This window comes from Schistocerca piceifrons, chromosome 6 (assembly GCF_021461385.2).
Source record: "Schistocerca piceifrons isolate TAMUIC-IGC-003096 chromosome 6, iqSchPice1.1, whole genome shotgun sequence".
Lineage (NCBI taxonomy): Eukaryota > Metazoa > Arthropoda > Insecta > Orthoptera > Acrididae > Schistocerca > Schistocerca piceifrons.
The window spans coordinates 330,974,347-331,469,177 of NC_060143.1; the positions used below are offsets into that span (position 1 = coordinate 330,974,347).

Here is a 494,831-nt window from a genome sequence, read left to right on the forward strand (position 1 = left end):
CTGTGCAAGCGGAAAACCTCAGGACGACTGCAGTTCTCACCCTGCTGGCTAAGTGTACTTATCTTTGTTGAGTTTTCATCTGCGAGGCCCCCTGACCTACCTTGTCACGGGAAGTTTTATTTACGTTTCCTTCTGAGTATAATATTTTCACCATGTCGATTATTGACATTATGTAATGCATTTATTGCATAGTAGGATTCCTAAATAGGCACTTCAGGCTCAGGGGTCCGTCAGCGATTACATGTTACGTTTCTCACAACACTTTTGTTTGTGCATGGAGACGTCAATATATTTTTCTTTTGCCTCTTAAGGTATGGAGGGAGCACGATTTATATTACCGCCTGAGGACGACGACAGTGTACGACTAATTCACGCAATGCTCCTCGATGATCGTCTTGAGCTGCGCTTATGCAACACCCCTAACTTCCAGGGTGAGAATAAATTTCAAGATGAGGATTCGGAAGGTGTGGCGAGCGACGACTATTTAGAATCGAGGGAGGAAACATCTGACACGGAACAACATACACTATTGGCCATTAAAATTGCTACACCAAGAAGAAATGCAGATGATAAACTGGTATACACTGGACAAATATATTATACTAGAACTGACATGTGATTACATTTTTACGTAATTTGGGTGCATAGATCCTTAGAAATCAGTATCCCGAATAACCACCTCTGGCCGTAATAACGGCCTTGATACGCCTGGGCATTGAGTCAAACAGAGCTTGGATGGCGTGTACAGGTACAGCTGCCCATGCAGCTTCAACACGATACCACAGTTCATCAAGAGTAGTGACTGGCGTATTGTGACGAGCCAGTTGCTCGGCCACCATTCACCAGACGTTTTCAATTGGTGAGAGATCTGGAGAATGTGCTGGCCAGGGCAGCAGTCGAACATTTTCTGTATCCAGAAAGGCCCGTACAGGACCTCCAACATGAGGTCGTGCATTATCCTGCTGAAATGTACGGTTTCGCAGGGATCGAATGAAGGGTAAAGCCACGGGTCGTAACACATCTGAAATGTAACGTCCACTGTTCAAAGTACCGTCAGTGCGAACAAGAGATGACAGAGACGTGTAACGAATGGCACCCCATACCATCACGCTGGGTTATACGCCAGTATGGCGATGACGAATACACGCTTCCAATGTGCGTTCACCGCGATGTCGGCAAACATGGATCCGACCATCATGATGCTGGATTCATCCGAAAAAATGACGTTTTGCCATTCGTGCACCCCGGTTCGTCGTTGAATACACCATCGCAGGCACTCCTGTCTGTGATGCAGCGTCAAGGGTAACCGCAGCCATGGTCTCCGTGCTGATAGTCCATGCTGCTGCAAACGTCGTCGAATTGTTTGTACAGTTGGTTGTTGTCTTCCAAACGTCCCTATCTGTTGACTCAGGGATCGAGACGTGTCTGCACGATCCGTTACAGCCATGCGGATAAGATGCCTGTCATCTCGACTGCTAGTGATACGAGGCCGCTGGGATCCAGCACAGCGTTCCGTATTACCCTCCTGAACCCACCGATTCCATATTCTGCTAACAGTCATTGGATCTCGACCAACGCGAGCAGCAATGTCGCGATACGATAAACCGCAATCGCGATAGGCTACAATCCGACCTTTATCAAAGTCGGAAACATGATGGTACACATTTCTCCTCCTGACATGAGGCATCACAACAACGTTTCACAAGGCAACGCCGGTCAACTGCTGTTTGTGTATGAGAAATCGGTTGGAAACTATCCTCATGTCAGCACGTAAGTGTCGCCACCGGCGCCAATCATGTGTGAATGCTCTGAAAAGCTAATCATTTGCATATCATAGCATCTTCTTCCTGTCGGTTAAATTTCGCGTCTGTATCACGTCATCTCCGTGGTGTAAAAATTTTAATAGCCAGTAGTGTAATTCCTCGGACAAGGATGACATTGGCGACATTCTTCTTGGTGGTGATGATGAAAGTATATGGACCAAGAAAATTCCGCCTGGAAATTGGAGAATCCTGGAAAGGAACATTATTACACATTTACCTGGTGTGGAAAGACAAGCACAACATGCTACGACCCCTTTAGCCTGTTGGGAACTTTTGTTTGAGGCCGACATTATAAATACTACAGTTCAGTGCACAAACTTCCAAATTAGCACAAAAAAGATAATTTTTCTCGAGAAAGGGATGCGAAGGATACAGACACTGTAGAATTGAGGACATTTGTGGCTGTAACATACATGCTTTGTTTGAAAAAACTGAATCGTACAGACCTCTAGGAAATCTGGGCGAACGATACAAGCGCTGAAGAATTTTCCAGAGCAGTGATGAGCATGCAGAGGTTTAGATTTTTATTACAAAGTTTACCATTCGATGATAAACGAACTCGTAAAGAGAGGGAAAAAGGTGATAAACTAGCTCCAATTAGAGAACTTTTTGAACAAATAGCTGGTAATTTCCAAAAGTGCTATACTACTGGGGAATATGCTACAATTGACGAAAAGCTTGAGGCTATCAGAGGAAGATGCCCTTTCAAGCAATACATACCTTCGAAACCTGCCAGGTACGATGTAAAGATGTTTACTCTTAACCGATGCACGGACTTTTTATGTCCTCAATTTGGAAGCAGCCGCCTGGACCCTTTCGACTAGAATGTCTCCATACGAAGTGGTGATGCGTCTTACGAAGCCTATACACAATACCGGCAGAAATATTACTGTGGACAACTGGTTCAGTAGCTTTTCACTGGTAGAAGAATTTTTGAATAAAAGGTTGACAATGGTTGGGATGGCAAGAAAAAATAAAAAAGAATCAACACCTGGAATTGCAAATAAACAAAATTTGTATTGCACCCAATTCTTGTTTGATGACACAAAAACTCTTACTGCATATCAGGCCAAAAAAATAGTTATCCTCTTATCTAGTATGCATCATGCAGCTGTGATTGAAAGTGAAACAGTCGCCAAAAGGCCGGAAATAATTTCTTTTTACAATGCCACCAAATTTGGGGTTGGCATAGTGGATAGGATATGCGGTTCTGTGAATGTGGCCAGAAATACTCGACGTTGGCTAATGACCGTTTTCTGTTCATTGCTGAATGTTAGTGGAATTAATGCAATGGTAGTGTACAGTTCGCAAGAAGATAATATTCCGAAAAAAGGCGTACCTTTTCGAAAGAACTTGTTTTTGGATTTGTCGCTGAGCAGGTGAAACGGAGGAAATACATGGAAAATCTTCCCATGCAACTGAGATCATCGACTGACAACTTATTTGCAATTTTGTATCCACAACCATCGAGAGGAACCAGTCCTAAGACATCGAACCAAGGAAGGAAGAGATGTTACGATTGTTGGAGGTATATTGATAGGAAAACGAACTACCACTGTATGAAATGCCAAAAGTACATTTGCATAAAGGACCATTCCATCTTCGTTTGTAAATATTGTTATAATTACTATTTCAACGTAAATAATAAATAAATATTGTTCAAACGTAAAGCATACTATTAAAATTTCTTTCTCATTTATAAACGTTGGTTATTAGTATATATTTCCTATAACATTTCTTTATAAATATAATTTGTAAATACATGTATTATAAATATTATTATATTGAGTTTCCTTTTATTGCATTCTATAACGATGGTAAATATATGACATGACTTTGGAGAACTAAATATACAACAGCTGAATGACTCTCGGGTCTGTGAGGCTCGGTGCGACCGCTCCCTTTACCGCGAGGAGCGCGACCTCCGCCGGGTTAAATGACAAAATACATGTATGTCATATATGAAAAATAATCAGTCTTTGCAGCAGCGTATGCATGTACAAGTTCAACTCACGTCAATAGCTAGCTGGAGGATGATGGACAGCTACAGCTCTTCGACCTGTTGTAGCAGGAACGGTTCGAGAGTGTCCAGGTAAACTTATCCAGTTATGATTTCCTCTCTGAAGAAAAATTACGCTTGTCTTTGTCGACGATGTACTCCACTACTGCCGTCGTTAATGCAGCAGCTCCGTTGTCACAGATTTAGATTCTGCAAACCGCACATCGCGCCTTCTCCTGACCTGTCACCATTCGGTATATTCCAAGTCAAGTCCTCAACAAAGGACAAAGGAAAAAATCTCTGAGAGTTTCTAAGTGTTCTAGAACAAACTACGATTCTCTGCCTCTAATAGTTTCTTCATTGTGATTTTATAAATGATAGCGGGACTTCACGGATACACTGAATAAGTCCGGATTGGGAGAGGATGAGATAGATTGAAACTTCTTTATTTAAATGGGTGTGTCTGTACTTAAATTGCAGAATGACTGAGAAGATGAAACTTCTACGTTATTTGATTCTGAACAGCTGAGTAATACTGAACGTACTGAGCCTACTTTCTCTTTACTTTTTCGTATCATGTCAGCAAAGATTTTGTTGCAAACCAAATAATGTATTTTTTACCTTAATAATGTGACATCCAGTTCAAACACGAATATAAATCGTCATTGAAATCTAGTACAAAGGTATATAATCATGAATAATATTCATTCTCTAAGTCGAAGATGTACAGATCGTTAGCCTACAGTAACACTTCAGACCTCTACCCTCCATCACTGCTAACTTCTCACATCTAACATCCATCACTGCTGGCTGTTCACCTCCAACTGCCCAACAGTACTTCCATCACTGCTGGCGACTAACTTCCAACTGCCCAACAGAACTGACGATTAACTTCCAACAACGAGTCCAGCCAGCCACAGAGTCTCTTACGAAGAAAGGGCAGTCAGAGATGCAATGCAAAGCGCTGCTCAGCGCTGCCAACACAGAAGCAGCCCACTTACTAGATAACGAGCTCTGGCTTTTTCAAATGAATCATCCAGAAAATCGCCTTGAACATTTTAAAGAAAGCACAGAAACGGAAGTCTGGTGGCTGAACAGGGATTAGGAGACTGCGATTTTAGTGGTTTCGCCACTGCATCACCTACGCGACGGATGCACGAGGAGAAATGAAAGCGTTTCGGTGTTTCTATGTTCCGCAAGAATTTACTCAAAAGGTGATACCTGATATTGAGACTTCCTGGGTAATACTCAATTGTGGAGAATAGCAGAGCAACCGCGGTGGTGAGAGGGGGGAGGGGGAGGAGTGGCAAAAATGGTTTCAAATGGCTCTGAGCACTATGGGACTCAACATCTGAGGTCATCAGTTCCCTAGAACTTAGAACTACTTAAACCTAACTAACCTAAGGACATCACACACATCCATACCCGAGGCAGGATTCGAACCTGCGACCGTAGCGGTCGCGCGGTTCCAGACTGAAGCGCCTATAGCCGCTCGGCCACTTCGGCCGGCGAGGAGTGGCAACTGCAACACCCAGGTCTCACGTAGAAAAAAATATCAGTACACATCGAATTCGCATCTTGCCCCACCACACACAAAGACACCTATCAACTCAGCATCAGTTTCAAAAAAGGCGAAACATATAATGGCTATTGAGCAATAACAAGTGCACCCAGAATCAACTGACGTGAAATCTCAGAATTGTTTGTTCATTTATTACGAAGCTAATATGAGCTATCGCCCCCCACCTTCCCTACCGCCCACAACAGCCCCGCTATCCGTCTTCCTCAGACTCCTTATGTCGGATCCCGGTATGCCCCTGCAGCAGAGTGTAAGCAGTTTTGGAACTTCCTAAGAGACTCTTTAGTTGTTAAACAACATGCTGTCTGATGCGTGTCTTCTTACGAAAATTTAGCAGAGCTACATCTATATGGATTCATCGATCGTCGGCCGTCGTCCTCTAGCACGCACGAAGCGCATTTGTGTCCAGGCTGCTGCCATGACAACTGTCAACAAACCGGTGCTGTGGCCATACACGCTTAGGATGCGGCACAGTCGTTACAAAGGCCACGTGCATGGCAGGTGAGTACAGTTTTGTTTACCTCAGTGCAGTAGCTCTCATACCTAGTCACTGCAGCGGAAAGATCGCATTTCGGAAAGAAGTAGCGTGGATATTCAGAATTCAGGATGTCATCGTACGGCATCATTGTCATGTCTTTTTCTTTCTTTTCTTTTTCACATTTCCGCCATTTGACTGTTAATTGCTCTTTTATTTTACACGATCATAATTTTGGCTTTATAGCCATTCTCAGATGCATGTTGAAATGTTAAAATACGTCTGCCCTGCCAATGACATTTCATCGTCGAAAAAACATATTTCTGGTCTTACACGTTTTTTCGGCGATGACGTGACGTAGATAGATCAGACGTATTGTAACATTTCAACATGCACTTGAGAATAGCTATAAGGCCGAAACATGATTGTGTAAAATAAATGAACAGTTAACAGTCAAAACGTAGAAATTTCTTTCAAAAACTTATATATGACTGTGGTTCCCCACGAGGGAAAGAAAATTAACTGTCACCGCATGAAAACACGCGTTCCTTCTGCTGCTAGACAACCTCGTAACAACACAAACATAACATGTTACTAAATCAAATAAACCTAGTTTACTTTCTACAGTTGAAACACGATCACATTGCCACAGAGGCAGCACCACACACCAATTAACCACATGCGCCACAGGAATGAACGAATTACAATGATGGTTCAAAACATGGCGAACCCTGTGGCTCTTGTAAATTTCTTTCAAAAACTTATATATGACTGTGGTTCCCCACGAGGGAAAGAAAATTAACTGTCACCGCATGAAAACACGCGTTCCTTCTGCTGCTAGACAACCTCGTAACAACACAAACATAACATGTTACTAAAGCAAATAAACCTAGTTTACTTTCTACAGTTGAAACACGATCACATTGCCACAGAGGCAGCACCACACACCAGTTAACCACATGCGCCACAGGAATGAACGAATTACAATGATGGTTCAAAACATGGCGAACCCTGTGGCTCTTGTAAATGAATAACTTTGAGTAAGACGACCTCTGGGTATCACGAACAATGACGCCACAGCAATTACCGATTATCGATGAACTGAGGAATGAACAGGGAAATGCTAGAAATGGTCCGCAAGTTGAGTGACTTCCTCCAGTCTAATACATACAGTCATGACACTACAGTTCACTTTTGTTTATACTGTGACAGCAGCGCTACAAGCGAACAGTAAGCTACACTTCTGAATACGGTATCAGACGAGTACGAACAGTATCGCTTATATTGATATAGAACATACTTTTTACAATAGTGCCACAAAAAGCGGCACTAAACAAAACTTGCACCACGTCTTTCCTTTGTTTCTTAAGATCCCTGAGAGGTATGAAATGTTGCTTCACAGGACAATTTATAAATCATTATCTTGTAACCTGGAATTCTTAATGAAGAATGTCGTTTGGTTATAAGAACAAAAAATCGCCAATAAACAACAGAAAACCTGACTTGCAGAAAAACGTCATATGTCTATTCAACAACGTGAATTTTTGTTCACTAGACTTCCAATCAGCGTAGGAAACTTGTATGGAATACAATACCAACGTTGTTTAACGTGCCAAATAACTCGGCAGAACTGTAGCGGAAGGGAAATGCATACATAAGTGATAATAAAACATCAAAATTAATAAAACTATTTCCTAACAGAGAAGAAACCATTTGCTCAATTGTTGCTACATCTGAGCCATAAACGGCAAGAATCTTCAACATAGTCAGTTTTGAAGCGATAGAAGACATTTTACAAATAGTATTCCTGCATTAGAAATCGAATAAAGAGTAATAATTTGCGAATCCTTAGACTCCATACAAAATAGTTATGCGGCGAGGAAATTGCCCATCACAATAATAATAGACAACAACAGATTATATGCTCTTAAACCTGAAATACGTGTTTATATTCTTTTGCCTTTAGCGGACTAAACTGTAGTTACACGCATGTTCGAAAGTATTTCTTCATAAATAAGTTGCAGCTTATGTAACTCAATCAGTAAAATATGGATGCTTTCACATTCACTTCACGATCATTCACGTCTCTTGATAATTTACTAATGCTTGTAAAGCAATATGTATCAACTATTTCGTTAATTAAGTAGAAAAGTAATTGAAAACAAACAATCTTAGGCTGGATTTCTCGCAGCTGGGGGCGCTAGAGTCGTTCCAACTGTCAAGTGATAATAATTTTCACAGCAGTGTGTGTCGCGATTGTATATTGAAACTGAACTTCCTCGTGACCTAATGCAGTAAACGTATTAAGTAATATACTCGTCTAAGAGTTCTCGTTGAAACTGTAGTGTTAATTCTCAGTAAAAATCCAAGGTATCAATAATGTTTATGATTTTGTTTGTCAGGAAAGTAGCTGATCATCAAAGAAGTCGGAACCACACAGATGTAGATGATGTAGCAGTGCCAGCGAACTCTATCTAATCTGATGTCAAACTGCATCCAGCTCAGCGTACTGTTCTAAATTCCTTGTACAACATGGAGGCTACGAAGTGTAAGTAGAACGCAAAAAGTAAATACTTCTTGAATTCAGCGCTTGCGTAAATCTATTCAATCGGATGTTGTAGATTTCTAGACAAAAACGAAATGAACTTTTACAAAGCTAGTGCAATAAACGGCGACAGTTCTGCTGTGATTTTCAATACTCAAGTGTGATCTGGACATTGACAGACCGATTAGATAACTGATTCAGCATCGTTGCCATGAGATTCAGCAGACATCGCTAGCCGGCCGGGGTGGCCGAGCAGTTCTAGGAGCTACAGTCTGGAACCGCGCGATCGCTGCGGTCGCTGGTTCGAATCCTGCCTCGGGCATAGATGTGTGTGATGTCCTTAGTTAGGATTAAGTAGCTCTAACTTCTAGGGGACTAATGACCTCCGAAGTTAAGTCCCATAGTGCTCAGAGCCATTTGAACCATTTGAAGACATCGCTATACTGGGTATTATTAGGCAAATGTATAAGTGCGACTCATTCATAAACGCCGACACCACTTGAACAAAGTTGAGATCCTCTACCCAGGCATGCCATTGCTAATGATAAAAGCTTCGAATGAGCTACGCAAGTACTACTTCAGCAGAAACTGATATTAACACGTTCAGGAACACTTATTTCCCAGTCTAGAGCCAAATACATCTGCTGTAGCGTCCGATATAATGAAATGTATAAATAAAATATATGATTAATTATTAATATTATTGTTTAGCTTAAGTTTAATTAAACAGGATTGTGCTACAGATCCGAACTTTAATATAATTCCACTGACATGCGAGGACAATAATGTAAAATACCTCTGAGCATAGGATACAATTAGTATGGGATGCCATATAAAATTTGGTTATTATTTTAGAAACTTGAAAAGAAAAAAAGTTTAACAATAATGGATGATCTACAGTGCACTAAAAATAAGTAACGACGAATTATGAATTACCTTAGACTTAGTCAGTATCTTTCATAGCCTTTCAACATATGAAAGACTTGATCTTTGAGTTGGAAGACCAACAGAATAATTTTCTATATTAATGCGAGTGATCATAGGAGCGGTCAAAATTTGCGTACTGCTCGACAACACATCCAGAAAAGAACATGACCACAGAAAGGGAAATAAAATTGAATCGTATAAAACAAGCGCTGGGTGACAGATTCGCACTGTGATGCGTTTCTCCTTCTCTCTCCAAATACTGAGAAGTATGATTAAAGATATTTCTCAGGAAGTCGCGATATAAAAAGGACGGGTGCAAAAAATTTCTGCATAACGTACAATCGCAACGAGAAAGAGAACTCTGCAATGACGATGAACATAAAAATTTATGTTTTTAAATAGTATTCTGGAATTTCAGGATAATTTTAAGCCAGCAGCGTTTGTATGAAGGTCCATTGTCGTCCTTAAATGGTGGGGCCACGACACCACGCCAGTGGAGGTGACTGACAACGTCATTGTTCGGTGTTAGGTTACCGAGCACTTTAACAAAACTCTTACGTACAAATGTACGCAAAATACTGGAAATGATCGGTAAATAAATCTTAGGGCGGTCTTGATTTGTAATAATGAGTAGGTAACGAAAGAACATGTATCGTTTTCAGTGCTGTATCACCGAACAATCCGCTCTCAATCTTTTCCGAACAGCCACTGGAACAATAAAAATACATAGGAAATGGCATTTACATGACAGGAATCGTGAAAGGTAACTTGCTTCGAAATAAGTACAATAAACATTAAGATTAAAATATGATCAATTTCAGTAGTCACCAAACTATTTTGCTCAACAGCCAATACTGATATTGTGGGGTGGCATCTAAACGTTCAAATGTGTGTGAATTCCTAAGGGACCAGACTGCTGAGGTTATCGGTCCCTAGACTTACACAATACTTAAACTAACTTACTCTAACTTATGCTAAGAACAACACAGACACCAATGCCCGAGGCAGAACTCGAACCTCCGGCGGGAGAGGCCGTACAATCCGTGACATGGCACCTCAAACCACGTGGCCACTCCGCGTGGCGGTGGCATCTACGGTTACATAACAGTGAATCACTTTAATATTCTGACACTATGATGTGAAGGGCTTATTTCAGTAGTGGTACAAGTCCATTTTTGTTCATTCTGAGATACAGGGTCCTAAAGTTAAATGAACACTGAAAAATCTGCAGTTGAGATACCAGAAATATTCAAGCATATGGTTTCTTGCTAGAGATGAACCTTTCTTTCTGTTTGTTTGGACCATTTATTTCAGAAGCATTATATACAGAAAAGTGGAGGTAATGGACTTGTACCACTGTTGAAATAAGCCCTTCTTATGTTAACCTTGTAGCATCATAGCTTTATTCGTAACAAAACAAACAAAACATATAACCAAATTTTATACTTCGTGATTTGTCTTATAGATAATAGCATATACTTCATTAAAATAATTTACATAAGTTCTTTTACAATACTATTTAAATATAACTCGGTCTTATCTTCACGTTACTTTAATATTCGGACACTTTGCAGAAATAATCATTTCAAGACAAGATTCTGTGGAACATTAAATGTTTCAATATCTTGTCGGGTAGCCATTCTGTTTTATCACTTCTTTCAAACGCTGCGGCATACTGCAAATGATCTTTTTTAAATAGTCCACATGTAGACTGTCCCATTCTTCTTTTAAGAGTTTCCTTGGACGATACTGGTGTTTTTCTAATACTTCGCTCCAGTTCTCCCCACATATTCTCAATGGGGTTGAGATATGGTGATTGAGGTGGTGGTTGTAAGACTTTGGGGCAATTGTACAACAAGTATTCCTGCACAATGCGAGTCTTATGTTTCGGGTCATAGTCCTAGTAAAACTTGAACGTGTTTGATATCCCCATGGTTTCAACACTTTTCCGTAAATTGTTCATCAATATGTTTAGATAGACATATTTGTCCATAATACTGTCGATGAACACCAATTCGCCCGGTTCAAATATCGATATGCAGCCCCAGACAAGAACGCTCCAACTCCATGCTTTACAGTAGACAAAAATGACGTCGTTCCACCATATTTCATCCTTCGTAACCAACTCCCTGGTAAAGTACAATCTCTTCTTTCGATTCTGTTCATTCACACGCGATTTCTTCATGGCCACTCTCCCATTGTAGCCACTTTCATTCAATGCTCTGAGAATCGTTTGAGGATGTACCTTCTTGCCAGTCTCGTTTAGCAGCTCACGTGCTAATCTGGGTGCTCTGAGTGTAAGATCCTTCTTTATTTTCCGTATTAGCTGCCTCTTGTCACGTGCATCCAGCTTCGTTGACAGGCCCTTTTGCGGTGTAGAGTCGATAAGGCCCTCATTTTTGAATCGTCTGACGATATCTACCACAGTACTCTAACTTGCGTTGAGCGTGGCAGCAATTTGTCTATATGATTTACCTTTGGCGTTGTGAAAAATCACATCTTGTCGTATCTCAAAACTAGTATTAGCTTTGCGTGCGCTTGTAAACACACACTTGCCTTCTGACCCGAAATATTTACCACGGTATGAACGGTGAAAACAAGTGCGGCACTGCCATCTGACCGGATATTAAAGTAACGTGACCATCGAAGAGTGCTTTATTTCAATCGTATTATACGTTGTGTCAGCATCATTCATACTATTATTTACTTGACATCTGTTGTTGTTATTGTGGTCTTCAGTCCTGAGACTGGTTTGATGCAGCTCTCCATGCTACTGTATCATATGCAAGCTTCTTCATCTCCCAGTACTTACTGCACCCTACATCCTTCTGAATCTGCTTAGTGTATTCATCTCTTGGTCTCCCTCTAGGATTTTTACCCTCCACGCTGCCCTCCATTGCTAAATTTGTGATCTCTCGATGCCTCAGAACATGTCCTACCAACCGGTCCCTTCTTCTATGCAGGGCCACCTCCATCGGACTTGGTTCAAATGGCTCTGAGCACTATGGGACTTAACTTCTGAGATCATCAGTCCCCTAGAACTTAGAACTACTTAAACCTAAATAGCCGGCCGAAGTGGCCGTGCGGTTAAAGGCGCTGCAGTCTGGAACCGCAAGACCGCTACGGTCGCAGGTTCGAATCCTGCGTCGGGCATGGATGTTTGTGATGTCCTTAGGTTAGTTAGGTTTAACTAGTTCTAAGTTCTAGGGGACTAATGACCTCAGCAGTTGAGTCCCATAGTGCTCAGAGCCATTTGAACCATTTAAACCTAAATAACCTAAGGACATCACACACATCCATGCCCGAGGCAGGATTCGAACCTACGAACGCAGCGGTCGCGCGGTTCCAGATTGTAGCGCCTAGAACCGCTCGGCTACTCCGGCCGGCTCCATCGGACTGTTCGTGCCCTCCATCCTCAACAAAGGAACTAGCGCAGCTGGCCACAGCAGTGTGGGTCCACATTCCTTTTCATACCTTCCAGTACCTCACTGACACTCTTCCTGCACGTCTCGTTGCAGTCCACAGTACAAAAGGTGTCCGCTCCCCGTAGCTGAGTGGTCAGCGCGACAGAATGTCAATCCTAAACGCCCGGGTTCGATTCCTGGCTGGGTCAGAGATTTTCTCCACTGAGGGACTGGGTGTTGTGTTGTCCTAATTATCATCATTTCATCCCCATCGACGAGCAAGTCACCGAAGTTGCGTCAAATCGAAAGACTTGCAGCCGGCGAACGGTCTGCCCGACGGGAGGCCCTAGTCACACGACGTTTACAGTGCAAAAGGTGGCTGCTGAGGCTTTTGTCAGGTGGTCAAATTAATATGATTGGAGAGCGTAAAAACGACTATCAGCAGCAGACATGGCAGTTCCCAAAGCGAAAATATACACTTACGAGCGTCAAGTTTATATTTAATATTTGCTGAACAAAGTAATGGTCATCGTTGACTCTACTGCCACTTTCCTAGACGTTGTATGTGCTCACTTTTGTATTTACAAACAACTGATAGAATCCAAAGTTGTCGATTTCTCATTTCCTCGAGCCTGACCTCGGTTCTCAGTTCTCGCCTTTGAGTTCTCGCTTCTTAGTTCTCGCCTCTTGATTCTCAGGTCTTAGTTCTCTCTTTTCAGTCTTAGTTATGTATTCTTTTCCATTCACTAAAACTTGGCCAAAGTTTTCGATTCTCAGATTTGTATTTGTTTTCACTTTGTGTCTGTTGCCTTATAGTACAGACATTTGGGGATGTCATTGATTTCTTCATTTGTTAAACAAATTAGAACGTTTAATTGAAATCTGTGGAAAGAAACGTTCCAATAACTTTCAAAAATGAGTGTGAAAATAGAAGTGGGTAAAACATTTTGCAAACAACTCGTGATAAAAATGATGTAGTTGTTTGACGGCTGATCATATAAGAATCTCTGTCAGCATCCTACAGATATGGGTAAAAGCCAGCAGGAAACGTCAAGGAGGACATATAAAAGTGTAGATGAGGTTGCCTCACTGTCTGTCCAGGCTTCTCAAATCGACCAATGGGCAGACATTTCTAATCTAGAGATACCATTAGCAACTAGTGTAGCGGAGGTCGTCACAAGTTCGAGTCCCTCAAGGGTATGGATTCTAATTGAGATATTAAAGAGTACATCCTTTGTATGGGTCAGATGACTGTATCAACCGTCAGATTTCAGTCAGATGTGTTAGTACGTGAAAACTAAAGTCTGACTTGCACTGGAGCGGCCGCAAGCGAACAAGCGTGAGCGAAAGGGAATTTTCCCTGGTGTAAACGATAGCCGACTACGAGCGGAAACCAGACATGTTCCGCTGGTTCTCGGTCTTTCATTGAATCATCACAGCAAGATCACATCTTCTGCATTTTGGCGCAGACAGCACAGAAAGCATCCATCTGCTGTTTTGCGAGTGACCTTTTGTTGTTGAATGAGAATGTAATGTTTCTTGTAGCAGCATATAAATTTCACAGATATTTATTAGACCCAAGAGATCCACAGCATAAATGCGAAACAAAAGAAATGTGACTCGTAGAAAATTTCTGAAGGACTAGCATAGGATTTAGGTGGAGTGGGGTTTGGGCTGGAGGTTGCACAGGCGTGAGTTTGTCCTACAAAAATATTTATTAACGACATAAATATTTTTCCACAAACAAAATGGCATAGACAGAATCTTAAACAATATTGAGAAATGGTATGTTGCCAAGAAGTAATCCTTGTATAAATTTGGCATCAGGCCATAAAAGAATAAATAAAAGAAAAATCTTAAGTATAAGACGCTTTTGATTCAGCCCCTGCAACGTGTAAGGGGGCAACAAGCAAAAACAAGTACAGGATAGAATACTGGGAGTCTTTGCCCTCAGAACGTTAAAATCAGGTGAAAAACTAAATGCAGTACAATAAATGAATAAAATCAGAATGTAATCTACCTCCACTACCAAGGACCTCCACTAGCTACTTACTATTACTACAGCCAACAGGTCCGAGGACCAGAACCAAGCTAATCATGCTGTGAACAACTGTAACAACAAAAATTTTAGTAACTTATAGCTATGTACAATACTGGATATGCTTTCAGCATGATTAAAAAGCAGTGTACAGAACTGTCTTTTGAACAACTGTAACACACACCCACAGCAGTACAAGGAACACTACTCTGGCTTTGTGGACTTACTGTGCAATATTGCGACTGTAACAAACACGTCGTACTCAAAACACAAATATTAACCGTTCATTGTACACGATTTCCACAGTACACTACCCTGAGTCTAATCACGTGTCAACTGCCTGAGAGTGATTGCAAGCCACTAAATCACGTTTCCAGTTCTCCGTATTTACAGTAATAATAAAACCATTTTTCTCGGTATCTGTCTGCTGTTGTATTCTTCTCTGGCCACTCGAAAAAGGCACCAACCGTGCTCGAGGCAGGCGATGTTGAGAACAGGCCAGCCACATCATGCATCATCTGTTGACTCTACAGATTTTCCAACTCCACAGTACACCAGGTCCCAGCTGACTGTGTCTTGGCTGCTGGCCAACGACCAGCTGTCTGCTTCTCTTCCTGCCTGCAGCTCCAACTGCAGCTGACTGAGAACTTGGGCCTGCTACAAGCATTGAAACGTATCGAACCAGCGCCCCATGACTCTTCCATTGTTAGCCAACGCAGCTTCTGGCTGAGGCTGAAGTAGAGTATGCGCAGAATACCCTGGTCAGTAGATGCGCAGTTGGCAGGGCACACATGGGTAGAGTGGTAGTGGTGGGGGTTACGGGCAAACAGTGTAGGGGAAAAGGCGAGTCCTGCAGGGGAAGTGTCACCCTAAACTGAAGCCGATCCTCAACATTCTTTGTAAATATTAAATGGAGCCTCTCCATGCTCACACTCGCATGGTGACCATTCAGAGGGATATGTCACCTCTGCTTTAGTTAATACCTAAAAAGAATTCTGCTGAACACACAGCGATTTATTTTCGCTTGGCTTGGTAACCATTTGTAATTTTCAGGGAAGTGTCATGAGAGGTGAATTTTGAGTAAGACCTACACATTTATATATATGAAGATGGTATCTGTTCTTTCGGACATGTCCAATAGAACAGATACCATCTTCATATATAAGGCTCACTGGCCATTTGACCATCTTCTTCAGTGTGGATGCACAAACAGTGCCCGAACTCTCACGGGAATCGACAAAAATGAATATAATGGGCAGGGTCACCATGCATATAGTGTGGGACAATAAGTTGGGAATGTGGGTCTCACAGGAGGCGTGCCAGAGATAATTCCCCGCAGTCGCACTATCCTCTGTGTCCTCGGTGGGTCAGATGGATGCCGGCACGGTAGCTCAGCGTGTTCAGTCAGAGAGCTGTTTGGCCTCTGTAATAAAAAACTGAGTGGAAGGATCAACAAATGAACTTTAACGGATGTCATGTGACGTCCGCAACGACCAAACACAACGATCAACAACGAACAGGACAGAAAAAATGGATGGATTGAGCGTCTGCCATGTAAGCAGGAGATCCTGGGTTCGAGTCCCGGTCGGACCACACATTTTCAACTGTCACTGTTGACTTATATCAATGCCTGTATGAAGCTAGGGGTATCCATTTCATTGTCACCTACACATTTCTCTTGTTACCATGTTAAAATTTGATTCTTTTACTAAAACGCAGAGGAGTTTACACAATGTCATCTCACTAACATCTTTTGCAGAATAATCTGAAACAGTAGTCTACGAAGTGAGAAACTGAGAAAAAGTAAGGTGAGAAGCTTATGTAAAAGCGCATCCGTGGCACAAAATAAACGTGTGATGCCTTCTCTTATGTTGTTCCAAAATCCATAGCATTTCTCATTTTACCAGCTACCAATGGATCTCAAAATTAAGTTCTTTCATCGAAGAAGTCTGTAGTTAATGGAATAACACGGTAGCTAATAAAGTTCTGGTTATAACAATACGGCATATACTGTCATTTTTTCATGCAATCATTTTCCAGAGTCTCATTTCGATATGTCAAACTGTTAATGAAATATAAGGAATGTGTGGATATTTTACTCAGGCTTTATCGCTGGCACAATCGCAGATGAGTGTGTTAAATCAAATCAATTTTCTCGAGATTGGTGACAGATAAAGAACTCCACCCATGTCTAAAGAAAAATATGCACCATATGCAAAATCATAGCGACTTCTATTTTTCATTTCAAACTTTTTCGAATTTCGCGCAGTGTGTTACTTCAACGTAAATATCACAATAACTACGACCGTTAACGAAATGATGGGCATATCATCATGAAACTAACAAATAAAACTCTAAGTACCATAATTTTTTACCGAATAGTTTCTGTAAAATCGTTCGCCTAGATTGTATCGTCGCCGACCGGCCGAAATGTGGCAAAACACTGCCGGCCTTCCCTTCCAAACAAACGAATGAGCTCGCCCAGCGCTAAGGACGACAACAGGTCACTGCGCTTCGGTCACCATAACCTGCGCCGTCTCTACTCGTCACCCTGTCTCCCAGTCCACCCAACAACCTCGGCCGTTGCCCCAAGGCTTCCTGGGCACTCCACCTCGACCCCAGCGCTGGCCTCTGGGAGATGCTGATAGCCCTTAGCAGAACATCTGACTGATTTTCTCTGTGTCGCGCGAACCCAGCTCGCATCAGGGCAGCACTGTTGCAGCTCACATGACCAACAGTGAAGCTCTAGAGGAGCGCTGTCACAACTGGCTGGGCAGGCAGTAACAACAACGTGCCATGAATTTCAAATTCGTGACACACACTCGAAGGCCTGGGGACTTGAGAAAGACAAAAATTTCTTCAGATGTTTCCATCAGGCAGGAATGGAGTGAATAATCACAAGCTTTGTATCTACTTACATCAAAAAGTAGCAGCAGAAGTGATTTTCTTGAAAGTACACAAGTACTAACATGTATCTATAATTTTAACTGATTCAGTTATTTTGACTAAATCGAAAATACATGCAAGACTTGGCAACTCTCATTTCTTACCTTTATTGTAGCTATAATTACACAGCTGATCTGTAAGGGCCAGTAAAATGAAAACGAGACAGATGGGGAAAAAAGTAAGTGAACTGTTTATTATTTCAAAAGTAATCGCCATAACTGTTAATGTATTTACCCCACTGTGAGATGAGACAGCTAGTGCCTCCACGGAAAAAAATTTACGGTTTCTTACAGTAACATGATTGTTCCCACGCATGCACCTCTTCATCCAAAGTACATTGATGGCAACGAATGCCTTTTTTCAGGGTACCAAAATTATGGAAAATGCGTTGGGAGAGATCAGGACCATATGGAGAATGTAGAGGGTAGAACAGAGGAAACGCATGTTTTTCACTATTGAATGACTGGGACACAGTTTGATAAAAATAATAAAAACGAGCTCTAAGTGATAGATTTTTTAATGTAGTTTTGAAGTATACATACTTTAATTAGGTTCATCTTGGAGATGATGTCGTTCTTGCTGGATAAATATTTGGATCCTCTCCCGAAAGTTACGCATGGCTCTCTCCAACATTTCATTTGGCGCGGCTTCAATTCCCTGATGTATGGAATTCTTCAGGTCATCGATTGTGCGAGGCTTGTTCACGTAGACTTTTGATTTTAAATATCCCCACAAAAAGAAGTAGCATATCGACAGATCGGGTGAGCGAGGGGGCCAGTAAACATCACCATATCTCGAAATAACGTGTCCTGGGAACATTTTGTCGAACCTCTTCCATGGATGCTCTTGCCGTGTGTGCTGTGGCACCATCCTGCTGAAACCATATTTCTCTCGTGTTCACTTGACGCTTTTCAAGTTTTGGATGAAGAAAGTTGTTTAACATTTTAACGCAGTGTGCTGGTGTCACAGTAACTGTAGTTCCTTCATCTTCAAAAAAATAGTGTCCAACAATCCCTATCTTTGAAATGCAGCACCACACTATTACTTCTAAACCGTGGAGAGGTCTCTGGTGTAATTCATGTGGGTTCTCCGGCGCCCAATACCGACAATTTTGAACATTGACGTGACCATCTAGATGAAAATGTGCTTCATCACTCATGAAGACTGTAGCATCTGCATCTTCCGTAAAAATTTCGTCCATTACACAACTCTCTGCACTACACAAAATCCCCTTCACTAAGCTGCTGGAGGATTATTATCTTGTATGGGTGAAACTTAAGATCATCATGTAAGATGCAGTGAAGCGAACGGTGTTACATACCCATCGCTACAGCCTGTCGCCTAGCCGATCGTTTTGGACTGCTTTTCTCACTCAGTCTACATTTTCCATAGTACGAACTGAACGGGGAAGACCAGGTGGTTTCTTTTTCATCACAGATCCAGTTCTTCTAAATGCTGAAACTCATCGGAGTACAGTATTTCGATCAGTTACCGCACTTCGACGTCCTACTCTAAAATTTTGACGGAAAAGACGTTGCACTGTGAATACGGAATCATTGTTTCTTAAGTGCTGCTCGACAACAAACACAAGATGCTTTATGCTCCAACGCTCCATAGCGACTGAAACTGCATTGTGTGGGCAACCTGCCAACATTCATTCAAGGTCAATACCGCCTCTCGTCGCCGTCTACTAGCGGTTCAAAGAACATGCGTTTCGTTTGCTCCATCCTGTATAAGGGCTTCCCAGGAAACTTCTTCAGCTTACTTGAAACAGCCTTTCCAATATGTGGGCTTGCCCTGATATTATTTCAGTGGAAGTAAACATACTGCCTGTTGCAGGATAATGCTTGCCCACATGTTGCCAATGTTGCTTCTACTGCGCTGCAGAAGTCGCTCTGGGATGATCACTGTTGTTTTCGAATTTGTTATGTAACGATTAAGTAAACAAAAATTATTTTCCCATGACCACGCTCTCAGACCTCTAACAAACGTTACAGCTGATTTTATCATTTAGCTTATGTGGCAGGTTGTATGTTTGTTCACATTTCCTTAATCATAGTTTATTGATATCTACCTTATATGTTCTTTAATAAAATCCCAGAAGTGCTTCACATATATCACTGCAGCCACCAAGAACTGTCTCAGATGTGGTAGGTACTCGAATGTGAAACATAAATGTCTCCAGGAGCTAATAGCCAGAGTGTTTCATGTTATGTTGCTCGTCGGTTATTAGTATTCTGTTTTTAAATAACTCCCCCAGTTGTAATGAGAAACCAGCAGAATGCATCAAATAAAAGATTTGAAAAGTTCTGGGCTGGAATAATGCTAAATAAGGCTGGAGCAGTATTTCAGTGTTAAGCGCTCTCCCTCAAGCGCTTTACATTTCAGACCTCTTAGCCTACATTCTTCCTTTACTACACCATGTTGCTTCCTTCGTGAAAATGACACACTCGCCACGAAATGTAATCACATCTGTACACTGCAGTTTTGTATAGTGGCTATAACTGACAAGGGAACCATCAGACCTATCAATCATGGATTGTAATGAGTCTTAAGTTTGTTCTGAGTACCTGAGTACCTGTCTAGCCGCTTTTCATATGGTGGCCCCCAGTTTCCGAGAAATCGATGCTGAAGTTTTATGCGTACCTTCTATATCCGTAACGTTACTCATGTTTCGACCAAGTGAGCGTAAGCCGGCCGGGGTGGCCGAGTGACAACAAGAGCGCACTGTCTCTGCTAACGATACTATGGAGTTAATACATCTTACTTAACGTAATATGCAGGTCGTGGGTTGGGTAAAAGTTCAGTTTGTAACTTCCCATTGCATTAAAATACTTTACAGTCATAATTGATGCAATATTTATTGATGGTTGTCTCTCTAATGTTATGGTATTTATTCAGATTGTGTGTGAACACGAGAACACACACACACACACACACACACACACACACACACTCAGTCATTGATTCCAGTGAGGGTGACAACTACTGTGTGTTGAACAACACATGCACCAGTCAACTCCTCAGTTGGCGTCGAGTGGATGAGATTTTTCAGTTACCTTGCATTGCAAGAATTGTAAGGAGGAGACTGAAAGTAAATGGACTTGTATGCTAAAGAGCTGCGACAAAGCAAAGCTTGACCGATTATCAGATAATTGTCCAGATGGGTTTTGTGGACGAGTATACTTTTAGTAACCAACCCACCCACGATTATTACGTAAGATTTCTCGAAGGCGTTGTTTTCATTGTGTCGTCGACAGTGTAGCGTGATGGTTTACTTCCCACCATAAGTTTTCTACACTCCTGGAAATTGAAATAAGAACACCGTGAATTCATTGTCCCAGGAAGGGGAAACTTTATTGACACATTCCTGGGGTCAGATACATCACATGATCACACTGACAGAACCACAGGCACATAGACACAGGCAACAGAGCATGCACAATGTCGGCACTAGTACAGTGTATATCCACCTTTCGCAGCAATGCAGGCTGCTATTCTCCCATGGAGACGATCGTAGAGATGCTGGATGTAGTCCTGTGGAACGGCTTGCCATGCCATTTCCACCTGGCGCCTCAGTTGGACCAGCGTTCGTGCTGGACGTGCAGACCGCGTGAGACGACGCTTCATCCAGTCCCAAACATGCTCAATGGGGGACAGATCCGGAGATCTTGCTGGCCAGGGTAGTTGACTTACACCTTCTAGAGCACGTTGGGTGGCACGGGATACATGCGGACGTGCATTGTCCTGTTGGAACAGCAAGTTCCCTTGCCGGTCTAGGAATGGTAGAACGATGGGTTCGATGACGGTTTGGATGTACCGTGCACTATTCAGTGTCCCCTCGACGATCACCAGTGGTGTACGGCCAGTGTAGGAGATCGCTCCCCGCACCATGATGCCGGGTGTTGGCCCTGTGTGCCTCAGTCGTATGCAGTCCTGATTGTGGCGCTCACCTGCACGGCGCCAAACACGCATACGACCATCATTGGCACCAAGGCAGAAGCGACTCTCATCGCTGAAGACGACACGTCTCCATTCGTCCCTCCATTCACGCCTGTCGCGACACCACTGGAGGCGGGCTGCACGATGTTGGGGCGTGAGCGGAAGACGGCCTAACGGTGTGCGGGACCGTAGCCCAGCTTCATGGAGACGGTTGCGAATGGTCCTCGCCGATACCCCAGGAGCAACAGTGTCCCTAATTTGCTGGGAAGTGGCGGTGCGGTCCCCTACGGCACTGCGTGGGATCCTACGGTCTTGGCGTGCATCCGTGCGTCGCTGCGGTCCGGTCCCAGGTCGACGGGCACGTGCACCTTCCGCCGACCACTGGCGACAACATCGATGTACTGTGGAGACCTCACGCCCCACGTGTTGAGCAATTCGGCGGTACGTCCACCCGGCCTCCCGCATGCCCACTATACGCCCTCGCTCAAAGTCCGTCAACTGCACATACGGTTCACGTCCACGCTGTCGCGGCATGCTACCAGTGTTAAAGACTGCGATGCAGCTCCGTATGCCACGGCAAACTGGCTGACACTGACGGCGGCGGTGCACAAATGCTGCGCAGCTAGCGCCATTCGACGGCCAACACCGCGGTTCCTGGTGTGTCCGCTGTGCCGTGCGTGTGATCAATGCTTGTACAGCCCTCTCGCAGTGTCCGGAGCAAGTATGGTGGGTCTGACACACCGGGGTCAATGTGTTCTTTTTTCCATTTCCAGGAGTGTATATTCGTCTAAAGGTTGCTTGCATTTGTAGGTCCATATGGCAACGACCTTGTTACCTCTGCGCACATATTCTCGCCGGCACGGTAGCTCAGCGTGTTCGGTCAGGGGGTTAGCTGCCCTCTGAAATAAAAAAAAACTGAGTTACTAGATGAACAACGAACTTAAGAGGGTGTCTTAGGACGTCTGCCCCGATCAGATGCAATGAACGAAAACGAACAAAATGAATCTAAACAAAAAAAAAAAAAAAGCGGTTCTAGGCGCTACAGTCTGGAACCGCGCGACCGCTACGGTCCCAGGTTCGAATCCTGCCTCGGGCATGGATGTGTGCCACGTCCTTAGGTTAGTTAGGTTTAAGTAGTTCTAAGTTCTAAGGGACTGATGACCTCAGAAGTTAAGTCCCATAGTGCTCAGAATCATTTTTTTGAACCAAGTGAGCGTAGAGCAGCTGCTAAGGTTCGTAACTAAAGCCTAGTTTACACGACGACACTAGGTTATTGCAGGCAACTGCGTTACCGGCCACTGCGTATGCGCGCCGCGCGTTTGCGCAACTCGTTAGTGAAACTAAACACTTTCGGCGTGTTCTAACCTTGTCAACACTACTTGCGTGAGTTTTGAGGTTATGTGTGTTCGTAAAGTGTAGACAAACTGAAATGTGATGTGGGAAGAGAGAATAATGTTCGGTTTTTGAATATCTATGCTATGCATAGGTGTTTCTGGGATTTCAGTGATGCTGATTACAAAAATAAGCAACATATTGCTGCCATTGAGACCGTCATGTGCGATCATGACATAGATGGTTTGACAATATCTGAGCTGCAGGGCAAAATTTATTGAGTTAGGAGCACATATATAACAGAATTAAGAAAAATACAAGCAAGTGTAATTCTAGCTGTGGCAATGCTCTCGTCTACAAGACTAAACATCCCATCGTTCGAGTTGGCCAACTCTTTGTTAAGGAATATTGTTGACAGGAGTGAAGGCTATACAAATTCAAGAAGCTGCATTCTTTTTTCAATATTCATCTGTTTAAAACGTCGCTGTAGTGCTCCACATTCACATATGTTAGAATTTTGAAATATTGCCACTGTACAGATCTATCTTCAAGAGAGTAGTTTGCAAAGCACTCTCTTCTTAATGCAGTCTGCTTCGAACAATTATTGTTGCTAATTTTCAGTAATTATTAACATTAACAGTAATAATTATTGTGTTAATGAAATAGCGTCATCACCAACTAAACCTGTATCTTATAGCATGCCAAGTGTTCTCGATTGTAAAACACGCAATATGATATGTAATTTCAGTTCTGGCGACAGTGCTTCATCCATCACAATACTTTTATTCCTTATCGCATAATTAACTCTATTTAGAAGAAAGTAAACAGTTCTGGTGACATTCTAAGATAATTAAAACAACTTCTCGAATCTTCAGTAATACATTATTTCAGCAAGGATGCTGAGCAACCGAGCTGACGTCTTTTCTTCATCCAGTCACGAATCGGAACACGTTTCTTTTTTTTTTTTTTTTTCGTGTGCAGCGATTCCATACAACAAGCTTTAACTCCCTCATAACTCGTGCAACGTGCAGCTGCCAAAGCTTTCATTTCAGACCCGACTCAGGGACCCACAAAACGACGAAACTGAAGTGTATGCTGGTGTCGCCGTGTGTACAGTCATACATGAAACCACTTGCGTGCAACTCATTCCACACTACGAGTGGCGCAACCCAATGTCATCGTATAAACTAGGCTTAACACGTTGCTAGCACTGGTTCAAACGCTGCCCGCATACTTCCATTTTGTTCTATTTCATCGTATACAATATCATTAAATTAGACATTGCTCAACAATAGTTTGGATTACTATCATAAAATGATACTACAGGTCTCACTGACCTAGGCGCTTCATACACTATACAGTTAGAGCGCATATAATGGGCGGTGTTTACTAGTGGCATGCTTTGTGGCCGTTACCCAGTCATGTAAACATACCGCTGCCGCACCGGCACACCGCGAGCAGTCCAGTATCAACAACAGCTTCATTCAGTTAGTGTTCAGCACTGCAATATCATGCCACGTAGAGGCATACAATACTTTGATAGAGTCCGGATAGTGGCTTTACTTTCAGCAGGTCACACACAGGAAGATGTTGCCGATCGGTTCTTGTCGCTCAAAGTGGTGTGCCTAAGGTGCGAAGAAAATATAGAGAGACGGGAAACGTGAACAATAGACCTCGCTGGTCGTCCTCGTACGACAACACCAACACAGGATCGTTTCTCTCAACTGTCGGCTCGCAGGCGCCCAACATCAGCTGCTAAAAATATTGGAAATGACTTCCCCGGTCAACAGGGCTACGTATCTCAGACCAAACAGTGCGTAGAAGATTTCATCAGGATGGTCTTTATTCCAGAAGACCAATGAGAAGTTTTGCACTGAACCAATCGAACCGACGCAATTGCAGGACCTGGTCTCTTGCACATCAACGCACATCAGAACTATTGCAGAATGGAATAATGTCATGTTTGTTGACGAAAAAAATGGTTCAAATGGCTCTGAGCACTATGGGACATAACATCTGAGGTCACCAGTCCCCTAGAGACCTACTTAAACCTAAGGACATCACACACATCCATGCCCGAGGCAGGATTCGAACCAGCGACTGTAGCAGTTACGCGGTTCCGGACTGAAGCGCCTAGAACCACTCGGCCATCGAGGCCGGCTTTGTTGATGAGACCAGGACTGGTTTGCGATCGGACACTAGACGTGTTAGAGATTGGAGAAGCGCTAGACGACACCGGCAACACCGATACGTTCAGGAAGTTCATACGTTTGCAGTTGAAAGCGTAATGTTCTGGCCAGACGGTGTGATCGAGCGGTTCTAGGCGCTTCAGTCTGGAACCGCGCGACCGCTACGCTCGCAGGTTCGAATCCTGCCTCGGGCATGGATGTGTATGATGTCCTTAGGTTAGTTAGGTTTAAGTAGCTCTAAGTTCTAGGGGACTGATGACCTCAGCTGTTAAGTCCCACAGTGCTGAGAGCCATTTGAACCATTTTTGTAATGTTCTGGGCGCCACTAATGATAGGACGGTAGACCCCTCTGATTCCCATCGACAGCAATTTGATTGGTTCCCGATACATCCAACAGGAACCACGAACGACGTGAAGTCGTTGACAACTTCATCCTAATCGATGGTGTGCAAGGTACGCTAGCACTGTCTCAACATCTTCGAAGATGCATCGTCAACCGCATTCATTGACAAGTACACTTCCCAGACATGAATATAATAGGGCAATGGTAGGACCTGTTGAAGGTGGTCATTGCACAGGACCTCACTGAAACTGCCATTGACGAGTGGAACCTCATACCCGAAGATAAACTTGATCATCTCATCCAGACCATGCCTCGCAGAGTGGAAGAACTCATCAGTATGCTGGAAGCACATACTCACTGCTAAAGACTGATAATCATCGTCTGAAGAGAAAGATGTTCAATGTTTTTGTTTACAAGATGTACACTTAGGAGAGAGCCTGCTTTGTTTTGTAATGATTTCTTGTATCTAACCAAACTCGTTCTTGTTTTAAGAAGGAATTATGTTTATTATGTTAATAAGGTATCGTACAAATCTCAACGAGTGTACTATAAGAAGTCATTGTAATAAACTGTATAATATTTCAAACTTTTGTTGAGGTTTGTATATGACATGCAAAATTATTCAAAACTAGCCATTTTCGCCGTAGGAATTTCATTCATACACCAGTCACTACAGCCTACTTCCTTCAAATGTGTATTCCGTTTGTGGTGCGTACTTTTAATGCCAAATATTCGGGCAGTTCCAAAGAGGTCGCAACGATGGACGAAGTAATAACAACTGCGAAAGGATTCCAGACACAGACGAAGGTACTCATCCCTAATTTTGACCTCCATTATACAATGAATACTGATCATACCGCCTGCTAATACCAATCGACGTGCAACAGATACCTTGCGGAGCAAGGAGAGAAAACCGCGCCTGCGCAGAAAAAAGATTTGAGCAAGATAAGCCATTCCTACGCAGCACAGTGTACTATAACAGCTTCAGAAAAGATATTCCCTTAGGTTTTCTTATGTATGCACAAAGTACCAGGAGAATTTTATTGGATTGTTCAAAAACAGAGTTGACGGGTTGACTCGTAAATTAAAATATAAAGTGCTGCGTGAAGAGATTTAAAATCTGTCACTCCTTCCGCATGTGGCACATGATAAATTTCTTTGCATTACTGACTTATTAAGAGGGCAGACTGGTCAGACACTTTACGATCAAATCGTAAAGAAAACCACGAAACTGCATTGTAAAAATTATTCCCCCCCCCCCCTCCCCCCCCCCCCCCCCATATGTTCTTCAGTTGCCCAACACTGTGATGTTTACTTTTACGGACAGGTTAAAATTTTCACGACAAACATTTCAAATGCTCCCGACTTGCTAGAAAGTAAGAGAGAAATCGCTTCGAGAGGAAAGTCCATAAACATACGTTCGTTAATTCTGCGTTAATTTACTTCACCTGCTTTGCAGGAATGATCAGATACCTGTGTTTAGTACTGTAGTTGATCGAAGAGGGATCAATCTCTCTGAATTCAAACTGTGTTTTCCGATATCGTTTCTGAAAAATCCTTGTGCCCGCAAGCCAGTAGTTTCCATTACATGTGCTTGGTGCTCTACGAAATGGTATTTTGGTTGCTTCTACGAGAAATATCATCTGGATATGTTTTATAGCACAGCAAGCGACAAATGGTTCAAATAGCTCTAAGCACTATGAGACTTAACATCTGAGGTCATCAACCCTCTAGACTTAGAACTACTTAAACTTAACTAACCTAAGGATATCACACACATCCATGCCCGAGGCAGAATTCGAACCTGCGACCGTAGCAGCCGCGAGCGGTTCTGGACTGAAGCGCGTAGAACCGCTCGGCCACAGCGGCCGGCAGCAAGCGACAGCGAGTAAGAAGATTCTGTAATTTCTTCTCTAACAAACGGAGCAAACATTTGAAGAAATTTTACTGAATGATTGGTTTATTAAGAAAATTACTACGAGCAAACACTGATGTCTCTTCAGGGGCGACCGAATTCCATTTCTCCTCAACACGTGAAATAATCTAGTCTCTGCTGGGTTTTTTGAAGACTGCATCCTGTAGCCTGGCCCAAAGTCATTCTATAGGATTTAGATCTGAACTGTTTCCAGACCAGACTTCCCAAACAACAGAGAATGACCTCTTCAGAAGCGCTGTTGTTTATTTGGTTGCGTGACCTGCTGTCCTATCTTGCATAAGAACAGCATTTTCTGGATTTGGGAAAAGACCATTGTGGACTGTTTCCCGATAATTATCACTATTGGCCGTCGTTTCTGCATCAACACCTTGCTGTACAGTTTTTCCATAGCCACAGATACCGCCAGCGACCTGTACCTTCAATCCTAGCTTTTGTCTGTGGATAAGACAGGTTCTTTTCTGCGGATTCGTGAATTTTGTTTCTGCTCTACTGGAGCCTAATCTGCAAACAAAATGTTCATCCTTTTTCCGTCATGGTTAGCGTTGCAGAAATCATTACTCTTTTACAGGATACCTGATGATCAACAATGGTTTCTCTGACGGCAAGAGTTTTTTTGGTTGGATATAAGCATGCCTTCCCCAGGATTGTCTACGAATAAAAATTTTATAGTTGTCCTACTGATTGTCTTCTGTCTTTGCTGGTAGTCATCTGACAAATTCAGATGTTTGGCGATTGCCTGAGTACAGATGCCAGTTTTAATCTGTACCATTTGTGTGTTTGGTGTTGAGTTTGTTCGTCGTCCTACTCTGTTGCTGTCGCCAACATTACCATCAGCTCTGGTAACCCAAAGTCTAGCGGTTTTTGGATCAACACCCAATGTTTGAGCACTTTTGGTGCTACGACATTCCACTTGCCTGAAGGCCTTGAATTTGAGAACTACCATTTTCATGTTTTAGTCTCATTTTTAATAACACCCTTAGAAAAGGCGAAAAACAGTAATAACCACAGAGGACTGTACAGACAGAATTAAAAAGCAGGGTGGAAATACATTGAACTGAAGAGTATTATATTTTTACAAGATCGTCTTTCTTATCCTCCTGATTAGAGTTTAGAGATAAGCTATATTATTTTTTGTTTTTTCATTAACTTGCCAAGGAAGGTGCGTTAAATTTATCAAAATATTCTGCCTTGAAGAAGTGCACCAGTACAACATTTGCCAGGATCAGAAAAACAACTGTGGGAATATGTTGACTGTGATTCATTAATACAGATTATGAAGTTCATACAGCCAGCACCATCTGTTCGTATAAAGTGGTACTACCTCCACAGAGCATCAAACCTCCGTGGCTTTGTTAGTAAAAAAGAAAGAAACTTGCCGTCCACATTGTATTTAATGATATTCTGAACGACAAAATAGAAAAAAAAATTAGGGGGAGGGAGAGTACATGTGTAGCATTTAAACAATCTTTCTCTCTTTCTCCTTATCTCTCTCTCTTTCTTTCTTTTTTTCTTTCTAACCTTAGCTGCTGCGATACGCACGCCTGTTCGAAACATGAGTAACGCTACGGATATACACCTACGTACACATAAAACTTCAACATTGATTTTCTCGGAAGCTAGAGGCCGTTGCATGAAAAGCCGCTAGCCAGGTACTGCGAGCAGGTCCTTCTGCAACATACTTATGTGTCATCGAAACAGGTCAGATGGTCCTTTTGTGAGTGAAACCTGGATGGTGGTCACTAGTGCCAAAAATAATAATACAGCATTCATATGGTTGGCAACATATGCTCGTTCTCTCGCGTTCTCTTCCGTTCCCTCCAGTGCAACCGCTTGTTCACAGATACAAGCGAATGGTAGTCAACAGTGAACACTGTCTGCGAATACTCATTTGCTTCTCTTCATTCCGGTGTAAAGAAGGCTTAATACAAGTAACACATAGCATATGATGCGTAATTTCACAATGATGAGGAGATTAAAATGAATGTGTGGGTTTTCGAGGAGTGCTCAAAAATTAAAGGGATTTTTTTTTCTTAATGAATCTTTATTCATCGTCAACTTTGTCCCCTTCAAAATAATCTCCCTCAGATATAATCCACTTGCGCCAGCGCTTTTTTCCATCTGGAACTTGCTCTCCGTCATGGTGTTCAGCTCCTTCAGTGATTCTGCTTTTAAAAAAGTAGTGAGAAGAATCTTGACATGTGATCGTACTTGCCGAATCTTTTTCGCTCTTGGCTCTTTAGGCAGTTTCCATTCGGACGAGTGTGTCTTGGTTTCGACATCATAGCCGTCACCTGTTCTCGTGACATGGATTGTTGTCGACTTGATTTAGCAATTCCTGAGCGATGTCTACACGACGTCGATTTTGATCGAAATTCAACCACTGCGCAACAATTGCTGCTACACTTTTCATGCCCAATACATCCGAAAAAATTGCTCAGCATGAGCCAAAGGATGTGCCTATATCATCAGTATCTCTCTAATAGTGATTAGACGATTTTCCAGAAACATTTTCTTTGCTTCTTCCACAGTAACTGATATGACAGGGTGTCCACAGCGGTCGTCGTCTTCAACGTCTTCTCGACCTTCTTTGAAACGTTTATGACATTTGTAAATTCCTGGTTGCAATAATATGCGGTATGGCACACTGTTAGAGAGAAGGATTATTGTTTCAAGAAACACATGGTACAATGAAATTACTCATCTTCAGCAGTTTGTAGGACTGCAGCTGCGGCTATGAACCGACAATCTCGTAACATGGAATACCATGAACTAATATAACATATTCTCAGGGACTAAGCCTGATGGGCCCTCCTCAGAGAACCAACGCAAACATTACTGAACTGGCTGAGGGCCGATTATGAAAGTGAGCCTGCCTAGGTTGAAATCTAGCTAAGAAGTGAACGAGGCACACTCCAGTTCCGTCGAGCTGCACAGCCCGCTAGAGTGCGCTGTCCTCGGCAGACGACGGGCTACCAACCTTGTGTTGACGCGGCGTTGTAGTAGTATCTGTGCCAATGATACTACATCCTCAACGATCGTTCGGCAAAGGGTTTGGCGTAAGGGTTTCAGCAGGAGGAGCCTGGTTCATGCACCGATGCGGACTGCAGTTCATCAGTGACGAAGGTTGGAGTTTGCACGCCAATACCCCAACTGGACGTTCACTGAGTGGTGAAAGATGGCCTTTTCGGATGAATCGCGTTTTAGAATCCATCGGCGTGAAAAGTCTGAAAGCGAGCAGACTGCAAGAATCGTCGGAAGGGTTCAGACCGGAGGAGGGAGCGCTATGGTCTAGCGAATGTTTTCGTGATTCCCGAGGCGATTTCGTCATTCTGGAAGGCACACTAGATCATCACAGTATGCATCTCTCCTTGTTTTTTCTCAGCACGATGGCAGCTACCAGCAGAACAATGCAACGTGTCACACCGCTTGCAGTATATGATCGTGGTTCGGAGACCACCAGGATAAATTGACGGTACTCCCTTGGCCACCAGACTTCCTGGATTTAAACCCAATCGAGAATCTGTGAGACCACCGCGATAGGGTTCAACATGGTTCAAATGGCTCTGAGCACTATGGGACTTAACTGCTGTGGTCATCAGTCGCCTAGAACTTAGAACTACTTAAACCTAACTAACCTAAGGACATCACACACATCCATGCTCGAGGCAGGATTCGAACCTGCGACCGCAGCGGTCGCGCGGTTCCAGACTGTAGCGCCTAGAACCGCTTGGCCACTCCGGCCGGCCCGCGATAGGATTATTCGCATCATGAATCTTCGACCGAGGGAACTAGTGCAGGGTACTGGAGTTCGCATGGTTCCACATGTTTGTTGAGACCTTCCAGAAACCCAATGACTCTCCTGCTACACGTCCGTGCGGCAAAACGTGCTTATTAAAGTTTTTGACAGACAGTCACATTTAAGTTACTGGACTGTGTATTTCTTTATGCATGTCCTGTGGCTTTCTACCAAATTTCAGCCTCATGTCTATACTTAATGCAGCATGTCACCTGCCACAGAGGAAAAATCTGTAACGGAAATCAATGGCCTAGATTATAAACACTAAAAATAGTGGCTGGCCGGTGTGGCCGAGCGGTTCTAGGCGCCTCAATCTGGAACCGCGCGACAGCTACGGTCGCAGGTTCGAATCCTGCCTCGGGCATGGAAGTGTATGATGTCCTTAGGTTAGTTGGGTTTAAATAGCTCTAAGTTCTAGGGGACTGATGACCTCAGATGTTAAGTCCCATAGTGCTCAGAGCCATTTCAACCATTAAAAATAGTGTGTTCAAGTAAGGAAGGTAGCGTTTGTCAATTTTGATGCTTAAGGTTACTGTAGTGGAGCTTTTTAGGTGTATGGTAGATAGGGATTAGCTGTCTGCGAATTATTATTACCTGCTTAATGGCGTTTTCAAGACAGCAGAGCGGTGACTATGTTATATGAGATAGTTTGCAGAAGTGGTTTATGTGTTTAAACTTTTCAGTGCTTTAGGTGTTCACTATACCTGATTCTAAAATTCATTTTTGTCTTTCACACATATGCTGAATGACAGTCATTGAAGGTTAATGTCCGTTTTCCTGAATTTATTTTAAGTGGTGTAGAGTGTTTGTAACCTTGCTTTTCAGTGTCACCACGAATCATCTCTAGTACGTAATTACAAGTTTCTCTCTTCATCGCTAATGTTCGTGAAACTTGTCTGGTTGTTCCAGTAACAGAGAAAAGAGCACACAGTACACACAACGTTCTTTTCCAAACAAATATAGTCATTCACATGTATTCGGTGTCGTTTTAACCGCAAAAATCTACAATGCAGCACTCGTCTCCAAGCTGTCGGCCGATATAATCGCGCGTCGTCTGCCGACCATTGTCGGTGCCACACTGATCGAAACGAAATCTATCGAGATCGAAAGATATTAGTTTCAAATCCTCAGTTTCCAGGTTTCTATGCCGAGTGATAAGATGCCTCGGTTCTGTCGAATAGAACATCCTCGGATATCATCTTCAGTTTGTGAGGAAAAATCTCAGGTAATACGAGTATATTCAGTTCGCCGAGTGAGAGTATTTGCAGATAATTAGATAGAATTTGCTGCATACGACTATCAATGCACTACACAAATTTGTTGCTGCAATTGCAGTGAGCAGTGCAAACGTTGCATCTCGAAGTTCCACATCTTTCATTTAACTGCAAAAGAGGTCGCTAGTATAAGGCTGTGTGGCTTTTTCAAAAAAGCTAGATGTTATACTTGCCGAAGCTCTTGGTTCGGTATTTGATTCATTTCGGTTCTCGAGAACAGACTTCTCGATTCTCCTTAGTTCTTGTTTCTGCCTGTCTCTAGACAGCTACGTTGTCACATGTTGCATATGATTCATCAGACGGAGAAGCTCGTGTCACCTACAGTTTATCTGCAAAGTGAAGATTCCACGGGAGTTCAGAGCTATCAACGATCGATCGCTGCGATTTTCCCGCCTATATCCGATCTGCAGATACACCACTGGCCATTAAAATTGCTACACCACGAAGATGAGTTGCTACAGACGCGAAATTTAACCGATAGGAAGAAGATGCTGTGATATGCAAATGATTAGCTTTTCAGAGCATTCGCGAAAGGTTGGCGCCGGTGGCGACATCTGCAACGTGCTGACATGAGGAAAGTTTCCAAACGATTTCTCATACACAAACAGCAGTTGACCGGCGTTGCCTGGTGAAACGTTGTTGTGATGCCTCGTGTAAGGAGGAGAAATGCGTACCATCACGTTTCCGACTTTGATAAAGGTCGGATTGTAGCCTATCGCGATTGCGGTTTATCGTATCGCGACATTGCTGCTCGCGTTGGTCGAGGTCCAATTACTGTTAGCATAATATGGAATAGGTGGGATCAGAAGGGTAATACGGAACGCCGTGCTGGATCCCAACGGCCTCGTATCGCTAGCAGTCGAGATGACAGGAATCTTATCTGCATGGCTGTAACGGATCGTGCAGCCACGTCTCGATCCCTGAGTCAACAGATGGAGACGTTTGCAAGACAACAACTATCTGCACAAACAGTTCGACGACGTTTGCAGCAGCAAGGACTATCAGCTCGGAGGCCATGGCTGCGGTTACCCTTGATGCTGCATCATAGACAGGAACGCCTGCGATGGTGTACTCAACGATGAACTGGGGTGAACGAATGGCAAAACGTCATTTTTGCGGATGAACCCAGGTTCTGTTTACATCATCATGATGGTCACATTCGAGTTTGGCGACATTGCGGTGAAGGCACATTGGAAGCGTGTATTCGTCATCGCCATACTGGCGTATCACCCGGCGTGATGGTATGGTGTGCAATTGGTTACACGTCTCGGTCACTTCTTGTTCGCATTGACGGCACTTTGAACAGTGGACGTTACATTTCAGATGTCTTACGACCCGTGGCTCTACCCTTCATTTGATCTCTGCGAAATCCTACATTTCAGCAGGATAATGCACGACCGCATGTTGCAGGTCCTGTACGGGCCTTTCTGGATACAGGAAATGTTCGACTGGTGCCTGGCCAGCACATTCGCCAGATCTCTCACCAATTGAAAACGTCTGGTCAATGGTGGCCGAGCAACTGGCTCGTCGCAATAAGCCAGTCACCACTCCTGATGAACTGTGGTATCGTATAAAGCTGCATGGGCAGCTGTACCTGTACACGCCATCCAAGCTCTGTCTGACTCTATGCCCAGGCGTATCAAGGCCGTTATTACAGCCAGAGGTGGTTGTTCTGGGTACTGATTTCTCAGGATCAGTGCACCCAAATTGCGTGAAAATGTAATCACATGTCAGTTCTAGCATAATATATTTGTCCAATGAATACCCGTTTATCATCTGCATTTCTTGGCGATGGGCAGTTGCGGTTCGTTGCACGTGTAGTGGGAATGAAATACATTTTTGTTACAAAATGGTTATCAATCCAGGTGATCATAAAGCGTCCTACTCTTGTAAATATCCCGATGTTTGACGACATATGGAGATATTCGGTTGGTGTACAAGTTCATAGCGTTTTTCCGTAAGTTTAATAAACAGAACAGATTCACATAACAGAGGCTTTAGTCGTCAATAAGACACTCTCCTTCACTACTTACTATAATTAACCAGCGCTGGGGTAACTTTTCTATTGCGCAACTGTAGGAATCACGTGGTTTTGAGGTGATGAGCTCGTCGAGCCATGTTCGGGGTGCATCTTCATCCCGAAAGGAAGTTCCTTCGAGGTTGTTCGAAAGAGTGCAAAGAAGGCGAAAATCTGAGGGCGCAAAATCAGGTGAAGAAGGTGAGTGCGGAATGACTTCCCAACCCAAGTCTTGTATAGTGTTTTTTGTCAACCTATCAGAATGCGAGCGGGCATTATCGTGGAGAAGCATCACTTTACGCAGTCTTCCTGGCCGTTGTTCTTGGACTGCGTCTGCAACACGTCTCAGTAGTTGACAATACATGTCAGCAGTGATGATCACATCGCGGAAGCAATTCGCAGGACACCACACTGTCGCTGTTCCGCCAGATACATAACATTATCTTCTGTGGACGTGTGCAGTTCTTTGTACGAGGAGTTGCTAATTTGTTTGGGCTCAGGCATTCCTTTCTTTTCCGTATGTTAGCTTAAAGACACCATTTCTCGTCACTCGTAACGATACTGGATAGAAATGGTCGGCGTTGTTCACGAACCAACTAATGACCATCAAGCCGAGATGCACATATATCCACCCGCACATTTTTGTGATTTTTACTTTAGAGCATGTGGTACCCACACACTCGATTTTTGGACTCCCTCATTCCATGAAAATGTCGCACAGTTGTGGAATGATCACAGTTCATCACATTTGCCAGATCTCTATTACACTGACGTGGATCAATGTGGATTAATGCGTTTAAATGGTCTTAATCAAACCCTGATCGTCTTCCTGAATGTGCACAGTCACTAGTGTCCAAACGATCCTCCTTAAAACGAAAAAACCATTTTCTTGCCGTGCTCAGTCAAGTGACATTATCCATGTATATGGTGCAAATATTTCTAACTGCCTCCACTGCTGTCACTCCCCCTAATGAACTCAAACAATGTCGGAAATGTTCACATTTCTTCACTTGCCACTCCATTTTCTAGCGTCCATAGCTATACTCACTATCTCCAAATGACAATATGTAAACTCAAATAGCAACAGTGAACTATAAAAAAAATGACTATCGATAAATGAACCCATAGCAACCAGAATACCAACATGAAAGATAAACACTCTATGAAGTTATAAACCAACCTAATAAAATTAGATTTACAGTATTGTGAACAAAGTGCAGGTAATCTACAGGACATCATGGAAAAAAAGGGTTTACAATTAAATACGCACACCATACCGTACCTACTAAGAGTATGATACCATAACGTGTTGCTCAGGAAGTACATACCGAACGCTTCATTTTTCCGGTACCTCTCTTGTTCTACTCTTCTGATCATTTATTCGGCCCGCTGTCATTTGAATGTACAACAACAAAAATACTGAAAAACACTGTGGTGCTGGAAAATACATTCTCACAACCGGCCAACTGCATTCGACGCTCCCAATACCCTCGGTTGAAAAATCATCAACTAGAGTCAATTGACGTAGAGTAAATACGAAAAATAAATGAATGAGAACGAAAGACAATCGCCATAGTCTAAAACTATAGAACATTTTCGCGTACTGATTGTTGCAACGTCATTCATGGCACCATTTTCCGAAATAGCAGTCTTAAAACTACTAACACAGCTCACTGAACTGAGTGAAATGTTATACTTTGCAATGATTGACGGAGTTTAGACGGTTTTAGCATTACTGGAAAGTGCCTGATGATTTAGGCTTCTATTTCCTTTGGAATACCGTACCGGTAGTGGTTCATTCAATATGGCTAGGGATTATTTCTTCCATTATTGTTGTATAACAGAGTCAATATCCATGTGAAAAGCATTACGTTATTGTGACTGTACCTATTCCCACGCTCCCACATTTACACCATTACAAGCACCACAGTGTATACAGAAATTCGATAAGAACGAACATTTATACTGAAGTTTCGTGCATACAAGACAGACACTCTTTTAACTGTATTGCTGTATGTCAATAGTGAAAAATTTTTTTATCGTTATATAACTGATAGAAGTGATCGTAATAAATAGTTATGACAACATTGTAACATGATGCACCTTTCTCATTGAATTAATGAATTTTATAGGTGCAGTTCTACTGGCCATCTTTATTCTCATCACTAATGCCGAAGCTAACGTACCGAAGTGCCCCATGGTGAGTATGTAGTTTGTAATTACTGAATAAATTATTCAGTTATTTAGGTTTATACTTACTATAGTTAAAGTAACGAAAATTAAGTTTGCGAGAGGAATCAAAAGTTATAGCAAACGGGATTACAACCACGATGAAGAATAAGAGAACTGAAAATTATACCTATTCCAGCAAAATAATACAGGCAAAGATAGAACAACCACCCCCTTTGAACTGAACCTGAGGCTTCATGAAAACAATCTGTTGATTATTATCCAACAGTCCAAAGATGTTTGGGAGGCCCAAGAATTGGATAGTAGAGCAGAACAGTGTCACAGCCCAGCTCATGAAGTACCGGATGGTAACATTGTTGACGAATTGCCAGAATTGGTAGTCCCAAGAATGCTATTATGAATATAAATGCCTGTGTTTATTAATTGCTGTGCCTGATAACTCACTTCCCTCTGTATGACAGCTTGGAAGAATTCTCGTATTTAGAGACTCTTAGCATTTGACAACTGATTTACTAGAAAATATGTTAATGTGTGCTAGAACAAATTGTTTTCTTTTTACAATAATTGAACAAAATCTAAGTACTTTTCACTTAACTTTCTCATAGAAGACACACTAGCATGGCAGGAGCTGAGAGCTGAAGAATAAGTAGAATCTCTTACCTTCACTGCTGGGGTTAGTACCAATGTCAAAGACAACAGTGTCTCACGCAACAGTAATCTTATCACCAGACTAATAAATTGAAATCAGGGGAAGTTACCACCTACAATGTCATCTGCAATCATTCTGTGAAACAACAAAGAAAACGTGTTCAGAAACTGAACAGTAAGGTCTACATCTATATCCATACTCTGCAGACCACCAGAAGGTGCATGTCAGAGGTTATATCCCATTGTATCGGTTATTAGGGGTTCTTCTCATGTCATTCATGTATGGAGTCTGGTGAGAATCATTGTTTGAATGCCTCTGTGTGTGCTGTACTTATTCTAATCTTGGCCACACAGTGACTATGTGGGCGATATGTAGGGGGCTATAGTATGTTCCTGGACTCATCATTTAAAACTGGTTCTTGAAACTTTGTTAGTAGACTTTCTTCGAATAGTTTACATCTATCTTCAAGAGTCCGCCAGTTCAATTTCTTCAACACCATTGTAACACTCTCCCACAGGTCAAACAAACCGATGACAATTTGTGCTGCCCTTCTCTACATATATTCGATATCCCTGGTTACTTCTATTTGGTAAGGTGATACCTTAATTTAGAGAAAATGAGAAAAAGATTCAGTTATGACTTCATTAGTCCTGAAATGTGGTTGCTGTGTATTCAAGAAACTATGGGAGGTTAAAGGAGAACAGTTACAGATAATTTTGAGGACAAGTCCTGATTTCAGTGCCAGTTCATTGTTACTGCATCATAGCCCTTAATTATTAATTTGCTAGACTGATGTGTATTACCAAGTCATTACCATCTTTTCTATCCCATTTGTGAAATATAAATGATAAAGTTTGTTGTTGCCATGGGGATGCAAAGAAACTAACTACAGTAGATACACTGCCAGTGCAGTTTAGTGATGGATTTATACTTTTTTCTGTTCTCTGACAATACTGTATGGTGTGAAGAGAAGAAAGAAAAATTAAATTTAAAATTGGGTATTTTATTTTGGTACAGGTTCTAATTTCAGCCTGATGTGCTTATTTTTAAGGCCCAAAATGAGCAACTGCCATGTGATGGAACATCATCTTCTGGAGCAGTCATTAACTTGTAAGTGAAATTTGTATTCATCTGTGTTCTTGTTACAAATAAAGCAAAGTATCATATTTAGGTAAGAACACAATAGAGGGGATAATCTTGTATATTTGCCTGTCAATGACTAATTGCCTCTACTATTTGATGAATTGTTACCTCTACTCCTAAATTATTTACATTTGACCAGAACTTTTGGCAGAAAATTGTTGTGGGGATTTCTTTCTCTTCTATTTTTTCTGAATGGTTTCTCTTTTAGTAAATGCAGAAAAACCTTCATGAAAGTATAGTTCTGTTTTTGGTTCCAGTACTTACTCAAAATTTCAACATGTGTATTGCCACCTACTTGCGTTTAAAAATCTGTGTATAATCACACTCCTTGAAAGTGCTGGTACAGATTATGTAGAGAAGAGAGAAAGATAAGCTGAACTGCAAGAGGGTTGGCAGAACAGTGATATTAAGAGAGATTAAAGCAGTAAGAACTTCATGTCTGTTACAAGAATACTTATGGATAGGTACTGAAAACTTGGGACAACTTCACAATTATTCTTAGATGTAGTTTAAAACTGTTGGTATTGTCTCACATAAGATCTGTAAGTTGCTTTGGAATATACTAATGACAATTTTTTGCTACAGCTCTGTAGCAATATCCAGATCAAAAAAGGGTGTGTTTTATCACCAATTCTGTTGATCATAGTTATGAATCTAATCATGAGATTTAAAATGAAACTGAATGTAAGGCTTATTCCCTTGTATTTGAAAACCTGTGCTGTTATAAGAGTAACATGTGGAGAATCAGAAGAGTCAGTACAGGAAATTCTTGCTATACTGAACAAAATAATGATGATAATAATAATACAACTGTAAATCAGCAAATTTAAACTTTAGGAAATACCATCCACAGTGAAGGAAATGATTCGGACTGCTTTCTGGAAGAGGCCAGACTGAAATAATTCCCAAAACTCAAATATTTTGGGAATACTATATTAAAAGATAACATTTTAAGACAGGAAATCCTCAATAGAAACTAAAAAGTGTCAAACATTACCAATCAAGTGATAAAATCTTCGTGGAACATGAAATTAAGATGCAAAAATGGCAGTAATGATGAATATCTAAATTCTACTAATCCTTACGTAGTTGTGAACCAAAAACATATAGCTTCTTAGCGAGAAAAATAAAACCAAGCAGAAGATATGATGTTCAGCAGGACAATGTGTCCTGTGACTTGCAAGGATAAAAGGAGACATAAAGCAAATTGTTGTGGAAAAGTTAGCATGAAAGAGCATGTTTTAAATGCAATAACCAGATGTAAACCCCAGTCAAAGGGCTACATATTTTCCTACTGTAGACTGTTTTAAGGTTAAGGAGAATGTTTCTTTTCTTAAGAAATTTGACAAGTCATCTGTTAGTAAATGCTGTGCAGTTTCCTTGCAGCAGTTTTTTCAGAAATAGTAGGACATTTCATGAATCAAAAAGTCTATGAACATTTCACTTATAACACAACTGTGACTAACTGTTAGTACAGTTTTAAAACAAACTCAGCAGTGTGGAACGCTATAGAAAATGTCGTGTCACCTCATTTATTTCCAGAATAATTTTTTCCTGGTGCTCTAGTTAGACATGCCTGTTTCTAGGAAATTAATAGTTATACAGACATAACTTATATTTTAAGGACAACCGTTCACTGGCTTGTTAGCTGTAGCTTAGAAGATCTGCACTGCACGGGGTAACCGCGCCGTCTGCGGCATCTTGCCACGGATTGCATGGCTCCCCTCATCGGAGGTTCGAGTCCTCCCTCAGGCATGGGTGTGTGTGTTCTCCTTAGTGTAAGTTGCTTTAAATTAGATTAAATAGTGTGTAAGCCTAGGGACCAGTGAGCTCAGCAGTTTGGTCCCATAAGTACTTACCACAAATTTACAAACTTAGAAGATCTGTGAGACTAATGTTAGTGAGAAAGTTGCAGCTCTCAAACTGGACCTCCCCTACAACACCTCCCCACCCAACCCCCCCCCCCCTCACCTCCCCCCCCCCCCCCCACCATGCTATTCATGCAGATAGGGGCAAAGTTACTTTATTTCTTAATGTTTCAGGAGGTGTTTCTTACAACTGGCCTAGTTCTAGCAATTCTTTGTGCTGATGATACCACTTCCATAGTAACTTTAAATACACTGAAGAGTCAAAAGAAACTGGTACACCTGCATAATATCGTGTAGGTCCCCTCAAACATGCAGAAGTGCCACAACACAATGAGGCATGGACTCCACAAACGTCTGAAGTAGTGCTGGAGGGAATTGACACCGCGAATCCTGCAGGGCTGCCATAAATCCTTAAGAATATGAGGGGCTGGCGATCTCTTCTGAACAGCACATTGCAAGGCATCCCAGATATGATTAATAATGTTCATATCTGGGGTGTTTGGTGACCAGCAGAAGTGTTTAAACTTGGAAGAGTGTTCCTGGAGCCACTATTTTGCAATTCTGGATGTGTGGGGTATCACATTGTCTAAATCTACACCTACATCCATACTCCGCAAGCCACCTGATGGTGTGTGGCGGAGGGTACCCTGAGTACCTCTATCGGTTCTCCCTTCTATTCCAGTCTCGTATTGTTCGTGGAAAAAAGGATTGTCGGTATGCTTCTGTGTGGGTTCTAATCTCTCTGATTTTATCCTCATGGTCTCTTTGCGAGATATATGTAGGAGCAACCAATATACTGCTTGACTCTTCGGTGAAGGTACGTTCTCAAAACTTTAACAAAAGCCTGTACTGAGCTACTGAGCGTCTCTCCTGCAGAGTCTTCCACTGGAGTTTATCTATCTTCTCTGTAACGCTTTCACGATTACTAAATGATCCTGTAACGAAGCGCGCTGCTCTCCGTTGGATCTTCTCTATCTCTTCTATCAACCCTATCTGGTATGGATCCCACACTGCTGAGCAGTATTCAAGCAGTGGGTGAACAAGCGTACTGTAACCTACTTCCTTTGTTTCCGGATTGGATTTCCTTAGGATTCTTCCAATGAATCTCAGTCTGGCGTCTGCTTTACCGACGATCAACTTTATATGATCATTCCATTTTAAATCACTCCTAATGCGTACTCCCAGATAATTTATGGAATTAACTGCTTCCAGTTGCTGACCTGCTATTTTGTAGCTAAATGATAAGGGATCTATCTTTCTATGTATTCGCAGCACATTACACTTGTCTACATTGAGATTCAATTGCCATTACCTGCACCATGCGTCAATTCGCTGCAGATCCTCCTGCATTTCAGTACAATTTTCCATTGTTACAACCTCTTGATACACCACAGCATCATCTGCAAAAAGCCTCAGTGAACTTCTGATTTCATCCTCCCGGTCATTTATGTATATTGTGAATAGCTACGGTCCTATGACACTCCCCTGCGGCACACCTGAAATCACTCTTACTTCGGAAGACTCCTCTCCAATAAGAATGACATGCTGCGTTCTGTTATCTAGGAACTCCTCAATCCAATCACACAATTGGTCTGATCGTCCATATGCTCTTACTTTGTTCATTAAACGACTGTGGGGAACTGTATCGAATGCCTTGCGGAAGCCAAGAAACACGGCATCTACCTGTGAACACGTGTCTATGGCCCTCTGAGTCTCGTGGACGAATAGCGCGAGCTGGGTTTCACACGACCGTCTTTTTCGAAACCCATGCTGATTCCTACAGAGTAGATTTCTAGTCTCCAGAAAAGTCTTTATACTCGAACATAATACGTGTTCCAAAATTCTACAACTGATCGACGTTAGAGATATAGGTCTACAGTTCTGCACATCTGTTCGATGTTCCTTCTTGAAAACGGGGATGACCTGTGCCCTTTTCCAATCCTTTGGAACACTACGCTCTTCTAGAGACCTACGGTACACCGCTGCAAGAAGGGGGGCAAGTTCCTTCGTATACTCTGTGTAAAATCGAACTGGTATCCCATCAGGTCCAGCGGCCTTTCCTCTTTTGAGCAATTTTAGTTGTTTCTCTATCCCTCTGTCGTCTGTTTCGATATCTACCATTTTGTCATCTGTGTGACAATCTAGAGAAGGAACTACAGTGTAGTCTTCCTCTGTGAAACAGGTTTGGAAAAAGACATTTAGTATTTCGGCCTTTAGTCTGTCTTCCTCTGTTTCAGTACCATTTTGGTCACAGCGTGTCTGGACATTTTGTTTTGATCCACCTACCGCTTTGACATAAGACCAAAATTTCTTAGGATATTCTGCCAAGTCAGTACATAGAACTTTACTTTCGAATTCATTGAACGCCTCTCGCATAGCCATCCTCACACTACATTTCGCTTCGCGTAATTTTTGTTTGTCTGCAAGGCTTTGGCTATGTTTATGTTTGCTGTGAAACTCCCTTTGCTTCTGCAGCAGTTTTCTAACTCAGTTGTTGTGCCATGGTGGCTCTTTTCCATCTCTTACGATCTTGCTTGGCACATACTCATCTAACGCATATTGTACGATGGTTTTGAAGTTTGTCCATTGATCCTCAGCACTATCTGTACTTGAGACAAAACTTTTGTGTTGAGCCGTCAGGTACTCTGTAATCTGTTTCCTGCTGGAATTGCTCATGGAATGTACAATGTAGAATGTAGTTTATTCATCTCATAACGTACAGTTACAAATCAAAGATTTTTGTACTAGAGACATGTCAAATTACTTTTAAAAAATAAAGTTGTAATAATTAACATATTTAATCAGATGTTTCTGAATTTTTAGACGTGAACAATTTAACAAGAATATATATAACACTTATGGGCATTTTGCAGCTTGAAATACAGTTTTTAAAATATATTAAGAATTTGTTATACGATACGTAACCTTTATTTTTTCTTTTCTTTTCAAACTGCCAAACTATCCTGCGTGAATTCTTCAATTAAATAATAACATTTTCCTACTAGTGTCTTAAATAACATATTTGTATTATTTAATTTATTGTAAATTTTTAATCCTGTGTACAATGGTGTTTGAGCATAAAATTTTAAATTATGGAAGGGAAGTTTGAAATTTTATCTGTGACAAGAACTGTAATTGTGGTTGAAATGAAAATTGTCATGTGGGTTTTGATTTTTATATCTGAAAATAAAAATTTCATAGATGTACAGAGAAGGAATGGTTAGTATTTTTAATTTTTTACATAATTTGTAACATGATGTTCTTTTTTGGACTAAACACATGTTTCTTACAATTCTCCTTTAAAGTATTAGTAATCTTGAGCTGTTCATAGAGTTTCCCCAGAAAACTATTCCGTATCGAATTATAGTTTCAAAGTAGCTGTAGTAGACTGTCTTCCTGGTGTCCATAAGGGTGGAACCAGATAAGACATTGATGGCATAAGCTAGGCTGTTTGGTTTGTTCACTAACAAGTCTACGTGTGCCTTCCAATTTAAATTTTTGTCAAGCTTCAGACATAACTTGCTTCAGTCATTTCCTGATCACTGTGCACTATTTTTATGGGAGATGGTGATGATGTTTTAGCACTGAACTCCACTAACTGTGTTTTTGTGAAATTGAGTTTTAATCAACTTTGCTGAAACCATATTTTCCACATATCATGAATTTGTTCTAAATTGTCATTTTCAATTAAACTGAGGTGTCTTCTGTGAATAAAATTGAGCCATGCAGGACCCCTGTACAAATCTTTTTCCAGTCCAAGAATGATTTTTTTCCATTTGAATTTAGTATAACTTTCTGTTTTCTTTCAGGCAAATAAGGTTTTAAACACTGTAATGCCCTGTCCACTATCCCACATCTCTCTAACTTGCGTAGAAGTAGTGAGTGATTGATCAAGTCAAAAGCTTTGGTCAAATCACAAAAAATACCTGTGACCTTTTTACCCTTGTCTAAAGTAGAGATTATCTTTTCAGTAAATTCCCTGACAACGTTTTTCCCCTTTTGAAACCCAAATTGATTTTTGACTATGATATCATTTTCTATGAGAAAGTTTTCAAGATGTTTTGCAATAATCATTTCTATGACCTTAGCAAAAACTGGCAGCAGGGAAATAGGGTGGTAATTTCCCATGTCAGTGAACATGAATGGATGCAGGTGATAAGACAGGATGCTTACATATGTGTCTCCTGTCAGAGACATATCTAGACATATCAGGGGTCCCCCCAACTGCACACACCCCACACCATTACAGAGCCTCCATCAGCTTGAACAGTCCCCTGCTGACATCCAGGGTCCAGGGATTCATGAGGTTGTCACTGTACCCACACAGGTCCATCTGCTTGATATAATTTGAAACGAGACTCATCCAACTAGGCAACATGTTTCCAGCCATCAACAGTCCAATTTTGGTTTTGACGGGCCCGGGCAAAATGTAAATCTTTTGTTGTGCAGTCATCAAGGGTACATGAGTGGGCCTTCGACTCTAAAAGCCCATACTGATGATGTTTCATTGAATGTTTTGCATGCTGAAACTTGTTGACAGCCCAGCAATGAAATCTGCAGCAATTTGCAGAAGGGTTGTACTTCCATCGCATTGAATGATTCTCTTTAGTTGTCTTTGGCCCTGTTCTTGGAGGATCCTTTTCCAGCCACTGCGATGTAGGAGATTTGATTTTTTACCAGACTTCTGATGTTCATGGTACACACGTGAAATGGTCGTATGGGAAAATCACCACTTCATCATACCTCGGATACGTTGTGTCCCATCGCTTGTGAACTGACTGTAACACCACGCTCAAACTCACTTAAATCATGATAACCTGCCATTGTAGTAGCAGTAACAGATCTAACAGCTGTGCCAGACACTTGTTGTCTTATATAGGGGTTGCCAACTGCAGCACCATATTCTGCCTGTGTACATATCTCTGTATTTGAATATGCATTCCAATACCACTTTCTTTGGTGCTTTAGTGTAACTTAGTCGAGTGGAACACAGAGAAAATAACCTTAGAATAGTCAGTCATTGACTTAAAGGTAACCAGTTAGCCATAAATGATAATAAAAACTGAGAATGTAACTTTAAGTTTAAGTAATTATCCTGTCACAAACTTCATCCATCATTAAATTGATGGGCTTAAACTTGGATTCTAAAATCATGGGGTATCATTCACAGAGTCTAGATGTATTAAACTATCAAGAGTAGTATACCTGTTAAACAAAGTTGGAATAAGTATGGGTGAAAAATTTTGCTTGGCTTGTATTATGCATTTTTTCATAGTTATATAGCATAATGCATACTGGTATGGGGTAGCTTGTGGCAGAAGAAGCCAATCAGATGCATTCCAGGTATCTTAAAAACAATGTATCCAATAGGCAAACTTAATTATGTGTAGATGCTTTCTTATGCTAATCACATGGGGCTTATGAGCTGCTGCATGACATGGAGTATGGACCTCCTCAACACATTGATTCCATATACACTTGACAGTCATAGGATGTCAACCAACTTAAGCAGCAATACATCACAATCATAAACCTCCATCTTGCTTGGACACATTCATGCCACCATAGAATTCACACTTGTGGTGGTGACATTACTCCTTTTTACATGAAGCAAAACATGATCTCCTCACAAACAAACAACACTCAACGCAATTTCTGAATGAGAAATTTGCTGTGTAATGCTTCCCTACATAAGGAGTGTAGATGCAGTCACATCCACCTATTTGGTGTCATTGTGCTGAAGTGAAAATCATTTGCATATCCAAGCTACAACACTTCATGCCATGTTAACATCTTTTGCATGCCTTCTACATAGCAGTTGAAATTGGAATTGCAAGCAAGGTAGCTACAAAACTCTAAGAATTAAATTTTTCAGTACACAGCCATTTCAGTCACATACTTTCCCAGTCCCCCCCCCTATGAACTATAGACCTTGCCATTGGTGGGGAGGCTTGCACCTCTCAGCGATACAGATAGCCATACCGTAGGTGCAACCAGAACAGAGGGGTATCTGTTGAGAGGCCAGACAAATGTGTGGTTCCTGAAAAGGGGCAGCAGCCCTTTCAGTAGTTGCAGGGGCCACAGTCTGGATGATTGACCGATCTGGCCTAACCAAAACGGCCTTCATGTGCTGGTACTGCAAACGGCTGAAAGCAAGGGGAAACTACAGCCGTAATTTTTCCCGAGGGCATGCAGCCTTACTGTATGGTTAAATGATGATGGCGTCCTCTTGGTTAAAATATTCCAGAGGTAAAATAGTCCCCCATTTGGATCTACGGGCAGGGACTACTCAAGAGGACGTCGTTATCAGGAGAAAGAAAACTGGCGTTCTACGGATCGGAGTGTGGAATGTCAGATCCCTTAATCGGGCAGGTAGGTTAGAAAAATTAAAAAGGGAAATGGATAGGTTACAGTTAGATATAGTGGGAATTAGTGAAGTTCGGTGTCAGGAGGAACAAGACTTTTGGTCAGGTGAATACAGGGTTATAAATACAAAATCAAATAGGGGTAATGCAGGAGTCGGTTTAATAATGAATAAAAAAATAGGAGTGCGGGTAAGCTACTACCAACAGCATAGTGAACGCATTATTGTGGCCAAGATATACATGAAGCCCATGCCTACTACAGTAGTACAAGTTTATATGCCAACTAGCTCTGCAGATGATGAAGAAATTGATGAAATGTATGATGAGATAATAGAAATTATTCAGGTAGTGAAGGGAGACCAAAATTTAATAGTCATGGGTGACTGGAATTCGAGAATAGGAAAAGAGAGACAAGGAAACATAGTGGGTGAATATGGATAGGGGGAGAGAAATGAAAGAGGAAGCCGTCTGGTAGAATTTTGCACAGAGCATAACTTAATCATAGCTAACACCTGGTTCAAGAACCATAAAAGAAGGTTGTATACATGGAAGAATCCTGGAGACACTAGAAGGTATCAGATAGATTATATAATGGTAAGACAGAGATTTAGGAACCAGATTTTCAATTGTAAGACATTTCCAGGGGCAGATGTGGACTCTGACCACAATCTATTGGTTATGAACTGTAGATTAAAACTGAAGAAACTGCAAAAAGGTGGGAATTTAAGGAGATGGGACCTGGATAAACTGACTAAACCAGAGGTTCTACAGAGTTTCAGGGAGAGCATAAGGGAACAATTGACAAGAATGGAGGAAAGAAATACAGTAGAAGAAGAATGGGTTGCTTTGAGGGATGAAGTAGTGATGGCAGCAAAAGATCAAGTAGGTAAAAAGACGAGGGCTAGTAGAAATCCTTGGGTGACAGAAGAAATATTGAATTTAATTGATGAAAGGAGAAAACATAAAAATGCAATAAATGAAGCAGGCAAAAAGGAATACAAACGTCTCAAAAATGAGATCAACAGGAAGTGCAAAATGGCTAAGCAGGCATGGATAGAGGACAAATGTAGGGATGTAGAGGCTTATCTCACTAGGGGTAAAATAGATACTGCCTACAGGAAAATTAAAGAGACCTTTGGAGAAAAGAGAACCACTTGTATGAATATCAAGAGCTCAGATGGAAACCCAGTTCTAAGCAAAGAAGGGAAAGCAGAAAGGTGGAAGGAGTATGTAGAGGGTCTATAGAAGGGCGGGGTTCTTGAGGGCAATATTTTGGAAATGGAAGAGGATGTAGATGATGATAAAACGGGAGATATGCTACTGTGTGAAGAGTTTGACAGAGCACTGAAAGGCCTAAACCGAAACAAGGCCCCGGAAGTAGACAACATTCCATTAGAACTACTGACAGCCCTGGGAGAGCCAGTCCTGACAAAACTCTACCATCTGGTGAGCAAGATGTATGAGACAGGCGAAATATCCCCAGACTTCAAGAAGAATATAATAATTCCAATCCCAAAGAAAGCAGGTGTTGACAGATGTGAAAATTATGGAACTATCAGTTTAATAAGTCATGGCTGCAAAATACTAACGCAAATTCTTTACACATGAATGGAAAACCTGGTGGAAGCCGACCTTGGGGAAGATCGTTTTGAATTCTGTAGAAATATTGAACACGTGACACAACACTGACCCTACGACTTATCTTATAAGCTAGATTAAGAAAAGGCAAACTTATGTTTCTGGAATTTGTAGACTTAGAAAAAGCTTTTGACAGTGTTGACTGGAATACTCTCTTTCAAATTCTGGATATGGCAGGGGTAAAATACAGGGAGTGAAAGGCTATTTACAATTTGTACAGAAACCAGATGGCAGTTATAAGAGTCGAGGGGCATGAAAGGGAAGCAGCGGTTGGGAAGGGAGTGAGACAGGGTTGTAGCCTCTCCCCGATGTTATTCAATCTGTATATCGAGCAAGCAATCAAGGAAACAAAAGAAAAATTCATAGTAGGTATTAAAATCCATGGAGAAGAAATAAAAACTTTAAGGTTCGCCGATGACGTTGTAATTCTATCAGAGACAGCAAAGGACTTGGAAGAGCAGTAGAATGGGATGGACAGTGTCTTGAGAGGAGGATTTAAGATGAACATCAACAAAAGCAAAACGAGGATAATGGAATGTAGTCGAGTTAACTCAGGTGATGCTGAGAGAATTAGATTAGTGAATGAGACACTTAAAGTAGTAAAAGAGTGTTGCTATTTGGGGAGCAAAATAACTGATGATGGTCGAAGTAGAGAGGATATAAAATGTAGACTGGCAATGGCAAGGAAAGTGTTTCTGAAGAAGAGAAATTTGTTAACATCGAGTATAGATTTAAGTGTCAGGAAGTCGTTTCTAAGAGTATTTGTACGGAGTGTAGCCGTGTATGGAAGTGAAACATGGACGATAAATAGTTCGGACAAGAAGAGAATAGAAGCTTTCCAAATGTGGTGCTACAGAAGAATGCTGAAGATTAGATGGGTAGATCACATAACTAATGAGGAGGTATTGAATAGAATTGGGGAGAAGAGGAGTTTGTGGCACAACTTGACTAGAAGAAGGTATCGGTTGGTAGGACATATTCTGAAGCGTCAAGGGATCATCAATGTAGTATTGGAGGGCAGTGTGCAGGGTAAAAATCGTAGAAGGAGACCAAGAGATGAATACACTAAGCGGATTCAGAAGGATGTAGATTGCAGTATCTACTGGGAGATGAAGCAGCTTGCACAGGATAGAGTAGCAATGAGAGCTGCATCAAACCAGTCTCAGGACTGAAGACCACAACAACAAGAACTTTCCCAGTAAGGAATTTTAGTAATTTCATACAGAATTGATGAAAAAAAAGGTATTTCATACAGTAAGGAATTCATTAACTTTGCAAAGAAGTACCTTACATTTTCACTCTTAAAGTTTATAAATTTTGTATATTGATATGTATTGTCTGTTCTGTTTGACGTATCCTACAGCACTAGGTACTCTCAGTGTGGCTGTACCTTATCTTCCAAACCCCTGCAGGACTTAGCGAATACTACAAGCAGTGGGGCTGATGGTAGGGGGTGCTATTTGCATGTGACAAGCTGAGAATTTGGATTGGGCAGGAAGCAAGTCTATATGACACAGATGGTTAAAGCAACCATTCTAGTGAAGTGAGGCATCTGGATTTGAGTCCTGGTGCTCTACAAATTTTCAACCTTCACCACCGATTTATTCCAATGCCTGCAGTCAGCTGAAGTCTTGCTTTCTTGTAAATTGCTGCTGTACCACCAGTGGTGTCTGTTCTGTTGAACATGTCTGACAACATACACCATGGATACACCATATCTTCTGAACCTGTGTGGGACTTAGTGAATAATATGAGCAGTGGGCTTAATGGAAGGAGGTGCTATTTGCACGTGACAAATATTACTATGTTTTATAGTCATCTAGCTTACAATGTGATTTGTTCTTATTATTTTGTTTCCTGTGTTCCATTACTCTTTACTTTTTACAAATTGTAATGTCACTGATAGCGTGTAATATCTTCAAAGATGGGTGCATAATTAAATCGAAATGAATAAATGAAATGCATGAGGTGAGCATAAATATACTTTTAGAAAAATGTGAAAGTTGAAGACCAATAGGAAGGCCAAGCAAATCCTGGAAAGGATGAGTGATTACTGGAGCGGAAAGGAGATGCCTAAGATGGAAAGAAGCCTAGAGACAACAAATGTGTAGAGGTAGTAAGATATAGGGAGCACTTGTACATTACATCCAGGGAAGAAATTTAAAATGGATTATGAGTGAGATAAATTTGCAGTATCAGTGAGACACAATTGCCACTACATTAAAGCCCATGTAATACTGTATTCAGTTGCTGGTTCATCACAGCAGAATATTGCAAGCATAATGCATGGAACAAGAAGATAATTATCTACAGTGTTTCTGCTGATTACTGATTTTTGTTTTTCAACTTTGGTAATTTTGATGACAATCATTTTATATCAGGGAGATTTTCCCGAATCCATTTCTTTTTTGTGCCAAAATGAAAATTCTGTGCTTTTTGGAACAGTTACTATTGTAGAATATATAAAGCAGTCTTCGACTGCATTTTTTTTTTTTTTATGGATTTTAACTTATATGATCATTGTCATAAAAGAAAAGAAAATTGTTATCACACACTGTTTTGTATTCTACAAGTTTTATACATGGGTCACCATTATGTCACATTTCAATATTTATTTTTGTTGACTGACCAACATTTTAGTTTGGTCTGTATAGTGGATAGTAGAAATAAAATGTGTGCAAAACACCAATTGTTGTGAGAAGACTTAATTTACTTTGTTTAATTGTAGGGTTTAATAAAGTGAGTATAATTGTTTTAAAACCAGTATTTCATATAAAGTATGTAATAGCACATAATGAGATTGCTAAACTTTAAAGCTCAGAAAATTGTCTTAGTTACTGAACAAAACAGTTATAGTTTAAATGAGATAGATAAAACAACAAAATTTTGGAGTTTTGTAATGTGCCATAGTCTCTGAGAACATGTGTCCTCCATTCATCTGCCATCTCTTGGCTAAACCCAGCTTTCTATCTTATACACCAATTAGCAGTCAGTTTTCCTCTTAATTGTACTGTTTTTATATCTGTTAGTCAATTCTAATTATTTTTATTTATCTATTATCAGAGCAGCTGCCTAAGTGGTTCGTGAGAATTAATGTAAGTTTAAACAAATTTCTTTAGAAAAATTGATCCTGGAGAATAATTTACTTTTTATTTTACTCTCACAGGTGTGGCATCTGTGTCTCAGGTTCTACTGGGAGACCTCCAGACACAGATATTGATACATGTGGCGTCTGTAAGGGTGGTAATCGCTGCGTGGGTTGTGATGGACATCCAGGCTCCAAGCTAAAACTGGATGGTTGTGGACATTGCCTACCCACTGATGATATAAATTTTAACAGTATGTTTAATATATGTACTTAAATTTCCTTAATTTGCATTTATTAAATGATGTTTATTATTATAGCATATAATTCCCAGCTGCATCAATGGGCTCTTCCTTTAGCCATTGAGACTGTCAGAGCTGATTCCCAACATCCAGACATAGGTTGCCTTTTTCAGCCTCAAGATGATGGGTTGGGCTTCCAGTAATTCTAAATGGTTTATGGTTGGGTGCCTACTAGACTAGCTAAGGGCAGTGATTTTCCATGATGTATTTTGCACCAGCTCCTGGAAAGAAACTTTTGAAAATCCCTGATAAGAAACAGTATCTTACAGAGAACTTCTATGAATTGGATCAAATCAGGAATTGACCTTTGAAAGTGCGTACATTTTTCTCCTGAGGCTGGATGGGGTGGTTTTGGAGCTCATGAAATAGGTAATCAGTGGTGGGCAGCCATTGTGGGTGAGGGGGGAGGGGGGGGGGGGAGATGACTAGTAGGTCCTGTAGGGTAGAGATAATGTTTCAAGATTAGTGAGTGGATCATATTGGAAGTGAATGGTCCTCAGTGATCAATAAAGCTGTTTGGAAAGCTTTGAAAGAGCTCAGCTTGGTCATTTTCCAGTTGTCTTGGCAGGCATTGGAGTTTAGTAGGTCACATACTCATTAGAAAGAGCCTGCATTGCAGAGTGTGCAGCACGTAGGTGTTGTTTAATGAATGAGGCAGATTTGGCAAGATTTAACAGGAGATGATAAATTCCATTTGTTCCTGTGGAAAAGGTGTGCTGTGTTTTATGTGTGTCCTGTTCCTTTTTGGCCTTAAACTGTTATCCTGTTTCTTTTATGGAGTAGGTCATTGGTGAGAGTTGTTGGAGATGAGGTGTAGATAGTGTAGTCACTGTTTTTGGTATTCATTTTCCAATCTAGTTGTCAGACCTGTGAGTATTTTGAAAATAGTTGGATTGTTATGGGGCATTTATTAGTGATGTAAGAGTTGTGACAGATCCAGATTCTAACCCAATGTCATGGACAAATTGAATCTCATGATCCTTTTTATTAGACTGATTTAATAGTGTACCAGTGTAGGAGATTAATTCAGGTCAACTGAGTAAACCTGCAGAACAGCATGCTGAATTTTTTACTGTATCTATATTGCACAGAGCGTATGGGTTCTGGCCACGGATATGAGTGGAACTTCCCACAATGTCACGGAAGCTCCGAGGAAGAAGCAAACGGAATGTTTCACTTGCAAACACCTATCAGGATTGGAACTGCCACACAGAGATTCATCTTCACTGCCTGAAAGAATCAACTGTTGGCAACAGGATATAGAAAATCTACTAAGATGAATCATACAGTTCAGTTCTGAGGTCTCATTGGGCAGCACTGCATATTGGCTGTTTTTACTTTAGTACTGTAGATTGCTGGAATTTGTGCCAAGTGTCTACCACTTAAAGGAGCGAGGTGGGAGTAGGATAAGGAACAGAAAGGGGCCATGGAGGTTCAGGAAAGAATAATAAATAGAGAGACAAGGAAACAGATGCACAGGAAGGAAGTAAACTGACAAGATATTATGCAGATGCAGTGTCTAATTAAATTAATTTGAATTAAGAGTATTGTGTACATGATTTTGGTGGCTTACTAATGACTGTGTACATACTGATGAGCATTCTTTATTTTTTATACTGCATTGTTTACATCAGCAATCTTATTTGGAAGATTACATGGGATTTTAATTTTTGTGCACGATAATATATCAGAATTGTATGCTCTAGTTATTTATGCTTTCTTTTATATTGTTTGTTACTTTTAGAAGCAGTTTATCTTGCAGTGAAAGTGAAGTAGATAGTTCTTGTGAGTTTATAAAGGTAGAGGTTATACTTGACAACCAGAATAAATTAATAATTGATTTTTTTACCAACCTCCTTACTCAGATGATTGAATTGCTGAAAGAGTCAAATAAAACTTGTGTCTCACACAGTTATAGCTGGTGATTACTTCAATCTAACCTCAATATGTTGCCAAAAATATGCATTTAAAGTCAGTGGTAAGAATAACACATGGTCTGAAATTATACTAAATGGTTTCTCCGAAAATTATTTTGAACATTTAGTTCTGGAGCCCATTTGAAGTGTAAAAGGTTGCAAAAACATATTTCACCTATATGCAACAAATAATCCTGAGAAAATAGGGAGCATCATGACAGATACGGGAATTAATGACCATATGGTTGTTGTAGCCAGACTGAATACTATAATATCCAAAACCACCAAAAATAAACACAAAATCTGTGTATTTAAAAAAGTAGATAAAAATTTGCTTGACACGTTTCTACGAGACAGTCTCCACTCCTTCCAAACTAAGTATAGCAGTGTAAACCAATTGTGGCTTACATTCAAAGAAACAGAATCAGTGGCAACTGATATATTTATACCAAATCTGTACTAATAATAAAACAATTAACAGTAATGCCTCTTTGTTTGAGCACACTAATCTCTAAAACTACTAGATAAATTTGCACAGGTAATTTAAGCATAGCTTGGGGCAACATATAGGCTTCATTTCATCAGAATCAGATCACGGAGAAAGCAGTACACCAAAAAACCAGTAGATAGCACAGGTAGCTTTTTTTTCTCCTCAGTAACAGAAGCATTTTCATAAGTTTATGTCAGCAACAGAGCTAAGTGCAGCAACCTTATCTTTACGAATATAAAGTAACATTGAATTTACGCGGCTAGGATGAACAGATCTACTTGTTTTGCTTTGTGTTAAAAACTTAATTAAATTACTTTGCTTCTTTAAACATGTTGCATTTATATTTGACTTCTTGGTAGGAAAAACAAATTTATTGACATGACAATCCTATAATAGTTCCTTTTTTACTGACAGATGTATGAAACCCTAAAAGTGATGGCATGCAAAGGCTTTTCTTTAACTTTGTAAAGCACAGGCATATAGTTCATAAATTAATAAGAGGCGCAACTGTTCGCCCAAGTACACAAAAAAAGGTCAGAACATATTTGCAGAGTCAAGAAAAAAAGCAAGGAAGTGCAAAAGAACACAATATCTCCAAGATTGGCAATGTTTTAGAGAAGCTCAAAATTTACTGGGACTTAAATTGAGATGCTTTTAACAGTTTCTATGTTGAAACTCTGTCTCAAAATCTGACAGAAAATCCAAAACAAATGTTATCATATGTAAAGTACATTAGCAACAAGATACAATGAACATCTTCACTGCATAAGTGCTATGGTGATATTACTCATGACAGTGCCATTAAAGCAGCTACTAAACACAATTTCTGAAATTCCTTCACAAAAGAAGACAATGTAAATATTCCAGAATACAAAGCAAGGACAGCTGCCAACATTAATAACTTAGACGTAGATGCCCTTGGTGTAGCGAAGCAATTTAAATCACTGAATAAATTCAACTCTTCCTGTCTTGTTTTCCACACAAATTACTGTTTGTCCACAATAAGTTGATGATTGGCATAGTGGCTATTGGTAATGGCCGTGATCCCGCATTATGGCTGTGGCGAGGTGAGGAGCAGTGAGGGGAAGGCAGCATTGGCTACGTGCATCAGTACTGGCACCACTATCTGTGTTTTGTGCTTAACACAAAATTGCACTGCCGGAAGTATTGTCCACTTAAGTGACACTTTTGTTGGATCAGAAAGTACCTAATTTGTTGATATACTCATGTTCGAGAGTTTTACCTCTAACTTATGTATTTTTTATATATAAAAAAAACAATTAAAAATGAATGTACGACTTGCAACATTATGAACTGAAAGTTTTAAACTGATTTTTGGAATCTGTTTGCACATCACATTTATTAAATGCAGGCAGCAGTAATGTTTAGAAAGAGTAATTAATTGTGCCTTAAAGAACTGTCATGTGGTGTTCACCAAATATCACTGTAATTTTTTTTTCCAATATTGTCATCATCATCATCGCATGGGGGCATAGTATTGATGATAACTTCATTGATGCCCATTCCCATTATTCCATCTCTTGCCCAGCACTCTTGCTCCAGCTGCTGCTCATTCCTGCAGTAACCTTGCCAGTCCTGTGCAGTAACTGAAAGGAAAGCAGCATTAAGAAGACTCTGCCATCTTTCCTTCAACATGTCACCAGTGACAGTTTTCTCCCAGAAATTGTGTTTTATTTTGGTCTATGCCAATTCTATTGAATTTAGAATGCAGTTGTAGGGCAAAAAATGCACTACATTGTGGCCCCTGCTCCAGCGATTTTATACACAACATACACTTTCATGGCTGGTTTGTTTTCCTTTATTGCAGATAACAGTTCAGCCTTCCTCATTCAGTCATTGCAGTTTATTTGCCCATCTTACAACTAATCTGACCTCACAATCCTGAAATCGTATTTATTAGGCATTCTGTCTAACTTCCTGCTGTGGTATGGCATATTGTCCAAACAATCATTGAATTAGGGGAAATATTGCAAACAATCATATCTGCAATCCCCCCCTCTCCCCCCCCCCCCCCCCCCCCCACACACACACACACTCACCCCCTTCCATCTACATCAACTAGTTTAATCAAATTCAAGAAATTTGGAAGTTTCTGGAAACAATTCCTTTCATGAAACTTCCTGACAAATTAAAATTAAGTTCCAGATCAGGTTCCCAGGTTAGAGACTCAGCCCAACAAACTCTACTGTGGGGTGAAAATTTGTCTGAGTTTCTTGCATCTTGCTGCAAGTACTTGCCGAATTTGTTCTTTCATGGAAGTTGTTCTAAAACTTACAGGGGTTGTTTTTGTTAAGTGCCAGTTCGAAACTATCATTGTCAAAAAGGAGAATGGCACAAATACAGATGGGCAGAAATGAACGTACCATTTGAACCCTTAAACACACATAATTGGCACCATCAGTCAAGGAACTGTGAAATGAGTTTATGTATCAATTTGTTTCAGAGGCAAAGCAGAGTGGCAGTGCAGATATCTTTAAATTTTATCAATTTTTTAATGTTACCATATCACGTATCACATAAATATAAATGGATTACATTTGTGATAAAAGTAGTAAATACTGCTTGCAAAAACTGAAGAGTAATTAAAGGGAAATATCTTGAAGAGATGCCATGCCACATTTTTCTTTCCTGTTATTGAATACTCCACTATGCAATAGACAAGGGAGGTTCAAAATTTGCATATGACAAACACAAAATTTTTAATCCAAGTGAAGTCCTCTGATTTTAGTTAACTGATTAGCAACATCAATATGTACTCCCCTGATAATTTTTTAAATTTTTTTCTTGTTATGATTTTTATTCATGAATAATAATCAACAACAGTGGTGACTGCTCTGGTTTTTAAGAATAACTGCACTTCTGTAGCAAGTGCTTCCTGCAAGTTCCTGAAATAAACTTGCCCCAGTGACTTGGGTAAATGGCTCTGAGCACTATGGGACTTAACTGCTGAGGTCGTCAGTCACCTAGAACTTAGAACTACTTAAACCTAACTAACCTAAGGACATCACACACATTCATGCCTGAGGCAGGATTTGAACCTGTGACCATAGCGGTAGCGCGGTTCCCAACTGTAGCGCCTAGAACCACTCGGCCACTCCGGCCGGCGACTTGGGTAAACTTAAGTAAATTTTTGTTCTAATACAAACACCTCACCAAGTATTTATGGAAGCTATTTGCTAGTGGACTCAAACCTTTTGTAATACTTTGCATCTAGGGGCATCTTGATGTTGGCAGCACTCGGAGACAAATGAACAGCTTTCAAGCAGTGCTGATTTTCTTCAGTTTTGGAGCACTAGTGAAATCGTCAAGTTATCATGGCCAAATAATAGGTGCATTTCAGAGTGTGCTGATATAATAACTCCATACTTAGCAATTATGTACAGCTGCTTGCTTGACAAAAGATCTGTGCCTGAGGACTGGAAAGCTGCACATGTCACACAAATACACAAGGAAGGAAGTAAAAGTAATCCTTTGAATTATAGTTCCATAATACAGACATCAATTTGCTGTAACATTTTGGAACATATACTGTGTTTGAACATTATGAATTACCTCAAAGAACAGAGAACTCAGTCTGCACAGATTCAGGAAATCCTCAAAGAACAGAGAACACAGTCTGCACAGATTCATGAAATACTGTTTTTGTGATACACAACTATGTCTTTATTCACATGAAATAATGATTATTATTGACAGGGGATTTCAAATTGATTCCCTATTTTTAGATTTCCAGAATACTTTCAATGCCATTCCTCACAAACAGCTTCAAATCAAACTTCTTGGCAAATTAAAAGTGTATGCCAGACCAAGACTCAAACTCAGGACCTTTGCCTTTTGTGAACAAGTGACAAGTGCCCTACCCACTGAGCTACTCAAGCACAACTTGCAACCCATCCTCACAGCTTAACTTTCGCCAGTACCTCATCTCCTATCTTCCAAACTTCACAAAAGCTGTCTTGTGAAACTTGCAAGACTAGCACTCATGCAAGAAAGGATATTGCAGAGACTGGTAATGTTTCCAGAATGAAATTTTCACTCTGTGGCAGAATGTGTGCTGATATGAAACTTCCTGGCAGGTTAAAACTATTTGCTAGACTGAGACTCAAACTTGAGACCTTTGCTCAGTCGGTAGAGTATTTGCCTGTGAAAGGCAAAGGAGACTCAAAACTCAGGAGTTTGAGTCTCCATCCGGCACACAGTTTTAATCTGCCAGGAATTTTCATGTCAGCACACAGTTCACTGCAGAGTGAAAATTTCACTTTGGCCTCAGATCAGATTGTGTGTCTATGGAGTATCGTTTTAGTTGTGCAACAGGAACCCTGATTTTCTGTCAGTAAGGCCACAGTTCATAGTAATTGATGGAAAGCTACCGAGTAAACTACAAGTAATACCTGACATTCCCACAGGAAGTGTTATAGGTGCTAGACTTTTTCCTAAGCTGTATGGGTTTTTTTCAGGAGGAATGGTAAATATTCAGGTATATGATAGTAATAACAATTTGAAGCAAAAATGTTAAGTGAACATGGACCCTAAAATGCATACCTTAAGAGATAGGAGCACTTGTTTTCCTTCAATACTGTGGAAGAAATCTTTTCTTCTGCAAGCTGTTTGCTCACCACATTCTGGGAGGAGGTAGTAAGGACCACGACAAGAAAAAATTGTCTAGTAAACATGGGCTCTGAAATGCATACTTTAAGGGCTATGAACATTTGTTCAGTAGAAGAGATGTGTTTCACTGTAGTAAAGATAACAAGTGCTCATAGTTGTTAAGCTGTGCACTTTAGAGCACATGTTTACTGGACATTTTTTGTACTTTGGTCCATACTACCACCTTTGAAAATATGGAAGCAAAGAGGTTGCAGTAAAAGAGAGATGTTTCACTGTATCAGAGATTAAGAATTGCTCATAGCTCTTAAGGTATGCAGTTTAGAGCCCACATTTACTAGACTTATTTCATATGCTGAATACTGACCATTACTCCTGAGGCCCATGTATAAAAAGTTTAGGAGACAATCTGAGCAGCCCTCTTAGGTTGTGTGCAGATGAAACCATCATTTACCATCTGGTAAAGTCATCTGAGTATCAAAGCCAATTGCAAAATTATTTGCAAAGAATTTCACTATGGTGTGAAAAGTGGCAATGACTCTAAATAATGAAAAATGTGGGGTCATCCACATGAGTCTAAAAGGAATACATTAAATGTCAGCTGGATGATAAACCACACAAATCTAAAGGCTGCCAATGCAACTAAATACTTAGCGTTTACGATTATGAACAACTTAAAATGGAAGAGTTACATAGATAATGTTGTGGGGAAGGTGAACCAGAGGCTGTTTTAATGACAAAACACATAGAAGATGCAGCAAATCTTCTAAAAACACTACCTATATTGTGCTTATTCATTGTCATGTGGAGTATTGCTGCAGATGCTTGTATGTCCATGACTCTTCACAGAATGTGAGATTTGGAGATTTGTCTACTCTGTTAAGTAGGAAAGATGTTGATCTGTGGCATCTCTGCCAAAAGAACACAATGCCGTTGCATGCACAAGTATTTTGGAGCACACTGTTCATCATACATTGTTGAGCATGGAGCTCTGCAGCAGACCACTGCTTCATGTTCACATGTTGACTCAACGACATCACCAGTTATCATTGCAATGAGCACAGGACCATTGGGATTCGACCTTTGATCAAGTTTTCTGAACTCTACCCCTTTCCCTAACCCTCTCCAGTCTTTTTCCTTCACCCCTCTTCCTTCCCCTTCAACTCTTCTGCCAGAAGAAGGAGCCACTTGCTCCAAAAGCTTGTAAAATAAATCCTTTTATGTGTGTGTTCCCCTCCTGCCACTCGGTGAGTAGATTTTGTATGTATCCATTTATTTTATAATGTGAAGAATATAATAGGTTATTGAAATATGATAGGTCAGCATAAGAGAGTTTGCATGCATGACAAATTTTTCCCTTCACGGTTGCTTACCTCACTCCTTTCAGCACACCGGCAGTCAATACCAGGCCCGGCATTTTGCTTTGAATATTGAGGTGATTTTGCTTTGGAGATGTTTGTTTCTCTTCTTTTATGCCCATCCAGTCATTCACTCACAGGAATTTTATATTCACCATCAACTTCCTTATTGAGTATTTAATACAAGTCTAGCCATATACACTTAACTTCCATGCAGTGGCTGTAACTAGCAACCAACTCACATAACGGATAATGTCAATAAATGTAGCTTAATATTGCCCACACAAAGTAAACAGACACCTGGCATGGTGGCTAATGGTAACTCTCATCAGCCAGCAGACTGATGACTTCATTGGCATGACAATGATATGCCCTGCCATCTAATACCATGCAAACCAGTTATTTCAGGAGTGCCATAACACAATCAGAAAAGTATGTGTTCTACATGACTATTTTCCAAAAAAATGCATAAAGCAAGCTTTGCGAAAATAGTCTGAATTATGTAAATGACCAGTTCAAACCCATGTTTCCCTGCAGAAAATATATCTTGTTTGTAAGCATGCTGATACCTTCCACATTATACTGAGTTGTAATGTATACAATCCACTAAATACTCAAAAAACTAAACTATACTATAGAAGCCATCATTGGAGGGTCACCTCTCTTCTGGTCAAGAAACAGGTTTTTGATCAATGGACCAGTATTTTACATCATGTCAGTCCTCATTACTCTCACAAGGGCAAGTGGACTTCCATAAATATTACGTTCCCCAAATGCCTGTATTTATAGTGTTATGTAATTCCTTTAATCAGTAGTCATTTCTTTATTCATGTATAAAATACATTATGTAGGAAATGTGAAACAGATTAATACTTTGATAAAGGAACCTATTTCATAGATGATAATATTCATCACTGTTTTGAAAAACAACATAATCCAGGCACAGTTTTGGCAGTTTCCGGTGACTATAGGGAGCAGTGTGGTGCTGGTGTGCCAGCCACTTTATTTATTCAGGATAGCAAGCTGCAATTGTCTGCCCAGCTTCTACTCCAAAGATAAGATGCTGTTTTGGAGGAATTTTTTATACTCTTAAAATAACTCCGTACACTCAGGATACTTTTAAACCAATCTCACTATATTTTCACTTCCACAGACAAGACACCATATAAATGATTCATTTTTTGTAAGCCCAACAATTACTGGTCCGACAGATACTGTTACATATGTTATAACAAATACAATCTAGAAAGCTCTAGCAAGTCCACCATCCAGACCTCACGAGAGTAAGTGAATAAGAAAGTGTCTTTTCTTTTCTTTAACAACATTCAACTGTTCTCAGTAATGACTGATGTAACACCGTCACAGAGTACGTCATGTTAGCTCCTTGTGCTGGGAGTGTAACTTCTGAGGCGAGCGTTGTGACTACCTGCCCACGCTGATCAACCGTCCGATACACACCAGTCCTGCACACACATAATTGTGGTGCAGTAGACACAGTTCCACTTTCACACACTCATCTTTAAAATACCAACACAATATTTTATACATGTTAGTTATGTACATCACTATTGTTTTCATATAACATTGATTTATAGTTTGATCAGTTTGCATGACATTCCTTTTAATAATCACATACTTAATCTATAGCTCTCCTTTTTTTTCATTTTACTACCATTATAAAACCAGAGCCGTTTTATCAATATTGAAGTCAGTTCTTTCAAAATCTAAAATTCGTGAGGACAAGAATTTTCCTGTTTTCTGTTCCCTTTTCCAATCGTAAATTCCAAGTGTGCCTGACCCATGTGTATTCTGTTGTTTGCTCATACTTTGCTTACTACTTTTTCCAAGTATGTATTTATTCCTTACTTATTACAATCTGGAGGAACTCTGGTTAAATAAAGGTGCTCTTTTCGACCCTTGGAACTTCACACAACACATAACAATGCGAGTGGAAAAGAGAATTCAAACTTACCAGAATAATATTTACAAAATGTGTGACTTTCGTCACGATACTGCCCTTTTCCTTTTAGGCACAGTACCTATACCTTACATACAAGTTGATACTATGAATGCACTTCCTCCTTCCATTTTGGTAGGTACCCCCCTTTAAACAAATTCCTAATATACTATGGTACAGGTCAATCCCCTTCTTGGTGCCCCTGCCTGCACAGTATAGGTCAGCCCTTCTTGGGTCTTTCTACCTGCCCTGTTCCATCCAATCAATGCTGTGTTTACCCTCTTCTCCTTCCTGAGTAGGCTTCATATTCCATTGACCTAGTATACATCTTTATGTACACTATAATTCAAAATTACCTCCTAGAAAATCTAAAGCTCTACTTTACCCCTCCCACTCTCTTCTCAATAATTCTTTCAACCCCTTAGAGTCCTCCCTTACTCTTCCAGTCCTAAGTTTCCAGCAGACACCTCACAATTACTTACACTCTACTTGTCCCACTATCCTGCAATTTGTCAGAATAGTTGTTAGACTGACATCAAATCTGTACACTTAGGTATACAATGTAGCATAATGAACCACAATGTGTACCGTCATAACAACCATGAATACTCTTAGTTCTTACGTATATAAATATATCCCTGTACATGCCTGTATATGATGTGAAACTGTCACCTCGCATAACCATGTGTGCATATGCATCATTATGTGCACAATTTTCCCCCCCAAACATATGACAGTTCTCACATTGTTTTTTCTGTTTGTGTCTTTGTGTGTATATGATGTGTAGCCTAATTCTTTGGCCTGCTTATGTAAAATAAGTTGAAGGTTATAGAAAACTGCATAAATTGTGAAGGACTTCATCAATAGAAGTGTATGCATATGGAAAGAGGGAAAGATAGACTCACATGAGAAGTAAGAAAGGAAAAGATAGAAATGGTTGCTAAGATCGAAGAAGTGAAAGAAGATAGCCCCAAAGGCAGGAAACCCTTCCCACCCCCCTTCCCCAGGATCCCTACTTCTCCTGTACTAGAGTGAGAAGCCGGAGGAGGTATGATGTTAAACGTCTCCTGCAGAATGGACATTCTCACCCTCACCTTTGAAGTCCCCAAAGAAAGATATTAGCAACTCCTATGGAATGGCAAATGGTGAAGAATCAGTCACACTTGTCTGTGAGTGTTGTCTGAAAGGTAGGGTGTGTGTGTAGAGTTAGTCATGTTTGTGCCTAGACTCCCCCCCCCCCCTTTTCAAAATTTATATAAACCTTCCCCATTCACATCACATCTCACAAAAGGTATAAAATATTCAGTAGTAAGTAGAAAACTATCTATCATGTCATCAAAAATATATAATTATTCATATTATATCGTATCGTATCATTCACATCATTTCTCACAAAGAGTATAAAATGTTAGGTAGTAAGTATCATAGTATACACGTTGGTTGGCTAGGCAAAAATATGACATAACTATATGCAGATGGCAGGAGAGACTGGCTGGTTAGGCAAAAATATGACCTAACAATCCCTGGAGGCTGTGTTAGCTGCTGTCAACACTACAATTGAGACCCCAGGACAAGTCACGAACCCCAGCAATGGCGCCTCTGGTGTAACTGAGGAGGATGTCATAAAATGCTCCAGTGAGTATAATATATTTTTTTTTTTTTTTTTTTTTTTTTTTTTTTTTTTTTTTTTTTTTTTTTTTCATTGCCAACCACGAATACCTCTGCACACAGGTTTATATGGAAAACTGATGAACATCAGATTTGAGATCCTTGATGACTACAGCAGAGTATTCGTTTGACTTACATATTACGAGGCGTTACCAAATACTTCAGTTTTGACTCGACATAACAGCAAATCCATGAAGGTGATCATATAACTGGGGATCCTAGCGCCTATAAAACAAGTAAGACAAGTAAGACTGGGTATAATGACAAGATCACTTACTGCTACCTCCACAAGAAGCAGTATGACCTTGATATCAGTGATTTGCTGCAACTCTAGCTTGTCCACCATGTCAAGACGAGTTTGCTGAAGTACTAAACTATATGACAGCATAAGAGGATGAGAACACAATACAGGACACTATAAGACTTGAAGAGAATTTGGTGTGGGAAAACAAATATGGAAGTAACACCAAACCCAACTCGGGATCCGACAGTCGTCACTCCACCCGTTAACACAGAATGTTAACATCCCTGGCGAACAGATGTGACTCTGCCAGATCCCATGGATTTGATATTAACCGCATTTGAACAAGTACATACCAGTACTTCTCGTTAAATTTTGTGTGAAAGTCTCCCACAGCAAAACAATTACCCTTTTACTAGGAAGCATGACATTAAGTAAAGTTATTCTATGTTCTAATCTGTCTTGCACAAGTTTGAATTCTTTCCATGAATTTTGTTGGACATTGCTGTTATCATTAATATGGGAAAAAGCAACAGTCAAAACATTTCCGGAGATTATCCTCTTGGAAATTTCTCAACCTATAATTAGTTCAAAAGGTTCTGCCAGACTACTTACATTTATAATGTCAGATGACTATTTTTTCTGGAAAAATTTTGTTCTACATCATTTACTCTTGTGTTGACTCCTGCAATTTGTGACTGGACAATAGGGATCAGTTTATCATGTCTTTCCATACTATCTTGTAAGGTGTGTAGTCTTTGTTTCACTGTATCGAACATAACATTACCTACATTTGGAAATGATCCTAATTTTTCATTAAATTCAGACTCTATATTGCTAGCCTTGCCTTCAATATCAGATTCTAATTTCTGGGTCAACTGCTGAAATTGATCATCCTGCTTTTGGTTAAAGTCCGTAAACATTTGATTTATTTGTCCAGTTAAAGAACTACTTAATTCATTCTTTAAATCTACTCACAAATTATCCACTTTATCATTTAACACCCCAAATTTAGAATTTAAAGCTTCGCCCTGTGCTCCTAATTTTTCACTTAAAGTTGTACTTATTTCATTTCTGAAGGAGTCAATTTCAGCAGTTGCAGCTACACTTTGTCCATCTATTTTTTCCGTTAGTGAAACATTTTGAGCATTTAGTTCTTGTCTTAAAGAAGCTGAATCTGCAACTAATTTTTCACTTAAAGAGGAAATTTGAGCAGTTGTTAAATTTGCTAATTTAGTCCAATCTGGGATCTCTCTACTAATTCTTATGGCCATGCCGGATTTGAAAGTTTCTGTAGGTTGTTGTTCCTGCTCCATATTTTAATTCTTTTTTGACTTTGTAATCATTAAAAAAAATCACCTCCGTGAATATTGACCACACTACTTTACATTCAAATACACTCCTGGAAATTGAAATAAGAACACCGTGAATTCATTGTCCCAGGAAGGGGAAACTTTATTGACACATTCCTGGGGTCAGATACATCACATGATCACACTGACAGAACCACAGGCACATAGACACAGGCAACAGAGCATGCACAATGTCGGCACTAGTACAGTGTATATCCACCTGTCGCAGCAATGCAGGCTGCTATTCTCCCATGGAGACGATCGCAGAGATGCTGGATGTAGTCCTGTGGAACGGCTTGCCATGCCATTTCCACCTGGCGCCTCAGTTGGACCAGCGTTCGTGCTGGACGTGCAGACCGCGTGAGACGACGCTTCATCCAGTCCCAAACATGCTCAATGGGGGACAGATCCGGAGATCTTGCTGGCCAGGGTAGTTGACTTACACCTTCTAGAGCACGTTGGGTGGCACGGGATACATGCGGACGTGCATTGTCCTGTTGGAACAGCAAGTTCCCTTGCCGGTCTAGGAATGGTAGAATGATGGGTTCGATGACGGTTTGGATGTACCGTGCACTATTCAGTGTCCCCTCGACGATCACCAGTGGTGTACGGCCAGTGTAGGAGATCGCTCCCCGCACCATGATGCCGGGTGTTGGCCCTGTGTGCCTCGGTCGTATGCAGTCCTGATTGTGGCGCTCACCTGCACGGCGCCAAACACGTATACGACCATCATTGGCACCAAGGCAGAAGCGACTCTCATCGCTGAACACTACACGTCTCCATTCGTCCCTCCATTCACGCCTGTCGCGACACCACTGGAGGCGGGCTGCACGATGTTGGGGCGTGAGCGGAAGACGGCCTAACGGTGTGCGGGACCGTAGCCCAGCTTCATGGAGACGGTTGCGAATGGTCCTCGCCGATACCCCAGGAGCAACAGTGTCCCTAATTTGCTGGGAAGTGGCGGTGCGGTCCCCTACGGCACTGCGTAGGATCCTACGGTCTTGGCGTGCATCCGTGCGTCGCTGCGGTCCGGTCCCAGGTCGACGGGCACGTGCACCTTCCGCCGACCACTGGCGACAACATCGATGTACTGTGGAGACCTCACGCCCCACGTGTTGAGCAATTCGGCGGTACGTCCACCCGGCCTCCCGCATGCCCACTATACGCCCTCGCTCAAAGTCCGTCAACTGCACATACGCTTCACGTCCACGCTGTCGCGGCATGCTACCAGTGTTAAAGACTGCGATGCAGCTCCGTATGCCACGGCAAACTGGCTGACACTGACGGCGGCGGTGCACAAATGCTGCGCAGCTAGCGCCATTCGACGGCCAACACCGCGGTTCCTGGTGTGTCCGCTGTGCCGTGCGTGTGATCATTGCTTGTACAGCCCTCTCGCAGTGTCCGGAGCAAGTATGGTGGGTCTGACACACCGGTGTCAATGTGTTCTTTTTTCCATTTCCAGGAGTGTAGTTACTGTCTTTAGCTCACCCGGCATAGAGTTCTAACCTGCATCAGTGAGGTGTAGATTCGGCACCAGAGAATAACATGGGCACCGGCAGTGTTGAACATTGGTTTTGGTGTCAGCGTCGGTGTTGGTGGGTGCAAAGTCAGAAACTCAAACAGCAACCAGCAACGGTAGCGGGTTACTGCGTCGGCGGTGGCTGGTTACTGCATGTGTGAGGATTGCTTCGTTCCCACACCCAAATCTTAATTGAATCCTACAAACCAGTTTCTCCGTCTTGTTATTAAGGGTTGCTATGGCAACTCTCAAGTTCTTCTTGTCTCAGTTTACTCCAAAAAAATTTCTCCTTTCCGAGTCCTGTCATGGTCACCACATTCTGGCAGTTTTCGGCAACTAGAGGTAGCAGTGTGGTGCTCGTGTGCCATACTCACACTCCCACTTTATTATTGAGCTTACATGGAGTTGTTTTGCTGATCTTCTTTTCAGGATAGCGAGCTGCAATTGTCTGCCCAGCTTCTTCTCCAAAGATAAGATGCTGTTTTGGAGGAATTCTTGAAATAACTCCTTACACTTAGGATACTTTTAAACCAATCTCACTATATTTTCACTTCCACAAACAAGACACCATATAAATGATTCATTTTTTGTAAGCCCAACAATTACCAGTCTGACAGATACTCTTACATACTTTATAACAAATACAATCTATAAAGCTCTAGCAAGTCCACCATCCAGACCTCACGAAAGTAAGTGAATAAGTAAGTGTCTTTTCTTATCTTAAACAACATTCAACTGTTCTCAGTAATGACTGATGTAGCACCATCACAGAGTATGTCAAGTTTGCTCCTTGTGCTGTGCGTGTAACTTCTGAGGTGAGCGCTGCAACCACCTGCCCGCGCTGATCAACCATCCGATACACGCCAGTCCTGCACACACATAATTGTGGTCCAGTAGACACAGTGCCACTTTCACACAATCATCTGTAAAATAATGCATGTTCGAGATGGTGGAAATACGAGTGTCTCTAGAATTTACCCCGAAATTCTCAAAGCTCTACACAGTGAACACTCGACTTTATTATTCAAAACAAACTTGTGCTCCAAATATTCTGTTCTTATTTTTTAAATACTGAATTAATAGAAATAATTACAGTATTGTAGCGTAGGGTTGCATGGTGGAGGTCATGGGAGAGGTACAGGTCAATGGCAGCTCAGGCAGACATCATGTTACTACACTTGTAGCTTCATTGAGTGGCAGCCAAGGCCTCTCAGCATGTGGTGCAGTTGGTGCAAGGCTGCTTATTGTCCAGAAGACTGTGATGTCTACACCTAGGAAAGCTGACACCAAAAGCTCACTCAGAGGCACATGCCATAGTAAGGTGCAGGACGGCTGCTCGTCGATGATTCTAGCAGCACAGAAGACCACCAGAATATTTGTAGGGGATGCCAGCCTCCAATGGCAGATTTTGGATCTCGTACAACCTCAGTCTCTGTCTGCTGCCCTTTAGGGCAGGAGTCTGGCTGCTGATGGAGTGAGCATGGAGGTAGCCCACCAGTAGAGAGGCGCGAAATCCTGGAAAGAGTACTTGGTGGTAAAAGATGGGACAATGGTGGAGGCCTGAACTTATGGCAGTCGCTTGCCATCCAATGTTGCTGATCTGCCTGGTATAGGTCTCTCATTGTAACAGGCACTGTCAATCTGCCAAAACCTTTGTCGAAACTGACAGTTATTTATACAGGTTAGGAACTCACTTGTTGTGACAATGCTCTTCTTCCAGCAATGTTTGTAACAATAAATTAGTGGTCTGACAATGTAAATTTTGTTTGGCCTGTCCTGCAAGAGCCCCATCTTACCACTGCTTTGAAGGATTGTGGTGCTTGGCCTGGCCTGCCTCACAATGCATAAACAGCCCAGTTTCTGCAAGCAGCATGCCAACACCTTAGTGTCCATATACTGCTTATGGCTACTTCAACTGCTATGGCTGAGCTGCTAGTTTCCGCAGTAATGCCCAAAAAATTGTGGCAGTGCCAAAATACATCTCTCCTTCAGAAAACCTGGTCCTGAGGCCTCTACCCTGAACTGACCTTCAACAAAACTCAGCATTCATGGATAACATTAAACAATGTTTATAATTTTTCTTCTTCAGTACTAGGTGGCATGAGCAACAAGAGTCAGAGATGGAAATTTGCTCTACAGTTTTTAGCACTCTGGCTCCATGTTCATTTATGCTTCACAATTCTCCCAAGTCTGTCTTACTACTATTAGGTTACATCTGCCACTTTCACATTCAACAGTCAAAAAGTTTCTCATAAAATCTTACACCACTACCGACAACTGTTACCGTCACCTCTCTCTAGACTTGCCCCCCCCCCCCCCCCCACCCAGTATCTCACCATGTGTCACTGAACACCTCACAACTTCTGCCAATGGTCTCATACCATGCTTAATAGTTTTATAATATCTTTAACAGCAGGAAACATACACTGATCAGCCAGAACATTATGACCACCAACTTACTATCAATATAAACCCATCCAGTTGATAGCAGCACCGCGTGGCGAAAAATGATTGCTAGTCATACACATGCATGGTGCATGTAGTATTAGTGAGCATGCTTAATGAGGAAGGCACACAGTCTATCTGAGTTTGGCTGAGGGCAGATTTTGATGGCTTGGAGGCACGAACATTTCAGAAACTGCATGACTAGTCTCGTGATCAAGGAGTGCTGTGACGAATGTCGTCAACATGTGGCGAAACCAACATGAAACCATCTCCAGACATTTTGGGGTTGGGCAGCCACACCTCATTACAATTGTCAGATGTCGGGGGCTGGGCAGGCGGGTAAAATAGGAGAGGGGGCAACCTGTGTTGGAACTAACATAAGACTTTAAAGCTGGGCAGAATACAAGTGTGTCTGAACACACAGTGCACCAAACACTCCTAATGATTGGCCTCCATAGCCGCAAAACCATGCATGTCCCAATGTTAACACCATAGCATGGGCAGCTAAGAGAGAAATGGGCATATGGCCATCCGCACTGGATATTTTCATAGTGGCAGAGCATTGCATGGTCTGTTGAATCCTGATACCTTCTTCATCATGCCAATGGGTTCCATCATCTTCCAGGGGAGCTGCTCCATGACACCTGTACTGCATGATAGAGACAAGCTGGCAGCAGCTACATTATGCTTTGGGGAACATTCATGTGTGCATTCATGGGTCCAGTGAAGCTCATACATGGCCCCATGATGGCCAAGGAGTATCGTACTCTGATTGCAGACCAGTTACACCCCTTCATGACAATCACGATTCGTAACAGCAGTGGCATTTTTCAGCAAGATAATGTGTCACAATAATGTACCAGGAGTATGATGGAGTGATTCAAGGAACACAGTGGTGAGTCCCAATTGATGTTCTTGTCCCCCATCTTGCCAGATCTGAACCCAATCGAACACATCTGGGGTGTGATTGAATGTGGTGTCAGAGTTCATCGCACCCCGTCCCCAGAATTTACGGGAATTAGGTGACTTGTGTGTACAGATATGGTGGCAAATCCCTCCAGAAACCTACCAAGGCCTCATTGCTTCGATGAAATGATGCATCACTGCTGTTATTTGTGCCAAAGGTGGATGTACCGGCTATTAGATAGTTGGTCATAATGTTCTGGCTGATCAGTTTATTTATTACTAGTACTCACACTGTGATGTTCACACAAACAATGGCTATCTTTTATTTTCCACTTCCAAACTAAGAGTGGTACTAGAAAACTCTGTCTCTCTTAAAAAATTATCCTTGACAAATCTTCATTAACAGACATGATCTGGTTCCATTAAACTCTTATGCTCAGCATCTCTTTTGCTTATTGAGTGGTTTTTCAATCCATTGTTTTGGAACACAGTTTGGAACTTTGTTCCTGGGACAACAGACCTCTTATGCTTTCCCAGAAAATGTATGCCCAAACATATCCTCACATATGAATGACATACAGCACTACCACCCACAATATGTTGACTTGTAATTTCACTTATCCCTCTCACTGCTAATAATAGATCGATTTCTTCTCATGTTGTAGGTCTTCTGGTACTCCTTCTCATTTGAGCAAACTTCCTGCTGCCTACTGCCACTGTATCACATTAATTAAGCCTTCGTGGTTTTGTTTACAGAGTAATCAATTTGCCCCTTAAAATAGATTAACCTTATGAGAGTACTCCACTGATGATGGTTTCCCCTAGCTGTAATTTTGTTCTTTCAGATTCAGGTCAGTTTTGGCATGATGTTTGGGGAGAAACGTTACTCTCAAGATTGCCTCAGACCCTTCACTTACAGTACACCCGTTGCTCACATCAGACTGTGGTTGTGTTGTAAACAGCTTGCAGCACATGTTAGCAGCTTGCTCTACAGGGATGTGACCTAGTGCCCAACTGTTGTAACATTCTTAACCTGAGGCATACACTCCTCAGAATATTCATTCTTGTCGGCTTGATCATTTTATGAACATGCCCTCTATTCCTTTTCCTTTATTTGCTGCCATCCAAGGAAGTTTTCCTGAATTGTTTTAATATGATATGGTCATCCGGCTTGTTCCCTGACTTGTGGAGGGAGGCGATTTTGATTCCCCTCCTCAAACCGGGGAAGGACCGAGTACATCCCAGTAGTTATCGGAGTATCGCTTTGACGAGCTGTGTCGGGAAGACATTGGAACGCATGGTCAACCGTCACCTGGTTTGGCTGCTCGAGACCGGGCAGCTCCTTAGCCACTCTCAGTGTGGCTTTCGGAGATGTCGTTCAACTATAGACAACTTGACCCTGCTTGAGGCGGCCACCCAGCAGGTCTTCCTATGTAACCAGCATTGTTTAGGTGTATTCTTTGACATTAATAAGGCGTATGACACTACTTGGCGCCGCCTTATCCTCAATCAACTCCATCAGTGGGGCTTTCGTGGCCATCTCCCCATCTTCATTCGGTCCTTTCTTTCCCGCCGCCTCTTTCGATATCGGGTTGGTAATGTGCTATCTGATTTGTATGTGCAGGAGAATGGTGTTCCTCAGGGAAGCGTTTTAAGTGTCACCCTCTTTGCCATCGCCATTAACAGTATCACGTCCACTATCCAGAGTCCTGCCCAGTGCTCCTTGTTTGTGGACGATTTTGCTGTTTTCTGTTCTTCTTCCAGTCTTGTCACTGCTAGTCGGCAGCTGCAGCTTCCGATAAAGCGATTAGAGGCATGGACTGCAAAGACGGGTTTTACCTTTTCTGCAGACAAATGTGTGTGTGTTCATTTTAATCGTTCTCGACGTGCTTTTACCTCCCCTGAATTGCATCTGATGGACACCATTCTTCCTTTTAGAGACACTGTGAGGTTCCTGGGCCTCACTTTTGATTCCAAGTTGTCATGGTTGCCGCACCTTAAAGACCTCAAGGTGCGGGCCCTGAAGGCGCTGAATATTTTGAAGTGTCTGAGCCATCGGTCCTGGGGAGCAGATCGGGCGCGTCTGCTGCAGTTTTATAGGGCTTTCGTCCGGTCGTGTCTTGACTATGGATGCCCCGTGTATGGGTCAGCTACGCCTTCGTATCTGAAGATTCTTGACACAGTACACCATGAGGGTATCAGGCTTGCCACTGGTGCCTTCCGTACCAGTCCCATCCCTAGCCTGTGTGCTGAGGCAAGGGAGCCGCCGCTCGCCATCCGGCGGAAACTCCTCATGGTGCGACGGGTGTGTCAATTCCTTGCCTGTCCTACCTCCCCTGCGTACCCTACTGTTGCCCGACCGCCTATGGAACGTCTCTTTTCCAGTCGTCCAAGGGCAACGAGACCATTTGGGATTCGTGCCGAGCATTTGCTTGAGTCCCTTGGTGTGGAGCGTGTGGTATCTCAACTCCAGGGTTTTACCCGCCTGTCTCCCTGGTTGCTCCAGAGGCCCAGCGTCCTTTTAGACTTGTCAGAGTACCGGAGGAGCTGCACTCCTGCGTTTGTTTTTACCTCCTTATTTTACAATATTTTAAACCAGGATCCCGACCATGTACCAGTATATACAGATGGCTCTAAACAGGGGGACTCTGTTGGTTGTGCTGTTGTTTTCCCTGATTGAGTCGTCAAGTTGTGGCTTCCTGCGGCGTTTACCATCTTTGATGCTGAATTGTTTGCGATCTTGCGGGCATTGGAGCAGATGAGATGTGTTCCCAGTCTTAAGTTTCTCATCTGTTCTGACTCCCTGAGTGCCCTTCAGACCATGCAACACTTGTACCCAGCGGATACGGTCGTCCAGAACATCCATGATATCCTACTCCACCTGCAACGGCAGGGGAAGGAGGTTTCCTTCGGCTGGTTGCCGGGGCACGTGGATATTAGGGGAAACGAGCTGGGGGATGTGGCTGCCAAAGATGCATGTTCCCTCCCTCAAGTTGTTGAATGTGCTGTCCCCCTCCATGCTGTTACCTCCCTTTTGCGTTTTCGTGTTATGCGCCAATGGGAAGAGTAGTGGCTGGCAGTCAGTGAAAATAAGCTGCGTTTGGTCAAGGCCACCACGCGGCCATGGCATACGTCCTACCAGATTACTGTCCGCCACATTTTACTTGACTGTCCTTTATTCTCTGACCAGAGGGCGGTGGTTTCATTGCCACCAGATTTGCCCTCTATTTTGCAAGACGACGCAACGACTGTGGTTAAGGTCTTACGGTTTTGTGTCCTGTCCAATTTGTTGCCTCGGATTTTAGGGAGAGGATTTTAATGTGCTGCTGGGTGACTGGCTCACCCAGGTTTTAGGTAAGAGGTCCGCCAGTCACGATAACCTACTTGTTTCACATCGATTTCTGTTCTCCTTTCCTTGTGTTTCCTTTCCTTTGTTGCTGCGTTTCTTTTCCTCTTGTTTTGCCTCTGCATAAGAGGATTTGGAACTGCATCAGGCCTGTGTCTTTTAGCCCATTCTCCTTGTTCGCTGTCTGTCTTCATCCCTTCACCGCATGTGTTCCTGTTTCTATGCATTTGGGCGCTGATGACCATGCTGTTTAGCGCCCAAAAACCTCAAACCACACACACACATTTTTCCTTTATTCAACCTGCTTCTAAGGAAACATCAGCATCTGTACCATTTCTTCCACAACATCTACAACACAACCATCTACCTCTACAGCTCCCTGTGCATTCCCCATAGTATCTAAAATAACATCATCATTTGCAGTTCCATTCTGCATGACACAAAAATCAGTGGCATATGTACTTCCCTGTATCTGGCCTGATCTCCACAGCCTCTAAACAACATTCATAACTACTCAATGAGTTGGATACTACCACACTTGGATTGCCTGTGTTGCTTTCCACACAGTTATTCATTCCCTTACAGTCCTTAGATGATTTCAGTTACCTACAGCAAAAAATGGGCCACATATTGCACTACATGTTCTGGAATGCAATTTGGAAAATTTTACTTAACTTCTTATACAGTTTAAATGAATTTCGCAATACAACAATTTAAATTACATTTTAGTTAATTATGAACAAATCACTTCAAATCAAATATTGTTAAGAGTAGTTTGAATAGCTCTCAAATAGAGCTATCATATTAAATAATCATAATCAATAAACATCATAGCTTTTCAGAAATTGTGGAGAAGTAAATTTTCAAGAACATGTAGTGCAACACGCACAGTTCATATAATGAAAATTCAAAGTTGGATTATTAACAAACGGCTAACTGCCCTTAGTTTGACAATATAAATTGGGTAACGTATTAATGTGAAATTTAATCTGAGATATTAAATTCATGTATACTAATTTTTTAAAAGGCAGTTTATTACTGGAGCTGGGTATAGACATAACAGTATAAAGTCCAGAAAGTTAAAAATTTGAGCTAAAATGACCTCTTCACCGAATGTTGACATGAGGAAGGAATTTCAGATATGGATGGAAAGGTAGTCCCATGTCAGTACCCCCCAAACCAACCAAAGATTAGTGAAATACTCTTCTACACTCCTGATGGTGGAATGTAGACAATTTGGAAAAAGAGTAACAATCCAGTACCCAGAGGTAAATGATCAAATGTAGGTGTAAGCACCAAAAATAGTGAAATAGAGCTGGTGTGAAGCATCAAAACATCAAATCATTAAATTATATAACAGAAATTGTAGGTAATATGTGTAACACCCAAAACGTAAAAAATTATAAAGGTATAGCATAATAGTTTGTAACACATTAGAAACAAACAATTTGAAATATAAAACTTTACTGTGGTATGAGGTATCAATTACAACAAAAAACCCTAAAAGTACATATGAGGTATTCCCAATGTGTGAATCAAAACATGTAACATAGGGTTCCGATCTAATTAATACAAGATATATTTTTGCATTCATCTTGAAATTCCATTTTCCTATGTAAGTTATTTCTCCTGGTGAGATCTCCAACCTTTCCGACCAATGTGGCACTTCAGTACATGATACCACTTACTGTGTAAGTTTTCATCCTAATTGATGACATTACATACAATAAACAAAAACTTCTATCATTTATCTGCATTTATGACATCAATTTAGTATTTAACTCATTCTTCACTTCAGAAAGTAGTTCTTGAAATAGGTCATATCACCACAATAAAATTATATACAGGGTGGTCCAAAAGTCCGGAAACACCCTGATAAAATTCAAATGGAGTAGCAAACAAGGAAAAAGAGTCCGTACACATGAGGAACGGGAAGGGGAAAACTTTATAGGTTATGTCACCAACATGGCGGCCATCTTGAAAGCCGCCATCTTGGATTCAACTCCAAAATTTCAAATGGGAATGTGGTCATGTGACATATCAAACAGATAGAGAATTTCACCAGAAAAACAGTACCTTTGTTATTTTAAACATAGCTTTATTCATTCTCGGGTTATAGCTAGTTACATGTGGCAGCGGTGGGACACTCAGCAGTGTCGATGTTACACAGTCCCGAGAGCCCACCAACAGTCATAGGAATGGCTCGATATGTTGTCCATTACGTTGGATTGTTAATGCTATCGTCCAAACCCAGTCCTGATGAACTTTGACCAACACATCTGGCTGAATTTGACCACACCCATCAACAATGTGCTGCTTTAGATGATGCAAATCCCGTATTTTCACAGAATAAACCAGTGCTTTGATATGATCCCAAAGATAAAAATCCAAAGGAGTCAAATCTGGTGAACGTGGTGGCCACTCCACAGCACCCCTACGACCAATCCACTTTTGAGGGAACTGCACATCCAGATATGCTCGCACATTGTGCCCATAATGTGGTGAGGAACCATCATGCTGGAAGAATTCCATAAATGTTCCGTCCTCCGATAACAACAAGGGAAACACTTCTTCATCCAATAACCTCAGATAACCATTGGCTGTTAACGTACCATCGATAAAAAAAGGTCCAACGACTTGGCTTCATCACTGAACAGCACCTGATGGGGAAACGTGGGTTTATCTACAGCTGATGTGTCACCCATTCTGCGAACTGTATCCGACGGTCTGGGTCATCCTCGTTCAGGTGTTGGAGCAGCTGAATTTTGTACGGGTGCCATTTGTGCTGCGGTAAAATTCGCAGTATGGAGGTATGGCTAACCCCACATTCTTGTGACAGGCGACGAGTACTCGTACTCATGCTAAATAATGCCAACACGCCCACTGTTGTTGCTTCATCGGTGGCGGATTTTGGTCTTCCAGACTTAGGTTTATCTGCGACAGAACCTGTTGCTCAGAATTTGGCCAAAAGCTTGGCAAATGCCCTGCGAGTGATGGGCTGTCTGGTTGGGTGACGACTGTGCTTCTTTCTCCTGATATCAAGATGATTTCAATGCGCTCCTCATGCATTAAAGATATTTTGTAACCTGTAAATAAGGAAACAATGGTTAAAACGTTAGCATGAGTAAATGATACCTAACAATTAAACACATGTAACATATCAGGCATGGGATAGTCACTTTGACCTGTTTCAGACTCCATTTTATGACTTCTCAGTGCCTAATACTCACGCTGCCGAGCGTCCCACTGCTGCCGCAAACAATTGGCTATAACCCGAGAATGAATAAAGCTATGTTTAAATTAACAACGACATTGTTTTTCTGGTGAAATTCTCTATCTGTTTGATATGTCACATGACCACATTCCCATTTGAAATTTTGGAGTTGAATCCAAGATGGCGGCTTTCAAGATGGCCGCCATGTTGATGTCATAGCATAGCCTATAAAGTTTCCCCCTTCCCGTTCCTCGAGTGTAGGGACTCTGTTTCCGTGTTTGCTACTCTATTTGGAATTTATCAGGGTGTTTCCGGACTTTTGGACCACCCTGTATATAGAGGGAAACATTGCATGTGGGAAAAATATATCTAAAAACAAAGATGATGTAACTTACCAAATGAAAGTGTTGATATGTTGATAGAGACACTAACAAACACAAACACACACACAAATTTCAAGCTTTCGCAACCCACGGTTACTTCATCAGGAAAGAGGGAAGGAGAGGGAAAGACGAAAGAATGTGGGTTTTAAGGGAGAGGGTAAGGAGTCATTCCAATCCCGGGAGTGGAAAGACTTACCTTAGGGGGAAAAAGGGACAGATATACACTCGCACACGCACACATACCCATCCCCACATATACAGACACAAGCAGACATATGTAAAGGCAAAGAGTTTGGACAGAGATCTGTTGTCATGCTAGGGCAATGCAGAAAGCAGTTATATAAACTTTCCTGTTCTCACACTAGGACAAAGCAGAATGCTGCAAAGCATAATGGCTAAATCAGAAAACATACTACCAAACACTCTACGAAGTGATGGAGTCAATCATAGAAGCAAAACCGTTAATTTCATATCATCATCATAAGACTTCAACAGAATGATAGAATCTCATTAAATACTTCATAGAGTCAGACCACAAAGCACAACTGCATCAAAATCTACAGAATAATAATTATCTCCTTCTCAAGGCATCATCAAATAAGTGTAAAGTGTAAGAATCCTGTATGAAAATGTATCAGGTGTGTAATGACTGTCAATATAATCATCATAATAGTCATTAAAGGCTTTGAATTCATATGTGTGAAAAGCATAAAGGCATATTAATGAAAAAGCATAATAAGCATGTGTCAATCATCAGCATCACCAAAGCATAAGTACCACAAGTATTTCTCAGGAGTACTATATTCATGTATATGGGTATACTCCCAACAATTAAGTTAAAAATATAAGGTAAACTTAATTATTCAAACCTCCATAGTTCTGCTGACAATCCATAGTATCCAGCATCATAAGGAAAGATTTGTGTAATCTCGTGAAAAGGAATATGGTACTGACGTGTAAAACTGTAGAAGCAAATATCACACTAGCTAGGGACCTTGTGTTTGCCACATGAGTGGTGCACAAAGAGTGTGCAAGTTAATAATGAAATCTCACAGTCACTGTATAACTAAATAAGCAATCAATTCAATTATCACTTCACTGTTCTCCAATTAACAAATTTCAGTCTTTAAATGCATGTATCACTCAGATGAGTAAGGTGAATATGTAGATTTTGTTATAACCTTTAATCACTAATAAAGTGCGTGGAGATACAAAAGTAGAAACACTCGCGGGTTACATGTTACTAACTCCGTATCTGTCACTTGACTGCCGGGCCGTGACATGCGGCCGGCGCCGTTCATAACCAGGTGGCGCTCCCGTGCTCGGCCGAGCTGCGGAGCGCCTCTATCGCCGTGTTCGCGTACTAACGTAGCGGCACTTTTGAATGTCGTGGCACTGTCACAACACTTTTCCCCCCTTGAAAAAAAAAACGCTCACTTTCGTGGAGACACGGACAGTGCGGAGACATCCATGGCCTCTTGGGAGGTCCCGAGAAGATCCCGCGGAGAAACACGAGAGTATGGTCGAAAATGTCCAGGACGGAAGCTGGCGCGTGGAACGTACCTCCTGGACGAGATGATGGGTGAAAACTCCGGAGCAGCATCCATAGGTGTCGTGGACCTGGGGGTGTGCTCCAGCGAGATGGGTCCCGGAGAAGGCGGCGTCGCGACTGGGGCCGGTTCCGGCGTACTCGGAAGCGGTAGCGACGGCGGCGGCAACAACACGCCCGGAAGATCGGCAGCAGCGACAGGACTGGCTTCTCGGACTGGTGGAGACGAAAGAAGGGGCGGTGGTACCGGCGTGGCCACCACTCGTGGGCGCATCTGGTCGTAATGGCGAACAACCATGCCGCCGTCCGTACGTATTTCACAAAGCCGGCGGCCGCGAAGAGCCTGGACCACCCCTGGAATCCATTTAGGGCGAGATCCATACCCCAGTGCCCACACGTCGGCGCCCACCGGGTATTTTCCCGCACTAGGGGACACAGTACAAGGCCTGACTGGGTGAAGCAGATGCAGTAGGGTGCGCGGTTGGCGGCCATGCAAGAGTTCAGCAGGGCTGCGATCACCCAGAGGCGTGAAGCGATAAGAACTCAGAAATTGCAACAGAGCGTCATCTGTGGAAAAATCACTAAGGAATTTTTTCATTTGGCTTTTGAAAGTGCGGACAAGGCGCTCGACCTCCCCATTCGATTGCGGATGGAAGGGCGGTGCTGTAACATGATGAATCCCTTGTCCAGTACAAAAATCACGGAAGGCCTGCGAAGAGAACTGAGGGCCATTGTCCGTGACAATCGTGGATGGAAGACCTTCTAGCGCAAAGATTTTTGACAAAGCCAGCGTCGTCGCCGCAGTGGTGGGCGACGGGCAGCGAACAACAAACGGAAACTTCGAGAAGGCGTCAATCAACAGTAGCCAATAAGTGCCGAGGAAGGGGCCGGCAAAATCAGCGTGCACCCGTTCCCACGGCTGCGCCGGATCAGGCCACGGAGAGGGCAGAGTACGAGGCGCAGCCAGTTGTTGAACACACTGAGCACACGCAGCGACCATGTGGGCGATGTCCGAATCGAGACCGGGCCAATAAACGTGCCTGCGGGCCAGGGACTTAGTCCGAGAAATCCCCCAATGGCCCTCATGCAATAGTTTGAGAACAGCTTTGTGAAGAGAGGCGGGCACCACAACCCGTGGAGATGCGCCATCCGTGGCCAGAAGAACAACACCCTCACGAACAGACAGACGAAGGCGCAAGGCATGGTAGTTGCGAAGGGGATCCGACGCCCGGCCCTTGGTCCTGTCCGGCCAACCCCGCTGAACAAAACCAATCACCTGACGCAGGACCGGATCCCGCGCAGTAGCCGACGCGACCTGCGAACCTGTAAGTGGAAAACCCTCGACCGCACGACGTTCTTCCTCATCAGTGTGGAAACAGAGGAGTTCATCGCGATCGAAAACCGGGTCGGGGCCCATCGGCAAACGCGACAACGCGTCAGCGTTGGCGTGCTGGGCCGTGGGGCGATAGTGAATCTCATAGTGAAAACGAGACAAGTATAAGGCCCAACGTTGCAGGCGGTGAGCTGCCTTATCCGGAAGCGACGCCGAGGGGCTGAACAGAGAGACCAGCGGCTTGTGGTCGGTGATGAGGTGAAACTTAGAACCATACAAAAAAACGCTGAACTTTTTCAGAGCATAAACGATAGCGAGCGCCTCCTTTTCTATTTGAGAGTAACGCCGTTGGGCATCGTTGAGGGTCTTGGAAGCGTAGGCGATGGGTCGTTCCGACCCATCCTCATACCGATGGGCGAGAACAGCCCCTAGGCCATACTGTGACGCGTCAGTCGCCAGAACCAAGTGCTGACCCGGACGGAATGTAGCAAGACAAGGCGCCGACTGCAAATGAGCCTTCAGGCGGACAAAAGCCTGCTCACACTCGGCGGACCAACAGAAAGGAACGTTTTTGCGTAACAGCTGATGCAGAGGATGAGCCACCGCCGCCGCGGAGGGAATGAATTTGTGATAATAAGCAACCTTGCCTAGAAACGCCTGAAGTTCTTTGACCGTAGACGGCCGGGGTAGAGCGGTAATGGCCGCAACGTGCTGTCGTAGAGGACGTATACCCTCACGGGACAAGTGGAAACCAAGATACACAATGGAGGGTTGGAAGAACTGAGACTTGTCCAGATTGCACTTCAACCCTGCTGAATGCAGAACCCGAAACAGTGAACGCAAATTGCCAAGGTGCTCCTCAGTGGAGGCCCCCGTGACAACAATGTCATCCAGGTAGTTGATGCAGCCGGGAACGGAAGCCGTGAGCTGTTCCAAAAACCGCTGAAAAATGGCCGGCGCGCTAGCGACGCCAAATGGTAACCGCTGGTACTGATACAACCCACAAGGAGTGTTGATGACGAGAAATTCCTTGGAAGATGCATCCAGCGGCAACTGATGGTACGCCTCCGATAAGTCAAGTTTGGAAAAGAACTGGCCCCCAGCGAGCTTGGTAAATAACTCCTCAGGACGGGGAAGAGGATAAGTGTCAATTAGGCTTTGAGCATTGACAGTGGCTTTAAAATCACCACACAATCGCAGACTCCCGTTTGGTTTAGAAACCACCACGACGGGCGATGCCCATTCGCTGGAGGTAACAGGAAGGAGAATCCCCGAAGCTGTTAACCTGTCTATCTCAGCTTTGACAGGCGCACGCAACGCCATCGGAATAGGGCGTGCCCGGAAAAACTTAGGGCGAGCCGTAGGTTTAAGAGTAATGTGGGCTTCAAAATCCTTGGCCCGACCCAGACCCGCAGAGAACACGGACGAGAATTCAGAACACAAGCCATCCAGCTGTTGATACGGAATGTCCTCAGATATGAGGTGCACATCATCATCAATGGAAAACCCGAACAACTGGAAAGCATCATAACCGAACAGGTTTTCAGTGCCGCATGATCCACCACATAAAACGTGACGGGCCGAACAACAGACTTGTAGGCAGTGGAAGCATCAAACTGGCCAACGATAGGAATTTTCTGCTTATTATAAGTTCGTAGATTTCGCGTAACTGGAGACAAGGAAGGGGAGCCTAACTCCAAATACGTGCGAGAATTAATGAGAGTTACTGCAGAGCCAGTGTCCACTTGCATGCGAATGTCTTTATCCAGAACATGAACAGTAACAAACAACTTATTCGTTTGAGAAAGCACACAGTTAACATCCATGTCCGATGCCTCGTCCTCGTCGACAGGAACTTTAGGGGACTGACACACAGAAGCAATGTGGCCTTTTTTCCTACATGAATTACACGTGGCCCAACGTTTTGGACACGTGGCTCTGTCATGCTGTACGAAACAACGTGGACAAGAAGGAAGGGCGGAACGAGCCTGCTTCTGTGGTTGCTGTTTTCGCTGCGAGCGTGGCGGCCCAACGCGACGTTGTTTACGCGAGTGCACCGCCGCCACATCGTCGTTTTCCTGTGAAACAGGCACATTGTCTGCGTCGAAAGTGGTGTGTACAGCGCCTACATCACACCACGCGTCTATTTGCGCACCAGCAGCGTGAGACACTTCAAACGATTGAGCGATGCTGAGAACTTCCGACAACGACGGGTTTGGCAATTGTAAGGCACGTTGCCGAACTTCTTTATCAGGAGCAAGCCGTAAAATAGCGTCCCGAACCATTGAATCAGCGTAAGACTCATGATGAGTGTCCGTGACAAACTGACATTTCCGACTCAGACCGTGTAGTTCCGCCGCCCAAGCCCGGTAAGATTGATGGGGCTGTTTACGACACCGGTAGAAAGCCACGCGGGCGGCAACGACATGGGTGTTTTTTCGGTAATAGTTAGACAATAAGTCACACATTTCTTGGAAGGACAGAGAGGCAGGTTCCCGCAGAGGGGCTAACTGAGATAACAGCTGATAGATCCGTGGGGAAATCCAAGATAGAAATAACGACTTACACATAGGAGCGTCGACAACACCGAAAGCCAAGAAGTGTTGCCGCAAACGCTTCTCATAATCCTCCCAGTCTTCAGCGGCCTCGTCATAAGGAGGAAACGGAGGCGGAGAAGAGGAAGACAGACGATGAGTAAGCGACGTCGACAACGCCTGAATAGCAGCCGTCAGCTGTGTTTGTTGCGCCTGAATAGCAGCCGTCAGCTGTGTTTGTTGTTCAATAAGCGCTTGCATAAGCTGTTCCATGTCTGCCCCGACACGAACACACAAGTCCACAACGCAGGGGAAAAAAAAATATCCGACCTCGTCGCCAAAAAGTGTTATAACCTTTAATCACTAATAAAGTGCGTGGAGATACAAAAGTAGAAACACTCGTGGGTTACATGTTACTAACTCCGTATCTGTCACTCGACTGCCGGGCCGTGACATGCGGCTGGCGCCGTTCATAACCAGGTGGCGCTCCCGCGCTCGGCCGAGCTGCGGAGCGCCTCTATCGCCGTGTTCGCGTACTAACGTAGCGGCACTTTTGAATGTCGTGGCACTGTCACAACAGATTTGTGTGAGAAGAATGTGGTACTGAAGTGTAAAACTGTAGAAACAAATACCACACTAGCTAGGGACCTTGCATTTGCCATGCACAAAGAGTGTATGTCCTCCTGAGGGTGCAAGTTATTTCATTATAACAAACAAAGGGTTTTTGTATTGGCTAGTACTCCTTTCAATAATCTCCACTTTTGCATCTTCTGCAACTCTCTTTGCACAATCTGTCTTTTACAAATAGGAACTGAATATGGTTTTATAAAGAAAGGCTGGTGTTCTTAAAGCATTAACTCACATATGTAGTTCTTAACTGTACCTGGTTTCTCACTAAATATATCTTTATAGGATCTCAACACTTCTTCCAGTTCTGGCTTCTCATCTCCAGTAAGCTTGTCTGCTTCTTTTACCTTGTCAGTAACAAGTTGATCAAAATCCCTACCATTACTTGACAAAACATCATCATCTATATAGACTCTTTCTACCTCAATGCCAAGACCATATATTTTATTAGCAGATGTGTAACCAGTTCTTAAGTGTAACCTAGTATAACCAGAAAAATGTGTATTGACGTTAGAAAAATTTACTCTGAACTTTACCCAGTCAAAGGTTACATTGTTTTCAACATTCAGTCTATGGCTAGCAATATCTTCTCATTCAGATCACTGACCACCAAGCATCTATGCTCAAAAACTGCATTGTCAACATGAAATGTGATTAAAGCTTGTTTGTTTACAACTTCACTAAGCTTACCTGTAGCACATTTAATCCTAATTCCTGTTATAGGAAATTCAGTGTACTCAGAACTCTGCATAACTCTATCCCAGAACTTTTCAGAAATGATAGGAATTGCACTACCTGTGTCAATCAAACAATAATCATGCCAATCACCAACTGTGATTTTGATCTATGGATTACCATATAATCGTGCTGTTTGTTAATATTAGTTTCTGGGCAAAGTGGTACCTGTGTTCTTGTGTCATGAATAACTTCTAATGCTTGATTGGACTTACAAATTGGACTTCAATAGGTGTACTCATTAGTGCTGCAAGTAAAATTTGGCTGAGAATGATCAATAAACTGGCTATCTGAACTGAAATCTGACTCATCCTAACCAATGTCCCTGAAATGTTCAATAATCCTCTTATTTATCTCACAATGCTATGTTCTAATGCCCTGGCATTCACACAAAATATCACTAACATTGACTGGAACAAGCTGACTCTCCTCTTCTAAGTTAAGTGTATCAGCTTCAGCTTCAACCACAAAATCATTAGTGCTGACACCACTCACCTGGATGTCACAAATATCTACCACTGCTGACTCAGGATAAGCCTCTCCCTCTTCGTCACAATTAGCCCAAAAGTTACTTGCTCAGGGCACATTAAAATAGCAGTATCAAAGTATTCACTATCAACATCTATGTCTTCCACAGAACATCCAGAGTTAAACAATATTTCTAAAACACTTTCTTCAAGTACATAGAGCCACAGTACATTTTTTACCACTACACATCTATATGATTATAACTTCCCAACATTTACTTTCAAAATTAGTTGCTTTGACAGGATAGTCACACACTGTCATCATCACACTCCTCTCGATCTGAATTTGTTATTGCCTGGTCATGAAAGTTATTTACCTCCTCCACCTGACAGACACCAAGTGAAGGTATTAAAAGCTATTCTGTTTCTACCTACTTCTGGGTATCACCTTCATTGATGTTGGGGTGGTATTCAGGGAAATATATGAGCAATCTGTTTCCTACATTTACAACAAGCCACAAGTATCTTCATATTTCTGTTCTGACTCTTACCATTACCATTCCTATTATTATTATTATTATTACTATTATTATACACATTATATTTCCTTCTGAGACCATTGTGTCTATTTTCTGGTTGTGTTGGCATGATTCCCCATTATAATTGTTGTTTCTGTTGTAATGTGAGTTATTAACCCTGTCCTTTTTCTCAAAACCTTTGTCAGTTTTATCAACACGGTTTAAAATATTCTGTAATGAGTCATTGGGACCACAAACAAGGCCCCAATGAGCTCTCATTGGTAGATGTCTTTTCAATGCATCAATAAGAATAAGATCATCAAAAGGTTTGTGCAGGTGAGCAAGCTTACATAACTGTTTCTCACAAAATTCTTGCATCAACCTGGTCTGTACCTACTACTGTTCAAAAATGCTATTTTGATGCCTGCCTGTTTACTTTCAGACCAGAATTTATTCAAGAACATCTGTTTGAATTCACTAAATGTTATTTTTGGCTTTAATCAAACACTGGAAAATCCAGGATGGAATGCAAAAATATTATGAAAAGGAAAGTTGTTACTCACCATACAGAGGAGACCCTGGGTCGCAGATAGGCACAACAAAAAGGCTGTCACAAATAAAGCTTTCACCCATTAAAGTCTTCGTCAACAATAGACAACACACACACCCACACACTCTCACACAAATGCACCTCACACACATGATTGCAGTCTCAGGTAACTGAAACCACATTGCAAGCAACAACACCAGTGCATGATGGGAATTGCTACTGGGTGGGGTAAGGAGAGGGAGATAGAGAGGAGGAGGGATAGTATGATGGGGTTGGCAGACAGTGAAGTGTTGCAGTTTAGACAGAGGGCAGGAGAGAAATTGAAGGAGGGGGGGGGGGGGGGGGAGTAGTGGAAAAGGAGAGAAGTAAAAAGACTGGGTGTGATGGTGGAATGATGGCTGTATAGTGGTGGGGTGGGAATGGGGAATGGTCTGGATGGGTGAGGATAGTGATTAACAAAGATTGAGGCCAGTAGGGTTATGGGAACATAGGATGTATTGCAAGGAATGTTCCCACCTGCACAATTCAGAAAAGCTGGTGTTGGTGTGAAGGATCCATATGGCACAGGGTGTGAAGCAATCATTGAAATGAAGGTGTCATGTTTGGTAGCGTGTTCAGCAACTTGTTTCTCTGCCACAGTTTGTCGGTGGCCATTCATGCAGACAAACAGCTTGTTGGTTGTCATGCCCACATAGAATGCAGACCAGTGGTTGCAGCTCAGCTTGTAGATCCCATGACTGGTTTCACAGTAGCCCTGCCTTTGATGGGATGGGTGATGTTAGTGACCGGACAGGAGTAAGTGGTGGTGGGAGGATGTATGGGACACGTCTTGTACCTAGGTCTATTACAGGGGGATAAGCAATGAGCTAAGGGTTTGGGAGCAGGGGTTGTGTAAGGATGGACGAGTATATTGTTTAGGTTCAGTGGACAGTGGAATACCACTGTGGTAGGGTTGGGAAGGATAGTGGGCAGGACATTTCTCAATTCAGGGCACAATGAGAAGTAGTTGAAACCCTGGCGGAGAATGTAACTCAGTTGCTCCAATCCTGCGTCGTATTGAGTTATGAGGGAAATGCTCCTCTGTGGATGGACAGTGGGACTTTGGGAGGTAGTGGGAGACTGGAAAGATGTGGCTCTCGAGATTTGTTTTTGTACGAGGTTGAGAGGATAATTATGGTCTGTGAAGGCTTCAGTGAGACCTTCAGTATATTTTGAGAGGGACAACTCATCACCGCAGATGCGACAACCACAGGTGGCTAGGCTGTACAGTAGGGACTTCTTGGAGTGGAATGGGAGGCAGCTGTCGAGGTATTGCTGGTGGTTAGTAGGTTTGATATGGATGGAGATACCAATGTAGACACCTTTGAGGTGGAGGTCAACATCTAGGAAGGTGGCTTCTTGGGCTGAGTGGGACTAGGAGAAGCAAATGGGGTGAAGTTGTTGAGGTTCTGGAGGTATGTGGATAGGGTGTCCTCACCCCCGATCCAGATAGCAAAACATCAGCAATGAATCTGAACCCGGTGAGGGATTTAGGATTCTGGATTTTTAGGAAGGATTCCTCTAGATGGCCCCTGAATAGATTGGCATAGGATGGTGCCATGTGGGTGCCTATAGGCATACCCTGGATTTGTAGGTAATGCCTTCAAAGGAGAAGTAATTGTGGGTGAGAACATAGTTGTCATGGTGACTAGGAAGGAGGTTGTTGGTTTGGAATCTGTCGGGCATTGGGAAAGGTAGTGTTCAATAGCAGTAGGGCCATGGGCATTAAGAATGTTAGTGTAAAAGGAGGTGACATCAATACTGACAAGTAGGGCACCATGTGGTAAAGTGACAGGAAATGTGGCGAGTCGGTGGAGGAAATGGTTGGTATCTTTTATATAGGAGGGTAGGTTCCAGGTAATAGGTTGAAGCTGTTGGTCTACAAGAGCAGAGATTCTCTCATTGGGGAACAGTAACTGGCCACAATGGGGCATCGTGGGTGGTTAAGTTGGACTTTAGGAAGCACATGGAAGGTAGGAGTGCAGTCAGTGGTATGGGTGAGTAGAGAGATGGACTCTGGAGAGAGGTTCTAGGATAACCTAAGGATTTGATAGCGACTGGAGACCCTGCTGGCTATCTGGATGGGGTCACTATGGCAAGATTTGTACGTGGGTGAATGTGACATGTCCAAAAGAACAGACACCACATGGAATCTGTAGCTGAGCAGGCTGCAGTGGGGCTAATTCATGTCATCAGCACTCAGGCAGGTGAAGAAGCACAGCATCAGAACTCAGTTCGGGAGGCAGGCAACTATGCTGACCTCTGCAGTAGTCGACCATGTCGGCTGGCACAGACATGCTGCTCGATTCAGGAAACACACAAGCACACAGTGATGAACCAAGAACCCTAGCATAGGCAGCAGCAACAGTGGCCTGCAGTGGTAAAGTGTGCCTGCACAAGGCAAGCCAGCAGAAGCAAAGTGTGCCTACACAAGACATGTAGAAGCTTGGCAGCTAGTCAGGTCCAAGTAGGAACTGTGGTCCCCCAAAAAGGCATATTGCAGTCAAAAGAAGTCAGTCAGCATGTGGCCACCAGGTGGAAGGTACTAGTTGAGCTCCTGGGAACATCTGGACTCATGAGCTCTTAGCTCTATATCTAGTGGAAGCGGCATCTGGTATAGCAGACTGGTGACCACTCCAGGTTGATGGCTGGCATGGAATACCTCTTGTAGCTGACTGCAGGCAGACATGTACTGCATAAATGTAACACATGGAGTGGACATCATTCTGCATCACGTAGGCCACAGTAGAACAGCAGTGCAAGGCTTGGTCGTGTGGTCATCAGGTCATCAGTACTCCAGTCTGGCTTCCATATTTTTGCTGTGTCGATGGTGTTGCAGCTATGGCTGCAATGTCATTGGTTGACTGTGTCATAACTTATGCTAATGTTTGACCCAGCAGTGATGCTTGTTGCGTCAGGACACCCTGCATGCAGTTTCATTTGAAAGAATACCATTCCAGCTCTTGTCTGCCTCACTTCTCTAATGCTTCTTGTGTCACCAGTAGTAATGTTTTCTGTCAACTCTGCCATGGGTTTCAGACACCAAGAAAAGAGGCCTAGTTGCCAGTAGGTCACAGGCAACAATAACAAAATGGTGGTATCTTCTTGCTGCTGGTAGCTGCTGGTTAAATGTGGTGCCCTGACTGGTGTAATGATGATCCACTGCCAACAAATTCTATGAAGCCATCTTGCACCAGTAACTTCTCACTCAACATGAAACATAAAAACTAAACATTATTTCTCAAATTTTAATGAGTAAAACTCATTTAGTATGTTATATAAAGAAATGTTTACCTTCAGTTGCTCAGAAAGCAAAAACTCTGTCTCACTAGAACATAACATCTATTTTTCAATAAAATCACCATGGTAACTGCAACATTTGTGTTAAGCGATTTATCAGCATTCCTATCCCTCCTGAAAAATATTTTTGCTGCTTATCTATCAAGCAATCGTGGTGTTGTGCTATGTGTAAGGTCTTTGAGGAGGAATAGCAAATATTTTAGGCAGTAGTAGTATAGATCAATTCAAATAAAACATTCTACATAAGGTGCCCAGCTTTTGTTTGTTACAAAGATACAGTTGGTTACAGAGATAAGTTTGAATTTCTCTTTTTGGCACTCTAGTTGGTATGGGCATATTTATCAGTTGTTATTTTTGTTTTGAAGGTCAAGTTGTGAAGTTGTTTGAGTTTACATAACTTTGTACAACCTACCCAGCAACACCCTTAAAACTGTTCAGACTGTTTTTGACCACCTTGTGTATTATACTTTATCTTAACATCATCAATCTGACAAACAGTTTTGTTTATTGAAGATATGGTTAGGAGGCTTGAATAGTGTCCTCCATTATTGTTCTAACTGTTCTCCACTTAAACTCAGCTCTATTTTGTGGGATATTAAGGATGTTAAGAGTAAACCTTTGCTTATCATGATGTAATAGACATTTTCAATTCTTTCAGTAGTGATATGACATACATGCAGAGTTTCATGCCTAAGTAAGTGTTGCACCAGTTGTTAAACTTGTTACTTAATGCAATTACTATTATAAAAAGGTAGAAGTAATACTAGCCAGTAACAATTAAAAAAAGCTAGTGACTGATGTGACTGAGAGCCAGTATTGTTTACAGCTTCTTCTTTGCTTACTTATTAACTAAAACTAACGGTTTTAACTGTGACCTACATACAAAACATGGTTATCCTTGCAGTAAAACTGTATAGGAGATTTTTACTGATTGTTGATGAATCTAATGGTGAAACAACACTTTCACAACAGACCTATGGTGCAAGCTCAAAATCTGTGTGTGTGTGTGTGTGTGTGTGTGTGTGTGTGTGTGGTGTTTCTTCTACAGAAATTCATATACAGTTTTTTTCTGTTTTACAGATTGCACATATATCCTGACTGTGTGGCCACCTGTTGTTGACCTACTTTTGGACAGGGATGTGAAATTGCAATTGATTGGTGCTGGACTATCACACTCAGTACTGCCAGATATTAGCTGCAGTGTTTCAAGCAATGTAAATGACCAGGTAATCTCATTGTTATAAGACCTTGACCTTTTTGGGAAGTAGCATCAAATGATATTTTGCTTTATATGGTTGATTATGTAATTTTTATGTATTGTGAGCTGAAAAATAATGCGAAATTGCTGTAGAACATGGAAATGAAGATTCTTCCACCATTCCTGTATAAAAAAATTCTAGGTCTACTCACTGAAGCAGTTTTATTGGTAATGAGATGAAACATACTTCTGTACCATAGATGTTTGCAGAATTTGTCGCAGAAGACTGTTGTAAATCTATTTCAGTACAAGTTTAGGAGATATTGATTGATTTTAAACAATTATAAAATAGACAAATTACATACATGTGTTTAATTCCATAGTATGTTCCATAGTTACCATTACACACTTATACAGATTGTGAAGGAGACTTAGAACATAAAGTGTTTCACACCAGCTTAGTTTCAGAAATTGTCGTTTTCCACATTACAAGGAAAACTAAATTGACTCACATTTCTAATCTTGCCACTAATACTGATGTTTCTTAGGGAATTGAATACAAAAATGTACTCAGTATAATGATCACTACCTTTGCTCGACAAATCATACTCTGCAGTATGTTCTGATCCACCCAATCAAAAATATCCAGTAGCAGTGAATCATTTTTTGCTGCATTCATAATCTGTGTAGTTAGGTCTTCTTCTGACTGTATTGGGCTCTAGCAACCAAGACAATTCACATATCTGCATAAGCCTGAGGAAGCATATCCATGTACTTTGGGGGAAGGTAATTACATGCCAGTCCATGTTGCTGCTCCTGTTTGAGACCATATGGTTGCATTGTTGGAAAGTCAGGAGGGGGGATTTGAAGTTTGAGGTGCACCATGTGCTCGGCCACGGAGATTGACATATTTCATTTCTTTATACTTCTACTTGTGGGGATACAGAAGAAGTGTAGTTTATATGTCCCCCTTATAGACAGAAGGACCACATTCATCAGTGAGACACCAGTGTGGCTGACTCCCATGCATCAGACCTGGGTTTGATTCCTGGTACTGTCACCAAACTGGAACAGGGTACACCAGCCTCATGATGCCAGCTAAGGAGCTAATTGCAGAGTGATCACACCACCAGGTTTGCTAAATAGATATCAGACAGGAGTGTGGTGTAGTGATACCCACCCCTCCCTACTGCATCCAAAGGATGTCAGTGGCAGAGAATGATGTCGCAGTCAGTAGGTCCAAATTGGCCTATCTGTGACCAGAACACCAGCTGGCCCATCTGTGACCATAGCTGTTGAGCTTATAGTTATGGATATGCTTATACAGTCAGAGGAAGATATCTTTGCAGGAGTTATGGATGTGGGAACAATTAGAAAGTAAATTTAACGTCAAGTAGCATATATATTTATTTGCACAGAATGTACACTGATTAGTCAGAATATTAGGACCACTGTCCTACTGTTGATATAAACACATCTGGATGGAAGAAGTGTCACCTTCTGAGGAATGACTGGTAGCCATACATACGCATGGTGCATTAGTGTCAGTGAGCATGCTGTTCATGTGTAGAATGGGGAAGGCATGCAATGTATCTGAGTTTGATTGAGAACAGATTTTAATGGCCCAGAGGCTTGGTATGAGCATTTTGAAAACTGCGCGACTTGTCAGGTTTTCGAGGAGTGCTGTGGTGAGTGTCTTCAACATGCAGCAAAACCAAGGTGAAACCACATCCAGACACCATGGGATTGAGTGGCCACTGCACATTAGAGACGTCAGACATCATAGGCTTGACAGAGTGGTAAAACAGGACAGGTAGCAAGCTGTGGGAGAGGTAACATCATATTATAATTCTGGCCAGCATACAAGTATGCTCCAAACATACCTAACAATGGGCCTCCACAACCAATGACCCATGCATATTCCAGTGTCAACATCACAACATTGGCAACTACAACTGAAGTGGACATGTGACCATTGGCAGTGAGTATTGATGCAGTGGCATATTGTTGCATGGTTTGCTGAATCTCAATACCTTCTTCATCATGCAGATTGGAGGCCACAAATACATTGTCTTCCAGGGTAAGAGCTCCATGACACCTGTAGTGCGGGATAGAGACAAGCTGGCAGCGGCTCCATTATGCTATGGGGAACATTCGTGTGGGCATCCATGGGTCTAATGGAGCTCATGCAAGGCACCATGACAGTCAATGAGTGTCATACACTGGTTGCAGGCCATGTACACCCCTTCATAATGATCAAGTTTCGTGACAGCATTGGCATTTTTCTCAAAGATAATGTTCCATGTCATAGGGCCAGGAATGTGATGGAGTGGTTTGACCCCAACTCACCATATCTGAACACAAGTGAACACATCTTGGATGAGATTGAAAGTGGCGTTAGAGTTCATCACCCCTTCCCTGGAACTTACGGGAATTGGGTGAAGTGTGTGCAGATGTGGTGCCTACTCCCTCCAGTGACATAGCAATGCATCATTACTTCTGTGCCATGATGTGTCACTGCTGTTACTTGTGCCAAAGGTATACATACTGGCTGTTAGGCAGGTGGTCATAATGTTCTGGCTGATCGGTGTATATATAGCATGGAAATTACATAACAACTTTACTTACAAAGCAGAGATACAATAAAACTCTGAGACATCATTAAGGGATTACTCAGACCCTCTTCACCCTGGCCCACATATAGAGGTAGGACCAGCTGAACAGGCATGTTGAAGTATCCTCCTTCGGCAGTTACAAGGCTGGCTGTGTATGAGACTCCATCTCTACCTTCTTTCATCTCTTGCACTCTTGCTGCCTTCCACATGTAGTATGTGAAAACTTTTTCCAAAAGGATGATGTCACTGACTCAGAGTCTCCTCCATTTAGGCATTTGACTTTGTGAAAGTTACACAAGTGCATGAGATTCTCCTTCCTCCATCTGTTGCAGAAATCTTCTGTTGTTTTCTGACAGAATTTGAACTCTGTTATAATCAATGGATCAGCTACTGTTGGCAGTGTTGTAGGTCCCCTCCTGAGGAAGTGTGCTGGAGTGTGCATTTCATCTTTAATTTGAGAGATTGGCTCAAGTTCAAGGTGACTTCAGTATCTGTAGTCCTTCATTGTCCATACTGGAGCATCCAAGTACTTTTGGAAACATCTTCCGATTGAGCTGGCCATTGTCTTCCAGAAATCTCCGCACCAAGCCACACCTGGAGCTATAAACTTCCAAGTCATACCTTTTTGAGTGAGGTATTGGTGGGTCTTACCAGCAGAGATAGTTGTTCACAGGTCTATTATCTCTTTGTTGGCTGCATGAAATATTAGATCACTGTCACTATAGATGGTGTGTAGAATGTTGTGCCTGCTTTGTAGTGCCAACATTGTGGTCCAGATGTAGCTGAACAGCTCTAGTCACAGGACAGATAAACAGTACAACGTAGCATTTAATTGTGGCAGTTCCTTTTTTTTTCATAAAAATGCTCTGTAAAACTAAAAACAGTGACTTGGAAGGGTCTCTGCAGTTTTACCAAGTTGGGTAGTAGTGGAGCTTCTATTTCTTGACCAGTGGCACTGCTCGCTATTTTATGTGGAAAGCAGTGATTAATAACCTTCTTTATGGCATGATAGACATGTTGTGTGCCATGCATGTAACTTTTCTGTCAAGGTGCCAGTGATTGTTCGATTGAGTGCTGTTTTCTGATTTTGACCTGTGGATTTGCCGTGACTGATATAGAAGCTTGCACAGTGTGAGCAGGGTCGAATTATGTTTACACTTGGAGACAGTGCAGTTGGCCATTGTATTGTGTTGGACAGGGTGAGCACTGCTGATATTGGCTGAGCAAAGTTGTAAGGAGGTGCAGATACTGGAATAGGTGGTTGTGATGCTGTGGCCATTTCAAATTGCTCAGACTGTGGCTGAACATTAATTTGCCAAACATGTTACAGACTGTACATAGGTCATTAATCAGGTTTTGATATTTCTCTCGCAGAGGCACTTGCGTTGTGTTGTGTTGGTTTGGCTGTGAGTTAGACTGAGTGCATTTAGACTGTTAGCCATCCCTGTTAAATTACCATAAGCCTACTGAACTTTATAAAATACAGTTTGAATTAATGTTCTGGCAGGTCACATGAGCTGTAGTCCTATCCAATGAGCATCTGGATTTGTATTTTGTAATTATTGTGATACATAAATTTCCCGTTAACTGGAGAGAGTAGTTAACACTTCAAATTGTCTTCTGGTGATGATACTTAAAAACAATGTGGGCTAAGTTCTGTCAGTGGCAGTTCACACATAACTCTCTTCTACATGTGCATTTGGATTTGCATATTGTACTATTGATATTTAATGTTCTGTCTCTTTCTGAAGTAGGCAGATTGTATGCCAGTTGTAGTTTCTATATTATAGTGTGTAATGGCACGTGGGTCATGCTATTGAATGTGGCCACCTGTATTATGACCATCAGTCAAAGGTCTTGGTACAGATCATGGTCAAACAAGGTAGCAGGTTAAAGAGTTGTTAAGTTCCTGTATTTGAAACAAAACCTTAGGTGTTAGACAATTTGGTGTTAAATTGTTCCTTTTGATTTTACAAATGTGTACCATTGTACTTTGGATAGTTTGGTAATTGATGTCAAAATCAAAAGTGATCGAGGAATTCCATTGTAAACACAGAGGAGAGAACAATTAAATGGAAAGAATATATTGAAGGACTTTACTAATACAGAAAGCAGTGGGTTTTGGTTTGGAAGATATATTAGATTTAGAGTTTTCAAGTATGCCAGTAAGCAAAGACAACATTCCTTAGTAATTTCTAAAATCATTGGGGGAAGTGGTAACCAAATGATTATTGAAGTTAGTTTTTAGAGACTCTGAGACTGGAGACAAACCACTGTATTTTTGGTAGAATATCAACTACACAATTTCAAAGATAGCTAAGATAGATTAATACACTCAGATAGTGGATCATACATCCTAGTATCTGACAGAAACAATATACAAAAGAATGGAAAATGCAATTTAGGACCTCTGGTTGAAGCTGCTGGTGGTAGCGATCATGTGTGCATGAGATGTGTCTGCTTGTGTGAATGTATGTGTGTGAAGACTTTGGCTGAAAGCTAACTGTGTAATAGTCTTTTTGTTGTGCCTTCCTGCAACTCAACATTTCATCTTTACAGTGATTAGCAATCTATTTTTTTCATAGTATTGTTAATATCTCTACCTAGATGCTCCATTGTTTGAAAAATAACTAATGGAATATGTAAATGTTTGTCAGTTACAATATAATTTCTTGTATTTTATAATTGTTCATGCAAGTTCATTCCAAAATTAGTAATAATATTTTATAGGTATTACATATTCATATTTCTGTGTGTATTGTTGTTCAGTTAATTTATTTATGGTTCTTAAAAGTTTGATCAAAAGTTTATGAAACAATGTGTATATTTTATTTACATGCAACTATTGTCTACATCTACATCTATACTCTGTGAAACAACATGATGTGAATGGTAGATAGTATATCCCATTGTACACATTATTAGGGTTTCTTCCTGTTCTATTCACATATGGAATGCAGGAAGAATGATTGCTTGAATACCTCTGTGCGTGTAGTAATTATTCTAATCTTATCATCATGATACCCATTTGACCGATACCTAGGGAGTTGTAGTACATTCCTTAAGTAATCATTTAATGCCAGTTCTTGAAACTTTGTTAATAGACTTTCTCAGTGTAGTTTATGCCTATCTTCAAGAGTCTTCCTGTTCCTTCAGTATCTCCGTGACACTCTCCCATGGATTAATCAAACCTCTGACCATTCATGCTGCCCTTCTCTGTATATCTTCCTATCTGGCACAGGTCCCACACACTTGAGCACTATTCTGGAATCGGTCACATGAGTGATTTGCAAACAATCTCCTTTGTAGATTGATTGCACTTCCCCATTACTCTACCAATAAACCAAAGTCTACCACCTCCTTTACCCACGACTGAACCTATATGATCATTCCATTTCATATCCCTACAAAATGTTACACTCAGGTATTTATATGAGTTGACAGTGCTCATTGATAGTATTATAATCGTAGGATACTACATTCTTTCTTTTGTGAAGTGCAAAAGTTTACATTTCTGAACATTTAGAGCATATCCCTACAAAATGTTACACCCAGGTATTTATATGAGTTGACAGTGCTCATTGATAGTATTATAATCGTAGGATACTACATTCTTTCTTTTGTGAAGTGCAAAAGTTTACATTTCTGAACCTTTAGAGCATATCCCTACAAAATGTTACACCCAGGTATTTATATGAGTTGACAGTGCTCATTGATAGTATTATAATCGTAGGATACTACATTCTTTCTTTTGTGATGTGCAAAAGTTTACATTTCTGAACATTTAGAGCAAGTTGCAAATCTCTCCTCCATGTTGAAATCTTATCAAAATCTGACTGAATATTTATGCAGCATCTTTCAGGTAGCACATCATTATAGGTAACTGCATCATCTTCGAAAATGCTGATTTTACTATTAATATTGTCTGCAATGTCATTAATATATAACATACACAACAAGGGTCCTGGGGCAGACCTGAAGCTATTTTTACATCTGACGATGACTCTCCATCCAAGATAACATGTTGTGTCCTCCCTACCAAAAAGTCCTCAGGCAAGACACAAGTTTCACTTGATACCCCATGTGATGGTATTTTTGACAGTAATCGTAGGTGTGGTACTGATTCAAATGATTTTCAGAAATCCAGAAATATAGCATCTACCTGATTGCCTTCCTACAAAGCTTTCAGTATGTCATGTGAGATAAGTGCGAGTTCAGTTTCACATGATCGATGTTTTCAAAATCCATGCTAGTTGGCATTGAGGAGGTCATTCTGTTCAAAATACTTCATTATGTTTGACCTCAGAATATGTTCAAAGATTCTACAACAAATTTACGTCAAGGCTATTGGACAGTAGTGCAACACCTAAGAAGTGGGGTCCCTCTCCCTATCCCTCACAAACACCAACCACAACAGAACCTTCAACAAACCCCCCTCATAGCCAACAAACCTAGCCTAGCCACCCTACTCAGTCTCCCAATCCCAGCACATACCCCAGACAAACCAAATCTCAACTATAACCACAGTCAAATGCCACATAACACCAGTCCCAATTCAGTTCTAAACATCTCATCCAGATCCCTCTCTCCTCCAGACATCTGTTCTATCAAAAGGCTTAACCTTTAGCCCCATGCCTAAATTCAACCACACTGCCCTGGTTAAAGATCTCCTCTCATTCACCCGGAACCTTAACTGGAAATATCACTTCACTACCCAAACACAGCCCCCAAATACTGGACCCAGTGTTGAACCCTGTGTAGAACAGTTCCGACTGCCTTCTCAAAGAGATCCTCCTCCCCTCCCCCAAAACTATCCCTTGCAGACATTTCAGGAATTCCTCACATCCAGTGTTGCCTCCCAGTCCTTCTTGAAGAACATCCCAACAACCCCCAACATCACCCCAGCTGAATCCCATGCCATTAAGGAGCTGAAAACAGACCGCTCTATTGTCATCCTCCCAGCGGATAAAGGCTCCACAACTGTGGTACTTGACTGAGTGGAGTACGTGGCAGAAGGACTGTGTCAACTCTCCGATACCTCAACCTACAAAGCTGTTACCCAGGATCCCATTCCCTCCATCCAGACTGAGCTGCAGAAAATCCAAAAAATCCAAGGTCCCTCACAAGGCCTCACAACGGCTTCCATAGACCTACTCACCCCACCTGAGCCACGTACCCCTACCTTCTACCTATTACCCAAAATCCACAAAGAGAACCATCCTGGCTGTCCCATTGTGGCAGGCTTCAAAGCCCCAACAGAACATATCTAAGCTCTGGAAGACCAACACCTCCAACGTATCACCCGCAGACTCCCATCCTACATCAAAGACACAAACCACTTCCTAGAACGCCTCAAATCCATTCCCACTCCTCTCCCACCTGAAAGCTTTCTTGTCACCATAGATGCTACATCCCTTTACACAAACATCCCACATACCCATGGTCTCTCTGTTCTTGAACACTACCTCTCCCAATGCCCACCCGAATATCTTCCATAACCTCATTCCTTATCACACTTACCAACTTCATCCTCACCCATAATTATTTCACTTTTGAAGGCCAGACCTATTAACAAATCAGGGGAATGGCCATGGGAACCAGGGTGGCTCTGTCCTATGCCAATCTCTTCATGGGCCGCATAGAGGAAGCTTTCCTGAAGACCCAACAACTGCTTCCCCTGGCCTGGTATAGGTTTATAGATGACATCTTTGTGGTCTGGACGCATCGTGAAGAAACACTCCTTAATTTCCTCCATAACCTCAACTCCTTTTCGAATCTGAATTTCACCTGGTCCTTCTACAAAACCCAAGCCACCTTCCTGGATGTTGACCTTCATCTTGTTGAAGCTCACATCCACACCTCTGTCCATATCAAACCCACAAACAAACAACAGTACCTTGACTTTGAAAGCTGCCACCCATTCCACATCAAACGCTCCCTTCCCTGCAGCTTAGGTATTCGTGGCAAACGTATCTGCTCCAGTGACGAATCCCTCAACAATTACACCAATAACCTGACCAGTGCTTTCCTCTCCCGCAACTATCCAGCAGTCCTTGTCCACAAACAGATCTCCCGAGCAATACATTCCTCCCCGTTCAACAACAATGTTCCTACCCCCAGACCACACAGAAGCATCCTCCTTGTCACCCAATATTATCCTGGCCTCGAATACATCAACAAATTACTCCGCCAGGGATATGAGTTTCTAAAGTCAAGCCCTGAAATGAGATCATCCCTTGACAAAATTCTCCCCACACCACCCAGAGTTGCCTTTCGTCACCCCCCTAACCTCTGTAACATCTTTGTCAAACCCTACAATATTCCCACACTACCTTCTCTACCTAGCAGTTCCTACCCCTGTAACTGACCCTGCTGCAAAACCTGCCCCATGCATCCCCCCACAACCACCTACTCCAGCCCCACTACTGGTAAAACATACACAATTCAAGGCAGGGCCACATGTGAAACAACACATGTCATTTATCAGCTGACATGCCTGCACTGCACAGCCTTTTACATCGGTATGACAACAACTAAACTGGCTGAGCGCATGAACAGACACAGACGAACTGTCCGCCTAGGAGATGTCCAATACTCAGTAGCAGAGCATGCACTCCAGCATAAGTCTAGGGACCTAGGAACCTGCTACACTGTACGTGCCATTTGGCTTCTCCCGCCCAACACCAGTCCCTTGGAACTGCGGAGATGGGAACTTCCACTCCAACACATCTTTTCATCCCGCCATACCCCTGGACTGAACCTACGTTAACTAACCTCCCTCCCATTTACTCTTCAGTCTTCTCCTCTTTCCCTTTCCTCTTTAGCCATTCACGCATTTTTCATCCTACAGAGTTGTGTTTATCTTTATACTGTATACCTCTTTACTTCTATATGCATCCTCTTTGGTTTGAAGCTGGCACAATACTTACAGTAGAATATCTTTGGCTTCCCTCTGACAACTATGCCTCCATCCTTGCTACCCTCCCTGTTTACCTTTCCCTGTTGCTTCATAACCTGGGTTGTGAGTAACTGAATCCACTTTCCCTTCTTCCCTTTCTTTCCCCCCTCTCCTCCCTGATGAAGGAACAAAGTTCCAAATGCTAGGAACATAAATTTTCTGTTCTGTTTTGTGTATCTATCAGCTGTACTGAGCTGGGGTAAGTACTGGCCAGCCCCTCTATCTCTTTGTTAGTATTTGTTTCACATCTTTATATGAGATTTTCCATTAATCATTTAAACAAAATATATGTACAGTATATGATCAAAAGTATCTGGACACCCCCCGCCTCCCAAAACATATATTTTTCATATTAGGCGCATTTTGGTGCCACCTGCTTACAGGTACTCCAGATCAGCGACCTCAGTCATCATCAGACATAGTGAGAGAGCAGAATTGGGCACTCTGTGGCACTCACGGACTTAGAAATGTGGTCAGGTTATTGGGTGTCACATGTGTCATACGTCTGTATGTGAGATTTCCAAACTCCTAAACATCACTAGATCCACTGTTTCCAATGTGATAGTGAAGTGGAAATGTGAAGGGACATGTACAGCAAAAAAGAGTACCGGCCGACCTCGTCTGTTGACTGACAGAGACCGCCAACAGTTGAAGAGAATTGTAATGTGTAATAGGCAGATATCTATCCAGATCATCACACAGGAATTCCAAACTGCATCAGGGTGCACTGCAAGTACTATGACAGTTAGGCAGGAGGGGAGAAAACTTGGATTTCATGGTGGAGTCGCTGCTCATAAGCCACACATCACATCGGTAAATGCCAAACAATGCCTCACTTGGTGCAAAGAGCATAAACATCAGATGATTGAACAGTGGAAAAATGTTGTGTGGAGTGATAAATCATGGTGCACAATGTGGCGATACGATGCCAGGGTGTGGGTATGACAAATGCCCGGTGAACGTCATCTGCCATCGTGTGTAGTGCCAACAGTAAAATTCAGAGGTGGTGGTGTTATGGTGTGGTCATGTTTTTTCATAGAGGGGGCTTGCACCCATTGTTGTTTTGCATAGCACTATCACAGCACAGACCTACAATGATGTTTTAAGCACCTTCTTGCATCCCACTGTTGAAGAGCAATTCGGGGATGGCGACTGCATCTTTCAACATGATCCACAGCCTTGGCAGAGTGGTTACACAATAATAACAGCCCTGTAATGGACTGGCCTGCAGAGAGTCCTGACCTGAATTCTATAGAACACCTTTGGGATGTTTTTGAATGCTGACTTCATGCCAGGCCTCACCGACCGTGATCGATACGGGCTGCCATTCCCCAAGAAATTTTCCAACACCTGATTGTGAGAGTGGAAGCATATATATATTTCAGAGAAGGCATTTAGTAAAGTTTCACAGGATGTCTTTATCATGCCCACCATTAACAAAAATTTAATTTTATTAGTGGGATGTAAAATGTTATAAAAACTGCTATTGGCTCAAAACATGTACAAAATATACAGATAACACTTAATTGTAGCTGAAGATGGTGAAATGAAACATGTTTTGTTAATAATTTAATGTAAATACGAAAAAATACACTCAGTATCATGTTGTTTAACTAATCTGGGATCATGTTCTCCAACATTATGTAACTTTAGAGCTGTTATATGTTTAGATCATGATATGTACACCTTAAATGGATGCTGTTATAAGCATTGTATGTTTCACGGCATTATTATTAACAACTTTTTGTTGAGAAATAGACTAGTAAGTCCTACAACTTCAACTTGTTTACACAGTGCGTGAGTGTTTGCTATGCAGTTAATTGTAATTTAGCGACTTTGGTTGCTTTCCTTCATGTTTCATGTTGTAATTATGTATTATAAACATACTGAAGTCTTCAGACAGAGTGTGGATAATGAATTTGGACATAAGTGAAAGAGCTATTTGTGTCAAATTAGTATGTTTTGTTGAATTTAACAACCAAATAACATTTTTTTTGCAGTTTTAATGGAATAAGCCTATGAGTACAAATACGTATTCCCTTCTAATTCTTCAAGGCTATTAATGTATATTGTACTGGGCTGTTATACACCTTAACATTAACTGCATTATTACAGGTAAAATTACCAGTAGTGTTACAAGAAGTGGAGGAGGATGTGATTGAGCTGGAGGTGGATGCTTGTGTTGCTGCTCCAGGTCTATACAGTATTAAGTGTGAATCTAATGGAATTCCTGGAAATTTAGTCAATGGTTCTGCTGAACTTCTTGTTGCTGATAGTAGCAGCCTGGGCATTGAGAAAGTTGAACCCACAACTGTTAAGATTGGAGAGAGCTTTAAGGCAAGCATAAAAATAAATTAAATATGAAAGCCTCTATGTTATATAAAACTAATCTATTTGTGCCATTAGTTTTAGCAGTCCCTCAGTCATGGCAGGGTATTTGCTGTCAGCATGTATCATTTTTTGTATTTAATTGATTGATTGCAGATGGTAATGACACTGTCATCATCGCCACTAAGTTCTGTGTTTTGCTTTGCGTCAGAGCCTGGTCGTCCACAACCACACATTTTCTTTGCTGATATTGATGGACTGATTGTAACTTGTGGTTCCTTTGTTGCTTGGAGAGCAACTATTCTTACAGTTGGACTGGCATACACTGTTGATGCTGCAGAAGAAATACCAGGGTAGCCACATACTGTTAATTTATGTTGTTTATGCACTTCATTATGTGTGCATGACTTTCCTCTGAGTTCTGTGATTCTTTTTGTCTTTATAGATAGTCGTATTCAGGAAGCTCTGCCGTTGTTGTTGTTTTCTATTTTCTCTTTCACCTTTTGTTAATAATGCTGATAGCTTTCAGTACTTCTTTCTATGCTTTATTTATGTGTGTATTGGTTGTTTAGAGAAAGCATGTGAGTAGCAGCTAATTAATGCTGTTATAACAAAGAATACTTCTTCTTCATTCCCCTTATCCTCTTCCCACCTCCTTCCCCCTTCCCCCTTCCCACTCCCCCCCCCCCCCTCTCACTCTCTCTCTCTCTCTCTCTCTCTCTCTCCCTCTCTCTGTGTGTGTGTGTGTGTGTGTGTGTGTGTGTGTGTGTGTGTGTGTGTGTGTGTGTGTTGTGTGTGTTTGTTGTGTGTGTGTGTGTGTGTGAGAGAGAGAGAGAGGGGTATTTTTTTGATGTTAGTGTTATGAAGTCAGTTGAGGCAGTATTTTTTTTATTTCCTTTGCATACAACTCCAGTAATTAAAGAGACACCCAGGATACATGTGTGCAAAACTTAAGAATGGAAATACTCTTCACATGATATGTCACCGCCAAGTAACATAGCTCAGTGAAACTTGGGCCATACACAGAAAGAACAGCTATAGTGTAGTAGACAACAGAAAGACATACACAATGAGATGAACTCAAATGGCACTTTTATTCAAAGACAATAATTACAGTGCAGTTATCATGATTTATAATGGTCTCCTGGACATTACAAAAGGCAGGATATGGTTCTTAATAAGGTGGATGATCAGCATGGATAGCAATGCATGCTCTGCAATGTGCTGCCACACTGGTCATATGTTTGGTAAGAAGTTCTTGTGGTACGCTATTCCATCCTTCCAGAAGTGCAGTGGACAACTGCTAAATGGTCATTGATGCATGTGGACATACATCTCCCCCCAAAACGCATCCCACATGTGCTCAATGGGATTTAAGTTGTCAAAATTGGCAGGCCAATCCATTCACTGAATATTTTGTAATTCTAAGAGGTACTCAACCTGTGCAGTTCAATGCAGTCATGTATTGCTGCCAATAAAAATGAAGTCAAGACTGCACAAACTACTGAAAAGACACACATGGGGAAGGAATACAGTGTGTTAATGAGTTACTGCATTCAAGGATTTGTAGGTTGGTACACCCATGCAATATTATGCCCCCATGCCCCCCTCCCACTTCATAGCACCTGTGCCACCAAAACAATCATGTTCGACAATGTTTCTGGCTGCACTGCATACCCTCATATCACCAGAGTTTGGAACATGTAATGCAACTAGGAAGATTCACATGGCGAAGGAGTACTGCATCACAGTAATGTTTATCAGTGACTGTACTGTGTTCAACACTTTGGAGATTTGCACTCCCCTGCATCATTATGTCGCTCTACACCTTAATCCTGGACCACCAGTATGATTACGTTCGACAGTACCCTGGGGTGCATTACATACCCTCTTATGTTGAGACATGGGGACCTGTAATGCACTCAGGAACGTTGCAAAATTGTTTTGGTGGTCCAGATATTATTTTGTGGAAAGGCAAAATGTTGCCTGAATACTGCCCTCCAAATATATGAACACAATACCCTCATTGGTCAACATTATTGTGACACTGCATTCCTTCCCCATGTGCTTCTTTTCAGCGTATTTGGCTTGGTCTTCGTTTTTATGGATGACAATTCACAACCACATCAAAATGCACATGTGGAGGAGCTCCTGGAACAAAAGGGTATTTGGTGAGTGGATAGTCCTGCCCTTTACCCTGACACAGACCCACTGATCATGTGCAGGATGCTTTGGGGAAATGTACTGCAGCATGTCCACATGCACCAATGATCATCCAGCATCTAATGATTCATTTTGGCAAGTAAACAGTCTGGATTTTGATCAAAGGACCTTTTCAAGTTTAGGACAACCAGTGCTGTGAAAGACATCTCAAATTCCAGAACGTGCTATTAGTGCCTGTTAACACAATAGTCCACACTTGTGTCAAACCTGCAAACTCAATGTAATTCAGTATCCACTAACCACATACAGCCAGAAACTACTCTTCCTCACAAGACAGTACTGTACAGGCCTATTAGAACAATAAACTGGAACCAAATCAGAACTTACAAAAAGTGATGTGTTAACATACAGTCATTAGCTAATAATCCCTTAAGCATTAAACCAATTGTTTCAGCTCCTTAATTAATCTCATGCTGATCAAGACCTTGAATTCACTGCACCTTTCCTCTTGGCAGTACTAATGTGTGGGCAAGGTACAACACAAACTTTACAGTGGGACTTATTTACCTAAACATATTGTGCATAAAACAAATTAAAAGAAAAATAATTATAACTGGTAGCAGGAAATATTTTAATATGTAAGAAAATGAAAATACTACTTTTTCCAGAATGCATGTTGGATGCACCAGTTGTATTGTATTGTATTGTATTTTTTATTGGTCCTGTTGTCTACATAGCAGCTTATGCATAAGACATTGGACAAGTCAAGTTATAAATATACAGGCTGAAAGTCATTTCAAGGCATGCATATTTAAGGTTACAATAATACACTTTACACGTAAGTATTTATATAACACATTTCATAAATTTAAATATTTTTCAATGGAGTAAAGGCAGTGATGCTGTAAATCTACATCTACGTGTACATCTACAATGCGTGTTTTATTATTCACTATGACACTAACGTATCACATTACTTCATAGATGTTATATGGTGAATAGCACTGCAGATTGCAACAAGTATTGGATAAAAAATATGAAAGGTAATGTGCAATGCTATTTACGCAGTACACCACCACTATGTGCAACTGGTTTCTGAATTTCTGAGTTTAGCACTCGCTTATTTCAGAAATCCAAGGTGCTAAACCAGTTACTACAATGTAATACATACATGACAAAAGTGGTATCCATATGCATAAAAATGAGTATTCTAAATGTATACCTGGCATGGGCTTTATGTTTATCTTGGCTACAATAATGTGTACACTAAGCTGTTCATAGTAGCTTACACATGCTCCTATTTTTTTTATTCATTATTAAACCTACTCCTGCATTATCCCTGTTTAATTTTGTATTTATAACCCTGTATTCACCTGACCAGAAGTCTTATTTCTCCTGCCAGCGAACTTCAGTAATTCCCACTATATCTAAATTTAACCTATCCATTTCCCTTTTAAAACAATGGAAAACCCAGGATGGAATGTAACAATATTGTGAGAAGGAAAGTTGCTACTCAACATATAGCAGAGATGCTGAGTCGCAGATAGGCACAAGCTATCTGCTACTCAGTATCTCCGCTATACTGTAAGTAGCAACTTCCCTTCTCATAATATTCTTACATTTCCCTTTTTAAATTTTCTAACCTACTACCTGATTAAGGGATCCGACATTCCACATTCCAATCTGTAGAATGCCGGTTTTGTTTCTCCTGATAATTTTGAAATCACACATGTGTTTATTTAAATATTTGCTTGCCCATTTGTTTGAATTCATATATGGTACACAAGATACTTAATTGAGAATCAGTTTACATGGTGGTATTACAACTTGCAAATATAAATCATTTAGTTTTTTGTTACAAATAGGATCAATATAATGAATAGTTACAAGTATGAGTATATATCGTACACTTACAACTTACATTTACAATTAAAAATGTGGATGAGTTAATGAGAGATTGAAAAAAGCAGATTTGCAAAAGGTAGGATGTCACAAATTTTTAACTGTATGTAGTTCAGAAAGAGATTTTATATCTCTGGGTAAGCAGATGTATAGTTTGCTCTTGCATGATGTACACCTTTTTGACACAATGTGGTAGTGCAATGACTAATGTATTTGTCACTGTTTCCTCTGCTATTGTCATCATGGAAAATTTAGTTTTGAGTTAAAAAGTTACCAGTACACTAGTGAACATCTCTTTTTTTACTTTTGCTGTTTCTACTGCTTTGAGAAAAACACCATTTGATAATGATCGGTGACAGATATATAACAAAGGAAGAAATATGTGCATTGCTGATATTTTTATCATATAATCTGGGATATGATTGAAACCAGCCAAATATCTACTCTTTAGCGAATTAACTGGATTTAGAACTTCACGTGAGTCTGCTGGACTGAGAACATGTGTAGAATGTTTATTTAAGTACTTGAATGTTTTTTGAATGTTGTATTGGGTGGATTCCCAAAATTTTCTTTCATTAATTTAACATCAACAATTGTATAATAAGGATTGAAATTGATTGCAACTGCTCTAAGATCAGTCATTTTTTTCCATCCTGTGATAACAAAATATTTTTATGAATTATCTTCTTCTCTGAAAGATCTTCCAAACCTTTCTCCATGGACATAGTTTTATTGGATGATTCAATTCCTTTATTTTTTGTCCCTTTTATGACTTGTCTCAAAGCTAATTTGTGTTTTTTGATATAACTTTGAAACTCTGTGTCCTTCTACAAGAGATCCTAATAACAGAAGTAATCCAGTTTTTGAGTCTGTCTACACTTCTGGAAATCCTTGGGGAAAAAACCTATCTACATCTACACTCTGCAAACCACTAGGGGGGGGGGGGGGGGGGGGTAGTGCATGGCAGAGGGTACATCCCACAATACGAGTTATTAGGGTTTTGTCCTGTTCTTTTCCATTAACATATGGGGTGCGGGAAGAATTACTGTTTGAATGCCTCTGTGCATCCAGTAATTATTCTAACCTTATCCTCATGATCCCTATGTGAGTGATACGTAGTAGATTGCCACATATCCCTAGATTAATCATTTAAAGCCAGTTCCTGAAACTTTGTTAATGGACTTCCTTGGGATAGTTTGTGGCAGTCTTCCAGTTCAGTTCCTTCAGCATCTCTGTGAGACTCTCCCATGGATTAAACAAACCTGTTACCATTCATGCTGCCTTTCTGTGTATACATTCAATATCCCCTGTCAGTTCTATGTAGTATGGGTCCCACACACACTTGAGCACTATTCTAGAACCAATCACCAAAGTCTACCACTTGCTTTATCCACAACTGAAGCTATGTGATCATTCCTTTTCATATTTCTACAAAGTGTTAAACCCTGGTATTTGTATGAGTTGGCCAATTCCAGCAGTGACTCATTATAGTCATAGAATACTATGTTTTTTTGTTTTGTAGGTGCCAAAATTTTACAGTTCTGAACAATTAGAGCAAGTTGCCAATCTCTGCACCACACTGAAATCATATCAAGATCTAACTGAATATTTATGCAGCTTCTCTCAGATAGTACTTCATTACAGATAGCTACAACATCTTCAAAAAGGGTAATTTTACTATTAATATTGTCTACAAAGTCATTAATGTTCAACATGAACAGCAAGGGTCCCAACACACTTCCCTGGGGCCCAACCAAGGTTATTTCTACATCCATCAAAGATAACATGTTGTGTCCTCTCTACCAAAAAGTCCTCAGTGGAGTCACAAATTTCACTTGGCACCCCACATGATTGTATCTTGACAATAAGCATAGTGCAGTACAGAGTCAAATGATATTCATAAATCAATAAATACTGCATCTGTCTGTTTGCATTGATCCAAAGCTTTGAGTATGTCATGTGAGAAAAGTGTGAGTTGTGTTTCACATGATCGATGTTTCCGAAATCCTTGCTGGTTGGCATTGAGGAGGTCATTCTGTTCAAAGTACCTCATTATGTTTGACCTCAGAATATGTTCTAAGATTCTATAACAAGTAGATGTCAAAGATATTGGACAGTAGTTTTGTGGATCACTTCTGCTATCCTTCTTGTAGACAGGTATGACCTGTGCCTTTTTCCAAGAACTGAGCACAGATTTTTGTTCGAGGGATCTATGACAGATAATAGTTAAAAGAGCTGCAAATTCAGTATAGAATCTGCCAGGGATTCCATCAGGACCTGGAGCTTTGTTCAACTTTAATGATTTCAGATGTTTCTCAACACCATTGACACTAATACTTATTTCATTCACCTATTCTGTGGTCATCATCATCATCATCATCATTTAAGACTGATTATGCCTTTCAGCGTTCAGTCTGGAGCATAGCCCCCTTATAAAATTCCTCCACGATCCCCTATTCAGTGCTAACATTGGTGCCTCTTCTGATGTTAAACCTATTACTTCAAAATCATTCTTAACCGAATCCAGGTACCTTCTCCTTGGTCTGCCCCGACTCCTCCTACCATCTATTCTGTGGTACGAGGATTAAATTGGTGTAGTTCTCCTGGGTTTTCTTTTGTGAAGTAACATTTTGAAACAGAGTTAAGCATTTCAGCTTTTGCTTTGATACCCTTAATTTCAGTTCCTGTCTCATTCACTAGGGACTGAACACTAACTTTGGTGCCATTAACAACCTTTACATATGACCAGAATTTCTTTGGGTTCTGTGAAAGATCACATGATAATATTCTGCTATGGTAGTCACTAAAGGTATCATGCATTGCTCTTTTGACTTTCACGTGCATTTCATTCAGAATCTCTCACTCTATAGCCCTATGCTTTGTTTTACACCTACTATGCAGTAATCTCTGTTTCTTTACAAGTTCCGTTACAGTAACTCTATACCATGCAGGTTCCCTCTCATTATGAACTGTTCTATTAGGTACATATCTATGCAGTGCATGGTCAACCATTCTTTTAAACTTGAGCCATAGTCCATCTAAATGTTCCTGCCCTATACTGAAAGTTTGAATTTCCTCATTGAGATATGACTCTACTGCACTATGGGACTTAACATCTGAGGTCATTAGTCCCCTAGACTTAGAACTTCTTAAACCTAACCAAACTAAGGACAGCACACACATCGATGCCCGAGGTAGGATTCAAACCTGTGACCAAAGCAGCCGCGTGGTTTCGGGCTGAAGCACCTAGAACTGCTGTGCCACAGTGGCCAGCCAAACTTTTACCTTCTTTACTGAACATATATATCTTTCTGCTTGTTTTAGTTGTACTTTGGTAATCATTGTTGCCACAACCACATCATGGTCACTTATACCAGTTTCAATGTTGACATCCTCAAAGAAGTCAGGTCTATTTGTTGCCATTAGATTCAGTATATTTCCATCATTAGTGGGGTTCCCAACTATTTGTTTCAGGTACTTGCCAGAGAACTCATTTAGTTAAGTTTCACAGGATGTTTTATCACACCAACCACTAACAAAACCGTAATTTTCCCAATTATTTGTTCGATGATGAAGGTCTGATTGGAGAACTTATGTACATGTGAACTGAGGTTTTCTCTAAAGTTTTCAGTTACATCAGGAGATGAGTCTGATAGGTAATGGAAGTACCCAGTTATCATTTTATGCCCACCCCTAATACTGAGTCTTCCCCAAATGATCTCACATGCAGCATCAATTTCTAACTCAGTGGATTTGAGTTTCCTGTCTACTGTGACAAATACTCCACTTCCATTTTTCATTTGTCTATCCTTTTGACGTACACTTAAATTTCTCCCAAACATCTCACTGCTATCAATTACAGGTTCATCCAGCTATATGTTTAGTTACAGTATAAAAAGTCATGCCAGAAAAAGCACAAAAATTTTGCATTTTTCCATTGGCAATAGGAATATCATAGATACTTTTGCGCACAATTTTTTGCTAATTAGATACTGGAGATGTTCAATTTTTTAAATAAATGTAACCTCTTTTATTGTTGAAATTTTACACACTGGCTGAAATGTAAGTTACAGGTATGGTGTAATCTAAGTCAAGGGAGCTCTGTGGACATGACATTCAAGTAATATGATCACACTGTATCATGTCATTTACTAGCTGAGCTGTATAGGTATGAACATTGTCATTGATAAGAAGAGTTATAATTGCACTTGAATATGGGAGAACAGTAGGTTAAATGATCTCATTTCTCTACTTACGGATAATCAAAGTATCATTAAAAATTATATGTGATCATCCATATACACTCATTCCTGATTTCTCATCCCATTGCCAGTTTGGCACTATTATGTTGGAATATTCCATGTGCAAATCTCTCTCAGAATAAACATATTTGTTGTCAGACTCAACACTAGACCATATCTCATCAGAGAGCAGTACGTTGCATCATTTGCTGCAATAGCATTCATGTTTTTAACTGGATTTGTATGATGGAATTACTGTTTGCTCAGTTTTGGGATCCTTAAGATATAATCAGCAGAAGTAAGAAGTCTTTTTGCAAATCCTGTAAATATTCCAGGCCATGCAGACTTTCCTAAAGGAACACATTTATGTTAGATGCTGAAGGAAGTAGTATCCACTGGCAAATTTGTTTTTTTTTTCTTTTGTTAGTGTTGACTGAATGAACACTTAATATTTTTTCAGAATGAGTCAATGCTGACAGCAAAAAATCCCATATTTGAATATGTGTAGAGGGATAACAAAGTTAGAATTCCAAGCTACTTGAATAATGGCCTACACAAAGTTCAAGAACTGACACAGCAAATCTGCCCTGATCTGCTTTTCTGGAGTAAGAATATTCTTGGAAAATGCACAGAGTTGTCCAAAAATATGATACTATAGGAGATATTAGAGTGAGAAGTAAGCAAAGTAAACAAGTCATCATGTTTCATTGTCACAGACAGTAGAGGTTTTTAGACTGTGGAGATTATTCTCATAGTGAACATAGCACCATTTAGTTTCTGTTTCTATCCGCAGCTCGTGGTATAGTGGCAAGCGTTGCTGTCTCTGGATCACAGGGTCCCGGCTTCGATTCCTGGGTGGATTTGAGATTTTCTCTGCCCGGGAACTAGGTGTTTGTCTTGTCCCCAACATTTCATCATCATCATTCATGACACTGGCTACATTGGATTGGATAAAAAAATTGGTCTGTGTAAAAATTGGGACTTTGTGCGGGCACTGATGAATGTGCAGTTGAGCACTCCACAAACCAATTGTCATCATCAGTTTCTGTTTCTGCACACGATCTAGAAAGTGATACTAGCAAGAAATCTTTTCGCTTGCCCTTAGTCCTAAGAATTTAAAATAGTCAATTTCACTGACTCTTTGACCACCTTGGGACAATAAAAATTCTGTTTTTCAGGAGTTCCATGCCAGAAACAGTACGCATTATAATTTTGTTGCAGTTAAGTGTTATTCCATTGTGTTAAAGCCACATGCTGATGTTACTGATTATTCTGTCAGCTTGATCACTTGGATTACGTTCTACATCTTTTGCGATAATGCTTGTGTTGGCTGCAAAGAGAAAATCCACTGTGTTCTTTCTTATGCAGTCTTCACTGCATACTTTCTAGTAACTTGTCACTGCTGTTTGCTTTGTCTCCTTTTCGGCATTATAATAATTACATCTTTTACTGTCCTTGTACCCTCTCTCTGGTTTTTCTTTCCTCTCTTTTTCTACTTTCCTCCAAGTTTTAAATGCATTTTTCTTTCCAGTTTTCATTTCTCTAGCTTCTTATTCCATCTTTACTTCTTATCCTGTTCATATCATCATCTCTGAGCTGATGCTGGCTCAGCGCATATTTTTGATCTACCCTCTGTGATGCTTTTCTCTTTGTGTATGTCCCTTTTGTGTCCTCACATCAGTTGGATGACTCTCTACTTGGATACTGAGAGACCTACCAGTGCTTTCACGCCTTCCCCAATGAGTATCTCTGACCTCACTCGGGAAGGATCGTGAATGTTCTGAAAATCAGAAATAGTTTTTTAACTGCTTCTGTCAAGAGCGCTTGGGATTCCCCCCCACCCGAATGTAAGTACTCACTATCCAGTTTGGCACCTAGTTATTGCACAGTTTTCTCAATTACAATTTTCTTTCAATACAACATTTACGTTATATTGCATTAACTTTACTTCATAACAGTATATCAAAAACATAAAATGTTGCTGTTGCATAATGTGTTAGTAAAGGAAACTATACAAGACTTATTCTCTTATCAGTTTCTTAAATCCCTAAACAGGAAAACAGCTGTGATAACAGTGGAATCTCCTGCACCTCAGCTTGTGGAAGCTTCTTTGTCATCAGATATTCGACAGCTGAGGGTGACCTTTGACCAGAACATTGAAGGACCAGAAAGCTGCTCAGATATTTTGACTCCACAGAATCTAAATGAAATTGGGAATGGTAAGCAGATAGTACTAAAGATTTATTCACAAACTACAACAACAGCATGTGGAAAGATCATATTCACTAAGTGGAAGGATTTATCAAACACTGAAGTTCCCTTAAATGAAACTGTAATGAAATAAAAATATTAAAGACCTCCACTTACTACCTTTGATAGATCCAAACAAATAAATTCTGTCAAAATGTTAGCTTTTAGGTACCAGGGGTTCCTTAAAATGAAAAAGAAGTAAATGTATCAGAGTGAAATGACTCTTATTCATGAAGTAAACACCATTCAGAACTAGGTTCAAAGGATCAGCATAGTAGGATTAGAGAGAGAGCATAAAAATTTGGTTGACTCTTAGGAAAGAACCTTCAACATCGCAGCGCGTCAGCAATCGTTGGTTAATATATTAAACAACTAGAAACCCGCCTCGATTGCGAAAAAAGCACCTAGTGTTAACCTAGGTTTCGGTGTAGATAACTACACATTCTTCAGAACAATAAAACCCACAAGTGCCTAAGAAGACCTTTGTCAATGATTAAAAGAACACCATAGCATAGTTTTCGGACGAAGCACATTTTCATTTAGACAGTGTGCTTAACAAACAAAATGTATGCTTTTGGGCCACTGAAAACCCACAAGCGCTTCATGAATGACAACATTATGCTCTGAGGATTACAACATGGGCAGCAATTTCAAGTCACGGACTTACTGGACCATTTTTCTTAGAAGAAACTGTGAACAGCGAATGTTATTTGAACATGCTTTGCAATAGATTCATTCAACAGCTTCTTGCTACTGCCTTGCCCTTCAACACACAATGGTTCATGCAAGATGGAGCAAGGCCACATATTGCAAACACTGTGATGGAGTTTTTACATGAGCATTTCGACATGCAGATCATTTCACTCTGGTTCCCAGGTCGCTTCAATGATGGACAAAATTGGCCCTCCCAGTAGTCCAGACCTCAATCCATGTGACTTTTTTCTTTGGGGGTACCTAAAGGAAAAAATTTTTCTGGAACGTCCACATGATTTAATGGAGCTCAGAAGACTTATTCTTCAAGCTTGCTCTGAAATTACGGAAGACATGTGCCATAGGGGAATCACTAAATTCAGTGTTCGTTTGAAGGAAGTTAGGAAACAAAATGGTGGACATATTGAGCATGTGCTGAGTTAGAACAAATCTCCATGGACAGCTCTTTATTGTAGTATATGTTCCTTTCAGACTGTATTGACAATAAAGTTTATATTCAAAAACAAAATGGTAACACATTTCGTGTGCCACCCTGTAGGATTCCATAAACACTCTTTCTAAAGATTTCACCAGTCCAGGTAAGATGTGAAACTAAACAATTGAAACTACAGGTTGGAATATCACCAACATTAGGAAAAGGATAGACTGCAACTCACCGTAAAGATGACCCATTGAGTATCAGACAGACAAAACTAACAGACAGACACAATGAAGAGACTGCTGCATATTATAGCTTTCAGCCAAAGCCTTCTTCAGCAGAAAAAATACACATGGGTTCATGCAAGCAAGTACGCCTCATGCATACATGACTGCTACCATCAGCAGCTCCGATCAGAATGTGTTACGGGAATATCAATGTGGAATAGGGCAGGAAAGGGGGAGGGATAGCAGGGTACAGGTGGGGCCAGAGAAGAACGCTGTCTTGCAGCATGTGCATATGGACCAGATGGTGGCCTGATGATATTTTTGCCAGGCGTAGTGTCATGAGGTGGATGGTGGTGGTGGTTGTGATAGTGGGGAGGGAGGGGGGGTAAGAGGGGGGGGGGGGAGAAGTGGGGAAATGGAAAGAATAGGTGAGTGCACTGAGGGTGGCTCACAGGGGGTGATAGGAAGTGAAAAGGGAGGAGGTGATAGGACAGAGGGGGCAGAAACTATTGAGTAGAGAGTGTGGGGTTGGTAGGTTACCATAGGTTGAGGCCAGGATAATATCAGGAACAGAAAATGTGTTGTAAGGATAACTCACATCTGCACAGTTCAGAAAAGCTGGTGGTGGAGGGAACGACTCAGAGCCCCTCTATTTCAGAACGACTTTGCCAAAAACTTAATATTTTAGCAGTCTTTTTTTTCATTGTGCCTGTCTATGACTCAGTGCCTTTTCTGTGTGGTGAGTAGCAACCTATTCTTTCCATATTCTTGTCACTCAGGCTGGGGGATGAGAGGGTCCCACCTGTAGTGGAATTTGAGCGACATCCTATTTCTTTTTAACCTTTCCCATCCTATCCCTCTCTCCTCCTGGAGGAAGGAACTGTTTGTTCAAAAAGTTAGGTAGTATGTCACTTTTACTTGATATGTTTCCATACATTTTGCTTTCTAGAGGAAAGTATTGTCCATCAATTCTGTTGCATAATTTAAAAGGTTATTGTTTTCCAACTTCTGTCAGCCAGTGTGCATATTGTTGTGATTTGTTTGTCCGTGATTTGTAAATGATGCTTCATTCATAGACAAAGTCTTGCACAGAAACAGCACTTTAATTTGCAATTTTCTTGGAAACTATTCAGAGAACTGTAACAGATTTTGAATGTCATTGCCATGAAACTGTTGATAGAAAGAAATGTGAAGAGGTTGAAATGCACTGGAATGCAGTAATTGCAGAACATCTCTTTGGCTACTCCCTCTTGCACATTCAAGTTGCCTTGTAGTGACGTGTATATTGTGTATTACTGCTTGAAATGGAGCATGTTTAGCCCAAACAATTAAAGTGCTACTGACAGCTGTCATGATCATAAACGTTGAATCATGATTGCACCATGATTGAACATGAATTTATCAACTTTCTCATTTGCTAAAAGATTCCATATTCTTCTTATTGCTGGTGTATTGTATCCAACCAGGAAAATTATGGTGTTATTGTTTTCAGTTAAAGTTAATTAATTCAGAAGATATCTCGATTTGAAGATATAATTTTATCACTATGCAAAAATACATGCACCAAATTTTAACACTAAGAACCAATAAACAAGTTACCTTTGTAGACCAACCATTCCCGGTTCTGAGAAAGTTATTAGTTTAGCTCAGTTACAAAGTTATTAACTAATTAAGATATGATTTCAAGACATCTACCATTTTTATACATTGTAATCTTTCACTTCAAAGTTCTGTTCTGATAATTTTCTAGTACCAAATTTTCTGAACGTAGATTTCTCATATTTTGGTTTTTGAAGGGAACATTTAAAGTTTAAAATTTTGTTAAATTAATTATAAATGGTGAGTCTCTACAAAGTCAGGGTATTTTTACTGAACATAACAGTACTACATCACTAAAATACCAAAAAGTTCTGATTTGTGTTTCTGTAAAACACAAGGATGCAAAATGCTGGGTACACAAAGTAAATGGTTCTAAAAATCCGTGCTGGCTAACTTCTTAATTTCTCTCTTTTGTGTCATGAATTATTTTAGGAGGCTCTTGTAAATTATAACAAACCATGAAATGGTACAATCATGATAAAAGACATGAATATAATGAGTTCAACATGAGGTAGGAGAAGGCAATTGAAGATCAGTTCCATTCGAGTACAGTTATGGTCAGTCAAGAGCATGGACTATGTTCAAAATCTATGTGAGGTACCATACTGGTATAGTGTCCAAATGACTGAGACAATTATGCTAACATAATGATAAAGGCAGGTGAGCAAAATTATATAATGAATTCCAACTGGGAACTTATACGTAAACAAGCTGTGATCAGTTACTCTGGTGTATGTATTTTGAGACTGCGCTACTGGTTAACATCTTACATCAACAAACACTTTATGAGTTGTGGGAATAAACTGCTTATAGACAGTAATGCTGTATGTCTGTGTTTTTAATTAACATGCATAGAACTTCAAATCCATTGCACTTCCACTATTGAGATTTTAGATTTGCAGTTCATGGAGACCAGTGAGCAGAGGTGCTTGAGACTGTAAGGCAAGCACATCATAAACAAAAATGTTTCATGCTGCTGAAGGTGCATTTTCCTCCTTTATTTGCTGTCCATCATTGACATATCCTTCATGGTTCAACATTATTGAAATTTTTTTTTTTTTTTTGAAAAGACGAGCTATATCCACTTCCACTGTCATATGTCGTTGTTGTTGTGGTCTTCAGTCCTGAGACTGGTTTGATGCAGCTCTCCATGCTACTCTACCCCATGCAAGTTTCTTCATCTCCCAGTACCTACTGCAACCTACATCCTTCTAAATCTGCTTAGTGTATTCATCTCTTGGTCTCCCTCTACGATTTTTACCCTCCACGCTACCCTCCAATGCTAAATTTGTGATCCTTTGATGCCTCAGAACATGTCCTACCAACCGGTCCCTTCTTCTCGTCAAGTTGTGCCACAAACTCCTCTTCTCCCCAATTCTATTCCATACCTCCTCATTAGTTATGTGATCTACCCATCTAATCTTCAGCATTCTTCTGTAGCACCACATTTCGAAAGCTTCTATTCTCTTCCTGTCTAAACTATTTATCATCCACGTTTCACTTCCATACATGGCTACACTCCATACGAATACTTTCAGAATCGACTTCCTGACACGTAAATCTATACTCGATGTTAACAAATTTCTCTTCTTCAGAAACACTCTCCTTGCCATTGACAGTCTACATTTTATATCTTCTCTACTTCGACCATCATCAGTTATTTTGCTCCCCAAATAGAAAAACTCCTTTACTACTTTAAGTGTCTCATTTCCTTATCCAATTCCCTCAGCATCACCCGACTTAATTAAACTACATTATATTATCCTTCTTTTACTTTTGTTTATGTTCATCTTATATCCTCCTTTCAAGACACTGTTCATTCCATTCAACTGCTCTTCCAAGTCCTTTGCTGTCTCTGATAGAATTACAATGTCATCGGTGAACCTCAAAGTTTTTATTTCTTCTCCATAGATTTTAATACCTACTCCAAATTTTTCTTTTGTTTCCTTTACTGCTTGCTCAATATACAGATTGAATATCATTCGGGAGAGGCTACAACCCTGTCTCACTCCCTTCCCAACCGCTGCTTCCCTTTCATGCCCCTCGACTCTTATAACTGCCATCTGGTTTCTGTACAAATTATAAACCCCTGCCACCTTTAGAATTTGGAAGAGAGTATTCCAGTTAACATTGTCAAAAGCTTTCTCTAAGTCTACAAATGCTATAAACGTAGGTTTGCCTTTCCTTAATCTTTCTTCTAAGATAAGTCGTAGGGTCAGTAATGCCTCACTTGGTCCAATATTTCTATGGAATCCAAACTGATCTTCCCCAATGTCAGCTTCTACCAGTTTTTCCATTCGTCTGTAAAGAATCTGTGTTAGTATTTTGCAGCTGTGACTTATTAAACTGATAATTCGGTAATTTTCACATCTATCAACACCTGCTTTCTTTGGGATTGGAATTATTATATTCTTCTTTAAGTCTGAGGGTATTTCGCCTGTCTCATACATCTTGCTCACCAGATGGTAGAGTTTTGTCAGGACTGGCTCTCCCAAGGCCGTCAGTAGTTCTAATGGAATGTTGTCTACTCCCGGGACCTTGTTTCGGCTCAGGTCTTTCAGTGCCCTGTCGAACTCTTCACGCAGTATCGTATCTCCCATTTCATCTTCATCTACATTCTCTTCCATGTCTGTAATATTGTCCTCAAGTACATCGCCATTGTATAGACCCTCTATATACTCCTTCCATCTTTCTGCTTTCCCTTCTTTGGTTAGAACTGGGTTTCCATCTGAGCTCTTGATATTCATACAAATACAGGGTGTTTATAGATGAATGTTGGGGTTTTAATGCTTTATAATATTTCTTATATTAACTTACAATTGTAAATGATATGTCAAATGAAAGAGCAACTCAAATACTTTTACGAAGAACCTTATAAATGTTTAATGTGAGCACCATTTATCACATGGCACACATCAAGTCTATAGCTGATTTTTTCCCAAATGTTGATAAGTGTGTCTTTAGTGACTGTAGCAACAGATGTATCAATCCGGTTTCTTAATTCAGGGAGGTGTGCTCATAGCAGAGGCATGTACACATGATCCTTGATGAAGCCCCAAAGGAAAATATTGCATGGCGTTAGGTCGGGTGAGTGTGGAGACCATGCAAAGCAAGTCCTGTCATTGGGCCCCTTGCAGACTATCCAGCGCTTGGGTACAGTGAAGTTCAACCAATCACATACTTTGCTATGCCAGTGACGTGGCATACCATCTTGCTGAAAAATGAAGTTCTCTGGCTCATCTTCTTTCAACTGAGGGAAGAGCCATTGCTCTAGTGTATCAAGGTAAGAAGTGCCAGTTACAGTAGGTTAGCCAAAAATGAAAGGCCCATAAACTTTCTGCCAGGGATAAGGCACAAAAAGCAGTCACTTTAGGGGAATCTCATTGCATTTGTACCACCTTGTGAGGATTTTCTAAGGCCCAGATGTGCACATTGTGAGTGTTAACATGTCCACTAAGGTGAAAGGTCGATTCATCACTGAAGACAACATTATCCAGAAAGTCTTCATCATCATGAAACAACATTTTGTTTGTAAAGTTGGCACATCATCCACGCTCTGCTGTCTTAAGAGCCTGTAATAACTGTAAATGGTAAGGACATAGTTGTACGTGTTTTCTTAGAACTTTCCAAACAGTCGGCACGGGAACTTGTAATTCACGACTAGCCTTCCAGACTGATTTCTTTGGGCTACGAGTGAACGACTCTCTCACTCGCTCAACAATCTCTTCACTAACTCTTGGTCATCTTGTGCTCTTCCTTTTACAAAGGTAGCTGGTATCATCAAATTGATGATACCATCTACGAATGTTATTATCACTTGGAGGATCACAACCGAACTTCAGCTGGAATGCACGGTGCACATTAACTACAGAGTCGGTCTTTGTAAACTGCAAAACACAAAATGCTTTCTGTTCACTAGTCACCATCTTTGTTACTACTGCTGTCTAGTGGATTGTGGTTAAAACATTGCAGGCTGCACATGTGCACTTGTGCCAAACACAACTGTTTGAGTTGCACTTTCATTTGACGTATCATTTATAACTGTAAGTTTAATGTACGAGGGCGGTTCAGAAAGTAACCTCCGATTGGTCACAGTGCGGGTTGTGGGGGGAGTAGCGACGCCATCTGTGCGTTCACGCACTCAACCGGTCAGTCGGCATCAAGCCGTGGTCGAGTGAACGTCGTACCTGGGCTAGTTTAGTTTTTGTGGCAGTTTGAAATGTGTGCTGCAATAGAAAACCCCGCCAAATGTGAAGTGCGTGCTGTCATAAGGTTTTTTACAGCCAAAGGATATTCTGCAGCAGCTATTCATCGTGAGCTTTGTGCCGTGTATGGACCAAGAGTTATGAGTGAAGGAGTTGTCCATGAATGGGTACGTTTATTTAAAAGTGGACGAGAAAACGTTCATGATAAAGAGAGGAGTGGTAGACCATCATTGGTGACTGACGAACTCGTTCAGACAGTTGATGCAAAAGTTCGTGAAAATCGACGTTTCTCAATGTCGGAGTTGTCTACTGGTTTTCCACAGATTTCTAAGACTCTCTTGTACGAGATAGTGACAGCAAGATTGGGTTACCGTAAGTTCTGTGCACGATGGGTGCCCAAAATTCTTACCGACCACCACAAAACTCAAAGAATGGCCTCTGCATTAGACTTTCTGTCACGTTATGAGGACGAAGGAGAACCATTGTTAAACAGAATCGTGACCGGTGACGAAAACTGTATTAAGTACGTGAACCCTGAGACAAAAGAACAACCAAAGATGTGGGCACATTCAAATTCGCCTACCAAACCAAGAAAAGCCTCGCAAGATTTTTCTGCCAGAAAACTGATGGCAACGGTGTTTTTGGATGCCAAAGGGGTGTTGTTGGTTGAATACATGGAACGTGATACGACCATTAATCAAGACGTGTACTGTGAAACAATAAAAAAGTTACGACAGGCTATACAGAACAAACGCCGTGGTATGCTGACTTCCGGTATCGTTTTTTTGCACGATAACGCCCGTCCTCACTCTGCTCGCAGAACAACGGCCCTTCTTGAGTCCTTCAAGTGGGACGTTATCAACCATCCACCTTACAGCCCAGACCTGGCGCCAAGTGATTATCACCTCTTCATGCATTTGAAGAAATGGCTCGGGTCACAGCGGTTTGATGACGACGAAGAGCTCAAAGATGCGGTCACAGGCTGGTTCGGGCACAAGCGGGTGATTTTTATGCAGAAGGAATTTCAAAGCTTGTGAAGAGATACGATAAGTGCCTCAATCGCTATGGAGACTATGTAGAAAAATAGTGCAAAGATGTAGTTGTAAGATGTATATATTAAAATATTTTTATTTAACTTGGTGTATTTTTTTAAATCAACCGGAGGTTACTTTCTGAACCGCCCTCGTAATAAATATTATAAAGTGTTAAAACCCCGTTATTCATTTATAAACACCCTGTACATTGTGAACATCTGAATAACTTTAGATGCAAGTGCTTCAATCCTATAACAACAAAGCACAGACTGATGCACTTCAGGTGCACAAGGAAATACATAAACATACCTGAGTTATGTGTTTTCTTACATCTTGTACAGTAGGGCAGAAATTTGTAGGACCTCTTCTCCTGGAGGCAGGACAGTGTTTTGCAGCATTCTTATCTTATTTTTATTTGATAAAGTTCTGCATGCAGTACATAACTGTGTTTACTTTGAAGGCTTTTACAGTACTACAGAAAAAGATATGATTATGAATACCACAAAAAGAATGGTGGAAAAATAACTAGATGAACACAAGCACTAGTCTAGAAGGGATGAAGCAAGTGTTGTGGTTATGGAACACACCTTGCAGCCAAGATACCATCAGATTCAGTTTGATAAGACTTCAGTTCTGGCAACCACAAGCAGATACTGTGGTAGGCTATACAAAGAGGCTACGAAGATTACTAAACTCATAAGTTGGGAGAATGTGAAACTGAACTGTATTTGGATTCCAGTACTGAAGACCATGGGCTAATAGCAATAATGGAAGACAGCAGCCACCAGTTGTGCTCAAGTTCGGAAAACAAGACATCATGCCTCTGCATAGATGCATGGAAATGAAATTTTATTTTGAGCAGTAGTGAGCCAGGTTATGAATTGAGCCTTCATAAAAGGTACAATGCCCTTCAATTTGTCATCTTCAGATTATGACAAAGAACTGGGGTTACACAGAAACAAAATACTGATTACTCCATACCTACAGATTTTTCATACTCCTTTGAATTGGGATGAGCAAGACACAAGATCACATATCCAGTGTTATATAAACAGGAACAAGAACTCTGAATGTTTCCTGGACTAGATTAACAAAAATATGAAAAAACTTTCTGCAAACAGAAAAATCCTTTAGTAACAAATTACCAAGGGAAATGATGCAGCTGAAAATCAAAATAAGTAGAAAGTTAATGTAATCTTGGCTGATAGCTTTCAACACCATTGATCAATAGATAAACAATTAAGTAAGTAACCTTTTAATTGAATTACAAACAAATAAATTCTGTACAGATAATTCTTAATAATGTATTCATATGAACTATGGATAGTATAACTGTAAATTGAGCCTATGTATGACACAACTGGAAAAATATCTCACCCTGTGTTAGTATGTAGTTATACTTGAGTGGAAAAACTGTGTTTAAACAAGTATAAAATATTATATCTAGAGAAGTGTGGATATTGCCTTATGCGCCTTGAAAACTAACTATTTTTGTAATCCTAAGTCTGAAAATTGGTTTCATGTAGCTCTCCACACTGCTCTATCATGTGAAAGTCTCTTCATCTCCAAATAACTACTGAAACCTATATCTTTCTAAATCTCTTTTCTATATTCAAGTCCTGGTCTCCCTCTACAGTGTTTATCCCCACACGCTTCTCTCTAGCACTGAATTTATGATCCCTTGATGTATCAGAATATGTCCGATCAGTTGATGCCTTCTTTCAGTCAAGTTATTTCACAAATTTCTTTTCTCTCATATTCTATTCAGTGGTTATGTGATCTACTCATCTAATCTTCAGCACTCTTCTGTAACTCCACAGCTCAGAAGCTTCAATTCTCTTCTAGTCTGAACAGCTTATTGTCCACATTTCACATTCATACAAGGATACACTCAGACAAATACTTTCAGAGGAGACTTGCTAATACTTAAACTTCTTCTTCAGGAAGACTTTTCTTGCCATTGCCAGCTTACATTTTATATACTCTCTACTTTGGCCACATCAGGTATTTTAATACTCAAATAGCAAAAACTTACCTACTTCTTTTTGTGTCTTGTTATCTAATCTAATTCCCACCCCATCTCCCCATTTTGATTCAACAACATTCCATTACCCTTATTTGCTTTTGGTTGATGTTCATGTTCTATCCTCCTTTCGAAACAACTGTCTGTTCTCCTCAGCTGCTCTTCCACGTCCTGTTTGTCCTGACTGAATTACAAATCAATCAGAAAATCTCAAAGTTTTTGTTTCTTCTCCCTGAACTTTTAATTCTCTCTCCAATTTTATCTTTGATTTCCTTTACTGCTTGCTCATTGTATAGATTATATAACATTGAGAAAGGGCTACAACCCTGTCTCACTTCCTTCTCAACTGTTGATTGACTTTATGCCCTTCGACCCTTGTAACTGTACAAGTTGCATATAACATTTTGCTCTCTACATTTTACACCTGTAGGCTTCATAATTTCAAAGAGTGTACCCCAGTCAACATTGTCAAAAGCTTTCTCTGAATCTACAAATGCTTTAAATATAGTTTTCCATTATTTCAATCTATCTTCTAAGGTAAATTGTAGGGTCAGTATTGCCTTCTGTGTACCTACATTTCTCCAGAACACAAACTGATCTTCCCTGAGGTTAGTTTCTAACAGTTTTTCCATCCTCCTGTAAATACTTCATTTTGTAACCACAACTTATTAAACTGATATTTGAGTAAATTCACATCTGTCAGCACCTGCTTTCTTTAGAATTGGAATTATCACATTCTTCTTGAAGTCATATTCATCTTGCACACCAGGTGGAATAATTTTGTCATGGCTGGCTCTTCCAAGAATATCTGTAGTTCTTAGGGAATGTTGTCTACTACAGGGGACTTGGTAGGACTTAGAACTTTCAGGGCTCTGTCAAATTCTTCTTGCACTATTTATCTTCCATCTCATCTTCATCTACTTCCTCATCCTTTTTCTATAATATTGGTTCATTTCTCTTATATATCTCCTCTATATTTTCTTTCACCTTTCAGCTTTCACTTGTTACTCATCATTTTTCATCTGAGCTCTTGATATTCATACAGCTGCAGCTGGTATCTATCTTTCCCCTAGTTATACATGATTTCACTCTGTTATCTCTCAATGCTACCCATTTGTTTTCTACTGTATTCCTTTCACTTGTTTCAGTCAATCATTGCCTGGTGCTCCCTTTGTAATGCTCAACAACCTCTGGTTCTTTCAGCTTATCCAGGTTCCCTCTTCTTAATTTCCTAACCTTTTGCAATTTCTTCAGTTTTAATCTTCAGTTCATACCCAATAAATTATGAGGGTGGTTTGAAAAGTTCTCGGAATGGAAAAGAAAAAAAGTACTTATGTCACTGACACTTTTTTATTTTTCAATGTAGTCTTCTTGTAGATTAATGGACTTGATCCAACGATATGCCTTGATCCCATCTCGAAAATGAGTTTCCTTCAGGCCTGTGAAATAGTTGTCACTCCAGCTATCAATTATGTGTTTGAAGTGAATTTTCATCCACCAAGAAAAATTTAGGAAGAGATGGAAGTCTGATGGAGCCATATCAGGTGAATAAGGTGGGTGTGGCAACACTTCGTAATTTTGCCACGGCGATGGCACGTGTTTTTGATCCAGCATCAAGAATCGTAGCACCCATCTTGCAGATAATTTTTTTCATTTCTAATTCTTCAGTTAAAATGTGATGTACCCTTTCAGATGACATCTGGCAAGCATGAGCAATTTCACGCACTTTCAATCAGTGATCCACCATGACCATTTTGTGCACTTTCGCAATGATTTCTGGAGTAGTACACATCTTGGCCGACAGCTATGTGGATCATAATATAAGCTCAGCCAACCAAATTTAAATTCATTTGTCCACTTGGCAACAGTTGAATATGAAGGAGCAGAGCCCCCAAGTGTATTCTGAAAAATGGCATGAATGTCCTTTGCTTTGATACCTTTCTTTACGAAGCACTTAATCACTGGTCAAATCTCGATTTTTCCCATCTTCGCAAATCACTACGGGGGAACAACAACAGAGCCTTGTCACTGTCACAGCTGTCTTCCAAGAGCACTGGTGTGGCATGTGTTTACAGGCAACAGTCCAATGAATATCACGTGAACAACTCATTGCGCTAGCACTGACCTCTCATGGTGATTCCGAGAACTTTTCTAACCACACCCGTGTGGTCAGAGACCACACCTGTCCCTGGAAATCTCTTACAATTTAAAGCTGGTTCCAAAATCTCTGGCTTATTATTATCTAATGAATCTGAAGACTTCTAGTGGCTCTAGGTCCTTCAACATGAACAACGTTCTTTCATGATTCGTTAACCAAATGTTAGTTAAGATTAAATTATGCTCAGTGCAAAATTCTACTGGGCAGGTTATCTTTCATTCATTTCCCTCAGTCCACATTCTCCTACTAGTTTTCCTTCTCTTCCTTTTCTTACAATCGAATTCCAAAACCCCATCACAATTAAACTTTCCTCTCCTTTGATTATCTGAATTATGTCTTTTATGTCATTGTACCTTCTTTCAATCTCTTCATCATTTGTGGAGCTAATTTGTATATAGACTTGTACTGCTGTGGTGGGTGTTGGCTTTGTGTCTATCTTGGCTATGATAATGCATTCACTCTTCTGTTCATAGTAGCTTACATGCATTCTCATTGTCTTATTCATTATTAGATCTATTTCTACATTACTTCAATTTGATTCTGTGTTTGTAACCGTGTATTCACCTTACCAGAAGTTCTATTCATCCCGCCACCAAACTTTACTATGTAATTCCCACTATATTGAACTACAGCCTGTCCATATCCCTTTTTAAATTTTCTAACCTACCAACACAATTAAGGCATCTAGTATCCCACACTCTGACCCAAGGAAGGTCATTTTTGCTTTTCCTGATGGCAACATTCTCCTGAATAGTCTATGTTGGGATTTGAATGTGGGACTATTGTACCTTCAGAATGTTTTACTTAAGAGGATGCCACCATCATTTAACAATGCAGTAGAGCTCCATGCCCTTGGGAAAAGTAACAGCTGTAGTTTGCTCTTGCTTTCAGCTGTTCACAGTACAAGCACAACAAGGCCATGTGGTCTGATGTTGCATTGCAATATCAGTCAGTCAACTAGACTGTCGCTCTTGTAACTACTGAATCGGATGCTTCACCTCTTCAGGAACCACATATTTTTCTGGTCTCTCCACAAATACCCCTCCATTGTGGTTGCACCTAAGGTACACCTATCTGTATCATCGAGGCACTCAAGCCACCCCACTTCACTATGGTCTGGATCATGAAAAGGGGGTGGGGGCCAGGGACCAAGCTATCTACAGGCTTGTATATGAAAAAATAAATATTGTCATCAACCATTTAACATCCACTGCTAGGTAAAGACCTCAACTAGTTACTTCATCTTAAGACTGTCAGCTGTGCCCTTGTATTGCTGCTGCAAATTTTCTTGTGTCCACCAACCTAGTATAAGGTCATCTCCTCAATCTTTTCTTCTCTTTTGGGAGCTAGAGAGGAAGTTCCTTGTTTCATCTACTATCCATTTACCTGGCCACATGTCCTGCCCATGTCAGTTTTCATTACATTTATAATAATGTATCATACTAGTGTTTGTTCCCTAATCCATTTCTTCCAGGAATTTTCGAGATGCACTTCAATGGTTTAACTCTTCATTATTGATGGTTTTTCATCAAAAGTCCATGTGTCACTACATCAGTTAAAAAAATGGTAATATGTACTGATGATGAAACTTTCCTTTTCACATATATTAGGAGCTTGGTTTTGAAAACCTGTTTAGTTTACCAAAAGCTCACTAGATCATTTTTACTTTTCTGTTTATTTTTTTATTTCATTTTTGTTTATTTTTTTGTGAATTTCATCAGCTGGAACCATTTGGGCTGATGTACAAAATCAAAAGGTCATATTAATATATTATTAATTTGTAGCTTCCACTAGAAGCAAACAGTACCAGTGCAGTCTATTTACCATACTCTTCTTTCAATTCCAAATTTCCTTCATTGTGAGCAGTACTGATATATGAATTCATGAGAACACTAAGATAGTGTGAATCAGTTGCTCATTTCTCAACGGCTGTTAATACAGATTTTGTTGAAACAGTGAAAAGCTTTCACAAAAATTATGAATGCCAGGCAATGAGTTAATTATTATCCACTGTTGGTTCACAACTCCTTATTTGTTTTCTTTTTAGGTAGTGTTTCTGCAATTATTTGTACACTGTTACTTTTCATTTTTTATCTTTATGTTTACAGATTTCTCTCAGTCTACTTTTCAATTTCCTCTTAGTTCATAATCGCCCTATTCATTTCACTTCTCATTTTCTTCTTCTAATTCCATTTTTCTCTCATTCTGTCCTTCTTTCACCTCTGTCTTTGATCTCCTACTGTTTCTGAGAAGTCACTCTTCATTTTTGTCTCCTATACGAAAGGTGGGTTCCTATTAGTATGTTGCCCTGTGTGATCTGGCCGTCTTTCCTAATCTCCCCAAACCTACTCCCTGTTGAATGAACATTCTGAAAGCTAGGATATTTGTTTCTACTTTTATACACGTATATCAGCAGTGTTAAGAATTTCATCTTCTGCAGTTTCTACTTGTAATTCTAGAGATTATTTATAAAATATAGTGAACTAACACACGGTCATTTATGTAACATAGATGCAAGGTGCAACTTCATAGCAAATAATTTGATAATAAGTTTGGGTGAAGAAGCAAAACTGGAAGAAATACTGGAACTGCAGTTAATGGAAGATGCAGTTCGCTCTGCAAAGGCAGACCCACCCCATCTTGCACAGACTGCTAAGGGAAAAATCACAGTCCAGCCAGAAAAGGTAATAATTAAATTTTCTTGGTAGTTCACTATCGCATACAAGATTTCATCTTTCGCCCAACAGTTTTTTTTCTTTTCTAAGGCATCTCTCATGTTAACTATGACTGACTTGCATGCCTGATGGAACAGTACACTCCTCTTTCCTATTGTAATTTTGATGTACTATGCTAAAACTTAACAGGAGCCATAAATTGTGTCACTAACTTTGTTTCAGTAATGTTACCAAAATTGTGTTACTTTTCGCTAGTAGTATTACATTTAGCTTTTTATTCTCAATGTGAAAGCACGGTTTTTAAATTACCTTGCAGATCATAGCATTTAGTATTGTCAGATGCAAGAGGCTTTCTGCCTGTTAGGTAATGGCTGAAAACTTGTGAAGGACAGTCACACTCACTGATATTAAGAAAGTAGTGGCAAAGTTCTCAGACTCCAAGAGCATAGACTTCTCTTGGTTGTCCATTTATGTAATCAGAAAAACAGTGCATATAATTAGTCAATCATTGGCTTTTCTCTTGAATGGGTGTCAAGAAGTTGGAGTATTTCCTACAGTACTAAAAATATTGAAAATTATTCCAGTGTACAATTAGGGGACAAACATGATCTCAAAAATTACCAGTTTCAGTAGTTCTTATTTTCTCCAAAATATTTGAGTCTCTTTTTTATAACCCACTAAACAACTATTTTGCATTGCATAATCTACTTTCTAATAGTCAATTTGTCTTCCAAGAAGACTGTTCTATCAGTTGTGAATGAAGTAATAACAGCCTTTGAGAATAAAATTATAGCTTCAATTCTTTCGTGTAACTTAAGTAAGGATTTAACTGTACGCTGATCATCCAGAACATTACAACCACCTAACTAATACCCTGTATGTCCATCTTTGGCATGGATAACAGGAGTGATGCATCATGGCATGGAAGCAGTGAGGCCTTGGTACGTCACTGGACGGAGTTGGAAGCACATCTGCATACATGACTCAAGTAATTCCCAGAAATTTCTGTTAGAGGATGATGAGCTCTGAAACCTCATTCAATCACATCCCAGATGTGCTCAATCAGTTTCAAATCTGGTGAGGTGGGGGTCAGAACTTCAATTGGAACTTTGCACTGTGTTCCTCAAACTACTCCATCACACTCCTGTCCTTGTGATATGGCACATTATCTTGTTATGAAATGCCACTGCCATCAGGAAACATGATCATCATGAAGGGATGTACTTAGCTATCATGGTGTTTTGCACAAGCTTCACTGAATCCTCAGATGCCCACGTGAATGTTTTCCTGAGCATAATGGAGCCACTGCCGGCTTGTCTTCACTGTGCAGTACAGATGTCAAGGAGCTGTTCCCCTGGAACACAACGGATTCGCACCCTCCCATCAGCATGATGAAGAAGGTTTCAGGATTCAGCGGACCATGCAATGGCCTGCGACTGCACCAATGGTCACGTGCCCATTTCAGTCATAGTTGCCAATGTTGTCATGTCAACACTGGCCCATGCATGCATGGGTCATCGGCTGTAGAGGCCCACTGTTAGGAGAGTTTGGTGTACTGTGTGATCAGACACACATGTACTCTGCCCAGCATTAAAGTCTGATGTTAGTTCCACCGCTGTTCACTGCCTGTCCTATTTTACCAGTCTGCCCGACCTAGAATGTTGGACATCTGTAATGAGGGGCAGCTGCCCAGGCCCACAACTTCTGGATGGGGTTTCACGTTGGTTTCAACATGTGCTGAAGACACTCACTACAGCACTCCTTGAACACTTGACATGTCATGCAGTTTCCAAAATGCTCATGCCAAGCCTCCGGGGCATCACAATCTGCCCTCAGTCAGACTCAGATAGATCATGCATCTTCCCCATTCAACAGGCAGACAGCAAGCTCACTAATATTATACACACTGTGTGTGTGTCTGACTAGTAGTCATTCTTCACCAGGTGATGCTGCTATCACCTGGATTGATTTAGTAGTCATAATTTTCTGGCTGATCAGTGTACTTCTCATGACATGTTACTTGTCAAACTCAAATTCTATGATGTACAAGAGTCTGCATTGCAGCAATTGTATCACACCTAAGCCATAGGAAATAGTTTGTACCTACTAGAAACAGACACTCACGGCTGCAAGATGTTAAAACAGTGGTTCCGCAAGGTCCTGTCCTTGGGCTCTTCTTTTTTATAATTGCAGTCAATGATTTATCCCATTGTGTTCCCACATCTATCATTTGTTATGCCGATGACACAATTTTGCTAGCTCAGCATGAAAACACATTATTTCTGCAAGGTATAATGCAAGATGTCGTGGAGTCAGCATTAAATTGGTTCTCATCCGAAACATTGCTTTGCAACCCTGATTATACTGGGATTGTCAAAAGTGGGAGGTATGAAAGCAGTCAAAATTCTAGGAATTCATGTATACTCTAAGTTAAATTGGGAAACACCCATCAACCATACCTGTACAAAATTATCTCTAGTTCCTTATTTAATGTAGAGACGTAGTAATGGAAGAATATTTAAGAGTTATTTATTTTGCACTCTCTCAGTCACATATAGTGTGGAATTGTAAAACTTCAAAAGAAGGTGGTATGAGCAATGAGCAATGCTGGGAAATTAGAGGACTGCCAGCCACTGTTCTTATGGCTCAAAATGTTAACAGTCATTAATTTCCGTATACATAGCTCAATATAGCAGATTTCAAAATGTGGGAAAACATACACTACCATAACACGAGATGCAAAATAAAATTAGATCTGCCTAGGCACAGGCCGCCAAGGACAGGGAATTCCCATCTAATCAATAGCTTAAGAATATTTAATAAACTTCAATTTTTTGCTTGATCAGCTCACATAACTAGCTTCAGAAACATGCTATTAAATTGGTTATTATTAATCCTTTTTATGCTATAACTGAATATATTGATAAAAAATCAGTTGATATTAATTTTTAAGGTTTTCACTATGTGATGTCATTGACTGTATTTATTTATTATGTAACAATACCAGAGAAGGAAAGTTGCTACTCGCCGTATAGCGGAAATGCTGAGTTGCTATAGGCACAATAAAAAGATTCACACAATTATAGCTTTCGGTCATTAAGGCCTTTGTCAGCAGTAGACACACATACACACATGCACACACATACTCACGCAAACACAACTTGCACACACGTCTGCAGTCTCAGAGAACTGAAACCACACTGTGAGCAGCAGCACCAGTGCTTGAAGGGAGTGGCGACTGGGTGAGGGTAAGGAGGAGGCTGGGGCGGGGAGGGGGCGGGATAGTATGGTGGGAGTGGCGGACAGTGAAGTGTTGCGGTTTAGATGGAGGGCAGGGGAGAAGGTACGGAGGGGGGAGGGGGTAAGTAGTAGAAAGGAAAGAAATAAAAAGAAATTAAAAGACTGGGTGTGGTGGTGAAATGACAGCTGTGTAGTGCTGGAATGGGAACAGGGAGGGGGCTGGATGGGTGAGGACAGTGACTAACGAAGGTTGAGGCCAGGAGGGTTGAGGGAACATAGGATGTATTGCAGGGCAAGTTCCCACCTGCGCAATTCAGAAAAGCTGGTGTTGGTGGGAAGGATCTGTATGGCACAGGCTGTGAAGCAGTCATTGAGATGAGGGGTATCATGTTTGGTAGCGTGTTCAGCAACAGGGTGGTCCACTTGTTTTTTGGCCACAGTTTGTCGGTGGTCATTCATGCAGACTGACAGCTTGTTGGTTGTCATGCCTACATAGACTGCAGCACAGTGGTTGCAGCTTAGCTTGTAAATCACATGACTGGTTTCCCAGGTAGCCCTGCCTTTGATGGGATAGGTGATGTTAGTGACCGGACTGGAGTAGGTGGTGGTGGGAGGATGTATGGAACAGGTCTTGCATCTAGGTCTATTACAGGGGTATGAGCCATGAGGTAAAAGACTGGGAGCAGGGCTTGTGTAAGGGTGGACGAATATATTGTGTAGGTTCGGTGGACAGAGGAATACCACGGCAGGAGGGGTTGGGAGGATAGCAGGCAGGACATTTCTCATTTCAGGGCACGACGAGAGGTAATCAAAATCCTGGCAGAGAATGTAATTCAGTTGCTGTAGGATTTACAGTACTGTGTCATAAACCTTTTGTTCAACTTAAACATACTCTATCGTATTGCCTGTTTTAGAGTGAAACAAATAAGTATTATGGTGCATGCGGTTACACCATTAGACATAATTGTAATCAAAGAATCGAATTTAAAAAACTGCATAATTAGATGATGTGGACAGATTTGCTATAACCAGCTGCATGCTAATAGTTTAAACTCTTAAGGAAAGATTTCTTGGAATAAATGGTACATTTAAAAAGGTTTTGAACATACAAAATTGGAGCTATATATTTTGAAGAAAATAGTAAAATGTATTGAAAACTGTAAGTGCTACAGAAAAGATAAGTTACACATTTTCCAGGGTCATTGCTGAGGGCAAACAAAACAGAAATCACACAGATTAATTTATTACACCATAAAAAGGCTGTCATCATAAAAGAGATCTTTGTCTTTGGATGTTAGAATGTTTGCAGTGTCAAGAGATGTTTTATATATGTGCTAGCTTTTTCAGAATAGCTTATTACGTCACCTTTATTACTATGTGACTATCCCCAAACCCAGAACCAGTTGCAGACTGCATATCTATTGGCTTAGAGGCCCATGTCCGACATTGCTGCACCGATCAAGACTGGGGTGAGTGCTACACTGCAATCACAGGACACATATTAGCTTGTCTAGACCATTACTGATGCTGTCACTGCAGAAAATACAGAAAACTCTGGAGGCAAATCTGAGCAAGTTTGGGATTCCAGAGAACAACAGAGACAATACAGACAAGTAAGTGATTAATCTTGCACGAGAGAGGCTAGGCCTGCAGGTGACATTGATAGAAGTCATAGAGTGGGATGCAAGACACTAGGATCTACAAAATGTCGACCCATAATAATGAAGTTTGTATCACAGAAGAAAAGATCTTCAGTGTGAAAAAGAAAAACATGAAGTCAGGATCTCACCCCTGGAAGAATAAAAGATTTTGAGCATCATGATCTCAAGGTCTGGGCTACAAAACATGGACAAATGACAGTAGGATAGTGGTGAATACTGAAGATGGGAAAATATCAGTCTGCAATGCAAATGAACTCCAAAACTTGCTCTTTGGGAGCTAAGAACGTGTCAACTTCTGTTGTTTCTATTTTGTGCATTTATATTTGTGTCTTTGTTTTGTAAAGAAACATTTTATTTTGTAGTACTTTCTTTGGAACCATTTTATGTTAACATTTGCTTGTTTAGGTTTACTTTTAGCACTAGTTATGAATTTTACATTCAGTTTTCATACTTCCAATACAAATATAGTTGTTATTTCAGTATTACTTCACTATTCCAACAGGGTTTTCATACAGATATTAATTTACTGTCAGGTTATTATTTTATTAATTAGTAGCATAATTTTAGATATACTGTTTCTCTGCTGCTCTTGCTGTTTCCTTTTACACCATTATTTTATTCCTGTTTCAGTATAGTCTGTTGTTCTTGCTGTTTTCCCTTACATTTTTATATTCAGTATAATCACCATTTTATTACCACTTTCTCATATTTTTATATCCTACTCTCCTTGGCACCATGTTTTATTGATCTCTGGAAAACTCAAGCCCCTTCAACTTTATTGCACTGGTGGTCAAGCACACTGGTGGACAAGCACACCTGACTTTGTACCTTCCCCTGGCTTCTGTTTTCTGGCTGCTGCCTGCCTGCTTTCAAGTTCATGCGCCCCCTTGCCTGCTTTCAAGTTCATGTGCCCCTTCTCCCTCCACACTGCACTCCGCGTGGTACTGTGCCACCTGTCACTGGTACAGCACATCCTCCAGTCTGCTGACTAATAATGGAAAGGACTCATGATAGCTCTACACTACAGCTTGTCCATAAAAATGTGCAGTATTTGCCAACATACCTGACTGAGTTTTGGCACACATTTCAGGGCCTCAATTTTCATGTCATACTCCTGTCAGAGACATGGCTGAAGCTGGGTATCCCTTTCATTTCAATCAATCTTGATGGCTACATTTTTCTGAGACATGATAGACGAGGGAAGCATATATATACATGCAAATTTGTACCTCAAATTCATGCTCACATCTAAAAACAAAGACAAATGGCCTGAATTCATGTTCACAGAAATTAAACCTCTCAACAGAAAGTGTCTCATTTGTGTAATATACAATCCACCAAATGTTGTACAGCTCTCTAGCTTTAAATTTGTACTCTCAAGTCTTAAACCTTTGTATCAACAATAATTTTGCTAATGATATACTGATTCCACTGGGGCCTACTCATCATATGGCAGACACTCGTACACAACCAAATCTCCAAATACAGTAATTCACACAGGTTAGATCTCTGCACCAGACTTGCCTGCTCATTATGTAATTTTCATGAACTGCTCATTGCAATGCCCAAAGAACAAACTGCAAGTGGTGACTTTTAGAGATTTTAAGTGCATGAATATGACTGAGTTTACAGCTGACACCTGTGGTATTTATTAGCAGACAACAGGAAATATTTTTGACATAAATAATGAACTATCTAATTTCACCAAGAGACTCAATAACTTATGAGATAAACATGGTCCTCTAAAAATAGTAAAAGTGAGAGTAAACTTGTGCCATGACTTACAGGCCACCTCAAACACCTTCTGAGCATCAGAGATGCAGCACACAAGACATATAGTGGCACTGGACCTTTGATAATCATTTCATTAACAAGCAACTACACAACTGAGTTATTCAATCTGTGAGAAATGCAAAACTCAGGTATGCCCACTTGCTAACTGAGGACTTTCACAGACTCACCATCCTGTGACGTTTAGGTACGGACAAATCTAAATCTGCAGCTGAAACTCTACTTGCCATTGAGAACTATGTATTTTAAAACATTGAACGAATTTTTTGCCATGCTGACATCTTCAGTTCACCAACTCACAGGGATGCAAACCATAGATTCCCTTAAAGTATTAGTGGTTGCTACAAACAAAACATATTTTCTGGATCCAGTAAGCCCTAACACAGCCAGCAAGTCATTTCTTCAACAGCTGCATACACAATAATGTTGTTGTTGTTGTGGTCTTCAGTCCTGAGACTGGTTTGATGCAGCTCTCCACGCTACTCTATCCTGTGCAAGCCTCTTCATCTCCCAGTACCTACTGCAACCTACATCCTTCTGAATCTGCTTAGTGTATTCATCTCTTGGTCTCCCTCTACGATTTTTACCCTCCACACTGCCCTCCACTGCTAAATTTGTGATCCCTTGATGCCTCAAAACATGTCCTACCAACCGATCCCTTCTTCTAGTCAAGTTGTGCCACAAACTTCTCTTCTCCCCAATCCTATTCAATACCTCCTCATTAGTTACGTGATCTACCCACCTTATCTTCAGCATTCTTCTGTAGCACCACATTTCGAAAGCTTCTATTCTCTTCTTGTCCAAACTAGTTATCGTCCATGTTTCACTTCCATACATGGCTACACACCATACAAATACTTTCAGAAACAACTTCCTGACACTTAAATCTATACTTGATGTTAACAAATTTCTCTTCTTCAGAAACGCTTTCCTTGCCATTGCCAGTCTACATTTTATATCCTCTCTACTTTGACCATCATCAGTTATTTTACTCCCTAAATAGCAAAACTCCTTTACTACTTTAAGTGTCTCATTTCCTAATCTAATTCCCTCAGCATCACCCGATTTAATTTGACTACATTCCATTATCCTTGTTTTGCTTTTGTTGATGTTCATCTTATATCCTCCTTTCAAGACACTGTTCATTCCGTTCAACTGCTCTTCCAAGTCCTTTGCTGCCTCTGACAGAATTACAATGTCACCGGCGAACCTCAAAGTTTTTACTTCTTCTCCATGAATTTTAATACCTAATCCGAATTTTTCTTTTGTTTCCTTTACTGCTTGCTCAATATACAGATTGAATAACATCGGGGACAGGCTACAACCCTGTCTCACTCCCTTCCCAACCGCTGCTTCCCTTTCATGCCTCTCGACTCTTATAACTGCCATCTGGCTTCTGTACAAATTGTAAATAGCCTTTCGCTCCCTGTATTTTACCCCTGCCACCTTCAGAATTTGAAAGAGAGTATTCCAGTTAACATTGTCAAAAGCTTTCTCTAAGTTTACAAATGCTAGAAACATAGGTTTGCCTTTTCTTAATCTTTCTTCTAAGATAAGTCGTAATGATGTTAGTATTGCCTCACGTGTTCCAACATTTCTACGGAATCCAAACTGATCTTCCCCGAGGTCCGCTTCTACCAGTTTTTCCATTCGTCTGTAAAGAATTCGCATTAGTATTTTGCAGCTGTGACTTATTAAACTGATAGTTCGGTAATTTTCACATCTGTCAACACCTGCTTTCTTTGGGATTGGAATTATTATATTCTTCTTGAAGTCTGAGAGTATTTCGCCTGTCTCATACATCTTGCTCACCAGATGGTAGAGTTTTGTCATGACTGGCTCTCCCAAGGCCATCAGTAGTTCTAATGGTATGTTGTCTATTCCCGGGGCCTTGTTTCGACTCAGGTCTTTCAGTGCTCTGTCAAACTCTTCACGCAGTATCTTATCTCCCATTTCGTCTTCATCTACATCCTCTTCCATTTCCATAATATTGTCCTCAAGTACATCGCCCTTGTATAAACCCTCTATATACTCCTTCCACCTTTCTGCGTTCCCTTCTTTGCTTAGAACTGGGTTGCCATCTGAGCTCTTGATATTCATACAAGTGGTTCTCTTCTCTCCAAAGGTATAATATAACAGTGGAAATGATCATTTTTTCATCAGTCCACTACCACACAAAATAACAGATATTTTAAACCATTCTCTGACCTCCAGCATCTTCCCTACAGTCTGGAAACAGGAAGTTATAAGACCCTTACAAAAGTAGGACTCTGCCAAACAACACTCCATCTACAGGTCCCTTTGCATTGTACCAGCCTTAGAATACATAGGACACGAACAGCTTACTAATTATTTAACATCAAATAAGCTTTTACTTGAATATCCAACTGGTTTCTGGCAAAGTTGCAGCATGGTGACTGCTCTTATAAGAAGCTGATGAACTGAAACAAGCTATCAACAAGCAACAGGTGACTATTATGTGCTTTTTGGATTTCGGAAAAGCTTTCGACACTGTCGACTTCGACATTATGCTTGCTAAAGCCACAAGGCAAAATTTTTATTCATGTGCTGTACAATGGTTCCACATCCTGCCAACAGTGTATAACGATTGGAACTAAAAGATTACAGTGGAGGGATGTAGTATCAGGGGTTCCACAAGGATCAGTATTGGGCCCAGTACTTTTCATTATTTGTTAATGATGTGTCAACTATGATGTGTCACCTATATGCTAATGACCTTCAGTTACATGTAATTACAAGTCCCACACACCTGTGCAAAGGGGCATCCAGCATGTAAATACTGATTCACTTGCCGTATCAGAAGAACTTAGGTTTGTAACTTTTCCCATCTAAAACACAAACAGCCTTAGTCACTCACAAAAGACTTATTATCATGCAGTTCAGAGACTGTCTTTCACTCTTAATCCTAAACAGCACAGAAATAACCTTTTCTTCTTCTGCATAAAACTTGGGGATAAATCTGGGCCATCACTTAGACTTGACTGAACAAACAACTGTTGTCTGTAAGAATGTCTCAGTGTCACTTCATTCAGTACTGATATATAAAAAAATGTATTTCCCTTTGAGCATAGAAAGAAGCTCATAGAGTCACTAACACTCCTCACACTTGAATTTGGTGATGCTATTTTCCAAAGACTAACATGCAGGCTAGACTGTCGATGAATTCTTGTGTACAATACATTTGTAATGTACACTATTTCAATCACATCATGTCTGCCAAAAAAAATTATCTCATGGCTATGTGCAGATAAGTACAGAGACTATATGCTCTATGTTTGCCCTATCTTCTTCTCAATCCTTGCACTCCTTCTTATTTATCTTCAACTCTTGCACTACTATCTGAACAGCACAGCAGAAAAATTCGTTCTCAACAAACTAGGATCCTCTCTGTAACACCACATAACACTGCAATGTTCTCTAAATCATTTTATGCATCAGAAACCTGACTTTGTAACAATCTTCCTCAAGTTATCAAAGAAATTAAATTCCTTCCAAACTTCAAAATACAGGTAATGACCCCCTTCTTTCACAATAGCCATCTCTCCTATATGCTAGCCTGCATTTTACTTTCATCAGTCCTCCCTCCCTCATAACTTTTCCCTCCCCCATGCTGGTGAAGTTCTTTCATGACGGCCACTGCCACTGTCATTTCAATCTTCTCTTTCTCTATCCCTTTTGATTCAGATAATACTAAAATGGATTCAGATTAGATTGGATTAGATTAGTACTTGTTTCATAGATCATCAATACGACACTTTGTAATGATGTGGAATGTGTCAGGTTAAAAAAGGTGTCTATACAAGATATTACATTGCACAACATATTAAATGACACTTTTTTGTCAGGGTTGGGGAACTTACCCACTTACTATATCAAAAAATTCATCTAATGAGTAAAAGGAGTTGCCATTAAGAAATTCTTTTAGTTTCCTTTTAAATGCTATATGGCTATTTGTCAGACTTTTGATGCTATTAGGTAAGTGACCAAAGACTTTTGTGGCAGCATAATTTAATCCCTTCTGAGCCAAAGTTAGATTTAACCGTGAGTAGGGAAGATCATCCTTTTTCCTAGTGTTGTAGCCATGTACACTGCTATTACTTCTGAATTCTTTCGGATTCTTAATAACAAATTTCATAAGTGAATATATATATTGTGAGGCTACAGTGAAGATCTCTAGCTTTTTAAATAAGTGTCTGCAGGATGATCTTGGCTGAGCTCCAGCAATTATTCTGATTACACACTTTTGTGCAATGAACAAATGTACTAAACTAACCTAATGCTCTTTACCATTATTATTATTATTATTATAATTATTATTATTATTATTACTCATCCACAATACTATTGCACTTTGCTGGTATCAGAAACATGTGCTGATGTCACGGTAAACAAATACAATGGTGAATAAGGAAAACACATTGTACCACCAGTGCTTTCAGGTCAGGTGTGCATGTGCTATCAAACGCAATTACATGCTGACTCACAGTGAGCTGACTGAAGCACCCTCACTCCCTGATTCAATAATTTTCTACTTGAGTAATATTAATTTCACTTATTATTATTGTAAATGTTTTTGTAATATCTTTGGCATGTTGATCCTGGTCAGACATAAGAGTGTCTGAAGACCCTAATCTGATCAGTCTAAATAAGCAATAGATAAATAAATGTTTTGCTTACTTATTGGGCGAATTTAAAAATTTTAGATGTTGTCATAATTCACTTATATGTTAAAAGTTTTAACACAGTAAGTCACAAGTCACATATCACAGGTAGAAACTCTTGTTTGTAATGGGAGTTGTTCCAGTGATAACTAACTGTTTACACAAATAACTTGGTATACCAACAAAATTAATCAGTTTTATGATATAATCAGATAAATAAAAAAAGTATACTCACCAATTGGTGGCAGAAGAAAACACATAAAAGTCAAGTAAATGTGGAAGCTTTCAGAGCGAATGATTCCTTCTTTTGACAGAATGGTTTAAGGGAAAGGAGGAATGGAAAAGTCAACCAGAACCCGGGATCAGGTGATACTTACAAGTGTCCCCTGACATGGAGTTCTGGGCAACTTTTCCATAATTCTCCCCATTCCCTAAGCCTTGCCAGTCTTTTTCTTTCCTTTATCTTCCTTCCCCTACGACCCTAAATAACTTAGTATGCTATTTGATTCAGAAGAATACTCTTCAGTTAACATTGTTGATATTTTATCATAACCAGTAGAATTTTTTGATTTTAAATATTTTGTAGTGAACATCACTTGAAGTGTTGTGAGGGTTATTTTCATATTGCTGAAGTTAAAATTATTTGTAATGGCTGGTCTGAGATGTTCTACAGCAGCAGCTATAAAAACTGACAACCCCATCTTTACAGTTGTGAAACATCTGTTAAAAATTTTGCAACACTGCTCCATCTGTTCATACCATTTACTGTTGACCACCCCAGGTAGCTGTGTGCTCAGCGCAACGAAATGTCATGCCTAACGGCCCGGGTTTGATTCCCGGCTGGGTCAGAGGTTTTCTCTGCTCAGGGACTGGGTGTTGTGTTGTCCTTATCATCATCATTTCATCCCCATTGACATGCAAGTCACCGAAGTGGCATCAACTTGAAAGACTTGCACCAGGTGAACGGTCTACGCGACGGGAGGCCCTAGCCACATGGCATTTCCATTTACTGTTAAAACAATCTGCTCCCCCTTATCTGTGGTTGGACCAGTCTCCTCCTTCACTATGTCCCATACTGTCTTTATTTTGTTACTTGATCTTTGTCTCATAATGCATTTGCTTTGATGTTTGTATTACTGCCTTCATATTTTGAATTATGCCTCATGCTATAGCACTGTCAGTTAAGTTTCTCACTGACAGGTAAAGTTTCCTTTTGTCTTACAAGATATCCATAGCTTTTTGGCAGAGTCTGATACTATAGGGGGAAAACAGTTTTCAGATAAAGCAATTTAATAAATGTTTTGTATTTTTAATTCATGTTATGGACTCTGTATAAATCACTTCACTTCATGTCTTGTAGGAGTTTCCTAAAATAATCAATTTTTTACACACTGACTTCCCTCCTGAACAGCATTTGACATAATAAAAACTGCGTTTCATGGTCTGAGAGGTCATTGACTTTTTTTTTTAATACAACTTTTTCATTGACCTTTCTATAAAGATATTATCAGTGGCGCTTTTTGGGAAATTAGCTGTCTTAGTTGGGAAATTTACAGTCATGATTATGTTGAATGCTAATATTACCAGTTTCAATAAATTCTTACTGGAAGAATTTTTAATAAAATCTTTATTAAAATCACCAGAACCCTATTTCCATTGTTGAATATTTTTCCCTTGTTGGATATTGAATATGCCAATAGAGTTTCAGTGTGCTTTATGGACAGATTAAAATTCGCTACAGGTGCTGGACATTACCCATAAAGTTACTATGATGAAGGATGTGTAATGAAATTCTACTTCTGTTGTATATGCCTCGATATGCTGTTCCAAGCAGAATTTATTATCTGTGTTGTCAAAGATGTGATAATTCCTGACGCATGTGGCAAGTCCCCTTTCTCAGTTCCTGCTCTAAAGAAGTGAGGCACAAGTTTTACTCCATTCAGCCTGAAGAGCAGCATTTTTCCCCTCTTGTTTTACTATATCCTGAAAAATTACCAACAATTCTCATCTATTTTCCCAATTCCCATTTCACTACAGTCGCCCCAACAGATGAGAAAAAAAGGAAAAAACCCACAGCATCCATCACACCATACCCTGGATTAACTCTAGAAAGCTGTTTTCTTTATATATATCTTACAATATTCATTTCTTTGTTATTTCAGGCACTGGTCCCAAAATACAGGATGTCTGCCCCACCAGTGGTCCATGCAAACTCATCAGCTGAGATACGGTAACTGTTCCACTAGCGTGGGCTTTAATATCTCTTTCTTTTAAATAAAAATATTTATTTTGAAGCCCAGCAGGTATTGATTCAAAATAGTTATTTTCATCTCATATTCTTATTTTGTTCACACAGTGCTAGTGCAAGGTGTATGTGGAAGCAGTGAGTGGTGTGTCACAGTGATTTTCTGTTGTTTCCAAAGTGCACATTAGATGAACTGTAGGATGGTTATGCAACATTGATGCCTGGAGTAATGTTTCAGTTAGACAATCCCTGCAAACCACAGACATCATACCAAAGTCTGTATTTCATCTGTATAAAGCATACTTGGAATGAAATTGGGCATACCTACTGAACACATCACTGCCACACAATATTTAGGTGTACTCAAAGGTTGTGGTGCCATAGTGTGGTTGTCTTTTTCTGCAATGCCAAGTAGTCTGTACTATCAATTTCATACATCTTGACAACAAACTGCTTCTTGATGGAGGTTCTTTCTGAGTTTCCTAGTCATTTTCATGTAGACAGAAGTGAGGTTCATCACTGAATTCAACACTTCGGCAGTTGCGTCGACCTGTGACTGCCTTATATGGCACCATAGCAACCTGTACTAAAGCTGATGGGCTGTTGAATATAGTTACCATAAAGTCAGCATGAATAAAATTACCTGCATATGCTGTTGCAGCTGTATATTACATAATAATTGCAGATTTGAGTGCTCTCTCGATGTTCAAAGGTCAGATCCATGGCTGGTAACGAAATCTATTCAAAAATATCATGTCTTCTAATCAAATGGTATGAGACTTCCTATATAAAGTGCTTATTGGTTTTACTTAGGCCTATGTTAGCTTCATTGTATCCAAAAACTACTCTGAGACATAGGATCAAGGTGTTTAATGTGATGATTCAAGTGGCCCCACAATGCTTACCAGAGCTTCTTTTGAAAGAATCAGGAGCCAAAATATGTACAAGAAAGGGGCAATCAAGTCACAAACAACCATTGAGGTGTGAGCAGGGGCATTATCATGATGTAATGTCCACGAGAGATTTTGCCACAATTCTGGTCGTTTTCTTCAGATTTCTTCAAGCAGATGGTGTCTAACTGCCAGGTAGTATTCTTTATTGACCATATAATCATAAGTCAGGAATTCAAGGTGCACTGTCCCATTTTAATTGAAGAAAACAGAGAGAAGAACCTTCGCATTTGATCAAACTTGTCAAATTTTTTTCGGTCTTTGTTCTTCAGGCATTTCCCATTGGGACGATTGGGCATTGGTTTCGATGTCATACCTGTACACCCATGTTTAGTCACCTGTTATAACCTTCTTTAGAAGTTGTGGATTATTGTAGACCTATTCAGCAATTCCTGAGCAATGTCTGTATGATGTTGTTTTTGTTGAAATTCAACAATTTTGGAACAAACTTTGCTGCTACATGTTTCATTCCCAAACCATCCAAAAAAAATTGCTTGACCTGGGTCAAAAGATATGCTGAGATCAACAGCAACCTCTCTGATGGTGATTCAGTGATTTTACGGAACCATTTTATTTAATAGTCCTGCATTGTCATCAGTAACTGATGTGCCAGGACATCTTCAACATCTTCTTCTTGACCATCTTTGAAATGTTTGTGCCACTCACAAACCCTTGTCTTGTTGTAGTAGACTCACTAAAAGCCACAGTCACCATTTCAAATGTGGTGTTTCATTTTATTCCATTTTAATGCAGATTCTTTGATCCATCTTTTTCTAAAGTAAAAATTCATGTGGCCCTCAAAAACATATATAGCCTTTTTGACTGTCAACAATAAACTAAATATCTGAAAAAGCTGAAAATGCAAACATGTAACAGAAACACGTGTACCAACAAGATAAAAAAAATCCAAATCAGATGTATAAAGTAAGCAAAATTAAAAAATTCCCATTACTTTTGATCACAAGTCTTATATATCGCAAAATGAGAAAATCAGAGAAATTAGAGCTAATACTGCAGTTTACCAGTAATCATTTTTCACATGTGCCATTCATGAATGGAACAAGAATGGGGGTATAGATAGTGGAACCAGAAGTGCCTGCTCCATTGTGACCTGTTGATCATCTCTCTTGAATGATTTCATCACAGCAGCACATAAATGCTCAGAAATAATTCTGTTTCAAAAACATTATCACACTGTCCAATAACTGTCCTTTTCTGCAGATTTGTTAGATGTCTTTTCAGTGTAACTTGCTCCAAAGATCTTCTAATGAAGGAGAACTTTCATGAATGTGGGTGAAGTGGAGGTATAAATATGAAACTAATTTTGTTAATGTAAAATAGAAAATTAACCAGGAAGTCACTACTTTTAAAACAGCTGATGCTGCCTTGATTATATTAGGCAGCTTCTGTTAAACCTTTACATGTGTTTAAAAGCTATCTAGCTATTTCACATTTCATGTGCATATATTTGCCTATTAGTTTTCTCTTTCATTTTCTTTTGATGAAGATAGTTTATTTGTAGCCTTTATTTCTTTTATTGTTTTCTTTTTATAGGCTGTCATCAGCAGCTGGTCAGAGGCTTTCTTATCAATGGTCAGTTGACTTTGACAAGGAAGCTGCAAGCAGAAGGTTTAAAACTCAGAGTCAGAGGCTACAGCTTTGGGAGAGTGTACGTGCTGTTCAACGCACATTAAACAAGGCATCCCGTAGAAGAACGAGCAGGAGTGCTAGTAGTGCAAGTTTATCAGTCCCCTTAAATGTTTCAGCTGTAAGTATATTTTTTGATGCAGTAATAATACTCATGTACTGAAAAATCATTATTTTCGTATGTATGCATATTGTACGAATGAGGGTAAGATTGGTCCTGCAGAACTTCAAGCTTATGCAGCCAATATAACTTTGCTTTAAGAGTATGGATCTTGTAATGATTCATGTTGAATGATACTTAAGTTTCTTCTGCCTGGTCCATTGATGAATGAATGTGAAATTTTCATGTAAAATTTACAAAACGTAAAGCAATTGATGTTACAACCAAATAAGGTATAAAATACAGTATTTGAATAACAATATTTTCTAGTAATATCTTTAGTTTTCCATAAGAAAATCATTTTGAACGTTAATTACAATAATGTCTCTCATATTATTTTAGTTACGTAATAAATTACAGTTTGGATTTGGTTCCTAACATGTAATGGTAACACAGAGCTTGTGCTTTATCCAGTTAAATGCATAGAACATAAAAATAAGGCCTCAATTTCTGCAAACGGAAAACTGTGAGAGGTAGATAATTGGAGAGTTAATTAGAAATGTAATTACAAAGAATATCAATTACAGAACAGGACATAAGAATTGATAACAAATGAAAATACATCGCTTGCTAATAACTTTCAAGCCGTTTCTCAAGATAATGAGGTTTTTTGTGTTAACTCATTATTTGATTGGAATTATAGTAATTAGGGGCGCTGGCCACCTATGCCAACACTTCCACAACATTTTAATATTTTCTGCCAAATATTTATCCCTTCAATTTCTTTATCATACATTCAATCCAGCATTTGTATGTAATTTTGTTAATGACAACAATCTCTTGATAATGATGACAACATACTTTCCTCTAGAACATTCCATATGCCTTCGCAATGAATATGAAGTTTTTTTATCAAATAGGACAGCATGATATATATAAAGACACACATACAAGGCCTTAGGAAGCACTGAATTGTCGGGTAACTATCATGATGAAAATATATATATATACATATGGGAAGGCTGTATTGTTATAATCTGATGATTAAATGTGATGACTTCCTTTAATTGCAATCATTTCATTAGTTGAATTCAACATACACATTAGAAAAAAAATAGGAAATCAATAGCACCCACTTTATTCAAAAGATTCAGAAAGATATTGCTGCAGATATGAAATATTTATTAATTAATTAGGTGATACACTTAATGGAATATTTACTCATTTAACAGACCAGATCAAGAACCTGTTAGGTGAAAATCAGTGCATAGTGGTAAAGGAAGATGCATCATCAGAAAAGCCATCCAAGTGTAAGAGAAGAGTGCAACAGCCTCTCCTGTTCTTTGTATGAACAAGAAACATTGGGCATATTCCTATCACTTATTTTTGGCCAGTAATAGCAAGAGTAAAAAAGTGATGATATAGATGTGCTTTCTATTAATATAATGTTTGCACACCTTCTGTGCTACTTTATGTTACAAACAAAAATATAATTATTTAATTGGACAGATAAAAAATCTACTCACCAAGTGGTGGCAGAACACACACATAAAAGATTGTTGTGATTGGCAAGCTTTCGGAGCCAGTGGCTCCTTCTTCAGCCAGAAGAGTTAAAAGAGGAAGGAAGAAGGGTGAAGGAAAAGGACTGGACAGGTCTAGGAAAAGGGGTAGATTTTCGGAAAGTCACCCGGAACCACAGGTCAGGGGAGACTTGCCATACAAGATGAGAAGGAAAGACTGATTGATGGAGTCTGCATCAGAGCTGGTAAATGACATTTATTGCCCCAGAGCTGGTAAATGACATGGCTGCTTTAAAAGTTTGCCTGGTCTCTGATGGGGCATGTTGAACCTCTGACAGGACTGGAAACGGAAGAGCTAGGTGGGTGGATTAGGCAGATTTTGCACCTGGGTCTTCCACAGGGGTATGATCCATGTGGCAAGAGTTTGGGATTGGGAGTGGCATAGGGATGGACTAGGATGTTGTGGAGATTGGGTGGCTGATGAAACACCACTTTAGGAGGGGTGGCAAGTATCTTAGGTAGGGTGTCCTTCATGTCAGGGTATGATGGTAGGTAATCGAGGCCTTGATGAGACCCTCAACATACTGAGAGAGGGAATTTTTGTCACTGCGGATACACCATCCCTGGGTGGCTAGTCTGTATGGGAGGAATTTTTTGGTGTGGTGTGGATGACAGATGTCAAAATGCAGGTACTGTTGGTGGTTGGTGGGTTTAGCGTGGACAGAGGTTCCTTCACAAAGGAAAACTCAGGAGAATTGCCCCAATTTAATTCTCATACGACTGAAAAGATTAATCAAATAATTATTAGCGTCAGTGGTGTTGAGAAACAGCTGAAATCATAAATTGAACAAAGCTCCAGGGACTCCCTGTCAAATTCTATACTGAATTTGCAGTTGAGTTAGTGCCTCTTCTTACTATAATCTGTCATAGATCCCCCAAAGAATAAACCATACCCAGTTCTTGGAAAAAGGTACTAGTCATACCTGTCTACAAGAAGGGTAGTAGAAGTGATCCATAAATCTGCTGCCCAATAACTTTGAAAACTCAAATGTAATGAAGTATCTTGAACAGTATGATATCAATTAGTGCCAACCAGCATGGATTTCAAAAACATCGATCATGTGAAACCCAACTCGCACTTTTCTCACATGGCAAATGAAAGCTTTGTATCATGGTAACCAGGTAAATGCAGTACTTCTTGACTTCCAAAGAGCATTTCACTCAGTACCACATTATGCTCACTGTTAAAAGTATGATCATACTGGGCATAAAGTGAAATGGCTCCGAGCACTGTGGGACTTAACTTCTGAGGTCATCAGTCCCCTAGAACTTAGAACTACTTAAACCTAACTAACCTAAGGACATCACACACATCCATGCCCTAGGCAGGATCAAACCTGCGACCATAGCAGTCACGCGGTTCCAGACTGTAGCACCTAGAACCGCTCAGCCACACTTGCTGGCACATCAAGTGAAATTTGTGACTGGACTGAGGACTTTTTGGTAGGGAGGACACAGCATGTAATCTGGGATGGAGAGTTGTCATCAGATGTAGAAGTAACTCCAGTTGAGCCCCAGGGAAGTGTGTTGGGACCCTTGCTGTTCATATTGTATATTAATGACCTTGCTGACAATATTAATAGTAAAATCAGCCTTTTTGCAGATGATGCAGTTATGTGTAATGAATTAATACCTGAAAGAAGCTACATAAATATTCAGTCAGATCTTGATAAGATTTTAACATGTTGCAGAGATTGGCAGTTTGCTCTAAATATTCAGAAATATTGGGCATTACAGGTTCGCCGATGACATTGTAATTCTGTCAGAGACAGCAAAGGACTTGAAAGAGCAGTTGAACGGAATGGACAGTGTCTTGAAAGAAGGGTATAAGATGAACATCAACAAAAGCAAAACGAGGATAATGGAATGTAGTCAAATTAAGTCAGGTGATGCTGAGGGAATTAGATTAGGAAATGAGACACTTAAAGTAGTAAAGGAGTTTTGCTATTTGGGGAGCAGAATAACTGATGATGTTCGAAGTAGAGAGGATATATAATGTAGACTGGCAATGCAAGGAAAGCGTTTCTGAAGAAGAGAAATTTGTTAACATCGAGTATTGATTTAAGTGTCAGGAAATATTTGTATGGAGTGTAGCCATGTATGGAAGTGAAACATGGACGATAAATAGTTTAGAGAAGAAGAGAATAGAAGATTTCAAAATGTGGTGCTACAGAAGAATGCTAAAGATTAGATTGGTAGATCACGTAACTAATGAGGAGGTATTGAATAGAATTGGGGAGAAGAGGAGTTTGTCGCACAACTTGACTAGAAAAAGGGACCGTTTGGTAGGACATGTTCTGAGGCATCAAGAGATCACCAATTTGATACTGGAGGGCAGCATGGAGGGTAAAAATCGTAGAGGGAGACCAAGAGATGAATACACTAAGCAGATTCAGAAGGATGTAGGCTGCAGTAGGTACTGGGAGATGAAGAAGCTTGCACAGGATAGAGTAGCACGGAGAGCTGCATCAAACCAGTCTCAGGACTGAAGACCACAACAACAACAACATTCAGAAATGTAAAATTTTGTACTTCACAAAACGAAAACATGTAGAATCCTATGACTATAATATCAATGAATCACTGTTGGAGTCAGCTAACTCATACAAATACTTGGGTGTAATAATTTGTAGGGATAGAAATGGAATGATCACATAGGTTCAGTCATGGGTAAAGCAGGCGGTAGACTTTGGTTTTATGGTAGAATAATGGAGAAGTGCAATCAATCTACAAAGGAGATTGTTTGCAAATCACTCATGCGCCTGGTTCGAGAATAGTGCTCAAGCGTATGGAACCCATACCAGATAGGATATTGAACATATACAGAGAAGAGGTTTGATTAATCCATGGGAGAGTGTCACAGAGATACTGATGGAACTGAACTGGAAGACTCTTGAAGGCAGATGTAAACTATCCTGAAAAAGTTTCAAGAACCAGCTTTAAATTATGTCTCTAGGAATACTCTGCAACACCCTACATATTGTTCGCATAGGGATCATGAAGATAATATTAGAATAATTACTGCATGCATAGAGGCGTTCAAACAATCATTCTTCTTGCACTCCATATGTGAATGGAACAAGGAGAAACCCAAATAACTGGTACAATGGGACCTACCCTCTACCATGCACTTCACAGTGATTTGCAGAGTATAGATGTAGATGAAGATACAGATGTAGATGTAGGTGCAGATGGAGCCATAAGTGATGATGAGGTCAACATCTAGGAAGGGGGCATGTTAGGTTGAAGACGACCATGTGAAGTGGATGGGAGAGGTGTTGGGGTTTGAAGGAAGGTTATCTTGACCCTGAGTCCTGACCATGAAGATATCATCAATGAACCTGAACCAGACTAGGAGTTTGGTGTTTCGGGAGGCTAGGAAGGTCTCTTCTAGATGGCCCATAAAAAGACTGGCTGTGGTGGGTACCATGTGGTTGTCCATGGCTTTGCTGCAGATTTGTTAATAAACCTTCCCTTCAAAGGAGAAGTAGTTGTGGGTTAGGCCAACGTTAGTAAGGTGTATAAGGAATTAAATAGTGGGTTTGGAATTTGAAGGACATTGGGAACGGTAGTGTTCAATAGTGGTAAGACCCTGGGCATGAAGGATGTTGGTGTATAGGCAGGTGGCATCAACAGAGATGAGTATGGCCCCAGGAGGTAAAGGGGTGGGGATAGTGGAGAGTCAGTGAAGGAAGTGGTTGGTGTCTTTGACATGGGAGGCTAGATCACAGGCAATTGGTTGAAGGTGTTGGTTAATGAGGGCTGAAATTCTTGCAGTGGAGGCACAATAACCAGCCCTAATGGGGCATGCAGAGTTGTTGAGCTTGTGGATTTGCTTAGAACAGAATGCATGGTGGATGTTTCTATCAGAATTGTTCTGTTGGAACACCATTATTAGGTGTTGTAGCTCACCAGGCAGACTGTCAGTATCTGCAATCACATATGCTCTATATGCCAAAGAGCATAAGACACTACTGCATTGTGGAGGATGATGTCAGCTGATGGGCTGCAAATATAACAATGTGTAACTGAGTTGGTTTGCAGTATACACTATGTCGCAGTGTAGAAACAGCTTTTCTTCTAAACATAACATCCAGAAATAATAAGATTCCATCTTTCTTCACTGTATTTTCAGATGAACCAAGTTCAGATGCTGGAGAATTGTCAGTAATGTCTCTATTCCATGAGGCCATACCACAAATGAATCATCTACATATCACCAGAAGCAGGAAGGTTGGAGACTTGCCAACTGTAGTTCTTTTCTCTCAGTCTTCCATGAATAGTTGCTCACCATGGGAGACAGTGTACTTCCCATGATGACACCATCCACTTGTTCAAAATGTTGGTTACTAAATAAGAAATTAATTGAGGTAAGTACATGTTTAAACAATACCACAATGTCTTTCTCAAACTTGCTGCTGATAAGCTCTAAAAAGTCTTGTAGAAGTCTTTCTCAAGAAAAGTTTTATACTTACTAAACTCACTAACATCTGCACCAACAGGCTGCAGTTCCCCCAAGATTGTAAGACCTACCAGAGATATGCAGTTATGGGTCTCCTCTCTGCCCAATAGTGAACAACATTGGAGCTCCTACTTATTTCTTTGCTAAATATCTTACTTCACTGTTGGTACCTCTCTTAGGCAGAAGTGACCATCACGTCCAGAATTCAGAAAACTTCACAGGACACTTGAAGACACTTAAGCTACAATCATCAGATATTTTGGTTAGCTTTCACATTTATTTATGAAAGTATCTCTGGATGACTCATTATAGGTAATCAGGAGCAAGTTCTAGAAAGACATTGTAGCATTTTTTAAACATGTCCTTACATCAACTTATTTCTCATTCAATAACCAATATTTTGAACAAGTGGACAGTATTTCCATGGAAGTACTCTGTCTCCCATGGTGGCCCACTATTTTGTGGAAGATTCTGAGAGAAAAGCACTGCAGTCAGTACATCTCCAACCTTCCTGCTTCTGGTGGTGTGTAAACAATATATTTGTCGTATGGCCCCATGGAATGGAAGCATTACCAATGTTTCTCCAGAATCTAAACTTGCTTCATCTGAATATACAGAATATCTCCCCATACAGAATATCTTACCATTCCTAGGTCTCATGGTTAGAAGAAAAGCTGACAGTACACTGGGTCATAGTATCTACCACAAACCAAATCACCAAGTTATATTTGCAGGCCACAAGCTGTCATCATCCTGCATAATGTGGTAGTGTATAATGCTCTTTAGTGCATAGAGCATAGGCAGTTTTAGACACCAACAGTTGGCCTGGTGAACTACAACACCTAAGAACAGTGCTCCAGCAGAATAGCTATTCTGATAGACAGATATGCCATTCCATTCTAAACAAGTTCATGGGAGGGATGTAAAATGAGAAGCAGAGGAACCCATTGCAGTGGCATTCATGCTGTGTTTTAGTGTCATGTGTTCAATAATAGCAAGAATCCTCAAAAGACAAGACAACAAGTATGTTTTTTGGCCACCAGCAAAACTGAAGAATTTGTTATGTTCGATCAAAGACGATCTACACCTTATGAATGTGGCGTATATAAGGTCCAAGCCACAGTGGGAAATCTTATATTGGGGCGACATGCTAAAATGTGCAAGAAAGTTGTGGTGAACACCACTGTCATACATACTTGGGGAAACATGATAAATCAGCGGTAGCGAAGCATTGCCTTGACATAGGACATTGCATGTTTTATGGGGCTACTGAAATTTTATCCTCAGCAGCAGCTCTCTGGGAATGAGTTTTAAGGAGGCCATACATATCCATACAGCAGACAGTCTTATCAATAGGGATTCAGGTTTGCAACTAAGTGTGTCCAGGAATCCAGCACTGGCTGCTATTAAATGCAAACAGAAGAAACAAAAACTTCTGAGTCATGACTCAAAGCAGTGTAGTGCTGAGATTTAATTCAGCTTTTAATCACAGGAACATCTGGCAGCACAGTCTTTTCCCACAACACATGTGCAGGAGGCACTATGAGCATAGCTTTCCTCCAATTGCAACTCACTGCCTGCTGCTGACCTGATAAATTTCAACACCCCATAAAATTATCATCAGCCACACCTTGTGGCAGTGACAACAGCATCTACCTCCACCTGAGTATGTAGAACAGTTGTATCAAGGAAATATTGTGTGATTTGCACAGTATGATTCTGTGACAAATCTGAGAAGTGTATTTGAAACAGATCATTCAGGAAAGCCTGAAAAATCACATCTGTTCAATAGTAACTTTATGACGTTAGTTTAATGTCAAGGTGCATACTTAGATTGTAAAATTACATCAGTAATGGCAACAAAAATGGAATCACTAAATATTGTGGTCATAAACACTTCCTTAAAAGTCCATTTGTGCCATCAAGTACTTGAAATGTCCAATGTATACATTTTTTCATTCATTCATTCACTCATGCAGTTGTTGGTGGAAGGATCCTGCAGAGATTGAAGAGATCCCTTCAATGCTGCAACAGTGGGCTGTCTTAGATCCTCTTGGGCAGTGCTAACTTATAAACAGACTCCATCTGAGGGAAAAAAAATACATTGGTGTCACATCAGGCAAACATGCAGGCCACAGAGAATGCTTCACCCACTATCCAATGACAAGCAAGGATCTGAGTAAGTGCTTTCCTAGCCACAATTGACTAATAAGTCTGATACTCATTGCATACATCGACATATTTCAAGTTACACATCCCCTTGATGGGGCAACAAGACTTTGGTAAGATATTGTGTGTAACTCTTACCCGTTACAGTTCTGTCAGTGAAGTAAGGACCAATCACATAGTCCTGAGTAACCTGGCACCAAACATTCACTCACCATTGTCTCTGGTATTCAACTTTCCTCAGCCAGTGTGAATTCTCAGCATCCCGCTAATGCTTATTTCTTACATTCAGCTTTTTGTGATTTGTAAAGGTAGCATCATTAGCAAAGAGAAGTCTTTGATGAAAGAAACTGTTGTCCTGATGCTACACTCCAACTGAGTGACAGAGTCCCCATGGTCTTCTGCAGTCCCTTTGGTAATCTGTCAGCAAAGTGGAACATGATAAGAGTATAAACTGTTTTGCACAGAACTGAACAACATTTGGCTGACTGATACCAGAGGCACTCACAATTTCTCTGGAACATAACATGTGGATTATGAACAATGCCTGCCAGAACATTTATTTGGCTCCTTCCCTTATTGAAGCCTTACAAACCATGTAGGATTTTCGTGCCTTTCAAATAACAATTTTTTGCACATTTACTGAATTGTCATTCTCGTTGGACACTCTCTGTTGGGGTACCTTTGAGTGTACAACTCAACTGTCTCTTTGTCTTCCTTCTGTGTTCTTCATAAAGAAGTAGCATATGTAGTTCCCTTGGTTTGTGAACTACTTTTATGTTTTCAAACTGAACATCGCTCAACAAATGTGAATTACACAGATAGAATTTTTCGTATGTTGGTACGAAATGATACACTTCTGTGCAAGACACCAATTGGTTTCATGTTGAAATCAGATGAACCCTAAATTATAGTCATTGTAATTACCCCAGAACTGGTAATGGGATTTTGCAGAGTGAAACACCATTGTCTTTGTATCTTCTACTATAACACCAGCACGGAAATAATTACAGTTCTATTTGAAAAAATGTAGGTGATATCAATAGCTCAATAATCAATATAGCTATTAAAAAAGACCAAAGTCACTTAGTGAGGACTTCCTTGCAGTTCATCTAGGTAATAGTATTACAGTGTCTTAAATGGTTCTGGAAACAATTTAGATGAACAGCTTAACTGAATTTCCCTATGTATGTGAAGTTTGGTATAATATATAGACCAAGATTTATGTATGTCCACACTCAATAAACATTTAAAGTCGAAGAGTCTGCAGTAGCATCTGTGCATGGAAGCAGATAGTTCAGTATACCAGTGATGTGAGTAGGGTCAACTACAAGAATTAGCACTTCACATTGAAAGAATATTTATTTAGCACACATGAAACTGAACTTCCTGCTTCTACAGTGAGTGTGCCTGTTTACACATTGTAATGCAACAGACTAATGTAGTACACAATCCATAGGTTTATGTAGTATACTATACAAAGTCATGAGTATTACAGTGTCTAACAATGGTTCATATTTTGTCATTCATCATGAAATTTTATTTGAGCTTAAAAATGTTGTAAAAAGTTGAAAGTACATTATTTGAATTTTCCACTATAATTATTTTATGTAAAATAGCTACAATTATTTTATGTAAAATAGCTGTTTTCAAAGTTTCAGAAAGACAACAGGATACCTTTAAATTAGCTTAGAAGTATACACAATAAAATGATGCAAAAACTAATATATTACTTTGTTTAGCCTTTGTACAACTTAATGTAAAAATGTTTGAACTAATTAAAATGATTATGTAATTAAAATTTAATTCAAATTCATTCAGAATTAACTGTTTGCGGAACATATTATGTTAATCTTTGGGTAGAAAACTCATTTTTATGAAATTGTGTTTAAGTGAGACATATTTGTGTATTTTGTAAAACATAATGTTGTAACTGAACATTTGGGAACTTGTAATGTTCCATTATCAGTTAATTACTGTTAATATCTAAATAATGGAAGTGTAAAACTGCATTGTTATGTCTGTACTTAAATGACAGTGGCTGTGTCCGCCATGTTAATTCTACCTCAGCTGTAGAAAGCTGTAGATCAACTTTGTATTTGCCAGCATACTGTATTTGTTAATTTGTGACGAGTTTACATCACCACAGCCAAGGTATAGAGTTATAAAATCACATGGAGAGAGACAGTTCTGTCAGTACTTATCTTTAGGAGGCAATATTCCAAAGACTGTTGACCAACACATTTATAGTAGCAAACAGAATGTGAAAATATAATACTAAATGCACTAAATAAAATTTTTCCATTATTTAGAGTATATATGAAGATATTCACAAAATCAGGTATGTGAAAGTTCTGTGCTAATGTGTCATTTGAAAACTGGTGTGAGATATTTGCCAGAATATTTTTAAGTAGAATTTCCTACATATTTTCCTCTATACTCAAACTGAATTTTATAGAGCATATATCACTTGCAAGAATCTTACCACATTGAAAACATGAAGTATAATGTTCTCATAGCATGACTGATTCATGATGTGTTTTCAGGATTCTAGCTAAGTTAACAATTCTATTCTGTGCACAGTATTTCACTGTCTGATCTAGTAGCATTTGTCGGGTATCTGAACAGGGGTGTTTTATGTACTCACTTTCTGGAGTCTTAATCATGAAACATTGTTGTTAATTGTGCCCTTACTGAGAGCCATGTTTCACTTTCTACACCCAGTAAACCATTACATCAATCTCACATGAAGACACAGTTTTTATGTGAGTGGGTTAAAGTATTCATCTAATGTGACACATCTCTGAATAATCATACTGGTTTGGTACTCATCTAGACTAATAAATAAGAAATGTGTTCAACTGCCTAGGTCAAAAAGAACTTCTTAATTTACAGTAACTGTAAATCTTTCCTTTGTGATATGTAACATTGATGATTTAATGTAGATTACTGAGTGGAGTGGAGTGTCATGTTTGTGTTGTTTTATGATGATGACAGAGAAGAGATAGGATGGAACCACACACTGACAAATAGCCTACTCCTCTTGATTAGTGCTAAGAGCCAACATCTCTATCCAGTGGATAGATCACCATCAACAGTATCAAATTCCTCATTTTTGTTTGCATTGTTGATGGTGATGAATGAGGAAGATGAGTGTGAAACTCATTAACACATAGCTTACTCTTATAAAATAGAAATAAGGGAGCCATTAGTAGTATCAAACGTTTTCACACTGTGCTATGCTGCAGAATTTTTAGGAATTTAATCCAGGATAATGGCACAAAATCTGCTGATAAGCATCTTTATTCTCACACATATCTTCCACTTGTTGGCCGAATGCCGGGGGTGCATTATTCAGACCACAATGATATAGGATTTGTCATCACAATACAACGAAAATAACAGATCATATACATGTACACAAATTATATAAGTGAACTTTAAGAAGATAGGACAGATGGCTGGTCATGGCCTTGATGATAAAGGAACCAGCCTGGCATTTGTCTGAAGTGACTTAGGAAAACCATGGGAAACCTAAATCAGAATGGCTGGACAGAGCAAATTCCATCCTCTTGAATGTGTGATCAGCAACTTAACAACTACAGTACCTTGTTTTGTTGGTCTGTTTTATCCAATGTTCTTTGAAATAAAGATATCAAACATGGAAACCCCAGGTCAGAGCTGCTGGTGGTTGTGGACATTTGTGCATGAGGTGTGCTTGCTTGTGGGAACACGTGTGTGTCTTTTCTTTGCTGATGAGGGCTTTGGCTGAAAGATACTTGTATAATGGGTAGAAATCTTTTCGTTGTGCAGAACTGCAACTTAACAGTTCATCTTTACAGTGAGTAGCAATCTATCCTTCTCCTAATATTCATATGAACATATTTGACTCTTCATCGATGATCACATCAAGGGCCCTCTGGTGACTTCAGAACCATGAACTTGCTGATATACCCATTTCACTGACTCCAGTCTGTTCAGAAAACTGACCATAGTGCTCAGAGCCATTTTGTTCAGAAAACTGACCCCATCTACTCAGGAAACTGACTCTTTATGTTCTTTCCTCTGTCAGCATCCACCCTGATGAGCCAGATGTTGAACTCAGGAGTATGACAATGAATTATACTTCCTGGTACATGATTTTGTTGCAGAAGAATTATAGTATTGTGAAGGGCCAAGGTGATGCAGTTATATCTTTCATTAGTAACCACAACTCTGAATTCTCTAAGTAATCTTTGACTGTGCAGTATGCATTACTTATAGAAACATTTTAGCTGCCTTTTTAAACATATGTATTTTAGGAGTCTTCCTTTAGATGTTTATTATACAACTTTATTCACCAATAAAAAATGCTGCAGTGAGTTTTTTGTTGCTTGGTAAATGTAAGTCCAAACTGGCTTTTGTTGCATGATTGTGTATGGAACTATTAATAAAATACTTAATAATGTTTTTCCTAATGTGCACAACATATTGGTAAATGTACTCATTTGGTGCAGTAAAGAGACCCAGTTTTTTAAACAGTTCTCTAAACGATCCTAACTACTAACTGCAGTCTAAAATTTGTATCCATATTTACCCAGAAAAGAATCTCATAGCTGAAAACTGAGTGTATGTAAGAATAGTATATTACCGTACCACAAGATGTTGACTGTTACAAACATGTTAGGACCTTATGAAGAAAACATGCAGATTACTTTTTTTTTTGCCAACATGTTAGTGTGCTCATTCCTCATTAACCAACAATCAGTATTTGTCCCTGAAGACATTGCACTTATTATGCCATCTATAAATTCATCACCTATCCTTAATGTGATAAATTTTGTTCCCTCTTTATGTTGAAGTGCGCACTGTTTATTTTCTTTCTTTTCAATGTTAATTTATTACATATTGCCCAATTGTAAACATCCTTGAGTGTTTCATTTGCTTTTTCTAATAGGAGTTCAGGTGTTAATTAATTAAATAGTACATAGAAATATAGAAATAGAAATATAGAAGTAGATATCCTCAGTGTCGTGAAGCAGCTTAAATCACTTAATAAAGGCAAGGGTTCCTGTCCAGATTATAAACCAGTCAGGTTCCTCTCAGAGTTACAGAGTTACAGAGCTGTACTCAGAGTCCATATTTAGCAGTTATATACAACTGACTTGCTCAGAGAAAGATCTGTACCTAAAGACTGAAAAATTGTTCAAGTCACACCAATACCCAGAAAGGGAAGTAGGAGTCAATTGAATTACAGGCCCATATCACTAACGTTGATTTGCAGTAGGATTTTGGAACATATACTGTATTCGAACATTATGAAATACCTCAAAGGAAACGATTTATTGACACACAGTCAGCACTGATTCAGGAAATATTGTTCTTGTGAAATACAACTAGCCCTTTATACTCATGAAATAATGAGTGCTATTGACAGAGGATGTCAAATTGATTCCATATGTTTAGATTTCCAGAAAGCTGTCAACACCGTTCCTCACAGGTGTCTTCTAACCAAACTATATGCCTATAGAATATCACCTCAGTTGTGTGACTGGATTCATGATTTCCTGTCAGAAAGGTCACAGTTCATAGAAATAGATGGAAAGTCATTGAGTAAAACAGAAGTAATATCCAGTGTTCCCCAAGGAAGCGTTACAGGCCCTCTATTGTTCCTGATCTAAATTAATGATATAAGAGACAATCTTAATAGCTTTTCTAGATTGTTTGCAGATGATGCTGTCATTTACTGTCTTGTAAAGTCATCAGATGACCAAAACAAATTGCAAAATGATTTAGATAAGATATTTGTATGGTGCGAAAAGTGGCAATTGACCCTGAATAAAGAAAAGTGTGAAGTTATTCACATGAGTACTAAAAGAAATCCACTAAATTTCGATTATGCAATGTCACACAAATCTGAAGGCTATAAATTCAACTAAATGCATAGGGATTACAATTACAAATAACCTAAATTGGAGTGATCACATAGGTAGTTTGTGGGTAGAGCAAACCAAAGACTGTGATTCAAGGGCAGAACACTAAGAAGGTGCAACAGGTCTACTAAAGAGACTGCTTACATCACACTTGTCCACCCTATTCTGGAGTATTGCTGTGTGGTGTGGGATCCGCATCAGGTGGGACTGACGGATGACACCAAAAAAGTACAAAGAAGGGCAGCTTGTTTTGTATTATCACAAAATAGGGGAGATAGTGCCACATACATGATATGTGAATTGGAGGGGCAATCATTAAAACAAAGGCGTTTTTCACTGCAACGGGATCTTCTCATGAAATTTCAATCACCAGTTTTCTCCTTCAACTGCAAAAATATTCTGTTGGCACCCACCTACATAGGGAGAAATGATCATCATGCTAAAATAAAATAAAATCAGTGCTCATGAAGAAAAATTTAAGTGCTTGTTTTTCCCGTGCACCGTTCGAGAGTGGAACGGTAGAGAGACAGCTTGAAAGTCGTTCATTGAACACTCTGCCAGGCACTTTGTTGTGAATAGCAGAGTAATCATGTAGATGTATACATGGAAAATACAAAGTGTGTGTGTGTGTGTGTGTGTGTGTGTGTGTGTGTGTGTGTGTGTTTGTGTGTGTGTGTGTGTGTGTGTGTGTGTGTGTGTGTGTTGGGAGAGGGAGTGTCCATATGTTGCTACTACTTCCTATGTGTAATCTTCTTTAATTCTCTCTAGATGGTCCAGGATGTGGACTATATTGTGAAAGTAACTGGTAAAAATGCAGCTGGTGTGGAGGGTCCTGAAATAATTCACACATTACGAATGACCAGTGGCTCTGCAAGTAAGTTGAGCCAAGAAGTTACACCATCACTGTATCTCTCAGCACCTTTGATGTCTTATGCTGATACAGAACTTCTAGTTGAAGCTGAAGTGGCTCCAGATGCTGAATCTGTTCAACAGGTAATATAAAACACTCATCACTATTTGCTGAATGTTTATTCATAAATGGTCACAAAGAAGTGATAAGTGATTTTATGTATCTATTGAAATTACAAATTATTGTAACTTGTCACAATTTATTTTATTTCCACTATGTGTTTTGGAGGTTTAAATCACCATCACTAGATTGATTCATGTCAATTAAGAAGATACTTTTATCAAGAGCTCCCATATGCAGACAGCAATGGGGTGGAGGCGATTTGGGGGGGGGGGGGGCAAGGACTCCCTTCCATACCTCACCTCTGCTCTTTGGGAAAAGAGGTAAAAATAAGTGAGGCAGGTTTTTCTTTCAAAAAAATGATTTAAAAGTCAGTATTACATAGGATTTTAACAGTGTCAGTACTGGAACTTTATTATGGCTATTTACAAGTCACCATTTGTCTTCCAAAATATTAAAAATTCTCCAAACTCTCAGGTTTTGGCTTTCCCTATAGACTTTCATAAGGGCTCCCTTGACACACGTGTTGTATGTATGACAGTTGGATACCTTTGTCATTGGCCCCATCAGTTACAGGCTTTTTTTCCTGACATGTTTATATCACATACCCTTGTATCAGTTAGTTTACTCATTATAAGATGTTCTTTTGCATAAAATAATTATAGGTTATGATAATTTACAGTTCTGGCAAGCAATATTGTTGCCACCCAATTCTACAGTGTTACTTATTATGAGAGGCAGTCAAATGAAAACTAAACACCTGCTACAGTGGGGCCATGGAATTGTTCCATTCAAAAGTAATCACCACACATGTTAAGACATTTACCCCACTGGGAGATGAGATGATCTGTTCCTGTTTCCTAGAACTTGGTCAGTGGCTAATGGATCTACAATCTCACCCACTCCTACATTTCGTCACCTTACTGAAACTGACATCCACATGAGATTCTTGGGGCTACTAAGGATGTGACAATTATGTGGTGAAAGATCTGAGCTGTATAGAGGATGTTACATTGTTTCCCAACCAAATTGCTGAAGCGTAGCTTTCATCCAATGGGCAGCATGAGAGCAGGCATTATTGTGCAACATGATGACTCTGTCCGACCGCATTCTGACATCCCAAGGGCGAAAGGCAGACCCAACATCTCACATCTCCCACAAAATGAAATCTAAAGCTGTTAACACAAGTTCTGGTAAGGTTATCATGACCTTCTACAAGTGCAGGGACCCTCTGCTTGTCATGTTTTTTGAGTGCGGATACACAATAAATACGCAGCGCTATGAAAACACTTTGCAGAAACCAGAAACTGTGACTTTCTCAGGAATGCTGTAGAATGGTTAAATGATAACATTCACCACCAAATTGCCAATTGAATGAACACTGCGCTTCAGCGATCTGGTTGGGAAACACTGCAGTACCCTCCAAACAGCCTGATCTTTCGCCCTGTGATTCTCAGATCACTGGCAACCTGAAGAAAGACATTCATGGTCATCGATTTCCATCATACAAGGAAGTGCAAGAGTAGGTTTAGTTGTGGATCCGTCAGCAGCTGACTGCATTCTATGAAACATGAACTGATCATGATGTCTTCCTGTGGGATAAATGCCTTAATGCATGTGATGATTGCTATTGGATGGAACCACTCTATGGTTCCGTTGTGGTGGGTGTTCCATTTTCATTTCTAAGTGGCATGAGCCCATTATATTAAGCACATTTGGTACGTAATGTTGAGTTCTAGAATTACATTGACACAACAGTGGGCTTTGTTAAGTCAATAGGCACATAAACAAGTGTGTGTGTGCACATACTTTAACAGGGCTACATTGTCAATGCTGGGGCCAGAATTGGGTTGGGATTGACTTGAATGGTGCAAGAGGAGCAAATTTTTTACGTGAGCAATGGATCTATGAGCTGTGTAAAGGGAGGGCAAAGGCTAGGGGAGGGGAAGGGAAAACAAGGGGAGAAGATAAATGGCTCTGAGCGCTGTGTGAGTTAACTTCTGAGGTCATCAGTCGCCTAGAACTTAGAACTAATTAAACCTAACTAACCTACGGACATCACACACATCCATGCCCGACGCAGGATTTGAACCTGCGACCGTAGCGTTCGCTCAGTTTCAGACTGTAACGCCTAGAACCGCATGGCCACTCCGGCCAGAGGGGAGAAGATAGGTTTGCAGCACCAGAGGAAGTTCGTCCAGATACTGACAGGAGTAGCTGCATGGAGTAGAGGGTAGAATAAAGTGGATAAATGAGACCACTGAGAAGATGAGAATGTAATGGGGTGAAAGGAGCAGGAAAATGATTGAATACAGGTGCTGAGGCCAAAACAGGACAAGGACTGTTGGAAACGACAGGATGATATAAGTGAGTTTTGAAAAAATAGATCCCCCTCCATTCAGTGAAGCTGATGTTACAGGAGTTGCAGCAAGACAAATATAATCTAAGCGGCATGAGCTACAAAGTGTCACTGAAGTAGACCTCACCACATTAGGCACTTAGCAGTGGTCAATGTAAAGGGCAGATATCTGATTATTGATATGGTGCTATAAAAAGTCATATTTTAGTTTCAGTGGAGATGAAATGCTGTGTGACTGCTTTCACAGATGGGTGTGCTTTTGAAGAGATATATTGTAGTACTGGAATAGTACGTGTTGGATGGCTGCATAAGGGTAGGTCTTGCACCTGCATGTTTTGCATAGATACGATCCATGTTACAAGTGCTTGGGAGCAGGAGTGGCACAAGGAATGATCAGGATATTTCATGTGTTTCGTGGATGGCTGATTATTGCTTAGAAGAAGGTGAGAAGGAGTTTTGTAGAGATTATTCCTCATTTCGGTGCAAGATGAAAATAGTTGAAGCCTTAGGGAAGAATAGAGTCCAAATGTTCCAGTCCTGGATGGAATGGTATAGTGATAAGGATGCACCTTTGTAGTCGATTAATGAGTATGTCATGAATGTTAATAGCCCTTATAAAAGTCTATAGGGAAAGCCAAAACCTGAGAGTTTGGATAATTTTTAATATTTTGGAAGACAATGAATGTTAATAGCATAGGAGGGTGTGGTACAGGAGAAGAAGAGGTATGGGACATGGCCCATATCTGAAAGATTGTACAAGCTGTAGATTAGATTAGGTTTGGTGTTTCTTCTGTAGACCCTTAGAGAGGAGATCTTGGATCCTCAGTAGGCTATTCACTAATACAGATAGGATTTGTTAATACTTGATCTTGTGTTATACAGCTGAGAAATGTCAACACATACAACAACCAGAAGTTTCACAGGAATGAAGATCTATTGTTCTGTCACAGTTCTCATTGCAGTGCACTGTGGACATTTTTATTCAAAGAAAATTTGCCAGCTAGTGACTTATGCTAAATTACTGTAGGATATATAATATCATGCAAAGTATTTGCACCCACCAGGGTGGGGAAGTGCATATTGTTAGACAGTTATGGTAATGGAAAGCCTCTTGAGAGTTATAGATAGCAAGTGAGGGGGAATGCCTAAGACATGACTTCCCACAGTGTGGCCCCTAGCTTTCTCTCAACAAACCAAATTCAGTGAGATGTCTTGTTTACATCTGTGATTATAATGGTGTCTTACAGTAAGAAGAACACTTGATATACTGCCAGCAGTTTAAGAGTCAAGAGACAGAATGAACATCATGACTACAAATGTCTGTTACAAAATATGTCACAATGACAAGTGTCCTTTGGCTTCCAGTATTTAAGGATGAAACAAAATATACCTTCAAGGAACCATTGCTCAAAAGTGAGTTCTCAGTGAGAGCATAGAAAAAGATAATCATATTCCCATTTATTTAGTATCTACATACCAAAATGTATAACAACTTCATGTGATCAATCAAAACAATATTGTAGTATTCACATTAAATGAAGCAGCTAAACAGATCATGATGTGTCCAAATGCTGTCTCATAAAAAAGCTGTAATGTCTGCTGGATAGTGCTTCTTTAAAACTACAGTAATAATGTGCTGTTTACAAAGAATGCACAAGTTTTTTTTGTTGTATGAGAAATATGTACCTAACAATAACATTTCAATTGACACTTTTATTAAAAACAAATAATAGACAATAGTAGTTTTTGTCTGTGTTTTGAATTAATTAATTTACATAGGGGTAAAGTCATTATAAATGCTGGGTAAATTGATTGCCATCTGTAAATTGGCTAACAGTTTTAATAACTTAATATGAGAGCATGGTGCATGGAATGTGAAAATAACTGTCTATAACAATGAAAACAATCAATTAGTGATAAAATTACTTAATTGGATACATAAAAAATCTACTCACCAAGCAGCGGCAGAACACACACATAAAAGACTGTTGTGATTGGCAAGCTTTAGGAGCCAGTGGCTCCTTCTTCAGGTAGGAGGGTTGAGGGCGAAGGAAGAAGTGTGAAGGTAAAGGACTGGAGAGGTCTAGAAGAAGGGGTAGATTTTGGGAAAGTCACCCAGAACCATGAGTCAGGGAGAATTACAGTATGGTATGAGAAGGAAAGACTGATTGTTAGGGACTGCATCAGACGAGGTTTGAAAACCTGATATCTTAAAGGTGGAAGACAGGGTAATATGCAAGACAGAGATTACTACTAAAACATCATGTAAGAGTTAATAACAGTGAGTAGCTAAGTGCATTGTATGTAACAGAGGTGGTAGGGGGCGTTGAAAAAGAGACGGGAAAGACAATGAAAGATGTAGAAAACTAAAACAGAGTGAAGCAAAGAGTAGCTACAGTGAAGAAAAGCTGAGATGGAAGAAATTAATGTAAATTAAGGCCAGGTGGGTAGTGAGAGCCAAGGACATGATGTAGTGCTAGTTCACACCTGAGAGTTCTAAAAAAACTGGTGTCTGGGGGAAGAATCCAGATGGAAAATATGGTGAAACAGGTGCCGAGGTCACGAATGTCATGTTGTAGAGCATGCTCTGCAACAGGATATTGCAAGTTGCCAATATATACCCTCTGCCTATGCCCATTCATCCTAACTGATAATTTGGTGGTAGTCATGCTGATGTAGAAGGCTGAGCTGCGTTTACATATCAGCTGGTATATGACAAGTGTCGTTTTGCTAACTAACTATATAGATACAGTCTGTTTCTGCATGATTAGACAACAGGGAGGGCTTAATCAGAATCTTTGTCCCTCCTGACAGTGAATGAGTTGAGTTCCTCACACAATTTCACAAGGTAAAGGAGGACCAAAGTGATATATAGATGCCCATTGATGAAGATTTTTGCAATAGATATAACTAGGACAACATTTATGAACTCATTCAGCAAATTAGTACATTGACTGCCAACTACCAGTTTTCTTATACCTTATGAGCTGACTATGGGCACCAATTACAGGTTACTTTGTACAAAATCAGTTTCTACATAAAGCCAAGTACGGAAACATTCGCAGCAAATATATGTGAAGTAGTGAGCACCAGATACAGCTACAGTGAATTGCATGGGTATGGTGTAACATAATTTTCATTTTCTCACTGTAAATAAAGTAACTTAATAGTGCTTACAAAATTTCATACAAATAATATAGTTTTGCCATAAAACATAGACATTGTATTCCAGGCAGTAATAAAAAATTATGTTCATTTTATTGATGATACATCTCGAAACATTCTCTTTTCATCTACTTCTTTCTGTGTGACTGGTATCTTATTCACTATCAATGAATGAATAATTTTTTCTATACAATATAGAGATCAGAGACGTCTTCCAGTTACTTGAAAATAAAACAGATGTAAATATACATCTGTTATAACAGAGAAATCTTATTCAGCCATCTAATATTTTTTTACAAAACTGAATAATAAGAAACCATTTCATTGGATTGATTGACACTTGAAATGCAATTCTTGTATTACAGAAAATGCATGAGCAACCTCCAGTTGTGGAATTGAAAATTTATACTGTACCAGGACTCGATCCTGGATTAGCTGCTTTTCATTAACAGTTGCCTCAACAATTTTGGATATCCATGCACACTTCACAGCCAGTCCTAAACTCCTATATGTCACTGTCCATGTGTCATTAACCTGCACTTGTACACTTACTGTAATGCCTGTACAGGGGAGACATTTAATCAAAAGTCACTAGCCTGGTATCAGCAGATGAATAAGATATTGCAGTGTCTCCATTTGTAAGAAGTATGATGAAATGTTTCTTTAGATGTGCATGCATGCATGCAGTTGTAGCACAGAAGTGCCACCTCTGGATGCAGCGTTGGGGCAGAACAAGGTACCATTAGCGAGATCATCACCGAGATGTATTGGTGAAACCACGGACACTGGCGCACAGTTGCCTGCCATTCTGGCCTCAGTTCACTGAGCACATCTGCTGCCACCTCCTGTGGATGCTGTATCTGCACCTACAGAACTTGGATAGTCAGTAAATTATTTGTCGCCATTGGCTACCTTCAACTTCTGCAGCTACTCTCACCTTCATCGGCTTACCACTCACCCACATCCAGTCCACACCCTTTACATGTGACTGAAACTGATTTTGATGAATAAAGTAGACAATACAGCAAATTTTGGTAAAATACATTATGATTTTCTGCTAACCTTTCTGTTGTCACATACTTTCCCGCACACTTAAGTTCACAGAGTTACAAAATTTGTCCTTATATAGCTCATATCCTTCATTCTACTATGCGTCCATCATATCAAAAAGAACTCCAGAAGCATGAATCATCTCTGCCATTTCCTCTAAACTTACCATGACAGATTCCTATCTTGAATACTATGCCACTACATTCTCAGAGTTCCTCAAATTTCACAGCATTCTTTTGGTTCTTCTTTTGATACTGCCTGAAAAACGGACGACCGTATCTCAGAATCATTAATTCCTCAATGCAAAGTATCTTGTCTGAAGCATAATTATTGCTCATGATACCATAAAAATGAACTGATCTAATTTTGCAGTTTTGATCATTGAGTTGTTTGAGATATTAAATTATGCCAGTAACAGCTGAAATACACACATCAAAAAATATTTTGCATCACCTCGGTTCCGAGGGTTCCAAATCCTGTACAGAAAATTACAGTATAAATCAACATAAACATCATTTCCGCCCTTTTTATTGCTCATGAAAACCACATATTGCATGTTTTACCACCATACAGCGATACCTTCAGAGGTGGTGGTTCAGATTGATGTACACACCGGTACCTCTAGTACCCAGTAGCATGATCTCTTGCATTGATTCATGCCTGTATTTGTCATGGCATACTATCCACAAGTTCATCAAGGCACTGTTGGTCCAGATTATCCCACTCCTCAATGGCGATTCACCATAGATCCCTCAGAGTGTTTGGTGGGTCACGTTGTCCATAAACAGCCCTTTTCAATCTATCCCAGGCATGTTCGATGAGGTTCATGTCTGGAGAACATGCTGGCCACTCTAGTCGAGCAGTGGAGTTATCCTGAAAGAAGTCATTCTCAAGATGTGCATGATGTGGGCACAAATTGTTGTCCATGAAGGCGAATGCCTCACCAATATGCTGCCGATATGGTTGCACTATCAGTTGTAGGATGGCATTCATGTATCGTACAGCCATTATGGTGCCTCCCATGACCACCAGAGGTGTCCGTTGGCCCCACATAATGCCACCCCAAAACAGCATGGAACCTTCACCTTGCTGCACTTGCTGAACATTGTGTCTAAGGCTTTCAGCCTGATCGTGTTGCCTCCAAACACATCTTCAATGATTGTCTGGTTGAAGCATATGCCACACTCATCAGTGAAGAGAACATGATGCCAATCGTGAGCGGTCCATTCAGCATGTTGTTGGGCACATGTGTATTATGCTGAATGGTGTCGTGGTTGCAAAGATGTACCTCACCATGGACATTGGGAGTGAAGTTGCACATCATGCGGCCTATTGCACACAGTTCGAGTCATAACATGACATCCTGTGGCTGCACAAAAAGCATTATTCAACATGGTGGCGTTGATGTCAGGGTTTCTCTGAGCCATAATCCATAAGCAGTGGTCATCCACTGCAGTACTAGCCCTTGGGCGGCCTGAGCAGGCATGTCATTGACAGTTCCTCACTCAGTGTATCTCCTCCTTGTCCGAATAACATCACTTTGGTTTACTCTGAGACACCTGGAAAATTCCCTTGTTGAGAGCACTTCCTGGCACAAAGTAACAATCTGGACGTGATTGAACCACGGTATTGACCATCAAGGCATGGTTGAACTACAGACAACATGAGCCATTTACATCCTTCTGGTGGAATGACGCGAAGTGATCGGCTGTCAGAATCCCTCTGTCTAATAGGCACTGCTCATGTGTGGTTGTTTACATCTTTGGGCATGTTTAGTGATACCTCTGAGCAGTCAAAGGGACTGTGTCTGTGATACAATACCCACAGACAATGTCTATCTTCAGGAGTTCTATGAACTAGGGAGATGCAAAACGTTTTTTGATGTGTGTATATTCCTGCTTATTACAGATTGTCAGAATATGATAGTGTAAAAGGACTTGTGCTCCAGTAATGTTGTATTAACAGAATACAACATCATCCTATGGACCACAGTCCCAGATGATGATGATGATGATGTTTTCTTCTATTGGATAGGTCAATCTCTGCAAGTTCAGTAGTATCCAATCCTCCCAACTTTTTGTCATCCTTTTTGTAGCTGTATATGACACATTTATCTTGATGTTGTCAGTTAACTGTATCTTCTTCTACCTCAGGTCGTCCTGACAGTCACCAGTTCTTCTAGTGAATCCATGATTATACAATCTCTTCTCATTCAGTGTCCAAGCCAATTTCTTTCCATCTTCTTAATTCTTTCTGGTGTTTGTCTTTTTTCATTCAGCCTCAAAACAATCAAACAGTGGAAAGTTCAGGTAGGAATATCAATAATGTAGGAAAAGACAGATTGCTACTTACTCTCCTTTTTATGGGCCATCTAGAGGAGACCTTCCTAGCCTCCCAAAACATCAAACCCCTAGTCTGGTTCGGGATCATTGATGATATCTTCATAATCTGGACTCAGGGCCAAGGCACCCATCTTCATTCCTTCACAACCTCGACACCTTCTCTCTCATCTGCTTCACGTGGTCCTCCTCAACACAGCATGCCACCTTGCTAGATGCTGACCTCCTCCTCTCTGATGGCTCCATCCACACCTCTGTCCACATTAAACCCGCCAATCAGCAACAGTATCTGCACTTCGGCAGCTGTCATCCCTTACACACCAAAAAATCCCTCCCATACAGCCTGGCCAACCAGGTACAGCATATCTTCATTGACAAAATCTCCCTTTCTCAGTACGCTGAGGGTCTCACTAAGCCCTTCACAGACAGGCACTATCCCCCAGACCAACTCCACAAACAGATCTTCTGTGCAGTTTTCCCTCACACCCCAATCCTCCCACCACCTGTGAGAACCAGCCACAAAGAATTGGACTGGTACAACTGAAATACATCCTTTGCCAGGGCTTTGATCACCTATCATTGTGGTCTCAAATGAAGTGCCATCATACCTGAGATACTTCCCACCCCTCCAAAAGTGGTGATTTGTCACCTGCCTAATCTCCACAACATCCTAGTCCATTGCTATACCACTCCCAATCCTAGCTCCTTGCACAAGTATCATATTCATGTGGAAGACCCAGGTGCAGAACCTGCTCAATCCACCCACCCAGCACTTCCTATTCCACTACTGCCACAGGTTTGTCTTACCCCATCAGGGGTCGGGCCACCTTTGAAAGCACCCATGTCATTTACCAGTTCTGTTGCAATCATTGCACAGCTTTTTATGTTGGTATGACTACCAACCTGCTGTCCATGAGGATGGATGGCCACCACCAAACTTTGGCCAAGAGCTGTGTGAAATACCCTGTGGCATAACATGCAGCTGAACATAACACACTTGATTCCACTGGCTGCTTCACATCTCAGTACATATGTATTCCCCCCTCACCACCAGCTTTTGTGAACTGTGCAGATGGGAGTTATCCTTACAACACATTCTCCACTCCTGTAATTATCCTGGACTCATTCTCATCATCTCCAACCCAGTTTATTTGCAGTCTTCTGCTAATGCATCTGCTGATCATTCCTCGCTCCTCTCCTTTTTTGCCTTTTTTTCCCCCCATCTCCCTGTCCCACAAGCTCATGACACTGTTCCTGTTGACAGTCTAGTCCCTGCACACTCCACCAGACAGCTTTGTCTCTCTCCCCACCAGTACACCACTGTCCCTTCCCTTCTCCTTCCCCACCCTCTCCAGTTAGCTGCTTGCATCCCACATGATGCTGGCCCGAGATGCTCTGTCCATCTTGCACCTTCCACTTTTCTCTAGATCCACATCTCAAAAGCCTCTAAGCATTTCTCCTCTCTCCACCACAGTGTTTATGCTTTGGCACCATACAGGCCAACATTCCATACAAAACACTTCACTAACCTCTTCCTCAGCTGTTTATTTGTTAACCAACAGAAAAACTTCCATTTCAGTTATATCTGTAACTGTATACTTCAAGTGGCTCCTCAATCTCCTCATCTACTTCTTTCGTATTCTGGCTTTTGGATATATTAATTTGTTCAATTAATAATGTAACAAATTCTTCAGAAGCATGAGGGATGGGGGGAGCACCAAGTGCGTTGATGACAAAATATTTCAACTGATAATTCAATTCAAGTCACAATTTCCACAGCACTTTCTCACAGAACAAAACGACTGATCAGTCTTAAGCAATTTTACTCTATGTATCACTGTTATGTGTAGTGTCCTGGTATTGGACCAGTCTGATCACCTACTTCATTTTATTCTCTGTAATCACTGTCTGATTCCTCAGTAGAATGCTCATTTGAAGGTGGTGCATAGACACTTACACCACCTGAAAATTAGCCCACAAACTTGCCCCATTCTCATTTGTTAATGTTGCCTAGCTATTCAAATTCTACATCACTCAGCTTCTACTTAATACTAATCATTTTATGAGGAAAATTAACCACAGTTTACTATCATCATCAGTGAACTATCTAAAAATAAGAATAGAATGGCTATTAATGCAATACAAGAAACATATTGGCTACATTATAAATATACTTACAAATATGCAAGCTGATAGCAGATTGTTGACAATGAGTTATCTCATTACTGCCATCTGAGCAGAATATGCTGCTCTGTACTACAAGATTACTTGCAGATGTTGCATGTGCAGTTTGCCCTTTTTGGCCATGACAGTCAGCATGTTAAACAAAGTTATAGGGAGAATGAAGTATATACCATGAAAACAGTATGATCAAATAATATTTGCTGCTACTCCCCAATACATTTTCTATTGAGGTTTGTTCTAGAGAACTCTACACTCTTTTGAAGCAATGTAAATGTCGGCATGCCCATCTCCATATGAACGATTTAAATCTATTATGAATTACAATATTTCATGTTGCAAGGAGGTTTTAAATACACTGATGCTAAAAGTTTCAAAATGTGATCATAAAGAGAATGATGATTATGCCATGAAAAATGGTTGATCCAGGAATACTTGCTGTTGTTCCTCAAAATGTTTTCTCTTGTATGGTTTGTTCTCAAGAACCTTCTGTATGTCAACATGCACGAGTCTATACCAAGATTTACATCCACTATGAATTAAAAAGTCTTTCATTGATGCAAGGATTGTTTAAATATGCTGGTGCTAAAATTTTCTATTTGCTTCCCACAGAGCTTAAGAGCTAAAGAAACAGAGAGACTGTTAAACTGCTTTTTTTCTCCCCCTGCCTGAGGGCAGTCTTCCTTCTCTGTTAATAAGTTGGCAAATGCAAACTTATAATATACATCATTATTAGAAAAAGACTCATCCAACCCCCAACCTAAAAAGTGTAAATATAAGTATTATTGTGATATGGGAATTATAATGTAGTAATTATGTATGTAATTTTTAAATCCATTGTTATATTGATTGATGAGTTTTTGAATCCAACTGTACTAATACCTTGTTTGTAATATACAAGTATATTTAATGATTAAATCAAGCAGTGAAAAACCCAGGATGGAATGTAACAATATGAAAAGGATAGTTGCTGCTCACTGTATAGGGGCGATGGAGAGTTGCAAACAGGCACAACAAACAGACTCTCTGAAAGTGAACTTTCAGACAACAAGGCCTTTGTCAAAAACTGATAAAGCACACACACACACACACACAAACACATATGCAAACAGAACTCACATGACCACAGTCTGGGGGAGGAACGGGGAAGGGGGATAGCTGGATAGGGATGGGGGATGGTAAAGTGCTGGTTGGGGATCACACAGGGACGAGGTGGAGAGAGAGTAGGGCACCTAGGTGCAGTTTGGTGGTTAGATAGAGGGCAGGGGGGAACAGAAAAGGGGAGAAGTAAAAAGACTGAGGGTGTTTTGGTGGAATAGAGAGCTGTGTAATGCTGGAATGGGAACAGGGAAGGGGCTATATGGCTAAGGACAATGACTAATGAAAGTTGAGGCCAGGAAGTTACAGGAACATAAGATATATTGCATACAGAGTTCCGGCCTGTGCAGTTGAGAAAAGCTGCTGTTGGTGGGAAGGATCCAGATGACATAGGCTGTGAAGCAGTCATTGAAATGAAGAACATTGTGTTGGGTGGCATGCTCAGCAGCTGAGTGATCCAGCTGTTCCTTGCTCACATTTTGGTGGTGGCCATTCATGCAGAGAGACAGCTTGTTGGTTGTCATGTCCAGGTAGAATGCAGCACAGTGGTTGCAGTTTAGCTTGTAGATCACATGTCTGGTTTCACAGGTAGGGACAGATGATGTTTGTGACCGAACTGGAAGAGGTGGTGGTGGGAGGATGTATGGGACATGTTTTGCATGTAGGTCCATCACAGGGATATGACTCATGAGTCAAGGGGTTTGGAGCAGGGGTTGTTTAGGGATGGACAAGGATATTGTGTATGTTCGGTGGGAGGCAGTATACCACTGTGGGAGAAGCGGGAAGGATAGTAGGTAGGGCATTTCTCATTTCAGGGCACAACATGAGGCAGTTGAGACCCTGGTGGAGAATGTAATTCATTTGTTCCAGTCTTGTGTGCTACTGAGTCATGAGGGGAATGCTCCTCTTTAGCCAGATAGTGGGACACTGAGTGGTGGGGGGTGACTGGAAAGCTAAGGCATGGGAGATCTGTTTCTGTACAAGATTGGGTGGGTAATTATGGTCTGTGGGGGCCTCAGAAGGACCCTCAGTATATTTCGAGAAGGAGTGCTTGCCACTGCAGATGTGATGGCCATGGGTGGGTAGGCTGTATGGAAGGGACTTGGTATGGAATGGATGGCAGCTATTGAAGTGGATGTATTGATGGTGGTTGGTAGGTTTCATATGGACATAGGTACTGAGGTGGATGTCAGCATCGAGGAAGTTGTGAACGGGAGATGTTGTTGAGGTTCTGGAGGAATGTGGATAGGGTGTCCTCACCTTCAATCCAGATCATGAAGATGGCATCAGTGAATCTGAACCAGCTGAGGGGTTTGAGATTCTGGGTGTTTAGGAAGGATTGCTGTAGATGGCCCATGAATAGGTTGGCATAGGATGGTTCCATACAGGCGTCCATAGCCATATCCCATATTTGTTTGTAGGTAATGCCTTCAGAGAAGTAGTAATTGTGGGTGAGGACATAGTTGGTCATGGCGACTAGGAAGGAGGTTGTTGGTTTGGAATTGCTCAGGTGTTGGGAAAGGTAGTGTTCAATAGTGATAAGGCCATGGGCTTTAGGGATGTTAATGTCAAGGGAGATGGTATAAACAGTGACGAGCAGGGCACCATGTGGTAATGAAACAGGAACTGAGGAGAGTCAGTGGAGGAAATTGTTGGTATATTTTATATAGGAGGGTAGGTTACAAGCAATAGGCTGAAGGTGTTGGTCTACGAGAGCAGAGATTCTCTCAGTGGGGGCACAGTAACCAGTCACAATGGGGTGTCCTGGGTGGTTTGGTTTGTAGACTTTAGAAAGCATGTAGAAGGTAGGAGTGCAGGGAGTAGTAGGGCTGAGGAGAGGTTCTGGGATGAGCCTAAAGATTTAAGGAGAGACTGGAGATCCTGCTGGATTTCTGGAATGTGGTTACTGTGGCAGGGTTTGTAGGGATATGAATGTGACAGCTGGTGGAGTCCTTCTGCCAGGTATTCCTTGTGGTTCAAAACAACAATGGTGGAGCATTTGTCAGCAGGTAGGATTATTAGGTCAGGATCAGTTTTTAGGTGGCAGATTGCAGCTCATTCTGTGGATGTAAGGTTAGTTTGCATGTTGAGGGATTTGAGGAATGATGGTGAACCAAGGTTTGAGGTTAAGAAATTCTGGGAAGCTAACAGGGAGTGATTTGAGGACAATGGGAGTGGATCACCTATCCCGTCAAAAGCAGGGCTACTTGTGGAACCAGTGATATGATCTACAAGCTGATCTGCAACCATTGTGATGCATTCTATGTGAGCATGACAAGAACAGACACGAATGTCCACTGACTAAGAGTGGCCAGGAAACAGCTTGATGACTCTGTTGCTGAGCATGCCACCCAACATGACATTCTTCATTTCAGTGATTACTTCACAGCCTATATCGTCTGGATCCTTAGCACCAACATGAGCTTTTCTGAAATGCACAGGTAGGAACTCTGTCTGGAATATATCCTATGTTCCCCTAACCCTCCTGGCCTCAAACTTCATTAGTCATTGCCCTTACCCATCTAGTCCCTTCCCTGTTCCCATTCCGGCACTGCACAGCCCTCTATTCAACCTATGCATCCTCAGTCTTTTTACTTCTCTCCTTTTCCACTGCCACCCAACTGCATCTCACTGCCCTACTTTCTCTCCACCTCATCACTGTATGCTCCTCTAGCAGCACTTTACCATCCTCCACCCCTACCCAGCTAATCCTCCCTCTCCCCACCCCAGCTTCCTCCATACTCCCACCACCCAGTTGCCTCTCCAGTCATGCACTGCTGCTCACAGTCTGGATTCAACTGCCAGAGACTGTTGTCATGTGCGTGTGAGTTGTGTTTGTGTGAATGTAGTGTGTACGTTGTCTATTTTTGAGAAAGGCCTTGTTCAGTGAAAGCTCACTTTCTGATAGTCTTTTTATTGTGCCTATCTGTACTCAGCATCTCCACTATTTGGTGAGTAGCAACTATCCTTTTCATATTGTTATATTTAAGGATTGTTTAATCAAGTACTATATTTGAGTGTTGCGTCACACCAGTAAATGTTGGTGACACCAATGCTACTATGTTTAAAATCCAAGGCAAAATCATTGATCCATGAATCAACAGAACTTGTATACAGTAATAAAATTAAGAATAAACTAAACAAGTCACAGCCTGCAACCCCTTGTTCAAATAGTATGTTTCATTTTGCATGGAACACGACCATACTCTGTGTGTGAAATATTGCTACCGGTATTAACTGACAACATTTTTTTTTTTTTTTACTGTTATGCCACACCTTTTTATCTTTTATTTTCCTTTAAAACAGAACTTTATTATGTAGTTGAATTATTTTCACCGAATGTCATTCATCTGAAGGTCATTTATGAAATGCCTGAACTTGTGAATTATGTATCTCATAAGTATAACATAATACAATCTATGGTTTGTCATAAATAGAAACTTTTTATTAACTTTCTTGACCTCATTTCATTATTACTATAATAATACAATTTTAAAACTTATGCAGGTAATTGACATTAATTTTTATTTTTTATTTTTAGTGATATGGTGCATAACTGAAATAGATAATATTTATATCTAGACATTGAAGTTTTGCTTTTGATTTTCATTCTTCCAGTATCATTGGCTGGTGCAAGACATGAATGGTAACTCTGTGGATTTATCTCCTGCTGATGGTCCCATACTAAGAGTTCCACCAGCCACTCTCCGTGGTGGCTACACTTACAATGTCACCTGCACTACTGTCATCAACATGGAAACATTAAAAGTTAAGATCTGCGTTTTTTAACATGGTTTGTGTGGTGTAAATCAGTTTCAGTCATAGAAGCATCATCTCATTGTTACACATATAGTCCAGATTATGTTCATCATGTATTGAAAAATGTATTCATGCATAATACAATCCAGTAACCTTATGTAAATGTCCATTCCAAATACAAAATATTAAAGTAGTTTAGCCACAGAATGGAAATCACTATGTGCCCAGTTGTAAAACTAAGAAAGATACATTAAAGAATGATTATATTAGATTAGTCATGAATAAGAACCCATCCAATCAGTTACTGTGTGTGTTGTGATCAAAGTACCTGGTGTATGAAATGTGACACTCCTGTATGGCAACAATTAAACTTTTTCAGTTACATAGCGGAAAGAAGAGCTTGTCAGTGGAGAATACAACAGCGAGAAATTCCACCTTACAGTAGCATTGTCCCTAAAAAACTTAAGCCTGTAACTTATGTAAATGTCTATTCCAAATACAAAATATTAAAGTAGTTTAGCCACAGAATGGAAATCACTATGTGCCCAGTTGTAAAACTAAGAAAGATACATTAAAGAATGACTATATTAGATTAGTCATGAATAAGAACCCATCCAATCAGTTACTGTGTGTGTTGTGATCAAAGTACCTGGTGTATGAGATGTGACACTCCTGTGTGGCAACAATCAAACTTTTTCAGTTACATAGCGGAAAGAAGAGCTTGTCAGTGGAGAATACAACAGCGAGAAATTCCACCTTACAGTAGCATTGTCCCTAAAAGCACTAACTAAACTTAAGCCTATAACTAAGTAACTGTTTATCAGAAGGAATGTTCAACATTCAGCCAAAGAATAAGCACAACATAATTGTAAAACACAGCACCTCTGATGGCTGGCATGAAAATATATGTCAGCTTGATATAAATACGCATTCGCGATGCCACACAATACTGTACTACACCAAGAAGTGGTGATATTGGCTGCTACATCAGCTTCTTCAGGGGAAGTAGAGCATTATCCCAGAAGCATGCTGGAAAGTGGACATATCAACCTGATCTTGTTGTACATACTGGAGGTCTGTCTGCGCTAGCCGGGAAAGGTGCCAGTGCTGTTGTTGCTGCTGGTGCTGGTGTAGACCAGCATCATGATACGATAGTAGTTGGCTCTTCTCAAAACGCATATGCTGGCTTCACTCAATCAGGGAAGATGGTAGTGGGATTGTTGTTAACAAGCATGTTGATAGTGTGTGCTTCCTGTCATATGACCTTGTTTGGGCTCATATATAGTGGTTGTAGTACTGCTCAAACACATTCAGTACACAGCATGAAGTGCATACACTTGTCTAGGACCTGATGTACATAGCTGGAAGCCATGCCATGTCTTGATGCATGCTGGGGATGAATGTGAGAAATAGTCACAACTGTCTTGTTTGAGTGGTTGTAGGGAATATGCATCCACAAATGCTCCTGATAGGCGTAATGTTTCACTGTAAACCAACTTGACTGCTAAAGAGTCTAAATCTGGTTTGTGGGCACTCCTCAGGCTGAGTAAAACCATTGGCAGGGTGGTGGTCCACTTTGTCCTGTGGCACATCATGGCTGCCTTCAGAGAATGATGCCAGCATTCTATCATCCTGTTAGTGGTTGGGTGGTAGCTTGTAGTCTTATGGTGTACTGTGCCACATAATTTTGTAAGATGGGTCAACTGTTCAGACTAATATTGGTGTATGCTGTCCCTCATGTCACGTAGAAGACAGCCAAAATGTGGTATCCAAATAGAAATGAAGGTGGAATCTAAAGCCTCTGCCCAGATGTTATCTATTGGCGCTGCTTCTTTCCAGCAGGTGAATCGATACAATCATTCCCTGTAAGTACTGTTGCCTATTTGATGGATGTAACGAGCCTACAACTTAAATATGAACATGCATTAAGTGACCAGACATATCCAGAAAATCTCTCACTGGTGGAAGCAAATTTTGGTTGACCTTGTGCTACTGACATTTGATGCACCTAAATGTCTGGCCAAACAAATGTGTGAGATTAGGTGAGTTATTGGTCTAACTCCAGGCTGACACAGATTATGTAGGCTGTTCAGTGCTCCTCTTTGGAATGTGGCAGGCAGGAAAGGTCAAGGTTTACCATTTGCCTTCTCCCAATATAACTTTATTTTGGCTCCATGCACATTGACTAATTGGAGGTTCATGTTTATGATATATCTTTGAGTAGGGTTCTTGACTCTTGATCAGTCTGTTACGCTTTGGCAAGTTGAGCTAGATCAGTCGAACATGAGATGCTGCTGAACTGAGAAAGACAATTGGTGACTATATTGTCGATCCCAGAAATATGTGTCACATCCATGCTGAACTGGAATATGTATGTGGTGTATGAGTAAAGTAATGAGATTGACAACACTGTGTTGTTCTACTTGTGTAGACCAGCATGTTCATCCCTCCCAGATGCATAATCTGCATTTCAGCTCTATACTGCCATTATGTGATTTGTGAGAGTGCCGTCAGTGAAGCTGTGTTTTTGTTGTGTGCTATGAAAATGGAACATCAGGTTTTAGAGCAATGTTATGTGTGTTAAGATTGGGAGACCCATGAGTATGACACTTGAAAAGTTGAAACAGTTCTACGGGGAACATTCTTTACCAAGGGCACAAGTTTTTCACTGGCAGAAGTCATTTTTGGAAGGCCAAGAACACACTCAGGGAGACCTTCAACTTCAAAAACCAATGAAAACATCAAATGTGTGCACGCTCTTGTGAGATCAGACTGACTGTTAACAATAACAGCGATAGGTGACCTGTTAAATTCGAACCCTTTCATTGTGTATCAAATTTTGACTGAAGATTTGCACATGCAAAAGATTTGTGCCAAAATGGTGCCGAAAAACCTTGCAACTGAGCAGAAGGACAATTGAAGAGATGTGTATGTTGATCTTCAAGAGAGGATTGCCAATGACCACAAATAGTTCAGTCAGATGATCATAGGTGATTATTCCTGGGTTTTTGAGTATGATCCTAAGACAAAGTGGCAAAAAGAGGAGTGGCACACTGAGACATTTCATCAAATGAAAAAAGCTCAAATGAGCATATCAAAGACCAAAACAATGCTGATTTGCTTTTTTGACAGTAGGGGTATCGTGCACAAAGAACTTGTTCCTCCAGGACAAACTGACAACCAAATATTTTACAAAGATGTCCTTGAAAGGCTCAGGAAAATGATGACTTGACTGAGAGCAGATACTGCACACAAATTGATGCTGCATAATGACAATGTCCCATGTTAAATGGTCACTTCCATCACATAATTTTTGGCCTCAAAAGACATTTCCGTTGTTTAACAACCCCCCCCCCCCCCCCCCCCCCCCATTCATCTGCTCTCAGTACTTGTGGCTTTTTTCTTTTGCCCATATTGAAAAAGTCTTAAAAAGTCATCACTTTGGGACTCTGGAGAATGTTCAAAAGAATATGACTGACACATTATAAGCCCAACAAGTTGAAGTACTGTTCCAAGACTGGAAACAATGACTGCACAAGTGTATAACTGCCAAAGGGAACTACTTTGAAGGGAGAAATGTTTTTTTAAGCAAATGAAAGCTTTGGTAGATAAAAAATCAGTCTCATTACCTTTCTCACACACTTCATATACCAGTTGATTGCACTGCTGAGGTGAGTAATTGATACTGTTTTGGCAAAAAGCAAATGTAAAAGGCAGAGGTCAGTATAAATAATAAATTCCCTGGCTTCCCTTTGTGGTCAGAAGTATTTGAAGGCCTCACCAATACCAGAAGCTTTCTGTCACAAGTGCTCCATTTCTAGTGTGTGTGTGACAGCTTGCAGGAGAAGAAAACTGGAAGCTACCAAGGCCTATCATACAGTTGTTTTAGTGCACCACCAATAGCTGTCTGGCTCACATTGACCACTATCGCTAAGGGAGCATTTGGCTTGGTGAATGCAAGCAATGTAGCTTCCACTATACTCTGCTTGGTTGCCTCAAAAGCAAAGATCGTATCATCCACCCACAAAACTGGTGAGTTACCTTTGCTCTTTGAAACAGTGAGCACTGCTATTAATGGTTCGTCAACTTGGCGACACATGGCAGGTGCCGGCAATAGAAATTAAGCACACCAAGAAAATGACACAGTTCCTTATAAGTTCTTGGTTGTGGGATTTGCAAGATGGCTTCAATTTTCTCAGGTAAATATAGGGAACCTGACAATGATATCTTATCCAGGAAGTTAACGTGTGTCTAACTGAAAATGCAATTTGCAGTATTTAAAATTACAGTGTACTGTTCTAAACATTTAAACACCTCAGTTAGATGCTGCTGGTATTGTTCTGGTAAGGCTGAGAAAACCAGAATCTCATTCAGGTATGAAATGCAGAAGGAGAAACCTTGTAATGCCAAATTCATTATCCTTTGTTGGATTTGGACAGTGTTTCAGAGGCCATATGTCAGGAAACAACTCTTGAATAAACCAAATGGAGTAATTATGGCTATCTTCGGTACATCTGTCTCTGCCACTGGAGTCTGAGGGTAGCCTTGGCACAGTCTAGGACACGGAATATGATCATACTACTTAACACTAATTACTAGTCTCATAGTAAGTGTATAGGATACCAATCCAGCACAATTCTGGCATTGAGAGCTCAATAATCCCCACCTGGATTCCATGCTGCTTCTAGGCGTTAAGTCAAGTGGGGATGACAAAGGACTACTTGTTGGGTGGATAATGCCTTCCCGAATTATGCTGTCGAACTAAGCTTTTGCTGTGGCCAGACAGTCTTGGGCCAAATGTCAGGGTCAGCAGGATATCGGTGGGCCATTGGTAGTTTTAAAACAATGCATAGTGTTGTGATGCTCCCCTCACAGTGCTCCAGCTGTTCATTTCAGGGCTGAGAATTTCAGTAGTCTGTGTACTCGCCTCTTGTAGCTTTTACGAACGTGACCTTGTCTGCATGTGTTACTGCATTTCATCGGAAACCTGAGGTGGTTAATCTGGTGATCCATCAACTGGCCAAGTGTTCACCAAGTCTGGCAACATTTGGAACAGACTGGAAAATATGCCCCTCTTATGGGTTCTGATATGCCCACAATTGTCAAATCCCACACCACATCAAGCCCTAATCCAAGATCTAGCTTGATCTACAGTTACCAAACAATGGTATAGTAGGATTATTAGTTGCAGTGAGGCAGAGGGTGGTTGGTGATCACTTTCTACATAACTTTGTGCATTGAAATATGCAATAGTTTGGCCCAGTGCCCACCAGATATTTCCATCTCTACTTGCAGTTGCTTATGAACAGACACTGATCCCAGCAATCACATGCCACACCTATGTCCGGTGGCAGATGATGGGTGCAGGACATAGTAGATTTGCGTACCAAATCTTTTGTGGTACTGACAGACACAGGTTTGATTTGTCCCAGGCATCAAGGAGGTAGTTGACGAGCTACTTCTCAATCTCTCTTGTTTATGGCCAATGTCCTTGCCATGATCCTGACAAGTCAACAGTTCACCAATCTGTTTTGTCAAAAAATCAACCCTGGCTACCAGAACATCATAATAGATACCATGGGCATCAACAAACTGTTGCATGATACCATCACTGCACTTATCTGTGTGGGTGTTATTGCATCGACTAATTTATCAGCCAATTCAACAACTGTGTGCAAAGCCATATCTGTTTGAGATTCTATAATAGCCTTCACTTGAGGTGGCACACCACTTCTCCACAATGTGTGCTGAAGACTATCAGCCATGGTACTGGTGACAACCTAACTCCTTAAGTGTTTCAAGTCTTAGACTCTATTTTCTTTCTAGAATTTACTACTGTTGCTATATGCCTCTGTTTTAATAAGAGTGTTATATGTCCTTCTGTTATTTCACAGGGCATATTGCAGGTTGAGATTACTCATCGAGGTCTCAAAGCAGTTATTACAGAAACAGAAATTGTGATTGGAACAGGGCATGAACTACAATTGGATGCATCTTTATCATATGATCCAGATAACAACCCTGGCAAAATTGAGGTAAAACTAATTAAATCATGTATCTTCTGTCATACAGAATTAGCAGAATGGACACAATTTATTGCTGTCTGACAACTTCATCTCTTATATATGCACACAGAAAATAAGGAGTTACAACCAATTACCTACAGGCAATTGAAGGTCATCAAATGGGTACATGTAAATAAAAAGAAGTGCCCTTGCTTTCACAGTAACTATACATGGCATGGATATATAAATATATGTGTGTGTTTTTTTTAAATTATGAGACAGAATTGCTCATCAGTAATTACCATCAGGATGCAAAATTTCAGTACTTCACCTGTATGTGTGTTCAACTCTTATATTGAAAACACCTCCCCTTCCCCCTCTTTGTGTCCATCTCTTCCTCCCTCTGTCTGTCCACCTCTTCCTCTTACCTTCCCACTCTATTTGTCTCTTCACTTCTCCTCTTCCTATCTTTGTCCATTTTCTCCACACTTTTAATCTGACCATATCTTTCTCCCTCTTCCCTCTGACAAAATCCTCTTTCCTGTCATTTTCCATCATCACCTTCCCAATTCCTGTTCCCCCTGCCCACTGTGACACATGTCAGTTTTCAATCCATTATCTCTATTTACGCCTGGCATTCCTTATAACTCCCTACATAGCTCTATACACAGTGCTTACTATTTATTTCTGTTAAAACACTTTTTACCATAAGTTTTCACCTTCTTATTTTCAATCATTTTTAACAAATTTTCAATGAAGTGTTTTCTCTCCTTATCATACAGCCATTTAATCCATGCTTGTTTTACCTCTGCCAATTCTGGAAACTCTACTTTGCCCTAGCAAATCTCAAAACACACATCCTCTTTCTGAAATATTGTATGGTGCATGGTATCGCACCTAACTGGCTTACCATTGAAATTGGTACCTTGAGTTGTCATCCATCCTGCCGCAAGAACTTTCATGTCTTTCATTTCCGACAATCACTCACCCTCACCAACCTGGTCCTTCATAATTATAGAATCCAAGCTCAAACCATACTTGACAATTGCTTCTCCTTTCACAAAATCCTCTTACTCTGTGACCACAACATCCCTTGTCCTACTACTGCAATAGAGACTCTCAGCAGTTGGGACATTCCCAGCACCATCTGAGGAAGCTGTCCCATCTACCTTCTGTCCTATGCCCACATGGTGCCTCTCAATTTGATCCAACCCCCCCCCCCCATCAACTCACACAGGTCCCTGACCATGCCTTGCTCCTCCCTCCATATCCCCAAAAAGTGCTTCCACTCTCCATGTAACAGACTTCCCCTAAGCACCTATCCCATATCACTGTTGTCAACCTTTCTGCCAAAACTCAGATCCATGCAAAACCTAAATTCAGTCATGCTGTTCATCTAAAGGACATTCTTTCCTTTACCCACTCTCTACAGTGGAAACATTTCTTTGCTGCATATCCCACTGACAACAGCTAACCAACCCCACACCGACCCTTGCTTCAAACAGTTCCAACCTCCCTCCAGCTGATCCTATCCTTATCCCCTTCATCTAGTCATCCTCTGGTTATCTTTCAGGAATTCCTCACTTATAACCTGACCTTACCTTCCTAAATTCAACCCTAGTGAATCCAACATCACTCATATGGAACCCACAGCTATCTGTAACTGGAAAAGCAGTCCAGATTTTATCATTCTTCCTGCAGAAATAGGATTCACCACAGTGGCTATGAATTGTAGTGTCTTTGTGGCTAAGGGTCTCTGCCAACTTTCTGACACCTCTGCATACAAACCTTATAACTGCAGTCCCATCCCAGATGTCTAGCATGACTTCGTGCAGCTCCTCAAAGGCATTAGGTCCGTATACTCCTACCTTTTACTTACTCCACAAACTCAGTCGCACATGTCTTCTCAATAGTTGTCCCAGTGTGGCTGGATACAAACCTCTGCCTCTTTTTTGACCAACATCTCCAAACCATTGCCCGTAACCTCCCATCTACATTCAAGGCAATGCTCATTTCCATTGCTGCCTCTCCACAGTTCCTGTCCCATTACCACTAGACTCCTTGTTGGTCACTGTGGATGTGATAGCCTTGTACACCAACATTCTACATGCCCATGACCTTTCAGCTATGGAACACTGCATTTCCCAATGTCCTCCTGCAACCAAATCCATCACTTTTCTAATCCTCCCAGCCAACCATATCCTGACTCATAATTATTTCCTATCCAGTGGCCAAATCTATGAATAAGTCCATGGTACTGCCATGAGTACCTGCATGGGACTTCCCTGTATCATCTTACTTATGAGCCATGTGGGGGAATCATTCCTTTCCAGTCTATACTCGAAATCCCTTGTCTGTTTCAGATTCATTGATAACATTTTCCTACTGTAGACTCATGGTAGGGACAACCTCTGCTTCTTCCTCCTTAACCTTAACGCCTATTTCCAAATCCATTTAGTTATTTACTTTTCTTTTCTTGGAGCCAGCACAACAATGGCTTTTGCAAATGTTAGACATAATAATATGACAAAAAATACATTTACAAAATGTGTTACATATTACAGTTGTTGCATTTTACATCTAATTTTACATTTATTACTTTGTGGCTGGTATGCTATGGTTCATATCACAAACAGTGTCTTAGGATTCATTGAATGAATATTGACATTTTTCTCTCAGGGAAGATTTTCATGTGCTGCTAAAATCAATATCCTTGCATGTTCTTGAATAGTCTGGTAATTTATTAAACCAAATTAATGCACTGATGTATGTGCTTCTGTTTGTCATATTCAATTTTTTTCTTTCTCAGAAATAGTTATATATTTTGTTCTGGTGCTGTGCTCATGTACATCAAGCACTTGATAGCTTCAGCTGGTTGACACACAAAAAATATGAGTAATTTTTAATACATATAAATAATATATTGTTAACTGTTTGCGCTGTATAAACACTTCAGAGCATGATTCTCTATGGCATAACCTGTGTACAGGTCATAGTGTTCATTTCTAGAACAGCAATATTCCTTTTTAAGTCAACGTCTGCTGAACACCTCCATAATTCAAACCCATAGTTAAGAAATGAGTAAAACATTCCATAGTAGACTGTTTTTAGTGTTTGACTAGGGACTATTTTTGTGAGCTGCCACAGCAGTTATTCACCAACATATACACCTCGAAGTTTACTGTTGCCAGTTTATGTTGCTGAGATGTTGCATACTTTATTTCTGTTGGTATGATGAGAACTGCCTGTTTTAAATGACAGTAACTGAGATCTGGTGACATTCACCTTGAGACCCTGATGATTGAAGTACTTTGTTACACTAGTAATACACCAGTAAAAGTTTCTAGAGTTTCTAGTTCCTTATGTTTTCTAGCATAGAATAATATTGAATTGCCATATGCATGGCTTATAATATGGGGGTTAATAGATTGTGCAGGGTTGTTAATATAGATGAGGAAGAGATAAGGGACCAAGGATTGAGCCCTGTGGTACATCCTGCATTACAGTTCACTGGGGGGGGAGGGGGGCGCAAGTTTATAATTTTTCCCTCTAGTTTGTTGTATTTCAGTTTAATGCATTGCTTATGATTAAAAAGATGTGGTGCATGGATGGATCCCCATACAATATGGCTTCAGTTGTTAAGTAAGGTATGGTTTATTGTGTTGTATGCTTTTGTCAGGTCTGAAAATGTACCTGAAGTTTGCATCCTCTGGTCCACTGGACAGTACATTTCATGGAAGAAGCTGCAGTTTGTGTATGGTGAATGGGACACTAAACTTGGACAGAATAATAATTTAGAATATTTTACTGAAATTAAGAATTGGTTATAAAGACATCTACCTTATTTACATTTTTATACACTGGTTTCACAATACCCATTTTTAAAACAGCTGGATACATGTTTTCTCTAATTCTGCAATTAATCATGTAGGTGAGAGGTTTTGAGATTTCTTTCAAGCACACTGTAGTAACTGCACTGGGTATGCCATCCCATCCAGATGAATTCTTTTCTTCGGAATGTGTATTACCTTGTCTACTTCCTGCTCATTCACTTCTGTAAATTCACCCTCATTACACTCAGTGAGGTGGCATGGGGACTCAATTTGTGCATCTGTAATATGGGTTGGCCCGCTGGAATGGCCGAGTGGTTCTAGGCGCTTCAGTCTGGAACCGTGTGACTGCTACGGTCGCAGGTTCGAATCCTGCCTTGGGCATGGATGTGTGTGATGTCCTTAGGTTAGTTAGGTTTAAGTAATTCTAAGTTCTAGGGGACTGATGACCTCAGATGTTAAGTCCCATAGTGCTCAGTGCCATTTGAACCATTTTGTAATATGGGTTGGTTGGTCAGTAGGAGCAGTGAAATAGTTTTTAAGAAAAAGTTCTTAAAAAATACTTCATACATTATTTGCGTTCTTCACAACGCTACAATCATGTCTTATGCTGTTTTATTATCATGGAACCTTCAACAGTACTTGTCAGTTAACTCTCAGGATGTTTACTTTTATTATCAGGGTGCTCTGTTGCTTTGCAGTTAATTTGCATTCTAAAGTCAATGATTTAAATTTTAAAAGTTTTCATTATTTGATTGCATTTTTACTTAGAAATCTGTAGTATAGTAGCTTTATAGAACAGATTTAGATCATGGATACAATAACCGAACCTAATCAGACTTGGTGGGGTTTCAGTCTAGGATTAATTGCATTCTGGCAATGTTTAATGTATGTTTTGGGTGTCTCTGGCAGGCCAGCAGTAGTTATAATGTCCAACAGTGTTGAACAGAACTCATTCCATTTGTCATCAGACCATTTCACCTGGTATATAGAATCCCATTTCTTCTCTGCTAATTTGTTTTTAAATATTTGATCCATGCAGAGTTTTTTTGCATAACAAACTTCATTATTTTTGGCATAGTTGAATTTATACACTCAGGTGGTCATAATCTTACTGTACTATTAGAATTTGCATCCATGTTTAAGTCATCAAATGTAATGAGGACATTAGGATCAGTCTGGCCAACTACACTACTATGTCTACCTGTTGTTGTTGTTGTGGTCTTCAGTCCTGAGACTGGTCTGATGCAGCTCTCCATGCTTCTCTATCCTGTGCAAGCTTCTTCATCTCCCATTACTTACTGCAACCTACATCCTTCTGAATCTGCTTAGTGTATTCATCTCTTGGTCTCCCTCTATGATTTTTACCCTCCACACTGCCCTCCAATGTTAAATTTGTGATTCCCTGATGCCTCAGAACATGTCCTACCAACCGGTCCCTTCTTCTTGTCAAATTGTGCCACAAACTCCTCTTCTCCCCAATTGTATTCAATACCTCCCCATTAGTTATGTGATCTACCCATGTAATCTTCAGCATTATTCTGTAGCACCACATTTTGAAAGCTTCTACTCTCTTCTTGTCCAAACTATTTATCATCCATGTTTCACTTCCATACATGGCTACACTCCATACAAATACTTTCAGAAACAACTTCCTGACACTTGAATCTATACTCGATATTAACAAATTTCTCTTCTTCAGAAACGATTTCCTTGCCGTTACCAGTCTACATTTTATATCCTCTCTACTTCGATCATTATCAGTTATTTTGCTCCCCAAATAGCAAATCTTCTTTACTACTTTAAGTGTCTCATTTCCTAATCTAATTCCGTCAGCACCACCAGACTTTATTTGACTACATTCCATTATCCTCATTTTGCTGTTGTTGATGTTCATCTTATACCTTCCTTTCAAGACACTGTCTATTCCGTTCAACTGCTCTTCCAAGTCCTTTGCTGTCTCTGACAGAATTACAATGTCATCGGTGAACCTCAAAGTTTTTATTTCTTCTCCATGGATTTTAATACCTACTCCAAATTTTTCTTTTGTTTCCTTTACTGCTTGCTCAATATACAGATTGAATAACATCAGGGAGAGGCTACAACCCTGTCTCGCTCCCTTCCCAACCACTACTTCCCTTTCATGCCCCTCGACTCTTATAACTGCCATCTGCTTTCTGTACAAGTTGTAAATAGCCTTTCACTCCGTGTATTTTACCCCTGCCACCTTTAGAATTTGAAAGAGAGTATTCCAGTCAACACTGTCAAAAGCTTTCTCTAAGTCTACAAATGCTAGAAATGTAGGTTTGCCTTTCCTTAATCTTTCTTCTAAGATAAGTCGTAAGGTCAGTATTGCCTCACGTGTTCCAACATTTCTACAGAATCCAAACTGATCTTCCCCGAGGTCGGCTTCTACCAGTTTTTCCATTCATCTGTAAAGAATTCGCATTAGTATTTTGCAGCTGTGACTTATTAAACTGATAGTTTGGTAATTTTCGCACCTGTCAACACCTGCTTTCTTTGGTCTGAATAAAGCACATGACAGCCACATTTGGGAATTATGCTTAGCTAACTTAAAAGGCCGATTAAGTGAAACACACCAGTCATTTCAACTGATCTTTCTGTGGTGTGGTGTTCAAGATAAGATTTTTTTTGAATGCTGTATGTTTACTAACGTAAATTGTCATAGCACTGTCTATAAGGCATTGCCAGCAGTAACTGTTTGCTATTAAGTTATCCTATAATCTATAATGTATTATACCACTGGATTTCAATCGGTGTTTAGTTATTACCAATGTAAGTGGTGAGTGTTCTTCTATGAGTATTTGTATCTGACATAATGAAATTTTAAAAGCATCACCTTTAAGAGTGATTTTTGTTGTTTTAACATTTTGCACAAATCACATTCATGTAGGTTGCAATTTTTGCAAGAACATGTTGTATTAGCTGTGTCCCTACTACTGCACTGTAGTGACTGGTCATTTATTTTGTAATATTGCCTTTCTTCAAATGAACAAGACTCAGGCACATTTGAACTGCATCCCTGGACACCAGTGTTATGGTCCTTCATTTTGAAAAAGTCTTGTGGTTGTAGTCTAGGGCAACTGGATCCTCCTCTTCAACAGCTGTGTCGCACAGTTCTGAGAAAGTAACTTGACGTTTCACTTTCTGTTTACATGCAGTCCGTTGCTGCATTGTTCATCATGCTTCATTTTATTAATTCTGGTAATTGAACATAATTAAACTTATTGCACAGTTTTTTAGCCCAGAATTGAAGAACAGTTCTTTACTAATATATGACCATTGTGTTAGATCTTGTTCCACTAGCACAGTTATGATGACTGACATTTGTATTAAATAGTTTTGGCATTATGTTTTGAAAACATCACAGGACAGTCTTGCTTTCATTTTCATACCCATCATTGCTACCACCTACAATCACAACATGATCGTCTTCCTTTGGTTGAATTGTCTCAGTGATAATATTCTCCTCCATAGGCAGTTAACTAGACATCAGGTTATAATTCACAAAAACAGAATGTTTTGAATGTATACATTCACAAATGTATGTGGAAAAGGGTTTCCCATGACTGTCAGCATGCAGTAAGAATTCTTTGTTGTATTGTTGCATCAAAAACTTCATTTTTTAATTTTATTGGGAGTTTTGTCATCACATTCTGTTTGCCTATATTGGTTAGTACCAAAACTTATACGATTATAGTTGACCTGTGGGATGAAGTCCATCACCATACTCTGGATAAGATTGCTCCCCAACATGCCATAGCCATTTTCTGTTACCTTACAGAGGTACCAGCTGCTTGTTTAGCTCCCATCAGCTAAAGAAGGCTGTGTTCTATCATAAGAAATTAATTGTGCTCTGAGTCGTAAGTGGAAAAGGCATCAAGATGACAGGAACTTCTATTGCAAGAATAACTATCAATGATGAAACACAGTCCTTCAACTTAGTCATTTTAACAGAATGTAGTCATAATACTAGTCTCAGAGGGGACTTCCTGCAGGCTCATGAGTGATCATAGGCCATGGAAAATCTGAGCACTAGACTGACAAAACTATTCCAACATGCACGCAAAACAGAGATTGCTCTGGACAGTTGTTTGCCATTGAATCATTATTATCCCACCATCGTTGACGAGGTGAGTGCCATTCATCAATTGAGATGTTAAGTTAAACTGTGTAGCTTTTGCTGAATTTGCAAAGCTTTTCAGGCTCTCAGAAGAAATCAGTATGCCACTGATGATTGTAAGCACTATAGGTGGTCAATGACAACTTTGGATCACTGATTGTCGTGAGCAGTCATAACTCATCCCTAAAGTTAAGTGCTTAGGCACAGCTGAATCAGTCTAGGAAGGGCAAATTGTGTTTCACTACCACTACAGAAAATGCAGGGAGGAAGGCACTATCAAATTGCAAGTGTGATCTGGCCTGACTGAGGAACAATGTGTCAGTTTTCAGATGCATTCAAATCCAGAGTGGAGGGAAGACAGACCAAGTGACCCATGGTAAAATACCATATCAACAGTGGAGATCATCCACCAGTAACCCGACGCTCATATAGAGTATCACCAGCAGAATGACAAATAATCCAGGAGGAAGTTGAGAAGATGCTGCAAGATAATATCATTGAACCTTTAGAGAGTCCTTGGTCCTTCCTTGTGGTCCTTGTCAAGAAGATGGATGGACATGGGACTTCTGAATTGAAGAGTGACAAGTCAACAAAATCATGATTAGGGATGTCTATTCAGAGTTGCACATTGATAACAACCTAGACTGCTTGAGTGGACCAAAGTATTTCTCAGCTGTGGGCATGCACGCAGGTTACTGACAAATCAAGGATGATGAGGCTGACCAGGAAAAGACTGCTTTCACAACTTATGGGTAGTCTCTATGAGTTCAAAATTAAGCCATTTGGAATATGTAATGCCCCAGCCACCTTAGGACATAAATGGACAACCTGCATTGACATCTTAAATGGATGACGTGTCTTTGCTGTCTGTATGACATTGTCAAGTACTTGAATATATGTGAAGAATATTTGAGATGCCTGACAACCACGCTGATCAACACTGTAGGTTGTGACGTTACAGATTTAATTACAATGATCTCAAATGAGACCAATATATGCAAAATGACAGATAGAATAACATCAAATGTTCTTTTGCTATTTCTGAGTAGTGTACTTGGTAATCCTTGTTGATCGACCAGATCCATAATTCCATACTAAATATATCCCCAAAACAAATATACCCCCACAGGAAGATACCACCCACTGTTTGCTTAGTGGGACCTCACTCTCACTGTTTCACATGAGTCTTATCTCTAAAACAACATTACATAACAACATTCAAAAAATAAAGCAAACTGTACTAAATCCTGAATCTACTACATACACCAGTGTAATTTCCTGATTTGTTATAACCTATTACCTCTTTTACTGCATCATCTCCATTCTTCACTTCTATAAACAAGCTGTCCACTAAGTTGTTCCCAGTCAAAGAACTCTTAAACTTAATTTTTTCCATGCAACCTCCAGCATTTATATCCAGAATCATTTCTTTACAGTATATAGCTGCCTCATATTTAATCAGGAAGTATGAGCCCGACACCACATTTATGCTCAAACATGGTACCACTTGAAATGCATGATCAGATATTTCTCCACTAATGTATGTATCTAAAACTACTTCCCTCCTTACTGGCCTACCGTAATTCCCAGCAGTATTTTTTATTCATATTCCTGTTACTGAAAATTCAACAGTTTACTCATCGGTAATGTTCTCATAAAAATTCTCTGTTTGATTCTTACTTGTATAGGGAGCATATGTATATTGTGCCATTTATCTACTGTCAATGTGTGGTGCATGTATTGCCAATTATAGACAGTTGTCATTAAGATTAGGTGCTTTCAGTGCATCCTTAGTAAGTTTGGCTTCAGAATCAACCAGTCGGTTTGAAAGTAGTTGCCAAAATATACTGTATGCACTGCAACTGTCACAGATTTGTAATAAACTCTTCATTCATTCTTTAGAAACATATTTTTATTCATAATTCCTTTCACTCATTTCCCTGATTTGCCTAGAACAATCATGCTTACTAGACCCCCAATATTAATTTCTTCTACTAGCTTTCTAGTTTCTCCACAAAAAATTTTCATACAAGCATTTCTCCTATCATACTGCTTAAACCAACCTCCGAATAAATTATTATTTCCTGTAACTAACTCCATCCCACCATCATCTCTTCCCTTACTTCTTTGCTTTTATTGTTATTATAAAAACCTCTGCTGTTGTGCATTTTCCTATTTCTTGGTTCTATGTCTTACATTATTTCTTGGCCCAAAGTTGACCCTAGTTTGGAAAAAAATTCATTTTTCTGAATTCTGTCCCTGTTGCCTTTTGGTCCATAGTCATAGCCCTGTTTTCATGCATTGGCCTTAGTTCATTCCTGTAATTACTTTCCAATTGATCCCTCTGGTTCCTATTCTCATAATTGAATCTTCCTCTAGTTGTTTTCTCTCCAATTCTCATCCTGATACTTATTTCTGGTCTGATCTTATGGGTTGTTCCCCAATTTCCATTATTCCTATTAGCTTGGAAATTCCTTAGTATGTTTCCCTGATTATAACCCCCAATGCTTGGCTTATGGCACAGTGCCTGATCCGTCCTCCAAGAAACTTTCAATAGAATTTGCAGAGCAGTGTATTAACTCTTAATGTAAAATCTCAGGTAATCTTCACCTTAATGTGGAAATGTCAGTGACTACCCTCAATAGCCTATCAAGATGTACCAATTTTCTTGTTTCCTCCTGGCAGAACTTGTACATAGCTTATATGCCCCCATTGTACACAGGTCCATTTAGAAATGTGTTATGTAATTGATATTGCTTAGCTTGACTCCAATATCTATTCAAATATAATTACTCAGATACATCATATTGAAGTGAACTGATCTGGACACAGATTTGTCCATGTCTGAGCATAATCTCCTAACAAATTTAATTCCAGTTTGATTAGTCATCCAAGTTGTCTACTGTGGATGCTATAGACTTTGTAGTCAAATACTTACATCAAGTGTTTGAGGATAAGGGCTATGCTCAACTCACATTTTGTGATCTAAGCAAAGCTTTTGACTGTGTAAAGCATAAGCCACTCCTAGAAAAACTGGAATTCTATGGCATTAGACATAACAGCCTTAAATTAATAAAATCATATCTTCAGAATCGTAAGCAAGTTGTTTGTGTAGGGAGAGAAATGTCGAGTATAGAGCAAGTCAAGGTAGGTGTTCCGCAGGGATCTGTGCTGGGCCCCTTTTTGTTCCTGATAATGATAAATGATCTGCCGTCATTTATCAAGTCCACCACTGTGTTGTATGCAGATGATACAACATTTCTTCATGCTAGTGAGGATTTCAATAGCCTTAAAACTTGTGCAGCAAAGACAATTGACCAAGCATCCTATTGGTTCAAGGCAAATGGATTCCTGCTGAATGAAAACAAAACACAGCAGATGGTCTGTAGTCTTAGAGACAAGCTTCTGTCAGACGATCCAAGTTATGTCAAATTTTTGGGGGTATACATTGATGATAAATTATCTTGGGGTCAACATGTACAATATATTAGTGGTAAATTGTCTAGAGTTATTTAGCTGTTAAGGCGACTTATGGATTGTGTTCCTGAAAAATATGTTAGAACATCCTATTTTTCATTCTTTCAGAGTATAATAACATATGGAATTATTTTGTGGGGGAACTCGAGCTGTGTACATGACATATTAATACTGCAAAAAAAACTATTAGGATAATTACTGGTTCTGCATATAAGGCACACTGTAAACCATTGTTCTGTGAACAGAAAATCATGACTGTTATAAACTTGTACATATACTATGTTCTAATTTATACGAAGAAGAAATTACCAGAAACAAAAACCAAAGAAAATGTACACAGCCACAATACAAGAAGGAATAGGTGTCTCTATATTCCTTACCACAGGTTGTCAAAGTCACTCAACAGCTACGAAATCATGGGGTACAAATTATTTAATAAACTTCCTCAATCTGTTCAAGAATTACCTGAACAATTATTCAAACAAACAATTCATGACTGGCTAGTCGTCCACCCATTCTATGACATAAGCGAATTTATCAACTGTAATATAATACTATAATGTTAACAAGAAACCTGTTGTTTCTTTCAAACTATTAATTGTATTTTAGTATGTATATGACGTTGTCTATTGCTGTAATGGCCGAATGACAATAAAATTATTATTATTATTATTATTATTATTATTCAATGAAACAGTCTTTGCATGCTGCAAGAAAATCCACAGCATGGTATTTACTGAAAAGGTTTTTCCCCATTTCCAAAACTACTGCATAATCCTAAATTGCTTACTCTACTGATCACTTTGCTAATTTCACCATTATTCACAGCTACCACACTTTGTGCCTGACAATTCACCCATTATTAAAGTTTTTGTTTCATCATTGCCAGCCACAATCAGAGCTCGCCTAGTCTCTTTATCCCTAGTGTTGCATATCTATTTGCTTGAAAGAATCTCAGCTCTCAGTTCAGCCTCAACCATATTAATTCTGGTAAACATATTCCTTTCCACCTCCCCAAACGTAACTATTAAATCCTCCAATTGATTGTTTAATCTCTTGGTTTTACCACCCAAATCATTTTTCTACATTCCCCATAGAATTTTTAAATTCATTCTTAATTTATTTTTAAACCCTCCCTCCCCCCCCCCTCCACCCAATAGAAGAATCAATTTTTACTCCTCATAGAACTATCTTAATTCCCCATGGACTAATTTATTTTTGTGTTGATTTGAATCATCAGGGAGTATATCTTTCAAAGTCATTTCCTCTCTCTCTGCAGGCTCTGAGACTCACTTCCACTAGCTACAGACTCACAATCATGACTTTTTAATTTTGTGATGCATTGCTGTTTGTAGCAAAAGAACTGACAATCATGCAGATAATGCACCTGCTGTTACACTTAACTTATTTGTCATGACTGTGACTCTGCTGCTGATACTGCTGCTGTTGTTGGATGCTCTGTTGTGGTGACTTGTGCTACCAAAGTATGGCATGGTCATTGCAGTGTGGTGTGAGATACAGCTGGACAGTGGCAGGGGTAGCAGCTACGCAAAGGTAACAGCTACATCTCACAGTTGTCTGGTCACTGCTCAGATGTTTGTCACATTGGCACATTTGCAACATATTTGTTGCAGATTGCTGAACTGGCTTGACACATAGTTCTGCACTGCCTTACCAAGTCTGTTCACAGTGAACTATCCCAGACTGAGCCCACATATGTGACATTACGGACTGAATTATGATGATCCCGGATGTGAGTAACATATGCCAGGTGAAGGACAGAACAGTATTGAATGTTCTTTTGCTATCTCTTGGACAAGACCAATCTATATGACTGTATGGACAGACATGTATTTCCTAATTCTTGTTGATGCACCAAATAAATGTTCAGTGGCTTGTGAGCCCACACATGCATCAGCACGAATGAAATGGAGTATGCGTTGATCCAGAGAAAATAAGAGCTGTCACAGATTTTCTGACTGCTCTGCATATTCAGGATGTGGGTAGTTTTTCAGAATGTACTCATACTACCAGTGATTTGTAAAGGATTTCTGTACCAAGGCACAACCCTTGCAAGCACTAGTGCAGGGATATGCCAAATTTTCCTGGAAATTGGCACAAGAAAGATCTTTTCATGCCCTTAAGGAGGTGTTAACATCTCCATTTCTAGCACTGTATGATGAGAATGCTGAGACAGAACTTCCACAATCCTAGCAGGTTTGAGACAGTGGCAGTTGTTGTATAAATTCCAGAAGGTGCTGCAAAGGGGATAGCTTTTGCTTCCAGAGTGCTCCCCAAGTCCAAGATGACCTACTCTGCTACTAAGAAAAGAGTGCCTTGCAGTTGTTTAGGACATCAACAACTTCCAGCCATATTTACTTGCTAGAGAAAGTGAGACTACCAGAAGAGTTAACGAAATGTTAATTTGTTCTGTGTTGTATCTTTATCACTTGTCCGACATCACATACAATGTCAGGTATTATGATCCTTCACTAAGAAAAGAAAAGTACAGAGACATCATGCATGCTCTCTGTATGAAAATCTGCTACAATGCAGAGGCACAGTTCAATGAAGGGAGGTTCAAGAAAACTGAAGACCCACTCAATGATTGCAAAGCTTCATTGAGAGGGAATGCCACCAATTCTCCATCATAGTCAAGGGGATGTAACACCTTGGCCAGAACATGAATATCTGCCAGCATTGTTAGACAGAGAACCATTGATGAGATCTATATCCAAGGTATTGCAGTTGGCTTCAATGAGAACTTCTGACAGGGGAGGGAACAATGCCACAAACTGTGCTGCATGCAGGGTAGTGTTTAGCATCAATGCCAGTTCACCAAAAACTATTTGTTACTTAGTATTTATTGTTTCTGGAAAGTTCTTGAAATAGTTTATGTTTGTATAATCTTCAGTGTTCAGTGTTTATGTAAATACCAGCATTCTAGAGTATTCAATATTTGTATAAATAGCTGCACTCACCATCCAGGAGGTCAGTTCTGTTCCAGGTCTACATTGGTGTTGGTAATAAATGTGCTTTCACTACTAAGTTTGAACTTTGATGACCCTGCCTTCAGATTTGTACTTCATTTAAGTTTATACACAACATACTTTTGTTGGTAAGATAAAAGAAAACTGATGTTTATCGATGAAAGAAATTGCCTAAAAGATACATGTCTGGCCCATACAGCAACACTCCTCAGGTTTCGGTGTCAGGTCAGGTTAATAGTGTTTGCCATGAGGAGTACTTTGAGTGGTCAGAACTTTGTCTACCTGCTGGAAGTGTGTAGGAAATGTGGAAAAATGTAAATAGGTAGAAACTCAAAGAAAGCTGCCTACTATCTCATGAAAATATATTTAGCAAATCACCTTGTGACTAGAACTTACGAAAAGTGTGTTTGCGCAAAAAGTTTCATCATTTATGTTTTCCTGAATGTGTATGTGATAATGTACAAATTATCTTTTTTTCTCAAAATGTTTTTACAGGTTATTTGGTGTTGTTTGTCTTTGAGAGATGGCAGTTCTTGCCTTTTGGCTGGCCATCATGATCGTTTTATAGAGAAGGAGTATGCAGCAGCTATGTCTCAGCCTATTCTTCAGCTGCCAAAAGGAACTCTGGCTGTTGGAGAGTGAGTATTGGTATATTACTGTGACAGTAACACACTATCAACAGTTACAGGATCGTCATGTCTTTTATTCTTGTGCTACAAAAATTAATCTTTTTGCATTATCAACAATGTAGGAAAAGACAGATTGCTACTTACCGTAAAGAAGACACATTTAGCTGCAGACAGGCACAGTTAAAAGACACTTACATAAAACTCTTGGCCACAGCCTCCATCAGCAGAAGAGGGGCATACACCATTCATACCCACGAGCAAGCACATCTCATACACACATGACCGCCAACTGCAGCATCTTGGGGCAGAATGCAACTATCACATGGGATAAAAGCAGCAACAGAGGGGGCGGAGAAGGGGAAGGGATAGTAGTGTATAAGTGGGGAGAGAGACAAACGCTATCTGGTGGAGTGTGCAGGGACTAGAATGCCCACAGGCACAGTGTTAGAAGGTTGTGGGGCAGGGAGGTGGGGAGAAAATTGAGGAGGAGGAAAGGAGAGGAACAGGGAGAGACAGGCAGACGCATTGACAGAGATTGGCAAATAAACATGGTGGGAGACAAGAATGGGGAGGAGATGACAAAACAGAGGGGGTGGAAACTGTTGGGAGGAAGGTGTTGGGACAGTACGTTACCATAGGTTGAGGCCTTGCTTTTTGCATTATGCTATCTTTGTAATTGGTCAATGGAAACTTGTGTTCTCTGACATTGAACTTGCTGGCATAAAACTCTGTGGGCCAAAGTGGGTCTTGAAGGCACACAGTTCCCAGAAATTCAGAAATAATCTAGTAAAATGCTATAAAGAGCATTATACAAGAAGTTTGAGACTGTGTGGCAAAACCTGCATTCTGATGCTGATGAAGTGTAAGAGAATAAGAGACTATTACATGATATAATGTTGTTCAGTATAATATCTCCTAACTAATATTGTATTATATGTTACAAGAAATACGTCAGGGTGACATGAAGTGGTCACTTACAGTCACTTACCATATCTTATATGACACAATAGATCACAGACGCAATGTATGTTACTAAAATAATAGATCCTGTTTTTTTTGTGACAGTTCTGCTCTAAAATCAGATTTTCACACTGCATCAGAGTGTGCATTGATACGAAACTTCCTGGCAGATTAAAACTGTGTACCAGACCAAAACTTAAACTCATAACCTTTACCTTTTTCAGACAAGTGCTCCGATGACTGAACTACCCAAGCATGACCCACCACCCATCCACAGAGCTTTACTTCTATCAGTACCTCATCTCCTACCTTACAAACTTCATAGAAGCTCTCCTGCAAAACTTTCAAGACTAGCACCCCTGGAAGAAAGGATATTGTGGAGACTTGGCCTAGCCATAGCCTGGGGGATGTTTCCAGTCGAGTATACACTGATACAAAACTTCCTGGTAGATTAAAACTGTGTGCTAGGCTGAGGCTCAAACTCAGAACCTTTGGGTTTCATGGGCAACTACTCTACTGACCGATCTACCCTAGCACAAGTCACAACCTGCCCTCACAGCTTTACCTCTACCAGTACCTCGTCTCCAACCTTCACAGAAGCTCTCCTGTGAAACTTGCAAGAGTAGGACTCCTGGAAGAAAGGATATTGTGGAGACATGGCTTAGCCACAGTCTGAGGCTTGTTACACGAATGAAAGTTTCAATCTGCAGCAGAGTGTGTACTGGTATGAAACTTCCTAGCAAATTGAAGCTGTGTAGTGGGCAGAAACTCAGTCTTGGGAACTTTGTCTTTCACAGGCAAGTGCTCTATCAACTGAGTGACCCAAGCATCTTCACAGCTTTACTCCTGCCAGTACCTCATCTCCTACCTTCCAAACTTCACAGAAGCTCTCCTATGAAACTTTAAGGCCAGCAGTCCTGGAAGAAAGGATTTAGCAGAGACATTGCTTGTAATGAAAGCATTTAAAAACATTGCTGTACAGTAATTTCTGAGTGGAGCACTTTATAGTAATGGAAATGCCAGGATGAATGCAATAAATAAACATTGGGGAAAGCAACCACTCTCCTGCAGCTGAATAATGCATACTGCTAGAAACACATATTCACACTTATGACTTCAGCAATTTTGCACCCTAAAACTGTTAAAATAATAATAAACAGAAACATCTAACAGCACAAAGACACTACTAGCTTTTGAGCTACTGCTCTTTTCTTGTTTATCTTACATACTCTTTTGCACACAATCAGACACACAAATACATTTACTTGCAATGACAGTCACCTTGCTTCCTAATTTTACTTGTTAAATTGGGTCTAGTAGCCATATATCCAGCAGTGCAAGTTGACATTAAAGGAACAACTCTGTGAACTGTGGTGATCATCAAAATATATGATATTATTGGTCATAAGGTTTACAGTACTGAACTAATAGTCACAGTATTGATCCCCTATCTTGGATCAGAATTTTGTTGAAAACTATACTTCTCCAAAATGAAATTGCAAAATACATCTACCATATGCTAGTTTGTGAAATACACTTAATTTGTTTGTTCTTAATGTAAACTGATGTTGTATTTTTTGTTATGATATGTTTGTTCACTATAATATATTTTCACTAAATACAGGTACAAAATAACAGCAAATGTATACAAAGTGGGTCAAGAAGGCTTTGACAGTGCGGAAGTCACTGTGTTGGTTGTGCCTGGCCACCCTGCAGAAGTTAGGATACTGTCACAGAGTACACATCATGCAGTAAATCCTCTTGATGTGGTTACCATCTCAGGCATTGTAAAGGGAGCAGAGCAAGGATGTCTTCTGTGGTGGGAAGCTATATCATCACCTGGTTTCCAGCCATTTGATTTATCAGCAGAGCTTAAGTTGGGGGACATCCTTACTCTGGAACCAGAAGATACCACCAGTACAGAAAGGTGAGTTGTGTTGTAATCATTATAATACAGACAAAGTAATTCAGAATTGACAGGTATTGATGCCTTCAATCCAGTAATGGTCTAGCAATAACAGACAGGCTGATAAACAGAAAAAATATAAGACTAACAAAACATCAACTTCTGAACTAAATTTGTGTGAGAATCCAGAAAACTTGATGCCTGGTGATCAGCCTGATTGTGCTGTGTGATACTGGGTTACTGTTTTCCTTGCTGCTTCCATAGATGGCACCATTCCTCCCAAAGGGACATGATTTTAGCCTTTTCAAGCTAATGTGTCATGTGGAACTCAGAATTAGTATCATGGGAATATGGCGTTGCACACTTCAAAAAATGCCAAAGTTTATGATTTTTCAGGCAGAAGTTACATGTCGTATCCTTGTTTGGTACAATGAATTATTTTTATGGCTTAATTACAGTGTATTGAGTATATTTATTTAAAGTTCTGAGTCAAAATCAGTTATACATTTCAATAAATATTTTACTAAGTCATTGTAAGGCCCTACTGCTGTTGGTAAACTCACTTTTAGAGCAATGAAAAGAAATTGCTAAGCTTGCAGAATCCAAACTTCTGTGTTTTTTCCTGTCTTATGTCCCCAATGAGGTGACACCTGAAAGTGTAAAGACTTCCTCCTACAATTTCACCCTGCCACACAGCTTTAATATTCTGTGGAGCTTCATTGTCAAAGAAAATATTTTCTTCATTTATAGTAATTAATTAGTATTTCTCACTTCAAATTCATCTGGGTTTCCAGAAAGATTCTAGAGCTTGACTTATCCATAAACACTCTTTCATTTTATGGTACTTTCTAATCATTTTTGATCATTTTTTGTGAATTTATTGTGCCTTACTTTATTTCTGCCCATGTTTTTATTAACCTTGATGACTGATTTCATTTCATTACCTCCTTGTTTGATAGTTCAGTCATTTGCTAACTTTTTTGCTTCTACTGTAACCTTCCTTGATATCTTCTTGTAGTTTCTTAAATACAGTTTTAAAGCTGCATTTTGTTCTGCTGCTGTATTAAGTTTTCTAAGAGTTTCTGGTGATTCATTTATGTCCAGTGTTTTCCATGTATTTGGTTTTACATTAAATTTTATTTTCTTTACTGTCATTGCAACATCAAAGCAACATTTATAATTAGGCATACAGAAAAATGTGTCAGATGCTTTGTTGACACAGTCCTGGGAAATCTTTTGCCATCTTAATTTACATAGCATGTAGCTGAAAGTTCTGTTGTTTTCATTCCTGACTCTTCTCATGACATAGTTTTCATTTATCCCACAGTTATTATTAAGCACATCGTAAGAATATACTCAATTGTATTGTGGTCTAAAAAACCAGTGTCTATCAGAGTGTCATAGTCAAACATTTGTCAACAAATGGATAATCCATTGTCATTTCACTCCATTGGTCATGTCTCTTGGTCTCTTGTTTTGTTGGTAGCAGTTCATATGAGATCAAGAAGGTTGTCAATTGATTTCTTTTAGTGCCTGCAGTTCTGATGTTTAAATCAAAGTTACTAAGCACAGTTGTGTGTTTTGACTGAATTTTAGTTTCATTTAGAAAGCTCTCCAGGTTTCATAAAAACAAAGTGAATTGATCTGTTGATGACCTGTGTATAAAAACAATAACAGTTCCTTTTTCCATTAGTTCACATGAGCAGCACTCAGATTCTTTTTGAATGCAGTTCAGTTTAATGTCTTTTTAATTACAGCCCTTCCTAACAAATACACATTCTTCACAATAGTTATAAGTTTACCTATGGAAGTAACTTATCATTTTAAAATCTGTAATTGTAACAGTGAATGTTTGTGGTTCCCTTGGCCATTGCTCATAGGTGCAAACCAGTGAGAGTCCTTAAGATCATCATTTAGGAGCTCTTCTAATTCACTCATTTTACTACTTAAAGCTGGAATATTCTTGTACAACAATGTTAAAGAATATATACATTCTAATTGTTGCTCATTGTTTAGCTTAGTAATTTACTGGTGCTCTTTGACACTAGAACATCCTCCAGATACGGTGGTACTATTGCCCTTCTTTCATATCCTGATTGCTTATTTGCTGCTGCTTTGATTTACAAAATGGTTCAAATAGACCTGAGCACTATGGGACTTAACATCTGAGGTCATCAGTCTCCTAGAACTTAGAACTACTTAAATCTAACTGACCTAAGGACATCACACACATCCATGCCTGAAGCAGGATTCGAATCTGCAACTCTAGCAGTCACGTGGTTCAGGACTGAAGCGCCTAGAGCCACTCAGCCACCACGGCCGGCATTCGTTTACAGTTGTCTTCTTAATGTTTGTGACCAAGAGTGAGGAGCACACTACAATTGAAGTGCCCAGGTAGCAAAGAATGAACAGAGTACAATAGCATGAGATGTGAGGGTTGTACTAGGCGGTTCAGGCTGATCAGATCTGTGAGATATGGTCAGTGGTGTGCTGTCAGATGCTCGAGGCCTTGGTCGGCAAAGAGCAGCGGGTGCTCAATGATGAACAAAGTCCATGACGTCGTAGGCAGTGAACTCCAAATGATTAGCTGGTAGGTGCAGCCAGCGTGAAGTCAGTGTGTGAAGACTGCTCGTTGAAGGAGCTTCAGTTGAGGAACTGCTAGGTACAATCGGCATTAAGTCCTAAGTGGAGAGTGGATGCAGAGTGTTCAGTTCGCAGCCTTAATACTCGTCTAGCAGAAGAATACTACCCGAGGCACATGACTCACGGATGTGAGGTAGTGCCATGATGGCAGCACTGTTTGCTCCACAGGGTGACCTGTAGCTGCTGGAAGTTCAATTGTAAACAATATGACATGTGTCTTTTGATGCAGATTGTTTGTGTTTCATCTCCAGACGAAGCATCCTTAAGCAGGCTGGAGCTGTGACAATATTCGATACATGACTGTATGGTCAGTGTATTTGTTATACAGTGGTATCCTGTAAATACAGCCTCAGTCCCCCCTTAAGGAAGGGATGACCTAGCCTTCTTGCAGAAGATGGGGCTGCAAAAGGGAGGAGGTGCTCCAGTGTTGGGGAGGTGGTCCATCTGTTGGGTGCTTAAGGCCAAGGAGGCTGGACCCAGTGGGCATTGGTAGAAGGCTGATGGTTTGGATGCGGCTGCAACAGATGGTCCTGGCTCGGACGAGAACTTATAAGAGGGAACCTGGAAAAAGATATAGATGCAGGATCATCATCTGGGAAGGTCAAAACTTCCAGGAGTGCCTAATCAGAGGTCAAGGGAAGTCCAGTTGATGGTCAGAGGGAGGTATGCAGATGAGAATTGGTTATAGCCCTGTATGATGCAAGAGGTCCCTGTGGTAGCAGGTAATGCTACTGACATGAGTTTACCCAGAGACATCCGACCAGGAACAGCACCGGGTATGGCTTGTTCAAAGGCCCATATGTGAAAAAAGTGCAGGAGCAGTATAGCATGTGGCCTTCCTGGGTGAAAGTGTACTGTGATGACAAGGGAAACATGTGAGGTCCTGCAGTATGGAGCATAAAGTATCTGACAGGGATGGCTTGTGTGTTAACAAAGAGGGGATGGCCTGTGTGAGCCAGACATCAAGATATCGATTCTGTGGGATGCAAAGGAGCAAAGCATGTCGCAGTAGCAGGGCTGGAGGTGTTGGCAGGGCCAGAGGCACTGGAGCTGGTGGCAACATGGCCAAACTGCTGAGGCCAGTGGCGGAAGGGCTGGTGGCAGATAGATAATGAGTTAGAATCCGCAGGAAGCCAAGTAATGGCACGAATGAAGACACAGATATATAGCATTTGAAGGAGCATGGAAAATAAGAAAAGAAAGTAGGATGAGAAATGAAACCCATGGCATCCAGGAACCTGCCTCAGAACAGTCAGTGTGCACAAGAGTATGACAATTTGGCATCAAGTAAGGTGCCTTGGAAAGATGGTTGTGTTCAGTGGCACAAAAATTTGTCATCAAGGAAGTTCCTCAGATTTATGAGGGTGTACAAGAGCATGGAAAGTGTCATAACAGATAGTATGTTGGTCCCACAAGTGGACGTAGGTCAGGGTAGAGAAGTTTGTACCAGGGTCGAGGAGCATCAGAACAGATAGGAAGAAAGACTCTTTGTTGGGCATGATCTTGAATTGTGGATGCCCTGAAGTATTTTCGAACTGTGTGAGAGAGGTGGGCTAATGCTCCAACTCTTCATTGAATTTTTGAGGTAGCAGTGATTGCGTCATTAGTGCCACATGGGTTAACTTTTGTAGGAGAAGCTCATAGTCGTGTTGTAAGCACCATAAGCAAAGCAGGAGATCCACTGATACATCTGAGTGCTGCGTCACTGTACCAAAATGACACCAAGGTAGTGAGAGCACATGTATGTGATGAAAATCAGCACATTCCAAAACAGTGCCTGGGTACAGAAGGCTACACGGGTTGAGCATGTAAATCATGGAGGATTTGCTGCTTTGGATGACAGTCACTTTTGTCATGTAAGGCAAAACCAATTATTCTCATCGACCTAGAATGTGTGACCCAAAGTGAGAAACACACTACAAAGTAAGTGCCCAGGTAGCAAAGAAGAGTTGTATGTTTATTAAATCCAGTGAATGGAGCACAATAGCAGGAGTTCAAGGGATATGAGGTTGCAGTACTTGGTTCAGGCTGACAGTCAATCACTGATGATTGTAATGGAATGTTCTTACACTGATGAGGCAAGTGGCCTGTGATTGACAGTGAGCATTCAAGTGCTTGAGGCCTCAGTTGGCGATGAATGGTCATGTGCTCAAGGATGGACGAAGTCTGTGAGGTCATATGCTATCGACAATGCAGTGAGTGAACCCGAATTATGAGATGCCAGGCACAGCTGAGGTGAGGCTGGGAGTGAGAAGACTGCTTGTCAAAGGATGTCCAACTGGAAAACTGCTAGGTGCTTTTGGTGTTAATCCTGATGTGAAGAGTGGCTGCAGAGTGGCTGGACAGCAAACTAAATACTCGCTCGATGGGAGAATACCAGTGGAGGCACATGACTCATGGATGCGAGGTAGTACTGTGATGGTGCCACTGCTTGCACCACAGGGTACTGTGGAATCTGGAAGTATTACACTTAGTTCTCAGTATATTTACCCCTTAATGCTTTTTGTTACTGATAATAAAAATCAGGTTAACTGAACTTTAATACAACAGACATAAAAATAATTTTCGTGTAAGCTTTGCCTCCTTGTCGAATGTTTAGAATCAAGTTATGTACTCTAGTGGTAAGATATTCAATAAACTTCCATCTAACATGAAACAGATAACTAAAACCATACATCATTAACCACTCTTCCTACAAGATACCTCAGTATACATATTCAGGGACAGAAGGTTCTGCTAGCTATATTGCAAGCAGCAGTGTTTGTTGTAACGCTGTATGAGAGTAATAATGTATTATAAATAGGACTCAGTATTTAGAGATATACAAACTATTTTCTTTGAAAAATTAACAGGGAAAGTTACAGGGTAAATGTTGCACTCTTTAATAATAAGTTAGCTCATATCAATTCTAACATTCAGAAAACTGTCAGAAGTACAATAGATTACCAAAATATAAGAAGCCCTATAAATAAAGAAGAAGTTCTACTTCTTTCTCTTCAAGAAACAGCTGACACTGATGAAACTATTGCTGTTGTGCTCTGTCAAACTGAATGTCACCTGAAATTACAGAAATCAATCAAATACATTTAAATAGTTGTGGAATTGTTTCTTACTACTGCAGAACAAACTCAACCCAAGGTAGGGTGGCAATTTATATGCACAACACTCTTAGATCACAAACATAGATGTAGCTTGGTGCTATACTGAACAACATTTTGAATGCTGTGCTGTCAAATTAAAATTGTAAGCTCAGTTCCTCCAATAACTGCAGTTTATCGGGCACCTGTGGGAAACATTAAAAAGTTCCTTGCAGCTATTATTAGTTCCTACAAAACTGTATAGGAATAACAAACAATGGGACATCCAGGATGGAATGTAACATTATTATGAAAGGAAAGTTGCTACTCACCATACAGCAGAGATGCTGAGTTTCAGATAGGCACAACAAAAAGACTGTCACAAATAAATAAAGCTTTCAGCCATTAAGGCATTTGTCAACAATAGACATAGACACACACAACACAAACACAGGCACGCACACAAACGCAACTCACACATGCGACCACAATCTCAGGCAACTGAAACCACACCTTTTCTTTTTTGTGTGTGTTCATGTGTGTGTGTGTGTGTGTGTGTGTGTGTGTGTGTGTGTGTGTGTGTGTTTTGTGTGTGTGTCTATGTCTATTGTGGACGAAGGCCTTAATGTCCAAAAGCTTTATTTATTTACAATAGTCTTTTCGTTGTGCCTATCTGCGACTCAGCCTTTCCGCTATGTGGCAAATAGTAGCTTTCCTTTCAAAATATTGTTATAGGAATAACAGTCAGATTATAGTATGTGGTGTTTTTAACATTAATTTTTCTTTCAAATAGTAACAGTAATAAACAACTTGAATCATCATTGTCAACTTTCAGCCTACTCCTGATAGTCTCACTCCCAACAAGAATAGAAGAGCACAGCAATATGTTGATTAATAATTTGTTTATGGATCCCATAAATTACAATGATGTAAACACACAAGCTATAATACATGGTCTGTCTGATCATGATGGTCAATTGCAACCTTAAAACTTGCTGGTTGAAAAACAGTAAATGGTCACACCCAGGGTAAACATGTTAGAATAATAAATATGGAAACAGTTCACACTATGATCAATGGGATGGAGTGTACCATTCAGGTACAATGATTGAGAAATTCAATTCATTTCTGGCCTTATTGCTCAAACATTTTGAAGCCTGCTTCCCCCAAAGACAGATTAAAATGAAACCAATGTCATGTGAAGGAAAGAGTGGATAACTACTGACATCAGAATATCATGTGCTAAAAACAGAGACTTGTGTATGGAACAAGGAGCTAGTGCAAACTTAGCAGTGAAACTACATTACAAAAAACACTGTGAAATTTCTAACTTATGTTATCAGGAAGGCCAGACAAATGCATCGTGCAGAAAAAATTAGCTAGTCAAACAAGCAAGTAAAAACCATATCGAACATCATAAAAAGTGAGACAAATAGGAATATAAAATCTGAACAAGCAGGGACTCCACAGTCCTCTGGTAAAAGTTGAGACAAGAATAATCAAAAAATTGCAGCCTCTTATTTTAATAACTTTTTTTTCACTGCAGCTGAAATAACAGGGAACTGTAATAAACCCTCTCTCACAGAAGCCATAGAGCCACTAGATCACGCTAAATATAGCACTTCATTTCAAAAGCACAACTCCTAAAGAAATTTTAAAAATCATAAAATTACTTAAAAGCTGTGGATCTTCTGGATGTGATGGAATATCAGATAGAATTTTAAAGTAATGTGCAGACTTAATCAGTCACTTATTATGCTATTGGTGTAACTGGTCAATGAAAACTGGGATATTTCCAGATAGAATGAAACATGCAATGGTGTTGCCCATCCACAAAAGTAGGGCAAGAGATGTATAAGTACTGTCCAATTATTGGCTCATTTCTTTGCTCCACATAGAGAGTTAGATTTAGCCTAACTGATGAAACTCTAGGTGAATTAAATCTCAGAAGGTATCCAATGGGGATCTTTTGTGACCCTGCTAAAGCTTACCACTGTGTAGATCATAACACTTTACTAAAAAAGCTTCCATACTATGGCATTAAAGACAAACCTTTGTGACATCACTAGAATCTTATCTACACAACAGGAAGCAAAGAGTTATCTTAATGGAGGTAGGTGTAACAGTAAATTCTGACTGAGGAAATGTAAAATACAGAGTACCCCAGGACTCGATCCTTGGACCACTGATTTTCTTGATCTACATCTATGATCTACCAGTTACAATTAATGAGAGAGCAAAAATGGTCGTGTCTGCAGATGACACAAGTATTGTAGTCTAGGGTCCCAGCTCCGTAGTGCAGGATACAAGCCCTGACAGTCACTAACCAAGTACACAGATGGTTCACAGCAAATTGGCTAACCCTATTTTTTTTTTAAACTAATATTATACAATTTCAGCCAGTAAATAAAAATCTCCAAGTTCTTAAAATGGAGTTATCAACCAACAAATGTATGAAATCACACATACAAAATTCTTAGGCATCCAGATAGACAGTCAGCTAAGATGGAAAGAGCAAATTGATCAACTGGTTAAAAACTTAGCACAGCATGTTTTGCCTTGAGAGCTGCTTCTCACCTTGTTGGTAGATAAAGATTGGTTTCATCATATTTTGCATATTTCCATTCTGTAGTGTCCTAAGAGTATTATCTTCTGGGGAAATGCTACAGGTGTTGAAAAAGTCTCCAAACTACAAAAACGAGTAGTGAGGATTATATGCGAGGTTTCTAACAGAACATTCTGCAGAGGTCTCTTTAAGACTCTCAGGATATTTACTGTTAGAAATCGATATGTATTCTCACTGATGATGTTTGTATCCAGTAACAAGGAATTATTCCAAAAAAAACTGTGACATTCACAAACATAACATAAGACAGGGGGAAAATTTCTCATCAGTGTAAAAAATAGGAAATTAATAAGATACAGGTATTCAAAAGGAAACTAAAAGCATCCCTCAGGGAACAAACATTTTATGAAATGAATGAATTTGTAGAGTAATAAGGCATCCTTTTGAGTAAAAATAGATGAAACTAGTTAGGTAAAAAATAAAACTCTTAAAAGAAAAGCTTTACCTATGTTATGAAGATAAAATTGTGTATTCCTAACATAAGTTATAATAATAAAAATAATGAAAATTCATTTACATCATAGATTAAAATGTGTACTACCATTTATTCCACACTATTACGTATTCACTTGAAGTTACTTATGTGATGAAGATGTAAATTTTGTATTTTAATTTAAACCATTATGACACTGTGTAAATTTATTTATTTATTTGTGCCACTTGGATAAAATTCATGACTTCATTCATTCTGCTACTTTAAGCATTCACTTGAACTTATACCAGTAAAATGCAGGTTGTAATATTGTCTGCAATCAGCCATTCATAGAAAATAAGTATTTGTACGATATACAAAATGCTCACATAATTTTGTATTATTTCACTTGATTTGTCCTACATTACTAGTGCACCCTTTGTAGGATATGTAATCAACAGGATCAAATAAAAAACAAATTAAATCATATCAACCATCGTAATCAAGTAAATATTATGCATCTCATCAGAGATAAACAGCGGCTTCATAGTAAAAGTAAGGAAGCAGCAGCTTTCTTTGGAATAACAGCTTTCTTACTAATTTACTTGATTAAATTTAGAAGTTATAAGCATATTAAATTTAGAAGTTATAAGCATTAACAGCATTATGCAGAATAATGATATTTTTTGTTAATAAAGTATGTAGAAGAAGTTCTTATGCTGTCCTTGTTTCTTGTTACTGTATACGTTGACTTGCCCCCCTCTGTAAAGTCTCTCCTTTTTGATGGGATTGCCGGGTGGAGTGGCCACGTGGTTTGAAATGCCATGTCACGAAATGTGCGGCCCCTCCTCCCAGAGACTCAAGCACTATTTCAGACACGGGCGTGTATGTTGTTCTTAGCATAAGTTAGTGTACGTAGTTTGTAAGACTAGAGACCGATGACTTCAGCAGTTTGGTCCCTTACAAATTCACACACATTTGAACTCTTTTTTGGGGATCTGCAGAATGCGATCAATGAACAAATGATTTTCAATAATGTACTCTACATGGTGCTTGTTTTTAAAGTGAGTTCAAAAAAATTGTCAAAATAAAGTAACGAAAAAAGTAACATTTGATGGTGTGCATTTAGGAAATTTGTGTAAAAAAAGATGAAAAAAGAGTTAGATTGTCTGACGTGCAGTTTTCTGTTAGTTGATATCAATAACAACAACAGAAGTAATTAATTGCTACTAGAGTTTAAAAGTGTTTTCAACAGAAGTAATTAATTGTTACTAGAGTTTAAAAGTGTTTTCAATTACGATTCTGGTTAATTTACGCTATTTGTTGTAAAATTTAGACCTATAACCTCACCTTTCATAGTTGCAGTATTAATTATGAGCTATTACTTTAGTACATGAAGTGTGTGCATATATATGATATAAAACGTGTTCTGTTTCTCTGCGGAGTACCTAATTGCCTTGATGGATGGTAGCCATGATGTTGTGCTAGCATGTATTTATTACCTTTTTCACAATCTTGTTAATTTTGTATTGCTATATTACCTACTAAAAGCAAATTTACAGGGAGATACAGCTTGGTATTCCTGGGCCTGTGGGAACATGGCCAGGCCTGAAAGGAGACGCCAAATACTGTCTCCGACTGTCTGCTTCATGTGGGAATTCCTCAAGCCATGCAGACACTGTCATCGTCACAAATTCTCCACCAAATATCCAACCATTACAGGTATTGCTGTTTGTTTAATCACGGAGAATGAAAATTAGCAACTACATCAGATGTTTTTTGTTAAAAGATAAATGCACTCACAAGAAAAGTATGTTTATGTGAAGCTATGAGAAAATTTCTTCACCTGGTAGTGAAAGACTATTTTTTATGTAAAAAGGTACTCACTTTTTAAACATGGGCCTCTTCTTTGTCAGTGCACCTCATCCAACACTTTTTCAGTGAATATCCACATCTACATAGATACTTTGCAAGCAAGCATAAAGTGTGTGGTGGAGGTTACCCTGTACCACTACTTGTCATTTCTCCTCCTGTTCCACTCACAAATAGAGTGATGGTAAAACAACTGTCTGTATGCCTCTGTATGATCCCTTATTCCTTATATCTTATATCTTCATTGAGCACATAATAAAATGTTTACATCATAACATATCAGTAATTTGAATCTTCTGTGACTTATCAAAGCCATTTGATTGCGTCAATCCTATTATTCTATTAGTAAAACTAACTTCAGCATGTACCAAATTTAGTTCCTGTTTAACAAACATGATGCAGGAAGTTCCATTAGGATGTTTGAGTAATACAAGCAGGGATTTTATATTATCATCTTCATATGGCGAAATCTCAGTGGGCATTCTCCAGGGTTAAATAATGGGCCTGTTACAGTTCTTCTTCTACATTCATAATCAAACATTTTATTCTAATCAGGGGTAAAAGTAGTCCTTTTTATTGATAATAAAAGCATTATTACATATATCATTTTACATGCATATTAGTAACATGTGCATAATATGTAATAATTCTTTAAGACTAATTTTGCTTCCTGATTCAAATATTACTGTCAAGCCAATCAGAGAAGCATCCATGGAGAATATTTGAGAAGTATTTAGTAAGCAATGCAACACATTTTCTCTCTGTCAGTTTTGGTTGAAAAAAGGTAGAATTTTTTATGAGATGTTGTGGAATATTCCTGCTTCAGCCCCTATAGTTACATAAAGCTCCAGTAGTTGGTGGTGCTATACATAGCCTTCAAAGTGACATCTGTGACGGAGGTGCATTCCAACCTGCTATTGAGTTTATTTTGGTGGGAAATCAGAGAACTGCATATATTCAAAGACACATACAGAATGTATACAGAGACCTGCCAGTGAACAAAAACATTGTCATTGGGCGACGCGTCTGTCATCATCGCAACAATGTTGCACAAACCTGTCAGATCTCTGTGTACCAGCCTGCCACACACAGCTGTGACTCCTTCAAGTTTGGAACATATATATCCACTCATATGAATTGATCGACAGATTACAAGCAAACACCTTACTGTTCAAGGGGACACCTCTGTCATTAGTGTTGATACATCCATCCACCAGTTGGGGTATTCAAAAGCCTGTGCTCACTGGGTTCCTTGCCACTTAATACTAGACCATAAAGAGCAATGAATGCCCACCTGTGCAAAATTGCTTGCATATTATAAGGCCTATCATGATAATTTTTTGTCAAACGTCATCATAGGTGATGAAACATGGATTCATCACTTCGAGCTGATAACAAAATGGCAATCCATGAAGTGGCACCACATCACTTCTCCTCCAAAGAAAAATTTCAAAGCTGCACCTTCCACCAGTAAAATCATGGTGACAGGTTTCTGGGACTCTGATGTCCTCCATGATGATACAATGATCAACTCTGGATTGTATTGTGCTACCCTCAGAAAATTGAAGAAACGACTTCAGCATGTCTGTTACCACAAAAATGCAAATGACTTCTCCTGCTCCATGACAATGCACAGCCTCACGTAAGTCTGCTTACCTGAGGGGAGCTCACAAAACTTTGTTGAACTACTCTTCCTATTTCGCACTACAGCCCAGATCTTGCACCTTCCAACTTCCATCTGTTCAGCCCAATTAAGAAAGCACTCTGTGGAAAGCAGTATATGGATGATTGGGAGGTTATTGATGCAGCAAGACATTGGCTGCAACATCAACCAGTAGAGTTATGGGCATACTAGTCCTCCAAGTAAGGTGGCATAAGGTCATCGCATTGAACAGAGATTGTGTTGAAAAATATGGCTTTGTAGCCAAAAGAATGAGGATTAGTACACTGTATTGGAATCTTGATTAAAATCAACCAGCTTTCAGAGTAAAGTGTGTTGCTTTATTTATTGAATTCTCCTTGCAGTAAGTGAAGTGTTTGCTAACTCATTTTGCACAGATAAACTAACTTTAAACTTTGAAAAAACATAGCTCGTCTGGTTTTGTTCTTTCAAAAATACCACATCTGCTATGAACATAGTTTACCTACAACAAATAAAAAACATAATGTGTGTGTATGGGATTATTGGGATTACTAGAGTGATGATCTCATTGATAAAGACAGATTAGATTAGATTGGATTTGCTTTCATTCCAATTGATCCATAGTGAGGATGTCATCCAGGATGTATAACATGTCAGAAAAATAATAATGCATGACAAATATTTACAACTAAAACAAATAAGCTAATGTACCTTCCACAGGTCCCAAGTGGAATGATCAACCTTTTTTATTTTATTATTATTTTTTTATGAACTATATGAAAGGATCATTTTACAACACTCAGTTACTAAGATTACATAAATGCACTGAATTTAAAACGGAATTTTTTTTTTTTTACTTCTAAGGTAATAAACATATAATAGAACTGCTACAATACTTATTTACAATGGACACATTGCTGCACTGAAATGGTGCAGAAGTTCAATTGTGGCTTTCCTTAAACTGAATTTCATTGGTTGTTAACCTTTTCATGGCTTCTGGCAAGTTATTGAAAATGTGTATTACTGAATAATGCACACCTTTTTGTACAAGAGTAAGTGGCTTTAAATCCTTCTGAAGATTATTCTTATTTCTAATACTGATTCTATGAACTGAGCTGTTGATTTGAAAAAGTGATATATTTTTAATGACAAATTTCATTAAGGAGTAGTTAGTATCCCTAGTTCCCTAAACAGGCCTCTGCAGGATGTTCTTGAGTTCACACATATAGTTCTTATTGCACGTTTTTGTGCCCAGAAAACTTTAGCTTGGCTTCATGAGTTACCCCAAAAAATAATCACATATGCCATTATGGAGTGAAAGTAAGCATAGAATGCCAGCTTTTACATTTTTAAATCCCCTATGTCTGACAGAATTCGCATTGCAAATAGAGGTTTGTTTAGACACTTCAGCAGTTCTGTAGTGTGCTCCTCCAAGCTGAATTTATTATCAAGCCCAAGAATTTAACACTGTCCACTTCTTCTATATGCTTGTCATCATATGTTAGCCATGTACATGTGTTTTTCCAGAGTTTAGTGACAAAGAATTGGCTAGGAATCTGTGATTAATGTCCACAAATATTTTACTAGCCGATCTTTCTAAGTCTACACTTGATTTGCTATTTATTGCAATTTTTGTACCATTGGCAAACAAAACAAACTTGGGATCTGGTAATGTTACTGATGAGAGGTCATTGATATATATAATAAAAAGTAAGGGCTCTAAGATGGAACCTTGTCAGACCCCAAACGCAATTAGTTCCCAGCTGGTTGATGCCTGATAGCTTAATACCTGTCTCTTTCCTAATAACACCCTTTGTTTCCTGAAAGATTTTTATTACAGTGAAGTAGAAACTGAATGATGATTCTGACTGGCAGCAAACAGTTAAAGAACAAATGGATAAAGATAAATACTGCATAACAAGTAAGAGGCAAGAAAGTTGAATACACAAATCTTATTTTGGCTTCTGTAGTTACATGCTACTGTATGGGGATGTGGAGATTTCATTGTCTATCTAGACTGTCAGCATGTAACTACAAACAGATAAAAAATTAATTATATGACTATTTTTATGTTAAAATTAAAACTTTGTGATTACCCCTCATACATAACAACAAAGAATGGACAAGATTCAAATGCTCCAGTAAAAGGGCAGGAGAGAGAGGGGAATGGGGGTGGTGGGTTAACGTACAGGAGATATTCAAATGCAGTGTTTGATTATTAGGCAGAGCATCTTACTTGGCCTTAAAATGAAATTCTAGTTGGCAGGAAAAACAGAAAATTAATCTATTAATGTGTTTGCTTGCTAAATAATCAGAGATTTATAAACCTATTAGAAATACAGGGTTATTACAAATGATTGAAGCGATTTCACAGCTCTACAATAACTTTATTATTTGAGATATTTTCACAATGCTTTGCACACACATACAAAAACTCAAAAAGTTTTTTTAGGCATTCACAAATGTTCGATATGTGCCCCTTTAGTGATTCGGCAGACATCAAGCCGATAATCAAGTTCCTCCCACACTCAGCGCAGCATGTCCCCATCAATGAGTTCGAAAGCATCGATGATGCGAGCTCGCAGTTCTGGCACGTTTCTTGGTAGAGGAGGCTTAAACACTGAATCTTTCACATAACCCCACAGAAAGAAATCGCATGGGGTTAAGTCGGGAGAGCGTGGAGGCCATGACATGAATTGCTGATCATGATCTCCACCATGACCGATCCATCAGTTTTCCAATCTCCTGTTTAAGAAATGCCGAACATCATGATGGAAGTGCGGTGGAGCACCATCCTGTTGAAAGATGAAGTCGGCGCTGTCGGTCTCCAGTTGTGGCATGAGCCAATTTTCCAGCATGTCCAGATACACGTAACCTGTAATGTTTTTTTTCGCAGAAGAAAAGGGGGCCGTAATCTTTAAACCGTGAGATTGCACAAAACACATTAACTTTTGATGAATTGCAAGTTTGCTGCACGAATGCGTGAGGATTCTCTACCGCCCAGATTTGCACATTGTGTCTGTTCACTTCACCATTAAGAAAAAATGTTGCTTCATCACTGAAAACAAGTTTCACACTGAACGCATCCTCTTCCATGAGCTGTTGCAACCGTGCCGAAAATTCAAAGCATTTCACTTTGTCATCGGGTGTCAGGGCTTGTAGCAATTGTAAACAGTACGGCTTCTGCTTTAGCCTTTTCCGTAACATTTTCCAAACCATCGGCTGTGGTATGTTTAGCTCCCTGCTTGCTTTATTCGTTGACTTCTGCGGGCTACACATGAAACTTGCCTGCACGCGTTCAACCATTTCTTCGCTCACTGCAGGCCGACCCATTGATTTCCCCTTACAGAGGCATCCAGAAGCTTTAAACTGCGCATACCATCGCCAAATGGAGTTAGCAGTTGGTGGATCTTTGTTGAACTTCGTCCTGAAGTGTCGTTGCACTGTTATGACTGACTGATGTGAGAGCATTTCAAGCAAGACATAAGCTTTCTCGGCTCATGTCGCCATTTTGTCTCACTGCGCTCTCGAGTGCTCTGGCGGCAGAAACCTGAAGTGCGGTTTCAGCTGAACAAAACTTTATGAGTTTTTCTACGTATCTGTAGTGTGTCATGACCATATGTCAATGAATGGGACTACAGTGAATTTATGAAATTGCTTCAATCATTTGTAATAGCCCTGTAGATATGTACAATTGCGAAGTTCTTGTGTCACGAGTGTGGTGGTGTAGGCATAAACAGAAAGTGAATAGACTTATAGGAACCATTGTTCATGCAACTGATTAAAGAATGGGCTACTTTGTATGATGGAGGTGTTGGGGAGATATCTGGGAGTTGTTCAAGGAAACAGTGAGTTAGAAAGGCCAAAGAAAGATAAAGGAGCATGAAGAACAGGAGCACAAGATATAGAATAAAATGAAACAAAAGATTTGGAAAAAATAAATGGAGAATGAGACTTGGAGATGTTGAATACAGTAAATTTGCGGCAGGTACAAAGAAGATAAGGATAATAGAACTGAAGTCGGGATTGCAAGAGATAAAAATAATTTGGGGAAGAGACACAGTAGTGGCAAGGAGGGAAGAAGAAAATCGTCACTAATGGAGACTTGTTAAAGAGATGTAGCAGGACTGTAGGACATACAAAGGAGAATTATGCCTTCCTGTAATAAAAACTGGAATTTCAAAAGACTGTAGGTGTGAAATAATTCTGAAGCCTAGGAAATAAGATTCCTTGAGTTGAAGGGAGTGAGGGAGAGTGGCAAAATTCATGATGTAGGTTTGGAAACTGTGCATCTCGAGTATAGCCTTGTGTGAAGATGAAACAATGACTGTGAAAGAAATGGAGGAAAAGAAATTAATAAAATCAGAATTGTTGTGCTACTGAAAGCTATTAAAATTGGGCTGACAACCAAATAATAAAGATAACAGATACAGTTATGGAATACATTCAAGAAAAGGAGCCTTTCTAGTACCTTTACAATTAAGAAAGGCAATTAGTATAACATACACTGGGGCATTTTGGAGCTATTAACTTGACACAGATGAAGGTGGACCACATTGAGGATAATTAATAATGAGTGTAATAAATTTCTATCAGTCAACATTGTATGGATGTAATCAATTCATAGCAAGGGCTAGTTACAATAAAACTTCTTGTATTCAAGTTATTTGCAAACTTACATACAAATGCAATCATCTACTTTGCTATGTGTAAATAATTTTGCATTTTCATAGTCTTCAAGTTATAAAAGCTGTGTGTTACTAAAAATTGTTTTAGTTTCATTTCAAATTTATGGAATTCTTCAATTTTCTTTATAGTAGCAGACAATGCAGGAAAAGTATTTTGGTTTGATAATTTTAGAGTTTTTGGTAAACAGCTCTTTTGTAGGTGTGTCTGTAAGAATCATCTCTGTTTCTTGTTTTGTTGTTATGAACCTGATTGTTTAGAGTTGAAAATTTCTGGTGATTTTTCAGAAAGCACATGCATTCATAAATACACTGAAGCAACAAAAAACTGATATATGCATGCATACTCAAATACAGAGATATGTAAACAAGCAGAATACGGCACTACAGTGGGCAACACCTATAATAAAACAACAAGTGTCTGGCGCAGTTGTTAGATTGGTTTCTGCTGCTACAATGGCAGGTTATCAAGATTTATGTCAGTTTGAACATGGTGCTACAGTCAGCGCACGAGCAATGGGACACTGCATCTCCAAGGTAGCGATGAAGTGGCAATTTTTCCGTACGTCCATTTCACGAGTGTACTGTGAATATCAGGAATCCGGTAACACATCAAATCTCCGACATTGCTATGACCGGAAAAAGTTCCTCCAAGAACGGGACCAATGATAACTGGAGAGAATCATTCAGTGTGGCAGAAGTGCAACCCTTCTGCAAATTGCTGCAGATTTTGATGCTGGACCATCAACAAGTGTCAGCATGAAAAACCATTCAATTAAACATCATCAATACAGGCTTTTGGAGCCAAAGGCCCACTTGTGTACCCTGTTGACAACGTGACACAAAGCTTGACACCTCGCCTGGGCCCATCAATACCATCGTCGGGCTGTGGTGAGTGGAAACATGTTGCCTGGTCACACGAGTCTCAATTCAAATTGTATTGAGCAGATGGACGTGTATGGGTATGGAGAAAATCTCATGAATCCATGGACCCTGCATGTCAGCAGTGGACTGTTTAAACTAGTGGAGGCTGTATAATAGTGTGGGGTGTGTGCAGTTGGAATGATAAGGAACCCCTGATACGTCTAGATACAACTCTGATAGGTGACACACACGTAAGCATCGTGTCTGATTACCTGCATCCATTCGTGTCCATTGTCCATTCCAATGGACTTGGAAAATTCCACCAAGACAATGCGACACCATACACATCCAGAATTGCTATACAGTGGCTCCAGGAACACTCTTATGAGTTTAAACACCTCTGCAGGCCACCAAACTTCCCAGACACGAACATTATTGAGCATATCTGGGATGCCTTGCAACATGTTGTTCAGAAGAGATTTCCACCCCCTTGCACTTTTATGGATTTATGGGCAGCCCTGCAGGATTCATGGTGTCAATTCCCTCCAGAACTACTTCATGCATTAATCAAATACATGCCACATTGCGTTGAGGCATTTCTGCGCGCTCGCGGGGACACTACATGATTATTGGCTGGTGTGCCAGTTTCTTTGGCTCTTCAGTGTATATAAGCCGGAAAGTGTAATTATTTTAAATTATTTATATATTTCCCTGCATGGCTCTCTACAGGGAAACTGATTACATTGCTCTTTTTTGATAAGTTGCTAAACGCTCCAACACAGATATCTGTGTGGGTTCTTAAAAATGACTGGCTTTGTATGAGTGCGCTAAAATATGCGCCTATTTAAAGGAACATAAAGGCTTCCACATTAGTTATTTTGTTTTATTTGTATGTGAACCTATCTAGTCTTAGAAACACTCAACAGAATACAGTATTATGTAGCTTTTGATGCTGTGGAAGTGAACATTTTGGTCCATATGAATTGAATATGTGTACTTTTGCTAAAGAAAAAGCAAGAGCTCAAAAGCTACTGTAAATACTGAATCCTATTGAGCATTACTTTGCATCACACATTAGTCTGTTATAGGTGAGTGGTTCTTTCCTTTCTTTCACATAATGTGCCATCCATGAATTTCCATTGCTTGCCTCAGAAGTTGGTAAATAAATTATCTTTTGTGTTCAATAGAAAAATCGGAGTAATTGTGTAGTAATACAGTTTATCATGTAGAGGAAATTTCATCTGATCCAAATGAATGGTGAATTTGCAGTCATATTAGGAAACAATTATTTCAAACTGTATTATCTTTCACCTGTGTAACAATATTATGAAAAGGATAGTTCCTGCTCACCATATAGTGGACATGCTGAGTCGCAGATAGGCACAACAGAAAGACTGTCACAAAATGGGCTTTCAACCAACAAACAATATAGACAACATACACAGACACACTCATGTAAATGCAGCTCAACCACACACATGACCACAGCCAGAGACTGTGGTCATATGTGTGTGAGTTGTGTTTGCATGAGTCTGTGTGTGTATGTTGTCTATTTCCAATGAAGGCCTTGTTGGCTCAAAGCTCACTTTCTGACAATCTTTTTGTTGTGCCCATCTGCAACTCAGTTATCCTTTTCATAATATTGTTACATTCCATCCTGAATTTTTCGTTGTTTAACTTTCACCTTTCATTCATTTGTGTTTGTTACATTTTTGTGATATTGATAAGGAACTTGTCAATTTAATTAATTATAAATATACAAACAATAATAGTAATTTGTGTCTATGTGACATTTTCTTAGGTAAAACCCATGCAAGGGGAAGCATTCCGTACAAAATTTTTGTTTCAAACATCTGAGGCAGAGGATGTAGACCAGCCATTGAGTTACAGTTTTGGATACATTTCCAAAGGATCCCCCTCTTTGCCTACGACCTCAAATGAGAAGTTTGAAGCCTATCTTCTTTTACCTCCTGGTGAGCTGTCAATGTCCCATTGTTTTATGGATATATTTGTACATAGTTAGTAAAATATTACATGAAAAAACTGCCATACAGTGTAGAAAGGCAGCTGTATAATTTTCCTTAATGGATTTTGCCCCATCTTCCAGAGTAAAAGAAAGTGTGTGAAGAAAAACTATTGAACACTACCTCAATTAGGGATTTAATTTTAAAAAACCTGAGAAAGCAAATGACTAACTTGGAGATGAAACATCCATACATGTCTACATGTTTCTGTGGTGCCTGAAAGCAAATCATCAAATGCTGAATGCAGGTTTCTGAGACTTTTTCCAGGTGGATGTATGTGTTTATCTATTAGTGAAGGGAAAAAATAAATGCTGGATGGTGCCTATATGTAATAGGAAGCCCATAAATATAAAATTTCTATAACAGGTGAATACTGTAAACATGTAAGTTAAGTTAATGAAGCTCTTTCAGGTTCACCTGTTGACTCAAGATGCATCATGGTTTTGTTTGGTTACTAAAGAGCCAGGTATGGACACAAGATATATCATGGTTTCGTTTAGCTACTAAAGAGCAATATGTGTGTACTTTTGTTGTTGTAGAGTGTTGTCTTCAGACTAACCCTCACTGTCTTTAGGTTTATAGAAGAAATGTGTATCCAAACTTATAATTACTCCTAAACATAAAGATGGAAGAATTACTTAAATAAGCAGCCATACATACAGTGTGATACATCTGAATGTTTTGGGCATTAGATATATGGGGCTTTTGGTGCACAAGGTAACCAAGTCACATCAAGAAAGTTTTGAGAAAGATAGACTGCTTAACCATAGTGCAAGACCACCTCTGCCAACCCACTTTCCTGGAAACTGTCAGTTCATCAATGCATAGGATGACTGAAACGTGCCAGTGCCGCATCATATAAGAATATAGTTCTGCCAATACTGGCCCTGACCTTCTTCTTCTGTGCAGATGCACACATATTCCTCAAACTCTTACAGGACTTGGTAAGAATGTCTTCCACAAGTAATGAGTGTGTTGGGGTGGGATGGACATACAGGGTGAGAATGTGGTGTCTCGCGGGAGGCACGCGTGAAATAGTCCCTGCAGTCGCATGATCCTCTGTGCCTCAGTGGCTCAGATGGATAGAGTGTCTGCCATGTTAGCAGGAGATCCCAGGATTGAGTCCCGGTTGGGGCACACATTTTCACCTGTCGCCATTGATATACTGGGTGATCAAAAAGTCAGTATAAATTTGAAAACTAAATAAATCACAGAATAATGTAGATAGAGAGGTACAAATTGACACAAATGCTTGGAATGACATGGGGTTTTATTAGAACCAAAAAAATACAAAAGCTCAAAAAATGTTCGACAGATGGCGCTTCATCTGATCAGAATAGCAACAATTAGCATAACAAAGGAAGACAAAGCAAAGATGATGTTCTTTACAGGAAATGCTCAATATGTCCACCATCATTCCTCAACAATAGCTGTAGTCGAGGAATAATGTTGTGAACAGCACTGTAAAGCATGTCCGGAGTTATGGTGAGGCATTGGAATCGGTTGTTGTCTTTCAGCATCCCTAGAGATGTCGGTCGATCATGATACTCTTTTAACTTCAGGTAACCCCAAAGCCAATAATCGCACGGACTGAGGTCTGGGGACCTGGGAGGCCAAGCATGACGAAAGTGGTGGCTGAGCACACCATCATCACCAAACGACACGCGCAAGAGATCTTTCACGCGTCTAGCAATATGGAGTGGAGCGCCATCCTGCATAAACATCGTAGATTCCAGCAGGTGTTTATCAGCCACGCTGGGAATGACATGATTCTGCAAGATATCGGCGTACCTCTCACCCATCACAGTAACAGTTACAAAACCACAATCATGCATTTCCTCGAAGAAAAAAGGCCCGATAATGGTAGATGTGGTAAATCCAACCCATACCGTGACTTTCTCATTGTGCAATGGAGTTCCCACGACAGTTCTAGGATTTTTGGTAGCCCAAATTCTGCAGTTATGGGCGCTGACAGACCCTCGGAGCGTGAAATAAGCTTTGTCGGTCCACAACATGTTACTCAACCAATCGTCAACTTCCACCATCTTTTGAAATGTCCACACAGCAAATGCCCTCCCCTTCACTAAATCGCCAGGTAACAGTTCATGATGCCGATGGATTTTGTACGGATAGCATCAGAGGGTATGCCTCAGTGCCAACCAAACAGTAGTGTATGGAATGCCGGTGCGACGTGTGACTGCACGAACGCTGACTTCCCCATGCATAGACGAACCCGCTACAGTCTCCATTTCTTCCTGAACTGTCTCAGCAGCATTACGCCTTGTGCTCGGTCGGCCACTACGGGGTCTATCGTCTAAACAACCCATGGCTTTGAACTTCGAAATCATTCTCGGCACAGCTGCATTTGTCAACACACCTTTACCCGTTCGAATCCCCTTCCTATGGCAATAGAATCGTAACACTGAACTAGCACATTCCCCATTCTGATAATACAGCTTCACTAAAAGCGCCTTTTCAGGTAACGTCAACATGCTGCGACTGCTGGCGCATCTGATTCTCTCTCTTATTACAGCTCCTTTTATACCACGATTGTCATGCACAGTCACTGATGTTTTGCTGTCCAGCGCCATCTGTCGGACATTTTGTGAAGGTTCCCCCCCCCCCCAGTTCTAATAAACCCCCATGTCATTCCAAGCATGTGTATCAATTTTTCCCTCTCTATCTACGTTATTCTGTGGTTTATTAAGTTTTCAATTCAAATTTATAATGACTTTTTGATCACCTGGTATATCAGCAGCTGAAGGTATTAATATATAATTTTAATTTAATTATTCATTTTGTCATTATTTTGTCAGAACTTGTCTTCTTGTACATCTTGACACCTACCATCAGTTACTCTTTTGCCTGCTGTAGCATGGACGCTTCCTGGTCTACCAAGGCTTCTTTCATGAGCCGCACATAATGTTTATGTTCACATATGGAGGTTATATAATGTTATTTTCTAATGTGGAACAGACACCTCACTGTAGGATCTGTAACAGTCACTGCTTATGGCGTTACTTTAGAATAACGTAATGTAGCAAGCATGAACTCAATGTCCACATATGAAAACTGTATGATACCGTCAGTTACATTACAAAGGGTGACTTTTTATTCTTGGTAAGAATTGTAGTCTCAATGTATGTCTTCTTGTTACGCATTCTTGCACTAATATATTATTACCACAACTTAAATATGTTTTTAGGATAATTTTCATCTCTGTTTCATTGGATTGTGTAACAAGTGATCCTGCTCACACAAATTAAGATGTTGTGTCCCACTGTTTGGCATTTGTTTTTGTTGAAGTGTATATTGCATGATGGAACTTTTATGTTAAATGTTTACATTTCTGTGCTCTTAGATATTATTTTCTAATACTAGAGATCTGAAGATGGCTGGTAGATAAGCCAAAACTAGTAATCTATGAAATTACATTTGCAACCTTGACTATAAACCCTTCAGTGGGCATGCCTATGTATAAAGTGCAACAACCACAAATTGTTTTGCATTGCTCAGTTGTTGTTGCACCTGTGCTGTTTAATGCTAAAGAGTGGGTCCTTACCGAGGGTAATACCTGACCATGGCAACAAAGTGATGCAATAAAAGTTTATTCCATTATTGTTTAATTATAAAGTGCTTTTCTTCATATTATGTAATTTAATGTCATTGTTGTTTGATTAAACTAAGAATAAACTGTGCTTTTGCTCATATGTGTTTACCTTGGTAACATAAAGACAGCTATACCTTCCAAGTGTACAAAATACACCATGTGCCTGCTCGTGTTATGAAAAACAGCATGTCTGCTTGAGGGATAAGGGTTTTTATGAATCCAAAGCTTCAAAAATATTAATTAGGGAATCAACAAGGATCATATAATTTTATGGTTTCAGTGTATTGTCATTGTTAGAATGTGTGGTGTCTGTTCTTTTGGACATGTCTGAAAAAATAGACACCACACATTCATGTAACTTATTTGCTTTGACGGGCAATGAATCTTGTGCTTACACATTTACAGTCAACCTACAGTGGGAATCTAAAACTGGTGGGCACGGATGAGATAGACAGGGATGGCAGACAGGTGGCACTAGGTGGGAGTGTGGAGTCAGCTGGGGTGTGTGCCGAGGTAGACCATGCATTTGCAATAAACACTGTATTTGGTTGTGCAGTGGTTAATGCAACCGCCTATCAAGCAGGAGCCACCAGGTTAAAGTCCCAGTGCAACACACATTTTCACTCGTGGCTGCTGATTTTGCATGAAGTCCCGATGCAGTTGATATCATTGGTTCCTTCCATTTCATCTCCTTTCTTCCTTCTCCACCTTCAATTTACATAATATTGTCATTGTATAATTTCATTCTCGGCCTTTTAGTGTATTGTCTGCTTTATAGGAAATGCCATTTTTATATGTTTTTCACAGGTTCAGATATTCAGCCCCTAGTAAGAGTATGTGACTCCTATCAACTATGTGCAGAGAGAATAGGAGATGCTGTGCATTCTGAACCACCTGATTCTCTGTCTTCGACAGAAGTCCTGTGAGTATAATTTTGTTTGCATTTCAACATATGTCATAAAGCTATCTAGGTGTCAAGTGCTTATCTTGTGAATAGATTATTTTGTTGGAGCTGAGACTCTCCATTATGGTCCTTTGTTTGTATTTAATTCCAGATAACAAAACATTTCACATTCAAATTCATTTGTGTCCAGAAATATTACACCTCTTTACTGAGAGTTTCTAATTAAATAATATTCATTGGCATTGTGACATTAAAACTCATGTTAATTATTTTTATTTTTTAAGTTCTTTTACTATTGGAAATAGTCACACTGCAGTGGTAGAAAAAAATAAAAATAATATGAGTGTAAAGGATTGTCTCACGAGAAAATCATATAACATGCTTTGGACAAAAGTACATCAAAGAGGAACCCAGTTCATCCCCTCTTCAGAAGATGGATATTTTGTGGGCAAGCATTTAATATATTATAAGGCCATGAGTGAAGATATAGTCTACAATGCTGATATCAGTAAAAAACCTTCATTATCTCAGGATTATTATGCAATTTTTTGTCTACCTCCATCCATCTCTGACTATCTGATTTTGAATTTCTTTGGTTAAGTGAAAATAAAAACATTACTTTGGTTAGAACAATACATCACTGTCTGATTGAAAGAATTAATTAGAATTTATAGATCAGTTTCCCTTCAATATTTTTTCTCGTGTATTTTACCATGGCAAGGTATAATATTTATAAAAAATTGCAGAGCTATGGTCATTCTGTTACATTGCCATGATTATCAAATAAATTGAAACATCATGATCTACAAGCATGATCACAAGAGAGTACTCTTAGTGGTGTGAAATGACCCAAAATGACAATCTGATGAACAGCTTGCATAGTCTACATTAAAAACTACTATTAGTTAGTGCCGGACTACTTTCAATCTTTTTGTATAATTGTTCATCCAGTACTGCATTTTTTAGTAAACACAATTTAAAATTTGAAAATATTATGAAAACTAAGTCAACTTGTGTAGCTGCTCCACAGTTAATTGATACTATAACAACTGATATAGGGTATAGGAAATATGTTACTGTTGTGTTCTTTGATTTAGAAAAAAATATTTATGTCTTTGACCTAGAAAAAATATTTAATTGTGTCAGCATCACAGTATTGCTTGAAAAATGATGGAAGTTTCAGTTTAAAGGAAACATGAGTTCATACATTGTGATATGCCTCTGACTTAATACACTTATCAAGAGCCAATTACCTTAGTTTGCTTTCTTAAAAGGGGACCTTGAGAACTGGCCTTTTTTTCAGTTTTCATCATCCTTACAGGATTTGAAAACCACTATTCAGGTATCAATTCCCAAAAGTAGTGGCTTTGAAAATTAGAATATTTTGATTGTTGTTAAGTACAAAAACATTTCCACATTATTAACGATGTCATCAGTTACTACGTGTGTAGTGTAACAGTTTATAATAATCGAGTCACTCATTTGAATCCTGTTAGCAGCATATTTTTTCTTTTCTTTCAATTCCATATTCATTAACATTGGAAATGTCAACTAACAAATATTGAAACATAATTTTTAATAAAAGTAACATCTTTCAATTTTTACTTACTGATCACCCCTGAAAATTAGAATATTTAATCAAATTCAAAATTAGTATAATTGGATAATTAGGATAATTGAAATGGCCTGGGAGTCGGGACAGGTTCCATCAGACTGAACAAAAGCAGTAATCATACCAATCTTTAAACATGGAAACAGAAAAGATTGTAACAACTACAGAGGTATCTCTTTAATCAGCGTTGTGGATAAAATCTTCGCAGGTATTGTTGAAAGGAAAGTGCGAGCATTAGTTGAGGACCAATTGGATGAAAATCAGTGTGGGTTTAGGCCTCTTAGAGGTTGTCAGGACCAGGTCTTTAGCTTACGGCAAATAATGGAGAAGTGTTATGAGTGGAACAGGGAACTGTATCTATGCTTTATAGATCTAGAAAAGGCATATGACCGGGTTCCTAGGAGGAAGTTATTGTCCGTTCTACAAGATTATGGAATAGGAGGCAAACTTTTGCAAGCAATTAAAGGTCTGTACATGGATAGTCAGGCAGCAGTTAGAGTTGACGGTAAATTGAGTTCATGGTTCAGAATAGTTTCATGGGTAAGACAAGGCTGCAACCTGTCTCCACTGTTGTTCATATTATTTATGGATCCTATGTTGAAAACAATGGACTGGCTGGGTGAGATCAAGATATGTGAACACAAAATAAGCAGTCTTGCATATGCGGATGACTTAGTTGTGATGGCAGATTCGATTGAAAGTTTGCAAATAATATTTCAGAGCTAGATCCGAAATGTAAGGACTATGGCACAAAGATTAGCATCTCCAAAACGAAAGTAATGTCAGTGGGAAAGAAATATAAACGGATTGAGTGCCAAATAGGAGGAACGAAGTTAGAACAGGTGGACGGTTTCAAGTACTTAGGATGCATATTCTCACAGGATGGCAACATAGTGAAAGAACTGGAAGTGAGGTGTAGCAAAGCTAATGCAGTGAGCGCTCAGCTACGATCTACTCTCTTCTGCAAGAAGGAAGTCAGTACCAAGACTAAGTTATCTGTGCGCCGTTCAATCTGTCGACCAATTTTGTTGTATGGGAGCAAAAGCTGGTTGGATTCAGGTTACCTTATCAACAAGGTTGAGGTTACGGATATGAAAGTAGCTAGGATGATTGCTGGTACTAGTAGATGGGAACAATGGCAGGAGGGTGTCTACAATGAGGAAATCAAAGAAAAACTGGGAATGAACTCTATAGATGTAGCAGTCAGGATGAACAGGCTCAGATGGTGGGGTCGAGTTACACACATGGGAGAAGCAAGGTTACCCAAGAGACTCATGGGTTCAACAGTAGAGGGTAGGAGGAGTTGGGGCAGACCAAGGAGAAGGTACCTGGATTTGGTTAAGAATGATTTTGAAGTAATAGGTTTAACATCAGAAGAGGCACCAATGTTAGCACTGAATAGGGGATCTTGGAGGAATTTTATAAGGGGGCTATGTTCCAGACTGAATGCTGAAAGGCATAATCAGTCTTAAATGATGATGATGATGATCATCATCATCATCATCATCATCAAGTTGGCGCTAAATAAAAGAAAAAATGACAGTGCTAGCAAGATTTGAATCAGTGACTTTATGATTACAAAAATTTTACACTACGCACACAGTCTGACGATGAGGTTATTAGACACACAGCACAAAACCAGATTGTGAAAGGTACGGAAGGAAGTCAGCCGTATGCTTTCTACAGGAAGCTTCCCTTCATTAACCACGAGACATTTAAGAAAATTTCAGAAATCTAAACCTTGATGGCTAGACAAAAATTTGAATCCCAATCCTCCCGAACACAAGTCCAGTGTTTTAACCACCACACCACCTCCTTCAGTGATTTGATGGTTCTATTCTTTTAATTATAATGTCATTGGTAGCTTTGGTTATGACTATAGTGAGTTATTAAGTGAATTATTCTCCGTAAAATTAATGCAATTATACAAAGTTTGTGACAGATTGGTGGTTTAGCGCAACAGAGCTGTGAATGAAATTGTTCAGTATTTTGTTGAGAATCATCCACACATAAGCACTACAGAGATTCCAGTAACAGAATTTAACACCAAGAAATAAATATTGTGTGATATAAAATTATGGACAGGATATGACATTGTTAAAAAAAAGAAAAAACTGTATGAAATTCTTGGGAATCAATCTGGAGCAGCTTGAGATGGGACATACATATCAATCTTGTGTCTTTTCTTCTGGAAAACGCAAATGTTGTAGGGATTACCAGTATGGAAAAATGCATTCCATCCATTGTTCTCATAGAAATAAGGGGTGCAACTACACAAAAACTTTAAATTCATAGCTGTCATTGCAGAAAAATGCTCCCAGCATAATTTGTAGGGTTGACTCCTCTGTAGTCATACCATAACTTGTTTCTTAAACTTAGTGGCCTTACCATAATATATGTACATATTTTAATAATAACAATGAAATCAAACTCAAAGTGTAATGTACACCATGAGAATTATTGTATTGTGTTGTATTGTATTTATTGGTCCAGTAAATCTTACATGTACAGTACAGCACATCAGATATTGGACAGGTCAAAGTATATCTTACAATTAAAACACTTTAGAAACTAGAAAATTATGTTCACAAAATTTTACAGAACTTCATATACTGGGCAAGTCAATGTGTAAGTTATAATTAAACCACATTAGAAACTTGAAGTTTACAACTGAATACATGTATAAGCCAATATTAACGATTAAAGTATTTGCATGATCCTCCCTTAAGCTCTAAGGATTTTTAAGGAACTCTTCTACACTATGAACTGACATGTACACTAGAGAATTACATTCACAGAATTTTACTTCATATACTGGGCAAGTCGCTATACAACTTATACTTGAACCCCATTATAAACTTGAGAATTACATCTGAATGTATTTATAGGCCAATATTAATGGTTACAGTATTTGCATAATCATCACTTAGACTCTCGAGGATTTTGGAGGAACTCTTCCACACTATAAAAGCAATGTGTCAACAGATATTCTTTTAATGCTGCTTTAAAATTTTTTACATCTGTCATTACTTTAATTTCTCTTGGCAATTTATTGTAGATAATTTTTCCATGGTGTAATGTTCCTTTTTGGCACAAACTGGTTTTTGTATGGAGTACATGAAAGTCAGTTTTCTGTCTTGTATTATGATGATGAACACTTTCATTTTTGGGGAGGATACTAGGATTTGTTATTGTATATTTCTTTATAAACATTGCACTTTCAAATAGGAAAATACATGGAAGGGGAAGAATCCCCATCCTTTTAAATAATGGTCTACATGGTTTGTTCCTTTTTATTCCAGCCATGATTCTCACTGTTCTTTTTTGCATCCTGAATAGTTTTAGGCAGGATGGCGAGTTACCCCAAAAAGTGATCCCATATTTTAGGACAGAATGTATATTAGAATAGTAAACTGTCATTAGACAGTCCTTATGACAGCAGTTTTCTAGCACTCTCATTAAATAACACATGGTACTTAGCTTCTTTAATATGTTGTCAATGTGAGTTTCCCATCTAAGATTATCCTGTAGCCAGATCCCCAGAAATTTTGTATTAGGCACACTTGCAATATCCGTGTCTGACATCTGAATTCTTATATCCTCTTCAATGTTTCTCTTGATATTATGAAAATTTAATGCTACTGTTTTGCTTTTATTTATTATTAGTTTGTTTTGGTTGAACCAGTTTACAACATTTGTTAATGCCTCAGACAGTCTTGTCTGTAGTATCTCTGCAGTCTTCCCGCTGACTAATATGCTTGTGTCATCTGCAAACTGGATAGTGCTATGGTACTGGTTGTCTGATGTTAGGTCATTTATATACACTCCTGGAAATGGAAAAAAGAACACATTGACACCGGTGTGTCAGACCCACCATACTTGCTCCGGACACTGCGAGAGGGCTGTACAAGCAATGATCACATGCACGGCACAGCGGACACACCAGGAACCGCGGTGTTGGCCGTCGAATGGCGCTAGCTGCGCAGCATTTGTGCACTGCCGCCGTCAGTGTCAGCCAGTTTGCCGTGGCATACGGAGCTCCATCGCAGTCTTTAACACTGGTAGCATGCCGCGACAGCGTGGACGTGAACCGTATGTGCAGTTGACGGACTTTGAGCGAGGGCGTATAGTGGGCATGCGGGAGGCCGGGTGGACGTACCGCCGAATTGCTCAACACGTGGGGCGTGAGGTCTCCACAGTACATCGATGTTGTCGCCAGTGGTCGGCGGAAGGTGCACGTGCCCGTCGACCTGGGACCGGACCGCAGCGACGCACGGATGCATGCCAAGACCGTAGGATCCTACGAAGTGCCGTAGGGGACCGCACCGCCACTTCCCAGCAAATTAGGGACACTGTTGCTCCTGGGGTATCGGCGAGGACCATTCGCAACCGTCTCCATGAAGCTGGGCTACGGTCCCGCACACAGTTAGGCTGTCTTCCGCTCACGCCCCAACATCGTGCATCCCGCCTCCAGTGGTGTCGCGACAGGCGTGAATGGAGGGACGAATGGAGACGTGTCGTCTTCAGCGATGAGAGTCGCTTCTGCCTTGGTGGCAATGATGGTCGTATGCGTGTTTGGCGCCGTGCAGGTGAGCGCCACAATCAGGACTGCATACGACCGAGGCACACGGGGCCAACACCCGGCATCATGGTGTGGGGAGCGATCTCCTACACTGGCCATACACCACTGGTGATCGTCGAGGGGACACTGAATAGTGCACGGTACATCCAAACCGTCATCGAACCCATCGTTCTACCATTCCTAGACCGGCAAGGGAACTTGCTGTTCCAACAGGACAATGCACGTCCGCATGTATCCCGTGCCACCCAACGTGCTCTAGAAGGTGTAAGTCAACTACCCTGGCCAGCAAGATCTCCGGATCTGTCCCCCATTGAGCATGTTTGGGACTGGATGAAGCGTCGTCTCACGCGGTCTGCACGTCCAGCACGAACGCTGGTCCAACCGAGGCGCCAGGTGGAAATGGCATGGCAAGCCATTCCACAGGACTACATCCAGCATCTCTACGATCGTCTCCATGGGAGAATAGCAGCCTGCATTGCTGCGAAAGGTGGATATACACTGTACTAGTGCCGACATTGTGCATGCTCTGTTGCCTGTGTCTATGTGCCTGTGGTTCTGTCAGTGTGATCATGTGATGTATCTGACCCCAGGAATGTGTCAATAAAGTTTCCCCTTCCTGGGACAATGAATTCACGGTGTTCTTATTTCAATTTCCAGGAGTGTATATCAAAAATAGGATGGGGCCAAGTACCGAGCCCTGCGGTACTCCATATTTTATTGCTTTATAATCAGAATAATGTCTTGTTGATTTATTTTCTTTGTGAAAATGTATTTCTACTACTTGCTTGCGGTCAGTAAGATATGATCTAAGCCAGCTGTTAGGCATACCTCTGATACCAATTCTTTCAAGCTTCTGCAGCAATAGAGTGTAGTCTATGATGTCAAAAGCCTTAGACAGATCAAGGCATATGCCAGTTACTTTTTGTCCACTATCAATTTTTTCGAGTACTTCACCCAGAAATTCATATATTGCTGTTTCTGTTGATCAGCCTTTCCGGAAGCCATGTTGGGTTGTGGATAATATTTTGCACTTTTCTAGAAAATCTAGCAACCTCTTATGAAAAATTTTTTCTAGTATTTTAGAAAATGTAGATAGCAAGGCACTAGGTCTATAATTGGCTATGTCTTCTTTCTTACCCTTTTTGAACAGTGGTTTTAGTTTCACTGTCTTTAAGCAGGAAGGAAAGACTCCATTTGTTAATGAACTGTTGAAAATGTGGGCTAATGGTATTGCAATGAGGTCCCCCACATTTTTAATGACATAATCTGGAATCTCATCCACACCCGTTGAAAATTTTGTTTTTAACTCTCTTATTGATAGTATAATTTCCTTAGGGTTGGTTGGAGTAAGAAATTAAATGTAAATACAATCTAAATAGCCATAAAACAGCATTACATGAGGAAAAGAGGGAAAACCTCCTATGGTGGCATGGAAACATACTTCAAGCAGCTCAAAAAACTGTCATAAACTGTGAGTTACCATTGAAAGTCAACAGTAAATGAGATATTGGGAGACTGGCAATGTTGGCTAGATACCTTCCACATATACCTCAAGATAATGGGTCTCCACCATGACCAGTCACAAAATGGCACTGAGTGGACTCAGAGAGTCAAAAGTGTACACCCTGTTACACTGTGAGACAAATGCTCTGGAAGAAGAAGAAAAAAAAATATGGCATCACATGTTTCATGTGGAAAAGAAATACAGTAGAAGAAGTATGGGTAGCTTTGAGAGATGAAATAATGAAAGCAGCAGAGGATCAAGTAGGTAAAAAGACAAGGGCTAGTAGAAATCCTTGGGTAACAGAAGAGATATTGAATTTAATTGATGAAAGGAGAAAATACAAAAATGCAGTAAATGAAGCAGGCAAAAAGGAACACAAATGTCTCAAAAATGGGATCGACGGAAGTGCAAAATGGCTAAGCAGGGATGGCTAGAGGACAAATGTAAGGATGTAGAGGTGTATATCACTAGCGGTAAGATAGATACTGCCTACAGGAAAATTAAAGAGACCTTTGGAGAAAAGAGAACCACTTGCATGAATATCAAGAGCTCAGATGGAAACCCAGTTCTAAGCACAGAAGGGAAAGCAGAAAGGTGGAAGGAGTACATAGAGGGTCTATACAAGGGCAATGTTCTTGAGGACAATATTATGGAAATGAAAGAGGAGGTAGGTGAAGATGAAATGGGAGATATGATACTGCGTGAAGAGTCTGACAGAGCAATGAAAGACCTAAATTGAAAAAAAGCCCCAGGAGTAGACATCATTCTTGGGAGAGCCAGCCCTGACAAATCTCTACCATCTGGTGAACAAGATGTATGAGACATGTGAAATACCCTCAAACTTCAAGAAGAATATAATAATTCCAATCCCAAGGAAACCAGGTGTTGACAGATGCGAAAATTATTGAACTATCAGTTTAATAAGTCACAGCTGCAAAATACTAATGCGAATTCTTTACAGACGAATAGAAAAACTGGTAGAAGCTGACATCGGGGAAGATCAGCTTGGATTCTGTAGAAATGTTGGAACACATGAGGCAATACTGACCTTACGACTTATCTTAGAAGAAAGATTAAGGAAAGGCAAACCTACATGTCTAGCATTTGTGGACTTAGAGAAAGTTTTTGACAGTATTGACTTGAATACTCTCTTTCAAATTCTAAAGGTGGTAGGGGTAAAATACAGGGAGTGAAAGGCTATTTACAATTTGTACAGAAACCAGATGGCAGTTATACGAGTCGAGGGGCATGAAAGGGAAGCAGTGGTTGGGGAGGGAGTGAGACAGGGTTGTAGCCTCTCCTCGATGTTATTCAATCTGTATATTGAGCAAGAAGTAAAGGAAACAAAAGAAAAATTCGGAGTAGGTATTAAAATCCATGGAGAAGAAATAAAAACTTTGAGGTTCACCGATGACATTGTAATTCTGTCAGAGACAGCAAAGGACTTGGAAGAGCAGTTGAATGGAATGGACAGTGTCTTGAAAGGAGGATATAAGATGAACATCAACAAAAGCAAAATGAGGATAATGGAATGTAGTCGAATTGCGTCTGGTGATGCTGAGGGAATTAGGTTAGGAAATTAGACACTTAAAGTAGTAAAGGAGTTTTGCTATTTGGGTAGCAAAATAACTGATGATGGTTGAAGTAGAGAGGATATAAAATGTAGACTGGCAATGGCAAGGAAATCGTTTCTGAAGAAGAGAAATTTGTTAACATCGAGTATAGGTTTAAGTGTCAGGAAGTCGTTTCTGAAAGTATTTGCATGGAGTGTAGCCATGTATGGAAGCGAAACGTGGACAATAAATAGTTTAGACAAGAAGAGAATAGAAGCTTTCGAAATGTGGTGCTACAGAGGAATGCTGAAGATTAGATGGGTACATCACATAACTAATAAGGAGGTATTGAATAGAATTGGGGAGAAGAGAAATTTGTGGCACAACTTGACTAGAAGAAGGGATCGCTTGGTAGGACATATTCTGAGGCATCAAGGGATCACCAATTTAGTATTGGAGGGCAGTGTGGAGGGTAGAAATAGTAGAGGGAGACCAAGAGATGAATGCACTAAACAGATTCAGAAGGACATAGGTTGCAGTAGGTACTGGGAGATGAAGAAGCTTGCACAGGATAGAGTAGCATGGAGAGCTGCATCAAACCAGTCTCTGGACTGAAGATCACAATAACAACAACAACAACATGTTACAACAGTGAGCTCTGCAGAACTTTCACAACCCTACTTACTACCAAATTAAAAGACATCCTTGAGTATATTTTTATCTAAAACCCATTTTGTACACGAGAACAGTTCAATCTGAAATGTACGTGGACTGCACAAAACCCTCCAGCAAGTGAACTTTTCCACAATTGGTAAATGGTCCATTTTAACATGGGTAATGTATCATAAAGCAAATACCATCCTCACTGGTGGAATGTTACATGATACCACATACTTATATGTTTGTGACTATTACAGCACCATCTATCACAAAGCGAAAAAAGTGGTGCAACTAAAACACTCATGTTTCTTCACATACTACACGAATATGTAATAAAAAATGGGGGTTCCTATTTTAAAAAATGCAATTGATATCTATTTGACCTATGGCAGCGCTATCTAGTGGGCCAACCAAAGCGCCATCTGGTTTTCCCCTTCAAGCTACACAAGTTTTGTTCTTTGTAGTTTTTTGTTTGACTCTCATTTTGTGAGATATTTGGCCCGGTCATGATCAATGGACCATCCTGTATGTAAACTAGTCTTAATAGTGAAACCATATCTTCAGGGCAGTGGCATCTGAAAAGACGATAGCCAACATGCCCAGTAATAGTATTCACGGGCAATAATCTTCATTCATCCCTTCTACCCCATCTCTCTGACTATTTCTTTCTCCACCCACTTTCTAGCTATATCCCTCTCCCACTCACCCTCTCTTTCCCTCTTTGTCTCCCCCTCTTCAACTTGCATTTCCTCCTCCTCCACTCTCTTTGTCCATTGGCTACTCTTCCTCACTCTGCCCATCCCCTCCTCTATAAGTCTCAACCAGTCCCCAGCTACACCCATCAGCACATGTATCCCCTACAGTACAGTTCAGTACACACCTCTCATGGAGAGAAGCCTACATGTTGGGGCCTGGAAAACTATTTCTTGCCCCTGACATGTAGGCTGTTCTGCAAGGCTTCTTGATTTGGCACCCAATGTGTAGGCTGTCCAGCACAACAAACATGTTGGGTTAGAGTAGTATCAGCCTGCTATATTGGACTGCTTTGCATGGCAACATTCATGTCATGGGAAAAAGGGGGATTCTAAGCCCTTGAAATAAAGCCTGTGCTGCGCAAGAGGCTTGTGGGACAGTACCCGCATGCTTTAGTGACATCTTTTTCAGGGGCTGCATGTGCAGATGGGCATGCCTGGGGGAAGGTTGTGATGGATAGAGGCCGGTCGGAGTGGCCGAGCGTTTCTAGGCGTTGTAGTCTGGAACCGCACGACCGCTACAGTCGCAGGTTTGAATCCTGCCTCGGGCATAGATGTGTGTGATGTCCTTAGGTTAGTTAGGTTTAAGTAGTTCTAAGTTCTAGGGGACTGATGACCTTAGAAGTTAAGTCCCATAGTGCTCAGAGCCATTTTTGTGATGGATAGAGAAATAGATGGAGAGAGCAGGAGGGGTTGAGTAGAGTGTGAGGGGGTAGGTACCGGAAGAGGGGGCAAGAGGGGATATAAAGACAAAGAGGGAGAGAGAGGAGGAGATGAACATAAAGAGAGGGGATGGAGGAGGTGGACAGAGAGAGGGGAGGTCTGGATGGACAGAGGGAAGGCGGAAGAGTAGATATAAGAAAAGAGGAGAGAGAAGAGGAGCTGGTTTGAGAGGTGGGAGGAGGAGATGGACAGATATAAAGGCAAGGTGATGGGCAAGGAGGGGATGGACCACGAGATGTGCGCATTGTATGTGACATTTGTGTTCACAGGCGAAGCAATGGGGAAAGACTAAATATGACAAAATGTGTATGTGTGTGTGTTCCACATCTCCTTCTAAGCCACTGGAGTGATTCCAATGAAACTTGTTACACATATCCTTTACTGTCAGGCAACAATCACTATGGGATAAGAACCACATACCTAATGTATTCAGGATACATTCGTGAAAAACTGCTGCATCATGCTTGAAATTTAAATGTATTACTTTTGTGCTACTAATTGTATTCACATAAATTGTGTAGACAGTATCCACAAATGTCACAAAATGCACCTACAAAAGTATATCATGGTATGAAACATAGACTGGGAGATGTGATGTCATAAACACTGAGTTGCATGAAAAACTGCTGCATCATGCTTGTGTTTAAATTTATTATTTCCTTGCTACTAATGCTGTTCTCCATGTATTTCGTAGACAGTATCCACATATGCAGCTGAATCCACCTGCACAAATACGTCATTGTACGATACACAGATCAAGAGATATGATATCATAAACACTGAGATGCATGAAAAATTGCCACAATATGCATTAAGTTTTAATACATTTACTCTTTACTGCTAAGACACTTGTACAGTTGGGTGAAGTTAAGGAAATTCCTGACACATGGCAGGACTTTTGACACCTTTCAACCACAAAGTGCAAATGATTCTAGGCAAAAATAGAATCTGTCTATTTACCTATTAAGAAGCATTGGCATAGAAACTTTTATGAAATTGCAATGCAGATACATGCAGCAGCGGGGCTCAACATACAGAAATTGTCTGGGATCATGTTTCTTAATCTGGGTAGTGTATTTGGCAAAATGAATTCCTGAGCAATGTCAGATTTGTGTATGTGTAATAATTCTTCCCAGGTCCATACACCAAAGTGGTCCAGATTTAACACACAAATTCCTTGCCTTGTGAGGACCAACATGAGAGGGGGGGGGGGGGGGGGGGCTTATAATATTTACTTAAATATAGATATGCATGTTTTGGAAGCCCCTGACATGTTGGACTTTTTGGTAGGGAGGACACAGCATGTTATCGTGGATGGAGAGTCATTGTCAGATGCAGATGTAACTTTGGATGTGACCCACAGAAGTGTGTTGAGACCCTTGCTGTTGAAGTTGTATATTAATGACCTTGCAGACAATATTAATAATAGTTAACTCAAGCTTTCTGTAGATGATACAGTTATCTACAATGAACTGCTATCTGAAAGAAGCTACATAAATATTCAGTCAGATCTTGATAAGATTTCAAAGTGGTCCAGGATTTAACACCTTGCTTCAAATTCTAAGAAATGTAAAATTTTTCACTTCATAAAATGAAAAACCATAGTATCCTATGACTATAATATCAGTGAATCACTGTTGGAATCAGCCAACTCATATAAATACCTGCGTGTAACATTTTGTAGGAATAGGCAATGGAATGATCACATTGGTTGTCATGGGTAAAGCAGGTGGTAAACTTTGGTTTATTGGTAGGATATTGGGTAAGTGCAATCAATCTAGAAAGGAGATTGCTTACAAATTTCTTGTGAAATCAGTTATAGAGTATTGCTCAAGTGTGGGGGACTCATAGCCAATAGTGCTAACAGGGGATATTGAACATATACAGAGAAGGGCAGCACGAATAGTCACAAGTTTGTTCAATCCTTGGGAGAGTGTCACAGAGATGCTGAAAGAACTGAACTGGAAGACTCTTGAAGATAAATGAAGTTTCAAGAACCGGCTTTAAATGAGTACTCTAGGAATATACTACAACCCCCTACATATCATCACATAGGGATCGTGGGGCTATTTAAGATTAGAATAATTACTGCATGCACTGAGGCATTCAAACAATCATTCTTCCCATGCTCCGTAAGTGAATGGAACAGGAAGAAACCCTTATAACTGGTACAATTGGACATACCCTCTGCCATGCACCTCACGGTGGTTCTCAACAATACTTTAGTCATGATACTTATAAGAAACTGTTGCATTATAAAATTAAATACATGTTGCTGTAAGTCTTTTCACTAATTCGTATTTATTTTTTGAATATATTAGTATTCTTAATATAACTGAAATTACAACATAGAAATGACACATAAAAAAGTAGATAGGGAATTAATTCCACATAGGTGCACTTAAAGATCCAAAATTTGATTGAACTTTTGATCTTTTTCTCTTTATCTTTCTCCAAACAGACGCCCCTCCCCCTTTCTCTCTCTCTCCCCCCCCCCCTTTTAAAACACACACACACACACACACACACACACACACACTCAGACAGACATTTCTATCAAGTCACTATAAGTTTTTATTAGTGCACATATAACATTCTCATAGGTACTGAAATTAGTGCTTTTCAAAATTTAATGTAATGTTTATAGAGAACTTACTTGAAAAAGAACCTTAAACACTTAATGAATATTGCTATTGTATAGAGTGACTGTCCTTAAACCACCACCATTAATTAAAGAGAGTAGCATTCGTTACTGCAGACCAGAAAAGGAAAACTGTTTAGTTAGTTAGCTGCAGGAGCATCAGTGGAAAGGTTCCAGAGCTAGTCTTGTTTATAAAGGCTAATGGTGCCCACATACTGGTATGGATGCAAAATGGCTGAAACCAGTTGTCAGTAGCAAAGAACTACCAAATTCACCTCAGAATGAACATTGCAATTGTAGGTTGAACTATGGTGCTGGAGGAGAGTTTATAGCCATAAAAAGTATGATAATATCTATTGAGGTAAGTACAGATTCCAAATACAAAAGAATTTGGGTGAAGACAAGTGTTAGAGGTGCTTCAGACATGATCATTTGACACTTTTATATGGCCCTTGCCTAAGGAGAGTAATGGTGGAACATTTGATGGAAGACTTGGAGAACATTTTGCATAAATTTCCTGGTTATGGTATAGTATTAGGTGGAAATTTCAAATTTTCAGTAGTAGACTGTAAGACAAGCATTTAGGCAGGCAGGAGGCACAGAGAATCATGTAAATCATTCAAAATGCCTTATGCAAAAATTATCTGGATCAGCTAATCAGAGAACCAACGCATGAAGATGACATTAGATGGCCTGGTCACCAACACGCCTGAACATTTCAGCTCAGTTAGTGTAGAACAAGGAAGCAGTGATAATAAGGCCGATACAGCTTCACTGACTTTGGCTGTAAGTAGGAATGTAAAGTAAGGTAAGAAAATATTTCTGTTTAGAAGATTTCAGATTACCTGAGGGATTAACATTATGATTACATCTATATCACTGACAATATGGAGCATCAATGGAACACATTCAAGAGTATTGTACATATCACTTAAAGCAGGTATGTGCCGAGCAAAGTTGTGATAGATGAGAAAGAACCACTGTGGCTCGACACTGCAAAGACTGCTTCACTGCAAATTCAAATGTAGTGAAAGTCTCAGAGAAAAACAAAAACAAAATGAAGCCAAAATTACTGTAATGAGAGCCATGTGTGAAGTATTCAATAAATTCGGAAGTGAAATTCTCTCTATCGAACTGACATGAACTCCTAAGAAGTTTTGGTCTTATGTTAAATTAATTAGTAGATCAAAGGCATCTGTCCAGAGAAGAATTATGTCATGGAGAAGACCAAAGTACTAACCACCTTTTTCCAAAACTGTTTCCCTGACAAAGAGTATGCTGTAGTTCCTCCTCTAAATGGTTGTGTGAATATTAGAATGACAGATACTAAAATAAATAACCATGGGGCGGAAAAACAACTGAAGTCACTCAACAGAGGAAAGGCCACTGTACCTGAGGTGATACCAATTCATTTCTGCATAGAGTATGCAAAATAACTTGCCCCTCTTTGAGCTGCAGCATACTGTAGATCACTGCAGGAGTGAAGCATCCCTAATAATTAGAAAAACTGTAAGCCATCAGGTTTTCAAGAAGGGTCATCGAACAGACACAAAAATATAGGCCTATATCTCTGATGTTGATCTATCATAAAATTTTGGAATATGTTTTATGCTTATACATTATGATATATCTAGGGACTGAAAGTCAACTCTGTAGGAATCAACATAGTTTCCAAAAACAATGATCATGTGAAACCTAGTTCATTCTGTTCACCAATGAGACCTAGAAAGCAGTAGATTGATGCTGATGCTGTGTTGATGCTGTGTTCCATGACATCTGGAAGGCACTCAGTACAATTCCACACTGCTGCCTAAGGGGGAAAAAATAGACTACAGTATATTACGCTATGATTGACACTACAGAAAGTTTTTATGCACATGTGTCATGAGATAGATAGATACAGCATATCTGCAAGCCAGGATGACAATAAACATCCTACCACATTTGTGATTCCTGTTGGTTGAGAAATTTGTTCCATGCTGTTGGTTCCTGCCTTTTTGGATGTTGTCCTTATCAGGGTTTTGTGATGTTTCAAATAATGTAACAACTTTGTAACACACAGTCATTGTAAAGAACAGTGCAATGCACAAGACATAGTTAAGGAGGAGCCTCATATTTATTTTGAGAGATGGATATTGAACTTGTACCTTTAACTTCCAGCAGTAGCTACAGAACTTTGAGAAAAGAACTCTGATCAGAAGAGGTTGGTGAGTGTGCTGAAGCAGTAAGTTGAGCAGGCTTGAACAGTAGGAAGTCTTGACTGCCAATCAGAGTTTACTTTGCTGCTAGATAGCATGGTAAAGAACCAGCAGAACCTCATATGTGGCAGTTGTGACAGGACTCAGAACAAATGTGACTAGGGGTAAATAGCATTTATGAAGAGCATACAGTAACAGAAATTTGTAATTTTGGAGAGAATTTACGGATTATGAGTACACAAATTAGAGGGAGTTGATATCTGTTGCCAATTGTAACAAAGACCAACAGCTAAAATTATGCTTCATTGTATAAATCAAGTCCTAGCATTGCAAGTCAAGAAATTTGATGAGGTTTGGGTAGTTGATGAACAGTTATCACAAATCCTTTGACTACAATTATGAAAGATAAGAATTTAACTAGTTCACACAGCGGAAGATTTCAACTGTGGTTACAGAGGGCTTCAGTTGTAATAATCCCACAACCAATCTAAAACAGCAGTCATGGATTGCCATTGCAGCACATCAACCTACAGTGGTGGCAATGCTTACGGTGCAGTCACTTTTGACAATGCAGCATGAACTACAATACGATCGTGCTGCATTTCTTCCTTGTCTTTTTTACTTTCTTCCCTTTCTTAATGACTACAAAAATCCCACCTTGGTTCAGAGCATTTAGTGAAGAAAAAGCTAATGATATAAAAATGAAATAAAATTACTAAAAAAGAATTTACAAATTTAATAAGACAATAAACATGACACTGAAACTTCCTGGCAGATTACAACTGTGTGCTGGAGCGAGACAAACTAGGGACCTTTGCCTTTCTCGGGCAAGTGCTCTATAGAACACTAAACGTGAACTACAGACTATTAAAATTGAATTTAAAAATATAAATAAAAATGACAAAGGATTTGGAGTTGCCAAGGAGGTCAGGAAGACATTGTCATCACAAGGACCTGTACCGCCAAGGCTTTATGGACTCCCCAAGGTCCACAAAGATGGGTTGCTGTTATGCCCCACTGATAGCAACATCAGAGCTCCTACATATCTGCTGGCAAAACACCTGACAGAGATACTAAGTCATTATGTAGTTAAATACCCACATCACATCACAGTTCTGTAGATTTTGTGAAATGCCTCAAGAACTACAGGCTAAAGGACTCAGATATCTTGATGAACTCATCGGTCAAAAATTTGATAAGTAGACCACTGACCTTTTCAGGCATGTCCTACCCTCCATGTATTTTCTTTTTAATTAAGAATAGTATCAGCAAACAGAGGGGGTCACAGTGGGCAGCCACTCTCATCAATGGTTGAGGGTTTATATATGGAGCATTTCAAAAGCAGGCCTTGACATCATCCAAATGGAAACCTACTTGCTTTCTTGTTATGTAGATGATACATTCACCATCTGTCCCAATGGAAGGGACAAACTCCTTGACTTCCTTGTACATCTGAACTTGGTACATCCCAACAGCAAATTCACTATGGAAACTGAAGAAGAAGGAAGTCAACCATTCCTGGATGTCGTGGTCAAGAGAAGAGCTGATGGCATCATGGGCCACAGTGTGTATCAGAAGAAAATGCACACAGACCTGTATTTGTATGCAGATAGCTGCCACCACCCTGTACAGATGAATGTGGTACTAAAAGCACTAATACAAAGAGTGCACACCATCTCAGACACACAGAGTCTGCCAAGAAACTGGAATACTTCAGAACTGTCATCCAAAAAAATGTCAGATTTAAACACACTCTTCACCTCACCACTACAGCACAAACTGTGACGATGGAAGAAATCATGGAGGATGATATAGCCACAGCCTTCATACCATACACTGGTGGTATGTCAAGAAAATTTGGATGCATACTGAAAGAGCAACATGCAAGAACAGTCTTTTGCCCATCCAATAAACCATGGCATTATTGGAGAGTTTCAAAGATAAGCTCAGTTAGCAGAAGGCTAGAATATATCAGGTTCTGTGTCAGTGTGAAAAGACATATATTCAACAAACAGTGCACACCATTGAAGATTGATCCTGAGAACATGAGTGGCACTCTTGACTAATGTACCACATCAAGTCATCAGTCACAGAGCATCAGAGAATCATGCCATGGAATACAAAGGTACCAGGATTTTAGTGTAGACTTCCAAATACTGAGAGAGTATCATTAGAAAAGCCATTAAAATTTACACCAAGGATAATCTTATCAATCGAGACTGCAGCTATCTCAGCAAGGCTTGAGAACTAGCACTGGGTCTAATTAAGAAGACATTTAACAAACACAACAATCTGGTGATCAAGTCAGACAGAGCAACTACATTGATGCAACCGCAGATGCCAACACAAGTGTCTCTATGACTGCCATTATGTCCCAGCGTGTGTGGACTGCGGAGTAAACAGCTTGCGGTGGGAGAGGATATAAATTGATCACGCACCCTTAGAAGCTCAGTTTGTCAATGCAACTGATGATGGTGACATGTGTGCTCTCCAAAATATCATGCCTGTTGAAAACTATGGACTGGCAGTATGCTTGTGAACTGTTTGATCAACAAATACACTAGGAGAAACTGAAGAATTTCATGGATGAAATACATTACAATTGTGACTGTACCTTAAAGCAACAATTGATAGTAATGATTATAGTGAGGCAGTAAAAACAGTTTTGAATTTTGAACACTGAATATGTTTTGCAGTAGGGACAACACCATTTGCCTAAGGGGCGGAATCTGTAGTATAACGTATCACTCTTGTTAAGTGATGTGCTGCACAAACATTTTTGGAATCGAAGAATGATGATTATCACTACAAAAAGTTTATTTTTGTCATGAATTAGATAACCTTCTGTTTGGATGAATGTTTTATCTATGCTCATGTACTGTGGTATGGATGGACACAGCATATCTGCAAGCCAGGATGATGATAAACGTCACACAACATTTGCGGTACCTGATAGTCGAGAAGTTTATTCTGCACTGTCAGTTCCTGCCTGGGAGATATGGTGAACTCTGTAGAGGAAGAGTGAACATGACAGTGTCTGTGATGTCATGAGGACAAAAGAAAATTTGTTATTTGGATACTCACAATTGGAATATGTTAATTAAGACCGAGCATTTTTGGACTTCGCCCTTATCAGTATTTTTGTGGTGTTCCAAATAATGTAATAACTTTGTAACACACAGTTATTGTAAAAAAGGAGTACAGTATAAGAGACATTATTAATGAGAAGCCTCACATTTATTTTGAGAGTTGGATGTTGGAGTTATACTCTTAACATCCAGCAGTAACTGCAGCACTTTGAGAAAAGAAGATCAGTCAGAAGAGGCTGGCAAGTGTGCTGAAACAGTACTCTACTGAGGTGACCCAGCTTGAATAATAGGAAGTCTTAGCTCCTGATCAGACTTTACTTCACCACTTAATAGCACAGTAAAGAACCAGTGAAGCATTCAAGATGCTCAGCATACTCCAACGGCAAACACTGCAACTGAGGTGTTCTACATCATGGTGTGGTTTACTGCTCAAGTTCTGAGATTATATGTTCCTAGAAGAGTCAACCAATATATTGCTTCCTCATATATGTATCTTGCAGAAAGGCAGTGAAGGTAAAATTACAGAGATCTGAGCTCACAGGCATGCTTATCAGGAGTCATTTTTCCCAAAAACCATTCGTGACTGGAATAGGAAAATGGGGAAGTGATAGTGGTGTCAGTTGAGTCTATCAGTAGTTCAGGTTTCACTAGGCATGGCCTGTATCTCAATTGTTAAGGGAAGGGGAGGCTGGCAAATTTTATAGGTGACACTGTAGTGGGTTGTGGTAGGATCACTTATGGGAAAATTCCTGTATAGGTGGTGTTAGAGCTGCATCTTTTTTAGATTGAAGTCAGCTCACAGGTATATCTGCTTAAAGGAAGTCCCTCTAACAAAGGAATCACCTCCAGAGGTCATCATGTTTCCAAGTAGAGAAGGAATTAGCATATTTCATCAAAATATAGGAGGTATTAGAGATAAAATTAGTGAACTGCTTATAAATGTTGACTCTGAAATTATTGGTATATCAGAGCACCACTTAAATAATTTGACAATTCAGAGGCTTTCTTCACCAGGATACAGATTAGCTGGCTGTTTTTCAAGTAGTTCCTTGTGGAGTGGGGAAGTGGCCATGTACGTGAAAAACAGTATTCCATTTGAGTCCGTAGACATATCACGGCACTGAACTGAACAGTTATTTGAATGTTGTACAGAGGCAGTTGAATGTAGTGAAACTAAACTTCTAGTTGTTGTTGTTTGTAGGTCCACTAACTCTGACATCGATGCATTTCTGCCCAAGCTAGAGAGGGTTCTTGATTCACTTTATAGGAAGTACCAGAAATCATTTATACATGGTGACTTCAATATTAATTTTGTGTATGATTGTGCAAGGAAAAGGATGTTGGTAGATCTCCTAAACTCATAAGATCTGATGCAGATTGTGTGTTTTCCAACCAGGGTCTAGGGGAACAGAAGCACAAACACAGACAATATTTTTATTCATTCTTCATTACTAGATGGGCATTCTGTCAGTAAAATGGTGAATGGCCTTTCAGACCATAATTCTCAAATTTTAACATTAAAAGGCTTTTGTACTCAAACGAGTGTCACATATAATTACAATAGGAAAGCTAATCTAATGGCAATAGAGAGTTTTTAAACCTTGTCAACGAACAAGAGTGGCAGGATGTTTATAGTGCCAATAACGTATATGACAAATATAATGCTTTTCTTAACACATTTCCCATGCTGTTTGAGAGTTGCTTTCCATTGGAACGTTCTGAATGGGGTAATAGCAGTAAAAGTCAGCCTTGGTGGTTGACTAGTGTGATAAGGATATCATGTAGAACAAAGTGGGAATTATATCAAAACGTTAGAAGTAGTCACCATCAAGCTACTGTAGCCCATTACAAACAATATTGTAAGGTGCTTAAAAATGTTATTGGGAAGGTGAAGAGTTTGTGGTATGCAAATAGAATAGCTAATTCACAGCATAAAATTAAAACCATGTAGTCAGTTGTGAAGAAGTGCCTGGTCAGCAGCACAAGGTCGACAATATAAAGTCAGTTTATAGTAAAAATATTTCTGTTGCTGATAAATCAGATATATGTATAGTATTTAACAATCATTTTCTATGCATTGCTGGTGAATGAAATAAAAATTTAGTTTCTACAGGGAATCATATAACTCCCTTGGCAAATGCCTTTCTAAGATTGATGTCTGAACTACTCCTCTGTTATACTGAAGTGGGAGATTGAGTCAATAATTAAATTACTGAAGACTAAGGACTCTCATGGATATGATGGAGTGCTTAGCAGAATATTAAAGTACTGTGCTGCACATGTTAGCCCTGTATTTAGCCATATGTGTAATTTTTTCTTTAGAAATGGTCAGTTTCCTGAACAATGAAAGTACTCAGTAGTAAAGCCACTTTATAAAAAGGAAGCTAGGGATAATGTAGACAATTTTAGACCTATTTCTGTGCCATCAGTGTTTTCTAAAGTTACTGAAAAGGCTGTGTATTTAAGGATAATTGATCATTTTATACCACATAATTTGCTATCAAATGTACTGTTCGGCTTTAGAAATTGTTTAACAACTGAAAATGCTATATTCTCTTTTCTCTGTGAGGTACTGGATGGGTTAAACAAAAGGTTTTGAATGCCAGACATATTTTTTTATTTAACTAAGATGTTTGATTATGTTGACTTCAAAATATTGGACCGTTAAGCAATATGGGGAGTAGCTCACAATTGGTTCACCTCTTACTTTAACAGCAGACATTCAAAGGTCATTATTCACAGTATTTAGAATGGCTGTGAGGAGGGGTCTGAGTGGGGTACAGTCAAATGGAGGGGGGGGGGGGGGGGGGCAGGGATCAGTGTTGGGGCCACTCCTGTTCCTTATTTATATACACAATATACCCTCTAGTATTACAGTTAATTCTAAAATTTCTGTTTGCTGTTGACACTAGCTTGGTAGTACAGAATGTTGTGTGCAACATCGACTCAGTCTCAAATAGTGCAGTTCATGACATAAGTTCATGGTTTGTAGAAAATAAACTAACACTAAATCACAGTAAGGCTCAGTTTTTACTGTTTCTAACACACAGTTCAACAAGACATAACTTTTGAATGTCACAGAATGAGCATATGATTAGTGAACAGTTCAAATTTCTAGGTGTTCATGGAAAGCCCACATTCAGGATCTTGTTCAAAGACTTGTTGCTGCCATCTTTACTGTTCGAATGATATCTGAAGTAAGTGATTGTTCAACATGAAAACTAGTCTACTTTGCTTATTTTTATTCACTTATGTCATTTGGTATTATATTTTTGGGTAACTCTTCCCATTCTAAAAGGATATTTTTAGCTTAAAAACTGAAGAATTCAAAAATATTAGCAGTAATCCACGTGCTTTTGTATTGAAACTGAAGAGTTTTCTCATGGGCCACTCCTTCTATTCTGTTGAGGAGTTCCTTGAAAAATTAAGCCGACTCTTATGTTATATTGTTGATTGCATTTACTTAAACTTAAGGCTTGAATTTTTTGGGTTCATAAACATTTTATTTTTATCTGTTATTACTTTGATGTTGTAGTTTCATGTACTGACATGTTCCATGATCTTGGAGATTTGCTCCTCCATTTGGTCCTATGGAGCTTGACATGTAAATAGAAAATAAAAAAAATAACTGTGCTACTCATAGTACCTTCCAGTGCATGCTGTAAGGTGGTTTGCAGAATATAGATGTAGATGAAATACAATTATGCCTTATCCAATCTGATTTGGAAAAAGAGCTCTCTCTTCCTGCCAGCAGGTACTTTTAACACCAAATCTTATCATTCTTTCATCAACAAGCTGTCATTTTATGCTCATCTGCCTTCCACAAAAACAACACACAAAGTATTGTAGAATTATGTGTAACAAGAGGATAAATTTTTCATCTAAAGTGTCAACTTCCTTTTTAGCAATTCATTCTTATGTGAAGTATTTATTTTCATTTCTACATCTAGAATAATTGAAGCAAATGGATTTTAAGATAGGTTTGCCATACACTGCCCTTTTGTCTTAATAGTGAACTTGATTGTGAGGAATAACCCAAAGTTAAACATGAATAACTGTTAAAGACCCTCAACTAATGCCACCTCCACATCACATCTGTGATCCTATATCACAGTTAACAGATGCCAGAAGATGTAGGGAAATACCAGATTTCTGTCAGCTGCACCTACATTTCTGTTTTTATTTTGATTCAGTCAGGATTTGGTTTGTATGGTGTCCCTATAAAAATAGCAGTATTTGGATGAAAGCTTCTATTCACTTGTAGATCAGTCTGACAATAAAAAGAAAATTGACATTTAAATTTTTATGTTCAAAGATCAATCACTCAAGAGGATTGTACAGACATACCATTATTTGAGCACTACTCAAACTCTCATATGGAGGACATAGAAATAGACATACATAGTGTTGGAAAGCAGTTGGAAGAGTTGAAAGCAAAGAAGTTTCCAGGTCCAGATGGAATCGAAATTCTATTTTACTGAGAGTTCTGCTCTTTGTTGGCCCCATACTTAGTTTGCATTTGTCATGATTCTTTAATGCAGTGGAAAGTCTCAAATGATGAGAATAAATTACAACTGATTCCCATGTATAAGTTGGATAAAAGAACAGAGTCACAAAATTACAAATCAATATCTTTAATGTCATTTTCTGCAGAATTCTTGAGAACATTTGTTTGAATATAATAAATTTCATTGAGAGAGGGAAAGCTTCCATCCACAAATCAACAATGATTTATAAAGCATCACTTGTGCAAAACTCAATTTGACCTTTTATCACACAATATCCTGGATGAAGGGCAACAGGCAAATTCCATATTCCTAGCTTTCTGGAAAGTGTTTGACACAATGCCACACAGAAGCCTGCTAACAAAGGTCCAAGTGTATGGAATATGTTCTCAGACATGTGAGTTGCTAGAAGATTTTTGAAGTCATTGAACCAAGTATGTTGTTCTGGATGGCAAGTGTTTATCAGAGAGAAAGGTATTGTCAGGAGTGCCTCAGGAAAGTGCAATAGGACTGCTCTTGCTCTTTATCTACATAAATGATCTGATTGGCAGTGTAAGCAGCTGTCTACATCAGTTTACTTATGACTGTGTATTGTATGGTACAGTGTCATCTTTGGGTGACTGTAGGAGGATGCAACATGACTGATAAAATTTTATTTGGTATGATGAGAGGCAGCTTGCTCTAAATATGAAAAAATGCAAGTTAAGAAAGATGAGTAGGAAAAACAATCCTGTAATTTCGAAAGTTTTAGTCATCTTAATTAAATATCTTGGCATAATGTTGTGAGGTAACATGAAATGGAATGAGCATGTATGTTCAGCTGTAGGAAATTAATTCAGCAAATGGTCAATTTTTGTTTATTGGGAGAATTCTAGGAGAGTGCAGCTCATTTATAAAGGAGACAGTGTACAGAACAATTGTGCAACCCATTCTTGAGTATTGCTAGAATGTTTGGGATCTCCCTCAGGTCAGATTAAAGGAAAACATTGAAAAAATTGAGAGGAATGCTGCTAGATTTGATATTGATCTGCACAAGTGTTACGGAAATGCTCTGTGAACTCAAATTGGAATAGCTGAAGGGAAGAAGACATTCTTTTCACAAAAGACTATTCAGGAAGCTTAGAGAACTGGCATTTGCAATAGACTGCAGAACAATTCTATTTCCTCCAACATACATCCCATTTAAGGTCTTCATAGACAAGAGAAGATAAACCAGGTTTGGTGCGGAATCATATAGACAATAATATCTCCTTCATTTCATTTGTGAGTGGAACCAAAAAGAAAAGACTAACATCAGTACAGGATACACTATGTGTGTGTGTGTGTGTGTGTGTGTGTGTGTGTGTGTAAGTATGAAATATCTTCATTATCTGTTTGTTACACATATTTCTGTATTGTGTTAATTAACTCCATTCTAAAATCATTTCACCGTGGTAGTTGGGCAAATATTCAGTTACCCTATTCAAATGTTGTAGAATACAGAAAAAAGATGAATTCTTGCATCACCAAGTTCATCAACAGCTGTAACTATTATTAATCTCAACACAGCTGAGTACTGAGGACAATTACAAACAGAACCTTTTCTCTGCTACTCTGCATAAGCAGAAACACAGTTTATGATTAATCACAGTGGTTGTAACAAGGAGCCTGGCAGGATAAAACAGGCAGGTCCAATGGTGACTGACACCAGAGGTCCCTAGGTGAATTTATAACCAACACAAATCCAGAGGGTAGCTGAGTCATCTAAGTACATACCACAGTCCAGTGGAAAATCCAGTGCGCAAAACATTAAACAGATAAGATAAAATATTGTACTGTCTAGTGGCTGGGCTACAGTGACTAGTGAGAGACTGGCCACAATTGCTGGACTGTGGTATATTGGTAAACACTTGTAAGAGGGTGGTACCACCTCACATGCTTGCCGCAATGGTTGCGTCTCATGTGGGTGTGAGCCATGGCTGTTGCTGGAGACCGAGTATCTTAGAAATGTTCTCTGTATCAATACTCAGACTAGGTGGAGAATGTGAATCACCTTCAGATACCAAGCCCTCCCCCACTTAATTGGCACATAGAGCTGAAAGTGACCTGGCCACTGCTGTCTTTGCCAAGGAAGGGGAGAGATGGATGCAGAAAAAGCCTGTCAAAGGCACCCACAGAAGCTCCTGTTGTGATCGGGGGGGGGGGGGGGGGGGGGGCTGGGATGCAGCACTCTGTGAGAGTCCTGGGTGATTGATGGAGTCTGGAGCACAGCTTGGGCCAGCCTGTGAAGGAGAGAGCACCACAAGTAATGGAGCTGGGACAAAGGAGTTGCTCTCCATCGGCACCACAGGCTGATGTTGAATCACAACTGATGGTGAGGGAAGGATGCCACTGACGGCAAGGTGAGAGCCATAAGTGGCATAGGGGGAGTAACTACAGTGGTTATATTAATAAGTGACAGGCTGGTGGGCTGGCCGGTCCCTGGGGTGGATGTGGACAGCACACTCAGCTGGTGGTGATGGGAAATGGGGGGAGGGGGGGGGGGAGGGGGCATACATCAAGGCATGGACAAAAGTGATTCTGGTGCCAGATCAGCTGCTCTGGCTAGCCTCAACCTCAAACATCTGCCTTCCCCTATTACCACTGCTAATGCCTTGGGTCCACTCACCATTCTAGCTGAAAGTATGAGCTCAGATGATGGTACTCATGCAGTAATATGGCTGTGCCTGAGGGTGGTGGTCCTGTGGAATTGGGCACAGGATGTCTAACAAGGTGTGGATTCTGCACCTGTGTAAAATATACACTGGGCTGTGACCATTGACAGGGGTAGACTGTTACAAGGTGAGGAAGCTGGTCAGTGTGCTCCAGAATCATCTGTCATCATTATTTTGGACATCTGCATCTTGAAGATCATTATCATCTGCTCAGCTTCCAAATTGGACATGGAACGGAAAGGAGTAGTGCTCAGGTGCTCAATGTGATTGTGCCGACAAAAATCCTGATACACCAAGGCCATGGACTGAGGGCTGCTTTCAGAAACCAGAGTGTAAGGGGTCCCCTCAACTGCAAATATGATGGACAGGGTGTGTATAACAGCTGCTGTAGTAGTTGTAGCTATCTGTGTGACATATGTAAAGTTAGAGAGGGCATCAACAACAAGCAACCATATCAATCCCCAGAATGGATCACTGAAATCAACATGTACCCTTTGCTGGGGATGGTCAGGCCATGGCCAGTGGTGGTACCACTGTGCAAGGGCAGACTATTTGTGGGTGCAGCCAAGGCAGTTCCAGACAGTAGGTTCAATGATGGCATCAACCCCAGGCCAATACACATGATGTTACGCAATTGCCTTCATTCTGCACATTCCCCACTGTGCAGCCTGGAGGATCTGCAATATGTAGGGCTGGAGAGTGGGGGCATTTACCATCTGGCATTCAGTATCATCCGTAACCAGAAAAATGACCCCCTCAGTTATTTTAAGCCTATATCATAGGGAAAAATAGGCGCACCCTCGAAGGCCATTGTCAGGCAAATGCCCTTGTCACCCTGCCATACACTAGACAACACCCTGCAGAGAAGTAGATCAAATGCCATATCTGCAGCTACTTCATGTGTCATAATCAGAAATCTATCAAGGATGGGCCACTGGTTTGTGTCTAAGGCAAAACACATCAACTGATGCCTCTCAAATTCGTCATCTGGGCCACACAGCACCTGGGAAAGTGCATCCACATTGGAGTGCTGTGTGGTAGATTGATGATGAATCTCTGAAGTATAATTCCTGACTAACAATGCACACTATTGCAACTGCTGCTCTATTTTATGAGGAAGTTTCAAATGAGGGACAATCAACAAAATAAACGGCTTGTGATTGGTGATCAAGTGAAACTTTGCACAATACAGGAAAATGTAAAACATCTGTACACCATATGTGATAGCCAACACCTCCTTCTCAACCTGTGAATGATTCCTCTGCACCACATCTGATGTTTTAGATGCAAATGCAATGGTCTGTTTTGTGCCATCGGAGTATATGTGGGGCAGCACGGCAACCACTCTGCAATCCGATTCATTGGTGGCAAGCATCAAACGTGCGCAGCATGGAACATAGCTGAACAAGGGGCCAATCTAGGGCACTTTTTAAGTTCCCAGAATGAGATTTTCACTCTGCAGTGCAGTGTGTGCTGATATTAAACTTCCTGGCAGATTAAAACTGTGCCGGACCGAGACTCAAACTCGGGAAACATCCCCCAGGCTGTGGCTAAGCCATGTCTCCACAGTATCCTTTCTTTCAGGAGTGCTAGTTCTGCAAGGTTCGCAGGAGAGCTTCTGTAAAGTTTGGAAGGTAGGGGACGAGATACTGGCAGAAGTAAAGCTGTGAGGACAGGGCGTGAGTCGTGCTTGGGTAGTTCAGTTGGTAGAGCACTTGCCCGCGAAAGGCAAGGTCCTGCCGGCACGGTAGCTCAGCATGTTCGGTCAGAGAGCCGTTTGGCCTCTGTAATAAAAAAACTGAGTGGAAGGATCAACAAACTAACTTGAACAGATGTCATTGTGACGTCCGCAATGGCCAGACACAACGATCAACAATGAACAAAACGAAAAAAAAAAAGAAAAAAAAAAAGGTCCCAAGTTAGAGTCTTGGTCTGGCACACAGTTTTAATCTGCCAGGAAGTTTCACTTTTTAAGTTGCATGAAAGCCTTTTGGCATGCATCTGACCACACCAATTTAACACCTTTTTTTATGCAGTTGATTAAATGGGTGGTAAATGTGGGCCACATTTGCTGTAAACTTGACACAATAATTTACTTTGACAGGGAAAGGCTGTAGTTCTTTGAGGTTCTTAGGAACTGGTATTTCAGTGATTGCAGCCACACGAGCCTTTGTCGGGGCAAGCCCTTCTCGACTTAATATATGACCCAAGTACATGACTCTTGACACAAAAAACTACATTTTGTTGAGGTGACAGCGCAGATCATTGGCTTGGAGACACTCAAACGACATATGTAGACAGGTGCTGCTCCTGTGTGACCCCAGCAACCATCAAAGCATTTAATTAATTAACACAGTGGGTGTTACCTTGGATGAGCTCCTCAAGGTATCTCTGAAGTATCATAGGAGCACTTGAAGTCATGAATGGCAACCTGTTATCATAACATGCTGAATGGCATATTAAGCACTAAAAACTTTCATCTGATCTTCTACAGATAATTGAAAGTAGGTGTCAGTGAGATCTATTTTTGAAAAATACTAACCTCCATGTAATTTAGCCAACAGTTTCTCCTGCCATGGAAATGGATACAAAAGAACATTTGCTTGAGCCTTATCAGTAGATTTAAAATCACCACAAAAGCAGAGTGATCCATTAGGCTGCCACGCTAAAAACATGGATGTAGCCTACTGGCTAGACAATACTGGTGGTAGAACACCCACACACTTTGCAAGCTACCTGTTTCTGCTTTAACTTTCTCATGCATGGTGAAAGGTGCCAGACAAGCACTACAAAACTTAGGCTCTGCCGATTGGTTTTAGGAAATGTGGGTCTGGAACCCCATTGCACAGCCTTGTGTAGGTTGCTTATATTGTGCACACAATGCATCAAGTTCCATGAATATGATTTCAGGTGAAACCAAATTAACCTGGTCCTGCACTTGAAAACCAAAAAGTGAAAAAGCATCCAAGAGTTGACTACAAGCACAGTTAGTTGCTGAGCAACGTTTTTATACTTTGCTTGGATGATGATCTGACCCCACAACAGGATTGACTGGCCATTGCATATCACTACTTTGCGGTGAGGGGACTGTTACTGCAGGGAGCCAATGCAGTGATACATTTCCTCATTAATCAGAGACATTACTGCACCTGTGTCCAACAGGAAACCTGCCATCGTCCTATGAATGAACAGTTGCAACATGAGAAGCTGCATCTCGTAGTCTGCTGCCTTGTGCATCTGCAAAATAGTATGCACTGTGCTGATGGCTGCAATTGTTGGCACACCCCAACTGAGGCAGACGGTCACGAGGTGCCCCAGTTTGTGGCAAGCAAAATAGATGACATCATGGAAAGAGGAGTGACAGTGTTGATGCTGTGGGCCACACTCTGACAATCTGAACACAGTTTGATGGCATGGATTTTGTTGCAGTTTCTTGACAACTGCAGGGAGGGAAATGCTGAATAAGCCTCTGCTAGGTTGGGGCATGCCATCAGTGATGAAAGTGTTTCCATTTGTGTGGATATGCCAACAATGAGGGAAAGAAATCACTAACTAATGCACTGTCTACTACATTTCTTGTTGCCAGACAACAAGACAAATGGTATATTGGATGATGATGTTAACTGGCATCAGTGATCATGAAGTAGAATGGCGACTAAGACTACTAACATTCTCAAAACCCAAGGACTCATGAATCAGAACTTTGCTGACACAGTTACTCTGTTAACTTTGGCAATTGGTAACACATTACTCAAGGTGGGGTCAGGCACCTCCAAAACTTTCACTTTAGTAGCTTGATCTGAAGCGAAACACATAGTAATGTCACCAGTTAAGGAGTCTACATATGATGCGTCACACTCTTTATGGGAAAAGTCACATTTATGTGCCAAGCCTTGTAAATAATCAGCCCATGCTGCATAGAATTGTTTATTATGCTTAACACGTAGGTTAAACCTGAACCTAGCCACAACAATGCGTGTTTGGTGGTTGTAATAGTCAATCAGCAAACATCAGAAAAAGTCAAACTCCTAGAATCCAAGTGTGGGTATACTTTTTGCACCCCTTCATACAGTTTACTAGTAGAAGACAGGAAAAGCACTTTTAATATTTTTGTGGGATGTAAAAATTTAAAAACCTCTCTCACACTGGCCTGATTTAGCTTCACTGATCAGGATAGTAAAAAAACGTGCGTATATTAAGGGAATTTTCATTCACAAAGCAGGCTTATCACATTCACACAGTTCAATACTGTTCTATCCTGATTAAATTGAGCTTAACTTAAATTCCATAAGGCAATGTAGCAATTTCGAAGTCTCGGCGCGATGAAAATTGTCAGTCGATCTCCTAAAAACATTTGTAATAATTATTAACTTTTGGTGATCACATGGGGAAGACCAGAGATCTGCTGGTAAAACCATGTTAGCCTATTTATTGAAAGTAATAAGCTGGATATCTTGAGCATACAAAACGGCAGGTTCGTCCAGTGTAAATCAGACGTTCCCCACTGATCTCGTGCAACACAGCGTAGTAAACAGACACTGTCAATAATAATCAGTTAAATAATATGCAAACACACTTACTTTAGTTTAATTCATGTATTAAATTCCTTCTCATACAGAATCTCATCAAGATGGTGACTAGTTCAACAATACGTACATATACATCTTCCTTCTTTCACGGCTAATCGACAAGATCTCCGTCATTCTTTTTTCATAAGAGGAAACATAGATAGCAGAGAAGCTATTCCATGGAGTAAATGGATGCTCCAAGGAATAATAGGGCTTGAAACTACTTTGCATTGATAATCATCGTATATTAAAGTTTAGGAATTGGTAAGATAAGAAGAGATATTTCGAGATATGTACTGAGTTATATAATTTATAAAATTTCTGAAAATACTGCGGAGAGACTGCTGCAAGAGACATTACACACTCACTGATCCCCAGGTCAGTTATTTGCCTTGCCTTACAGTGAAGAACAAAACGACATAACTGGATCTCCCGACTCACATTGCGTCATTGAAACAACTGAATGGCAGAGGAGTAGGCAAGCCAAACTCAGTTTCTGGCTCCTGTTAGTTTTGCATAAGCTGTAACAGCTGTGTCTGCTGTTGCTGGTGGAGTTTCCACTGCCTGTCTTGCTGTTACCATTGCTGTTGGTGCTGCAGCTGTTGTTGTTGCCATTGTTTTTGCTGCAGTTGCAACTGCTGCTCCCACAGCTTGATAAACTCAGGATCCATGCCACACTGGAATAGTTTCATTGGGAAAAAGATCATGTCACAAATTTTATGCCCCACTCTGTATCAGTATAAACACAGTTTATGATTTTCCGCACTGGTGGTAACAAGACAACTGGAAGAACGAAACAGAGGGTTCTGATGATGACTAACAGTCATTGGATAGTAAGTAATACATGTCCAGAAAGTAGCGAAGTCATCTAAGCACATGCCACAACCCAAGGGAAAGTCCAATTCACAAAACATTAATAAAATATTATTCTACCCAGATGCCAGGCTTCAGTGACTAGCGAGAGACTGGCAGCAATCAGCAGACTGTGGTATATGAGCAAGCACTCAGAGGGTGGTGCCACCTCGCAGGATTGCCACAGTGGTTGCACCCCACAGGGGCGTGAAAATTTGGCTGTTGCCTGGAGCCTGAGTATCTCTGATGTGTACTCTCTGTCAGTGCTCAGGCTATGTGGGGATCTAAATCACCTTCAGATATTAAAGTGGCCAAGCTGTTTAGCATCTGCAACATTTTCAGGAGGAGTGAAGGCAACTACAAATGTTTCATTACCACAGAGGTTACTCAATAATCATCTTAGTGTATCATTTGAGCTTTACCATTGCAGGGAAAGAGCAGCAGAGAGAGGTGCAAAAACACTAATCCGTTTCCCCACATTTGGAGTGGTATCTCGAAGATTGGCAGGATTCTAAACAAGTAAAAGATGCTACCACATATGTTTCTACTTAATAATAGTAATTATAATGCTTGATTTCATATCAAAAAGTATTGCATAGCAAAAAAAGTCATGATTGTAAGATTGTTTTTAAATAATGGAAGGTCCAGGTTGGAATATCAACAATATTATGAAAAGGATATATTGCTACTCAGCATAAAGATGACACACTGGCCAAAGCCTTCTTCAGAAAGGAAAACACACACACATTCACACAAGGAAGCACACCTCACGTGCACATGACCACTATCTTTGGCCAGGATTCTGGCCAAAAATGGTGGTCATTTGTGTGTGAGGTGTGCTTGCTTGTGTGATTATGTATGTGTTTTCCTTTCTGAAGAAGGCTATGGCCATAAACTCAGATTTGTAACAGTCTTTTTATCCTGCCTGTCTGCAACTCAGCATGTCTTCATCACTGTGATTAGTAATCTGTCCTTTTCATAATACTGTTAAGACTGTTTATAATTTACATGAATATTCTTTCACAGCTCATTTCTTCCATACAAGTAAATTAAGATACAGTAAGAGGAAGGAAATATTGCCCTACATTCAGTATGTCATAGTAAAAACAAATAAAAAGAAACACATTATTTAGTATTAAGCAGGACATTTTACTGACATGATTTTCTATTCTGCATGAAATAACAGTTCCTATCAGTGATGTAAACAAAAAAGGACTGTTAAGTAGGTTTTTAGGTAAATTTCCAGATTCAGTGTAAGACTTACAGTGGTATGGTGCAGTGTATTCGTTCATCTCATTCCCATGCATTTTGAACTCTTCTCACATAGTGTTGTCCTGTGTCTATTACGATGGTATTTCTCTTTGGTTCTTGTGTTATGTTAGTGTAGACTAGTGTTTATGATTGGCTTTAATTTTCCAACCAGTAAAACTACTCTAAAAATACAATTAAAATACCTGTTTTTGAAGATGAACTTCAAGTCTAGCCCCATGGATGATTCTCGTCGCTATTTTCTGCCAAACCAATAGCCTGTTTAAATTACCTTAAGTTGATATAACCCATATTTCTATTGCATAATTAATGTTTGAGGAAAGTAAATAAATTAAAAGGAAACAAATTAAAAAATAAATAAATGAAAACTTAACAATGTTCTGAAACCGCTGCTGTGGACAGTCACTTAATTTTTTCTATTTGCTTTAATCCTTTATAAACCTGAAATATTATTTCTAGTACGAATATTTTCCATTTGTTCTAGTATTTGGTAGAGAAAATCGAGAAAATTGCAGTTCCACATAAACATTAAGCTATTCATCTGCAAGTGATAAAACAAATATCCAATTATGAGTTCATATTAGCTCAGACAGCTTTGAAGTAATATTAAACTGCAAACTAGTTGATCTTTGTTTTGTAATATGAAATGTTCCAGTAACAATTTTTTTCCCAGGGAAGTAAGTGGGTTGTTTCTCTCATTACTTCAGTCTGGGCAGTTTGAGGCTGCTCTGGCAGTAGTTGAGCCCATGCTATCTCTCCTAAAGCAGCAGTCTCCCACAGATGAAGGCAAGGGACTAAACCAAGGAACAGCAGAAGTGTCAGCAGCAGTAAAGAAGGAATTAAACATACGCAAGTCCAAGTGAGCATGCAATATATTGTCCCATTCCTTCTTGCTTCTGTCTCTCTTTAAGATTTGCACTATGTCTTGCTTTTGCAATTGAAATTTTTACTTAAGTCAACTTTTCTTTTTTTCCATTCATTTACCTCAAATTCTCCTAGGTGTTTGTTGTGATAATTTTTATGTACGCAACTTCAATTGTGTTCCTGCTTCACCATATTTTACATGCAATTTAGGTGCATTGCTACAAGTTAAACATAAACATTTGCTTCATCATGGTAAAAATAATTTTATTTGAACTGGTACAAGCTAATAATATATTATTTCTTAGTTTTTCATTATTAGTTTCTGATTGATTGTACTCACAGAACTTTCATATAAATCAACATAATCATTTCTGAATTTGTGTATGTAACATAAAACCAATCTACATTGAAGTGTATGCTACCAGAAGAGCCAGAAACATAGCAAGTTGGAAGCTCCTCCATCTGCTATGTTTCCTGCACCCATGAATTACTAAAATGTTTTTGTTTTCTCACTCTGTATCTAATGCAGCTATACAAATAATATTTAAATTGTACTTGAGTATGTAAAATTTCTGTTTACCCAAAATTCCATTTAAAACTGTAATTCAGTTAGGTATATTTATCTTCCTGATCCAATTAGTTTCACTTGAAGTTCAGTTAATTGAAAGACATGACTGTTATAACATCAAGTTGAACACATATATTTCAAAGACAACACAATACATGTAAGTCACAGATCAAGTAGACAAGTAAGACATGTGTACATGGTAACAGCCATATCAGCACTGAGTCCAAGTCTAGCGGCCGCTGGCTGGCTGGCCGCTTAGGTGGCGCGGGTGCTGCATGACTGGCAGATAATTCCGCATGTAGAGGACACGCGTAACTGCGCAGAGGCACTTTGAAAGATCGGCGAGTCACAATATTTTTCCCGCCTTTGAATTTTTTGCACTGGTCTTGATGGAGGTGGTGTGTAGATTGCTAACGTCCATAGGTGTTGTTTGACTGGCCATAAAGTCTCGAGGAGGAGGCTTCCCGTATGGACAGAAGTGTCCCCGATGATAACGGGTCGAGATGACAGGAGATGTAGGTGTCGAATCTGCGGGGGCCTTGTCCACCAATCTGCCCATTGCACAAGTCTGGTTGTCATAACAGGAGACATGGGTGATGTGTTGGCGTCTGAAGGAGAAGGAGGCGAGTAGAGTTGCTTCGACAGATGATGGTAATCCGGTTCCTGCATGGGCATGTCTCCTGGTGGCGTCCATTCTTGTGCTGGCACCGAGATAATGGTGAGAGGGCTGCGTTGTGAGTAATGAGAGATGCCAAGATCCCGAACATCAGGTAGAGCCGAAGGTGGTGTAGCAGCATTCGGAACAGGCGTTGTCAGCACACGAGGCCGAAGCTGGTACGAATGATGCACTGCAACACCCGTGTCCGTCTGGATTTCATACAGGCGTTGGCCACGGTGTTGTAAGATGTGGCCAGGACTCCATTTTGGCCGCCTGCCATATCCCCGTACCCATACAAGGTCACCAGTGGTGAACTGGCCAAGTGAAGGCACCCACGGCGTTGAGATGGAAGGCCACAGAAGATGAAGTAGCATGCGGGGCTGTCAGCCATGTCAGAGCTCAGCTGGGCTGTGGTCGCCCATGGGGGTGAAACGGTAAAAAGCTGAAATTGGAGAAGCATATCATCAGCAGCATAAGAAGTCAGGAGTTTCCTATCTGAGCCTTAAATGTGCGGACCAGTAGTTCAGCCTCACCGTTTGACTGTGGATGGAACAGAGGGGCCGTGACATGCATGACACTGTGATGGGCACAAAAATCCACAAATTCGGAAGAGGCAAATTGTGGACCATTATCAGTAACAAGAGTAGAGGGAAGGCCTTCCAAAGAGAAAATGCAAGCTAGAGAATATGTGGTTGCCACGGTGGTAGGCGACGTGCAAAGGACAATTAAAGGAAAGTTAGAGTAGGTGTCAATTACGAGTGGCCAATAAGTAACTAAAAAAGGTCCCGTGAAGTCAGCATGAATACGCTCCCAGGGCTTCTCAGGCAAAGGCCACGGTGACAAAGATGAGTTCGGGGTGTCAGCCTGTGACGCGCAAGGGCCACAGGCAGTGGCCATGTGTGTGATTTCAGAGTTGATGCTGGGCCAGTATACATGACAGCGCACCAGAGATTTTGTGCAAGAGACACCCCAGTGCCCTTGGTGAAGGAGGCGCAAGACCGAAGCACGCGAAGATGCAGGTACCACAACATGCGGCGAAGCACTGTCAGTAGAAAGGAGGATAACACCATCCCTAGCCGTAAGGTGGTAGCGCTAAGTGTAGTAGTTCCGCAACAGATCAGGAGTCTTAGCGGACGGACGATCTGGCCAACCCTTCTGAATACAGTGTAAAACCCAGGAGAGGGTAGGGTCAGAACCCGTAGCAGCCGCCAGCCAGTCCCCGGTGATGGGGAACCTGTCCACAACCCCCTGCTCGGCAACATCCAGGTGGAAACACAAAAGTTTGTCCCTATCGAATGCCAGATCAGGACCCATGGGAAGGCGAGACAGTGCATCAGCATTCACATGTTGAGCCATTGGCCGGAAATGTATCTCATAATTGAAACGAGACAGGTAAAGAGCCCAACACTGGAGGTGGTGTGTGGCCTTGTCGGAAGTGGCGTTGATGAATGAAACAAGGAAACAAGTGGTTTGTGATCCATAACAAGATGAAATTTGGATCCATAGAGAAAACCACCAAACTTATGAAGAGCATAAATGATGGCCAAAGCTTCTTTTTCAATTTGAGAATATTTTCGTTGGGCATCTGTGAGCGTTTTGGAGGCATAAGCAATGGGTTGTTCAGAACCGTCAGAAAAACAGTGCGCAAGGACTGTACTGACCCCATATTGAGAGGTGTCTGTGGCAAGAACAAGATGTTGACCAGGTCAATAATTAGCCAGGCACGGGGCCTGTTTCAGCATAGTCTTCAATTTCTGGAAAGCCGCATCGCATGATGCGGACCAGTGAAAGGGCACATTTTTATGCAACAGGCAATGCAACAGCTGAGCCACCAAAGCCGCAGACGGTAAAAACATGTGATACTAGGCTATTTTCCCCAACAAGGCCTGCAGTTCCTTTACAGATGTAAAGCGAGGAAGGGCATCGATCGCAGCAACAGTTTGCTGAAGCGGACGAATACCATCCCGAGACAGTTGAAACCCCAAGGACGTTATAGATGCCTGAAAAAATGTTGATTTCTGAAGATTACACTTAAGACCGGCCATCTGTAAGACATGAAAAAGAGTGCGGAGATTCTGAAGATGTTCTTCAGTGGTGGAGCCAGTGACAACAATGTCGTCCATGTAATTTATACACCCAGGGACAGGGAGCAATAATTGTTCCAAAAATTGCTGAAAGAGAGCAGGGGCACTGGCAACCCCGAATGGCAATCGTAGGTATTGATAGAGGCCGAAAGGCGTGTTAAGGACCAGAAACTGCCGGGAAGCAGTGTCGAGAGGAAGTTGATGATAAGCTTCTGACAGGTCAAGTTTAGAAAAATACTGGTCTCCAGCAAGTTCTTCAGGTCAGGGCATAGGGTAAGTGTCGATGAGGCATTGAGCATTTACAGTGGCTTTGAAATCGCCACAGAGATGAATATCACCATTGGGCTTAGCAACACAATGACAGGAGAGGACCACTCACTGGAAGTGACAGGAAGCAAGATCCCTGAAGCAGTGAGATGATCCAGCTCCCATTTTACCCAATCAGGAAGGGCCACAGGAATGGGCCGAGCCCGAAAAAACTTAGGCTGAGCAGTGGGTTTGAGCGTGATATGAGCTTAAAGCCATTTGCACAGCCTAACCCAGGAGAAAAAAGGGACAAAAATGTCATCGACAAGGAATCCGATTGGGCATAAGGAATAGCATCAGAGACGATATTGACAGAGTCATCTATGGAGAACCCAAAAACACGATAGGCATCGAAACCAAAAAGATTCTCCGCATTACTATGGTCGACCACAAATACGGGAACAGTGCGAACGAAGGATTTGTAAGGTACCTCAGCATCAAATTGTCCCAAGAGAGAAATCTTCTGTTTATTGTACGTTTGTAACTGCCTAGTGACAGGTGACAGGGTTGGAGACCCCAACTGAAGATACGTCTGAGAGTTGATTATAGTGTCAGCAGAACCAGTATCCACCTGTATGTGAACATCCTGACCAAGTATTTGGACAGTGAGGAATAACTTCCCTGAAAGGGAAGAAGTACCATTGACAGACAATGCAGAAGCAGAATCAGCGTCACGTTCATGAACATCAGGTATGCAGTCAGATTTGCAAATGGATGACACATGGCCCTTCTTGTTGCAATTGTGACACACGGCCCAACATTGGGGACAATCCTCCCGTAAATGTTTTGTAAAACACCACGGACATGAAGGAAGTTGCCGTGGGTTTTGCTGCAGTTTCTTAGAGGTTTGTTTACAGTTAGGCCGAGGCTGTGCTTGGGAGCGTACTGCGGCCACATCGGCCGGCGGGGACACGCCGCATGCGTCGTCAACAGCGCACAGCGGTTGTATTTCCCCGACGTCACCCCATGCCTCTATTTGTGCTCCAGCGGTGTGAGAAATTTCAAAAGACTGTGTGATGAATAGGACTTCATCGAGAGTCAGATTTGCCAACTGAAGGGCACATTGCCTAACTTCTAATCAGCATAGGATTCTTTGAGAACGTCAGTAACAAATTGACAGTTTTGACTGAGGCCATGAAATTCAGCAGCCCAAGCGCGATATGATTGATGCGGTTGTTTTTGACAACGATAAAAGGCAACACGAGAGGCTACCACATGCGTATGCTTTTGAAAATATATGGACGGAAGTGAGCACATTTCAGCTAAGGACAAAGACGCAGGATCTTTCAAAGGAGCCAATTGCAACAACAACCGATACATTTGAGGTGAAATCCATGAAAGGAACAGAGACTTACATGTTTGTACGTCTGTGACATGAAATGCCAAGAAGTGCTGTCAAAGACGTTTTTCATAATCAGACCAGTCTTCCGCCATCTCGTCTCAAGGAGGAAAAGGAGGTATAGACAACGACGAGAGACGCCCCACATTGGATGCCGCGATGAAATCACGAATCCCCGATGTGAGAAGCATTTGCTGTTCAATGAGACCTTGCAATAGTTGCTCTAAAGTAGCCATGGAAACCCCTGGGTCAACAATGAAAAAGAAAAATTCACTACCTCTCCGGTAATTGTTATAACATCAAGTTGAACACATATATTTCGAAGACGACACAATACATGTAAGTCACAGATCAAGCAGACAAGTAAGGCATGTGTACACAGTAACAGTCAAATCAGCACTGAGTCCAAGTCTAGCAGCCGCTGGCTGGCTGGCCGCTTAGGTGGCGCAGCTGCTGCATGACTGGCAGACAGCGCCACATGTAGAGGACGTGCATAACTGCGCGGCGGCACTTTGAAAGATTGGCGAGTCACAACAATGACTACTTGAAATTTTGACTATAGTAAATAATGGGGAAACACACTGATCTAATAGAATACTAAATGCTGTTACCATTCATTCAAAAGTAGATATTTCATTCTTTTTGAAAACATACTTGAAGCTAATTAACTTCCAAGATAACTAACATTGAAAGTTGAGAACCTCATAGTTTTGAACTGCCTTTTTTGCATTCATGCTTACAAGATTCTGAATTTTAACACTCTACTTTTCTTGCTATATGTTGTCTAGATCAGACCACCCCTCTCTCTTATTAAGTTAGACACTAATTAAGATTTTTTATTAATATATAATTTAAATACTTTATTTTCAAGATGGGTCCCGTACTTGCAAGCTGGGTATTTCTAACTCAGAAGCATAATAATGTTCTGTATACTTTTATAATTTACTAACCTTCAATATTTTCCATAAACAGCATAACAGTTAAGTCCTATAATCCAAAAAATAGCAAAATGTTTACTTACCCAATTTTCAAAACATTAAATAGTTTCAGAAATCAGAACATGTTCTTACACCTAACCTCAAAATCACTGGCCTGAAACCAGCAGACTATGATGTAACTTCATTATTTCAATTTGTGTTAGAGTCTGGCTTCAGATACAAAATGTATAACACTTATGTTGAAAGAGGCTGTGACCAGAAATTACAGATGTAATAACTATGTTGATGTGTATAGCAAAGTCTGCCTCAGTCGCTCTGGTAGAAACAGTATTAATTAGTGCCACATTATTTTCACTGTGCAACTTTGTATAATTTTGCCCAACATGAAAAAGTGTAAGTGTGAAACCTAAGTTGATTTTCATTTGCCACACTGAACTATTGTTGATTATTGCATCAAGAATATATTTACTGCACAGAAACTTGATAGCTTTAGCTGTAGCAAAGTGCATTATGTAGGTTTTCCCTTACCTGCATATAAAAGAGAATTGTGAAACTTGAACTGACCATCGCTCACAAATACGTCACAAGTGAAAGTTAAAGTGATGATTTCCAATGTTAAAAACTGTGTAAGCTACATGATTGGAACTATTCTTTTTGTCATTGATAGTTTTCAGCCTCTTTTAATGGCCAAGGGAAGTCTCAGCCACCAAAAGCACCAAACCACATAAAGTGGATCAGTAATAAATTACAATGTTCACTCATTAGAGACACAGGAATAGTCAGGTACAGAGGATGTATCACAGGTTTCAATTTGAATTTAGCAGAGTTTGTAAGATGAACCTTTATTGTTGGACTATCCATGTCCATTTTGCCAGCAAAGGTGCAATAGTTGGCTCAACAGTTGGCTTTCCTAGCACATAAAATGCAAGTTGCTGTTTTGATGGTTTTTCAGCATGGACAACAGTCATGAATCAATTCAGGCAAATCTGGACTTCCTGGATGTAAGTGTGCAAATTGTGCAGCTTCTACCACGTCATGGTGAACAGCAAAGTCTGCTAAAAGATGTCCTTGAGTTCAGAGACATGATAGATTCAATGGACACATCTGGTAAGCATGATGAGACTTCTTAAAACCTGCCTCTCCTTATTAATTAAATAAATTTTCAGCTTCATTTAATAGAATGTGTCAGACATATAAATTTGTGTACTTGCAATCATTATTCCTTACATTTTTTAAAGACATTTAGAGACTGTACTTTTTTCATATAATGCCAAATATAATTATGAAGTATACGTCTACACATAAGTGACTCATGTTTGTCCATATATAATGCATAGAAGCTAGCTGGGGTCAGTGATGCGGTATGAAGGAGTTGTCAGATTATCATAGGGGAGAACAGTATGGGAGGCTGTTCAGAAACATTGTGATGGTGTGGAATATGTGCACACATACAGGATATAAGATTGAAATCTTTTCATGGAGGGGAGATGGGTCCTTCTAGGAGCAAACCTGAGAATATTGTGAAGAACCCAGAGTCAGAGAAACATATTAGGAAACAAGTCATGAATGATTTAGAGTGCACTGGAAAAGCAACAGGAGGAGTGTAAAACTTTCAATATTAATTAATGGGATGAAAACATGACAAAATGCAGAGGCTGTTAGAAAGAAGGAACTAATAGAGAATGAGGCTAAGAATGCATGAATAAAAAAGTGCAGTTCAGGATACTGGTTTTATGTGAAGATTTAGATGGTTTCAGTTGTAATGCAACTGTTTAAGCCAATCAAATTGTGCTTATTAGTAGTATCTGTAACTGTGTTGTTCAGCTGACTTGTGGCCACAGTTTGTCAGTGGCTGTTTATCTGACAGAATAGTTGGTTTGTAGTCAAGACCATAGACATTACTATACAATGGTTGCAGTTAAGTTGGTAAATGGGTGTGCATAGTTTTAAATGTGGCTTCACCTCTTACATGATTTGAGATTTTAAGTGACAGTGCGGCTGGAGTAAGTGGTAGGCAGATATTTTGGGCAGGTCTTGTGTTTGAGCCTTCCATAGGATCCCATGCAGTAGGACTAGTTTGAGAGCCAGAATGGGATAGATAAGGACAAAGTTGAATGGGCAGCAGCAGACCATTTTGAAAGGGTGGGAAACAGTGTGTAAGTCATAATTCCAATTTTGGGGTGTGATTACAATGAAACCCTATCACAGAATGTGATTCAGTTGTTTCAGGCGTGAGTGGTATTAAATGATGAAGGGTTGTGGCTGGTCAGCAAGTGTGCAAGGAAAATTGACTGTTTGTAGGAATAAGGCACCAGGTATGGTGGAGAGGGAATGTCTAGTCCAGGAAGGTCTTGCCAAACCATCAGCGTATTGCAATAGCAAACTGCTTTATATCTAGATTAATGATCTAGATTAATGAAGTGATTGGTGGTTGAACATAGTTCAAGTGATAGAGGCATTGTTGTTGTCTTCCCAATACTTGCATACACAGTATGGGTATGGCAACCACAAGTGAGCAAATTCCTTACTGAACATGCTCACAAGTTCCTTAGTAACAAGCAATATGGAGTTTGCTTTGCAATATTGTAATAATCTTACCATTTTTCTTCATACTTTTAATGCTAGAGTCAATCAACTGATGCTGCCTTCATAGCTGAGCTCGCTAATATACATCTGTGGAGTTGCACTCTACTCAGAGATAAAAAGGTTCAAATCCACACGGTGGAACATTTCACTGCCAGCATTTAGCTGAAAATGGGAGAAGAGGTAGTGGCATAAGGTTTCTGATGGCCTGCATTAAATTCCAAACTTGTCTGCAGTGTTTTGTGAAGTAAGGGCATCTGACATGGCACTCCTCTTGTCGCTATTTGAGAGGAGAGGCCAGTTTGCTGGCACAGGTTTCATTAACTCCCTTCCCATAATCCATAACAATCAACACTACACTGTACAAGTATGTATCATAACCATCCACATGACACAGATATACATGCGACACTTCATAACAGGTTGGAGGAAGACAATGGCAAACAACCAGGATGGTGATTCAGGATTCCTGCATCTGCTCTCCTTTACTCATTTCCTGAGTGTTTGACTACTTTGGCTTTTGTCAGTTGGCTCTAATAATTAGAAACTGAGGTAGGAAGTTAATATAACATTTCTTTGGGGAGGAGGGGAGGTAGAGGGGGTTGGTATTTTTGAACCTTTCTGTCAGCAGATTGATACAAACATAAAATCATATATATACCTCGAGCTATTAGTTACTTTCTAATTCAGGTATCTGAGTTATCCAGGGGTGAGGGCATGCATTATGTAAATACAATTTTCTAAGGAGTCATCAGTGAACTGGAGGTTGTAACTTTACTTGCCTGGTATTCTGCACTTTGTAACTGCTCTGGAACTTGGAGTGGATTTTCTTCCCATTGTGGAAGTATCTTATGGACTTATGTCAAATAATGTAAACCTTGCTGCAGTACTCAATATTCAATTTCTTTTTGTTTATTTACAATCTGTCTCACTGTCTAATGGTTAGCTTTGTCAAAATCAATGGTTTCAGCATATAAACCAGGTGGGCAGTTGTATCCATAGGCTCCATAGGTCACAGTTTACTACTGGTCACTTAATACACAGATTCACAATATTTATGCACAGTAGTTAAAGTTTGATTACTGAATACGAACCAACTGCTCAGTTTACATTTTGGATTAATGCCGTTGACAGGCTGATGGCAACGTAGAGACATTTTATCATTCGAATACAGAACACTGACTGACATATAAAGTGAAGTTTACACTTTAGTAGCTGACTGCAGGCTGGCAGTAGTGATGTGTGTATGTTTGTGTGTATGGGTGTGTGCATGTGTGTGTGTGTGTGTGTGTGTGTGTGTGTGTGTGTGTGTGTGTGTTTGTGTGTGTGTGTGTGAGAGAGAGAGTGAGTTGCATTTGCCTGAGCATTTGTTTGTGTGTATATTGTGTACTTCTGATGAAGGCCTTTTTGGCCAAAAGCTGTTGTTGTTTGACGGTCTTTTTGTTGCGCCTATCTGTGACTCAACATCTCCACTGTATGGTAAGTAGCAGTCTATCCTTTGCATAATGTTATCAGATAGTGACACTGAATTAATTATAATCTGAGTGTTGGGCAGTGACTGACACTGAAGTTAACATTTCAATAACTGAGCATGAACTCACTCAGTCATTGTCCTACTCACCTACTAGTAGATGAACATTAGATTAAAAATCAAAATCAGTGCTACATTTTTAATAATAAGATAAAAGACAGCAGAACTAGAGGACACAAAATTACAAAATGAAAAATCATATATTTAATTATTAGATGTATAACAAGAAAATATTCTATAACCAGAAAAAGGCGAAATTGTAGATAGTATTTTATGAAAATTATTTCTACTAAATTGGGTATTTACGAAGCCCATTAAGAAGTTTATAGAATGTCAAATTTTCCAAATTGAATAATTAACAAACTAATAAGTTATTCTAGTGAAAGTAGACATTTTTGTAAGCAGAAAAACCTGTGCTACAAAACTATGGTACTGAGTTTTGAAAATAATTAATACGTAAGATTTGTACTTTCAAGAACATGTGAACATTTGTTGAGAAAACTTGTAGCAGAGCATGAATTCAAGCAAGTAACATTAGTTAAGAAAGAACAATACATTACATACACTTTACGATAACATGTGTGTATGCACTCATTGTATAGATCAAGCCAAAGACGTTCATTACCAAAAATGGATAAGTAGCAAACAAATCAAAAATAACAAAATATAGAATTGCAGTTCCTTCACCCTACCTCAGTTCTATACAATGTTAATCTGCAACTTTACACATTCCCAGTCATTGTGAGAATTTTTGAAATTTTAGTTTGCACAACAATTACGTAAAAATGTCAGCTAACTGATCATCTACAGTACTGTACTGGTACTTAATCTCTATATTCCTTTTTAAATAGAAATCTCTAACAAACTCATACTTAAACACACTTCAAGCCTTTGTTCAAGCAGCTAAACATACTTGCAGTACCATCTTTGTACATATTAAAAAGCATACTGCATACAAGAAAACACTTGAGTAGTTTACGTGTAAATTCAGATCTTTATGACTACAATTCACGTATCTGTAAGAATCTGCATGTAGAAAGAACAAGAAAAACAAAAACCCAAAAACATGTGAGCCACTATGGAATAAAGCTTTATAATGCTCTGCCACTCTACATCAGGGGAACAGAAGATGAAGGAAAATTTAAGTCATAATTAAAAAAGTTTATGATAAATAAATGTTTTTATAGCATAGAGGAATATTTTGAATCCTTAAATCACTAACTGATAGTCATATTATCAATATCATGTTGTTCTCACTGTTAGTTCTATGTCTCATATATACTCCTTTAACTCTAAATTATGTCTAATATATGTTTTCCAAAATGTACTAAATATATATAAATCCATCACTTACAGTACACGTTAAAAGAACATGTAAAAGAGCAACACATTAATTCAGTGTTTTAATTTTCTACATATTATACAATGTTAATTTTATGTGTTTTAATTCAATATTTTAATTTTCAACATAAAGTTAATTTTTTGTGTTTGATAGAAATTTGTAATATTCTACTGTGCATATTCTGGACAGTATTATGACAATTCCTATATCATGTAAATGATGAAAAGGATGATAATAAATGAAATGAAATGAAAATGAAATATGTCAGAAATTTGACATCATCAAATCAAAAATATTCTACAACACGAAGTTGCAAAAGATACAAATTCTGCTTCTGTAGAATAGAGTGATACAGTACATTGGTTTTTAGTTCCCCAACTTACAGTATTACCAACACTTTTATAGCATAACTTGATGTTGATTTTCTGTCTGACCTATTGTTCCAATTAGCATCAACATAAACTACTACAGTTTCACTGTTCCCCCCATTCTTACAATGTATCCCATAATTTACTGTGCCTTTTATATAATGTAGTATTCTCTTTAAACATCCCCAATGCGATTCCTTTGGAGCACATTGATAATGACTGAAATAATTAACAGCATAACTTAATGCAGGTTGTGTTGTTTGAGTTACATTAAGAAAACATCCTATTAATTCTCTGTGAGACACTTTGTCATGCAGTTTCTTATCATCCTGAGCTTCTATTCCTTAAGTGTTAATTGGCTGTGTTAGTTTGTGTCAAACCTCTTCAACAGGTTTTTCTAAGTTTTCAGCCTCAAAATTATTCCATTCTCCCTCTTATCTCTCTTGATTCTCAAGAACAACCTCAACTTTACCAAATCTTTTATTTTATTTATTTTGTAAAGTCAGTTTGACTTGTTCAGTTTTCATGTTATGGCTTCCTTGAACAACACTGTCATCTACATATGAGTAACTTAGTTGTAAACAATTGCAAAGAACAGTCAATGACAAACCAAGTTATTGCATGTAAAATATTGTAGGGGATATGCTTCATTCATATTAGATTGTGTCTATTTTGAGATCATTGACAGAGCTTTTCTGTTTGATATGAATTTTTCTCTAGTTAAAGGTTTTGTGAATAAGTTTGCCAAGTTTTTATCAGAATAAACATAATAAATTTCAATCTCATTATTTTCAACATGTTCACGAATATAATGGTATTTAATGTCAGTGTGCTTGGTATGGTTGTGATTTTAATTAGGCAACTAGCAATTTGATTGTCAACGTGGAGTGTTGTTAGTTTGTCTAACTGAAAACCAAGTTCACTGAGAAAATCACACAACCAAGCAACTTCAGTAGTAGCATCTTAAGCTGCTATGTATTCAGCCTCTGTTGTTGATCTGCTTAAACATTTCTACTGACATGAACACCATGTCACAGGTCCACCTGCTAACAAGCTCACATAACCTGTCATTAACCGACAAGTGTCACAGTTACCAGCAAAGTCTGCATCTGGGTAGACCACCAGTCCAGTAGAATCAGCTTTGAACCTTATTGTCAAGTCTCAGGTCCCCTGTAGGTACTTCATAATCCTTTTAACAGCATGCCAATGATCGAGACCCTGATTATGTAGAAACCTACTCACCATGCTCACAGTGAACATGATGTCTGGCCATGAGACAGTTGCCGCAAACATTAAGCTGCTGACTGCCTGCTGATGAAGTTTGCTTCCCATCTCCTTTAACTCATGTTGGTTTGCAGGAGAGTTACCACTGTGCAACATGGTTCCAACATCAAAAGGAGTTGAGTTCAGTTTTGAATCATCCATGTTGAATTTCTGAAGTAAACAATTGATGTAGAGGGGCTTTGTTCAAATTGCAATCCACAGAAGTATTTTCCATTGCCTACTGTAATTTCAAACGTTAATCCCAGTGCTGTCAAGACATTTTCCAGTATTTTTGGAGACTTACAAATAAGCAAGCCATGATCCACATAAAATGCTAGGTAAACATCAGTGTCATCTGTTGAAGCATGGAAAACATGTTTGTCTGCATTCATTTGCACAAAGCCAAACTTTGTCAGAAACTGTGCAAATTTGTGATTTTTTGAGTTTATATAGACTCTTCTTCAGTCTGCAAACATTATTTGAGGCTTCTAGAACAAAACCTTTTGGTTGCTCCATATAAACTTCTTATTCCAATCCCCATTCAGGAATGCAGTGTTAACATCAAACTGCCTAATTTCTATATCTTGTGAAGCTTCTATGGCTAATAAATCCCTGATTGAATAATACTGGACCACAGGAGAGAATGTCTCTTCATAACCAATACCTTCTCATTGTTAATAACCTTTTGCACATAATCTAGCTTTAAAGTGGTCAATTTTTCCTTCAGAATTCTGCTTCACACTATAGCCCCACTTAAACATCCAAGTGCCTCGCGGTTGTGTGGTAATGATACTAGATCCCAAGTTTTGTTCTTCTTCAAGGATGTTATTTCCTCTTCCACTGCTTGTTTCCATTTTGATGACTCTTTTGATGCCATTGCTTCTTCAAAAGTTTGAGGTTCATACACAATGGCAGAACAAGCTATATCTTGGTCCTGAAAATGAGCAGGTGCTCACAGATTAGACCAATCTCTCAGATTCATCCTTTGATTTTTTTTTCATTTGTTCACCAGTAGCATCCTCTTCAGATACCTCTTGAAAATCTTTTTGATTTTCTTTTATTTGTTCACCAATATCATCCTCTTCTGATTCCTCCTGAACATCTTATGCAGCATGATCTCCCAGGTAAAATTCAGTATATCTTTGTTCTATGTTTAAGCTATAGGTTTGTTCTTCATTGAAAGAGACATTGCAGGAGAATGTAATTTTCTTTAATCAGGATTGTAGAGGCAATAATGGGTACTATACCCATCATAGACAACCATGATCAATTCATTTGATTTACTATCCCATTTTGATCTAAATTTATCAGGAACATGTATGTATGCTGCTGATCCAAACTTCCTCATGTGTCCTAAAGAAGGAGGTTTTCCAAGTCATTTTTCATGTGGTGTAACATTGTCATTTCTTTTACGTGGTCTGCAATTTAAGATATATGCAGCACAATTTACTGTCTCTGCCCACAATTCATGAGACAAATCAGTACTTAATAAAATAGTGTGTGCACACTCAGTAATGGACATGTTTTCTTGTTCAATTCAGCCATTCTGCTGTGGTGTATAGGGACTTGTTTTCTCATGTATTATACCACTTTGCTTATAATCTTCAAATTGCTTATTTATGAATTTGGTTCCATTGTCACTTCTCAGAACTTTGATTTTGTTTCCAGTTTGTCTTTCAGTCAGTCTCTGAAATTCCAAAAATATGCTTACTTTTAAGAAAATACACGAACCTGTATAAGTGCAATCATCCTGGAAAATTATATACAAATTGTGCACCTCCAAGAGACAGTTTTCTCATCCATCCACTCAAATCTACATGAATAAGTTCACCAGGAACTTTCAATCTTGATTCCAAATTTGAATTAAAATATTTCCTTTTCATCTTGCCATACTGACATGGTTCACAATGAAGATTTTCAACTTTCTTCATATTGAAATGTGGTACTAAGTTCAGATCAGCCATATTCTCGAGACTACTGAAATGAATGTGCCCAAGTGTCTCATGCCAGATCATGGTGGAATTCAGGGAAGCAGGATTTGCCTGTAGTACATCTTGACATTTAAACAACATTGGATAACACTGATTGTCCATCTTAATTCCTGCTGCAATTAGACCTGAACAGCGAGCTTCCATTCTCTTGTCATCAAAAATAACTTTCATTCCTCTTTTTGTGACTGCTCCCACTGAAAATAAATTTACCTTTAGCTTAACAATATATAGCAAAGATGCTGAGTCGCACATGGCACAACAAAAAGACTCTCACAAATATTACAATTGTTATATTCCATCCTGGATTTTCCGTTGCTTGACTTCTTTAGCTTAGGAATTTATAATGCATTTTCCAAAGTACAAGGTTGCCATTTAGCCTCAACTAATGACAATACTTCAGCTAATCCAGTCCCTTTTGCATTGACAATTGAGTTATCTCCAATTTGAGCAAATGAGTCATCCGAATGAATTGGCGTAAATGTGTTGAACCCCTCTTTGTGTGATGTCACATTTTTTGACGCAGCACTGTCAGCTAACCAAATGTTTTCACGACCTGGAGCAAAAACATACATATGTTCTGCACTCAAAGCTTGGTGCTCAGATGTGTCAGTTTTCGTATTAAGTTTTGCTAAAAGTTTCCTGCACTCAGATTTAAAATGGCCCTTTTTGTGACAATAATGACATTCAATGTCTTTTCTGCTGACCACATTAGACACACTGTTGTCACCAGTATTTGAACTGAACTTGTGTGTTTTTTCCACATTAACTTCTGCGAAGGCAGTTGAGTTTTCATCACATTGTAAAAGTTTTTCTTTCAATAATCTTAAAGTCAAATTATCGAACATTTGTTGCTCTTCAGCAACCAAGTGCCATGCAGTTGAAAAAATCGCAAACTTTGATGGCAGACTTCCCAAAATTGTAGCCATTTTGTCAAATTCTGTAACAGGTTTGCCAAAATCAGCTAATGCTTGTACCAAGGACTCACTTGACTGATGTGCAACTGTGTCTGTTGGCAACATCCTTTAACCAAAAAATTTCTGCATCAGTGCTATTAACTGCAGATCACTGTTCATGAATATTCTTTAGTCTGGCCCGCATTTCCACTTCATTTGTGCGCTTCATAACAGATTGCAATTGGTCAAATGCCATCGCAGTAGACAGAATAAGCATCGCCTGTCACCAGCTCGATTTGGCCTCGGTTTCCCCTTGATGATATTGAGCACTTTTTCAGCACGAAAAATAATTTGCAATTGATATTTCCACAGCTGGAAATTTTTACTGTCAAATTTCTGGATACTGTACATTTTCAGATTATCCACCTTTGTGTAGGCTGAATGTAACACTCAGTTCAACCCAAAAATGAAGGTTTTCCACAATAGACGAGCAAAATATGATGGTTTCAGAATTTGAGCATCATGATCACGTGAATAAAATTCCTATCAAAAGCAATGAATTCACAGAACAGAAACAGATACTGTATATATGTGTTTGCCTGGGTCCATAATCTGATGTCTTTAATAATGTCTGGCAGGAAATCACAGAGTGAAATACAGTAAATTGGAGTAAAAAAAACTTATTGCTCCTTTCTCTACTGAACCAAAAGTTACATCATAACCATAACAACAAAACAAAAAAACAAAGCTATAATTGTATAATGTCATGGAATATGGCTGCACTCAGAATGAATATAAATATGTGGCATACTCACAGCATGAAAACTGAAAATGAAGCCACTAAAAAAGAAATTCAATACAAAAAGTTCACTGCTGTCAACATAGTTCCATGATAAACGGAGAACTGCAACTCTGTAATTTCAGATTCTCACTAGTGGCAACTTTGTTAGGATGTGTGAATGTGAATGCTAAAAATGCAGTTGCCAGTAATACACTCCTGGAAATGGAAAAAAGAACACATTGACACCGGTGTGTCAGACCCACCATACTTGCTCCGGACACTGCAAGAGGGCTGTACAAGCAATGATCACACGCACGGCACAGCGGACACACCAGGAACCGCGGTGTTGGCCGTCGAATGGCGCTAGCTGCGCAGCATTTGTGCACTGCCGCCGTCAGTGTCAGCCAGTTTGCCGTGGCATACGGAGCTCCATCGCAGTCTTTAACACTGGTAGCATGCCGCGACAGCGTGGACGTGAACCGTATGTGCAGTTGACGGACTTTGAGCGAGGGCGTATAGTGGGCATGTGGGAGGCCGGGTGGACGTACCGCCGAATTGCTCAACACGTGGGGCGTGAGGTCTCCACAGTACATCGATGTTGTCGCCAGTGGTCGGCGGAAGGTGCACGTGCCCGTAGACCTGGGACCGCACCGCAGCGACGCACGGATGCACGCCAAGACCGTAGGATCCTACGCAGTGCCGTAGGGGACCGCACCGCCACTTCCCAGCAAATTAGGGACACTGTTGCTCCTGGGGTATCAGCGAGGACCATTCGCAACCGTCTCCATGAAGCTGGGCTACGGTCCCACACACCGTTAGGCCGTCTTCCGCTCACGCCCCAACATCGTGCAGCCCGCCTCCAGTGGTGTCGCGACAGGCGTGAATGGAGGGACGAATGGAGACGTGTCGTCTTCAGCGATGAGAGTCGCTTCTGCCTTGGTGCCAATGATGGTCGTATGCGTGTTTGGCGCCGTGCAGGTGAGCACCACAATCAGGACTGCATACGACCGAGGCACACAGGGCCAACACCCGGCATCATGGTGTGGGGAGCGATCTCCTACACTGGCCGTACACCACTGGTGATCGTCGAGGGGACACTGAATAGTGCACGGTACATCCAAACCGTCATCGAACCCATCGTTCTACCATTCCTAGACCGGCAAGGGAACTTGCTGTTCCAACAGGACAATGCACGTCCGCATGTATCCTGTGCCACCCAACGTGCTCTAGAAGGTGTAAGTCAACTACCCTGGCCAGCAAGATCTCCGGATCTGTCCCCCATTGAGCATGTTTGGGACTGGATGAAGCGTCGTCTCACGCGGTCTGCACATCCAGCACGAACGCTGGTCCAACTGAGGCGCCAGGTAGAAATGGCATGGCAAGCCATTCCAAAGGACTACATCCAGCATCTCTACGATCGTCTCCATAGGAGAATAGCAGCCTGCATTGCTGCGAAAGGTGGATATACACTGTACTAGTGCCGACATTGTGCATGCTCTGTTGCCTGTGTCTATGTGCCTGTGGTTCTGTCAGTGTGATCATGTGATGTATCTGACCCCAGGAATGTGTCAATAAAGTTTCCCCTTCCTGGGACAATGAATTTACGGTGTTCTTATTTCAATTTCCAGGAGTGTAATAAGGTGTATGGTGTTTGTGCTAGTAAAATGCTTTTTAAAGATGATGTGGATAACTACAACTCAAATAAAGATCCTGAATATGTTCCTGGATGCAAATGCAGCTAAAAGATTGTTGCTAATTGGGTATCATACAGGGAATAGCTCTTTAAGCAAATGAACAGTATTAAGCTGTGGACAGTATGAATGTTAAACTGTTTCCCTTGCCATTGTTTACGTGGCAGCATGATAATAGATTTATTAAAGGACATCCTTAACATTGTTTAAATGGTATAGTATGGTGTCAACAAAATTAATTATATGTTGCACTGAATCATTGATAATATGTTGAAGTTATTATACTTCATTACTGCAAAAATTGATGTATAAATCTTTATATCATAAACTGAAACAATTCGAAAATTTTAAATTTATGTTGTTGAGAAGTTTCCCAGTAATGTACCATTAACTTGCCCAGCAAGTAAACAATGATAAGTCAATGGTAAATCATATTGGGTGCAATCAGTTTGCAAGTAAACAATGTTACGTACACCGTGACGTATTTTTAAGAACAACATTTTGGGTAAAATTCATCATTTTAAAAATATGTCGTTACTCTATAAATATTTGAAAACAATGACCAATCTGAATAAAAAAATCATAGTGGATACACTGAAATATCATATTTATGAGATTTTATTGAAACCTGAAAGTGCCATTTCTCAAAACTTCCAACTTGGCCCTTACCATTAACTTGCCCAGCAAGTAAATAATGATAAGTCAATGGTAAATCATTTTGGGTGCAATCAGTTTGCAAGTAAACAATGTTATGTACACCGTGACGTATTTTTAAGAACAACATTTTGGATAAAATTCATCATTTTAAAAATATGTTGTTACTCTATAAATATTTGAAAACAATGACCAATCTGAATAAAAAAATCATAGTGGATATACTGAAATATCATATTTATGAGATTTTATTGATACCTGACAGTGCAATTTCTCAAAACTTCCAACTTGGCCCTTGCCACTGTTTAGGGCCAAAGTTAGTAGTTAGCTACTTAGTTAGTTAGTTAGCTTCATGTTCCATGGATCATTTTGCACAGTAAATTGTAATGATGTGGAATGAGTCATTTTACATTACAAATTAATTTGGGAATATGGATACATGCTGAACATTTATAAGTTCTCTCTCTCTCTCTCTCTCTCTCTCTCTCTCTCTCTCTCTCTCTCTCTCTTTAAACATAAAAATGTGAGTTAGTAATTCCTACCCACTGCCTTTCACACATCATAATAATAGACGTTCTTCCACAGAATAGAAGGAGTTGTTACAGAGACACTTCTTCAGTTTGTTTTCAAATTTTACTTTCCTTTGTGTCAGACATTTTATATCACAGGATAAGCGATCAGAATGTAGTGTTGTGCATCGCTTTTTGTGCTAAAGAGAACGTTAATTTGAAATAATGAATGTCATATTTCCTTCTGGTATTGTAGTTATGTACATCATTGTTCCTTCTAAACTGGAGTGGATAGTTCACAGCAAACTTCATGAGGGTCAAAATATATTGAGAAGCAATAGTCAGAATGACCGAACCCTTAAACATATGTCTACAAGATGACTGTGGGTGAGCACCAGATACTGTGCTTTATCCAATTTAAATATGGACACCTAAGAATTTTGGAGTTTCCACCCTATTTATTATTTCCTGAATATGTTGTGTCTTTTTCAAAATTGAGGGTAAGACCATTTGCAGAAAACCAATCAGTGACCTCTTAAGAAAATTGTTTACCATTTCTTGAGTTTCTGTATGAATTTTTGAACTGATTATGATACTAGTGTCATGTGCAAATAGAACTAATTCTGCTTGTTGTATATTTGACAAAAGATCATTTACATATATGAGGATGATTTCTCCCCAGTGAGAATTATGTCTCCTCACTATATTGATTGAATTACCGAGTACAACATTCTGCATTCTTTTGGTTAGACATGACATTATTCACTGTTTACCTATACAATCAATCACATAAAACTTCAAATTTTGTAGGAGAATACTGTGATTCACACAGTCAAATGCCTTAGAGAGGTCCTATAAAATACCAACCAGCAATATCTTCTTATTTAATGCTTGTAAATTTTGGTGAATGAACATGTAAATAGCATTCTCAGTAGAGCACCACTTCTGAAATCCAAACTGTGATTTGCTGAGGATGTTGTTACTAAGGAGAGCTATTATTCAAGAGTATATCACCTTCTCGAAACTTTTGGAAAGTCATGTCAGCAGTGAAACAGATCACAGCATATTGAAGTCTCTCTGAAGAATCTATGAATTAGTTATGCATTATATATTTCGAATAAGACTGGGCTTATTGTATGGAAACAAATCCTTAGTATTCTATTGGAAACCTCATCAAAACCAGATAGCTCTTATTTTTGAGAGAATGTATAATCTTCATAATTTCAGAAGGAGAAGTTGGTGATAGATTCATGTGATTGAATTTTATGGGAATTACTTTTTGACATACTGCTATGATTTTTCTCTTGAACTGTTTGTCCCTAAGCTTTCTACTGTATTTAAAAAATGACTCATCATTTATAGTCCTTCCTTTCAGTCCACTAGTGATGTTATCCTCTTCTATGGCCGGTTGTCCTGTCTCTTGTTTTGCTACATTCCATGTAGCCTAAAGTCTGTTGTTGGAATTACTGATTTCTGACACTGTGTGTATGTTCCTCAATTTTTTAATAAACTTTCTTAATAATTTTGAGTAGTTTTTTTATGTGCAACTACTGCAGGATCTACTTGTTCTTGCCAACAGATATAATTCCCTTTTCCTTTCATAAAATAATTTAAACTGTTTAGCAGTCCATGGTATTTTTACATGGCTGTTTAACATCCTGTTTGATTAGCTTATGCAGAAAGTTATTTTCAGCTAATGACATGAATTTATCGTGGAAATGATGACTGTATAGCATTGATGGTGCAGAGTTCCCATCAGGGGAAGCTTGCTGTTGAGCTGCAAGTCTTGTTAGTTCATGCAACATGAGCAACCTGCAGGCTGGTGATGATAAAATGATGATGAAGACAACACAGCACCTATTCCTTGAATGGAAAATTCACCGATTTGGCTGAAAATAGAATCTGTGCCCACTGCATGGCTGGTAGATGGGCGGATTACTCAGCTGGGAGGGTGGATGGAGTAGATCAAATTTAATGATAACATTTTGTTCATTATAAATTTCATCCTAGCTCATATCTTGTAAACTGTTAATAAAAACATTAGTACTGAAGTCATTAACTATTCTAACTGCTTTCCACTGAGGAGTATCCATACTGTAAGGCACTTTGTTATTTATGCTAAATAATTGCGCATCGTGATCAGAGAGCTTATTTGTTCCTAGGTAGACAGTTATTTTCTTATTTTGAGCTTCACCATAAAGGGCCCTGTGTCAGCATGTGGCATGCAGCCATCAGGGCTCAGAACATTCCACTGTGCTACAGAGTCAGTTTGGCTCATTACGGGGCATGGGAAAAATAAGCATTAGATGTCCTCACATGGGTTGTGATAATGAAGATATTTTCAGTTAAATAGGAATAACTAAGGGATTTGGAATTCTAGGTGCCATTTGAGTGCTCATGGCTGTGACACATATTTTTTTAATCATTGCCTTCAAAAGTGGAGTAGTTGTGGATGGAGATACAATTAGTCATGAAGACTCTCATCAGATAATCATTATTGTTTGTATTAAAATTGGTGGATCCATTGTCTGCCAGTGATTACAATCAGATCAGGATATCTTTGGAGACTCAACAACAAAGTAGGTGCATTATATGTTGCAATATCAAGATACTTCAAAAAGAGCTGCTCCAAATCTGACATATTGATATGCCTCTTTGGAGTATTTTTGCTGATTTAATTAATTCTTTATTTTTGCTTCAAGTTTTTGACAATGTGATTTTATCTGAGAATGACTACATATTACTTTACATGAATGAGAGTGGAATATAGTATCATATGCTTATGTAACTCATGGGTACTTTTGCACTCAGATGAACTTCTCCAGTTCATAATTCTTCAGTGTTTCTTTGGAGATCCCTTATCATACAAAATGCAGTAACACTATCACTCTAAAACACAATCAACAGCAAGTAAAAATTAGTTGCCAATCAGATGAGAAACAAGACTTGTAAATCATCATTCTATAGTTGCCATTAAGAATTTGTACATTGCTCACGTACGATACGGACTTCATAAGTGACAAGTATGCTTTTTGAGAGTTATGAACATGGTGCATAATTAAATTCTCATTCCCATAGGAAATGATAGTTCTACTTTCAATAGTTTAAATAAAGAAATAGAGAAGTACTTATTATTCTATGGTTGTGTGAAAGTTGAAAGATGAATTTTGTCATGTATCACAAAGATTGTAAAAGTTCATACACAAGAATAAAGGATAAAATCTTTTTGTACCCTCCAGCCATGAAATGTTAGAGGCCGTATTTTGTCTTGTAAACAGCTATAGGAGTAGGAGAGTTTGGAGAGAAGTGTGGAGGTAGGGGAAGAAGTGTAGCCATTCACTTTACAATCAGGGGGGAGGATCAGTATGCAGGGAGAAATCCTTAGCTCCCTTATACATAATAACCATTATACATATGACATTTTGTGCATTGTATCAAGCATCTAGCAAAGTATGCTACACTGTGAAAAGCAAGCTTTCTTTTTTGAGATGAGTTAAACACAGAATGTGTAGTGGACTACAAACCATTTCATCATTCATTTTAGCACAAATTGAATACCAACAGAGAGTTAAAACATAGCATTTACCCACCAAAGGCTATCCATATTGAAGTGCCACTTCTGGGACAGGAAAGTACACTGGGCCCCAAATCAAATCCACATGGTGAATTAATGATGAGGGTTCTTGTGCTGGCCAAGCGGGATGTGGTTTTTAGGTAGTTTCCCACATCCTACTAGATGAATACTGGGCTGGAACCTGAGTCCTGCCTTCGTTACACACTTCACAAACATTTAGAAAATGTTGACTCATTTTTTTCATGAATAATGCTACACATAGATAGTTGGGGTGCACATATTCCATCCCAGCAGGTGATAGGGTGGTGACTGGAAGCTCTGACCACCCCTTAAATTAAACATGCCAGATCTGTTAGTAACCATGCCAACCCTTCACTGATGCACAACAAAAGCACAATATGTTTCAAAAGAAACAGGCATATATTAATATTTGTTAGTATGGATCAGTCCAAAGAGAAAACATATTTTATAAATATTGTTACATTGTCAATGATTTCCAAAATGCAGCTATTTGAAATACATAGCATTTATTATGTTGATGATTTAAGTGTGTTTGTTGTTTGCAGGTTTCTCAATGATTGTTTGTGATATTGGTGAAACCTCAAAGTTTACAATAATAAAATGCAGACAAAACAATAATATGTTGTTAGCTTTTAAAATACTTGTATGCATCTTAAAGAAACACATAGACAATATCTCTCCTTCACACAGCATATTCTTTCTACAGAAATTGTAAAATGCATTGAAATTGCTAGTGAAATCCTTGAACCTCATTTGTAAAGGGATAATAACTATAAAAGTGACTATTTAATTTACTATCATCAGCATCATTTCTGAACATTTCAAATAGGTGGATCATAGAATACATTGAGGCTATTCTGTATTATGGTTTCCTTTCAGATTGGTAGTCACCAGTGTATCTCAATATGTGCCGGTTTGCTCCTTAAATATCATGTATGTGCTGAAGAAAATAGTTAATGTTGAGGTCTTCACTATTACTGTTAAGTTCCATTTGGGTGATGCACACTGATGTAATGATGATTCCCTGATTGGAATTAAGGATACTATTTTGACAGCACAAGTTCATGTATAAGTTTAGTTCTAATAACAACCGAAAGATTGTTCATGAGTGCATGAAAGTAACAGAAACAAAATCCATTAGTGTGATACTGATTCTGAGGGAAGCTTCATCCCAGGTGACTCTAGAGTGGCATCTGTGAGGGCCACTCCATGTGGTGTACTGTAAAGCAGTGCAGGGTCTGTGCAATGTAGAGTGGAGCATCGGGGCTCGTCTACCGTATTTACTCGAATCTAAGCCGCACCTGAAAAATGAGACTCGAAATCAAGGAAAAAAAAAAAATTCCCGAATCTAAGCCGCACCTGAAATTTGAGACTCGAAATTCAAGGGGAGAGAAAAGTTTTAGGCCGCACCTTAAAATCGGAACAAAGTTGGTCCATTGTAATATGAGACACAATTTAGGTCAAATGAAAGACGATACAGCTACAATAGTTTGGTTTGAGTCGTAAGCTTAGCAGTTAAGCTTTACCAGGTAGCCATTGCTATGCGTCAGGCGCTGCGTCCGTATTTATACGGGTACCCTCCCTTTTTCATGTGCTTCGTGTGGTTTGAATCGATTGCTTATTTTGCTTCGATCTGATAAGTACCGTTTTCTTTGTTATAGGCATTTACGTCACTCTAAGCTGAAAATGCATTACTGTACTGCGTCATGCATTGTTTGTTTACGGCCTGTCGCCACCCGCGGCATGGCTTGCTTTTGTGCGCGCTACCGCCGCTTACAATTAAAAAAAGAGAGGAATTGTCTCATTAGCGAAACAATGGCAAGTGACTGCTACTTGTTGTTACTTACACTGCTGCTTTCTTTGATAATGATCAACAAGAACCAAATAATAGACTGCGTTTGATAGAACATGTTCTGAACGAGAGTTAGGCGAAAATTTTTCTCCGTTTGAAAATCTTTGCGGCCGCTTCTTTAGTACATCAAATTCTGCACAGAAATTAGTCATTTTAGATTTAAAAATCTAGTCAGTTGCCGTGCTTCATTTCTGACTGTATCACTATTAGGCATAAGAATAATACGAATATAAACATGACACGATACGTATATTCTTCCGTGTTTGCTGTTGTCTCACTCTAGTTTCGTAGTTTATTAGGCAGACAGGATTTAAATGAGATAGCAGCAAACACAAAAGAATACATGGCAAAATGTTTATATTCGTACTATTCTTATGGTGAAGAGAAAACTGCACGTGATTCACATTTCATCAGGTTCCTATTAGCAACAGTCTTGCCAGTCGGATTTTTCGTAGTACATTGAAATTCTGCTACTTTCAAAGATGAACAATACGGAATTTGTATTTACTTCGTTGGATAATGTATGACGCAGAGGTTTTGGCGCCAGTATTTATCTCTGTGCCTACAAAGCATGCCTGTGTAGCGCTACATATATTTGACAGCAGAAGTTAGTTGTGGCGGCACCTACCAACATTTTTCAGAACTTCCGCTTGCTTTGCACTCGATTCTAAGCCGCAGGCGGTTTTTTGGATTACAAAAACCGGAAAAAAAGTGCGGCTTAGATTCGAGTAAATACGGTAAGTGAGTTCCAATTGATGAGTTATGAGTGTAGCCAGGATCTGGCCCAGAAGTGAATGAGTGGTTGAACGCTACTGCTGGAGGCTGTACTTGACCTTAAGTATTGGAGTTCCCTCAGGTGATGTGTGAGGTCCAAAAAGATAGGGGGAGGGGGGGGGGGGGTCCAAACCAGATGCCACCCACCCCTGAGAACTCATCACCTGAGGTTGTGCAGTGGCTGTTGCCAGCCATGGAATGTGATGGTGGAGTTGCTGGAGGCACTGGGAGATTGGGATTGACCATTCCAACATATGTACCAATTAGTGACACAATGTTGCCGGGTGCTGAAAAACCTGTGGGCAGTGATCATTGGCTGAGAGTGAAGAGGAAGCAGGGTGCTGTAGGGCAGATGGAGCATGTGAGGCGTGCAGTGATGCACATAAGGAGAGTATGAAGAGGGCATTAATGTAAGATGGAGGGATCAAATACAGTGGAAAAGCAGTCGGTGGATATGAGGTGCACCAGGGCACCAGAAGGAGCTGGCTAAGGAGCCCTGGGAGCAGGAGAAAATTCATTGCCATAATGGGCACAAGAGCACTGGAACAATGAGACTGAAGGATGGCTGAGGGTGGCAGCAATGGTGTCACCACGGCATATAGTAGAGTGCTGGAACAATTGAACAGAGGAGGACCAGTGGGTGGTGGAATGCAGATTACTGCAGTGTGCATAGGAGTAGGGAAAGAACCAGGCTGGAGTATGGTCAGGGGCAATGGAAGGATCATCAGCATGGATGCACAAGAGTGGCAGTCCAGCTGTCAAGTCATGGTGCTATGTGCAAAGAGGCAACTATGGCTTTTATGTCATAGATGCAGTGTAGGGTACAGCAGTAGTAAATGCAAGTGGAGTGCCAGAAGACATATTATGCTACCCTCAGGAAGGATGCCAGCCATGGCTGTATCCTCATGAGAAAGGCGCAGGAGGACAGAAGCAGGATTGGGATTGCAGCAAGAAGGGGCAGCAAATGGGTGGCTGGTGATGCTGGCTGCAGCAAGAACAGAGGTGTCAAAAGAGCCAGTTGATGTGTCCTAGGCTATGCCTTCATGAGGAAGGCTGGCCATGACTGCACCTTTGTGGGGAAATATTAGTGCTATGTGTAATCAGTGTACGGCAGGAATACAACAGTTAATACTGTCAGTCCAACAGCTCAGTTTAAACTGCCACCCTTCCAGTAACAGCAAGCTATCAATCACCATCTGATGTCTTCTCCAGTGTCTTGCAGGTACATATCATTAACTCATAGTAATCTTACTATCCTAGTGACATTGAGAAAATTGTGCTTCTAATGAAACTATTGTTATCAGTTATTTTCTTGCACTACCTACTATCTAGCTCATTACGTGGTGACATTTTCCTTTAAACTTGTGCTGTTGGTATAATTTTTTTTTATTATTATAACAAACTCTGCTGATAATTCTAGGAAAATGCTTACATATCTTTAGAGGGATAGAGTTTATCTTTCAACATGCTGCATAACGTGACCTAATACACCCCAGGCTATAGTTTTATCAAGACAGAATGTTGTCAGAAATCTGGTAGTAAACAATGTTTATTTGCAATTTACACTTGATGCAAGCAGTGGCTGGATCAGTTACTATACTCAAAACAGTAAAGCAGGGATGCATTAGGATCTATTTTTCATCAGTTGGTTAAAATGCCATGATCTCATCAGTAAATCAAAGTTTAATGTCCAAGAACATATAATGATTTTCAAAAATGTGGCCGGTGAGTTTAAACTGAATGTGCTGGAGAAAATGTTACATTCCTTTGTTACTATAATCCACAGTGGCTATGCAACACTCTAGAAACTTGAAAAGAGCAGACAAATACTCAAGACGATGGAACTTTAGCTACCTGAAAGTTGGCCTATGCAGACAAATAATCCTGCCAGCACATTGATAATAGCCCCTAGATTATAATTTTTTTATTATCTACTGAAAACAGATTTGAATTTATATTACAGGGGCCAAGGAGAAACTGCGCAGAAAAAGAGAAGCAAAACATGACAGTCAACCATTGAACAATGAACTTAGAAAGGTATGTTCTGTTTTTCTTTCCAGTAATTTAAATACAACTTATCCATTCATTATTAAGTTCATATTTCTGGAAAGTTGTGTGAAACTTAGGTTGTTTGATTTGTAAACTTTTGCACAAGTTGTATGTTTACATACACTTTGCATACATTAAAATTGCATTAAAAGTTACATTTTATTGTTTTAAGTTAATTAACACATGTAAGTAAGAGCAGAGTTCTGCACCTGAAGCACTAATCTGTAGGCCTAATTTTAGCAGCTCATAAGTAAAGGAAATTCGTATAGCGTAAAGTGTGTTAAGTGATTTAATTCTATTTTTCAAGTGTGTAATCTGTGTTGCAATTCATGATATATGTGGATGTTGCCTTTCAGTAATCAAGTGAGAGTGGCATCTGAGGAATGTGGGTTGGAGTTTCACTTCAGTGACTGTAGTGGGGACCGAGCGAGGTGGCGCAGTGGTTAGCACACTGGACTCGCATTCGGGAGGACGACGGTTCAATCCCGCCTCCGGCCATCCTGATTTAGGTTTTCCGTGATTTCCCTAAATTGCTTCAGGCAAATGCCGGGATGGTTCCTTTGAAGGGCACGGCTGATTTCCTTCCCCATCCTTCCCTCACCCGAGCTTGCACTCCGTCTCTAATGACCTCGTTGTCGACGGGACGTAAAACACTAATCTCCTCCTCCTCCTGTAGTGGGGAACTGAATGGGGAGCTCAGTGAGGCTCTCTCATGGAACTGTAGGCTCTGCAAGAAATACAAGAGCTTGCTAATCCAGAGGGAAAGCTCTGTGCCTTTCAGGCTGAGTTAGAACATGCAAAATTTGAGCTACATGGGTTGAATAGACAAAAAGTGTGGATACAGGGTAAAGGTAACAAGCAACATCATCTGCATTTGAACTTACAGTATCAAATAAATTTGACTTGTTACCTGATGTAGGACGGGAAGAGCCTCATCAATCTGTAGGTCACAGTAGGGTGCAACAGACTTATAGAAAAGAAATTCAGCATAGATTGGTACCAAAAGAGATTCGGAAGAAAAAAGCCTTGGTGCTGGATAGTAGCGATGGGAGGGGTGTAGGACAGATGGTACAAGACAAATTACAAAGTGATAGGGGGCATAGGGAATTTGTGCAAAGATTTTGGCAAAGAGGATCAATCGTGTTATTCTGGTAGGTGGAGTGGGGAACAGCGTAACTAAGCACAGTAATTACAGCATTATGGGTGATCTGGATGTAATAGGAATAGCAACTATGCACACAAATATTAGTATTGTGGGGGTCCTACAGCACCATGACCAACCCTGGGTTAACTCTGACTTGAATCATGAGAACAGTGAGTTGAGCAGGCTGTTACAGATTGAAATGAAATGTCATATGAGAAAAGTGCCTGTTGCTACAACTTGGAAGTTAGCAGGCTTGGTGGAGATGTTTGTTACTCAGAGATTTATTCTGCCTGACTACCATGGTGACTAAACCAAACATTGTGGTATGATTAAAAATAATTTTTATTGTTGTTGCAATGTGTCAGTGCCAGTGGTTAGTCACTTGAGAGCAGGAATTCCAAACAAATTACATTAATTAGGGCATGCAGTAGGGTAATCGCTACCTAATGTTTGTTATGTGTCATGAGCACCATAAACTAGGGCCTGTATACTTCACGAAGATATGTTGCCCTCAAAGATGGTCCTGCTCTTCCTCTCTCAATGTAATCTCTTATGCAAAGAAACAAATAAATAAAGCAATTCTGTAAATAAAAGGGTTGAATGTAATTAAGAAAACAGATCTACCATAATAAGTGAAATGTAATTGAGAGGCATGTTGTCCTCTAATGAAACACGTTACATCTGCAAGGGTTTGTGGGATTACTGAAGAACAGGATGTCAGAAGTCACCAGAGATGACATATTGTAAGATCTATATAGACCTTTACAGGTCAGCTGAAACATGGGATTTTTTTCCAGTGCTAATAGTATTGACTGAAAATTATCTCAGTAGTACCAGCAACCAATAAGAAACCTACAACAGTAAAATTTGTACTTCAGTTTACCTATGTAGGTCAACTGTAGAATAGGATGCTCATGTTAGTAAAGGAGAAAACTTGTCATATGTAAAATTTGTATCTCATACTGCGGTTAAACTATATAGGTCAACTGAAGAATAGGATACTAGTGCTAGCACAGGCAAAAAATAGTGACATAAGTAATATTTGTATCCCAGGTTACTACCTTCTTAGTTCAACTGAGGTAAAGGCTGCTAGTGTTACACATGTCACTTTTCTCGTCTTTGCTAGCACTAGTATCCTATTCTTCAGGTGACCTATATAGGTCATGTGAAGTATGGAATACAAATTTTTGATATATCAGTCTTTTTGCCTTTGATAGTACTAGTATTGACTGAAAATTATCGTAGTAATACTAGTGCTAGTGAAGGTAAAAAAAGCGATGACTGTAAAATTTATATTCCTGGCTGCAGTTAACAAACCCTGCTTCAAGTCTTCCATATTTATAGGAATAGATAAATCCACACCTACAAAAAAAGGCCAAAAAGTAAAAATTGTCCAGAATGAAAAACAATTTTTCCAAAATACCTCAAACTCACTAAGAATGAAAATGAGTACTAAATGAACTGGAATGAACAAATGATTTAAATTAATACAAGCATCAAAAATCATACACAATGTGTAGCCTTTCTTTTAAAAACACATTCATTTATTTCAGTTTACAATGATGACACCTCACTACAGAAGATAATTGATATATTATCTATGGCTAAAAAATAAAGACATTAATATCTATGGGTAAACTATGATGTTGTTGGTCAAAGTCGATGGGTTCTAACCCATTCTTCAGTTGACCCAAGATTGCTATAACAGTAGTACTTGCTGCATCCGAGAGTATATGAATGACAGAGTACCGACACATTCATAGTTCATGTTCATATTATTCTTCACTATGAATCAGGACCTACTATGTAGATAAATTTGATATAAGTTAGCCACTTATAGAACAGTATGTCTGGAAGTGCATAGAATTTGGATATCAGTTTCACTCAGAGTAATTGTTAATAGTTAATTTTACACTGCCACTCAGGTTTGTTAATAATGAAACTACAATTTCACTCTCTCACCCACACATTCAAACATGAAACAATGAACAGTTTTTGATGTTGCTGAGCACCAGTCATCCAATAATTTTTAAATGAGCACACCACCATTTGACTGTATTGTTGTTTATTTAATTATGACCTATGTTTTGGCCATTTTCGAGTGACTGAGTTTATTTCATTAACATATATTGCAGGACATCAAACTCAAAATTTGGCCATAAATTAAGAAAAATATTAGCTCCCCACAAAAGGCCAGATTTAACATCATCATCTTGTAAAAAGATCAAAAAATAATAGTAGGAGCATCTCATATTTAATAAAAAGAGGTTTATTTTGGTATATAAAAGATGAACACTTGTACTTGAGAGTGGAAGATGGGGATAATATATACAGAGCCTACACCAGAAGGGGAATGGAAAGATAGGCAGGTTGAGCTTCTCACAGATAACAAAGGGAGGGGGAGGGGGGGGGGGCTCGCACCATCACTGGTGTCGGTAGAGGTATCTGTTTTCAGTTAGAATCAGGATTCAAGCGTCTTGTTTTGAAAGAAGTCAAAATAATACAAGAGCCCCACAAAATGCTTAAGAATGTACAGGAAATCAAGATTAGTTTAATTTCATCAAAATATTAGAGGACTGAGTAATAAGGTAGAAAAGCTTGTCTCTTGTCTGTTTGGAAAATTTAGTGAGGTATGTAAAGATAGCCATCCTATGTCTACTGAGCACCACATAGTCACAGGGTTAGGTAAGTTACATGTAAAAAGAGTACAGTCCAGCAGCTTACTCATGTAGAAGTAATATGGGAAATGGAGGAGTTGTAACATATTTTAAAACTGATCACGAGTTCAAAAACATTGAAACAAGTAGATTTTGTAGTGAACAGCTCGTGGAAGTGTGTGCTAGTGAATTAATATTGAAAGATACTTTTGTTCATTTTTAATTATAACTGTATATAAATCCCCACTGAGAAATTTTGAACTTTTTATTAGGAATCTGGATTCCTTATTGTGCTATCTGTCGGACAGCAGCAAGCAGTTAATAGTGACTTCAGTCTAGATTTTCTAAATGATTCTGATAGAAAGAATGATGTTTAAACCTTATTTGGATCCTACGATTTAATTTCAGTAACCAACTTTTCAGCATGGGCATATAAAGACAGTTGGACCGCAACTAATAATGAAATTACAATGAAATCCAGACCAATAGCTGTTTACAGGCATTGATAAATACCAATGGGGACAATTGAAAATGTGTGCCATGACCGGGACTCAAACCCAGGACCTCCTGCTTACATGGCAGACACTCTATCCGACTAAGCCATCGAGAACACAGAGGATAGTGTGACTGCAGGGACTTATCTCTGGCATGCTCCCCGTGAGACCCACACTTCCAACTTACTGTCCACACACTACAGATGCAGGGCCCCTGCCCACTATACTTATTACTCACGGCAGTCAATCTACTGATTCCCGTAAGAGTTTGAGCAATGTGAGTGCATCCCCACTGAAGAAGATAATTGGTTGGTAAGCCTTACCTGTATGAAGATGGTCTGAAAGAACAGATACCATCTTCATATACCAACTAATAATGATTTCTATAGTGAAGCTCAAAGCAAGAAAATAACTATTTACCCAGTGACAAATGCTCTCTTGATTCATGACAGACAGTTAGTTGGGATAAATAACATGCTCCCCTGCAATATGAATACCCCTCAGTGGAAATCAATTATAGTATTTAATGACTCCACGACAAATGCTTTAAGATAGTTTACAAGAGATGACCTGGAATGAAATTTATAATGAACCAAATGCTAAAAAAAAATTTAATCTGTTCCATGATAAATTTGTATCATTAGTTGAAAATAGCTTTCCACATAAACTAATCAGACAAGACATTAAACAGCCATGTAAAAAACCATGAATCACTAAGAGGGTTATAATACCTTGTGAAAGGAAAAGAGTACTGGATTCATTGGCAAGAACAGGTAGAAATCCTGCAGTAGTTGCAAACTCTGAAAAGTACTCAAAATTACTAAAAAAGGTTACTATAAAATCAAGAAACATGCACATAATGTTAGAAATCAGTAATCCCAACAACAGACTTAAGGCTATATGGAATGTAGGGATACAAGAGACAGGACAGTCACACACAAAATGCACTACTGAACTGAATGGACAGGCTATAAATGGTGAGTCCTAGGTAGCAAACATATTTAATAATCATTTCTTAAATACAGTATAAACATAGGAAGAAACAGTTCAAGAGAATAATTACAGCAGTGTGTTGGAAAAGTAACTCTCATAAAATTCAGTCACACCAATGTATCAGCAACTCCTCCTTCTGAAATTAAGAAAATTATGCATTATATCAAAAATAAAAGCCTGTCTGGTTTTGGTGGTTTTTCCAATAGAGTAATAAAGATTTGTCCCCAAATAATACGCCTGGTCTTGTCTGAAATATACAGGGTGAGTAACGTAACACTACCACTGGAAACACCTTCCAAACCACAACAAACACGGAATAACCAGTTCCGCATTCCAAAAGTGAGGAGAGGAGATGTTGTAATTGGTTAACACAAACCATTGAGAAATGCAGAGATGTTTGATTTTCAATGCATACTTATGCTTTTTAAAATGGAAACCCGCTATTATTTTTTGCACAACTGAAAATAGAAACAAATATGTAGGTTGGAGCTTAAATAGTGGCAACACTGCTTTGGAGACACTATGCAATGGAATCTTCTGTTATCGCTGATAGCACCCATTGTTGTTGTTATGTTACCTCTGAGCAAATGGACTCGCCCATCCCATGTCATTGGCGTGCGCACAATCAAGGGAAACACAGTCACTTGTGAGCAAGCGGTCTAATGTAATGGTGTCACTATGTTTTCGAAACAGTAATAACGGAGTTGGATCAAGATTGAATGTGCCAGAGGTTATACAGCACAACAGTGTCATCAAGGTCTTCAAGATGTGTGTGGGGAATCGGCATTGCCATACAGGACAGTGGCATGTTGGGTAAAAGCCTTCAACGAAGGTCAGCAAACTGTGGCAGACATGCTCGGGCAGGTGTCCTAGTGTCTCTGAAGAAGAAGTGCATGCTGATGCCATATTAGAGGACAGTGATCAACGACATATGCTTCATGAGCTCACTCACAAAACCAGATTAGCACGTATGACTGTGCTTCACATCCTGAAGGAATGCCTGGGCATGTGAAAAACTGCATCATGGTGGGTTCCGCATGACTTGACAGAAATGAATGTGTTACGATGCACTTGGAGCATTGTGAGCATGAAGGAGAGGCTTTCTTATGCCATATCGCAACACTGGATGAGACATGGTCCACATCGTACGAGCCAAAACTGAAACGCCAATCCAACGAATGCCATCATTATGAGTCGCTGCAAAAGCCAAAAGTGCATCAGAGCCCCAGTTTGGTGAAAGTAATGGTGATTCTCATCTATGACTGTGATGGTGTTATCCTAACGCATTAAGTTCCTCTATGGCAGACTGTCAATGCAAAGTATTACTGTTCATTTTTGGAGCATCATCTGTGACCAGCTTTGCGAAAGAAGCGGCAACACTTTCTGCGCAAGCCACCCATCATTTTGCACGACAATTCACCGGTTCAAGTTGTGGCTGCTCTGTTTGGTTGATGGGACTGAGAAGTGCTGTACCATCCACCATACATCCCAGACTCAAGTCTTTGTAACTTTGATTTGATTCCAAAGATGAAGGAACCACTTCATGGCATTTGCTTCAGAACTGTTCCTTAGATTCAACAGGCATTAGACTGCTCCAATCGCACCATTAACAGAACAGGCTCTGCTAATGGTATACTACGCCTTCCACATGACTGGCAATGGGTTCTACACAATGCTGGTGACTACTTTGAAGGACAGTAACAGGTGCAAACATGTAACTCTTTTGTGTTGGTTGTGGATAAATAGTTGCCACTATTTAAGTTTCAACTCTCGTGCTTAATCAATGTTGTTTGTTACAGTGTAAAATATTAAGTACACCTACAGTAATTTGTAACGTAAAGTTGATGCTTGAAATCTCAGATGTTCAGTCGCGTGTTGTAACAAACAAGATCTGTAGGGGTATGTTTATGAAGACTATGATATTTATGAGTTTGGCTGCATCATGGTGCTCCTGCACATTATGCAACACAAGGTGGATGGATAGAGCGTCTGCCATGTAAGCAGGAGATTCTGGGTTCGGGTCCCAGTCAGGGCACACATTTTCAGCTGTCCCCATCGAGGTATATCAACAACACCTATCAGCAGCTGAGGGTTTCAATTAATTATCATTTATTCTAGAGAAGCTGCATGGTCATCAGCGGTATCTGTTCTTTCGGGAACAGTTACTGTCTTCATATGTTTTTTGATGTGTGTATTTTGAATATTCTCATTGACTAGTGTCATGTGGAATAATGTGCTGTAAGAATAATATTTTGTGCTCACCCATAATCGTCTTGCAGTCATCTGTTTAAAGGAGTTGGGCATTCATACTACTGCTTTACAGTATATATATTGCGTCATGAAGTTTGTTGGAAACAATCCACTACAGTTCAAAAGTAATAATGATGTATGTAATTACAATACCAGAAGGAAAAATAACATTCATTACTCCACATTAAGGCTGTTTTTAGCACAAAAAGGGGTGCATAGTGCTGCAGTGAAAATTTTTGATCACTTACCAAGTGATATAAAATGTGACAGACACCAAAGCAAGATTTGTAAACAAACTGACAAGGTGTCTCCTTGACAACTCCTTCTATTTCTTAGGAGAATTTGTGTTATTGTAATGTGTAAAAGGTGGTGAGTAGGAATTAATAACTCATCTCTGTGTTTATTTAAGAAAAAAAGCCAAACCTTATAAATGCTGAGCAAACAGCCATCATTACAAATTAATTTGCAATTTTTATGTAAAGTGACATGTTCTGCATTATTAGGATTTATCATGCAAAATGATCCATGGAACATGAAACTAGCTAACTGACAATGTTATTGTGCCACTAAATCTGCTGAAAATAACAACTGTTTATCCTAGTTTCAGAGCACAACTTTTTATAATCTGCTGCAATTTTTATTTAACAAACAGCTCACAGATGTAAAGCAGGAAATAGGAATCACATCACCACCCTCCCAAAGGCAGCACTAACATCTTCCTCCCCTACTCTGCTATCCTTTCTACTCTCCATTTCAAGCCTCTTCTGTACCTCCACTATCCAACCCAGCAAAGATCACTGCTCTCCTCAGATGCAGTCGCAGTTGGGCCTTAGTGCTCGGTGATGACGGTGGCTATGTGCATATGAGTTATGCATGTGTGTGTGTGTGTGTGTGTGTGTGTGTGAGTGTGTGTGTGTGTGTGTGTGTGTGTGTGTGTGTGTATGCATGTGCACTCAAACACACGTGTTTTGTTTTGTTTACACCCAACAGTGATTAATATTGTTGTATGTGTCCCAGGTCTTTGATTATGAGTATTGTTCTATGATATACATTATGCTATGTGTGATACGAATTGTATAGTTGTCTCTAGAACACTAATACAAACTGCAACTCAAGAAGGTAATATGTGCCAATTAGATGATATTTGTTATCATGCAGATGCTGTGAAGTTAGTCACAAATTTTGGCATTGAGGACTCAGACATTTTAAACATACAAGTACCCATTTATTGATTGGAAAAGTGGTTGATCGGCTTACATGGATACACATCAGTTTAGATTTTGTATTTTTTGCATAAAATAAAAACATTCTCCAAAAAAATGAAGTAGGAGAGCAAAATATCTAATTTATGTAGTACATCACACTGTACATTATCCACTGTACATGGCTTCATATGAAGGAGCCCATTATATTTCAAGAAAATCATTTGGTTACATTCTATAAGCATCAAAACAAGACTGTGATAATTTCATTGTGTATAAGGCATAAACTGAAAATGAAATTGGTTGAAAAATTAAGACACTAAGAATAGATAATTGTGAATAATTTTCAGTGTTTGAAGACATTATTAAAGGCAGGTGGAAATCAATGTGCTGTGACATTTTCTTGTACACCAAACCAAAATTCTGATGGGTATTGCCTGAATCGGATGGTCATTGAAAAGGCATGTTCGGTGATTACAGATACAGGACTGAGCAAACAATTTCAGTTTGAAGCTTTTAATATTATCTATTTCTGATGAATCTATTTCTGATGAATCAGTCTCCAACAAAAACTGTTCAAAGCATTACTCCCAAAGAATTTTGGAATGGGTGTCGAACGAATCTGCATCACTTCTAAATCTATGTGCATTGATCATTAGCAGATAGTATCAAAATAGCAACAAACAAAGTTTCAATATATTGTGAATTTTGTAAAGTTTAATTTCTAATTGATCTGCATTCACCAAAGACCGTTGTCTTGCTTGCCCGTGATGTACAAGTCATCAAAAATTAAAAATGCAACAAATGGTGTACTTACGGGAGTAGCAAAACCATTAATGTCCAAGAACGAGCTTGAGACTGAGACAGAGAAAGGGAAGCCAAGACATGCCGATTTATCTTATGCTGGCACAATATATCGAAAAAACTGGTAGGCTCCTACAGAAACATGGCATCAGTATATTTTACTCCAATTAACAAATATAAAAAGTCTTCTTTGTTTTAGTAGAGGACTCTAAAAGCCAGTTATGTATCACACTCCATGTAAATATGGCTTGTCTTATGTGGGACAAACTGCTAGAACAGTCAAGGAAAGATACAAGGAACATCAGCAGCACATCAGACAAAAAGAAATGAGCAAGTCATCTTTCAATAAACGCTGTCTCGAATATATTCTTGAATGAGATACAAAGACACTATTACCACAGTACAAATACAAAGTTTCTTAGGTAGTATGATAAAGGACGCTATCAAAACAGAGATATTAGAAAGCCTATTAAACAATAATGGAGGTTTCAATTTAAACAAGGCTTCATCTTTGGCACTAATGCTCTGAAAAACAAAAGAGCATCAAAGGGTAGAGTGGACATCAGGAATGGAACTCACAATCAGCAGTAAATAATGGTGTGAAACTAACAATTGCTCATAGACAAATTGGAGTCCAGGCAGCAAGTAGACATAACAGTACAACTCACAGCACCTCAAGATGATTGGGTTTTTCATTGAAATATTGTATGTAAAATGGAAACAACTCGGATCAACATATGAAAGTACACCATTGATCAATCACACCACAAAAACCTGAGAGATCACAAAGATGTGACTGTGAGCACGACACCAGAAGGAGCATAAAACTTAATCTTTGACAAACATATCAGTTCTGTCCCTTTGTATTTGCAGATAATATGATTTGATAGTACAGGTGGCGCACAGTTGATGACAATATCTAACATTGGTTAAACAGCACCAAGACCAGCACAGCCTGCTGATGTTGCTCAAAATGTAATTCACCTTTAATTGACATGACATGACATTGAGCAGACAGTGAATTGTGATGTCAATAGGGATGCTAATCAACATTCAGATACAGATCCTGTACAGCCAAAAATTATAAAACAATCCTTTCAAAGAAAACCAGACCCAAAATATTTAAATGATGATTTTACTTGTTTTGTTTGAGTTCCTAAAAAAATGGTATTAAGGAATGATGAATCATAATTATTGTAAAAATGGAAAAAACCTTAAATGATGAATGTAAACTGCTACCTGAAAATGATAGTTGGACTTTGATCAATTTACCACCACAGGTACTCAGTCTGAAGCGAATTTTCAAAGTCAAAGAAGCTGTTGGAGGCTATAACATTCATTTTGTCTGAAAGAAATGGCAGATGGTGATGTTGAATGATCTAAGGCTCATTTTGGTGCAGAAGGTTATTCCCAGGTATCAGGAGTGGACTTTGATTAATCATTCTTTACTTTATAGGTTGTTAGCTTTAGTATCTGAAATTTATCTTGAGACTGAACATGCGGTTCTTGGAATCCCATTCCTATATGGATATGGTGATCTCAATTAAGAGGTTTAGATTCATCAGCCCTTAGGCTGCATGAAGAAGAAGTAGGAGATGAAAGTTAATGAACAAAAGAAGACAATTTATGGCTTAAAATAGACATCAAATATCTAGTATGAGAAATTAGAAACATTACATAAAGTGAACCTAAAGGAGTGAAGTGTTTCACTGTTTGATAATACATTTGTTTAGATTATGATCACCAAAATTCTTATTCATGAGCTTCTGCATCTGGATTAAGTGTGCATATTATGTAATTCTCCTTTAATGTAGGCTTATTCTCCACTGCAACTTTTCCAGTGTTGAAAGCTGTAAACTTTTCTGAAGTTTGCAACTTTTTACCAATTAAGATTGGCATTCATCAGTGTGGTAGACACTTTTCAACACATGACTTCCATCAAGTGATATGTTACAGTATGGAAGCTAGAATATGATCCACACATTTACTGAGAAGTAGAACATACCCATTTTGCCTAATATCAAACAGAAACAATAAATGGAAGAAAGAAACAAAGATAGAATAATGAACCAATTTAAGATAAGAGATGTAGGATGAACTCATTTGGTGTCTCTGCATGAGATAAAACAAGATAGAAAGCACAAAATAATTAGTTACGATCAGAGTGAATATTCATAAGACAAACACAAGAAATGTGATTTGCAAGATAGCAGTTTGTTGTACATTCTCTCAAACTGATTTAAAGTTATAAAAATGCGGAAAAAAAATCAACAGACAAGAAAGAACTTTTCATTATATCACATTCGTTATCAGCAAGCCGTTAGTTCACTTTTATATTCAGCTCAAGGCTCAAGAATGTGCCCTGTGGGGTTTGTAAGTAAATTCAACTTCAGTTATTGAAAAATCCCCTGGCAAGCAGTCAGACTAACTAAAAATTCATTAAAGGTACAGACAGGATAATACTAACTTTATGGGAAAGTGAAACAACTTTGATTGAAGGTTTCTGCAATGCTGATTATGCATCATATCTCAATCAACATTACACTCTATTTTTGAGTTAGCAGGAGCAGCAATTTCATGGAATTCAAGACCATAACTCTGTCAATTATAGAAGCCAAATATATGGACTTATCAACTGCAATGTAATATACCTTCAAGGACTGCTCCAAGAATTTTGCATTAAATACAGTGAAAAACCAATAAGGCTGTTCCGTGCAGTAGGCATGTCATTGCTCTGAGTCACAATGGTATACGTCACACTCGAACAAGACACATCATTGTGAGACATCACTACATTTGTGACCTAATTAATGAGGAAATTTAAGTGTCAAGATGACCGACAAGCAACAGGCTAATGTTTTAATGAAAGAATTACCAAAGATTGGGCATAAGTAGCACAGCCAAGCTGTGAATCTTTTTAAATTAATATCCCTAGTACTTGTGGGGTGTTGGAAACAGCTGCATTTTTATGCAGACACCTTGTATTAGTTTATTGTTTTCATCTTTAGTTTCTCATGTAGTAACCATGGATAAATAGTTTGATAATCTGTGTTAATGGCAACAGGGTTGTCTAAATTTAATACATCATTAAGCAAATTTCATATTCTGTTTAAAGAACTGGTTGCAGGCAATATCCAATAGATAATTCACAGTAAATTCAAAACTAATTTCTACTTTTTACCAATATTACACAAGTTTTTATTTTGTTTTATTTTTGTTGTGGTTGCAGTACATGACATTTATGCAACTAACATCATACAGCATCAGATCCTTGGAAGATGAAAATGAGGCACTGAAGAACATGGACCAACTCTTGATCTACATTCACAAGTCTATCCATGCCATGTGCTCTGACTTAAAGACTGGTAGCAATCTTCAGATTAGTAAGTATCACCACTATTATAATTACATGATTTTTTAAATGCTTTTCACTGTAGGTTTGTTTTTTAACTCTTATTTGTAAAGATACTCTGCTCTTTCAATTTCATTTTGTGATTGAAACCTAACAAGGTGGAATTACATCATTTGCTAGCAGTCTATTCTGTAGACTTTTTTTCTAATTTCCTTTAATATATTAGTAGTTACTAAGTTGTACCTGTAGAAAACATTGCAATTAACACTTATCATTTAGTAGTTTGTTTAAGCCATCCAGATTCAAATGGTCCAGGTAGTTTTTAAAGAAACATTTTGTTTTGAGAGATATCAATATTTATGTGGTTTACATGTCATGTGATCATAAAAATTTTGTGAGCTAATAACTGTTTATTTACAAAAAGACATACTTCTTTCAAAAAGCCTAATTTCTCTCTTTAGAGTAATCAGTTATCTTCCTCTGAAACTTTATTAACTAAAAATTCATTTGTAAGCATAATTTTGACCCATTTGAAACTGCATTCGTTATTTGAACTCTTATGCTTATTCTGTTCCCAGTTCTGATGTTAAACTTTTGTTGCCCTAATTTTTCTGAACCAGATAGTGCATATTTGACTATCCAAATAGGCCACTAAGTAAGGAATTGAAAAAATTGAATACCTGAAGAATTTATATGAAAAAGAAAATGTTTGAGGAGGTCAAAGGTTTTATGAAATGATTTGTTTAGCAGTAAGAAATGAAATAGATTAGAGGAACTTATGATATGTCTTGGAAAAATGCTCAAAACTATGTACAGCAAATGAGGTGCTGATTGAGTTAAAGTTCAATATTTAATTTAGAATATTAGAATTTTAAAGAGGATACGTTTGTTTGTGTGGCCGTCTTCCGCAGCAGCTGTTAACATCTGTTATTATAGGTTATCTGTCTTGAGCTGACTGCAATGTAATTAAAAAGAATTACACCAGATGCATTTCACTTTTATTTACAAGGCATCTTCCATGGTATTGGTGTTTCTTTACATAGTCTGCACCTTCCTCTCTTGCTAGCAGTGGTTGGTGTAGACAGGCTTCATTTCACATCTGAAGTTTTAGGCATTTTGCATTATTTCCTGCACTGTACTATTTATAATTGATTTTCTTAACTGTTTTTCGTTCATCACTGCCACAGTGTTTATGTGAATCACAGATTGCCCCTCAAGCTGCCTTGAATGCCATAGATAGGTCAGTCGGAACAGGCCTAAGGCATATCTGTGAGTAGTGTTTGCTTTTATGTTTATGCTCAAAGGTGTAAAACATTTCAACATAATCTCAGTCTCAAAATTTGTTCAGTAGAGAATCCTTCAAAAAAAACAGGCAAAATAATGTGCATCATTAAGCCACACCTCATCTGCTGTAGATGATTTCCAGCATCATTCAAATGAACACTACATGTTTGTCTAATTTGTTTTATTTCCTACTTCTAGACAAATCATTTCACAAAATATTTGATTGTATGTACTGGATTATTCCAAAGTCATTACCCATAGGACAAACAGGGTAAACTAGAACTCTACCAACAAATTTTCAGAGGTGGTAATATAGACAAAAAAAAAGTCCAGTAAACAAAGGCTCTAAAGTCTTACCTTAAGAGCTAAGAGCACTTTTTCAGTAGATGAGATATGTTTCACAGTAGCAAAGATGAACAAGGGCTCAGGGCTCATAAGGTATGCCTTTTAGATCCTATATTTACTGAACATTTTTTTCTTGTATTGGTCCATTCTAGCATCTTTCACAATACGGAAAGTAATGAGCGTGCAGTACAAGAGATTGTTTCACAGTACCCAAGATAAAGAAGTACTCATAGTTCTTAAAGTATCTGTTTTAGAGCCCAAGTTTACTTGACTTGTTTGCTTGTTTTGGTCCATGCCCCACCCCTGAAAGTTTGATGGTGGAGTTCTAGTTCACTTTGTTTGTCCTCTGGGACAGAACTTTTGAATAACCCTACATATACAATCAAATGTTTCATAAAATAATTTGTTTAAAAATAATAAATAAAATAAATTAGAGAAACATTTGATGTCCTTCCGAATGAAGCTCAAAATCGTTTATAACAAATGAGGTGTCAGTTGAAAATATTTGAAGGCTTCTCTATTGAAAAATGTTTGAGACTGAAATTATGTTTAGACTTTTTTACACCTTTAGGTATCACTGTAAACATAAACACCACTCATGCATAAGGTCTTAGGCCTGTCCCAAATGGCTCACTGCTGTCTACAAAAATTACTCCCTATTTCTCTCAGTTATATTTGTAAGATGCTTGATGATACTCTAATCACATTTTGTAATACTCATGGGGAAAAGGACGAGAGATAGCTGTAGTGTTAATGAATGAGAATGCTCATGTCACAACAGTGAATAAAATTGTTTATCATATCATGTGACTAGAATATTGTCGGGTCTTGTGCTCCCTCTCAAAGTTACACTGAAGTACACAATATGCATGATGGGCAAAATCAGAACATTTGATCATCTTGGGTCTGGGACATGCAGGCACTTGGGTTTTCATGTGCCACCATCCAAAACCTACCTACACACATAATGTGAATTCCAGGTCAGTTCCTTTAATAAGGTTGAGGTTCATTTTGTCACTCACCCATCTCCAAATGAACTAGTGCATAACTTTTAATAAGTGGGATCTTGGAAAAACAATTAAATTGAGCAGGGAAGTAGGTCTGAAAGCACTTCAGATGTAATGACATCAAGAATAAGAAATGGAGATTTGCATCCCATTCTGCTTTAATCAAGTAACTAACCTTCGGAGGTGTAATAGTACAGGTGTTCTATGCTTTTAACTAATTTAAATGATCATTGAAAAACAGTAAATTTTGATTGTTCTAATGAAAAGTTTGCGTATGAGAATAGTAAATTTTCTGTTGCAGACATGGAACTTCTGAATGTGAGCGCACAGCTAGTGGTTGCAGGAGATTTATCTACAACAAGCTTCACTGTTCCTTTAGGGGCACCACCTCAAATACTAGCAAAAGTAAGTGAGAAATTAAGGCATATATATAATTCCACACTTATTTGAATGTCGGCATGCGATTCCTTATCCACATTCAAGAGAAAAGTTTATCTAGCAAAATCAAATCAGATGTATTTTGAAAAATGTATGAAAACTAGGAACTGGCAACACTGTCACATCATGTAGTGCATTGGGATGTACACAAGAATGTGTATTACAAGCCATCTTACCTTACCAGCCCATGTAGCTCACTGAGGCACTCTGCAAATGCCGTGATTCCACTGCTCTGGCAAAGGCATGTCACCTATGTGGAGCTCGGATATCCATGTACTTGGATTGTGCCCTTGACAGGGTCAGCCACACACAAATGAAGTTTCCATTACCCCACATCACCACAGTGATGTGGTTACTATACAGAGTCACCTCTAAAGGGCTTGTGAATGGACAGTTGGTTGGACCCTTTACTCTTAACAGATCAGTGTGACAAGGATGTGCTTTATCCATGATTATATATGCACTGGTGCTTGAAACACTTCTCAGCAGCCTTCATCCATGATTGACAGGGCTTAGTGGCATGCGGACACAGTTTTCAATGCAAGCCATATGCGGGCAACCTATTACTGGTGGTGCAGACTGGCAATGACACAAATATGACACTGAATTGGATCAACAGATACAGTGATGCTACGGATAGCAGTATGAACATGGCCAAATTGGTCATCTGAATATTCGCACTGGACTACATGCTGACTACATTACACCCTCCCAGATACAGGACAGTATAAAGTGTCTGGGGATCATGTTCACAAATGATGTGTGACACACAGCAGTGGTGAACTTCAAGTGGTTGCTCCAAGCCACCTGGAATGGTGTCTGAGCAAATGGTTTGCGCGCTTTAGACATGATTCAATGGGTCACCTACATAAACATTACTTGGCATTACATAACTTCCACTACACACAGATTCTTCCGATGCTGAAGACAGTCACTTGATGCCTACTGGCAGCATTTGGATACTTCCTCAGTACGGAATTACTCTTCAAGATCCGATATGATGAACAATGTGCAACCAGTCAATAAAACTCTTCTTGGCTGTTTATTGCATTGTCAATATATAAAATTGTCTGATGTTTTGGCCAGTATTGCAAGTGGCCTTCCTCAGGGCTCTGCTGAGCTGATTGCTGAATGAGAGATACTTTAGCTGAAGTCTCTCTCATTTGCCAGCCATCTCAGCACAGCCCTGAGGAAGGCCACTAGCAATAATGGCTGAAATGTCGGACAATTTTATATATTGAAAATAAGGACAACAGCACAGAAGAATTTTACTGGTAGTGACAATGGCTACAGTAGCCTCCACTTACAACATGCTACCTGGTACATAATGGTAAACAAGTCACCATATCCCACCTCCCTGAGATCAATATGCTGAACTCCCCATTATGCTATGTGTGTCGGGTTAGAAACGACAACGCCCACCATCTTATGTGTGGCCTCTCTGTGGAAGTGTGGTAAAGATGTTTTCCTTCTTTCTAAGCATAGGACAACAAGCCATTAACCCTTTTTCTGTGCAGAACATATGACCCATGAGCCAAGACAAACACAGTGTCATGGCTATGTGCCCAAATGGTGCATTATTTGCTTCACAGTGGCTTGAAGAATGTGCTGGACTTCCGGAATCAACTGCATCAACTACATACAGTGATTGCAACCCATAGTACCAACAATACTTTTCTAATTTGCTGGATAGCGCATTATTCTCAACGCAAGTGGCAGGTCCCAGGTATGATGATGCTGAACATGATGAAGAGGCGCACGGTGACCACGATGAAATGGTTATCTCCTTCAGTTCTACAAAATGTAATGTTCAGAGGTATAACTGCCAGAGAGGGCCACTCCTACACTCACCCACCAGTGGAGATTTTCCTTTTCTTCCTCTCTTTCCTTTAGTTATTCGATAACACATACCATTTCCTTAGTGAAGAGTGCCTGGAGGATGATATCATCATAAACCCAAAAGAATATGTATTTTGTTTACTTTGAGTTGTTTCCTTTTCAAAGTGTTTTGATTCCTCTTCTACTTTTAAGTCTTGAAAAAAAAAAAAAAAAAAAAAAGCGGAGATGTGCCTGGTTACAACATGTGATACAATGGGAAGCAGTTTATCTCCATTATTTGTTACACTATTTGTGTAATACCACTTGTTATCACCTCTTTTCCTTAATAATAATAATAATGATGAAAAACGTAGACTGCTGGGACAACAAACCCACATCCACTATGGTGTTATGGTTCGAATCCTCATCATGTTACTTCTTTTAGTTTTTTAGATGTCTATTTCCTAGTTCTCATTGTTTACAAGAAGGACACCATTGTGGCACATGGCAATAGCCTATCACATGACAGTGGGATCCTTTAAACTGCTTGTTTGTTTCTACCAAGCATGCAGTACACAACCATGACTGGTCTTGTCGAGTATATGTAGGACAGTGTCCCAATGGATTACACAAATGATAAGTACATTAATATGCTTTTGGTGCTGGGTACATCTGATAACCAAGCTGCTGCTGCAGCTGCTCATGTGTATGCTGTATGATACCCTCAAAGGTGCCAGCCCAATAATAATGTTTTTTGTCACCTGGAGCAATGCCTTCAGGAAGCCAGTAATTTTCGTCCACATGTAATGGACAGAGGTGGTACAAGGATTAGACATACCCAACAAACAGAGGACTCAATTCTTGAAACCACTCACCAATCACCTCAGTGAAGTACCCTTGATATTGCAAGGCAGTTTCAGATCTCTCAAAGACTTGTTGAAGTGTTGCACAATGAAGAACTGCACCCATATCAATAGACATTAACTCAACACCAGTAGCCAGAAGACCACATTTGACAAGTATAGTTTTGTAAATGGCTTTTGCACCAAGTGGAAGATAATGTATGCTTTACAAATAACATGATATGGATTGACAAATCTAGCTTCACTTGCGAAGGTTTTCAACCTCCACAATAGCCATTATTGGTCAGAGCACAACCTACATGTCATCTGTGAACATGGATTTCAGGCATACTTTGGCATAAACCTGTGGGCTGTGACCATGGGAGAACTGCTTTTGGGCCCTAAACTGTTGCCGGACAAATTGAAATGCAGCCCTGTAACATATGTTTCTTTGCAATACTTTGCCTAATGCATTAGAAAACACTCCACCTAGCATTCGGTGACAGCTATGATTTCAGTATGATGGTACATGGGCACTCTTTGGAATGAATGTGTGTAACTATTTAGATGAAGCATATCCAGGGAAATGGCCTGTTCATGAGAGTCCAGTTTCTGGCCTCAGTGTTCTCTGGACCTTAATCCACTAGATGTTTGTTTGTGGGGATACTTTATGAACAAGTTTATAGTATGCCACCCATGGAGGTACATGACCTAATAGCACATGTGCATACCGCTTCACCAAAGATGTATGCAATTATGTTGTGTAGAGTCCAGTAAAGTAAGATCCAGTTAAGTGGCAAAATGTTTGCAAATACAAGGTGGTTGCTTTTAACATCTTCTCTAAAGTGAACGTTGCTCATACGTGTACGTACCCGCACTGTGAGGATAAGCCTGGACATCTAACGTACAAAATGAAATTATTGTTTGTATAAAAATACTTTGCATACTTTTATTCTATTATGTCATATGTGACAATATTCTGGACAAATTGATCAAAAGTTTTTAGAGTGCAAAAGCTTGTAATGAGACTAATTTGTGGTGTAAATTCAAGAATGTCATGTAGAAACGTGTTCTAGTGGTTGGGTATACTAACCACTGCATCTCAGTATATTTATTCCTTAATGAAATTTGTTGCAAGTAATATGCCTCTATTTCCAGCCAATAGCTCAATACATAATATCAATAGTAGGAATAGGAAAAATCTATGTAATCCACAGAATGACCAAGAATCACTTACCTAGGTTCAAAAAGGTGTCCAATATTCAGGAACCTACATTTTCAATAAATTGTCAGTAACCATTAAAAACTTGGTTTCAGATTAAGCACAATTTAAACAAGCCTGAAAGATTTTTTTGGTAGGAAACTCCTTCTACTCTGTAGATTAATATCATAACAGTGACCAGCTTAAGTAAAAATGTCTGCTAGATTTTATTTTTGACAGCACTTGGTCACAACAGTTAACATTAGGTAATATGTGTATGATAAATTCATTAAAAGTGCTTAAGTGTGTTTCATTCTGAACTGTGTATTAATTCTGTAAATATTAGCAGTTTGAGTTTACTGTAATGTATTAAAATATCTTGACAGTCTGCCGACAAATGGTCAAGGAATAGAGTATTATGTTCAAATGTTCTATTTTCTTTTATGTTGTAAATTCTGAAATGTTCCAAACTGATGAGAATCAACCACTTTTTGGGTCTAATGTAGCCTATCTGTTGTGTTTTTTATACCTCACTGGATATATGCAATGTCACTGCATCTACTATTATTTTCTACTCACTTTATCAATGAAACAAATTGATTGTTTACGTCTGTAAGAAGTTTGTATTATGTCTTAACATTTAAAGAAAGATAACAGTAACAGAAAGAAATATACAATGTTCTGCATTGTGGAGCCATAAACTGGATATAATTTGATGCTTTAACTGAAAAAAAAAAGTTTACCACAAGCACGAGTTCACATTGATGAGTCTGCATATCCATTCCCCATGGCATTATCTTTTCTCACAGAGCTAATAGGACAGCTCCAGCACATTTCACAGTTGATGCTACTGGTTCTTGGCCACACTAGATGCAGTTATAGTGTTGCCAGAGCCATGTTTTCTTAAATTAGATTTCTGTTGAACCTGTTGGCAGGACTAAGTTATGTTAGATAAACTTTTGTCTTTAATTTCAATGAGGAATCACATACCAACCTCCAAGTGTAGTATTTTTTCTTCGCCCTGTGTGTGTGTGTGTGTGTGTGTGTCTATTTTAATTAATATACCTTTACCTTGTCACTTTATTGTCCCATGTGGAAGGTTGGAAGATATGGTGTATTTGTTGAAAATAGGGTGTCTCTTTAGTAAGTTACTCCTACAAGCATAGCCCCACATACTTTGTAATTTGTCATCATATCTTTTTGATTAAACAATAGTTTAGTATCTCTCCACATTTTGCTGAACATAAGAGAATAGGAGGAATTAATCCATGTGTGGCCTTGAATGTTCTATGTACTCCAAAGAATCTGTCATGTTGCAGAAGCAATCTAGACTTTGCTTGACAGTAGACTAGCTGTGTAGTGGTACTGGCCAATTGCATATTTTGAGAGTTAAAGAACTTGGTTAAGGAAATTCAGACAAGGGAATAGGAACAACTTCCTACATGAATGCTAGAAGGTACTGGAGCTAACTCAATACAGAATCAAAGTTGCCACAGAAGAGGTGTGCAAGGCTAAGTTTTTGAGCAGCAGAACAAGATCAAATTCTAAGTCTAGGCCTGAGGTTTGACTGACACAGAGTCCCTTTGTCTGACTATCTCATGTCTGAGTGACCTACACATGTGGTGTGCTGTGGCCTTATATTTGCACTCACAGTGTTTCCCACTACACGTGGAGCCATTGCACCAGTCATACCCAAGCCAACGCTTCATAGTGGTGCTCGTTTGAGGTTTCATAAAACAAAATAATCCCTTGTGCCAAGATACTTTCCAGCAAAATCTCCTAGCATTGGGCTACACTGCTAGATGTTATCAACAGCTCCCAAATCATGTGCCAGCAGTTTGTTATCACTGTGTGTGAGGCACAAAGCCCACTGTTTCCCTTTGAGCACTCGTAGTGTATTTCTGTTTTGTTAACCATTTGGTATTTTTTCATTGGCTGAAGGCTTCTAGTACTGTAGCACTGTCTGTGTCTGCCCACTCCGCTCTATGATAAGCTGGTTGCTAACTCAACTGCTCCTGCTGCAGTTGGTGCGTTCACTCTCAGGTGTTGCATTGTATGCATATGTAACAAATCCTAAATTTTAAACAGTGGAAATTCTGGGAGGAATAACAACTTTAGGGAAAGGATAGATTGCTACTTGCCACATTGAGGAGTTCAGTTCCTAATAATACAATAAAAGAGACTGCTAAAATATTTAAGCCTTCAACAAAATTCTTATTTTCAGGTTGAAAACATTCACATTCACACAAGCTCAACTCAAACACACAAGGCCATTGTCTGAGGCCCCAGCACCTGGGATCAGAGGCTACATGTGTGTGAGTTGTGCTTGTGTGAAAAATTACATTGTCCAAGAGGTTAAATATTTCAGCAGTCATTTTCATTGTGCATGTCTGCAAATTGACGTGTCACATTTCAGCACCAAGTATCTGCACTTGTTGGCTGTGCATTCACGCTGGTTCACCATATGAAAACTTATGTGACAGGATTATATGTCCAACTAAAGGAAAAGTAAACATTTGCTTTACAGTTTCATGTGGAAAATTCTTTCTGTTTTTATTTATGTCACTGATTTCCTATAAATGATGACCAGGTCTGATGCAGTTTAAATGTTTGTAACAGATAAGGAAAACATACATTTGCAAATCATACAAAAGAACATTAAATGCCACATTTTCTGCTAGTCTTTTCACAAGTGACTTATTACAAATCCTTACTAATAGTGGCAACAGCAGTTTATTAATCACCATCTACCCAGTTCTGAAGTATATTACAGGTACACAAGATATTAATAATCTTTCCACAGCATACAGTAGCAGTAATTGCACATATACTCAAAGAGTTTTACTACCATTCTAACACATACTGCTTACTACTTGCATATGAGTTCAGACGATATTGCTTATGTAACGTTATATTGCAATATAATGGTTCCTGAGGCTGATATAAATAAATAAACACAAATACAAGATGCATTGCATACTTTTCTGTAACTGAAATGTGGTGCTGAAGGAATAACAAACATAATCCAGTGATGAGATCAATATAATCAATACAATGCTAACACTTGTGAAAGCAAAGCTGAGATTCAACACAGACTGACTGAATTGAAGTCAAAGCTGAAATTGCACGCCAACGGACTGATATGGCATGAGCATCCGCCTTATAAAGATTCGCACTACAATTCTAGGCAGTTTTGGTTATTAAGTTACAGTTTGAAAATCCCACAGGTTAAAATGTTCATTCCTAATTGGCAGCTGAAGCTATGGTCAAGTTTGATTTAACAAATATTGGATATGAGCAATAGCTATGAAAATGTACAGAACCAAACTATATATCCAAACTGAGACTCCTGGATTACAAGTATGGCATTCACACTGAATGATGAAATTTAGTTATGGAAAATTATGTAATTCTTAATTAGTGAAGATTGTCACATAATATGTGTGTCACTGGGTGCAGAAACTTCATATTAACAGAAGTATGTAACTAAATCCTGGAATGTTGCAGTACTTTGGTCATAATCTGTTCCAAAAGTTTGTGCTACTTTAAATCTTTAAGTAACAATATGTTATAAATTAAGTAAGTTTGGGTAAATATAATTACATTACTGAAATCAGGGGAAATTACTCTTTGTGGTGAATAGGGTATTTCACTTAGATCTTATGTATTAGCTTACAGTGCTTTTATTTATATCTGGCTGTACAAAATTTTATAATTGCAATAACTTTTGAACTACTGCATTTCTAGTTAAGCTAATTATTACAATACAACCAGAACAGTAAATAATGTGACCTGAATAATAAGGTTTAAAGTAGACTTCCATTTATGCAAAATTGGCATTTTTTGTAACATGTGCTATCATAAATCACCATTAACATTTGGATAAGAATATTTGCAAAAAAAATTACATGTGCTGTAACTTGGTGTGGACCAATTCTGCTTTGTTACAAACACCTCATCTGTGTGGTGAGTAGCAAACTATCCTTTCCAAATTCTAGATATTCAGTTATGATCATCACATTTATATTTGAATGTAAGTGGAGGAGTGTGTCACAATGTGTAAAACAATAAGGAAGGAGTTTGTTTCTTTATATGGAAAGCTAGGCTGAGTGCACTGGATTGTATGTAGTAGTCAACAAGAGCTGAGATTCTTTCTTGGGAATACAGTAACCAGCTACAGTAGGGCATTGAGGATGGTAAGGTTTGTATGTTTTGGGAAACTAGTAGCAGGCAGATGTGCTGAGGCTGCAGGAAAATGGGAGATATATCTATGGAGAGATTCTTAGCTAGGTATAGACATTTGAGTGGGAATTGGAGATGGGTGTGACCACAAATCAGCTGTCCATTCAGATCAATTGCTAGATTATGGCAAAGAGCAGAGTTCACCACCCAGTGATGGAACACATAGCTGAGTACATCATACTTGACCTCAATGATTGTTTCAAAGCCCATACCATCTGGTCCTTCCCCCAACATCAGCTTCCCTAGATTCAGTTTGGAGGAACATATCACAGAAATGATGGAGGAGCTAAATGTATCGTTACCTGGGATGTTGATGTTATTGGACATGGTGACAAAAATGTTGGAATTATTTCCTTACTTTTATTCTATAATGTCATATGGAAACATATTTTAGCAACAATTCAATAGTTCAAGCTGAAATTATGTGAGTCTAAATTATTTGTAACTGGTCCAGCTTCCCTGGAATTGTCCTTGTGATATGTCTTTGAGTCCTCTCTAACTCTTTTGCTCTCAATTTCTGCTTGCCTTATCCTGAAACCACATCCACCCCTGCCCCCATGAGCACCACCTCACTAATTCTCTTCACTGACCCTCCTTTCCACAGCCTTTCCCTTCCCTTGTTCTATTTGCTTATGCGAATCCACTCCTCCAAGTCATTGAGCACTGTGCACAACTCCTACTGTCTGCACTAGAAGGTCTCACCAGTGTGACATTCCCATCCTGGGCATTTGTTGCCTCTTCCTCCCAGCTGTCTGCATCCCATCAACAACTCTCCCCACCTCTTTTGGCCCCTCAGTCACTCCACCTGACAACAGCACTCACCCAGTGGAGTTGCAGTGCCAGTGCGTACTGTGCAGCCATCACTAGCAGCTGGCTGGAAGAAGACGTTTGTGGCCTGCATGTCACCAGCATGCACTGACTATTAGATGATGTTAGTCATTTACAGTAAGACAAAAACATGGTGTGAGGTATAGACACGGGGAAGTGTTAATGGTTTGTTGGACACTTGACAAAAACATGGTGATGGATATGTTTATTGGAGGAAGAAGGTTAATTCAGTTTTGTTGCACTGTGCTGTACTTCAATATGTTAACAAGAGAACTTATAATGTTTCATGAGCAGTTGACAAAGACATGGTGTTGGATTTTTAATAAATTTCTGTTTCATTGAACCTGAAGATGGGAACTTGTTCTCTCAAAATGCATAGTTCAACAAGATGAACAATATCACATGGTTGAATGCAGTCATTCAAGATATTCATTAATATGTACAAGAAAAAATAGGGGCACAAAGATGGAACCTTGTCGGACATGTAATTAGTTTCCTATTGTGTGATGACTGATTGCTTGATACAGGACTCTCTCCTGTTGAGAACCTTTGTTTCCTGTCAGAGATGTTGTATATGATTTTAACCATTTTGCAGCATATCCTGTAACATAGAATATTCTAATTCACAAAAAAAATATTGTGATTTACATAGTCATATATGTTTGACAGATCACAGACTATACATGTAGGTATAATTCTTTGTCTAGCGAATTAAGTTTATTCCGCTGTAGGTGTATATAACTTTCTTAATATTTCAACTGTTTAGAAATACAAAATGTGACACTGTAAAGATATTATTTGTAATCAGGTAATTGATAAACTGTTTTTATGAATATAACCTTTTCCATAACTTTCATGAATGATCGGTAAAGTGAAATTTGTTATGTTTTATGGTATTTCTGTATCTCTTATACAGAGGCTTAACTTCAGCATATTCCAGCCAATTGGGAAATGTTCCTGTAATTAATAACTGCTTACACAGTTAAATCAGACGAACACTCTTTAATTTACCTTTTCTAAATTTTAATTAAAAAAAAATACAAAGGTTTTATGATAAACATTACTTCTGATGGTGTAGTGGGAGCCATACACATGTTACTGAAATCTGCCATTGTAATATAAATACATATCTGTTATTGCTCATTCTAGCAAGACTCAAGCCATCACAACTCCATTTGGATTGTCATGAGACGTGTACAGAAATTCAAACCTGTTTTAATTACATTCCAGGCTTAGTTGCCAAAGCAAAACCCTTCAATAACATAGTCAACAGCTTCTACAAAAATTGGATAAATGTTTCTCTGGTTTCTTCCCACATTAAATTTGTTTGTATAATCAAGCTTTCAATAACTTTATCTGCCATTATTATCAGGAGATAAGTGATATCCTAATATAGCCCAGTCAACAAAGACAAAAAACCATTGAGTGGGAGAAAAAATTTGTGTAATTGTAAATTTTTGTTCAGTGGTAGGAGGGATCGCCACGAACAACATACTAAAAATCCTCACCATTTTGGTGTGAGCATGGTGGTTGGAGGACATTTATAGATAATTTTTTTATATTTTCTTGAGTAAAGGAAAACCCAAGATTCCTAGCAAAAGTATTTCCAGCACCAAATTAAGCTACATTTCATATTCAGCAAAAAAGATGCTATTCATTTTTTTACTAGGATCACACATTTCAGGGATGGAAAAATTGTAGATTATAAAAAATGATGCCTTATGGTGATTGCTTTAAATGAAGTGGGTTAAAAATAAATATTAAATATGTCAAACAGTGGAAAATTCAGGATGGAATAATGGCAATATTATGAAAAGGTTAGATTGCTACTCATCATACATCACAGATGTTGAGTTGCAGATAGTCACAACAAAAAGACTACTAAACACTTAACGTGTAAGCTTTCAACCACACACACACACACACACACACACACACACACACAAAATACACATTTAAATAAACACAGCTCACATTCACATGACCGTTGTGTCTGGCTGCCAGGACCAGACTGTGAGCAGCTGCACATGATGGAAGAAGCAATGGGGGCGATGGCAGTAGCTGCTGCGGAGTGGGGGAGAGAGAGAGCAGGCTGTAGGTGGGGGACAGTAAAGTGCTGTTTGTGGGAGCATAGAGGGATGAGGCAGAAAGCTAGGTGCAGCTGGGAGGTTAGACTATGATGGGGATGGAAAAGCAGGGAAGTAAGAAGACTGTGGATGCATTTGCAGAATAGTAGGCTGCAGATTGGGAACAGGAATGGAACAGGTGATGAAGGATAATGACTTACAAGGTTGAGGCCAGGAGGGTTACAGGAACATAGGATATATTGCAGGGAGAGGTTCCACTTGTGCCATTCAGAAAAGCTGGTGTTGGTAGGAAGCATCCAGATGGTACAGGTTATGAAGCAGCTATTAAAATGAAGAATGTTTTGGTGGTGCAGCTGTTTGTCAGTGGCCATTCATGCAGACAGACAGCTTGTTGGTTGTCACGCCCATGTAGAACGAAGCACAGTGATTGCAGCTTAACATGTTGATCACATAACTGGTTTTGTAGGTAGCCCTGCCTTCGATGGCATAGGTGATGCTTGTGACCGGACTGGAGTGGGTGGAGCTGGAAGGATGTATGGGACAGGTCTTACGTCTATGTCTATTACAGGAATATGAGCGATGAGGCAAGGGGTTGGGAGCATGGGTGGTGGAGGGGTGGACAAAGATATTCTGTAGGTTGAGTGGACAGCAGAGTACAACTTTAAGGGGGGGGGGGGGGGGGGGAGATAGTGGGTAGGACACAGTGGGAATAGTTGTCTTTCCTGGAAGAACATAACAAGTGCTGTACAGGGTGACTAAGAATGAGTTTCTCCTCTAGCATTGTGGAACGGTGGAGAGAGTCCATATGTGTTTCTTGTGTTAGTATTATTAGTAACACATACCTATATTCCAATTAGAGTTGAAACACTCTATGGAACATAAATAGCTGCTGGGCCTGTCAGGACTCTATGTCACCCATGTTTCATAAGGTGAGCCGCAGAAGGGTCAATATAACTTTGTGAAACACCCTTAGTTACTCATTGTAACATGATGGGGTAGAGAGAGCAGAATTACTCCTGCTGCCCTTCAGTTTTCAGATTTATGAAAGAGTGAACTGCATTACCATGTTCTGGTGACCTGCCTTCCCTCATACTTCTAGCTACTAACCCTCTTCCACCCTATCAAACCCCATAACACAATATATCCATTAATAAAGCACTAGTGTAGTTCAGTGTGGTACACACATTTAATATTTGTCCTTAACTCACTTTATTTAAAGATAAACATTAACTTTATACTATTGAAAAACTATTTTGAATAATATTTGATTTTTTCATCCCATGCAGTGTGGAAGTTATTAATCCTAGAGAAAAAATTAATAGGGCTTTTTTTGTATGAAATGTAAGGCAGTTAATTTTTTATTGGGAAATATTGTTTCTAGAAGATGTGGTTTTTGAGTACTCAAGAAAAACATAAAAAGGGGACCTTTAAACAGCCACCACACCCACACTCACACCCCAAAGGTCAGGATTTGCAGAATGTTGTTCATGATAATCCCTCATACCACTGCACAAAATTTTGTTACTACATGAATTTTTTTCTCTAATATTCCTTTGTTGACTGGACTAATAGATAGTGTGGTATTTTCATATGTAGCTTGCCAAGTTACTTCATGAGGAGGTGATGAAGTCATGGACCTCCATATGCCATCAGAGATTTTTGTCAGTGGCTTTGACTTTGTTAGATGATAAGTAAATCAAGTTATTTCTCTGCAATCTTTCATCATCAGGAACCCACTACTGTGCAGCACTAAAGACACAGCCACTGTATTCATTAAATTTGTTGCATTTTCTGCTCTCAGCAAGTTCCTTAATGACACAGTCTCAGTAGGCAGACACAGAGCACAGACATCACATTAAATATTGCAAGCTGTTTATGGCAGAGGGCACTCTGTCTACCACTGTCACTTCCCGCTTTTCTTGTTCCTGTTGTGAATGGTTCATGAGGAGAATGGCTGCTGATAAGACTCTATGTGAATTTGACTCTCTTTAATTTTATGTTTATTGTCTTTTCTTAAGATATATGCGTAGGAGGATGCAACATATTAGTTGATTCATCTATGAATGTACATTGTCAGAATTACAATAGTAAACCACACCATTACTGAGAATGCCTGTCTTGCAATGTCTACCACTGGAGTTTGCTGAGCATCTCCATGATGCTTTCATGCTTACTAAATGGCTTAAATGAAACCTCTTCTCTGGATCTCCTCTATTGCCTCTGACAGTCCTGGTACAGATCCCACACTGATAATCATTACAAATGGTGGTTGAACTCCATTGTGAGTGGACGACATTTCCCAAGAGTTCTTCCAATGAACCTCAGTCTGGCATCTGTCTAAGCTGTGATTAGTTTTATGTCTTCATTCCACTTTAAATTACTTAGTACACATACTCCTAGATACTTTATGTATGTAACTGCCTTTAGTGATTGTTCTGCAGTCATGTTATCACACAGTAACTTGTCTTTCTGCCTACTTATGTGCAATATGTTACATTTTCTTATGTTGGGGGTCAACTGCCAAATGGTATACTGTGAAAAGTAGTGGCCCTGCACCAGGCAAAATGCACTGAGTGTTGTGCTTCTGTAAATTGAATTTATTTAGATTATAATAACAGTTAGTTTACTACAGGTTACTGTGTGTATTAGTGTGTGTTTTATGCTTACTATTAAAGGTATCACTTTTGTTTACACATTAATCTACAAAATGCCAAAGATTGGAAAGTCAGACTGTAGAAATAGTTTTCTTTATGGAGTAATTTTTGAAAATCTCATTTATTTTTTTATTTTTTTCCATTAATTTAAGTGGAGCATATCCTTTATTATTTAGTTCATATTTTAAGAATACAGTGTACATTTTAAGTTGTTTGATTCAGAAATTTTTTGCCCAAGTAGTTTATTTACTTACAGTTGCATGTAAGCTAAATTTTTGTAAAAGTATTTTCTTGTTTATTCACAGTTTATTGACTTATTCCTACTAAAGTATTATTTTACTATATTTTATTAATGTTATCAATATATATATATTATTTATTTTTCTAAAATTCAGTGAATAATAGTCAGGAAAAAAGACCCTGTTTATCTGTTCAGTTACTACAAACAATTTTCTATATTCTTCCTTTTCCAGGCTTGCACATTTATTTCTTCTTTGCCAGAGCTTTTTTCTTTTACTATTGCACTGGAGTCAAGGTTCATGTGCAACACTTTCCATACAATGAAGAACAGGTTTCTGAAGTCGTAATTTTGACCTTCTTGTGATTTGTGGTTGAGCCAAATCTTCACCAAGCACAGCAATAAAATCTGATGCCTAGGTTTCATCTTTTTGACTTGATATGATGGGTTTTTATTCAAAAACACCACCTATGCTGCAACTCCACAAACATCAACTGAGTTCATGAATAATTCTAGGACTTATGTTCTTGTTTTTCTTTTGCCAGAGTAAGATGTACTATCCGATCTAATGAGCCCACCCTACCTTTTGTCTCGTTATAGCACTTTTTATGTCAGGCATAGAAGCATCTTCACTAATGATATTTGATTCATGGAGCATTCTAGAAAGTATCACTACACTCTTACCCTTTTTTGGAGTGTGTGGTACTAGAGTATGATCGCAAATGAAACTAAAGTCTTTAGTATGTTCCTCCCAGCTTTTCTGTGGCAAACATTCTCTAGGTACAAATAGCACATTTTGTCAAACTGTTCCTACAAGTGTCAACCTATGTTATAGTAGGAAATCTGCCAGATCCATGGCTTCAAAGAAATTACCATTGTGATATTTCAGCAACTACCAAAATAGTGTGTTATAAGATAAGTGACAATAAATAACAATCTTCAACTCTCTGATGACCTATTGTGGTTCTAAATATTGGTGGACATTACTTCGTGCTCCACAATACTCTTACATTGGACAGGTTGTGTTTTAGATGACCAGCTGTCATCAAAAGATCAGTCAGAGCTCTTATTTCTATACCATAACATTTTCTCCAACTCTTCTCAAAATTATTTTCTTTATACACCCTTTCAGCTTTGTTGTTAGCAAACTGTACAATTCCTCTGGAATATCTAAAGAAATGTATAGTTCAAATGCTTCTGTTGGTGTTAAATAGTTTTCAAAGAGAGAGCTTGAGTGTTATATGAAGTTGAGATCTTATTGTATCAAACAATGGAAAATCCAGGATGGAATAATGCTAATATTATGAAAAGGATAGATTACTACTCACTATATAGTGGAGATGTTGAGTCCCAGACAGGCACAACAAAGCAGGCAGCCAGAGATAGTGGTCATGAGTGTGTGTGCTGCATTTGTGTGTGTGTGTGTGTGTGTGTGTGTGTGTGTGTGTGTGTTTTCTCTATTTCAGAAGAAGGCCTTCTGGCCAAAAGCTTATGTGTGATTTTTTTATTTTTATTTATTTATTTGGTTTGCTTCCCCCTTGTCTGCAACTCAGCATCTCTGCAAGATATTATCATTTATGTTTCCTTACTTTTCGTTTCCACATGTGGAATTTTATTCCATACAAATTCATTTTTCCAAGAAATACACCTTCAGTACTTTCAATATAATTGGTATCATCTTCATCTTCTAGGTTTGAAATCTCTACAAAGTCATGCATATTCCTTACTTCACTGATAACACTTATGGGATTGTCTTTTTGTCATCTTTATCTTCATTACTTGGTGTGTAATCTGAATCTTCATCACTGAAATCGCTGAGGTTGTGAGATTTTTCCCTGTCAATGTTCTCTTAGCTGTGTTGTAAGACTACTAGCTAATATGTTTTGTAGCTACCAGATATCATTTGACCATGGAGCATTACATTGCACCTATGAACAATCAACAACAGTGAAGTATATGTGACAGAAAACAAAGGGTGTCAGTGGGAAAGAGACAGGTACTAAGCTATCAGGCATCATCCAACTGGGAACTAATTACACATTGTGTCACACAAGGTCCTTTCTTAGGAGGGTCCTTTCATTTTCTTGTGTGTATCAATGACCTTTCATTAATAATATCACCAGATTCCATGTTTGTTTTGTCTGCAGATGATACAAACATTGCAATAAATAGCAAATCAGTTAGACTATTTGAAATATCAGAAATCTGTATTTGCATTATGGATGTTGTCAGACATAAATGATAAAAACAGAAAAGGCAGCAGACTTTGCTTACTTTCATTGCATAAAGTCATAGGGGATCATTTTTTGGGGTAATTCATCAAGCCAAAGTAAAGTTTTCTGAGTCCAGAAATGTGTGATATGAATTATTTGTGGTATGAACTCAAGAACTGCCCACAGAAGCCTTTTTAAAGAACTGGAGATACTAACTATTGCTTCCCAATATATTTATTCCTGAATACAACTCATCATTCAAAATATATCTTGTTTTCAAACCAACACCTCACTTCATGAATCAGTACTAGAAATAAGAATAATCTTTACAAAGATTGAAAATTATCTATTTTGACCCAGAAAGGTGTCCATTAGTTGGAAACACACATTTTCAGTTACTTGCCTGCAATGATAAAAACTTTAACCTACTAACAAAAAGTTTAAGAGGAGTCTGAAGGATTTGTTGGTGGCCAACACTGTGTACTCCATTGATGAATTTCTTAACTGAATCAACCAATGTGTTTATGCTACAATTAATTTCAAATAAAGTGAGTATTACATACAGACTGACTTCTGTACAAATTCAGGGCAGTAATGTGATCAACATAAATAAGTACTGCTAAATGATTTTTCTGTTTGATGATACTTGTCTGCAATAGACTAAGAATTGTCATATGCATATCTATGTACTGAAATTTTTGCATTTTGTGACAAGTTTGTTATTATCTTTTAAATGAAAATATTATTAAGATATACTTACCCCACATCCACCAGGACCATTCCAGGGATCTGTGAAAGGTACATCATCATATATTTTTATCTTTGGAAATATTTTGTGCCCATTCTTGTTTTCTGACACGTCCTACACCCTGGAAGATTTCCTCAATAAGGGTCTACTAAAATGTAAAGTACCTAACATCACATTGCTTATAACACTTCCTTGGAGTATGTCCAAAGTTACTTTTACTTCTGAGGACATCTCTCCATTGTGAATGACATACTGTGTACTGTTTACTAGAAACTATTCATTCCAGTCACTCAGCTGCTCTGATATTCCGTATGCTCTTAATTTATTCATTAGGCCCCAGAGCGGAACTGTGCTGAATGCCTTCCAGAAGTCAAGGAATATTGAATCAACCTAGGTGCAAGTATCTACTACTTTCTGGGTGTCATGGATGAACAGAGCAAGCTGGATTTCACATGATCATTGTTTTTGCAATATGTGTTGATTCCTACACAAGAGATTCTTGATCCACAGAAATGTCATGACATGGGATCATGAAACATATTCCAAAATTCTACAAGAGCATAGTGTTAGAGATATGGGCATACAGTTTTGTGCATCTAGTTGACAACGCTTCTTGGAAACGGTAATGAACTGCACTTTTTTCCAACCTCCAGAAACACTTTGCTTCTCCAGCAACCTACAGCACTATGCTGTTAGAAGAGGAACAGTTTCTTTCAAATACAGTACTCTATGTGGAATCATTATGTTATTCCATCAGGTCCAGTGTCCTTTCCTTTGTTTAGCAATTTTAGTTGTTTTTCTATCCCAAAATCTTCAAAGTATGCACTCCACAAAAAAATTCATGGAATTCCAGTATTGATGGCTCCAATTATGCATGCATCAATGTATCTGATTCTCGATACATGGAGTGTACAGGGGCATTAAGATGGTATTAATGAGATGCTGAAACTGGTTGTATAAATAAAATAACAACTCCCGGAAACATAAGGCTGTTTGACGATTTTTCTTTTGTAAATATCTAACTAGCGGCTGTCCCATATCCGTGATGGATCAACAGATATTTTTTCAATATCTGTCATTTCATTGAAATGGTTTTGGAAGAAGTTGTGTAGTATTTTAGTCTTCTCTTTGTCATCCCCTGTTTCAAAGCCATAATGGCAAGAGAGTGCCTGAACAGATAGCTTTAATCTGTTTACTGATTTAACACAACACCAAAACTTCTTAGGATTTTCTGTCAAGTCAGTAGAAAGAATTTTACTTTTGAATAAGTTGAACACTTCACACTTCTCCTAATTTAAGTTTCATTCAGTTTTTGTTTGTCTATGAAGTAGGGCATTGAGTCCTACATTAAAAATTGCAGTGAAGCTCAGTCTCTTTTTGTAAGTAGCTTTTTAATGCAGCTGCCAAATCAAAGCGGGTTTTTCCCATTCCTCACAATTTTGGTGGAAGGTGTAAGACATATTGTACAGTAATGATGAACTTTTTTCATTCATCTTCAACATATTTGATAATGGTAATGAACTTTTCAGGTTGACTCCTTAATAGATGATATGATAGTTTTACAGCTATTATCACAGTTCCACCACCAGCATTGAGCCTATCTTTGTGATATACATTCCAGTTGTAATTTAGAATTTCACTGCTATCAGTATTTTGCCTCAGCCAGCTTTCTGTCCTTAGTACTATGTGGACATTGTTGCCATCTATGTGTGAGAATGTTTTTCAGACCTTTCCATTGATGCTCCTGCAGTTAACTAATGCCGTGTTGACATTTTCTTTCTACAGTCTGTCATGATGATTGCTACATTCTTTGATTAATGATGATAGTATTGTCCCCTGTCTGAAAATAGAATGTATAGTATTGGGCCTGTGGAAGGATTTCTCTATCCCTAAAAACCAACATGTGCATGCCACACATATTCTGTTACTCTAGTACCAACTGCACATAGTGCATGCCCCACCTATTAACGCAGGTTCTGTAATTCTCTGTCAAATAGCAGAGATGAAGAAATCACATCCAAGATGATAGTAAAACTGTCTGAGCCTCTGTTTAAGCCTTTCATTCAGATCCAAACCAAAGGACTGTTCTCATTTCCAGGAATGATACTGCAAAATGCCAGCTCTGCTTTCACCCTGCACATGAAGCTATCTGTCTTCACCAAAGCAAACAATTGCCTGTAGGAACCAAGGATGCCTCTGAATCCAGATATCAGGCATCATTCGGGTGCACCCAGTATTCTCAGTCACTGCCAGCAGAGCCTCCTCCACATGTCAAATGGTTCAAATGGCTCTGAGCACTATGCAACTTAACTTCTGAGGTCATCAGTCACCTAGAACTTAGAACTAATTAAACCTAACTAACCTAAGGACATCACACACATCCATGCCCGAGGCAGGATTCGAACCTGCGACGTAGCGGTCGGTTGGTTCCAGACTGTAGTGCCTAGAACTGCACGGCCACTCTGGCCGGCTCCACATCTCAAATGTGACCAAAGCCCCCCTCCCCCTTGCCCCCATACGCAAAGAGAATGGACACTAACCTTCCTCCCCTACTTATCTGATATTGCCCTAATGGGCTCTACCATCTGTATAATGCTGGCGGTCCCAGTGACAAGCGATCCCGTCCTCTGCCCTTGCCTGGACCTCTCAGGAAGATCGGCGCCAGTCCCAATAGACAATGTGTCCTGTGCTTGTTCTGCTGTATTTAATATCCCTTCCAATGCCTGATACTGATTGTAACACACAGGTGCTACAAGACCTGGTTGATGTCTATCACTAGGAACATCTGTAACTTATCATGTGGGCCAAACCACAACCAGCAATGGCCCCAGGCAGGCAGCCATGACTCAGTCAAGTACAGTTCGTTGCATGACTACTATCAATCACACCATTCTGCTTATTGGATTTCGTTCCTACCTTATAAGAAGACTTTCTCGTCCTCACTCTTGGCATTCATTCAGTGTTCTGCTCCTAGTGAATTTGGTTTCATTGTGTCTTGGTTATGCGTCTGTATTAGGAGCGGGCAGAAAAATGGCAAAGAGATCTTACCCTATCATGTTTTCAGCAGTACATTTCACATCCAGTGCCAGTGTTATTGATTTCAAGTTTTGGGAACTTCAACAGCTCCAAAAAGAACACAACAGTTTGCAACACAAAAGGAAAAACATCAGCAACAGCTGTCATTGCAACAGCAGCAGTACAAGGAATAATGTCAGAAACAGCAAGTAGTTGTCCTACAGCATATGTCTCAGCAGAAACAGCAACTTCTATTGGTGGTCATGGCTATTCCCTCACTGCCTTTTGCTGCTTTTGATGAGTCTTCAGAGAGCTATGAAGTTTACCTCCATCATTTTAACTTTAATGCTTCACTTAAAACATTTCTGGTTGACACAAAAGTGTTTTGCTCTTGTCTCCTAGTAGCTGGTTACACAAAGTTGTGCAGAAGTTTCTGCCATTCTCAGATCCTAGTGCTTTGTCTTTCAGTGATCTCTGTGCTCTGTTAATTGAATACTAGTCATGACATGCACCTCGTTTCAAGTAGGTATAGTTTAATCAGTGTCATCAACAACAGGGACAGTCGTATAAAGCATGGGCTGTGATTGTGTAGGTTCTTGTATGCAAGTGCAATTTTATGTGCCAGAACTGTAAAGTTTTGTGTGCAAAATCAATGATTTAGGATATGACTGGCACCTTGTCACTGATGGGGAGGTCACTGCCAAAGCTTTGCCCACATCTGATCCTAGTATTGTTGAAGTGCTTAAAATTGCTAAATCTTTTAAGGTTGCTTCTAAGTCCAGCATGCTTTCATAAATGTAACTCAAATATCAACATTAGTTTGTTGCCATCATGAGAAGCAGCCAGTTGACGATTCCAACTCATCATCTTCTTTTTCTTCCTTTAAGTCTCACCCAAGTTCACAGACATCTGGATCACTGGTGTCTCATGAGAAACTTAAATGGGGCCACTGGCCTTTGTGGTTTGGTCCCTTCAACCCCCACAAACCAGACAAACAACAAGAGACTTAAATATGTTAATCATTCTGCTCCCCCCACCCCCCACCCCCCACCCCTCCACCCTCCCCCTCACAAGTGTCGCACCGCAAGATCTTTAAAACATTTCTCGGGTATGGAATTATGTGGGGTTCACCCACTATCATTTGTACTTACGAAGGCTGTTCAAGTGGGACCCACATGGTTGCAAAACCACAACATCATTTTACTGTATCATTTTACCAGTTTCAACCATTCAAGGGGTGACACCTATGATAGTCTGAACAAAACCAAATGGGAGCCTATGCATTTGTGGTGATTCTAGGTCCACTAAAAATACCCAGTCCAACATTATTCTTTATTCAATACCTTGTCTGAAACAACTGTCAAATAAATTGGCCAGGAGCACTAGTTTTGAAAGATAGATCTGAAGAAAACAGGTCTATAACTGCCGCTCGATGATCCATTGCATCAGTTACTAGTCTTAAATATGCCATTTGGCTTATAGAGGTGCAATTGCTTACTTTGTGTTGCTAGTGTATCTGCCATTTTTGAAAAGTACTTAGAACTATCAATTCAAGGTATTCTGCACTCTGTTAATTATTTGGATGGGATCATTGATCATTGTTATGGTGTCAACACACATGGAATACCACAAGAACCATGAATCCCTTTTTAAATGACACTGCATAAAGAGTAGTTTCTGTGCCCCCAACATCAAATACTTTGGATACATACTTATTCACAAGGCTATCACACCACTGCATGAACACATCGCAGCAATCACTAACCTGAAGCAGTTGCAGTCATTCCTGAACATAATCCAAACTATGCCAACTTTATTCCCTAAGCGGCACAAATCACACACTTCATAAATCAGCTACACAAGAAGGGTATCAAATTTGTGTGGTCGACTGCCTGTCAGCAGGCTCTTCAGGGCCTTAAGGACAGTCACAAGGTGGTGCCATGTGTGATGCAGTATACACTGGACCTGCCATTGACACTTACGATGGACACATCCCAGTGTGAAACTGTGGTGGTTTTATCCCACAAGTTGCCAGATGGTTCTGAATGGTCAATTGCCTTCACTTCCAAAATGTTGGCTGTGGCGCAGCTCAAATATTTATAAATTCAAATGATGCTTTAGTGATTGTTTATGGGGTCAAGACATTTCACGTGTATTTATATGGCCAGAATTCCCCATTTGACTGGCCACAAATCCTTAATTTCAGTGTTTGGGCATTCTTTCTAGGCTGCTGGAAAAGATGGTGTAGTGTCTGCAATGCTGGGAGTTGTTTTCAATCAGGTACAACTGTGCAAGCCATTTTTGCCCCGCTGCCCAAAACGTCAACACAGAGCCCTGTCCTGCCTTCCTCATGGTTTCTATGTAGAATTCAATTACCAGGAAACTTTTTTTCCTGGGCTAACAAGTGCATAAACCCTGATCAAATTCCTGTTGACCACACATGAGGTAGCCATGGCATCATGCCATGACCCCGTTGTGGGGAAAGTTTCCTCTGTGTTGCAGAAGAAGAGGCCAGTGCACATTTATACCCAGGCCAACCTGGGCTTTCACAATTGTTTTGCTTTGTGTTACTGGCTTAGTGCCCCAAAGGCCTTCACATTGGCCACAGAGGACTCTGACTACCAGGTGGTAATAGCTTACTCCAGTTTCATCTTGCTTCAAATTGGGAGATAATGTGCATAAAGCTGTTGGCCCAGTGGCAGTTCTACATACCTGGCATCGATGCCAACATTTAATGCATGTGCCACTGCTGTTGTGCCTGCTCCCTCCTTCAGGTGCCCTTATCTAATGTTTCTTGCTGTGACCTCATTCTGACCACCCATAGGATTTATTTTGCTGGGCTGTTTCAAGGAGTTATGTGGCTGCTGGTGGTGGACACACTTTCAAACTTCCCTTATGTGGTTTAGATACCATTGACTACCACCCATGCTACTATCCGTGTGCTTTCAAAGATGTGCACCATTGAGGGAATGCCATGCACCCTGGTTCTGAATAACAAGACCCAATTATGTCAATGCATTTCCAACTTTCTGTTGCCATAATAGCAATGAACACCTCATCATCACCACCCTTTCACCCTCTATCCATTGTAGATTATGAGTGGATGGTCAATGCATTCAAAATATAGATGTGGAAGACTACACAGACATTGTCTACCAAGGAAGCCCAATACAGCTTCCTCACAACGTCTCAACCCGTCGCCGTCAGCAGGGTCAGTCTGGTCAAAATATCCCTCCTGGCATCGCACGCTGTTAGATTTGCACCCCATGAAGCATGCCAAGTCTGCATAACTGCCTACACGCATGACACATTTGTCTGGCTATGGACATTTGGCTAGCATCTGACATGATCCCAATAGGTCATCCTCAGCCACAGGGTGGGGGGGTTTCAGTTGACATTATGATCAGGCCCATCCATCTAACCCGCCACGGCAACCAGCTCTGGCTGTGACCACAGTTGCAACCAGCTACCCTGCCCTGCCCCCACCTCTGATCTCCAGGTTGGACTCCAGGTTCACAATCAGACATGTCTGTTGCCCTTGCCCCACACGTCGCACACTTTGGCACGTCATCTGACCCCACTGCGCAGCTTGCTAGAGGGGATCACAATGTGGGAGCGTGTGGAAACATATACTAAAGTTTATGCAAAACTTAGAATAAGTGAGTTTACACCAGTTATCACAGTAAAATACCTAGATATGGTTCACTTCTTCACAGAAGCACATGAAAATGGAAACTAATCTAAATCCTGTATATAAACAGAAACTCTTGGTGCATTTGCTTGGTTCCCTTGCTCATGGACAACCATTCTACTGTGCTTGATGAAATGAAAATATTATCTCATTCATCTATCTACTCAGATTTTGTCATCAAAGAAGCTAGTTAGTTAGCTACTTGTTTGATGGATCATATACACGATAAACATTCTTATACAGAACATGTCAACAGCTGTTGTTGTTGTTGTTGTTGTTGTGGTCTTCAGTCCAGAGACTGGTTTGATGAAGCTCTCCATGCTACTCTATCCTGTGCAAGCTTCCTTGTCTCCCAGTACCTACTGCAACCTACGTCCTTCTGAATCTGCTAAGCGTATTTATCTCTTGGTCTCCCTCTACGATTTTTACACTCCACACTGCCCTCCAATACTAAATTAGTGCTCCCTTGATGCCTCAGAACATGTCGTTCCAACCGATCCCTTCTTCTAGTCAAGTTGTGCCACAAATTTCTCTTCTCCCCAATTCTATTCAATACCTCCTCATTAGTTATGTGGTCTACCCATCTAATATTCAGCATTCTTCTGTAGCACCACATGTCAAAAGCTTCTCTTCTCTTCTTGTCTAAACTATTTCAACTATGTCTACAGAACAAACATAAAACAAATATATCTATTAAATAAATTTAAAATGAAAAAATATTTATATGGCAACATTCTGGCCATTTACAGTTTCTATCCTTTGATGTTTGTAAGGAGTTGTTACGAAGAAACACCTTTAATCTACATTTGAAAACACTTCTGCTATCTGTCAGACATTTTATTACCATGAGTAGATTATCAACAAATTTTACAGCTGCATGTTTCACCCCTTTCTGTGCCTAAGTTAGATTTATTTAAAGGTACGGCAGATTAATTTTCCTTCTGATGTTTCACTTGTGAATATCTCTGTTGGATTGTTGGAATTTTGTAAGTGAATAAATACACTGTGAGACTTGGTTAATATACCCAGCTGCTTAAAGAGATGCATGTGTGTGAACCCCACACATAATTTTAATTATTTTACCTTGTGCAGTGAATACTGCTGCCTGAGTGATCTATTACCCCAGAGTATTACCTTATAAAATACCAGTGAATGAAAATATGAAAAATATGTTGACTTACTTACACGTATATCCCCAAAATTGTCAATTCTACTTTTGGCAATAACAGCTGAACCTAAATGTTTTAGTGAGTCTACTGTATGGTTTTTCCAGCTCAAGTCTTCATCAACAGGCACACCTGAGAACTCAGGACTTTCTACTCTATTGATTGTTTTTTTATTGCTATACTAGGTTAATAGGAGGTGGGATAGTTTTGACAGTACAAAACTGGATGAGCAGCATTGTTTTGAAGCCCATTTGTTCAAAACCAGTCAGTAACATTCTCAGTAACTATTTCCTGTGTTGTGTTATATGCAGACAGAGCTAATTTTGCCTCCTGATTTAAATAAGATCTCAAGTCATTAACATACAGTAAGAACAATAGTGGTCTGCTGATCGAACCTTGATGGACTGCCATTGTAATTTCTCCCCATGCAGATGATGTGGTATCCCTCTTTGCATAACTCAAAGAATGTAGGGTAATTTTCTGCATTCTGTTTTGTAAATAAGAACTAAACCAGGCATGTGCTGAACTAAGTATTCCATTAGAACTTAGCTTCTCTATTAGAATAGTATGACTGACACAATAAAATGACTTCAATAAGTCACAGAAAATACAAGCTGGTGATATTTTATCACTTAAAGATTTTATTAAGTGCTCAGTAAATGTTTTTATTAATAAATGACTCAGTTGGATGGCTCTTTATCCAAAGTGTGAATGGCTAAGTATCCCATTAATTCATAGGTGCGTAACAATCCTGGAGTATGTCACCTTCTCAAAAATTTTAAAAATTATCAAGGAATGGCACTGGGCACATCTCTGAAATCAACCTTTTTATAGAGAAGTCTAAGTACGGCACATTTCAAATTGTCTGGGAAATCATCCTGAATTACTGATGCGTTATGTACGTGACTAAGAGTGTAACATTTTTCAGGTCAACAACTTTTAGTGTCATTTTTAAGCTGGCTTTAAAATCTTCAGTAGTCAGCCTTAGTGTTTCTGAACTGTGTATGGAACTAAGTCATGTGATTCACTAGCTGTGTGTCATGATCTGACAATCCATTTAGTACAGGGTAGGCATATACATCTTTAACTTCTTTCAATGCTGTGACATAGTCACATATTAACACAGAGATCCAGAAAGTGTAGAATTTTTTTTTTTATTTCTGTCAACTTTTGGTCCTTAGACTGTCAGTTTTGGTCAGCAATAACCATCTCCAGATCTGCAGCAAAACTTGGCAATGAAATACAACTAGTAGAATGTTTATGTCTTAAAACAATAAAATATGTCATAAGGAAAAGTGTTATGTGGAAACATGCATTTAAAATATGATGAGGCGTACCCATTGTACAACATGTCATAATATAACAAACCCATAGTGATGTTGTCAAAACAAAAAAAAAACACAAAATCAGCTTAGCATTGGCACACATATTTAAAATATGGTTTAAACTAGACCACAGTAGTGGCAGAATAATACTGTTCATAACAAATTGGAGTACAGTAGCCACAATGTATTTTTGTGTTGTAAGCTCATTAGGTGGTGCTACTGTAAATCGACACATATTTGTCAGTTATAAGATTGTATAAAATATATTAAAATGAGAAATACAACAGATAAAGCCTATAGAGAGCTTACCTTGTGTATAAGTTATTACAGTGATAAAATGTAACAAATTAAAAACATGAGTAAAGTAAAAATTTAAAATTGTTAAAAAGATAAATGATTATATGGCAATATGTGATTCTGAGATGCTCCTGTGGTCATTTTAGATAAAAATAATGACATATCCAAGAACAAGCTTCTGGAGCTTATAAGGTAGGAAGGAAGTGAAATGGATGGAAACAAAAGACTAAAGTAAGTAATCAGTACCTTCTGTTGCTGAAGCCACCAGAATGCAGCATAGGTGAGGAATTCCAAGACAAACACAGTAAACTAATAGATGTATTTCATTTCCCATGCTTCGTGGCAGATCTGAAGATGGTCACTGATATCCAAAACTGGTAATGTGATGGCCAAAAGTTTTGTGACCATTGACGGAAATTTATTCTTAAACTTCTGCTTGTTGTCTGAATATTTCTATAAGGATACTACTATTTTGAGCAATTCAGGTAGGGAACTAAATTATTAGTGGTTAACAGCATCTCTAGATCCTTCAAAAAATTTACATTGAAATCACCTCAAATTAATGCTCTCTTCCTTCTGCCTGACTGTAAACAGAATAATTCACCAGAATTTTTCATGAAAATTTCCCAACTACCTGACTACTATAACAGTCACAAGAAGCTGTTGAGATCAGAATGCCTAAGAACTTTAAATGAGACAACAGCTATTCTCTTAGTGGCACATGGAAATTGGTGCACAATGTTGAAAGGTTTTCAGAGATATAAACTGAGTTATCTATGCTCTAAGAAAATTAATGTTGCTACTAATGGTCCTCTGTCACAGGCATTGACATAATCTATCTTCAGTAACATATGAAAGTTCTGCAACATTGTTACATCTTCATGACATAATTATGTCAACTACATGTGAAAGTACCACATGGCTTATTACTACATCAGTTTTCTCCTGACGGTGAAGACAGAAGAAATCACAAAAAATTAAAGTACACAAACAAATCAAGACTGTAAGAACACAGAGAAACATTTATCCTACAATGTTTCTGCTAAAAATTGTAGTCTCATATTCTGCAGAGATATCAGACTATACGTTGCATTATGTCAGTTGTCTGTAATAATGGGGGGTTGAGTTCCTTGTGATCACACACATGTTAACTGAGCAGTGATTCCAAAACTTCTCTTAATGTATGTGTTATAATTTCTGCCTATCCATGTGTGAGAGTTGCACTTGTTGCTGCTCATGCATAAATTTTGGTTCTCATACTGGTGATGAGAACAAAAGCTGTGCTCATGCATCAATCTGATTTGTGTGTGAAACACTCATTTTACTTAAACATTTCTATAACTATTTGTTAAGATGCATTCATTTGACTGAAGAATGTTCTCCAGCTTATTTTCATTTAGCTGACCAGTAAATACCAAATTCTCAAATTCATTATTTGAAGGTAAGTGTTCTTTCAGAATCAAAGACATAAGAAGCAAAAACTGTTCATCAGAAGGGTTATGGCTAAGAAAGAAACTTATCAATCATTTACATTTGAATATTGAGACAAAATCAAACACTAGAAAGTCCAGGAAGGAATAATAACAATATAGGCTGGACAGATTGCTACTCACCATATAGAGGAAGCGTTGAGTCACAGACAAGCCCTGTGAAAAAGAGTGCTGAAATATTAAAGCTTTTGGACAAAGTCCTTCTGCAATAGAAAACATGCAGACATCATTTACACAAGCACAGCTCACACACACACACACACACACACACACACACACACACACACACACACACACACACACATCGCCAGTGTCTCAGGCTGCTAGAGCCCACACCGGGCTGTAGAGCAATAGGACAGCGGCCCTGTGTGTGGCAGTTATGCTTATGTGAATGGGTATGTGTTTTCTACTGCAGAAGAAAAACTTTGTCTGAAAGCTTAAATGTTTTAGCATTCTTTTTCACTTTACCTGTATGTGAGTCAGTAGCTATATGCTGAGTAGCAATCAATTCTTTCAATATTGTTGAATACTGAGGCACATACATATAAATAAAATGATATATACCTGTTGTTAAAGTTCTTATAAATCGCAGTGATTGACTGCTATAAATCAGTTACTTCAAATACTCTTAGTGCACCCATGTATAAAATGTGAATATTCCACCTAGCCATATTCCATTTACCTCTAAATTTTCTGCAGTACTGTAATGTTTGCTTTTTGGTAGCTTGTAATATGTAGAAGAATTAATTTGGGGTAAATAACATTTCTTTTGCAGTTGCAATTTAGTGGTGGTATCACAGTAGGCAGTGACAAAGACAGCTTGTGTCTAGGTTCTGCCAGTTTCCAAGATGATTACCTAACATCTCTTGCTCAAAAGAAAAGGGTTCCTCAGTACCTTTCACCACTCTCAAACAGGTAGGACATATTTAATTAGTTTTGATAAAAATCTATGATGCCAGAAAAGATAAGATTACTAGTATACAACATGTTATGTAACTTCATTGATGGTACAAAGTTTGATATGGTACTTGAAAATCAGTTTTTGTCATGCTTTGTCCTCACAGCACTGTTGGGTCTGAATGACCTGCACTTCATTTTTAATATTCGCCAATGTATCTCACTTTTGTCTCCAAGGAAGGAACTAAGAGTTATCAAAGATAGGATAATGCCATTTTCTTTTAAGGGCTATAACTCACTAGGCATCCTGACTGTGACAGCCTGACTGTGGCAGCCAATAGAATAATGATGGTTCATTGTAACCCATGCACTATAATCTGTTTCATGAATGATGGTGGTTCATGCAGGTCGAGGCATGGACTGCCAGTTCCAAGTGATAATTGCGGTACAAGCATATATGTGCTTTGTGATTGAAAAAAGCATGTATCCTGCAAACTGTATCTCTCATTTGTTTATGTAGAATTTGTTGCTTACCACTTGCATCAGTGATGACAACTTGGAACAAATGGAATAAAAATTTGCTAAATAACTCGTTACGATCACATTTAATCCTTGCATTGGCTACGACATTCACAACAGAATGCTTAGAACACTACCGAACACTCATTGGCTGTTGGAGATTGTGTAATGTAAGAGCACAGGCAAGCCAAACTCAACTGCCATCATTTGTGACTCCAAATATAGGCAAGTATGATTTCCTGACTGCAGCAGCTATTAAAATACACTCCTGGAAATTGAAATAAGAACACCGTGAATTCATTGTCCCAGGAAGGGGAAACTTTATTGACACATTCCTGGGGTCAGATACATCACATGATCACACTGACAGAACCACAGGCACATAGACACAGGCAACAGAGCATGCACAATGTCGGCGCTAGTACAGTGTATATCCACCTTTCGCAGCAATGCAGGCTGCTTTCTCCCATGGAGACGATCGTAGAGATGCTGGATGTAGTCCTGTGGAACGGCTTGCCATGCCATTTCCACCTGGTGCCTCAGTTGGACCAGCGTTCGTGCTGGACGTGCAGACCGCGTGAGACGACGCTGCATCCAGTCCCAAACATGCTCTATGGGGGACAGATCCAGAGATCTTGCTGGCCAGGGTAGTTGACTTACACCTTCTAGAGCACGTTGGGTGGCATGGGATACATGCGGACATGCATTGTCCTGTTGGAACAGCAAGTTCCCTTGCCGGTCTAGGAATGGTAGAACGATGGGTTCGATGACGGTTTGGATGTACCGTGCACTATTCAGTGTCCCCTCGACGATCACCAGTGGTGTACGGCCAGTGTAGGAGATCGCTCCCCACACCATGATGCCGGGTGTTGGCCCTGTGTGCCTCGGTCTTATGCAGTCCTGATTGTGGCGCTCACCTGCACGGCGCCAAACACGCATACGACCATCATTGGCACCAAGGCAGAAGCGACTCTCATCGCTGAAGACGACACGTCTCCATTCGTCCCTCCATTCATGCCTGTCGCGACACCACTGGAGGCGGGCTGCATGATGTTGGGGCGTGAGCGGAAGACGGCCTAACGGTGTGCGGGACCGTAGCCCAGCTTCATGGAGACGGCTGCGAATGGTCCTCGCCGATACCCCAGGAGCAACAGTGTCCCTAATTTGCTGGGAAGTGGAGGTGCGGTCCCCTACGGCACTGCGTGGGATCCTACGGTCTTGGCGTGCATCCGTGCGTCGCTGCGGTCCGGTCCCAGGTCGACGGGCACGTGCACCTTCCGCCGACCACTGGCGACAACATCGATGTACTGTGGAGACCTCACGCCCCACGTGTTGAGCAATTCGGCGGTACGTCCACCCGGCCTCCCGCATGCCCACTATACGCCCTCGCTCAAAGTCCGTCAACTGCACATACGGTTCACGTCCATGCTGTCGCGGCATGCTACCAGTGTTAAAGACTGCGATGGAGCTCCATATGCCACGGCAAACTGGCTGACACTGACGGCGGCGGTGCACAAATGCTGCGCAGCTAGCGCCATTCGACGGTCAACACCGCGGTTCCTGGTGTGTCCGCTGTGCCGTGCGTGTGATCATTGCTTGTACAGCCCTCTCGCAGTGTCCGGAGCAAGTATGGTGGGTCTGACACACTGGTGTCAATGTGTTCTTTTTTCCATTTCCAGGAGTGTATGTGGGTTTGCATGCTGATCGGCCAGCTCTGCTCAAGACAGTTTTGAGCAAGGTGTCTTACGGAGAATGTATGTGGATGTCTACAGTCTCTGCATGCTAGTCAAAGCAGGCAGACCTTGTTTGAATCCCAAAACTAAATCTGTGAAGACTTTCAATATGGGAAAATTTGTTTGTGAAATTTAAAGCCAAAAGGCAATTTGGGATGTGTTGTGTAAAAAATACAGTGAGCATGATGTGAAGAGAAGAAGATGGGGGTGAATCACAAATATCATGTGTGAGGAGAATTAGATTGAAAATGAAAAGAATGAATTTAGTAAGTGAAATATGTAATAATTGAAATATATAATTACCACTCAAATGCAATTCTGTTTTCCCATTAGAGCAGATTATCATTTGTAAAATAATCTCCCCATATACTGATCATCAAGTCTCTCTGCTTGCAGAACCTGGGAGAATTTCAGCTCTGGAGCAACATATACTGTGTCTTCAAATCTATAGCAATTTCTTTCTTCCACATAACTATGCACAACACATAATGCTTTTACTGTACCAATCACAAATTCTTCTCAAACATCCATTGGGATATGAGAAATTCTCCTTTATTTGCCAGAATGTCAAATGCACATTCTATATACTACCTAGCCCGAGACAGTTGGTAGTTAAAGATTCTTTTGTTGTTTGTTAATCTCCATCCTACATTAGGAAGGACACATTAAATTTTCAACATATATCAAATGCCTCACTCTGACAGTGACATGACATTGGTATTCCATTGGTTCATATGGGACTTTTCTCCCATATTCATTAATTTTTATTGACGAGTTAGCCATGCAAAATTGATTCTTTAAGAACAGGTGTGTCACTACATTTTCCAAAAGGTTATGAAATTATTGCTCTGACATTCTTGCATAGTTAAAAAAAATGATCTGAGTAGTTTTTGAAAATTTTTAAAATGATTTGTAAATAAGCCCTTTTTGTGTCATTCTAGAAGTATATGATGAATCCAATTTCTTTTTCTTCTTTTTTTCTGTGACAAAAGGTAAGTAAGCAATGACAACATCTTCCAAATCCATCTTGCTCAGCTGATCAGTCATGACTAACCATCACTGGCTAATAAAGCTGACCAACTAAACTGGCTGCTCAACATTTCGGCTGTCTCGTCCAGGCTACCACTGCAAGGCTGCCTAGTGCATTTGTCAGCAGTACTAAATGTTTCAGCTCCAGAAGGTAAAAACTGGCCAGGAATCCTGTCTCATAGTGATGCAGCTTTCTCAAGTGAATTTTGCTTTTGATATCTCCACATGTGTATAATTGGATAGATAAAAAAATCTGCTCACCACTTGGTGGCAGGAGAAAAAACATATAAAAGTTAAGGAAATGTGCAAGCATATGGGACCAGTGGTTCCCCCTTCTGGGAGAAGGGTTGAAGGGGAAGGAAGAGAGAGATGAAGGAAAAGGACTGTTGACCTTTAGGAAATGGGGAGCATTGTGTAAAAGCTGCTGAGAACCCTGGGTCTGGTAGGATACACAAGGACTGTAAACAGCATCAGATGTTGGATGATCACTGTAATGCCACATAGGTGACACTTGCTCATGTGGGACGACATTATTGGAATCTGATAGCATTTGAAATGGACCTCATTGTGGGTCTCCATTTGACAGGCAGGTCAAATTGTGCAATATCCATATTTGTGGGGTGTTACGATTTAACAGTGGCCCACTGTTGTACTGCAGGATAACTTGAGATTAGGCATACCCATCATTAAGATTCTTGTCAATGTCTGATCGTCACAAAGGATGATGCTGTGCTATGCACCAACCATACTGTAACCCCTTTACATCTGCACCCGAAAACAGGTAACGGGTTCCCTGCAACACTCTGTGTCATCTACACCATTATTTGGAGACTAGCAGCAGCTGTACTAAGGAATTGTTGCCCCATGAATAGGCTGCCATTAACACCATAAAACAAATGGCTGAATTTGGAGTGGTGGCGTGACCGGGAAGCATCGACTGCTGGTGAACAGTGTTGCCTTGTGTTCAACGTTGAATCAAGTTTATGCACTGCCACAGATGTCCAGTGTCAGGAAGTATGGTCATGAGTTGAGAAGAGGTTCCATTCTTCCAATGTCTTGAAGAGCCACAGCAATGTTACTCCTGGTGTCATGGTGTGGAGAGACATTGAGGGAAGTCTAATGTCCCAATGATACATCACGGACATCCTGCATCCTCATGCCATAGTATCATGGTGTCATTTTTCAACAAGACACTGCTGGTCCACACTGTCATGCTCCTATATGAACTGTCTGCATGATGCTGAGGTACTCCCAAGGCTCCCAAGATGGTCATATCTGTCCCTGATAAAACATGTGTGGCACCAACTCAGATGTCAATTCCATACCAGTGCCAGTATCCAATGCATCGAGAACTAGTTACTACAGTTGTGCACCATCTCATCCAAGGAGTGGATACGACAGATTTATGAGATACTTCCCAACAAAATCATTGCATGCATCCAGCCCGGAGGGTGCAGTTTTAAACTATTATCTGTGCTTATACTACAAAATTCTTCATAAATTTGACTCATCTTTCTAATCTCTGCAATAACATCAGATACCCTTTCAACCCGTGAAATTGCATTTCACTTCCTCCTCCCTCCTGGGTTCTTCACTTTTTTGTCAGGGACTGTATGTGGCATAAATTGTAAAAATATTAAAAGTATAAAATAAGATTTTGTGAGCTGTTCCTGGTTTCAGTTTTGCTATGATCCTTAAGGCTGTCTTTGGCAGTGTGAAAACCATTTTCATATTAGTTTAGTAGGTCCCACCTCTCAGCACTAGTCCACAAGACAGGAAATGATACTACAATCCAAAATACACAGCCTTAGGGTTTTTGAATTAAGTTGTGGAGTCAGTCCTGACAAAACTCTACCATCTGGTGAGCAAGATGTATGAGACAGGTGAAATACCCTCAGACTTCAAGAAGAATATAATAATTCCAATCACAAAGAAAGCAGGTGTTGACAGATGTGAAAATTACCAAACTATCAGTTTAATAAGTCACAGACGAATGGAAAAACTGGTAGAAGCCAACCTCGGGGAAGATCAGTTTGGATTCCGCAGAAATGTTGGAACACGTGAGGCAATACTGACCCTACGACTTATCTTAGAAAATAGATTAAGGAAAAGCATACCTACATTTCCAGCGTTTGTAGACTTAGAGAAAGATTTTGACAATGTTGACTGGAATACTCTCTTTCAAATTCTAAAGATGGCAGGGGTAAAATACAGGGAGCGAAAGGCTACTTACAATTTGTACAGAAACCAGATGGCAGTTATTAGATTCAAGGGACATGAAAGGGAAGCAGTGGTTGAGAAGGAAGTGAGACAAGGTTGTAGCCTGTCCCTGATGTTATTCAATCTGTATATTGAGCAAGCAGTAAAGGAAACAAAAGAAAAATTCGGAGTAGGTATTAAAATCCATGGAGAAGAAGTAAAAATGTTGAGGTTCGCCGATGACATTGTAATTCTGTTAGAGACAGCAAAGGACTTGGAAGAGCAGTTGAACGGAATGGACAGTGTCTTGAAAGGAGGATATAACATGAACATCAACAAAAGCAAAACGAGGATAGTGGGATGTAGTCTAATTTAGTCGGGTGATTCTGAGGGAATTAGATTAGGAAATGAGACACTTAAAGTAGTAAAGGAGTTTTGCTATTTGGGTAGCAAAATAACTGATGATGGTTGAAGTAGAGAGGATGTAAAATGTAGACTGGCAATGGCAAGGAAAGCGTTTCTGAAGAAGAGAAATTTGTTAACATCGAGTATAGATTTAAGTGTCAGGAAGTCATTTCTAAAAGTATTTGTATGGAGTGTAGCCATGTATGGAAGTGAAACATGGACAATAAATAGTCTGGACAAGAAGAGAATAGAAGCTTTTGAAATGTGGTGCTACAGAAGAATGCTGAAGATTAGATGGGTAGATCACGTAAATAATGAGAAGGTATTGAGTAGAATTGGGGAGAAGAGGAGTTTGTGGCACAACTTGACTAGAAGAAGGGACCGGTTGGTAGGGCATGTTCTGAGGCATCAAGGGATCACAAAATTTGGAATTGGAGAGCAGTGTGGAGGGTAAAAATCGTAGAGGGAGACCAAGAGATTAATACAGTAAGCAGATTCAGAAGGATGTAGGCTGCAGTAAGTACTGGGAGATGAAGAAGCTTGCAGAGGATAGAGTAGCATGGAGAGCTGCATCAAACCAGTCTCAGGACTGAAGACAACAACAACAACATATGGAGATAAACTCATTAACATAAATAGGATGGATATTAATTTTGTTGGACATGTGGTCAAACTCCTGCTTGCATCAAATCCTCTCATTTATTCATAAGACCAAAAACTTATGTCCAGAACAGTTCTTTGTCCAAATTTCATCATTCATAATATTTTGTCTGTCTGGACCACTTGTTTTAAAGTGAATAATATATGTTCTGCCTTTTCTTAAGCTATTTCACTTTAAGTGAGCTCTCACCTTTTAGTAAAACTTGGAACCTCCCACTAAGGCTCAGCTCACTGTCCGCAAAACAGTCAACAGATATGTTATTGGAATACATAGTGATCAGATTCTTATTATCTAGAGCACTTGGGTAGTGTTTTACTGTCATACACACAAGAATGGATGTAAAATGGAACACTGAGTGATAGCAAAATTTATATTTCTTGATCTCATCTGTCTACTCTCTAGTACTTCTCGTTTTCATGTATAACTTCTGTATACTGTTGTCTATTGTTTAAACATGTCTCTAGTAATTCCACAAGTTTTTCAGTGACACCACTCACTGTAACTTTCTCCAAAAGTGCATTGTAATGTACTGTGTCCAAAGCTTTGAGAGATCCAAGAATACTCTTGCTATTTGGGAATTTTCAATTATTTTTTCAAGCATGCATTAGGCAATCAGCAATGTTGCTGACATGGTATTCCAACCAATTGTGCAGCCATGCTGGAATTCATGTAGTGTATTAACATTGCTGTCGCCATCATCTTCCTTTGAAGGATCTGGGTATTGCCTGTTCTGAACCCACCAGCAAAATCATTCTCATCTTTCCCATTTAGCTGAAAGATGATTTATTCTAGACAGTACTGTCACCATTTTGTGTTACTTATTCCACTTTCTGGTGATGACTGCTTCTCCTTTCATGTCAGCAGATGCTGGAATTGAAGTTGCACTGCACACGTTCACTGGTTTCATTTTCTCCATGGCTTTTGAGATCACTTTTTTTCTCACCATATAAGCTTCCCTTGCAAAGTAGACTTTCTTGATTTGGAATTTTATGTTATTCATACCTTACGAAATCTCTTTGTAGATGTTCATGCGTGCAACCAATGCATGTGTTGGCTTTTGTGTCCTCTGTTCCTCCTGATAGCACGAATGACAGTGTTCTTAAAAAATAAATAAATAAAACAAATCTAAATCTATAATTCTCAAAAGATGCTTTGTCTACTCATAATGCATGCATTATAACCACTGGAGATGCTCCAAAACCATGAATTGTGTCTTGTGAATGAGCTTTCCAGCTTTCCGTATGCTGAAGACAGGAAAACAAAAATAATTGTGACAGTTATTGATACGTGGTGTTTATTTTGCAGTTGGTGCATATAAGTATTGTTAGTAACTATGCTCAAGTCCCTTGACCTAGTTATAGAAATAGGAATGAAACTCAGTGATATATACTTTGGATTTTCAAGCACATCTTTGAAATGTAAGCTGTAGTCACTTCTGAACTTGCTCAAAGAACACATCAGCTTATGAACCATGTTCTTCCTGCTGATAATATAACTGAAATTTTGCAACAATATAGAATATGTTTGGTACTAGGTGATGGTCAGGCTACTTCCTGGATGGCACAGAAATAGCTCGCTAAATTTGCTTGGTATTTTCTTGTCATTTCTAATTTGAGTGACGTTCACATAAGGTGTGACATCTGTTTATTAATCTATGGTTTTGAATCCATGGAAGTCATTTCATGTGAAAATTGCAACTAATCTTGTCTTTTACATTGCAACTTATGTATCCTAGCCACCATTGGGGCAATAAAGAAGGGACAAATGCTTCAGTACTTCATAGCTCTGAGGTAATGGACTCGTGCTGTGAAATGAAGGCTGAATTGGATCATAGGCCTAGTCACAGTGGTGGCCAGTTTGTTATCAATTTCATGACAGAGCTACAGACAGCCATATGGCTAATCAATAATGAAATCTTAACAAAATTTCTCCATCACATGCCCTCTTTGTACCTCCAGTGCCCCATAGTGTCAAAGATAATATTTTTTTACAGCACACACTTTATAAGGCATTTTCTGCCGCTGCCATCATAATTTTTTGATTTCGTAAATTCTGGCCCTGAATAATTTATAAACTGAGATTCGATATGTGTCTACTCCGACTGCTAAATTTTCATACTACTTGAGTGTGACACAGGACAGCATGTAAACACAGACCATTTTGAAATCCAAAATGCATAATATTTTATTAATTCATGCCATTTTTAAGGACACTCATATTACATGTACTTTCTATGTTATTAAAATGGACTTTTGTCGTAAAGTTATAATGGTAAGTCGTAATAGATTTGTATTAGAATAACATATACATTAGTACCATTTATCCATTAGTTTGCTGAAGAGAGCAGTGAACAAAGAAAGAAATTAATCATCAAAATATATTCTCTAATATTGTCTAAAACAGTGTAGTTTATCAATTTTATGCCTGTTGAAATCTACTCATTCAGAGTTAAAGATGTCATTAAGCTAGGGTTGAAGTATGTTCTTGTCTAAAAAGAAATTTTCTGGACAGTTGTTTAACAAAAAGGGGAAAGGCGAACAAGTGAGGGTGCAATATCAGTGAATATTGACTTCCTGAACTCACTACTGAATACTTTTGTTTATGAAATCAGTAGAGTGCATTATTGTATAGTAACAACACATGATGCAGTTTTATCAGTCATTTTTCCTTAACAGTGACTGAAAGATGTCACACTTGTTGGCAACAAATGCTAGTTGCAATGAACACACAACTAAGGAGGAGTTCATAGTGCACATCACCCTTTTTGTGCCACAAAATGCAAAATATTATCCGTTTGCACTGTCCTTTGTTTGAGGTGATGCCTTTTGTTAGGCTCAGCTGTTCACTTTTTTTTTACAAAAATGCCTCAAATCCCTCACCAGTAACAATACTGAAAAGGGATGCTCAGTGAGGAAACTGATGAAGTACAAGCAAAAATATTGTAATAGTCACCATTTTAATTTCAGTTGCTTTGACATCTGAACCTTTCCTATTGAAAGCAAATGTTGCATAAAAGTTAAATAGTTGCAATTCGTCAGATATGTAAATTATCTGAAGTTTCTGGATGTGGAAAATCATTCATGCCAGGGTGATCTTTCTGTAAACTCAAACTATAAAGGTGGCATTTCCTTCTTTTGGAAACTACTCATAATCACTCTCATAATTATGAAGCTAAAATATGTAATCTTCTGGTATAGGACACTGTTACTTCAGTATATCCTTAACATTATCTGAAAAGGATGACATCAACTAAAGTTCATGAAACGTTAGTAATATGATCAAATTTTATATTCATCTTTTTGGTAGTATTTGTAAAATTATTGTTATCAGTTATGAAAATTAAAGATTGCTACTAAGCCTAAAGGTGACATGTTGAGTTGCAGACAGGTACGACGAAAAGACTGTTACACACTGAGCATTTGGCCAACGCCTTCTTCAGAAAAGAAGTCAAAACACCACGCACATTCACACAAGCAGGCCCACCTCACAGACATGGCCGCTATCTCCAGCCACTCAGGCCAGACTGCAACTGTTGTGTTGAATGAAAGCAGCAATCTAGAATGGGGCAGGGAAGGGGGAGGAATAGCAGCTTATGGGTGGAGGGAGAGCATGCAGCTGCCAGGTGTAGCATTGGGAGACTGTGGGGAGAGTAAGATGGGAAGAGTGGGCAACAGGAAGTGGGAAAGGAGAGGAGCAAAGAGGGGAAAAGACTGGTGGATGTGTTGGCAGAGAGCGGTGCATAGTAAGGGTGGGGGGCAAGAATTGGGAGGAGATGATAGCACAGAGGGGGGCAGGGGAGTGGGCTATCGTCGATTGAGCACAGAATAACTTCAGGAGCAGAGAACGTGTTGTAAGGATAACTCTCATCTGCACAGTTCGGAAAAGCTGATAGTGGAGGGGAGGATCCAGATGGCCCGACTTGTGAAGCAGCCACAGAAGTCAAGCATGTCATATTCAGTTGCATGTTGTGCCGCAGGGTGGTCCACTATGTTCTTGGCCACAATTTGGCAGTGGCCATTGATCCTGCTGGATAGCTGGTTGGTAGCCATATCAATATAAAAAGCTGTACAATGATTGCAACAGATCCAGTATATGACATGGTTGCTTTCACTGGTGGTCTGGGCTCTGATGGGGTAGGATAAGCCTGTGACAAGAGTGGAATAGGAAGTGCTGGGCAGGTTGAATGGGCAGGTCTTGCACCTGGGTCTTCACACCAGAGATATGATCCATGTGACGAGGGACTGGGTTTGGGAGTGACATAGCGATGAACTAGGATGTTGTGGAGTCTGGTTGGTGATAGAACACCACTTCAGGTGGGGTGAAAAGAATCTTGGGTAGGACATCTCTCATTTCAGGATATGATGATAGATGATCAAAACCCAAATGAAGGATGTGGTTCATTTGTTCCAGTCCAGGGTGGCATTGGGTGACAATGGGGGCGCTCCTTTGTGGCTGCTTCTTCGGGGTGGAGGGAGAATTGAGTTGTGTCAGGATATGGCACAGGAAATCTGTTTGTGGACAAGGTCTGAGGGATAGTGCCTGTCTGTGAAGGCCATTGTGAGAACTTCAGCATACTGGACAAGGGAGTTCTTGTCACTGCAGATATGCCCATCCCCAGGTGGCCAGGCTGTACAGGAGGGATTTTTTGGTGTGGAAGAGATGGTAGCTGTTGAAATTAAGGTGCTGTTGCTGGTTGGTGGGTTTAATGTGGACAGAGGTATGGTTGGAACCATCAGAGAGTTGGAGGTCAAGTGCCCCAGCCCCTTGTCACAAGGACCATATCCCTGTGGAAGACCCAGGTGCAAGACCTGCGCAACCCACTCACCTAACGTTTCCTTTTCCAGTCATGTCACAGGCTTGTCCTACTCCATCAGAGGCTGGGCCTGGTACACCTGTGAAAGCAGCCATGTCATGTATCAACTCTGGTGCAGTCATTGCAGTGTTTTATGTTGGTATGACTAGCAACCAGCTGTCCACCAGGATGAATGGACGCTACAAAACTGTGGCCAAGAGCAAAGTGGACCATCATTTGGCACAACATGCAGTTGAACATAACTTGCTTGACAACACTGGCTGCTTCACAACTCTGGCCATACGGATGCTCCTCTACATCACCAGCTTTTCTGAACTCCACATATGGGAGTTATCATTGCAATACATTGTCTGTTCCCAAAATCATCCCAGCCTCAGTCTAAGGAAACCCATTTTCCTCATGCCCTCCACCCAAAAGTTTCCACCCTCTCTGTCATATTACCTCCTCCCAGTTCACACCCTCTGCCCTGATCATGCTCCACTCTAATGATGCCACTGGTCTTATCCTCTTTTATGCCGCTCTCCTTTTTTACTCATTTCCTCCCCCCTCCCTCCCCCAACAGCCTACCAACACTGCATCTGACAGCTTTGTCCTGCTGCCTTCAAGTCCCTGCATGCTTCACCACACAGTGGTCTTCTGTCTCCCCACCTGTACCCTGCTGTCCTTCCCCCTTCCCTGCCCCACTCCTGATCACTGCTTTCATTGAATGTAACATTTCAGTCTGCCCAGAGCAGCCAGAGATAACAGTAATGTGTACTTGAGGTGTGCCTGCTTGTGTGAATATGTGCATATTTTCTTTTTTTTCTGAGGATGGATTTGGTTGAAAGCTCAGTGTGAAACAGTCTTTTCATTGTGCCTATCTGTAACTTAATGTGTAATCATTATGGTGTGTAGCATTCTGTCCTTTTCATAATTGTTGATATTCCAACTTAGACTTTCCATTGTTTGAAAATTATTATTATGTTATTAGTAAATTTAGAAAGATAGAATGTTCAGCAAATTCACCAATGTATAGGGTAATGATCTGGGAAACATGACTCTCATTGTTTATAACCAAAAACAGATTAAACATTACTGAAAAGGAGGTGATATTGCAAATTTTGGTTATCCTGGGAAGTTGCTATAAATCTTTGTTTGTTAAAGCCTCACAAATGGTACAAATGTTTCAAGCTGTCTCCACTGCCTGCAACACTGTAATAAACCCAAAGTGAACAATATGTCGCCAGTGTTAGATTTTTTTTCCATTTGCGACTTGATTTTATAGTGCTGAAATAACTTTCATAAAATTCAAGTATGCAAAATCCAATAAGTAACTGCCAGGCAAATGCTAGAACTTCAAGTAAGAAAATAACACTTGATAAACAAACTCACAGCAATATACTCATGATGTGTTACTGAATGGCATTCACTCAGTTTAGCAAAGTTATTTCTCCCTGAAAATCAAACAACAATAAGAAATTATTTTGTGCTTACGAACATGGGAGCAGAAACATGCTCAAGGAGCAACATGTTGTGATCACCTGCTCAGATGGCAGCTGGCATTTGGCAGCCAATTGTGGTGGCCACTGTAGGGTGAGGAACCTTGAGCATAAACTGTTCTAATCTTGATGCAGCCATGAGCAGTTTTGTGGAAATCTTTGTGGAAGATTATGGTATTACTAGTGTGTTAGAAAGTGAAGCAAATTTTTTGAGATTTCATCAGACTGAACCTTTAGCAACCAGCCAAAATTTGGTTTAAGAAATAAATGAAGAAGTGTTCTCTAACTCAGGTCTTTATGCCTACATCATGCAATGTTTGCCACTAGACCACAAATAGATACAGCACTCTAACACTTCGAGTGAAAGACAACAATTCCTCCAGGCACTTCTGCATCCTGCTGTGTTTCCAGATTGTGCAGATGGCCAGACGTAACTCAGCCTTAGTCTCTGCGGTAGACAGGTTTTATATCTAACAGTAAGAGTGTACAAAGCCAAAATAAGAATAAAAATTATGCTTTGTACATTCTACTAGCATCATAAGACTTTATGTAAATTTCAGTCTCTTATTTTGTTATCAAAGGACAGACTTTGAATTTGAAGAGGAAGAAGAGCTGACTATAGTTAAAAAGTGTAATGGCAGTTATATGACAGGTACAGGAATTGTTCCTGATAACATGAAATAATGTGACCTGTGAACTGAAAAAATTTTATTCTTGTTGAGAAAGAGTAGTAATTTTAACAGATTTCGCTGCACAGATGAACAACTTCAGAAGATGTCATCTTTGTTAATCTCATTTAGCTGTTGCCACAAAGAAATTCTACCTCGTTTATCATTTGTTCCTGGCCACTTTTTTAGCTCTGACTGGGAATGGATGGACATGATGATAACAACACCACAACGTACATCCCTAACAAGGCAACAAATAGACATTGTGATGGATTTTAATGCCGTGGTTACACCAGAATATCTTTTCCATACACTGAAGTTATCGCTGAGCTAAATTTATCCATAACAAGGGACTTAATTTTGAACCAATGCGTAGAGCACTTTGTATAGCTGGTATTTAGAATAGAGTAGAGAAGTGTGAGACATTGCCCAAGGAGACAGTAGGCACTGACAGGTTGCATTTTATTTATGGGTAAACAGCTAAAATCAACCTCAAATTGAAATATATGGGTCTCTTGAGGTGTGTGAGGGCGATGGAGTTTTACCATCAGACAGGACAGATGCTATGGCTTTACTTTTCACCATTGATTGCCATCAGATGTTACTCTTACTTCAGAAAAATGTATATGCTGAATGTAAAACATGACGAAAGTATGATCATATGGGGCATCAAACAAAATTTTCTACTGGATTGAGGACTTCTTGGTTGAGAAGAGGCAGCATGTTATCTTGGATAGAGAGTCATTGACAGAAGCAGAAATAACTTCATTCATGCCCCCAAAAGGTATTTTGGATCCTTGTTTTCATATTGTATAATAATGACTTAGCAGACAATATTAATAGTAGCCTCAGGCTTTTTGTAGATTTTTCAGTAAACTGTAATGAAGTACTGCCTGAACACAGCAGCATGTTCAGTCAGATCTTGATAAGATTTCAAAGTGGTGCAATGACTGGTAGTGGTATGAGAAAAAATTTTCACATGCACAAATTACAAGGGAACATGCATGTAATCCCAGGTAATACAACTTTGTGTCAGAAAGGTAAAAGCTATATAAGAGCAAACATGTTCAACAAGGTGGCAGATAATTTAAAATGTAAGCCTATATTAAGTATAAATGTGTTTGAAAAATCTATCAGTGGAAAATCCAGGATGGAATGTAACAATATTATGATACTATTGTTGATGAAGGCCTTAATGGCTGAAAGCTTTAATTATGAGAGTCTTTTTAGTTGTGCCTATCTGTGATGCAGCATCTCTGCTATATGGTGAGTAGCAAATTTCTTTCTTATAATATTGTGTTTGAAAGATTTCTTTGAAAATATCTACAGTACCATTGTTTCTATTCAATGAATAGATACATACATGAACTTTTCAGTATCTGTAATTATGATTTTAGTTATTTGTAATAAGTGCTCACAAAATTATTGTTATTTTTTTCAAACTCTAGATTTAAGTCATGTCTAGTATTCTCCAGTACATTTCACTCCATATGATCAGATAGTCTGAATAAATAAATAAACTTCCTTTAAATACTCAGAAATATAAAATTGTGCACTTCACAAAATGTGAGTGTGAGGTATCCTATGACTTGCTGACCATTACTTACCTTTTGAAGTACTTCTAACAGGCACATATTAAAGTAAAAGTGCCACTCTACCTATCTTACAGAATAATAGTTCCTTATTTTGGGAGGAGAGAGGTACAGAAAGGGAAAGGTTAAAAATGAAGAGTAGGTCATTCAGACCCCTGGATAAGGGAACCCATGGGTAGTGAGGATGAGGTTGCACAAAGATCTTACCTAACCAGTTATGTTCTTTCAGAGACGAGGCCATCTGTGAAAACAGCAGTATCATGTAATAGCTCTGTTACAGCTTCCTGGTGCCAGCATCTCTGAATTAAGTAGATGGAAATTGCCCTTACAACATATCCTTCTATTACACAAGACTCTTGGCATCAATCTTCGGTAGACCCATTCTCACAACCACCTCCACTCCAGGCCCGATGAGCCGGCCGAAGTGGCCGTGCGGTTTAAGGCGCTGCAGTCTGGAACCGCAAGACCGCTACGGTCGCAGGTTCGAATCCTGCCTCGGGCATGGATGTTTGTGATGTCCTTAGGTTAGTTAGGTTTAACTAGTTCTAAGTTCTAGGGGACTAATGACCTCAGCAGTTGAGTCCCATAGTGCTCAGAGCCATTTGAACCATTTTTTGAACCAGGCCCGATGACCTCCACTCCACTCATCTTGTACCTACACCCTCCTCTCTGCAGGTTCCCACTTCCTCTGTCCTAGGCCCCCTTTTCTCAGTCCACTAATTTACATTATTGTGCACTACACATAACTCCCCCTGCCTACATCACAAACAGACCAGTGCCAGTTTCATACATATGCTCATTGTGTCTGTCTTCCAATTGATAGCTAACCTTCCCCAACCTGCAACCCCTCTCCCCCCCCCCCCCTCGCCATCTTTCTCCCCTCCCCAATAAAACACCTCACCTCATTTGAGCTGCAGTACTGAAACAATGTAATTAGCTGAAACAATGTAGCTATGCATGTATACATACTGTCTAATAACAATATGAAGTGGACAGATAGCTACTCACCACACAGAAGAGGTGTTGCATGGCATATAGGCATATTGGAAAGACTGCCAGTTATTATAAACTGTCATTGCAAGTACTTTGGCAGATGTAGACAACAAAACACACACATTCACATGAGCATAATTCACCCACACATGACCACTGTCATCTCCAAACATTACAGTCTCAGGTAGGCCTTATCGCCTGGAGATGGCAGTCATACTGCCATGTGCATACATGTGTGTTTTGTCTATATCTAATGAAAGAATTAATACAGTGGCTAATAATATCCAGCAGTCTTTTAAATGTAGCATAGTTGTCACTTTTCATCTCCTTTATGTAGTGAGTAACAATCTTCTTTTCAAATTGTTGTTATTCCATCTAAGATTTTCCATTGTTTATATGTGTAATCCCTTAGCTCTGAACAAGGGTTTGTCAGACAGCTCAGCAGTATTCTCCATCTTGTTTATATGCATATCCACAATTCATCATCTCAGTTATTATTGAGTTGTTACCTTTACCCCTTTCATTATTTATATTCCACCAAGGATATTCCATTACCTCATTCTTTCACAATGATTATTAATTTTCTTTTCTTGCCTGTCTTTTATATTTTTCAGCTTGCTTTTCATTCAGTTCTACTTGAGGTTCCTCCACTTTTTGCTTCTTAGTTGCTTTTTCTGTGATGCAAGCCATTTTATCTGCCCTGTGCTTGTTCCAGTGACTTGTAAAGTTGTTTATTGAAAACCAGCTATTTTTCTGTAAACTCACTTGAACATCTCCTCATTTGAATGTAAGAATTATTATGTATTCAGTGCTTGCAGTGTTTATATTGAAAGATAAATAAATGTTATTTACTACCTATGTGCAGAATCAGCAATGTATATGAGTTCACCATCTTGAATTCAAAGGGAACAGTGCTGCAAAATGAACAGATTAAGGAGCCATTAATCTTACTCCTTCCTGTAACAAAAGTGGCTATGCAAGGAAAATTTTTACATGTGAGTTTTACTAGAACATACACTGTATACTTTTGTTTATATTCTATTATTTCTAAATGACTGCAGCAGCTATTAAAACCTTATATGTTGCACAAAGAAACATACATACACACACAATTTCTAGCTATAATCATTGTTCACTATTGTACTACAGAAACAGATGATATAGATACACAATGACATGTGTAATGTAAGTGTATGAAGTGCCAACAGAAATGGCTCTTTACTTCTGCACTGAATACCAGATGTTTCTTTAAAGACAAAATCTTTTTTAGAATATTCTCAAAAATATCAATGTAGCTTTTGCATTATCATACCTGTGCTTTTATTACCCTATTATGTCTGTTAAAATTTATTTTTAAACATTAAGAGAATAGCAGATTGAGTAAATTCATTGTATATGAATCGTGGTAGCTGGACGTGGATTTCAGTGTGATCTAGCTATCAGTTTATTTAACTGTTATCATCAGTATTTACCAATGGATATTATGTTTCACACTAGAAAATCCAGGATGGAATGTAGCAATATTATGAAAAGGAAAGTTGCTACTCAGTTGCTGAGACTGCAGTTACATGTTTGTGAGTTGCATTTGTGTGTGTGTGTGTGTGTGTGTGTGTGTGTGTGTGTGTGTGCGCGCCCGCGCGTGCGCGCGTGCACGCATGTGCATGTGCATGTGTTTGTCATCTATTTTTGATGAAGGCCTTACTGGCTGAAAGCTATATTTGTGACAGCCTTTTTGTTATGCCTATCTGCGACACAGTATCTCCGCTATATGGTAACAACTTTCTTTTTCATAATATTGTTATACAGAGTGTTTATAAATGAACCCTTTATAATATTTATTATATTAAACTTAAAGTTATGAATGATATGTCAAATGAAAGAGCAACTCAAACAGTTTTACCAAGAACCTTATAAATGTTCAATGCGAGCACCATTTGTCACACGGCACACATCAAGTCTATAGCCAAGTTCTTCCCAAATGTTGGTAAGTGTGTCTTCAGTAATTGTAGCAACAGCTGCTTCAGTCTGGTTTCCTAATTCAGGGTGGTCTGCTGGTAGTGGAGGCATGTACACAGGATCCTTGATGAAGCCCCAAAGGAAAAAATCACATGGCGTTAGGTCAGGCCCCATGCAGCCTATCCAGCGCTTGGGTACAGTGTCTGGTGGATGGCAGTGGAAAAATTGTGTGCTGCACATGCGCACTGGTGCCAAACACAACTGTTTGAGTTGTTCTTTCATTTGACATATCATTTATAACTGTAAGTTTAATGTAACAAATATTATAAAGCGTTAAAACCCCGATATTCATTTATAAACACACTGTATTTAACACTAGCGTTTTGTATTATCATTGTCATTTCAAACTATACTATAATGTACTGCTTCATTTATGTTTCCATGAGCTGTGGCTTGGATTTTTATTGCAATTCACTGCTACTTGTAGCACCCCTGATAACAATAATGTGATCACAGTTGTGTTGGTTTATGTCTGCCTTATTGCAGTGAATTAATTCAGTTACCATTAATTAACAATTCAGTTACCATTAACGAACTGTTAGATATTATTTGTAATGTTTGTACTCTGATGTGTCCTGTCATCATCAAATCTGTTACATATTGCTAATATACTGATGAAAAAAATTAAGAAAGGTGATAATCAGTTTATATAGCATAAGTCAATTATTAGCTAACTTAAAGAAGCTGAATGCAGTGAATCAGATATCATACCTTTGAGTATCATTTCTTACAGAAATTAACATTATTAATGTGAACATCACTAGCTAAAAAAATCACTGTAAATGCAGAGCAATTCAATGAAATGCAAGATTTATTCTAAAATCCCTTTTAGTGACTTCTACTGTTAGTTTTATTGTACCACAAATACTGATTTTTATGACAATTTTCATGAAGTGATCCCTGCAACTTGAGACAGTGGGAAATTAGGTGTACAGATGCTTGAAAAACTGTCTGTACACACATTAATCCTTGCTGGCATGGGTAAGAGGAACAATGTCTTCAAACTGCAAAGAAAAATTGTCATTTTTGACTTTCAGATCAAGTCAAGCATTTCTAAAACAGTAAAGTTTGTGATTTAGTCATATCCCTGTATAGTGAAAGTGTATTGTGCATGCACTTTCAGTATATTATAAATGCCAATGATATCAAAGGTGAATGTTTATTTCACTGTTACATGAAGGTCTCTAGAAGCACTACTCCACATTTAAGGTTTCTCTACAGGTTGAAGGTACCTTTGACTGATTAGTTTATAAATAAATTCTCAGAGATCATATTTTTTGCCAAAGGACTGTTAGCTTTTCCAGGGAAGAGTGGAACGTTTCAACAAGATATGCTCAATTTTGCACAGATAGATATACCTACAAATAGGCAGAAGAATATGTTTAAGACCTCAATGTAATTCAACATTCCACGAAGTCCCCAGAATGTAGCCGAAGTGAGTATCTTCAGGATTAGTTAGATCATTGTGATCTGCATATGAATCCTCTTCCTACATACATCAGCAACACCATGAATCATTGAAAACGATACACTTCTAGCTGTCTGTGGAGACCTATCAGAACAAGTGGTCTTCCCTGTTCATCTAACTGTTACACTGGCTGCAAATTATGGTTATTTCAGGTAATGGTAGAAGTACAAAATAATACGACTTCACGATAATTCAATGAAATTTATATCTGCTAACAAAGTACATAACACAACAATGTTATGCTACACATCATAAAGCAGAGTTGTTGAGTTGCAGGCAGAGTATATATGAGAGTACCAACCTATATCACTGCTTTCAAGGTGGATGTTGCTATTTTGGACTCTGTAGGATATAAAGAGCAGTGTGATCATATCTATTTATTTGGCAATATGCTGTGTTATGTAAAATCAAATAATGGAAAATATTGGATGGTATAATAACAATACTATGAAAAGTATAGGTTGCTCCTCATTACATTGTGGAGATGCTGAGTCACAGACGCACACAACAGAAAGACTACTAAACATGGAAGCTTTCAACCAGGAGGCCTTCTTCTGGCATAGACAACATATACATACACATTCAAACAAACACAGCTCACACACACCTGACTGCTGTCTCTGGCTGTCGAGGCAAGAGTGCGAGATGGGAGAAGGAATCTGAGTGGTTGGCATAAAGGAGGAGGCAGGGGCAGAGAAATGGAGGCAGAGAATGGTGCAGGTGGAGAGATGGTAAAGTGCTGTTGTAGGAGCATACAGTGACAAGATGGAAGAAGAGTAGACCTGCTAGGTGCAATTGCGAGGTTAGACAGAGGGTGCAGGGTGAGGGGTGGGGGTGGTGGAGGGAGGGAGGTGGGATGGAGGAGAGAAGTAAAAAGACTGGGTGTGCCTGTGGGATAGAAGGTTGTGGACGAAGAGGGTTGAAACACAGGATATATTTGCAGGCAGAATTCCCACATGCAAAGTTCAGAAAAGCTGGTGTTGATAGGAAGGATCCAGATGGCACAGGTTGTGAAGCAGTCATTAACATAAAGAATGTTGTGTTGGGCAGCATGCTCGGCAACTGGGTGGTCCAGCTGTTTCTTGGCCACACTTTGTCAGTGGCCATTCATGCAGAAAGACAGCTTGTTGGTTACCATGCCCACATAGAACACAGCACAGTGATTGCAGCTTAGCTTGCAGATTACATGACTGGTTTCACACGTAGCCCTGCCTTTGATGGGATAGGTGAAGCTTGTGACCAGACTAGAGTAGGTGGTGGTGGGAAGATGTATGGGACAGCTCTTGCATCTAGGCCTATCACAGGGATGTGAAGTAGTCATGCCCTGAAATGAGGAATGTTCTACCCACTGTTTTCCCCATCCCTCCCACAGTGGTATTCTGCTGCCCACCGAACCTACACAATGTCATCCATCCCTCCACAACACCTGCTCCCAACCCATTGTCTCATGGCTTGTGTCCCTGCAGTAGACCTAGATACAAGATCTGTCCCATACATCCTCCCACCACCAGTTACTCCAGTCTTGTCACAAGCATCATGTATCCAATCAAAGGCAGGGCTACCTGTGAAACCACTCATGTGATCTACAAGCTAAGCTGCAACCTGTGTGCTGTGTTCTTACATGGGCTTGACAGCCAACAGGCTGTCTGTCAGCATGAATGGCCACAGAGAAACTGCAGCCAAGAAATAGATGTACCACCCAGTTATTGATCATGCTGCTCAACACAACATTCTTCATGTTAATGATTGCTTCACAGCCTGCGGCATCTGGATCCTTCCTACCAACACCAGCTTTCCTGAATTGCACAGGTGGGAACTCTCCCTGTAATATGTACTATGTTCCCGTAACCCTCCTGGACTCAACCTTTGTTAGTCATTGTCCTTCACCTGCTTACCCTCTTTCCTGTTCCCACTCCACAGCTGTCTGTTCCAAAGGTGCACCTGCCCCCCCCCCCCCCCTGCCCCCGCTCCCCCATCACTTTGCCCTCTGTCTAACCATCTGACTGCACCCTGCTGCCCTATCCATCCCCCACCTCACACCTGTATGCTCCCACAAACAGAACTTTACTGTCCCCCACCTGTACCCTGCTCTCTCACCCACTCCATGACCCAGCCTTCTCCTTTATCCCCACTACCCAAATTGCTCCCATCATGCGCTATTGCTCACAGTATGGCCTTAGCAGCCAAAGATAGCAGTCATTTGTGTGTGTGTGTGTGTGTGTGTGTGTGTGTGTGTGTGTGTGTGTGTTATCTTTTTTTGATGAAGGCCTTGTTGGCTGAAAGCTTATTTGTGACAGTCTTTTTGTTGTGCCTATCTGCAATTCAGCAACTCTGCTGTACGGCTAGTAGCAACTTCCCTTTTCATAAGATTGTAAAATTTATCTATTATTTTAAATTTTTTTTACTTGAAACTGTGTCAGAAATCTTCCACATAAATAAGCTTTATTTCATACAAAAAGCATTGCCAGTATGCAAAGCCAGTTTATTTGGTTGTGATATGTAAATATATGAGAAGAGTATTTGTGACTGTTTTCATTACCTGATTTAGAAATAGCAAAATGATGAATGAAACACAAATTATGTAACTAATTTTATCTTATTTACACAACATTTCACATTTTTAGGTTCATATGACAATAAAATAAATGCCCTTGAAGCACTATTAAAATTGCACATCTCAACTCTAGGAATCCTACTGTTTCTATAGGATGTGCATATGACTTTAATGTCAGCCTGTTCTGACACTGGTGATGTGTTTGTTATTTGGTGCAGTGACACTACAGTGTGTTCCTAGATGTTGCTGGATTTTCTGTACAGATAAAAATATATTTTTTAACTGTTCTTCAATACCGTATCTATTACTTTTTAATTGACTTTTATGCAAATTCATAAAGAACCATATTGTCCACTGTCTAGAACACTTAAAATGTGAACTCTGCCATCCCTATATATATGAGATTGTTGTCTTTTAATACACCTGACATGAACTGTTTGAGGGAAACCATTTTGTTCTTTCACAATGTAACAAAAACAAAGAAAATTTTGTGTTTCCAGCCCACCACCTCAAAGTGAATGAAAATTAATAATACATTAAAAGGGAACAAGTTGCTGCAGATGAATTTAGGTACACTTAAAAGAAAACTGTATGTGGTGCTGACACTGAAATGTTGTTACTCAGTGGATAAATTCATGCAGGACAAACTGGAAATTTGAGCTGGATACAATGTTTTACATCCTAAGAAATATCATTATAGTGTTATTATTCATATAATACTTTATTATTAGTGTAAAAATCTTGTAATTGTATTATAAATTTTTGACATATCTTCTGTGTGCAAACCAAATAGATTGCAAATGTATGTCATCAGATGAATAAACCACAATTCCAGTCTTTCTTCACTACATTCCTACATGAATATATATTAGACTTTGTCCTGTCATATATTTTTAACACATCTCACTGTTGCCAACAGATAGGTGCTTAACTAAAATCATGGATGCTGCTCTTTCTATTTTGTTGTGTTCTAAAATGATAAACTAGCATTTGTTCACTACATTACTACACAAATATATTACACTTTGTCCTATCACCTGTAGATCTACATCTTAAACACATCTCACTGTTACTGTCAGATAGATGCCAAATAAAAAACATGAGTGCTGCTTTCTGTATTTTGTCTTGTTCTAAAATGACAGACATATACGTTATGCCAGCATTGTATGAATAAAATGCTGCCTTCATACTACAATAAAATAAAACTTTTGGTTTACATCAAAACATTATGATTATTTGTCACCAGTGTGGTTTGTGGCGTAATAATGGATGGGATCTAAATACATGTCAGTCAGATGGGGTCCCTCGCAACCAAGTATTGGAGTGTCACTGTACAACTCTTGGCAATTACAGGTATGTCTCTGCTGTAAGTCTCACATGCTACGCAATAAATGATGAATATTTGTGTCTTTAAAACTAGAGTGCAAAGAAGTCAACAATAGATTCCAAGTATTTACTAATAAAGGATGATTTGGATGCCAAGGGAAAAGCAGGATCAGTGAATAATTATAAAGAAGATGACCTAAGTCATTCAGAAAATAAGTTAATACATACCTAAACTGTGGCCAAATAAAATGCAAAGTATAAGATGTAATAAATATATTCAAATACCATCTTCTGTTAAAATTCAAATAAAAGTAAAGCTACAATGGATAATATGAATATGGAAAGGATAGATAGCTACTCCCCATTTAAAGGAGGATTTGTGTTGCAGACTGGCACGAAGAAGGAGAATGCTGAAATATTTAAGCTTTTGTGTAGAGCTGTTCTTCAGAAACAGCTATACACATTCACACAAGAATAACTCTCTCACACACTCACTGTCTCTGGATACTAATGGTTTAAGATGCTTCAGAATCTTTTAGATTTCCTAATTTTCCAGTTTATCTCTACACAGTCAATGTGTTTACTATGCTGATCATAGCATTTTACTCCCAGATCTACTTACTTATTCATTATCAGATCTATTCCTGCATTACCCATATTGCATTCATATTTATGACCCTGTACTCACTTGATCAGACTCCTGTTCATCCTGCCACCATACTTCATTAATTCCCACCATATCTAATGTCAACCTATCCATTTCCCTTTTGCAATTCTCTAACCTTCCTACTTGAGGTATAAACACCCCACATTTCAACCCATAGATCACATTTTGTTTCTCATGATGACAATAACCTCCTGAGTAGGTCCCACCCAGAGATCTGTATGTGGGTCTATTTTACCTGCAAACTATTTTTTTCGAGAGGATGCCATCATCATCACCCCTTAGAGTAGAACTGCATGACATTTAGGAAAACAGCAGCTTAGTTTCCCCTTGTCTTCATCTGTTCACAGTACCAACATTACAAGGCAATGTTGGCTGATGTTATGTGGTCAGATAAGTCAGTCATCCAGACTGTTGCCACAGCAACTGCTGATTAGGCTGCTGCCCCTCTATTGTAGTTGAACCTAATGTATTGTATCATTGAGGCCTGCAATCCATCCCACAACAGGAAGATCCATTCATGAGGGTCACTAAATATAATCACATTTTGATTAATGGCGTTGAGTAACACTTAATTTGGTGACTGAGGAATATAATGTCATTTGAAATATGAAGAAAAGGAGGGCACAGGGAACATTGTTTCAGTATATATGGTTAATGCTAGGGTAAAGCTATAGAAAGGGAACTTCAACAATTATTTATGAATATTTGTAAAGAAGAGCAATGACTCAGATCTGGAATAATGCTTTAATTAGTCTCCTTCACAAGAAAAGAGGCATATAGAACATTAAGGACTATACACCTGCAAGGTTCCTATATGTAATGTGCAAGATATTCACTAAAATTATCAAGTGCCCACATAGAAAAAAAGGAGAGGAAGGAACAAACTGCTTATAAAAGGGTTGTTGCACAGTACACCATTTTTGAGTGATTAATGAAATTATAAAATGAAGCAGTGACTATGAATTACCACTTAATCTTATATATAAAAACAAAGATGAGGTGACTTACTGAACAAAAGCGCTGGCAGGTCGATAGACACACAAACAAACACAAACATACACACAAAATTCAAGCTTTTGCAACAAACTGTTGCCTCATCAGGAAAGAGGGAAGGAGAGGGGAAGACGAAAGGAAGTGGGTTTTAAGGGAGAGGGTAAGGAGTCATTCCAATCCCGGGAGCGGAAAGACTTACCTTAGGGGGAAAAAAGGACAGGTATACACTCGCACACACGCACATATCCATCCACACATACAGACACAAGCAGACATATTTAAAGACAAAGAGTTTGGGCAGAGATGTCAGTCGAGGCAGAAGTGTAGAGGCAAAGAAGTTGTTGAAAGACAGGTGAGGTATGAGTGGCGGCAACTTGAAATTAGCAGAGATTGAGGCCTGGCGGATGACGAGAAGAGAGGATATACTGAAGGGCAAGTTCCCATCTCCGGAGTTCGGATAGGTTGGTGTTGGTGGGAAGTATCCAGATAACCCGGACGGTGTAACACTGTGCCAAGGTGTGCTGGCTGTGCACCAAGGCATGTTTAGCCACAGGGTGATCCTCATTACCAACAAACACTGTCTGCCTGTGTCCATTCATGTGAATGGACAGTTTGTTGCTGGTCATTCCCACATAGAATGCATCACAGTGTAGGCAGGTCAGTTGGTAAATCACGTGGGTGCTTTCACACGTGGCTCTGCCTTTGATCGTGTACACCTTCTGGGTTACAGGACTGGAGTAGGTGGTGGTGGGAGGGTGCATGGGACAGGTTTTGCATCGGGGGCGGTTACAAGGATAGGAGCCAGAGGGTAGGGAAGGTGGTTTGGGGATTTCATAGGGATGAACTAACAGGTTATTAAGGTTAGGTGGACGGCGGAAAGACACTCTTGGCGGAGTGGGGAGGATTTCATGAAGGATGGATCTCATTTCAGGGCAGGATTTGAGGAAGTCGTATCCCTGCTGGAGAGCCCCATTCAGAGTCTGGTCCAGTCCCGGAAAGTATCCTGTCACAAGTGGGGCACTTTTGTGGTTCTTCTGTGGGGGATTCTGGGTTTGAGGGGACGAGGAAGTGGCTCTGGTTATTTGCTTCTGTACCAGGTCGGGAGGGTAGTTGCGGGATGCGAAAGCTGTTTTCCGCCAAGAGTGTCTTTCCGCCGTCCACCTAACCTTCGTAACCTGTTAGTTCATCCCTATGAAATCCCCAAACCACCTTCCCTACCCTCTGGCTCCTATCCTTGTAACCGCCCCCGACAACCTGAAAACAGCTTTCGCATCCCGCAACTACCCTCCCGACCTGGTACAGAAGCAAATAACCAGAGCCACTTCCTCGTCCCCTCAAACCCAGAATCCCCCACAGAAGAACCACAAAAGTGCCCCACTTGTGACAGGATACTTTCCGGGACTGGACCAGACTCTGAATGGGGCTCTCCAGCAGGGATACGACTTCCTCAAATCCTGCCCTGAAATGAGATCCATCCTTCATGAAATCCTCCCCACTCCGCCAAGAGTGTCTTTCCGCCGTCCACCTAACCTTAATAACCTGTTAGTTCATCCCTATGAAATCCCCAAACCACCTTCCCTACCCTCTGGCTCCTATCCTTGTAACCGCCCCCGATGCAAAACCTGTCCCATGCACCCTCCCACCACCACCTACTCCAGTCCTGTAACCCAGAAGGTGTACACGATCAAAGGCAGAGCCACGTGTGAAAGCACCCACGTGATTTACCAACTGACCTGCCTACACTGTGATGCATTCTATGTGGGAATGACCAGCAACAAACTGTCCATTCACATGAATGGACACAGGCAGACAGTGTTTGTTGGTAATGAGGATCACCCTGTGGCTAAACATGCCTTGGTGCACAGCCAGCACACCTTGGCACAGTGTTACACCGTCCGGGTTATCTGGATACTTCCCACCAACACCAACCTATCCGAACTCCGGAGATGGGAACTTGCCCTTCAGTATATCCTCTCTTCTCGTCATCCGCCAGGCCTCAATCTCCGCTAATTTCAAGTTGCCGCCACTCATACCTCACCTGTCTTTCAACAACTTCTTTGCCTCTACACTTCTGCCTCGACTGACATCTCTGCCCAAACTCTTTGTCTTTAAATATGTCTGCTTGTGTCTGTATGTGTGGATGGATATGTGCGTGTGTGCGAGTGTATACCTGTCCTTTTTTCCCCCTAAGGTAAGTCTTTCCGCTCCCGGGATTGGAATGACTCCTTACCCTCTCCCTTAAAACCCACTTCCTTTCGTCTTCCCCTCTCCTTCCCTCTTTCCTGATGAGGCAACAGTTTGTTGCAAAAGCTTGAATTTTGTGTGTATGTTTGTGTTTGTTTGTGTGTCTATCGACCTGCCAGCGCTTTTGTTCGGTAAGTCACCTCATCTTTGTTTTTATATATAATTTTTCCCACGTGGAATGTTTCCTTCCATTATATTGATACCACTTAATCTTATTTTCATACATAGTGAGTAAGAACCTAGTTTCAACAAAATCTGTACTGACAGTCCTTGAGAAACAAAATGTTGATCCAGACTGTATTAGTATACTGAATAACACATTCTTAATGCAAGACTACATGAGAATACTATAAAATTCAAAACTGAAAAAGCTTACGCATGGAAGTTCCATATAACCAAAACATTTCTCAGCAGATCTAGAAGAAAATTTCAGATCTTTAAACTGGGAAAAATGTTTGTGTTACCAGAACATCCCTAAATCACCTTCTTTGCAGTCACTTCTTCTGTATGAGAGTCTGAATAACACAATTACAGGATTCACTCTTGCCAATAGTGACAGCACTTAATAAAATTAGAAGAATTATATCAGGTTTAACAATCTACCCTTGCATATACACTCATAAACTGTAAAGATTGTGCTGTAATTATTAACACTGAGCCATGTAATAAATCTGGTAATTGTGTTCTTTTGTTTCACGCATGGAACGAATTTGCAGTAATATTTTATTAGTTTCTCTTTTTCTAATTTTAACATTTTGTTAATTGGCAAAAAATGGCCCAATAATTTTAAATACATTATTTATAATTTCTTTTAGTGCCTCATGTTATGTTGGATTGATTTTAATACTCATGGTATCTACATAAAGAGCAAAATAAATGTGTCATTGCAAATTCAGTGACTCACTCTTATTTTACTTACAGCGTTTTTATTGCTGATGTTCCTCCAAAAACAACTACTCGCATCACTGAAAGTGCTGCTATGACTGTCAGACCAGTGGAACATCTAACATCTAGTCACACAGAATCTAGCACTGGACGTATGTCTACAGTAGTTTCAACAAGTTCATCTTCACCAACTGCCTCTACTGTCACATCAACTATTAAAATGACTGAGTCAGTGTCAGATACTACAGTACTGTCGACAGGCAGAAACACAGTGTCTTCAGCTAATACAAGAACTCCATTAGAAGCAGGTACAACTGCAACTGCAACCATGTCAAGTTCTCCTGTTGCCAAAAGAACCTCTGGAAGTGATGTGACAGAGTCTTTTACATCACTGTATCAAGTTGGGACGGGATCAGCAGAAGAATCTACAACTGAGATAAGTTCTCATTTGACCACAAGACTTCCAGGAAAAGTTATCTCAAACAATACAATATATAACGTCATATTTAGGTAAATCACATAAACTTTTAACAGCCAGGAGGCACTTGTCATTCATTTATAGCTGAAATAGAGTCTTTCTAATAATGGAAAATCCAGGATGGAATGTAACAATATTATGAGAAGGTAAGATGCTACTCACCATCTAGCAGAGATTCTGAGTTGCAGATTGGTACAACATAAAGATTTTCACACTTAAAGCTTTTCACCAATGGCCCCTGACAACAGTAGACACACATACGCACACACACACTCATGTAAATGCAATTCACACACATGACTGCAGTCTCAGGCAACTGAAACCACACTCAGTTGCCTGAGACTGCAATTGTGTGTGTGAGTTGCATTTGCATGAGTGTGTGTGTGCCTATGTGTGTCTATTGTTGACAAATAAGAAGATAGTATCTGTTCTTTCAGACATGTCCAAAAGAAGAGATACCATCTTCATATAGTTAAGGCTAACCGGCCATTGACCTTCTTCTTCTGTGCTGGATTCACATGCATTGCCCGAACTCTTACGGGATTCGGTAAGATTGTGTGCCGCGAGTAATGAGTGTAGTGGGCAGCGGCACTACGAATGTAGTGTGTGGACATTAAGCTGGGAATGTGAGTCTCACGAGGAGTGTGCAAGGGATAAATCCCTGCAGTCACACAATCCTCTGTGCCCTTGGTGGCTCAGATAGATATAGTGTCTGCCATGTAAGTGGATATCTCGGGTTCGAGTCCCGATTGGGGCACACATTTTCAACTGTCCCCGTTGATGTATATCAACGCCTGTTGACAGCTTAGGGTCTTGATTTACTTATCATTTCATAACTGACAAAGGCCATTGGCCAAAAGCCTTAAGTGTGAAAATCTTTTTGTTGTGCCTATCTGCGAGTCAGCATCTCTGCTATATGGTGAGTGGCAACTTTCCTTCTCATAATATTGAAATAGAGTGTTTGTTAAGTATGTTAATGACTTATTCTTAATTTGTTCTATGCTTTAATTACTAATTAATTAATATAAGAAAGAATTCAGTTTCATCCTTAGAGTATCTGAGACCTTTATTACAAGGTTGTTTTATTTTTTTCCATGTCTTTAAAACTGGCTGCAAAAGTCCCAGGTTGAGTGAATTCTGCACCAGAGGATATTAATAATTTAATAAGATCTTGAAAATATATTGATAGAATATGTATTGTTGCCTACACTGTGCTGCATTTTATACAAATCTCATGTTGAATAATGTGCCTTTATTCAGTGCAGCATCTCCTGTTAATTGTTTCTTTTTAAGCAGCCTTATAAGATATTGATTATAATGTCCAAAGCTTAGACTTGTGTTGATACAAAACACCTGTAACTTTTCTTTTTGTGCAACAGTTTAGCTGTTAAACCTCCTTTTTAACAAATTTTTAATTACTGATAACAAAACCTCTCTCTCTCTCTCTCTCTCTCTCTCTCTCTCTCTCTCTCTCTCTCTCTCTCTACCTCCCTCACACACACACACACACACACACACACACACACACACACACACACACACTCTCTCTCTCTCTCTCTCTCTCTCTCTCTCTCTCTCTCTCTCTCTCTCTCTCTCTCTCTTCCCTTCTCTGTTGTGTGTGTGTGTGTGTATTTTGGCATATTATTGCTCACTAATGTGTTTCTTACTTACTCATTAATACACATTATTTTATTTTCTGCATGTACTTCTTGATATGCATGTTTCAGAATAGTATTTCTTGATACGCATGTTTCAGAATAGAAGAAGATTTTGGAAAAATTGTTAGCAAAAATGAAAAACAATTTGAAAATCATTTGAAGATACAGATCCTAGATCAAGTGCATGAAATGCCCAGTAATATGATATATGGCATATATTTAACTAATGGTAAGTATCTAGCTGAATGAAGCACCTATACACCCCTTAGTCATTGGTTGTCATTAGAGACATTTTAAAACAATAAAAACAATATTTCTAAAAAAATATATTGCTGAGAATGTTTCTCTGCATTGTAGTGTTACGTTATCAGTAATGTGGTATATCTCTCTTCATGTAATGATATAAATTCTGAACATTTTTTTACAAATACAGAGGGGTCCAAAAAAATGTATCCACTGTTTAAAATTCCATAGCTGTCAAACTAATTGACGGAGTTGTCTCATCCTTGATAGTGTAATAGTTTGTAGTTCTGGCAATCGCCACACAAGCGTTGTATTGCATTGTTTTGTTTTGTCAGATGACAGTTGCCAGATAGTCAGTGTTTTGTTCTTAGTTGCACCTAGTTACTCGAGTAAACATGGCTGGCGCAAGGCTTACATTCGATAAAAGGAAGTCAGTTTTGAAATGGTATTTTAAGCACGAAAACATTAATGAGGTTCAACGGCAATGGTGTAATGAGTATCAAACAGAGCCACCGACACGTTTAACGATTCATCGCATTCAAGACTAATTTGAAGCCGAAGGCTGTATTAAAGATGTACACAAACAACTATCTGGATGACCTGTAACAGTAACAAGTCCAGCTAACTCCCATCATGTGTTACAACAATTCACTCGCTCACCACAGGAGTCTGTGAGATAGTGTGCCCATGAAACTAGATTGAGTCGCTCAAGTGTTTGGCGAATTTTGAAGACAGCAAAATGGAAGTGCTACATCCCATGATTGCTACACGCAATGAACAAGGATGACCCAGATCGTAGAATGGAGTACTGCGAGTGGTTTACTAACATGGTGCGGAACGATGAAGAGTTTGCAGAGATGATTGTGTGGTCTGATGAGGCACAGTTCAAACTCACCACAATTGCATCTGCTGGGCCGCCAAAAATCCAAACATCCATGTAGATAAAGCAGTGAATTTGCCAGGAGTAAATGTGTGACGTGGGTTGTCATAACGGGGCTTGATTGGGCTATTGTTTTTTGACGGGACAGTTACCGGTGACATGTACCTTCAGAAGCTTGACACATCCATTTTACCTGCCATCCAAAACTTGTATGGAGACAGAAGAGTTTACTTTCAACAAGATGGCGCCCCAGCCCACTACCAAAATCGTGATAGGGTGTATCTCGATGAAAATCTACCAGGAAGATGGAGAGGTTGTAGAAGTGCTGTGGAGTATCCACCATGTTCCCCAGACCTAACTCCTCTGGACTTTTACCTGTGGCTGAACACTAAAGGACATCGTTTATTGGCAAAAGCCATGCCCATTGGATGAACTTCAAGAGACCATTGTACATTCATGTGCAAATATCCAACTGAACACGTTGCAGTCAGTAGTTCATGCTGCAGTTCAGCAGCATCGTTTGTGTGTGGATGTTAATGGTGACCATTTCAAACACCTACAGTTGGACTTTAAGCTACACTTTCACCAAAAATGAGACAACTCCGTCAATTAGTTTGCAAGTTATGGACTTTTAAACAGTGGATACATTTTTTGGACCCCTCTGTATAGTGAGTAAATATAATAAGAATCATCCACCTGTAAAGCTGTTTTTAAACATAGGAAAATAGAAATATGTGAAAAATAAGAAAGAAATAACATGAGTAAAAGAATGAAACACACTAAGAATTTATTTCTGGGAGCATATTTTTATGAAAGCTTATGTAAGTTTCACATACCGTAGTGCAAATGCAAATTGAAAAAGAGACGTGAAAGTATAAAGTAAAAAAAGTAAAATGGTCTGTGAGTTAGACAACTGGCTCTACTCATCTTAATGCGAAGCCATTGCACAGCATGGAGATAAAGATACTTGTGGAATTATCTACCATAATAAGCAAGTATTTCTTACTTAAAAACTAAAAGGAAAAAACTAGTAACATGACAGTGCGAAATGAGGAAAATGGTAATAAGAAAATGCTCAGAACTGTATGTTGTCATAAGTAAAGGAGACATAATAGGTAGGACTTGATTCTAAATTGTTCTACAGTACATGTACTATGAATGTGAACCCAGGTCTGAAGGCTACAGTTATGTGAGCATGTAAATAAGTTGAATGCTATTTTCTTCAATTGTTTCCACCCACTGTCATGAAGTCAGTCTTCCTGTTATTTTTTTCATAGCAGAGGGTCTTTTTCTCTTACTCAACTTCTAAATGTACTTTTGAACTGTGTCAGATTTGTTGTTACCAGTAGGTACAATCAGACTGAGAACAAGTGCTTTTACTGGGATGGAATGTTGCTAGTCAGATTGGCAGCCCATCCACATCAAGCAATCTCACACAGACAATTGAATAGTGTCCTGGTGATTTTTAAAAAGTTCATTGCCATTTTCAAGACTTGTAGTTTTCATGTTACTTTATTCTCTGAAAGTTACCTTAGAAACTTGGAAGATTTCATTTCTATAAACATTTTTGGGAGATTCATCAGGGGCATATGCATCCCATGACTTTCCCCCTGCATCTACATCAGGATGAGGAGAGACAAAGTACAATTTTGACAATATTTCTTCTAGCTTATCACACATTAATGGGAACAAAGAAGGCAAATGATGTGGCACATCAAGTACCCACCACCATCACACACCTTATGGCAAGATTAACAACAGTGTTCTTGGATTGTTTCAGCTCTTGATTTAGTGGAGTGTTGGTAGGGAGTTTTGGGGGATGTGTCAAGTTGAAAAGGTCAGCTAGGCAAGGTCTGGCATTAGGAGGGGTCGACGAAGAGGAACAATGTGGGTAGCATAGGGGTTGGATATTAGTATCCCAAGGTGGTAGTAGGATGTTAGCAGGGAGCAGGGTGGTAACTTATGGAGGTGGTCTCTGGAATGCTCTTTCAGGTATTGGAGTGCAAGGGACTCAAGTTTAGAAGTGTGATGGATGTAGTAGGGATTGCACAGTAGCAGTACCTTGCAAAGGGAACATAGTAGTTAGCTTTTGCAGTACCAGGTTTGTGAGGGGCATGGACAGGTAGAACCTTTAATGTGAAAGTTAGTATGAAACAAGAGGAGCGATCCAGAGAATGTTACCTTGCCACAGTTTGCGCAGCTCCCCCCCCCCCCCCCCCCCCCCCCCCTGTTGGAGGTTCATGTCCTCCCTCATCCATGGGTGGGTGTGAGTGTGAATGTGTGTGTGTGGGTGGGTGTGGGTGGGTGTGGGTGTGGGTGTGCGTGTGTGTTGTCCATAGCATAAGTTAGTTTAAGTAGTGTGTAAGCCTAGGGACTGATGACCTCAGCAGTTTGGTCCCGTAGGAACTTGCCACAAATTTACATTTCCAGAGAATGGAATTTTTATGGTTAGTCCTTTGGTTGGTGGAGGTGGAAGTGGGGGGAGGCGGTGGGGGGGGGGGGGGGGGGAATTCCATGGTTTAACAAATCTTAGGCTCTTCCCAGAACCTCTTTCCTGAATCAAATGCCCTCTTCACCCCTATGACGTTCGAAAAACACACCTACTAAGTGATCTTCAAAATCAACAAACCCAACAATGCTGTGTGACCCATTGCAGCAAGTTATTCTTCCCACACTGAAATAATTTCAGCCCTCATTGATCAACACTTCCAACCAATTGTCAGAAATGTCACATCCCATGTCAAAGAGACCAACCACTTACTTTACCAACTCTTCACCATCCCCACCCCTTTACCTCCTGAATCCCTATTCATCACTGTAGGTGATACTTCCCTGTACACCAACATTCCTCATGCCCATGGTCTTGCCACTATAAAACACAAACTCCCTCATTGTCCTTCAGATTCCAAACCCATTACCTGATTCATCATACATGTTACTAACTTTATCCTAAGTCACAACTACTCCTCCTTTGAAAGGAAGGTATACAAAGAAATCCATGGCTTAGCCATGGGCACCTACGTGGTACCCTCCTGTGCTGACCTGTTTATGGACCATCTAGAGGAAACTTCCCAAAACCCCAAAGCCCTGGTCTGGTTCAGGTTCTTTGATGACATCTTCCCAACTTCAACAGCTTCTCTCCCATCCACTTCACCTGGACCCTGCATTCCTTGATATTGTCCTCCCCTCTGATGGCTCTATCTGCACCTCTGACCGCATTAAACCCACCAACCACCAACAGTACCTGTATGTCAGTAGCTGCCCTCCCTTCCACACCAAAAAATCCCTACCATACAACCTGGCCAACTGAGGACAGCATTCACAGACAGGCACTATCCCGCAGACCTAGTCCACAAAAAGATTTCCTGTGCATATCCTAACACACCCCCAATCCTCCCACCACTGCACCAAAAATCAGCTGCAATGGAGCATGTACCATCCCAGGGTGGAACAACTGAACCACATCCTTTGTTAGTGCTTTGATTATCTATCACGAGCCTACCCAAGATCCCTCAAACCCTTCCTAAAGTGGTCTTCCATCACTCATCCAACCTGTACAGCATTGTATTCCACCAGCATGCCACTCCAAACCCCAAGTGGAACAACTGAACCACATCCTTTGTTAGTGCTTTGATTATCTATCACGAGCCTACCCAAGATCCCTCAAACCCTTCCTAAAGTGGTCTTCCATCACTCATCCAACCTCTACAGCATCGTATTCCACCACCATGCCACTCCCAACCCCAAGAGGAACAACTGAACCACATCCTTTGTTAGTGCTTTGATTATCTATCACCAGCCTACCCAAGATCCCTCAAACCCTTCCTAAAGCGGTCCTCCATCACTCATCCAGCCTGTACAGCATCGTATTCCACCACCATGCCATTCCCAATCCCAAGTGGAACAACTGAACCACATCCTTTGTTAGGGCTTTCATTATCTATCACCAGCCCACCCAAGATCCCTCAAACCCTTCCTAAAGTGGTCTTCCATCACTCACCCAACCTGTACAGCATCCTATTCCACTGCCATGCCACTCCCAATCCCAACTCCTTGCCACAAGCATCATATTCCTGTGGAAGAACAGGTGCAGTAACTGCCCAATCCAACCATCCAGCACTTCCTATTGCAGTCCTACCACAGAATTATCCCTCCCCATCAGAGGAGGAGCCACCTTTGAAAGCAATCAAGTCATATACTTGTAGCTCTGCTGAAATCATTGCACATCTTTTTATACCAGTATGACTACCAGCCAGCTGTCCATGAGAATGAATGGCCACCACCAAACTTTGGCCAAGAGCTGTGTGGATACCCTATGGCATAACAAACAGCTGAACATAACATATTTGATTTCAATGGCTGCTTCACATTCCGGTACATCTATATTCTCCCTTTACCATCAGTTTTTTTTTTTTTCTTTAAAAAAATGTTCCAAGATGGGAGTTATCTTGACAACACATTCTCCACTCCTGAAATCATCATAGCCTCAGCCTACAGTAATCTACTCTCCCCACATCCTCCACCCAAAAGTTTCCGCTTCCTTCTGTCCTATTACCTCTTCTCAATGCATGTCTGCTCACTGATCACCCTTGTTGTGAACCACTCTCTGCCAACACAACCGCCAGTCTTTTCTCCTTCTCTGCTCCTCTCCTTTTCTGCTCCCATTTTACTCACCCTCCCCTCTCACTTCATCCCTCCCTCACAGCCTCCTGACAGTGCACCTGGCAGCCTTTCCTGCCACCATCTAGTCTGTGCTGCATGCTCTGCCAGTCAGTGTGGATTTCCACCTCCACACCCATACCCTACTATTCCACCCCACCCCCTTTCCTGCCCCACTCCGAATTGCTGCTTTCATTTGATGCAATACAGTTTGAGCAGCCAAAGATAATGATCATGTGTGTGAAGGTGTGCTTGCTTGTGTGAATGTGTGTGTGTGTGTGTGTGTGTGTGTGTGTGTGTGTGTGTGTGTAGTGTAGTGTATGTGAATATGTGTGTGTGTGTGTGTGTGTGTGTGTGTGTGTGTGTGTGTGTTGTGTGTTCCTTTCTGAAGAAGGCCTTGTCCAAAAGCTGAAATGTGTAACACTATCTTCATTGAGCCTGTCTGCAGGTCAGCTTATCATCTTTACAGTGAGTAGCAACCTATTCTTTTTGTAATACTGTTGATATTCTAACTGGATGTTTCACTGTTTTATCCTTCTTTCTGGGGATTAAATGAGAAGGGAACCACTGCCTGGTGGTGGAGGAGAAACTCCAAAGGCAAAGGAAGACAACCCCAACAGAAAATCCTTTCTTGCGTTAGGCCTAACAAGGCAGTAGGGAAGTCTTCATATGTTGCTTTCAAAATACAGACGAGCCTCGGAACGACCCACTCAGAATTTGACCCCACAGCTTCTTCAAGTACTGGTATGAATGGTGGGAGACCTGATGATATTTATCAGTACAAGAAGATGAAACCAAATGCACTAAAAAATAACCTAAATATCGGCACCCTTAATATATTAACCCTCAATGGAAAAAAAGAAGAAATAACAGATCTACTAACAGAGAGAAAGTTAGATATTTTGGGATTAAGTGAAACAAAGTGGAAGGGAAAAGGCAAGAAGAATTTGAGAGGAGGAGGAAAACCATACTGTAGTGGGAATAAGAGATTTGGAAGACATTGTGTGACAGTGATGGTGAATAAGAATGTACAAAATTATATTGAATGTGTGAGATATATATGAGACAGGATCATAATCTTAAACCTGACATTCCAAAAAGAAACACTAAACGTTATCCAGATTAATGCACCTCAAGTGGGATGTAGCAAAGAAGAGAAGATGGACATTGAAAATGAGTTAGAGAACCATATAGAGAGTGCTAATATAGTGATGGGAAATTTTAATGCATAGATAGGCAAAGACAGAAAGGAATTTGAGCAAGTATTGGGATGTTTTGGATATGGAGACAGAAATGAAGAAGGAGAAAGACTCCTGGACTCGTGCCAGAGGAATGGAATGAAAATAGCAAACAGCTGGTTTTGAAGAGAGGAAGTCATGTTATCACCAGATACAGTTGGGATGGAAGAACCAAGAGTGTAATTGATTATATTCTAGTAGATGTGGAATGGGGAGAGAAAGCAACAAATTTGAAGGTAATTCCAAGTGTGAGTGCAGATGGAGACCATAGATTACTGGTGTGACAATGGAAAATGAATCAGTGTCTGAAAAATAGAAAAAAGAAGAAAGTGATGAGTATACGGGATTGGGAACTGAAGGGGAGTGAAAGTGCTGAGAAGTATAAAGAATTAATCACACAAAAATTTCCAAAAGAAGTTTACTGCAATGTACAAAAAGACTGGAGTTAATTCAAAGACACTTTAGCTGAATCAGCACAAAAAGTATGTGGTAGAACGTCTGGAAAGGAAAAAATAAGACAGTCAAGTTGGTGGGATGATACCACAATCCGAGCAGTTAGAAGAAAAAATGGAGCATGGAGAAAGTGGTGCAAAACTAAAAATGATGAGGACCATAAAAGATATGTAGAGGAAAAGAAGAAGTGTAAAGAAATAGTGGAAACAGCAAAGAAAAGAGCATGGAAAGAGTTTACAAAAAAACTTGAAGAAGATGTGAAGAGCAATAAGAAAATGTTCTATAAAATGATGAAAAATAAAAGGAAGGCTTCTGAAGTACCGGTAAAGATCGAAACAGAGGATGGTACTGTGATTGAAGATCCAGGAAATATAAAAGATCTCTGGAGATAACATTTTAAGAAACTGTTAAACGCTGAGGATCATGTACACAAGGAAACAACAAATAATGGAGAAACTGAGAGAAGTTGGGAAGCAGAATTAGGACAAATTACACAGGAAGAAATGGAAATAGCTGTGAGGAAGATGAAAGGGGGGAAAGCCCCAGGACCTGATGAAGTATCAGCAGGTCCAGTGGGAATGCAGTGGCTGTAAAGAATACTGTCAAGTGTGTGGAGAAATAGTACAGTACCTTGTGATTGGAGAAGAGGAGACATTGTTCCCATCTTCAAAAAAGGCAATAAAAAACTTTGTAAAAACTACAGAGGAATAAACCTTATTAGTCATACATCCAAGATTTTTGAAAGAGTTTTACTAAACTGAATAAGTGAAAAGATAGAAAAGGAGCTGTGTGAAGAACAGCATGTGTTTAGGAAAGGAAGAAGCACAACCGACCTGATATTTTCTATCCGTCAACTTATGGAAAAAAGCTGGGAGTATAACAAAAGGGTGATAATTGTTTTTATAGACATAGTAAAGGCATATGACTCAGTTAACAAGGAAAGACTCTGAGAAGAAATGAAGAAGATAGGTATAGAAGATGGATACATTAATGTAATAAAGACGATGTACAGAGGACACAACTGTAGAATTAGAACATCATTGTGGAACTCTGAATACTTCGAAATAAAACAAGGACTTAAACAAGGAAGTATTCTATCTCCTGCACTTTCTAATGTTGTGATGGACGGAATGAATAGGGCAGGTACAGATATAGTAAAAGAAAAAGACAAAAAGATGATTTTTGCAGATGATATAGTAATACACGGTGATAAAGGGATAGATGTACAGTTACAACTTGATGTGTGGAGGGAAATAATGAAAAGGTATGAATTAAAAATAAATAAAGATGAGAGTGAAGTAATGGTATTTGGAAGAGACAAAAGGATCAACAGAAATATTATGGAGAACCCCTCAAAGTGGTAGACAGTTTCACTTATTTAGGGAGTGAAATATCAAGTGATGGAAGAATAACCAATGAAATTAATAGGAGGTTACATAAGGTAGGCAATTTCTGCCAAACAATGAAACACCTGATTTGGAATAACGAAGTTTCAGAAAAAGCAAAACTCCTTATGTATAAGTGTTATTACTTCCGTACTGTCACCATTGGAGGAGAAACATGGATGATAACAGAAAGGGACTGGATCAGGCTGCAAGCAGGGGAAATGAAATTTCTCAGAACAGTTAAGGGAAAAACAAGAATGGACAGAGTAAGGAATTTAGATATTAGAAAGGACCTTAAACAAGAAAGTATGAGAGAAGAAATTTAAAAAAAGAGAGAAAAAAGAAAGAGATTAAGATGGTACGGGCCTGTTAAGAAGATGCATGGGCAGAGACTTCCCAAAATTATGGAACAACTAAAGATAGATGGAAAAAGACCTAGGGGGCACCAAAGAACGCAGTGGAAAATGGGAGTGAGAATATCTGTGGAAAGGAGGGGTGTGACCTGGAAGCAAGAGGTGGAAGAAAAGTGGTGGGAGGACCAAGCCAAATGGAGAGGACTTATCAGCACCCAGACCCGGCAGTAGCTGTAGTGGGATACCAATACGGATACAATAATAATAATAATAATACATTATCATCACGCCATGTCACAATGCCAGTTTCATAGATGCTGGTGACAAATTTCTTCCACTTTTTCAGTTCTCGTATGGCTTTCCCTCACAAATCCTAACCCAAAGGAGACCACTTTCAGTGACATCCTTCTTAAGTATGTCAGTCCATCTTCTTCTTGGCCATCCATCATGTCTTTTCCCAGTTATAGCCATTTCAAGAGACTTCTTGGCTATTGTACCACCTCCAATGCAGGTTGGTGTGGCAATGAGGCAGGATTGGGCCAACAAGTGGTGGAGGAGACATGGAAGCCCAGGAGGCTGCAGGGAAAAGCAGCTGCAAATGTAACAAGTTCTTTATTGTCATGTATGCACTGCTTGATACACTGGGTCATTGGCTGGCTGGCCACTGAATTCTGCTGGGCTGGTTGTCTGTACGCTCCACAGTGCTGACACTGATACTGTACTGAGTGTTGCCAGGCCTATTACATAAGTCGGTAGCATGTTCTCCAGGCCAGCGGCATGTACTCAACAATGGTTTATCTGCTGTGATGCCAGGAGATCCACAGATGCATCATGATGGTGGATATCCACCATGTTGGGACACCTGTTCAGCAATGAAGGATGATGGCTGGCGTGCACAGGGCGCGACTCACTGCCCTCTAGTCAGGAGTCAGCCATGCCACTGGAGATAACCTCAGATGGGCAGCTGTACCATGACACTAGTTCCAAGGAGGGACTTAGAGCAGACAGCTGTTGCACTGCTGTGGTCTCAAACTGGTAACTTCTACTAGAAGGTCCATGTGGTGTCCTTGTCCATCACAGCTCCATCATCATTGTGGGACTGCGAGACTAAGAATAATTTTATTACAAAAATGTCCAATATTTACAGCTGACAGCAGCTTGCTTGTTGTGCATATGCTCCACTACCAGTCATGTATTCAAAGGCACCACTGCCACTGTCACTGTGGTAATCTCCCTTGCCCATTGCTGTATTTGTCTGTGCAGTACCACTGAGTTACCTATTTCAGCAAGCTAATCTGCCCCACAAAATTACAGTGACATTGTTGAATTATTACACTGACAACATCTTGCACTCACCTGCTGTCAGCACTGCTCCAATACACTACATAGGCTTCACACTAATATGCCCATATGTGGACAATATGCTGCACTATTATGATTTCCTCTATCCATTTCAGATGACCATACCATCTTAATCTAGATTGATGAGTTTTTCCAGTAAGCTGAGTTTTGCGCCTGCACCTGTTCTGTTCCTTTCATTTCTTATCTTACTCTGTTTTCTTTGCTTCAGCATAGATTTAATAAACTTCATTTCAGCATATGTTTTTTTGCATGGCCACCTTTCACTGCTGCTGTTAAAATCAGTTATTATTGGTCTTCCATCTTAAGCTTACTGCACTTTAATCAGAGAGAATTACACTAGATGTGTTTTGCTTTTATTTATAAATAATCTTCCATGACTACTGGTGTTTCTTTACATATTCTCCAAACCACTGCTTCTCACCTCCTTGCTAGCTGTGGCTGATGTCAGAAGACTCTGATTCACATATGCACTTGGGAGTTTTTGCCATTCTGCAATATTTTTTGTGCTGCATTATTTACATTTCACTTTTGTAAATTTAATAAAAGTTATGTGTCATTTTCACTCTGCACAGTAACATCAACCACTGCTAACAAGGAGGGAAGAAGCAGTGGTTTGGAGCATACATAAAGAAACACCAATAAACATGAAAGATGCTTTATAAATGAAAGAAAAACTCTTCTGGTGTAATTCTCTTTAACGAAATTGCAGTAAGCTCAAGTTGGAACATCAATAATAACTGTTTCATTTCAGCATCTTGATGTAGTTATTCTCTCAGTGAAAGCATAGGTCTGCAGTGAATAGGTCAAAATGGGAATGTGGTATGTACTGGTTTTGTGTGTTATCTGACTGTCTCACATGAGGTACTTTACGTGATTGTGAAACTGGCAGCTTTATATGTACCATTTAGAACTTCACTTCCAGTTGAGTTTTCACAGTCTATCACAATTCCCAAATATGGGAAATGTTGCACATCCTCAAAGGATCTTTCAGTCAGCTGTAATTCTGGCTGTTCTTCTTATCTGCCTACCTTTATGACCACAGTATTTGATTTACTTGCTTTGAGACCGAACTCCTCATAGTTGTTGTTTCATGTATTCAGTTGTATTTGGATTGCATTTTCCATGTTTAGCTTTTGTTGATCTGCCACTTTTGGCATCCTGCCAGTATCTCTTGATGGTTTCAGAAAGGGTAAATCTACAGAATCAGCAATTGTCAGTCTAACAGAATACATTTTACAGTCCTTAGATGAGAAAAAGGTTGTCTCTGCAATGTTTCTGGATCTTTCAAAGGCATTTGACACCATTGACCATGAAATGCTGATACAAAAATTAAGCAACTATGGCATTCGGGGGCAACCAGGTGAATGGATAAAATCATACTTGTGCAACCGCAAGCAGTATGTATCATTAGGAAACTCATACCAATCAGAAACCCAATCCATCAAATATGGAGTGCCGCAGGGTTTGGTAATGGGGCCATTGTTATTTAATGTATTTGTTAATGATATAGGTGTTGAGGAGGAAGAAAAGAAAATATTGTATGCTGATGACATGACAATACTAAATAGTGACCAAAATATGGAACAGCTTGAGAGAAGAGCATACATATCTGCAAATGTCACAGCTCAATGGCTGTTGGAAAATGAACTGGTTATAAATCTAAAAAAGACTATGTATGCAGTGTTTAAAAACAAGGAAAAGGCTGTAGACATGGATTTAGAGATTGACGGAACAAGGCTGGAAGAAGTAGAATCTGCTAGATTCTTAGGTATTCTTGTGGATAATGAACTGAAATGGAAAAAACATATTAATAATGTCTGTAAGAAACTGAGCTCTGTCATATTCTTAATGATGCAGCTATCACAGTATTCAGACAAGAACCTTCTGTGTACAGTGTATCATGGACTTTTCGAACCATACTTACAGTATGGAGTGACGGTGTGGGGAAACTCAAACAAACAAGAGACAAAACGAGTGTTCACATTACAAAAAAAAGCAATTAGGACCATTTTAAGAAGAAAGACCTCTGAAACATGCAGAAACTGTTTCAAGAATTTAGGTATCTTAACTTTTTCATCATTATATATATACAAAACAATAATGTACATCACAAAAGGTAGTGAGGACTGGATTACAAATGCTAGTGTACACACCCACAATACAAGAAAGAAGAATGAAGTACGGAGCATACCCCACCGACTGGCAATGCTAGAAAAAGGACCCCAGTACTCTGGTATCAGACTACTAAGAAGTCTGCCCAAAACCTTGCAAGATAGTGTACTTCACAATGAATTTACAAAGAAACTTAAAGACTATCTCATTGAAAAAGAGTTTTACAGTGTTGCAGAATACTTATGCCATTAAATTTGTATATATTGTTACTCATTATCAGTGATGTAAAAATGTAAGCTAAAGGTGTAGAAAAATAATTGATAAAGAATTTTAATACTTTGACATGTCCTATATTACACGTACATTTACTGTACATAATGTAATCTTACAGGATCAAATAAAATTCAATTCAATTCAATTCAACCCATCACTTCTTGCCTTCTTCTCCCTTCATCTTTTCAGTTCTTCTTTCAGCTTAAAACCCTGGTAGTTTTTCAGTTTCTTTCTAAATGCATTCCTGTCCCTGCTTTTGTCCTCCAAGATAACGATTTCTTTAAGATCTCTATCACTGTTTTAGAACAATAACAGTCTTTTTGGTCTTATGAAATTCCAGATTTTCATTGTTAAATTGTCATCAGACATTCTGACAATGTGTGCATAGAAAAACAATCTTCTCTTTTTTATCAGTGATGTTACTGGTTCAATCTTTTTATACAGTTCCTCATTCTATATCAAACATATGTGCTTATAATGAATGTCTTTCCATTACCACAACAAGTTTATTTTATTTCAAAGGAAATAAGAAGCACACAATGAGAAATGTATCTAGACCACAAATTGAATGCAGTAGGGTATGGCTAAAGGGCACTTACGGTGTCAGTGACTCTTCCACAGTGTGCTGCTATTGGCAATTTGTTTCCATGTTGTAGCTCATTAGGTAACAGTCTATGGTAGCCAATTATAATTGCTGAATGTAATGACTTGTTTTTGGTGGAATATATGAATTCATACTCTTGTTTTTGATGTGGTGAGCATGAGATTGACAATTATTGACCTTGTTATTATAAGTTTGATTGCTGGATTTTATATTTGTTTCTTGTATTGGTTGCTTCTCAGCATATGACAGAATTTCTAGGGATATTGTTTCATATTCCAATGTTACAGTTTGGCTGTGAGTTAGCAAAGTCAATGGATGCGATTGGAGGAAATTCACTGTTGTGACAGACAGATCATATCATAGCCTTCTGATCATTTCAAAAACTTCGTAGAGTATTTTCAGAATATCCTGATTTCTGGTGTGACTGTTAAGCAGGAACCTAAGAGAAAACTGGAAATATTACTGAATATTCTGTTTTATTTGACAGCATTCTGTGCAAGTTATGTAGCCTTAGAAGAACAAGGAAACAGCTCTGTCAGATGTTGCTAACATATAGTAGATTTCATTATCTTGAAAGGAGTACTTTATTTATTTATTTATTATAAAAAAGATAAGTATATATGACATATACTTAAAGACACTGGGTGACATAGTTTTACGCTCTTGTGGGCAAAACATAACAGTGAATTGTAGTTTATTCATCTCATGACATACACTTGCAATCAATTTATTTTGCTTACAGGAAACTTGTCAAAGATTTACAGTACAATTACAATGGTTTTTATACTAATAAATAATAATATAACACTAAAATGTATTTATATATTTATAGTGGGATATGTAACAATTTGTATTTAGCTCAAATTACCATTCTGTTCTGCATGAATTCATCTACTGAGTAATAGCATTTCAGTATCAGCGTTACAGCTTTTTTTCTGTGGAACTAAATTCATCAGCACTGACTTTTGACTAGTATATTGACTAGTCCCCGTGTATTCATAGTCAGAATCTGCAAAGCATATAATCCTTTTGGTTTGAGAACCATATCATAGTGTCTTAACTTGCCTCCAGTACTCGGCAGTTTCTTATTGTAGAAGTTTTCACCAGGTCATAAGCTCAGTCCAGTTTACAGATCCTAAGACTGATCAATTCCTGTTCTGAGCAATTCTGTTGGGTTACCTCAACTAGGTATCTAAATTTCTTCACAAGATTAATCTATCCTTGGTTTAAAACCATCCCTTCTGGCCTATCACTGATGTTTGCCACATATTATGTTTTTTCAAAGGGGACCTATAATCCTGCTTCCTCAGCTATCTCTGTCAATTGCTCAGTCTTTATGTTTGCTGAGTTAACACTCTTGGCAAAAATGGCTAGGTCATCCACAAAGATCAAGTAATCATTGTACACCCCTTTCAGTTTGATCCCTAGTCATCCATTCTTCTTCATTCAGTGCGTTTCTTAATTCTCTAATGACTTTTTCCAAAACACAGATAAACAAGAGTGGAGAGATTCCATTGCATTGGTTGATCCAGTTTTGATTTCAAAGGGCTCCGAGATCTTCCTATGAATTTCACTTTGATACAGTGTTAGTTAGAGTCTGCTTAATCAGACTTATTGATGTGTTATCCACTCGAGATTCTTCCAGAACACTGATGATGGCTCACGGTCAACTGAGTCATATGCTTTTTTGAAATCAATCAATACAACCACATAGTCATATCTACCAGTCATCTCATTCCTGACTATGCTTTCCAGACCAAAAATCTGTTCTGCGTAAGAACATCCTTTTCTGAATCTGGTCTGATATTCACTAGTATGTTCATTGAGATGATCTTCAGCTCTGTTCTGGACTGCTTTGGAGAGGATATCGTATGGAACAGATAGTAATAAAATATGCCAGTAATTATTATATCCTTTATGTCTCATTTTTTATGGAGTGGGTGGATTAGTGCCGACTGCCACTCATCTCTCCATATATCCTCAGAGTTCATCTAGTATGTTCAGAGTATCTTCTTTTTCAGTTTCAGGAGCTTTGCCACAATTGATTCCTCTCCAGCTAATTCATTATTCAGCTCAACATTACACTTTACAGGTAGTGAAAATTTGTGAAGCTGTGCTTGGATTCGCTAATATGTCAACATTTGTGAATTGTAGAACAATCATCAGCAACTATAAGATTTAGAAAGAATCAGAGAAACACATTACCCAATCAGTAGGCTAGTAGTGTGAAACATACATAATCGATTAGTCAAATTGAAACAAAAATGTTATTTAGTTTAAAGCTATGGATACTGCTCTCTCATTCATTTTATAGTGATAACATCTTGCTTATATCACAAATTAATATACCTTTTACTAGGTTTGTTCATTCAGTGAAATTAATTTACAGGTAGTATCGTGGCAACACTGAGGCTAGTCGACACAGATGTACAGAAAGTGAGTGTAGTTTTGCCAACACTGGTTGAAATGCTGAGAACTGGTGGACTAAAAATTAATGGAACCAATGGTGCTCCCTTAAGTATACCACCTCAGAACATCACAATCATCCAGCAGACAATGGAACCACCTGGTGTGTAACTTTTTTCATCACTGATAAATATTAATTTTCTTGTAGTTGTTCATCTACAATTCCCCTCTACCACTTTCTTCTTGTGGTTGTTACCTTTCATAGTAACTTAACTATATTATTTACATTTTATTTGAACTTTTTTATTATCTCTTTACTTATAATTTTTATAATAGGCTGATTTGATACTATTTGTACTTAGATTTATAATAAGTCTGCTCTTGAGATGGTCTGTTCCATGCAATATAAATTTATGTAATACATTTGTGTACAGTTTTAATTTTCAAGCCACAGCAATTTTTAGGTGTACCTCAGTCAGTAAAAATGGGACTATTGTAGGATCACTTTGTTGTCTGTCTGTCTGCCGGTCTGACTGTTGAAACCCCTTTGTCTCAAGAATTGGCAGTGTACATAACTTAAACTTCTAAGTCAATGCAATCAAAAGATGTGGGCATATAGTTCAAATATTGTGATACTTGAAAACTCACTCATCAAAACCTATAGATGAACTATCTATAAATATGTTTTCCTGATGGTTGAGCAATAAACCACTTGCCTGCAAACTGAGAGGTCATGGGATTGTATCTTGGTCAGACCATGGATTTTTCAGTCTTTATTTTAACCTAGCCTTCACCTCCCAATGATATGAGGAATCAACAGAAACAATATGTGGTTCAGATTCCATATTAAACAGTAGGTATCCTTGCTGCAGTTGGGTAACTGAGGTAGGTTATATTTGGAGTATGTTACAGATACACAAGTTGCTGAAGTGGTATCCAGTAGAAAGACTTGCACCAGGCTGTTGGGTCATGGGTGATTATTACTATTATCTATATACATAATTAAATTTGTGCTGAAACCTCAGAGTGTGACTCCTTCTCACACTTGTCTGGTTTTTTGTTAACTCCTTAGGGTGACAGCAAGTACAGATGTTGAAAGCTCAATAATTTTTGCACTATTGATGTGGCTTGAAAACTGAGAACATTCTCTCCTTCTTTGCCAGCATGAAAGAATTAGAGGACATGTTCATTTATAAACAATTTATTTTAATCATAAAACTATTCTGTGGGATATTGAATTCTGTGAGTCCAAGAACTGCTGCATATTGAAAGTAGTGTCGATGGTAACATTAACTTCATGTTTTGAATGTGCCTTTAATACAACTGAAAATAAAGTTGTTCTGTACAGACAAATAGCACACTGATTTAAAGATTCCCACTTTTTTCTGCTTACCTCATTTTTATGTATTTTAAATGTTATTCTGTAGAGAAGGCATAAAAGTTAATAATCTCCTAACGATATGAGAGATGATATGTTGAATGAAAAGATGTAAATAGTTTATATAGTTAAGATAAGACTGATAAATTAAGATGTAAAATATTTTATACGTCACTGCAAATTTACTTTCTTGAACAGAATTTAGCATAAAATGTCAATCTAGAAAGCCATAATGATGTACGTTATTTTATTTTATTGTTTTGATTGCAAAGTTTTTTGAATAGAATTACCAGTTTGCTATACAATAGCAATCTTACTATAGAAGTAAAAGAAAGTTCACTACTAGCTACTACATTAAGAAATAAAAATACGGATGACAGAAGTATAATAAAAAACCAATATACCTCATTCTGCTGTGCAGCAGTAGTCATAACATGTAAAAATAACATGAGTCAAAATTGCCACTTCATGCCAGTTATATAAATGATGTAAATCTACCCCAGAGGTCATTGGTGCATGCACAACATACAAATAATTATACAAAGTAACTGAAACTAAGTTTGTTTAAAAGTAAAGTTCTTAAAAATATTTGCAGTTGTATATGAGAAAGCAACCATATGAAAAAAATATTTGGCTTCTGACAGTTTAAAACTAGCCAGAATTTAAAAACATGTTCAAAAAATAAGAATTTTTAGGTCATTCTGAAAATAAATATATTGTGATGACTGTAAACTTAGTCTCATAAAGGAAGAAGATGGAATAAACTTTGAGAAAATGTATGTTGTCCTATTCCCTCATATTCCAGTCCATATTTTGACTAAAGTAATAATTAATAAAAACAAAAATGAAACAGGAACAGACATGAAGTAATGAAAAACAGTAACTTATAGGAGTAACTTACAAGAGTAACATAAATAACAGACAATATAATTTATAGTGGGGAGGTAGTGAAGGGCAGCTTGTTACTGGGAACTGAAATGCAAGGAAATAAGTTCTTCAAAGATTCTGAAGTAAAAGTTTTGAAGTTACTTTGCTCATTAAGAACAAAATCAGAATGCTGTCTCTTACTAGCAAATTTAAGTTCCTCCAGAATGTTGAAGTACCGTACCTATTTTTGGAAGCAGTGTGCAAAATCCTTAAATTTCTAAATCTGTGAAGAACTTATTTCCTGACATTCGAGTTCCTAGTGAAAGTGTTATTGTGTACCATCAAAGGCTTTCAGAGGTTAATAGTGGCACCTTCATCTACACAGCTTTGAGGATTTTCAGTACATGGGGCAGGGTGCTGCTTCCTGCAGGATCATCCACTACCTTCAATATCACAACAAGAATTGTAGATGTATTTTTTATTTTTTATTTTGTGTGGTATAGAAAAGCAGTGTCTTTAATGTTGTTGTCCCACATCTGGTAACTCCCTTTTCAGGTATGATGTTCACAAAAGTAAAACTTAGATGCTAGTAAGTTTGTTGAATATTTTGTAGGTTTTATGTTTAAATGCAGTAATACTGTTAATAGTTCTTTATGGAATGATCTCTTCTTATGTTTTAGACAGAATGAGCTATCTAGTAGTTCATGTCAGATAATTTTTATTACTGTGGTCACAGAAGCTTAGCCTTTTTGGTAACTCTCACAAATTCTAGCTGATTGCTGATGTAGAATCTTATTTAGGCCTGTTGTATGTGATACTGTGTAATAAAAGCCTGACGTTTTGATAGTAATGAAGAAAATTAAGGGCTTGATAACATTTCCCTTTCTCAAAATGACATGATAACTGACACTTCATCATTTCACAATGTACAAAATTTCTCTTACTGTCCCACTAATATTTTACATGTCTAATTTTATTCATTGATATCACTCTGAAAAACTTCACATTTACTTTTCTTGAGTGGTATTTTGTTGCCATCTGCATAATAATAGTGGCTCTTCATCCACATTCTATTTGCATCATTGATCTTCGCTGTGAGGCGTCTGTATTTTAGTAAAAATTATATTTACAATATTTATGAAGGTGTAAAAAATGAAACTGGTTCAGAAAATTAGTCTGACAGGAAATAACTTATCCTAGTTAGTGAAGATGAGAATTGCTCTTCAAAGGAGATACAGCACCCAAAATGTGAGACATACATAACAGCCCTACTTAGTTGTATTTTATATTAAATTTCAGTTCCTCCAGTGTGTGGGGTTTTTTGAGTACACATGACACTTTAACCTACCCCATGGCTAGTCAGGCTGTTTTGGAGATTTTACTGCCTTTGCTGAAGGTTCTTTCCCCACCAAACACATCATGAATTCAAGTTCTCACACACATTGCTTCTGTTCTAGTCCCTAATTATCTACTTGATATTTACATCATGATGTCACAAAGTACCAGGACACTTTTTCAACCAGTTTTACTATGGCTGATGAAACACACATTATCAATTTCCGTGGTTTGAATACTACTGATATGTAAAAATCATATTTTCATCTTTTCTTTAATATATATATATGACCCTAAATGCTCAAGTCTTGTCTTAAGTTCATTTTTGTTCATTTACTTGTTATTTCAGTGCATGTACGGCAGTGTGCTAAAATATATCAACCACTGTCTTTCAGAGGAACAATATGCAGTTGTGTATGCTGTCAGTGGGACAGTGGTTGTAACCTCAGCAGCTGTTGTCACCGCCATAGCAACTGCCATATTTGTGAGAAGACGCACAGAAAAGAAGCACATGCAGATGGTACAGGTAAAATTTAATTTGTGTCATATGGCTTATACTGTAACAACTGATGTACAGATTCATACAGTATTATTTAATGTCGTAGATTTTTATTAAATTTTCATATAAGACATGAACATATGGTATATGTTTTTCAGTTTTGATATCCTGTAGAATAGTAAATTATTCAAAAGTATCTTTTGAATGTTCCTACCCTGCACTATTTTTCAAGGTAATCATCCAATTTCTGTGAATGTGTTTGTATATTTTGTATAGAAAAAGCTTGTCTTGTCCTAAATGTTATAGTGGGCTCAAGATGCAAACTGCTGAGGCATTAACTCAAATACAGGGTAAAAATTTCAACAGCACAAATATTCAATCAGTGTAACTGTGTTCATTATGTATTACCACACTTAACCACCTCATGCATCTTTAAAGAATTGCAGTGCTTCCTCTGAAAAAATCATTATTATTTTAAATCAATCCCATGAAATATTATTTTGCAACTGCTAAACAACCTTTGTAGGAAAGGAGTCCTTTTTGTAATTGCCAGAATGTGACAAGGCTTGTTCTATGCATCAGCAGAGACTCTTTCAGTTCATTACCTGACATTTGTCACCATGTGTACATTGGATAAATTAGGCCCAATTCCAAACTGTGTAGTTTTAGATGGTCAACAATTGTTTTAGCCATTCCTAAACTGTCAACATGCTTCCATTTAAAACAAGATACTGGCCATCAAACGTCTTCCTTCTACAAATGTGACAAATAACAGATACTTCCAGAATATTCTGTGCATTCTGTTACTTTCATGTGGTTGTGCATTACATGTCAAGACATTACACTCGAGGCTGAGTACCTTATCCACATCTTCAAGAACCACATGTAAAATGAGATTATGGACAACTCCTCTGAGGTGATGTTTATAGTATTTCTCAGCACATATGGAATGACAGCAGTCAGCTGCCACATTGCATCAGGAATAATTCATGATCAGCAGTTGAGAATGATTTCCAATTCCACCATACTACATTTCTGATAGCAACCTGTCAGTTGACAGTGCATTTTCCAGCAAAGATAGTAGTACAGATGAATATCTTCAGCAGCCATTGTCATGACTGAGTGACAGAAAACATTGTTTGCCAGCAAGATAATAACACATATGGTATCACCACTACACCAAAATAATCATCTGCAGTCATCAACCTTTCCAGAAGACAAGGATCCATGAGCTGTTCGGCAACTCTTTTCATATGGTTGTTCAGCCACTCCAGGACTCACTCGAAAAGGATGTCCAATGCTCTGAATGTTCATCACATTTTCAGCTACTGGCTGAGTGCTGTGAGGACAACTACTTCAAACCAGTGCCACCTCTGAATCATCTGTAGGCTGCTGAGGATGACACTAGTAAGCTGACGTCTGTCAGCATGCTGCCACAAAGATCTAACATAATCATGTGTACGTATGCCCATGTATCATAAACAAGAAGGAAGCCTCTGGTAACTTGGTTTGACAATTATGAAACTTAAACAGGTTTGTACAAGTGAAAATTCAAGCAGAGATTGTATAAACCACTATTCATAGCATTTGAATAAGGCAGTTAAATCCACTGTCGAAATATTGCATGTTAAATTAGAAGTATCTCCCCAACTGGACAAACACAGATCATTTTAATTTTTCATATCCCCATTTCAAAGCAGTGATCTTTTTTATTGCTATTTGCTTATTGCCTGTATAAGCCTTTTGAAATAGCATATTCTGTACACTCTTTAAATTTATTTGAACTGGATTTTTTTTGTTACCATCTGAAACTAATGCATTTCTACCATTCTGTTATTACACTCAACCATCACTACATTAAGTATAGTTGGCCGCTGCGGTCGAGCGATTCTAGGCACTTCAGTCCGGAACTGCGCTGCTGCTATGGTCGCAGGTTCGAATCCTGCCTCAGGCATGGATGTGTGTGATGTCCTTAGGTTAGTTAGGTTTAAGTAGTTCTACATCTAGGGGACTGATGACCTCCGATGTTAAGTCCCATAGTGCCCAGAGCCATTTGAACCATACATTAAGTGTTTTTGTTATGTTCATGCTGTAGTCTTAATGTAGGCTTTTGATTTTCATATTGGTTTCTAATTACCAGTATCAAATGTCCTCAGTTCACACAAATCCCTGTACTTCGTGCCATTTTTACTGGTTTACACTGTCAGGTAGTGCATTCTCCGACATTAAGAGCTGTTTTCTAGTTTCTGTTCATAATTCACCTTATTTTTACTTCTTGTGCTCTAGTATCATGTCCCTTTCTGAAACGTGCTACCCTCATGGTAACTGTTCATCCATGTAACATTTAAATATGTTCAGGATGACTTTGAAGAGAAAACACATTATTGTTTGCAATTAATCTTAACTTGTAGTAGATACACCACAAAAGACCACTTATCTACCATGCCCATCATTCAGAATGCACCTTTCCTCTGCCTATCAGTTTATTAGTATTCTTCAACTGTAATCCTGTGGAGTGACCTTACAGAGTGCTATCGACTGAAGACACCTAAACAGGCACAGAAAATAATTTTTCTTAAATAGAATGGATTAGGATATGCTGTGTCTTCCATTCCAGCATTATCATCTGAGTTTTGGACTGGTAATGACATTAGCGTATCTATCTACTATTTAGATAATCATAGTTTACTGTTATCGTTTTCTTAGTGAGAAGGTATGAGTGATGTGATGTAGGATATGGCCTTGACCTGCAAAATTATGATGTATGTCACATAGTGGACAGTGCTGAGGCATATGACATAGTTATCCCCAAGACATACTTCAAGATAAGACTAACACATATCCCTAGACCAGTAAAGGTCATGCTACTCAGATCACTTACTAGATGATTTCACAGGGATATCTGAAGATGGTGACAAGTACCATAGCAATTTTATACAACAGTGTTGCCCCAAAACCACTTAGTTCCAGACAACCCAAAAAACTTAAGATTGGTCAGGGAGAAATCATATGATGGAGAAGGGATTCTCAACAGAACACATTTATGACAGCCTTCTCAATTAACCCAGATGAATCAATGGAAGACGTATGAAAAGTTACTGCAAAAAGATACATCAGACCAGATCAGTAACTTCGACAAAAACAATCTAAAAATATATTGCTAAACAAACCTGGTAGCAGAATGTTGAAAATCAGAAGGTGATCAAGGAAAAAAAGATAATCTTTAAAACCTGATGGTACATTTCTTTATACTTTCAGTGATATTGACTCCAAAAATTAGCAGCAGAAAGAGCAGTGGATGCTGAAAAAGTCTGGCACTGTCAGGATCTGTACAATCATTGTGATCTGCTGTCAGGAAAAAACGACATTTATTGCCTTGGGATGTCACAGAACTGCTCAACCCAGGGAACTGGGCTTGTCATGCATATCAATGGAGCCAACAATAAACAGTGATAAGATCAAACAAGCCATCTCCAGTGATGATCAGACTATTTTGCTGATGTCAGCAACAAAGAATTTGCACCTCCACCAATCACCAATTCTGGTTCTATCTCTGGATCATGTACCTAATTACAGCTGAGGAAGTTGTGATTGCCATCAGGAAGATGAAAAATGGTTAAGCAGCTCACTCAGATGATGTAGCTGTGGAAATCTGGTTAATGTCTGCAATGTCTGTTTCAGAAGTCCTTGCCACACTTTTCAACCAGATAACTACTGAGAACAAACTTTCTTGCACATGGACAATTATCACAACAGTTTCAGTCTTGTAGGGTACAGGCGATGTGAGTGTCTGCTCAACTTACTATCCTGTTTGAGTTCTCTACCACACACTGATAATATTTGAATGCATGCTGGACAGTAGACTCAGAGGAATAGTCACAGTAACATCCACAGAGTCTGGATCCATTAAGGACCATGGCATTATCTATTAAATCCATACCACATGTCTATTGATAGCAAAGCATAGGGAGAAACATAAATATGTGCACATTGCATTTCTGGACCTAGAAAATGCATTAATTGATTCTCACATGACCTCATCTGGCAAACTCTTCATTGTCATGAAGTCCTGGAGGTCTATGTGAGCCAGGTACAGCTTCGGTATTGTAATACCACTTGTGTGGTCCTGAGCCCAGCTGGAATTACTGCACCTTTTGTTATCACTTTTAGTGTTCAGCAAGTCTCTGCCCTATCACCACCATCATGCATCCTCTGAAGGGATAGAACAGTGGTTGACTTACAAACACCACATTCTTGTACACCTCATTATGTGGATGATGTGATCCTAGCCCAACAAACATGCCTTGAACTCCAGCATGAGGTATAAACTTGAATGAACAGGCTGGCTGAGAATCAGCTGTGCCTTAATACCCCAAAGACTGAATACCTGGAATGTGGCACCCAAATCAGTGGTACTATCAGAATCAATTACCAAAACTTGCAGCAGCCCATGAATTTTAAATACGTGGATCCATTGTGACTTCAAACTATAATGTCACTTCTGATAACGGATTGAGGATAAACTCAGTCTGACTCAAGTGGATACAAGTTACAAAAGTTCTCTGTGATAAAAAAGATTTCCCGACATCTGTAGGTAAAAATTTAAAAGCCCACAGTCTGACCAGCAGCCATTTAAGATGCAGAGTGCGATCCAAATGTGGAAAAGAATGAGGCAACTATTCGCACAGTGGAGGCAAATATTATTTGATGGACTTTCAGAATGACTCAAAATAACCAAATGGTGAAGGAGCTTGTTGGGTGAAGATTTAACATCATTCCAGTTATGGATAAAGTGAGGAAAGCTCATCTTCACTGACGTGGTCAAGTAATGAGAATGAAGGACAACTCTGTTGCAAACCCAGTCACCAAATTTTTCCAGAATAGCAAGTTCAACAGGCAAGACAATTCTTTTAAACCCAAAAATAACAAAAACAGAGTGAAATGGACGGGATACACCAGCACAGCAGATCTCCTGCATGTGTGACACATGCTAAGAAAGAGTTTACTATTATGTGGTGTGCTATTGCGTAGAAACAACTACATCTAAAAAATTCATTGAACTTACATAACTGAACATGAAATGTGATGAACTCAATGAACCATGAAAGAACAAAGACTGTGAACAGATTTTCCAGTTATTTCATGTTTTGCAAAAACTCACTATTGAAGAAAAATGTCCTTATGTTATTAATGTCTTATTCATGTTCTTTCTTTTAAAAAATTCTTATGCCATAGATGTTGATTCCTCCTCTCCCTCTCTTCATTTGTCAGATAACAATTGATATTGTTGTTGTGATCTTTAGTCAATAGTCAGGTTTGATGCAGCTTTTCAAGCTAGTCTATCCTGTGCCAGTTTCTTCATCTCTGAGTAACTACAGCAATAAACATCTACTTGAAGCTGGTTACTGTTTTCATCCCTTGAGCTCCCTCTACAACTTTTAGTCCCCACTCTTCCCTCAGTACCAAACTGAATATTCCTTGATGGCTCAAAGCATATCCTACCAACCAGTACTTTATTTAGTAAAGTTGTGCTGTAAATTTCTTTTCTTCCCAATTCAAACCATTATCTACTCAGTAGTTATGCTCTCTACCCATATAATCTATGGCATTCTTCTACAGCACCACATTTCAAAAGCTTCGTACTCTTTTTGTCTGAACTGCTTATTGCGTGTAATCAGAATACTTGCTGGAGCTCATCCAAGATCATCCTGCAGTCACTTATTTAAAGAGCTAGAGATCTTCACTGTAGCCTCACAATATATATATATATATATATATATATATATATATATACAAATGTCTGCTTGTGTCTGTGTATGTGTGGATGGATATGTGTGTGTGTGCGAGTGTATACCTGTCCTTTTTTCCCCCTAAGGTAAGTCTTTCCGCTCCCGGGATTGGAATGACTCCTTACCCTCTCCCTTAAAACCCATATCCTTTTGTCTTTCCTTCTCCTTCCCTCTTTCCTGACGAGGCAACCATTGGTTGCGAAAGCTAGAATTTTGTGTGTATGTTTGTGTTTGTTTGTGTGTCTATCGACCTGCCAGCGCTTTTGTTTGGTAAGTTTCATCATCTTTCTTTTTAGATATACACTCCTGGAAATGGAAAAAAGAACACATTGACACCGGTGTGTCAGACCCACCATACTTACTCCGGACACTGCGAGAGGGCTGTACAAGCAATGATCACACGCACGGCACAGCGGACACACCAGGAACCGCGGTGTTGGCCGTCGAATGGCGCTAGCTGCGCAGCATTTGTGCACCGCCGCCGTCAGTGTCAGCCAGTTTGCCGTGGCATACGGAGCTCCATCGCAGTCTTTAACACTGGTAGCATGCCGCGACAGCGTGGACGTGAACCGTAGGTGCAGTTGACGGACTTTGAGCGAGGGCGTATAGTGGGCATGCGGGAGGCCGGGTGGACGTACCGCCGAATTGCTCAACACGTGGGGCGTGAGGTCTCCACAGTACATCGATGTTGTCGCCAGTGGTCGGCGGAAGGTGCACGTGCCCGTCGACCTAGGACCGGACCGCAGCGACGCACGGATGCACGCCAAGACCGTAGGATCCTACGCAGTGCCGTAGGGGACCGCACCGCCACTTCCCAGCAAATTAGGGACACTGTTGCTCCTGGGGTATCGGCGAGGACCATTCGCAACCGTCTCCATGAAGCTGGGCTACGGTCCCGCACACCGTTAGGCCGTCTTCCGCTCACGCCCCAACATCGTGCAGCCCGCCTCCAGTGGTGTCGCGACAGGCGTGAATGGAGGGACGAATGGAGACGTGTCGTCTTCAGCGATGAGAGTCGCTTCTGCCTTGGTGCCAATGATGGTCGTATGCGTGTTTGGCGCCGTGCAGGTGAGCGCCACAATCAGGACTGCATACGACCGAGGCACACAGGGCCAACACCCGGCATCATGGTATGGGGAGCGATCTCCTACACTGGCCGTACACCACTGGTGATCGTCGAGGGGACACTGAATAGTGCACGGTACATCCAAACCGTCATCGAACCCATCGTTCTACCATTCCTAGACCGGCAAGGGAACTTGCTGTTCCAACAGGACAATGCACGTCCGCATGTATCCCGTGCCATCCAACGTGCTCTAGAAGGTGTAAGTCAACTACCCTGGCCAGCAAGATCTTCGGATCTGTCCCCGATTGAGCATGTTTGGGACTGGATGAAGCGTCGTCTCACGCGGTCTGCACGTCCAGCACGAACGCTGGTCCAACTGAGGCGCCAGGTGGAAATGGCATGGCAATCCGTTCCACAGGACTACATCCAGCATCTCTACGATCGTCTCCAAGGGAGAATAGCAGCCTGCATTGCTGCGAAAGGTGGATATTCACTGTACTAGTGCCGACATTGTGCATGCTCTGTTGCCTGTGTCTATGTGCCTGTGGTTCTGTCAGTGTGATCATGTGATGTATCTGACCCCAGGAATGTGTCAATAAAGTTTCCCCTTCCTGGGACAATGAATTCACCGTGTTCTTATTTCAATTTCCAGGAGTGTATTTTTCCCACGTGGAATGTTTCCCTCTATTATATATATATATATATATATACAACAAAGATGAGGTGACTTACCGAACGAAAGTGCTGGCAGGTCGATAGACACACAAACATACACACAAAATTCAAGCTTTCGCAACAAACTGTTGCCTCATCAGGAAAGAGGGAAGCTTGAATTTTGTGTGTTTGTTTGTGTGTCTATCGACCTGCCAGCGCTTTCGTTCGGTAAGTCACCTCATCTTTGTTTTTATATATAATTTTTCCCACATGGAATGTTTCCTTCTATTTTATATATATAGGGTGTTTCAAAAATGACCGGTATATTTGAAACGACAATAAAAACTAAACGAGCAGCGATAGAAATACACCATTTGTTGCAATATGCTTGGGACAACAGTACATTTTCAGGCAGACAAACTTTCGAAATTACAGTAGTTACAATTTTCAACAACAGATGGCGCTGCGGTCTGGGAAACTCTATAGTATGATATTTTCCACATATCCACCATGCGTAGCAATAATATGGCATAGTCTCTGAATGAAATTACCCGAAACCTTTGACAACGTGTCTGGCGGAATGGCTTCACATGCAGATGAGATGTACTGCTTCAGCTGTTCAATTGTTTCTGGGTTCTGGCAGTACACCTGGTCTTTCAAGTGTCCCCACAGAAAGAAGTCACAGGGGTTCATGTCTGGCGAATAGGGAGGCCAATCCATGCCACCTCCTGTATGTTTCAGATAGCCCAAAGCAATCACACGATCATCGAAATATTCATTCAGGAAATTAAAGACGTCGGCCGTGCGATGTGGCCAGGCACCATCTTGCATAAACCACGAGGTGTTCGCAGTGTCGTCTAAGGCAGTTTGTACCACCACAAATTCACGAAGAATGTCCAGATAGCGTGATGCAGTAATCGTTTCGGATCTGAAAAATGGGCCAATGATTCCTTTGGAAGAAATGGCGGCCCAGACCAGTACTTTTTGAGGATGCAGGGATGATGGGACTGCAACATGGGGCTTTTCGGTTCTCCATATGCGCCAGTTCTGTTTATTGACGAAGCCGTCCAGGTAATAATAAGCTTCGTCAGTAAACCAAATGCTGCCCACATGCATATCGCCGTCATCAATCCTGTGCACTATATCATTAGCGAATGTCTCTTGTGCAGCAATGGTAGCGGCGCTGAGGGGTTGCCGCGTTTGAATTTTGTATGGATAGAGGTGTAAACTCTGGCGCATGAGACGATACGTGGACGTTGGCGTCATTTGGACCGCAGCTGCAACACGGCGAACGGAAACCCGAGGCCGCTGTTGGATCACCTGCTGCACTAGCTGCGCGTTGCCCTCTGTGGTTGCCGTACGCGGTCGCCCTACCTTTCCAGCACATTCATCCGTCACGTTCCCAGTCCGTTGAAATTTTTCAAACAGATCCTTTATTGTATCGCTTTTCGGTCCTTTGGTTACATTAAACCTCCATTGAAAACTTCGTCTTGTTGCAACAACACTGTGTTCTAGATGGTGGAATTCCAACACCAGAAAAATCCTCTGTTCTAAGGAATAAACCATGTTGTCTACAGCACACTTGCACGTTGTGAACAGCACACGCTTACAGCAGAAAGACGACGTACAGAATGGCGCACCCACAGACTGCGTTGTCTTCTATATCTTTCACATCACTTGCAGCGCCATCTGTTGTTGAAAATTGTAACTACTGTAATTTCGAAAGTTTGTCCGCCTGAAAATGTACTGTTGTCCCATTCATATTGCAACAAACGGTGTATTTCTATCGCTGCTCGTTTATTTTTTATTGCCGTTTCAAATATACCGGTGATTTTTGAAACACCCTGTATATTCACTTATGAAATTTGTTATTAACAATCCCAACGAATTCAAAAGTAATAGCAGTGTACATGGCTACAACACTAGGAGAAAGGATGATCTTCACTACTCAAGGTTAAATCTAACTTTGGCTCAGAAGAGGGTAAATTGTGCTGCCACAAAAGTCTTTGGTCACTTACCTAATAGCATCAAAAGTCTAACAGATAGCCATATAGCATTTAAAGGGAAATTAAAAGAATTTCTGAATGGCAACTCCTTCTACTCATTAGATGAATTTTTGGATATAGTAAGTGGGTAATTTCCCCAACCCCCACCAAAAAATAATTAAACAAATAAATAAAGTGTCATGTAATATCTTGTATAGACATCTTTTATTAACCTGACACGTTCCACATCATTACGAAGTGTCATATTCATGATCTATGGAACAAGTACTAATCTAATCTAATCTAATCTCTAATTGTTGTTGTTTCTGTTCCATACCAGGCTACACTCCAAACAAATACCTTCAGAGAAGACTTTCTGACACTGAAATTGACATTAGATGTTAGCAAATCCTTTTTTCAGAAATTCTTTCCTTGCTACAGCTAGACTGCATTTTATATTCTCTCTACTTTGGACATCATCAGTTATTTCACTGCCCAAATAATAAATCTCATCTACAACTGCATTTGCTAATCTAATTCCCACAGCATCACCTAATTTAATTTGATTAAATTCCATTGCTCTTATTTTACTTTTATTGAGGCTCATGTTATAATATCTTTTCAATATGCTATATATTTTGTTCAAATGCTTTTCCAATTTCTTTGCTGTCTCTGACAGAATTACAATGTCATCAGCAGACCCCCAAGTTTTAATGTATTCTCCCTAAATTTTATTTCCTTTTCCAGATTTCTCCATTTTTCCTTTATGGTTACTCATTGTACAGATTGAATAACACTGGGGATAGGCTACAACTTGTGTCATTTTTCCCAACTGCTGCTTGCCTTTTACATCTCTGACTGTTATAACAGCAGTCTGGTTTCTGTACAAGCTGTATATAACCTTTCACTTCCTGAATTTTATCCCTGTTACCTTCAGAATTTCAAAGAGTGTATTCCACTCAACATTGTCAAAAGCTTTATGCAAGTCTACAGATCCTGTAAATGTAGGTTTGCCATTCTTTAACCTGTCTTGTAAGATAAGATGTAAGGTCAGTACTGTCTCACATGGTCTTACATTTCTCTGAAGCCCAAAATTATCTTCACTGAGGTCGGCTTCTGTAAATAATTTTTTTCAGTATTATGCAACCATGACTTATTAAACTAATAGTTCAGTGGCATTAACACTTGTCAGTACCTGCTTTCCGGGGAATTATTACTGTCTGAGGGTATTTTGTCTGTCTCATACATCTTGCGCACCAAGTGGAATAGTTCTGAAGGAATTCTGTCTCCTTGAGGGACCTTGTTTTGACTAAGGTCTTTCAGTCATCATCCTCTTTTTTATTTATAACGTTGTGTTAAAGTCCATTTCCCTTGTAGATTGACTCTATATATCCCTTCCACTTTTCAGTTTTCTCTTTTTTGCTTATTACTGGCTTGCCACCTGAGATCTCGATATTCATACAGTTGCTCATCTTTTCCCCAAAGGTCTCTTTAACCTTCCTATGTGTGATACCTTTTTTTCCCCTAGCTGTACATGCTTCCATGCATTGAATTTGTCCTCTAGCTTGCTGTTTAGACGTATTGCACTTTCTGTCAGTCTCATTTTTTAGACGCATATATTCCCTTTTCCCTACTTCATTTTTATAATTTCCCCTTTTGTCAATTAAATGCAACATCATCAGCGATATCTGTAGATTTGTACTTGGCCTTGTCTTTTTACTTATATGTTCATCTGCTGCCCTACTGTTTCATCTCTGAAAGCCACTATTCGTCCACTACTGTACACTCTGCTCTTGTTTCAGTGAAAATTTACCTATTGCTCTCTCTGAAACTCTCAATAGCCTCTGGTTCTATCAATTTATTCAGGTTTCATCTCCTCAATTTCCAAACTTTTTGCAATTTCTTAAGCTTTAATCTACAGTTTGTAATGAATAAATGGTCAGATTCAACATCTACCCCTGAAAATGTCTTATAATTTAAAATCTTATTTTTCAATCTCTGCCTTACCATTAGCTAATCATCTGGAACCTTCGGTTGGTTTCAGATCTCTTCCACATATACAACCTACTTACATTAATCTTAAACAAACTTATAGCAATGATTTAATTATGTTGTATGCAAAATTCTATCAGGCAGGTTCGTCTTTCGTTTTTTTCCTCCCCCCCCCCCTCCCCAACCCCCACCACCACCCCCATCCCCACCACTTCCAGTCCGTATTTCCCTACAAATTTTCCTTCTCTTCATTTTCTTACAATTGATATAGTTACCATAAAATAGTTATAACATTAAAATATGATGTTTTAGTAGATTAAACAATTTTAAAGAAATGGAAGAAAAGGATGATTAAAATTAAAATTATTGATCAATTCTGTACTAATGGTTCCATCTTCATGAAATTAATTTGACTGCTCCTGTGTGTTCATTTGTTACATACCACACTGATCCATTTCATGGTTCACTTGGCCTATTGTAGTCCCAGGCTTGAGATTTTCTAATCTCCATTTAATGAAGAGAACCTCTCACCAACTGGATCCAGTGATGAGTCTCTCTAACTCAGTTAAAATATTTCTCACTAAAGGTGTTAGTTTTTCATTATGTTTTGGCACATAGAAGTATCACAGCATTTCTTCCAACAGGGGATTAGTTTTCTGGTACTGTGAAAGAGTTGAGTAGAGTGTGGAATGGGGTTTTGTTGTCTTTATTGGTGAGAGTATGTTCTGTCTGTACACAGTGATGGACATGCATTGGTATTGCATAGAGCAGTTTAGCAGCCTCCTCCTGAGTGCATTCACCCATGACACACAGCTCCTATACTTATGTCATAACCATTCAAAAAGGTCTGCTGCCACCTCTGCTTTGGTTAGTATCTAAAAAAAATTCCAATGAAAATGTAATGAAAGCAGCGATTTATTTTCACCTGGTTTGTTAACCATTTGTAACTTCCAGAGAACTATCATGAGCGGCAAATTTTGAGTAAAACCTACATTTCTCTTGTTGCCATGTTAAAATCTGTCTCTTTTGCCAATAGCTTGTGAAAAAGCACATCCTCAGTACAAAAATAAACATGTACTGTCTTCATTTACGTTGTTACAAAACCTACAGCAGGTCTCATTTCAACAGTTATCGATGGTCCTTAAAAATTACAACTTTTCATCAAAAAAGTCTGTAGCTAGTAGAATAACACAGTAGATAATAATGTTTTGCATAATAACCACATGGAAAAATATTCTCCTCTTTGCATGCTATTATTTGTCAAAATCTCATTTTGATATCTCAAAACATTTATAAAATATTAAGAACATAGTGGATGTATCATTCTGGCTTTATTTTTGGCTTGTGGGATCACAAAGTCTAAAAAAACTTCCATGTGTTAACTAAATTTTATACACAGCAACATATTATGTAAAATGCAACAAATGCAAATTTGTCGTGACCCCTATTTTTCATTGTATACTTTTTGAATTTCACTTAAATGCAAATATCACAATAAACATGACCATTAACAAAATGATGGGAATGTCATCATGAAGTTGACATCTAAAACTATAAGAAAAAAAAATCCCAAGTAGTTTCCATAAAATCATTTGGGAAATATCACAGGGCATGCACCTTGACTCTGTCATTGTAGCACATCACTGAACAGCCAAAGTGGGCATACAATGTAGGCTTCCCCTTCCAAACAAACAAATGAACTCACCCAGCATTTTGGTTGAAAATTCGTCCATGTGCATTGGCCACCATATCCTGTGCAGACTCTATTCATGTACTTCACAAGAAGATGCAAAGTAGAAAACCGGTCAAAATCTTGCTCCAAAATAAAGATTTTACTTGTCTGATTTTCCAAGAATATTTTTTACAATTGTGGGTTGGTTGCACCAGACCATAGTGATGCTACTTGTTCAGGTGCAGATGTGACCATATATTTTCTTTAGTGTTGGATCTATTAAACTTAATTTTGTTGGACAGCTTCCCACAATTAGTACTCAAACTTCTTCTCTGACCTGCAGATGTTTGCTTGAATGAAACAATAACAATCAAAAACATACACTTCATTTAATATGCTCTCATGTACTTGTCTTTAAATAAGCAGCCAGCACCAATGTTTCTGTTTAATCATTCATGTATTAATTACTCAGTGCACAGATACAACCTGCAACACAGTTACAGCGCAGTCAAATCAAAACAAGTCTATCTGTGGTAGCAGGAAGTGAACCCTCTACTATAGTTGAGTACAAGTTGATTGTATATGCAAGCGTGCCATATATATCAGCACAGAGCATAACTACAACAGAAATATGGCCAACGCCCTGACAAACTAAAAATAGCATATATTAACACAATATATATAAAACTTCCTGGCAGATTAAAACTGTGTGCTGGACCGAGACTCGAACTCGAGACCGTTGCCTTTCCCGCGAAAGGCAAAGGTCCCAAGTTCGAGTCTCGATCTGGCACACAGTTTTAATCTGCTAGGAAGTTTCATAACAGTGCACACTCCACTGCAGAATGGAAATCTCATTCTGGGGAAAATATATATACATTACATTCAACTTTTAAACAATGGAAAATGCAGGATGGGATAACAAAAATATCATGAAAAGGATAGATTGCTCCTCACCATACAGCGGAGATACTGAGTTGCAGATAGGCACAACAAAAACTGTCAAACAAGTAAGCTTTTGGTCAAAAACGCCTTCATCAGAATTAGACAACACATGCACAAACCCTTACACAGGTCTGCAGTGGTCATGTGCATCTGAGTTGCACTTGTGTGCACCTCATATGCCAATCTGTTTATGGGCCAATTAGAGAAGACATTCCTAGTCTCCCAAAATGCCAAACCAATAGACTGGCTCAGGTTCTTTAATGATATTTTCATGATCTGGACTCAGGGTCAAGACACCCTATCCTCATTCCTTCATAACCTCAACACCCCCTCTCCTATCTACTTTGCCTGGTTCTCCTCAACCCATCTTGCACCTTCCTGTAGGTTGACTTTCTCCTCTCTGAAGGCTCCATCCCCACCTCTGTCCACATTAAACCAATCAACCACCAACAGTACCTGCATTTCAACAGCTGTCATCCCTTCCATACCCATACAACCTGGCTGGGACAGTGTATCTGCAACGACATGAATTCCCTTGCCCAGTGGGTTGAATGTCTCACTGAGGCCTTCACAGACAGGAACTACCCCCCAAACCTAGTTTGCAAACGGATCTCCTGTGCCATTTCTGCACACATCCCAAATCCTCTCACCATCCTGAGAACAAGCTACAAAGGAGTGCCCCCTTCATTACCCAACATCACCAGAGAAAGGAAAAAACTGAACCATATCCTTCATCAGGACTTTGATTACCTATCATCATGCATTGAAATGAGGAACATCCTATGAAAGATCTTCTATCACTCCTCCTGAAATTGTGTTCTGTTGCCTGCCCAGCCTCCACAACTTCCTAGTCTATCCCTATGCCACTCTGAACCCAACCCTTGGCCACAGGTATCATATACCTGTAGAAGACCCAGGTGCAAGATCTGCCCAGTCCCCACACTTGGCACTTCCTATTCCAATACTGTCATATGGTTGTCCTACCCCATCACAAATTGGGTCACCTGTGACAGCAACCACATCATATACCAGCTCTGCAGCAATCATTGCACAGCTTTTTACATTGGTACAACTGCCAGCTAGATATACAGCAGGATGAATGGTTACTGCCAAACTGTGGCCAAGAGCAAAGTAAACCACCCTGTGGCACAACACATGCAGCTGAACATAACATGCTTGATTTCAGTGGCTGCTTCACAACCCAAGCCATCTGGCTCCTCTCCTCTACTACCAGCTTTTCTAAACTGTGCAGTCAGAAGTTATCCTTATAACACATTCTCTGCTCCCGAAATTATCCCAGCCTCAACCTATGGTAACCTACTGTCCCTGCATCCTCCACCCAATGGTTTCCACACCCTCTGTCCATTACCTCTTCCCTGTTTATGTCCCCTCACCCTCATTGTGTGTCGCCCTCTGCCAACACACCCATCCATCCTTCCCCTTCTCCACTTCTCTCCTTTTCTGCTCCCCATTTCTACTCCCTCCCTTCCCAACTCCCTGCTCCACAGCCTCACAATACTGTGCCTGTTGGCAATCTTGTCATTCCTCCATCTAGTCCCTGCATGATCTATGAGTCAACACTCTTCTCTTACCCACCCGTACCCAGCTACACTTTCCCATTCCCTGCCCCCTCCATATTGCTGCTTTCATTCATGTAACAGTTGCATTCCATTGGGAGGTGTCAGAGGTGGGGTCATACCTGTGTGAGGTGTGCTTCCTTGTGTGATTGAATGTGTGTGTGGTTCCTATTCTGAAGAACACTAGCCAAAAGCTAAATGTGTAATAGACCTCTTGTTGTGCCTGTCTGCAACTAGACACGTCATCTTTACAGTGATTAGCAATCTGTCCTTTTCCTTATGTTGTTGATATTCCAACATGTAGTTTCCATTTTTTATTGGAGTATATTATATTATTCTTTTTTCAGTTATTGTTTTAGGTGTCCTAAATACTTTCTGCATTGCTCTAAACACAATCATGTCCAAAGTACAGATCACTAATCTTTATTTTATATTTCACATCACATTCTAGGTTACTGTTGATGCACAATGCCTTTGATGCAGACATGAAAGAAATACCTAGTGTGAGTTAAATCCGAGGACTATGGTGGCCTTCCTCTGTGAATCCTCTTACAATAAAAAAAATTTATTTAAAGTATACCTGGCCACCAACGGAAATGTGGTAGACACTTATCTTGCTGCAACTACATTAACAACTGTATTACTAGGGAAACACCTTCTAACAACCCTGTCAGTGCAGATTGAGAAATTCAGAGCACTGTTCACTTCAAAAAAATAATGCCCAATAACTTTGTCATCAATAAATCCACACAAGGTGCTCATGCTGAAGGTATTTGATTGTCTTGCTGGCACAGCCAGAGAAAATTTTCTTCAGACCAATAGTGAGCATTTTGGATAATTGCACCATTGTTCTTGAAAGTGTCTTCATCAGTCTATTGTATGACATCTCTGGAGTCTATCATGTAGAACATTGCAAATGGTACTTTAGTTCACTTTCGTGTCCCATGCTGTTTTTCATGTAGAGAGAGGTGGATTAAGATTTATTGCAGCAAGAATGTGAGCATTTCTAGAGTCTCTAACACATTACTGACATATATGAATATAGACTTTGTCAGTGAATTGTTCTGATGAATTATTCCCAGAAAATGAGCCAAATGAAATCTTTGTTTCAGAAAGATATTTCAACAGATGTCCTGCTGATACTTGACATATTCTAGAAACATGTCTGAACCCGGTTGGATGCTATAATTTGTCCATTTTGGGTCAAAATTGCAGCAGACCAAAACAATGCTCAGAAAATCTCAGGCAAGCTGCCAGTCATCATCGACTACAGTACTCTGTTCCTCAACTGGATGCATGCCAGTCACCTTTCAGGCAGTCCATCAAGTCATCAACAGCTCATCTGAAGATGACTGGCAGGTGACCGTTTGAAATATTGTGTATTGTAGTTAATGACAACTGGCAGCAAGTCTGAAACTTCTTTGATTATTCAGTTCATTGCAAAAATTTTAAAGTTCACAAAGATACAAGAAAACTGGTGGAAAACTGGGACATTAGTACAAGGTCTGGTGTACAAAAAGTTAGGAAGGAAGCCTACACTAGGAACAATGTGGAAGACCCTCTCACACCTTTACAATTTGGGTTTATACAAGAAGACTATTAGAACATTGTATCTTTGAGTACTGGCACCACCTTGTCTCTGTGGTCTCCAAAAATTATGCAGCAAGGAAGCATGACTATAACTGACCATGGATACCATAAATTCTCTGACCTATACTTTGAGTAAACTTTCACCGAAGCTGCTAAAGTCACTGGTGGAATACTGTGTCCAGCAAATCAAAAACTCAACTGAGTTTGTGTCATATCTCTGAGGTAACATGCTTTAACATTATCTCATTTGGTTACCACTAAAAGACTCCCTACAGTTGCTGGAGAAGCACTATGAGAAGGACACAATAGAACAGTTTTTATACATGCTCACCATCACTTATTTTAAATTTGGTGGTCAGTTCTATGAACAGGGATTGCCAACTTATACATGGAACACTTTGGGGAAACTATGCCTGAAGCTGCTCAGAGCAAGCCAAAGCCATTCTACAGCTATGTGAACAACACTTTCATGGTGTGTCTCCATAGGTAAGAAAACCTGCTGGAGTTCCTGCAGCATGTCAACAGCATATACAAAAGCATAAAGTTCACAATGAAAGTAGCAGAAAGTGGTTGCTTATCTTTGTTGGTTATTGTGCAATACATGAATGCACACATGGATCTGTACCCAAACACAGCAAGGTGCCACTATGCAGTGCAAGACTTTTTGATACTCTCCACAGTAGTGCACTAAATCTGAGCTGGCTGCCAAAATGGGAGCCTGCCCTCTATGTTATAACACCTACATGAAACATTCAAGAAAAAGGAAAAGAAAGAAGATGGCAGCAAAACCTGACATTTTTGCTGTATGTGGGACCAACCCCTTCCAAGATTTTGGACAAGAATAAAATTAAGTGGGTTTTTGTACTGCATGTAACAGTAGGGACATGCTTTGCTCTGTGTCATGCCTCTTCCTTGTTGTGCACTCACTTCCACATAACACAAAGTCTCATATCATGATTTTCTGAAATAATATGCTGGATACTGACTCTAGAAAGATACATCTACATCTACATCTACATCCATCTACATCTACATCCATACTCCGCAAGCCACCTGACGGTGTGTGGCGGAGGGTACCTTGAGTACCTCTATCGGTTCTCCCTTCTATTCCAGTCTCATATTGTTCATGGAAAGAAAGATTGTCGGTATGCCTCTGTGTGGGCTCTAATCTCTCTGATTTTATCCTCATGGTCTCTTCGCGAGATATATGTAGGAGGGAGCAATATACTGCTTGACTCCTCGGTGAAGGTATGTTCTCAAAACATCAACAAAAGCCCATACCGCGCTACTGAGCGTCTCTCCTGCAGAGTCTTCCACCAGAGTTTATCTATAATCTCCGTAATGCTTTTGCAATTACTAAACAATCCTGTAACAAAGTGTGGCTCTCCATTGGATCTTCTCTATCTCCTCTATCAACCCTATCTGGTACAGATAGTGTCAAATGATGTTGACCACACAATAATTGGATTTTTAGTGGCTTCCTAGCACAATAACATTGTCATTGACCAGTTCCAGAATTACACTTCACAGTTACACAGGTAAAAAGATGTACATCTCTTCCTTCACTAAAATAATCCAATCATTAATTAATGACAAAATATTTGTTGAATTTCTTAGTGGGATCAATTGTAGTGACAGAAATATGAAATCACAGTGCACATGATATAACTTGGAGTACAATAACCAAAATTGATTATAGTGTCAAGTAAATAGCATTTGTGGAACACTGACACTATTGTGCCTGATATTTGAAGATGTATCAATGTTACACGGTTACTTGATCGTCACAGACCTCTGCGCAAGATGTTAATGTAACAGCTTGGTGGTAGGGAGAGAGGGGGAGCAACTGTTATATTAACATCTTTTGCAAAGGTCTGCGACCATCAAGTAACCACATAACATTGATGCAGACTCTCACAAACTATCATAGCGAAGTTTCATCACTGCTTGCTGGCCACAGACTCGTAGATACTGCTCGATTTAATTCTGACAGCAGACTGGCAATTTTGGGGTGGGGTATGCTATTTAAATACTGGCATACATATATTAGTTAATTTCAAAAATTCCATGATTTTTGAAAATTGGCTGCATTATATGTTGCCATTTTGAATCAAAAATGAATTTTGGCGTTGTTTGGTTTATGAAAAATGTTAAAACTTAGTAATCAAACAATGGAAGATGCAGGATGGAATGTAACAATATTATGAAAAGGAAAATTGCCACCCACCATCTAGCGAACATGCTGAGTCATGGATAGGCACAACAAAAAGACTGTCACAAATAAGCTTGCAGCCAGCAAGGCCTTCGTCAAAAATAAATTTCACTCTCTCTCTCTCTCTCTCTCTCTCTCTCTCTCTCTCTCACACACACACACACACACACACACACACACACACACACGCACACAACTGCAGTCTCTGGCAACCAAAGTCACGCTGCGAGCAGCAGTACCAGGGCATGATGGGAGTGGCAACTGGATGGTGTAAGGAGGAGGCTGGAGCAGGGAAGGGGAGGGATAATAGAGTAGGGGTATGAGGACAATGAAGTGCTGCTAGGTAGTGTGCAGGGACAAGGTGGAGAGAGGGTAGGGCAGTTATGTGCAGTCAGGAGGTTAGATGGTGGGCAAGGGAGAGGGGGAGGGGGGGGGGGGCCTTGCGGAAAAGAAGAGAAGTAAAAAAGACTTGCTCTCCGAAAGCTTGTTTGTAACAGTTTTTGTTGTGCCTATCTGTGACTCAGCTTCTCCTGTATATGGTGAATGGTAACTTTCCATTTGATAATACTGTTAAAGCTCAGGAAGTTATAAAAGTGTATGCAACCTTGTTATGATTCTTCACTGGGAATACCCTGGCAACAAATATGTCATCCATCTTGAAAATGATTTTATATTATGTTAAATTATGCATGATCTTAATTAGAGGCCTAATTACTTAGTGGGGCTGTTATATGATTTAAAAAAAATGTGTTCCTGAAGACAGTGTCAAAGTTGAGAATCTAGAAAATATGGAGCCAACATCTTCAGTAAAAATTATGATGGTCCAAACTTTCAGTCTCATTTATTTTGTAAGTTAATTAGATTCAGGTAATTTAAAGCATGTTCTCAGAAAGAGTGTATGGCCTGCTTTCAAAACAGTGCTAACACTACTGTCTTATAGATTAGCTCAAAATGTTTTCCCCATTACATACTGTACTTCAGTTTTCAGTTAGCTATAACTTTTAATGAAGTGGCCTGCTCCTAAAATTAATTGCATTATTGCAATCAGGAATATCAACAGAATCAACTGAACAATGAATTTAAGTGGAATTTTACCTAAATGATATTCTGGAATATTCAGCATTATGAAAAAGTTAGATTGCTACTAGCCATACAAAGGAGACTTTGAGTCACAGGCAGGTACAATGAAAAAACTGTTTTGCATTTTAGCTTTTGGCCAAAAGGTCTTCTTCTGAAGTAGAAAACACAAATTCACACCAACACAATTCACACACATATGACCATTGTCTCTCAGCACTGAGGCTGGACTGCAGACTTCACTGTAACTGATGGAAGGAGCAATGTGGTGTGGGTCATGGGGGTAAGGAGGAGACTGGGTGGGAGTATGAGATATAGTAGAGTACAGGTGGGTGAAGGTGCAGTACTGCCTGTGGGAATGTACAGGGATGTGGTAGGGACAGTGTATGGCTGCTAGATGCAGTCAGGAGATTTCAGGAGGGGGGTGGGAGGAGGCAGGGTGGAAGGGGGGGGGGGGGGGGGGAAGGAAGGATGCAGAGAAAGGGGGAAAATCTATTGGGTATGTTGTGTAATAGAAGACTATCTAGTGTTGGAGTGAGAGCAGGAAAGGTGATAGGTAGCTGAAAGATAGGAAGGTTGAGGCCAGGGAAATTATTAGAATGTAAAATATTGTGCATGGAAAGTTCCCACTGCACTATTCAGAAAATGATTTGATTTGATTTATTTTGTGTTCCATAGGTCGAACTGTGTTGGATACACAAGGATGTGGAACGAGTCAGTTTTTTACTACTAGCCATATAGCACATACAGAAATTCGAGTACATAATTATATAAAAATTTATACAGTAAATTCTTTGGGCAGCAATACAGAAAAAGAAAATACATATTTTCTTAGAATCATTGAAACACTACAGAAAACAGATACAGAGCACACACAGATACAGAGCTCAGGTTAAATAACATTCTTAGTGGCATTATGTCAACTCGTATTATATATAGTATTAAAATATTACAATTTATTTAAGCTGGTGTTTGTCAGTAGGATCCAGATGGTGGAAGCTATGAAGCAGTCATTAAAGTGAAGCACATTGTGTTGAGTGGTGTATTCAACAACTGTGTGGTATCATTTAATCTAATAATACACATGTAAAGGAAACCAAATTTTTACCAGATATATGTGACGTGTTGGTTGAAATACTAAGCCTGTTTAATTCTGCTCATTAAGAGTATTAACCAGAATAAAAATTATTATATATTATATTTTAAGTTTTAGAATATTATTCCTAATCAAAAATTTTATTTTTCTTTAATTTAGTTAACAAGCTATAAAGTTTAGGTCTACTAGATAAGTAAAGTTACAGAAAAAATTAGGAATGCTTTATAAACTTAAGGAGATACATACACCTAAGTTCTGAAAACTAAAACTTGCAGGAAATTGTGGATTAAGATATGAGTTATATTAAAATGTGCCTCAGAACATTACCGAAGCATTGTCTTCATTCTGCTGAATTTCTTTGTCTAGCAGCTTCCTCTTGGCATTCTTTTTAGCTCTTATTGCTTCATTTGTGAACATACTTCAGCAAACATTACTGTTAAATTCTTTCCATTGCTTGAGGCTACTAGGGAGTTAAATACGTTTTACATAAATGAATATATGATTGCTTAAAAGGAATTATATAGGCCTGGCAATAGAATTTTACATTTAATTCATTATTACATGCAAAATTTTGGGTGAGGCAGGGGGTTGTGATAATTTCATAATCAATTACTGATCATTGAACCATCTTCTCTTATAAAGGAAGTGGTGAAATATAAACAATGTGATGGTGTAGATTGCCTGAAAGTAACTGAACAACAAACTAGTAGGAAGGGTTTAGGATCCACTACAAACAGCATCTTTGTTAAAACAAAAAATTTCTTGATGTGTGTCATTGTTAATATTTATTGCACACTGATCAACATCTTGGCTCATAAAAATCTATAACAAATTATTTAGGATGAAGACAATGACTCACTGAAAGGCAGAAGTGCTGCACCATTGCTAGCCATGCAAACAAGGAATACGGAGCTTGGCTAGCTTTCGAAATGCACTTCCTTTTTCTAGTTGTAGGGGTGGGGGTGGGGAGGAACACACACACACACACACACACACACACACACACACACACACACACACACACCTGTCTCCCTACATTGTGCTCAGTCGATTGCCTGCTCTTTACTCAGTATGCAAAAATTTTCCAATTGTTTTTCAAAATACTAATGGTTTTCTGTAATTCAAATAATGATGACATGCTGGCTTACATGACTTTGTGGCATCAGTCCCATTCTCTTGATTCTAAATTTAGTATACAGCAATCATTTTTTGTTCTAAACCCAATTACATATAGTATGTCAATGTAATTAGAATTTAATAAAGTTATAACAAACATTTAGGTTTTTCCATCATTCAGAAGTATCCTTTGTCTTTAAGTAAACATCAAAATCACAGCTTTGTTTATTTATGAAAAAATGTATCTAGTGAATCACACTCCACAGCAACAAACTACATTACTGACAAGACATTACTTTTTAGCATATGACAGACAAATCTTTGATGCCAACCACATTGTTCTGTAAAGAAATGCTTTACTTCTCACATGCCAAAAGAGTTACTTCCTGGCACACTATTTTCATAATAAACTTTATTGTAGGCAAGGTTACTTACTTTTTACTTCAACCTACTATCTTGGCATGAAGGGCAACAGTATGGCATACTGTTACTAAAAAGGTAATCTACTGCATTTTAATAACTTTAATATTTCCTTAAAACTGAGCAAAAGACTTTATATTTCTTTCAAATATTTACACAAACAATACTGCTGTGCAAATTTTCTGTCAATTTCACATACTTACAGTTTTCTTTATCAAAATCAGTCTGACAAATTTCCTGTTTTTTTGTATTTTGGTGTATCACTTATTTTACATCAGTTATTTGCTGGAAGAGATTTGTTATTTCCCAAAATTTCATCTTTACTGTACTCAAAAACCAAACAGGCCACTTTTCCCAAAATTTCTACTGACAAGTCATTTGCTTCCATCCTCCTATGTTTATATAATACATGAAATTCAATCATCTTCCATCCTCTTTTGTTTATATAACACTCGAAATTCAATCACTAATGTCAAAAATCTCAATTACATGCATATTGAAGACAGTAGGAAGTGATTACAAGCTATGGAGAGGGAGGCAATATGCATCAAATAGTGTGCTAACCAAAGTTTAGTGAAACCCTTACTAACTGATGAGTTCACAGTGACATTGACCATGTGCCCTGTCATCTATTTTTTCTACATTGGGTGAAATTTCGCCTTGTTGCCCCCCCCCCCCAAAACATGTGCCACACCAATGTAAAAAATAACAAGATTGGACATACAAAAAGCACGAAAATTTCAACATAACATCTACCTTAGCAACTACTTTCTGTATATTTACACTAAATATTACTTTTTGCAAATTGGTTACTGTATTTCCATTCCAAGAATTCTTTCTACAACCATTTCACTGTTTACCTCATAATCAACTTCTAGTAACTTAAATATAACTACCTCTGACAGCTTATGAACAGGTGTCTTTGCCTTGATGAAGTTTTCCTTTCAACATGCACACTTCTCATTACAACATTATTTATTTTAACTTTCACTACCTGATTTTCATGTACCTTATTATTAAACACACAAGTTTTAACTTCCCTCTTTAACAAAATCATTAACTTTCTCAACCATTTCATTATAACTGTGCACAATCTGTTTCAAAATTACTTGCACTAGATTCAATAAGGCAAGAAATTATGTTATGTGTTATCGTGCTGCTTATCTAAGACCTAGCATCTCAGTCTGCATTCAGTCACACTGTTTTGCTTTGTCTGCAAAGCTATCAGTCATCACTACTTGCATACACCCTGCTCATCTTCACCAAAGCGTTAACATTTACAGCAACAAGTTCTGCCAACAAAATCATTCATGTTAGTATCACATTCATCCACATTTCATCTACATTGCAGTCAACTTGTTTTCTTCCACTTCAGTTTTTGATAACTCATTTATATTACTGCTAATTGTCTATGTTTCGCACATCTTTTCTTAATACACTAATGATCTTTGCTGAACATTTCATTTACTATTAGCAAACATTCTGTTTCCGGCTCAGTGTCTACCTTAGTCTCAACTAACTGCTCCTCATTTACTTCACTACTAATTATCCCTGGCTCACATTCTCCTTGTCATTACTTTCTTCCTCAATATAATTTATTTTACCAACTGCTTCATTCACTATCAGTACATTTGTCATTTCTGCCTCATTCTTTTTAGATTTATTTGTTTGCATCACATTTACATCACTGTCAGTTATTAATGAATCACATTTTTTCACCATCACCCATTACATAAAAATATTCATTCGAAATCTGCTCATGTTTCACATAATACTCATTCAATGCATCATCTATTTCATCCACATCATATTTCTTCCATGACTTCTCAGCTCATTCAAATGTCACACCCTGTTGGGTTCCATCAGGTTATTCATTCCGATTTACTTTCTAAAAAAATGGCATCCATGTATTTTATACTAACATTTTTAAAATATACTTCCTGGTCAACAGCATCATCAACAATATTTACATAACCTGTGTCAGAAATCAGTTATTGGCATTATTACAGGGACAGGACTCAATTACTTCAGCTACTACTATTACTACGGTGGAGCAACCATAGGCTGGCAGCCACAGTTACTGTGTGGCTGCCTCTGGCATCAGTATTGTGCATGCCAACCTCTGAACTGGGAACCAACACACCCTGTTAGGTGTGGGGCGAATGACAACACATTCCCTCCCACCCCCAAAACCTCTCACCACCGATGTGTACTGGCTTGGCTGGTAATGATGGTGAGGGCGATGTCTGGACACCGTGTTACTGAGGGGCCAGGATTTGAAACTGGTTGATGGCAAGCTCTACGCACACCCTGGCATTCACCTTGTGAATGACCATGAATGCCAGCTGAGAAACCATTCATAGGATGCAAAATCGCATCCAGAGACAGAAAATCTTCTTGAACTGACAATGATGCAATGGTAACTGGTGGATTCTTGGAGGTGTACATAAAAGCAGCAGGTTGCAGAGGACTGGACCTCTGCAGCCAGAGATACCAGCTCTGTAGTGGTGTTGATGCTGCTGTGTCAACAGCTATTGGTTCCCCATACAGTGTGGAGCCAAAGGGAAGTGAGGACAGCTGGGACTGCAAGCTCCTATAGGCCTCTGTCTCAATTCAAGAAATGCGTGGCAGGATCACACAGCTAACAGGAGCAGAGCTGATACTGATGCTGCCTGGACAGCCTGGACAAACCCTGTACAAGATAAAGAGAGCAGCCCTAGACTTGATTGATTACACCCCATTCCAAGTGTTCATTTCTGCTGAAAACTCTGAGAAAGACATTAGCATTTATATTAAATTTAGAGTGCTGTGGCAGCAGTCCTGAAAACTGCGGTGGATGCAGTATCATTCTGTGTCAGCATCCATGCAGCAGTTTTGCAATCAACTTGTTAATGCATGGCTGGGACCAGAATGAGGACAAGAACATCACCAAAGCTTGTTCATGCAAGTGGCAGGCAAGTAAGTTGTCCATTTTCTACTTAAATGTCATGAAGCATTCTACTTCACTGTCAGCATATGAGTGAAATGGTGTGCTTCTCAGATGTTGAATGCAGCTTTGATGATATTCGCCATTGTGGGCAACTGCATCATCACAAATGGGAATTTTCTGTAAGAATATGCAGCCATTAGCTAATAGGTGTTCCAAAATGAACCAGCAGTATAAAAATGTAGTCTCTGCCAAGGAGTGCAGGTCTTGGGCTAATCAGAGAACCTTAGAGATGGAGCAGCCTGTTGCTCCAGACCTGCTTGATAATGATAGGTCAACTGTTCAATCTGTGAGTCCATCCCAATCTATGTACAGTGGTGTTGGGCAAGTTGCCTTTGTAAACACTATGCCCCAATGCCCTTGGTCCAAGAGACAAAAACTTCCTTTTGTAGAGACTGTGGAACTATCACATGTGATTGGTCACTACCCAAGTAAAGCAGAAGGACACCCCGTTGTACAGACAAGCCATGCCAAAATGTAAAGTATCATTGAACATCTGGATTGTGAACAGCTTTGACAGTATGTAGCTAACTGATGTGGATGTACTGAAGCGAATTTATTGAATGGGATCTGCAACTATTACCTGAGCAATCCAACAATGATTGATGGAGAATCCATCGAGAGTTTCACGGTCCCACACGTGAACATGGAAACAAGAGTCTTCAGATGTGTCAAACACTGTATTGTTGCCAACTGGTAAATGAGAGAGAGGGTTTCTGTATAGGAATCTTTGGCTGTCAGTTGGTAGGTAATTTCATACTGGGAATTTTACAATATCTAAGACCAGTGTTGCCGCTTCTGCTCTGTGCGCGGTGGGACTGGCCTGGAGGGGCTCAACAAAAATGAAAGTGGCTTGTGATTTGTTGCCAAGTAAAACTTCCTTCCACACAGATAGTGGTGGAATTTTGTCACACCATAGATAATAGCAGAGCTTCCATCTCTAGTTGGGAATAATTGCACTGAGTGTTGGTCAAGAACTTAGATGCAAAAGCAATTGATCTACCCACAGGTCCTACTCTGTGCAATAGCACTGACCAATTCTGTATGAAGAAGCATTGACCCAGAGCACAACTGGTCTAGCAGGATCATAATGCATTAATCATCAATCATTCAACAAAATGCCATTCAGTTTTTGAATAGCAGTTTGACACTCCTGAGACTATTTGAAAAGGACATTCTTCCTGCCTAATCTGTGCAAAGGAGCCACAATTTGCAACATACTCACAAGGGAACCTCCCCATTGCACCCCCCTCAGATTTAGCCATAAGTTGGCACAGTGGATAGGCCTTGAAAAACTGAACACAGATCAATTGAGAAAACAGGAAGAAGTTGTGTAGAACTGTGAAAAAATAAACAAAATATACAAACTGAGTAGTTTAGGGGAAGATAAGCAATAATAAAGACAATAGGAACGCAGGAGCGCCGTGGTCTCGTGAGCAGCTGCGGACCGAAAGGTCCCAGGTTCAAATCTTCCAACAAGTGTAAATTTTAATTTTTTATTTTCAGTTTATGTGACAAACTCTTATGTTTTCATCACTTTTTTGGGAGTGATTATCACATCCACAAGAAAACCTAAATCGGGCAAGGTAGAAGAATCTTTTTACCCATTCGCCAAGTGTACAAGTTAGGTGGGTCGACAACATATTCCTGTCATATGACGCACATGCCGTCACCAGTGTCGTATAGAATATATCAGATGTGTTTTCCTGTGGAGGAATCGGTTGACCTATGACCTTACGATCAAATGTTTTCTGTTCCCATTGGAGAGGCACGTCCTTTCGTCTACTAATCGCACGGTTTTGCAGTGCGGTCGCAAAACACAGACACTAAACTTATTACAGCGAACAGAGATGTCAATGAACGAACGGACAGATAATAACTATGCAAAAATAAAGAAAGTAAAATTTTCAGTCGAGGGAAGACTTGAACCAAGGATCCATCGTTCAGCGGCTGCTCACGCTACCACGGGACCACGGCGCTTCTAAGCACATTTCCTCCATGATGTTGCTTATGTGTCCCATGGACTACTCAGTTTGTATATTTTGCTTATTTTTTCACAGTTCCACACAACTTCTTCCTGTTTTCTCAATTGATCTGTGTTCAGTTTATCAAGGCCTATCCACTGTGCCAACTTATAACTAAATCTGAGGGGGGTGCGATGGGGAGGTTCCCTTGTCAGAATGAAATGAGTGTAGTAAGCGAGTTTTCCTAGTACAGCTTGAAGTTCACTTACACTGCAGGTGCCGGAGGTCATGAATGGCAGTTAAATGAGATTGCTAAGGATGGGTGGCCTGAGCACTGATTTCATGGTCTAAGTAATTGATTTCAGTTTGAGAAAAAGAACACATGTCTTTGTTGCACTTGAGTCCAGCAGTAGAAAGAACTTGAAATAAACTTGTCAAATTAGAGAGATCTTCCCCTGCAGTACAGGAAACTGCAATATCATCTAAATAATTCATACATGAAGACACTGTAGCAGTCAGCCTTGAAATCAGTACTCAATCTTAATTTGCCAGATGGTTTCTTGATGGCTACTTGCAGAGATGCCCACTGACTAGCTTGAGGTTGTGCATTCTTCATTGTAATATGAGCCTCAAAATATATTGCTTTGCCTAATCTGTCCAAAAAAATTCACTGAATTCTGCACAGAATTGTGAAACATTGTCCCGAGGCACAGAAAAATTCACAGAAAGTATGTTGTTCCTACTTTGCATCCCATAACGTTCTAACAAATCAATACCAAAAAAGTTTCAACTGCCCATGAACACAACGCTGTGAATGAAACTGTCTTTGTAACATTTTGAAAAGTGGCAGGCAGGCTACAGACTCCAAGAAGTGGACTATCATGACTGTTATAAGCTGAGAGATCTGTCTGAAAATTGAACAATTTAGGCTTTCCTAACAGCTCCTAAGTGTGTCTGTTCAAAATAGTCACTGAAGCCCAGTATCTAACTGCATGCATACACTACAATTAGCAATATGTAAATTGACAAAATTTGCTTGCATGTTGCTGAATAGGAGAAGAGTTCTGAGACCTTTGTGAAACTGGTTTGGACAGTTTATAATTGGAACAGCAACCACCCACAAGTATAGTTTAACAAGGTTTATTACGATTTATTAGGATTTTGATTTTTTAGGAATCCATCTTCAGATGGTTGTTACACATTTTGTTGTTTTCTCACTGGGGCTTTGTTTTGTATCCATTATTGGTTAGTCATAGGATAGTCATAAAGTTTTTCTGTTCACTGTTTGATAATGTTTATGATAGATTTACTTCTTATGACCTGTATCAAGGCATTTATGAAAAGGTTTTGATGTTATTAAAATGTGAAATGCGATGAAAGTTTCTGTCCATTCTAGTGCAGCAGACCAGCAACGGATACAAAACAAGACCCCTGCAGGTAAACAATTAAATGTGTAATAACCACCTGAAGATGAATTTGTAAAAAATCCATAACTGGTCATGATTTGATACAAATAAATCTTCTTAAATCATACTTGTGGCTGGTTGCTGCTTCAGTTATAGACCTTAACGTATTACAGCCATGCTTCTAGACATGTCAATTTTTGACTGATTTGGACACTGAATTCACACCATTATTAGCACTAGATGGCTTTGAAAGTATGGTCCAGTCATATATAGACTGAAACTTCAATGAAGGAATAGATTGTTTGTATGACTTCTGCATTTGGAAACACACTGATTGGACATGTATATGGTTTCTGCAATGGTAATACTTTGCATCACGGCAGGGGCATGCTCGCCACTTCTGTGACATGAAGCAATAAGAGCAAGATTGAACACCCCGCACTGTTTGGCTAGCTTGCTGGTGTTGTAGTCTACAGTGTCACCCTGGCTGTGACTTGGAGTGACACACCACATGAATTGGATGTGTGACTTGTATACTATCAACCACACTTCACAAACAGAAAAATGAGGAGGATCAAAGTCAACTGCAGTGCTATCATAACAGTCCTGCGGCTAAATTAATTCTAACACTTGCTTCAAACATAGGTCCATGCCTAAGTATTTGTTTCCTGACTCTAAAGTCAGACACATTCTGGGTGACAGCATCTCAAATCATGGGTTTCGCTGTAATATTTACCACATTCACACTGAAACTTGTAGTACCTGGTAATACCTTGTAAATCAGCTACCCTCTGTTTATTACTTGATGAGGTTGTCTATGTAATCTAAAAAACTTGTAATAAGCAGCAAGCACATTTACTTGTGCATGAAAGTCTTGTCTAACGCAACAATGAAATCCTCACAGTCTATACTTTTTGGACGGGCAATGGGAAAAAGTTTTCATCCCAGCCTGTATACTAGGACACCAAGTGTTGCCAAAAAATGTGGTTTTATTCCCTTGTCTTGAATATGATGTGCAGAGAAATGGATGTTGAGCTAAATTTGGTATTTGAACAATTCTTTCTGCTGTCAGTTGAATGCACAGAACTGTGGTGCACAGATAGATGTTGCTTGTTGTGGCACTGATTGGGGTGCTGAAAGTGACACCGAACTGCATCAGTTTTGTCATTCCTTCCATAAGCTTTTGAGTTTGCTGAGCCTGCAATTGAATGACTTAGTTTAGAGACACTTCTTGCAGTATATTGATCATGATTTAATACACAAGAGACACTGAATAGAAACAAAATTTAAACAGTGGAGCTGTAAAGAAAGTCTCGAAAGTAATGCGGCAGACAACCACAATGCTTGTCCAAGAATCTGCAAGAAACACACACTAACTTAAATGTTGCAGACTTGCTGTCTGAGCAAGGTACAAATCCACCAATTAACAGACAGACAAAGGAGCAGATTTGTTACATTCCATAGTGATGTGTTATAAGACAGAAAGCAGAGAATGAGAGACACAACAACAGTTAGGTAAAAATTATTTACTTAACTTCATTGGGTTGCAATGAATCATAAGTGCAGGCAAATACTATGTACAATCCTGAATAATCCAAGTCTGCGACCAATTCTGTATCAATGCTGTAGTACCACTAGGGAGATGAGTATATGCAGGAAGATAGCTAGTGGAGGCCTCTTACACTCTTCAATGGCAGCACGGCTGCAATGAGTGATGGAGTCATGTCCTTGGACCAGCCATTGGTTGTCAGCCACAGATACTGTGTGGCTGCCTCTGGTGGCAGAGCTCTGAATGTCTGGTGCCAACCTCTGAACTAGAAACTGGCATACCCAGCATAGTGTCTGTGGTGAACAACACCACACAATGAATGCTGACAGTTGTGTATTTTACAGAAAATGTTAAAAGTTAATAAGTTATATAAGTATACAGAACCTTGTTATGATTTTGTGTTGAGGATACCCTAGCTAGGAGTATCACATCAATCTTGTAAATAATTTTACATTATGTTAAATTATGCAAAATCTTAATTGGTGACTTGATTCAGTATTGAGGGGTGTCATCAGATTCTAAGAAAATATACCAGCAAAAATTCAGTATCAAAGTTCAGAATATAGCAAATACAGAGGCAAAACTAGCAATGGAAATCATGATAAGAAATATTTTATGGAGATGGAGCAGTACAGCTGTAATGAATGTTAAAGACTGTAACAGTACATCTTATAGATGATCAATTTTGGTTAGGATCAGACCATCACTGCATTCAAAAACTACTTCAGCTATGCATTTGTGTAATCGGAGTGACAGTTATCAGATGTACTTTGTTCCATCATTGATATTAGCTTGATGTGCCCGATTCCCTTGCACAGAATGTCTATGAGGTTTAATGGATACAGCGTTTATTTATTTATTTATTTATTTAGCCATCTGCAGACATATTAAAATGTATGGATGTTGTCAGTTTGTGTACATTCACATATTTATACAGTGTTTCATTACATGTAGTTAAACATTGTGAGACATAAGTTACGTACAATAATTTTTGCTCCTTTTCAAAACATTACATATAGTTAAACATTGTGAGATAAAGTTATTTACAATCACTTTTAGAAAGAATTCACGTGTAGTGTAAAAAAAAAAAAAAACAGTGTTCCTACAAAGTTTATGATTTTTCCTAAAGCAGTAAATTTTATCTGTTTCTTATATTTTCAGTGGTAGTTTATTATAGCTTATTATACCTTCACATAAGAAACTATTTTGAATCTTATATTTATTTTTCTGGTCTAGGTGAAGACAGTGACTTATTCTTGTACTATAGTTATGAAAACTGCTATTTGTACTATAATTTTCTATATTTTTCTTGACATAAATTATGGTTTGGAATATAAATTCACAAGGAACAGTTAGAATTTCTAACATTTTGAAAAGTTCTCTATGGTGGGCCCACTTACTGCTTTTTGTTATAATTCTTACCGCTCTCTTTTGTGTTTTAAATACAGCTTGTAAATTCTGAGTACTGTATCCCCAGAAAATTGTACCATAACTGATTACTGAATGAACATAACTAAAGTATACAGTTCTCAGACATTCATCTCTGCATGAGGATGCAAGGACTCTTTAAGTGCCTAACATGATGTGGATATGAGAGTTTCATAGCAGTTTCAATCCACTCCATTTGGCTGTTAATATGCAACGCTAAGAATTTTGTTGTAGGCTCATCAAATTCCTTAGACAAGTCTACAAAAAGTCCAGTTACATAGCTGTTCTCATGTAGTGCTTCTAAAACTGTTTTTGTGCATTGTGGATTCTGTGCCTCTACGAGGTCTGAAACCATACCGGTCATTGCAGAGGATGTTGAATTTGCTTAGATAGCTCATAAGCCTGTTTTTCATTATTGTCTCTATAACTTTGGAAAAGGGTGACAATAGGGCTATTGGTCTGTATAGTTCTCAATGTTTACTACATCACCTTTCTTGTGAACTAGTGAAGTTTTTGCATGTTTCAGATAGTCAGGGAAGCAACCAGTTTTCAAGGACTCATTTCTGATTTCTGCTTCATCCTCAGTAATTGGAAGCAATACCATTGAGTGAGCTATATGCTTCTGTGTTGGTTAATTAACACTTTTTGGAAAATTTTTCTGCAACTTTGTTGCAATGCTGCTAAAGTAGGTATTCACATAATTTGCTAATTCTTTTGGGTTACTTGCTAAGTTTTTCTTGTTCTTGATTTTGTGTTTGTATGCCTGTGCTTCACAGTTCCTGTTTCTTGTTCCACTACCATCCATGTGGCTTTACTTTTATTATTGCCTAAATTTATCAACCTATCATTGGCTGATTTCTTTGCAGTATTGAGTATCCTCCTGTAGATCCTTTTGTAGTTTTTGTAGTAGTGCAAAAAATCCTTTTTAGTGGAGTTTAGGTATTTACAAGTTTGAGCAGATTTTCTAATTCCTTTAGTAATTCATTTATTTTCAGTGGTTGTTCCAATAGGAATGTTTCTTCAAATTTTAGTTTAAACTCAGACATGAAATTGGAGAATTCCCTGTTCATTTAGTTTCTGTATTAACTCCTTCCCTACTTTCATGTGTTTTAACTGTAGGGAAAATTCTTGCAACGCTGATGAAGAGTAGACTCTTTTATATACATACAGTTTGGATTCTTTTTATACACAAGCTTTTACATTTACAAAATGACATAGATGGTCTGACAGTCCCAGATTTTTAATAAGTACATCACAGTTTTCTCTGCCGACATCTGTAGCTACGTGGTCAATGGTAGATGACGAATGTGTGGTTATGCTTGTTGCACAGATGACTAGTGATGACATTCCAAAACTATGCAGGATATTCAGAAATGTGTTACTGGTGTCATCTGTTTTAGCTGTATTTATGTTAAAGTCCCCGCACAAAAGGATATTATGTCTCAAGAGTCTATGCTAGTTCTAGGCTTTGTATAAGTTTTGAAAAGAATATCTTTAAATTACCACTGAGAGAACAGTATACAAATAGTATAGTTAGTTTCTTGGGCATATCTATAGCAGCTGTCTCTGTTGCTAACACTTCAAAGTATTTGTCTACCCTTAACAAGATAATATCATTTCTGACTTTAAATTCAATACCATTCTTAACGTAAATATATGATCCTCCACCTATTATTGTGTTTCTGCAATAAAAATAGGCTTGGACATATGAGAGTAATTTAATATATAAGATTTCATTTTCTTTGCACCAGTGCTCTGTGATGCATATAACCAAGCTGTCTAAGAATTGTAACTCGACTTCCAGCTGTTGCATTTTGTTTTTTACACACTGAACATTTTGGTGGAGTACTGTTAGACATTTAATGTTACTTATTTTGGTGGCTTCTTTTTCATAATGCCCACAGTTAAAAAATCCTTCAGATGGGAAGGAGGCATTCTTTTCTGTCAGCTTGCTGCCCTGTGGGTGGTTATTTCCATGTCTGCTATTGCTCCTACTATTGTTGGGATTACTTTTGTTACTGTTGTCTGTGATCCTGCTGTTGACAAGGATGCTGTGGTTGGCATTTCTGCCCCGATTATTGTTTCTACTGGTGTATTTGGTGTTACTGCAGTTGGTTGTGTTTGTTCTTCTGCTGCTATTTTTGTAGGTGTTTTCACTTGTGACGAAATGGTTTCTCTGTTATGAGTTGGTACAATAATAGGCACAATGTTGTTATTTGTGCACATAATTTCAGCCATCACATTTATTCTAAACCTATGAACTTTTCTCCATGAATATTGAAATACATACTATGCCTGGTGAAGAGTTTCCTTTCCATGAATTGCACATATAGGAAGTTTGTGTTTCTGTATACTTTACATATTTTATGAAATTGCCTGTTGGCCTTAATAAATTCCTGATTTACACATGACGTTTCTATTAGGTCGTATCTGTGCAGTATTCGAGTCACTATTACACTTTCATTTCTCACTGTGTCCAGGGCTTTCCTTAAGTCATGGGCAGCACTTTTTAGTTCATCACCATAGACATCATTTGCATCACCAATTATGACCAAAAACTAAGTTTCTTGTGTAGCTTTATGACACCATAAGTTCCTTACAACTTCGTGCATAGGGTCCCCAGGTTTCACATAGCTGGTAGCTCTAAGATTGTGTTTGTTTTGCAAGTTTTTGTGATATCGCAACCATGACTGTCTGAGTAAACAAACAACTAACTTGGATTTCCTAAGATACATATTTCTATGATTACTGCCTATTGGGACAGTGCTATTGCTACATGTTTGCATATCAGCAGCACCTTTTAGGTGGCAATCAATATCATTAAAGTCTTCCTCATGTTCTGTGTCGCTGATGGAGCACAAAACTTCCCCAGAACTGTTCCCTGGTCAGTGCGTGGTCCTCCTTCATCACCTGGTACTTGCACTTTTGAGCACTCACAGTTGGCATTCTGGCGCACTTCCAGGAAGTGAATGGTATGATCAGAAATGGCTAAACAACAGCCCCTGGCAGTACCCATACACTTCATCAGAGGGAAACACATAGAAAACTGGTCGAAACATTGTTCCAAAACAAAGATTTTACTTATCAATCTTCCAAGAATATTTGTCACGCTTGTGGGTTAGTCATATCTGACCATTGTGATGTTACTTGCTCAGGTGCATATGTGACTGCATACTTTCTTTAGTGTTGGACCTATTAAACTTACTTTATTCTACAACTTCCCACAATGAATACTCAGACCCCTTCTCTGATCTCCAGATTTTTGCTTGAATGAAACAATAACACTGACCAATCCACACTTCATTTAATATGCTCTCACATACTTAACTTTAAATTAGCTGCCAACACCAATGCTTCTGTTTAGTCATTCAAGTATTAATTACTCAGTGCTCAGATACAACCTATACCAAAATTACAGCACAACTTCTTCCAAACCAGTTGACCAAACTACTCCCTTTTCTTCGTATCAATCCACTTGATATTTTTGTATATATAATCTAGGAATTTCAGTACTCTTCCTCGGTGATGTGACACACTCCGAAGAGGCCCTGTTTCTGTGCTCAAGAAGGTATTTCTTCTCAGCAAACCATTCAAAATGGCTGCTACCACCTTTCCACACTGAAGACACTTGTTTTCTCCAAATGCATTGTTCCACTTGCTCATAAAAATAAAAAAGCCTAACAATAACTGATAATTGCATTTTCCCACTTCCACTTTGAGAGTCTTTTGTCAACAGGAAGTGTGTTATGATGTGCTTGACTCCCTTGCAGTGGTGCTAGAAAAGCATGCTATTACTGAACAAACAACATATGCAAACTGAAGACCACCACAGAAATGAATTTACTGCAGAAATAACTGTTTATATTTGAATAATGCTACTGGCAGCAAGGAAATGCGAGTTACGCTAACGAATGCAGTTCCCACATGCTTAGGTTGAGTGATGCGGTACATGCCAAGAAGAGTTGTTTTATAACATTAGTGTAGTACAGAATATAAAATATTTTTTTAGATGGAAAATTTTGAATTTTGCAGCTCTTTTTGGTGATACTAATTTATTCTCTTCATTTTAAATAAATTTTGTTCCTTTTCCAGTAACTTCCAAGTAATGTAAGATTCACTATTCTTTTCACCCGAACTGGTTCGCCTAAAAGGCAATTTGCACAGAAAAGATGGGACCTGTTGTTTCCAAGAAAAAGTGTCTGTACAGTAGGTCTGCTTGAGTCATGTGTCCATCCTGACCAATAATTTTTTGATTTAATGTCATACACATTTTTGTATTTGTTCTGTGGAATAACAAATCCTGCATTGCAATAAAAACAAGTAATTCTTCTTGATAAAATACAAGTAACTCTTCTTCATTCATCCATCTTCATATTGTTCTTTTGTAAATTATTCCAATATGTAAGCTTTTTATGTTTCTCAGTATTGAAATTTATAGGTGCTCTGAAATATAATTCTGCATCCATAACAATGTTTAGAGATTACATTCGGTTTAAGGGTTCTGTAAATTAGACTTCTTGTGATCATTATTTAATATTTCTGTTTACGTTTTTAAAATGAGAATTTGTGCTTTCTTTTCTGGATGTAACTTAGTCCCGCAAAATTTGCTCATTAAATTTGAAAAAATATAGCCTTGCTTGTAAGTATTCACTGTGAAGCCCTCTGCTGACAACACAAAGTTCAATTAATACTAAAAAATTTGTTGTTTCATTGGCTTCTACTGGATATGATTTCCACCTTTCTGTTAAACTTCCATTCTCTTCCTACTCCTACTGCGTCTCAGTGAAAATTCTAAACCCGCCTCCATAGCCAAGGTTGCTAACACACACTTGTGCAGTTGTGCTCAACACAGGGATAAGCTGGTTTTAATCTTGGTGGTGGAAAAAAATTTCACTGCCAGTATTTGGCTGGCAGGGTGAGGAGAGGTGGTGTAATGGAGTATGTTGTATTGAAATAAACAAAAAACTAAAAATTATAATAATTACTAAACACTTGCACTGTTCCAACAGGAAAATAACAGAAGCTCAGCACCAACATACCGTAAGTTTGAATTTGAGCAAACCCTGGAAGGAACAGCAGAATCCTTGGCACGTTACAGGACTACTGCACCTGTTTTTGGATCTTCTGGTACTGGTCTGGGAACAGTTATTTCCGGAGTGAAGTAAGAGCTACTTTCAAACACAATTCATGATAGCAGTATGTACACTGGTCTTTGATTGCTAGAGCTTTTTTTTTTTTTGTTTGTTTTCTTTCACAATAAGCTTTAATCATCAATGATCATCTTGAGATCAGGCTAAAAGACAAAGAACAATGTGCATGTGTTGTGGTACTGGTCTGGAAACAGTTATTTCAGGAGTGAAGTAAGAGCTACTTTCAAACACAATTTATGATAGCAGTATGTACACTGGTCTTTTACTGCTAGAGTTTTTTTTTAAATTAAGTGAAACAGCATACCATGACTACAAATTATTAGCAGTAACATCTACATCCAGTGTGAAATGACAACAGTATGAGAAACGAAGTAATATCACTGTTGTACACTATAAGAGTGTTAACAGATATTATCCTGTTTCCTGTTTATAATGCATTACTGCTTGTCATGCAGCTTTACAATGCACACTGCTATTTGCCATGTGGCTAACAACAAGTTTAAATCCTCAAATCTAGATAATCAGATTACTGTTGAAGGATTGGATAACAAAATATATTTTCAATTTTTGTTTGATTTGCTTGCTTTGTGTTAAGTGGAAACTCATTGAGTACCTTTGCATCAGAGCACATAAATACTTCCCAACCCTAGATATGAAGTCAAATCTTACAGCATATCTGTTTTTTTGTCTTGGATTAAAATTTGCGCACTCAAATTCCAGTTCTTATCCATAACAGAAATCATTAAGAAGTAAATTTACTGGAAAGTGATTGTAAGAATATCAAGATCACAAAAAAATGCTTTTGCAGTATGTGTGGTTATCCGCTTTATACAATATTCTTATTGTTTGATGCTGATGAATAAGTATTTTATTTAGGTACTGGTACTTGAAATTAAACACCCTAAAACATCATTCTGTAAGACAAAAAGAAATGGACTTTTTTTCAAAGAGAAACATGCAAAACTGAGCTTGTACATTGTACATTCATTTTTAAATGGCTGTAAAATATAAGTCTTTGCGAGATTAAGACTTAAACTGTTTGCTGTGAACCAATTGCAGGGCTTTTCAGCATTCACCTGAGCTGTGTGTAACAAGATTGAATTGGTACCTTGATTAGTAAGTTTATGTCATCAGTAAACATTACAACTATTGAATCATCCTTTAAAGTAATTGGAAGAAATTTATGGATGTTAAGAACAAGAGTGGGCCCATTACTGACCCTTGTTGAGCCCCATGTTATTGGGGCTCATTCTTAACTTAGTTTCATCCCTGTGACACAGTCTGTCCATATTACTGTTTTATGGAGACGTAGTGTAATTTGGATAATTTGTTTGTTTCTTGATTAATAATGTGCTAAGTTGTCTTTGCTTTATTTTTAGATGTTTTATTTCATGAGTGTAATGGATGTGTTTTGCTTATTGATAACAGACTGAAGGATTTACAACACTGATGTAAATGTATTCTCTGTATAAGGTGGAATTCTCTCTTACAAGAAGAAGATACTTGAATTCCAAGAGTTATCAGTTTCTTATACTCACTTCTTTTCAGTTTTACCCTTGCATATATTGGCAGAAAAGTAGATTCTAAATATGGTAGAGATGTGTTTAATGCAGAGTTAAGTTTTCCCATGTCACTGTTTGCTTTACAAATCTCTTCCAATTTTTCTTCAAACAATTTCTCTCTAAAAACCAAGATCAAGTCATCATTTACAATTCTCTGAATTATGAGTTGTTATTTATTTATCTCATGATGTACATCTGCAGTCCATGTAGTTTGTGTACATGAGACATGTCAGCAATTTAAATCACAGTTACAATAGTGTTTACATTAATAAATAATAATATAACTCTAAAATGATGTTTTTATGAACAGTTAGATAGATATACATAATGGGAATGTAACAAGTATTTTTTTTCTTTTGTATTGTATTTCATTGATCCAAGTAATTATAATAAGTTGGAAAGCATTTCAGAATCAGTGCCCAGCATAGCTTTCTTTTCCAGTAGAAGTAAATTCATCTGCATTAACTTATTCCTCTTTAATTTATCATAAACTTTCATTCCCATGTATTGAGGTGCCTGTGCATACAGTTTGACATGATGGGTGGGAAGCTTGAAGTTTTCTTTGTTTCTCGTATCATGTGTGAACATAAGGGTTTCCCTCAAATAATTTCTGTATGATATGCAAAAAGGTAATAATCACATAAATATATAGAGGGTGGGATAGTTAATATTTGAAGTTTCCTTGATAATGGGTCACATGGTTCTTCATTATGTATAATGCAGATGTTCTGAAGGATTTTGATCTGTATCTTTAGTGTCCATTCTATGTCAGTCAAGTTTCCACAAAAAACAATACCATCCTTAATACTAGTTTCAAAGTAAGTTGAATATGCAACTTTTCATGCATCCATGTCAGCTGCAGTTGATATTGTTTGCATTGTAAATGCAAAGCTACTCAGTTCGTTTGCTAGGTACTTAATGTGCACCTGCCAGCTCTAATTTCTGACCAAATTTAATTTTAAGAATTTGAATGAATTGGGTTCTCCCATATCTTGATAGTTGTGAACCATCTAAATCTGCTAATATTTTGACTGTTTGGTTTTGAATTGCATCCTGTGAGTCTTAGGTATGTTTATATTCAACCCATTTATCTGAAACCAAGTTTTTAATGTACTAAAACTAAATTAAAAATGTCTATTTTTCCATAATAACTTCTGCGGTTATGGATATAGTCTGTTTATAAATATATGAACATTAATAAGAGTTTAGGAATAAAGATAAATTATACATAACAACATTAAAAATCCTTGATGGAGTACAAACCTTTATCAATTAACTATTGCTTTAATTTTGCTTGAATACATTTCCATTTAATGGTTTTATGTTATTTGGCAGTCTGTTATAAAAATGTCTTCCAGCAGAAAATTGACTACGATCTGTGGCTCTTTTATTACTAAATTGTATGTAGTAATCCTCTCTTTTTCTTGTATAATCAAGTGGATTTCACTATTGATTATACTATGCTCCATATTTTCTTTTACACGCAGTATAGTTCTAGAAACATACAATGAATACATTATTAGTATGATATACTTCATGAAGTATTCTCTACGGGGCTGACATTTACTAATATGAGCTTCTTCTTCTTCTTTTGTTCTGGCCTTCTTAGGGCCACGTTAATTCACTTCAGTTTCATTTATTCTGTTCTTTCTTCTTTCCCAATATTCTTTCATTCTCATACTTTGCAACCATCTTCATTCTTCTGTCCAAGATAATTTTGTTCTGGGTCTCTTTCTGTCCTTGAAAGCTTTGAAGGCCTGAATTTTTTATTTAAGTCACCCTGTTGTATATCTCTGGTCCCTGCATTCTCATTTCTTCCAGATCTCTTTGTATCTCTTGGATCCATCATACTTTGGTTTCCTTGTTCACCAGAAATTGTGTGATTTGCCGTGTTAACCACCCCTGTTCCATTCTGAGGATATGTCCAAAGAATATGCTCCTTCTTTTCCTGATGACGTCATAAATTTTTTCTTTCTTGGTATACAGTTCCTGGTTGGCTCAGTTTCTAAATTGACCATCTTCTTTTCTTTGAGGTTCTGATATTCTCCTGAGAATCTTTCGTTCTATCAGTTCTAGCCTCTTGATCACTAAAGTTCTTGCTAAGTTAAGAGTTTCTGCTGCATATAGAGCTTCATGCTGGGTCACTGTTTGGCAATGTTTCAATTTTGCATTTATCGAAATATTCTTCTTATTCTAGGTGTTGATAGTTTATATGCAAAGTTCATTGTGTTTATTCATGCTCCCATTGCTTCTTTTTTGGTCAGTCCAATGTCTATCCATTCTCCAAGGTATTTGAATATCTCCACCTTCTGAATTTTCCTCCTTCTATTGTCATCCATCTAGGAGCTATCGTGATGTTTGTGATATATTGTATCTTCTCAATAGAGATCTGTAGGCCTACTTTAGCTGCCTATCTCTGCAGTTCTATGGTTTGGTTAACTGCCTCTTCTAGTGATTTGGACAAGATCACAATGTCATCTGTGAATTCTAGACAGTTTACCCATACTCCTTTATTCTTACACCCCAGTTGTATTCCACCATTTCTTTCATTCCTTGTCGCCACTCTCTGATCACCTTATTGAGGACACAAAGAGCATAGGGGAGAGTCCGTCTCCTTGTGTCATCCCAATTTTAATCTTAAAGGCCTATGACAGCTTTCCTCTTAACTTGACTTGGGATGTTGTGTTGCTTAGGATCTGTTTAACCACTTCACCAGATTTTCTATCTAAACTCATCTCTCCTAAAATTTGGAACAGTGTGTGTCTGTCTACAGGATCATGGGCTTTCTTGAAGTCTATGAATGTAAGCATGAACTTTTTGTTCCTCTTTTTTTGATAAGCAATTATCAGTTTTAGATTCATGATCTGTTCTGCACATGATCTCTCCATTCTGAAGCCTCCTTGGTACTCATCAGTTTGTGGATTTAGTAGTTCTTCCACTCTATTTGGTGGTGCTTTTGAGAATACCTTATAGGTCACAGGTATTAAAGAAATTCCCCTGTAGTTCCCAGGTTCCGTCGTATCATCTTTCTTGTGTACAGGTTGTATTAGTGCCGATGTCCAACCTCCTCAAAACAAGATTTTGCCAAATGATAGCATGCAAAGAGGAGAGTATTTTGTTGTATGATTAATATTCAAAACTTCTGTATCTACCATGATATTCAAGCAACTACAGTTTTTTCCTAATTAAATAGTGTGATTTATAAGAACCATCAATAGCTTGCGAAATGAGAATTGCTATGGTTACATGTTTATTTTTATATTGAGAATATGCTTTTTCATAACTATTGACCTGTCTTCCCCCCGGATTCTGTCACAACTTCAACTGCATTAGAATGTTAGTGAGATGAATATGTGTAAATTCTGCTGTGTTTTGGCAAAAGAAGCAGATTTTGACATGGCAGCAAGACAAGTTACATATTACTCAAAACTCAACACAGTCCTTCATGGATCCATGTCTCCACAACTTCCTTCTTGGTATAGCTGACATATCAAGACCATTCCTGTCATGTAACATTTGCAATGGCTTCTTTTGTCAGCATTTCGACCTCACTGAACATAATTTTCTTCTTGTTTTTTGCCACATTACTTTTCATTTAAGTGCATACATCCTCAGTCAGATTTAAATGAGCATGATGTGAAGGGAGCCTGATTAAACTGTGCCCATTAGCCTTAGCCAGTTCGCTGGCCTGGTAATGTGGAGTTTTTGGCTTGTACAGCACTACAAGTTCCATTAATTCTACTTTATACGTGCTAGGTTCAACTTTATCCAATGCAGCCTTTCTTTGTACCGTCAGAAAAATATCCTCTTTCCTCCATTGCATTTTTGGAGCTTTATCCATCACAATGAAGTGGTATGGTACCTTCTCCATTCCTTATGTCAACTTCAGAGGAATGTTTTGCAGCAGAACATTATCTTCACAGCTGATGAATGTTTTCTTCATTTTCTTGGAGGACCACTTTTATTGCAAAACTCATTGTGCACTCTTATTATTAATGCAACACTTATTATTAATGAAACACCAACACTTGCTCACAATACCTGACAACTGCAGAACACTTCAATGCCACAGAATACGACTTTACAGTGAAAGCTAATGAAAGTAGATTATCTAATGCACTGCACCATGCTGTACTGTTAATCCATTGCATGGCAACAGGGGCACTTTACTATCTGAACTGCCAGAGCTGCCTTAGGGAAAGCCAGATAAGTGTTGGTGTTGCCTGGGCAACAGCATCATGTCCGCTCTGGTGAGCTAAATCCCAAAAGTTGCAACTAATTTCAATGCATTGTAGACATAAATAACTTCACATGATCTTGATCTGTACTATATGAAAGAAAATCAACCAGGGTTGGCACAAGGTCTGAAAATCAGGGAATATCAGGGAATTTCAAACTATCAGGGAAATCAGGAAAATAAAAAAATAAAAACACTAGAAAAAAACACTGTCTCAGTAGCACGAAATTGTTTGTTTACTGAGATGTCATGCTTTTCCTGGTTGGGTGCAGCTCAGTATGTGCGCCGCTTCCCTACTCGCTCATTCTTACTGCTTCCCCCTTCCCACCCCTCTCCTCAGCTTGCAGTTAGTGCTGCCAACACTACTTGCTGCTAGCCTAGTAGCTACTGATGAGAGGCAGGGGGCATGAGGAGTGGTTTGTTTGGATCCGATTCTCAGAGCTTGTCGACGCATCGACCAGAGACAATGGTCATATGTTCATGAGTTTTGTGTGAGTGATTGTGTGAATGTGTGTGCGCTCTCGTTCTCTGGCAAAGGCTATGGTCAAAAATTTAGTTGTGAGAGTGTGATTGTGTTTTCTATGTGCCTGTCTGTGGCTCAGCGATCATCTGTATGGTGAGTTGCTACCTGTCTTCATTAGTATGGATTCTCTGAGTATTTGTGCAAGTTATCTGTTGCGTGGTTGTTCACCATGGACTCATTTCATCAACATGGTGTCTGTGACATGTGAATAGCTGGCCACATGAAACCGCACGCTATTTCTGCAGGTATCTCTAATGGATCGGGCCTGCTGTTCTGAAGCCCATAGTTTCCCACTAATATGCAGGCTCTGCCTGTCGGATGTATTCTCACTGATCTGCCTGCAGGCTGGATCTGTGTGTGTGTGTGTGTGTGTGTGTGTGTGTGTGTGTGTGTGTGTGTGTGTGTCATAGAGCAGTCGATTTTCATGGTTTATCCATGGACCCAGGATTGTGGTGCTCCTCGGCAGGCCAGAGGCCATGGGCAATGGATTTCAGGAATTGTAAATGTCTCACCACAAGTACATTGTACAGTGCAGCATTTTATAGACATTTTATTTATTCTAATACATTTTGGCACTTCAAAAGTAGTTTATATGTTAAAAGTACGGACAATAATAAGAAGAAAATTGTGGCAGCCACTAGCAGTTTGTGCGCTATGTACTCATGTATTTCTTGAAAGAAAAATCACACAATGTCTGCAGAATAATAGATAGAACACAGTGACTAATAAACGACAATAATGAACATAGTAGAACCAACATTTTATTGGTGGTCATCCATAGTGTTGGTTTACACAAGTCTTCCCCACCTTATACATTTCTTTCAAGATGCCTACTTTTCTCTGAGGTTATTTCTGAAAGCAGTGAAGGTATTTTAAATCTGTCTTACGACTCCAACAAAATGTGTATTTTTGTCACCAGATGTGTTTCACTTTTTGAAATAAAATAACATCAGTGGTCTTAATGAAACATATATACCATTTGGCTTGCTTTTTCCATCTAAAAACAGTTTATTACAAAAGATGTTGATGTTAGTACTTAAAATGTTTGCTCACATATTTAGAAATACAGATGTCATTACATTTTTTTGCCAACTGAGGTCTTTACTTATCCTTTAGATCTCGAAATTTGTCAGGGAAAAATGATAAAACTTATCTGGCAACCAGGGAAATATCAGGGAATTTCACTTGGGGAAACTTGTGGCAACTCTGACAACATACTATCTATATCTGCTTTACTAAGCTTAAGATATTTGCTGTTCATAGTGTGTGATCAGTCAGTATTATTGGCATGGGTGTTTTGTGATCCACTGTTTGAAACAATATTCATTAACGTGAAGGGTCTGGGACTTTTAGGTGCATTTTTGTATGTATAGTCATTACCCTTTCCTCTTACTGGTTTTACATCAGTGGAATAATATTAACTTGCAGCCATCAAAATGTTAGCTTCTACGTTTTTTTTGTTTGTTTTGTGTGTGTGTGTGTGTGTGTGTGTGTGTGTGTGTGTGTGTGTGTGTGTGAAGTCTGATAAACACAGAAGATCTGCTAACATTCTGTGTGCCATTTCATTTTCCTGTATTGCTGTTAGAAGTTAATCCTTTTTATTCATAATATAACTGATGTTTTACTGGAAAACACTAAATGTCCAAGCTGCAGTATTTTCTTTTGATGATAGTTGTGTCAGCTTTACCCTGAAAAAAGACATGGAAACACATTGGGATTCACTGGGATGAGATGGATACTGATTTGGGGTGCTACTACCATATAAGTATCATCTTCCAGAAGTACTCAGAAACAAACCATGCATTGTATGGTGTAACTGAATCAGGAGTTGTGCACACCATGTGTAAACACTTCTCTCACTTGAGCAATTTTTCACAATCTTCATATCAGTGTGAGGAAAATCTTCAGCAATGTGCTTAGTGATATCATCAGCTGTATACTTGAAATTGCAGTCTAAACTTTTGGTTCCACCTACTACTAATATAACAGAATACTAATTAACCAATAATCATCTCCAAAACAGTTTTGCAACACCTCTAACAGTCCTGTCCCATGACTCCTAGCCAGCAATAAGACCTTCTTGGTCTTTTTAACCCTTTCTTTTCTAACCTTGGCTTGTGCCTTTTTTTCTTTGTACTGTCAGACTACTTCTCAAATTGTTGGGATGTCTATATGCTTTTGCCCACAGTCTCCAAAACACTGAAGCTATTGGAGATGTCTAGACTGATGATGCTAATGAAACAACAACGCAAAATCCTTAAATACCATTGCCTATTTGAGTGTCCTACAACAACATCCACTCTTGTTACACACTATAATATAAATTTGCAATTAGAAATCAGTTTCAAATAGTCATGGAAGCAGACACTACATGAATTATGCTATTTACAGCTAACAAAACTAGACCTAAAAATATGTAAGTGCCTGGTATCTGATATACACTTTTCACAGGCATTTACCTTATATTATGTAACATTAATACTTCAACTAAAGCATTTAAACTTAATTTATGTCCATAACTTCAAAATGTGCTGAAAAGTAAATTTTAAATTATTATTTATTTAAATATTAACAGTTGCAACATTTGTAATCTTTAATACAGGTATGTGCACAATGTTGCCAACCGAGTGGTATAATCATGCAGTAACCAAAATAATAATAACAGTAATTAAAAAATTGTTAACTGAATTAAACAGTGATCTTTTTAAGGTAATAGTGAAACAGCCTTACACTTTTACCATTACCTACTAATCAGATGCAAATTGGCCTACTAAGCAGATGCAGATTGGCCATACAATGCACACAGAAAATAATACACTTAATGAACCAACTATGCTGCATTTTTTGCAGTAGCCACTTACCATGTACATATTTCATTTATTGTGTGCACAGTATGAAATTAGTTCTTTCTGATGGGAGAAATCTAATTTATTTAAAATACATTTAAAATAAATGTTTTATTATGTGCTACATCATGCATCAAGTAATAATTCACACATAGTAGCAAATTGTATTCATTTCTTTGCTAACGAAGTTTGTATGCTTGTGCCACTTTTTTAACTACAAGCCATCGCATTTAGCATGATTGACGGTTTCTTCTTGTTTCTCACTAGGATTATGAAAGGGATTAAAGAATAATTCTTGGATAGAAGCTGACCATATTTTCTGTATTTATTATGGAACTGCTGCAAGAGAACAACCCCTCTTTTCGTATGTTTGTCATCCATAAATTGAATGTTTTTTTGGAGTGTAGTGAATGTCGCTAAATCATTTATAAACAACAAGAATAAAATTAGGGCTAGAACTGAATATCATAGCTTACTGTGTTTGAAATTCTCTAGTCTTTATGAATACGGATACATGCCGCTTTCTTCTTGACTGATTGCTTCTGTAGGTCCAGTTGTGTGCCAGTTCCACTACAGCTATGTGTTCTAATTGAGAATGTTAGCTTCTGATTTATCACAAGAAAAGCCTTTGGGAAGTCCAGCAGTATGGTGAATAAATGTGACTGTTCAATATGATACCTGCTGCAACCCTCACTTCAGGCCAGCAACATTTATTGAACTCAGATAAACTTCTTTAACAACAGATTAAATAGTCTATTAGTCCACAAATTAAACAATTATAGTTCTCAATAGAAACTGATACGTAATTGTTCCTTATTGAATTTGATGGAAGTCCAAGCACTACTACCTCACTGTGCACAAATATTGAATGTATAATACGAGTACTGATCAAAGGTCCATGAAGCCAAGCCTGGCAGTGGTAGAACACACACACACATCATTCGAAGCAGTATGCAGCACAATCCAAAGTAGGTCAAGATAAATAGCAGTGATGGTCACAGTTCATAAGATGAAGCCAGATAACAGCAACCGAGAGATGGGCTGCTGCTAGACTGGGTTTTGCCATTTTGGGACAGGATATCAGACATATTGTTTTGCATTATAGTGTCCACAGTGGCAGTCAGACTGCTATGGGACAGCAAGAGCCGCACCAGCAACATTCAGAACATTTAATATTTCTGGCACAAGCCAGCAGCTGGTGCAAGCCAGTGGAGCTGTACTTCAGAGAAGTTCCTTCATATTTTAGAGAGCTTGTGGGGGAGGGGGGGGGGGGGGAATTACAGGTATTGTAATGATATAAGCACAGTATTTTTCCTCAGTGTTTTTAGTAACAAAAACAAACATTTACTTAGTTCACTTATTTTCATAGTTATCTATCAACAGAGAACTAATGAGGCATAATTTTACACCCTTTTATTATTATGTTAGTTAAAACAGTGAAATTGAAATGGATATTCTTAAGAGACAATTACAGAAAAGAACTTAAAAAAACTTTGACAAAGTGACATCAGATGACCCAGGGAAAAGCCCAATGAAATCCAATTCCTCTTGACCCTGGTTTCACCACATGAGTTCCTTAAACAATATTCTAATTTCAAGACCTATGCACAGTTCCTTGTCAGTGGAAACAGAAGCAGAAAGCCAAATGGAATTGTCTCAAGAATTTTCACGTTTTAATTTGTGTGTGTCATAAGATGAAGATCGTTCTGTGAACTCGTGATTACCTCCAGACGATGAGCGATTGCCACCTCAATGCCTTGGATCATTAAGAAAAAAGAAAACAAATACATGTGGAAAAAATCTATATAATGAATGTGTTGCATTGAGTTCTGTTAAAAGTTTTTCTTCAAAATAATGTGTGCTAATTCAACTTATAATTAAATTTTCCCTGGGACATTTAAGTCTCCTCTTTATCTACGATAATGTTGGAAGGTGAAAAAATGAATTAAAATTTTCCCCCTACATTGGGGTGCTATTCCAATGCCGGAGAGCCATGGTAACAGTGACAGTGTTGGATGTAATGAGGAAGTCCTGTACTATATGTAATCATATAGATCTTATAATTAAATTTTCCCCAAGATATTTAAGTCTCATCTTTATCTACGAGAATGTTAGGAGCTAAGGAAATGAATTAAAATTTGTGTCATGGCCAGGACCCAAACATGGGTCTTTTTGCTTACTAGGTAGAAATGCAACTATGGGTGGATGGTAGTCACAAACACGTAGATTATTGCACATGGCTTTTGAATAACATCAATAATGGTTTGTTGGACCCTTTCCATTACATAATGGGTGATGAAGCATGATTTCATCTTTCCAATCATGTGAATTCACAGAACATGAGGTACTGGGCAATGGAGTTTGTCAGCAACCACTCCATAATGAAAAAATTAGCATTTGGTGCAGTGTAACACAACTGTGCAGCTTTGGACTCATATTTTTTGACACTACCCTCAACATGGTTGCATATATGGAAATTTTTGATACATTTTTTTGCTCAGCTTACTGATTATGAAAGACAATACTACTTCTTCCACCAAGATGGGGCAGCATGCCGCATTTCTAAGGTATCCCTGGAATGAGTCCATAATGTCTTCAATGAGGAATGAACATTTGTGGCCACAATGTTTGTCAGATCTAACTACATATGATTTTTTTTCCTTTGGGGACACTTGAAGAGCAATGTTTATAAGACATATCAACACACGATACAGGAACTGAAAGACAACATCAGCTGTGAAGTTGCCACCATCGATATCTGAATTTTATGCCGGGTGTTTCTGAATACGCTTAGATGTGCACAGCCATGTATTGATGTTGCAGGCATCACTTTCAGCATCTCCTATAAATGTATTTTTCATTGTAAATAAATGGTAGGTCCATTTCAGCTATTTATTTTTGTAATTTCACTGTACTTCTTTTATACGTACATGGGCCGCTTTTATTTGTGCCATTCTGTGTTAAGCCTGACACTCATCAGTTGAAGCACTGTACATCATAAGTCTGGTAGGTACAGGTGAACAGCAGCAGTGGTCATATTCACTTGTAAAGGTGAAGTTGTATTACAGCAACTTAGAGAAATTACACTATCAGGTGGCCTTATATTTTCCCACTATGGAATTCCATGTGACCAGCCTTAATCTTGGTTCCTACCACAGGTGTTCTCATCAAGTGTGGGCTATGTTACATGTATTGATACATCCAGATTTTCCATTTGCACATCAGTCAGGATTACTAAACTATCTGTACATATGATTTACCCTATGAAACTATGCTGAAGAGGGTGAGTCATTGTTGTTGCCATATACATGCAGCAGTTTTGTTGATATTTCTTTATGTTTTAAAATTATTAACAAATAGCAGCTTAGTGATATATCATAACATTTTCATTATATACATTATTAATTTGTGCTTTACAAATTATTTGTAGATACCTGGAACCAGCATATCTTTTAGAACAACTGAATGGAAGCACCTTCGACAATGGTAAAAAAATTGTGAAATTGAAACAAAAGTCAAATGATTCACAGCAGCTTGTTGAAAAAGAAGTGAAAGTAGTGATGAGGGTGAGTACCTACCTAACATTTTCAATAGTAAAGTTGAAAAAGTGATGTATGATGCAAACTTTCTTGAATTCAAAGTTTCCATTCTGTACTACTTTGCTGCATATTTAGGTTGTTAGAAGAAGTATGATTAAACTATTTACAAATAAGGATAACGTGTGTTATTATTATAGTCAATTAAATTCACACCTCAGTGTACTGTGAGGGACAGCATTGTACTTGAATAGTCCATACAGTGGTATTAGCCAGAATGCGAAGGTGGTGTAGTAGATGACACATCTGCCTAGTAACCAGGAGACGTGGGTTAAGTCCCAGCCTTGGCACACTTTTAATTCATTACTTCAGCCTCTATTATTATCGAAGATAATAGGACCATAAATCTACAATTGTTTGTAAGAAATTTTTCGAAATAATCTCCACAGTCTTTTTGTCAGTTCATCTTCACACACAAACACCCAACTTTCATTCCTCAGACTATCTGCAAACAAATTAATGTAGTTTTCACTGTAACCTCTTGTCCACATTAGACTTGACTTTCTAATGACGAGTACCTCAAAATCAGATTGCTCATACTATAGATGGAGAAAAATAAGGGTCATGGTCTACAAAATGTCCATCACCTGCAAGAGTGGCTTTAATAAAATCTCTTGCAGTTTACAATAATATTAGCAGGACAAATATTATCAAGTATAGAACAGTAAGTTTTACAGTGTAAATCAAATGATCTTGAAATATTGAAACACATTGGTCACGTCATCCACCTATCCTATTCTTGTGTATTCTGTGTCTGTCCACTTTTTAAGCTAGTGATTTTCATAGCATTACCATTACAATTTCCATATCATTGTGAGATGATCTTTAAATGAATAAAAATAAATAAATAAAGGTTTAGTTAACTCTTGAATTTCCTGATGTGTGTGTTTCAGTATAGCATTTGATGCTGTTAGTATCTTATCAATGTGGGCCTTGAGTTACATCACAGCTCAGATCTTTTCTTTAGCTAAAAATCATGTCAGTCAGTGCATGCAGACGATAACACCAGTACATGGCTTTGGAGAAATATGGGGATGGGGTGCGCTTGGGTGACATCTGAAGTCAGCTGAATATGTTAGTCAGAGTTTTAATTGTTACATTGCAGGGTGGAGGGAGAGGGGGGCAGGGGAGAGATCAGGCTGTTACCATAACAGCTGGTGATGGTATTAGTCCTTCTGTACACATTCACCCTTTGATGTGACACATTTTGCTCAGTAATGGGTGACTTGGGAATTGGCAGAGACTGGGAATGCTCGCAGGTCAAAGGCTCAGTAGGATGCAAACGTGTGAAGCAAGTAGGAAACGATGCCACAGAAACACACTTGAGCTTCCTGCAGCCATCTGAGCTAGTTCGAAAGCGGTCAAATTGTGGCTTTCTGTGTTATGAAAAGGTCCGTTGGAGAGTTTCCACATGAGATGGATGTGCTAGTCACATGATCATACTCACACATGTAGATGAGGTATTGGATGTCCACACAGCACAGACGGCCTCCAGGACTGTCATATTTTAAGGACAGTAGTGGTAGATCATACAACTACTACAGCACAGACAAGAGGGCTTGTGAGCCCAGACATGTGAACACAAACTGTTGCACACCATTTATTAGCAGTGGGACTACAGGCATGCACAGCTCTAGCCTGTCTTCCACTCATGCCTCAGCATTGCTGCAAGTGGCTCAATTCGTGCTGTCAGATCACTTGGAAGATGGAATGGCATGCCATGGTATTCAGAAAAAAAAGAAGGTTCTGCCTGATGCAGTTGTTGGTTGTTTGCATGAACGACGTAGATCTGTTGAGTACGGTCTCATGGAGTGCATTCATCCAAGACACACCGGCCCCACCCCAGAGCTTGTGGTGTGTGGTGCAATAAACTATAACTCTTGTCCAGATTTGGTGTTTCTGGAGAAAACACTAACCATTGCTTGGTATGTGCAGAATGTTGTTAAACCTATTCTTCTCCATTCTTAAAACAGGAAGATGATGTGTTTTCCAACAGGATAATGTTTGCTCACACAGTGCCCGTGAAACTCACCATGCTCTGCTAGATGTGCAGCAGCTTCCCTGGTCAGCACAATTTCCAGACTTGTCTCCAGTCGCGAACATGTGCGATATGAAGGGATGAGAAATTACTCGTGCAACTCGTCAACCGACTAGGTTGAGCAGGCACAGAATAATGTATCCCAAAACAGTATATGGCATCGCCATGATTGACTGGATGCCAGAGTTAGCACCTGCATTACTGGCCATGGAGATTACACAATATACTTAATGGGTGTGTCAGTGTGGGTCAATATCTGGTTTCTCTGAACTGCTTATGCTATTGATCTGTAAATGTAATCATTTCACGTACTTCACTTGCACTGTTGCAACAGTAAATCTTGATTAAACTGGTAAACTCTAAAAGGGTGTATTAAGTACTAATTTTTTTCTGGCAGTATAGAATCCTCATATTGCCTGTTCAAGAAACACTCCCTCTCAAAAACCATCTTGTCATTCTGAAAATACCTGCCACTTAGTGGTTTCTTCGTGTGAGAAAAGAGGAAGAAATCACTGGGTGGCATGTAAGGTAAGTACAGGGGTGAGGCAAAATTTTATAGCAAGAATAAGCAGCCTGTGTGATACAAGCAGGGCTACTATAATGGGGAAAATACACACCTTTGTACATTTTTCCACGGCACTTCATCTCAATAGTCTCCTGCAACATCATCAGGAGATTTTGATAGTATGCTCCTATGATGGCTTGCCCCCTACAAACATAAACTTTTGGACTCACACCACAACAGTCCCAAAACTACACTCAGTATCAACTCTCCCAATGACATTGAGATCTTCTCCCTTTTTGGCAGTGATTGAATTCATGTTCCCATTTCTTGAAAGGATGTGAACAGTCATGGAGCCCAGCGGATAGCAATCTTTGTCACCTTGAAAATAATGTGCAAGATCTTGAAAACTGATCCTTGACTTATATTCCTTTTTTCCACTGTCACCTTGACTGTGATACACGGGTTTTCAAGCACCAGAGCCTCCTCTTCTCATGTGATTCACTGTTCTTCACAGAGAGATGGTGTGCCCCTTTGTTCTTTGTTATGCAGACTTTTCTGACAACACTGAAGGTATCTGCACCACCTAACCACTGTCATATGATGGTGTACTGTTGCTGTTTATAAGGGGGAGTCAAATAAAAACTGAAAATCCATCAGAATGGGACCCTGGAATAGTTCCATTTAAAAGTAATCATAACATGTGTTGAGATGTTTATCTTACCCGGAGGCAAGATGATCAATTTCTGTTTCAAAGCACATGGTTGGCTGTGGATGGATCCACAATTGCACCCACTCTTGCACTTCCTCACCTGACTGAAATCAATGTCCATGCTTGTTTTTCTTCAGGTCACCAAAGATGTGAAATCGGGGGTGTAAAGATGATGTTGGAGTGTTTCCCAACCAAACTGCTGAAGTGTAACCATCACCTGATTGGCACTGTACAATAGGATGATTCCATCTGACAGCATTCATGGGTGTTTCGACTTTATGGCATGTCGTAGTTTCTGCAGAATGTCTTCATAGCACTGTGCATTCCATTGTGGTTCTGTGCCTGAGGAATTCAATGAGCAGAGGGACCCTCCAGTCAAAGAAGAAAGACAGGTGTAGATGTTGATTTCAGTTGGACAAAGAAGTGCAAGTTTGGGTGCGGTTGTGGATCTGTCAGCAGCCAACTGTGTTCTATGAAACAAGAATTGATCATCTCAACTCCCAGTGGTATAAATGTCTTACCAGGCATCATGATTACTTTTGAATGGAACCATTCCATAGTCCTGTTGTGGCAAATGTTTGATTCTCATTTGACTGCCCCTGATAGCACCAACTCAGCATGGTCTGTTACAACATTGTTCCCTGTCAAATTCAGAAAAGAAATTGACACACGCCACTCCACTTTATCAATAGGTGACACCATTTTGTTATGGATCCTCTAGTAGTGTTCTGTGGTACTGTGGTGTGGGGGCTTTCACTGTTTATCAGTACTGCAGACATGTACCTGTGAACAAATGAAAACTTGATTGTATAACTTTATTTTGTTGAGGGGATAATTTGCATCTTTCTGAGTACCCCTTGTATGTATAACATCATCTTCTCTCTCCACATAAATATTGCCATATATCACATCCCCAATAAATATGCAGCTAGAGAACACATCTGTTCCCAGCCCACACCATGTAAAAATCTACATATCACCTTCCAGTGTGAAATGAACATTGTTTCTATGTACCTTGCTTCTTGCAACTTACTTAACTTATCTGTTGTAATGCTCCTTCAACAGTAGGTGTACATCTGTTTTTTTTATAATAACTATCAATTTTCAATGTTTCTGCATTTAGCTCACTTTTTTCTTTGTATATCAGACAATTTTTGCATTCCTAATTACTAAAGAAATTATTCAATGGAGTTCTCTGTACAAACTTTTAATTGTATTAATGAAACTGACAAAGTAAACTCGTGCAGTGTGTGCATTACAAAAACTGATTCAAGACTGTTTTAATGTGGTCTCTCCCATATCACTTAAATATAATCTCAGTAACATCTTTCATATCGGGCTGTTATTACAAACACGTTTTTGCTAAGATTGTAATTAAAACTTCAAAGATTTACAAAAATTGAGTTTAACATAAGCAGTGCCATGACATGAAGTATTTATTCTGATAATAAGCTTGTAAAATTCAATTACAGTATTAAGCAAAATTACCTTGAGCAGAAACTGTTAACAATGGTTTTAAGTGAAATTTATAGTATTGCTGAAATACAGTATGCTGCATGATACTAATATAATTTTGAAATAATTTCATAACATATGTTTTACAGAATCAAAAACTTTTGCATTAGGAATCCGTTTTATTTCAGTACTAGAACCATTTGTGTGTTGACAATAGCAGAAATAATTTATAACCAGATAATTACATAATTATACTGAATGGGTTGTTAAAAGCTATTTACATGTGATGTATGTAACAAATTAAAGTTGAAATAACAATAAATACATGAACAAACAAAGTTAATAGGCGCTCATAATGAGTGAGTACTATACACTACCTTGATATCATAACCTTCAATTGATATGACGCACACTGTGGGAGTCACCAGAAGAACATCTGTGAATGCACAATGAAATGCAGTACTATTCTGTGGTAATGAGTGCAAGGACAATCTGCTTTACTCTTTGATTTTTATAAGTATTCTTTGTATTGACTTATGTTTTTCAGTTAATTGGTGTTTGAACTTGAGTAAATAAAAAGTTATTGCTTAACTACTACATTGCATCTCTTCAACAGATGGAGATAAGCTGTAGTTGACTAAAACACCTTTGGTATCAGAACTGTGGTTGATGCAGTATTATATGGTTCTGTGTGTGCCACTCCATTCTGCCATGTTATAATGTCCTGAGGAAGTGTTTCTCCCTTGAAGTAATATAACAGATAATTAATATGGAACATGTAGCTTCTTTACTGCAAAAGTATGACATACTTACTATTGTTACTGAATTAAACATTCTGTCCTGTTGTGTGAACGTATCACTAAATAGTCAGCATGCAGTCATATTAAAAGACAGATCAAGTTAACAGCCTTTAAATTGACTTGTTCCATGTCACTATTATGTTTAGTGCAAGTGACCTTTAGAACAAAAAACAAATGAACTGTCTAAGAAAGAAAGCATTTGTATGTGTCTGACACTTGTTCTTATGTTGCAGAATGGTTCTGTAGACCATCTTCCTGGGACTCCGACTGATGACTGATATAGGCAATGTGAGGAGACTCGAAACAATGACAAAAATATATACATGCATTCTACAGTGTATGCAAGATTTCGCAGTTGTGACTAGCAAGACAGTGGCGTCATCATTATTTAACTCTTGAAAGTGATATGTGTCTTTCACTAAAGGATTTCATATTACACACAGAGATCTATCATGGATATTAAATGTGTAATTCTCAGTTCAGAGACAGTCTCATGAGAACACCAATCCTGGATTTTCCATTGTTAAATTGAAACATTTATGTGAGAATGTATTGTAGAAAACTGTTCATCATAACTGTTTTCCAGTTATTGGTACTGGTTAAAAGTGTGATGAATAAAATCAAATTCATGTGAATAAACATTATACAGTACTTATATGTTTCATACTTATTTCATTTGTAAGTATGAGTAATTTTGAGAAGAAACGTGAAAATGAGTTGTGAGAGTAAATATCTGATTAAAAGGAAAATCTCTTACAGAAATGTAAAAATATGCAAACAGATACATGGGCTGGCCAACGCTTACCATAGCTCAGTACAGCCAACAGTCACACAAAACCAATGAAAATAAATAAAACATAACTTTGGGGAACTTGTTGCTTCGTCAGGTAGGAGAGAGAGAGTGAAGAAAAGGGAAAGAAGGGAAATTGATGCGGGTCACTCACACTCTAGATTATAAGGTAAGAAGGGAAAAGTAAGCAAAAATTGAGTAAAGGGTGTCAAAGGGATGGATATGTTGCTGATTTACTGCAAAAATATCACGTACTTACTTTTGTTATTGAACTAAATATTCTATTCTGTTATACAGTTTAAGCAACAGACTATTTTAGCATATGATGTAAGTTTATTTTATATATTCATTATTCTATATTGTAATGATATTGCAACAACCACAAACCTGTTTTTAAAGACATGCTAAGGATAATCATGTGCTCTTAGCACCAGAGCCAACTACCAGTGGTAGCTACTTGCTTTTAAAAATACCCATCTGCTGTTGTCACATAGCGCTTGCATATGGCATGTCCACCTGACAGAAATATAGCCGAAGAAACACATGTAAAGTTAGTATGTTATACTATACATATCTACTTGTTTTTTTTTTTTAAGTTATGTAGTTTGTTCCTAATGGTCTGCTTTCATTTTATGTTTTACAGATTATGTTGATGACAACAGCCAAAACTGGTTAGTAATGAAATTAAAATTGTGATCTCAGTGGAACATTGTAATAAAAAAGTGCAAAAAATGACTGCAGCCACTTACTCTCACTCCATATCCTCAATTTAAATTTTGTTATAAATTATTGTATTGGTCATAATACCTAAGATGGCTGCAATTCCTCCATTAGTGCCTTCATTATTTGGAAACTGAGGCAGTCTTTTGAAATAAGAAGCTTTTTGTTTCCTTTGAATCACTAATTGGTATAAGCAATAAAAAACTTTCTAAATTTATACAGTAAACAGGAAGAACTGATATGAGGTCTGAGACCCATTTAGGCAGGTCACAAATAAAGTTTCAAATTCTTTTCACAGTGCTGAAGCTTGCTCCTGTGTACATCACTGTTCATCTCATTGGCTAAGAAAGACAGTGGAGCAACTCTTTATTTGCTCCCCTGCTCATGACATGCAGCAACATTATTAATTATTTTTGTATTTGCACTCTCTAAAAGACTACCTCTTGCCCCTCTCCGAGGAGTGGAAAGAGTATCTGGTGCTGCCTGTGATGGGCCAGGAACTGCTTCTTTGCTCATCAAGAGATGCAATTATTTGTGACACAATGTGACATGGCACAACAATCAGTGGCAACTTATGTTAGGTTGTATGTTACATCACTAATGTAGGCAGTTGCTGGACATAATTGATGAGCAGGCCAAAGTTAACTGAATTCTGCTGATCCAGAACTAAGAAGCCCTCATTCATCTTTTTGTGAAAAAATTATATTTGTGTACCATACAATTTACAGTGAATCAATGTCATACTGTGTGGAAGTGCCAGAGTTAAGGAATAAATTACATTTTTTATCAAATTTTCCTTTTGTAATTCCTTCAATTGCTTAGAGACTTGCTGATCATGACTTGAGGTGGTGAGGGTTAATTTTTATTGCTATGTGTTATCAAATAGATTAATTTTTGCCTACAGATAACTAATACTAAACATGGGCAAACCTAAAAACAAATATAGACAATACAATGTTGATTGTTTGAAGTTTGCCTTAATTCAGTCATTATCGGGCAGATGATTACCTGTGTATGTTTTAAGTAACTATGTGTTAAATAGCAGTGCTATGAAACCATCCAAGCTTAAAGTGTCACCCTGAAAAATAATAACAGGTAAACATTTGAAACACTTTCAAATATTTAAAGAAAAATTTCAAACAAGACCCACAATGGGCAGCATTTTCATTTTGATATCACAAAGAGATGCTGATGGTTTGCAGGTGTCTTATACTATCTTGCTACTTACAGTGAAATCTGGAAGCTGCATATATCAGGGAACAGTTAATTTTGCCAGCCACTGAAGATGTTTTAAAGGCTCATCATCAGGATTTCCTCCCAGCGAGCTGGGTAGGAACATTTTAAAGACTATTCTATATAAACCTGCCTTGATATACTCAAAAGAATTCCTTTGGGCAACAACTTATTTCAAAGACGTATTGGTGAAATGTGTTGTGACATTGAAAGCATCTTGCAGTTATCTGCAGGTGATTCATTTCTCCACACAACTGGGCAGATCAGCTTTACCTGGTAATGAAGAATTATTATTGGCATTTTTCCCCCATACAAAGAAATCCATGAAAAACTGCTCTTTGCAATAACTGTGATAACAGACACTACACGTGAATCAATGTAATGTTTTGAAAGATTATTTAATGGAAAAGCAGTTCTGTTATTAAACATTAGGTAATAATGGATTCATGAACCATTCAAAACAAAATGTACCTGGGGTGTCTGCAATACACTGCATCATCCATCGACGACATTTAGTTGCTAAAAATGTGCACGGTAGATTGCATTAATCTCTTCAATTTGTCATTAATGCAGTAAACAAAATTTAAAACAATGTGTTGAATTCTATGTTATTCACACAGTTACATGAAGAAAATTATGAGAACTTTGATCAATTACTCCTTCACGCTGAAGTACACTGGCTTCAAAAGTGTTATGTTTGACTAAATTTGTATCATTTCCTAGACTGTTTTAGAGTTTCTGGATGGCAAAAATCCAATTTTAAAAGAAAATTTAATTAAGTGGAAACCAGACATTGCTTACTTAATGGATTTGTTTACTAAATTTAATGAGGTTATCAAGATTGTTGACATTGTCAACCAGTAACTACACAAATTGTTGCAAATTTTTTATTTATGTTAGAGACAAAACCATCAAAGTTGAGATCACACACGAAATCTGCTTTATTTGGATGGATTACTAGTTTTGGTTATTAATCTAGCCATCTTCAGATCATGAAACATTCTTGATTAGTGTTGGTGCCATCACAGCTTCACACATCCATAAAATCTTTCTTATAATAACAACATATCTAAAAACAAAGATGAAGTGACTTACCAAACGAAAGCGCTGCCATGTTGATAGACACACAAACAAACACACACATACACACAAAATTCAAGCTTTCGCAACCAACGGTTGCTTCATCAGGAAAGAGGGAAGGAGAGGGAAAGACGAAAGGATGTGGGTTTTAAGGGAGAGGGTAAGGAGTCATTCCAATCCCGGGAGCGGAAAGACTTACCTTAGGGGGAAAAAAGGACAGGTATACACTCGCACACACACATATCCATCCGCACATACACAGACACAAACAGACATTTGTAAAGCGCTGGCATGTTGATAGACACACAAACAAACACACACATACACACAAAATTCAAGCTTTCGCAACCAACGGTTGCTTTACAAATGTCTGCTTGTGTCTGTGTATGTGCGGATGGATATGTGTGTGTGTGCGAGTGTATACCTGTCCTTTTTTCCCTTTAAGGTATGTCTTTCCGCTCCCAGGATTGGAATGACTCCTTACTCTCTCCCTTAAAACCCACATCCTTTCGTCTTTCCCCCTCCTTCCCTCTTTCCTGATGAAGCAACCGTTGGTTGCAAAAGCTTGAATTTTATGTGTATGTGTGTGTTTGTTTGTGTGTCTAGCAACATGCCAGCACTTTCATTTGGTAAGTCACATCATCTTTGTTTTTAGATATATTTTTCCCACGTGGAATGTTTCCCCCTATTATATTAAAATAACAACAGCCATACGCGACATAGTTAAAACCAGCTTTTCATTATTCATGGTCATCATAATTGGACAATGTTCATAAAACAAAGGTGATACACCATTAAAACTTGGTAACTGACACAATCAGTATTTGCATCATGTTGTAACAATACATATTTGCTGTAACCTGGTACATGTGAATTAACTTGGATATGTGAATAGTGTGGCAGGTAAAGCCAATTATAATGTTCAAGAAATGCAACATTCAACATAAACATAGTATACACATGTGTACCCAGTACTGTAGAGAAAGAGGGGCTCATGAGGTTAACTTGACATTTTAAGGTGACAGTCTAAATTTAATATAAATGAAGTCAAACATTTCAGCTTTTCTTGCCAAAACTAAACTAATGAAGCAAAACATTATATGGTGCAAACTTCCCCACTTTGTCAGAGACAAACTACCAGGATGATGATATTCAACATTTAAATGTGCTTCACACAGATTTATGAAACTAGGTTTGAGGATGTCTTAACTGTGGAAATACCACAATGGATTATCAAGCCATACAGTGATATTGAAGAAATGAATGTAATACTAAAAGAGGAACTGATCAGAAAAAACACCAACAAAGAACTTAAGGTACAGTTTTGAAAGAGAAATCAGCAATTCTGGCTTCAGAGAGATGTACATGTTACTTACCCTATATTATGGACTATTGCCAGAAAGTTTTTGATAGCTTTTTCATCTTCAAATCTCACAGAAAACGGTGTCAGCATGGTTGCCAATTCTCTTTAAAGAAAAAGGAAGAGATGGAAATCACTGACTGAGGAGATTTACGATTCAACATAACTAAATTGAAGCCATATATTGAAAATTTTCCAATACAGCATCAGGCTCACCACTCCCATTAAAAGCATATATGTATCAGTTTTTCTAGTTTTACATTTTGTGCCATTTAAATCAATAAATGTGTGAAATTTAACATGATGGCACATGGTCTACAAGGCAAAAATGGTTGGGGACCTCTTGGGTACACGATGACACATAAATGTTTAAGGTAATATATATTATCTCTGACGTAGAGTATAAAACACTATGTGGAGCTCCTATATGCAGCAAACACTGTTTCCAAACAGAGTGGTATGGAACGAAATAGGTGCTCACCTTGATTCTCAGCAAGCAGTTTACATGCTTATCCACAAAGTATCAACAATGGCTGCTGTAGGACCATGATAAACAAGTTAAAATAATGGCACAATCATAAATATAACACAAGGAACAATATAGTCCTCACTATCCACAACTTTACTTTTCCACAGAAAAGAGCAAGGTATGCAGCAATAAAAATATTTGATCCCATCCATTGTGTGTTAAAAGTACTAGCAGATAATGAACGTCTTAAAAACAAATTGAAATCATTTCTACTTTCTACTCATTTTACACCATAAATGAATTTCTGGATTAATAGTACTGTGACAATAATCTTCCTCACTGGCACAACAGGCAGATATCATGGGCTTGCTAGAAGGGCACAGTACAACAGATGGGCAACGCATGGGAACAATGTACAAAAGACATCTAAATATTAAACGGTTCCTTTATTGGAATGTTGAGAGGCAGAATTGATTGTAGAATGTATTTACAAAGGGAAGCTGTCACAAAAATGCCTGTGAAGAAAAACTCTGTCGAGTTGGTCCGGTAATCTCCACCACTCATGAAGACATCACAAGTACTCAAGGAGTGCCCACCATCTGTGTGTTTGTGTAATCAGTTTAAACATTTTTTTTTAGGCATGAGAAACATTGTAAATGTTCTTGAAGAATGGTAAATGGGGTAATCTAACACAGTGATCAAGGAGAGCTGCAAATACAAATAAATGAAGTTGGTGGTCCTGTAAGTGTACCTAATGTAATACAATGGTCAAAGCAAAATGGTATTGCAAATACATGAACGTGAGGTACTGTGGTTGAAGCTAATCTATCACGGTTATTAAAGCAAATACAAAATACAAATAAACAAACTTGAGGTACCATAGGTAAAGCTAACCTAACACAGTCTTAAACGTCTGCATGCATGCCACTGCAGTGGCTTGTGTATAGTTCACAAAAAGAGGTCAGATTCTGCCTCACTTGCTATAATTTAACAGGCTCTGTGAAGTGGATACTTCATGGTCAGGACATGAGACACTGTGAGATGGGTGCTGAATAATGTTTCCCTGAAGTATGGTATCAATCTCACCTACTAGTTTTCTGTACGTGTTACGGGAGCCTGCAATGAGGTTTGATTCATAGACACACTAAACTAACTCACAATTGATGACTTCATTGGCCATGCACCTATCTGGTAGCACTATGGCAAGTTATTAAATTCTAGTAATGAAATAACTTGACCATAAACTTAACACCAAAGGATGATTAAATCACTGCACTTGTCATGTGGACAGCTCGACATCTATGCAGGAAGTGCCAGGAGTTGGGTATGCTTCCTCTAGCATGCTTTAGAGGAAAACACCACATGCTGTGGCAAAGCAGCGCATAACAGAGAAAATTCTTGTCCTCAGATGTATACATTTTATGACACAGATTTTGCTGGACGTTGCATGGTCTGCTAAAGTGTGAGAACATCTGCTAGAGTAGAGGGGTGATGTGCATGAAAGCACAGTAGCTTATTGCCACAGTATGTATGTGACTGGGTTACTTTCATTGTATTTTATTGTAGATTAAGATGAGAAAGTCCACTTATGTAAATGGCCAGCACATAGCCACGTTTTCACAGTAAAAATGTATTTTATTTGTAAACTGACTGGTATGTTCCACATCACATCAACTAAAATGCCATTTTCAGTAGTTTATGATCATAAGATTAAATTTCCTTAGGGATTACAGCATAATCACTTTCAAGAAATTATATCAAGTAACAGATTATGATTTCGATTTTGAACTAAGAAAAATTTTGGGTGCAGGAGCACAATAATTAAGTGTGTTTGACCTTTAATTCTTACTTGATCTGAGCTCAGACCTGTGTGAGTCAAGTCGGTTTCTATCCTAAGCCATAATTATCCATATGAGTACAAAAAGTCCATTTACGTAAAATATTTTTATATAATGGAAGGAAACATTCCACGTGGGAAAAATTATATATAAATACAAAGATGAGGTGACTTACCGAACAAAAACGCTGGCAGGTCGATAGACACACAAACAAACACAAACATACACACAAAATTCAAGCTTTCGCAACAAATTGTTGCCTCATCAGGAAAGAGGGAAGGAGAGGGGAAGACGAAAGGAAGTGGGTTTTAAAGGAGAGGGTAAGGAGTCATTCCAATCCCGGGAGCGGAAAGACTTACCTTAGGGGGAAAAAAGGACAGGTATACACTCGCACACACGCACATATCCATCCACACATACAGACACAAGCAGACATATTTAAAGACAAAGAGTTTGGGCAGAGATGTCAGTCGAGGCAGAAGTGTAGAAGCAAAGAAGTTGTTGAAAGACAGGTGAGGTATGAGTGGCGGCAACTTGAAATTAGCGGAGATTGAGGCCTGGCGGATGACGAGAAGAGAGGATATACTGAAGGGCAAGTTCCCATCTCCGGAGTTCGGATAGGTTGGTGTTGGTGGGAAGTATCCAGATAACCCGGACGGTGTAACACTGTGCCAAGATGTGCTGGCCGTGCACCAAGGCATGTTTAGCCACAGGGTGATCCTCATTACCAACAAACACTGTCTGCCTGTGTCCATTCATGCGAATGGACAGTTTGTTGCTGGTCATTCCCACATAGAATGCGTCACAGTGTAGACAGGTCAGTTGGTAAATCACGTGGGTGCTTTCACACGTGGCTCTGCCTTTGATCGTGTACACCTTCCGGGTTACAGGACTGGAGTAGGTAGTGGTGGGAGGGTGCATGGGACAGGTTTTGCATCGGGGGCGGTTACAAGGATAGGAGCCAGAGGGTAGGGAAGGTGAAATCCCCAAACCACCTTCCCTACCCTCTGGCTCCTATCCTTGTAACCGCCCCCGATGCAAAACCTGTCCCATGCACCCTCCCACCACTACCTACTCCAGTCCTGTAACCCGGAAGGTGTACACGATCAAAGGCAGAGCCACGTGTGAAAGCACCCACGTGATTTACCAACTGACCTGTCTACACTGTGACGCATTCTATGTGGGAATGACCAGCAACAAACTGTCCATTCGCATGAATGGACACAGGCAGACAGTGTTTGTTGGTAATGAGGATCACCCTGTGGCTAAACATGCCTTGGTGCACGGCCAGCACATCTTGGCACAGTGTTACACCGTCCGGGTTATCTGGATACTTCCCACCAACACCAACCTATCCGAACTCCGGAGATGGGAACTTGCCCTTCAGTATATCCTCTCTTCTCGTCATCCGCCAGGCCTCAATCTCCGCTAATTTCAAGTTGCCGCCACTCATACCTCACCTGTCTTTCAACAACTTCTTTGCTTCTACACTTCTGCCTCGACTGACATCTCTGCCCAAACTCTTTGTCTTTAAATATGTCTGCTTGTGTCTGTATGTGTGGATGGATATGTGCGTGTGTGCGAGTGTATACCTGTCCTTTTTTCCCCCTAAGGTAAGTCTTTCCGCTCCCGGGATTGGAATGACTCCTTACCCTCTCCTTTAAAACCCACTTCCTTTCGTCTTCCCCTCTCCTTCCCTCTTTCCTGATGAGGCAACAATTTGTTGCGAAAGCTTGAATTTTGTGTGTATGTTTGTGTTTGTTTGTGTGTCTATCGACCTGCCAGCGTTTTTGTTCGGTAAGTCACCTCATCTTTGTATTTATATATAATTTTTCCCACGTGGAATGTTTCCTTCCATTATATTGATATCATTAATTTGAATCCAACAATTACGTTTGTTATTGTCACTGTTGCATTTCGAAATCTTTTCTGTCGTCTTATTTTCCTCTTTCTGTTTTTGCCAGTAGTTTCACTTTGGTTTCACTTTGAATTCACCTTCTCCTTTTTACCGTAATCTGCTATACTATTTTATCCCGCCTATATATATACTCAACAATACGTAACCCACTTCCAAACCATAACCAAAAAAATTTTTTTGCCGCTTTCAGCACTACCGCCGCTATAATATCCACCGTTTTCTAGTTCACAAACAGCTCCTTTCACCTTTTAAACAACCATTTCGGCCAGTTCTAATAACTTTCGCTTTATTTCCATCTCCGTTTTTCCCACACCACTGATCATTTTTAGCCGCTTCCCACAGGTTTTAACGCGATTATTTCTTCGTCAGACAATTGTTAGTCTCATTTTCATAATCTGCCACCACAATACCACTCCTTTTAATATACTACACGCAGTTTTTTCGAAATTTTCCCGAATTTCTGCGTCCTTTAACGTGTTTTGGCGGCAACAACCACCTAACCTTTTTGCACATCGTTATCTACCAACCCAAGTCCAACATAGCCCAGCTGTAACCAACACCTTTTCGCCTTTTTTCATTCCAGATCTCCTGTTTCTTTCCGGTTCACCTTTATCTCTCCCCATATATTTTTATTTTCATTTTCATTTCACCTCATGTTAACACTTTCCACCTTCTAATACCATGTCACCCTCACAACTCCCCCACAATGACCCCATTAAGTTTTATTTACATTCCCTCCGCAAACATGCCTTCGCCCTAGCCAGATTACACTCCCATATTCTATTTTCTCAGGCTTGTCTGACATTTGGCATCACCCCCAAAGGCCTTACACTTAAAGTTCCCATCTCTGGCTGCAACCCTTCCTTCCATCAGTCCCTATACCAGTTCCAAACTGAACAATCCATTGCCCTCACCCACCTAATCCTTCACCTACACATCAACTCAGCCAATGAACACACCCGTCAACTCCTATCCTTAATAAAAGTCCTTAATCTTTCCTCTCCCACATCCACACCGGCTGTCCAGAGCATCCTCCTACAGGCCAACCGTAAATTAGAACAGCATGCCACCCTCCACCTCAAAAAACTATCCAATCTCCTGGTTTCCCACCTCCGGAAAGGCAACTCACTCACCCTTCACAACCTTTCCAGCAAACCTCAACCTCCTCTCATTGCACACAAACCCAGTCTCTCCCATCTACTCAATCTCCCACTTCCAGCTCCACTCCCTCCAAAACCTCAAAATTCCGATCAACACAATCTGGAACCACAACACCCTAATTCAGTAGTTAACCTTTCCTCCAAACCTCTCTCCCAATCCGAAACCTCTGTCCTATCCAAAGGCCTCACCTTCAGCCCCACTCCCAGATTCAACCAAACAGCCCTCGTCAAAGATTTACTGTCCTACACTCGTACTCTCTGCTGGAAGTATCACTTTGCCACGAAGAAAAATGATCCTAATCCTACTCCTAATGATCCGACTCCTCAAGACACCATCCAAATTGAACCCTGCCTGGAACAGTTCCGTCCTCCGTCACAGCGGGACCCACCTCCTCTTCCTCAAAATCACCCTCTCCAAACCTTCCAGGAATATCTGACTTCCAGCCTTGCATCTCAATCCTTCTTAAAAAACCTTAATCCTACACCCAACATCACCACTGCTGAAGCCCAGGCTATCCGTGATCTGAAGGCTGACCGATCCATCATCATTCTTCCGGCAGACAAGGGTTCCACGACCGTGGTACTTGATCGTCGGGAGTATGTGGCTGAGGGACTGCGTCAGCTTTCAGACAACACCACATACAAAGTTTGCCAAGGTAACCCCATTCCCGATGTCCAGGCGGAGCTTCAAGGAATCCTCAGAACCTTAGGCCCCCTGCAAAACCTTTCACCTGACTCCATCAACCTCCTGACCCCACCGACACCCCGCACCCCTACCTTCTACCTTCTTCCTAAAATCCACAAACCCAATCATCCCGGCCGCCCCATTGTAGCTGGTTACCAAGCCCCCACAGAACGTATCTCTGCCTACGTAGATCAACACCTTCAACCCATTACATGCAGTCTCCCATCCTTCATCAAGGACACCAACCACTTCCTTGAACGCCTGGAATCCTTACCCAATCTGTTACCCCCGGAAACCATCCTTGTAACCATTGATGCCACGTCCTTATACACAAATATTCCGCACGTCCAGGGCCTCGCTGCGATGGAGCATTTCCTTTCACGCCGATCACCTGCCACCCTACCTAAAACCTCTTTCCTCATCACCTTAGCCAGCTTCATCCTGACCCACAACTTCTTCACTTTTGAAGGCCAGACATACCAACAATTAAAGGGAACAGCCATGGGTACCAGGATGGCCCCCTCGTACGCCAACCTATTCATGGGTCGCTTAGAGGAAGCCTTCTTGGTTACCCAAGTCTGCCAACCCAAAGTTTGGTACAGATTTATTGATGACATCTTCATGATCTGGACTCACAGTGAAGAAGAACTCCAGAATTTCCTCTCCAACCTCAACTCCTTTGGTTCCATCAGTTTCACCTGGTCCTACTCCAAATCCCATGCCACTTTCCTTGACGTTGACCTCCACCTGTCCAATGGCCAACTTCACACGTCTGTCCACATCAAACCCACCAACAAGCAACAGTACCTCCATTATGACAGCTGCCACCCATTCCACATCAAACGGTCCCTTCCCTACAGCCTAGGTCTTCGTGGCAAACGAATCTGCTCCAGTCCGGAATCCCTGAATCATTACACCAACAACCTGAAAACAGCTTTCGCATCCCGCAACTACCCTCCCGACCTGGTACAGAAGCAAATAACCAGAGCCACTTCCTCGTCCCCTCAAACCCAGAATCCCCCACAGAAGAACCACAAAAGTGCCCCACTTGTGACAGGATACTTTCCGGGACTGGACCAGACTCTGAATGTGGCTCTCCAGCAGGGATACGACTTCCTCAAATCCTGCCCTGAAATGAGATCCATCCTTCATGAAATCCTCCCCACTCCGCCAAGAGTGTCTTTCCGCCGTCCACCTAACCTTCGTAACCTGTTAGTTCATCCCATGAAATCCCCAAACCACCTTCCCTACCCTCTGGCTCCTATCCTTGTAACCGCCCCCGATGCAAAACCTGTCCCATGCACCCTCCCACCACTACCTACTCCAGTCCTGTAACCCGGAAGGTGTACACGATCAAAGGCAGAGCCACGTGTGAAAGCACCCACGTGATTTACCAACTGACCTGTCTACACTGTGACGCATTCTATGTGGGAATGACCAGCAACAAACTGTCCATTCGCATGAATGGACACAGGCAGACAGTGTTTGTTGGTAATGAGGATCACCCTGTGGCTAAACATGCCTTGGTGCACGGCCAGCACATCTTGGCACAGTGTTACACCGTCCGGGTTATCTGGATACTTCCCACCAACACCAACCTATCCGAACTCCGGAGATGGGAACTTGCCCTTCAGTATATCCTCTCTTCTCGTCATCCGCCAGGCCTCAATCTCCGCTAATTTCAAGTTGCCGCCACTCATACCTCACCTGTCTTTCAACAACTTCTTTGCTTCTACACTTCTGCCTCGACTGACATCTCTGCCCAAACTCTTTGTCTTTAAATATGTCTGCTTGTGTCTGTATGTGTGGATGGATATGTGCGTGTGTGCGAGTGTATACCTGTCCTTTTTTCCCCCTAAGGTAAGTCTTTCCGCTCCCGGGATTGGAATGACTCCTTACCCTCTCCTTTAAAACCCACTTCCTTTCGTCTTCCCCTCTCCTTCCCTCTTTCCTGATGAGGCAACAATTTGTTGCGAAAGCTTGAATTTTGTGTGTATGTTTGTGTTTGTTTGTGTGTCTATCGACCTGCCAGCGTTTTTGTTCGGTAAGTCACCTCATCTTTGTATTTATATATAAATATTTTTATATTGTTGATTTAAATTAATTAATACTATTTTGACAGATTAACGAGTTCAATTTAGAATTCATTTGTGTAGATTACTTCTACAAATAGTATTGATACTTTATGATTTATTTATACTTATTTAAAATTTTCTTATTTTAGATATTTGTGTTTTAATTAGAGCAGCTTTTCTTGCTTTGTTAGAGCAAAAAATTCCAGGTTATATTTAGACTGAAGAAGGTCCTAAGAAGGTAGGTTCTGTTGGTGTACCTCAGTCTTTTAGTGATGCAATTCAGTTAGTTTTAAGGAGTAACTGTCCCTATTTTATCAAATGGTTCGCTTTATTATTTTTCTCCTGTTCTTAATTCAGTAATTTCATTTAGCTGTTTGAACAATTTTTCCTCATTTAACTTGTATATGTGCTTCTCCTTATGGTTTTTTATTATTTCTTGTTGTACTAGATTAGGTGTTTATGCTGTATTAATTGCTGGTCACTCATATAATTCAAATAATTCTTTATTTGTTTCATTATGTTCTGCTGCTCAACTGTTTCATATGAAGTTAGAGTAGCTTTAATTTTATTGTCTTCATTTATTTTAATTGAATTGCCAATGTATGTGATTTTTTAAAATCTTCAGTTTTGTTGGTTATGTAACTTTGGAGTAAACCTCAAAATTAACAGTATTCTATCTCTGTAGAAGCTATCGAATATACCTCCCTGCTCAGAAGAATATTTCCTAAACAAACATGTGAGTTTTAAAGTGATATTGTCCCTACTTATAACTCCATTTTTGCTCAGTTCGTGTGAAGGTCATCCATTCTTTGATCCATCTACCCTATCCAGTACACAACTTTTTCGTATATATGGCTACAGTCTCCTGTTTAATATTACACCATTCTTTTCACCTCTTTTTCTTATAACTAGAAAAAAAATGGTTCAAATGGCTTCGAGCACTATGGGACTTAACATCTGTGGTCATCAGTCCCCTAGAACTTAGAACTACTTAAACCTAACTAACCTAAGGACATCACACACATCCATGCCCGAGGCAGGATGCGAACCTGCGACCGTAGCAGTCGCGCGGTTCCGGACTGCGCGCCTAGAACCGCTAGACCACCGCGGCCGGCCTCTTATAACTAGAGCTACGTGTTAGGTAACATGTACTAGTTTACGTATTATGGTTAGAAAACTTCACGCAAATTATATCATATTAAAACACTCTTCTAAAAAATGATGAAAATTATAATAAGACAGTCTTCAATTAGTATGCATTCTTATTGCAAGGCAGTATTTTACATTTATTATCATTTTCTGTGTAAGATGCCTGCAAGAGAGATGCTAACAGCTATATTTCTGTTGTAACATGTGTATGGTAATCTAAATAATTATTGGCTTAATCATTTAATAATGAAAACAAATGTACGCTAATTTGCTAGCTTTCCTTCAGTATATTGTCACATATTCGCCTCATCATAAAATACACTGGCAGGAAAAAATTTGTATACCTGGAAAGTTTGTTATAACTTCAAGTTGAACAATTATATTTCAAGGAAGACGCAATACATGAAAGTCACAGTTCAAGTAAACAGAGTAAGACGCGTGTACACTTTAACAGTCAAATCATAACTGAGTCCAAGTCCAGCGGCCGCTGGCTGGCTGGCCGTTCAGGTGGCACTGCTGCTGCATGGCTGGCAGACAGTGCCGCATGTAGAGGATGCGCGTAACTGCGCGGCAGCACTTTGAAAGATCGGCGAGTCACAACACTTTTCCCCCCTTTGAATTTTTTGCACAGGTCTTGATGGAGGTGGCCTGTAGATTGCTAACATCCATAGGTGTTGTTTGACTGGCCATAACGTCTCAAGGAGGAGGCTTCCCGTACGGTCGGAAGTGTCCCCGATGATAACGGTTCGAGATGACGGGAGACGTGGTGGTCGAATCCGCTGGGGCCCCGTGCACCAATCTGCCCATTGCGACAAGTCCGGTTGTTATAACAGGAGACATGGGCAATGTGTCAGCATTCCGTAGGAGAAGGAGGTGAGTAGAGTTGCTTGGCCAGATGATGGTCATCTGGTTCCTGCATGGACACGTCTCCTGGTGGCGTCAGTTCTTGTGCTGGCACCGATATGATGGTGAGAGGACTGCATTGTGAGTAATGAGAGATTCCAGTATCCCGAGCGTCAGGTAGAGCCGAAGGTGGTGTAGCGGCATCCGGAACAAGCGTTGCCGGCGCACAAGGCCGAAGTCCGAATGACGCACTGCAACATCCGTGTCCGTCTGGGCTTTATACAGGTATTGGCCACAGTGTCGTAAGATGCCGCCTGCCATATCCCTGTACCCATACAAGGTCGTCGGTGGTGAACCGGCCAAGTGAAGGCATCCGCGGCCGTGAGGTGTAAGGCCGCAGAAGATGAAGTAGCGTGCGGGTCTGTTGGCCATGCAAGAGCTCAGCCGGGCTGTGGTCGCCCATGGGGGTGAAACGGTAAGAAGCCAGAAATTGGAGAAGCGCATCATCAGCAGCAGAAGAAGTCAGGAGTTTCCTCATCTGAGCCTTAAATGTGGGGACCAGTCATTCAGCCTCACCGTTTGACTGTGGATGGAACGGAGGGGCAGTAACATGCATGACACCGTGACGGGCACAAAAATCCGCAAAATCGGAAGAGGCAAATTGCGGACCACTATCAGTAACAAGAGTAGAGGGAAGGCCTTCCAAAGAGAAAATGCGAGCTAGAGCATTGGTGGTTGCCGCGGTGGTAGGCGACGTGCAAAGGACAATTAAAGGAAAGTTAGAGTAGGCGTCAATAACGAGAAGCCAATAAGTACCTAAAAAACATCCCGTGAAGTCAGGGCTTCTCAAGTGAAGGCCACGGTGACAAAGATGACTTTGGGGCAGCGGCCTGTGATGCACAAGGGCCACAGGCAGCGAACATATGTGTGATTTCAGAGTCGATGCCGGGCCAGTGCACATGACGGCGCACCAGAGATTTTGTGCGAAAGACACCCCAGTGCCCTTGGTGAAGGAAGCGCAAGACTGAAGCATGCAAAGACGCAGGTACCACAACACGCAGCGAAGCATTTTCGGTGGAAAGGAGGGTAACACCATCCCTAGCCATGAGGCGGTAACGCAAAGCGTAGTAGTTCCGCAATGGATCAGAAGTCTTAGCGGACGGACGATCTGGCCAACCTTTATGAATAAAGCATAAAACCTGGGAGAGGGTAGAGTCAGAACCCGTAGCAGCCGCCAGCCGGTTCCCGGTGATGGGGAACCCATCCACAACCCACAGCTCGGCAACATCCAGGTGGAAACACAAAAGTTCGTCCCTATAGAATGCCAGATCAGGACCCATGGGAAGGTGAGACAGTGCATCAGCATTCGCATGTTGAGCCGTCAGCCAGAAATGAATCTCACAATTAAAATGAGATAAGTAGAGCGCCCAACGCTGGAAGCAGTGTGCAGCCTTGTTGGAAAGTGACGTTGATGGATGAAACAAGGAAACAAGTGGTTTGTGATCCGTAAGTACATGATAGATGCCTGAAAAAATTTTGATTTCTGAAGATTACACTTAAGACCAGCAGTCTGTAAGACATGAAAAAGCGTGCGGAGATTTTCAAGATGTTCGTCAGTGATGGAGCCAGTGACAACAATGTCGTCCTGGTAATTTATACACCCAGGGACAGTGAGCAATAATTGTTCCAAGAATCGCTGAAAGAGAGCAGGGGCGATGGCAACCCCGAATGGCAAGCGTTGGTATTGATAGAGGCCGAAAGGCATGTTCAGCACGAGAAACTGCCAGGAAGCAGTGTCGAGAGGAAGTTGATGATAAGCTTCTGACAGGTCAATTTTAGAAAAATACTGGCCTCCAGCAAGTTTAGTGAACAATTCTTCAGGTTGAGGCATAGGGTAAGTGTCGATAAGGCATTGAGCATTTACAGTGGCTTTGAAATCGCCACAGAGACGAATATCACGATATGGCTTAGCAACGACAACGACAGGAGAGGACCACTCACTGGAAGTGACAGGAAGCAAGACCCCTGAAGCAGTGAGATGATCCAGCTCCCATTTGGCCTGATCATGAAGGGCCACAGGAATGAGCCGAGCCTGAAAAAACTTAGGCCGAGCAGTGGGTTTGAGCGTGATATGAGCTTCAAAGTCGTTTGCACGGCCTAACCCAGGAGAAAAAAGGGACGAAAATGTCATTGACAAGAAACCAATCGAGCATAAGGAATAGCATCAGAGACGATATTGACAGAGTCATCTATGGAGAACCCAAAAACGCAAAAGGCATCGAAACCAAAAAGATTCTCCGCATTACTATGGTCGACCACAAATATGGGAACTGTGTGAATGACAGATTTGTAAGATACTTCAGCGTCAAATTGTCCCAAGAGAGAAATCTTCTGTTTATTGTAAGTCCATAATTGCCTAGTGACAGGTGACAGGATTGGAGAACCCAACTGAAGATAGTCTGAGAACTGATGATAGTGGCAGCAGAACTAGTATCGACCTGCATGCGAACATCGCAACCAAGTATTTGGACAGTGAGGGAAGAAGTACAATTGACAGACAACACAGAATCAGAATCAGCATCATGTCCATGAACATCATGTATGCGGTCGGATGACACACGACCCTTTTTTTCTGCATTTGTGACACACGGCCCAACGTTGTGGACAATCTTCTCGTGAATGTTTCATAAAACACCGCGGACATAAAGGAAGTTGCCGTGGGTTGTGCTGCAGTTTCTTAGAGGTTTGTTTACAGTTAGGCTGAGGGTGCACTTGGAAGCGTACTGTGGCCACGTCGGCCAGCGGGGACACGCCACACACTTCGTCAACATCGAACAGAGGTTGTATTTCCCTGACGTCGCCCCATGCCTCTATTTGCGCTCCAGCGGTGCGAGAAATTTCAAAAGACTGAGCGATGGATAGGACTTCATCTAGAGTCGGATTTGCCAACTGAAGGGCACATTGCCTAACTTCATTGTCGGGCGCTGATCGGATAATAGCATCCCGTAACATGGAATCGGTATAGGATTCTTTGTGAACTTCCGTAAAAAATTGACACTTTCTACTGAGGCCGTGAAGTTCAGCAGCCCTAGCGTGATAGGATTGATTCGGTTGTTTTTGACAACGATAAAAGGCAACACGAGAGGCTACCACATGCGTATGCTTTTGAAAATATACGGACAGAAGTGAGCACATTTCAGCTAAGGACAAAGACGCAGGATCTTCCAAAGGAGCCAATTGCGACAACAACCGATACATTTGAGGTGAAATCCATGAAAGGAACAGAGACTTACATGTCTGTTCATCCGCAACATGAGATGCCAAGAAGTGCTGTAGAAGACGTTTTTCGTAATCAGACCAGTCTTCCGCCGTCTCGTCGTAAGGAGGAAAAGTAGGGAGAGACAACGACGAGAGACGCCCCGCATTTTATGCCGCGACGAAATCACGAATCGCATTTGTGAGAAGCGTTTGCTGTTCTATGAGACCTTGCAATAGTTGCTCTAAAGTAGCCATGGAAACATGTGGGTCAACGATGGAAAAGAAAAATCACTACCTCGTCGCCAATTGTTATAACTTCAAATTGAACAATTATATTTCAAGGAAGACGCAATACATGAAAGTCACAGATCAAGTAAAGAGAGTAAGATGTGTGTACGCTTTAACAGTCAAATCATAATTGAGTCCAAGTCTAGCGGCCGCTGGCTGGCTGGCCGCTTAGGTGGCGCTGCTGCTGCATGGCTGGCAGACAGCGCCGCATGTAGAGGACACGCGTAACTGTGCAGCTGCACTTTGAAAGATCAGCGAGTCACAACAAAGATAACATTAATTTTGACACCATGACAGCATATACCATGGTTTCAGCATCATAGTGGCATAGTTACCACAGCATCATCTATGTCTACCCTTTATTAAGGACTACTCACATCCAGAAGGTTGAGTGTGGTGCAAACGTGCCAAGAAAACAGGCAACTATGCCATGGAGACACACTCATACTTCCTACAGCCAACTGAGCAATGGATCAAACTGTGGTCTTCTGAGTGGTAAGATGGTCCTTTTGGAGGGCTGCCACACAAGTTGGACATGCTGCAACAACAGTGCAATGATGCTGGTATCAGTGGTCATGTGAAAATTCTCACTCCAGTAGGTGCGGTTCTGGACATCTATGCAGCACAGATGCCTGCCAGGAATGTGGTATTGAAAGGGCAGCAGTGGCAGGTCATACAGCTATCACAGCACAGATAAGAGAGCTTGTGAGCCCAGACATGTTAGCATGAACTGTTGTGAACTGGTTATTACCAGGGGGACTATGGGCACGCATGCCTTTAGCTCATCTTTGGCTCACATCACAGCATTGACATGCACAGCTCAACTGGTACCATCCAAAAATCACTTGGAAGATGGAATGTCATGCTGTGGTTTTCAGCAATGAAAGCAGATTCTCCTTGTGTGAAAATAATGGTCGTGTGTGTGTATTATGTAGACCTGGTGAGCTCTGTCTCATAGAGTGTATTTATCCATGACACACTGGCCCCACTGCACACCATATTGTCTGGGCTACAACTCTTGTTCATCTTTGGTGTTTCTGCAGGGAATGCAAACCAGTACTTGGTATGTGCAGAATGCTGTTAGACCCATCCTTTTGTCATGTGAACAGAATGATGATGTGTGTCCCAACATGATAAGGCTTGCCCACACACTGCAGGTGAAACTCAAGCTTCAGTGCAAGATGTGCAGCAACTTCCCTGGCCAGCGTCATCTCCAGACATGTCTCTAATTGAGCATATTTGGGCTACATTGGGACAAGAAGTGACTCATGCATTTAAAAGTGTTTTTAAATTTTTTTAAAATTTTTTTTTCCAAAAGCTGAATACCGTATGATACTGGTTTAGACAGTTCACGTTTTACATTCTCATAAATAACTTATTAAATACTTATCACAATTTAATAAAATGAGTCTCAAATGAAAGAAATAATTGTTCTCACTCTATAGCCTCCGGTTAGTGGAGCGTACCTCTTCCATTCAATTTTTTTTAGCGAAAGTAAGTTGCTGGCGCGAATCCCGTACGCGCGTGGTAGGATCTCTAGACCACGCGCGCGCCAGCGGCAGACACTTGTGCAGCAGCAGTGAAGTCTCTTCATGATATCTGATCATGACAATGAAATTCGTACGCGATTCGGCTTTGGCACAGCGCCAGTGCTTACGCAACGCTGACCTCCAGCGTTGGTGATGTCACACAGTACTCATCTATTAGAAAAAATTGTTCACCAAAAATTGTGCAACCCCGTGTGTAATAATTGTATGCGATTCATTTAAAAGTGTTTTTAAATTTTTAAAAATTTTTTTTTTTCAAAAGCTGAATCCCGTCCGCTCCTGGTTTAGACACATTGAGTTTCATATTCTCATTCATAACTTATTAAATACTTATCAGAATTTAATAAAATTAGTCTCAAATGAAAGAAATAATTGTTCTAACTCTATAGCCTCCGGTTAGTGGAGCGTACCTCTTCCGTTCAATGTTTTTTAGCGAAAGTAACTCGCTGGCGCGAATCCCGTACGCGCGTGGTAGGATCTCTAGACCACGCGCGCGCCAGCGGCAAACACTTGTGCAGCAGCAGTGAAGTCTCTTCATGATATCTGATCATGAGAATGAAATAACACCCACCCACCTCCCCAGGGGTAAAAACCCCTGCAACCCCGTGTGTAATAATTGTATGCGATTCATTTAAAAGTGTTTTTAAATTTTTAAAAATTTTTTTTTTTCAAAAGCTGAATCCCGTCCGCTCCTGGTTTAGACACATTGAGTTTCATATTCTCATTCATAACTTATTAAATACTTATCAGAATTTAATAAAATTAGTCTCAAATGAAAGAAATAATTGTTCTAAGTCTATAGCCTCCGGTTAGTGGAGCGTACCTCTTCCGTTCAATGTTTTTTAGCGAAAGTAACTCGCTGGCGCGAATCCCGTACGCGCGTGGTAGGATCTCTAGACCACGCGCGCGGCCAGCGGCAAACACTTGTGCAGCAGCAGTGAAGTCTCTTCATGATATCTGATCATGACAATGAAATTCTTGGTATTTGAGATCTAGACATACATATTATAATTTGAGACACAGATCTGTTCTGAATTTCATGAAGAGACTTCACTGCTGCTGCACAAGTGTCTGCCGCTGGCGCGCGCGTGGTCTAGAGATCCTACCACGCGCGTACGGGATTCGCGCCAGCAACTTACTTTCGCTAAAAAACATTGAATGGAAGAGGTACGCTCCACTAACCGGAGGCTATAGAGTGAGAACAATTATTTCTTTCATTTGAGACTCATTTTATTAAATTGTGATAAGTATTTAATAAGTTATGTATGAGAATGTAAAACGTGAAGTGTGTAAACCAGTATCGTACGGTATTCAGCTCTACCAACAACTCTTGCAGAACTATGGCAGGCATGGAATAATGTATCTCAGGACAGTATTTGTCATCTTTATGATTGACTGGATGCCAGAGTCAGCTCCTGCATTCCCACCTGTGGACACTATGCCACATGCCAATAGCAGTGTTTCAGCATGAGTCGATACCTTTTATCTCAGAACTGCTTGTGCTATTGATCTGTAAATGTGATCATTTCATGTACTCCATAAACACTGTTGCAATCTAGGATAAATTGGATGCTTCCAAAAGGATGTACTATTTTTCTTCCAGCAGTCTGTGTTCGAATGGTCATTCCTTGTTATTAGGTATAGGTTGCATAATCCTTAAGCAATTTCTCAAAATTAGACACATGTGGCTTGCTTGATTCACATCTGCTAATGCTCACGGGTACTTGTCTCAATCTTATATCTGTGTGTGAATTTGCATTTTGTTATCTTAAAATATGCAAATGTAAGTTAACGTAGATGGGTGGAAAAGCAAACCCATAAAGTTCGGATACAGCATTAGTAGTGTTCTACTTGACACAGTCATGTTGTTTAAATATGTGTGTAACATTGCAAAGTGATATGAAATGGAATGAGCGTATGAGGATTGGGGTACGGTTAATGAATGGTCGACTTTGGTTTATTGGGAGAATTTTAGGAAAGTGTGGTTCATCTGTAAGGAGACTGCATATAGGACACCAGTGCAACCCATTGTTGAGTGCTTTGTGAGTGTGTGGGATCTGTACCAGGTTGGATTAAAGGAAGTCAGAAAAGCAATTCAGAGGCGGCCTGCTAGATTTGTTACTGATAGATTCAAATAACACACTAGTATTATGGATATGCTTTGGGAACTCAAATAGGAATCCTTGGAGGGTAGGCAACATTGTTTTTGAGGAACACTACTGAGAAAATTTAGAGAACCAGTATTTGAAACTGACTGCAGAATAATCCTATTGCTATCAACATAAATTTCACATGAGAACCACAAAGGTAAGATACGAGACATTAGAGTTCATACAGAGGCATATAGACAGTTGTTTTTCCCTAGATCTACCTGCAAGTTGAAAAGGAAAGGAAACGACTAGCAGTGGTGCAGGGTACCCTTTGACATGTACCGTAGGTGGCTTGCAGAGTATGTATGTGGATAGGATATGTTTGTATATGTTTGATCTGTCTTCAGCTGCCAGAGACTGGTTTTTTTTGTGTGTGTGTGTGTGTGTGTGTGTGTGTGTGTGTGTGTGTATGTGTGTGTGTGTGTCTGTGTGTCTGTGTCTGTGTGTGAGTATATATGTGTGTGTGTTGTCTATTTTCGACAAAGGCCAATAGTCTTTTTACTGTGCCTATCAGTGTCTCAGCATCTTCACTGTATGGTGAGTAGCAATTATCCTTTTCATAATATTTACATGTCTATTAGATTATTTAAGGGTAGTTTGTTTCCCCCCTACAAAGATAATGGGCCAGTGGGGACTGCAATCTACATTGATTATGGAGATACAGACCTCATATTCTGTTGTTATCACTCCACATATACTATACTTAGATGTGCATGGCAGGCTACACCTGCAAGAGACAGCATATATAGTCATGTAACTGTTAAATATAGTTTAGCTAAAGAAAATATAGTTTTATAATCATATCTACATGATATAACACCTTTTCCTTGCTATTTGAAGAGCTACAATAAACGCTGCTTTAAGACATGGAACATTAGTTATCTTATATGGGCCTTCATATTTGTGAAACAACTTGCTAGATTCTCTTTTTATATTTAAACAACTGCAAAAAGGTGGGAATTTAAAAGGAGATGGGACCTCAATAAACTGACCAAACCAGAGGTTGTACAGAGTTTCAGGGGGAGCATAAGGGAACAATTGACAGCAATGGGGGAAAGAAATACAGTAGAAGAAGAATGGGTAGCTTTGAGGGATGAAGTAGTGAAGGCAGCAGAGCATCAAGTAGGTAGAAAGACAAGGGCTGCTAGAAATCCTTGGGTAACAGAAGAAATATTGAACTTAATTGATGAAAGGAGAAAATATAAAAAGGCAGTAAATGAAGCAGGCAAACAGGAATACAAACGTCTCAAAAATGAGATCGACAGTAAGTGCAAAATGGCTAAGCAGGGATGGCTAGAGGCCAAATGTAAGGATGTAGAGGCTTATCTCACCAGGGGTAAGATAGATACTGCCTACAGGAAAATTAAAGAGACCTTTGGAGAAAAGAGAACCACTTGTATGCATATCAAGAGCTCAGATGGAAACCCAGTTCTAAGCAAAGAAGGGAAAGCAGAAAGGTGGAAGGAGTATATGGAGGGTCTACACAAGGGCGTTGTACTTGAGGACAATATTATGGAAATGGAAGAGGATGTAGATGAAGATGAAATGGGAGATATGATACTGCATGAAGAGTTTGACAGAGCAATGAAAGACCTGAGTCGAAACAAGGCCCCAGGAGTAGACAACATCCCATTAGAACTACTGACAGCCTTGCGGGAGCCAGTCCTCACAAAACTCTACCATCTGGTGGGCAAGATATATGAGACAGGCAAAATATCCTCAGACTTCAAGAAGAATATAATAATTCCAATCCCAAAGAAAGCAGGTGTTGACAGATGCAAAAATTACCGAACTATCAGTTTAATAAGTCACGGCTGCAAAATACTAACGCGAATTCTTTACAGACGAGTGGAAAAGCTAGTAGAAGCTGACCTCGGGGAAGATCAAATTGGATTCCGTAGAAATATTGGAACACTTGAGGCTATACTGACCCTACATCTTATCTTAGAAGCTAGATTAAGGAAAGGCAAACCTACATTTCCAGCATTTGTAGACTTAGATAAAGCTTTTGACAATGTTGACTGGAATACTTTCTTTCAAATTCTGAAGGTGGCAAGGGTAAAATTCAGGGAGTGAAGGGCTATTTACAAATTGTACAGAAACCAGATGGCAGTTATGAGTCGAGGTACACGAAAGGGAAGCAGTGTTTGGGAAGGGAGTCAGACAGGGTTGTAGCCTCTCCCCGATGTTATTCAATCTGTATATTGAGCAAGCCGTGAAGGAAAGAAAAGAAAAATATGGAGTAGGTATTAAAATCCACGGAGAAGAAATAAAAACTTTGAGGTTCGCCGATGACATTGTACTTCTGTCAGAGACAGCAAAGGACTCGGAAGAGCAGTTGAACGGAATAGATAGTGTCTTGAAAGGAGGATATAAGATGAACATCAACAAAAGCAAAGCGAGGATAATGGAATGTAGTCGAATTAAGTCAGGTGATGCTGAGGGAATTAGATTAGGAAATGAGACACTTAAAGTAGTAATGGAGTTTTGCTATTTGGGGAGCAAAATAACTGATGATGGTTGAAGTAGGGAGGATATAAAATGTAGGCTGTCAATGGCAAGGAAAGCGTTTCTGAAGAAGAGAAATTTGTTAACATCGAGTATAGATTTAAGTGTCAGGAAGTCGTTTCTGAAAGTATTTGTAAGGTGTGTAGCCATGTATGGAAGTGAAACATGGACGATAAATAGTTTGGACAAGAAGTGAATAGAAGCTTTTGAAATGTGGTGCTACAGAAGAATGTTGAAGATTAGATGGGTAGATCACATAACTAATGAGGAGGTACTGAATAGGATTGGGGAGAAGAAAAATTTGTGGCACAACTTGACAAGAAGAAGGGATCGGTTGGTAGGACATTTTCTGAGGCATCAAGGGATCACCAATTTAGTATTGGAGGGCAGCGTGGAGGGTAAAAATCGTAGCGAGAGACCAAGAGATGAATACACTAAGCAGATTCAGAAGGATGTATGTTGCAGTAGTTACTGGGAGATACAACAAATGAGGTAGTTCACTTAAAATAACTTTGAATCATTTGAGCCAAGGTAGTATATCTATATGACCTGCATACTGCTATCCTTAAGTAGTCATTTTGGTTGTCCCACAATCAAAAAACATTCTCTTGAACAGTTTACTACAGTGGTTGTATTTGCTTTACTTTGACCAACATTCAGTTGCTACAAAAATGTAAAACTACTCCACCTCAACCTTTTGATAAAGAGCTGAAGACGTCAACAGCTGTTAAATCATGTAATGCCTTATGCAGTATTGGATACATTCTGAAATTTAGTAAGTTGTTATTGTCTTTAACCTTTTGACATTGGTCACATGTATGTAAAATTTCCCTCGCGTCTCTACATAAGTTACTAAAATAGTAGAACTTAGCTACATGCTTAATGCTCTTGCATATTCTAAAGTGCCTATATTGATTGTGTACATACCAAATAAGATCATTAACAGCTATAGCCAATATGCATATTTTCCACTACTTTGCTAATCTATCAGTGCTCCAGAATAAAGTATCGTTATACAACAACCACTTGTATTTCTCTCTTTCAGTTACAGTATTATGAAAAGGAAAGTTACTACTCACCATACAGGAGAGATGCTGAGTTGCAGATTGGCACAACAAAAAGAGTGTCAAAAACAATAGCTTTCAGCCAGTAATGCCTTCATCAGAATTAGACAGCAAACACACATACACACTCACGCAAATGCAAAACACACACACACACACACACACACACACACACACACACACACGCACACACACATGACTGCAGTCTCAGGCAACTGAGGCCACACTGTGGCCTTAGTTGCTTCAGACTCTAGTCATGTGTGTGTGAGTTGTGTTTGTGTGAGTGTGTATGTTTGTGTTTGCTGTCTAATTCTGATGAAGGCATTACTGGCTGAAAGCTTTTATTTTTAACAGTCTTTTTGTTGTGCCTATCTGCGACTCAGCATCTCCGCTATATCGTGAGTAGCAACTTCCCTTTTCACAATATTGTTACATTCCATCCTGGATTTTTCAGTTAGTCATCCTTGGTTACAAGACATAACAAAAGGACCAAAGTACTCATCATGTCATAAGCCATCTCTTATTTTTCATGTTAACAATATTAGGTCACTATTTCAATAAATTATTAAAAAAATTTACTCTAAATATGGTTCCAGGCCCTGTGGTTCTACTTTTAGTACCCTTACCCACTGGTACTCTTTAAAGTGTTTCAGGCACTATTTTAAGTGAACCTTTGATGTAGATAATCTCTAACTTAAATTCTTGTAAAAATAATACCCACCTCATTAGCCTACTGTCTATGAAGACGAAGCTTGACAGTCCATACACATCATTATTTCAAAGCCTCATATTAGACTCTGGAACAATTTTCAACTCCAAACAATACACAACAATTCTTTCTCAGTAGTTCAGTAGTTTAACCCATATTTATTACTACTTCAACTAGTGAATGCTATGTTTGATGGGTGCCCTCTTCTGGATTCCATTCTCCTTGCAACAGCTCACAACACAAGCCGTATTGTGACACATCTGTCACCAATTTGAACACTTGATTAACTTTAGGACGATGCAAAATTTTAGCTTCTAAAGACATTTCTGAATATTATTAAATGCCTCCTCTGTACCATCATCCCAGATCCAAGCAATGTTGGCTTCTTACACTGAGGTAACAAAAGTCATGGTATAGTCATAGGCACATATACAGATGGTGGTAGTGTTACATACACAACGTAGAAGAGGGTAGTACATTTGTGGAGCCATCATTTATACTCAGATGATTCACGCGAAAAATTTCCAATGTGATTATAGCCACACAACGGAATTAACAGACTTTGAACACATAATGGTAGTTGGAGCTAGGCACATGGAACACTTCATTTCAGAAACTGTTATTGAATTCAATATTCTAAGATCCACAGTGTCAAGAGTGTGCTGAGAAAACCAAATTTCAGGCATTGCCTCTCACCACAGATAACACAGTGGCCAACGGCCTTCACTTAATGACAGAGCAGCAGCATTTGCATAGAGTTGTCAGTGTCAACAGACAAGTAATACTGTGTGAAATAACCACAGAATTAAATGTGGGACATACAGTGAATGTATCCATTCGGACATGTGGTAAAATTTGGCATTAATGAGCTATGGCAGCAGACGACCAACACAAGTGCCTTTAGTATAATAGCACAACATTGCCGCAGTGCCACTCCTTGGCTTCTGATCATTTTGGTTGGACCCTAGGCAACTGGAAAACTGTTCACTGGACAGATGAGTCTCGATTTCAGTTGGTAAGAGTTGATGGTAGGTTTAAGTATGGCACAGACCCCACAAAGCTATGAACCCAAGTTGTCAACAAGGCACTGTGCAAGCTGGTAGTGGCTCCATAATGGTGTCGGTTGTGTTTACATGGAATGGACAGGGTCCTTTGGTGGAAGTGATTGTGTTCACCTATTTGGAGACCATTTGCAGTCATTCATGCACTTCATGTTGCCAAAAAATGATGGACTTTTTACAGATGACAATGCACCATGTCACCAGGCCATTATTTTTTGCAATTGGTTTGATGAACATTCTGGGCAATTCAAGTGAATGATTTAGCCATGTAGATCACCTGACATGAATCCAATAAAACATTCATTGGACATAATTGAGAGGTTAGTTCATGCACAAAATCCTCCACCAGCAACACTTTCGCAATTATGCATGGCTATAGAGGCAGCATGGCTTGGTATTTCTAAAGGGGATTTCCAATGACTTGTTGATTACATGCCACTCTGAGCTACTACACTATGCTGGGCAAAAGGAGGGCTGACATGATATTAGGAGGTAGCCCATGACTTTTAACATATAAGTATACAATATCTTCCATAGAAGCTAACTAAACCTAAAAAAAATCACAATTATTTTACATTCTTTGATTCATGACAGCCTTTTATAACTTGTATCCTTTCCAGATCAGGTTGTAAGCTCTTTATTATGAAATTATGACACATTATTTGCTCTTGTACTAAGTCCTTGCTAAGAGGTTTATCTAAAGCACAAATGAAAACTGTAACTAAAATGTTCAGACTGAGTGGTAATATCTGAAACTGATATGATTTCCTACAAATAAGAAAGCTGTGTATGGTCTTGGTTCTTCATGTAATACCATCTGCCAATATCAGCCCATTAATTCCAGTGATTTAAATGTGCTTATTAAGGATTGACGCATCCAAAACAAAACAAACACCTCCAGCAGGTTTGCAAATCATCAATAATGAATTGTTGTAGACGTGAAGATTACATTTAATTACATTATAGTCAATCATCTTTCATAATCTATTCTCTCACAGAAGTCCAAAGAGTCATCAACACTGGCTAGGGCTTATCAAAAATGGCTTGTCATCTTTTACTTTGAACCTTAGTCCTTAAACTACTAACATTGTTTGGTGAAAGTTCATCATATTAATTTAATATGTAGTTGTGTTTCTTCTTTTATTTTCTAGCCTTTATGACCAGTAATAGCAGGCACAAACACTCCTGTTACTGGTAGTAAGAAGCAAGGATATTGTTGTCTCATTACTACCAGCAATTCCTATGAGGTTAATGATATTTCATTCCCAGATTTTAAGTGAACATCAACTTTCTTCCCAAATCTATTGTCCACTACTATTGGCTTATCTTACTCATTCTGAGATTTTACTTCCTCTTCTTTGAGTAACCCCTCATGAGTAGTTATCAGTCACAAGAGGACGTGCTTCATGAACATGGCGTCTGGTACAGTTGTTTATAGTGAGAAAGTGAACAAAAGTTATAGTTGTGTGGTGAAAAACGGAACATACGTAAATTATAACAGTGAAATAGTGAAGCTAAATGAACGTGTATCAAGCCTGCAATTAATTGTAGATGTACTAAGGCGGGACATTGCGCATTTAGAAAATGAAAATGCAGAACTGAAAAAGGCGCGTAATATCCCGATCGCCAAAGCAAGTAAAACACGGAACTGGGAGCACAGGACTAGCATGATCACGGAAGAAAGAAGCGAAAAGGTGATAAATACAACGAATGGAACGAACCGCGGCAATAAAAGCAGTTTCAGTGTCCTACCTACAATAACCGAGTGCTCTGAAGTGGATATAGGCCTAAAGGCACAAACAACAAAGCAACATATGTTTACTAGGCCAAAAAAGGTTGGTCGTGTGGAACCCAGTGACTGTAGAATTACTGTGGTAACAAAAAACCGTTTTCATGCACTAGATTCAGATATAAATGTGGAATCCACGGAAAACTGTGACGACAACAACATGCCGAATCTATATAGTGACAAGCACATGAGCAGAAACTTCCGCAATAAACATGAAGACAAACTCAAAGTGAAAATATTCTCTGATAGCCATGGACATGAGATCGCAAAAATACTACATTACAGTCATTGTATAGAAGCAACTAGTATTGTCAAACCAGGTGCACCCATCCAAGAACTCGTTAGAAATATAGAAACTGAAAATGATCGTCATATTGTTGTCATAGCTGGAGCCAATAATGTACATAAAAACGACCTCCACAGTGCAACACGAAACCTTAAGGCAATACTAAATTCAACAGAAGAGAAATCAGTTTCTGTAGTCGGAATTCCACATAGGCATGACCTTTCGGAATGGTGATGTGTGAACGTGGAAATCATAAAAGCAAACAGGCAATACTCAAAGATTTGCAGGGCCTACCAAAATGCATATTTTATAAGTATGGACTCCTTGCAAAGAGACTGTTAACACGAGACATGGCATGCACCTTAATAACAGAGGCAAGAAGATTCTGTGCCAAAACATCAGCATGATACTGAAAGCATCTCACAACCAAGAAGTAATTGCTGCTCTTCCAGTTCCTTGCTTGACGCAAGCAGAGCCTGAAGAAATGGTGGAAGCAGCAATTGTACCTACACACATAACAAATGCTGCAGCAGCAGTACCCACCACACTTCATCTACAGGATTCAACAGCAGCAGAAGATGAAGCAACATCCAAATCTCCACTGTCACCAGTTGCCACAACAATGCCTACAGCAGCAGCAGCAGCAGTACCTATCACACTTCACCAGCAAGATTCAACAGCAGCAGAAGAAGAAGCAACCACCTTATCTCCTCAGTCACCAGATGCCACAACAGTGCCTCCAGACACCATAACAGCAGTTCCATCAATTCCTCTAGTAGCAGCTTCATCTACAATATCATCACAAGGAGGGAAGAGTAGGTGTACAACAGTAGATGTGCTACCACTCCAAGTGAACAACTTTTTAGTAAAAGGCAACAAGAGGCAGAAATCCAAAAGATAAGCCCTGAAAAAGGTTTGAAAACCAATCACCATAGTGTTCAGTGTGTAAGCAATAAGAGCATGGATCTTAAAATATGTTACCTTAACGTTCAAGGACTGAATGATAAAGAACTTATCATAAATGAGTTTGGTCTTGATAACCAGTTTGATATTTTTTGTCTGAGTGAACACTGGGCTAATGAGAATGAACTTGCAGTTGCCAAATTTGACAATTTTAGTATAGTAAATAGCTACTGTAGGAAAGAGCACATTAGGGGTGGTGTGGCAATTTATTCCAACCAGTCACTCAATTGTACAATAACCAAACTAGACCTAAATTCCTTGTGTGATGAACAGCACTTTGAAGTTACGGGTATAATCATTAATAGTCATAAGCTAATAGTAGTATCCATGTACAGATCACCAAAGGGAAACATTAACATATTTTTAGAAAAAATGGACATGCTATTGAGTGAATTAAGTAATATTAAATGGCTACACTATGATATTGCAATAGGAGGTGATTTGAATGCTGATTTTGATGTTACGAAATGTAAGGGTAGTGTTGCAGATCTGGAAAACTTACTAAGACAATACAATTTACATCATGTTAATAACAGGCCCACAAGAAACAAAGCATGTTTAGATAACATCTTTGTAAACTTCAAGACCACTGAAAACACATGCGAAGTTGTAGTGTTCCCATTCTCTGACCATGACTCCGTATCTCTAAATTATGCAAGTAAAATTCCCCTCAATAGGAGTAATGCAAACAGACCTGTCCCAACAGTTGTGATTACCAGACCCATAACTGAGGATAAAATTAACACATTTCATAATTCCCTTGCTGACAGAGACTGGTTTGGCCATTGTAGTGTCGATGGACATTACACATCAAGTAATGACCTGCCAGCCAAAATAATATTTGATAGATTTTTAATGCATTCTTGACCCTATTTAACCATAGTATTCCCATAAAGAAAATCAAAATAATGGACAGCAGCCACAAATCCAGATCTCAAAACAGACAAAATATATGGTACACTAAACAGCTGACAGATCTAAAGAAACAAGTTTTGTTACTGTACAACATATACAATAGTATGAAGTCTGACTGTGCCAAATCAGCCTATGTGGAATGCAGGAATGAATACAAAAAAGCCATCCTGCAAGCCAAAAAAACCTACAATGCCAACAGCATACATAATTCCACCAATAAATGCAAAACCACTTGGAAAGTAATTAACAGTGCTGCCAGAGATACTAAAAAAGACAAAATTAATATCCCACCACAAACACTCAATGAGTTTTTTATTAATTCAGTGAAAGAAATAGGAGACGCAATTATCAAACCAGACATTAGTCCATCAGAGTTACTCTCCCAAAATTGGGGTGGACAGTCACTAAATACAAGCATGGTAACCTTCTCCGAAGTATCGCCTAGATATGTACAAGGGGTCATAAAACAACTGAAATCATCTGATAGCTTATATATATATGGCATATCATGCAACCTGCTAAAAAAAGTGTGTGACCGCATTCTCTACCTCTTAACCCATTGCATAAACAAGTGCTTACTTGAGGGATATTTTCCTGATGAGTTAAAACTGTCTAGGATCGTCCCAGTACACAAAAAAGGATACATTACTAGAATTAAATGTCCCCTTGATGATTGACTCTATTCTTATTCTGCTTTGTTACTGTACAATACTTAATATCAAATTTTCTGTGCAACCTAGGTCAATAAGGGTTTCCATCAATATAATCTGATAAAATTTTCACTTTGTGTGTCATTTTCTTGTTCTTTGTTCAACGTATCAAGTCCTCAATAAACATTAAAATATCATTCACCATCGTTCATCCTCAATATGATATTTCCTGTCTCACATGGTACTGTAACCTATGAACTAACACTTAATACAGATGACTCCCTCTATAGGATTACTCTAGTATTTGGATCTTGTTAGATGCCATCCATTGTACTTCTTATAACAACTCCAACTACTATTATAGTATCTTGGATCGAGTAACTCAAGTGTTAACTTTTCTTGAGCACTGAGGAGCTAGTACTACTTCTCAAACTTCTCCTGAAAATTATTCAAAATAGATCATTCTTTTGAATAAGCAGCTCCCCATTCATTAGCATCTCCTTCCAATTAAATTACTGCAAAATCAATTCTCTTGGAGTCATTCCAAGGCTTAGGCGAAGATTTAGAAAATATCCTTAAGACATATCTAGGATATACATCTCCCTCTAGTTTGAATTTGGGAAATTGCTTGGATAAATTTATCCCATTTTCTAAACATAAATCTTCTAATAACTTATAGGGTACCCACAATTATCTGTAAACCTCTTTCTATTAACTTCACTATTTCATCCCACAACCTTCTTAAGTCAGTGCCTGTTCTTTTTGTATTTTCTGATGAATGAGGTGTACTGACAGCAGTTTCAGTTTTTTCATGTACCTTTTGCTCAATTAAATCACTAACATGCTCCTCCAAAGTCACAGGAATACAACATGATATTGGAATTACATCTGAATCTATGTTCTGCTCCAACATATTTAACCAGGAAGTTCTGTCTGAGATTTGCCTGTGTAGCTCAGTAAATTCCTGTTCAGTGAAATATTTATTAAATCCTTATTTACTTCTCTAAAGTGCTTATTTACTTAATTTCTTTCTGAGCCACACTGCTTACTCACTTCCAAATGTAACTCCTCTGTTAAAAACAAAACAACATATTGTAAATTCATTATCTTATTGTTTCCTTCTACCTTTTCATTACACAAGTTCCTTATATGTTGCTGAAGTTTTTGATTTGTGGTTTCTAATTATATTTTTAATTCATCACCTTAAGATTTGATACTTGCATTTAATTCAACATTATTTGCCTCTAGCTTAGTACTTAAATCAGCACTTGACTTATCTAGTTTATTGTATTATCAGTCTTAGTTTAGTAGTTAAATCAGTGTTACTTTGTACTAACTGTCCTGCCCGTCTGACATGCCTTTAATTACTTTATCCATTTTATGGGTTAATATTGGCATACAGTAAAATCAATAACAAATTTATAACTAGTTTTCTACTGCTGCAGATTGTCACAGTGTATATGCTTTTATATTTAATGTTTTTTCACACTTAACCATCTTCTTTTTCCCACACAAAAAAATTGTTTTTAACATAGCTCTTCAAACAATGCTTGAGCAGCTCACTGCATCATGAGATGGTCTAACAACTTTTAGCATTGCACTTGATAAAGGAATAAAAGCAAAAGTCTGGATAGTACAAAAGATAAATACAGTGATATGCTCCCAGATGGTGGTTTACTCTTAAAAAAAAATTGTTTTTATTTGGAGCATGTGAAAGTCATTTTTTGTCTTGTGTTATGATGATGAAGATTTTCATTTATGAGGATGACACTAAGATTTGTTACTGCATGTTTCTTAATAAATATTGCACTTTGCAGAGGTAAATACACGTGTGAAGGAAAAGAATTCCCATCCTTTTTAAGTAATGGTCTACAGGATTTGTTCCTTTTTATTCCATCCATGATTCTCACTGTTCTTTTTTGCACCCTGAAGAGTTTTAGGCAGGAAGGTGAGGATAAGCTACCCCTGAAAGTAATCCCATACTTCAGAACAAAATGTGTATTAGCACAGTAAACAGCCATTATACAGTCCTAATGGCAACAATTTTCAAGCACTCTCATTAAATAGCACATGGTACTTACTCTCCTAAACATGCTATTGACATGAATATTGAATCTAAAGTTATCTTGGAGCCAGAGCCCCAGAAAGCTTGTATTAGCTACACTTGCAATTTCTGTGTCTGATATCTGAATTTTTATATCCTCTTCACTGTTTCTCTTGACATTCTTGCCTGAATTAGTTTACAACACTAGTTGATGTCTCAGATGGTGCTGTCTGTAATATTTCTGCTGTCTTCATGCTGACTAAAATGCTTGTGTCATCTGCAAACTGGATGTTTATACCTTTTGCTGTTTGGGCAGTAATGTAACTGACAATGGCCAAAGCCATGTAGACTGGCAAAGGCAAGAAAAGGGTTCATAAAGAAGAGAAATTTTTTAGCATCAAAGTTAGATTGAAGTGTTAGTAAGAATTTTCTGGTAGTGTATGGAGTGTAGTCTTTTATAGAAGTGAGATATGTACAATAAACATTTCAGAAAAGAAGAGAATAGAAGCTTCTAAAATGTGATGCTACAGAAGACTGCTTAAGATTACATTGGTAGATCATGTAACCAATGAGGAGGTGCTGAATGGAATTGAGTAGAAAATAAATCTGTGGCGTAATATGTCTAAAAGGAAAGACTAATTGATGGGACACATTCTAGGACATCAAGGGATCAACAATGCAGTACTGTAGGGAAGTGTATGTGTGAGTGTGGCGGGCAGGGAGGGGGGGGGGGGGGGCTAAAAACTGTAGAGAAAGACCACGAGATGAATTCACTAACGAGGTTCAAAAAGGATGTATGTTGCAGTACTTATTCAGAGATGAAGAGACTTGCACACAACAGAGTAGTGTGGCAGAACTACACTTTCTTCGGACTGTTGACCACAGCAGCAACATAGTTATAGTGAACAGGTTGGTGCAGTGGAAAGTATACAGAAGGGAACAGTAACCCAAAGGTCATGGTGTTGAGTCACTGTGTTGAAACGTTTGTATATTCAATTTTCATGTGACATACACTGCAAATAAACCAAAATAATGTCCAGTATCTAGTATTTGTTAATAGTTCCATAAAAGAAATGAAAAGGAAAGGCAAAGGAAAATAAGAAACTGAAAATAAATTTACAAGAAGGAACTGTAATGTGTACATGAGAAGTTCTAGTATAAAATTGGATACTTTTACTATTTTACAGTTGATGATTCACATGTGCTGCAGTGATATCCATCACAAAAACAGAGTTAGCAGTAATTGTACCAGCATATTACACTTGTTATGATAATGCATTTTTATAATTACATTGTTAAATTAAAATTTACATAGAAAGACAAACTTGGTTTACATTTATAAAAAGTTTGGCAGGAAACCATGCACAATGCATCATTTTGCGAAATATTGGCAAGGATAACTAGTGATGTACATTGGAATGTAGTTTGATGTACCCTCCTTGGGATGTGATTTCTTATTCACTCATGATGGTCCAATTTTACCTGCACTGGGAACTTATTGTTCACTTGCAGCTGCCAACAGCTGCTCAAAGGTAAAAAGAAACCAATGCAAAATAAAGTCAGGTACCTTCTAATTACAGTCCCTTCTTACAAAGTTATTTGCAGTGTCATCACGAACACCCCTGAACAAAAAATCATGCTCAGTAGTTGGAAGAAAACACGGGTCACACCTATTGACAAGAACAGATAGTGGGAAAAGCAGACACTGGACTCAGATTCATCAGAAGGCTCTTAAGGAAATGTAGCTCATCCATAAAAGAAATGGTTTATAAGGCACTTGTTTGCTCGATTCTTGAGTATTGTTCATCTATATGGGATCCCTATCAGGTACGACTGATGCAGGAGATTGAGGATATCCAACAAAGAGCGGCGCGTTTCGTCATGGGATTGTTTAGCTGGCGAGAGTGCGTTACGGAGATGCTGAACAAACTCCACTGGCAGACGTTACAAGAGAGGCATTGTGCATCACAGAGAGATTTACTGTTGAAATTTCAAGACAGCACTTTTCAGGAGGAGTCAGACAACATATTACTTCCCCCCACACACATCTCGCATATTGACCATGAGGAGAAAATTCGATAAATTACAGCCAATACAGAGGCTTACCGGCAGTCATTCTTCCCACGCACTATTCGCGAGGGTAACAGGGTTGGAAAGATCAGATAGTGGTACAGAAAGTACCCTCCAGCACACACCATTAGGTGGCTTGTGGAGTATGATGTAGATGTAAAAGGGTTGTGAACCAATCCCAATATCCTTGACCTTGATTTGTTGTAGGATCTAAGAACGTATTCTGAGTTCAAACACAAGGTTGTCTCCTGAACAGAATGGCCCCCTCCATGTCAACCAGCACAGACTGATCATGCAAAACCCAACTCACTTTTCTCACAAGACATGATGAAAGCTTTGGATTAAGACAGGGCATAGGCAGTATTTCTTGATTTCTGAAAAGCATTTGACTCATGTCAGCATCCAGGCTTATTGTCAGAAGTATGATCATATGGTGTATCAAGTGAAATTTATGACTGGATTGAGGATTTTTTGGTAAGGAGGATGCAGCATGTTGTCTTGATGGAAAGTCATCATCAGATGCAAAAGTAACTTTGAGTGTCCCCAGAGAAGTGTGTTGGGACCCTTGCTGTTCATGCTGTACATTAATGAACTTGCAGACAATATTAATAGTAACTTCAGACTTTTCCAGATGATACAGTTACCTCTAATGAAGTACTATCCAAAAGAAGCTGCATAAATATTCAGTCTGATCTTGATAAGATTTAAAAGCGGTGCAGAGACTGGCAACTTGCTTTAATTTTTCAGAAATGTAAAATTGTGCATTTCACAAAATGAAAAAAATTAGTATCCTTTTACTGTGATATCAACGAGTCACAGTTGGAATCGGCCAACTCAAACAAATACCGGGGTATAACACTTTGTAGGGATATGAAATGGAATGATTACATAGGCACTGTGGATAAAGTACGTGGTAGCTTCAGTTAACTGGTAGAATACTAGGGAAATAGAAAGAGTGTATAAAAGAGATTCCCTAAAGGTAACTCGTGACCCATTCTAGAATATTGCTCAAATTTATGGGACCCATACCAAACAGGACTAACAGGGAATACTGAACACACACTATGTGATCAAAAGTATCTGGACACCTTGCTGAAAGTGACTCACAAGTTCATGGCACCCTCCATCAGTAACACCGGAATTCAATTTGGTATTTGGCCACACTTAGCCCTGATGACAGCTTCCACTCTTGCAGGCATATGTTCAATCAGGCGCTGGAGGATTTCTTGGGGAATGCACCCCATTCTTCATGGAGTGTTGCACTAAGGAGGAGGCATCGATGTTGGTCGGTGAGGCCCAGCACAAAGTTGGCATTCCAAAACATCCCAAAGGTGTTCTTTAGGATTCAGGTCAGGATCTGTGCAGCCCAGTCCATTACAGGGATGGTACTGTCATGTAACCACTCTGCCACAGGCCATGAATTATGAACAGGTGCTCAATCATATTGAAAGATGCAATAACCATCCCTTAATTGCTCTTCAACAGTGGGAAACAAGAAGGTGCTTAAAACATCAATGCAGGCCTGTACTGTGATAGTGCCACCATGCAAAACAGCAAGGGGTGCAAACCCCCTCCATGAAAAACAGGACTGCAGCATAACACCACCGCCTCCGAATTTTACTGTTGGCACTACACACACTGGCAGATGACGTTCATACCCACACCCTGCTATCGGATCACCACATTGTGTACCATGATTCATCACTCCACACAACATTTTTCCACTGTTCAGTCGCCCAATGTTTATGCTCCTTACACCAAGCGAAGCGTTATTTGGCATTTACCAGCATGGCGAGTGGCTTATGAGCAGCTGCTCGACCATGAAATCCAAGTTTTCTCACCTCCCACCTAACTGTCATAGTACTGCAGTGGATCCTGATGCAGTTTGGAATTCCAGTGTGATGGTCTGGATAGATGTCTGCCTATTACACATTACGACCCTTTTCAACTGTCGGCGGTCTCTGTCAGTCGACAGATGAGGTCGGCCTGTATGCATTTGTGCTGTATGTGTATCTTCACGTTTCCAAGTCATTATCACATTGGTAACAGTGGACCTATGGATGTTTAGGAGTGTGGAAATCTCGCATACAGATGTGTGACACAAGTGACACCCAATCACCCGACCACATTCGAAGTCTGTGATTTCCACAGAGAGCCCCATTCTGCTCTCTCACCTGGAGCTCCCGCTTCTGTCATTTTCATTTCTGGCCAAGCCATTCATATACCATATATTCGGATGAAATCAATGGTTATGAGAAGCCTTGGTCCCCTTGTAAGTCAATCTCTATGCTGACAATGACTACCTCCCCCCCCCTCCCCACACCTCCCCCCCCTCCCCCCACTTTCAGACACGCATCTTCAGTACGTTACTTAAAATCCAGAAACCTACTGACATTGGACTCTCAATTGAAGTTAATTACTGTGCTCCCACAGAAAGAAGTTGATTAATAGCTCCAGTATATTGCCTATAGTCTAACATACTAAGACAAATGTGTGACCCAGTTACTTTGCCACCTCTCCACCGATGTTATCCCTGAAGCTGCTCAAAGCTCTAGCAGCATGGAAGCAGCCCAGAACTGTAACCAGATTGCAGCCACAGTCAGTAGACACTGACACTTTGTTAACTGCTGTGCCTGTGTATCTGTTTGACTGACTACTGCATGACAACAGCCATACACCTGCCATCAGTCTGTGTTCCAAATGTTTCCAGGCAACACTAAAACTTGGCTCTTCCACAAACTCAGCACTGGGCCATACTACTTAAATCTCCATGGCCAGCCGATTGTCATCAACACAGCTGGGCTCTATTATGATGTACAGCCAGTGCCAGTCGTCACAGGTCATATGACACAGGTACATTTGCCATCTCCAAGCCGTGAAGCAGCAACTACCCCCTTACTGCCAGAACCCCAGGTCACCAGTCACCATTACTCTCCAGCATGCAGTTGCATGTTCACAGCACAAGGTAGTCCTGCTAAGCTTGCCCACCAAACCTTGGGTGCTAGCTCTTCATTGTCAGTCATCTACTGTCTGTGATATTGCAGATGCACTGATTTATACTGCATGTATGAATGTTAATGAAGAGTTTTGACAACAGATTGCCTGCCTACATTGTAGAAAAATCCACAATTCTACAGAAGGGACCATTAACCCTCACCTTCCATAATAACAACCTGTTTCACTTGGTGCTAGAACAACTGCTGGAGCCATTATGGTGGATCTGTAGAGGGCAGAAATGAAAAGGTTGCAGCAACAGTGGCAGTCAGCACAAGTTTTCAAGTAAGCTTTGTTTGGGCCAATCAGGTTGGTTTTTTTCTTTCTTTTTTTTTGGAGGGGGAGGGAGGGGGGGTTATTGTACCCCTGTGGTGGCAATATAAGCAAAAAAAGCTGTCAATGAGAAAGTAACAACCCAGTTGCTAGTTCAGTATTTCTGAATGAGGTAGCTAAAGTTCAGGCTGATAATGAGGTTGTGCATAAGGAAACAGATTGTTTAAAGAGTGAAAGAAGGGAATGGCCAACTTCTAGCATGTCTCCACCCATCCTTGAAGCTGGTATTGCCTCATTTTTGGGTAAATCTGGGGCAAACGTTTGCTTCTGTTTTGAAAATTTACATACAGCAGTGAAGCTAGGAAACTGGAGTAGTGAGCAGTTGTCAAATATGGCATATTTAAAATTAGTAGAAGATGCCAGAACATGTGTAATGAGCAATGCAAAGGTGTGGGATTCCCAGGGCTTCATGGGATTTCAGGAAGGGTTAGTAGATCATAACAGAATAAAGAATGCTTCTTGGTATTAATATGAACAACTCAATGGTATAGTTCCCAAAACAAGCGGAAGGTAGAAAATTGTTTTAGTCCATATCAGAAAATCAGTGTTAAATCATACAAACTGATGACAATGATCATGCCAAAAAGGCTGTTCTACAGGATACAGAACAATGGGTGCTTGATGCATTTCTCACGGATCTACCAGCTGAGATTTTGTAAAAAGTGCACATGGAATTTCCAAAAACTTTGGAAGAAGCAGTAGCAACTGCAGCAGCTTTGTCTGAAATTGACTTGGTGGTTAGGCCATTAGAGAAGCGAGTAGTTTTTAACACATAGGTCATATGTTATTGATGTGGCTCTCAGGATTTCATTCAGTGGTTTTGTAGGAAGCCACAGCATCAAGATGCAAACAGGCCGGGTACTCCATTCAGAAATGTCCGCAGACATGTGAAAGATGGAATCAGGGTAACTTTCACACACCCCCATTAAATGGGAAGAGGGTGTTGTGACCACTGCGCAATGCTCCCAGTAAGTTTGGCCATGGGACACTCCTGTACTAAATCAGTGTAGAGGTCTTCAGAGCACCATGTAGACGTGACTGGCACGTTGTCATCTCCTGTGAACTCAGCAGCACAGGGAGAGAGTGTACACCACATGGGTTACAGGTGACAGTCATGAAGATGCACCGGCATGCAGTGAGGATGGCGGAAGCATGACTGTACAGTGGTGTTGAATGTCGGAGGGGTGGTACAGAGGTCACTGGGGCGCTAGTGGAAATGCGTTATCTGAAGAGGGCAGGCGGGGATCATGGTGGTGAGGAGACCATCATCGGAGAGTTGGGAAGCGAGAGATGTGGTGTCAACATCGTGTAGTGTGTAACAGGACATCCTCCTCTAGAATTACTTTTCCTCAATAGTAGCTGTCGATACCAACATTATTTTTCGAATCTTGGACAGATCAGTAATATCTCAATTGCTTTGCTGAAAACTTTCATATAATTTTATACACAATATGTTATATTTCAAGCTAAAATATTATAGTTTTGATGTTATATTTGATAAGTACTAGTTCTGAATGTAAAGTTAAATTTCTTTTTTAAACATTTGAAATTACAAATTATTTGCACACTTAAAATTTCAATTATTAATTACACAATTCTGTACTGTTTACTATATTTATTTCTGAATTAATTTATGAAATAATAGTTGAAATTAATAATGTAACAAAAATTAGTAGGAATTCATTTGTTAAGAAAAATTGTAAACCCTTTGGAATGTTGTTATTTCCACAGAGTGAGAGAGTAGTGGTAAGCTTGCCTCTGATGTGATTGGATGTATTGTTGTATTGAGGTGTGAACAATGTAATTTTGGCTTTGTTAATATGAAAAATCAAAATACTGTATGATATACTAAATGTGAGAAAATCAATGGAAAATTACATAAAAAATTCTGTAACAACAATCTTCCAATTTATTTAGTTCAGACCAAGCATGAGGACCTGATGTTAGAGTTTCAGCTTCAAGAATAAGACCCCTAGACAAAAAGAACTGGAGTCGTCTCAACATGACAAGCTAAGTAAACTTGAAAGTTTATTGTAATCTTCGTTCCTCTCAAATCTTCATAAATGACTTTGCTTATTAATTACTTGGCAACGGCCTTGCCGCAGTGGGTACACCGGTTCCCGTGAGTTCACCAAAGTTATGCGCTGTTGGGCGTGGCCGGCACTTGGATGGGTGACCATCCAGCCACCATGCACTGTTGCCATTTTTCGGGGTGCACTCAGCCTCGTGATGCCAATTGAGGAGCTACTCAACCGAATAGTAGCGGCTTCGGTCAAGACTACCATCATAACGCCCGGGAGAGCGGTGCGCTGACCCCACGCCCCTCCTATCCGCATCCTCCTCTGAGGATGACACGGTGGCCGGATGGTCCCAGTAGGCCACTCGTGGCCTGAAGACGGAGTGCTTTTTTTTTTATTAATTACTTGGACTGGGCATTATTTAATGTGGACAGCTGATGGAAGAAGGAAGGAGTGGGAGATTACAAGTGTTGTAACAGTTCTCTTAATGTGACAAGTGACAGAGCCATCCTTGGTTTGGCCATCTGAATGCTGCAAAGCTCCCAGGCCGCTTTTGTGAACCATATGTGCTCCCAGAAGAACCTATGGAAGTGCATCTGTCCAGAGGCCACAGTAGCACATGACAGCCGTGTCTAAGGTGCTATGCCACCACTTTATGAGCCTGTTGCTCTGTTAATAATATTTTGACTGGAACCAATCAAGGTGCACAACCTGAGAAAAAGTGCCAGTTCAAACTGCCGACCTTGGTCAGTCATTATGGATGTGAGGCAATCGAAGCATGAAAGTTGCATGTCAGTAAAGGCTTTGGCAGCGGATTTGGCATCAATACCCTTAAGTGGGACATCTCCTACCCATCGAGTGATGTGGGCGACCACCAACAGAATGTACTAGTAGCCATCACAGAGGGATAGTGGTGTCACAAGATTGATGTGCACCTGCTGGAAACATCCTTTCAGTGTTCTGTGATACCGTGCTCCTTTGGCATGGAACACTTGAATGAATCCTAAGCTTGCAATCATTCTTCACATTAGGCTATAAAAAATGGTGTGTCACTAGGTGCACAGTCATATGTACACTGTGGTGTATCAAGTTTGTAACGCATTAAAGATGACATCGTGAAATGATTAAGGAACAAGAAGGCATGTTTGTTTCTGCAGGATGTCACAGAGGATCAGACAGGGCACTCCTGGAATAGGCCAAAGTTTGATCTGTAGGTTCATGGAGGAGTCACAAAGAAGAGCCTGTAATCGTTGGTCCTGCTGTCGCACTTCCACAAACTGTTCGTAGTCAAAGCAGGATAACATGGTGCTGATGTGTGAGAGGTAATCTGCCATAACATTTTCCACACCTTTCAGATGACGTTCATTGGTGGTGAACTATGTGACATAATTTAAGCTTCAAAACCACTGGGGCAAGAGTCCTTTGGTGCGTTTTGGATAAAGTCTGCGAGCAGTTGGTGGTCCGTGTAAATAATCAGAGGGCATCCCCTCAATGTCTTTCTGATAGTAACATACAGCTTTGTAAACTGCTAGTAGCTCTGGATTATGTGCTGACGAATTGCAATGCAAAGGTGAAAGCTTGTGAGAGAGAAAAAATGGAGTGGCTGTTGAATACCTTCCACCTTTTATTGCAGGGCTGCACCAATGGCTGAGTTGCTTGCATTCACGTTTTGATGAGCTGGACCTCTAGGAGTGGGCGCATGAAAGTAAAGTATCAGATGAGGCAGTCTTTAATAATAGCGCCAATAGAATCTACCAATAGCCATCAGAGAGGGGTATGCAATCATTCTTCTTCAATAGCAACAGGAGCCAGGCATATTAGTGACCTTATGAGAGACAAAGGGTGTACCAGAATTGGGTGGAGGTGGTAGACAAATTTAGTCTTCCTGATGAGGGCTTGAGTGAGTGGCACCTGAAGTGAAGCTGCTTGTGGAAGATGGCTTCAATAAAAATTTACCATGCTTAAGAACCAATGTCGTTCCTGGTAGTCCTGAGGTGTCAGCAGTTGTTGAATGGTCTCTATGCGCTGTGGCATAGGGAGAAAGCCAGAGTTGCTTACAATGTGGCCAAGGAAATTGGCTCCCCTTTGTCAGTGTTGGCATTTTCATTCATTGATTACAACTCTGCTATTAGAGAGAGCATTAAAAACTTGAAATGCATGTTATGGGAGTCTTTCTCCAGTGAAAAAATGATATCATCAAAGCAAGTGTAACAAAATGGGAACTTGGAATAGCACACCACCAAAAGCACTGCCATGTTTGAGCAGACTGTATGGCATAAACATAAACTCAAAGAAGCCAAAAGATGTGACAACAGCCATTTTGTGGACATCATCCTGGCACTTACAGATTTGCAGGTATACTTTCTTGTGGTCAGTCACACTAAACACAGAGGCATCCACCAGATAATGAGTGAAGTCCTGGATGTTGAGGACTAGTTAGCTGTCCAGTATAGTATGATGATTCAGAACTCTGTAATCACCACACAGCCTGACAGATCTCTCTCTTTTAGGAACTAATTTTATGGGTGGAGCCCAGGATGTGTCATAGGGCCACAAGCTGCCATTTTGTAAGAATGTGTCTACAGCTGTCTTAGCAATCCTGAGTAGATACAGTGATAGCCTACATAGTCTGTGATGCAAAAGGAGCCAGGCGTATTGATGACCTTATGAATCATTCATTTTTTAGTAATGCACTGTACAAACCAGTCTTGTAGAGAAGGGCACAAAGACACGTCAGAGGGCAGATGAGTGAAAAGTGTGGCAGATGGTGGCAATGCTGTAGATGTATCCACACATGGTGAAAGAGCTTTAGGGTCAGGTCGGTGCAGAGAGACAGGGAGTATGTCAGAACTGAATGGAGATGGATGGCAAATTTGATTGAAGCAACACTGGGCCACTTGGAATTCCTCTTCAGCTTCATGAATTCTGGGCTGGATGGCATCATTTTCATGTAGCGGATGGATATTCACCATGTGCAAGTCGAAATAGAGCTGCTGTAGTTTCTGAATGTGATGAGTAGCGTGAAGACAGTGCTAAAAGTACCAGTGGCCATTGGGAATTCTACTGAGTGATCAAAGCCATTGCGTAAAGTGGGTGGCTTTGTTGTGCTGGGCCACTGAGGAGGCTTGACTAATGATGCCTGTGACAGGGCGGACCCTAGCAATGTGAGCCAAAATGCAACCATGCAGATCAGAACCAAACAGAAGTGTCAGAGGATGTCTGCACAAAATACTGGCCCAAGAACATCGGCAACTATGAATGTCCATGTGAAAATGTCATCAAAATGCAGATCCAGCATGCAGGACCGAGCAGGTAGATGTTGTGGATGGATACAAGGGTAGCAAAGTAATGGCTTCTGAGCTGGAGCCAGAAAGGAAGCATTGGCCACTAATGCAGTCAAGAATGAAGTGCTTGTTGTCATCTTGACATAGCCAATGTCACTGATGCAAGTGTCTAGGTAGTTTAGATATCCTACTCAGTTCAGTGCAACTCCTGCGAACAGTGCATCAGGTTTGGGAAGCCAAGTGGTGATCAACAGTTGTGGGAAGTCACCAAATCATGTGTGGTACCAGCTAAAGTGGTTCTGCACAGGTGCAACTGTGGCATAGTTAGTATGTGAATGGGGATTTTTGTGGTGGTGCATAGGTCATCGCTCTGTCCGTCAGCAGTGACATCTAGTTTGGCAGTGGTAGCAGGAGATCAGCTCATCATGTGATAGGTGGGAAGTCAGTTGTGTCATTGCTGTCTGCATTATTTACACATTATCAATGTTGAATGATGGAAAATATTCTATCCACAAGTTCCCAAGTTTGAGGTGGGTATCTAGTGGCTCTTGCTCATGGGCAACCATGGGCAGTTGAACTTGCGGGAGAAACTTGATAACCCATAATGCCCATAGCATGTGAATCGGAATCAATTTAATATTTAACTGATGCCATAGTTATGATGGAGCCCTATACTTTAAATATTCACTGTAGATAATGTAATTTAACTGTTCCTCCAGGGAGCAGGTGAGGCAGTGAAAGAGTGCTGTTTTACCAGTCTCATATTTATTGTCCAAGTGAGAGGCACAGATGATATCACTGATTGAATCTGCATGTTCATCCAAATGACTAAGCAGTGTGACAGATTTTGTGTTGTTGTGGATGACTTCATGTGAAGGAAAAATGCTTTCCACAGTGGTGGACCACAGGCTTGGTTGGTCTCTCCAAAAGAGTGACAGCTTAGATGAGTCCGCAGTTTAGTAGGTTGCCATAGCGACATCCATAGAAGAAGAACAGCTGTGCAACTGTTTCTGTATGTGACATGACTTGATGCACTATAGGTGACATGGAATACTATGCAATGGGCTGCAACAGGTTCACAGTGGATGGATTTGCACACGACTTGGAAGACACCTCAGAGAATGCGAGCGAATGTGAATACAACTGGGCTGATTGTTGTGGCTTGGAAGTAGCCACATTTGTGAGTGGCACAGAGTCCATTGCAAAATCACAGAACACGTTGTCTGAAGAACCCCATTGTTCTGTACAACTGTTCACTGTCAGAGCACTGTCATGAACCGTGTCATTATCACTTTTGATAACTTGAGATGCATGAGGGATGTTGTGCTTAACAATGGGTATCGTAGTGTGAGAACTGCTGCCCAGAAGCATGAAATGTACAGCACGATGGGGACACAACAGCAGTATTGTAAGCATCTGAACTGATTGCAGACATGGTTGTCATAGGTCACCAATGTAGGATGTACAATAATAACAACCATATCCAAAAGAGTATACAATTTATTCTCACAAAGTTGGTACAACAGAGTATATATACATATATAAAACCACTAAGCGCAGAAAAATACATGGTATAGAAAAGATGCATGGTACAGAAAACAGCATGATACAGAAAAAAAGCACTGCTATAGAAAAGGAGCACTGATACAGAAAGAAAGCATTGGTACAGAAAAAGCACTGGTACCGAAAGAGCCCTGATACTGTGGAAAAAAAAAAGCAGCACTGATTCCACAAGGTACTGAGATTATGAGTCACGGAAAACACACCAATGATGGCACTGACATCCATTTCATTGCCTGACAATAACAGTTGCTGCAGCATGGGACAGGCAGGTAGCAGCGGCGGAAGTGATGAGGAAGCAGTTTGGTTCTCCATCCCCCCCCTCTCATGAGAGGCCACAGCACAGGACTAGGGACGGCATCTACATAGTGACATCCTCGTCGATGTCAGTGGCACCAGCGAGGGCGTCGGAGACAACGGCCTTTTATTATCGTGGATGCAGAACCAGTTATTGATACAGCCTTTCTACGGCACTTTCACATGGTTACAGACCTGACTAACAGCATGCTAACTCTCATGGCCAGCACTTGCTCTGCTGCAGGTGCTGTCGGCCTCGCCCCTGTAGCAGCTGCACAGGGCAGGGCAATGCAGGTGGCAAAGTGTTGACATCTGAGTTCATGTCGATGTGGTATAATCGGCCACTGAGGTGGTCACGTACAAAAAGTTTGCTATTGTGGAAGCAGCAGAGCAGGTTTGCGCTGTTGTTGCCCATTTTTGGTACTGAAGTAACTTCAAAATCTTGCACAGTCCCGTCAGCTTCCACCGAAATGTGTGAGTAGTTGGGAAACTTCTTACAGGATGCCAGTTGTGGGCAGAATCAGCATGCACAGTGTCAACAAAAATGATACTGCACAGGCACGGCATGATTGGCAGCATGTTGCAGAGGCTCTGACATAATGCTGTTGACTGCTCAGTGCAGGAGCAGACAAGGCACAGCAGATCGCTAAGGTCTTCACCTCAGCCAAGTGTGGTGACGTCACTGTCAGCGGAAGTCAGGAGGAGGGGATCAGCTCGGCTCATAGTTGCCAGGTCATTGCCTGTGCTGCTGTTGAAGTTGCAAGTCATACTCACTGGCATTGTTGTCTGTGTTGTATGATCAAATGTATTTGATCGGCAAGTTTAAGATGTGCATCCTGTGATTCATGTTCACGGGCGACTATCGCCTGTCGTATTAGTGTCGGGAGTTTCACGACCCACAGAGTACATAACGTGTGGTCGGGCACAAGATAGATGTCAATCGGTATGAGGAGGCATCACCATAGTAGCAACAGGGTCTTGTCACTTAAAACATTGTCATAAATGATGTGATAGATTTGATCCTCCAGGGAGTGGATGAAGCAGCAGAGTAGTGCAGCTTTCACTATCTTGTATTTGTTATCTACTGGGAGGGGGTAATGAAGACGTCACTTATTACGTCCACATGTTCCCCAAAGTAACTTAATAAAGTGATGAATTTGGTGCCATTGTTGACATGGCATGGTTGTCTTTTCAAAAGCAATTAAGCACGAATCCAACTGGCTGGATTACGCCGTGTTTAGGGCGAAAAGCCCCCCCCCCCCCCCCCCATGAAGAATGGACCTTGCCATTGGTGGGAAGGCTTGCAGGCCTCAGTGATACAGATAGCCATACCGTAGATGCAACCACAATGGAGCGGTATCTGTTGAGAGACCAGACAAGCATGGGGTTCCTGAATAGGAGCAGCAGTCTATTCAGTAGTTGCAGGGGCAACTATCTGGATGATTGACTGAAATGCCCTTGTAACATCAACCAAGACTACCTTGCTGTGCTGGTACTGCAAACGGCTGAAAACAAGGGGAAACTACAGCTGTAATTTTTCGCGAGGGCAATCAGCTTTACTGTGTGTTAAATGATGATGGCATCCTATTGGGTAAAATATTATAGAGGTAAAATAGTCCCCCATTCTGATCTCCAGGCTGGGACTACTCAGGAGGATGCTGTTACCAGGAGAAACAAAACTGGCCTTTAACAGATCGGAGCGTGGAATGTCAGATCCCCTAATCAGGCAGGTAGGTTCGAAAACTTAAAAAGGGAATGGATAGGTTAAAGTTAGATATAGTGGGAATTTCAGGAGGAATAGGATTTCTGGTCAAGTGAATACAGGGTTATAAATACAAAATCAAATAGGTGTAATGCATGAGTAGGTTTAATAATGAATTTAAAAAATAGGTACATGGATAAGCTACCATGAACAGCATAGTAAACACATTATTAAAGCCAAGATAGACACGAAGACCACACATACCACAGTAGTACAAGTTTATATGCCAAGTAGCTCTGTAGATGATGAAGAGATTGAAGAAATGTATGGTGAGATAAAATAAATTATTCATATAGTTAAATGAGATGAAAATATAATAGTCATGGGGGACTGAAATTCTGTAGCAAGAAAATAAAGAGAAGGAAAAGTAGTAGGTGAATATGGACTGGGGGTAAGGAATGAAAGAGGGAGCCACCTGGTAGAATTTTGCACAGAGCATAACTTAATTATCACTAACACTTGGTTTAAGAGTCGTGAAAGAAAGTGTATATGTGGAAGAGACCTGGAAACACCAGAAGGTTTCAGATTGATTATATACTGGTAAGACAGAGATTCAGGAACCAGGTTTTAAATTGTAAGACATTTCCAGGGGCAGGTGAGGACTTTGACCACAATTTATTGGTTATGAACTGTAGATTAAAACTGAAGAAACTGCAAGAAGGTAGGAATTTAAGGAGATGGGACCTGGATAAACTGAAAGAACTAGAGGTTGTAGAGAATTTCAGACAGAGTGACAGGCAAGAACAGGGGAGAAAGGAATACAGTAGAAAAAAATAGGTAGCTTTGAGAGACGAAATAGTGAAAGCAGCAGAGGATCAAGTACGTAAAAAGATGAGGGTTAGCAGAAATCCTGTGGTAACACAAGAAATATTAAATATAATTGATGAAAGGAGAAAAATATAAAAATGCAGTAAATGAAGCAGGCAGAAAGGAATACAAAAGTCTCAAAAATGAGATCGGCAGAAAGTGCAAAATGGCTACACAGGAATTGCTAGGGGACAAATGTACAGTTGTATAAGCATATATCACAAGGAATAAGACAGATGCCACCTACAGAAAAACTAAAGAGACCTTTGGAGAAAAGAGAACCATTTGTACGAATATCAAGAGCTCTGATGGTAAACCAGTCCTAAGCAAAGAAGGGAAAGCCGAATGGTGGAAGGAGTATGTACAGGTTCTATACAAGAACGATGTACTTGAGGGCAATATTATGGAAGTGGAAGAGGACATAAATGAAAATGAGGTGGGAGATATGACACTGCGTGAAGAATTTGACAGAGCACTAAAAGGTCTAAGCAGAAACAAATCCCTGGGAGTAGACAACATTCCATTAGAACTACTGATAGCCTTGGGAGAGCCAGCCATGAGCAAACTCTTACATCTGTTGGGAAAGATGTATGAGACAGGCAAAATACCATCAGACTTGAAGAAGAATATAATAATTCCAACTCCAAGAAAGCAGGTGTTGAGAGGTGTGACAATTACCGAACTATCAGTTTAATAAGTCATGGTTGCAAAATACTAACATGAAATCTTTACAGATGAATGGAAAAACTGGTAGAAGCTGACCTCGGGGAAGATCGTTTTGGATCCTGTAGAAATGTTGGAACGCGTGACGCAATACTACCCTACAACTTATCTTAGAAAAGAAGTTAAGGAAAGGCAAACCTGACTTTATAGCAATTGCCGACGTAGAGAAAGCTTTTGACAATGTTGACTGGAATACTCTCTTTCAAATTCTATAGGTGGCAGCAGTAAAATACAAGGAACAAAAGGCTACTTATAATTTGTTCAGAAACCAGGAGGTAGTTATAAGGGTCGAGGGACAAAAAAGGGAAGCAATGGTTGAGAAGGGAGTGAGACAGGGTTGTAGGCTGTCCACGGTGTTATTCAACTTGTGCATTGAACAAGCAGTAAAGGAAACCAAAGAAAAATATGGAGTAGGAATTAAAACCCAGGGAGAAGAAGTAAAAACCTTGAGGCTTCCTGATGAAATTGTAATTCTGCCAGAGACAGCAAAGAACTTGGAAGAACAGTTGAATTGAATGGGCAGTATCTTAAAAGGAGGCTATAAGATGAATAGCAACAAAAGCAAAATGAGGATAATGGAATGCAGTCAAATTAAATCAGGTGATGCTGATGGAATTAGATACATAAAGTAGTAGATGAGTTTTGCAATTTGGGCCGCAAAATAACTATGAATGGTTGAAGTAGGGAGGATATAAAATGTAGACTGATGATGGTAAGGAAAGCATTTCTGAATAAGAGAAATTTGTTAACCTTGAGTGTAGATTCAAATGTCAGAAAAGGCTTTTCAGAAAGTATTTGTATGGAGTGTAGTCATGTATGGATGTGAAACATGGATGATAAACAGTGTAGACAAGAAGAGAATAGAAGCTTTTGAAATGTGGTGCTACAGAAGAATGCTGAAGATTCGATGGGTAGATGACATAACTAATGAGGAGGAACTGAATAGAACTGTGAAGAAGAGGAATTTGTGGCACAGCTTGACTAGAAGAAGGGATTGGTTGGTAGAACACACTATGAGGCATCAAGGGATCACCAATTTAGTACTGCAGGGAACCGTGGAGGGTAAAAATCATAGAGGGAGACCAAGAAATGAATACTAACATGAAGGATGTAGGTTGCAGTAGCTACTCAGAGATGAGTAGCTATGCTACTCAATCCACAGGATAGAGAAGCATGGAGAGCTGTATCAAACCAGTCTTTGGGCTGAAAACCACAACACAACAAGGTGAAGTCAGCTTTGCAAAGGGAACAGCTTCCTGTGTGAGATCGTAAAGTACATTGTTTGTGATCTTCCATTGTTCATTAGTGTTATGCATTAATGAAGCACTGTTCAGGAGACCATCACTGTCACATTTTATCACACGAGCTTCATGAGGTGTGTTATAACATGGATTGAGAAACATTGTCCACAAGTGAAAATTGTGCAGCACAATGTGGGCATTTCAGCACCATTGTTGTTGCGCAGTAGCCCTGAATGTTGAAATTTACTAACGACAACAATCGTTGGGATTCATAAACAGAGTATAGGAGACAATTACAATGAATAATCACTCGATCTAGATATTCTGCATAACATATTTATTGACAATATGAACCAGCACTGGAAAAGTAACTGAACATGGCATGGTCATGAGACTGAATGTAGGTCAAACAGTTTCCTGTGTGACACCAAGGGTGACCAGCAGTACTGTTACTTCATGGATTGGTGTTCCCAGTCATCCAAATACCTCATAAACTAAACAAGCTTGAAACTTAATACTTACACAACTGGCCATTAAAATTGCTACACCAAGAAGAAATGCAGATGATAAACGGGTATTCATTGGACAAATATATTATACTAGAACTGACATGTGATTACATTTTCACTCAATTTGAGTGCATAGATCCTGAGAAATCAGTACCCAGAACAACCACCTCTGGCCGTAATAACAGGTTTGATACGCCTGGGCATTGCGTCAAACAGAGCTTGGATGGCGTGTACAGGTACAGCTGCCCATGCAGCTTCAACACGATACCACAGTTCATCAAGAGTAGTGACTGATGTATTTGTTGTGTCTAGACAAGACAGCCTAGACACAATGAGAGGAAGCCGAAAGGCACGCGCTAAGTTAAAGCAGCATGGCGTGAGGTCTGAAACAGGATACGTTTTTATAGCTAAAGAAAAGTACGTAGCTTCTGGAATACTTAACTTTAATCCATCCTTTTGGTACATCTGGAGATTGTGGCGATACAAGTGAGACTCTTTAGATACATGCAATGTTACTAATGGTGCCTTGTTAGGTCGTAGCCATTGACTTAGCTGAAGGCTATTCTAACTATCGGCTCGGCAAAGGAGCGAGGCTTTGTCAGTATAGTCGCTAGCTACGTCGTCCGTACAACTGGGGCGAGTGCTAGTCCATATCTCGAGACCTGCCTTGTGGTGGCGCTCGGTCTGTGATCACACAGTGGCGACACGCAGGTCCGACATGTACTAATGGACCGCGGCCGATTTAAAATTACCACCTAGCAAGTGTGGTGTCTGGCGGTGACACCACATTCCTCCTCCGCAAATCGGCGAACGGTCGTGTGATAAGGCTTCCGCCCGCCGTGGGGAGGACCCCATGTTGACGTATGCGATGAGGTGGGGAGCCTAACAACAGGCGAGGCTGTGCCACCCGCACCCGGCCATTCGGTCCGAGGGGAGCTAGGAAACGCCTGAAAACCTAGTCCAGGGTGCACGTCAACATGCGGTGTATGCGCCCGTAAAGAGACAGGAGGAGCCGAAGGGTCGACCTCCATTGCGTCGGGGTACCCGACGCGCAAAGACCCCATGTGGTTTGGAGAGGGCAAGAGTTCCATGGCGGAGGACAGCTGGTCACGGGAAGCGATCAGCGGCGCGTGACCCAGGGAGGCGCTTGGCGGCTGCAGCGAAGCGTCCACTGCGGGCGGCGCCGGCTGGAGGACAGGCGGTGGTGGTGGAGGCAGCAGTGGCGCGTCGCCATGGGGCAAAATGGAAGGCATTGTCAGTAACACCTGGGGATGAGGCGAGCCAGTAGATGGGTCCCCAGGGCGCTGACCGGACGGCACCGTCGCTGAAAGCAGATGGAGAGTGGCAGAACGAGAGCGACGACAGAGGCGCAGCTGATTGAGATGCCGACGCACCTCACCAGAGACCCCCAAAACCAAATACATCGCGCGGCCGAGGCAGCGAAGAATGCGCCCTGCGAGCCAACGCCGTGAACCTCGATAGTTGCGATAGAATATAACGTCGCCTGGAGCAAAAGCAGAAGTCTGCCGCTGCACAGGAACCTGATGCGGCGGGTGCAGCAAAGACATCAAGGTTCGATGAGGACGACCGTGGAGCAACTCAGCCAGCGAGCGACCATCTCGGGGCTGAGAGCGATACGATGACAAAAAGAGCAACAACGCGTCCTCCTGAGAATGCGACTCTTTCAACTGCAACATCTGGGACTTGAAAGTCCGGACCAATCGTTCAGCGGCACCGTTTGACTGAGGCGAAAACGGCGCAGATGTCAGATGTTGAATACCATTGGCCTGGCAGAATGACTGAAATTCTGCGGACATGAATTGTGGGCCATTGTCGGAAACAATAGTCTGCGGAAGACCTTCAATGCAAAAGATAGCAGACAACGCTTGGATGGTGGCAGATGACGTCGTGGAAGACATCCGAACAACAAAAGGAAAATTACTGAAGGCATCTACCAGAACCAACCATCGAGCATTCCAGACGACCATACAAGAAATCATGGAACTTGGTAACACCAAACACGAAAGCCAAAGCTTCTTTCTCTATCTGTGAATAATTTCTTTGCGCAGACGAGAGCAATTTGGACGCAAAGGCAATAGGGCGATCATGCGATCCATCTTTGTGCGCAAGCACAGCACCGATCCCGAAATCCGATGCATCTACCATCAACAAAAGGGGTTTCTGGGGATTGAATGGCATAAGGCAAGTCTTTGAAAGCAACGCCGACTTCAACTGGCGAAAGGCGCGTTCGCATTCCGTCGTCCAGACGAACGGAACACCTGTACGGCGTAAGCGATGAAGCGGAGCTGAAATGGAAGAGGCATTGCGCAGAAAGCGATGATAATAGTTAATTTTACCCAACACACTCTGTAGCTGCTTCAAATTCTGCGGCGAAGGCAAGTCTTGTATGGCACGGAGGTGCTCTGGACTCGGATGTATGCCTTGGGCAGTTTACCGGGCCGTGCAACGCGCCCGGCGGGCCGGCTAATGTTACACACGGCTGGCGAAGTTTCAAACGATTCCTGAGCAAAGTCAAGCGTGTCTTGTCTATCCAATATGTCTATCACTTGTTGAAGGGAGGGATTGACGAGTTTCAAAATCTGTTCCCGTATGCGAACATCAGAAACGTTCTGTGCTATTGTATCACGCACCATAGTATCTGAATAAGGGAGTCCACATTCACACTCAAAAGCACAATCCCTTGTAAGGCCTTGCAATGTTGCAACCCACTCCCTATTAGTTTGACCGGCCGTACGTTTTGAACGAAAGAACGTATACCTTTTTGCAACGACATTGACTGGTTCTTTGAAATAGGCATCCAATGCCGACAAAATTTCTTCGTAGGACAGAGTTGCTACGTCGTGTCGGGGAAATAATTTCACTATCACACGGTACGTTTGCACCCCTACACATGCCAATAAATGAGGCTGCCGCTCGTTACCTTAAATTCTGTAGGCGGCGAGATGAAATCCAAACTGGCGTGACCACTCCGTCCAGGTTTCCTTAGCTGGTTCGTAGGGACGAAATGGGGGTGCAACTGCATGTTGTGGCTGCGGTAGCGGTGAAGCGGCGGCGGCTGCATCGTGTGACAGTGCACGTTGACCCTGGACGAACTGTCCAAGGGCATCCAATAACGCCTGTGTCTGCTGATTCTGCAAGCGATAAAATTCGGACAGTACATCTGGCGACGCCATGACACAAGTAAACGTAAGCAATTAGAAAGAACAAGACCCTTTTCGTTGACTCGTCGCCAAAAAATGTTGTGTCTAGACAAGACAGCCTAGACACAATGAGAGGAAGCCGAAAGGCACGCGCTAAGCTAAAGCAGGATGGCGTGAGGTCTGAAACAGGATACGTAATGAATGCTATAAAGAAAAGTACGTAGCTTCTGGAATACTTAACTTTAATCCATCCTTTTGGTACATCTGGAGATTGTGGCGATACAAGTGAGATTCTTTAGATACATGCAATGTTACTAATGGCGCCTTGCTAGGTTGTAGCCATTGACTTAGCTGAAGGCTATTCTAACCATCGGCTCGGCAAAGGAGCGAGGCTTCGTCTGTATAGTCGCTAGCTACGTCGTCCGTACAACTGGGGCGAGTGCTAGTCCATATCTCGAGACCTGCCTTGAGGTGGCGCTCGGTCTGCGATCACACAGTGGCGACACGCGGGTCCGACATGTACTAATGGACCGCGGCCGATTTAAAACTACCACCTAGCAAGTGTGGTGTCTGGCGGTGACACCACAGTATTGTGACAAGCCAGTTGCTCAGCCACCATTGACCAGATGTTTTCAATTGGTGAGAGATCTGGAAAATGTGCTGGCCAGGGCAGCAGTCAAACATTTTCTGTATCCAGAAAGGCCCGTACAGGACCTGCAACATGTGGTTGTGCATTATCCTGCTGAAATGTAGGGTTTCGCAGGGATCGAATGAAGCGAAGAGCCACAGGTCGTAACACATCTGAAATGTAACATCCACTGTTCAAAGTGCCATCAACACGAGCAAGAGGTGACCAAGACGTGTAACCAATGGCACCCCATACCATCATGCCGGGTGATACGCCAGTAAGGCGATGACGAATGCATGCTTCCAATGTGCATTAACCGCGATGTCGCCAAACACGGATGCGACCATCATGATGCTGTAAACAGAACCTGGATTCATCTGAAAAAATGACGTTTTGCCATTCGTGCACCCAGGTTTGTCGTTGAATACACCATCGCAGGCGCTCCTGTCTGTGATGCAGCATCAAGGGTAACTGCAGCTATGGTCTCCGAGCTGATAGTCCATGCTGCTACAAACGTTGTCAAACTGTTCGTGCAGATGGTTGTTGTCTTGCAAAAGTCCCCACCTGTTGACTCAGGGATGGAGATGTGGCTGCACAATCCATTACAGTCATGCGGATAGGATGCCTGTCATCTCGACTGCTAGTGATACAAGGCTGTTGGGATCCAGCACGGCATTCTGTATTACCCTCCCGAACCCCCTGATTCCATATTCTCAACCAACGGAGCAGCAATGTCGCGGTACGATAAACCACAATTGCGATAGGCTACAATCCGACCTTTATCAAAGTCTGAAACGTGATGGTATGCATTTATCCTCTTTACACGAGGCATCACAACAACGTTTCACCAGGCAACGCCAGTCAACTGCTGTTTGTGTAAGAGAAATCAGTTGGAAACTTTCCTCATGTCAGCACGTAGTAGGTGTCGCCACTGGAGCCAACTTTGTGTGTATACTCTGAAAAGCTAATCATTTGCATATCACAGCATCTTCTTCCTGTCAGTTAAATTTCACATCTGTAGCACGTCATCTTCGTGGTGTAGCAATTTTAATGGCCAGTAGTGTATCATGTGGTCTTACATCAACTTCATTGATAAAAAACAATATAGTGATATAAAAATATTTTTAGGCTGGAAATATCAATGGTTGAAACTGAGATGGCATTCGTGCAGTGGGCTGCCCACTTTGAGCAGCAATTGTGGAAAAATATGCTACTTCATTGAATTCGTCAGTGTTTACATATTTCATACTGCAATAGTCATCTTATAAAGTATTGTTAAGCATGATCATTTATTTGCAATAATATGCACATTGGCTGAGTAACTTCCAAACTAATGGCTGCGATGTCAAAAGTGAAACATATGTTGAGCTAAAACATTATAGAACTTCCTTTGAAATGTGCCTGTAGCTATTGTAAAAGTTTTAACAAAATTGGATATGTTAGGTGAGTACCTCTGGTTGACTTGTCAGGGAATGACCTATATGGAAATTACTGTAATTATGCCTTCAGGGAACAGTACAGTAATAGCATTAGCAGGGCTCAGTGCTGTTGGCCCCTTACTACTCTTAATCCTTATCACTGATCTGCCATAGTGTATGAGCCAAGAAAACAGTTCACCTTATTCACAGATGAACAGAAACATTATGATTAACAAAGGATCCAAATGCATCATAGAAAACATTGTGACCACTATATTCAAAGAAACTCTAGACTCGTTCATTTCAAACAGTCTGTCTCTCAATGTAAGCATCATTCAGTTGCACACAGTACATATAAAACAAGAAGATAAAAATGTGGTGATGAAGAAATATTTAGAGTTAAGTCTTCCAAATTCCTGGGCTTACTTATTAATAATAACCCTAACGGATCAATTCACATCTTTGACCAAAACTGAATTCGACAGCATTTGGTTTTTTGTCTATTGCACTTATTTGTGACTTGGAAATACTCAAAGCTTCATACCTTGGAGATTTCCATTCACTTATGACATACCATTCTGGGGTAACCAGTCAAAAGCAAATTAAGTCTTTATTACACAGAACAGGTCATCAAAGTTATTGGTGGTGTTCACCCTCGATGTTCTTACAGAAGCTGGGGATCCACATCATACCATGTAAGTATGTTTTTCCACTTGCATACTTTGCCAACAAGAATTGCACCATTTACAAAATCAACAGTGCATATTATGATCATGATACAAAAAGTAAATATGATTTTCACAAAAATATTAAAATTTCAGTATGACACAGAAAGGAGCAAGCATATAACTATTCCAATACCATATGGTTCCATTCAATTCATTTAGTCTCGTCATTCATCTGTTGTATGGATGTGTCAATTCATAGCCAGGGCTAATTACAATAAAATTTCTTATATTAGAGTTATTTACAAACTTACATATAAATACAATCATCTTACACCAGTATAACAAAATAATTATACTTTTTCACATTCTGATATTCTTCCATGTTATAAAAGCTATGCATTATTAAAAATTGTTTTAGCTCTATCTTGAATTTATGAACATTTAAATTTTCTTTATTGTAGCATTCAATGTACTAAAAAGTATTTTGGGTATATAATGAACACTGTTTTGGTAGAGAGCTCTTTTAGAGGTATGCCTGTGAAAATCATCTCTGTCTCTTGTCTTTTAGTTATGGTTCTGATTGTTCAGTGCTGGAAATTCCTAGTGAGTTTCTGAAAGCGCATACCAGTACATTCATAAAAA

At 39.7% G+C, this 494,831-nt stretch overlaps 1 protein-coding gene across 1 annotated transcript; it reads left to right on the forward strand.

Moving 5' to 3' along the window:
• Positions 1 to 8,304: 8,304 nt before the first annotated feature.
• Positions 8,305 to 436,815, forward strand: LOC124802759. Its single transcript, XM_047263751.1, has 34 exons — positions 8,305 to 8,424; positions 36,698 to 36,765; positions 38,456 to 38,514; positions 51,585 to 51,757; positions 89,959 to 90,104; positions 101,765 to 101,986; positions 102,134 to 102,330; positions 112,339 to 112,502; positions 127,420 to 127,592; positions 141,120 to 141,187; positions 143,707 to 143,920; positions 158,788 to 159,012; positions 174,800 to 174,949; positions 180,835 to 180,975; positions 195,882 to 196,024; positions 198,600 to 198,902; positions 209,202 to 209,361; positions 218,504 to 218,675; positions 223,144 to 223,258; positions 257,115 to 257,300; positions 264,151 to 264,305; positions 284,989 to 285,062; positions 297,848 to 298,001; positions 300,908 to 301,011; positions 329,675 to 329,814; positions 346,752 to 346,881; positions 353,171 to 353,277; positions 358,076 to 358,549; positions 360,274 to 360,404; positions 376,127 to 376,306; positions 380,119 to 380,249; positions 417,753 to 417,904; positions 430,492 to 430,627; positions 436,398 to 436,815. Exons 1-34 carry the CDS (start codon positions 8,409 to 8,411, stop codon positions 436,440 to 436,442), a joined length of 5,208 nt encoding a protein of 1,735 aa, XP_047119707.1. The 5' UTR covers positions 8,305 to 8,408; the 3' UTR covers positions 436,443 to 436,815.
• The last annotated feature ends 58,016 nt before the right edge of the window (positions 436,816 to 494,831 follow it).

Bases quoted from the DNA above. Each gene is read 5' to 3' on its own strand.
- LOC124802759 (XM_047263751.1), top strand. The intron at 198,903-209,201 runs GTGAGTTGTGTT...GCAAATTTACAG, and splicing joins GATACCACCAGTACAGAAAG to GGAGATACAGCTTGGTATTC. The intron at 209,362-218,503 runs GTATTGCTGTTT...ACATTTTCTTAG, and splicing joins CAAATATCCAACCATTACAG to GTAAAACCCATGCAAGGGGA.